Raw genomic sequence first — 550,979 nt, 5'->3', positions numbered from 1 at the left:
AGAGCAATGCCTATTTATGGGAGTTTGACCACACGGTTGCGGGTGGGAGGGGCCTCGCCGGTCACCGGCGGGATTTATTCTCAGCTGTCAATGGAGAAAGTCTTCGACCATCTGTCATTTGGTGGAAAACTGACGTCAGCGTCTGAAGGAAAGGGCGGGACTTACCTCTCTGATGTCACTAGATGCCCTGATTACATTACATTACATTACAGGTCATTTAGCAGTCGCTTTTATCCAAAGCGACTTACATTACACTTTAAACCCATGGCTTTTTCACATTTTTGCCTGGGGAGCAATTAGGGGTTAGGTGTCTTGCTCAGGGACACTTCGACATGGAACATGGGGCAGCCTGGAATCTAGAATCTGATCTGTTTTGTGTGTGTGTGTGTGTGTGTGTGTGTGTGAGAGAGAGTGTGAGAGAGAGAGAAAAATAAGAATCAAAGCCAATAAATGATGCAGAATATGGTTTTGCATTTCGTTGTTGGACTGATGGGTCCTGAGTGTGTGTCCCATTGTGTCCTTACTGCCTCTGTGTGTATTTGTAGAGGTCTGACCTGCAATGTGTGTATGATTTACTGTTAGTCGGTGTGTGTGTGTGTGTGTGTGCGTGCCAAGGGATTTAGGTGATCTGGGCTTATTGTGTTTGTATGTATGAGCCTGTGCCTAAGTGCATTTATGTGTGTGCACGCATGTGCAAGTGTGTATGCATGTGTAATGACTCGGGAGGGGGTTGGTGGAGAGCGCGTGAGTGCGTTCACGCATGTGTATGTGCTCACATTGCATAGTTTTGATGTGTTGGTGTGCGCTGCATCATCTGTAATGAGTTCTGCGTGTGCACACGCACGGCCATGTGTGAGTGACAGGCAGCGAGCCAGTGTGCATTCATGCATGTGCCTCTGCGTGTGCTCATCCGTGCTTGTGCGTGAGGATTGTGCATCAGTAGGAGGTTGTGTGTGTGTGTGTGTGTGTGTCTGTATGTGTGTGTATGTCAGCCTGTATTTGTTTTTATGTATGCATGAGCTTGCATGCGTGTGTGTGCATGCAAATGCACACATCACCACTATTTAGGGAATTTACGTGTCAGCAGGCTGAATTTTATAATGCAGGTACTCCCATGAATGAATATGTGTGTGTGTGTGTGTGTGTGTGTGTGTGTGTGTGTGTGTGTGCGGTATACATTAGCATTGTGGGGGCTGTGCATTCAGATTCATGTCTGCATAACTTTATGTGGCTTTCTGTGTGTGTTTTATTCTCCCTTCAGCTTTGGTGTGTGTGTGTGGGCGCGAGTGCACGTGTGCGCGGGGTTGTGTTTGCCTGTGTGTATTTGTGTGCAGTGAACACCCGGTTTCCATTACCCCGGCCGGCGTGGTTCCCTCAGGCGCACCACAAACCTCCCGTCTCCACGCTGGCTCCACCCAGCGCTGCCACAGGCGTCCCAGAAAAGAACAGCGTCTAATTAAAAAAAAAAGACTTTAATTACATTCATCTCATCTCTCACACACAGACACACACAGTGGGAGATTAAAACAACTGTATACAAACAATTCCATGTGATAAATGGACTTGAAAGGAAAAGCCAGCAGCTTTTAATCAGAGCTGCTGACATTCATGAGCATTACAGCCTCCTGTGATGTCGTCTTCCACTCGAGCGCCATCTGGATTATCTGCAGTTTTTAAGGACTTTTTCGGTCCCTTGGCGTCTTTTCGTGGGACGTTTTATACCTTTTGATCTGAAGAACCCCAAAATCCATGAATCCCCCTTCCAGCTGTGCATCTCCAGTCACTGTACAAACACACTGGGGTCATCACACTGATTTACAGGGCAGCGCTTGCAGTGTGACATTCGCCCATCTTCAGAGCGAATGTCCCGATAAGGAAGATCCGTGAGGAATGTCACCGGGGGGGGGGGCGCGTGGGGGGTTCACTCATCACCGTTGGACACAGGAGCTCCTATCTGACCAGCGTCTTCCTTTCCCATGACACCACATAGAAGCAGGTATATTAAACGTGACCCGGTGTGTCCCCAGACAAGGCGCGTCTTTGTTGACCGGGCGTGGCGTTGACCTGCCCAGTCAGACCGGGGAAGGGGAGGGGGGGGGGGGGGCGCTGCTTATCGGCCAGCCATCTCTGCAGGGCCGGGTCAGGCCACGATCGGCCCGCAGGAGTCATTGTTCACGGGGAGGACCAGATGCTCCAGCTGAGAGATTACCATCGCATCACTCCTCAGCGGGGAGTCCCGGCCTCCTTACCTTCTCCCTACTGCCCCCCCCCCCACCCCCACCCGCTTTTATGCATTTGGTACTCCACTCCTCTTATCTCCATCTGCCCTTTTCCTCATCTCTCCTTCCTTCTCCCCTGCTGTCCTCCCTTGTTTTCTCCTACCATCCCTCAGCCCTTGTTTCCTTACTCCACTCCTTCCTCTGTCCTTCTCTGTTGTTTCCTCGTCCTCATCTCTCAACGTTCCTTTCTTTTCTTTCTCCCCCCACTCTGCTCTTCTCTCATTTACGTCTTTCCTGTTTCTTTCCTCTCCTCCTATCTTCCTTTCCATCCTTCCTTATTGTCTCCTCTACCCTGTACTTGTCTTGTCCACTTGCTTTTCTCATTTCTTATCACAACCCTCACCTGTTTTCTCCTTCCTTTCATTCTTCTTTTGTCATTCTCCATCAACTTTCCTGTCCTCCCCGAACCTTGTTCTCTAACCTGTTATAGCCTCTTATTTCCCCCCTTTCCTCCCTTCTCTCCTCCCCCCCCCCCCCCCCCATTCTTCTTCTTGTCCCACAACCTCCTCCCCAGCCTCCTTCCATCTCTCCCCTCTTCTCGGCTCAACTGAGCGCTGTCTTTGGTGGGACACAGTCAGCACTGTTCTCCTCCTCCTCCTCCTCCCCTTCCTCCTCCTCCTGCTCTGCTGTTATCGGTCTCAGTCATGGAGGTCTCACTCTAATGAAATTCCCCCCGTGATCACACAGACGGATCTAAAGGCAACATTTCTTTGGAGAGCACATCTGGCTGAGGGCATGAAAAGGAACAGCTACGCTGATCTGATTATGAAAAACGTGTTCTGCTCCGACCTGGAATTTGTTACTCAGACAAACTGATGGCAGATAACATTTTTTTTTTTTTTTTAAAGGATACCAGTTGAGTTTGGGACGTTCAACCGTTAAAACATAAAGAATGAACATGGAAAAAATTGGGAATATATCGAACATTTACACCTGCCTGTGTGTTTACCCGTTACAAGTGACTACAGCAGATCTTAGCAGAGACGACTGGGTCATCCTGTCCTGTCCTAAAGTATAAATATCATATTGAGAATATTTTTGTTTAAATAAAAGTCAAACTGAAACTCAAAAAGAATCGATGATGAATTAACCAATGAAGTGACGTCACACCACAGTGAGCGGTTCCGTGTGATTTATTTGTGTGCCTTCAGATCGACGATTGTCTCCTCAGTCCAGGAGTGTTATTATTTATTTGTATAGTGTGTTATTTGAATAAAAGGTACCACATCTATTTCTGTCCGCTTGGGCTCTTTCTCCGTCAGACTTTGGTGTCGGGGTCCGGTGTCTCAGACCTATAGAACTTTAATTCAACCCCCAATATTTTTGTTTCTCTTTTGTGGCAACGGAACATGCTTAAACCTGATCCATCAGGAGAAAAGGTCATAGAGGTATGAACTGTGAATGAATGTTACACACCAATATCACCAGCATATCAAGTGTGTGTTGTATTATTAATGAATTCAACTTTTAATGTTTCAGAGGAATAATGGGTTATTTCTTTTTAAGGATTCACATGATCTCGCTATAAATGTCCAAGCTCCACTTTGGGGAATGTTAACCTGAAAAACCTAACTGCCCCCCTGCTTTTCATTCCCCCCCCCCCCCCCCCCCCCCCGGAGCTTGTAGACAGTCTGTGGACGACAATTACTTAAATTTCCATCCTGATCTTGATCAGCATCTCAGATTACAAATCAGCGCCGCTTTTTAATAAAACGCTTTGTAGAGCTTCGCTCTGAAGATGTAGGGTATAAAACGATGACATTGGCTTTTCCTCCGAACATCCTCTGCATTTAATCTTTGAATCACAGACCTCTTGTTTGACAAATGAACACCACAGATGTCACCAATAACACAAGCGACACGAAGATTCCTGCCATCACCACTTTAAACTTCACCCCTCAGTGTGTCGGCCCTTCGTCCCGTCACACGTGACTCAAAGCGGTCCAGAGCCGCCGTTATCAGCAGCTGTGGCCTCCTCGGTCCACGCGGAGCTGCTCCATGAACAGTGGAGGCCTTGTCCCAAAAAAAAAAGAAAAAACACCACGAGCCGCCAACGGCACAGGAGCCAAAGCTTTGGAACTCACTGTCTGGCAACAAGCGCCTGAACGTGGTGTAATGTGCTGTTTCAGCGGAGGCTTTTATTCAATCAGGCCCGGTTGTTGTGGCCTTGATTTGCCAGTCCGCTGAATGATTGAAATAGAACAAAGGCAGCGGAAAGATATGAGCAGTTGTTACGTGCGCTAACTTCCAAAAATCTAAAAGCCACATTTATCACCATCCAACCACAAGTTCCTTTGAGCCCTTTACACTTAGAGACTGAAACGAGGATGAAAGGTGGTCATTTCTCTGCCTTATTCCCACAATATAAGATTACAAACCGGGGCTTAAGGGGCCCGGCGTTACATGTGAATTTGGGATCAGGAGGGTCACATGGCTCGAGTGCCAAAATCAAACGTGCCGCCATAAACACCTCGTGGGGAGAAGGTCAGCGGGCCGCTTTTCTGGTTGAAAAGGGAGCAGGTGGGCGTGAAGCATTAGGCCGACGTCGTGTGCCTCGTCTTTGTTGTGCAGCTTATGTTCATATATATATAAACTGTTGGGATTTGCTCAGGTTTTGTGACTATTTCTTTAGCCGGACTACTAACCGAGTGGGAGCGCCGCTTACCCCGGTTCCATACGCACACTCACATGTGCGCGCATGCCTCTCCCTGCAGTGTGCATACACCTGTGACACGGTCCCGTCGGCCTTCTGAAAGGTTGAATGAACTCAGATGATTAAACGGGACGAGCGGTGAATAATTTACCAGCTGGATACAAAGTTATTGCGAGTTGAGGGCACCCTCGCCCCCTCTCAAGCGCTCCCCGCATCCATCATGTCGCGGACTTGCTATTCATGGTCGACCCTCTTATGACTCGTTCGGGATGTGAGACAATGGGTCTTTCTCCTCCCAAAGGTGGGGTAAAGGGAAACAGGCACTGCCGAGATGAATCGCCGTTATCTTTCTGACAAATGAGTTTCTGTCACAAGGAGCGGCTGGTCGTTAACACTAGATTGAAGGAGTTAATGATCGACTACGTCTTTAATTATTATTCTATTAGCTCTTTTATCAGCTCTTTTATCGCTCATCCATCGCTGTCTGTTTGCTGTAGTTCAGTTGCACCTTCTGTTGCCGTTGGCAACAATGCTGGAAAAAAAAAACCACGGCAGTTTAACAGTGAACGTTCAGAAGTCAGTATGTTGACAATTATAATAATTAAAAGAATAATTCACTTATTATATCCATATCGCTATAGTGATGTAAGCTTGTGATATGAGTTTTTGTCTTTTAAGTTTTTTTTTAGATAATCAGCTGGTGAAGAAGCTACATTCTAAAGAAATAGTCCCTATGAAACACAGTGACAGCTTGTTGCAGCTTCATTGTACTTCAAATGATGTCAGATTGTCATAAACTGTCTCTACCAACCTATGTAAGACGTCTGATCTGTCCTACGGGAAAAAAGCTCAAACTATCTTCAAAGAGAATCAAAAAAGCAGCTGTAGCCCTAATATGCTTTTAAATAGTAAAAAATGACACTTGAAAAACAATTTTATGGCAGGAAACCACTATTGTTATGTCATAATATATGATTTTTAATGATCTATACCAAATAAGGAATGAGGAAACACATGCAGACACAATAAAGAAGTTCAGTTCTTGTCAAGGGGCTTGGAAAAGAGAACGCCCACTCCCATCTGCATCTGCGGGTTGCTGGTTCCCATTTAGGCGGCCGCCTAATGAGAAGCATTCCTGCGCGGGAGAGGACGGGACGGCCGCTCTGCTGGTCCTTCAATTTGCGAGCTTTGTACCTTTGATTTTGGCTTCCCCTTAATCACCGCACTCTACTGCGTGCATCCGTGTGTGCATCTGTGTGTGTCTGAGGGGGTTGTCTACACGTGCAGGCCACGTGGTGCTGGATACTATCCGCTTGAAAAAGCTGGTGCAGAGGATGAAATGTGATAGGCCACGTTTTTCTTTTCCCACATGGAGGAATGCAGACGGTTTGGTTGCTGCTCTGTCGTCCCAGATCACCTAATTTTATGCACATGCCCTTTATTTGATGTGACATTTTGATTGTCTTTGTAAGTTCTGAGGTGCCAATAATGTAATTTATATATAGATAGATAGATAGATATTTCTCATATACTCTCTCAAAATATAACTTTCCTCAAACCGGCTGTTTCCTCTTATGTGACTACAAAAATATCCTACATTTCCCAGAATTCCCGTTGCTCACATTCTCACCACACAGGTGTTTTGTTTTCACGCTGGAAGAACTCAAAACACAACCTGTTCCTTCGTGGCTGCACTGCACGTCGGTGAAGGATGTTTTTTACATCAGTTTCTCTTGAACTGGACGTTCGTCACAAACGGACTAAAGAAGCTAGTTGTGTTTGGATCTGAAGGTCTGACAGATTACTCAACATTTTGTGTTGACTTTTGGAAAAATTCATTTCCACACTGTCTACATTTTTACTTTAACTAAATATATAAGTTAAAGCATCACAAAAAAACTTGTATCGCTGGTTGACAAAATAATCTCACCTAAACATCTATTTAGAAGATTCCAACAGTCCCACCCATTATTTAGTTTTTCTATTTTTTGTCTCTTGCCACAACAGCATGTTGTAAAAACAACCTGCCTAAGAAACATCTGGGCTTGTTTGTTCAGCATCTGCCGCAGGAGAAGCAACAGACAGATCTCATCACCCACAGAAATATCAGAAATATTTCATTCATTCATTCATTCAGACTGTGTTCTGGTTGGTTTAGAGGAAGGTATTTTGAAATTAGAAAAGCATTCCAGGCCTGAGCTTGTGTGCGTTTTGCGTGTGCGGATTTTTAAACAAATGGGTTGAACTTTTTTATTATTATTATTTTATTATGAACTCTGCAAATCCATAAAACTAAGAAGCACTTTTAATTGAACTCTTTGGGCTGCAACAGTAGCGTTTGTTTGTTTGTTGATGTGTTTCTGGTTACCAAGAGAGTTCAATGTTTAACTACCTAGTTTTGATGTAGATATTTGTCTGTTTAACTTCTAAATTTGAAAATGACCTATGAGTTCACTGAAGTGAACATGTTCACATTGTCATTGCATTCATTTATAGAAACAATAACTATATATAACTACTATAAATTCAAGAATGAGAGCTTTAAATCCCATCAATAGACATTTCGAGTTATTTTACTGTCACTGCTACAAGAGACAAGGTCATCAGGGTCAAATACAATTGTTTGACATTAACATGATATCGGTCTCGTGAAACATTCTGGGAGTAAACATCGGGCTCCGCAACTTCCAGATGAGTCTCCACGCGGCTTTGACAACAACATTTAGCACAGAGGTCCTGAGCGGTGGACTTTGGGTTCGGGGGTCTCACAGCCGGCAGAGCAGGACTCCTGAGGGCGGAACAGATGCACACGATTAACTCAGGCTACTTCAGATTAGTCTCCTTTTGAAGTTCAAGTTCCCTTCTTTTTGCGACATTTTCTTTTGGAAACCAGCGATGCTTTGTAACTGGAGACAGAGGGGAGGGCTGGGTGAGCTGGGAGAGGGGGTGGGGGGGACGGGTGGGGGGGCGTGGAGCTCTTTTTGGGTGGTCCGCCCCAGAATGATGAATGCTGAGTTTGCCTCCAGCTCATCCGGACGGCTTTGATGCATCAGTATCTGTTTTGCCTTCAAAACTCAAACCTCCAAACTTGTGTGTTTTGTAAAAATCAACCCAGTCGATTCTACATGATTCATACTGAGCAAATATAGTCAGAGCTTCTGGTTAAAAAACTTGAAAAACATTATTCATGATTTGATCAGCAGCAGTCGAGGTGTGTTGGCTTCATGTCTTTTACTATTTAATGCACAGTGATGAGGACGGCTACTGTTAAAACATCAACCATCAATAGGCATAATCTTTCTTGGATTAAATCCGGTGTTGATCGGGGAGACTGAATGTGATGAGATGTATATCTACTAAATATAACTATCTTTAAACATTGACTGGCTTAATGTAAACCCATGCAAATCCAAATGTTTTGTCTATACTGATATGGACGATGATATGATACTGTGAAATGACAACAGCTAAATATTCTAAAAAAAAAAAGATTTAGAGACTTGAGGACATTTTATAATCTATATGATTGATGTTGTACCGCCTGGAGGACAATCCATAGTAATTAGACAAAAAACATGTGTTTTTATTTGAACTCTTATCTGAACAGATAGCAGGAGAACCAGAGCAGGTGGTTCAGGTGCCTTGCTCAGTGACACCTGGAGCAGAAAACACATTAGTCAGAGGATTAATGTGTATGCACATGCATTTAACTGATAACCAGGTGAAGATCCTGATCGATCAGGGAGTTGTCGTCTCCATCCTTTATAAAACGCTTTCCTTCTAAACTCAATCATGGGATGCAGCAAAAAGATTTCATTTGACAAAACAGAGAAAATGCTCTCTTCAATTGATGCTAATGCCAATTAATCCTGTAGCAGTGGATGGGCATCACTTTCACTTGGTTCATATAACACAAGTACATGAAATGTACATACCATCCAATACTGCACAGCGATGTTGTGTTCTTAATTTGCAAAGCATGCTCGCATAAACGCTTGATATGCATTAATCAAATGGAAACCAAATGCTTGTAGATGATTCATTACTTGGCTCCACCCACCAGCTTGTGTGTGACAGAAAGGGGTAAATCAGTTCCTTATCCTACTCCAAACTGCACGCAATAAACAACGAGAAGAAGAGGAATGTAAATAAAATAAAAATGATGACTGTGAACATCTGAAGCGCATTACTACTAGCCCTTCATTAATCGTGGTAAATTAAAAAATTAAATTATTTTTGCTTTGCGGTAATGATTGATCGAGCTGGAAAAGCATTAATCTGAATAAGCTTTTAAGTATAACTGTTTACTAAAACGTGCAGCTGTGCTGCGGTGATCCAGGCACTCTGACCGATTATGAGGCAAGTGTTCAAGACAGTTTAGATATTGTCCGACAGTTTTCCTCGGTCACTCCTCTCATCCGTTTCCAGCCCTCTGAAGAGACCAGACAAGACGGCCCTGCCAAGAGATGGAGTCAGTGAAATGTTTGAAAATCCATTACCTCACAACTCATCAGTAATGAAGTGTTTGAAAAAGAGCGGGTCGGGGAGGAGGAAGGGGAGGAATGTGACGGCCTGAGGCTCTTTGACGAATCCTTTGCAGGCTTCTAATGGCTGTTAGAGTCATGCAACACTTTGGCTTGCTCATTAATAAACTTCTGAGTCTGAGGCTCAGAGACACTTTGCTTCATCGGTGTCGTCTGAAGCCACATTTGACCATGTCATTTTCAAAATAAAAAATAAACACTAACTAGCTTTCCTAACTTTCTACTGCAGCAGCTGACGCTCTGGCTGAGACGTGATACCATGTGACCACGCTGTGGAACACCAACAGATGAAAGGTGAACCGAGTATCTGAAGCCCAGCCTAACCACTGTGTCGTGGCCCCCCGATATGAATGCCCTCATTGATCTTTCTCCTGCTGTCCGCTGACCTCTGGCCGACCTTTAACCCTTTCCCAGTCGATTATTGCAGACAGTTGATGTTGTCTTTTCGTCATCATTGAGTCTCTTGCCAGGTCGTTCACTGATGTGAGGTGTTGCATGGGATACCATGTCACAGCACTAAATCCATTATTATTTCAATAGATCCCCATAAATTAAACAAAATTACTTTAATATTACAGCGGTTTTCCTTCATTGTCAATTACGGCCAATTCCTAAAGAGGTTTTGTTACAACTTGGCTGCCTAAATGTTGTTTTTATAAAACATCTGATCATTTTTAAAGAATAATTAACCATTAACCAAGTAAAGTAACTTTGCTCATGTTCCTATGACCTTAACTAACTATTTGTGTGTTCAGCTCCCTGCTTTGAAAGAGCTCTTCACACGCCCGCTGCCTGCAATGTTCAGTGCAGAAAGCCCCTAATAACCCACAGTAGACAATGGTGATTATCTTTTCGATTTGCCCAGGCCCTGGTGTAATGCAAACAAGAAGGAGAGCAAAGGGAAAATATCTGGTTAGTGGGACAGCATGATGGAATTCCTTGAACCCAGAAGAGCAAGATCTGTCAAGATTTAAGTCCTAATGTGCTGCAGCTGATTCCCCCTCAGCTTCCACGGCCTCATTCCGTCTTTCAATCATACGATTGTAACGGATCCTTAATGGGACACAGACTCCACATTCTCCAAGTCAATAGAGGCCACAAGGACCTTGTCACTTCTCGGATTGAATTGAAGAAGAAGAAAAAAAAGCTTGGTCTTTGTTTCTAATCATGTGTTGAGCAAACGCACGGCGCTCAACGGCGACCTTAGAACGCAGCTTTTAGAGACGTTTTCTGGGTCACTGAAGCCCGAAACACGCACACACAGACACCTGAGGATAAAAAGACGGGTGGTGGCAGAGATTGTGTGTCCCTCCAAAACCGAAAGATCTCTTCAAACACGCACCCCCCCCCCCCCCAACGCACAAACACGCACTGAGGGAACAAATGAGAAAGCTTTAAATGACACACATATGAACGCACATATGCAAACACCTATGTGACTTATGGGGGAGAGGTTGTCCCGTGAAGGAAGGACGGGCTTCCGGTCTGTGATCTTGTTGTCGTGGAGACAGCAGAGCCTAGTCAAATAGATTAGCTCGCATCCTTTGATCTTTAAAAGGGAAACCACAGAGGACACTTAAACGGGCACCACTTTGCCATATAAAACAAACCACAGGCTTAGTTTTGACGTTTTCCTCAGCGACTTTTGTCCGACTCGACGTCGACTGGGGAAAAAAAAAAAAAACTGCATTTTAAGTGTCTTAACTCGCCATCTCGTCGGTTTGGTAACACAAGGATCTGCTTAAGGCAGGAAACAGCTTATGGAAGGAGGTAAATGTTAGTGACATGGCCCAAACAACAAGTCTTTGGCGGAACAATGTTAGTCTACCGACAAGAGCCAACAGGAAGAGGGGTCCAACTGTGAATGTTAACATGAATGTACTTTTCATTCACTCATGATTAAACACTTAAGTTAAACGTTGACAGCGAATCTAACTTGAAAATCGACACAAATGTACATATGTAGCATAACGTGTTTTCAATAGTTATTGATACAACGCACCAGCAGGGCAAACGCTGACACGAATAATCCTCCAATGAAATCGATGCTTATCCTACTGCTCATTTTAAATTTCCCGACGACGTCTCAAACGCCATCACTCACAAAAAAAAGCTCTCCGTATTTTCCTTTAATAAACAAAATCAGCCCTTAGTTGTTCCTGTTTATCCTCAGATGGGTTTTGATTGCCCTCCAAACAAAACAGTTGGATGGCTCCATTGTACTTACCATCCAGAGCCATTACCCTGTCATTGCATTGTCCCGCTATGGTTTACTGCATAAACTGTTTATGTATTTGACATAAAAGATAAACATTTCATGTCACGACTGCCTCACAGAGAGAAGAAAGAAAGAAAGAAATGACGGAAATACTGACTTTCTTTCCGCCGACATCCTTCCTTCCTCTCCAAGCAGACAGAGGTCACATTGATCCCCCTGTTTGTAGCTTTCATTGCTATTCATGTCCACTCGGCTGCAATGTTGGACAACGGGCAATTCTTAACGTGCGCCAATGTGTTGTTAGTGGCCGGAGACGGAGCAGCGTAGGCCTCCTGCTAAACCCCACAGTGTCACATCAGGGTCATAAATCAAAACTATTACCAGGTTTGTGTAATTCTATAGCATGAATGCCGTGGAGAGCCGGGGCAGAGACGGGATTTGAACCAGCCTGTGTTCTGTCACGCAGACTACGGCAGCGGAGAGTTCTCCAAACACGGGAGTGGGGCATAAAAACCTGCTGTGTCAGCAAATATACAGACCGCTACGGTGACCTCGCTAGAAAAGTAAGCCCGGATTTATTGCTTTTTTCCGATCCTTGGACAGCGTAGTTTCTCAGTTGATATCACATGAAACAACAAACTTATTATTGATAATCTTAGTTACTTGCACCAGAGACAAAAATAATATTTCCTCCTGTGGTCTTTATACTTTAGCATAACACTAAAGCGACAATAAACAGCAAAACCTTTAAGGGTGCTACATTTTAAATTCAGAGCTTATCTATCGCCTTAACGTGGCTCTCAACATGGCAATGGCTGCTAACAGTGCTAACAGTTCTGACAGTGCTAATGGTGCTAGCAGTGCTAACAGTATTTACCAGCAGTGGGACCAGAATAACTCTTGCTTCCTTTTGCTGCCACCATCACTTCCTCCACCTACGTGGAAAAACCACAGCTGAATGCAGCTCGTTCAGGCAGGTTCTTTGGGTGTAGTCAAAAGTCATTATGGGAAATGTAGGAAACTGGGTTTTTTTTCAGTTCAATTGAAAATAAAATATTGAAAAGATGAAGTGACAGTACTTAAAACCAGTACAACTTTTTTTCTTCTGTCTATTAGTTAGTAATTTGACTATAAAGACTAGAGATCGGATTACAACAGACACAAGGGGTATGACGTCATTGTCTGCTCAGGATCACTTCGCTGTAACTAGATGGGTAATACTTGTTTGACATACTTGTACAATTAACACATATATACATACATAGTTAACCGCACGCAAGAAGATGTTCTGTTCCGTGGGAACTGTTACCTGAACAAGACGACCTGCATCGCTTTGGTGCATTAAACTTTACTGTAAACTCAAGTGGCAGGGGGACAGCCCTCCCCTGCACCCATTTTCTCTCTCTCTCTGTCTCTCTGTGTCTCTTCTTTTTTATTTATACATAAGCTTTTCCACCACAAGTCTCTCCAAAGAGCATCTGGTTCCTCTTGGACTTGCGGTCACTGAGTGAGTGCCACATCAAAGCTGCCTCCATCCAGCCCGCAGAGGAGAGACGAGAGCAAAGAGGCAGGAAGAAGACGAAAGGAAATCTGGGACACATTCTGCTCCGCACACACACACGCACACATACACACACACACACACACACACACACACACAGACACACCGCAGTTCTGTCTTTTGCTCATGGAAACAAACTTTCAGTGGTGTTGCGTTGTGAAGCCATCAATCTCCGCGCTCTGACCACTTCACTCGCACTGATAGTCTGACTTTGTCTCCCACGTTCATCTCTTCACTGCTTTAAAGGCTCGGTGAGATGTTTTAAAGGTCTTTAGTTTGGTCTCTTGTTCAATTCATTGTATACTGTTATGTCAAGGAAACTTCAACATAAAAAAAAAAAATCCTCTGATGCCTTCAAGCCTGGACACGTTCACACTCAAACCCACGCACGTGCACGTTGTGACGGCCCTGCCTATTGGCTCATGTCATGACGTCACTGTCTTTCCCAGAGGTAATGCCATCAACTGGATTGGGAGCAGCTGGGGCGTTCTGGCAGTATAAGAGCTCATGGTTCCTGCCTGCCAGGGTCGCTGGTTTTCCCTGGCCAGCGTCCGCACCTTTGTCTTGTGTCTTTTGACGTTTAATTTAGGTTCACAACATTCCTCCGACATGATCAAGCACCCACACTGACATGACTGAAACTACTGACGTACACACCTCATAGTTGTTTTACTTTTGGATTAGTTACTTTACTTAAATAAATATATTTGGAAATCACCTTTGCATTGTGTCTCTCCCGTGTTTGTCATCCCCTTCGAGCCGGGTCATGACAAAATGGGGGCTCGTCCGGCCGTTCGTCTGCGCAATTTAGTCGAGTGTGTTTAAATTTAGTTACTTGAGCTTGTGATTTGGTAGGCCTGGCTGCAATGGTGTTTTAAGTACGGATTTTTGTAGTCGGTGCCGGTGGTTGCGCACACGTGGAAAGTTGCGATAGAGCGTGCTTGTTGCGTTGGTTAGTTTGCCTGGAGTGTAAAACATTTGGTTGTATTCGTAGTAAATTAGGGGAGAGTTTACAGTGCATGTGGGCTGACTGATCAGGGAGAGCATCGGATTTGGCACAGTCTGTCTATATATCGGTTTGTGTGGATTCCTTTACCTTCAGCGGGGTCAGGAGGAGCTTGTTTTATTTTGGGGTCGGTTGTTTAAGTTTATGCCAACGTCCGGGGAGACAAGTGTGAGTGTTCTTAGCGTACCTGGAGATCAAAGTCTGGAGCGGAGTTTTCCCTTGTAGGTTTGGTAGCGTTCCTCTTTTAGGATCGTTGCGTGGGTTCGTGGTAGTGTTGTGGTGGCATAGTGGTTAAAGCTTTGTCTTGGGAGCATATCCGTGTCTTTGGGAGAGTTGCTGGCTTGCTAGTTGCTCCCCCGGGGCAGCGGTCTCTGGTGCATAAATACCCACCACTGCCCGCTGCATGAAGACTAGCCGGGAGCTTAGATAAGGGGGTTAATGTTAGATAGCGGGGAAACTCCAAACCGAGATCTTGGTGCGCACGGGGATACCTCGCTGTCTTGCTGGTCCTGTTTGGCATAGATTGGTGTTGTTTGCCTGTTCTGGGTAAACTATTGATGTTGCGATGGCTGAATATGAGGCGTTCACGGCAGCCCCGTCAGAAGAGGCCTTGGAGAGCTGTACTAAGAAGCAGTTATTGGAATTGGCTGAGCATTATTCAGTAGTTGGGATGGATAGGAGGCGTAAAGACGATATTAAAGCTGCTTTGAAATTAAAACTTTGTGAACTGGGAGTTCTTACGTCTGGCCGGTCTCCACCGGTCGTATGCGTTCCTGCACAAACTCAGGGGTTGACTTTTGAGCAACAGAAAGAGCTTCTCCTGTTGCAGATGGAGCATGAAAAACTCAAGTGTGAGTTAGAAGCTAAAAAACAAATTGAGCTGGAGATGATCCACCAGCAGACCGAGAAGGCAAGGATGGAGCTGGAGAGCTATCGTCTGTCCCTAGGTAAGGACAATAAGTGGGCTGGTGAGAGTGAAGGTCGGCAGCTGTCTGGGGTCGGTGCGCGGCCCTTCGACATAAACAACTTGCGGTTGTTGCCACCATTCAATGAGAAGGATCCTGACTCGTTTTTTGTGATGTTTGAGCGTGTTTCCACGGCGAGGGGCTGGTCGGATGGAGACTGTGCTCTGCTGCTCCAGTGCGTACTCACCGGTAAGGCGCAGGGGGCATACTCGTCTTTGAGCACGGCTGATAGCGGTAGCTATGTTAAAATAAAATCTGCCGTGCTGAAGGCTTATGAGTTGGTGCCGGAGGCGTATCGCCAACGGTTCCGGGCTTGGGAGAAGAGAAGTGGCCAAACGTATGTTGAATTTGTTCGCGATTTAACAACTCATTTTAAACGTTGGCTGGCTGCGCTTGAGATCACTACTTTTGATGATTTGTGTGAATTAGTCATTTTGGAGCAGTTTAAAAACAGGTTGCCTGGTCGGATTGCAACCTACATTAATGAACATAAGGTTGCCTCCGCTGCAGAGGCTGCTGTGTCAGCAGATGAGTATGTGCTGCTTCATAAGGATGGTGTGAGAGAGCGCACGCCCAACCGCGATGATGCTGGCTGGGGTGAACACAGTCGAAGCACCGTAGCGGCTGACCAGATGCGTTCGAGGAAGCCTGGCTTTGTTAGATTCGAGTCTCACTCACGGAGAAATTTTGACAGCAGTAGAAGCTGTAATTACTGTCATGAAAAGGGTCATTGGAAGGCGGATTGTCCAGGGTTGTCTAAACATAGAGGGGGCCATCCTAATGTTAAGCCGGCTGCGGCTGCGGTTCCGGTAGTTACCGGCTGTGCGTCAGTCGGATGTTCTGAGCCGGATGTTCTGGAGGCATATGCTCCTTTTATCAGAAGTGGTTTTGTGTCGCTTGGGGGTAGCGATGTTAAAGTCCCGGTTACGATATTGAGGGACACGGGGGCATATGATTCCTATATGATCGAGTCCGTCCTGCCGTTGTCCGTAGAAACTGACAGCGGGGACCGTATCCTCAGTCGGGGGATGGGGTTGACTGTGTTACCTGTGCCTGTGCATAGGGTGGTTCTGGATTGTGAGCTAATACAGGGGGAGGTAGCTGTGGGAGTGCGGCCGGCGTTTCCTATCGAGGGGGTTCAGTTCATTTTGGGAAATGGCTTGGCTGGCGGCCGCATCTGGGATGATGTTCCTCCCGCACCTGTTGTTACACACTGTCCAGTTAGTACTACGCCTGACTGTAGCTCCATTGAGATACCTGAGGATTTTCCAGCCTGTGTGGTTACACGCGCAATGAGTAAGGCTGAGCCTGGGTTAACCGATGAGGAGCGTGGTGATGCGGATTTTGAGACTCTGTCCTTGTCCAATTTTCCACTGTCGGTGCCACAGAGCGAGTTGTTGCAGGAGCAAATCGGTGATCTCTCCCTAAAAGAATTGTTCGAACGTGTGTTGTCGGCTGCGGAGATAAAAAGTGCAGCCAGCGGCTATTTTCTGCGCAACGGCCTGCTGTTTAGGAAATGGATTGGGGTGAATAGTGACTGTGTAGGGGATGCTATTTTCCAGTTGGTCGTGCCGGCTAAATTTTGTCCTTTGGTGCTTAAAATAGCGCACGACGAGAGTGGGCATTTTGGGGTCAGGAAGACATATCTAAACATCTTGAAACATTTCTTTTGGCCGCGCGTGAAAAGAGATGTTGCTGTATATATTAAAACATGTCAGGTGTGTCAATTGACGGGAAAACCAAATCAGCGTGTGAAGTCTGCTCCTCTACAACCGATCCCTGCCATAAGCCAACCTTTTGAATATTTGATTGTGGACTGCGTCGGCCCGTTGCCGTGTGCTAAATCTGGCAGTAAGTATTTATTGACAGTGATGTGCCAAAGTACCAGGTATCCGGCTGCATACCCGCTAAGGTCCATTACAACTAAAGCAGTGGTGCGGGCTCTGACTCAGTTTATTTCGGTTTTCGGTATTCCGAAGATTATCCAAAGTGACCAAGGGTCAAATTTTTCCTCTCATATGTTTGGTCAAGTGTTGAAATGTTTGCGCATCAAACACAATCAGTCATCTGCTTATCATGCGCAGAGTCAGGGTGCGTTGGAGAGATTTCATCAGACTCTCAAATCTCTCCTGCGTGCTTATTGCACTGAGCTGGATCGAGACTGGGAAGAGGGGCTCCCATGGCTTATGTTGGCTGCGAGGGAGGCCGTACAAGAGGGCACTGGTTTCAGTCCAAATGACCTAGTTTTTGGGCATGTGGTGCGGGGCCCTTTGGCGGTGTTAAAAGATGATTGGGTCGATGCTGAGCCGCCCAAGAACTTGATCGATTTTGTGAACGGGTTTCGGCATCGATTGTTCGTGGCAGGTGGTAGAGCACGCGATAAATTGCAAATGTCTCAGAGCAAAATGAAGGGGAATTATGACCGCCATACAGAGCGGCGCGAGTTCAGTCCGGGGGACCAAGTCCTGGCATTGATGCCTATTGTAGGTTCGCCCTTCCAGGCCAAGTACACTGGTCCATATACGGTAATTGAGAAAATCACGGATTTGAACTACTTTATTGCGACACCGGGGCGGAGGAAGTCCAAACAGCTTTGTCACGTGAATTTGTTGAAACCGTTTTACAGCCGTGGTATGGGGTCAGGACAGACCGAGGAAGGGGTTTGTCCAGCTCTGGCCGTGGGTTCAATGGCTCTGATACATGAGGATGGGGTGCCTGAGCCGGATGACAGTCTGCTGTGTGGTCGCTTAAAAAATTCAGAATCTCTGAGTAACTTGGATAGGCTGCTCTCTCATTTACCGGAGTCTAAACGTTGTGAGCTCACTAATTTGGTGCGCAAGTTTCCCTGTCTGTTCGGCGATGTCCCTTCGCGCACCGATTGGGTGGAGCACGATATTGAGGTGGGAGATGCACAGCCGATAAAACAACGTTTCTATCGTATGTCACCAGAGAAGCGTCAACATCTGGACTCTGAAGTAAAATACATGGTCGAAAACAATATTGCTGTACCGTCCAATGCCAGTTGGGCATCTCCGTGTATTTTGGTACCGAAGCAGGATAAAACGCCGCGGTTTTGTACAGATATGAGAAAGGTAAATTCGGTTACAAAGCCAGATTCTTTCCCTTTGCCGCGAATGGAGGACTGTGTTGACAGTGTTGGTGCCGCCAAGTTTGTGAGTAAATTTGATCTGCTCAAGGGATATTGGCAGGTACCTCTGTCCAAGCGGGCTCAGGAGATCTCGGCATTTATTACACCAACGGGTCTGTATTCGTATACTGTCATGCCATTCGGACTAAGAAACGCTCCCGCTACGTTCCAGCGATTAATGAACAGAGTTGTGTCCGGGCTGGAGGGATGTTCGGTTTATTTGGATGATCTGGTGATTTATAGTGACACGTGGCACTCCCATTTGCAGCGCATTCGGGCGCTGTTTGAGCGCTTGGAAGAAGCGCGACTCACCATTAATTTAGCAAAGTGCGAGTTTGCTAGGGCCACTGTTACTTATCTGGGGCGGGTAGTTGGGCAAGGTCGTGTAGCCCCAGTCCAGGTTAAGGTTATGGCCATCGAAAAATTTCCACGGCCCACCACCAAAAAAGAGCTGCAGCGGTTTCTGGGTCTGGTGGGATACTATAGGATTTTTTGTAGAAATTTTTCCACTGTGGTGTTTCCTCTTACTGAGCTGCTGAAGACCAGAGTAAAGTTTGTGTGGTCTGTGGAGTGTCAACAGGCCTTTGATAACGTTAAAACTGTGCTATGCTCTTCTCCTGTTCTGGCAGCACCGCGTTTTGATCGGACCTTTTTGCTCCAGGTTGATGCCAGCCAGGTGGGAGCAGGCGCCGTCTTGATGCAAGGAGATGACCAGGGGGTAATGAGACCAGTGAGCTTCTTTTCTAGGAAATTCAATGGTTACCAGTTTAATTATTCTGTTATCGAGAAGGAAGCATTAGCGTTGGTTTGGGCGTTGCAACATTTTGAAGTGTATGTGGGGGGTTGTGCACCACTTGTTGTGTATACAGATCATAATCCTCTGACCTTTCTTCGTTCATTGCGATGTCCGAATCAGAGATTGATGAGATGGGCTCTGTTTCTGCAGGGATATGATCTTGACATTCGGCATATCAAAGGGTCCGATAATACAATTGCAGATGCGTTGTCACGTGCTCCGTTGCCTTGAATTAGTATTTCGGAAAAGGGAGGTCTACATTTGAGTTATGCCATTTCATGTTGCTCGTGACTTGTTCTTGCTGTGCCTGTTGTCTTAAATTGCTTCTCAGGTACCAGAGTTGCTGAGGACAGGTGGGGAAGGGGCGGAACATGGGCAGGGTGATGGGTTTCTTGTTTATAAATTTTTTGTAGTAATTCGGTTATTTTTGTTTTTCTGGTCAGTTGCTTATTTTTTATTAGCATTGTTTAAGTTTCGTTTTAGTGTTTTTCTAGGGGGACTAGTCCTGCTTTATTTGTTGTAGTGTGTCGGTGTTCCCTTTGGGACACCGATCTTATGGGGGGGGGTGTGACGGCCCTGCCTATTGGCTCATGTCATGACGTCACTGTCTTTCCCAGAGGTAATGCCATCAACTGGATTGGGAGCAGCTGGGGCGTTCTGGCAGTATAAGAGCTCATGGTTCCTGCCTGCCAGGGTCGCTGGTTTTCCCTGGCCAGCGTCCGCACCTTTGTCTTGTGTCTTTTGACGTTTAATTTAGGTTCACAACATTCCTCCGACATGATCAAGCACCCACACTGACATGACTGAAACTACTGACGTACACACCTCATAGTTGTTTTACTTTTGGATTAGTTACTTTACTTAAATAAATATATTTGGAAATCACCTTTGCATTGTGTCTCTCCCGTGTTTGTCATCCCCTTCGAGCCGGGTCATGACAACGTGCACAGAAAGAAGATCAAATGTTGAGGGGTGGGATGGTACGTTTTGAAATGTGACCCTGTAGCAATTTCCCCATCACTCAAAGACACCAAAGCACAAATGAGTGTGCAGGCCGCTTCCTGCTCCTCTTTGTGTTCAAAAGACGAAAACTCACACAGCAATGTCTTCCTCTGCAAGGACATGTTTTTGACAAGTGACGCGAACGACGAATTAACCTCAAATGGCATTTGGTCCGTGCTCTAAAGCATCTAAATTTGTAACAGATGAAGGCACCGTAGGCCCGGGAAGGGTGGAGTCTCACTTAACAAGACTTTGGTAGTGGAAAGAAACCATTGTTATTGTGTCCGGGCAACCAATGGCGACAATAAAGGATATGATTTGGTTGAGTATTGACCGCTGTGGACGGCATCTGCTAAATGTGCTTCGATGTAATCCTTTGGTGCAATTGTGACATTCTGTAACGTCGGTGGGAAGTCTAATTGGTGTTATTAGTCACATGACGTAGTCAAACACACATCAACTACGTTGTTTTCCTGAACCTAGGAGGAGTTAGGAGGAGTTCTATTTCATTACTTTCATATTGACATAAATATGAGAGTCATCAACTGGTCTCTCTGAAATCACACCCTAAAAGTATTTTGGACCATTCAAAAGCAATGAGGCTAATACTGTGATGGATGCATTTTCGTCACGCTGTCTCATCAGAATCCACAGGGGCTGCTTTCCACTCGTCGTTCTGCCAGCAGAACGTTCTGGATGGTCAGGAAGTGTTTCTCAGCTTCCTCCTCCTCAGACTTTTGAAGCCTGCAGCTGTCTGTCACACCGAAGGGAGAACCACCTGGAGAGATATGAAATGAAACCGCTGGCAACCCTTCAACAGAACTGTCATTAACTAGGGGGGGAGGGGGGTCTCTAAGATAATACAATAATACTAATGTGCTGCAGCTTTCCTTATTTAAACAGAAAAACATGTATTCACAAATATGAAAAAATGAGTATGAGAGAGAGGAATTTTCTAGCATGATTGACACATCCAGCAAGAAGCGCTATAGGTTCTTCACGTCTGTTTGTGGGCCTGATTGAAACAAATGCAACAAAAACGACACACAGATTTCCATATAACTGTTCCCTCAATCCACAAAAGAGTGTTTTACCCATAACTCATGCTCATCGAGATTGACTAGTGTGTCCAACAGTTGCACACAGGCAGGTTTACTCAGAGACAAAGCGGTTTGTGCGGTGTGAAGAATCGTGTAGATCTTTGGTTGTGGTTGTGCAGTGAATAAATCACTGCAGCGTCGCTTCCTCCTCTTCGTGCGGAGCAGGATGATGTCGAGTCAGCCTGTGTGTTCAGCAGGCGTCTGGCACCACAAAGCACAAACACGGGCCCGTTGGAGGAGCAACGAGGCCGCTGGATGGGCCAGAGGCCGCAAATTCCACAAGAATCCGGACTCTGGCACGACGGAGCAACAGCCAGGGCCTCGTTTAGGTCGCTCAACAAGGAGGAAGGGTTGTGCTGCATTATGGATTTCCTGTGAATGTGAAGGATTTTAGCTTATTCAGGATTGTGCCAGCAATCGAGATTCTTCCCTCCCCATAAAAACAGAAGAATACAAATTGTTGTCGTTTCGCGCTCCAGAAGGAGCCTTGTGGAGCACCTCATTCTTGTCCGCTATGAAAAGCTACTTAAGCGGTCTTGAAAATCGCCCCCGGCCAACAATCCATCAGAAAAATGACAGCTCATGTATGGATCTGTCAGGTTTTCATCATCATTATTCCTCCTGGCCGAGCCCGGTGGTTTCGTATCAGCGCTGCGTTACGCTCTGCTTACTGTCAATCACCTCACACGCCGCGAAGACCTGGAGGAAGTAACCGCTCCAAAGCTCATTTCCTTAGAAACGTAACATCTGGGGCTTCCCGTGAGATGGCTGTAATGAGTTGGACATGAAAGCCAGAGTTCCTAAGAGATTTTCTTTTGTGAGAATAAGATGAAGACAGCAGGAACTGAGTTTCATCGACCTCTCTGTCGTATCCTTTGTTTTGTGGGCTTTTTTTCGGAGGGGACCATTTCTACTTGGCTGTGCAGTTCAACACAATGGAATCTCTCGTGGCACATGGGACAATTTACCAAAGCAACACAGATGAAAGGATCTCTCTCTCTTTCTCTCTGTCACTCTTCCCACTCCCGGTCTGGATTGATTTAACTGTACTGTTTCAATTGTCTCTGCAGCACCAGATGTCGGCCATATTTGAACTGAATTGGGAGCCAGGCCTTCTCGACTGGGCACAGGGCCGTCTCAATAGTTTGACTCATTGCTTGACTGTGATTTTTTCCGAGGATTGTAGTTGTCCCTGTGCGGTTGGAGCAAACGTGGGTGAAGGGCAATAATAAGTTTGCAGAAAGACATTAAGATGGCCGGTAAATAAGAAAAAGTATAGCCTATATCTGAAAGATAACAACTCTAAGTTCTCTAAGTTATTGAGTACAAATCAGATGTGGTCACTGTTTGGGCTGCCAGCCAGTGTTTAGTGTCTTTCAGCTCAGTGTTTTAACTTTAAAACAGGATTTTGATTTCAGCTGACCAGGCAAAATCGTTGCGATTTGGTGGAGACCAAATACGGAGCAAAAACAAAAGACATCAAGCTTATTTTGGGCTGTATGTCGGATGTCTAAATACAAATGGAATGAAAGATCTCCATCGTGACTTAAGTGCTATGTTTACAAGCTGCTTCCAGGTGGCCAAACTATGTGCGAATGCAGCATTAAAGTAGCTCTAAAATCATCTCTACACTGGCTCACACTATATAACATCTGGGCAGTCAGCTTGTTCTGGCTCTCAATTGAACCCACATGCACCCGTGTGTCCTTTTATATAGATTGTATAAAGGAATCACTCTGATGGATTTGGTATATCTAAAACATTTGGGCTTTATGTATTATCCGGGATAACAACGTGTGTGCTTAGGCATCCAGTGAGCCAGCTACAGAGGTTAACTCGAGATGATGGATCTAACATGTCACTGAAAACACATTGATTTTAAGTGTCAGTAACTCTGCTGGCCTGGTGTACAGTAACGAACAATCAACAGTTCAACAACTAACATCCCATAACTCAAGTTTTATGTGCATTGTGCACCACTCCCTCCTCATTGCTCTTTTTACTGCACCCTCCAGAAATGACACAAGCGTCTACAGAGACACATGAAGAACGAGGCAAACAGGAAAAAGTCATCCAGTTTAATCAGAAACAGAGAGACGGCAACTTTCAACTTTTAAATTGTCCTCACTCACTTTCATCTGCTCTGACATGTTTAGAGACCTTAATTTCAAAGGATGTATTCAAAAAACATGTTGGGAAGATCTCTCAAAGAGAGAATACCAAGTTTCCGCTTTCACCGGCAAATTCACGATGTTAACAATCCATACAGGAAATGTGGGGATTTAAGCTTTGCAACGCTTTTACTGTCCCATTGAGCCTTTTGACAATCAAAGCAGTCTTATTTCCACCTCTCATAGATCCCATTCCTGCAACAACACAAAGAGAGTGCAGTGATGCTTTGATTAGCGACACAGGACAATGCAGGGGTCAGCACACCCGAACAAGCCTCCCAGTTTCACCTCCCTGCCTCCAGCTTCTCCTCCTATACAGCTCTTCTTATTACTGCCCCTTCCGGCTTCTTGCAAATCCCATCAGTCTGTTTGTCCGGATCTCGCTTGGCGGCTTTTCCGGATCTTGAGAATAAGAAGGAATTGAGAGAGAGAGAGAGAGAGAGAGAGAGAGGGAGAGAGCAAGAGAGGGCTGGAGTCACTCTCCCAGAGCGTAGATCCAGGATTAGGAGGGGAAAGGGGCAAACACCATGGAGCGGATGAAGGAAGCAGCAGTGAGAGTTAAGATGCCAAACAAAAGAAATTAATTAGAGCTCTCTCAGTGGAGCATTGCTCTACTGATTAAGGATTGAAGGATTATTGGATAAAAAGGTGAAATTCTGTTTTTTTGTGTATGACGGGTCCTCCTTCACTATCGTTTGTCTCTACATGTGAAGGCATGGATGTAAACTTCATCCTACTAAAAAGCTTTTGGCTCTCAGGTTTTAAGATGACTGAAAAATGGTACAATAGTGAAAGAATATTAAACACATTTAAACAATTTTACTTCTTTGGTTTTTCCATGAGCACCATTAAGGTAAAATGTATATATTTTGCTCAATCTTATCATTTATACATTAAGTTTAAGTTGCAGATGTGAAAATGCTGAAAGAAATAAAGTAATTTCTCCCTTAAGCTGAGACAAAAATATGAATCGGGTATCGTTAATTCTGAATTAGCTTGTTCCAGGTCTTCATTAAATCCAGTCTCCAATTTTACAACAAATGAAACTATTCGGGCGGCCTTGTGCATCAGTTTGTATACACAACATTTTTGGTACTGGGTTACTTTACAATAATTGAACTTAGTGTTGACTGACACTGAATGGTCAGTTAGGTTTAGAGGTGAACTGTTTCCTTCTTTATTACAAAAAGGTGTACAAAGCCTTTTGTGGCTCTAAAGGAAGCTGCGAAGTCGGATCAATTACCTCAAGCGGCGACGCTCGAGTCAGTGTCTCCTGCGTGTAAGAGACCACACGTTTAAAAGCAAAAAGAAAAGTCTGGCGGTGTGTAATAAATGAGCTCCTCCTGTCCTCCTATTTGTTTGAGGACAGCAGCTCGAGGCTAAATGAGCAAATACTGGCATAAACCACCCAAAGCGGCTGATAAGTCCGGTTCGGTGCTTTCGTGCAGATGTTTAAAGTGTTCAAAAGGAAAGAATAGCCAAGTTGGCTCGGTGTCAGAGCAACTGACTGAAGAATGAAGACGAGCTGCAAGCTCTCACCTCAGGATCAAAAGCTCAGAGACACAACAGCAGATAACCTCATGTTGGAGAGAGACGATGAGACGGTAACTCAAGGCCAAGGTCTCTCCCTCCCTGTCTCACCCACACACACACACACACACACACACACACACACACACACACACAGGTGTTGGGGAGGAAAAGGCTGTGTGAAGATTTGTGGTGGTTCGTCGCTCCCTCCCGCCCTTCAGGCAGACAGGCTAATGATGAAAATGTGTATAATTTGAGGGCCACAGCCAAGAAAAATGTGCAAGATGATGATGAATGATAACGAGCCGGATGTTGGACACATGAAAAGAATGGCAAACCTCCAAGTCTACGTTACCTGTCTGTCTGCCCGGTAAATTATGAAACTTATTTACTACTTTGGTGTTAGATGAGGATTCTGGAACCCGTTACTGTTTGTAAATAGTTAAAGAAGATATTATGAAATACATAAGTAGGTAAAATGTCTTCAGTGGCACAAATGCCCCTCATTTAAAAATAAATAATGTTACTCAAATATTGATTTGGCCACGTGACAAGATGAAGAGGATGATGCTGCTATGCAACTCAGCATTAAGTACGAGTGAGATAAAACTAATTTAGAAAATCATCAGTTGGATATCACCATGTACACATTGGCAATCCTGGTCTCCATTGTGCCTGTAACGCAAGACAACTTCCCCCCATACTCCGCCCCTAAAATCTCTCCAGATGGGGGGGGGCGGGATAGTCCAGTCTCCAGACACGCGTAAAAACAGTCCTTCAGGACAGGCGGGGGCGCGCGTAAAAGCGAGCTGCTTCATTTCACCGATGAACCGGAGCGTTGAACTCGGCCACACTGCCCCACAGTGAAGTTTGAACCGGAGCCGTGATTCCTTTATGATGCTCCGACATCCAAGGAGCGATCGGCCCACGCTTTGGATTCACAATGTGAGTCGGAATACGCGAGGACGCTGCGTAAAGGAAACGCTGAACTCCCAGTGGGACCATTGAAGTTCGTTTGAATCCTCCAAAGCGCAGCATGGGTCTCTCGTCCACACTGCTGCTCGTTGCCTTTCTAGGTAAGACGTTTTTGAAGTTGCCTGAACTCCCTCTGATCCATGAGGTGCTGAGATGCGAAGTGTTGAGGTCCGTTTGACTCCACGTGTTCACGCCAAATAGCGAAAACAGCCGAGAAGCTTTGTTGCTTAGAACCACACAGATGGCGGAGCTCATCTAAATTATTGATGCTTTATTTGACTTTTTTTAAAATGTAATTTTCCTCTGTGGAGAATCTGCAGGAAGCAGACATTGCTCTCCTCACCTATAAGCACACCTGTTTACCATCACAGCGCTGTGTTTGTGTCCAACAGCTCAAATAGCAATACTACTCTCTGGATAAATCATCCCCTGTGCCAACCAAGATGAATACGTTTGAAGGCTGAAAGGCAATAAAAAGCTCACCCGGGGCAGATGAAAGCACTCGGGGGGAGTTAAGAGCCACTTAAAACACCCGTTGCTGATCTGGGCAGCTGAGGATTATGGGACTGCAGATGACACGCAGGGACAGAAGAAGGCCACATTTGGCTTCCACTTCAAACGGCTGGGTTGAGATAAAAACAATATTTGAGTCCACTTATTCTTAAGTGTGTCCCAGTGGAGCTAACGTTGAATTAAGTGGTGCGTTACTGCAGCCTTTTGGGGATGAAGATGCTCTGTGAGGCTGGGTCAGTGTGGGGGGGTAAAAGGTCATAAAAGTCATGGAGCAGCAGCAGCTACTCCGCATTTTTAATGGAATTAATGATAAGTCTAATTAAGACTGCAGGGTATTTAGTTTTTATTCCATCTGTATACATTCAGCCATTCTCCAGATGTTCACGAAAGATCGATCATTTCTCATTCTGCAACTTCTTGTGTTGGATATCGGATACCAAATATTTTATCGCACACCTAAATGCTTTCCATGTTCTGCTACATTCCTGCTAATATGCACAACTTTGCATTCCAATAATGCTTGTCCTTATCTACAGTGCAAAATATCAATAATATTGTAGAAAAAGTTTTACCCAAAACTCTAACTTGATCGCCCCCTGTTGGCTCGCTGCTAGTTTGGGATGAGCTTGATTGTACTTCACGTTGTGATCAAGATTCATATAAGATTCATTAATTATTCTACTAGTTGGTGGTTTGATTACAGAAGTGTCTGTCAGAAAACGAGCAGAATCATTTCAAGGGAAACATTCTTAGAAATGATCCTGCCATCAGTTTGACAAACGAAGAGAAAGAGCCACCTATAGTTTAAATAAACCAACCAACTGCTGTGCAGCTCGGCACGTCCCTCCTCATCAGTGGTGATCAGCTTAAGGGCAAAGACAACTTTTAATACGTTTTTTAAATGGCAGCGCAACAGGAGAATATTTGTCATTCCTTTGAGGAAAAGGTAGAACTCAAAATGACATGAAATGACCTTAATCAACAAGTAGTTTGTACTGGAATTGTACATTCATTTCCACTATATCTTTTTTTTCTTTCCCATCCATGTTTGCTTTAATTTTCCATCTTTACTTTGGAAACAGAGGAAGGGGCGTAGTAGTTCCCGAAAATATTGTTATTAAATGACACTAAGGGTGAGACTGAATTGACCCTGTTAGTGTTTACATTACCTCCCCCACATGCATGCACATATACACACACGCACGCGGACAAACTCCTCTTCTAGTCAAACGCGGTCGGTGCCAAATGCTGAGATAACGCCAAGAACAGTCCTTTGTCCTTTGGTCTCTGCTGTGCCAGTTCTCCATTATTCCCTCCCCGTAAACCATGTGGAGACTCTCTGCTTGTCAAGTCGTCCCTGTGCGTTTACCTCACTGGCGGGATCAGGCCAACTGGAAATGTTCTCTGTGGTTTGAGGCTCCGGAGGTTTTGTTGGTGCTTTGATTTGGATGGAGAGCGGCAGTCTGGGAAAAGCGGCAGCGAGGGACTGGAGACGCTGGAGCTTGATTATTGCCTTAATGTGGGGAAGGTTTTTTTCTTAAAGGAGGCTTTTGGAAGAAACTCACACGTTCAATACTCATTGAGTGTGTAGAGACGCTTCCTCTTAAAAAGTAATTTTACAGAAAGGCTGCGCAGAACTTATTTTTAATAATGTCCTCATTTTTTCCCCGTGTGCCGGTTTTCCATTTTAAGTCCTTGTTTGGCTTTGATGTAGAAGATGTCAACATTGCTTCAAACGAAGGCCGTGTTTCAATATAATTAGGATATCCTCAAAAGTCCACAAATAAATGTTAAAATAAGACTCGCTGCTCACAGTTTGACGCCTCAATCTTCCACATCTGTCAAGAAAGCTCCAGAAGATGCATGTCAGACCTTTTGAGGTCATTTTCAGTTTTAGCAAATTTGCTTTAACTTTCCAACATTCCTTGTCTGTTTAATGGAGGAGATTTGTCTGCAATGACTGGTGATAACTCGCCATTTGATCTGCAGCGTCACACAAGTGTTCATTCGTGTTGTTGGCAACTACCCATATTTTAGAAGCTGAAACTTTATTAAGCTGATATTTTTACTTTATGTCCATCATTTATTGATTAGGCAACACACTTCAGCGCTCAAGCATAAAGTAATGTCTATAATAAAATGTTGATAATTCAATTGTTAATGTTTGTTAACCAGCCCTTGCTGTTGTTGTGTATTTTGCGTCACTATTTCATGTATTATTTGTGTTTTTTGATGGCGCGAAATGCAACTGCTATTAAATCTGAGGTGCAGGAACCTGTGGGGTTGAAAGTGTGATTGCAATAATAATCTCCCCGGGGTTTTCTTTTTAAATACACATCCTGGTCGTTTCTGCTCCCATTGTTGTAGAAGTACTGTTGGCTGCCACTTGACTGCAGGTGCAAAAAAAGGCCACACACACACACACACACACAAAGACAGCAAACTGTGAAGCCTTTTCTTGGACTTTTTTTAACACTGCTTCAGCCAGCAGTGTTACTAATGCCGCCAGCTGAGTCGGGGATCAAGTAACCCCCCCTGCCCCCCCCCGGTCGAGTGTTTCTACTGAGAACCGCTGTGATGTGGTGATTTAAACACATAGGAGGACCTTGCTGGGTGTAAGAAAATAAACAAAACCTGGATGGAGCGTTGTTCTTCTTGGAGCTTCTGGCTTCTTTTAATCAGATGTTTTTTTTGCTCCTCCCTTGTGGTGATTGGTCTCGAATGAAAAGCACCGACGCAACAACCCGCTGCATTTTGGGGTGTTAAATGAAACGAATCAGCACTTTGTGTCCAGCTAGAAAGAATTTAAAGCAAAGTCTTCATATTTCAAGGTAGATTTGGGTGATATTTGAGTATTGAATCGAACCTTGTTGGAATGTGGGCTTCAAGGCTTTTCTTTAGCCGAAGGCTTTGAAAATGCTTTCATTTCCGATGTGGTTTCCCCCTAAACACATCCCATTGTTGAGCACATTGTTGTTCCATGTGGTGCATTGAGGGTACGCAGACAGGGTGGGAACTTCAATGCTGCGCTTGTCCTTTTTTTTTACTTGGTAGCTTGGATTTTGAGTATGTTTCAGCTTTTTCGTCAGCTGTGATGGCACAGACATGTATCAGTTCATCTACCGGGATTCCAGGCTCTGCCTTTTCATCACATGTTAATATTAACCCGTAAAGTTCGTACCAGGTGTTGCAGGTCACTGATGAAGGCCTGTAACGTCTGGATGTTGACATGAGTTAAAATAAAGAAGCTTTACTGATCGAATAAGCAGTGAAACCATGAGCCAAACCACTTTGACTTTGAAGTAATTGTAATTGACTTCATTATTAGAATTTGTACCACATTTACTCTGAGTTTAGTTTATTTTAAGTCTGTATCACATTCTGTGGTGGTTTATTCAACATTTTATCCTCTTTGAAGCAAATGTTCGAGGTTAAAACATGACTTAAAGGTTTATATATCAGAATCGGTGTCTATTCAGGATTTCATTTTAATTCACTGCGTTAATTCACTATATTTCAATACACTGCGTTACTACGGAAATAAACTATTCTCACATACGAAGATGGGAAGTTGATGAATTCTAATGAGCCTGCATGTGACATAGGAAGAGGGGGGGTTATGATTCGGTTGTTAAATCATGTTTTTTTTTATTTTTTATTTGTAGGTAACCAAAAAAAAATAAACTTGTGTTTGAAAGTTGTAGTATTCATTTTATTTTTCACTTCATGAAGCACAATTGCTACAGTGTTTGCTGTCTCCATTGTTTCCACAGGCTGGGCTGAAGGTGGTTCCTCTCCTCACTACTTGGACGCTCGGTCCAGCCGCCTCTCTCTGGAGAAAACCTACGACCGATCACTCAAAGACGGCCAGTGCCCGCACATGTTAAAACACCTGCACAATGGAGCCCGGATCTCCGTGCAGATGCCTCCCAGCATAGAGGGTCACTGGGTGTCCACCAGGTAAGAAACTAGGACCCGTGTTTCCCAAACATATACGCTCTCCCTTCCTGCAGATTACCTCCAGGTAATATCAAGCTCATCCACAAACATTTTGCCAGTTAAAGTTGCATAAAACCAATGATTTTATTTGAAGTTATTGACAAAGTAAATCATGAAGTGTAAACTGGGATGAGCAGATATTTGCTGACTAACGTAACACAGCCACAGAGTTTCAAATTATATTTCCTCCTGCATTTATAGATGTAACATTACTTATCTTGAGCCACAAAAAGTGTATTAATTTAAATGGGTTATACTTTTATACTGGAATAAAACCAGTGATGCTTAGAAGGTACGAAAAAATATATGGTGAACGCGATAATGTTATACTTTGGTCGATGAATGTTCTCAATTCAATTATTTATCACCATAATTAAAATACTGAGAGTGGTAGATATGAATGTTGTACATGCAAGTGTGAAGAAGGCCGTTTGAACAGCAGCTTGACTGAAAGGCAAAAAGACACCAAAATAAAAAAGACCCTGGACTTTACTTGAGACCCTTTTTTGGTAATTCTGTTTTAATTGGACGAGAACTTGAATGACATTTATCTGAAACCTCCTGTTTCCCGTTTGCAGCTGTGAGGTGAGACCAGGTCCGGAGTTCCTGACGCGCTCCTACAGCTTCAACTCCAACAACACCTTCCATGCTCACCAGTTCTACTATGAAGACAACCACTGCACCAAACCCACCTACACCCTGGTGATCCGCGGCCGCCTGCGCTTACGCCAGGCCTCCTGGATCATCCGCGGCGGCACCGAGGCGGAGTACCACCTCCACCGCGTCCAGATGGTTTGCCACACGGCCAGCGTGGCCAAAGAGCTCAGCCAAAGGCTCAACCACAGCTGCAGAGGGGCCGTGAAGGGCCCCTGGGATCCCAGCGCCATCTACGAGCTGTGGAGCGAGGACGCCGGCTACGACTGCTCCAGGGAGCTTAACTTCGCCATGCACGAGATGCAGCTGCTGAGGGTGGAGAAGCAGTACCTGCACCACAACCTGGATCACCTGGTGGAGGAGCTGTTTCTAGGGGACATCCACACCGAGCCGTCACAGAGGCTGTACTACAAGCCGTCCAGCTACCAGACCGCCCTGCAGAACGCCAAGGTAAGTCCCCGGCGATGGCGTGCAGCGGTTATTGTAGAGCCAAAACATAGCCGCCATATTTCCGTAGATTCCCTTTCCTGATGGATGGCGACATTATTCTTACCAGAGTAGGTAACAAGAAAAAACTGAATTCTGTAAACACAAAAGTGTTGATTATTATTTTTGTATTAATATCTCTACAACTCCAGAATTAAGCTCTAAAGTCCATGACGCGGCGGTTCTTTTCACAGTTAACCTGGAGGGGTTAACTGCGTGTAGACTTACCAGCCGGTCGTGTTTCAACAAGGAAAGCAAAACAAAGCCAGAGGTAGAGTTTTGTTTACCGTCCTGAAACCCACAGCTGGGTGGAGAGCCTGAACTCAACTCCCACTGTGTCCACACACACACACACACACACACACCCCAGACTGGCGTGAGCTGACCTGATGACAGCGTTCTTTTATGACAATCTGTCTTGGCGTAAAGCGTGAGGGGACCTGGGTAAAGCAGCACTTGATAGTGTTGCTTTTACATTTTGTTGGTGAGGTAAATATTCTAATTTGTGACACATTATGAATCTGAGACTGTAAACTCCACCTTTTTAAGACTTCGGGTCCGTCCATATGCAACAACCCTGCCCCTCTACGCTAAATGTTTGTACAAGTAAAAACCAGAAACCGTGTACACACCGGCTTCATCTCCAAAATGTAGCACCAAGAAAGAGCCCATTCTTCCCTCCGCTGTGCTCGCAGGATGTACCTTTCTATTTACACTGCTGAGCAGCGGTTGCTCCGCCGCGTGAAACCCTAGAGTCGTGTTTTCACTGTCACCCTCCGCAGAAATTACAGTAAAATCATGTCTGGGTCCGCTGTCTAAATAAATATCCATTTGAGCGGGGGGGGGATAAGGGGGCTCGGTGTGGCTGATTGCAACGTAAACAGTGCGGTGAGGTGGATCTGTGATCGGACAAGCTCCCCTGTGGTTCTGCAGCGACCAGAGCTGGTCTCCTTAAGCCCCTCGGGTCGGGCCAGGTGCAATGTGAAACCCGGCCTATCTGTGGGAGTGATCGACATGTGGTATTCCTAGAATTTAGCATCATGCGGCCATATGAGCACATAGCGGGTGTGATTTCATGCATGGCCTCGGAGCAATCAAAGCAATGTACTGCGAAAGGTTTAATCATTTGTTTGGTAATAAATGATTAGTGAGAAGGCTTTTTACAATTCTTTCCCATATAACATCAGCATAACTGGCTTCGGCCAAATTTGGGCCCCATTGGTCACCAGCTATGTGCATAAAGTAAATTATATTTAAAATTCTACAGCTTTTGGCTGAAACAGTGGTAGAAAATACCTCAACCCCTTTTTTTACACAGAAATCTCATCTTTTTGAGGTTGTAATGGTTTCTCCTCTTTGGGGATTTTCATTGCTATGGTGACTTAGAATCCATTAATCCTAAGCGGTGTACCCGGAGCTGGTCCCCGGCCAGAGCATTGGATGGTGCCAGCATGTTCGTTTGTGGTTATTGGGTGGATCTCAGAGGTGATGCAAGAGCGAGGCAGCAGCCTATGTTCTTAATTTGCTTTCTGTTCTGTTCCCTTCATTTCCCGTCGCCTCGTTCGGTTACGTCATTGAGGCGGAGTAACAACCACTTGATAATGATGTACGTTAGGAAGGGATCTGTGGTTTTATATTGTTGTTGTTGCTAAAGTCTTTTAGTGGTTATTCTGTGGTCATTTGTTGACTTTGTTGTCCTATACTGCTAGTTGGAGACCATAAGCCTTTGAAATCTACTTAAAAGTTGCGCAATAAAGCCAGATAAGACTTATTATGGATTCCTGGGAAGTGGTCTTACAGGAGAAATGCGGGTCTATGTCCCATGACTTCACCATTCAGATCCTTTACTTAGACAAAAGTACCAACACCTCTGTGTGAAAGTACTTCACTACTATTACATTTCCTGGATTCAAAACCGCAGTATGAGAAGTAAAAGTACTCATTGTGCAGTAAAAGGTTCTCACACATAAGTGGAAATGTCCCCCTTTAGTTTATAACAAACATTGAGATGTCTGAAAACAAAGCTGTCAGATAAATATAGGGGAGTAAAAAATACTAAATCTGTCTCTGAGATTTAGTGCAGTAGAAATATATGAAGTTGAATGTATATATTTACATCCCACCACTGGCTTTAAAACCAAGTGTTTTAAAGTCTGCTGTGGTTTCTGTTCCTTGTAAAATGTTTGCTTCTGGACATCATCTTCCCCTGAACTATGACGGTACTTCCCAAAATGCCCAAATGAAAGATTTCTGCCAGAACGAATTCTAATTCTCCTTGATCTACTGTGGCTTGGATTCTAAGTCAATTCAGACCAAAGTGGCTGCCAATGCGGCCGTAAAATCAAATGCATAAATGTAATTTTAAATGAAGCAAGAGAAGTAATAAGCTAACTCATTTCCTCCATTTTATTTCCCTGTTAATTTCAGAATGAATGCTTTAAAATGGATGGATGGATGCATGGGTAGGTCTCCCCACATTTGATACCATTCATTGCCTATAAGGGCCTCAGGAAAAATGGGGGGGTGAGTTGGAGAAAAATAGATTGATAGTCGGGCCATTTCTTTCCGCTCAGTCTGTGTTTTTAAGGGCTCGAGATCTGGAACATGTTTCCCACACCTGCAGCCGCCTGCTCTTTTTTTCTTGTGTACACATACATGTGTTAAAGTAAACTCTCTGAATACTGTATTTATTTTCTCTTGCTACATACAGTATAATATGTCTTCCTCTTACCTACAAATACTGAAAGTTCGGTATAAATGCACCACGTAGTGGTCCCATTAACCCGTCACGTTCACGGAGCGGTTACTACTTTTCTTCACTTCCCATGAATTTCATGCTGAAATACCGCTGTCCGGGAATCAAGCGACTGGGTCGGCCCTTTTTGATTTCGACCACCCTCAAATAACAAAAACCCCACCGTGTCCCTGCAGTCCAGTCGTGGGACGAGACCTTGTGGAATACAGAACGATGAAAGCTTCCAGCTCCGTCTTTTCTGCAGCCAGAAACACACAGCTGTCCTGGCTGTGAATACCATGACCCCCCCCCCCGTGCTGCACCGCGGCTCCACTAAACAACACATGTTGTGAAGTTAATGTGATTTTTGTGTTTTTAACCATTCGGTTGAAAAAGACACGCTGTTGCGTGAAAGTTCGACTCGCTGTGCGACTTCCTGCTATGGTTGAACCAGACATCTGTCTTCTACAGTTAAATAATGTGATCAGCCTGAGAAAAGGCTGGAACCTGGTCTGGCTTCCTCGGGACAATCCGACTGAAAGACAAAATCTATCTTCCGTCACCTCTTGACTGACGCCAGTTTTTTAATGTATATTTTATACCATTTTCCGATTATGGATTAAAGTATGACTGAATGTACGAAGGGAACTCTAAGAGTTTGTTTGCAGAAGTACGAAAGGATTTACAGGACAGAAATGACTGATTTTTTGATTTAATGTGATTTAGAAGCAATTCTTTATTGTTGTTTTCCTCATTCTTTATTTGGTGCAGATTTGGTGTTATTCATGTGGTGACGTATTCCATAAATGTGGTTGATTCTATTTGAATCACTGAATATCTGTTTTTCCATCATCAGTCTGGCTCAGTGGTTTGCATGTAGAAACCCACCAAATGACCCATAATAGACTCGTGGGACATTCTGATCCGAGTCTGCTCACAACGTCAAGAAGCTGTGATGCTAGAAACTCTGATAATAACACAAACGTTTATACATCTCCTGCTTCCAGTCATTTTCTAGTTGCAATTGACCATTTTGAGGTAAACATATAACACAAACTGGTAAATGTAGCATGTTTCTAACAAATGAATAATACAAATGTTGTTGTGCTTAGTGCAGTCACTGTAATGCAAATGTAGCATGAAAATTGTCCAAGCCGAGCCTTTATTTCCCGTAGAACTGGAACATATGAACAAATGACACCCGATCATAAATGCGTTCACTGGCTACACGGTAGCAAAATAACTTTCTCAAAGCAAAGTCTTGCCGTTGGTGTGTAAATCAGACAGAGGAGGGTGCTGTTTGATGAAATCTGTTTTCACTTGCCTCCACTATTTGAATTGTACAACTCCTATATTAGGCTGGATTTATTTCCATGTAAAGCTCATTGAAATGGCGCAATTCTTTGCTTCTTAAGCAACTGTGTTCGGAGAGAAATCTCTTTACTTCATTCAAACATAAACCTTTTTGTAGTTTTTCATTACTAATATAAGCTCTGTTTGTAGGCTGACCATTTCTCTCCCTGGCTTTCCAGAACCACGAGCACGGCTGCATCGCGTGTCGTATCATCTACCGCTCGGACGAGTTCCACCCGCCCATCCTGCCGCCGCGGGCCGACCTGACCGTGGGCCTGTACGGCCAGTGGGTGAGCCAGCGCTGCGAGGTCCGCCCCGAGGTGCTCTTCCTCACCCGTCACTTCGTCTTCCACGACAACAACCACACGTGGGAGGGACACTATTACCACTTCTCCGACCCCGTCTGCAGGCACCCCACCTTCACCATCTACGCCCGCGGGCGCTACAGCCGCGGGCTTCACTCCACCCGGGTCATGGGCGGGACGGAGTTCGTTTTCAAAGGTGACCCGCTTGATCATCACTTCAAATGTTAAATACCAAGTCTTTGAAGGCGCTAGATTTCAAGCTACTTCATTCAATCAGGGATAGAGAAAGAAGTAAAATGACAATAGAAGTAAAAACTATAAAACCTAAATAAGATGGAGGGGTGTGGTTTCTCTAACCGCAACATAATCTGCTACTTCTATTTCATGTTTTCAATTGTTGATTCAAATCTCGCGGTACGACTATTTCAAACGTGCACGTTTCTCACCTCGACCTCTTCCTTGTGAGCCTGTGTCACCTCACCAAGGAAGCAGGAAGGCCCCTGTTCACGTCTTCCATCTTGCGTCTCTCCTCCCCCAGTGAACCACATGAGAGTGACTCCCATGGACTTCACCACCACCTCCCTCCTCAACGTCTTCAACGGCAACGAGTGCGGCGTGCAGGGGTCCTGGCAGGTCGGGGTGGAGCAGGACGTGACCTTGACCGACGGCTGCGTGGCCCTGGGCATCCGGCTCCCCCACACGGAGTACGAGCTGTTCCGCATGGAGCAGGACGCCCGCGGCCGCTACCTGCTCTACAACGGCCAGCGGCCCAGCGACGGCTCCAGCCCCGACCGGCCGGAGAAGCGGGCCACCTCCTACCAGACGCCCCTGAAGCAGTGCTCGGCGAGCCAGCCCGACCCCAGCGGGGCGGGCGACGTCGACGGGGCCACGCCGCGTCGCAGCGGCTGCGCGGGGCGCCACGGGGGCGGCCGGCCACGCGCCGCGATGACTGCCGTTGCGTTGGGAACGTTGTTGCTCCTCAGCGGGCAAAGGTAGAAAGCAGCAAGGGCAGAGGGGGGGTGGTAGGGTGGGTGGCGCGACGTAGGACACGCCGACGTAGGACACGCCGACGTAGGACGCGCCTAGACAGAAAGGGTGGATCACAAGAGCGGACATTTAACTTTTTTTTTTTTACTTCTCTGATGTGAAGGAGGATGAAAACTGGGGCTCCTGATCCTTTGATTCTCCTTCCCAGCTACCAGAAGACTTGACACTGCTGCACCACAGAAACTTTTGCACTTTAGAGTGGAGCCAAAGACTAATCTGTCCCGTTTCCATGACTACACGAAGATGCCTATATATCCACACAGACTTGGAGTGCTGTTTTCAGTGTATTTACCTGCAACTATGATGTGTAGAAATCAGCTCCCTGTCTGGAGGACTTGTGCTCGTGGAAAGTCACTGTTTACAGTGAAAAAGCTCCACACTACTTTTATAACAGGAATCTCTTTGAACAATTCAGTATAGAGAACTTGAGCGTAGTTTTCTATCTATTATGAATTAAGGGCATGTTAATTTGGATGATATTAAGGTAATAAACTTCCTTGCATTCAAAAGAGAGCTTTGTATTCAATGGCCAACGTGTGACCTTCTTCTAATGGGGCTATTTTGAAATAATCATGACTGGGCAATATGAAAATTCTATTAACTTTAAAAAAAATCAGCATTCTAAAATGTAGGAAAGCTGATTGATTGTTCCACTGTTGTGCACAAAATGTTTATCACATGTAAAAATGTGTTCATTTTAAATTATTGCATTACATTTCCTGTACCGGCCTGTAAAAGAATATTGAATTCAGCGTAATGTGCAATTCAAAGTTGTAACATGCTTTTTTTTTTTGGTTCATTGAATACATCCATATGTTATCGGTGTTATAGATCATACATAAACTATGTTCTATATAATTGCTTCAAAGCTAAGTTTGTAATAACAAATATAGAAGACTGAGGTAAACCAGGAAGTTAAGTATTTGGGGGGTTTTGTTTTTCATCTAATGGTTAAAATAACTACATTATGTTCTGATGTCCAGATCCTTGAAAGTGTTCCATTGGGGAATCAATAAAAAGATTTTGGAAATTTGCCAGATTTGAGAGTTGAATAAATTCCAAATGGCTTTTGTGCAACACACCATTGAGGCGTGTGCTAATTTGGTCGTGGAAAAAAATCATTTTACGACTTGTCCTTAATGCAGAATCCTGTTTACACTGAAGACCCTGTACAGAGATTCAACCACACGTCTGCAGTTCATAGCAGCCACTTAACACGTGTCCCCATCAAGGTTATACTTTGACGCAGAGCGGCAACATGACTTTCAACCAACATTCAGTTTCAGATACAACAGCTGGTCCTCTAATCATATAGTAAACCCAAATGTTGGGATTTTCCCACAGTGGCCCCGTCCTCCTGGGAGTGGGTATGAATCATACATTACGCTTTGATTATATGATTGCAGGTTTCACTTTTGGGGAAAATAATTGTGTAAAGCAGGTTCTGCATTTTAGCCATTGTGCTGAATTAAGTTTGAGGCCATATGATGATTGCAGATTTTACCATCCAGCACTATGTTCTGCCAAAGTAATTTGTCCCATTCTAAAGTTCAAGTTGCAAGATGAAACATTACAATTTATAAAGGATCTCATTTATAACTAGAATGAAAAAGAAATCCAAATCCACTTTGATATCAAACAAAACTTCCCACTAGACTTTAGGCTCATAACAGAGCAGGTGTCTGAGGTGAAGCGTTAAAGATCTGCATATCTTAAACTAGTTACTGAAAGCCAAATATAAGTAGAAATGTTGAGCGTAACTGGAAACCAGTTAGGAACATACAAGTCCTAAAAAAGCATTAAATGGAAAACATGGCAAACAGACGCAATAAACTCATTTTATATCAAAAAATTCATATGTAAGGGTGCATCATTGAAGGAAAAGACCGCTATGAAAACCATATTTTTCTCATTTTTATTTCTTCAATGCTTAATACCATAGGACAGGATTTTAAGAATGAGACCTTATTTTAGTCAACATTTGCCTCAGAAGGAATATATGATTTGTATAATAATAATATTAATAATATAAAGTCTGCATTGGTGTTTTGAGGAAAAGGAAAAGACAGAAACAAACAAGGAGGCACCTATAATATCCCCAGCTGGACCTGAACATTCCAAGACAAGAAGTAGAAATTACAAACTGAACAAATTTACTTGAGGCGATCCAGCAACAGGTAGCAAGGGCTTTTTGATGGAAGTTCTTTCCTTTTGTGTTTAAAAGGATTTAAAACATTTACAAGACACCTAACATTCCATTCCTATTAAAAACAAACAGAGCAAAAAAAAAAAAGGATCTTTTAAACTACCTCTCGCCCATGGTTCACTCTAGCTGCATCTTCCATGTTGACTGATAGCATACAACTCTCATTGTCCCACCACATTACCTTATGATCCAGCCATTAAAAGAAAAGAAAAAAACAGAAAACAAAAAAAAGGAAACAATCACTTTTTTTGTCGCCTTTCTTTTGTCAACTCTGCACTAATAACCGCGTAAGATTGTAAAAAGGCAACGCCTTTGAATGATGCTGTACAGATGTGTTCACTGTAGGCCACACTACCAATGATATGGCAAAGTCAACACAAAGACTTCTTGGTTTTTTTCCAGGCCTGTTTTATTCCGGAGCCGGGGAGGTGGGGATGGGGGGAGGGAGGGGAGGGTACGACTGGCATGCATCTCCCAGTCTACAGGATGAACTTTCCTAGGAAGAACCCGATGAAGATGGCTGCTATGACGACGAGGAGGGAGGGCAGGGAGGCGGTGCTGGCTTCTCGGCCGAGCAGGGTAGTGGAGTTCGATGTCATGTGGTCTGAACGAGGCATCTTTCTCATTCTAATGCCATCATCCTGTGTCAGAGAGGGAGGGGGCGCAGCAGAAGACAGTCAACAAATCTGTACGATACAGCTCATTAAGAATTCCCTTACTACATATGTCTGATCAAAATGTCTAGTGGGATCAAAGCCTATGTTTCATCATGCCGTGAACAACATCCTCATCAACAACATCTGACCTTTATTTGCCGGTTCTCCTCAGCCAGCTTGTTCAGCTCAGCCTGCAGCCTCTTGCATTTCTCCAGCACTTTCTTCATCTCTGGATCGTCCGCTGAGGCGGACACGGACACCGCGGCTGCTGCAGAGTCGCCCTTTGCAAAGTTCATCACAGCCGCCGCTTTGGTCGCCTCGACGTCATTCTGCCCAACGAGAAGAGGGGGACAGAACCGCTGAAGTGAAATTCAGGCGAGGAAGTTACCCTGTTGACGTGTACCAACGCTACACTGGCGCTAATGTCGGAGTTTGGGTTAAATGATGATCTGTTTCTTTATCTGCTTTTGTGGACGATAGACCAGAGACCGTGCCTTTATAAAACTGGCAAGATTCTCATTTGAACAGCAACTAGATGATCAAAACTACTTAAACAAACTTAGAAATCTGACATGTGATGTTTCAAAAACAAGTTAAAAAGCCTGCATATTGACATAATTTGTGCTCACTTTAAGCCATTTTGGTTCTCATAACTTCATTGAGGAAAATATGTGGTTGACAGAATGAGGGATTATTTTGGTTCTTTATTTTTTTTTTTTTTTTTACACAAGAAGTCAGACTTCTTGGTATGCAGGAACTTTCTATTAATTGTTACAGCTAATCAGCTTTGTTGGTTTATATAAAAAAACGTTTACACCTCAAACTACGTCGCCATCCTACAAATCTACACAACCAACGTGCAACACGTGTTGACTCAGTCCACAGCCGCACGCCGCTGAGCCTCTTAATGTAAGCTAAATTAGGCCTTTTCACCTGAGCTGTGCCGCCCTGCTGAGCTGTCCAGCCGCATTGCATGAGCAGACCTGATTATGCCGAAAGCTCAATAATAAAAGGCTCCCAGTGTTCAGTCACCTGAACAATATTACTCTCTACTTCTCTGAGGAGCAGTCTTCCCATCAGTGTTCACCACGTTGTTAATTTACTTAACTTTTCGGTATCTCCTCTATGTCGGTTTCTGCCTGAAACTATTTTGACACTTTAACAGGCTGGAACAACCACGACAGTGGTGCACGGCGACCGGCTTTAGTTTGGCCAAACGGTGAAAGTAGATCGCCGGCTCAACAGCACCATCCTAGAGTTTGCCTCAGTATAATAAATAAAAATATAAAATGAAAACACTCAAGTGCCTCAGACTTTGACTTATGCAAAGTGCTCGTGGCCTAAATGTACCAAGTTACATTCCAGCACTGCTTAAGCAGAAAAGGTTCTCTCTGGATGTGACGTCTGACATAGCAGGACACAATCAAGTATCTTAGGTGAAGTTTGGGAAAGAAACTGTAAATAGTATATTGAGCGTAAAGTAAGGTGTTGATATTTTGCAGTTCATTCAAGAACACTAATTTTGCCGGGTCGTCATTAGTTAGAAGAAACGCTGGTGTGGAAATGTTGTATTTATTTAACTGCAAATAAAATGTTAACAGATTCACAGCTATAATGTTACTGATAACTTCATAGTAGCGTTGCCGATATACAAATACTAGAAAGGAATCACAGTAATTATTGTAATATATTAATACATTTGACGTTCTCAATTCATCAATTAAATGATGTGTAAATAGGTCGTTTTACAATGTGAGGCTGCATCTCTTACCACTTTATCGTTTTCTGAAGGCAGCTCAAAGACACATCTCAGCTTGGAATCCATGAGGTCATCGGGTTTTGCATCTTTCCACTGGTGGAGATGAAAAATGGGCATGTTATTCATCAACTCAAGCTGCTAACAGCTGGAATCCACACACACACACACACACACACACACAAAAAAAACCCCATCAATAACACCCCTCCCCCCTGTCCAAATGTTCACAAATGTACAGTTTTCCACTTGATCAAGGTGCGTCCTTGATCCGTCCCCTGGACGCTCCTGGACTCGGACATTGGTTTTACACTGACAAAAAGGGGTTTGGCATTAAAATGCAGAGAATACATTTAATCAAATTACTTCAATCAGCCAAATTCAAGGAAATTCAGAAATAATCCTTCATAAGTTAAAGTTGAAACATTTTGGAATATGTTTACCTGATAAAGCAAACACTTTAACAGATGGCAGTTTACTTATCAAGAGCAGAGAGGAGCTTTGTTCCTGTGTACTCGATACTGGATCCTGCTTCTCATTCATGACAAGTCAGTTCATGAACATGACTTCATGGTATGTGATCGTTCTGCTGACCATGTGCTTTTGCTGTCCTCTAGTGGATAACAGAGCGCATCTCCATTTGTTTGGGCCTTATCCAAGTAGACGTTTACATATAAACTCAACAAAATGTAATTAAAAAAAAAAAACATTTAAAAATGATTCCTTTTTGCATTTTTATTTTCTTCAACTGTCCTGCCCTGTAGAATATCTGCCGATGCTAAAGTGTCTTATCATGGAAGCCATGAAATCTGTATTAATCTTAAGCAACGGCTCTCGTAGATATACCAGAGTCGGGAACCAAAACACCTTTGTCTTCATGGAGAGTAAAAATCCAGTTGCATATAATTTGACTTAATCTAATAAAAAAGTTGCGACTGCTTTGGTTGATTATTTTGAGGGGGGCTGTATAGTAAAAGTTTGTATTTTACAGAGTAACAAGCATTGAGTTTGTGTCAAGCTTCAACACACCTGATCACTCAAGGTGTCTTCTGTTTAAACAACATCTTCTTTAATGAAAAGGCAAATAAAAATCACTCACCAATGCATCCATGTCAGAAACGTGTGACGGGGCAAAAATCGTCTGCACCATGAATTTGTGTTTACTTTTCTCGTTTGGGTCATAATCAAAGGGTTGTAGCATGACTGTAAACGAAAGAGGAACATTGTTAAAACGTTTAATAAAACATCTCTTTACAGAAAAATGTATGCGCAGAAGAAATTATTAAATGTGTGTTAACTGCGAAAAGTTATCTACCGGAAGAACAAATATTTTAATTTGCATAATATATATAGTGCTGCAGGGGTCTTTTTGTAGGGTCGACCTGGAAATTTGCATCTTACTGGTTTCATCAACAGCATGTCAAGGGGATTTTTTGCCATTGGAATTTGGATTATTGGCCTGCGTCAAGTTAGCACCAGTTTTTGTTTGTTTTTTTAGCTTAAATGCAAATCGCCAGAGGTAAAAAGCGAACATTAAGCTATAACAAAAGCACAGCACATTCAGGTTACTTCACCACAAAGATCGGGCTGGATCTGTGTGAAACGGATGTTCTTCATCCATTAGTGGTGTAATTGCAACGACTGCATTTTGCGCATCCCAAGTTACCTTGGTGTTAGGGTGCTTTGGTGGGTGGATGTGTACATGGTTGTCTCCATTGGAGCTCGACAGAACAATAGAAAATGGGGACAGTAGGTCACCTCACACAGTGATTATTACGGGGATGAAAAAGGTGCGAAAGAGGCAAACCCTGCAGTGGGTACAGAGTGTTAACTTTATTTATACAGAAGGTCATTTCTTCCACACAATCTTGATTTTATCTCATATGCTTTGTATTTTAATTCATTCAGTTCAGCAATTTCTATGGGCGACGGCTAGATTGATGAGTCGCTGAAGACCTTTTCTCTTAAAAGAATAGAAAAGGGTGAAACAAAAACTTTGTTTTTAACACTCAACATGTTTGCACTTAAAATAGCAGAGGTTGAAAATGACTTGTCGCCTGTAGCAGAAGTTCAACACCTGAACTCAGATGATTTTAGTATCAGTGCTTCCTCTAAACACTGATGTTTAAAACCACGGAAACATAATGTATATAACAGATCCTGCAACCGCAGTAAAAAAACAAAAAACAGAATTGTAAAAAAATAATGTATATGCAACCTCGAGATGAATTATCATGTGACCCTTTAAACCGGTCATGTCCTACATACAAATGACACAACTTCCGCTTTCCTTCATGCTCTAAGGCCAGCAGATCGAAACCTTGGGTTAAATCTAGAGATCTGTGGTGTGCGTGACCTTTTCAACTTTGTTTTAGCACCACACACAAATACTGGTAATTGGCATACTCTCAAAATATCCCCAAAAAAACTGATTCGATAAAGAAAGATCTAATCACCCTCCTGCTCCTTTTTTTTTTAAATAGTTAATTCTATCATCTCCTAACCAATTTGAAGATGATGTATATTTTTAGCAATTTAATTTAATGTGTTAACAGTAACTCTCTAATGTCCTTGTCCAACATCCAAAACTGAAATGCTAAACACACAACAATCTCCCGTATAGACGGCGAGGGTATGTCTGGTACCGCTGGATCTATGTGACCATTATCAGCAGGCGGTCAGCTAAATCAACATGGCAACGTTTGGATATTCCAATAACTCAAATGACCTTTAATTAACACAAATCTGCGTGCTTTTCTGTAACTATGGACCTTACGGTATGAGTTTTTCTTGTACCGCCATACTAGTTTATAGCCGTACCGACTGAATTTATTTTTACACCTTACCGCCGTGTATAGAGATCGAGTTATGGTTATAACATTTCACAACAACAAATTACCCACAACAAACTCTTTAACAGGGTAAAAACGCTACAGTTTGCGACAAAGAATTTTTAATACTAATAATTTATAAAATTACGCCCGCCAGACTGTATGCTGGGTAAAGCTCGCCCGCTATCACAAGATGCACCAACACAGCTGTTCAGGTGGGGTTTACTTGAAGCGAAATAATACCAAGAAATACCGGAACACCCTCAGAATCTTACAAAGTACTGTGATATTAATTTTTGGCCACACCCCCACGCCAGAGTACCTACACGACATTACATACTGAAATAGACTTTAAAAAAGGACTTGATTGGGTAAAACAGCTTCCAAAAATCATAGCTAGCAACTTTGAAGCTTCATTTGTGGCCATGTTGACCTGTGACCAAATTGCACAATAACTCCGGGGCTTGCATTGTGTTCCAAAGTGCATTTGTCTTTTACTTCGCCCTTGCAAAGTATGTACGGTTTGTATGCAGAATAGTTTGTGAGAAACCACTTAGTCATAGATTTGCACCTTGAGCTTTGACTCGCTTGCTCAAAGATCCTCTGGGCAGAGCACCATGCGGCTGATTGCACTGGTTTATGTTGGTATGTATTGGGAATTTGGACTAACTTTTTTACTTCTGGCGATTACATTCAGCCTCAAAAAAACAAGGTGGTGTTTGTTTGGATCGTCTTGAACAAACTTTGTAGGCGTCATGCTTATTTTCTGCAAAAATCCTAAATGCAGCAGAAAATAACTAATTGCATTGGCTTGTTGTTAATGGAGCGAATGCTATGCTAGCTTCCTGGTCGCCATACAAAAACACATCGTCCTAGGTGCACTTTATTAAAAACACCATTTTTGGGAGATAATGAAATGTCACGTGACTGAATTATAAAAGGAATAGACTTATAAAAATACTTACCAGAGATAACTACAGTTGCTCCGGGATCGATGACCCCGCTGTTGGGCCGTACACAGTATCTGCGCGGCGCAGTTGTCTTCACTTTGAAACACACTTTTTTGTCAGAAGGGTTCCTCAGTTTGAGGCTGGTGGTGACTACATCTGTGAAAGGACCTGATGGACGAAGAATAAAAAACAACAACAAGTGCATTATTATTATTATGTGTAACTTCTCAGTGTTTTCTAGGGTACACTCTTCTCCTGTTGGCATTCCACGCCTGAAAATGGAAAATATTCTTATGAAAACCTTCAAGAAAGTACCGGTGCTGCAGTAAATTGCAATGCAGACAGAAATTCTCAGGGTCTTTGGAATGGCGGGTAAATATGTTGCATGTTTACAGTGAAACTGCAGAAATTGATTAATTCAATATGTCAAGTCATATGTCATACCTCAAAGGCAGATAAGGCAACACTGTTTGGGGCCACGGCATTTTAGAAAGATCAGTCGAAAAGTACTCCAGGGTTGCAACTCAATTTGGACTACACGATTAGGAGGGCTAACTGAATAGTGATGTGTTGTTACCGTAATATTGTTAACATAATAGTTACACCTTTAAAAACAATGGGTATGAACAAAGCACACTAGCCAGAACTGAACTCATTAATATTTATAAAAACTACAATGTAAAATAATTGATGAACTATGGGGTCCTGATGAAAGCTTATCATGAGACATGCACGAAGACCAGGAGCACCAAGAAAAGGTAAACAGGTCATCAGGAGGATCAATAGTTAGCTCTCCATCTTGTGACAGAGCTCGCTTCGAATTAGGTCCTTAACCGCAGTCAGCAGCATCCACCTTTGATACAGCAAAATTAGCCTCAGAGTTTTCCCTGCATTGAAGATAATAAACAGCAAAACTATAGATGTCAACAACTGTACATAAATCCACCAGCATGGTGGAATACTGTAAACTATACTGTAAAATAAAGTAGTAAGTGTAAAGAGGCAAATAAAAGAACTGGCTTTGTTAATAATAATCTGTTGATCTCCTTTGTTTTTCCTTTTGTTATCGAGCTTTGCATAGATAATATATTATGGGATATAGTTTTTATAAAAGTATATTTGTGGTCATATTTTCAATCTCAAACATAATTCAACCATGTAATTGTATATGCTGCATAAGTTCACTTATGGAACAAATATAACTAACATTACTTGTACCCTAACCTAGGGGAATAATCAAAAAAAGGGTCAATATGACTTCAGACATTAGGCATTGTTTTAATTCGTAAAAAATGTCCACAGGGGAGAAAAAAAAGATTAATATTCTTTCATAATATGTACATTTTACAGTAGGGTTACTCAGGAGTTAACAAAGCCTTCATTCAGCCTTTGCTCGCCCCCAGTGTTCACAGAGATAAGAGGCAATGCATGACCAGGATGGAGTGGCTCAACCCAGCGGGTACGGTTATAGTAATGACTGAGGCGTTGTTTTCATCACAGGTGCGTCACAAAGGCATTCAGGAGAAACCAGAAAAACCAATCCCTGCTCTTAACATCTTAGTTTTTCCTGTATAATTGTTTTCAAACAAGAGGCTAATCACATGACATGTTACTTTGACCATCCCAGGTTATTGTAACACAGCTGGTTAGTGTTAACACTAGATGGCTTCAAAACACCCAAACAAAATCAGTGTAAAGTAAATGTTCCCCCAAGTAACAAGTAAATGTTACTTGGGGGAACGTCAAAAAAGGTAGACTACCAGTCCAAAGTTTGGACACCTTCTCCCTCATCTTGAGAGAGAAGGTTGCCAAGAAAAATATTTTAAAAAAAATTATTAAATCATTTTATGTCACAAGAAATAAAAACATGCCGACGAGTTTTCCTTTTGCAGGAAGAATTTAAGACCAATCTCTGTCCCATATGTATACCAAATTCACGCTTTAATTGACCTATTACATATTGACATACCTTTTTCCAATCGCCTGAGATTATCAATGCTATGCTACAAGTGGATCTTGGGACCCCACGTAACTGCGTACCCTTCTCAGTCATGGTAACAACGTACGCAACAATATATAACACACGACTAACAGCATTTTGGGTAACAAAGGCCACCCTGCAGCATAATCCGTTTACAGCAGGAGAGGCTCCGTCGCTACGCCGCGATCAGTAACTGAAACGAGAGATGTACGATGGGGAGAAAGAGACCGGAGATGCTTTGCCTGTTACAGTCAGTCATCTTCTCGCTACCGGTGCTATAACCAACAGAATCTGTCACCTCTGCACAAACCACGATGACTACCAAGAGTGGGATTATGGTTGTTGGGTGCGTGGCCGTCAGTAGCCCCAGTGAAACATCATAAGGGTCCCTCTCTTGTAGAGGAATTTCCTGATGGCGTATGACGGGAGAGTGAGCGGCAGCATTAAACCCATGACAAACCAACAACCCAAGTTAATATGAACAACTGAAACGAAAAGGTTATTTTTAAATGAATCCTCAAAAACACTTGATCGGTCTTGACAGAGCAAAAATAGCCAACATATATCATATATAACACCGCCTAAGTTTGTTCATAATAAATGGTTCACATTCTGCAATGGTCTGGTGCATACGGATTTCTTCATGCATTTTATTATTATTATTGTGTGGCCAAAGAAACATTTAACATGACATTCTTTACCATATAAAATGAGGATATTACATATATTTGTATATTCCTTTGAGAGCTTGTCTGTAGAACAAGCTTTGATAAACCTATACGTAGGCTCAGTCATGAAAAAACTAACAAAATAATGTGATAATGTGTGAGACCATGAGCTTAATACTGTGATGCGGTTTCACTCGGCAGAGGACTAGGTGTAGGTATTACTATCAGTACTGAAAAAAGGGTCATGCAGGAAAGCAGTTGTGCCCATCAGATATACACCCACATAGCCCACCTCCATTGCTTAACTCTGACATGATGCCACCTTTTCTCAAGCAGCGTTGCATGTATGCTGAGGTAGGGTCCCCCAGGCCAGTCATCTTCTAAAAATACCAGCCAAGGAAAGGAGGGCTGCCCCATCTAGCTTGCTGGAGGAATCCCAGCTGAGCCTCTAAAGCAGAGTAACTCACAGATACCTGCAGACTAAATTAGCACAGCCTCTCTGACAGTAAAGGAGCGTCCGTCAACTTCCTTCTCCTCACATTGTTTATTAAAAAAAGGGCCAAATAGGAACCTTATATATTTTCCTGTCATATTTCACGGTCAATGTGGTGGTTTCAGATCAACTTGACCATCTAAAATTTCATTTAAAACCAATAGTCTGGGTCGAAGTGCATAAACAATACGCATAACACACTGTATTCAGATGGAAGTCTGCATGAACAAGGGTTGAAGAGGACGAGTCAAATTGCACCAAAAAAAAAAAAGCATTTAAGTCAGCATGGTAGTTATCCTCATTCTAAGCGGAAATATAGAAATACATATATCCTCAATAATGTCATATTTGCCATAACTTTGTATTCAGCTTCACAGTCATTCCAGAAAACAGAGGTTAAAAGTTGAACTATCTATGGAACCGGTGTGACTAATCAGAACAAACCCTACTGTAGATAAGCAACCCGACTCAGACAAAAGCAGGAGATAAACTCTGTAAATCAGATTTCCACTGACCACGTCTCCAACATCTGACGAAATTAAATGTACATTTAGAGCAAACTTGAAAAAAAAAAAAAACCTTAATTCAATTTATAGGTTTAGATCTTGAGCGAGCTTTTTCAAACTGGTATCTTTTCAAACTGAGCTGATCAGCGCAGCCGGACGGCTACTCTCAGCTATTTCATTACTTCACAGAACAAGTTGCCTGTCAAAGTGGCATCCACCTGTTGCACAAAATTAATAAAAGTTTGATTAGGCGATCAGTTGGTTTAACGTTAATGCTGCAGTTTCTTTTCAAGTAACCAGTTTTAGACTTCAGACAAGGTGTGTTTATCCTAATCGGCATCCCTTTGTAATTTCCTTGACTACGGCTCTATTCACAACCACAGGTGCTGCACCTGATAAAACAGCAACAGACCTACCAGTGGCCAACAAAAAAAAGGGATACTTCCTGATTTAATAAAGTACAGCGAATCATTACGAGCTGTGGGGATCAACATAAGGCTTTCTTGCATCCGCTCAGCCGGTGGGATCATCATCAGGTGTACGCTTCACAATGTAAATAGAGCAGTTCCACGTAGGACACATCGTGAAGAACCACCTGTGACTTTCCCCTACCGAGTAGCCAGTATCCTGTGGGTCTGATATTTGAAGTGGTGACCTGCCCAACAAATCCTGGTTCTAAGAAAGAGCTCCATTCAGTGACAACAGAACCACACGGACCCTCATGACTGAGAGGGATTTTGTCTACTGGGACAAAAAAAACAAGTGAGAAGGCCTCCTGGTCCTCCCCTTGGCAGACTATCTAAACTAAAAATGACACAATGTTACGTTAAATTAGCACCGTTAGCGGTTATCTCGATCCCTTCTAAATGGTCCCTGCATAGCAAGAGACAACAAATGTCCAACACCCGGTCTCTCTGGAGCTATGGGAGAGGTAGGTGTAAAAACGGACAAAACAATGCAGTCTGTTGTTAGGGGAACAGCCAAGAATGTATGTAGCTCGCTAGCTAGCTATCAACTTTTTTTTTATTAGCAAGCTGCCTTGGACTCCATTAGCCAACGGTTAACTGACACATCATTGAACGTTATCAACGGCAGGCAAGAAATCAGTGGTCCTCTAACGTGTGGATTACTTTGGTTTCCCAGGAATGAGCTGGGACAACACCAATGCCCCCCGGGACATTTAGTGAACATGTAAATGTTAATTTAAATGGAACTGACGCGAGCCAACGCAAAACGTTGCTGAGGCTGTCTGTCTGGTTGTTAACCGCAGTTAACGTTAGCCAAGTTTGTCATTCAAACGGCCATTTAACGTTAGTTAAACAGCTTAATACAACAAAGTGACTCGCGAGGTGTGTCCGGTTGGAGTATTTCACGTGTCACAAAAAGTTATTTTCCCCTTCCATTACGTCCGGGTTTGGAGTTGTAAGCTTCCCGGTGAATAGGCTGAGCCCATATTAAAACAACCGTTGGCTGTTGCTAGCACCACTAGCGACACCGTAATATTGGGAACAAACGTTAGCCCCGTGCGGCTACTAAAAAGACTGACACGGTGCGTTGTGTGCTCGCGTCCATTCCGTTTAACAACCAGTGGACGTTGCCCTCCGTCCTTTTCTCCTCTTTGCTGGGTGTTGTCAGTTAACGTCTGCTGGTCATACATATGCTATCGGTCAAAGAGACACGCCACGCCGGGCTATCCACGTCACTACAGCGCGAGGATGCAGCGGCCCGTCTAGTCCCTGGCTAACTTAAAATGGCGGTGAACGCTAGCTAGTTCGCTAGCAACGAAATTCGCTTGAAGGAGTGTGAATTCGTTTCAGTCAGGTATTTCTCCACCACCACTCACTTGACATTTGACACGTCAAGAGACGTTGAGTTTCCTACCTTTGAATTTGAGGTCGCAGGGAGGGTCAAGGACGAGGATCTGATCCAACTTTGACATTTTAGCTGTAGGGATGCACTTGATTTCGCTCTCAGGGAATAACTGACAAGTGGAAATCCTAGATCCCCTGCCACTACTGAGTCAAATGCTGACTGAGCTCTGTGAACGAGCATGTGGCTACAAAAACTTGAACGCGCGAGAGCACAACCCTGTTGCGCGCCCTCGTGGCTCAGCAACCGAACTGTGATTATGGCACATTTATCTAGTCATACTGCGGGTAAAATAAATACTAACATGTCTCCATAGATGAAAGCCGATATATATATATATGGAAATATATAATATATATATATAGATATTAGAGAGAATATGTTGGATAATATTTTGTTTTTATTTACATAAATACATAACATTAGAAAAATGAATCAGTGTGATTTTATTTCTCATTGTAGTCCTGAAAATACTTAATACTTAAACAACCACATTGTAAAAATATGTATAATGTATAAATAAAGTTTACATTTTAACTTCAATTTTATACTTTTTCATCATTCCTTAAATTTAGTATTATTTAATACGATACGATATAATAAATAAATAAACTAAGATGCAATGAGCAGCATACTCTACAGTTACATAAACAACACAAACACTGTTTCTAAATGATTATGAGTATACATTTGACATTACAGTACTACAGCCACAATCTACTGATGCTAATATATCTGTGATAAACTAATATCAGCCTGTTAATTAACCAGTCAGGCTTTACTTGTTAATCTTTTTTAAACATTAGTGTTTCTTTCTTCAAAACTTATAGAAAATACAGTAGATTTATTTACCGAAAATGACATTGCCAAAATGTTGTCCATTCAGCTTCTTGAAGTGACAATCTGGCTCAGATAAGTACCAAGTTCCCATGATGTCAGGAGGCTCATTCATATCGTGACATTTTATTAGAGTCCCTTTTTCTCTCATTCATCATTCTGGTCTCCATTAACAAACGTTGTACTTTATTAAACTGATTAATATGCAAAAGATCATTGGGTTTACAGAGAATACAGGGGAGCATGATTTAGACATACAATGTAGGGATGGCTGCAGATAATGTTGACCGCTTTTTATACAATTAGTCTGTGCTGATTTAGTTTAGTAATTCATGAATTACTCTAAGAATATCCCCTTTTAACATACATTTGTTTAGAAAAACAAAATGCACGTGTCGGACGACAATTACACGGCTTAAAACTCAGCATAATGTTAAAATGTATGTAAAAAAATGGAATTATCTGTAGTTTGGAGGTAATGTCATGAATAACTGATGGGAAACAGCAGCGTGATTTAATGAAACGCTTATCAGTCAGTCGGTAAATGTGATAAGACTGTACGTCTGGTCCACAAAGCCGCTCCTAAATTGACGTCTGAAGTCTGTTTCAACTTTACATTGAAGCCAATTACTGCATTACATTTAAGTGAAAGCAAGGCCACACTAATTGATGGATTTCCGAAAGGGGTTTGGTGTTGTTTCCCATTAAAGAGAATGGTACATATTGTACAATACCATACAGTTGTACAATGCGTGTTAAAAACTCTGTTATTCCGTCATACATGATGGCAATATGTTGTTTTTTAAGCTATGATGAGTAAGCTATGAGTATGAGTTATGATGACCTTAAATACTGTCACATAGGAAATGTTGATGTATCTAATTCAAATTTCATGACCATTTACAAAAGGCTGTTAGGCTGTTAAACAATTTTAACACAAAAAAAATGTAAACCCATGACGGGAAAAAGAAATATACTTTGCACAAGGTAATTCCCTGTAGTGAAATTTAAGACAACACATTTCAGCATGTAGGTTAAAACTTTAACACATCACCATGTAAACAATTCTAGTATTGGTCACAGCGTTTTAACAGGGGGTGTCTTTCCTTAATTACAAATTAGGCCTCTGTGGTGTTCATTCTGCAGCATTATAGTTAAACCCTCAACAGTCAATATGTGTGAAAACACACAACGCGTGGAATGTTTGTCCAACGTTTGATCACGACAAACCAAAGTTAGTATATTCTAATTCAATACAGACATTTAAACAAAAGCTCCATGAGAAGAAACGTAAAGCCTTGATAAAAAAAAAAAAGTTGAACTTTAGAAAAACTCTCATTTAATGAGTGCCATTTGAGAGCCACAGTGCTTGCAAACCTACAGAGCAGAGGACTATTGAAATGAACATTTTGTTGTATAAACAGCCAAAATCTGCAGAAAAAAGGACATCAGCTCGATCGCTTGTTCTTTTTGCGGGTTTAATAATGATCCGTGCACTACACCATGCGGGTAGAAATCTTTATGTAATGCAGGCAAAACACCACCTGAGGGGGACAAACTTAAGGCCCTCTGATTCCAGACCTCATCAGAGTTGAAATCAAATGAAATAAATAAAGTAATGTGACCGATAAAGTAATGTTTTAAAGTAATGTTTCATCTTGTGGCTGACCACAGGTACAAGCTGACCTCCGGCTGTCCACGGTCTTGTCTCGTCTTTCCCAGCAGTAAGACACTGTGTGCATTGTGGACTAGGTACTAGGTGAGTAATCTCATCAGCTTCTGTTGGTACTAGCAGCATCTCCTGGAGGACGCGGCGGGCTGCCGGGTGAGTTTAAAGGAATCGTTGCTGTCCACCTCGGGGTTCTCCAGGGGCGGGATCTGTTTACCTAAACACACAGCACACGCTCATTACGGATTTACCACGGCAGGTGGAAATATTTTAAACTGTACAAAGTTAAAGTTAATCGTTACACCCGTGACGGATTTGCCGGTGCATCTTGGTAATTTAACCCGTACCAGAAGCCTCAGAACCAAACATGATTTATTTTCTTATTACAGAACATACTGTAAAAACAAAACATGCCAATTTAAGAAGATATATTCAAAAATCCGTATATTAAGAAATAGTTAAAAATCTACCATTTTTGTTGTCATTATAAATTAAAAGTTTTGCTCCATATTATGGGAAGGTATATTCAAGAATAATAACTAAACAACATATTGAAAGGCTGGTCTAATAGTTACTGTACGTGTATAAAGACTGACATGAAGTTAAGACATGATACCTACTGATTTTCTGAAAGAGCTCCTCAACATTGACCGCGTTTCTTGCACTAGTCTCGATGAAAATAGCTGCAATTGATTCGGCAAATTCCTTAGCTTCCTTCATGGGAACTTCCCTGTAAATGAGAAGTGCACTAAAGTAGGCATGGAAGTAGGTTCACAGATGTCACATGGAGTAGTTGGAATAGATGAGTTTTTCATCAAATACATTCCCTTCTCTTAGATCAGCGTTGTTTCCCCACAGAGAGCAAACACAGGGGGAAGAAAAGGTCTAAACTGAAACCTGTGTACAAAACCATGAGCGGCAGCACAGGTGTAAGAAGACGCACGCATCATGAGTTGTGCGTGTTCACTAAACCGGTCAGTTTGCTGTGCACAACGTTCATAAAAGGAGGCAATGCATCGAGACAGGATTCATTACTGACACTGTGAATCTATGGGGGTATTTAATAACGTTTACTACTAAAAAGAAATGTGTATTCTTGTTTCCAGTAGCCAGTGTCACTGCAACTTCATTTTTATCACCGCAATGGCAATGAAAATCAGCTTCTTTCCAGCTGTGACAGTCAAAGGAAAGAAGTCTTTGCCCACCTGATGTCTCCTAAATCATTCTTGTTCCCTGCTATGGCGACAACGATGTCCTCGGGTCCGTGTTCTTTCAGCTCCTTCACCCACTTCTTCAGTGTCTGGAAAGAGTCCTGAACAAGAAGAGCAGCTTTGGGATCGGTTCTTCGTGAGAATATGTCAGGTTTTTTAACAACGCGTGTCACATATTAACTGTATTAAGACGCCATTTGTTATTACGAGTTTCCATGAACACACCAGGAAAGAGTGACATATTTAGGGGCGTCATAGAGTGATGGAAAAGGGATCCAACTTTACATCAGGCTCTAATAAAATGGGTATGGATATAATGCAAAACCACAACTTCTGCAAAAAGGATTAATAGTTATTCCATATTGTTGCGCTGATCGCGTCCTCTGGTCTGTCAATGCGACCACTCAACCAAAGTTGAATTAAATGTCACTTCTTTGATAGAAAAGATAGAAAGCGCCCCGTTATTCTTACCAGTTTAGTGATGTCGTAGACGATGACAGCAGCAGCCGATCCTCTGTAGTACATAGGAGCTAACGAGTGAAACTGAAGAAAAAAAAACATGTTACTGGGAGCACGATCACTCGCTAATGATACGGACAGGTAATCTGTGTACAAGCGTTAAAAGATTTAAACTAGCAAAAACTCAATTGTGGCAAGGCATTAGTTAACGGATCGGTATCGACCTATCCGATCCTTCGTTTTACGTCAGCTGTCACACTAGTGTTAGTGATTTCATGCAGAGTTTCTTTATGTCATTCAACTAATTTAGGGGCCCTCGTTTCATTTAAGCTCAGTGTGACTGTATCTCGCTTTTTGCTACCATCTATGATGCATGATTGTAGGTGTATAGGCCAACAATCACACTGAACCTGCCCGTCCGTGCCCTGATGAAGAGTAGATTTATGAAGCCCAACCACAGAGTTGATGAAGATTCTACAGAATACGGTTACTTCAGGAAAAGACTGATACAAATTAACAAACACTTAAGGGAATTTCCTCGAGACAGTGACGTGGCACATGAAGGTAAAAGGGTTCATTTTCTTGCAAACAAGCATTAAAGAAATAAGGCATATATTTTGTCATACAACACAGAGATTATTAATTGTCAAGCAGTTTATGGGTTTTAATAAGCTTAATCGGATCAGGATTGGAGGCAAAAATGTAAACTGAACACCACCTTAAATCTGAAACTGAACAGTGAAAATGAACCCCAAAAAGACTAAAGAAGTTTCAACTCCTGTTACGTCACTATGAAAAGCTACTTCAGTTTTAAGGAGAATCTTCTAAAAGAGATCCGTTTTCCACGAAAACACCAAACGTTACACCCAAATCCAACACGCATGTTGTTAAGGCCCGAACAAACATGTTGAATGCATCTAGTTCCCCAAAGAAAGAAAGAAAGAACATGAAGGCCTTCATGTTACAGCACAGGTCCACTACCAACTCCATTACCACCAGTCAGCACAACTGTGTACCACATCCCCCTGTGCACATGAAGGTATGTGCAACGCAAACCACAAACGGGCCCACTCAGGAAAAAAAGTAGTTCTTAAGCTCCACCAGTGGTCAAAGAGTGTTTGTACTGCCTGCTGCCGGTGGGACGATAACAAAAGTTCAATGCTCTGACATGATTTTCTTAACAAACAAAAATACACGCTTGTTAGTTATATATTCATATTTTTTACCGGTATGTTTTGGTGTTGTTTACTAAATAAAATCATAAACAAGTGTGATATGTCTAACAGGTAAAGACACCAGTAAGTCCTGGGAAAGAAGTTTAAAAGGAATCATTTTCACACACACAAAAAAAAAAAAATTACTTGCACTTGCTTTTTTTTACCCCCCCAATACTGTCAGCACGTCCGGTCGGCTTGAACTAACGCCACTGGCATCAAATGAACCAAATATAAAATGAATCAGCGTGATGATACCAGTCTTGTGACCTTTGGACTTCATGTGCATCATCCCAATTCATACACCTAATAATAACTGTGTGTGTGAGGACGTTTGACATGATTGCGTCACGGCGAGCTTCCTGATGCAGCGGACGCTGTGGGTTCACTCACCCTCTCCTGACCGGCTGTATCCCAGATCAGAAATTTGTGAAGTTCATGTCCAGACGGCACAGTTTTGGTTAGGAATGATGCTCTGTGGGTGATAAAGAGCATTTCACAACGACGCTTGTAAGCGTGTTCTTTAAAAAATGCACAGGAAGTGAATCAGTACAAGTCTGGAGAGAAACAAATGACACACAGAATAAAGACCTAAAAGCACTAATGCAAGTCTCCTTATAGTGAGCTGACCCATTAAAGAATATGCATAAACCATCAATTGTTATGGGGCTGAGGCATATTCTACTTTCTATATTTATTTTGTGATATCTATGATCTTGATATTCAGATATTCAGTATCAACAAGTCATCTACCTAACCATTATTATGAAAGATTTGACTTAAAATAAAATCACATTTATTGTGACACCTCACAATCGTGAAACTGAGAGAAGACTTGATTTTCACATCAAATTACGGACTTAATTTGGAAGAACATCAAATGAGTATCAAGGACAGCGTTGTCATGTTTATTTCTCTCTTGCTGCCCTTCTTTTGGGGTTTGTACTGCTACGCTCTTACCCTATTGTGGGACTTATGTTGTGATCGAAATGATCCTGAACGAATCGGCAAACGATGCTGGATTTCCCAACCCCAGTGTCCTGGAATCAGAAGGTCACACGTTAGTCACTGCTCGCTGTTCAACCACATTGATTAGACAGCGGTCCGGTCCCCATCACCCCATCAGATAGCTTCCAGTTAGGCCACAGATTCGGATTGCGGTGAAGGTAGCCTCCACTTCAAAAATCGTTATTCCGCAGTGCGCGTATATAACAGACATTATGGTAAGGACGCGTAGGAAATTACGTTAAAGTAAGTCCATTCATTCATTTAGTTACATTTATCGACTGTTAAATCTGGGGCATTACTGGGTATACCTGTGATAGTTTTTTTTTTACTGCATTAGTATATAAATGTAGCACTTTTACTGGAACCCGGCTCTTATTTTGAAGTACCACACTCTCTTCAACGTAATGTCTTAATTCATTGATAAAAACTCTCTGAACGTCGCTTCCACCATCGCTAAAGATGGAGTGCGCTTTTTTTTTCTTGCTAACGCAGCAGGAAATCGAACTAACGGCCGTCTTGTTGCGCTTGGTATGACGTAATGCGCGTGCAACTATGCCGCTTTAAAGTAACGAACAGCGCAGAAGAAAAACGTCAAAAAACGCCGCTTTGTGAAGTCGAACATGACGTCACGTGATGAGAACGTGAAGGCTAAACGATCGCTGCGCCCACCCGTCGATCAGCTACTGTTTTTTTAGTTGAAGTCCGTTATCTGACATGTTGTCTGAATTGTCTGACGAGCAACAGCACAAGTTATCCCCCGTTACAGAACGAGTCAGCGCGGGTTTGTAAATGTTGCTCTTGACGGTAAAATGTTTTCGGTTTAAAGTTACGTTACACTCGAAGCGGACCGGGAATTTTTCCCCGAAAGTTGATCAACAAAAACATCACGTCACTTACCCCTAAGAGGCAAACTTTGAGCTCCCTTATGGCCATGGTGAATTTCGAAAGTTTTTTTTAAATAATTATTTTTAAAGTGTTGACTCGGTGCCTTTGTCTCATCGTGATGGAATTGTTTTCTCCCCTCTTCTTGGGTAAGAGAAACCCAGCCCCAGAGAGACAGAGTAACCGGCCGTCTGCGACGCTGGTGTCGCTACTTGTAGGACTTCCGGGGGTGACTTTCAAAATAAGAGCGAGATAGACTGATATAATGAATATTATAGTTTAGTTTTGTTGTGCATTTCTCCATTATGACGCTACTGTAAAATAACTATGGGTGTGTCAACGTGTCCGTTCATTTGGATGTGTGACCTTTGCATTTTGGTAATATATCAATTTGAGGGGAAAATCCAAAAATTTGGTTTGAATATATTTCTTTCAATTTATATGGAGCTCGTCCCACGAGTTGTTAAACTTTCATTTTGAAGCCCATTTTGCTGGTTTCCGCTATTGTTCTGCATGTTTTGTGTAACTTGACGTTGCTTCTTTCTAAATCGGCAAACTAGTTAAAGCAATGACGAAACAGTCATCCGTTCAACTATGTCTTTGCTAACGAGGCGTTTCTTCGTAGAAAAAAACTCAAAACTTAAAATACTTCACTTCCTCAAAATGGATGCAAGTGATCCATCTAAGAAACCCATTGGGTGGGGAGAGGGGAAAGTATTCAGAGAAGCTGTAATGGAAAACAGGACGCACCAAATCCGGACCACATTTCCAGCTGACATAGTTCATGAGTAAGGTAAAGGATGCGAGTCAGGGAAAGAGACGCAAACGAATCGTTTTTCATCAACACTTTATTCTTCACAGCATTATTCTGACTGCAACAAAAAGCTACAACATGGAAAAATAACCTCATGAGAAGCTTCCAAGCCCAATTTAGCATTTATCTGTTTTCAGTCACAGGATTGTTAACATGCTGTGTTGGGAGTTCAGGTGAGATTGCTTTGATTATCCCGACTCTGGAGCAGTCACACTAGTGTACTGCATACAGGCCATTAAAAATAAAAAAGGAATGTATGACCAAACATAAAAGCTGAGAATACAGTATATTTGCAATTTTACAATGGATGTACACAATCGGTAAGTAAGTGCCGCCCGTGCCTGCTTTAAATATCACTGAACAAGGACAGTACTTTGCAATAGTCATGGATCAGTTGTGAAATATAACGATTGACTTTTTAAAATGTATTTCTTTTACTCACTTCCAACTGAAGCCGTGAACAGTAACTCCACATACCATGAACCTACCCCTTAAAAAACACAATCGAAAACACAACAAATCTAAATGAGTCTCCTGCGTGTCCCCGTACACATATTTTGGCGACAGTGACCATACCCAAGGACATAAATCCGTCATAAAACTGGAGACACGTTGTTTTGACACATTTTTGTGCAAACGGAGGCGGAAAGAACAGACGATATTTGCGCCACAGAGCGGAGAGCGGGACGGACACGACGCAACCTCCAGATGTCTGGACACGTTTTACGGTGACAAAGACACTTTCCGTCCACCGGTCGGTGGGAGCGGTTCGACGCCACCGGGTCTTATTTGCATCTGCTGTTCTACCAAACGAGAGCACCTACAATATATTTATACACATATTTATATATTACTAAAAAGCTGTAACTTAAAATCATCGGGTTTCTTGAATGCTCACGGGTATTCTTCAGAATACTACTTTAATATATAATATATAGAAGCACCAACCCTAAGCGTTTGTATTAGTGGTTCTTTGGGGGAAGACATGGCCAGTGCGGCATGTTCGGTATTGGCACAGTGGTCTCTATTCTAACTCGCACGATATGCACCTGGCTGAGGGACGTAGTGACAGACAGGGACAGAGTTCATTATGGTTCATGATCATCTTTTAGAAAACCGTAACAGCAAAAAATAAAACTTTGTGATACATGGGTGGTTTTTAAATGCTATTTCTTAACCCAAACTGCTTCATTAGTGGGAGACACTGGAGGACAACTGGCCGCCGGCGGGGACGTTTGGCAGCACGGAGCCACCAAACGTCTCACATGTGGGTGTCCCTCCTGTCTTTGTTCGGGGAGGGTTTTGAAGGATCCTTGGCTGCCTTGCCATTGGACGAAGCGGCAGAATCTGCGGGGGCCGCCGCCGCCGCCACCGTGGCCACAGAGCGTTTGGTTTGCTCCTCGGCGCGGGGCTCCGGGCTCGGCTGCAGGGGCGGGGCCTGCTCGGCCGGCGGCTGGACGGTCAGTTCCTGCTGCAGTTTGTGGCTCTGCAGGAGGCGGAGCTGGACGCGGAGCTCCAAGATGGCTTCCTGCTCCTCGTGAATGGCCTGGTTCAGATGGGTGTTTTTGTTCTACGCGGCAATAAAGACACAAGACGGCATTTGTTAAGACAGAGAAAACACACCAAAAACTGGGCACTAAGAATTTCCATTTCATGAGCACAAACAACATTCTGAGACTTTACTTTGTCGGAAGTCAACATACTTTAAATCAACTTGTACTTCACTTTCACTTCCTTTTAAATAACGGTTTACTACAAAACGACTGTAAGCATCGAGTACATCAAATGTTTTGCTCACCTCCAGTTCCTCGTTTTGCTTCTGCAGGTCCTCCAGAATGATCTGCAGCTCTTCCTCATCTTCACTCTCACTTTCGCTGTCTGATGAATACTCCTCTGTCTCACTGCGGCCCTGCTGACGACTGAGGAACACACCGCTGCGTTACGGTTGAGACCGTCACAGCATGTAATGGCAGTTGTGCGTCGTACCACAACACATTTAGCAGCCCAGGCCCAGCCCAGTCTTTATCTGACCTCTGGATGTCGGCGATCTCTGCTCGCAGTCTCTCGATTTCCTCCTTCTCTGTGGCAATCAGTCTACGAAACACCTGCTCCAGCGAGATCAGCTCCTCCTGCTCGGTCAGGATCTCGTTCTCCTGATTGTGGAGACACAAGACGGTTCCATCTCAGGTTGTCACACATGGAGGGCTCCGTCTTGTAGTTCAAACACGTTCCTTATTCACTTGTGTTTGTGTGCGTTTGAATGACTCACCTGTGCCAAGAGGAGGATGATGACTTCCTCTTCATTCTCTGTCATTTCCTCTTTTGAAACGTCTTCCTTTGAGAGGCTTGCGATCTCCTGGGCTATTTTAGTCTCACACTCCTAAAAGGCCAAAGGAGGGAAGATGGAAAGTAGTGGATCGTGTCACGTGGTAACCAACCAACTACCACGTTCATTGAACAGCTTCCAGTAAGTTGGTTTGAATGTTTCTTCCCTTATTCAACGATGACATAAACAACGTTCTCACATACAGCGTCGTGACACAAGTTACCTGACGTTTAGCCTCCCTCAGTTTGCGTTTTAGAGCGGTCAAGATTCTCTGAACCTCCCATAGACGCTCCTCTTTGGATAAGTCCTTCACCCCCGCCTGCAGGTCTCTGTGCAGGCAGTTGAGCAGGAACTCCTAAAACACAAGAACATAAACAACAGTATTACACAGTACAGAAGTCTGCTCAAGAGAAAACAACGCATTGCTTTTTTTGTACATTTTATGAGCTGGCATATAAATGATATAGCCAATACTTCTGCACATGAGAGAATATCAAGTCCTGGAGGACTGAGACACCGAGGACAAGATAAATGGAAAACAATGGAAAATAAAGGGAACAGAAGCTGCTTATTGCATTACCAACACACTCAAATGTGTAAACAACTTATCTTTAATTAAAAGGATATCTAATTATTTTAGAGAACTTCCAATTGTAATATACCCGACTAATTGATTTCCAGAGTCTTTCTTTCAGTCCTTAAGCAAGAAAAGGATTCGGGACTATTAATTCACTTCATAATCCACAGTAAAAAAGTTTCAGTTTTATGTGCAGGACTACTTCCTATTTTGTCTCGGGCGTCAGTTTCGTATGAACTAGACAGAGTGTGTTATATCCCTCTAGAAGAGATATTTAGGTTTATAAATAACACTGTTCCCTTAATGCTCCATTGATCGATTCTGTCGAACCTGTCGCCGGATCTCCTCTTTGACGTCGTCTTGGGTCTCGGGCAGCGCCGGCATGGTGGCCATGTTGGACCAGCGGAGGGGCCGCACCACCGGCTTCAGGACGACGTCTCCAAACAGCTCCCTCACGTGTGTGAAGAACATGTAAAGGACCCGGTTCCCAATCTGAATGTGAGGTAAACAAACCGGTGAACACAAAGCAAAGCAGCTTCAGCGCGCTGCACTGATGGCATGTCGTCTTCCAGTGCGTGTGGGTCGGATAAGAGTTTGTATCACGTGTTTCAGACTCAACTATAAAACACAATTGCCTCCTTCTCCACAACTGAAATTCTGACATATTTACTCAGCCTAATTAAACTGACTTCAGACTCCACCCACTAATTGAGTATTACTTTAAAGCCGTTGTTGCCCATCCTGCTGTTGCTTCAGAATAAATGGAGCAGCCGGAGAGACGTCTCCTAAGGGAATAAATTAGATCCCAGAAACTAGGCCAGGGTTTTAAAGAAAACTGGCTGACTGAAAAACTCAATTGCTCTGTTGCTGAGGGGCATCTTCTTATCTTTGAGATACACTTGAGCCTGAGCTTAAGACATTCTTTTTATTTCATGTTTACTTTTCCCGTGGCAGCTGAATTACTGCCATCTGTAACATTCGAAGAGGTCTCCCTTTGTTATTGCTCTCTGACCTGTATGGTTGGGTTGAGGACGATGGAGATATTCTGAATATTCATCTTGGTGTCCGCCTCCCTGGTGATGACGTGGTCCATGTGCGTGACGAGCCAGGTGAGAAGCAGCCGGCTCTGTAACGGCACCTCGGCCAGCAGCCTCTGGAACTCGGCCATCTTCTCCGCCTCCACCTGCCGCCCGCAGGCGTCCTCGAAGCGCAGGGCCAGGTCTCGGCCCAGCAGGTTCTCGGGCAGCTCGCGCAGGTACTGCTTCAGTAGGCTGGCCACCGTGTGGGGGTCGTACTCCTCCAGGCAGGGGCACTCCTCGCGGTCATAAGCGGCTTTCAATTCATCCACTTTGGACTTCATACCTGAGGGGGAAAGAATCAAGCATCAATCTGATTTAAAAGAACATCAAAATGAATTCATAGATCACAAAAAAATCAACAGCGCAGTTTCTGTACCCGAGACGCGGTAGATGCCTTCACACTTCATGCCGTAACTTTCGATGTAGTCCACACATTCTCTGAACACAGCAGGCAGCTGGATACCATCGTACAGCGCGGTCCTCTTGACAGCCTCCGTCAGAGGGGCTCCAAAGATGGGCCTGAAGGTGGGGATCTCCACCGGGACCGGCTCGACCTCTGTTGTGGGTTTCTTCTTCTTCTTCTTCTCCTTCCATTGTTTTACCACGTCTGCCGCCGTCAGGTCCTTTGATTTTTTGTCCTTGGCCTTGTCCTCCTTGGGGCCCTTCTCCTTCACCTTGAAGTCCTTCTCCTTCTTCTTGGAGAAGCTGGGCTTCTTGAACACATGGATTCCCTTGGAGCGCTTCATCTTCGACGGACTCTCAGCTTCATCTGCTGAACTGTCCTCCTGGAAGGCTGCGTAGCCTTCCGCTGTAAGCGGAACAAAGGAGCGGGGAGAAGAGAAAATGGGGTTAGAACGGAGAGGAGAAACATCTTCTTATCCGCCCCTTTACGACAGAACCATTAGAGCATTGAAAAAGAAACAGGAAGAGAGATGTGTGAGAGACAGAAAAGATAGCAAAGGAGGGGGGAGATGGGGAGTTAGAAAAGAGGTCAGCCACAGATTTAGCATAGCTCCCACAGCACCTCCAGTCTAGGACAGGCTCAGTCCAAGTGTTTCTCCTCGGAGCAAACAGCTACACCACAGTCCCAGAGACAGCTCGCAGCCGCCTGGCTACTAATGATCTCTACTCTGGGTTTTCACACCTTTCGTTGGGCTATCTGGGTGTGCTCGGAAAACAGCTCTTCCTCTCCTCCACCCTACACTGGTGTGAGGGCTAAATACAGACATGGAAAAAATCCAGATAGAAAGAGGACAATGAGCCAGAGAACCACTCGGTGAAAAACATCCTCAGTAAAAGGAACATTTCTCACTGCTGCAGGCTGCAGCCAACAGGATGGGAAAGTATGAAGCTCTCGCTTTCTCTCAACAGCGAACACTGGGATGACCCTCAGCGACGTTACAAAGGTATTTAGTTCCCAAGTACTTTACAGCTAAAGGTGAGTGACATCAAGTAGATGACATGTATGTACTTGGTAGCTCCAAGATGTTTAGTGAGAAGAATGGTGATACTTGACATGTGTTGTGGATACATTGTCTATATATCCAGAACACAGTTATTAAACAATTCAAAGAAAGCATTAATGAACACATTGGATGCTGTACATTTCTCAATTAGTCCTAGTTGGCATGCCAACCATGTACTGAGGCATGTCCAGTGAGTGACCTTGAGCTTTTTCAAACTATTTCTGACGTCAAAATGATCTTTAAGCTGAGATGACGGAATAGTGTCTTACTCCTTTTCTCCTTCTTCTTGAACTTGTTCTTCTTCTTGCTGTGCTCTTTGTCGTCGTCCGAGACGTAGGCGTCGGGTGTCTCGTGGTGATGGCCGTCATGGGGCGGCGACGGTTCGCCCGTGCGGTACAACCCGGGAAACTTGGTGGGACTGATCTCCTCGGAGCTGGGGGTGCGGGCCACGCCCCCTGCGTGTTCAGCCCTACGCTGCTCCGCGGGGCTGCTGCTGGGCGGCAGGAAGCACTCAGTCATGTCTGCTCTGGCCTTAACACTCCTCCGACTGATGCATCACCTCTCCCATCACACCTGCAGCGGGTAGAAATGAAAGATGAGAAAGATACGGCGTTCTACTGCACAGATAATACCTGTGTATAAGGAAATACATACAAAATGCACTTGATAACTATTTAAGAGAAGATTATAGCAACACAAATGTACATGACCAGAAATAGCAAAATAACTAAACAAAATCCTTTCATTGTCTCCACAGTTTGAGCCCCAACACGTAGACTCTGCATTAGTTTAGAAACCATGTTAAAACCAGCGATAATTTTATTTACTGAATATCTTAAAACAAAGCAGCTTTGACAGTAATGTCTCCCCACCAGATGGGGCTCTGCTACATCACATTCTACATGTCCTACTTTTAGTTAGCTAAATCAAAGCCCCGTCCATTAGAAAAGGAGCTTTATCAGAAACAAAGCCCTGACGACAATAGGTCAGATTATATTTACAAAGTTAGATTTGAAACAGAAGTAGGGCTGTTCTGCACTGTTTATTTGTTTAGTCGAAGGACAAAAGGAAAGGATCAGCTGTCATGTTTTAGGAAGTAGACTGATTACGTCATAACTGCAAGGACCTCCGTATGTTTAAACACACTAACGTTGCCTGGTAGAATAACTCTTGTTACACATTAATACTAGAAACAACTTGGATTTATATCAAGTGTTTAGTATGGTGAGTCCAAGAAAATACGCTGCACTGCCTTGTGACAAGACAAATGACGAAACAAATGTGTTAACTTAATTATTCAACACACAGCAATACGTGCACCGACTCGGGACACAATAACTGTAAATATAGCCCGTGTGTCTCTTAATCTTCCCTCGCTGTAGGCAGATTATCATCTTTCTTACCCTGCGAGGTTAATTAACCAAACACGTCCCATAGCAAACGTGACGTTAAAAGGCTAATGCTAGTATATTCAGTCATGAATTGAAACACCTCTGTATGAAGAAAATAGTTAGAAAGTAGAAGCTCTCCTTAAAATGTAGGGGCCCATATGCTAACGGTAGTTCCGCTAGCTGCCAAGCTGCTAAACTAGCCGATTAGCTAGCCTATCCGTTGGGATTAAAACCGTTGTTTTGTCCAGATAAAACCAACATGATGTATACAGCTAGCAAAATGTAATTAACTATATTCTGTGGACGCTCTACTGTCATTTAACACGCAAAACACAAAACACAAAAAACTTTACCAAGAACTATCCCGTTCGGTCAATTCCGGAGTCGAGCTTCCGGTTGTCTGTATACTAAATAAACCTATCTGCGCTTGCGCGAGTTCCGAGTTGCATTGTGGGAAGTGGAGTTTGACGGATAATCTGTAAATAACTTTGCGGTTTTAACGCAGATGTATAGTCTATGTAGGTTTCTTGGCCTCGAATGATCTGGATTTGATGAAGAATGTTTAGGCTGTGGTCCCATTTTGATTTTAACCACACATTTGCTGTAACTCAAGCCTGTGTGAAAGATAAACTGTCAAACAATGCGTTGAAAAGCCACTATCATCTAAATGTGGTGAAACCACTTGTTATTGTAAATCACGGGGCCTTTCCAAATGCTGTGGTTGCACTCAGAAGACTCGTGGTCAACCTGACATAAGAAACACATTAATCCTCTGATCATTGTTGTTGGCACCAGCTGCTCCAAATCCACAGCTGCAATTGCGAAATGAGGCCATGATTCAATATCATAAAAAAAAGAAAGAAAAGACAAACAATGTCTCATTGTGCATACGGTACATTAGTCAGCGGAAACTGCTGTTGCATGCCAATTGGGAACAGAATCAGTGATAGGGCACCCTGCTGCCCTTTTGAAAATGCACTGGCATTACAAAGAGCACTTGTGTGCGGCGGTGAGAGATTGGCATCGGTAAATGTTCCCTTTCCCCTCCGCTTGCATGAGACGGTCATTGAGCACTGGAACACCTGTGGACCCGAATGGCATAACAACAACTTTGTTTCCCAAGGAAATTATGCGTTTCCTGACTTGGGCAACACTAGGCTATGATTAGAGCAGGAGACGCACAATTGGGAGAACAAACATTTACTATTCCACTGGTTCACATTTTTACACATCATTTTACAAAAATATTTAGAGAAAGAAAACATATTTTAAGATCAGACACTTTTCTGTGAGACAAAACAGTCCATGTCACCAAACTGATCTTTATTTGGCATGCGACAAGGATTTAGCAGACCATAATTGTAAAAAATACGTTATTCATATACACCTCTAGTAAAAAAACACTATTGAAAACATCTAAAAATATACAGTGAAAACTAATAAAAACAAATAAAAAACAATTTGCTGGATTAGGAGGAGCGGTGTGGGGGATATTTTACAAGGTACCTGAGGAATGCTAACACATAACAGTCGTAGTTTCCTCCGCCCTCAGTCCTCTGGTATGGCCCAGACATTCGGTACCACTATGCGCCCGCATTTCAGAAGAGACAGTTCATGCACTTCACAGCCTTGCTGCCGTAGTCTACACACTCGGGTCCGATGCACTGGCAGCAGGCGTTGTGAAACCAGCGGTACTTGGATCCTCCCATTGACTCACAGTATAGTTTACACTGACGGATAGACACGCAGTCGTCAAAGTAGACCACCGTGCACATGTTTTCTGAAATTAAAATGTTTGAATGAAAAGGGGAAAGAAAGAAAACGTGAGTCACATATCCCAAAAAAAAAACCCTGTGTTTATCAAAACAAGCAGCATTTTCACGTAATTGCCTTTCAACCCTCAATGTTCCTACTTTAACTTCAGGGGGGGAATTCATTTGCTGCAAATAAGTGTGACCATATGTGTTGGTGGACTTAATGAGTTAACTGCTTGGCTCTGTGGGAACACTCCCATTATAAGTGTGTCCTTACAGAAAATAGTACCGACTCAAAGGGCAGACAGCCAAGACACCCACAAATAAAAATTCAGAGAAATACGGCACAGGAAAGACCCTTTAAACACAGTTGCAATTACGTAAACTGGATGACTTTTGGCAATTCTGCCCCGATGAAACACGAGCCAACTCAAACCGGCCGTAGTTCAACACTTTACAAACTGCTTCAGCTCTGTGCGGGCCGACCTTTATTACCTCGGGTCTTAGTCAGTCTGCATAAATACAAATGAAAATTGCAGCTGGACCCGACGGGACCAGATGATTAGTGTGTGATATTAATATGCGTGCATCTAATATTTTTTTAATAGGAGTGCCTCTTTATTGGTGCCTCAAACCAATGTGAGGCTGCTCACTATCAAACAGCAAGTGACCAACCGCTGTTCTTTAATTCAGGTCCCTCAGTAACACTGGACGGCTTCTCTACAATAGGTCTGCAACTAGCAAGTGAAACCAGTAATTCTAGTTGAATATTGAAGCTTTATTGTGAAATAATCTGGTGATGACTACTATTTTTTTTAAATTACTTTCACATTTTTCCAGAGCCCAAGTGACCAATAGCCTTAATCTCAAAGATACTTAACACACAATAATGTAAAACTGTATAAAGTAGGATTATTATTAAAGTGGAAAAAGTCCAGCTAATGCCAGTCCTTTATACACTGTTGGGTAGTTAAATCGATTAAAATCCTTCATATTTAATAAGCTCATCGTATGTTTTATCTAAATCCACACAATCTGCAAAGCAACAATTGACTATAGCTTTTTGTGCTCACGGATCAAAAAGGGATTACTGCACGCCAAAATAATCCTTCAAAGCTCAAGCGTTTACCTTGAGTGTCGTAGCTGGCGTGGATACTGTTGCTGGGCAACGAGACGTTCTGAGGGTGGGTGTCGAGCGACTCGAGGAAGGACACCAGGTTCTCGTGATGGGAGAGCTCATCCGCGATGGGGAAGGTCACCACCATCATGTTGATGGGCGCGTCGCCCTCCGTCAGGGCGCGGAACAGCGAGGGGATCGGGCGGTGCAGCTCCTCCACGGTGCTCTTCGCTGTGGCCGGAGTGTCGCTGTAGTTCTTGGGGTTACACATCCCTGATGCGGAGAGATGGATGAAGACATTGAAAAGGTCAGTTTTGGGAATAAATACAAAATTGTCATATCTCTATTCAGCCATGCAAATAGTTTTATTTGTGCAGGGCTTTTGGGATTAAGACAGTGTTTACAGGTTAGATGGAATTTAATTGTCACAGTATTAAAAAAATGTTTAGGACAAAAAGCCATTGATTTAAAGGGAGACCCTGCAATTTATTAGGATAAACAAATTATTAATAATAATACTAATAGGTACCACCAGTAAACTTCCTCAGTTGATCACTTTAAGAATATAGATTGGAAGGAAGTCTGTTGTACATAAGTGCTGTACAGACATCCCATACATTTTACAAGACTCAACAGGTGAACAGAGTAAAAGAAAAACTTATTATTATTATTATTATTATATAACCACTTGCATTAAGACAATTATTTTGTTTTCTAAAATTGTATTTCTAAATATGCTAAATAAACAAGTAGTAAAATAAGCATCTAAATGTGTATTTACAATGTTTTCGTTCTCTCGTTTCAAAGATTATCGAAGGCAAAACAGATAAAAATCACAAAACGGACTTTGTTCATATACTCTACTTTATAATATAATACTTTCTCTACACTGCCAGGAATTCAATTCTAGTGCAGAAAACCGATTTCTAATTTCAATCTAACTAATGTGGAGTTTTTTTTTCTTCTTCTAAACGGGCCTTTAAAAACTCGACATGTTTATTATGTGTGTCATTATGGAACGTCAGCTGTTCTTCATTTCATCATACTCCTTAAATTCACACATTATTAGCACTGAGGACGTGACCTCAGGCCACAGCCTTCACGGTGCTGGAGGCAGAAACCTGAGGAGGAGGAGATCCCAAATCTCCCAAATGAAACCAAAACTATCTCAATGTCTAGATACCACCAGCGGTTTTCTGTTTTCCTTTCATGATTTGGGGGAACTGACCCTTCAGGCACAAAGGCGTCGTTTCATGGTTAAATGGTTTCCCACATGATTTCAAGTCACACGGAAAGTTTTGTAAAACCACACAGCTGTCATGGGTATCTTGTCTCAATTAAGATCCTTTTAACACTTCATTTAAAGTCCAAATACAGAAGCAATCATTTGACAAAGTCCCCACATCCACTGATATGATCTTCCTAAGCCTTCAAATGAGTCAAAGTGAATTACAGCTAATGGGTAAATCATTTAATGGGGAACCAAGTTTGACATTAGAATTGGATTACAAACCAATGCTCAAAGCGGAGCCAGAGCAGCTGTTTTAGATGAAGCTTACACATGGGTCCTCCCTTCATGTCCTCACTCCCTCCTCCTCCCTTCCCCTAAAATACAAACTGTCCTCTCCCCGCTATACTGGGCTGCTCTAACCACTCGCAGATACACACTTCAAAGTAGCCAGAGTTTGGCCCAGTTATCATGTTTAGAGTGGAAACTTACTAAAAGTGGTCAGGAGGCAAAAAAAAAAAAGGCATATAAATGAGAAATATATTCCAGCTTAAAGCTACAGGCTGTCGTCAGAGTATTTGTAAAAGGCATGTTTTCGGGAGGAAAGCTGCACCACCCTAACATCTGTGCAGCAGAGACTTCGGCGCTCAGTCAGATCCGTGTATTTGGGTTCCACATGAAAGAGTTTTAATAAAGCCGCCTTGTCAGCACGCACAGTAATATCTGTCCGTCAAAGCTGCTCCGGGATCCTGCTGGAATACAGGGACTGACAGAGGGACGGAGACTTATGCAGGGCCCCCCCCCCTGACCCGCCCGACACTACGTCACACGGAAAGATCGAAGAAGACGCCGTTGGACGCCGTTTGTTAAGAGCCGATCGTTGGATCAAGCATCTGTCAATCAAACTGTCAGAGCAAAGCGAGTCGCTTTTTCACTCCTCGCGTTGTCGCCAAACCATCGATTGGTCCGTGCTCCGGCTCAACCAACGCACTAACCAGCCGCACCGCACGCCAGCCATGGAACATCTGTATTTAAATGTCCTGCTTTAAAGTAAATCAAACTGCTAAGAAGAAAAAAAAGATGTAAAAGAAACAATTCCCAAGACAACACAAAACAAGCCTGCATCTCTTGCTCCACTAAGCCGTGTGTTGGGAGTTATTTCCCCACATCTGTCTTTGAGAACCAAGTCTTTAGAAAAGTGCCCCCACTCTTTGAATCTGAGCCCCCTCCCCGCCGTCGTTCCCGAGCTCAACCCGCCCCTGCTGGTTTCGAGGCAGGTTACAGATGAAGAGAGGAGCTAACGAGCTGACTGTTCTCTCCTTTCACCAATCCGGTTGGTTTTGTCCCTCGCTGGGATTCATAACCCCCACCGCAACTCGCCGCCGGGAGGCTGAAAGTCAAAGTTCGCTCGAGCAGGGTCGCCGCCCCCCTCCCCCCGCACACACCCGTCCCGCCCCCTTTCTTCCGGCTTTCTCCACCCTTTGATCTCCTGGAGGTCCTTGAGGCTTCCTGCCCATGTGCGTAGGTGCTGCTCAGTAGCGACGACGCTCCGAATAACGCTGGTCGTCCTCGGCTCTGCTTTGCGTTAACCTCCGCGTCGCCGCCTCTCAAGAGGCACCAACGGGTGTCTGGCTTCGCTCTCCTCGCGCTCCTCTCGTTATCGGGGCAGCAGGACCGGTTCCCTCCCCAAACCAGCGCGCTCCTCGACTGTTAAGTGCACTGCAGCCACAAGGCGATCCGTCACGGGCCTTTCGGCGGGGGGGAGAGTGCTCGGCGGCGGGGTGACTGAGACAAGTGTGCGGAAAGAGATTAGCGTCGGGAATCATTTAAAACGTGTTGTAATCACGGTATGATCAATATCGAGGCTCGTGGCCGGCTGTGTTAAAGCTTTCAGTCACCTGGATTCAGTTTATCTGTACAGAAGTTATTTTACACACTTGTTGAGACTAACTTCACGGTATGTTCTGCTTCTGTCCATATCAGCGATGCATTGGTTGCATATTTATTTTGTATATTAAATAACATGGTCACTTTACTTTAGCCCTGAATGTAGTGTTTAAAAGCAGTACGTAAGGTTTATAGAACACTATAACATGAAGCCAATATAAGAGAATAAGTATAACTCTTCCTGCGGGCATCCACAAGCAGCGGCTGCTGTATAAACACGGACTAAATATACATGTATGAAGCACACCGTCGCATTGGTTTGTGGGTTGGACTTTTGGAGTTTGGCATTTTGGCTGCAGCCATCTTGGCTTTTCTGAGAAACCAGAAGTGACACGAGAGGCCGGAGTGCAACCGAACGCTGAATAAGCAACCAAAAATATGACGCTAACAATGTGTTTTCAGTTCATGAAAAACTGAAAACGCATTGTTGGTTAAAGATGTAAGACAAAAGAAAGACGACTCCCGGACCGGTCGATCACAAGGTAGCCTTATTCTCTGTCCATTTTACTCCATATGGGACCATATTTTACAAAATAAATATCCCGCTGCATCATAGACTTAAAACTATCCGTTGAGACCATCATGTTTCCACGTGTTAACTGAGGTAATGAGTGAGAAGTTGTCATTTACATTTAGTTTCCTAAATCTCAAGTCAGAGTCACACGCACTACATTAAAATCAAATTCAATTTCCCCTCCTGCGGTTTTACGTTCAATCGTCCGGACGCCCTTGCGAAAAAACAAACCTGACCAACGAACAGTTGATGCAGGTGTTCCTGCCGCAGACACTCGGCCCGAGGCGACGCCGCTCGTCTTAACTGCTGTCAGCGGCCTGTGAAAGGCGCAGCACTCACCCACGCAGTCGCAGCACTCCTCCCAGAGGTTCCCCAGACACAGCATGCACTCTTTACAGCAGGAGCAGTTCCCATCGGACGGACGACACTGGCACAGCTCCTGCAGGACGCACGCGCACACACACACACACACACACACACACACACACACACACACACACACACGTTAGACCGAATTTGTCTGCAGATAACATTCTTAAACGACAGAGTCCAGTAGGGTGAATACAAACACCTGAACCAAGACGCACAAAGAGCAACAGCTGCAGCTTTGCTTCGTGTAACTATCAGTGCACAACATGTTGCATGAGGTCTCTATGCAAGTATGCGGCGCCGTAATAACTGAGGGAAGAAAATAAAACCTCCGGTGTATTTCGATTCAGGACCACAGCAGGTTCTGACACGTCCAAGAAGAACTTTTTGAGTATTTACACAAGTACTGTACTCAAGGACAAATTGAGGTACTTGTATTTGACTTAAATGTTAACTTAATGCTTCAGCAAGTGTCGACAAATGTCCTTAGTTTTAAGCGATTTGATTAACTTAATTTAACTCAAAATATGGAATTTTAAACACATTGAAAGAAAGATAGAAGAAGTAAAATCAATTAATTAAATGCAAAGAAATGACGGAGATTAAACCTCAAGTAACGCATAAAATGTTGGATCGCTGAATGAAGTCCTGCTCAAGTCCAAGTGCCGTGTGTGAAACCGGCAGCTCAGGCGTGTTTAGTACAACATACAAGCTGTCAGCAAAACAGGCTGCTTGGTAGAAATGAAAGACAAGGCGACGGTGAAACTAAAACAAGGACAAAAACTTTCTTCAAACTTTTTTATGAAATTAATAATTGCAATTGTCGTGCAATTTCCCATGTCTTTTAAATTTCTCTTTAATATGCCCAATGCACGAGGGGGGGGGGGGGGGGGGGGCTTCTCTTTTCTCATCTTCGCTTTTTATAGACGTCTTCTGCAAACATCCCAAAACACGCGACCGCTGCTGATGCCAAAACTCTTCAGCAAACACTTGGAGAGCTTCATTCCTCAACGTCGGCTCCTCTCGGGGGGGGGGGGGGGAAAGGGGGGGATGCGGAGACACACGAAAGAAACTTGTAGGTGGGGTTGAGAAGTGGGTCTTTCCCCCCCCCGTCTGTTCTCTCTTGACACAGAACAGGGAGCACATTCCTCCTAGTCAAGGTCACCGCGATGAGGGAGGTGAGGAGGGGTGGGGAGGGGGGGTGGGGGGTGAGGGCAGAGGGAGGGAGGGAGAAGAAAACACCTGGAGAACAGAACATGGCGGCTCTCCTCACCCCCCGGAATAACACACTTCCCCCTTTCTTCCCTCTCTCACTCGTTTTTTTTTTTTCTCCTTTCAGACTCTCCCTCATCTCCCCCCCGGCCTTCCCCCTCCTACCCCACCACCACCTCTCGCTCTCTCTTTCTTTACTAGTTGTCTTGCCCTCCTTTCTCCCCCCCTCCTACCGGAGGGCCGGCGATGATAAAAGGCTCTCCAGTGACTCACCGGGTGAGGGATTGCAAAACCACACACAGTTAATCAGCAGCCTCTCGGCCCCCAAACCTCTGATCCGTCAGTAATTATGACTCTCTAAAGGGGGGAAATATATGGAGGAAGAACTAAAGAAAAAAGAAAAAACTTGCATTTTTAAGTTTCACAATTCAGATTCCAGGGTGGCACAGAAACACGGCGAGTCGCATCGATCTTCTCGTCTAAATGACTCAGACCAAATACAGTGGATTTAAAAAAAATCTCACATTATTCCTTCCAGAAAAGCGGTACTAATAGGACAATAAGCCAAATAAATGATATCAGGACATTTTTAGGCAATGCTGCAATATACAACATGCATGTCAATATTGTCATATTTAAAAATATATATAGTAATTGATTGAACATTTAGATGATAATATCAGCAGGTTATTTCTAGTAAGCAAATCACAATTTCGAGTGAAATTGAATTTTTTTGAGGATTTTAACTTTGAAATTCCAACTTGAGGGGGGAATGACAGAGTAGGATTGTGTTCTTTGTGCTTTTGAGAGTAAACACAATAAAATATATACATTGGAAATCTGTCATTTCGATGTACTGATATTTTCTTAACGTACAGCAGCAACGTTCATTTTGCCCAATGAAAACGAGTTGGAATGGCGCGGAGATGAAGCAGCTTGATAAACATGGCAAACATTCTCTGCTTCCAACTTCTCACGTTTATCACAATGGTCATAAATTGTTTGGGGTCAAGTATTCGGTTCACGTTGGATCGTAGAAGCTCCTGACGGGCGTTTTCATTCCGTCCGACGACATTTAACAGATCCGACCCATCGCTAACTGAGACTAACAGCTTCCTCGCTGAAGTGGATGAGGTTATCTCGACTCCACTTCAACAGCTCCTATTGGGCTCCTATTGGGCTCCTATTGGGCTCCTCTGGAGCGGGAGCTGCAGCGAGACAAAGGGACTCTGGAGAGAAAGTGAACATGTGCTGCCTCGTCCCGGCCGAGTGGCCGCGGCCCGGTGTGTGTGTGTGTGTGTGTGTGTGTGTGTGTGAACTCTGGAAATGTGCTGCCCCGCCCTGCAGAGCGGCCCGGTCCAAGTCGGCCCGATTCTCTGCACCAAACTGTATGTTTCCCTCAGCCAACCTCCCCCAACACACACACACACAGACATAAATACACACACACGCGCCTCCTCCTGACCCGGGCCTCCCCTCCCTCCTCTCAAGGCTTCTCCCACCCTCCAGGGTTTTGAGGGGGAATTCAGACAAATGACTTGAGATGGCAGCAGAGCGTGAAAGCGAGCGTCGGTACGGCGACACGGAGCTTCTGAAGAGGGGAAAGGGAGGCGGGAGGAGCTCCGTCCTTCGGGGGACACGCACCATCGCTCCGGCCTCCTGACAGCCGGCGAGTCGGTGTCGGCGGGGTCGCGCGAGCTTACGTGATTCATAACGGAGGAAAAAAGGCACCTGGAAGTAAAGAGGAGCGGGAAGCAAACACAAACTTGTACTGATCACGGGAGGTTAGAACTGCACAGGAGGAAGAGGAGGAGGAGGAGGAGCTGGTGGTTTTGGGAGCACTACTGAGATCTGTAAAACGGACCACGAGACACTTTATTTCCAATGAAGATTTTTATTTTAAGTATACTGGAAATTCTCTCTTTTTTTAGATTTTAAATTTGCAGAACAGTTCAGTTGCCAAATGTGAAAATGGGCCACATTGACACGTGAGTGCTGCTGAATCGACTTATTGATTAGGTGATGGGAAAACGTTGCATTCATTTCATGAATTTTCTCCTTTTTTTGCTTTACATTTCTTACAAGTTAATCCATGGACTGTGGTCAATTTCAAAAGAGAAGAGTTTAGAGGGCAAAACATTTAACAGAAGAAAAGAAAAGAAGCTTTTTTAACTTTGTGACAGAGACACCAGTTGCATAAAATACATCACATATTAAATGTGGCTATTGTGCTTCTACCGTTGCGCCTTGACTGATTGATCATCTTTCTTTTTTTTTTAAGAGTTGTGTTTAAAATCTATAGATTATATATATATATATATATAGATTATTATATATAGATTATATATATATAATATATTAATGTAGTCCATGTTTTTCATGGCTGCTGCTTGGCCTTCGTTGTAACTGTTGATTGGCAGATTTTGGTGGCGTTTGAAGCAGATTTGAAGCACTCTTATAAGAGGAACAGCCACAAATCCTTAAAAGGCCAAAATAAATTCTAAATGAATTAACCTCCTGTTTTATCTCCAATTAAAAAGATGCCATGAATCAGTTCTACGTACCTGCAAATCGAAGAAAAAAAAAACTGTTCACTCACTCAGTTACCTGAGGTCAAACAGGTGAAATGGTCACTAAGGTTAAATACGGTACTTTAAAGATGTTAATGGGAGGGGCAGGTCCACTAACGAAGACAGACAGCAGGTCACACACACACACACACACACACACACACACACACACAGAGGACAGAGGACAAGCAGCCGCTTAAAATGTGACTAGACAGGTGGTTTCGCCCCTCAAAATAACAAGTGTGCCTCACAGAGTTCGTGTAAAGCGGCGGCCTTCCCGTCGCACACTGAGCTTCAGGCGTGATGGAAAAAGTGACACAAAGGAAGTGATGCTAGAAAGTCAACAAATGTCAGAGGAGTTGATGTAAAAACTAAAAAAAACAAAACACGAATTCCCTGAAAGTGACTTGCAGGAGTCGTGCAGGTGTGCACGAAGCCGAACGTTTAGCTCACATCTCCTCGGCTGCTTGCGCCGAACAAACCTTCCCTCCAGACTCCTCTCGGCTCATCGGAGGAATGTGTTTAAATTCTTCAAAACAGATTCCATCTTTGTTCTCCGATTCCAGACAAGCATCTCCGTCAGGACAGATTTTTAACTTCCCTTTGGCTACGGCTTGGTCTCGCGTTGCTACGTGAACTGTTATCCCCAAACGTCTGCTACAACGGCAGAGACGCACACTGTCTTGTGTGGTTTTGAGTCTGTCACGCCGGTTTGAAGCCAGCTGTGACACCGTCGGACCCAAAGCCTGCATTTGAATGCATTCGTGTAGAACGTTGACAATCTAATCCACGGAAAAGATCGGCACTCAGATCAGATTATCTGTCCACGACCACAAAACTGGTGTGTCCACGCGGGGACGCACAGGATGAAAAAATGTAAAGTGTGTGTACATTTTTTAAGGAATTCAGATGGGATCTTTGAAGATGCAAACAGAACTGCAGTCATTTTTAACTAAAGGTAGAAAAAGCGACATTTAGTAAAGCGGGTTGAGTTTGGGTGGATTTCCTTGATTGTAATTCAGAAATTTGGTGCAGCCATGTTTCAGAAAAGGGACGCAAGAGTCGTTGGTGACACAGACGACGGTGCAAATCCAACATTGAGATTCCAACAGTCTCCCTGCAAGTGTGTTTTTAAAAAAAAAGAACCTGGACGTCCCGTACCTGGATGAGACACTTGCTGACGTCGCTGGCACAGAGGGCTTTGTTGCAGCCGGAGGTCAGAGACAGTCCCGATAGGAGGAAGAGGAGAGCGGCGGTGGTGGTGGCGGCGGCGGGGAGGATTAGCTGACCGGGCCTCATCCTGACAGCTCACCAGCACGGCACTGGAAACACCTACGTCAACACGAGACACGGGACAGGACCTCAGGGACCAGGACAAATAAACAAGACTCCATCACCGGCATTCCACACCAGGAAAAAGTGGAAAGCTGCAACAAAAACAGATAAGAAGACCGAAAAAAAGGAGGGAAAGTGGTGCATGATGGTAAAAAATACACTTTTTAGATTCTTCATACTGAGGAGGAGGATATTTATATTTATCTATCGGGCAGATTTTTGTGAAATCCAACGCTAAAAGGGGCTACAGACATTTATACACACACGCACATATAGATGCATCACATATATATATATATATATATCACAGCTCTGGGATACGGAAGAAGCACACGATTGACATGTAAATATCCCACTTGTGAGGGGCTCACGTCACGTTTCATTCAGAGGCAGAACCCACTCGCGATGCAGTGGGATAACAACACAACACACCACACACACACACACGCACACATCTGGCAACATCAGCTTCCTTTCACCTATTTTCCCCCAAACGGTAACGCGTGAACACGCCGCCTTCAGCCCCGTTTCGCCGCGTTCCCACACATCGCTCCACTTCACGTGACGGAGGACAAAAACATGTGGGCAAACATCAGCTCCCTCAAGTCACCGACGCGTTTCTGCACCTTTTCTCTTTTTTTACGGCTCATCGCCGACACCGAAACTTTCCACCTCAGAAAAAAAACAGCCCACGTTAATAAAAAAACGAGAGAGAGAAGGAGTTTGAAACTCACCACAACGCCCGCTAACGAGTCCGAGACGTTCTGTCTTTTCTTTTCTTTTTTTCTTAAGGAAAGAGAGGGTGTCTGTTCCCCCTTTGAACTTCCCCGGGATGGTGTTGCTTCTGCCGCCGCTCAAGTGTCCGCTGCGTGTCCGGAGGGCGTCAGTCTCTCCGCAGCAGAAAGCGACAGGCAGTCGGGCGCCTTAAAGGCACACGCTCCATTTTCTACCCGAACGTCTGTGGGGAGGGAAGCGCGCACTCACACACACACACACACACACACACACACACACACACACACACACACACACACACACACACACACACACACACACACACACACACGGGCGCGCGGCGGAGCGTCTTTAGTGTAACGGACTTGGATGATGAGCGCCACAAAGAGACAACACATCTACATGTGCGTCAGAGTAAAGTCTCCGTGTCCCTCCTGTGGACATTGGCCGCCCGTTTAAGGGCTGTCTGTCCCAGGACCCCCCCCCCATTTTAAGGGCCCTTTGTCTCCCGTCTTATCGGCGGCCTCGCGAGTGCGCTCATTAGGTGAGAAAAAGAGCGATTCGGAAGCTCTGAAGTGGCGCGGACTTCCCGCTGAGACGCGTCCTCCTCCTCTTCCTCCCCCTCTTCCTCCCCCCCCCCACAGAGCTCATTCTGTAGCGGCCAGGCCACGGCGGAAACCTCCTCTGATGGTTCCTTTCACTCTATGGGTGGTGCGGGGGGGGGGGGGGGGGGGGGGAGTTTACACGTGTTCTTCCTTCTTCAAAACAGCCCAACAGGCCGCGCGTCCTGCAGGGAGCCCCGCGAGGAATCAAGGGCCACTTTCACTTTAATCAGATGGAAGAGGGATTTAATTCTGGATTTTATAACAAGGCAAAAAATCAAGTGACACATGCAGGTCAATCGAAAGGGCTTTGTGTTTTTCATGTTAGTGGAGGTTATACTTTTACACAGACTCCATGCAGGCTCATTGGACAGCAGGAGGGTCAGAACGGAGCCACCGATCGTAGCAAGTGCAGCCTTGTTGATGCAAATGGGTGTAAAACACAAAACTCGGTATGTTAAAAAAAAGTTCAGAAATGTAGTTCTGAGTGTGAGGCGACAAATGAAGCTTCTCCCTCTGTTGTGTTGAGGCCTTCACCAAGAACGACAAAGCAAAGGTTTTTTCCAACTTGAAGCGTTGCATTTGTCCCTGGAGATGCAACAGGTACCCAACAACATGCAGCACACTGTTGTGCGCGAAAGCAATTCAGTTTTTCTAAGTTAGGAGAAATATTTTAAGTGATTTTACGTTAATGAAAGTAATACACTTGTGTAATACTCAATGCAAGCAAAACATTCTATGTAGAGTACCTAATGGCTGGCAGCAAAATGTAAATATCAAATGTAAAAGTACACAAAGCAAAAGGAAAAATTTTGCAATATTAATCATTTGTTATATTTGAAGCTGATGCATTGATATTTAAGCAGCGTGTCCCAGACAATGAATGATACGTACAGGTTGTAATTTAAAGAGCTCTATAATAATCTCATCAGTTTAAGTGCAAGCTCAAACTGACTGCATAACCAGTGTTGTGTACATTGACATCTAGTGGCTGAGAAGATAAAATCATAAGTGGCCTGCAACGTGCAATTATCTTAGTTAATCTTTTAATTGAGAAATGACCATTACATTCTGTAATGCTTGTTTTGTCAAACATATATATAAACCATTTGGTCATTGTAACAAAAAACTACTAAAACCATTAATCAATAATCAATGCGTTTGACTCACTGATCAATCCACTACTTTCAGTGATATTATGTTGTGCAGCCTTAAAAGGGAATCACACCATAACCAACACTTAATTTCACAACAAATAAAATTTATTCAATTATATATTACAAATATGTACATGTCATGTAACAAGTAAATATTAAAATAGACATTTTTTTAGAACTATCGTTCAAAAAGGCATTATGTTGAAAAAATAGGTTTTGTTGTGATCTCACATTGAAACTGCAAAAGGTTTTTTTGTTTTTTCCATCGGAAGCAGACTTTAATGTGCTCGAGACACAAATGGACGACACGCGAGGAGTGAGGCCGCAGGAAGGGACTTAACACGAGGGCGCAAATTAAAAAAAGAGAGAAGAGCTGCAACACGTCAGTAAACCGCACAATTAAGTCCACAGTACAGCTTTTTGGGAAAAGTACAAACAACGCAACGCATGCACAGCATTTAAATCGCCAGAGTCAAAAATAACACCAGCTGTGACGTGGAACTCCAGATGAGGAAGGAAGAAACGGTAAGAACAAAAAAACACAACGTAAGCAAACACGTGCTTAAGAGTTTAAGCCGACGACGACGAGACCATCACGAAGAGGACGCTTGATATTAAAACCAACTTTGGTCCATTAAAACATGAGACGGAACAGGTTTACAATCAAAATATCTATTATTTTTTGTTTTTACAAGTTTAAAACAATAATTACATGGCTATTTACAAATGCACAAATTGTTTTATGTATAAAATAAGTTAAAAAAAATTAAGAGCACAGTCTATACACAATGTATGAACACACTTAAAACAATTGAACTCTCTGTCGTGGGACTCTGCTCGATGATGAGGAGGAGCACAAGCAGGTGGTGGTGGTTCTCCACCCTCTGCTGCGCCCTGGCTTTTGGTCTCTGCCCCCCGGGCCCCGTCCGCGACCAGCCCCCCCCCCCCGCGCTCTCAGCGAGGAACACTCTGCCGCCCCCCCTCGTGGTCGGCGTGCCGGTTTCGGATCGCAAATTCGCAGTAGTCAAATTGTCTTTTTCCTCTGTTGCTCTTTTTTTTTACATTTTTTTTTTTACCATCGCCTTATTTTAAGTGCTTCACATTTTCCTTTACTTTCCTTCGAACCAGTTCGCCTCGAAGGCTCATATCGGAGTGAGGTCAAAGTCGTCGTTGACCTCCACGAGTGGGATGTAGAACTCTGGGATCTCAAAGATGCTGGTGGACTTGTAGGTGGCGGGGTCCAGCTCCTGCAGCTTGAGCTGCCACTCCAGACGCTGCACGGCGTTCAGGGCCGCCGCCTCGTGCTGCTGCCGCATCAGAAGACACGTCTGTGGAGAAGCGGGAAAAGGAACATCATCGTTTCACGCCACCAGACGTTTGTGAGGAGCAAAAGCAACTAGCGGGCTTAAGGTGAGCACGCGGTTTTAAAAAACCTGAAGGTAGACCCACTTAGTCTCAGAGCCTAGTTTGGTTTCCCCCCTTTTTAAAAAATAAAATACACTTAATTACTGTTAATAAAAAGTAGAGGTTGATAAAAAAAAGACAATTAAATTCAGGTTAAAACAGTAATGGGCCAAATAAATAAACAGAATACGATAACCTGATGTTCACCGGTAACACCGAGCTGATCAATGCCAGCATTATTTACTTTCCTTTATTAAAAGCCTTTTTGGCTCAGTCACAGCTCATCTGGATATTCGACACTACCGGTGGAAAGAAACTTGATATCCCCGTGCAAGAGGAAGAAACCTGTTTTGGTATTAGCGATAAACATCAAAGGTAACCTTTTACTGTGCCTACTGGTTAAATGCAGGTGGGCAAAAGAACCCAGACAACAATCACAGCGAACTCACCTTCAGTTTGTCAAACTTGTCATCGACATCCTGTAACCAGGACATGAACTGCCTGGCGTTGAATCGGTCTCTGACTGACGTCTTGCCATCGTCACTCTGTGAACCAAACGCGTGGTATTTATTTCCCATCCTCATCAAGAACGGACTGAAAAAACAAATCTCGGGGCCGACATCCAGATGCCGCTTACCTGGACGTCTTGAGGCATGTTGTACACTTCGGCGTCCAGTAAAACCGTGCAGGCACTGAACGGCAGCGTCTGATTGGCCAACGTTCTCGCTGCCCGGTAATGGACACGCAGGACTTCCTGTTCATTCGAAACAATCAGCTTTTCCTGAAGGGACAGAAAACAAATACAGTTACCCTGACATGATGTAGGCTTTATGGGAAATGTATAGCGAGCAACTAGCGCTCCACTTGAGCAACGACAAGATAAAGCTGCCGGAGCCGACAAACGCACCCTCTCAATGCTGTGTTGAAGCCGTAGTTTCATGCGGACAACCTCTTGTTGTTTGAACATCTCCTTCAGCTGCTCCGGTAATGATGGAGGTGGAGTTATCTGTTCAAACACACCGTGGCAATGAGTCAATAGGCAGATATTAGTCAGAAGAATAGGTGTATTAGGTTAGTTGGGCTTTTTATTTGAACAGTATTTGACACACCCAAATAGATATCACGTTTTTTCAACAGTTTGTTTTTTTGAGTTGATTTGAATAAATAAAGAATGCTTTAAGTTCTGGTCAGTGTTCAGTCCAGGCTTCTCCAAACAAACCAACAAGAGCCGTGTGTGATTATTTAGCTTTGACGTTTACGATCATGATTCATGGCAGTGTGTTTAGCTACTTTTTCTCTAATTATCATTTAATGAAAGTTATCCTCCCTGGATCTATTGTAAAATCAGCTGTTAGTAGTGACCCAACTTGACCAAAAATGGGAAGAACTCACAGTTGGTATGCAGAGCTTGCTTAGTGGGTTTCCGTCTAAGAGGTAGGATCCGTTGAAGGTCACATATTCATCATAATACTGCGGCGGCTGTGGGGTGACGCTGCACAACACTTTGCGCTTCTCCTCGATCTTCCGCCGGATGTGCAGGAACTCATAGTACGGGTTGGCCCTCTCCGTCTGATAGGGCTGGATCTCCTCCAGCTTCACAGAGTCCACAATGGCCGCCAGGGACTGCTGGCCTCTCTCCTTCTCCTGCTGGCTGGCGGGGAACGGCTGCGAGCTCGCCGCTTTGGGCATCTTCCTCTTGCGCGGGTGGGCGACGTGCATGTCTCCGTCCTCGTCCGCCGAGCGAACCTTCAACCTTGCCCCGGACGAATCGGAATCCCGGTCTCCGGATTGCGGAGAGCAGCTCCCTGAGGCGCTGCATGTGCTGCTGCTGCTACTGTTGCAGCTGCTGCTGCTGCTGCTGCTACTGCCGCTACTGCTGCTACCACTACTGCTGCTGCTGCTGCTGCTATTGCTGTCGGTCTGAATTGCGGACTGGACGGCGCTTTGACTCTGCTCTTCTCCGGCTGAAGAGGACTCGGGTCGCTCGTCAGCAGGCAGCGCCTCCATCGGCTCCGAGCCGCCGGCATCTGCCGTCGATTCTGAGGAGCACTCGGCGAGCGCGCCGTCCCCGACGGGGGGACACTCCGTTATGACGGAGACGGCCGCCTCGCAGTCGTTCTTCTGCGCGCCCTGCGGCTGCCCGGTCGTCTCTTCTGCCTTTTGTCCGGGGCTCGCGCCGTCCGATGACGCCGGGAGTGCGGTGTCCCTTTGCTGCGTCTCCGAGTCGAGACACGGAGCCTCAGTGTCGCCGGGAGGCCTCAAATTCTCGCCGTCTCTGTCACTTGCGTCCGTATCGTCTTGGGAACATTTGGACTCCGGGACGGTTTGTCCGGAGCCCGGCAGCGCCTCCCCTGCTGCTGCGCCGGGAATGTGGGCACTGGTAGAGGGGACGGGACTTCCTGCGCCCTCTGCTCTGAAGCTCTCCGTCTCCATACTCTCTTCATCAGCTCCGTCCGCACTCTCCAGAGGTTCGTCTTGAAGGTCAGGAACGTGTGGGGCACCCGGTTCGGTTTGCTGCGTGCTCTCCGCTCCAGAATCAGCGATCTGCTGGACGCCTTTAGTGTTGGCGAGCTGCAGCGGCTCCGCTAACAGACAGGCCGTGGGTGTCCATGGTTTATCTGAATCCCTGCTAGAGCGCTCTGCCTGGGAGGTCTCGATTAGACCCGGGACGTCCTTTTCAACGGGAGGATCGCAAGAGGGAGGAGCTTTCTGCTCCGTCGACTCCGTTTGAGAGCTAATGTCCTCCAGAAGGTTCAGGCTTTTACTCGGAGGATCTTTGTTTACCGTTAAAACTACCAAAGGGCTCCCTGCTCGCTCTGCGGCCAAATCGCAAACTGAATTCACGCATTGTTGTTGACTGCCGAGGACCTCTTCGGTCTCCGCCGAGCTCTCTCGTGTTCCCAGGGTTCCCGGCTCTTCGGCGGGCTGGCTGCATTTCGGCTGACACTCAACGGCTTTACATTCAGTCGACGAGTTGGCATCCTCGTCCAGGATGGCCCGGAGGTACGGGGACTCGTGCCTGCCGGGCAGCAGCGTCCGATTACTTTGCGGCACATCTGGAAGACTGTTGCAATCTTTATCGGGACCCAGCGGCGACCTGGTGGCTTGAATGACGAGGGAAGACTGGAGAAAGGCGGGCTGCGAGTCCGAGGTTTCCAGGTTCATGTCGGAGTCGTACTCGACGTGCCGCGAGGTCAACGTGGTCGCCTGACAAGAGTCCTCCGAGCTGGCGACAGAAACTAGGGACACCGACCTGGACATGAAGCCCCCGCGTTCGCTCTCCGGCCTGGGCGACCTGGTCAGACAGTTCTCCACGGCCGACATGACCTTCGCGCCGAGAGAAGGCAGACTTTTCCCGTCGAGCGACATCGTCCTGGGGCTGGCGCCGTCTTTCGGGATCTTATCTCGGCCGTGGACGTCTGAGGCGTCGGAGCTCTTTGAGCGATTGAGCTCCTTGTTCAGGCCCGGATCAGACTTCGTCCGGTCCTTCGTCTTGGGCTTCCCTGGATCCGCCAGAGGCCGCTGTTTAAGCCTCTCCCGCTCTTTTTGTTTGATTTTCTCCAGGTGCTTCCGATGCCACTGTTCGATCTCCTGGTCCTTGAGGCTGAGCATCCGCTCGAAGCTGGTCTGCATCAAGTCATCGTTCACAAGCCTCTTCTCTTTGGGCTTGGCGTCTCGTGTTGCCAGTGAGGCTTTGGACTTGACCTTGTCCGCATCCACGTCGTTGGTTTTGGGCTTGCTGTTTTTGGCCTGCTGGGAGCGGTCTTTGTACCGCTCCTTGTCCTTGTGTTTATCGGCGTCTCGCTCGCGGTCTCGGCGGTCCTTCTCCGGTGTCCTCCCGAGGTCTTCCTTGGATTTTGAGGATAGAGACTTGACACTCTCGGACAAATATCCCTTTTTCTCTTCTAAAAGTGATTTGAGATTGGAGCTCGAGGAAAGAGTGCCATCTTTTAATTTGTCTCTCTTTTTCCGGTCGCAGTCCTTTTCTTTTGAGCGGTCCGATCTGCCATGATCCGTCCTCTTATCGAGAGATCTGCCTTTCTTGTCAGAGTTGGTGCGCTCCTTTTCCCTGTGATCCCCAGCGCCGTATTCTCTGTCCTGCCTATCTGACCGCTTGTCGAACTTATCTTTATTTTTCCTGCTGTCCTCGTGCTTTTTGGTTGTGGATAAAGATTTTAGCTTCTCGTTCTCTTTGTAGTTTTTATCTCCAGGCGAGTGGGAAGAAATGGTTCCGGTTCTCTCTTTCTCCTTCCAGCGATCCACTGAGTTCTGAACTTCAGCTTTGTCAGCATGCTCCGCTTTAACCTTCTTTTCCTTGTCTGGATGCCTTTTCTCCATTTTCTCTGAATCCTTCTCTTTTCCCGGGAACCTCTTGTCAGTTTTATCGCGTGAGCCTTTTTCAGAGAAGTCCAGCTGTTCTTGATCAGCTGTGATCCCACTTATGGGTTTCTCTTCCGTCTCTTCTTTCATGCTGTTGCTCTGCAGCAAATCGTCAGGAATCCGCCCTGAGCCGAGGCAGTCCGCCCGCTCGTCACGCTCACTCGGCTTCGAGTCCTTTAGCTTCTCCTCTTTACCAGCAGCCTCCTTCCGCTCCTTTTTCACCGCCTTGTCCTTCTCTCGCTCCTCTCTCGGCCTCTTCTCCTTGCCGGCCGGGTGTTTCTCCTTCGCGTTTCTCTCGTCCTTGGCAGGGGAGGAATCGGCGGCCTTGTGGACTAAACTGTTGTCGTCACCTTCCTTTCTCGCTGGCAGATGTTCGTCAGTTTCATCACTTTTGAAGAAATTCTCTTTCCAGAACTCTCGGTCAAACTCCAAATTCCTGTGGCCGTCTTTCCTGGGCTCCTTCTGCCGGTGGTGGCTGCGATCTGCCTCGTATTCCCTCCGGTGTTTGTCCTTCTCCTTGTGTTTAAGCTTATGCTTCTTTACCACCTTGCCGTCCAGGTCGGTCTTCCGTAAGGCACCTTCAGAGCCGTCCACGCTGTTTCCTATGCTACCGTCTCGGTCGGGACTTAAGCGGCCATCGTCCCCGTCTCCACTGGAGTCCTTCTGCTGATGCTTGCTCTTCTCCTTGTGCTTGCAGCCCTTGGTGCTGGAGCCTTCCGTGCAGTAGTCTGCCTGTGCGTAGTGGTTGTATTTCACACCGTCCACCGGACATGGGCTGTCACTGATGGAAATGCACATCTTAGTATTTTCCTGTTTGAGTGGCGTTTGTTTATCCGTCAGGCTGTGGTTCAGTTTTGGAGGCTTGATGGACGACAAATGGAAGAGGTGGACGGATGAGTCATCTTTAGGACTGAAAGACATCTTGAACGAGTCTTCCTCCCTTCCCTTGTCTGTGCTCTCGGACACGGTTGCGAGAGAGAGGACCAACGTTTTGCTGTTCTCCTTCCCGTCCTCTTGGTTTTCCTTGTTCTTATTCTGGCTTTTGCTCTTCCTCTTGACTTTGCCCTTGTCTTTCTGCTCAGTATTCTCCTTTTTAGACCTGGGTTCTGCCTTGAGGCTCTCGGAGCTTTGCGAGCAGGTGGGGGAACTCCTTTTGTCCGGAAGGCTCTCCATTTCGTCGCTGGAGGTATCAGAGCTGCAGTGGACACGGGAACTCTTCTGCTTTTTGGACTTTGGGGTGGAATCCCCTTTTCCACCCGGCTTTCCTGCCACATGATTCCTGTCCTTTTCTTCCTTCTCACGCTGCCGGAGTTCCCTCCGGAGAATGTGTCTGTCGTTCAGGGCTTTACTGAGATCCTCCTCCTCTTCCTCGTCTTTGAACTCGTACTCGTCCAGCCCCGGAACGGACGATGATGCTTTCGTGACAGGTTTACCGTCGGAGTCTTTTTCGGTATCGGAGTCCTCCAAGTTGTCGTCTACACTGGAGGGATTGACGGACAGCGGGTCTTCAGATTCTGTGGTGATGAAAAGCGCCACGTTAAAATAATACAAAACGTGACGTTAAAAACGTATGGTGAGGTCATCTCTAGAGCATCCTCTGCCGACCTGAAGACGTGTCGTCTTGGTCCGACAGTGGCACCTCTCCCTTCAATAGCTTCTCCAGCTCCTGAGAGTCAGCCACATCCACGGGCCGCTCGCCACGTTTGTTCGCCTGGAAGGCGTTGCCACCGTGGCGCAGCAGCAGTTTCACAATCTGTAGAAAGCACAACAATGATTTAGATTGTAGACAAAACATGAGAACCAGGATGGTTGGAAGACTTAAACTTTAGAATCGTTCGGCGACGTTTTGTAATGGCAGGCACTTAAGTAAGTAAACAAGTAAGTTAGGAGACCCTCAACTATTGCAGAAAAACCCACTGTATGTTTTATTTTGGATTCGGACAAAGCTCAACAGGACGGTCCAACTACATATTCATTGTATGTCGGACAGTCATCAGAATTTCAGCAAGTTCTTCATGAAAGAGGAAGGACAAAGTTCCTGTGAGTCTCTTACATCTTTATGTCCGCTGCTAGAAGCATCGTGGAGGGGCGTGTCGTCATCCAGACCCTGCGTGTTCACTTCTGCACCTGCTGCTATTAAGACCTTGGCCACGTCGTAATAACCAAGATTACAGGCTTCATGAAGAGGAGTCCAACCTGGTGAGGAGACAATCGTGAGTTGTCAGCTTTGAATAAGCAGCTTGATGCCATTAATAGCGACCATACAGACTCAACTAAAGTTGTTGGGCGATCGTCGTGAGGGGCATCGTACCTGCAAAGTCTTTGACGTTGACGTCAGCTCCTAGGCTAATGAGCTCTTTAACTTGCTTGGCGTCGCCCCTGATGGCCGCCATGTGAAGGGGAGTCTCCCCTCGCTCGTTCCTCTTGTTGACTTTGTCCTTCTGACGAGATGAGGCGCTGCTGGGGACTTTCTTCTGCACAGGAGTCGTTTGTGAGGGGTGACTGGGAGTAGAGTCTGGAAACAGGCAGAGGGAGAAAAAGGCCAGTCAGAGGTTAAAATAACTATCGCAATTGGGGATATATCTATATCTATATATCGGCCAGCTAGATTACTTAAATTTAGCTTGTTTTAGGATATAGCCAGCTAAACCAGCTTTCTTCAAAAGATAGCAGGGACATTTCAAGAAAATAATTTTATTTGAGTTCAGCAGCTACACAGAACATGACATATTGCCTGAATGGGAAGCAACCTTGAATTATTGGAAAGCACATTGGTGAAAATGCTCAAGGGCATGACTCATCCAACAATGAATCTACAGAGCCACCTTGGAGATGTTGGTCGAGACGAGAGGGCAGGCACACTAACCTGGACTATTGGCAGTCATCTGCATTAGGAGCGCCATCTGTTTGCGCTCTGACAGAGGATACCCAAACAAAAGGTTGGGAGCCTGGGACTTCTTGCCCCCAGACTCCTTTTTCACCTTCTTCTTGTCTGGTACATCTTTTTCTGCAAAACAACCAAGAAAGATTTAAGGAAACCGCAGGAAATAAAAAAAATAAAAACTCCAGCAGCATTTTCATCGTCACAGTGACATCGTTTTCCTCTTTGCCTTGTATCTGTTGAGAATGCGGAGAAACAGATAACAAGCAGGTTTGAAAACGAAGACAGCGCTCTCTTAAGCCAGCCTGGTGCCCCCAACACTCCATTACGCCGCTCGTTACTAAACACAGACATGCGTGATCTGTAACGGGGGCAAATGTAGAGCGAGAAACACACACGTGCATGTGCGTTTAAAGCAGCTTCGTGGCGCAAAGTGGGTGACGTGACTTGTGGAGGACACGAGGGCTGAGGATTGGGCTGCAGCGTTTACCTGCGTACATCCTGCAGGGAGGCACTAATCTCTCTCCCCAGGTCTCACTCGATTGGCCTGGGTCTGAGTCATCTACAGTGCAAAGCAGAGAGGATGGTGAGGGGAGAGAGGAGGGAAGGGAGAGCGAGGGGAGGGGAGGGGGTGGAAGGGTGGGAAAGCACTGCATTAACGCTCACTCTCTCGCTCACCCCCCTCCTCCTCTCACATGTCCTCAAATACAGACAAGCACAAAGACTCGCACTCCACGCACAGATTATGTATGAGTCATGGCAACACAGGAGAGGAGATCCGACGTGGTCAGTGGATTCATTACTTCCCTTTTTCCTACAGCTGCCCAACGCAGGACCTGAGTGGAAGAAAGAAAATGCTGGAAGGCCATGCCTCCCTCCAGCCCAGTTCAGCTTTATGACCTGCGCAACATAAATTAAACCTCGGGGAAAAACAAAATTGAGGGTTCTCGTCTGGTAGGATGACGCATGGCCACACAATGAAATGCTCTACAGAGGAGATGAAGGCACATCGAGAGGACCTTAAAATGGTCTGTGAACACATTACTGTACTCCACTTGGCTCCATGATACACTAACCTACTTTTAGTTCTCCAATCTAAATATACACTTACATGTACGGTGTAAAAATCAAGTGAATAGTGGATTTTTCTGGGACCTTTTCTTCAGTGGTGGGTTAACTTACATTTGGTCTGTTGGAATTTAAAGCCCAGAGAAGGTGTAATTGGGAATAAGTTGACATAAACCACCCGGAGCAACAGTAAAGCCACTATTGTTTTTTTTGGGACAAGAGGTTCATTGGATAGAAGAATAAAGATAAATAAGACTTTTGACAACAGCAGAAGGATTTACTGACAATTTCACCGGCCTAATTCTTTATCTTTAAAAAGCGCAAACAATAGCACTTATAAAGAACTGGCAGATAACATTCATCAACATGAAACTCGATTAAGAGCCATGTGTTGCCATAAGACAGACAACAGTCAAAACTTAACATAACTACATTTATAACCATTTTTATCCATAGGTGTCTCATTCCTTTTTCTCAAGTCTTATAAAACAACCGACAGGTTCAACACAACAGGCCTCAAATTAATCCAGTAAGCGTTTAAATGTGTATCCTGATGCAAACAAGTCGAAAGCCTCAGACGTAAAGACGGTGCCTAGAGAAAACCTTCCAACCACAGGCCATCGGGGGGCAGTGTGACGACATGGCAGCCAGCCAGCCGGCAGCGTGGCTGTTGAAAGAGGAGCAGCAGCAGCAGTTCTTACCTGTGTCGGAGTCTCGCTCCTCAGTCCGGAGCGGACTGGCAGTGAAGGAGAGCTTGCGCTTCATGGAAGACTTGGCTTTCCCTTCCTTCCCCAGCAATTCACTCCGGTCCAGCTTCGGAGTTTTGGTGAAAGGGGACAACTTTTCTTTGCTCTGTCAGAGGTGAGATGGGGATAAAAAAAACAAAAGAAAAGTCAGGAAGGCACATAGGCGTCGGCACATTAGTGGGTGAGCGTGTGTAAACAAAACAGTTGCGACAAGATAAACTGAGGAGGTCCCAAATAAAAATCTTTGTAAGCTAGCGTGAGTGCACAATAACCGGGTTGCGCTTATTGTAAAGGTAGTATTTCAGATGAGACTAAAAAGAGTCCTAAAACACAGCCCCAGCATAAGAGAGTATAAATTATATTACTGGCATGATGTTGTGTTTCTGCAAGATATCATCTTGGTCATGCAGGCAGCAGGTTTGCCTGCATGACTCAGTAAAATCCCAAAAGGCCTCTGCCAGCGGAAGACTAACCGATGAAGAGTGACAAGGTTTTTTTTGGGGGGGTTTACCACAGAATTGAAATACAAAAGAGAAATAAGTATTCCTACCACATTTCCACAACTGTGGAAGAAAAATAGAATAATAACTATATGCTTATTACATTAATGGCATTCGTTATAATACAGAAAGGAAAACGGAACATGAAAGCCACTGATATCTTGAGGGTGTCTTTGCATGTCTAACAAATAATTGAGTAAGAGTAAGATATACAGTATATGCTGGCACAAGCACACACTTGTCTCGAAGATTAAACAAATACTCCAATTGCTGCTCTTTCATGAGTGATCGTCCCCACAGCAGCAGACCTAAACTTTTCAGTTCCAGCACTTTAGCGAGCTGCACTTTGGTGCAGTAAAATACATTTCTGGCAGGAGGAAAAATGTCTACAGTGTGCTGCTTCTTTGATCTCAGCGAAGCAAAGGGCCAGCTGTGCAAAGCTGAAGTGTTTGGCAGTGATAAAAGTAGCGGTTTGAAATGAGAAAAGGTTCTTCTTTTGAAATTAAAAATCAGACATAAGAGGTCTGTTATTTATGAAAATAAAATTAGAAAGTTGTTTTTGGTACAACAAGTTGCAAGATATTTATTTAAATGACTACTGGATCACTTCCAACGCTGCAGTGCACACCTGCACCACTATATAAGCAATCGACTGTTGGGCTGACGGTGTCTGGTTGTAAAATAAAAAAATGAATAAAAAAGAAAACATATCGACCAACCCAATTAGGTAATAGGTAAAGAGAATGGCGTAGCTCAGCGTTACAGCGAAAGGGTGCGTTTACAAGTCTGGGTTGGAGAACCTCAAGATCCAGTTGCAAATAAGTGCCACGACGTAAAATACACACAGACCAAGGGAAGCTTTGATTAAATATAGGCCTCGCTGTGAGAAAAGGAAATCTGCTTCACCTTTTAGCCCTCAATGCTAATAGTGTTTACGGCAATCTGCTATGGTTGCCGCCAAGTTAGATTGCAAAGATTAATTAAAGACCATTTAAAGTATTCAAAGACAAGGGGTTAGGGTGACAGATCTAAATGAACAATGTTTTGTAAAATACTGTGTTCAAGGTCAACATTGAAGTTGAGCCAACAAGGATAACAAGTTCTTAAAGCGATCCAAAAATAAAATTTAGATTGTCGACTTTGTATCTAATGTTGTGCTAAAGAGGAAAAGAAAAAAAACATGCAACAAATGATAAGAGCGCTACAAAGTAAGCAGTCATGTTTCTCTTAACACGCATGGACGCAAAGTAAAAACAGAAAACTGCGTGCTGGAAGTCTTTTATAGTGATTTTCAGGGTATGTTGTCAAACACAAACGCACCTTCTTCCCCGCCTGCTTATCCACCATGGCTGCATCTCTGTCGCTCCCAGGTTTGGCCATGGTGCGGCACCTGACTAGCTGTGACAGCTACAGCACAGCAGGATCATCATGCACCTGGAGACAGAAAAGAGGATCATTGAGAAGCAGGTTTAATATATATTTTTCTACATTACATTCTGGGTGGATGGGCGGTTTCTTTAGACTTGGTGTAAACGGGCAGTGACACTGTAAGAAAAGGAGGCATGTTTGAATACAGTTACAATTGGATTTCAAAGGCTAAGCTTTGAGACAAAGTCTACTTCACAGAGGACACAACCAAGGAAAGAATAGCATCACATGAAACGACAGAGCTACAAAGATGTGCGTTAAGTGAAACAGTTTTCAGGGATTTCTATTTGAAAATCTGTAGACAGAGAAAAAAAGAAAAGGCAGGCAACAACTACACAAGGCAGCATGAATTCCAGCTTTATGTGGTCATAAGCTTCAGACAGGCAAACACCCCCCACCAGCATGTTGTCACTATGTTGGGGACGCACCATGGCACGACACAAAGCTGCTGGGATTTGCCATCACACCTAGGTGAGATGTCTCGCTCTTCAAACAGCCCTGAGATCTGATTGGTCAAGCCACAGACACCACAGTTTTGGACTGAGAGTTGATAAGCAGATCAATCCTCTTAAAACTTTCTCTCCAAACTGACCCCGATCAGTGTTGCAGTATCTCTTTAAATCAATATTTTCTAAAATTGGCTGGCGTCGCTATAAGGTTAAGACGACCTTTCCGAATGGACTGGCGTTGATAGAATTATGGATTCAGGCCCTCCAGCTTTCAGCGGTTAGGCATCTCCAACGCTTTCCGGACCAAACCTTGTCGGTGAAACCTTTGTCCTATTTAGCTGCTCGAGAGAGGTCCTTACTCCCGGTCCTGGCAGCTCAACAAGAAAGAAAGCCTCCTGTACCTCCTTGGATACAACTTGTGTGTTCGAGAGCACAAACCGCGACACCAAGAAACCCAACCGTTCACAAGATCCCCAATCGATTCCTGCAACAAAGGATACCAAGTTTCGAGAAACACAACAAACCCTATCAACGCGAAGTAAGGCTCTGTCTGGGTAGAAGTAAGATTAGCATGTGTTGTTATTTTTGTTTTGATGTTTACTGCATTGTGAGTGATGGTGTATGAGTATGAACTGATTGACTAAACGGGTGATAAAGTTAACTGCCATCTTGTCTCACTGTTCCGCGGCCTTCCGTCTTTCTTTTGATTTATCATCTACTAAACAATTCACCTGTCCCTACACACATATAGATTTAGCTACAGACAGAGGTTAAACACACGTGGTGTACAAACACTGCCTTCTTGCAACACCTCTGCTCATAGCCTCATGTGGTTGTTAGCTTGAACACACACACACTTCTTTTTATATTGGGATATCTTATAGCTTTTGTTGATTTCAAAGGGTCAAATGATCTGATTGGTATTGTTGGAAGTTAATAAACCCTGTTTCTATATGCATGTGTACTATGATGCTGGCTGGCAACAGCCAGTGTATGAACTGAAATATTCAATTCCTCGTTCTTAATGAGTGAATATTAATTATGAGGCTTGATTTATAGTTTGGTCATTAGTCCCTTGTTATTTATTTAGTGAATTATCGTAGCGTAATACTAATACTTTAATTGAAACACTAGCCATTAACCAAAACAATGCCCCTACTCGTCAGTTTAACCAAGGTTCTCTCTGATGTGGTCGGCGTTAGCGTAGCAGCACGCGGAGCAGAGTCAATGGGGAGCCTGCAGTAACTGGAGAAACTCTAACAGGCAGTTGAGCATGAGGCAGATAATGGCACATGTCAGTTATCTTGTCACATGAAGAATCCTGTTTTGAGTCACAAGATAACGTACTTTCGATTCTCTGTCTTTTTTTTTTACGTGCTCTCTCACTCTCGCCTTTACGCTGTGTTAACCTGTCTGCTTTCCAGCTGGCAGAAGCCATCAGTGACGAGAAAAAGAAAGCAATTCATTCTCAATGAAAACCGCATTTGCGTGGGGAAAGCCCCGTGGGCAGAGCTAATTTATAACACCCCCAAAGTGAGCTGAACTGAATCTACCAGTTCTGCGCCGCTACAACGCCGGCATCACATGCAGATGACAGAGTTGACCACAACTCTACAATTAAATACATTTAAAGAAAGAAAAAAAGAAGAAAAAAAAGGTTGGTTATCATTCCTCCTCGATTTCACCCTTTTGTATTATCTATTGTATCGGGACACACAAGAGCTGCCATCACGATGTGAAACAACAACCAAAGTGAATGGGGCAGCCCCGTGACTCATTGTGCAGCCCGTTAAAACATCTCTACAAGCTACAAGCGGCACTGGTATGATTGTTTTGGTTCTCTATTTTTTTTTTTTTTTTTTAAATCACACAGCAGGGCTTCTACATGGGGTGTCCCCCGATGGTAAAGAGAACACAAACAATTCAGTTTGCCAACTAAAAGTGTACCTGCCACATAACTTTATGTGCAGCTTATCAAAATTAGCAAGGATTTTGCTATGCTAACCGGTGAAATGGTGACATAAAATCAGCCCAGTGATTTGAGCACACAACTGGTGTAGCTTCATTTATTACAAGCAGGCGGCACAGTGAAGCCAATGCCAAAGCATACGCTTTATGGAGGGTTTACTGTGCTCGACGGGTTGCTGACGTTACCAGAGCTTTATGCAGCGTCTCTACGTCACTCATCCTCATTCCATTCCAACTTCTGTTTATTGGTTGACAAAAAACATGTGAACCGGTGTATTACAAGATGGCTGAGAAGAAATCAACGAATGTGAGGATTCACAAAAGGCAAACCGCTAATCAAGGGGTGAGGAGACGATGATGCAATCAGTCAATTCAGGATTCAGTCGGTCAGTTGTATAAACAAACTAGTTCCTTGGTTCCCCTTTCAGACGTAACCAATAGATGGCGGAGTAGTTGATGATATTAGCTATCTGCATACTACTTTTTTAAACAGAAATGATGTGTTAGAATGTGTTCTTTACTGCTCCATAGCGATCCTCCTCTAGCCAGCTGGGTAACATCACAGCCACAAACGCGTACGCACACCACAAACGTCAGAGGGGAAGATTTTATGTAAACTACATTAGGTGTGTTGTCGCACCCGTTTGCTTTGGGAAACTAGTGGAGCACGTTTACTCTAAAACGTCTTTGTACGGGTGAGAGAAAGTCTGGTCATTTTTTCCAGTTTTGGAAAATGTATGCTATTGCAGTCTAGGTTTTATAGTTGGGAAATTTAATTTCAATATTCCAGAAGTTAAATATGTTTGTGATTCAATCTTAACATTAAAATAGTTTATTCTTTCCACAGCAGGGCCCATTTCATTCTTGGCATTTCCAAACAGTATACAGTTGTTCATAACAGTACATTAGGAATAATAAGACTACAGACCTCAAAAGGCAAGTCAACATTTTACTCTTCAAACTCACTTTCTGACTTTGGCTGATCCTAGGTAATAGCGCAGTGTCGACAGGTATCGGTTTTATGACACGGCGCCGTGCTGCTCAGCTGAGGCCAGAGAGACGTCCATCATTAGTCAGCAGTCTGCAGCAGCATCGTCATTCAGGCGGCTCGATGGGAGAATTGAGGAGCCCACGTTGGTATACAGAGGCTGGTGTGAGAGGGTGGGGGGTGGCATTAAAGCGGAATAGGCAGCCCCCGGACTCGACCATGAAAATAAAACGCTGACAGCTCCAACCTCACCCAAAGATGAGGCGAGGAGGGCGTCCCTATAACCACAAAGGCATTTTGGCCACCGCCAGTGTGGCGTTCTCATTTACTGCCACTTCATGAACAGTTTAGGGCCGAGGAAGCCAGTGTACCATTAACCTTGGGCTCTTTCAGGTTTAGATCCATGCCGGCAATGATGATTACTACGGCAGAGATCGGTTTTAAGGATGTTAATAATTAACCGTTTAACCGGCCATGAAAATTGATTGATTGTAATGCCCTTTCTTGAAATCACAAGTCAACAGCCTGTGAGACACCGGAATTTGGATTGGCTCCGGAGGAGTTGTAGCAATCATTCACCATAAATAAACTGAAATGTACACCAATGGCAATGAAGTGTTCACGGCTATTAAGCCGCCGCTAACTTCACGCTGCCAGTCACATTCACGGTTGGCCGGCGATCTCGCTATACACTGCAGGAATCATGACAGAGTATGCCAGGCAGAAACACAGCAGACAAGCTTGTAGCTAAACTCGGGAGACTTCCAGGGAAAAGGCTGCATGTGACCATGACTAGGTATGCCACATTTTGGCTGCTAACTCGCAGACAAATTAACTGGGGACTTGGTTGTCTGTCTTTCACCTACACTGCGGCTGGTGGTAAATTAGGGATTGAACTTCTTTGTGCATGGGTGGGGTTAGTGTCACAGCTGGGCAGCTTGATACGCGGTGTTCACACTAAAAAGTGACTCAAGGTAGTTTGACTGTGCGACGATCAGAGGTGGACGTCACGGTTACTTCATCATTTGGTTTGAGGATTGTTTTGTGTTTTGTATCCCGGAGTTCAGCAATAAGGCCATACTGGATAATTTATTTTCAACCAGTGAACAGGAGCGACCATATTTGGATGGCAGAAGAGTATCATTTGTTCCTAAAGGAGTCTATGGTTCACTCACACACATTTAAAAAAAAAAAGATCTCCTGATTAGTTTGATCACATACAGTTAAACATAGTTGTAGAAATATTAACTGAAAGTACATAAAGTACAATGAAGAACACCAACATGTGTAAAAAACTGTAAAAAAGCGAAGAATGGAAAGCCGATAAGACGTAATTTAGCAGCAAGGAGCAGAGACGCTGATGGGACAAAAACTAAGCGGCAAATATTTTAATATAGATGAATATTGATTGATTGATGATCTGCCATTTATTTTCTCAACTAATAAATGCTATAATATTTAATGTTTTTTTCTGACGCCTAAAATATGTCACATTGAGCTCCAGAACAAAATGTAAAAGCAGACAGACAACAGAGTTAGCAAATGCATATCAGATTAAAATGAGTAAAATAAGACAATACGTTTTCCACCCTTTTTATTAGACTAAGCCTGGTAGCTCCATATTATACTTAACTTGATCCAGGTCTGAAACCAGATACTAAGCTCTGTTTGCCATCTTGCCAAATTACTTGGCGCTGGAGGTCAATTTACTTTTCGGATCACCAGATATAAAATTACAACAGTTTATAAAAACGTCCTCTTCAAGCCCGGAGATGATGACCACTAGTCAAAAAAACATGTTGGGTGTCTAAATATCCACCTGCCCTGACTGAACTATGTCAGCAAGATCCCAAGTTCAGCGTGCTGGCTGCACAGCTGGTTCCTCCGAGAAGCTACCGTCTCTGTATTTATTTATAACTCTGTTCCTGCTCTTTAACTCCACTGGTTCCTGACTAACAACAATACAAGCCATTTCCCTGTAGTGCTGGAGCATGCTGGCCCTGACAGCGCAGAGGCTGCTTCAATGCATGCCCTTGACGGGGGTGTGGTTAGGTTTGAGGAGTTGGTGGGGGTGAACTGTGTCGCGGTACGGCTGAGGCAGATGAGGAGCAGCGACACACAAACACACACAGAGCGACACACACAGAGAGACAGACACACAGTATAGTAACCTGATCCACAGACTGCATGATGGGACACAGATGGAAGACCGCTAAGAATAGCGAGACGCCCGACACAAGGAGCGCACAGAATGCCGCCGCAACCAGCAGCAACATTACTCCACGACCATTCACGAGTACTGCCTGCTGTGAGCACTCTCACACACACACACACACACACACACACACACACACACACACACACACACACACACACACACACACACACACACACACACACACACACACACACACACAGTCTCCCATGTGGCTCCACACACAAAGGACCCCACCAAAAAAACAAGCTACATGCATCGCCGCATACAGAATGTTATACACCAGTTGACAAAAACCAAAGTGAGCATGTTTTAAAAAAAAAATCAGAATTCAAGATAGATTTTCCAACAACAGGAAGGAAGGCAAATCCTGTAACACGCTCAAGGAGAAACGCTATGCTTGCTGCGACGGCAAAACTGCCGGTCACGTGGTTGTGGTCCTGTGAGCCGTCGGGGTAAGCGATGGGGGGAGGACTCTGAACTGCGCATCCACTCCCAGCCTTCGTCTCCTCCGCCGACTACATAATGAGTAGCAGGACAAAGCGAGGCGCAAAAGGCCCGACTACTGAGACCCCAGGAGAAGGGCAGAGGCAACAATACCCAGAGAGCCAGCCATCATCAACGTGATCGCACACAGACCAACAGCATACACGTCTCCTTTGCACACCAATTAATGTGCCTGCAATGTATAAACGCAGTCGACGACAGATCTGTTGTGCACCCTAGAAATGTCCAGTCCAATCATTTCCCCATTGACGACCCAAAATAAGATAGTAATCCTATTCTTCAGCATGGCAGTATTCTAAATGATTATTTAAATTATGGAAAATTGTAAATCATCCATTAAATAAATCTTAAGAAAACACAATATATTTGATCTGAGTTTATTCGTAACACCTTTATAAATTGAACATTAGTTTTGTGTCAGTTTACCTAAAACATTAGATAAAATGCATGGCCCGAAGCATTTAAGCATTTAATATTATTTGTGTAAACCAGTCCAATTGTCTTTGTTGATTGTGACATAGTGCACAACATAAACCGCACTGCCCTAGTTACATGCACTAGTCAAGTTACAAGTCACAAACCTGAAAATTGTATTGATAAATAAAAACAGAGCTCCACAAAATAAGTGCTGCTCTTCACCCGTCACAGGGTCATTTGGACGGTTCTGCATGGATAAACAAAGAGTAAGTGAGACTGGATGCTTAAAGACGTCTGCTCGCCTCACACTACCCGGACCCCAGACAGACGAGACCCACGCCCCCTCCAACCGGAGGGTCTGGCCTTAGGCGGTTGTTTGGCTGCATCAATGAGCCAGCCATGTTCCTGGGAAAAGATTGAGACCTCTGGTTCAACCTCCCCCACATGGGAAAAGCATGGGTTACAGTGGAGTGGATGAATGGACGGATACGAGACAACTGCTGCCAAAATGACCCAGAAGCGCTCCGTTTTAACAGGGCACCAGCTTGATGGATGGAATTTGGTAGTCAAAATTAAACCACCAGCTAAAACGGTCAAAATGGTTGGTCACTCGACGAAGACCTGTTGTCCCACAAATGGACCAAACGGTTAATTTTCTGTCTACCATACATCATTCATACTCTTCCATTGAACCAACAATAACCCATGTTAGTTTGGCCAAAGTACTTTTGGGACACCATATTTTCTGGCTTAAATCATAATAATCCAGGCGTTAAGCTCTTGTAGGACTCCGACATAATGCACTGTGTGTGCGCTAAATGTGTATTCTTATGTAAGATTGAGTGCTGAACTGTTTAACAACCTTAGCAACCACTTAAAAGCTTCCATAAAAAAACGTAATAGCCCTACAGTTACAAGGGAGAGGCTCAGGACACAAATCAAAAAGACTCATGAAATAGCCTAATGTTTGTACTTGAAAGGCGTAAATGGGGTTAAGTTTACTGGCAGGAGAGTACGGCTCGGCCCCGGCACACTGAAACACGCCAATTAAAATTGGTCCGAGAGTCAGAGGGCCTTAAGAAGGCTGCCTCCCCAGCGCTGAATGTGGGTTAATGATCAGATATCCAAGCAGTGGACAAGAACAATGCAGCCTTTACTGCCGATTATGGGTTAAAAAGGAGGAGAGGGGGCAGGGGGACGGATTAGAGCAAAGGTTGGGACCGAGGCGTTGGTCCTGTTCCTACCACAGCGTCAAGCTCACATGACTGGACAAAAAACAGAGGAACTGTTTCTGTCAAACTTTCAAAAGGAGGGTCAATCTCACAGCAGGGATTTAGAACCAGGAATTTAAAAACCCAATAACCATAGATAACATGCTTTCTAAAATGCTTTCTGATTCCATATCTTTTGCAGCTAGCAACTTAATAAAACGCATATGACTGAAAATAAAAATAATACAGGGTATCATAACCTCAAGGTGTCCCAAACTAATAGGTTAAATATGAGCTAGCAGGCACCAGTCTAAACAATTAACCGTGGAGGGAAATGCTGTTAGTTCTAGCCATAACGTTTAAGAGATGACTCAATCTACACCTGTCACGTCCTATTAGGCTTGATGAGATGTTGATCCGATCACAGGGGTGACACATGGCTGCCCGAGCGGTGTAGAAACCACAGCTTGGCAGTGCCAGAGAAAAGCCACAGAAAGGCCAACTCGCTACAGTTGACACAGCATCCCTGTGTTTAAGCTGGAAGGAGTACGTAGACTGCAAGGTAGTTGATCAACAGCAATGCGACATAAAAATTGATAGGCGTTTCCATTTAACCGTTGGGGTTCAAGATGATTCAGACAAGTCACTCCCTCTACAAAGGACACTTGTATTTGGATTTAATTTAATTAATCGGGTTAGTCAGTTTTTGAAAGTTGAGGACGTAACAGACAAAGTATTTCTATAATCAGGGCTCGATCAGAATGCGCATGTTCACATTGGATATCTTTGTATTGATCTATATTCTCTAGTATTCCATTTAAAAACATAAAGCTCTGTGAGTTTAAAGACATGGTCCTGTCAAAGTTCCTCCACTTCACGAAAAACTCAGCAATTAAATGCTGTGAATATTTGTTGCATAATTAATGATAGCACTCTGTATATTAGCAAGACCTCAGGTCTAAATAATTATTTCAACTGCCATTTGATTATTAATGCCAACAAACCAACTCCGGTCTAAACATCCTTCAACACATAAATACATTGGTTAGACGTACTAACCAATGCACTTGAGGGGGGGGGCTTTTAATGGGACACAACTGTGGCTGCTTTTTGCCATTGTCAACTTGAGAAACAAACTGTGCTTTACCCCTCTTTATCAAAGCGCTGAGCTTAAGCTTTGGTTTAACGTTAGGATTCTCACATGCTTCTTGATTTGGACAGAAGGGAAACAGCTAGCAGCGGCAGCAAGAAAATAAACCAGGGGTTACAAAGAAGCCAGGACCTGTTGCCAATGCTAGTCATGCTAGCAGAAGCAAACACTAACGAAAGCAAACACTGGCCTTTCAGCAAAGAGCAGAGGTGAAAGTTACATCCAATCTGGTCGCGTCTGCTACATCTGTGCCAACAAGACGACTTTGAAACTAAACCGGTTTAACGTTCATGTAACTACATGTCATTTTCTCAACGGTGTCTGCAACTGATCAGAAAATTGATTATTCATAGTTGGCAGTGCTGCTTTTAAGCTTCGGTTCAAGTTTACGTGTAAAGAAACAAGCACAGACACGCATAGCAGCAACATGAGTAGTAAACCACACCACTGACGATGGCGAACATAATTTGACCATTCTCAAAAAAGGTTCAGGGCAAAAAGGTCAGAGAAACGTTTGAGGGAACGATCCAACAAATCCTGTGATAAAAAAACAACAACAACATACAAATACTAATTAGATTATTTTGTAACAGGCGGGTCCTTGTTCCTCAGAAAACATGGTGACTGTGAGAGCCAGAGTAAACAGGATATGATCACTTTCTTTGGCATCAGTCAAGTGAAAGCAACCCAGCAAAGAGGAATGCTACCACATGCCCATTGTCAAATTGCCTTCCAGGCTCCCTGCCTGTCACAAGCAAGGTGCTTATTCATGAACAGAAATATTACACTCCGATAACTAAATCTAGAACACTGCAGTATTACAACCATATTTTCCTCCCCTCCCTCCCCTTTGCAGTGTCATGGTGTATCCTCCTGCAGGAAGGTCACCGTCTCTCAAATTGTCAGTCTCAAAATAAAATGAGACAGATATGGCATTCATACGCTACACACATTCAGCTGATGGTAAGGACTGGTACATGTTGTGTAATCAGGAGGCTCCACCCACTCTACATAAATACACACACAGACACACACAAACTCACTTGCTAGGCTTCTCAAAACGAAGATCGGCACCCAACAGAACCAACTGCACATGCTGCGCTTGAGGCATTTCATCTCTTCTTTCACCATAGCATTTGAACGGCAACACAATTAACGTAATCTAAAAATTGGTAATACTGAGCAGATTTTAAGCGGTCTCAAATAAAGGAACCCGATTACGTCTGTATACAGCGCTTATTTATTAGAACCTAGAACCTTTCCCACCGTTCAACATTAAGGCTGTTTTCTTGTTGGGATCTGTCAACACAAAAAAAAGAGGAAGGGCATTTATTGTACGTTAAAGGCCAATAATACTTTACTGGAGTGCGACTCCATAACCGCCATGTGTTGCTGAGGAAGTGCTGCAGTGGGAACAGACCTGGAAGACGAAATATTGGTCCAAATGTCTCACATGTATCCAGGTTACACCTCTCATGCAAAAGGTTGTTCACAATCAACTTTAGGAGGGATAAGGCTTTTCTAATTGCTTTTTTTTTTCTCTTACCGTACGAAATCTAATACCTAAACGTATCGGCCTTATTTCATACCAGTGCCTTTAGTGGTGATCAACTAAACCTGTATGGAATTGATAGGATTTCAATTATCATTTGATGGCCTGGCTCAGGTTGAACTCTTTGTAAAACATGAACAAATGCATAACGGGAATGAATGCCAATGAACTGTCTTATGTTGTCTGACAGACATTCCAGGTAGTATGATTAGTATATAACAAAACACTTCATTTTCCATTACATGGATGCGTGGATAAATACCCAACCACCCCCCTCATTGTGAAGGTCACTTAGCTACCAGGCCAACTTTTTTCTGAAATTACTCAATATACCATCCTAAAATGTGTCATGAAAAACAAGTTTGACAGACACATCCATCAATCTACTGAGGTATGCAACATAGTAGTGTTGTGCTATAAAAATAAGCTGCCCAAGAGCATTGTGTCTAATCTATCCAGCCTGAAAAGACAACTCCTGAAGCAGAACACAAGGGGATACCATATCTCCTTACATAATTGTTCGTGCTTAAGAGAACCCTGTGCAATACCCTATTCTTTAACCAAGAGGCTTAACGTGTATTTGCATGGGCTGTATTTCTTATTAGGCATCTGCGTGGCCTTTTCACACAAAGTACCTCTCTCTACTCGTGTGAACATTTGCCTGGACGGCACGTGTGAAACTGAACGCGACTGCAGACTCATCTGATTTGGCCAAAATTTGAGGAAAATCACATTTTTTAAGCAGCCAAACCTCACACTCAACACGTAAGGGAAAGATCAGATGAATGTTGGAACTGAATGTAGCCAAGATAAGCTAAGACAATAATATTGCCAAACTAACTAAATTGACTTCCTGGCTGAATGTCAAAGCTCTTCAGACTACCGCAATTTTCCATTCATATACAAATCATTTCATTCTGTCCATTTCTCCGATTATTAGCCAGTTGGATAGTGAGCGTTAAACACATCCTTTAATAGCAATGTTGCAGGAGTTGGAGCATCATAAGATGCAGTTTGAAGTAATACCACATTAACTTACAATAAACAAGTTACCACGGCCGTTAACACCGTCATAAAAACAGTGGCCATGGGGGCGTGTACCAATCCCACTCAAATATGCTCATTTGTCAAAGAATGCATGGATGTCTATATATATATTTTGATGAATTGGAAACCAATTCTTGAAGATTGAGTCATAAATAGACAGAAGATGTATCGGAATATTAGTCTGAGGGTAAAGGTAAAATGTCCTCAAAACAGTTAAGCCAAACGTCATCCCATACTTTTCCACTATACTCTGACGTGTGCCACTGTTTCAACGACAAATAGCATAAGCTGGCAGCAGTTTTTCGAGAAAGCATAATGATCCATTATACACGCACGAATGACGCTAGAAAGGGAAAAAAGGTACTTGGGTAACGATGTTGCAGACACTAAATTCTGCGAATGATTGAATCTTTCGCAGGCAAGGCGTATCATTGATTCATCACACCAAAAAATAACGGCCATGATTACAGGAGCAAATACTAGTGGTTAATACCACGTGGGAAACAAATTAGACAAATTGATGACCTTGTTGTCTATGATAACGGCTGTTATGCATTTAAATTCTGCATTTTTTAAATCCACCTACAGCCAGAAATGCAGACATGGCATGGTACTTTTTAAGGGCTTTGCGAGCTGCACGTGCAGCAGACTAATAATAAGCCGTATGGAGCGGACATTACAAAAGGGATGTTTGTGGCTTTGAGGGGGCAATGGACATTAAGAAGAAATACTTTCCCTTGCCTATCTAGGCTTATTTTGGTCTGTAAAAATAATGTGACCTCACAGAGCTACGAGTGGGAGAAAAATCAACAACGAAACCGAGGGGGAAAACAGCGAGTCATCTAGTAAAAGTTGATTTGTAATTTCGTGAAAGAGTGATTGAGTAGACAAACCTGAGGAGTAGATTTGAAACAAATAGCTTGTTTTTTTTCCGCGAGTTTGTTGAGTTTAAGTTTGTTGAGTGTGTTGGAAATACAGAAGAAGGTTTAAGTATCCAACGGGACAAGGTTTTCATGGAAAGTACAATGATACGTCACGTGAATGGTTGTGTGATGTGTATTTTCAGGCGTGCAAGTGTGGATGGACAATGTTTTTACAAAAGGTGCTTAAAAAAAAAAAGTGAATTGGACATATTTTGAAACAAAAAAGTAAAATAGTGGGGATCAGTGGCCAAGTACATTTGCAGGATCTTTTTGGACTCTTGTTGGAGGTTAAGTTACAAAACGTGTACACCAAAAGAAAAGATTTGAAGCTTTTCTCTCCTGTTATTTAAATACGGTTGAGTTTAACCTGATAGTTCCTCCTCTCTGCTTTACGGTGTGATAACGAGATGGACAGCCCTGCCATTTAAAACAACTTCATAAAAAAACATGCTAGCTATATTATAAATATATATCAAGTAGTGTTCAGAAAAATAAAGCCCAGTTCCCCTTGTGATCACGAAATTAAAAACTATGTGGCAAAATGTGTTTTTAAAGCCTTAACATCTGCAACCCCGTCTGCATTCCTGGTAACACTTGGCAGCCTTGAACGTTTTTGAGGGGTGTCTCTCGCTTTGCCATACAAAAACAAATATATGTTTTACATCTAAAAATGTTTAGTATTTTTAATATATACATACACACACATTATATCATACAGGTCTGTCTCTTGTGTGCTTTAAACGTAAATGTGGTCGCCGCATTGACAGCCATCTAAAAACAGCCAGCTTTTGTATCGGGCAACACACCCCCAAGATGTCACAGTCGTATTGTAGAAGGCGCTGGCTCCTAGTGATCAAGCTATGCTACTTCATTTTATGTAACGCCTAAACGTAACCACATGCGTAACGCAAGATGTATAATAGTAACGTTAATTATCCCAACAACTGCGCTGCGGGTGGACGAACTGGGCCGCCTGGTCGTATCGTTGCAGACAACACCACCCACCGCACCGCGTCTCGTTCTTGCGTCCAACGCGCCGCCTGCAATGTGTTGTGCGCTTAAATGTTACACTGAACTGTGGTGAGTAAACACAACCAGCCAGGGTTCCAAACACGCTACGTCGTGAAAATGCCTTTGCACATGTGTGCTGTCACTATGCGGCCAGTTTAAGTGATATCCAAGCTCCATGTTTTAATGGTAATACTAGACGAGAGAGAGCACATCGCAGCCCGAGACAAAAGCCCACCGGAGCCCCTTCGCTGCCCTCATAACGCCCCCCCTCCCCGGCGTTCAATCTAGCTAGCTAGCTGGTTGGTTTCCAGCCCGACAGTGTCTCGCTGGCTGGGGGCTAACCCTGCTCACGGTGCTTCGCCCCGACATTTTCCTATCGGCTTTATGTCTTCCCGCTTCAAGGGGCAGCGAGTTTCTAGACGCAGATACGGGTGGATTTCCAGTTGACGAGGTATTCAATGTGTATAACGCACGTGGCGCACAAACCGTACCGAGCCCCCCACGCAGACACATACCGTTCAAATTCAGCACGCAGTTTACTTCGCGTTAGCTTACCATTAGCACGCTCGCTGTAGCCAGATGGCTAACGTTAACTAACGTTTGGATTTTTAGCCCCCCCTCCCTCCTTTCAGCACAAGGCAACCAAACCTTGTGTTGCGCTTACCTTCAAACTGGTTCGCGCGTATCCCACGGACTCATTCGGGTTCTGGTGAACGTTAAGCAATATAAACTGTTATTTCCTAAATATCGGTCCTTAACCGTAGCCTACGGCTGTGTGACGTTCATCGCTGGTTTTGAAAACATCCCAGCCGTTCGTCGCCCGTCCTCTCCGAGAAGAGCCCAGCAAAACACGCGAGCGGCGTCGTCATTGGCCAACGGGAGTCACGTGACCGCGCGAGCCTCGCCGAGCTTGAAACGTCTCCCGTCTGCTGGATAGACTATAGACGGGTACGTTTGTAGACGATTAAACTCGTTTCTGTCGATGCTTGTGAGTAAAACTGCGCCTTTTTACTGTTGAGAACATTCTCCGCGCGTTCACCCTTTTCCGCTAGTGGCGTGTATAACGCCCGTGGGTGCTTAAATCTGCCGTTTTAACTAATAGGAGAGGGAGAACAGTAATGGGCACTTGACGTCATCTTTTCCGCTGCCGTGTTTGCGGTTAATGGGAACTTTCTCGAAGATCGCGCCGCAGGTTACCAGAGGAATGGCCGCTCATTTGTAATCTCTTGTGAGCATGGCGTCGTATTTTTTTTTTTAGTCGTCGAGGTAATTAATCGGCCGACCGTGTGAATTCGCCCCGTTTATACGTCCGCCAACGCATTATGCATAGACCAGCTGCGAATAGGTTGCGCAGTGACATTTGCATCACGGCGCGCGTTGTGCGCATGCGTCATGCCGCACAGCGTTATATGTTGCGGAGCAGGTTTGAAAGGCGCAAGAGGAAACCGGAGCGGGGGGAGGGGCGCCGGCTAGACACGACGAAACGCCACCGGGGCAAGATGGAAATGTCAGGAGCAATTGTAGGAAAAGGGCTGTGTAGGGAATTATAAAAGATTAACCGGATTAACTTTAAATATATGTGGAATTCATGAATCGTTTGACATCGCTATAATTACATTTGGACTCCTCAAAGTGCTCATTTAGGATACCGGCGATTACATTTGTATTAGTGAGACTCCGGAGTGTCTTTTTCCGTAATGAAGTGGTTGCCTCCAATTAATAATATCCACATTATACTTGTAGACATAATCATTTATATTTTTACCAGTTGAAACGGAAATTCAAAATGTATCATGTGGCTGTGATTAGTGATGCCCTTTATTATTTATTTATTATTATTTATTCTGAAATGGCATTTGTTAGCTTTGAAAAGATTGTAAAAAGCCCATCTGATATGTATTCAGTAAATTAATATGAATAACTTGATGTTATCTTTGACATCATTGAGAATTCTGAGAAGAAACACATTTGGATGTATTGTTTTTAAATTGTTTAAGGTGAATGGACTTTTAATATGCCACAATTGCACTTGATACACATATGACTCTTTTAAAGGAATTTGAATGTGCTCACTGTGATTGTAGTTGTCAAGTGAAACCCTTTACGAGCTTGTTGGAGAAAGCTCTCACATTTTTTGTGCTGATTCAAACTGACATACGCTGCTTTTATTTTAGAGCACAGCATTGTAAGGTAAGCTCTGTAATATTCAACTAATTAAAGTATTTTTTTCCTAACTGGAATATTCATTTATTTATTCATCTATTTTGCAGATGGCCAGATGTTGTTAAGGCAGTCTAAAATTAAAAAAACACAGTATTATCTAGCAATATTAACTTGGAATAGACCTGCCAGAATAATTTCATCAAGTGCATGCTTGTTAAACATTCCAGAAAATAATTACAGTATGAGATTCCTAGAGCAAGTGATGAGTATAAAGCAAAACTGTTCGACTAATGGAACTGTAGTTGTTGTCACAGACCAAATTGTTAATACATTTGACATGTAAGTGACACCATGACACAGTGAGCACAGGTATATGAACAATTTATTTACACAACGTGTTTGAATTAAGCATAATATTAGCTTCAGGGACAAGTTGCTTTCAACAAAAGCAAATGCTGGCCAAAAAAAGCCTACAGGTCCGGTCTCACACCGAAGCCTGGTCCTTTAGGAGGCTCAATCAGAGAGGTCAATCCACCTGCTGGTTCACAGGAGAAACGCCCGTTCCTGTAGGACAGGGGAAATGGAATAAGTTTTAATGTAAATGTACAAAACTAACCATGAATTAAAATCAACAACCAAATTGATAATCAACCGGGAAAAAAATCAGATTTTGTATGTACCTGGGCCCAGGTGGTGGGACTCTCCCTGCCTTTAGCTCATCAATAATGTCCTCAATGTCCTTCGGCAAGAGGTCCTCCTGGGAACGAGAAAAAAACAGGATCATTGAGACGTAAGCCACAAAGTGCACCGCTTTCCACTAGAGAATTAACTTCTTAGCAGTGTGAAGAGATGCTGTGTTTTTGTAGGGAAAACATAAAAGCCTCTGTGTCAACGTTTGTGATACGGACTAATTTAGTTCAGCAAACTATTAGCATTATATACAAATTCAGTCAAAGTAGGTTTTGACCTGTCAATTAAAAATCAGAATCCCTACGTAACTATTTTAAAATAGAATAACATCACTTTTAGCAGATAAAATGACTTAAATAGTCAACATGTCTAAATGTGTATTCACTACAACAGATAATGGAACTGTTAATGTATTTCCTTATAAAAAGATAATATTATGGTGTTCCTGAAGTCACTGCTAAAATCGTTACAACTGTGCCAAATAATTCAATGAATTTCATTTTCTAGCCCGGGTAACCAAATAAGGACCGCTTACATAGATGCTTTTTATACACAACCAAATCACAGAGGTTGCGTTTTGCAACTATGAATCAATGAATGGTCAACAAAATTACAAATGTTAGTGTACATTAAGATTAAGAAGATCAATTGGACATCACAGAGCGATCAGACATGCTGTTTGACGGGCATATCAGCTACACTAATGATGCCTCAGTGCTGACGCCACGTGATCGTTTACAAAAGCTTAAAAAAATCCAACTCAAAATCCATGAAATTGGTGATGGAATGATTCTTATACTGAATGCATGCATTACTGAGGGCCAATTGTTCACATCGAATGCTAAACTCTGTACCACCTTACTCTTGATGTCACAACACATTACACCTGTCCTGCCTGCTTTGATCACACCTCCGCAATCTTAAATAATTCCTCCCTTTTCAGCCACATTTATTTAAAATGAGTCATTCACTTTTGCTCAGCAACTAAACCTCACAAGGATATTGAGTGCCGGATAACTTCAGATACTATAACAACTCCAAAAAAAGCAAGATTTTTGTATTGTGTCTGGCTCGTAAATTTTATCGTTGTTATCCAGCCCCATTTTTCCGATTATTTTTCTGCCATGGTTTCTATTTATTCATTATGAGCCTACAAGCATAGGCTGAATCCCATCTGCATTGGCTTCCAAAGAAAAGAGAAAGAGGGTGGGACCCCTGAAAAGGGCTTTAGAGGTGTATTGCAGACATTATTTGAAAAGCTAATTTCCGGTTTTAACCTAATTCAGTAAATAATTGACTGTCTTATTCATTCAGGAGGCCATACGCACAGGGTAGACAAACACTCACATAATAGTTGTCATTGATCTGGACCATTGGCGCATTCACACAGGCACCCAGGCATTCCACTTCTATTAAGGTGAACATCTTGTCAGGGGTGGTTTCTCCAACCTTGATACCTGTGGGGGAAAAAAAACAATTAAAAAGATTATTTAACTAATCTTTTCTAAAAAAGATGCAGATTACATTACCAAAACAACATCTCATTTGAACTTTAGCAGGGTTACCTGACATTACACAGCTAAAGGGAGTTATAACTAATAGTAGAGCACCACTGGTTGGTGGGTTTGAAATAATATAACATATAATATGGGGATGCATTATTAAATGCTACGCACACTGAAGTAAGTTGGCAGAAGTTCTCTGGCTCGATGTAAGGACGATATGTTGTCTTCTTTGCTGTTACTGTTCACTGTTTAATTGCAGAAACAACTGTGTATTTTAAAGTGTGTTCTCAACCTCTGTTTATCTCAAGAAAATCGTAATTTAAAAAAACATTAAATCATCTTATCCCTGATTTGATCCCTCCATTGGTGCCTCAATATTAAATGGAAAATGTTACCCAGTTTGTTTTGGATGGCCTCCAGGATGCTGTCGGAGTTGCACAGCATGCAGGGTGTTGTTGTGCAGATCTGGATGAAGTATTTTCCCACGGGTTGACGCAGGAACATTGTATAGAATGTCGCTACTTCATACACTCTCATTGGAGCCACTTCCAGAACCTCAGCCACCTGAAAGAATTACAAACACCGTGACACATAAGACATGGGATTGTATGGCCTTCCATTAAAAAGTAATTTAATTTAAAACAAATTGCTGAAGAAATCCTGCCTTGTTCATGGCGGCGACAGGGAGCCATCCATGTTGCCTCTGGGCTACATCCAACACCGGGATGGTGGCGGCTTGCTTGTGTCCAACGGGGTACATTGAAATGATTGCCTCAATCCTCTACAAGGGATCAAAGAGGAAAAAAAGGCTTTTAACATTTTTATAGAAAATCATTCCCTGAACAAGGGACAAATTAATTCTGGTATATGGAATGATACCAGTGTTAAAATGTAATATGAAGCAGAATGAAACCAAATAGTTAGTTCAAAAATACATATATATGGATGTGAAACCCCTGAATCATATTTCAGGTTTGAAAAACATTCAAATATGTGTCCAGCTGAAACACAGGACAGTTCAACTAGTTAATTAAAGACTCGTACAGACAAATCATAAATGATCAATACTGGAAGAAAAAGAATGTACTGCTCAACACAGATATCGGCCTTACCTTTTTGTTCTCCTCTGTAAATTCAAAAGGAGTATCTGGGTTGTTGTCAGGAGTATCTCTGTGCTAAAACAGAAAAAACACAGGTTTTATAGAGGACAGTTAACATGGTTTCTTTCAGAGATATAACTATCATTTTCATCTTCAAATAACATTCATCAGACAGCTTATATTTATACCAGCTTTAAAAAAAAAAAGGTTTATTGTACATGGATATGATGCCTCAAAATTATGGATGTTTCTAACCAACAACTTCCACTCCCATGTGAGTAACATGCATGTGTGTAGTTCACGAGATCTGATCAAATTGGAATAAGCCATCATGCCGCAGGGGAAAACAGGTGCTGCTACCAGACCGTTGGAAAGACTTCACCAAGATAACAACTATTTGGGCTTACACACACACACACACACACACACACACACACACACACACACACACACACACACACACACACACACACACACACACACACACACACACACACACACACACACACACACACACACACACACACACACACACACACACACACACACTGCCCCCTTGTGAGCAGCAACTATCCTTTGTGAAATAAAAATAACATGAAATAAAATGTAGTTTGGAGGTAAAGTTATATAAAGACAGGATGCCTAGTTCCCAAAGTGTTCAAGTCAGAGACAAGTCAGCCAAACGTACTGTACTGCAATCGCAGATTAAAAACATCTCTACCATCAAGGGACGATGAAACCATGGCGTGTTTCCATTACATGACAATACCACATGTGATGTTTTTGTTGCACAGCATGGCTCTAATGGGCTCTCATGGAAGCTACAGGGATAAATTAAGAGCTTTTGAACACCGACACCGTCGGGATTATTACAGCAAAAATGAAAGCAAACATATCGCTAAATCAGGCAAATAATATCATAACAGGTAAGGTAATAAATAACAGGTAAGTGCAGTCCACAACTCAACTGAATTAAGGTAGTGGTTGTAAACTATTTGTATTTATCAGTATCGTGTGTAGACTCTGGAGTAAAATCATTTCATAAAAATATATTATCTCAGTTCCAAACAGGTTTTCTTCACCCATTTAAAAACACCATAAAAAAAACATTTTACACATGAGGTTTCAACGCAGTATATTAATATGCCAAATGTTCTCCCCACTCAAAAGACATAACGGAGTGATGATAGTAAGGCATAATGGTGTAAAATATGTGCATGTACTCTATTACAACTGGGCTATCACACCAATAAAGGTTTTACAATAAAGGCAGTTGACAGATATTAATCTAGACAATATAGAATATTCTGACCACCAGATAAAAAAGAGGTTGTCTGTGGTGCATTCACTGCTTTTCCATGAAAAAATTGTCCATTATTTAAGAGCTCAAATTAAATCAGATTGACAGAACTGAAAATCCCTAATATTCTGTACCCATTTGCTGAGCTTTGGGGACCATTCATCTCACAGAATTGGGTGGAAGCTTATTGACAATATGACAATCCACTATCCTGATGTTCCTCTATTTAGCTGCTGATTGAATGTGAAGCACGGTGTCCAGTTTTACACTGAAAGTGAATTGTACAGTGCTCAACGAGCCCTGAATAGTGTCTACTCTGCGCTAGCTACCCCAATTCTTCTGCAAACTTCTTGACTTTGGCAAAGACAATGTAACTCACCACGAAGATGCCACCAGCTCCAGCACGTGCAGCAGACCGATGCAGACTCCTGACCTGTCTGGCCTGCGAATACAGAGGCAAAGGAGTCAGATAAAATACCCTTTAGGGTGCGAATACATACTGAACATTCAAAGAGAGTCCTTTGAGGGAGCATGTTTCGTTCAATCAATAAAGTATCTATCTATCTATCTATAAAGTTGAGGCAATAACTTGTAGAGATTTACTTTATTAACATTTACACGGGTATGTTACAGAAATCCAGGTCTGGTGTAAAATAGTCACATACATCCTTGATATACTAATTTGAATCTTAATAGGTGAATCATTAAGAGAAATATAAGATTATTATAAAATAACAGGGGGCTTTTACCCCTTTCTCAAGTCTAATGTGTATTATTATAAGTCTACTGTAACCAAACAGTGGAAGAAAATCAAAGCAGTAAACCTAGACTTAACCCAAACCCTCATAGCATGCAATCTATTAAGTTAAGGGGACTTAACAAAACAGCTAACGCTAACTACATCATCGAGCGAGTTACAGCAGTGGGTTTTGACTCAAATTGCTTCTACTACGCAATCGCTCATGTACTTACATACTAATGTTTCTTTTGAATTGCCAATTTTGTCCAACAATCACCTGGTAAACGTTTGACAGCAGTAGGCTCAATGAGCTAGCAGGCTAATGTTACCCCAACGTTACTTAACGCTAGCTTAGCGGCCTCCGCTACTTGCCCTTGTGAGGAGTCATGCATTTTTCTCCAAATGCTGGAAAGGGGACTTTACATTTTTATCCACAACCGTAACGAATATCATAAACATACCGTCTGCGATACGGCAGAGCGAACTACAGCGGACAAGAACATCTCGGGGCTTGAAGGTTGGTTCCAAAGTGTGTTAACAAACGCAGTGGACAGCAGCAGCCGACATCAACACAAGCGCTTTCACGCTCGATTACAAAGGTCTGGCGTGGGCCACTACGTCACACGTAAGTCGCAGAGCAACAGAATCGAGCCCAGAGTGAAATTTGAGACAGAAACCCAGCCTTATTAAAGAGAGAGTAACGAAAAATGTATTCACAGCAGGTAAACAAAATCCCTGATCGTCAATGCTTTGTCACTTCACATCATATAACCTTATAAACGAAGATCAAATACTATTTTGAATTGCATCTTGATTTGTAACTTATAATATAATATACATTACAAAGAAGCACTTTTTAACATTGTTTTATTTTACAAGTGTTCAGATGTGATATTATATCATTTTTATACACATTTCACTATATTAAAATGTAATAATGTGTAATAAAAAATATTCACTCTTTTTCTGCTTTGGAATTGTCTGTTAAAAGCTGCTTAACATGAACCATTAGATTGCATAACAAATGTGTAAATAGCTGTTTTCTCTCTGCCCCTCTCCGGCCCTCTCTCCCCATCATCCACCCTGTCAAATCAAACTGTCTTATGCCTACATGAATGCCCGGCATTCGTCCTGCTTCTTAAAAAAAATAGTGCCATCAACAGGCCAGAGGGTGCTGATCCAATGAAAAAGTGGGAGTGTTGCACCCTGCAGGCCGATTGGCTGACCTGGCCTTGAACAGACTGAGTGAGCCTGCAGCTCATGGATTAGAGGTTGGTCTCTATGTCGAATTGGGTTGCTTCAGAACAAGAGGCCTTGTAGCGTTCTTACTATACTCAGGAGGATCCAGACAGATCTGCTGTGACTCCAGATTAACCCATATTCTGATATACCCTGATAGATGAAATAGGCATCTGTCCTTCCACAATGGTTGTTCCTGAATCCCAGGGGAAATTATACTACCCTCCTGATGACCTGAAGAGTGATGCTCATGTGCCTGATTTTAACTCGTATCTGGCACTGTACAGGAAGTCACTTGAAAATCCAGAAGGTAGGTCAAACACGTCTGTATTTTTAAGGCAGTACTTGCAGAGTTTCTTGGATTCCACCTCCCCCTGAGCCTGACTATGCCTTACCTCTCTGTGTTTATCTGCCCGCTCCGCAGCAAGAAACACTTACATGAAATATTATTTTGTTTCAGCTTTCTGGAAAGAGATTGCTAATGAGTTCTTTTGGAAGAAGCCAGCAACAGGACCAATGCTGAAGTACAACTTTGATGTGACAAAAGGGAGCATTTATGTTAAATGCATGGAAGGGGCCAAAACCAACATTTGCTATAATGTCCTGGACAGGCTTGTGAGGGAGAGGAATCTTGGTGAAAAGGTTGCCTATTACTGGTAAGCGTTTCTGTCCCCTATGGATGATGACATGATGGGAATTAGTTCCTGGCGTTATGTCAGGGATTCCAGTGCTGAACCAGTGCACCGAAGCAAACGTCAGCTAGTGCAACAGTGTCAGTGCTTCAATGTTTCGCAGCTCGAAATAAACAAAGAACCACAACCGGATCCTTTTTCCCCAAAGTTCACATGATTTGGGCTCGTGTATTTCCTCACTGAACTCTCTCAAGCTTGCGATTTCCACTAAACCTAAAAGAGGCTTTATTTAGTTTTGACCGTATAATAAGGTGCATATTTACTCTGTCAATAGAAGAGGCTTAGCAAACAACAAATAATGGTTCTGCAAGCTCAGCAGTAATGTGGGTTCATTGAATCTGGGCAGAGCGGAGCATTGCCATCACCCACACGAGTGTCTTAAGGCTGTTTGCACTACATCACAGCACCAACATGCTCAAGAATTTGTTATGCCAGTTTTAGCACGTCACATGACAAGAATATGGTCCATCCACTGTAGTCCCACGGTTACATTCAAGTTATAAGTTAGAAGATAGATTGTTTACTTAAGCGACCTTAGCTTACACCATGGTCATGCTACATTTACCAAAAAAAAGTGAAATGGTAGGATGGTGTGAATATAGATTTAAGAAGAAAATAAGACACTGAAAAGTATTTCAAGTGTGTTTCGTTTTTCTGTGATCGTGTCACTGCATCTACCATTTGCATAAGATCAAGGACGTGTCAGCGCTCAATTGTCATAGGTTTCGCTGGCTGAATTGCTGCCCATGAACAAGTAGTCACATTTCGGAGTGTCTAGTTTGCAGATAAGAGTGATGCTAAGTTTAGGAGAGTTTGGGCTTTCGTTTTGGCTTCTGTATTTTCCCCTTGTGTATCGTCCTCTCAGGGAGGGGAACTCCCCTGACCACCACATGGCCATCACCTACCACCAGCTGCTGAGCCAGGTCTGCCGTTGTGCTAATGTCCTCAAGCAGATGGGTGAGAAATTTCGACCAGACAAAGTTATGTCCATGCAAATCTGTTTGTAGCTAAACATGAAGATTCTTTTTTTCTTTCAAAACCCCTTCAGCACCTCAAAGTTTGAGTAAAGCCAGACATACATGAACACATGGCACAATTATTGCTTGATTCCAACATGTTTAAGCTTATAGAACCATGAGAGGGACACAATGACAGTGACAGATATGCCGTATGTCCAATGCACTTTTTGCATATTAAGACATGCAGCATCTGGCATATTCACACTGAAACTCACCATAGAGCTACATTGCCATTGTTGGTTTGAGAAGATGGAGCTTTATCCAAAAGATCAAATGTGCTTGTTTCTGTTTACAAGGTGTAAAAAAGGGAGACAGGGTGTCTATCTACCTTCCCATGATCCCAGAGCTGGTGTACACCATGTTGGCCTGTGCAAGGATCGGCGCTGTTCACTCCATTGTGGTAAGAAGTATGATCCGGTTTTCATTCAAAATATTTCTGTGTGTATGTATGGAATAGTGACAGGATATGTGAGCATTGTTAAACATGTACAGCAGGCTAGCAGTGTTTGCCGTGCTCCCATCAGCTGTTGTCTGTGTGAACGCGGCACTGACAGACATGCACTCGATATGTGGGTCAGACATTTATAGGCTGTATCTAGCTCGGGTGGGCGACAGAGTCTTTGCGGTTTTGCAAGGAAGCCAACCCCATTTTAGCGTTTCAACATTCCTCGTCCTTACAAAGGGTTAGTAGCCCTGTTAAAAATATCTCCAGGCTGCTCCAAGATCCCTTTATGACTTTCTATGGCGAGCTTCTGCCAGACTTAGGTGTCAGTGACTATGTGTGCTTGGTCACTGTTGACCATTTTCCAACTCTGAGGTTTGTTTTTCATTATACTTGAAATCTGAAAATATAAAATCTGAAAATGAAAAATATAATAGGGTGAATATCAAAAAATAAATATAAGTGAAGATTGAAAAAATATATATTTTATTTTAAAAAAAAATAGAGAGCTGAGTCAAAACTATATTCATCCCGAAAATATTTTTCGTATATTTATTTTTATTTTGAATACATTGTTACAATGATCAACAACAAAACTTTAACTTTCAGGTTCACATTTGTTTTTCAAATGAACAAAACGTTTGACCTGGATTTGGCTCCATAGATATCAACATCACTTAATAATATAAAGATATCTGGCACAATGTCGGCCTCTTAGATTCTCGTGTGACTGTTAATATCAACCATATATTAGCTTTCCGTGAAATTAAATCCTAGACGGAGCCAGGCAGGACAGTCAATGCCAGTTATGCAGTGAGTCCAGAGTCCTCAGTCTCCTCATTCACATTGTCATCATCAAGGAAACTTTATGCTCTGTGAACTATTAAACTTGGCCAGAACACAGCGTCTGGAGGTCGATGAAGCAGATTACTGTAATAATGGTTTGGTCTATTACGTAACATTGAACAAGGTGACTTTGCTATCTATAGATGTTAAAGAGAGAGCACAGCATGTATTAGACCGAGACTTTGGAGCTTTTGCCGAACTTCAGCAACCGTAGCCGTACGTTTTAATCAATAAATAAAATCCAAAATATAGTATAACAGTAAGTAGAGAAGAGATGTAAAGTCAAGGGTTTTGTTAATTTATGAAAGCAACTTTTAGTTTGTGAGATGATAAATCCTGGATGTATTACTGAACGGGCATTCCAAGCATCCTGGGATGAAAAGCATAAAGGGCCCTTTGAACTTCAAGTGTTACTCAAAAAGATATTTACCAACCAGGAAGGGTCAGTATGAACCTGGCTGTTATGAACCAAAATTGATCCACAAACGTCATACGTTCCTTCTTCTCCCTCTCTCTGCACGCTCAGTTTGCAGGCTTCTCCTCCGAGTCACTGTGCGAGAGGATCGTGGACGCCCAGAGCGGCGTGCTGGTGACAGCAGGTGTGTCACATGTCCGCCAATGGGGTCGCGTTGTAGAGTTCAATGGATGAAAAGATGCAAAGACTTCTTAAATACACGCTTCCTGATGGTTCAAACACCGCCTCTCCGTCCCTTTGTAATATACAGACGGTGTTTACAGAGGGGAGAAGCTGATCGACCTGAAACAGATTGCGGACAAGGCTCTGGAGAGGTGCAGGGAAAAGTAGGTCCTGCTGAAATGCCAACGAGGTTCTCGGTTCTCAGCAACCACCGTTACTGTATTGACACTAGCTGCTGGTAATGGACTCAACTGCTTTCACAAAACCTTTTGTTATTTTCTTCACGCAGATCCTCATCTAGTGTCACTAAATGCCTCGTCGTCAAGCACCATGCAGCTGAATGCAACAAACTACAGGTGGTTGTGTTTTTTTTAACCACCACGTTATGTTTAAAGCGCATGCCGGGAGAAGTAGATCTTCTAATAACTTACATGGCAGTTTATGTTTTTTGTCTTGCGTCGCAGACCTCCTGGAACTCAGGCTGTGACGTGTGGTGGGACGACGTGATGAGGGACTCTTCTGAAGAGTGTGAGCCCGAGTGGCTGGATGCTGAGGATCCGCTGTTCATCCTCTACACCAGCGGCTCCACTGGGAAACCCAAGGTAGACATCAACTATTCTCAATGAAACCAGTTTTACACAGAAATCTGCAAGGCCAAACATTTTTCTCCTTTTACATTTTCATTGTACGTAATAGCATCTTTGAAATAATACACAGCATCTTATTTTCTACTTTGACAAGGATCTAATAGTGTTAAGTGGGCTCTCTTGGACATAATGCTTTTGCATTTTGTGTGTAGACATTATTATAACACACCACAGAGGAGCCAGAGCATCAGACAGTATGGTATTACCTGTGTCTTTGTCTCTGTCACACACACACACACACACACACACACACACACACACACACACACACACACACACACACACACACACACACACACACACACACATACACATTAACCTCTGCATCGGCCCCATTATGTTTGCTTTCTTCTTGCTTTGTGCTGAGCCATTAGCTTCCTTTCTCATGTTTCCGAGCTCGTGTTCTGTACAGGGTGTCCTGCACACTGTTGCCGGGTATCTACTCTATACGTCGCTGACCTTCAAGTACGTTTTCGACCATCACCATGACGACGTGTACTGGTGCACCGCCGACATCGGCTGGATCACCGGCCACTCCTACATCACATACGGCCCGCTTGCAAACGGCGCCACAAGTGTCCTCGTAAGTCTGAAAGGTCGCACGCGGGGCCCCCTTCCAGAGCTCCTTTGAGTAACGTGTGCGTTTTCTCCAGTTCGAAGGTATTCCGGTTCACCCTCATGTCGGCCGGTTCTGGGAGATCATTGAGAAGTACAAAGTGACCAAGTTCTACACAGCTCCGACAGCCATCCGCCTGCTGATGAAGTACGGACGGGAACCTCTGCAGAAGTAAGAGCATCCTTTGAACGCCACGGCAGCTCAGAAAAATGTAGACTTCCGTTGGCTGACACATTGACCGCGCTCGTAATTCATACATCTTTTTCAAGCATTTTCAACATTAAACTCAGTTAAAAGAACACTTTACCCAATGACCATTTGTTCATAAGTAACTCCCCCTTGGAGAATATATCGTTTTTCACATGTGTCTCCAAGAAAAACGGAAATGATTTAAAATCTAGATGGATTAAAACGAATGTGAGCCACGTTAAATAACTGAAATAAATCAGCTGATATACTCCCATACAAGTTTTATGCGACTTTCCACTTCCCAAACACACGCATGTACGCTAAAATGAATAGAATAAAGTATCTTCGGGTTGAGTTTGTTCTGGCTGACAACCAGATGGACAAAACAAAGTTATATTTCAAAAACAATGCTCTCTATTGATACCACAGACTCCTGCATGCTGAATGCTAAACATGAACCTGGAACCATCACGGTTAGCTTAGCACAATAAGAAACCGGACGTCGGGACGGTCACGACACAGCTTGTCATCTTGCATCCATAAAACATAATGATTAATAATATGTAAGATATCTGAGGGAAGCGTTATCACCCTTTAGATACGACCTCTCCAGCCTGAGGATTCTGGGCACCGTTGGCGAGCCGATCAACCCGGAGGCGTGGCAGTGGTACCACGAGGCCGTCGGTCAGGGCAGATGTCCCGTCGTCGACACTTTCTGGCAGACAGAGACCGTATGTGCTCAGCTGCCCTTCCAATAAAAAGCTACAAATACACGAGTTCCCTCAATATGTAAATATCAATTCATCTGTCTACAGGGAGGTCATGTTTTGACTCCTCTGCCTGCTGCCACGCCACTGAAACCAGGCTCTGCTGTGAGTGAAAACACCGGTTATCTTGTAATACTTTTACGTGAATGTTGAACAAATCTTTAATCTTCTTTTTCTTTAATACAAATCATGTTACATTGAACCCACATCTCCCGTTTCAGACCTTCCCTTTCTTTGGAGTAGACCCCACAATCCTCAACGAACATGGAGAGGAACTGGAAGGCGAGGGCGAGGGTTATCTCGTAAGTACCAATTCAATTCAGTGCAACTATGTTCATCCGTGGCAGGGAAATCATGTGCAGCAGCATCAACAGATACTCACAAAATACTATGAATCCTAAACATTCAAAGGCGTTACGCTTAAAACTGGAATGATTCATTCATTCATTAAAAACTATAAAAGATGAATTAACCATAACCCTCATTTTGTTGAATAACCATTTCTTGGGACTTTTCATTTAAAAATATTTTTAAAATGTATTCGTATTCTATTCAAATTAATACTAATTGTAAATGTGATGTTTCATTATTCTTATTTCAGTCTTATATGTTTTATAAGTGTTTTCTGTGTTTCGTTGCAGGTATTTAGGCGTCCTTGGCCCGGAATAATGCGCACCGTGTACGAAAACCACGAGCGCTTCGAGAACACCTACTTCAAAAAGTTCCCGGGTTTCTATGTAACTGGTGACGGTACGCCACAAAAAACATCCATCACATTTTCTGCCTGGACTCTCAAGTTCACAAGACCGCAATGCAAACTGTACGCTGGAAGTGTCTTAATACCAAAAATGTACACGATGTTGTCCCTGGTTTTCTCTTCTCTCAGGATGCAGGCGGGACAAAGACGGCTATTACTGGATCACGGGGAGGATAGACGACATGCTGAATGTGTCAGGTAACCTATTGGAAAAGGTTATTACGATACCGAGGTACTAAGGGAGCAGTAATTCACCTGTGAATAAATATAAAGAATGAAACATTATTTAAAACAATTCTGAATCTGCTCCTGTGAAATCTCACAGTATCTTTTGTTTAGTGTTATTGTGTTTCTTAATAATAATTATTCTGGGACAGTTATTACCTGAATAAATAGCTCACACGTCTCAGCTCTGCCTGTGTGACTGGCTGCTGTTGATCCAGTCTGAAGGCATCCTCATAGTAAATCATAGTCAGACCTTCAAGTCACAAATAACACCTGAAGATGCAAATCCAACGTAGAAGACAATCACAACAAATGACTGACTCAAAACTGGAAAAAAAATAAAAAAATAAACAGGAACCAGCTATGGGTTGCTGAAACACAGTTTGAACATGTGAATGAGGGGAGCCCTGGCACCTACTTGACTGGACTTCAAGCATCGCTCTGTTTTGAATTATCTATCCCTCTTTCAGGCCACCTGATGAGCACAGCGGAGGTGGAGGCCGCTCTGACGGAGCACCCGGCCGTGTCGGAGGCCGCGGTGGTGAGTCGGCCGCACAAGGTGAAGGGCGAGTGTCTGTACTGCTTCGTCACCCTGAAGGCCAGCAGGGAGTTTAACCACAAACTGGTGGAGGAGCTCAGGAGACTGGGTGAGGCTTTGACGCAGGGGACGGGTTGAAAGAGTAAAATCCACAGGGATGGAAATATGTTTTGTTGACGGTTTACGTTCAGACGGTCAGTCTTGGTTTATCTTGGAAGAATCTCTTCAATCGGATTTGAGGTGCAATGAATACATTGAATCGAATAAAGGAAAAGTCAAAAGCTGAAAAACAATAACTGTTAATAAAGGGTGCATTAATGTTAAAGTTAAAGTTTTTTATATTTGCTTCTGAGATATGTGGATTATTAACCTTTCCTTTCCTTTTTTCGTGCAATCGCAAATAAAATATCATTGGTTTTTTGGACTGTTGGTCGGACAAACTGAAATGACAATGAAACAAATCATCAGTTGCATTTGATGATGTTTTTTAAATATGCACAAATAAAAATATGGCAAAAAATAAAACTGTGTATCCTTTGCATTCTTTTTCCAGTGAGAGAGAGAATCGGACCAATCGCCACGCCGGACTTCATTCAAAATGCTCCAGCACTCCCGAAGACCCGCTCGGGTAAACACTTCTTTAAAACCAACATCCATCCTCTACTCTCCTCCTCGGTGGCATCCGTTTACTTAAACTCCGGCTTCCCTTTAGGGAAGATCATGAGGCGAATCCTCCGGCAGATCGCCCGCAACGACAAGGACCTGGGCGACCTTTCGACCCTGGCCGACCCAAAGTTGGTGGAGGAGCTGTTCAGCCAGAGATGTGAAGCCCCGGCCTGAACAAACACATCGTGCTCTACAGCGCGCTTTAAGACAAAACACAAACGGCTGGTTAGTGAATGCAGGCGCTGGGATCTGATATCGCTGCCATGGGGACGTTTAAATGTTGTGTTTTTTTAATGCCTAGAAGAGAAAGAGTAGAAAACAGTTGATTTGAATGAAATATCTGTGGTTGCTTTTGCAAGCTAAAATGTGTAAAGAAACTAGTCATAGAAATTGTTTTCTCAACAGACCTCCAATGTATATTTTCAATGTGTGATACATTTCTATGACGTAAGAATGAAGGGGTTTTATCTGTTGCCTTTGTCCGTTTCCTTTCAAGCTCAGCAGTTAATTGGCCCCCTCATGTGGCAGGAATCCTCCTCTACATTTGCTATCTGATGGTTTACTGTGAAACGTACTCTCCTGCCTCCTGTCTTCTAATGATGCACAGATCACACACACTTTGTGTGCGGCAGGCAGCTGTGATTACAGCAAAGAAGGATGCAGAACCAAATAAAGGGTTGTTCCATCAGAAGTGCACTGGATTCTTTTGAAAGGAGTCTCTATGAAAGTGTCTCGGTGGTCTCTTCTCTCATCTTCCTGTAAATCTTGGGTCATTCACAGTGCGCGCACTTCTTTTTCGTTTCATCTCATCTGTGTCCTCTACAGCGTTAAGGTGCAAGATGGGGACGACGAGGAGAGAGGAGCGCAGAAACATGGCGATTGATATTGCATCATCACTCCAAAGAGCCGAGGAGGTGTTACTATGGCAACCAAAACCCTCCTCCTCTGACCACCACAGTTTGTGTAGTTTGGTAACCTGAGGAAGCTGACTTCCCTTTCTTGGTGATTTTCTTTGTCTCTTTAAAAGCAACATCAAAATCATTGTGACCATTTAAGAGGGACTTTTTTACAATGCTTGTGTGCAATATGCTGAGAGGGGAACGTGTTCCCTCTTTTTTCTATAGTTCATATGCAATCTTTGATATCATAAAGATATAAGAAATAATGCCACCTCCACACACACACACATTAATATGTGTAATCCGAATCTATACTCTCCACCAACCCAGAGAAAAATAACAGAAGTAGATTGAACAAAAGATGTCAGACATCTGTGCTGTTCATATATCATGGGACATTATGTGGAATTTACAGTCCTGTGGATTAGACGGTTATCCTGGAATTGATTCATATTTGAATGAAAAAAGTTCAAATTATTTTTAGGGCAACAAACAGAACATTGTGTGTGAAGCAATATAACTCTTCTCCAACCTTCGCAAACTGCAATCTGTCGAAGGATTACGGCCCAAAATCCTCCGTCATTGTTTCTGATGTGGTATCACACTGGCTCAGAGGGGGAGAGAGAGACAGTGAGAGACAGAGAGAGAGAGAGAGAGAGAAAGAGAGAGAGAGAGAGAGAGAGAGAGAGAGAGAGAGAGAGAGAGAGAGGGGGGCACTTACTCAGATGTTGTGGGACCCAGAGGTTCCACGGCTTTACATCCCGCTCTGCCTGCAGGCAAAGCCCGCTGGGATTGAGCTGTGTGTGTGTGTGTGTGAGACTGGGCCTGTCCAAAGGAAAATACACAAACAAAAGAGGAATCAAGGAGGCACCAAATGAATGGCATCTTTTTGTTTCTGCTTTTCTAAAGACACACAGATGGTCTAACCGAATTTGAAGCCCACTGGAATTTGAAATGGTACCGTATGTCAAAACTCTACTGTACATATAAATATTCTACTTTATCCACCACATTTCAGTTTATTTTTATTCCATAAATTCATTCATTCATCAGCTATACAAGTTTCAACACACTCAGAATTTACATTTAAATTTAAATCTATAAAAAAAATCTATAAATCTATAAAATACAATTGGGGATATTTTCTGTCTGGGGCCGGGTGTCCCATTTCAAATGTATTCCAGGAGATAGCAGTGGATTTTACGCTGGTTACATAATTAGCCAAGGTTTTGCTCATCTGATAATAACAATGCGCTTTCTAAGGCTGTGACATGAGTGTGTGGATGAAACATGAAAGAAGATTTGACTCGTCTACTCTCTACTAACACAGTTACAGTTACAACTCTCTCCAGCTCCGCTATTCTGCCAACATGCTGATGCATCAGTATTACTAATGACATAAATGCAGGATTTGCAATATCCTCTTTCATCACAGTGGCAGCGATGGAACAGAGAACGAGGAGCAGCGAGAGGCCTGCGGGCGAAGCTCTCGCTCAACGTGATGTCACCTCCGGGCTCAAGGTCTGGCGTGGGGCTCTTTGTATTGTTGGCATGACAACGCTTCAGCTAATGGCCCAGCCGGGCCCATTGTGTCGCCCATTGTCTGTTTGAGGCCTACGCACACAGATGCGGGCGTGTGCAATTCCGGGGTCCAACTTTTGACAGATTGCGTGCTGAACGAGGCGGCGTGGAGCCGCGAGAACGTTAATTCTGTCAGCAGGACACGCAGAGCGACCAGCGCAATTTATTAAAATCACTTTATTCATGTCTGGACAACAGGTTCCATTTTCAATAAATGTAAACTCACTATTCAGAGAGGATTCATGTACAGTATACTTTTAGCAGGCTTTTAAATTAGTTAAAATTAGATAGTTTTGCTGTTATCAATTCATCAATCATTCTGTTTTGGATTCTTATTCACTGTGGAGGCATACGAGAAAAACAGGTTTCTCTAAGCATTCAAGGGAACGGGGCGAGTAAAAGGTGTTATTTGAAGGGATTGTTAAATCATAACCACATGCAGTGAAGAGGGGGTGACGGCGTCATTTGTATTTATTTACCTTTGAATTAAGCAGTTCTTATTGCTGTTCAGCTCCATTGTTGGTAACACAGGATGGGAGTTTATAAAATGTAATCAAATCACACAGTGCAATTAAGTAATCCAAACGAAAACAAAGAGCATGTCCTCCCTTCAAATTGCAAAAGTACTGTATGTACAAGGAATTGAAAAAATTGTGGAAAAAAACGGCAAAAAGGAATCAAACTTTTGTAGAAAAAGACTAATCCAGCCATGGGTTGGTTTGCGTCTCACTCTTTATTATCCTTCAATGTCTTCCACAGGCCACGCCCCCTTTCACCTGTGGATAACTCCTATCAAGTTGACATATTTGTGGCGGTGTCACAACTTACAGCTGTTTTAGGACATTAGTGAGCCCTAGAAATACACTATATGTGTCACCCATTTCTTAAAGACGCATGTCTTCATTGTGCAAAGAAGCTTTCAAGAGTAAAGCAAGAGCTGAAGCACCTGAAAATAAAAAAGATGTAAATACTTTCAGCTCAACCGCGGTCGTCCGGCCTTTGTCAATACCTGAAAGGCTGAAATCTAAAAGCTGAGGTTGAGATGCCACCTACAGGTACTCTGTGTGAAAATGATGTTAAAGATTTGTCTTGCTGCTGCAGTATATTTGGCAGGGACTTCTATTTCCCAGAGGTCGCATCCTTCCTGGTGCAGCCGACGTCGGACGTTGTTGCAGCAGAGTCCGGTGTTTAGAGAGCGGCAGTGTGCTGGATGTGCGCGGAGGGACTTGAGCTCTAAATTATTCAGCGGTGGTTCCTCTCTGGGCGGATGGAAGTAAAAGCACAGCTTCTTCTTCTTCTTCTTCTTCCCCCCGCTGACCCGCTAGATGCCATCCGCAGCTCCCAGAGTGCAATTAATTATTCATCATTTTAACTCAATGAAAGGTACACAGGGGCCTTCAGCCCTCTGTCTTTATCACTTCCTCTTTCCGGCTCTCCAACAATTAGATTTCAGCGCCAATAAAACACTTAAGAGTTTTAAGATTTACAGGTTTCATTCTGTTAAGTTTTTTCTCATGAAAAGCTGAAAATGAGCATCCAGATTATTTGTCTCTATTAGCTGGTAGCTAAACATACATGTGTTTTGTTGTATTAGCGAATTTGATCACCTGCATTGGTTTTATTTATTGATAGTGGTAATCAGCAGCGCTGCAGTACTGAAGACCAGCAATGTTCTACTTTCTACTAACACAATCTTGTCTTGGAACAGAAAGCATTTCTACTGGTTTCTTTACTTCTTTGCCGACCTTTTGCTTTAAATGTTAAGTAAATGTCAAATACATCCCTGTAGAATCAATACAAAACTGTGCAAAAAGAACTAATTCTACCTAACACTTTTGGCATTCACAGTCTCCAATGAAAATAATCTTTGTTTTTGTTATGTAAAGTACAATAAAATGTGAGAATCCAGTTATTGACAAACTGAAACCTAAAGGCTGACATATTTCCATTTAGGCAACTCAGATCATTTTCTGTTATTGCCGCAGACTTTACCATGGGTCATATGAGTAAACAAATAACCCATATGAACAACATCAGTAGAGGCCTTCTAAGCCTTCTCACTGCTTCTCATTTTAAATAAACTAGTCTAGGTTTATTTTGATGGTCTTTATCCTGCGTGACAAGCTGATTAACATCAGTAAGGTGACACAATTATGACCATGATGCAACAGGATTTGACTTCTGAGAGGAGACAATCTTCTTATTCACATTACTGTGTGTGTGGGTCTGTCCGTCCCTCATGACCCACTGTAATCCTATGGTCTGCACTGTAATACACACACACACACACACACACACACACACACACACACACACACACACACACACACACACACACACACACACACACACACACACACACACACACACACACACACACACACACACACACACACACACACACACACACACACACACACAGAGAGACAGACACACACACGCGCACATGATCCAGGATCAGTCTGTGCCAAGAAGAGAAACTCAGGTCATGAAAGAGCGTATAATCTGTCAGGAGCTAAATTGAACCTTTGTGGTGGACGGAGAAACATAAAACAAGACCAACCGATGTACAGTGTACATGAAGGTGTGGGCAATCATCTAGACAAACATCGCTGGTCTTTGGACAACAGTTTTGAAGCATCGAGTTTGGCATTTTGGCCGGCGCCATCTTGGTTATTTGGACCAACGGTGTCCAAATCTAGAGGAGAGAGAGTAGCTGGAGAGGACTGAGGCCGAGCCAGCCAGGGCCATTAGCTGCTAGCGTTAAACATGACTCATTAAGTGTGTCTTTTATTAGGTTGTGAACAAGTTTAGTTGTAACAGTTAAGCATTTCAAAATAAGGGTCCAAGGGGAGTGACTACCTTGGAGCCTCAAGTGGCTGTTTGAGGAACCGTTTGTACTTCCACGCTGGCTGTATCTTCAGACCTCAAGGTCATTGCTTGATGCAAACAAACGCACTGAGGAGGATGTCTTGTAAATACACATTCATGTTTATTACCAGTATTTACATAAGACTACAGATCGTTAGAGTTTTTTAAATTTTTTTTTACATAGACTTTTCATTTAAAACATTCATTTTTTTTTCTCCACAATCCTTTTTTTCTTGACAAAAGAAAACGTATTTCATATCCAATGGTAACAAAGACCGCCTGGTAGGTACGATAACTCACCTAAAAATTCTCATTATTTTAATCAATGCAAATCTTTGGACAACAAAAACAACAGCTTCAGAGTTCCCATCACATTTCTCACCCCCCCGTCCCCCCACAGCGGAGTGATCACAAATGACGAGAGCTCATATGTACATGCACTAAAGTGCTAGTGTTCAAAAGGCATGCAAATATTTGACCGATATTTGTACAACTGCCTTCCAAATATGCATAAGGTTATTCAGTTTGTTGTCAACCATCTTCCACTTCTCTACAGAGCCAAAGGTTCAACCCCACCCGATCAGAAATACATCAGCATCAGAAGCGACACCACGCGTCTCCGCTCCAGACCCGGTGAAGCAGAAGTAGTTTGTTTTGTTTGCTCTCCAAACAGAAAAGTCATGCACCAAAAGTTGGCAACCAAAATACAGACGTTTTTTTTTTTTTTACTCAAAAATAGTTTCTACACGGATCGATGTGGGATAACGTAAAAGCAAGAAAGCAAGATGTAAACAGATGAGAAGAACGAATCGTGTAAACGTCGTACAAATGCAACGGCTGACCTACAGTTGACACACACGCACACGTGGGCCGTCATGAGGAAGCGTGTGCAGGCACCTCTTACGGACATTGAAATATTTTTTGATGATATTACAGTACATTCCAGGTTCTTCTAAAAAAAAAAAAGTTCTGGTTCCTCGATGGTCAGCTGGTGCTACTGGGTGTATCCCCCTCCCTGCCCCCTCCCTCAAATCTAGTGACTCCCAATGGATGGAGCCTGAAGGGGGGTTCTGAGGTACTGGGTCTTTCCCGCTGAGGTGGAGGAGGGAGAGAGGAGGTAGAGGACGGCCTCACGCCGGCTCCTCCCCCTCCGGGATGGTCTCCCGGTGTCCCGGCGGCGGGAAGGTGAACCTCCTTTTTGTGCCCTCTCTCCACCTGGGGGAGGAGGAGTAGGAGGGGGGGGAGTGGGACGCCCAGCGGGAAGGGGGGCGGCGGTTGGCCGGGCGGGCTGGTCTCAGGAAACGGGAGTCCAGGGGCGGAGCCACCGGAGAGCGAGGCAGGTCCTGCCAATGACAGGGAGCCGTCAGTGAGAGGGGGGCGGGGGGGTAAACCGGGAGAGATGAACTGGAATTTAAAAGATGTGAACATGAATGAAAGAAATTGAAAGAGTAAGCAGGATGAGGATGTAATTAAGGGGGGTTAATCTTCCACTTACCAAAGAAGTACGGAATATGTCAAAATGACAATCCAATGTTAATGTGGACTTTTATTGTCTCAAGACTTTTATAGGAAACGTCTAAATCAACAAGGAGTTACAATGCTTAAGACATCTATGTTACAAGTATTGTTTAGATAGAAATTCACTGATACGCTAACAAAAATCTAAATACTGTAGAAGTAATTTAGCTCGATTTTACGATTTTTTATTTTTTGACCTCTAGTCTTGGGCTGAGTAATATAACTCAAATATTGTCTACTGATAAAGTCCATCTATGTCGATACCGTACTGGGAGCTTCAGAGCTAAATTAACATTTAACAGTTTTCAGGTAAAAATATTGTAACTAAAAATGTTCCAGCTTTACACTGACTGATTGTTTACGTCCCTTCAAACAAACTTCTCACAGTTAGTGATGTAGTTGTATTTTTCACTTCCTGTTCTCCTAATGAAGTTAAATTACAGACAAAATATTGAAGACAGCTTCATATGTTATTTATATAATGCTGATAGCCAATACAAAGGGATGATGAGCAAACGCAACAACTGTAGATGAAACTGAAAAAACAAGCTAGATTAAAATGAAACAATTAAAGCCACAGCGACTCAGTTTAACTCTCCATCTGCTCAGGTAATCATGTGATCAGATAAGCAGGGGAGCTGTGCAATATACAGCTGCCATTTAACAATGCCTAGTTAGCTTAATGGTGCCCTGCCCCACTTTGACAGCGTTCAGTCCCTCGCCGATCAGAGGATTTAACAATGCACATCTATGCACTGGTTGAGATCATCGTCTTCAAAGTCGCAAGCGAAACCACATGAAAATCACAACGAGAAGCAGGAACAGCTTACACAAGCTTTTATCGGTACTGCTTGACTGACAAAAGACAACGACAGATGAATGCAAACAAATCTAGTTTGCATATTTCTACTGAGGCATAAAAACAAATTAATGGTGAGTAAATTAAACACAATTTTATGGGTCAGTCCACTAGATGAAAACAGTGAAACGAGGGCGATGAGAAGAGAGAAAGGTGGCCTCGTCAGGAGGATGTCAGAGTGTGATTGGGTGAATGATCTCATCATTGGCCTGATTTATAAACAGCTCATCTGCAGGCGTTAGCATTTGGCTGGAGGATGCAAAGACTTCCAGCACACAAAGTATCTATCTAGCTCTGCTGAACGTATGCGGCGGTGGCATGAGAGGGTGAACTGAACAAACACCAGTCAGAGGAAATGAAAATCCCTGCCGGTGAGCGGCGCGCCACAAAAACTGCAGCTCTGATGAACCGGCGGGAAAACAAGTCACGGAGACGGACGGACGGGGGCCTCCGTCGATAAATAATTAGTTTGTGTATAAAATCGATGGCTTGTGTACGCACACAGCGGAAATACAAGCCGTCTTTAAACGGGCGGCTTGTGGGTCAAAGGGGGGATTTCCTGTGAGAGGCTAAATGCGTCAGATCACACGACACCACGGATCATGCAGCAGTGACGGAAACAGGAGGTCAGCGACTGGAGAGAAGACCATGAACATCCTCTCGTCCGCTCTGACTTCTCAGTCGAAGGGAAAATCCACCGTTAGATACCTGGAAACTGTTGCGACTGATAATGCGATCGCCTGTAAATCCAATTTACACTGTTATTATTAGTTAACACGTTTAATCATCTGTATGATAAGTCAGTTTTTATAATGGGATATTTCAATAAAAGATGAGGGGGACGGAGCTTCAACTTTATTAGATAATTAATACATTTAGCCAATCGATCAGTAAATTAAAAGTTTTATCAGCTGTGTTTAAAACTTGAATTCATTTCCTAATTTAACTGAAAGCCAACCCAACATTTTTTTTTAAGTTTCTTTTTCTGTGTATTTGTTTTTTTTAAAGCATTTAAGCATCATCATTTTGAAAAACACCAACTGAACTAAAGGCGAGGGAAGCCGATGAACACAGCATCATGAGAATACAGGCTGATAACATGTTGTATAACAGTGTACGAGTAACCTGATGGTGGATCTTCCCTTCAAGCGCACAACAACAGACCAGAGAAAGCAGTTAATATCCACCAGGCATCAATCACCAGCCCGACAGGAGACAGTGCACAGAAAGTGATGAGTGCGGGCAGCGGGCGTCTTCCGTTAATCTAACGGCGGCTTGTTAGTGTGAGAGGAAATGGCGGGTGGGAAGGGTTGAGGGGAGGGGAGCAAAGAAAGCACTGTGTGGACAAGAGGGTGTAAATAGTAACACAACACAAGGAAACACCTTGGTCCATCAAGTCGCACACGCGGTGACAGAAAAGAGGAGCACCTGGTAGAAACACAATGTTAGAATAATCCAGATGCCATTATTATTATTATCATTATCGTTACATGCAGGCCCCTTAAGACAACCTGCACTGAGGAATGTGTGAAATGTCCAAAAGACTTGACTTGTTTGTGTCGCCTTTAATGGTGCAGATGTTTTCTGGTCAGTGGTTGAGACACGTTGGGACGACTCTTTCAATCACACGGACAGAGTTTGAATTAAAGGACCATAACGGCAGTTTTGCAGAATCCTTCCCGTTAATGTCAAATCACATACAATTTATATTGCCACCAATCTTTGTTTCATTCTTTCAAAAGGTTACACCTGATTTAGGTCCGATAATCAAACAATAGAATTTCCTGCATTGTGAACAGTGAGAACGACTAAATAACTTCAGAAAGCTTTCATACATATCGAACTTACACGTTCACGCGAAGTGATTAACACTCATGCGAGTCTTTCATACCGTTCTGGCGGAAGATTTATCAAAATCGAATCACCACAACATGTATGTTATGACACTAGAAAACAGCAGATGTGATTTATGTGATTAATGGCCAAAAACATGCAAAGAAACACCATTATGGTCCTTTTAAAAAAACAGATGATCTATAACAAAGAAACTGACCACCACTCGCGCATCAACACAAACGGTACAAATGTATGGCCGTCGCACAACTTTTGACACCACTCCGATGGCTTCACACACTGTCACTCTGCCGTCCTGTGAAGCATGCATTAATGAAGAGGGTGAGGGGGGGGGGGGGGGGGGGGGGGGTCTGCAGGGCGGGAGGTGAGAGGTCCGTGTGGCAGGTGAACCGCACCACAAAACGGTTCGCAGAGGAAGAGGAGGAAGAGGAGGAAGAGGAACTTACATCACGGAGACAAGCAGAGTTAGAGTCCCCAAGGAGTGGTTAGTATGACAGTGTGGTTCTGGATCAGAGCACAGCGGACAGGAAGGAGGGGAAGGGAGGGATAAAACCCAGAGGGGAGGAGAGAGCGGGGGGAGTGGGGGGGGGGACATAGAGCGGGAAAATGTTAATTGGTAAAATTGGATAAAGAGGAAGTGTGATAAGTTTGGCATTTCAAAGGCCGAGAGGTGTACCAGAAGAAATAAGGTGGCTGATTTCAGTCTGCGGACAAACAAAGAAAAACTAAACACACACCCATTCATTTTAGACCTCAAATTATTTCACTAAATTGATTTTATATCAATTTGACAGGATTTGAATGTGAACCTTTGATCATATTTCCTTAAGAGTTAAAGCAACTAAATGATTGACAGAAAATGGGTCAATAAAAATGATCCATAACTCATCAACTGTAATGATGAAAGCGACTGCTGGTTACAGACTTTAAGCGCTCACTGTTTTTATTTCATTCAGAATCGTTCAGTTACACAAAACAAGGAATTTAAAGACAACATATAAAGCTCTTTGAGATTGTGATCATACTTTCTTTCCCCCAATATGCTAAAATTATCTTTACTATTATTTCTATATTATTTATTCACTGGACTGCTAAATTCAGCTCTGGTTATAGTTCATTTGGTTTATTGCCTGACATTTTAAATGGATATTTGATGACATTTTCCTTTCCCCCCACTCCTCTGTGTATATCTGTCCGTTTGAGGCCCAAAGGATACAAAGCAAGATATCAACCGTATCCAGGTCTGCATTATGATATTAACTTATTGCGTGCTCAACTCCAAATTGCAATCCATTATTTCCATCCGAAATGCCCAGAAGGCTTCACTGAGGGAATGACTGCAGAAAACACACTCCATAAAATCAGAAATCTGATTCTAATCTCACTCACTGTCTGTTCTGCAGATCACGGAGGAGCAGCTGGTGAATCCTGCACGTTAGTGGACATATTAACCAGCATATGTGGGACTGTGTTGCTGACATCTCGTGCTGTGGTATCAAGAATAACAAAGTCTCTTGGTATATTGTTATAATGCATCGCGCTATTACAGCATGACCTCTTTTTAAAACTCAGTCTTTTTTGGAAGTGCTGCTAAACACAAATTCATCATTTAAACACAACCAGAAAGCTGTTTTTCTGTCTGTCATTTTTTTTCCCCACAGGTTAGCTGAATGGGTGGTGGAAAGGGCCCGACCGACCTGTTAACGAACCTATTTCTGGTTTGTTCTGGCAGGAGGGAAATCAAATTGGAGGCCCTTAAAATGCTGATTGAGCATTGAGAATTGCTACTAATGATACATTATGTGACTGTGATCTCACCCAGATCATTAATTTGACTTCGCCACTTATCCGACACACAAATGAGGTTTTGGTCGGGCCCCAGTGAAAGTGAAAGCACAGAAATAAAAGACAAAGTACAGAAAAAGAAACCACCTTAAAGTGCGTCTACATACAGACATGAAGAAAAGTTCAGTATTTTTGAATAGGGTCAAATATTTTGACATTACCATTGCATCAGTCAGTGCTTTCCATCTGAGAAAAAAGCAACATTTTAGTGATATAATAATGTAGTTGTTAATCTTTTTTTCTTTTCCTGAAAGTCTGTCTTCAACCATTACAAGGAAAATCCAAGCAAAGTCATGAATATTTTTGCGTCATGAAACATGGGCCCCCGAATCGAATGAATGATGAAGTGCAGAATCCAGTGCGTCTGCATAATTACCTCCATGCATCCGGACTGTCCTCTGTCTGCGTCGGCCTGCCTGCTGCCGTCTCTGCTCTGCCCTCCGGCCTGCAGCCGCCGCTCCTCCCTGAAGCTCTGCTCCTGCAGCTTCTTGTTCAGGATGCGGGCGGCGTTCTCAGCCAGCGAGTAGCCCGGCGGCGCCGACAGGTCCTGCCTCATGCTCGCAACCTCCGCGCTTCTGTCCCCCTGCGTCTCCGCGACCGGCTGCACGGGGCTGGGCGAGCTCCCGCGAGCCGCCCGCGAACACTCGCCGCCCCTGGGGTCCATCGCGAGGGCCCCCGGGGCCGGGCCGGGCTCGGCGGTGGAGGGAGGGGCGGGGCGGGAGCGGCTCGGCGACTTGTTGAACTTGGCCATGGAGTCGTAGGGCACCGGGTTGTGGTCGATGATGTTGAAGAGGCTGGAGGGCCCGTCGTTGATGGTGGTGTGGACGGGGCTGTCGCGGGTGGTGGTGGAGCGGGCCCACGCCGACTCGCTGTTGCCCTTCTGCGGTGTGGTGGGGGTGGGGGCGCGGTTGGGGTTGGGGTTGGGGTTGGGTAGCTCAGCCTTGTTGGACGTGGACAGTTTGCGCTGAAGCTTGGGCGAGCCGTACTTTGGCGAGCAGCAGGGTCGCTCGAACTTGCTCTGCACGACGGGAGAGTACTGAACCTTCCTCAGGCTGCGTGACGGGGAAGAAATAGGCGTCCCGCCCCCTTTCGGCGTGAGGCAGCGGTGGGGGCTGCTGGTCAGGTTCCTCAGCAGGTCCGTTTGCAGACCCACACTGATGGTCTGGGTGGTCTGGGTGCCCCGCGTGGTGAATCCGTTGGTCTGGCAGGCGGTGTCCCTGACGACGGGCCCCGGCGGCGATCGGATGGCGTTCCTCACGGAGATGGCCACCTCCTTCATGTCGTCGCTCATGTTTCTGGAGAGCTGGAGCTCCAGAGAGGAGGTGAAGCCCACGGTGGGGCAGATAGGAGACTGGCTAGGAGAAGTCCTCAACCCCCCACCTTCAAGGAGCCCACACGCCCACCTCCCGCTGCCGAACACCTCATCTGACCCGCCGGCCGCCGCCCCGGCCTCTCCCACGCCCCTGGCTTTGGTCCCTTTGGCGTACAGGAAGTCCGGGTCTTGGGCGGCGGGGCGATCAGCCGCTCCAGGTCGGGTGGGGCTGTGGAGCATGTGGACCCCGTAGTGCTCCGTTCCCACCCCTGCCGCCCCCGCTCCGTTGCCCCTAAGCGGGGACTTGTGGCAGTGCTCGGGGCTGCTCAGGGTGCTGGTGGTCAAGGTGGCGCTGGTGGTGAGGAACCAGGAGGCGGGCTGGAATGGTTCAAGAACGAGTTCCCCTCCCCGGGACTCGGGGGGTTTGTCCGTCCACGCTTCCAGGGCAGGATCCAGGCTAGAGGCGGAGGCTGGAAAGTCCCAGCCCTTATTGTTGAACTCCTCAATGTACTTGAGGTCGTCCGGGGAAAGAGGCGGGGTGACGTCGTCTTGGCCCAGATCGCCGTGGCGAGTCTTGTCAGGGAGGAACGGCGAGCTGTCCATCAACCGCTGGAAGTCACTCATGGAGCACACAGACTTGGCTCTGGACAAACACACACACACATACACACACACACACGGTTTATATCCCCGCTGCTGACGGCCCAAAATATGTGTTTAGATTTTTTTTACTTTTATAACTTACACACAAAGTAACAGTTAAAGGAATCAATAGCCGGTCTCTCTGTTGTTGTATGTGCAACAAAAATGCTGCAGGGGGCTGGATGATCAGTAAGACCGTATTTACTGTTGAAATCTATTTGCATGCAGCAGAATACATTTTACGGAATCATTTAAACATCAAAACACTCTTTTGAACTTAGTTACTTAGAAGCATTCCTAAGTTTACCTGAGCAGACTGCCACCGCCCATCTCCTCATCCGGGCTCGCAAGATCTACTTCCCTCTCCAAAATCTCATTCAGGGCCTGCAGCACAACACAATCAACACTTCAATCATGTCGAAAATAGCTCAGTGAAGGATGATTTACAGGCTCTAAAATCAGGGAAAAATTCCCCCAGAAACAATAAAAAAGACAGTTAAACTTGTATAGCGTTTTGATACTTTTCAAGCAATACTCTGAGTTCAATGAGTGATTTGATCTGTAGTTGTTACTAATTGAAATATTATTGCCATCAATACATTAATGATGTCATCTTTAAAATGTCACAAAATAGAACAGAATGAACGATGATAAATCATGGTTTAAGTACAAAAGGTGCACGTTACCTCCTTCATGCAGGGGAACCTCTTCTCCCTCTCCAGTCTGGAGGGGGAAGGGACCTCCAGGACGCCGAGGGGGTCCAGAGACAGCGCATCCAGGAAAAGGCTTTCCCTCGGGCCCTTCCGCCTCATCGCAGCCCCCTGCTCCTCCAGCATGGCCTCAGAGTCAGAGTGGGAGCGCGTGGGAGGGTGAGCAGGGACGGGTGCGGAGGAACAGGGGGAGCGCGGCGACCGGGGGGCGTTGCAGGGACTGTCCTGAGGAAAGAACCCCCCTCTGTGGTCCGGACCACCATCTCTGACGTCCTCGCCACGCCGGCTGTTCAGCTCTCTCTGCATCTGCACAAAGAATATCACGTACAGACGTGAGGGGATCCTTCGCCGGATAAACTTTTATCCAAATTCTTTACATTTGTTCTCTATATTCCTCTCTGTTAGTTCTGTAAAGTTCTGTCTTTCCTTTAATTTCTCCAAAACATTATAGCCCGACTCTTACTAGACTCTTACTTGCTGTACGAGGTCAATATTTACATTGATATTTAAGCCCTCAGTCATGCACAATAATAAAAGTGATTGTAAAACAATGCATTAATTAATAATCTTTATTAATATTAATTAATCTGCTTAATTTTTTTTTTTACTCACAAACATTACAAGCCATTTAGCTGACTCTTTTATCCAAAGCGACTTACATCGCATTTTTTAACCCATGACTTTTACAATTTTGCCCAGGTAGCAAGGGGGTCAGGGGTCAGGTGTCTTGCTCAGGGACACTTTCACTTTAACATGGTCACATGGAGCAGCCGGGGCTCAAACCGCCAACCTATGCGGTTCCCGGCGCACCCCCTTTACTCCATGCGCCACCATCAACTCATAAACAGGCACTTTGATATGGATCCCTACATCTCTTGGCATTTCTGTACTAACTTTTCATGTTATTTATTCGTGCGCCAGGACCAATATAGAAAACTATCCCCCCAAATATTGTCCGGGGGCTTATCTGTCCCCTTGTAAGGTTCTTTCCAATTACACTATGCTTCATATACACAGTGGGAGGCACTCTTCCCTTATGAAACCATTGCCGTCCTTTAATATAAGACACTGTAGACTATGTAATCCTCCTGCCACGTTATGGTCTCTGGGGCCTTGGAGGTTTATCCACATCCCTCATCAACATTCACCCAGTCGCTGGTGTTCCGTTGGTGACCTGTGCTTTATAGTTTGAAGAATATGCATAGCTGAATAATGCATCTCCACCTCCTGCTCTGGGTCTGTATTCAACGGTGCATCAGCAGTTTGTCTTTAGTTTTCAGAAGGTGTTAGTATTCCAGTGCCCGCTTTATACATAAATACTCATACGCATCATATTCCCCAGCACGGAAATATGTTCTTGGGATGAACTCAGAAATGTTCAAAAGCAAGAAAAAAGGAAATGCAGTGTTTCTCTTTGGGGGCCCTGGTATGAACACAAACAAACACAAACATACACATCCACAAGCCAATGCTGCAGATGGTTTGTTGTGCTGTTTGATCTGTAAAGTTTGTAGAGAAGTGAAGGTTAAAGTAGTTTCAAGGCTGCAACATCAGATAATTTTTCCCTTTTATTTAAAAATACATTGCGCATCAATTGTAAGAAATGTTATTATGGGTGATGTCTTTTGTTCAGTCACCAACATTCCGAAAACATCTTATATGGCATAAAAAAATCTGAAAAGCAGCTAAGTGTACTGAAAATGGCTGATTTCAGGTACTCAAATGTAAATATTACATATATATATGACTTAATTTCATTACATCTTTTGCGTTTTTGGAACTTTACAACCGTGTTATGTCATTTAAAGCTGCAGATCAGCTACTACATGCACCTTGGTTTGTGATTGTTTGTCAACTGCTTTTTCCAAGTTTGAAAATGAGCATTTAAAGTCACCCGTTTCAGCAAATGTGGACTAGAATTTCCAAAAACTGCTCAGAAATAAAAACAGAAATTTTAACATTTAAAACTGCACAAAAACGGGTCCGACTGCATCTGCTGAGGAATCCTCAAGTACAGCTGTTAAATGGACCCTCTGGTGAGATTGTTTCGTCAAAAACCATTTGATTAATTTCCTCCTCTTAAATGAATCCACTTCTCCTGTGGCTCTCCTCGTCTCTCACCTTCTCCACCTTGCGTTGGAGCTCCCTCATGCCGGCTTCCCACTCCTGCCGCTCCCGGTCGAAGCACCCGAGCAGTTCCCCTCTCTCGCGGCTCCACCTCGTCTCTCCGTGCTGCAGCTTCCAGCGGAGGTCCAGGGACGCGCTGTGGCTGTCGGCCAGCAAACGCCGGTGCTCCTCGCGCTCCAGCTCCAAGGCCCACTGGGGTTCTTCGGCCGGTTCCCCTTCGCCTCCCTTCCCCTCGCCTCGCACCCTGCCTTGTGCATCCTCCTCCAGCTGGTTGAAGAGCAAAGGCACAGGTGATGATGGATGGATTGTGGATTGCGTTACTCAAACACAGATATCCTGGTCCAAGGAGGACCTCTGTATTGTTTTAATGCAAGGCTGTTCTCAGTAAGAATACGCTTAAAATCCCAAATCCCTTCGATTCCAGGAACACAATGAGATTGGGTGAAGGCAGAATCACCAGTAGTTCGTTTGGTAGCTGACAGAGACCCACGTGGGTGAGGGCCGCTCTCCAAAATGTATATTTCAAACCAGTCGCCGGCGGAAGGACGTGGACCGATTGATTCAGATGAATTTCAGAAATCTTCAAAGCTTCAGAGCGACGGAGGGAAGCTACAACTCCAACATGTTACTAACAAGAGTCTGCATACTGGAGCTGTTGTGAAGAGCAAGTCAAAGCCTGCATCAAAACCTCAGCGTACACACCGCCCATTCAAATATTTGTCTTGTGCGCTTTTACGCTGGGATTGAAAACTGTCTGATTACATACCGGCGAGGACGACATGTGCAGCGAATGCTGAGAACCAAGATGTTCCACATTATAAATATAGCAAGTCCCTTTGAAGTTGAGTTGAACAGCACCAGCGACCAAACCAGGGAAGGAAACATGAGCCAGCATGATATTAATATCTCAAAAATGAATCCATATATAAAGACGCAGCTGAGTGTAATTTCCATCTCTGCTCCGCTCTGCTGGGCTGAGAAATAATCCTGAATAAAAAAAAAACAGTAGTTTAAGGGCATATTTCAGAAGTCTTAATCAGGACAAAGCTCAGTGCAGCAGGAGTAGAACTCAACATGGAGCTATTAAAGGAAACTGTATAGATGCCCTCAGCGACTGCTGCTCTGCGGAAAGACACAAACCAGGTAAAATATATTACGTTTAATAGCATTAGAGTTAAAAAGATAATCCTCCTCCTATAAATCTACTGCTTAGTTTGTTGTTTGTTGTTGTGAAAAGATATTACTGGTTGGTTTCAAAATTCATCTTTCAAAACATTTGGGAAAGACACAACATATACAATCCCCTCAAATTGATTACGAGCCAAGTTCTTTTTCACATTGTTTGCCACCTGTCCTGAATCTCAAAATTGAATCAGACACAACTAACAACGAGGATCCAACTACACAAAAAAACATCACAACTGAATCCCTGCGGGCCGCACTGTTTCCTTCAGTTCTAGTATTGATCTTTTCATTAAGAATTGTCTATACCTCTTAAATGTAAAGCCATTAAATGTTGATCTGAATATCTAACAAATGTTGGTTTGGCTCATTTCTCTGCTGACAGATTGATTAATTTTGTAATGTGAACAGGGTTACTTAACCAAAAGACATAATTCTCTAAACATTTTTCTTTTTACAATGTTGTAAATGCCATTTTTGAAAAATATACATCTTGAAAGCCTTTACTATAACTCTAAATTGAAACACTTTTAATATTGACCTAACAATCTGTGAACTCCGTACCAAATAAGTGGCATCAGGTAGTCGTTCTCTCTTATCTTGCACTCTGAACCTAATCTACAAAGTATTTAAACTCCCATAAGGAATAAAAGAAAGTGCTTTAAGCCGCGTTTGGGTTCACTTAGAAGCGCCGGAACGGTAGTGAATGAATTAGTTTGCACAGACAGACTCATTAGTGCCCATCAAGCAATTCATCATATCCTCATCTCATTGGAAGCTGTCCTTCGTGTTTTAATTGAACTGTTGAGGGTTGATTATAAATTGCAGTCCATCCATTTCTACGTAACTAGGGGAGTGGAAAAAAAAGAGAAAACCATTTTTTCCCCTTGTTAGTGCTTTGCCCCGAGTGGGATTCTGTCCATGGAGAAGGCAACATGTTTACTGTCACCTTGCTGCTTATTTAAAGCACCTCTAGCGTGTCCCGTCCCTTTGAGGTGGGCGCTGAGACACCATCTGTACCTGTGCGAACTGGCCCTTCATCTCCGCCCACTTGACCTCCCAGGCGGCCTTGTCATTGGCGTAGGACTGCTGCAGTTGGCTGCGCCGCGTCCCCTCCTCCCGCAGCTCCATCTGAAACTCCTCCAGCAGCGTCCGCAGGGCCTGCAGCACGTGACGGTTCTCCCCAAACTGCACCAAAGACAATTCAGACAAAACCATCCTTCAGGAACACGCTCTGAACCTCTGAACCCACTGATGGGTGTGCATGGAATCGTACGCTCCCATCTTGAAACTAAGTAAAATGCGTCTGATTAGTGCAGTAATTTAAGTATTTATTAAGGTAAAAGTTTGATGCAGAGAGGTTGTGACAGTGTCTTGGAAGGGGCAGTGAAGCACAAAGCGGTTTGTGAGTAAAACATCACCTCCAGGTTTCACTACAGCGGCTCTGGCAGACGCTGCTGTGAACACCATATGAGCTCAGCTGCCAAATAAAAACAAAAATGACCACATTTCTGTAAGAGCAGATTCAACAACCTTCCTTTTTGTTCTTTTGAGTATCTAAATATGCATCATATGACGATCAGAAAATCTTTTTCATTGCACGGCATCCCTGATTGAACTTTTTTTTAGATCTAAAAAGATAAGCTTTAAAAAGGATTTATATCTAACAGGTCTGCCAGCCAGCAGTTTAGTACCAGTAGTGCAGCTTGGTAGCGAGCTCCATGGAAGCTGTACTGCAGAAGGTTTTTATAGATTTTTTACTAGTTTAAATTACAATGCACTGTACATCTTAACCACAAGTTCTACTAGAACGCCCCAAATGACAAGCAGTCATCTTCTTTGAGGATTAAAAATAATCAAACATAGTTCTAACTATTGCCACAAGTGTTCAAAAGATGGACTGGATACCTTGAATATAAAACAACAAGCTATTTGTACACCACAATGTACAATGTGACGAAACTAATCCCATCAGAGGAGGCAACGATTACATTTTTGCATCTCTTGCTGGTGATTTCCACCCCCTGCTAACTCTTGGTGACATTGCACACCAGTGTGCCGGCCGCCGGGATAAAAATCCCTGCTAAATCTAATTCTGCCTTTTCCAGGTATTTCAAGCTGATTGACAACCATTACGACACAGTGAGGTCGTCACTTATATGCGTAGTTATAAGTCACATATATATTTCTCTCACCAAGCTGCCAAACTGCTTATTAAGTCTTAACAAAAAAACTTTCAATGATCTCTCTGTGGCTTAAAAGACCATTATCTCACCCCGGCTGCAGGACCGATCATCTGGAGTCCTCATGTGTGCAAATGATTACTACTTCTTCTCATGCATGAAGCTTAATATAGTCTTCTGGGAAGGCTTATTAAAACCGAAGAAATAAATTCTCACAAAGTAAAACATCAATGTCAGATCAGCAACAAACCATTTATATTGTGAAAAAAATAGAAACACAGCAAATTACAGTACTTGGGCCTTCTGAGAAAATACTTATGTGCAAATGTGTGTAAATTGGGCGCTGGACGTACTGATTTCAACACACTGGTCCAAACCTTCGTCAGCCTGAAGAACAGAAGCTCCTTTTGTCCTTTGCACGTAAATGGGTTTGTGTCCTCAAAAATAATTATTGCCTCTAACTAGTTATGTAGGCCAAATATATTATCTGCATTCCATTCCAAACTGCTCTAATAATAATAAAGAATGGCAAACATCCAACACGATGAGAAATGTAAAAGCTCAGCGCACCGATTGACTTGAGGAAATAGAAATACTACTATAGAAATAAACATTTATTATTATTATTATTATCAACACTTGAAATGGTGGAGGCACTTTCAAATGATGTATTACAAAATGTAAAGCAGAATACTAATTTGTATTATAACTTTACAGTTGCATTGTTCAATGTGTGTGAGTGTATACATATGTAACTGTATGCCATATTTTTTGAAAATACAGATATAGGATTCACACTTGTTTTTTTTTCTTCTTTATTATTTTAAATACATTTCATTTTTGTATTATGTCCATGTGTCCAGCATGGAAGGGCTTCATTAAATTGACATTAAACACTTTCCTGTGAAAATCCAAGCGCAATAAGTACCCTGGCTGCCTGGCATGGACTAATGTACTTAAAACTGTGTCTGTGTGGTTAGAATTCCTCCAGCACAAGCACAACAAAGAATATATAATTTCCAAAGCGTGATGAAACAAAATGTGTCAGTTTCCGTTATACTTTCAAAAGAGGTTGGATTAGGTTTGTAGTGGCAATTTAGTTTGAATCAAATGAATTCCCAAAGAAAGGGGAGGAGTTGTAATTGTTGCACCTGTCTGTGATGCTGCAGGTGTCGATCGGGTGAGGCCAGAGGGACGATGGGCCCCGGGTCCCGGACGCTCTCCGGAGTTTGCGGTAAACACAGTCTGTCATCTTGATCCGTCTCCCCCTCCGCCTGCTCCATTATCACTCCCAGCTCTGGGAAGCCCTCCAACTTCTCCAACTGGAACAGATGATACGGCCACGAGAAGCCTGTGTTGTCATTTTTTCTGTACCAACACGTTCTGTTTCAGGCTCACAGTCGCTAAGCTTTATCCCAGCATGCAATGGGAGAGGAACTACTGATTTCCCTCAGTTGTCATATGCTCAGTACTTTTCGATCCCATCTTCGCAACAAGCATTCAATTTAAAAGACTTTGGTGTTGCACGACTATTCTGCCTTGACTTGAGCAAAGGGTTCTGTTGGGATTAAAATTCAAGGGGCGGATGGTTAACTTGCCGCGAGGACGCGAGGACGCATGGGCTGCACACTGCTGCACCATCTGTACACCCAAACCGGTTTCACAAGATGCCTCGTGAATAAAGTGATGACAACAGAAGCTTTGTGATCATAATGTCAAACCCATTCAATGTAAACACAAAGACCGTAGAAATCTCCCGCGTTTGCATTAGCGAAAACTGGGATTTAGGATTTGGGATAACTAAATGTGTCTCACGCTCATCAAACCTCCGTCTCACCTCCGGGTTCCCCGTCTCCTCTCCGCAGTCGTCCTTGCTGCCGAGCCTCCAGTGCGTGAGGATCCACCTGAGCTTCATATAGAAGATGATGTTGTTGCGTCTGAAGAGGCGAACCTCCTGCTGCAGCGTGGCTCTCTCCTGAGGCCAGGGCACTTCGTGGGTCTGAAGACCCTGCAGGTCCAGACCTCCACGCTGGGCCTCCAGACGCAGTCGCTCGTCTTCCTGCTGAGAAAAAGGGGACCCGGCGAGAAAGACGCGCTTTCACTTTGACGGGAAAAGGTTTCATTCGAATTCGTCGTCGATAAATAACAATAGTGAGTGAGGCACTAACGTTGAAAGTCATTTTTCTCTATAAGTTGGATAAAAAAAAAACTTCCTGCAATGTTGCAGCAGGTCTATTGTGTGGAGATTACATTATACATTTTGTATGCAATGGCTAAAAAAAACAAAAAAAACTTTTTTTCAAATTAAAGGATTATTCAAGTACAAAAAGTGAATTAGTGTGAACTGCATGTGACATAATGAAGATAATCCTTCTAAATCTAAAACAACATGCAGGTGTGGATATTAAAGCAAGACGTTCTTTCCTCTCCAGTGACGACACTTGATCATGTTAGAACTCGGTGCTGCTACACGCTCAATGTGTGACCGGCTGCCTTTGTTGTACCTGAGGGAAAGAAACGACGGCCTCCTGCTCCTCCGCCGCTGCTCTCAGCCTTCGCTCGTGATCCAGACGAAACTGGAGGTCAGAAGCGGGCGCGTCCCGGAGCTGCGCCCGCAACGGCACATGCACGGTTACTTTAAAACACTTTGGATAAAACAACATCACATATTGGCGCCGCACCATCATTCTGTTAAGCTGTATTTAGAAGACAAACTAAATCAGAAGGAGATGGGTTACGCTTGACTGGATTTGTTGTCTACATTCTCCACTGCCAATCTAAAACCCACCGAGCAGCGCCGGGAAGCCCAGAAATAATAGGTGTGTTTCTCAAAACCACGTCCAACTCGATTATCCAACCACACCAAACGAAACGTCTGAAAGGCTCAGCGAGCTTCCTCTAAATCGTGGTATTATTTCCCCGAAATCAACTGTAGGAACCTTCCTACAGGTGAATAAATGCTCAGAGGGAAATGAGGTTATGGTTTTGAATGCAATGATTCACCGAGTCTTTCACAAGACTTTCCCTGTCCGTCCTCCTATAGATAACAATTTGGAAATTGCCACGTGGTTTTATTCTAATGAGCTTTCCTCCTTCCGCCTGAGCAGGCGTTAACTGTACCCTCCAGCAGCAGGGCGAGCTGTTCGGCTGCGGGCCCTGACCCGGGATCCCCTCTAGGTCAAATCCCGCAGGGCCCACAGCGAAGAGCTAATCCCGCCGCATTCGAGCCGCTTTCACATTCGCTCATTTCACCTCGCTGATTACACGGGGGACACAAAGGAATCCACGTTGTGTGTGTGTGTGTGTGTGTGTGTGTGTGTGTGTAACCGTTACAGCCTCACATCACCGCTGGCAGAAATCTGCATTGCGTAACAGCGGGCAATTTGTCTGCGTACATTAGCATGAGGCGGCAAATCGTGGATCCCGGAGTTTAGCAGGTCTGCGCTGCACTGCGCTGCAGTAACGTGGCTACGCGACCCTCTGGTGCTGTGCACGGTGACACTTCTGTTTGAACTGCACTTTCACACGCGTTTAATCTGCAGAGTCGACCAGTGACGGTGCAGCCGGTGGTGATGGAGTGTTGCCAGAGGGGCTTCACGACAGAGTGCACGCTCAGCTGTGATACACTGAGTGCATACGTACACCGCAGCCGCCTCACGCTGTTTTAGAGGGCACTAAACTGTCCACCAGCAGATATCGGGAACAATTGAAACAATCATCCTATAATTTAAGAACTCCTCACAACTCTGGACTTTTTACAAAAACATTTTAAGGGAACATGGCGTGAATTTAAAAGGTGGTCGCCAAATGTTGAATAAAAGATTTCATAAAATGAAATAAATATAAATCAGTGGCTGTGGGAGTGTATATTTAGTGCAGAATGAATGAAAGTGGAATCAAAATGGGCCGTAGCTGGAGTGTAAAGACAGGCTGGGCTGAGCGGCCTTCTGATCATAAGCAACAAATCTCAAAGCATCACTTTGTGTATTTCGGTAGAGATTGTGAAGGCTACTCATGGCACAAACAGACTTTTAAAAAAAAAGTACTTTAAATGTACATACGTGCAAAACATTGAGCAGTCAGAGATTTATAAAAATATATTTTTGGGGGTTTTAATCTGTTAAAGTGAACTGACCGCCATCGTTAAAAGAGAAACAACAACATTTTCAGTATAATGACACTTATACTGTACCAGTTACTCTGTTTCATTTAAGGTGTGTCAATGATTTCAAGCTGCATTTTGTAAAATCATGATCAGATTATTTTTATTCATATATAATTTGTCTGAACGGCAACAAATTTAACCAAAAATGACACGGTTTTGGGAGCGTCTACAAGCTCTGCAGAGCTGCAGGACACAGAGAACCAGACCAAACCAAATCAGATTTTGTCTTGAAATCCTTTTAAATGATTAGAAAAGAGAGTCCAGGTGGACAGAAGACCCGTGTACGGGGCTCATAGTGTGGAGCCAGTGTCAACGGGAGATTGAGAGAGGGAGGGAGGAGGCACTGACCTCTGCTCTTAAAGCCAGGGGCCTGTGGTACCTAGTGAGTCCTTTGGCTCCCCTGCTCGGGGCCTGGCCCTGGCTCTGGCTCTGGCTCTGGGGCTCCACGCCTCGCTCCTGTCCTAGACGCCACTCCAGCTCATCCCTCTGAACGGACTGTGAGTGACGTGGGGTGGGGGAAGGGTGGGGGAGAGGAGGGGAGGGGAGGGGGGTGAGGGGATGGGGAGATGGGGGGACAGGTGCAGGACGTGGGGCGCAGGTGATGGTCGTGGTATTAGGAACAATGTGTGAGGTGGATTGTGGACAAAACAGACCAAAAGACAACAAACAGCGTGACGGGGGGGACGACGAGTGGAACAGCGCGCGGGGACAAATTTTACAAAAAGAAAACAGAAAAGGGGTAAAGAATATAAGCTAGTGGGGGGGGAAATGAACAGACTACACGGTGTGAAGAAGAGCAAATTGACTAGAGTAAGACAAAAAGCGCAAAGAGAAAGACCAACTTAAAGATGACGGCGTATGAGAGAGATGAGAAGAGAACAAGAATGAGGATGAACAAAATCATGGGCTGAAACATCTGGCGGGAACACAAAGAGGAACAAAGAGAGGGAATAAGGGGTTTGGGGGGAGAGGGGGTGGGGGGGGAGGGGAGAATGCAAAACACTTGTTATGAAGCGCATGCAATGAGGGATACATGAATCCAAACCAACAGCTGAGAGATACCGCGGAAAACTGCAGCGCGGGAGAGCTAGCACGCCAAAGCTTTCCAACAACGCATGCCTGTGCAAAGCTGCGTGTTGTGAAGAAGAAGAAGTCAGCTAAGGGAGGTTTCACCTGGAGGCTGTACGATGCACATCGCTTTCAGAAGACACAGCATTTGAAATACACAGGAGGCGTCGTTAAACTTGTTCCAACTGGCAGTGAGGATTCTTTCTTTTTATGTTAGTGTGCGGCACTATGACATATTCTCATTATTTTGACTTTAATATCTTGAAACTTTTATCTTGTATTTACAACAACATTAAGTCATTATTAGGATTATTGTTCTTTGAGCTGCGCACTTGAATTCTACCAGATGGGATAAGCAAAAGGGATATGATGTGCAAGCTTCTGTGTTTCCTTCCCAATCAGCTTCTTGTAACTAAGCAATAGGTTTTCCAACACTATGTCAATGTCTTATATACAAGATAAACCATTGGTACTAATGAGAAACAATTATCACATATCTGTGCTTTTATCACATATTTAAAACTTATAATTACAACATGCAAATTATACTTGATGATCTGGCTAATGAAAAATCATTATCATTATCATCAACGATTGAAACGGCAGGATACTTATTATTTTAAGAAGTCATAGTTACACAAATTCATTCCATAACTATGAGATGAAAATGTTATTGTTTGTAAATCGTAATTATGACATACGGGGCTTGTTGTTATGCTATAAAAATGATAAAATTATAGGATTCCAATAATAAAAGGGAGGTAACATTTCAATCTTCTGTAGATGTTTCCTTTTCCTTATAATATTCACGTGGTCTTTGCTGCTGCAGTGGGGCTGTAAGTGGACAAAGGCCTCTTTGCTTTGAACAGGCGTGAGTCGTCAGTACGGAGGTTAGCTTCGCCAAAACCACCCAGCTTCATCCAGACTAACCAGAGAGCCGTGGAGGCAAAGGAGCAAAGCACAAACAAGTCATTGGCAGATAGAATCGGCGTGCCGGAGGATTCACTCTCTCACTGCTACAAAGCGGATTGGATTCTTGAAGTGCCAAAACGTTTGCGCTGCCGAGGTCTCCGTCGGACATAATGAACCTGCTTTGGGAGAGTAGACGGTGTGTTGACATGCTCGACTTACGAGGCGATAAGACAAGAACAGCCAGCGGGGTTCTTCCACAGGCCACTCGCACCGCAGCGCCATGCAACTCTCTCTTCTATCCAACAGAGGTTATTTTAGACAGTGCACACATTTATTTTTATTACGGTTGGTTTCCTTGGCAACGCGCCGTGGAGTAACCAATCCCACGTGTCTGTCAGCGTTGATCTGTGGTGCCAACATAATAGCTACACCAATTCGTGCCTCATAACGAGTCACGCAGACGACGGCACGGCGTAACAAAGCTGCCAGGGGGAAAAATACTTGCATCATGCACACGACGGCAAAAGCTTTGAATCAGGCCAAATGGAAGAAGCTGCCACTACGCCTTTAGTGCTCCATTCATACCGAGCACCCGGTCAAGCACCCTGCTGAGTGAGCGCAGGGAAAGAGAGGCGGGCAGGGCCGCCGGCTGTGAGGATGTGCATGGAGATGCAGATGTAAATGTGGCAGCTGATGGCGATGGTGGTTTGGTGGGAGGGGCGGCGGGTTAATGCCAGCGCGGTAGAGCTGGGTGGCTCAGGTCGGAGCGCGGCCGCTGATTAGGACGTCTCTTTATGTTGTTAATTGGGGCTTAAAAAAAGAAGAGGGTCGGATGTTTCAAGTCTGTCCAACCTCAATCAAGCTAGTGATGCTCTGATATATCTGTGGTGATTATACGGACTCCTGTTTAAAATAAAACATAGAGGATCATGACTTCCCGGCCTGTGTTCCACGGAGGTTCCTGTTCAGTCTGATCTTGCCTTAAGACCAAGTTAGAATAAGTCCGACCTCTTAGAGAGGACACAAATTTAGCAAACTAAAACTGGTAAAGTCCAATATTAACAGTATAGTTGCGATAAACCGTCAAAAGAACAAGAGAAGCAATTGAAATCTATGCAGAAGAGATCCCTGTTCTCTTTTTACTTCATGCATTCTTGCATTCTCTTCAAAACCTGCCGCCTCCACAACACAAAGACACTTAACCTCAACTAGAAGCCAGTAGCGGCTAATGGCATTTAACATTTTTAAACTTATGGTCTTCCTACAGCACACCTTAGTTATACGTCACAGAGCGCCCCATCTTATTGTCTTTCTCCTCTATTTCATAAAAAGGTCAGAATGATCTCTCAACATACTGGCATATAAATATTGAAGTAAGATAGACCTGAAAGAATCCGAACCCATCCTGAAGCCATGTTGCCCTCCAACTTAATGAGATTCACATTGACAGGCATGGCTGTGGACGGTGTGAGTCCTGGTGGAGACGCACAGCTCTGTCACGGTCTTTAATTAGAGACACGTTCTTTATTTCATGTATTTATTTCTTGGGCCTTGAATACTGAACTAACACTGCACACTTAGGGCCATTTTAAATTAAACCTAAATGAATTGTCACATTTACAAATACACACGTGGGTTTTCTCGTGGTTGTCTGCTATTTGATCTGGATGACCTTTGTGTATTGCTGTGAAGCTACTTGGTGCAGTAGTGTTTCGTTCATGCTATAGACAGATCAGAAGGGCTGCTTTTGAAGTTCGATGCCAATCAATGTCCTGATGGAAGATTTTAAAAGAAGAACTTGTTTGCATAATATAAAGTACTGACTTTTTCCTCATCATCGCTAACTGCCATACTTGCTGACGTGCTTTTCTCCTCAATTATTATTCCGAGATTTCTCTTCATGCAAAAGTACCAAGCAGCCAGGGAAAGAAAACCTCTCAATATGCTGAGGGACGTCACCAACAGCAGCCGAAAAGGATGAAGAAGTTCATCCCTGGGACTTACCTGGAAGTCTGTAGCCAGGTCTCTTCCAAAGGTGCCGATGGGAGAGTCCCGGGACATGGAGGTGACTGTAGACAGGAAGCTGCTGGACTCCGTGAGGTTCGGCATGGGGGACAGATCGTCCGTCCTCTCTCTCAGCCCCTCCCCCACGTGGTCCAGCTTCTCCATGAAGATGTGTAGCTCAGTGCGGAAAGCCTTCATGCGAGTGTTGATGGTGTCCAGGACCTGGGTGTCTGGTTTGGATCCAGGCGCCTCCGCTTCTTCCGGGCTCTCTCCCGTCGTCACCAGCAGCCTGCCCTCGAAGATCAGACTGTCCGTGTCCGTGATCAGGCGGTCCACCGTCTTGCCGAGCCGATCCGCCTCGCGCTTCACGTTGGTGAACGACTCGCGCTCCTCCCTCCGGCGGTTGGCCATTTCCGCGGCGCTCAGCTCGCTGCCGTCCGACGGCTTGGCGCTTCCGAACCCCGAGGTGGTCGCGGTTTTCTCAAACAGGTCTTCGGAGTCGCTTTCGCCCCCGATCGGCCCCTCTCTCTTGGGGTGGAGGAGGAGAAGACGGCCGGCCTCCTCTTCCTCGGCTGCTTCTCGGCGCCCTGCGTCGCTCTCCGCGTCGCTGTCCCGGGGGCTGCCGGTGCGCAGGCCCAGGTGCGCGGCCAGGTCACAGCGCTGGACGTTGGACACGAGGACCCGGTTCTCGTATTGCAGCTTCATCACCTTTCCGCTCAGCTCGTTGATCTGCATGCGGGCCGATTTAAGCTCCTCCATCATCATCATCCCACTGCTGGAGCCGTTGCCGGTTCCTCCATTACCGGGTTTGAACAGGCCTCCCTCGCCGGCCTCCTCGCCGACAGAGCTGCCGCTGCCGCTGCCCGGTCCGAACTTGAAGCGATTGAGCTCCGACGTTAGCTGCCGGTTGTGGTCCTCGATCTCGGAGATGGAGCGCCGCAGCAGCTCGGCCTCTTCCTCCACGAACTGCAGGTGGCGACGCAGCTCGCTCGCCGAATCGAGCGCGTCGCAACCGTAGGGCGACGAGGGCATGCTGGAGAACGGTTCCCGCCCAAAGCAGTCTCTCTCGTACTGAACTCGGATGTCCTCGTTTTCCGCCCGCAGGCTGCGGTTCTCCACCTCCAGCTCCACGATCTTCCTGCCCAGGATGTTGGCCTCTTCCTCCACCAGCTTGAGCCGTAAGCGCAGCTCGGCCTCTCGGGTGGTGTGAGGACCCCCGCCGGAGCACTCGGCCAGCGGAAGGGGACTGTCCACGTCCCCGTAGACCGACTTGTATTTCTGCAGCTCCTGCTCCAGTTCGTCCTTCTCCCGACCGAGCTTCGCCATCTTCTTTCTCATCAGGCCGGACTCCTCTTTGGAAAACTGGAGCTGGCATCTGAGGTCTGCACTGTCCTCCTAGCAGGGGGATAGCGATGAGGAAGTCGCAATTAAAACGTTTTATATATATATATATATATATAATTTATTTATACACTGCAGAGGTTCGCCTACACAGCCGGTACATAGTATTGTTTTCAGGGGATTTGTTGACATCAAGAAAGCTGATCATTTTATGCCCACAGCATGAAATGTTTTATGATGATGAGTTCTGAGGAAAAAAATATCTTTAAAAATGTTTTTACCTGACTCGTGGACTTCTTATCTTTAAATGTTTCCCTGCTTCCTCGTCTCCTCACTGCAGTCTGGAAAAGAACAAAGAAGGAGGATGTAAAACATTTTAATCATGTTCAACATGATTCACTTTCACTCCTCAAGGGAAACATAAATTAAACAAAACAGCACAATGATAAAAGCGAAAAAATTGGCTTTGTGAATTCAAAGCATCTCTGCAGTTTTGGGTTGACGTCCATAGATCTCAATGCCAGTGTTTAGAAAGACATAACACCAATCAGTTGGAACAAATACATTTGTAACTATTTGCACCGTCTTGTATGAAGCAGACTCTGCAAAAGGCCAGAAGAACATTAATCTACGTGGATGTCTTACGTAACATTTCCATCATCAGGTCAAATCCACGTCTAATAAGGAAGTAGTTACTCCAATGCAGGCTGAAGATCACATGACATAATCACTGTCGTCGTAATGGTAATAGCCGCTATCAAAGGCCAACATCTGCTAACCGCGTCGGTCTGATTGCGAGCGGACGAGCAGAGAGGACGGACACCGTCTGATTTACATGTTGGAAATGATCAGCTCGGCATTAACAACTCAAAACCTCAAATTACAGATGATTTTCTGTTGTGTCTATTTTTTTGCATCCAAGTGTAAAGCACCAGCGTGTTTTAGATCCCATTCAGAGCTCAGTGTGACAGACGTCTTATCCCGGCTCAGTGGCACATGCTGCTTCCACAACGCTCCGGGGGGGAAAAGCATCTGCCTGTCCAGTGGGGGAAAACTGTCCTGAAGCGAATACTGTACCAGGCGCAGCACGCAAAGCCCGGATGAAACAGGGTCCTCTGCACGCCGGCTTAGTCTGAGCAACTAATAAAATCATTCAATTTGATTACGTCTGTGAGACAAGAAAAAGGAAAGGAGAGAGGAAATGTAGAGAGAGACAGAGAGGAAGAAATCCCACTCTATAAATGCAGAGTGAGGGCAGAGCTTCCAAGTGTGAACCTTTTCCAGGAACAGATTGCTTCCCTGTCAGAGTTATTTAAAGGTTCTGGCGATCAGTAAAGCAATGCTCTTCTGTAGGAAACAAAAAATGACATCAGTATTTTCAGAAAGACCTCCAAAATGATTATCATTCAACATCTAGATTACACAGAAAAACAACCCCTAAAATACCATTTGTAAAAGTCATTTATAAGGCAAATGATTTAGACTATTTTCATGAATGAGAGTTAATTGTTTGTGTGGATTGTTACCACACGAGAATGAAGCATTTTACCCAATTAGGAGCTCAGCGCACAGACTTTTATTCATCAGGGTTTCAGCTGCGGATGTCTTAGGATACAATGGTCGTCTTCTACTTCCCCCTCATTTTAAGGCCTTGTACAAAACAAACTATTCGCTCTGTTGCCCGCCAAAGTAGACCAGTAGGACAGCGTGAATCATTCATGGGCTGACGGCTGGAAAGTGGGAGGGGGAACGGGTTTCGCCCCCAGCGGGGACAGACCTTGACTCAGTCGCTGGCTCTGCAGCAGGAGGGGAGCGGCCACTTAGAAACAGCCCCAAAAGATGAACGCAACCATATTGTGGAAGGTCACAGCTGCAGGAAGAGACTCAAGCAGAGTTCGGTGACACGCAGTATTTCACCTTCCTGAAGCAGCTGTCGTTTTAACTCAGAAGAAGTTCTTATACGGAGGGATTTTGCTCAATATTTTGTCATTGTCTTTTATCAACATGTTACTGCAGAAGACATAGAAGTATTTTCTGTCTTCTTTGCTGGTGCAACCCAAAGCAGCGATGCAATACTCTAAATATTATGTTACATGTCAAAAGTAATAAAATGGAAGTGATGAAATCTATATTTTTTTCACGATGACACACCGCAATTCACAGTTTTTTCCAGTTATTTATTTGACGTTCACCCGTCCCGCTCGCCTCCCATATTCCCCCCCCGGTCTAGTCTCAGCTTTGTGTCTGTGTCAGTATCTCCAACGCCACTTGCGGTCTAATTCCCAGCCCTGGTGACAGAGCTAATCTCTCAGGGGAGACAGCGGATTAGACGACATCTTGAGCAAAGCGCCGCACAACCTCAAGCTGCCGCGACCAGGGAATCCCGTTTGCTGTGTACAGAGAGTCAACGTGAGGCTCAGAGACAATTCCATGAGCAGTGATGCGATAGATCACGTTACAGAGCTCATGAAAGTCACCTTCCCAAGGTTTTGTCATCATCAGCTGTCATATCTTGTTCTCGCACAATGAGTTCGCTTAAAGCCTCCGTTATAGATAACAGCTAAAAACTTTGATTGGAAGCTACTTGGATCAGCAAGCTGCTACAACTGTTGGTTATACTCTGAACGCCCAGTAGAGCGAGGAGATTGGACTTTTAGAAGAGAAACACTCATACGTCCTACATTAGCGCACACAATTGCACTCATGCACACCAACAAAAAAAAACAAACAGCACAAACATCTTTCTCCACCCGAGTGCACTGTTACCACTGGTGAGTCATGCGGGCTAACAGCCAGCTCCAGCTGGTGTGGGAGCTGGATGTAGTACTGGTTCAGATAGGTTTACTCCCCCGGGTCTGTGGATTGGTAGATTATAGTCACACAGCCGTTACCCCGGACTGAACAGACCAGGCCCTTGATGACTGAATAACTCACTCTGGCCTTCTCCAGTAGCTCCTTCCTGGACTCCTCACACCGTTCTACTTGGTCTTATTCCCCCTTTAGTTGCCTCCCTTCTCCTTTTCTCCTTTCTTTCCTCCTCGCACACCCTTATCATGGTGGCATCTGAGATGTAGAGGGGCGGCTACAGGTTTGTGTGATTCCATCCATCTGAGAGACAGCGTGAGGTAGTGAGGTCATTGCAAAAAAACATCTTAAAAAGCCTCATTTGTGTTGAGGATTATGGTTTATGGCTCAGATGAGAAGTAAGATTTTATGAAATTAAAAATTGAGGTTGGGGTCGATTTAAGATTTGGATTTAAGTTGAAAGCCAGAGGAAAGACTGGATATGGATTAACTGTAGACATTCATCCCTGTGTCTACATGCCATTACGACATAATAGTTACAAAATAAAAAGGTAGAATCTGCTCGGTGCTGCTGCAAAGCTGACTTTATGCTGCTGCTGCGATCATCATCTTGGAAAAACGGTTGCATTCACCGGCAAAAATTATTTTTGGAACAAGTTCCTGATGACGTCCCACAGTGGCGTCACCCAGAAAATCCCAACGTGTGGGTGGAGGATGAGTAAGAATGGGAACACAGCACACAAGTGTATTTTCGGCAGCATCTGTAACTCAACAGCTTGGCCTATTTATGATTTTGCTCAAAGACCGCAACGGAGTGCAGAAAGTGGCGTCTGGCTCCGGTAACAGGATTTAACAATAAGTGTGGGGAGCCCAGCGCAATGGAGGCGGCACCAAGGGTTGGTGGGGGGTGGGAGGGAGAACAAAAGGAGCTGCGACGGCGGGCAGCTGGATGCAGATAAACTCCTTCTCAGGCCCGACAGAAGAGCCTAAGACTCCAGCACAACAGAATAAATAGCGCTCAGCCGGCGGCGCAGCTCAGAGAGATAAATCGCTATGAAATGTTTAGAGGCAGATTATATTAGTGAGATCTGGATGAATGAGCGCTCAATCTGGGCTCTAATCCGTTTGAATAAATTAATTAATACTGCACACACTTGGATGAATGGGTATAACTGTCACATGTTCTCATTTAATTTAATTTTTTCTCGACCCCAGGACACATTTTGACGTGACAAGAGTTTTTCTCTCAATTCCTGCTACACCAGGATTTATGGTGCTGTGTTATTTTTATAGGGACGATCGATCTTTGGCTTGCAGTACTTGCACTAAGCCTGCATGGGCTAAATATACCACCTTGGCATATGCTTCATCAGCCAAATACGAACCACTTGGAATTCAATTTACTGTTGAAAATGGTGCACAAACCCTTTCACCTGTAGCAGCGAGGCTGCTGTGAATAGCTACTGCTGTGATGTTTCAAAAAGGCCCTAAATCAATCGAAGTTAACCGAATTTCAGTAATCCAGTAGAGTGCGCTGCTCAGCCGGTGTGCACGCGTGTTTTTTTGGTTTGTTTTTTACACACGTGTGTGCAGCTGCAGTCATCAGTCTTACTCATGTGTTGAGGAACGTGTGGATGCTTGTTTTCATCCCTTTGCAGTCAGTGTGCACGTCTTTTCATAGTTCTGCTGCATGTGTGCATTTGTTTGACCGTATCAGGAGGATTTTTCTACTAATCCCCATCACAGAACAGACCAGTGTTGCTGTTGTTGTCTCACGCTCCATTTGAAATGAAACAACAGGATACGGCAATTAGCTGCTAATAATAATTAGCAATGTCGTTGATTAGGGGATAAGGACTAAGCAGTGTGTGCACAACAGCGAATCAAGTTTGGGACTAGTCATTATGGGTGTATTTATTTGTATCCGTGTTGCATGCATGACACTATCTTGCAGGCTAACTGCTTTTCAAATGCGTCGAGTGCATAGTGCTGAATCAGCAGGTCCCCGGGGGAGGAGGGGGCCGCAGTGAGGCGATGCTACACTTCACAGAGTGCTCCCATGAGCAGGTTTAGCTTCTCTGAAATGTAGAATTACAACCAGTTCCATCGCACGATCCCTTCATGACACACATATTCATGTTAGCTGAAGCTCTGCCTGATGTGTGCTATATTACGCTGCTTTAGTCATATATTTTGAATTATTTCCTGAAAGCAGCAGAAAAAGGGGGATTAAATAAAGCAAAGAGAGAGGCGGCGAAGAGTCAAGAGAGTAGCACATTGGCCCACAGGAGACAGATAAGAGGTAGAACATATACAGCCCTCATGTATCGGCCTCGAGAGTGTGTGACCTGTACACAACACACACACACACAAATGTGTGACAAGCAGCGGTTTCCGCTGCCAACACTATACCTGCCACGGCTGATCATTGTCTGTAGTCATGACTCCTGAGAATGAAGCATTTTCACACCTCTTTGTCACATTTGTCAATAATATTATTTTCCTTCTCGGGACATTTTATCTGAATATTAGTTGTAAAAAAGAAACAAACACAAAATGCTAGATAAAAGTCTGAGTAGGTATTTTGTGTATTAGAAGCCAAATCTCTCTTCTTTCTTACACTGTAATTCCTATTGAGACGCCTCTGGTTTATCTTCTGACTTTGTGGAGGGCTCTCGAGCCTCTGGTTGGGAAACATTTTCCTTTCACACTATTATTTGTTTCCCTTTAGTCATGCTTTTTGTGTTAGTAGATGTGTATAAATGATAATGATACACGTTATTTTAAACTTCTTATAATTAACGCTAAAAATGTCTCTGCTGGCTCACAGTCAGACACTACACGGATGAAGGTAATAAAGCAGGAAATCCTCTCACGGTAATTAATGTCCCATCGCGTGGCCGGGCTGGCCATCTCTGGTTGCCATAGTAACAGATGGTTTGACCACATTGCCTTCAGGTTACGTAGGTTTATGAATTAACTCTTTCCATACACCATGTTCACCTATTTAGTTGTCAATCAATTAATGAACAACTAAACTAATTTGAATGCCTTCACTTGTTCACTAAATAACCGCTGTTATTAATCAATTTCTAACTATAGGCAATATAATATTTATTGTAATTAGAATTCCATCAAGAACTGACTTTAAATAAGAATATGACATGCTAGATGCATCCATTTTAAACAGTGAGCTGCTTTTGCCCTTTCGCTGATGTGGTTCATATGTGCAGAACTGGCAACCCCCCCCGTGGCTGTGCGAGGCAGATCCAATGTCCCCCACTGCTAGAGCCCAGCAGGTGGAAGTGATGATTGATATTTCTGTTATAAAAAGGGACGGCAGGATGAACAGACAAGTGCAATTTTAGATTTCCGGCCCTGAGTTAAGAATTTTTTTGCATCACTATATAGAGAATGAGCCACGAGGCAGGTAGCTTATCCTACGGATCAAAAGTAAACACCCATCACCTCCAGGTCTCAAACTAAATGTTGCATCTCATTCATTCAATCTGTGCAGGAAGAAAACTGCAACAAAAAAGAAAGAAATAATGTACTAGATCAATTTCCTGTTGAACTGGAGTTTTCCTCAGAGCTGTGAGGTTGCAAGACAACCACCAGAAATATTCAGGAAACAGTTACACAGAGTGGTGTCGGTGGGCCCGCTTAGGAGGAAGCCTGGCTTGACGTTCATCCCTATTTCCTGTTTTTGTGCTAAGCTAAGCTAATTGCATCCTTGGCGCATTAGGCGATTTCATATCGATGAAAGTGCTATTGATCCTTTTATGTACCCCTGACCAAGAAAGCAAATACCATGATAACATCAACCCAAGGAACAAAAATCAGAAAGGTATCCACTTCACTGCTGTGTGTGGAGGTCATACAAAGAGCCTGCACTCCCAACGACGGCTCCTCACCCCCGATTCCAAGAGGAGGCTGAAAAAAAGTGGTCCCGTTTGCGGAGCAACACTAAAAGCTATAAATGACACAGCGGCTCGGGGAGGCCAGGGGGGGAGGGAAGAGCTGCTGTGTCATCTGCCTGCAAACTGTGCAGCGGGTCGGCTGAGTATTCCGGTAAGTCAAACCGGCAGCGTGCCAGCGGCGTGTCACTCGCAGAGACGGAGCCACGTGGCGAGGGCCGATGCCGCTCTGCTCTCGTCGTGATGGTACAGCGTAGACGCAGGAGTCGGGAAAGTGGCACTTAACGGGAGCCCCCCCGGGCAAAATAATGCTGACGAATTGTTCAAGTGGAAGAAGACACTTCTCCACCATCTCTCGCGCTGTTCTTGTCATTGCAAATATCACTGACAGAGACACGTTAAAATCTATTATTTTTAGAAATGTACGCAACCCGTCTTCAACCAGTTTGTGCACTTGAGGTTCAAGCATCTCCCTTTGAAAGAAGATTTCACAGAACTAGTGTTATTCTTCCTTTAAATATATTAAATACATATTTAGTCATAAATGCATTTAACTTTAACTAGCGACACATGAGTGAATCCCTCTGTTGACAAACAAACAAATTCCAAAAAAGACCATAAACAAAGCAGGTGATTTATTCCACTACTGAAAGTATTTGTCAGACCGGACTTACACTGTAAAGTGTCACCCGTAAGTTAAATGACAGAACAGCATGATAGAATTTGAATTTGTAGTGGGTTGTCTCGGTGTTATCATCACCATGACAACAAAACTAAGTCACCTGTTGAAATCAACAATAAGGCTGATGATTTTATCCCATTAAAAGGGCCCAAAACCAACAAGTATTATCTGGGTACACAAATCCGACGAATCATATTTTAATTGTAAGCCTTTCAGAAATTGACGAAGCAGATGTCAGGGAGCATTCAAATGAATAACATACAAATGGTGAGAAATCGACTATTGAATTCACTGGCTCAAATCTCATTCCACTGTAACAGTGGAAGAGACAATAAGCCTACTTAGTCGGCTGTATCGGGCTGTAAAAAGTATTCTCAAGATGGCTGCCGGCTTTAATTAAGCCTTTATCTACAGCTCATTATCCTTCAGCCCATCATTAGAATCTAGCAAGGGACTGCAGCCATTTGTAAGATCATCTCATAATTATTATGAGCCAAGTCAGTTCTTTTTGTGAGATATGTGCCAATAAGGCACACATGAAAAAATAAATAAACTAGTTCTGATCATAAACCTCTATCACTCTATCGGGGACTGTGCAGAGGCAGCCCGGCTCCTCCCTTTGGGCTGCTGCCATGTCTCTTCTGTTCTGCTCATGGGAACTAGACAACAGAGCACTGTTCTGTGACAGGAGCTCGGATGGATGAGGGTTGGACGAGGGTTAAAGGGGGTCCAAGTGGACTGCGGGGCTGAACGGCTGATAATGAGGTCGTTCTCACCCCCGCCGCCACTTTCCGCCTCCCTCTCCCTCACTGTCCCCTTGTGTGCGTGTGTGTGTGTGTGTGTGTGTGTGTGTGTGTGTGTGTGTGTGTGTGTCCAAAGGGTTCACAATAGGCTGCTAATAAGAGGGAGGGTCCCTCACTTTGGGGATCGAGAATGGTAGGAGAGGAGCCAACAAAGAGTTTGAAATGAAATGTCATTAGCAAAGCCCAGAGGACCACAGGGAACCAAACGCTGAGCTCAGGTGGCAGCCGAGACCCGTATAAAAGGTCAAGGGTCGTTACCTGGAGCACAGGGTGGGTCGTATCGTCGCGTTAGTGTCGTAGAGTTGTGAGAGCTACCAGCTGGAGTGGAGTTTGTGAAGCTTTGGAGGTTTTCCTCCGACAGCTGCACAGGACGTTCATGCTTTTCCTTATGATTCATTAGATGAGTCACATCCAAAGAGGGTTCACAGATTTTTTTTTCCAGAAAGAAAATCCCTTATTTATTAAAATGTTTCAAAAATGTAATTTCAAAAAACCTTTGACCATCCTCACATCTTAAATCAAACTGGATGTTGCTTTCGGATGCGTTTGGTGTTACATTTGTCACCTCACAAAAACAACACCTTTTTATTAAGTATTTTTTGCTCAAAATGAAAGGTTACGTTGAATCCTTCAATGTCCTCTTTAACTAATTAAGTGTAGCATTTTAAAATACAATTTTTCAATAAAGTGTTTTATGCATTTACAGTACTATAGATTCATGTGGATAAAACCATCCACCACCAATGCCATTTACCTACCTGTTGCTTTAAGGATTCTCTTATTAGTCACGGTAAAGTTTACAGAAATCCCATCGGAAGCAGCAGAAATTCTATATAATTGAAAAACTGGTGGTGACAGAGAGCAAGATTCAGGACACGGCTCCTGTCAGCAAAACATGAAACAATATGTTTAAAATGTGTTTACATGTTTTTTGCTTTATGCAAAATATTTATACCCACAATTTAGGATTTCTAAGTGAAGTGGTGGGGCAAGATTTGTTTTTTAACTTGTAAAATAACAGACGAGAGATGCAGGGAGATGGGATTATTTTCCAAAATAAAAGCTATTCAGTAGAGCAGAGGCAGAGGAGGAGATTCCAGATTTACCAAGATGTCGTCGCCTCTGAGTGCGAGAAGCCGTGTGGGCAGGCCGCTTTCTTCAGTGCTGAAGACATCATTTAATAATGGCGACATACAACCCGGCTGCTGGGAGAACCACCATCTGTCTGCGTCACCAGTCTCCCACTTCGGCCTTTTCTTTTTTTTTTCCCTATAACGAGCAGGCTTCACTTCAGACGGGGAGTCTATACGCTCAAACACACGCTCCTACATTATGGAGAAGAGGCTCGGGGGATTCTCCCCACACTGCTTCCAAGAGCAGCAGATCGCACCCCAAAATAGAGCACTGTGCATATGATAGAGGCTGCCATGTTGAGCGAACACGGCTCTGTGCATTTACGGGGACCTCATCTGATTGGAAAGAAAGACGTTAAAAGCATTTTTCCAGAAGAAGAAAAAAATTATAATAATTTTACGAGGGAGTTTTGCCAGGGGAAATGTTAGCTGAGATCTACATGAACTCACTTTTATTAGTCTGTGTAGAGCTGTGTGGATGCTGTTTAAAAATGTCGGAACCAACGTTGGCTTAATGAGTTACTGTAACACTATGAGTGTCATAGCTTTTTTATATAAATGAATGAATGAATGAATGAGCAGGATTTTCCCCAAACAATTATGTGAAACTCTTGCAAAAACGATCGCTCTCAGTAGTGTGTGATGGTGTCTGTCCGCCAAATATTGTACATTGCCCCAGAGGTCAATTTAGGTCAAGGGCGCGCGCTTCTTTTGAAGAGCTATGATCAATAATTATTAATTTTTTTAATCATCTTTTAAAACTGCTTTGATCAGCACTTAATATCAACAACAAAAGATAAAGGAGATAAAGGAATGTGGATATCTCTTGCAGTAACTGCAAATGAGTGGCTGCTTTGAGATGGTGTGTAAAGAGGCAATTAAAAAATAAACTAATAATAAAAGAAAGCATTCAACACCAGTTTTCTATTTCTATTAGGAATGAGTGGGTCTTATTGTGCAGATCATTCAGAGAACGTATGCACGTGTGAGGCCTCTTACGATTGAATGGATACATTTGGCTCAGGAGCAAAAGGAGTTTAAGTTTTTATGGTTTTGGTCTCTTCCATGACAGAGAATGTGATTTTCTTCTGAACCAGACAGCCTGTTGACGCTGGATCACTCGGCTGCTTTTGGCCACAACGCGGTGACAAGCCTCCGTGACTCAGACGGCCTCTGACCCCTGCCACATCAAATGAACTCTCCGAGACCATCGGCCTGGAGAGGATCTCACCCACACGCACACATGCACTCATGCACACGCACTCTTTTTGACCCAGAGAACCGAGGTCGACACTGAACATGTGATCAAATCTGGATTATTCAGAAATCGAACAAGAGGTGGTAATATTGTCATTGTTTTTATTTAAAGGGGAGCTGCTATTAGATAAAATACTTTGTTACCAGGGCAACTGAATCAACCAAAAAAAAGAGATCCATTAGATTAGTGGACCCTATTGTAAAATATTAACTAACACTAACTTAGTCACAGAGAATCGAAGAACTCCAGAAAAAGATTTTCAGGCTTTTATCTTCTTAATGAACATATATTGATTGATATCAATATTCAGTCAGCCAACCCGTGATAACAATAGCTGCTAAATTCATGCGATTAATTCATCAGCAAGTTGCTGACTTTGCACGTTTTCCATGTCAGAGAGTTTGGTGATAATTATCTTGGTTTGTCCACAAGTGATGCCTTTCCCATTGAACATTAGATTAATTGTTAAAATGCAAATATGAGGATGTGCTTCGATTTTTATTGTAGTATAAATCCCAGTGGGCCACAAACTCAGCTTCATATCTCAGATCAAACCCTACATTTTCAATCAGTTTTGCCGTGACTATATTTTACTGGAGTCTATAACTTCCAATAAATCTGACAGTCTGTCTACTCGTTGTGCTCAGAGAAGAGGTGAGAAACAACATGACTCAGTCTGACATACATTCTGCCGAGCTGCTGTCAACCTTCATAAATATAACTGCTAATAACATTTGATACACTAGAGGAAAGTCCAAGACACTAGATGGATCCTGAATGTTCTGCTGTTTTCAGATCTACTTCCACCCGTTTAACCCGTGTTAAACCCACGTCGGTACATCCTGATCAACCATTACATAGACAGCCATGACAATTGGTACAGACTCATGGTCCCCAGGGGATAATCCTATCCCGATTTTGGAGATAGCCTGACTTTTCCTCAAGATCCCCAATGAGGACATTTGCGCCTTTACATGTTGTACCAAGATCAATGTTGAAACAGTTGAGAATATACAAAGACATCTTGACTGACCGAAATGTCAAATGTGTAAAGTATCTTACCAGTTTTGATACTTTAACTGGATGTGACACAGAATATTGTGTTTACAGTGACTTTGTGTTTTTGAGGTGTCAGAAGACCTTGAAAGACTTTGATCGCAGCAGCAGTGAATGCCTCAGGATGTTTTGTGATTATAAAGTGGCAGCTTTTATACCTCCGGAAGTTAAAACACTTGCAAAACATGTTCAGAGAGGAACGATTCAATTTTTCATGGGTTTTAAACATCAAAGGACGGCGCTTTGGAATTCTAACACATCGCAGCAGAGTTTCATGTAGAATTTATGATTCGGTGATAGATTGGCTTTGGATTAACAGTGTTACGGTCTCTAAAATACTTCCCAGTGTCCTTCAATATAGAAACATACACATAAATGTGGACACAAATTTCAGGAATCAATTATTATTTCTATTTTTTCACATGTATGCATACCAACCTTTTAAAACTTACAATGCAGATCACCTTCTGTGAAATTGGTGTGGTGAGGTCTCTGTAGTATTATTAGTAGTAACGTTTTCTAAGAGCGATTTCACAGCACCGCTGCAGTGTGACAATCAGCCTCGTATGGATTTGTGTCACTGCAGCAGATTTGAATTTACAGCAGAGTCCCTATGCTGCTCCTCTCCTCTCGCCTGCTCCTCCTCCCATCGGTGGAGTCAGACCCAAGACGCTAACTAGGTCAATGAGATTCCTCAGAAGAGAGCAGGAGAGACATCCATGGGAAGATGTGAAGCAGAAGTGGGAAGCACACATGAGAAGTGCAGAATCCTCTTGGAAGCCAACACTTTTTCTGCTGGGAGATCCGACATTAAACTAATCACGTCTGCAGCGAGTCTCGCTCAGACGTTGTTGACGCGACTCATCGAGACTGGAGGCATTTCCCTCCGGTGCCTTTGAGGCAACGCTAGGAGATGCCCGATATCACCAGACGACATATCTCTCAAATGACTGCCACTGAGCTGCCAACACCCCTACACATGCTTTGCGGGAAGTCTATTTTAAATATGTTGATTCTGGCTTTTTGCTGTCAAGTCAATGCTGCGGTATGTCAACAAGCACAACACACCGAATTGTCATTTTGCCGCGATGAAAGATGAACTTATCAGAGCGGCGAGAGAGCACCTAATAGATCACCTGACGCTTGTGTTGTGCACGCTGACATTTCATTAGTTCCACTTCATTACACGGAATCAGTGGGCCTTTCTTCAAGTGTCAGAGGGAACGGAAACACCTCTCCGCCGAGCGCTTGTTTGCTTTCCTGCCGACCGAACGAATGCAGCGGCAACAATGTCGCTTGTTGGAACAGCGGAGAGTCTCGTCAACCGGCCCTGCGAGGCTTTTCGATATCAGGTCTGTATCGTAAGCATCGGTCATATCGGAGGCAGACGGGGGCCTACAGCCATCTGATTACAGCCAGTCGCTGCCACTCTGCCTCTTTGTCTCCCTCGCTCTCCCCTCCGATCAGAGTGTGCCGAAAACACGCCAGGCTGTTTTATAACAGGTCTTCTTGTTGGATTAATCCATGCCGGGGTGCCAATCTCTGGGCCGGAGTCACACTGTGGGGCCTCTAGTAGCAGAAAAGGGGCTGAAGTGTCTGAGGTCAGCGGCCCGTTTACGGCCGTGGTGGGAAAGTTCAACAAGTAAAGTAACTGAAGAAGCCTTTTGTAACATTAAGGTGTGTTACCGCTTACTGTTAATGGTCCAACACATTCCTGTCAGTAAAATGTGCTCATCTCTTTATCTCTGTGATGAATTCAAAGATGAATTCAGTCAAATACATCCCTAAACTAAATGTCCGTAAGTACCGTTGTCCTCCACTGCTACCAACCATAAAAAGAACAAAGCCGCTCGCGCCTTGTGCAAACCAATACATGTAGAATGAATGACAATATTTTGGGTGCCGCATCAAAAAAACGCAGCGTCGCGGTGAGGACGTGGGCGGAGGAGACGGGGCAACGTGTGATGTCAAAGAGTGGACTTGTTTTTTTTCTGGGGCAGTCGTCTGGAAATACAATAAAAATCTGCAATCATTCGGAGCCGCCGCCATCTCGGTCTTCTCCCTCACGTGTTTATCTGCATACAAGAGTGCGTGTGTCATCCTGGGGTCCTTTGTGTCGTAACGCTGCTCAGAACAACGGATCTGGAGGATAGAGACAGCCACGAAAATGCAACTGCTGGGGGGGTCGGAGGGGCTTCTCTCATTTCAGCCTTACTGTTCGCTAATCATTTTCTTATGCAAGGTCACGGGTGTCAAGCGACTACGAAGGATTCCGGACACTGCACTTGCTGCACCAGCACATCTGGACTAGACATGGATTTTCTGTCTTCGCCCGAGCGCACGCAGCTCAGTCGGCTCGGCTGTTTGGTTGCCTTTAAAAAGCGTCAATGTTGCGAACGCAGACAGTTGCGGTCATGTGATCAACAAACAGAAGAGCTATTTAGGGCGTCCTGCACCGGACGGAGTCGCCATGGGCGCGAGCTGAGAATCTAACCCGCGGCCGAGCGAGACGACACGGCGTCTCCAAGTAGCAGACGAAAAGCCACGTCTCCATGCCGACCCGTCCGGCGTTGGCCTACTTCCTCTTTGCTGCCACACGTCATTCTACCTGCTGATGTCAAAATAGATTAGTCTAAGCAGCTGAAGCCCGGCAGCACTGAGAAAAGCCTCCGCTCAGGTCATTACCTGAAAGTACACCTTACTTCAAGTATTCCCTCCACTGAGGAGCAACAGTGGCGCTAAAGGCTAAATTACACATTGTGAAATAGGGGCACACAGTATCGGTAATAAAGTTCAACATGTCAACGACAACACCAAGTGGCAGAATAATGATGATGATAAAAAGGTGAGGCTCGGGTATATCAGACTTTAAGAGTCTTTAGTGATATTATACCTGTTAAGATCATTCAAAGCTGGACAGCAGCAGTGGTCCCAAAGCACATTCATAATATTGGAAACAGATCCATAGGAATTGATGGTTTTAATGTACAAAATGAACACTTTTTTTAATCTAAGCGTCCATCTAACTGCCTCGCGTGTTCTTGAAACGCGGACAATTCACATTGCGGCGAGGTTTTTTTTAAATAACACACACCATTGCACAGTTGTGTTGATGGGGCTGTCGACAGGCGTCGAAGTGATTGATGAAATTATTTAACGAATTCACTGATGCCGATCAGGCTGGTGATCGCCATCGATCCCACTGCTTCATCTCTGGGTTAAATGCAGATTCATCCCGGTCAAACCGCATTGTCACCAAAACACCACACAGCTGTCATTTCCCCATCGTTCACTCAACACGGAGCCAAAACACATTCTCAACATTACGGTTGTCCCTGTGTGTATTGTATAAATTGTATAGATCCTGCAGGCGCAACAAACGATTAGGATCTCCCAAAGTGAAAATACGACAGCCTGGTTAAATCAAAACCACGTGTCCGCCCATCATCCCCTCACCTCTTTGGTCCTCTCCAGCTCGTTGTGCAGCGCCTGTTTGGAGATCTCCACCTCGATGATCTTCTGTCTGAGCAGCTCGTTGTCGTCCTCAGCTCTGCTGCGTTTGTCCTCCACGCTCTCCAACTCGTTGTGCAAACGCACCGACACGTCTTTGGCCACCTGAGACGACGCAGTCGGACAAACGCGTAAAGTTTAAACAGATGAGATTTGTAAATATTTCATCATCCGAACATGAACGTATGGTTGGACGCACGATTGAAGCGGAACAAAACAAATCAGTAAATCAAACATTGGAAGTTTGAATTATGCATAATAAGCTGCTCAGAGTGGAGCAGCGACTGGGAATATATATATATTTTTTGTCGATCTCCTGATTGTATCAAATGAAACAGGACTGCCAATAAAACCGGTCAATCCGCAAACACAAAGACACACACAGACATACCTTCAAGTCCTGCTCCAGACTCCGCAGCATCTCTCCGTCCACGTGGCCGGTCTGTGCGACCCGGAGGCTCTTCTGCTCGGCCTTTCGCAGGCGGTACTGCAGGATGCGGCAGTTCTTGTTGGAGCGGTCCAGGTCTCGCCGCAGCTCCTGCAGTTGGTAGACCTCCTCCTCCAGGTAGCTGTCTCGCACCTCCTCCATCTCCGCTCGCAGCTCATCCACTTCATCCTGAAAGACACACAAGGTGTGACATTTATAGCACCTTCGTTCATGCAATAATACTAAAATACAACATTTGTATTATTCTCTTTTTTTGCTGCAAATAGTGCCGACTGCTTATGGTGTTTTCGTGTCATAATTCTGCTTCACACAGCAGGTACTTTTTTTTTTTTATCCGAAAAATGTAAATGTACAACTTAAGAGTAAACCTTTTTAATGCAGCAACAAATTGTTAAAAACTTGGCCCAAAGGACAGCAAAGGGCAGTATGAATTATATATATAGAATTCATTTGAATAGATGGTTTCCAATGTGACTTATATCATTAGATCCTGCTTTTAGAGTCAGTGGAGCAGATATCTGATATCGGTACCCGCGCACGCTTCATCTGTTTGCTCAGGAGATTTTCTCCGGGATGCATATTCAAAGGCTTTGACTGGCACCTGATATAAAGGCAAATGTTTGCTGAATGGGGAGTTTGGAAGAGGGTGTAGATGAATGAAAACAAAATGTATCCTCATTTTGAAAAGCATGGTTTTCTGAGGAGGACCCTGGAGGACGGCGTCAGTGACCTTGTGTGCGCTCGGCCCAATCGATGGCCTGGTTAAAAACTGAGTGAGAGCAACATCCTGCAGGAGCGGATATATTTAGAGAATAACACACAGAGTGTTTATGCGGAGTACCGAGTCATCACCTGTAACTCACCTGTCGTGTGATGTCTTAGCCAAGCAGCCCTTTATTGATCAATATCTATATATACACTGGGAAATGTCAAACATATTGTGAATAAATAAATTACAATCTCCTCCGACCCAAGATGATGTCTTCATGCAAGCTGTTTTTACTAACCAATAGCCTGTAACCAGATTATTATCACTTTGTTATCAAAGGTGACAAAGACATGCAGGAAGTCCTCACATTTGAGGAGGTGGACTTGGAAAATAATGACTGAAATGATGAATCACTTGCAGTCAAATAAGCCATTGAGGATTTTAAAAACAATATTTGCTGGTTCTAACTTCTTAAATTCAAAGTCATGACATTTGTCTTATTTTTATATCATAAAAACTTAAGACTTACACTGGTGGATCGATTCCTATAATACATAGTTTGTTTTTGTCGATTGACTACTTGATTAATTGAAACTTATAAGTGTCAAATAAATGTACTAAACTGTCTGCCCCATGAGCAGTATAGCGGTGGCAGGACTCCCAGACATTTGGGGGATGCACGGGAGGAGGGGGAGGTAGAAGAGTCCCAGCTGGCAGACTGACACCAGGGAAGAGGGCGTTTGAACCCAACACACACGGGACATCCGACTGTTATCAAGTCCTGCGGGATGAAGCCATTACAGCCAGAGCCAGTAAAGCTGATTAACTCTCTTGTGTTTGCACCGGGCCAAAGAGAGAGAGAGGGGGAGGGAAGGAGGGGGGGGAGGCACAGACATGCGTGATCAAGTTGTAAATAATACTCAGACTAAACCATCTAAAAAGACAATAGAACGCTGCAAGATCGTTTGCCGCATTATCGGTTCGCCTCCACTCCCCAATTTATGGGGGTAGCCTACTTAAAGAAGGGGGAGGGGGATCCGGCATGGAGTCTCCAGCAGGACTTTCATGCAGGATGCAGAAATTAAACTATTGCAAACAAAACCCTAATTTACATTCTACTGTGCATCTCGGTGCACAATTTGACATGTTGTTGTGTTACTCTCGGTGATGCAAATTAATGGGAGGGGAATGGGGAAGGGGGGGCTGGGGGTATCAGTCTGTGTCACAATGAGTCTTGTGGGACAGCAATATTTTAAAAAATGAAAGTCTGCACAACACATGGGGGAGAATCCACTATCAATAAAACTCCCATCAATAAAAGGTCAAACCCACAGGGAAGCCAGGGAAGAGTAAAAAAAAAAAGACGACATGATGGATGGAGAGTCCATGGAGGGACATCATGGGGGGGACAGCTGGGCTTTAACGGGAATGCGTTGACATTTGAATAATTTATACAATTTGATGCTGCTGCCCGTTAGTGAGCAGGTGGAACGAACAGGTGATGTTGAGGACGGAACCCGGGACCTGTCCTGCAAAGGGACACCCTGTCTCTTGCGAACAGCTGCCTCTGGGACAGAGATTAAACGAGCGTGCAAGAACATTGCTTTCACATTGTATTTGAATGTGTTTATATAAAAACACATTGCAACGAACACAGCCACCCCCCGTCTCTTTGAATAAACGACACTGTACCTTGAGGTAGTCGTTTTCGGATCTCAGATCTTCCACCTCCCGCAGCAGGTCCTCCTCCGTCGCATCTTTGGTGCCCGGCAGTCGGACCGCTGCACCTGGTGAGGGTTTCTCCTTCTTGCGTTTCCCCGGAGCGGGCTGAGCCTGAGACATGCTTCCCTTGGCGGCGGCCGCCTCGGTTGTGCGCAACGGACCAGCAGCAGCAGCAGCGGCAGCAGCGGCGGCGGCCGCTCCGGAGGCTTCTGCCCGCAGAGGATTATCGCCTCCCACCTGATCCCGGTCGCTGGAGCCGGTGCCGGACTCTGCGTCGCTTCCAGCAGCCGGTGCCAGCTTCTGCTCGTCCGACAGGGGCTCGGACTGGCAGTCCGACAGGTCTGAGCTGCTGTCGGTCTGGCTGACCCGGCCGAGGAGCGCTCCGGTCGGCACCCGGATCGGGGATCCGTGGCCGAGAGGCCCCGGGGCCAGTTTCCCCTTCTTGCCTTTGGCGAGGATGGGGCTGCTGGTGCTGTCCGGTTTGGTGCCGGCGGCTTTGGGGTCCGCCGCCGCATGCTGAGGCACCTTGGAGGGCTTCCTCACGACGGACGACTTGGTGTGACTTTTGGTCGTGACGGGCTTCTCTTTAGCACCGGGCGCGTGGCGCCTGGAGCTGCGGTTCGGATGGCCCAAGGGCACCGGGGCGGACTGCTGCTGCTTGCTGAGTTTGGGGGATTTCGGTACGATGCCAGGCGGTTTGGTGGAGCGGCAGTGCACATCCTTGAGGAAAGGTCTGGCCGGGGAAGGCGCCCGGTTCAATCTCTTCTTCTCCAACTGGTGGTTCTGCGGTTTGGTGTCGCTGCCGGAGCCATCGGCGCTCTCCATCATACACCGACACCGGCGGCAGGAGGGCGGCGAGGGGAACGATCAACCCACGGCACCGCGGAAAACCTCCGACACACGACACCAGAAAGACGGCCGGGTTGCTCTACCTTGCTCCCGGCCGGGGATGCGCATCCTGCGCTGCGCCGGACGCGTTCACTCCATCTCGTATTCATTCACCAGGTTGCCACTGTGTGTCCTCCCCCTCCCCTCCTTCCACGAAGCCCCCCGCTCCCCCGTGGAGGAAAAGCCGCAACAGAAAAATGGGATTACTGGGAACAGGAAGGAAGGACGGGCAGGTTGCTTCTGCAAGACAAGGCTCAAGTTAAAAAGAAGAAGAAGAAAAAAGGAGCCATTCTGAGTCACATCGGTGGTCTTCTTCTTCTTCGGGTCTCCATCCCGGTGGCACCCGGGTTGTGATGGATGAGCCCCCCCACCCCACCCTCCGCCCCTTCCTTGGTCCTCGTGTCTCCTCTCACTCCTTCCACTTTGTCACGAGACTCGGGCTGCAATCACTGCGGTGTGAAAAGCTCGACGCCCGTGATTTTGTGCGAGGGCGCATGCGCTGTTGCGCCACGCGCACACGCACACCCCTGGTTCTCTCTGTGGGACCAGGCGGGACCTGGTCAGACGCGCTGTGGTGCGCATGCCCCGATCACACGCACTCTTATTGGCTAATGAACACCTTGGCGTGACGAGTAAAGATCGAATGGGGAGGGGCCAGTACTCACCTCAGCGCTAACTCGGTGACACCTAAACGAAGTTGAATTTCTCAAGAGAAATAACATTCAAACTGAGCAAATGATCATTTCCGGGATCCCCTCAAGCACCCTGGCTGGGCTATAACGAATCCCCATTTAGAAAACAGAATAATCAATCAAGACCATAATATGGTAATAAATATAGATATCTTTAATTGCATTTAATTAGTTCAAGAATGCCACAAGTTATAAATACCACAAATCTGCTTTAAACATGCCAAAACCTTTTTCAATGACTTAAACAGGTTTAATGCAAAGCACAGTCTTTCCTCTGAAAAGACAACGTATTTCAAATAAAAACATTTCTTAAAATGTATATTTATAACACTGAGTAGAACAAGGCTTGGCTATTAAAATAAAGACCAAAGGGTTAGTGCGACAATTGAAGGTTTCACTACACAAAACAATGTCAGAAGAAGTTTGTCATTACAAGACACAAGATAACATTTTGGAAGATAAGTTGTATGGTTGTTTGTTTAAAGGTAATGCTTGATGTCATTGACAAAAGGAACGACAATTTGTTTTGGCAAGGGACAATCCAATTATTCATCATGTGCCAGCTTAAGTCCTCAGACTTTAACATAAAACAGAAACAAAATCATCAAAGTCTGTTTATGTCGTGTTAGATCGAGTCCTCACTACTTAACATGTAAAAACAAAACAGAACAACCAACAGTGGTACAATCTTGCATTAATTTACCAAAACAAGACGGAAGAATTAAATGGATTAATAACGATGAACACAGGAGGGCTTAACATGCAACGCAGTGTTTTTTTTCAAAAATGTACTGGGAAACACCCACACTGGTCTGTAACAAACTGCAAAATCAGATATTTAAATCTGTGGACTTCTTCTTATCCTTCAGAAACACATCGTCCCAGACAGATTTTATATGAAGATGTTTCTCCATCAAGATTTTATGAAATTCAAATCAAGTTTACAATAGAAATCTGTCAAAATGAGCAGATATGAGCCAATCAAAGTTTCCTGAGTCCTTCAAATACCACCACCCCCCCCAAAACAAAGGTAGCCAAAATTTGTGATATTAGTAACAACCCCCCAAAAAAGGCTAAAACCATGCGTGTGCCCACCAGCTACTCACTATTTAAACTTCCTCTATAAGCCAGAAACACACATGGAAAATGTGCCCTTTTCAAAACACAAATCGCTCAAAGACTACATTACCCATCTCTCCTTGCATCTCCATCCCACTTCAACAGGGAGATCAGAACAGCCACTCCCTTGGCGACATCATTGATCTTCACCACATGTTGTTCTACTTTACGTTTTCTGCATGTCGGCTTCACTTGGTGAGATGGATTGTAGTGCAAAACATAAACATGTATACAAATTGTGAAATGAGCCGTTCCAGCCACTTTAACACTTTAAGGAGAAGGGATACAAAGCAATATGATCCACCACAACACAACCACCTATTGCTGGCTGCAAACATCTGCACCTTGTCCAGTCATAACAGCAACACACCGTATTTACATCATGTGCTTTTGTTTACTTCAAGTCCACTTATCACTTGGAGAAAACGCCCGTCAGTCAGAATATAAAACTTCTGTACCGAGAACCAGAATCTAAACTAAACCGAGGAGACATAAGATATTGTTATCGCTTTTTCTGTAAGCTGGATGATGCAGAAATACCAGACCACCGCGGCAACTCGGACAATGGCGAACTAAGTGTACAGTATATGTGATGAGTATTCAACAGGAAGCTGTAAGAACCTCATAAATCAGCCATCCCGTACAATTTGCAACTGCTACCTCTGTCTACCTCGAAGGCACCTGCGGGGCATATTCAGCCTGACGGTCCGAGGAATGAGGTAGTCGGGCTCAAGGGTGGTGGACAAAAGGGGTGGTAGGATGAGGGTTAGTGTGGTTGTTGTCATGGTGAACAGTTAGGAAACAGGAGAAGAACAAGGGAGGATAATACTGCTTGTTGAGAGTCCATGCATCCTACATCAACAGTTAGTGACACCAAACGGCTGCTTTTTGCTTCCCCCTGGTGGCCTGGCTGGTACTCTGCATATCTGTGTGTGTCTGTGTGTGTGTGTGTGTGTGTCAGTGTGACAGGGAGAGATGGGGGAGCACTCTGACCCTCAGCAACAGCGCATGCGGGGAGGTGACAACTCCGGAGGCACTTCCGGTTCGGGCTGCAGAGACAGGACGCTGTTGGAAAGCTCACTGTTGGGAACCTCCAGAGGCATCTGTTGCACCAGGAAGAGAGAAGAAGTCATGGTGAACGCATCAACAGGGACTTCTTGAGCTCAGTGAATGAGAAACTTCAATGTTTAGGAAAGAGACGGATAGCTGATTAACTAAAACTTAAGCTCTGAAATACAGAACGAAATAGTGTCTTGATAATTTCCTGGGAATTACTGTTGTGCTCTGTTATAAAATCATTCACAACTAAATAACATTAAATATGAACAGAGATAGACTCAAATGTTACAACATTTACAGATTGTTGCTCATTATCTGACCCAACACACCAACCTTGCTAAGGATGTCATCCACAAGCTTCAGGAAGATCTCGTCCACGTTGAAATTATCCTTGGCACTCGCTTCGCAGAAGCGCATTCCACTTATTCGAGAGCAAAACTACAACACAAACACAGAATTAATTTAGATTTAACAAACTTAGCCGATTTAAAGGGGATTTTGTGATAAGCTCACTGCGATGTTACACATGATATCAGTTTCTGGAGAGGGGCATGAAAACGCAGAAGTCCTGGTTCTGTAATTTGATGGTGAGCCAGAGCGTTGCGTGTTGAACCCACCCTCTCTCCCTGCTGCCTGGAGATGATACGATCAGTCTCACAGTCCAGCTTGTTGCCGACCAGGAGAAGCTCTGCTTCCTCTGAGGCGTACTGACATGAGACAGAAAGCCCAGAGAAGACACTTCAGATTACTGCAGCGGTAGATGTTCAGCATACGGTCAACATAAGAACTGGTGCTGCAGTTTCTACAGTACGGCAGCTAGAGTGAAACTTCACAACAATTTCACCCTTGAGGTTGTTTTCTTTCAACTAAACATTTTATGCTGTGGGATTTGGTACTGACTTGGAAAATCATCAGAAAGGCTCATTGCAGATCTATCTTTGAGGTGACTATGTCAGCCAACAAATAAGAAATATAGGAATGTAAAAGATGTTTTGAGTGTGTCCATTTTATACTTGTATACATTTTATTTTAATTTATCAATGGTAAGAAAATGTCCCGGTACATTTCATTGTCACAAACTCTGAAAAGTAGTAGTAGAAAAGTAATGGCAACAATACCAAAAATATTTTACGGAATATGTTGCACTCAAACATAAACATCGGCTTAAAATGTAAACCTCCAGTGCTAGATGTATGAGATAATCCAATTGTTTTAACACTACAGAAGAGAAAATTGTGTGAAATAAAGGCGAAGGAACACTCAAAAAGACAACGCGGTAAAGAAAGAGTTTATAGAATTCTGCCGTTTGTTTACCTTGTCAATCATTTTCATCCATTTGGGCAGGTCTTCAAAGGTCTCCTGCTTTGTGATGTCATACACCAGCACTATTCCCTTGGCGCCTCGGTAGTAGGCTGATGTGATGCTGTTGAACCTCTCCTGACCAGCGGTGTCCCTGGGTGACATGAACGAAGGGCAACATCATCTCAAGTCAGCAAGGCTTCTCTCCGACTACCGATCAGGTGATTGACTGATTCGAACAAAAGGTATTTTTCACCCATTAAAGATGACAATTAAATATAATTCTTCTTTTTTCTTTACTAAACTTAAGCCAAGATTGAAAAACAAACAAACGAGGAGAATCAATTATGGGACGAGCCATTAGTCAATAATGCTAAAAGAATTTACAAATGTTGTAAATTAGTAATCTTTCCATCATTCATTTCTTAACAGTAAGCATAATAATTAAACCAATTCAAACATGGGATTTGGGAAAGCAACCTTCCGTTTTAACGACCTACAGGATCAAAAATATTTTCAATTCCATTTGGGAGCGCACTCTTTAAGTCGACGCCATGATTCAGTCGATCATCTGGTTCTGGGTTAATTTTAGCAGCACAACAAGCGGATTGAGCTGCACTCACAGCGCGGTGTTACTGTACCTTCGGCACGCCGGCCTCTCCCTGTTCCCTTTGTGAGTCACCGTCAGGCTCATGAGCAGAAGAGAGCGGCGAGAGAGACAGCAGCACAACGGCGGGGTTAAATCGGGCCGGGTGTGCGGCAAAGATGGAGCTTGACGTGAGCAGTTCAACGTGAGACACAAAACACATGGACAGAGGGCATCTGGGACGGGACGTGTCGCGGTGGTGGGACGGGGAGGAGGGTGAGGGGGGCAGAGGAGCGGGGATAAGGCGGGCTGTGGTAAAGGGTGGCGATGTGGAGGTGGAGAGGGTGGACGGGTGTGGGTGAACACGAATGATGCGTTAGTAAAATAAGCGACAGAGTGCTTATTGCTTTAGCCCAACACCGTCGCACACAATCAATGCAGACACACAACCAGTGAAGTATCTCCTATGAAATATCAATTCTGCAGTTCAGATTAGAGTGTTGACCTGCATCGGGAGGGAGCGATGTCACATGCGGTTCACGCACACCGACCAACAAGTACAATCTGACTCCCACTCGCACCTCCAACGACATGGTTGAAAGGTGTGACCAAGTCACATGAGCTAATATTAATGTTTTCCCCCCTCTGCCTCATAACTACGAAAGTATGACGCAAATTAGGAAAAACTACTAAATGTAACAACAGCAGTACATCATGTAACCAAGAATAAGTGACTGCCAACTTAAGACAAGAACAAGGTGCGTGAGATCATGTGCTGCTGGACATTACTTTTCAAGTTATATCTCCACTCGACCAAACGCTTTTTAATTTTGGACTTTGGACAGAAAATGCTACATTGCATGTTAATGGTTGACAAACATGCAGTAATGATTTTTAGGACACCTTATTTGCACAGGCATCGCCTGCTTCACAAAGCTGAACGGCAGTTTTTTTTTGTTGGAGCAGTAGTCCTGCTTTGTCACAGGACGGACACAGGAAACGCCCCGTGCAGAGGAGCAAAGGGGCCCGGAGACATCTGTCCAATTACTCACCATATCTGTAGTCTGATCTTCTTCCCTCTCAGCTCCACCGTCTTGATTTTGAAGTCAACTCCTGCGGAGGGGGAAATCAGACACACACACATCTGGACACACATAGCATTTCCTGTGCTGTTCGACAACCCTCAATGCAAATGACATGTCATTTTGGATGAAGACAATATTAGTGACACACTGTGGCACTGGAGTGACCAGGCACAAAATGGAGCTCTACCACAGCAGCTGTTTGTGAGTGACTATTCTGGGATTGGATTGACTGTTGTTTGGGTCACGGGACTCTTTGCCCAACTATACTGTATATATGAGGCTGGCAGCCTAAAACTATGGCACAGCAGTTCGGTACAAGGTTATCTTGCTTCAACAAAAACAAAATACAGCAAAACTTAAAGATAAAGTGACGATATAAGTTTATGTAGAAATGTGGGACATTAATGTGACAGCTCATAATATTATGATTAAGTCAACTAATTCATTACTGGAAAGCTGCAGATGCTATAAATTACTTTAATTCCTGCTCCACATACCCTATAAAAATATATATATAACAATAACCCATTAAACTGTCCCAAGTCTTAAACCTGAGTTTATCTCACGTTACTTGCTTCATTGCAGCCTAAAAGCCGAGACACATCTGACAGCTGCGTCGGTGTTGTTGTTTCTGTTAGCTTAAGTTAGCAAGCTTCAGCCATTATAGTGAGTTCCGCTGCGTCCCGTTAAACAGTATGATAATATGAAAACAACGTCTAGTTCATGGTGGTTTAATAATAGTCCCTCCAGTAAGTAGACAGAGCCCCGCTGAACGCTGTCAATAAAAAGTTGACGTAAACGCCCGCTGTCCTCACCTACGGTCGACTTGCAAGCTTCGCAGAAAGTGTCGTCGGTGAATCTCTCCATGATGCTGGTTTTACCGACCCCACGGGAGCCAATGATGATAATTTGAAGTTTAAAATCAGCGGGTCTAGGCGGCATCTTCCTGCGGCGCGACTGCGCCCCCAGAGCCGGGGACGAATTCGAGGAGTCCCCGCCGCCACCGGCGGCCCTCCGCGGTATGTCATACCTCGAATCCATCAGTAATTCCGCATTTGTGATAACTAACAAAAATCAGAAAAACGCGGATAAACTGCTGTACGAACGAAAGACTTCGCTACTTCCAACTTTCCGTCGTCCCAGTACAAGTTTGGCAAAGTTTGTCTCGCGCCGACAGTTGTTGTTTCCCAGCCATTAGCGACACTAGCCACCGTGACGTCATCCACCAAATCAAAACAGACTTCCGTTTCCGTCGCCTCTCGGTAGTTTTCTCATTTTATTTCAATAAAATGTTGTCCTAGAGCACAGATCTGTGGTTTGCAGTGATTTTTTCGAACCAATGATTTCCAAGGAGCCACGAGCCACAAAACCAAAACTGTGTCTGCTCCAAAAATATGGCACATTCCAATATGTCCACAGTGGTCAGATTAATAAATGTTGTCTGGTATCTTCAAATCTTCAAAAAAAGAAACATGTACAAATATAAAGTCCTACCTGTTACGACCATAGTATGCTATAGAAAGTATGTGTTAGTCTACATACGTAACTGTATACAATGCACTAGTATTCTAGTTAGTAAACAGGAAATAGATGAAAATGTGACTAAAGAATGTCAAAAACCCTTCACTTACATCCCCTTCAAGTGTTTCAGGGTTTAATGCATAGTCCACTTTTTAGTCTGCTGTACATTAACTATTTTGCATACATTTGATCAACCTTCAATAGGTAGTTTCAACAAACAACTTTGGGTATATTCCTGCGCTGATATACACCTATATGCATACATATATAGTGAATATGTATGAATTTATGTGCAATTGTGTATGTACACTGTATCACACCTGTTATCAGGACATGTGTAATAATTATTCAGATAAATATCCAGCGTTTGCTGTTGTACGTCATTTAACACAGATTCTCATTAGCTGTTCATCTTATACTGTTTAAACATTATAAACTGTAAACGTACTTAGAGAACAGCCAGCGATACATGTCTTTAGCTGAGCTGTAAATACTAACAATATAGTATATGTTACTCTATACCCTGTATATTTATTATGCTAATAATATATAGTATATTACATTATATTCTGTATACATATTATGTACGTACTGAGAGAGTTCCTGAAGCCCATGTACGAGGGACTGGCACAGCGCTACAGCGCTGCAGGCATAGAAAAGGCACAATAACAGTGGGTAGACAGGTAAATAATATCAATATTTTTGACCATCATTGGTGACACAAACAGCTCATAGTCACAACTTAGATTACTTTTCATTTTTTTCAGTTTTATTAAAGAAAAGCCCTTTGCATTCAATTTTATTTTGATGACCATATCCACCATATTTTTTCTTCGTTCAGGGATTGCTGTGTTGCACTCAAGGTGGCAGAGTCGTCTGCAGGAGAACATCTGAAATGGGATTCTTGGAGAACAACAGATTGCCAATGTCACTTCTGGTAACCTCCGAAACACATGTGCTTCAAGATCACATTTTAATGCAAACATTAATATCAAGCTGGACTTGTTTCACTGCATGAGGCGGTTCCTCCGTGAGTGTGTGTCGGAGCATCACGCCCTGTACAGTTCCTTTGCTCAGTTCCTCTGGACTGGGACAAGCACAACAGCAAGACAGATCACACCCAGGCCCCGAATCCACCTCCTCAAAGTGATCCACTCGCTACCTAGTCTGTCATCCTCACTGGCACCATCAAGGTTGTTCCAGTTTTCTCCATACATTTGTGTCACTTTTCCATTTTTTTACAAGATGTGAAAATATATTTAGGGTGTTATTGAATAAACATTCACATACAAATACCAGTCTTTCATGAGCTTTTTTTTTTTTTTGAACTTTTTATTTATATTTTTTCACATGACAAAAACAAAAACATGGAACATTATCTGAGACTAGGGCTTGGAAAAAAAAAACAAAAAAAAACATAATTATTATAAAGATATATACTGTGTACATACATGTATATCTTGCTGCATCTAATATGAATCCCTATATCTCAACAGACACAATACCACAATGTACAGCCATATCATTTATAAATTTAAATATTCTTTAACCATGTGCCATCTCCGGATAAAGAGGTCAGTTTTCAGTTGTAATGATGCAGTCATTTTTTCCATCAAATAAATCTGCTTCAGTCTCTGTTTCCATTCAGTAACGGTTGGTGATTTCACAGACCTCCAATTAACAGTAACGTTTTTTTGCGCAATTAACCGTAGTACACGTAAAATGTATCTTTGGTCAGCATTGAAAACATCCACTGATATAACACCCAATAAGAAGAACTGTACATTCGATGGTACTTCTCTTTTTACAATTTTCTCCATCTCCTCTTTGATATTTTTCCAGTACGTAAGGGTTATTGGACAGTCCCAAAATATGTGTGTATGGTCCCCTATTTTACCACATTGTCTCCAACATAAAGCTAGAGATGGGTCTTTTACAAAATTTGAAATAGCCAAAGGAGTATGAAAATAGCGTATTTTAACTTTCCAGTCAAATTCCTTCCATTGTTGGCTATTAATTCCCTTATGACATCTGTAGCAGAGTTTATCCCATAACTCTTCCTCTATTACTGTATTAGCTTCTATTTCCCATTTTTCCTTAATGTTGTACGTGTTTCCAGCTGTTTCTAATATCAGTCTTTTATAAAGATGAGAAACCCGTTTGCCAACAGGGAGGCGTCTTTCAGAAACCGAGATAAAGTATTGTTCAATGCTGTTTGGGATTTTGCAGATTCTTTCCCTCTCCTTATGGTTTGTAATGTAATGTCTAATTTGCAAATATCTATAAAGATCACTTGAGGGAAGATCGAATTGTTCCTGGAGTTGTATGAAAGACTTTAAGTGAGTTTCTTCAAAGAGCTGGTTAAAAACAAAGAGGCCCTTAGCCGCCCATCCCCTAAAACCATGGTCCCACATTGAAGGTGGAAAATCTACATTACCCACTATGGGCATAGCTCGAGAAATTGTTCCAACATCTTTAAGCATTTTCTTTACTTCCACCCATACTTTGATTGTATGTTTTATCCATTCATTTTCAATCTTCATTTTATTGACGTGTTTTAGATCCATAAAGGGTAGGACAGACAGTTGTGCACCCCTAACTTCCCCTTGCTCTATTTGGGTCCACTTTGCTTCTTCATCTCCACTGATCCAAGTCCCAATTGCTGATAATTGAGCTGCCCAATAATACAATTTTATATTTGGCAAGGCCAAGCCTCCTTTATCTTTAGCCAGATGAAGTGTTTTAAGTTTAATTCTCGGTCTTTTGTGTTGCCATATAAATTTAGAAATTAATTTGTTTAACATATTAAACGTGGAAGCTGGAACTCTTATGGGCAATGATTGAAACAGAAATAAAAGACGTGGGGTCAGGTTCATCCTTACAGTCTCAACTCTGCCGAGCATAGATAGAGGAAGAACCTCCCAACGAACTAGGTCACTCCTTATTTGATTAATTAGCTTATTGTAGTTTGCTTCAAAAAGTCTTGCAGTTTCAGGTGTGATAATAATCCCCAAGTATCTAAATCCATGTTTAGACCAATGAAATGACACCCTCTCGTTTAGTTGTTTAGGCCATATTCCTGATATCATCATTGCCTCTGATTTATTTTGATTAATTTTGTATCCAGAAATGTCTCCATAGTCTTTTAGGCATTGCATTAGTCGAGGTATTGAAGTAAGGGGATGTTTTATAAAGAGAAGGATGTCGTCAGCAAAAAGGGAGACTTTGTGAACTCTCCCCCCACCATCCTCCACCCCCTCAATCTGGACGTCCCGACGAATTGCCTCCGCCAGAGGCTCGATACTGAGAGCAAAAAGAATGGGAGAGAGAGAATCACCCTGTCTTACGCCCCTCCCTATATCAAAGAAGTCAGAGCATTGTCCGTTAACTCTAATTCTTGATTTGGGATTCTTGTACAACAGCCGGAACCAAAAGGTAAATTTTTCACTGAAGCCCATCTCAATTAATGTTTGTTCTAAAAACCGCCAATCTACCCGATCAAATGCTTTCTCGGCATCTAAGCCGAGAAGCATTGACGTTTGATTACCCTTTGCCATGAGCGACTGCACGTTTAAAGCTCTCCTTATATTGTTTGTCCCTTGGCGACCTGAAATGAACCCTGTCTGATCTGATTTTACTATTTTCCTAATGTATTTTTGTACTCTAGTTGCTAAAATAGATGTTAATATTTTATAATCCACACACAGGAGGCTAATAGGTCGATAACTAGAACACTGCAATGGGTCTTTTCCTTCCTTATGCAGGACTGTGATGATAGCCTCAGACCATGACTCTGGAGGGTCTCCTGAATTTAACACATAATTATACAACTTGCATAGTGCTGGAGTGAGGTCATCAGCAAACACTTTATAATATTCTCCTGCGAACCCGTCTATTCCTGGCGTTTTGTTATTTTTTAATTTAATAATCGTTTCTTTCACCTCCTTTTCTCTAATTGGCTCTACTAACGCAGAGGCTTCATCCTCCGTCAGTTTGTCTAATTTCAGGTTTTTAAAGAAATCGTGCATTTTTTCTTCTTTTAATTCCTGATGTTGACCCTTATATAACTGTTCGTAATATTTGGCAAAGGCATTTGCTACTGCTTTTGGGCTAGTTTCGACATCGTTAGAATATGGTTGTTTTATTTTAGGAATTGTTCGACTAGCTTGTGCCTTTCGTAGTTGGAATGATAATAACCTGCTAGCCTTGTTTCCCAATTCATAGTATTTTCTGTCAACAAACCTAAGGGCACCCTCTGCCTTGTATGTCAGAATCTCATCTAACTTGGCTCTATTCTCTTTAAGTTTATTAAATACTTCTTGTTTTCCACTTTGTTTATGTTCGTTTTCTAATTTCTTGATCTCAGTTTCTAAATCTACTTGTTTTTTAAGTCTGTCCTTCTTTAACTTTGATCCTATAGATATTATTTTCCCCCTTATTGTGGCTTTTCCTGCTTCCCATAAAACCGTAGGTGTGACCATTCCATTGTCGTTTAAAGCAAAATATTCCACTATTGCCGACCTTATTTCCTCTCTTGTATTAACATCTGTCAGTAATGAAACGTTTATTCTCCAATACTTCATATTTGGCTCCAACCCCAAATCAAGTGTAATCTGTACAGGGCTATGGTCTGAGATGGTTATCGGCTCAATAACACAGCTTTTAACTCTGTATGTGTCCTTTTTGGACACCAAAAAATGATCCAACCGTGAATAGCTTCCATGCACTTGTGACATAAAGGTGAAGTCTCTCTCTTTTGGATGAAGATGTCGCCAAGCATCTATCAACCCCAATTCCTTTATCATATTCATTAGACTTTTTGACATTCTGCTTTGAGGTTTTGAGGATGATGGTAATTTATCTATTCTATTATTCAGTACGCAATTTAAGTCCCCACCCATTAACAGAAGACCCTCCCCATGATCTGCTACCAAATGTGCAAGCTTTTTGAAAAAATGTGGACAATCTTCATTTGGTGCATAGGCATTCAAAAGAGTTAATTTAAAACCAGCCATCCTCCCTATGACCATAACGTAGCGACCCTCCTTATCCTGGAAAACATTTTCACAATGAAAGTACACAGACTTACCGAATAGTATAGCTACACCTCTCTTTTTACGTTTCCCATAAGAGCTACTGTACACCTGATCCACCCATTCCCTTTTTAATTTTTGATGTTCTGTTTCTGTGAGGTGAGTTTCTTGAAGTAAGGCTATAGAGCACTGCATTTTCTTCAGCTGTCCTAGTATCTTTTTTCTTTTAATTGGGTTGTTTATTCCTTTTATATTGTAGGTAATTAAATTAAGTAATGCCATCCTTGTATTTGTACTGAATCATGTAACACAGCCCAAACCTCTCATGAAGATCTGTTAAATAAAAGCAAATAAAATAATTTAACTGCAAATGTACAAAGTTAAACAAAAAACAAATTGCACCTTGCCTCAGATAGAACACAACACTAACAGCATGAACACAGAACAGAACTTCCAATTTTCCAGTCAGACATAGCGAATAAACTACAACCATGCCTGACCCCCGGTGATAATGGGACAGAGAGTGGTGACCTAATCCCTCTGTGGAGAAATGCACCCAGTGTGCAATAGTGACCCAAATTACACTAACATGTAAGAAAGGTCTTAGTGAGTGTGGACCACTCATGTATACCTCAAGAGTCCGTCAGATCTCTTTCTTATTTTTAAACCTTTGTGACAACTTTGCGTTTTTATTTTGTATTGTGCTATTATTGCTTTCAGTCTATATATTGTTCATACACACTTGACCTTGTGTACCTGAAACTGGTTGTAAGTGTTATATACCACAGACTACTCATCTTTATCTTCTTCCTGAACCATAGCCCTCAGGTCAGCTAACGCCAGCACGTTGGTTCTCCTCCTCTTCGCGCTGATGTTCCATCCTCCAGTTAGTTTCTCCTCGATGCGCTCTCTCTCTCCGCACTGCACCTCTACACCCATCTCTCTCAAAGTATCCGCGGCGTCTGTCAGCGAGGAAAAAGTCTTCTCTCCAGAGTCCATCTTGACCTTCAGTCGAGCTGGATACAGGCACTTTGCCTGAATGCCCCTCTGCTTTAGCTGCTTGACGACTGCGTGAATCTTCGCTCGTTTCTTTTGCAGCTCAGGAGAATAGTCTTGATCGAAGAAAATCCTTCTGTCTTGAAACACCGCATTTCCTTGGCTCCATGCTTGCTGCAGAACAATATCTTTCACCCCCGCGTCGAGGAATCTCACAATGATTGATCTGGGGGGGGCCGCTGGATCTGTCGGTTTGGACTGAAGTGAGCGGTGCGCTCTTTCAATTTGAATGTTCAGGTTAGGTGGTAACGTCAATACTTTGGGAAGCAAGGCTTTCACAAACGCGACCACGTCTCCATGTTCACTCTCCTCTGGTATTTGAAATATTCGAAGGTTATTTCTTCTCAGCCTGTTCTGCATATCGTCACAAACAGCTGAGAGCTGTTTTTCGCGTTGTAACAGGTACCTTATCACACGGTGCTGCCCTGCCCCCGCATCTTCCACAGCGCTCACCCTCCCCTCCAGCTCACCGATCCTCTGCTGGTGGTCACCGAGTTGCTCCTTAATATCTGTCATAGTTTTTTCCAAACGTTCAAGGGTCTTTGTTGTTTGTTTATGTCCCTGGCTGTTTTCGTCGCGGAATCTTCTCATTTCTTGTATTAAGGACATTTCGCCCTCACGTGTTACCTGCTCTTCGCGGCTACCGCTAGTAGCATCTAAGCTAGCGCTGTTTGTGCTCGGTTGTTTATTGTCAGTTTCTTTCAAATATCCTGACTTTCCTTGTCCTCTCGTTTTGGATGTGGTAGTCATCTTGTTCATGAGTTATTTTCCACCCTGAAGGCTTTATATATCTGCAGTTGTCACTGTTTTTTAACTTTTTCCTGACGGAGCCTCGTCTCTAACCTGCTCTTTCCATCATGACGTCACCGGAAGCCCTTTCATGAGCTTTTAATGAACGTTTATATTTTTTATACAAGTATTTGATTCTATAGGTCAGAATGACTTATTATACTCCGTCTTTTGTTCCTGTAGAAACTCCACGTCCGCCGTCGTTGGCAGTTATCGACCCGCTGCTCAACAAACACCGTGAGCAGAAAGATATGCTGAAGCTTGTGGACCAGGACTATGCTGATCTAGTTCACAACTCCTATACAGACCCCAACAGCATGCTCCACCCAACAACAAAACTACATATTCTACAATATGTAAAGCACCTCAGCAAATTGTTGAACACCAGTTCCTCTTTAAACGTCAGTCCAGAAAAACTGCAAGAGAGGCAGAAACTCTGTCACTCTCTGACAGAGTCGAGTGAGACCACTAGTGTGCCAGTTGTTGCAATGTCGGTTGCAATTGTTCACCCACCTCCACCTGTTCAGATGCTGACACAAGCTTCTATTGGGAAGATTGTACTCAACATCATGGAAAAGCAGCAGCAACATAAACAGGAACAACAACAACAACCGGGGGAAAAGAAGGGACGCACCAAAGACAAAGTTCTTTCAGCTAGAACTGGATGCCACACAGAAAAGTTCCATCAGAAATGAAGTAAGGGAAATGTGCAAAACAGAGCAGGTTGTAAAAAAATGAAATGAAATATGTGCAATATAAATCAATAAATCAATGAAACAGTACAGTACAAGTGAAATCCTAACAAGCAAGTTAGGTTTTAAAGCAGCCAGAGAATCCCTCTGTTTTTTTTGTTTAGTTTTTTAGATCTTTTTTATCTAGACCTTTTTTTTCTGATTTTTTTTTCCAAGGTAGATGGATGAGGTAGGATGGAGTGGGAGGTGAAGGAATTTGTTCTTACAGGTGTCTAGTCTCAGGCACGTTGTTGACGTCCTGGATGGTCTCCTTTTTCTTCTCTTCTCTCTCCTATTTCTTTGTCTCCTTGTCCTGCATCTTGTGCCTGAATTTGTCTATCTCCGTCTGCCGGTCTTTTTTTTTTTTTTTTAAGATCGGACGTACCGTAGGGGGGCGTGGGTGTTGGGGCGTGCCGGGGGATACAATGGTAGGGAAAACACAGTATATGATATTAAGTTATATAATATTAGAAAATACTAAGTATGATTACATGTTTGTTATATTACTCCTACATAATGCTATATGATATTAGTCCTATATTATCTTGTTATTATCTATGATATGACAAATACGAAGTATCATAATATGTTAAATATATTGGCATGGCATCACTGTAATATTGGCATGGCATCATTGAAACTATAGAGGGGGACATGTGTGTCTACCTTGCCTAATGCATAGCTTGAAAAATCAAACCGAGATCCCAATTTCGACGGACGACGGACGAATGAAACTATCGGTCTACCGTCACAAGTTGTCACTGTTGATTCGTCAACCCAGCCATGTATTTGTTTAAATTGTAATACTTCTCATCCAAACACAATAACGGATAGCGCCATTGTTGATTAGGGACTGAGCTGTCCTAAACCATGGAAGTATTGATAACATTCAAACTTGAAGTTGGTATTCCGTTGTAAATTACCTAAATTATGTATTAAATTCTAGGTGCCAACTTTGTCTTGGAACTGTGGCCGAACCATGCCACATAATACAGATAGAATTCCATAATGTTTTTTGTTTCATATATTATACATAGATTGCGTCGCGTTACTTCTTCTTTTTGGTGCTCGGCGGCACCCGTAGCCTGCGACATTGGATGACGTAGCGGCCGAGAGCAGCATCCTGGTAATCCAGACGTCGACGAAACAACGTCCATTGCTGTTATTGATAACAAGTCACATCCCATCGAGTTAACCAACAGTATGGCTGCTCAGAAGATAAACGAAGCTCACGAGCACATAGCCAAGGCTGAAAAATGGTGAGTTACGATGAATAATGTAATTTGTTTCCGGTTTGTCTTTCTGTTGATGTTAGCTAGCTGTAACGTCAAAGGCCACCGCGGTACGTATGCGACATAAATGGACGCTTTCTGCATCGTCGGCCCATTATAGCTCTCCTATAACTCTTCTATTATTGATCCTCAATCCTGTCTTTGTAGCTTAAAAACAGGTCTGACGAAGTGGAAGCCGGACTTTGACAGCGCTGCGTCAGAATACGCCAAAGCAGGTGACTTCAGATCCATGTCATTCCTTAATATGAACTTACTATCCAACAAATGCCCTGAATATTCATCGCAAACGACCTGTCTCCCTCTTATTTTAGCCGTGTGCTTCAAGAACGCGAAGCAGTACGACCAAGCAAAGGACGCCTACCTGAAGGAGGCTGAATATCAGACGGAAAACAAGACGTATCCATTCTGCACTGCGTTCAGTCTTATGACACCATACTGCAGTTTGTTTCTGTTCCCTTTGTTTCCTTAACTCGTCCCGCAGGCTTTTCCATGCTGCAAAGTAAGTACCCTGTGTTATCACATTGCTATAAGTCAGCAGTAAGCATGAAAAACGCTCCATGTATTCTAAGTGTCTTTCTCCACGCAGGGCTATCGAACAGGCCGGTATGATGATGAAGGTGAGTGCAGTTTAAAACCTTGGATTCAATAACAGGTGGGTGGATGTAAAGCGTCTTGCAGCAGAATCACAATTCGGCTGCGTCTGTATTGCAACAGGAGCAAAAGAAGATGCCGGAGGCGATCCAGTACATAGAGAAAGCCTGTATGATGTACATGGAGAACGGGACTCCGGACACTGCTGCCATGGCTCTGGACCGGGCCGGAAAGTAAAAATATCCCCTTATTTCTAGAAGTTGACTCGTCGCTCTGACCTCGTCCTCGTCCGTTAACTTTGGGTGTTATTATTGTCTGTCACTGTACCTTTTTACTTGTAATGAAATTCCATCCATCCAGTGGAAAAAATATTCTTCTAATTTTTTTAAAAAATTCATCAGACTGATAGAGCCTATAAACCTAGAGAAAGCTGTGGACCTGTATCAGAAGGCGGCTGGCGTTTTTGAGGTGAAATTGAGTCTCCAACAAAATCAGGATTAACTGTCTAATAGATAGCGACTCATTTTTTTCACTTATCAAAATCCATGTTTTCTTTCTGTAGAATGAGGACCGCCTGCGTCAGGCAGTTGAACTGCTTGGAAAAGCCTCCAGACTTCTGGTCAGGCTAAGAAGGTGCGGCAATGAAAAATATGTATAAATAAGTATGGTGAAGGGCACAAACCTGTTTCTGATGATGTTTTTGTTTTTTTCATAAAACACAGCAAATACTGATGTAAATAACTTTTAAGCATGTTGAAAGATAATTGCGAAACCTTAATTTGGATCACTCACTCCCTTGTCATCATTGCTCACTGCGCGGCCTCTTTTCACCAGGTTGGATGAAGCATCAGTTGCCCTGCAGAAAGAGAAGAACATGTACAAAGAAATTGAGAACTTCCCCATGTGCTTCAAGGTTCGATTGTTGTTTTTATGTCTTCAAATTATTAATGCACCTTAATCAAACGTAGAAAATTACCACAGCTGGCTAGAATTTAATTTTTACTATTCCTCTCAGACCATCAATATACCACAGCAGTTTAAACATAACACTGTTGTTCAGTATAAACTCAACATATTTGATGGAATATGTTACAAAATGCGACAGTATTATGAGTTCGTAGATGCTTAGAGATTTTAGTGGCCGTAGCTGTTAGTAGGATACATTTATTGTTGGTTTGGTATCATAAAGGGAATTATTAATGATAGTGAAGTAGAGTAGAGTGAAATATTGAGCAGCAGACTGGAGATCCTACCAGATGTTTAGGGCCTGTTCTATAGGTAATCCTGATCCTCATCCCATTAGAAATGTTAAAGTAAAGGTCTATGCTTTTCATTCTTTAGAAAACAACAGCTCAAGTACTAATTCATCTTCATAGAGGGGACTACGTAGCAGCTGATAAATGTGTCAGAGAAAGTTACAGGTATGATCTTCTTTTATTCATATTCGTTCGTTTCTTAAATCTGTGGTCGGCTGGAACTTCAAGGAGACAATGTTTCCTTGTGCAACACATTAAAACTCCTCCAGTCGATGGTATTATAAGGGCTCTCCTGAGAGTTTGTTTACCCCGGACATAACCTCAGGTTTGTGTTGTAATGAAAACTGAGGGTCATGACCTGAAGTGCTGCTTGGTGTCATTAGCCTGCCCGGGTACAGTGGAAGCGAAGATTGCATTGCCATGGAGACACTTCTGCAGGGCTACGACGAGCAGGACGAGGACCAGGTCCACCGCGTGTGCAGCTCGCCTTTACTGAAGTACATGGACAATGACGTGAGTGCTGTTTACACATAAATATACTGACTGTGGATAAGTACCTTTTACAACCACACTATAATGGCCACTCAAAAAACTCACATATGTTATGCATGTTGTATGCATGCATGACTGACTGCCTGGTGTCTCACAGTATGCCAAGCTGGCCATTTCCTTGAGAGTACCTGGAGGAGGAGGAAAGAAGAAGAAGGCAGCTGCTGCTCCACAAGGCGGCGCTGATGGTGCACCAGCTGACGAAGAGGACGATTATGAGGGAGGCCTGTGTTAGCCGTCAGCCTCCGAAGGGCCGACTCTACCCATCTGCTGCTCCTCCACCGCACCCTCTGTGTACGAGTTAGAAACCTTGACAAATCCTTTCTGCCCTGAAGCCCAGATGTTTGGCTGTTTAATAGTTATTGTGCAAGGAAAAAAGTTGATTTAACAAAAAAAAAACGACGTTAGTCTGCAGAGTCGACGACCCTAATTCAAGCAGCTGTTTTAATTTGAGGTGGATAATCTTTGGTGTAATGAAAAATCTTCAACGTTCTATTATGTGTGAAAGCCTGTTGTATGTAAATGTTCAATTATTTCTTGTCTCCGCGAAGCTGTACATTTTGCTCTCATAGTTTGTGAGTCTTCAGATTACTATATTAAAATCATAAATTCAGAAAAGTGTATCTTATGAATTGATCAGTGTATAGGTGTTTATTTGTACAGTTAAATTATTCAGTATTCCTGGCTGCAACCCGTTGGAAATGTTACTGTAACAATATGCCCACCAGTTTGTCAATGCATGTATGCAATAATGTACGATTTGTGAATATTAAGGCTTAAAAATGATTGATACTTCAGCATTAGGGCTTATTGAAAAAAATATCAATAACAGTACTCTTCCCGATGGCGCAGCTTGTAGCCAATTTGACTGTTTTTGAGGTGTGTGTGCTTCTTACCCTTAAACAAAGATAGTCCATAGCTGTGTGTTTATTTCCTGTTTCCGCCGTACAATCCTCAACTTAAATTGACTTAGACATGAAAATGGAACCATACAGTTAATATAAGAAGCTTGCTATTAAGGACAAAAACAGTTTACATGCCAATTAAAATCATTCATACAATATCACTAAAGTTAATAAAGGGACTGTTTACATTTTTTATTTGTGCCGTTGCCCACTTGTATATTCTTCAAAAGCATATCTCCAAACTTCACATGCATCAATAAACATTTCCATAGTGTGGCATTTCATCGTCTGTGCATTTTTTTAAACAATTCAGCAGACTCCCGGAAGAACATCAGACATGTAATGAATCTGTAGCTTCCCAAGACCGATTTGTCTTCAATGAGACGAGTGCCCTCGCCCTGTTAATGCGCACACACACGCACACACACACACACACACACACACACACACACACACACATATACATGCTGCTTTTGTGATGCCCTCATTATCCGAGAAGCATCTGTGCATTAGCAAGATCCAAACCAGACTAATTTTTACATTAATGCAGCCTTTCGTGAAAATAGAAAGATAAATGTAGCTTTGAGTTGCTTGTACAGTGCTAACAAAAGACTAAATTCGACATAAAAAAACATGGAAAGTCAATGATTTTCAAAAAGTCCAAATGTACAAAAGTCAATGCAATCCATTCCACACTACACATGCCATATTTAGATTAGATTCTTTAAATTTGATGAAAAAAAACCTTTCCAGCGCAAACGTCCCCAGACTGTAACAAGTATCTCAGTATTTGGAGATGTGTTGATAAAGGTGCCACAGAGAGAACACATTATTTTATTAGATGTATTTATTGCTGGACTTTGGCTGCTGGGAGCCATTGTTCTCCCTGTAGGAAGAAATAGACAACGTAATATTGTATGTGCGGACCAATTGTTTAAATATATTGTCAAGCTAAATATAGATCAAAGTTATTATGAGTATTGCAACAACTCACATCTTTCCCTCCATTTAAAATCTTTGTAAATAAATTTGAAAAATGAATTCATTAATTGATTTTTTTTTTTTTAATTGTGTTGCTAAAATCATGTAAACGTTTATAGTGCATATATTGTTGATATACATCCACTTACCTGCAGATGGCTTGTCAGGGCTGATTGGAGAGCAATATATCGTCTGACATGAAAACGGTAAAAAAGGGTTGGGGACCACTGATCTAAACAACTGCAGTAGTTGGGTTTAAAATCAAACTCGTGACAGCCATAGTGACAAGTAATGCATGTTAATAAAAATAAATCAGAACACATTCAGAAGACAACGGAATAACTGTTGAACACGTTTGTTTCGCACCAAAGCGGCAGCTGATGAAGAATAAATCGCCATGCTTGCTTGGCTGGGTTTAATTCAACCTGCTTTCGTGCAACAAAGTCAAAGCTAAATTCATCCAGGATAACTTGAATATCCCGGCTTAATCCCTTATTCCAGTTTTGTGCAATAGCCCTCAGGTGAGTCTGGGGTCCCTGTATATTGCTATTCTCACGTAGTGTCTAGAAACACCAGGTTATTGTTTGATGCCTCCGCTGTATTTTGTTTTACCAAAGAAAATTAGACAAGCGTGCATAACCATTTTGTTTCTAGAGGTCAGGCCGAGTTTTGTTATATTCATTTCTGTTGTTTGGCTCAACCAAAGGTCCCTGCCTCCCCCACTCAGAGTACAACCTCATATTAAGAATGGCCTGTTTGATAATAATAAATTGTGTAAAATTGCCACCCGTTTAAATAACATTCTCCAAATGACTGACCTGTGTTCGTCCCCCGACCCCCCCCCACGCACACACCACCTAGACAACCCCAAAAGGGGACGTAACACTCATCCACAAACAGCAACGCTACATATCAAGATCGAACCGTCTACCGAGTCAGAAACCAATTGAAATTTGAGACAGGACAACACGATGGCGCCTGAAGGGCCACTGTGGCATTCCAAACACGATTACACACTTAATAAAGAAGTCAATGGATGCAACGTCATGCAAAGTCATTTGTCACAGAGCTTCATCGTCGGGACATCAAGCAGGACGTTACACTCCTGTTCCTTTTGGCGACCGACCGGCTCAAGATAGAAACTGCAGGGGAAATAAATGCAATTCGGTGGACATTGTGGGAACAGCTGGATGGCCTTGACTTTGCGGATGACATCGATCACCGTTGTCCCACACAGATACAAATGCAGGAGAAGCTTCAGTCAGCCGCACGTGTTTTCCATTAAAATCCGGTTGAAATACTGTTGATGACACACAAACTCTCCGGCTTCTCACTCACAGTCTCAAAAGCAAACAGCATCAGAATGCAAAAACTCAAACCTTTCCAGATGTTTTATTTGCAGATCTCTCACCTTAAACATACTGGTACGATTTCACATTTCATTCCGCCGGTCTCCCCTTAAACTTGTATCTACATGTAATGAAAATTAGTCATGGCAATAATTACGTTTTTTTCTATCATGCTACAATGTCCTCTAATGCATAGTTTGGACTTTGTGTTTCAGCCCTTCATGTGAGGAATCTTTTTTGAGTCTGCTCCTTTCTTCTTTGACGACTGAATGCACACGACGCGCCAGTGTTCACGAGTACTAGTGTTATAAACAGCAAGAGGTTCACATGTGATGGGCAAGAATCTACCAACTAATGCATGTTACCCTGATTCAAAAACAGCCCTCTGCCGGTCTCGATTCTTGCCAACCTGTAGATGACCTCGAACATGGATTATTGGCAAATAGTCTCTAAGAGAAAAACAGTCAACAATTCAGCCTTAAACTGTACTCTCTGTGCAGTATACTCATACTCAGTGCCAGTCCTCCTGAGCAATATCCACATTAAAATTCATGCCATTTAAATAGTTCCCATCTTTTTCGACCATGTCATGTTCTTTTAGATCCATCACAGCGTACATATTGTAACATTTAACTTATACATGGATATCTGTGAAAAGAGCTCTTCCTGAGAAAGATATGCATGTGGTAGATAACAGTTCTCCTCATACAAAACAAAATAAGGCAGTAAAGATGTGAGTAAAGATGGTCTCATGTTTTCTGCGTTGTGTCTCTCGGGAGGACCCCATGTGACCTCTGACCTACAAAAAAAAGGTGGTCTTTATGTTCATGTTTCTTGGTCAAATCCAGCCTTTTCCCTTAGTCCAAATCCTTTAAAAAGTCTTGAGGAATGAGAGCTCAATATTGCACAGTCCCACAGTCCAAGCTTTCCAGTTGGGAGAGGATATGAGATTGTGCTCATGTGGTCATTATTGTGCTTGTTATTGTATTTGTTGATGGGAAGCCCTTAAAGATAAATGTTGCAGCCAGTTTCTCTCTCCGCCTACCACGCGACTGTGAAAATGTTTAAGACGGACATGAAGCGCTACGACTGTTCTGGGCATTTGTGTTTAAAAACATACCTTTATGTTAGGGATAAAACTTTAAATAATTTAACAACATTGTCAATGAAGACTTCTCCGTCTCCAACATGACACCAGCTGCTCGTTTTATCCACTGGACGCCAGGTTCTGTGAGATAAATACAACAGCAAATCTGTCCTCCATTCTTTATAATATGACGGCAATTGTGGCTTTTCATCAATTAATAGTATTAAATACTCAATAAGTCAAGTGCTCGTATCGCTGCCATCGCAGCTCAAGACAACAGGACAGGGTTGGTCCTCAGCTGACTTTCTGCCCTCTCGGCTGACGAAACAGCTGATCGCGCCATCGATCACTTCCTGAATGAGCTCCGACCTCCGTCGGCCTTCGCCTCCTCACTCAGTCTTCTCCCTGGTCCACTTGATCATAGTCTCTGGGGAGCGGTAGAGGAAGATGAGCTTGGCGTACATGTCCTCTTCCAGGTCCAGCTCCCCCGTCTCTCGTACCAGGAAGATGTCCGTGCACAGCTTGAGGATGCGGTCCACGTTGGGCAGCTCCTCGAACATGATGGTGTGGGAGATGCCGCTGAAAAACTCCCGCACAAACTTGCCGATGACCAAAACCACAGACGCGTACAGGCCCATGATCCTAAACAGGAAATGAGAGGATGGGATTTAATCTTTTGTATCACAGACGTGACATAAGGTTTTGTATTTTAAAATCACCACACACCCATATCCCGCCAGGAAGCCCAAACTGGGCGGGCTGACTTTGTCGCTAAATACGTAGAGCTCCAGGCCTGTTTCAAACTTGTTGGCAACCCTCTTTTGTATCGGGCCCGGCTCCGTCTGGTTTACAATCCACCATTCCTGGATCTGATCTCCGACTTTCGAAGCTCTCTTCAATGTCAAGGTTATGTCCAACATCTTTTTATCTACAAAGATAAGGAATGCAGTGTTATGTTACTTCCAAAAAATGTTGTGTATCTGATTTGGGGGATTTTGGGGGATTAACGATGAGATATGCTGGGCACGTTTTACTTATTTTTTCAAGGTCAATTTGCAATTTGCATTGAATTTTTACATTTGATTGACATTTTTCAGATTATTCTCTCAACATTCAGTCCTGCTTAATACTGGAGCCGTTTTGAGACTTCTACTCCAAACTTAGTGGCTTTCACGTACAAACATTAATCAATCACTTTCTATTGCAAAGGCACTTTCAGAGTAGCTGTCAATTATTTAAAAGGGGAAATTTTCACTTTTTTAATGAGGCACTTAAATGACCTTCGCTGTCGTCAAATCAAGTGACGAAAAAGAAAAACAAGTCCAATCTACAAACAGGGATGTTCACCTTTATAAAGATGATCGACCGACTTGGCATCCGAGTCACTGGGGGCTCGAATGAAACGAGGGAAGATCTCTTTAAGGGTCCTGAGGAGGAAGAGAAGCCGTTATTGCACTAGAACACATTTTATTATGTTACAAAAAGAGGAGCCGCTGAAATACTCACACTTGTGAAATATTTTCTGTGCCATTTAGCACCGCTATGAGCGCCTTCTTTGTAGGTGGGTCCAGAGCGGTCACTCGCTTTCCTGACGCTATTTCAGCCTTGGCACCAAAAGTGAGGTTTCTGAGATCATAACAAGAGAAGCACAACGTTCCAGTTATTAATTTAAAGGCCACACACTCACAATACACATAACACAGCACACCGTGCTGCTGCTCTTTGCACTTTGAGCTGGTGTGTTACTGCATTTGACATTTCTGTAATCCCACGAGATAAATACTTCATAATTCATCCACTTTTGTGTCACGTAGTTGAGATACATGAAAGGACTCTTTTTCATTAGGGGGTTGCACCTTTGCACGGACCAGGACACGGTGATGGGGAATTCCTCGTCAGTGCCCAGCATGTCGATCAGGTTGGCTCTGCTGGGGGGACTGATCGTCCACAGGGAGTTGGAGCTGCCTTTAAGCTCTGCAATGATCAGGTCTTCTGGCATGTAGCCCTCCAGCCACTGCAAGGCGTCCTAAACACAGGAGAAAGATCACAACAGTATTTTTAAAAAGGTGCGTTGTGTAGAATTCTTCGCCAACGACAGACTCCCACTTTGGTTCTAAATGAAATGTATCAACAACTATTGGGTGGATTTACACTCAATTTGGTCCTCAAAGCAACGGCTTTAATAACCGATTTAGAAACAACAACTAACACAACAGTTTACATTTGTATTTGTATTATAGTTCTTATACTTACGTCAAAGGCTTTATAACTGTTCACAAAAGGAAAATATTCTTTTTTTGTCACATTCTGCAGTTGCTTTTGCTGAGCGCTCATGGTGAAGACGGGCTGTGAGAAGAAAGAAAATAGTTTGGTGGTTTTTAGTGATACACAATCAAACATTAAACCCTGCTGCCGGAATGCACGCACAACCTAGAAAATAACTTTTTTACTTCTAATGCTCTAAGACGGCCGGATTTCATTAAATTTTAGAAAGATTGTTTCTTTTGGCAGCTAAAGCACCAAGCCAGCTTGTTTTGGTTGAAATAGGAGAATCTGTGGTCCCACCTGAAAGCCAGCCAGGGTGATTTCAAACGACACGTCCAGCGGTGGGTTGACGACCCCGGCTACCGACTTGACGAGGGACATGAAGAGCAGCGGGAACCAGACGATACAGATGAGCAGCACCACGATCATCCCTCCCATCCCGTACTTCACCACCTTCTTCTTCTTCTGGCCTCGGGGTTGGGGATACCTCTGCAGAAAGGTGCGATAAAGGACATGTGAGATGATACAAGGCGAAACAGCCTTGCACAGCGGATGCCATGTTAATGGCTGAATGCTTTCTACTCATTCGAGTACATTTCTGCATGAATTCCTTTAATGGCAGACTGTGAAAGCGATTCCCCTTCTCCAAAGATAAACACCTTCTCAGACTCCCTCCAGCATTTCAGAATAAAGATGTGAGCATAGATGTCCTCCACGCATATCCAGCTGGACAGAGACAGCGAGGTGTCAGTCCAAACCCAGTCCATCACGGCCCGTAGCTCTGTCAGGAACGGCACCAGACGGAAACTGCAAACAGACGAATCATAGTTGTTATATACTTTTCCAATTCAGCAGATTGTTAATGTCTAAACCAGTGGTTTACAACCCTGCTGGCATTTGCAAAAAGCAGTTTATTCGAGCACCACCAAATATGTTTTTTCCCTCTAAATGATCACATGGCTTAATGTCAATAGCCGTAAAAAACATCTAAAATCTCAACGGTGTTCAAAGTTAAAAGAAAAAAAGTTATTTTTTTAAATGTATTACTCAATTAAATGTTAGAAATTGTACAGAGCTTGTACAAAATTGTACAAAGTCAACAAATTGGTGATTTTACTGATCTATACAAAAGCAAATTACCAAAATAAATATCTAATAAATAAATAAATAATAATAGGTACTCTCCGTCTCCTTCCATTCTTGTGACAGCAGCTGGCTCTCAACCTCTGATAGGACAACGTCTACCTGTTTGCCCAAGAACTCACCCTTGAAACAGGAAGAGGTTGACATAATTGTGGCTTTTGGTTAGGAAGTTTCCCAAGACGCGGGTGGGATAGCCACAGCGGATCTGATAGGCTGACAGCCCGAAGTAGACGCACTTGACAAAATACCACATCTGAGCGACTGTGTTCTCGCTGAAGCGCCTGCGAGGGGAACACAATCAAAACAGTTTGTAAAATTCAAGTAACCTATAGACAGCATAAGACAGCATTTGTTTTCTACAAAAAACACTATTTCAAAGAAAAGAACTTTCAAATTACTTTCATCAGTTACATATTCATAACCTGTTTCTCTTTATTTGAATAGTAAAAAGAAAAAGTAAACAGATTTTTAACCAAGGATAATGACCCCCTAAACATTTTTTTTTAAATATTGAAATTTAATCAGGAGACTTAATGATTTGAAATGAATTAAAAACATCATTTTATTTAACATAACTGAGGATTGAGTTCTTACTTTTCTGTGATTCCTGGCAGGATAAAAAACATCCAGAAGTGGATACCAAAGACCAGGATGACCTGGAAGACAACCTTGCCCATGACGGTCTTTCTGAGGTAGAGGGCCCGGTCCACCACCATGGTCCCAAACTGGATCAGGACCATGACCAAGAAAGGTCCCGGGACCTGATCCTCCGACAGGGACGAGGTGATGTCTGCAGCCGAGTGTTTCTAGAAGGGATCAAAATAAATTTCAACTCAGATGGTATTTTCGTTTCTTGATTTGAAGCCGATTCTCAAACTTACACCAAACGCCCAGAATCCAAACACGATGATGATGAAGTCGACTGTGTCAGCGAGGAACATCAGCACGTAGACGTCTGTGACGGCGCTGTAGTCCGGGTGGATCAAGTTATAGAAAAACTGTCTGATGGGAAGGTAGATCTCCATGAACCTGTGATGAAAAGAAACATTCACATCATACAACAGATTCTTTCTTAAGTAGCTTGTAAGAATAATTTGGGAGAACTAGGAGCGCTTCAATTACCAATTTTCAAGTATTTTGAATTTTATCTTCGGTATAAGAATATAAATCCAGTGGTTAAGGATTTTATTGCACATTTAGTCTGATGTTGATTGTCCGTAATTCATCATTAATTCAGACTAAGTTGGCCAAACAGGTTTAAAAGCATAAAGAAATACATGTAAGTTGTCAGACACCACTGTGCCTTATTTTGAGAGAAAAGTGATATTGAGTATTTAGTAAGTTTTCCCATAGTAACCTCTTTCTCTATGTATCAACTACTGGTGCTGACGTAATATCTCAGAAACCACTTTTGATTACATTTAGTTGTATGTAATGTTTGTTTTGATCGTCTGTTGCAGCACTTACCAAAATTACACTGACTGTTCTAACGGGAATGCTGTAATTAAAGGTCTAAATTTAGACCGTTAAAAGGTTTTAGCTGCTGTCTCATTGACATCATTTTCCATTATTCATCCAGAATACTGAGCAAAGTTCTCATTACTGCTGCTCATAAAATTACAAACGCTCTTGTATAATCGCAGTCAGGAGTGTCGGCCATTAAGCGGCCTTTAGTGGAGTGAAAATAACAACAACTTTTGTAAACCAGCTGTGCGTGAACGTACCGCTTTATGGCGAAAGCTTTTCCTTTGAGGAGCTGCTCCCTCAGCTTCTCCCCGACCATCTGCTTGCGGGTCTTCTGAGGGACGCTGGCCTCGCTGCCGTCCTTGTGGCTGCTGTTGTGGGAAGTTGTGCTGCCTGCGTAAACAATTCACATTCCACGCGGTAAGTGAGCCACTTAAACACAAAAACCTAATCCAACTGTAAAGACTACGGGCCACAAAAAACAAGCTCAGAGGATCCATTCCATGTATGATTGTTAGATACCGTATTTTACGCACTATAAGGCGCACTTAAAAGCCTTTAATTTTCTCAAAAAACGACAGTGCGTTTTATAATCCGGAGTACCTTATATATGGATCAATTGGTTAATTGGTTGATCCGACTGCGAGCTGCGTGGGAGCAGTGGATGACAGAAGGTGAACACACGTTCACCAAGACGGGGAGACTGCGCCGGGCAACTTACGGCACTATCTGCCAATGGATCGTGGATATATCAGTCTCAACTGTGATCCAAGCTTTCACGAAGGCAGGATAGGCAGGATAGGCAGGAAGGCAGGCGACACTGACTTGGATAATGACGAGAGGGAGCGGGGCAGTTTGGATGCCGTAGTCGCCCAACTGTTCAATTCGGACACTGAAGAAGAAAAATTTGAGGGATTCGTGGACGGGGAATGAACTGAAAAAAGTGAGCTTTACGTGTTATACGTAACTGAACAATGTTGAGTATGCACTAACGTTTGATTTAGTGGTATCTGACTGTTTCTTTTACGACGTGTTTACTGAATTAGGGAAAAGTTCCCCTCCACGTTTGGGAGAAGAGTGAGCAAGGCTGGGAGATATTGTTAATATGCACATTAACGTTTGAACAACGTTGCCATGGGAGTGAACGGAGTTGTCAGAACGCTTAATAAAGTTTGACTTTATCTGACTGTTTTGTTGACATTCCCTTTAGCACATCTAGTGGACGCATAACGCAAACCCATCAAACGTTTGACTGCAGTATCTGCAGTATCGGTGCGCCCCATATATGAAAAGTGTTCTAAAATTCATCATTGAAGGTGCGCCTCATAGTGCGGAAAATACGGTAGTCGCTGTCATGCCCTGAAACGTGCGTTTCACTGCTATTATTAACTGCTGCACACAGAATGAAACAGACAGAGATCCTCACCTCTCTTGGACCTCGCAGACGAGCGGAGCGATCGGTGAGAGACGCACGAGCCTCCGCTGGAGCTCTTGCGGCGCTGGTAGGTCTGCTGTTGCGGGTGGTGCACCAGCACCTGTCCTGAATCAATGGAGGTGCCAAAGTTTATGGATCTCAAGGTGTGAGTGGAGCCTCGCCGCTCGCTCGTCAGCGAGGTGGCTCGTTCGGAACCCGCCTCGCTCTCCTGGTCCTTCGCCTCGTCCTCCGACTCACTCTGACGGGAGGGCCCCCTCTTGTCTTTGGTGTCGTCCTCGTCCCAAAGGCCGTGGCACTGGAAGGGAAAAGAGGAGGAAAATGTTGGGGATTTGTGAAGGCCGGGTCATATTTTATGTCCAGATTAGTTGAAGGTTTGGTACAATGAAACCTCATCATTAAAAGGTCACATTGCAGTCTAGAGAGTCTCTTTTATTTGTTGGGAAACAAGTGAGACTGCAAGAAACAGGTGGTGAGAAATGTTCTAGCGAGATGTCTGTGCAAGTGTCATCTAGATTTGGGCAAAAGTGGCCTTTTATTTAAGAATATGAGCCAGCACGCTAATCCTCTGTGCAAGGCGGCATCTTAGATAAAAAACAACATTTTGTGCATTTATAAATATATACTATATCTACTGTGCATACGCAGAAATATTAAGATCAAGAGATTCATCTGGTTAAGAGCAGTTGTTCTAAAATGTCTGTTAAGTGTCATGAATAAGCAAACGTTGGAGCCCCGAAGTGTACAATCTTATTGTTTGTTAATTCCCTTCAAGGGAAGCCTATACAGAAGTTGTATCTATGGAAAGCACAAAGAGTCTGCTCATGTGTAACAGATGAAGCTGACAATATTTAAGTTCGTCTAACAACACTGTGTTCTGGTAACTACTACTACTGCATATATTTAGATAATCATTATCATTATTATTATTGTGTGTTTGCAGAAACCTTCAGAATGGATCTGTGGAAGAAGAGAGCCAGTAATTGGACCAGGTCGTAGTGGACGTAGCCGTCCTTCTTCTCCACTCCAATGATGTTGGGGGGATGAGTTGGTTTATTCCTATCGATGACGTTCTGGTTGAAGGGGATGAAGCCAAACTGGAAGAAGTACTTGATGACGATGGTGACCTGGAGGATAAACAAAGTGAGCGTCAGTGAAGCCGTCTGGATGTTTTTCCATTTAATATTATATAAATTCAATTCACTCTACCTCCGTGTAGATGATGGCGGTCATCCAGTAGCGCTTGCTGGGCCGGGGAACGGACAGCATGGCCCAGAGGAATATGGTGGTGGGAAGGACCAGGGTGATGCAGGAGGCCGACACCATGTGGTTGATGATGATGACGAGGTAGCACAGCATCTCCGAGTGGGCCACCAGCATGTTGTAGAGGGCGTAGCAGAGCTGGAGGATCAGAGGCTGTTTCTGGTAGAATTTATCCGACTCTTCTAGCTCCTTGTCGTAAAACATCCTAAACAGACGTAAAAGGGATGGAATGATTTGGTGTTTGATTATTCATCTGAACATAAGGGTTTATCTGTGTAATTATTGATTCACAATTCATCAGAATGAATCATAAACCCTCTTCAATGTGTTGATGCCGCATTTACGCGTTTACTTTCATGTGGTCGAATGTGATCCGATTGCAAAACACATCATAATGCAGGTTGTGAAAAGCCGCAAAAGGAAAGCAAACGACTATACAGAGATGCAAAATGACTCCAAAGAAACACAAAATGACTATAAAGAGTCAAATCGGTTGATAAGAGATGCAAAACAGTGCATCATCTTCCTATAGAGGAGGGGTGATGGGTCTGTAGCACGTCTGCGCCCAGGGGTCCACTGTCTCATAATTAGTCTCTCCGAAGTGTTTAATCACAGACTGCCTCAGCAGAGACAACTTTAAAGCTTGGCTCATATTACACTTTAGTTGTTACGATGTACTCAGCCAGTGTAACACTGTAAAAGTGTAAAAGGAACGAAATGAATTCGCAGCAAAGGTCTTGATTGTGATTCTTGTGAGGCTTGACGCTGAACAGGTTTGATCCGTTTTTGTGACTCACTTGTTGAGCAGCAGTTCGCTGGCGGTCAGCTCGGTGGTCATGGAGGGCAACATGATGTCTGACCTGCTGTCTGAGCGACTGTCAGAGGTCATCACCATGCGCCTCTTCCTATCCCGGTCACTCTCGTCGTCGCTAATTTCCAGGCGGTCAAAGCTCACGGCCTTGCTGTAACTGGGGGGCACGTCGCCGTCAGACGTTTTAGAAGCGTCCGTGTCAGGGGCGGTCCCCGCTCGCCCCTCCGTCCCCGCGGAGTCCCGTGGCTCTCCTCCGTCCTCACTTTCGGTGGTGAGGTCTTTCTCCTGGGCAGAAGTGGGGGACTCTGCCTCCACCGGTGGGACAGAGGGGCTCTCATCCGGGCACGAGGATTCCCAGTGAGCCTCTTCCCCCGCTTGGTCTTTCGGTACCTGCTCACCCGTCGGCCCCTCGCGGCCCTCGTCCTCCTCCGCTCTCCCTTTGGGTTCGGCGTCACTCCAGCCGCCGCCCTCTGGCCCATCCCTCACATCCAGCTGTTGGGATTCCCAGGGAACCTGCTGCCGCTGTTTGCCTTCCCCTTGATCCTGCTCATCCTCCACTTCGTCTATGGTGTCGGTGGTGCCCTGTCTGGAGTAGAGCGGGACGCACTGGGTCGCTTCACTGCGGAGGAGAGAAGCGGTCGTGTCACTAAACGCGCTCAAATCTATCAATCCATGCTGAAGTGTTTAGTGAACAGTATTTGTACCAAGGATGACATCACCTATCACTCTGTGCATTCTTTAATACCATCTTGTCATTCACAAGCATCTCTGATAGGATACTACGCATTCTGCCTTTTGTGTACCCGTTGTGTCTACAGCTAAACTCCTGCTGTGGTTGCAGCAATTGACGCTTTTTGAAAACATACCTAAGCGATCACATATTTCATAGACTGTTACTTAAGACAATAGAGGGGCTGCATTGTGTTACTGTTCAGTGGAAGCAATATTCAGTCAGCACGAACGGTTACACAGCGAACTGCAGCTCAGCGGCTAGGAGCAAACCCGTCTGACGGATACACACGCGGTCGAGACGAGGCAAGTGTAGTTTGTATTGATTCAATCTAACATTACAGCAGCAGTTGTTGCAGACGCACCAGGAAGAGATGTGCACTCCATGGAGTGCACTTTTCTATTTATTTCGTTGAAGCTGTTGACAATTACAGTTGTAAACAACTTTATCTGCTTACAACTAAACAGTGTTTTTTTTGTTGAAGTACGATGTGTCGCAATGATCACTGAAAGAAGAAAAGGGGTATTTTAATCCTATGTTACAGACGGGGTATTGCTGAATAGAAACAATCCAAGAGCTTTAAAATGGATATCCATATCACCGTTATTGGGTGAATACCTTCTATTTTGAAATGAATAAAAAAACAAAAAGCTTTTTTTTATTTGAATTTTTTGACAGAATGTGAGTTATAAACAAATGCCATGCAACGATTCAGCTGAATCAAAAATTCCCCAAAAAATATCTGGAGAAGCCTTATGACAAAAAAAAAAAGTCAGGTGACCTGTGAGGACCTTTTTCCCATCCTTGACAATGAGAAGTAGCACATGTGTGTAGATGGATGACGCAGAGACCAGGCACCTGGATATGAAGCTGCTGCAGCTGTCTGACGAATTGGACACGTCCAGGCCGTACATCTTACGCAGTTTGGGCCGGGCTCGCTCGCTGGTTTTGGGGATGCACTCCGGCATTCCATCCAGGTCTTCCAGGGTGGATTGGCGAGAAAACAGCGTGGTTGCGTCGGTGAAGGCACTGAGAGATGATGAGAGTGTTACATGATTAACATAAAATAAAAATGAATATGATTTGTCACATGACCACAACAATCCCGGGATGTGACAAAGAATGAGGATGAATGGCCCAATGGCATGTTATTGGTCAACCTGACAACTGGCAATGGTTGCATTTCTACACATGGGTAAAGCAAGAAAAAGTGTACCTGGAGATGGAGTCTCTGGAGGCCGAGGAGTCCTGGCTCCCTATCGGGTGGGCTCTCCTCCTCCTGCGGACCCCGGTGGAGCCCAAGGTCGACTCGTCCTCGCTCAGCTGATCCAAACTGGCCTGCCTGGACATGTTGAGCCTCATGGCCTTCTGGTAGTAGACGTGGATGCTCTCTCGAGACGGCACGTTACCCTGGTGGGAGAAGAGGCCTTCTTAAACTACGCAAACGTGCACACAGGACCAATTGCGAGTTAAAAACTTACTTTTTTGACTTCTCTGGTCAGCATGCAGCGCTCTATGCGCAGCACAGTGGAGATGTCGATGTACTCCCTGCACATGTCATTCATCCACTTGGTGAAGCTGTCCACCGTTGTCTGGAAGAGCACCCAGGTGAACTTTATGATGTTGAAGACTCGCTTGATGATGTTGTCTGACAACACAAAAATACTCACATTGAGTAAACTTTTCAGAGCATATTAAAAGTAAAGAGTAAATCAGTGTCATATAAATTAGGGAAAACAAAAAGCCATTCAGAAAATAACCTGGTGGTTTTTTTTCCCCCATTTTATAACATGCAACACATGCTTAAATCATTCGATTATTGTCCATTAACCTCCCCAAAGAAAAAGGATAAAAACTAACGCACTATAGATATTAACAAATTTAAATTCAAAATTCAGGTTCTCTAATCCATAGTTAAAGCAGGTTTGGATACAGGAGGAGGAAATTAAGAGCACAAAGTCCATCTGTTCTTTGAGGAGATACCAACCTGGACCACCAGATTTCTTGTTCTCTTCATCTTTTTCCTGCCCATCTGAGAGATCACCAACCTCTACGGTCACATTACCTGCTCAAGTACAGTAAAGACACTTCATGAGGGTCGAAAGAGGGATTTTGGAAGAGAAATTCCTTCACACTCACAAGTAAAAGTAAAATATTTCATGTGAGTATATTTGCTTACCGTGTTTTTTGCTTTTTCGGCGTCTAACTCCTTTAGTGTATTTTTTCCAAAATTTACGTTTCTCCTTCCCTTGGGCCTTGAGGGCCGCTTTGGGGTCTGTGATCCAGGCGTGATAGAGAAACTACAGAGCAGAAAGAAGGAGTTTAGTATCGATGAAAGAATATGAGTCACTGAGGTAAATTATGGTTTTAGAATTTTTTGTATCTTACTCACACATGATGTACATTTCAAATTAATAAACTGAATATTTCTGTTATTATTATTTTTAAATTATAATAAAAAGATATATATATATATATATATATATATATATATATATATATATATTAAATTATATATTATATACAAAAATATAATATATAATATACATAGAGTCTTAAAAAAAGCCGTAAAAACACATATCTAATGTTACCGGGGATCTACTGTTCTAGTTCTTACACCCTGCATTGAATTTATGTTGAGATACTTTCTGTCAATAAACAAAATTGTGCACAAACACAGAGTCAAGGCCCAAACACTTGCTGCTGACACTGACTCACAGACCATAATGACTCACAAAATGCAAAGGTCACAGCAGCAGACAGGAAACACAAGACCCACCCAAAATAATGTCAGAATAAAGCTCCGGTTCATGCAGCCTACTTCGAGTCAAAGCAACATGCAAAAGCCAAAACATTTCTAATTCAGTTCATGTTTGATCATTTATGCCAAATTAGCATTTGCTTTTGACACAGATCTAGCAAGGCGGCGTGAGGTTGTGATCAGCATTTGGTTATTTCTGCAGGAGCATAACACCAAACATGAACTGGAGAGGCAGTTTCTCGCAGCGTTGTTTGTTACTGTAAGCGATGCTCATACAGCAAGCGATCTGTGTGAATTAGTTCTGGGGGTGAGTACCTTGCCTGCCTTGACTATATACTGCAGGATAGTTTTAGGCAGCTTAATGACAGACTTGGGCAAAGCCAGAAGAGCAGAGACAAACTTCCCAACAGCTCGCTACAAAGAGGCAGAGTGGGGGAGGGTTAGTAGAAAAGGATTTCATATTATTAGAAATAACAGAGGTTAATTGTGTAAGGCAATGCAGGTTATTATACATTGTTACTTCTATCTCCTAAATTAAAATATTCAAAACACTTTTATGTCTTTGATCCTTGAAAAACATTATACACACAGTAAATTTGCCAGTGTCAAAAAGGCAGTGTCAAACTATTTTAATTCTTCCGGAGTTCTTCCAACAATGGACAGAGTAAAATTGAACCAGAAAACTTCCAGTGTTGGTGAAAATAATCGGAGTTAACAGAGGTTTTACTCTGTCAGTGTTATTGACTCTCTCAGGCCCTGATTCAACACTGATTAGAGCAAGATACCTTCCAGAGTATCACAAAAAATACTCTGGAAAGCCCCGCCCACCAACTTTCCCGGTCAAACTGAGAATGTGGATTCTGGCATCGCCATCTTCCTCGCATCGAAATACTGTGGTAAGTCTTTCTACTATAAACTATTCCCGTTGTTTTTCTTCATTCCAGTAGAATCTGTATAAGAATAAAGGGACGTATTCATTCACCACACTAGTCAATGTTGGGTACGTGTCTTCAAATACCGAATTTCAAATGGCTAACGTGATTATCGGGTGGGTGGTTAGCTTAAATGTAGCAGCCACATGTCTGACCTCGCAACACCAAACTGAACAAAAACGACACGAGGTAACGTTAATGTCAGCGAGGACGAGCTGTCGTGGTGTGTTATGTGTCATGCTTGCACATTTATTTCAGTAAAATGACGACAAAAATTCGTTGAAGCAGTCATATTTATTATTTCTATTTGAGCCGGAGCAAATCGCTTTAGCGTCACGTCACAATTTGGTCGAGCATAGCGGGACATGTCGCGGACATGCGGACGTGCTCATAGGACCCGCTAGTTCACCGGCAGACTGCGGAATGCACCGAGTCGACCCAGTTAACGTGAACGGAGCCGCGGCTCCGAGAGGCTCGGTTCCCGTTAGCTGCTGCTGTAGCCATAGATATATAAAGAGTAGACGCTGCATTGGCTGCTGAGGCGCAAACAAATATTTTTTATTATATTATATACCAGAATATTATTACTGTTACGCCTACTATGAATATTAAAATACGCCGAATCATGTTTTCGGTGTCATGCCTACAAAATCCCGTGAACATCCGCTTTTGTATTCAGCGAGTGATGCGCTGACACTTCGTTGCGCCAGCTGGCACTGAGAGGAGCGGGTGACCGGTCCAAGTTGGCGGCCCCGCGGCTCGTCAGCACCACTAGGCAGCAGCGGTCGATGTATATTCTTTATGTCTATGGCTGTAGCTGCTGTAAGCTTAATGTATGCTTCCACGTTACGACGGCGGCGTAACCCCGTCATTGAGCAAGTTCTCCGTTGCTCTGCAGTTCCCCCCCATGCCGCTAGGCGGGTGTGGCTGTGTGTTTCTGCGGGTGCCGAATCCTTGGTGAGCCGAATCTCATATTGAAGCGCAGGCTACGGAGAAGACGTGAATTTACAACACTGGTTCACCCACTGAGGGACCTGGACGAGCAAGTGCACTTTCGATACTTTCGAATGTCAGCAACTGCCGCAAATTACGTTCTGAGCGGACCAATCACAGCACTTGCGGTCCACGTCAACTCGACTCGCAGTTAGATTTTTTCGGAGGTGCACGTCAGGCTACGGCGGAGGGGTCTACGTAGATACTTATTATGTATATTTTCCTTTTTTCTTTCAGGTTGTTCTTTAATGTACTGTGGTGCTCTGGTGGTAAGTAATAAGTTGATGTACTTGACCGAAAATGTAGTTGTGTTTGTTATTTTTAAAGCTGAAATAGGGTATTTTCAGGTTGTCAGCTTGTATGGTGTTGTAGATCATAATGTTGATTTCAGTTTGCTGTCTTTGCAGATACCATCATGTTGATCAAAACATTCCTGTCATCCAGCACCAACCAAGATCTTTGCCACTGTGATAAGATGTGAGCTTTACATGTTTTAGGTTTACTTTTGATGCCAATATTTCATGTTTACTTGGAATAAATATGTATTACAGTATGGATACAATTGTCTGTGTGTTTTTCCCCCTGCATAGATATGCAACACTGGTAGGAGTTGGTTAAAAATCAACACTCTTTGGAGTGATTTCATAATCAACATAGTGTAAAGTAGGTTTAACACTGGAAAGGTTATTTCTTTTATAACTCTTTAGTGTTACATGTGAATAACACTATGGGTGTTACTTCTTACATAGTGTAAAACTTGATTGACACTTCTTAGAGTTAATATTATTACACTACACTGCACCTAGTGTAAAATTTTAACTCTTACCAGAGTAAAATTGACTCTGGAAATTTAACTCTGTGTTCAGTGTACATTTAACACTCTGTAGATAGGGACCATATGTTCACTGAGGTAGTGTTAAAATTGACTCTTTAAGTGTTGTATTAACACTGGCGATTTTACTGTGCAGTTTCAAAGATATATTGAATGAAATTTATGACAGATGCAGTCATTTTCAGATTAATGATTTTACATTTGAAAAAACAGAAGATTATAAAATAAAATTCTCACATGGTTTAATCTAATAACAGTTTGAGGCCCAAAGAGGAAACATCATTATTACATACAATTATCTTAAAAAAAAAAAAGGATCAAAATGCAGAAAAGAATGAATTAAAAAGTCTCTATCAGAAGTTACTCCTCTTATTTCATTAATAGTTTGCAATGTTGTATTGTAATTGCATTAAATAACTGCGAGAGTGACCGAATTAAAATCTTTTGAAACTGAAACTGATTAGCCACGAGTCAAAGTCACCTGAAATGCAGACTTCTTTGGCGGTTCATCATCTTTTTTCTCCTCTTCTTCCTCCTCATCCTCACTGTCAGTTTCAAACAAGTAATAGTCTCCACTTCTAACCACTGAAGGGGGCAGAATGTAAAGTGCAGTTATATTCAGTCAAACTAGGCTGAAGTCAGTGAACACCTTTAAAATGAGGCTCAGAAAACGGTTCCCTTGCTTAAGGGAAGAAGCATGAAAATCAAACCACCTACCGTGAATTTAAAGTAAAAAGTATTTTTCCTCTTTTAAACATTTAACTGAGACAGTAAGTCGGGATACAAACACATTAAAAAAACATCTAAGACAGAAAACACACATTGGTATGATAGAACCATGAGCACAAAGCACAATTAAGGTTTTCAATTAAATAAGAAATTATTCCAGAAAGCGCAGTCGCCTTTAAGCTACTCGACAGAGCAGGTGACTCGTGTCTACAGCAGTTAAGTGGGATGGACGAGGCTGACTTATGTCCTTGAACAGAACCGCGGTGGGCGGCGGGGAGGTGAGGGAGGATGCTGGGAGATGGAGATGAAACATCACATGACAAAGACGTGAAATGGAGAAATAATTTGAAAATGTCATGTGTGGGAGTAGAGCGACAGGAGACATGAGTTCAACCCAAACAGGCGACCACAGTATTGGCTCACAGAGGTGAGGGTGTTTTTCTGTTTACCATAAAGAGACGTGGAAAAGTCGTCTTTCCATTCGTCAAATCACTTGTCCAATCGTTCCCTTTTTTATTTTCTCCTGTTTGGTGATCATGTCCACAGGCAAAGAATGAACAAACTCTTTCACCCTTTATTCCAGTACTGAGAATAAAGGCGAGTCGACTTCATATCTTTGCATGATTCTTTTTATAACAGAGTGATTCTCTACTGTGGGCTCTTTAGGTGAGATCAAGGATTAGGTTTTAAACAAGTGCAAACCTTCAGACATTAGTCATTTTCTCTTCAAGTCTCATCGTGTCTATTTAAGGCGACCCTCCACGGCACCGATACAGACGCGGCTTAACGGATCATCTTGAAACTGAAGAGCCTCTCTACACATAGTGTACATGAGAGACGCAGGTAGAAACAAGGGCCCTTAAATAGAAACAGAAAGGACTAAAGTCCGAATGGAGCGAGACTACTGTGTGTTGGTGCCTTCGGAGCCCAGGGGCAGTATGGGAATCCTCAGCGTTCTGGTCAAGGACACAAGGGCCAATCAGAGTGGAGGAAGAGAAAAAAAAGAGGGTTGGGGGATCAACCTACTGGAAGCATGGTCAACCCACGGCCTCCACCACTGCTTTTTTTTGGTCTTGGCTTTCGCTCGCTGTGCTCCTAAAATTTCACAAATACATCAATGCAACATTTCATAAGAAAATTGACTTCAAGGCAAACGTTTTTTTACTCTATTAATTTACGCTGCTTTTTAAATTTTGTTTTTTTAGATCAAATACTATTGCAAATACATCATCGTACAACATGAGTAAGACAAACAGGTTGGCATTGCGGTATTGATACAGTCTCACCCATCTGCCTTTAACACCATTAGCACACATTTAACCTCAACACCAACCGCCGTCATACCGTCATCATCCTCCTCCTCTTCCTCGGGCTGGATGAGGGTTTGTCCATCTCCAGACTCCTGTGCAATGCTCAGCATCCTCTCCTTGCCCCTCTTAAACTTTTGCTGCCTCACCTTAATGCGCTCCATCCTGATTAGATCAGAGAGGCAGTGAAGAGACACAGAGTATCGACACAGAGGAACATCACCGACGGCCTAACAGACCGACCATAAACGTCTCCGCGCTTCGTATACAGATTAGTGTACGTTATGAAACACCGGAGTGCTCATTAGGGCGGGTGGGTGGATATTTTCAGGGCTGATGAGTAACTCCCGAGATAACTGTAAGTGGTGGGGATACATTGACTGTGTAGTATGATATATATATATATATATATATATATATATATTATATTTATATATATCGAACTATGGCTTCCTGGAAACATTAAAAACCAAGACAGCAGTTGCTTTTACCACAGAATGGATTTTAAATGGCTTTTTGAAAATGGCATGTTTAATTATGAACTCATTTGGGAGGTGATCAATAGAGAGGTCATAATATAGACATAACCGTGTTGTTTTATTAATTATATTCCATTTTCTAGAAAAGGCGCAATGAGCAAAATGTAATCCCCTCCTAATCATCACTTATGACACGATAGAAGTGTGCGGCAGAAACCATGTCCTCTTTATTGCCATAGATATTGCTGATTTTGGTCTGGTAGAATAATGCCAGCCTCATCCTTCCCATGAGAGAAAAGCAACATCAAAAAGACATTCTCGCCATAGCTATAAAAAATAGATCTTTGTAAAAAGAAATATATAAATACGAGTGTAGGGAAGGTGCAGAGCGTGATTTAAGATGACCTTTGATTATTTACACAATTTACATCAATACGTGTCCTTTAGACCGTGACCACGATTTGTTTTCTTATTTCAAGTTTATCGTTTTTGCTGTTATTTTCATATATTGCAATGTCAAAATATGCTGAGGCAGTGCACGTCGACACCACATGGGAGTAAGTCAAACAGTCTCACTGTCTCTTCAGCTGCTCCACAGATTTGCGCTCTTCCTCCAGTCGGGCTCTCACCGCCTTCACTATGGTGGCCTGGAAAAGCTCTGCTCCTCTGAAGACACAATGAAAACGATCAGAACAATCAGAATCGGAGTGAGAAGGCCGGATCCCGCTTTACAAAAGTACACTCCCTTCCTTTGGAAGCTGAAACACTGCCACACAACCGTTCAATGGATTCATCGGAGCATCGGAGCGCTCTTGTGCTCTCCATCCAATAAATCTGCTTCGTAGACCTTTTGATTCGGCTTCGTCTGCGTACCTGCACGCCAGCACCTGCGAAGCTCTGATGTCAGCCACCACATGGAGGAAGTAGTAGCTCATGAAGACTCTTCTCTGCAGCATCAGGAAGGCAAAGCAGATACTGTCCCAGATGATCCCGGCCTCGTTGCCGGGCAATTCACAGAGCTCTAAAGATGAAAGAGAGGCTTTTAGACTCTAAAGAGAGGACATTTATGAGGGTTAATTCTCCACAGCTTTGAGTCACGCCAATGATGACAAAAAAAAATATTTAGAAAGATAATTGTGCCAAAACCACTTTAAGGCACAACAAGGGTGTGGGTTTAATTTAGGTTCCTTGGAAAACACACTCACGGACACACAATCTGAAGCACCAACTCAGACCAACGTGACCAAAAGGAGGATATTTGCTGCTCCTCACGTTAAAGGGGAGTTCTCACCTTCGCGTGACATTTATTGGAAATCATAAGCTGAATGTCGAGTCCACTCACTCTTGTCTTGTTCGGTGATTGTGGGTTTGTATTCCTTGATGGTGCACGCCAGGCTGCACAACTGGATCAACCAGCAGTGTTTAATGAGAGATTTGATGTATCCACAAGCCAGTATCTGAAAACAAGTATACTTTATTACTTACTTCAACACAAAAACACTTTTTTCTACGTCTTCGTTAGGAGCTTTGATTTCTCATAACACACACAGGCAGTATGGGCGAGAACTAAAATATCACAAACAAAGAATTTTATACCAAGTCTACTTTTCGCCCGTGCAGACATTCTCCCGTTCATCTGAGATAGGTCACTCACGGACAAAATGTTCTTCATGGTGATCACAAAGATGTTGTAGGCGATGAGGAAGTCCCAGTAGTGGAGGATCTTTTTGATCGGTTTGAGCAGCAGCTCTCCACCAAAGAGCAGGAAGTAGAAGCAGGCCACCAGGTAGCCCATGCAGAAGACGCTGATCCGCGTGGTGCCAGTGATGAAGATGATGGTGAGTACAAACCAGAACAAGTAGCTGAATGTGATGACCTTCAGCATGTCCAGGTAGGACCTAGAAGACAGAATTGAAAATGATTCGTCAGCTATTTCCCCCCCAAAAAACAAAATGGAATTCAACACATAAATCATGTTTTTTTTATAATGATGTTTCTAAACTGCTATAATTGTACTCTAACTTAAATAGAAGATCTGGGTAACTTCTCCAACACTTGTTCATTGTTATTTAAATCTTTCTTTTATTAGTTTAATTCGATTTTTAGTTGCCTGTTTTCACCTGGTGACAACAGAACCACGTCCATAACGCCAGAGAAAACTAAAATGTTGTGCTTTAAAAAGTTAAACGTGATATAAAATAAACAACAAAGGTCAGAAATTCATTTTCATTCACTTACATATATTTATACAAACACCAAATGATAAACACCAAACAATGAACCCAAGTTTGGCTTCATTGTTTGTGTTGAATAAAGAAATGCCACTGAATTGGGGGATGGGCAAAGTTTGTGAGCTGATGACGTGATCACATGACGGTGGAAGTAAACAGCAGACGAATGCTTAGCACACCATGAAAGTCTAAACAACATTTCAGTTCATTTGTTTGCTGTCTGCATAATCCGCCCATCAATCACACTGCGAGTATCAAACAGTTGGATCAATGAACCAGAGGTGAAACCCGACACCTGTCACTCAGCACACATCCACGTACATTTCATGTACCTGAGTGTGTGTCTAACATGCTAAAAGCACGCGGGTGGACCACGCGTCCTCGCGTGAGGGACCATTAACATGACGCGTGCAGTGAAAACATAAGACCTGCGACAAAAACACGAGACCACAACAGCAGCTGCTGCTTAGGAAGCGGCTCTGATGAAGTGGGCTCGGGGACGGCGCGTCGATGGGCCGGAATATCTGAGTGAGTGTCCTTCCTCACCGCGGGAGAGAATACCTTTTTCCATACTTGAAAGCTATTTATTGAGTTAGAGTACAGGGCAAAAGCATCTGAGCTGCGGAGTGACGGACAGAGTGTTTTTGTAGATTATGGATCCCCCCCCCCGCCCCCTCCGCCCACCCTGTGTCCGTAATTCGATCCTGGAGGGAAACGATGGAATAAGTGCAGAGCTGCTGTGCCGTGGACAGACGGGCACTGCGGCTCTCTTTCTTTCTACGGGGGCTTGTTGATGGACGCAGAGTGCGTTAATAAAAGACTTGTCCACTTTGTGCATCAAAACAGTGGAATGTGAAGAGCACATAATCAATGACTGTGGACAAGTCAGGATGCTCTCGTTGTCCTTCTTACTCGCTCTGCCTTAGCCTCTTAGAAACCTCCCTTTACTATTTTTTTTTTTATGTGCAAAAATAAGTATCTAGGTCTAGATTACAATATTGGACAAAGGCCAAAATGGATGTTTGTAGACCGGTTATTCAACATTCTCTTGGATAAAGCAAGCAAGCGTCTCACTCAACTGCCCCTCGGAGGTTGTTGCCAATACTGAGGAGAACAACATCTTTAATATCATAAACCTGCAATCATCATGTCACCGGCCTGCTCTGCTGCTGATTTCAAAGCCCCATTTGGTAAATTGGCAGCGTGGCGGCGCCATCTTTGTTATGAACATGCATTGATTGATTTGCTGGCCGCTTGGGTCGGCGGCCAAACCAGTCAATATATCTAAGCTGATATTGCAAACCAGTCAGTTCTCATTCCCAGGAATAAATGTAAAATATGGGCAAACATCTACCAAGGGGGATGTTAAGAAAATGATGCTTTGATGCTTTACAACTACATAACAGTGTAGCATCAAGTAGACCGAGGACCAAAACAGTAATATCTACACAGGAGTTTTATTCTTAAAAGGCGCTGTATCCATAAAGCCGTAATAGCTTATTTAGTGTAAATTGCTGTACCTGCAGTGGATGAAGTCGGGGACGGGGTTGTGGACGCTGAAGGAGGCAGCGTCCAGGTCTCTGCAGATCTCCACGTTGTCTCCGGCCATGAGGCGAACCGCCGCCTTGTTTTCGTCATCGAACACCTGCCTCTGGAGAGAGGCACACAGCAGCAGCATGAAGTCATCTAGGAAAGAAGAGGGGAGCAGTGCAACTCGCGCTGAGCAAAACTCCCGCCAATACAAGACACTAGAAGGACAATCGTCAGTAGGACGACCACGAAAAACGTGTGAGACATACAGATGAGGAACGTAGGATTGGGTTGAGTCAGGAAATCTGGAACATAGAGCCACTTGACCACATTGGAGTCCGTGGTCGAGTCTGGAAACCTCCAGGGGTAATCTGAAACGGAAACGTGCACCTTTCTCAATTTATGAATGAACATATTTTGCTCAGACGGCTTTCATTTAAAGTAATACACAGAGTAGAGGGTTTGGAGCCAGTAGACATAATAACGAAGATATCAAACCATAGTAGTGTGATAAAAAGAGTTGAGGAAACAACCACTAACTGAAAGCACTTTGCGTAATCCATACACACTACTGGTCATTGTCCGTTAATAAAATGTGAATATCAGCTAATTTTCTGTTATTTGTTGTTATTATAATTTCAATATTGTGGGTTTGGGACTATGAAAGACTACAGCTGCAAACACATACGCCAGATGATAACACAATTGACTATAGAAACACATTCTAGATGAATCAGTAATGACCACAGTTGTCGATCGTGGTTTAAAATCATAGCAGTCCGGAATTGTTGGTCTCACGAACCTATGCAGGCTGCTGGCGGGATCCCGATGCAGATCAAGTACTGGACGGTCAGCATGCAGGCCAGGAAGCAGCAATACTTTTGCCAGATCTCAGCGATGGCTTTCCTCCTGCGTCTGTACATCACGGCGATCAAGGCGAAGGCGTGAAGCATGGCGAAGAAGTCCATACGCTGCCCGATGACGTTGACCACCAGCAGCAGGCACGTCTGGGAAGAAGCAAAGGAAGGAATACAAACGTGAGGCGATGCTCCAAGGCAGAATCATACGTGTCGCGGAAGCCTTTCTCCACCTCAAGTCCGAACTTGTAGAAGAAGTAGTTGATGAAGTATTTAACAAAGCTGACGATGCCGCCGTCCAGATGCTGCCGCGTGATGTCATGGAAGATAATGCTGGCAGCCGGAGCCGACAGCTTGTTTCTCAGTCGGAAGTACTCCTGGTGTCGATAAATGGTCACCTCGAATGCTAACAGAGCCAGCATCATCAGGTTGTTCTGCACAGGGGGAGAATATTTGTAAGTATTTATAATGTTTTACAACTGATTGCTCATTCATCAGGTAAAAAATTATGGAGACATTTTTTTTTACCTTTTACCTTTTAACTTGTGATCGTCATTTTTTACATTTTCCATGTTGTGCATCCAAAATGCTGGTGCTTATTATCTTACAATCAATAAATTCACAAATGATCAGGAAGGTTCATTCGTTTAAAATAACATTTTCAGTTGATCGATAACTGTTTTTGTAGCCCGGCCAGCTGTTTCACCCCATTTCCAGTATTTGTGTCAGGCGCGACAGAAAACAAGATCAAATATTTCCCAGAATTTTGCAACAAATTCCATTTTTGAAACGCTAATGGTTGTATAAATTGTTCTTCCCTTGCTGTGACGACGTGGATACGCTGCAAAAGCTCCCCCCTGCTCACCCTTAGGTAGCCCAGCAGGTCAGCGGACTTCTCCAGGCCGACCCAGTTGGCTGGATCCACTGGTCCCCTGTACAGCAGGGACTCCTCCAACTCAGTGGCCTGTGTCTGTGAGTAGTTGGCTGGCTGTTGAAAAGAGAAAGCAGAACAGTACGAATGCAGTAGACACGCGTTGTCAGCGAGGCGAAGGATCGTAAAGACAGCGTTTAGCCACATTCACCATGGAGCAGTTCTTCGAGTAGGAAGGGGGGTCGAAAGACTTCAGCTGGTACAACATTTTGCACACGATGATCACACACGTCCAGACGGTGCAAACACTGGAGGCGAGGCGACGATATTGGCTGTAAGGCAGCGCAAAGGCCCAGGACGCCAGGAACACGTAGTTGAACAGAGACACCTGCACGTGAGAGCATTTAGCCGATGAAGACAAAGGAGTAACAGCCCACATTCATCTTTCTTTTTAACCGACATTCTCTTTTTATTTATCTTCGGTCTATAACAACACATATTACTATTATTATTATTATGGTTTGTTACGAAACATTTTGACACAGCAATTTACGTGAAATGAAAACAGGAAAAAAATTGGAGAATAATGTGAGGGGTCAACAAAGATCATTATGTAAATGTAGACATATCTATACAACTTTTAATAGGAATCTAACAGCCAATTCAGCTTATTCAGACTGAACCTCTCAAACTCAAAGAGCCTCCATGGCAAGAAACCGCTATTATAGTTTGCCCCGATGCCCCCAAACTATTATCAAGCCAGTCTGTTTAACTGAAGTAACTCGTTCATAGAGTGAGCTTAGTCATAGGAGATCGTAACCTGATAGTATTTCATTTACAAACAAATCAATGGCCAGGAAGTTGACAGTATTTAACAAGAGAAGCTGAGCAGTCAAATCGGTCAATCAAACTGATCAGGTGGTTCCCTGCTGTCGTTGCAGATATTGATCCATGTTGTCGCCTCGAGCTTTCATACCTCTTTGACAGAGACCAGGACAATGTAGCAGGACACGATCTTGATGATGTGGATCTCCAGTAACCACCAGATGAACAGCTGCAGTTTGTGGAAGTACTCGAGGAACTTGAGGAAGAGCACGGTTAGACGGTCCACCACCAGGTGCCATTTATTCTTCAGATCTGAAGAAGCAGAGACAAAGGCATTTAAAAAACAGCAGTAGGTGCAAATGGAAAATGTTTCATATCTTAATTACAGCAGCATGTTCTCGGAATTTATAGATATCACTACTTCCTTTGGGATTATCCTGTCTAGTTGTGTTGCTGCTTCAAAAGACGATAAGTAATACAAAAAAAATAATAATGAAACAATTTCAGTTTCTTGAATGTCACCTTAAGCTTTAGGAATTCTTATATGCCAACATTTTAAAGTCAAACAAGGAATATTCTTTCATAATGGAAATAAAATAACCATTGCTGGCAGCCCCATACATCATTAAATCATTTATTACATATAACTGATATAAAGTGGTATCACATTAAAATCCATCCAGAAAACATGTGAATAACTAAAGAATCGTTATTGTTCTGTTCAAAGATTAAAATGTGATGTTTGACAATCTGCCTGTTGGTGAGGGAACGATATATTTTAATATGTATGCCGTTTACCCCATGCTATGTGTGTTTTAAAAGGTTCTCTGAAACTGTAAAATTACTGTTAATGTAATATTTTCCAGGCGTGCAGTATGTCGAGATTTATGAAAGCACGGCTAACATCTGCATTAACAGGCACATTCAGATATTAAGTTTCTTTAATTACCTGAGAATGGCAAAATCATATTTGCTTTTATGGTCTCACAAAGGATATAAAACCTCGAGTCAGTTTGGTAGGAGCATGTTTTCACAAAATCATAGGTTTTTATAGAGGCACCATTGTTTGGATAAGAAAGCTCATTATAAACTGAGAGGCTCTGCAGTGTTTTATCACATTATTGTCTGTGTATAAAAGCAACATTTTTAATTTAAGACCAGTGTGACTGGACGTGTCAATATGCTAATAGTGCAGCGTTGGTTGGCTTTAGCTGCGCCACGTAACGGGTGAAAGTGACCACTTGAGCTACACTCCCGGACAGAGAAGACAACCAGAGGTAAATCTTACTGAAGCCAGAAATCTTCAACGCAACAGATTTTCACAGCTTTACTCAAGATGATTAATGGCAGGCTGAGTGCAGACAGCAGATACTTGAACCGCAGACGGAGCTTCTCCCAGAGAGCTCTGGCCTTTAAAGACTCAATGCAACATACAGCTTTCGGCACATGCTTCAGAACAGCAAATGTGGGGCCTCGACCCAGGACGTATTTTACATGTTGTGTATTTTCCCAGAAAGTTGCAGCCGCTCAGCACCTGAGCTCTGCTCGGTGCTCGGCTCCGGCTCCGTCCCCGCGCTGCAGGCTTGGCTCTCCTCTGTGCTGGACTGCCGCGGGTCAGAGGCCCTCCTGGGCTTCTCGGCCGCCACGCCGGCGTCGTTGATCATTACCACCAGGCCCCGCTCCTTCTCCTTCTCCTGCTTCCCACACTCGCCCTGCTCCTCCGGCGGCTCCGGTTCCTCTCCGGACAGCATCGTGGCCTCTGCAGAGTTGCCACTGAGCATGGTGAGGTCTGCCAGGCTGCCGTCCTGGTGCACAAGCCTGTGGACGTGCACATAAGTTATTACAAACACGTGCCCGCGGACTCACACACACGCGCTTTTTAAAACTTATGTTGTTCGAGAGAGAAGATTTTACATATGAATAATGTGACATACTCATTTATCGTTCCCAAAAAAAACCTCTTACCTTAACTTTAATGTATGAGAATAAGTGATCAAAATCTAGCTAGAGGGAAATAATCCACCTATTGTTTCCACGTTATGTCTTTTATGTGCATAGTTTTGTCCCGGTCCTCTCTCGTTGGATGCATTCTGTCCGCATAAGTATTTTAGTACAACACACATTCATACACATGACTCCGGGTGATTTTCAAAAGGCTCTGATGCAAATGTTGAGATAGGAATCGGCAAACATATCCATTAAATGAACAACAGAGCAGCATTTCATCAGGCATGAAACCGACCAATAAGCAGTGCACATTCCTCATAACATTCTGCAAAACCATCTGCGTTTAAAAATTTTTTTTTTAGTGTTTCAGGAATATTTTGTCTCACAGCAGAGCAATGCTAGCATCTTAAAGGAGGCATTAACCCTTAAAATTCTTCTCAGGCAATGGGGAAAGGTCAAAGGTCAGGTTTGGCTTGCACGAACCGGCCGCATGTCAAGGCAAGCATTTCGTTATCCAGCGGTCACACTTACTTGCTCTGTTGAGTGGGAATTTTTTGCTTGATGCTGCTCAGAACAATAAAGTTACACAGAAGTCAAGATGAACAGAGAGAAACTCACAACGGGAGGCTGACACACATGAAAATATCCACCTAGTTTTAAACACATTGGAACAGCCAAAAGGCTTCTGTAGTTTGGGGGTGAAGCGAGCTTTTGAGGGTTCGGGGGGGGGGTCATACTTTCCTTAGAATCAGTGCAGAGAAATGGGTGTGGCAAGATATTAGGAGGGAAGAACAGTCCTTTAAATTCAAACATGCTTGTTTGAGTTTGTAAAACGCTATTGGAAGAGATGTGGAAGAGAAGTCCAAGGACTTTATGGGGGAAGGGGGGGGGGGGAGCTGGGTTTAGAGGGTGTTAAAGATCCAGAAATACAAGAGTGAACCCTGAAAAAAAGAAGGCTACAAGCAAAACAATAATACAAAAACCTGAAAACAAACACCATTCATGTCAGTCTAATTCCAGGAGTAAGATCTTTCAGAAGACATGTCATCATCGGCAAAAAAAGGGGTTTCATAGACAAGTTGGGGCGAGACAAAACCATCTGTATTGCAACAGGAAGAGGAAGCGGAGGCTCAGAGGTGAAGTGGGATGGCGATGGATGCCACAGAAAGCGAGCAGATACCCACCTATTCATGATCATATAGACGCGACCATTGACTTTAGCGTGGCTGTGTGGAAAGGGTGGCAGAGGAGAGACGGCAGCAGGTCACAGGGGGAAGAAAGAGCGAAGACGAGCTAAGCGAGCGGCGGTTAATGACAGTGGAAAGTCCACAGCAACGACGGCGCCGAGTTAAACACGCACCGCGACAAAGACTGTGGAAATTTGAATGTTGTAACACCGAGAACACGACAAAGCACACAATGACAGATGTGCGACGACAACAGTGGTTATAACGGGTGTTTTAAGGTTGATTATCCAGACCAGTACGTTTACGCTCAACATGAATACATTGTCAGTATGTATTCTTAAGGGGCATTTTGAATACAACGCATCTCACATAGCCTTATTTTAGCGGACTAAATACAGTACATCTTAAAGATTTTCTTTGTATTTAGATAAATGTACTTGTTTTTACCCTTGCCACTCTCGTTTTATATCAGATATCTGATATTTTCATTGTCTTTAAATCTCAGCAGGTTAAATTTGTCCTGTCGGCAGATAATTCTGGTTTATAAAATCCCCTTTTATTCCCGTTTATTTAGCACTGACTTTTTGCAGTTAATTACTTTTCCTGACGCAGTGCATTTATATTTGACACTGCTAACTCAAAATACACAGTTTATTAAATCAGCTTTATGAACCTTCACAATTAAGATGAAGAAAAATAAAGTAACGCAAAAAAAAAATGGGGTAAAAATAACGCATCAATTATGGTTTGAAGTAAAGAAAATAAAGAGAACTTGTCTCACCTGTAGATAGTGCTCTCCTCTTTGGCCACCACGGCCTGGAGATCGGTGAGCTGGAGGAAGCGGTCGTGGAAGTAGTGCAGGTGGAGAATACACACCAACAGGAAAGACGTGGGAATGAAAATCCTGGTGAACAGCACGGGAAGGCTGAACCTCAACAGGCCAAGATCCTCCAAGCTGCATAGAGGGAGACGGGGAGAAGAAACATCAGACTTTAGCTTTTTAGACTAAATCTTTTTTTTGAGGTACCTGTAAACAGAAAAAAAGTGAATAAAATATATTTTTAAATAATGAAATGCTTTTCTGTCATTGTTGGTTGTTGAACAATTATTGTTGATGACTTGTTGAAAAAAAAAAGTTTACCCCGCAAGATCTTCAAGTCAAACATTTAACATTTAGATTCATCTACAGGGGAGAGTCATGACAACTTTGTGTCGAAGAAACTCTCTTCGGAAGTCCTCCAAGGCAGGCAAAAAAAAAATTCTGGTGATCCATTTTCTAACACTGATCCAACTTATTTTCCCATCCTGTGTTTTCTACAGCAGAATTTTATTGGCAGGATCATTTCTCAAAAGGTACTTTTTTTCCATCAATGAAAAAAAAGATGGTTAAGAGTTTGTTGTTGTGATACTTGATTCGCCCACAAGAGGCTGAGGTTCACTGTTACCCCATTTGGTAAATAGGACAAAAAACATTAACATTTTGCCTTATGGGTTATTAATACTGGTTAAAGTACATTCTAGCTAATGTTACTTAACTGCCTTACTAACAATATTACGTTCCTTGTTTTCATACAGGATTAGGAAATCAACAATCAGATGGAAGACGAATGCTCGGTCTTATTCAGCACCCTGGTTACCTCAGCATTTTGTGGCCAAAATGAGAATGACAACAACAAGTCTCTACGTGTCAAAATAAATTCTGCCGACTTGGATGTTGTGGAGCCCATTAAGAAGACAGTTTAGATCAGAAAATCACCAGAACTGTTCTCACTTGCCTCTCAGCGTGTCTGTAACTACCAGTAATTCAAACTGCAGGTGATTCAGAGAAGCTCACCTTTCTGTTTCCATGTTTAACGTTTTAGTCCAAAAGGTATTGCTCTCAAACTGGTAGGTGTAAACCAGGATGAGGACCAGCATGGTGTACATCACCACCGACATCCAGAAGTACTTCAGGATCCTTCGCCACCACTCATAGTGCACCTAGATAAGAACAATTGTGATGATTGCATTTCAGGGGTTCCAAATTCTCTGACTTGAACCGCTACAATCCATTAAATTCATCAAGTAAATTAAAAGTAAAAATACCAAATATTCCAGAGATGTGAAATATGTCTCTGAATTGTTAATAGATAAGTACTGACCATTGTTATATCTGCATAGATTTGACACATTAGAGCAGCTATAAGAAAGTGATATAGCTTATATAATATATATAACATTGTGTGTGTCTTCAATCACTCGGTTGAATAAGAAAATAAAGAAGAATATATTTTAAGAAACTGGGAAAAAAAGATAACTGAGCGGAATTTGAGATTGTTATTATGCGGCTAAATGAAGTATGTGCACAAGGTACTGATGATCACAGGTGTTTTGTTACCTGGTAGAGCGCCACACAGGAGAGGAACATCATCATGTAGATGATCTTGTACATGACGATTGTTCCCTCGAAGCTGACGAGGAAGAACATGCCGCCACAGATGTAGATCCAGTATTTCACCAATAGAGCCATGACCATGTTACCCAGAACCTGCATTATGTCCTGCTCCCCTCCCTCCTCAGAGTCCTCTTCCTCTATAGAACACAGCAGGGATTCAGAAAACTCAGACTCGTGCAATGAAAAAGCCAACATAAGTAATTCAAATTTAAATAGGTTGCAACAAGTGAAATATTTACATGACCCATGATGCCAACAAGCGACTAAATGGTCCATGTCAGAACGGTATGATAGAGAGATTATTTCTACCATAATCTAAATAAAATAAGAGTCCAGGGCTACCCTTCTTCTTCTGATCCTCCACAAAGACATCTGAGAGACCAGAGCTGTCATCCTTTTGTTTCTCCTGCCTCTCTGTAAGCGTTTGTCTCAGCAGCAGCCAGAAGCTCAGCAGGCAAAGGACCTGCACGCAATGAATAAAATGTTCATCAGCTGGCGTATAACATGTTATTCTAGACATAGTTTGGTCGTTGAGACCTTCAAAAATAATAAAGTAATTGACTATCAGAGAGAAACAGTTTGAGTATATTCATTTAGCTGCATGTAGAATACATCAGAAATCCTTTCACAAAGTATAGATTACAGGTTCAAGTTAATGATCAGTTTCAATGAGTGCATTGATTTAAAAAAGGAAAAAAATCCTGGCGATGTTAAAATCAAGAAAACGCTGTGTGTTCCACGCTCAAACCTTGGATGAAAGTGAATGGAAAGCATTGTTCTTCTTGACAAAGAACCCGAGGACTTTGGAGTGATCCATGATCTCGAAACTCCAAATGTACTGCAGAACTATCAGCAGGTTGCCGTAGGCCACCATGAAGGGGGCGGACAGCATGGCGTAACGCCTCCTGTCCCTCACCATCCACAGCGTGCAAGACCAGATGAGGAAGACAAACGTCAGCCAGCTGACGTACGTGATGCTCCAAGCCTGCGGAGACCGAATCGCAGAGCATATTGAACAAATGCTGAAACTCTGCTATTGATGAAGAGCCGAAGATAAAATACAAAGATAATTTACAGAGGCACCGCATGACTTATGACGTAGCTGGATATGTCATTTATTCTAGTATTTGCTAACCAAAATTAGTACTGCCAAATTGTGAAAATACACCAATACAAGTAGAAATCCTGCACTTTAATTAAATTATTTTTTATTATTATATTATATTTATTATTTTTATTTTTGTAAAATCTCCACATTTGCATGTCATATAGCACTACAGTACCCATCATGCTTTGAGTGAAACGGATTTTGTCAAGACAGCTCACCAAAAAATATATATATATATAATAATATATATAATAATATATATATATTTGATCTAAATAACTAAAATGACTCTCTCAGAAACTTGCCTGTACTCCTTTCCTTAAATTACTACTATATTTACATGTTATTTACAGGGAGCTTCATAAAGAAATGATTAACTGATTAAAAGCTAAATGTAATGTTTCTAAATGTGTACATCCTCTACAAGCGTCTCAATGTCTATGCCACAAGGAATGAAACAGATGTTTTTTAGTCACATCCTTCCTCACGCTCAGGCATGAAAGTGTTATTTTTTGTCAAATTAAACTTTAAATAAAAAACACATGCTGAAAAAAACCAAACCAAACAAAATCAGTACTTATGGGATTTAATTTTTGGGAAATTCAAACAAACACCACTTAAAGAGAGTTGTTTTTGCCACAGTTTGTATTTGGTGCGTTACAAGTTCCTAAATAAAAGCAGTTTGGGATGTTTTCCTTTCGGACATCCGAACGCACAACAAAAACCCCGCAATGAGGCAGCTTCTTTGGCTTCCAGAGTGCACCGTCAGCGGGATGCATCACTCACCATCATGGCTATGAGAGCACAGATGTAGCTCTGTTTCATGACGAAGTGGAAGATTTTGACTATCGCGCCGACCCCCCTCTTCATCCCGTGCTCTCCTCCCTCGGGCTTCTCCTCTTCTTTCTCGAACGCGGAATCCTCCGGAGGAAAACACACGTCGTACGCACATTCTGGCTTCTTCTCTGGTCCGACACAGAAACACAAATCACCGTTAGAAGAAAAAGCGTGACACATTCTTGCCACATTGTGGACTGTGTTAAGAGTAACTGTATGTTGCTGTACATTCAGTGTGGTGGTTTTAAGGACATTGAGACAGACGGGGCAGTTGACAGCTCACCTGGTCCGTCACTGGGCTGACCCATTTTATACTGAGGGGTTGAATACAAGTCCAGACCCACTGGTCCATTATCAGTTGTGAGGAAGTCAAAGGACGTCCCGTTCGAGGTAGGTGCAGCCTGTGGATTGTCATCACAAATTACAGAAAAAGTACTAAGAAAGAGGTTTTTTATGGGATCACATCACTGTACTGCTTCCTGCCCCACACACGCAAACAGGTACAACTGCTGTAGTGTGATCAAATGACTCACCAATAAGGTATTTTAATTCATTTTGCGGATTGTTTTTGTTGTTTTCAGTTACAGCTTAGTAATAAAACCTTTGGCCTTCGTAGGGCAGTACAGGGATTTCCTCTGCTTTGCACACTGCACATTCTTTATTTTAACGACACACAGGATGCTTTACAACTTGTAAAGCGTTTTGTACAAACATTTTCTAAAAACACCTTTCTCTGCAGTCCTCAGGTTGGGAAATACAATTTTCTGACTTGTTAGAGTCGCCTAAGACACGCTTTTTGACATTCGGCTGACTTTTAAACACGGCAGGTGGACCTACCATGGGTTTTTGAATAGATGTAGAAAATTTTGTCTGTGGTTAAAACAACCTGGAGAGTTACAGGATGGCCTACAAAAGTACGTCAGCACTGCACAACTGTTATCTTTGTGACATTTACCGACTCAAAAGACACTTAATCAGCGGTAGTTTTTTTGTCAGACACAAAACGAAAAAGCAGCTTAACATCCACTGTGAGGAACTCTCTGTTCTACCAGGGTGCAGTGTGAAGAGCGCTTTGCAGTGATTTATTTTCCCGCAACAGGACTGAGGGTCAAAGGAGTGTGTGTGTGGGGGGGGTTAAGATGCACAGATTTAAGACACATCCAGAGCAGCCCCCACCTCATTTGTACTGAAGCCATCCTGGATGGAGAGGAGCTGGGAGGAGAAAAGAGCATACAAGGAAAGGTGCGTTATCGATGAGCTGCTGAAGTCAAAGGGCCTCCTTGTTCTTTATAGTCGCGGATAAACAGGAACAAAGTCGAGCAGCACTACTCTGTAAATCGAGCCCATCGCTCATCTGTGTCTGCACACCCTAAAAGCTTTTAAACCTCAGGAGGTGCCCGGTGGAGACAGACTACGGACCTTGATATGGGAACAAGGTCAGAATGTGTGTGCGTTTTCTGCTGAAATCTTTCCAGGGACGAGTCCATTAGGAAGGAGAAAGCTCGGATGAAACGAGACGCAATATAACAGTTTGAGTCTACAGCTAAAGAAAGCTGATTTTCAAGGTTTTTTTCCTAAAGCTGAACTGAATGAATTGGTAATCAGTTCATTAGTATTAATATGTCTCCTGTCCAATAATAAATACTTAGTTGTTCGTGCGTGTGTGAACCCTGACGTACGTTTTTCTCATCCGTGCCTTGGCGGGATTCCCACCACAGCTGCCTCTTCCTGTTGGCATTGGAGTTATTTGCTGTGTTTCCATCCAGATCGTCCTCCTCGCACATGTCGCCGTCCTTGTCGTCCTGAAATAACAAAGATAGACAGTTTGGATGAGATGCGTCTTCACCGCTGGACTTTGAAGTCAGTCCGCTATCCTTCAGCAGACACAAAATAGTGAAGAATCAGTTCTAATCAGCTCATATTTGAGACTTTTTTACAGAGTAGGAGTGGCAAATCTGAGGAGTAGGTGGGTGACATTTTAGAGAGGAAATTATGTAGTTTTATCGTATTATTCAACATAGCTTTCTGCATTGTATTCACAATAAACACTTTCATCTCAAGTTCCCAGTTTTCATTATGGGCTCTTAACTTGGTTCTAGTTGTGTGTGCAGTTCCGATGAGGACATTGTGTTCTTTAGACAATAAAAGTTAATTGGACACTTGTGATTTCAACTCGATCATTTGTTAATAAAACATGAAATCCAGACTGCACCATTAAAACGTTTGCTCTATAAAAATAAAAAAAAAACGTTGTGCTGACACTTGAGTGAGCGCCATTTCTGGCATTCCTTTGGTTTACGTCTGGTGTCACGCATCGCTTCCTTGCATCTCATGCCCTTAGCTACTTTAATTAAGACGTGAATGTCTTCACAGTTTTTACTGCATCGTCAAACTGCTGCTGATCAAACACATTGAACTTGAACTCAAGCATTAACTGTATTGAGAAACGGTAACAGAGGCTCCAGATCTTTCATAATCCGCCGCGTCCACTATCGAACAGAGCCGTCAGCCGGGGATTTATGCCGTAATCATGTCTTATTATTAGCGTTGTCCAAAGTGTAAGAGTAGGTGAAAACACACACACACTTACACACGCAATCACCCTTCGGTGGAGCGATCAATAATGCATACAGGCGTGCAGGTTCACGGGGCAGTATTGACCCCGCTATAAAAACACTAATCTATAACTCCATTACAGGACAGTGGCTCCGAGGTGAAGGAAGACGGGTTGAATTCAGGGGTGAGGGTCTCCATTTACAACGTTGCACCTTCATTGAGAAGCGCAGTAGTTCCACTTATTATCGTCATTACCAAGTAGATCCCAAATCCTCCATTCAGAGTTTGAAATGACAAACTCCCTAATTTAGTCACGTCAGTGTTGTAAACCTTTTGCTTTCATTTTGTCATGTTTTAGGTTTTGTAAACATTCGTACCACTCCCAAGCACAAAGCATTTTCCTCACAGTTGTTAATTAACGGTTTAACGTTGGTACCGAGATGCATCCTCCCTTCGCGCTTTGTCAGAATCAGGCCACCCGCATCTCAGATGACAGCCGAGCTCCAGCGGACAGATCCAACCAACAGATCGATCGACCTGGAATCTTCCGTCAATATAAAATCTCCTCTGATCACGAGGCCACCCGGCTACCCGTTTAATTCAATCTGCTTCCATTTCAGTTCGCTGTCTAGAATTAACTGAGAAGCCGCATGGAGGCGTTTGTGCTTGTTGAATTCCACGAGACGTCTTTCACACCCGCCTGCATCCACCCAAGATTTGTACGCGTTCATGTTTAACATCACAAACAATAGTTTAATCAAACGGTTTCAGTGTCCATTTCAGTTCTCAGTTTCACGGGACCCTCCTCTCGTCCAATCTGATTGGTTTTACATAAGAAATCCACCCTGAGATACTGTGGCTCTTATGTACTTCAGCTGTGATTTTGATTATTTTTTGTTATTTACTCCTTGTTAAACTTTGTATTGTATTTCATGTTACGTTTCATCTCTCCAATTAATGAATAAAGGCCAACCGGAGGTGTGAACTGGGTGCAGTTAACGGCACATCATGAAGGATGTGCCGTTAATTGCATTGCTTCTCCGCATGCTGTCCTCACCGTCAGCTGGTCGATGGGCTCCTGCAGCCACAGGCGGATGAGCGTGGCCAGAGTGTAGTAGAGCATCAGCAGGATGATGGGATTGACAAAGTGGTTCCACTTACGCTCCGGGTGCACAATGAGCTTCCATGTGTAGGAGCAGTTGCTCTGAACAATGGGGGAGATGCCAAATATACTGCGGAGACAGACGGACAGACAAAGGGATGAGGACAGGAACAACGACCAACGGATTGACTTGAAGAAAACCAGGAAGCAAGAAGTTGTGTTAAAATACAGGATACATAGTTCAACAAACGCTTGGAATTGTGTTATTCGAGGTGAATATTTAAGGGAAATTGTCCCATGGATTTCATTTGTAAAGAAGATCATACAACCTTATTATTCCAAGAAAATATATCTTCGTTGTAGAGCTGCAATCATTTGTCCGTTATTCATTTCGTCGGTCGACAATTTTTTTTTGATTGAAACAGAGAAAAATAATTTTTCTTGTATAAATGGCAAATATTGGCATTGGCTGATATTATAACCAGTTGTATATTTGGGCGGTTCGGACGACAATCAAAATAGTTGCAGCCTTTTTCTGTTTGGCTCCCAATTCGCTAAAATAGTTTATGAAGATGCTTTAGACTTCGTTCCTGAGAAAAAAATACAAACCTTTGTTCCATGAATATGTCGTAGAAGTCAAAATTTTATTCTAGAGTCATTGAAAAAAATAGATTGTTTTTGTTGAGAAGAAGCCAATGCATTAAAACTTAATCTTCAATCAGCAGATTGGACGGTTCTCGTTGAGATAAGTGTATTGTTTAATTGACTAAAGTAAATCCAGGCCTTTGGCTGCCTCTTTCCTTAAAACTAATTATCGATTTAAGAAACAAAGCCAGGATGGTTGAAGTAAACGCAACAAAAGACTGTAAGAACTGCCGAGTCATGCTGTCTGTGCTGGATAAACATCAGGGGTTCTGCAACCTGGAGGCCGGGGACCTTATCTGAGGAGTGTCAGCGCGATGGTAAGGAGTGCAAAAAAAAAGTGCAGCTTCTGAAATGAAGTGTAGTCTAATCTGGACTTTCTGTTTGATGACATTCCTGCAAAGACCATTTCCTTCCACGCACTGAACTTGGAATCTAAAAAATGCAGCAATACAAAAAAAATCTTTTTGCGCCACAAAAGGAAACCATTTGATTCACTCCTCTTCCTCTGAGCAGAACAAAGATCATCCCCTCAGGAAGTGCACCGACGTATTCCGGTGACAACCGTATAGATTCAGATGTCTCCTGAGTGTCTGCCATGCGGAGGGGCAAAGCCCCCCCCCCTCCTCCCCTCTGACCTCATCCCACTTCCTGAAAGGTTTCTTGTGGCAGCTGCGGGGGAAATCCCGCTGGTCACATGACTGGGGACTTCCATTGTGAGGAGGGAAGGCAGGAAGTGCAGTGGAAGCCAGGCCTCTCAACGGCCTCACTCGACACGGGGCCGACGGCAAGGCCGAGACAACTGTCAACGAGCACAATTAGGGCGAGCAACGGGACGGCCTTTTGTCCAGCGGGAGCAGCACGAATTCCCGTTTGTAAGTTTCCCTCAGACGGCGTGTGCAAGGCAACAAGGCGGATCAGAGAAGAGCGTGTTACCTTTATCATCACATCGGGGGGGGGCCTCAGTGTCCACGTAGCGGCGGACGGAAATACCTCATCGTTGTGGAAAGTCAACATGAATGCACAATGACACGGCCTGGTCATATAAAGAGCTATCCAAGAAAAATCTAACTTATTTAACTTAAGGATTCAGATATTGAATAGTTGATTCACTCACATATTTACTGATCAATTCAAGTAATTGGTCATTTCTGGTAATTATTTAGGCTGGTATTGATTACACCTTCTGATTCATCCTAAAAAATGTTCTTGTGCTCTTGCTCTTGGAGAAACAGGTATGTATGTGAAACATTTTATTCTTAAATTTTATTCATAATTTGGAGGGCTCTTCAGGTAGTTTTGGCCTCATGACTGGAAAACGACAGATTTACTCCTTAGTTAATAGAGCGTTAACGGTTTAAAAAGACTATTGATGACCATTCTAACAAGATGTTCATCAATACAGCACTACAACTGCACTTTATCGGCCTTCTGAAGCCGAAGACGGATGGTGAGGGACACGAGGCCGCTTCCTCCATACATGGCTGTAAATAGCCTCGGCCCTGACACACAGCAGCACAGCTTCCCAATGAGAAACCATGAGATCAATAAAAACCTGCTACACCGAGTGCACTGAGATAACATGTGTGAAAAGCTACAATGAGACAACAGCTGTAATGAGACAACAGCTGTATTGAGACAGATGCTTGGAGATTATGGTTAGCATACATACAAGTAATTTATGGCCCAATTCAAAAACCAAGAAAGCATTAGATTTCAGTTCCCTATTGCCTTTAACTTTCTTTCCAAATAAAGTGAAGATGGCTTTTAGGAAATACATGTTATAATAAAAACATATTACATGTTTGTACATTACATTTTACGTGATTACAATTTCATGTAAAAATATCTGATTCATAATAACCAAATCGATTTTTGACGCATATTTAGACCCAAATGGAGACTGGATACGACCACTGTCCACTGTTATAATAGAGGATTTAAATTTTTGTGGATTATTTTAGCAACTGGCAAATAAGCGGCATTCTTTGCATGCCAGGTTCTCAGTCTAACACAGGGTTTAGTGACTTACGGTACTTTCTGCTACACACTTTGTATTCATCCCAGCTGTGTCTAACTTAAGTCGGCAAGAAGTGCAACGATGTGGTTTTGCTCCGACCGCGACATTCCGCCGCAGAGGCCACAGAGAGACGATTGTCTCCTCTCTCATGCATATTAAAACAACACCGCTTGTACCGAAGAGCCGGAAAGCGCTGCTTCGCCAATTGATGAGTTTGCGAGAAGGAGTTTGATTGACATTCCCTCCAACTGGGTTTGCCCTTTCTTTCTTGTTTGTACAGATAAGAAATATTTATTATCATTTAAACAAACTTGCCTTGGGTGCAATAAATATTGTAGCGCCAAATGAGCGGTTGCTGCTGAGCGAGTGTCATCACGTTGTGTTACTTTAAGGAGGCAAGTGGCAACAATTCATCACAGAGGCATGAGATCTAACAAAAGTACATTTTCTCAAGCTCCACTGCTGCATCAAAAGTATTTTGATTAAGTTTGTATTCCATTTATTTCAGGAGCAAAAAAGGATGTCAGTTTTGAATTGGGAAAATAATCCAAACGTAATTAACACGTGTTTTGATCTGAACCTTGACACCGGCAGAAAATGAACACAGACGATTTTGTGTGCGATATTAAGCGTGCATGTGTATCACCTGATGTAATAATCGTCTGGCGGTATGGACTCCTGGAAGAACTGGAACTGGTAGAGGTAGAGGACAATGAGGTGTCCCCCACTAAAGATGGCCATCAGGACGCACATGCAGCTGAAGATGAGCGTGTCGAAGGTCCGGCAAAGGGACCACCAGGTGCACAGGAAGAGGAAGAGGAAGAAGTAGACCGCTGAAGTCAACGACGGCAGCATGACACCTGAAAACACCAGAGAAGGAACACAAAGTCAGAGTTCTCATTTACTTATCCACATAGGATAAGTTGTAATAAAATCTAAATGTAAATATTTGATCCAAATAGACCACAACACTTCATTGTTATTGGATCTAATTATATAACGTCGGAAATGGTGGACAATTTCTTTCCTTCATTTCCTAAACGTTAAAACGCAGATTTTTCACATTTTAATGTGCAAATGATCCATTAATGAGCTATTGAGCTGGTTTTGCAGGATTTATCCCATGCAAAAAAGAAAACCCAAAAGGTTTGTTGTAAGCAGATAGATGTATTCATTTGTAAAAATCCACTACTTGTTAAACGTTTTACTGTTCCTTAAATGTTTTCTAAATGTATTCCTTTTTGATTTTTTTAAGATCACCTGTCATGCCCAACAAGATGGTGACCACCACCTTCCCTGCCGTCGTGATTAAGTTCCCGATTATCTCCTTCACTTTGGACGCAGCCTCCGCCACAATCCGTAGGATCTTCCTCTTGGTGCTCTCCTTTGCCTCTTCCTCTTCCTCCTCCTCCTCTTCCTCCTCCTCCTCTTCCTCCTCCTCATATTCTTCATCCTCCTCGGCCTCGTATCCCGCTTCAAAGTCCTCCCCTAAATGGATGTCGTCGTCGAGGCTCAGCTTCTCCTCGTCTTCCTTTGGGATCACAGACACATCAGGTTCCAGATTAGAACGACTTGCAGGTCGGAGCTCTCCGTGGTGTTGAAAACACCTTTCTAAACATGTGCTGATTGAAGTATGAAGTACATTTCTATGGGCTACTGCTTAAACAAATGTGCCTCATTCGTAATTCAATGTTTTGCTTCTTAATTTGAGTCATTCGTTTTTTAGCAAAAGTCTAGCTAATCTGAGAAAATTGTACCTACTCCTCTTACTTTTTTGCGCATACGTGTTCAAAAGTTACCCGCTTATTCTAAGAGAACAACTATGTCCAAAATGTTTTATTTTGTCACGGAAAAATACCATACAATACAATAATTGAGGATTTTGTGCTTTATTTACTGATTGATAAAATTCTAGTGAATATCTTCTGTTTTGGACTGCTGACTGCAAATAAATTGAAAAATAATGCAACAATAAATACAAAATATAAACTAAACAGAGGCCTCCCTCTTTCAAAGACAACCTGCTTTATTATACGTCTATTAAATAATCAAATAAATAAAATCATGTGCGTGGATGGAAAGTTCGGACATTGTTATGTTTTGTCACCATAAATCAAACCCACTTGTTCCTCGGCTTCGAAGTCGGCGTTGTCCTGGGCCATGTCCTCAGGCGGCCTCTTCTGGACCAGACTGCGGCACAGCAGCCAGATAGCCAAACCGGCCACGAACATGCCGATGTCGGGGATGAACACGCGGATGCCGTTGCCCGGATCTGCACCGATCACGCTGGAGACAAACAGAGGAAACCACGCTAAAAAGAAAGCAAGCACACCAAAAGAAATGTGGGATTTGGAACAATATTGCGGGAGAGCGACCAAATGTGGGGAAAACGGGGCAGAGAACAAGAAAGGAGTCTTAGATAACGGCGACCAATAACTTGTAGTGGTTGTCCCAATCTGTGTTCATGTGGAACTGGAGGGAATAATGTGGACATTATTGCAGAAATTTCATCTTTCAGAGAACACGCATATGTTCACATGGGAATCGGGATTCTTTTTCCATTATTTAGCTGCTGTTTTAATACGTGTTGAATTCTTTAGCTTTTATATGGAGTACCACCCAGTTTAATTAAATCAGGCTTGGTGCTTTAAAAGTGAGTGAAATTCCATTCAAACAAAAAAGCCGTGAGAGAGTGTGGGTTTTCCTTTTTCCCTTGGAAATTGCCTCCTTTGTTCAAAAGAACTTGTGAGATTTTTTCCCTAACTAAACTGCTCAGAGTCAGAGGCTATGAAACTACCTTCAATTTTTACAAGTCGAATGTGTTAAATTAAGTTATGTTGATGAACATAGACATCTTACCTTTTTGAACTATTCTCAAACACAGCGGATAATGATACGCTTTACTCTGCTACACACTGTGTGGGTTTTTCATTAATTGACTGGATTGACTGCCATTGTTTGCCCTGTCGTTATATTGATGTGAGTAAACAAAGCTTTTGTAATATTCGTTATTTGATTAGTCTGCTCACCTTTAACTAAATACGAGAAAGTTTGTTCAAACAGGAAGCTTAACAGTGGCGGACGACTGTTGCCAGGAGAGCTACGCAAACACCAGGATTCAATCCACTAAAATGTTTTCATGCTGCCTCAAGTTTTATGAGGTGTCATGATTGCATTTCCAATTAAGCAAATGAAAATTGTCCTTGAAATGGCTAGCAGGTTTCAAAATCTTTAAAGCTCACCATCCAAACCAATTTCTATTTCAGTTTTACAACGATGACACGTCCCGTGTTTGGCCACCAAAGGGTTTTCTTAGCATTTCATAATGAGCTGTTTTATTAAACTGTTTACAATAAAGAAAACATACTGTTGATGCTGCAGAGAGAAAGCTGACCAAATGTTTAAAGCAACTTGACATTTTTAAACAAAACCCATCTCATTCTGACCTTGAGTGCATTTAAAGTTTATAAAAGTTAACATGTTCACAAATGAAGAGCTAATCAAACGATGGAAAACACAGAGCCAGATAAATAGTTGGAGTTTAATCCAATCAAGGACGTCTGTTTCCAAGCGCTCTATTGTCGCGAAGCTTCGTGCATCCTCACGTGATTAAAAGAGATGGAAACTATCGGAGCCAGAAAGGGTTTAGTGAGCCAGCAACTGTAATGATTACTACAATAACATTAGCAGTGCAAAGGCCTGTCCTCACCGCCTCAAGCTGCAGGGGGAAAATGACAAATACAGAGGCCACAAAATACGTTCTAAACCATAAGAATATTTGATAGTTACAAGGGATTTGAAAAGGTCAAGCTTGAGGATACTCAAGGATCTGTGTGGGTAAAAAACAGCTGTGAATTTGCTTTAGACTCCGTAGATCCGACATCAGCTTCTGCATTTTCCCCCAGATGGGCCATAAAAGGGAGACAGCATCCGCCTCTGCAGCTGTAAATGTTGTGTATATACTGTACATGATCACCAACACAAACAGGTAAATGCAGGCGGGATCAAATGTTTATGCTCCACTTCCGCCACTTACAGCGTTCTGTCCACCGAGGGGTGTTGAGTACTGGAAAAAGGATGGAGTTTGGGACATTCCCGTACTTAGGAAACCGCATCTAACGCGATCACGGCGGTGTGAGGAGACGGACGCAGCGGCAAAGGCTTTGAAAAGTAGGTCCGACGGTCAGACATAACTGGGTTTTGCGGGCCAGCGCGGTTAAATGCAAAGAAGGGGTGTTTAATATTATTGTGGAGTTGCTGTATTTAGAACACTCTGCACAAATGATGGAGGAAAACCCTCTTTTTTTTGCTGTTGATTTTGAAATCCTCATAAAAAGTTCTGTTTATATTGCTGCCCCTCCCTTTCATCAACAAAAGCTCATCACTTAAGAGGTATTTCCCAATTGTGGGAAAGATTCAAGCTGTTAAGAAAATCAGTTTTCTACATTTTACTTAATAAAATTACTAATGTATTTGTTGTGAAAGTGTTGAATTCATTATTATCTTACCTCTCAAAGCCAACCTGTCTTATGGATTTCTCCCAGTTGGAACCTGGACAAAAACAGCGAGTTAGTGAGTCATTTATTAATTTTAAAATATAATTTTCTATTATAATTTAAAAAATAATCAAGCATTTAAACAAAACTTTCAAACAAGGAAAAACATTCTGTTCCAAGTATAGATAATGCAGGTAAACTAATGTTTATGATTCGTAAATAATTGTCGTAATAGCCATTAGAGAAAAACATTTTTTCCCCTCTGATAAAACCATTAGTAATAATATATAATTTTTTTACTCCACCTTTTCACTTAAAAACAGGTTTTTGCTGCTATTGTTCAGCTAAAATGTGAAATATCTCTTATAAAAGTGTCAAGAAAAGAAAGAAGTCAACCATTACTTCGGGACGATGACTGTCTAAAAGGGTTAAAACTACAGCAAATATTTTTCAATTTAAGTGGTGATTGTATCGTTAATAGATAGTAATAATAGTAAATGTCACTTGCTACAATACGTACGGCTACAAGCAGAAAACAACTGTCCAAAGAAAATAAGAAGGTGTTCTCCGAAATGACGCACAGACTTACAAGTATGCTGTAAAGAAATGACTCAGGCGGTTCGGCACTTTGTCAGAAACAGGAAACTCTGAATTCCACCCCAGGTGAATAAAACGTTAATGGACTGTCTGTGCAAACCTCAACGTTCCTTTATTACTCATCAGTGAATAAATAACTCCCCGAGCTCACGCTATGTGTTGCGTGTTCGGGGGGGTAGAGCGGAAGACGGCGGAGGGTCGGTTGGTTCTAAATAAATTAGGACACCGTATGTTTTCGGGAGGAGTCCACATAACCAACCTCTGACATAACCTCTGACATCCGACGCTAAGAGCCGTCCTCCGTCCGCCTCCTCGCGTCCACTCCCGCTTTAAAGTGCTCAGAGACCCAACTGTGATGCAACACACCACAAGGTGCAACTCTTAAAGAGGCAACAGAAGTTATTCTACATGTATTTTGATATTTATTAGCTCCAGTCTAATGGTATATTTTAAATTATTCTAAAAGTAAAATCATCTTATATTGCTAAATATTATATTATATATAGTTATAATATATAATAATAATATATTATATAATGATAACAAATGATAACAAATGTATTTTGGGCCTAATGGTTATGACACATACTAAATAACTGCTTTATTCTGTTATTATAATTGAGATGTTTTTGAGAAAAATCCTCCTCAACCTACTAAATGTTAAACCGAAATTCCTGCCAAAGCTGAAAGACTTATTGATCGATATCATCAATATTAATATCTTATCAAACAATTAGGTCATGTAATCAATTTGTTAGTCATCCCCCATATAACACCAGATTTGGCATCTTTAAATATTATTTAGGCATTCCTACCTCATTGTTTAACTTTTATAGCCAGCACACAGACCTCGTGTTTGCGTCGCACTAATCCTCCTCCCCAAATTAAACCACGGGCAGTAAACAATGCCAGATAAGGCAAATAAATACTAACGGTCGGTGGCTGGTAAGGGAAGTCAAACATTTAACTAGCGAGTTAAAGACACTAAGGACTCTGTTTTTTTTCTCAGGACCGAGGGAGGGAGGAGGAAACCAGACAGTTTGACACGAATAGGACTGAAACGAAGAGGTGACATGCAGTCCCACAACATTCCCATGTACAGGACACCATAATGAAGGAGATCGGGGATGGGTGTGGTGCTAGAAGTAAAGGGGCACACACTTTTTTATTATTACCAGCTACTTGCTTTTCATTATTTTACAGTTATTGGAGCCTCGGGTCTATAAAAGTAGCTACTTTACAGTTTGTGTTATTTCAAATGAGCCTGATGCGCAGGAAATATGGTTCACTAATGTTGTTCTAATCCACATTACTCACCCACAAAAGGTTTATAAAAAGGCCACGGACACATAACTTAACGCCCCATTTAAAGTTTGCAAACATCTGCAGCACGCAGCTTCACCCGGCAAGGACTGAGATCACGGGCGAAAGAGGGAACCGACGTTGTGCGCGACGACGAGGAAGGCCCGAGGTAAAGTCTGCGTGCAGTCGGATCCATAGGCGGAGGAGAGGAATGCTGCGTGATGCAGCCTGAACTCAGCGTGCAGCCTTCCGGAAAAGTGTTTGAGACTTTCTGCCCATCGAAGGCGAGGCCGCTTCCCCCCCCCCCCTCCAGCAGAGCACCGAAAGAACCCGTCCTGGGACTTTACGTGTATGTCATAAAACACCCTTTGTACTCGCTGGGCCGTTAACCTCCCAGCACAGCGTTTCTTTGCACCGTCTCTTCTACGGGGCCTAATGCCTGTTGCCCTTTTTCCCGCAGAGACTTGTGATTTGCAGCGTCGACATTTATGACCGTGATCAGGACGACCGGTACGCAGAGTGAGAGTTCAGTAAATGTCTCATATTTAGAGAATGGTGGGTATATGTGTGTTTGCAGAGGTCAACAATGCCGTCTGCGGGACTTAAAAATGAAGGCTACCTCAGAGGAACTGGTCCCAAAACAGCCAGTTTATTCTCAATGAGCTGGCAAAATATCCATCGCTATCAGATACGATCCGAATCAAACGTGCAAAAAGCGTCTGCATAGTTTGTTTGAACCTTCTTTATCTCCAGATGGACGGGCGTCGTACACGGGCGTCGTACACGACTGCCAAAGAGACAATCACAGGAAGGTATTTTCTATCTGGTGTTCTTTGACATTTAGTACGAATTGCTTGTGACCCAAAGTGGTGGGAACTGCATTTACAAACACAGGAAAGACAGATGATTCTAAAAAGGAAGCTCATCGGGTGACCGTTCACTGGCCTGATGCAACACCTGTGGGTGTCAGCCGGTTTAGAGAAGGGGCTTCTTCACTCAAACCAAACTCAGCTACTGCTCTAATGGCGTATTTGGCCGCGGGGAAGGAGGGAAATGATGTGAAGCTATCTGGAGGGAGGATAACCGCTTCACCGCAGAAGGAGGACTTCTTGTTTATACTCGGGTGCCAAAAGGAAAAGGGTGTCGAGGGTCGGGGGTTGGTGGGGGGGGGGGGGTGCCAGATATAGAAATCTCAGAATATAGGAGGCGCATCAAGTGGCTTCCTGTTGCATGTGTAGCCAAAAAAAATAGGAACAGGATGGCACTGACTATTGTTTGCCAAACGACCGGCATGATCAACCAGCTTACTGCTTCACCGCTGCTTTCACCAGACTTTGCTGTTAAACGTTTCAGATAATGACTCCAGTGTGTATTAATTAATACACATTAAAGGGCCAATGGAGCTTCATGTTGTACGGTTGAAGCAAAACCCTGAGTGCTTTGAATGACAGTTAACAATAGGCAGATAACGTGGTATTTTGAGATAATTATTTGCTGTGACAGTATGATTTTCATCTTTAAAAACAAATATGTAGGCATACTTGGCACGTTGATGGTTTAGGCGAAGAACGTGCAACTGACTTTCCGTACTTCTTTCATATATTATTAGTTTATTGTCAATCTAGATTTCTTTAGATTGTTGAAGTCTAGATTCTAGATTCTTTATGCAGAACTCAGAGATACAAGGATCCTTGTTATCTTCCTATTCTTTTTTAGTGCAGCTGATGTGCGTGCCTCCCTTCTGACAACTGTGTATGACTCAAAACATTGTTATGAAAAGGCTAAATGCAAAGTTATGGATTGAAGAACATGTTGTGGCTTCAGGAGATTAGTTCATCTTTCTCTCTTTTTAAACTGCCGCCCCCTTTCAGCAAATATTTTTCCCCGAGTGAATATTTAGTCTACTCTCTATTTTACCTCCTGCTGTAAATGGAGCATTTCTTTCCTTTCTTCTGTGTGGAAACTTTCTTTGGTGATGCACAACTCTGTGACACTGCATCAATCAGCTCAGGTCAGAGTTTAAGCACCAATCGGTCAGGGTGATGGATGGGACACACATGTGCACACAGTCCCTGGAGAACATTCGAGATGTCACAGCGTTGATCTCAGTGTGAGGGACCTGTCGAGGAATCGTGGTCTGATTGTTGTTCGGACCACCTGAAAATGTATATACTCGACCATCCAACCCCCGTCTCTGACCGATTAAGACCCGTGACATGTGCTGGACCACAGAGACACCGTTAGAGGATCTGAAGAACTGTGACTGATCGGTTTGGGATGCCGATGGAGGTTGGGAAAAGTTAAAAAAAGGCCCGGGTTTCTTCTTTTCAGTTAAAAGCGTCGAGTAAAGATCTGTGCGCGGCGAACCAAGTGCTCCCCACTATTGTTATTGAAACAACGTACGCAATAGCAACCGCACAGAGTAATCAGAAATGCTCAGATATGAAACAAGGTGGACTGGCACAACCATTGTTAATACCACAGTGAATGAAAGGCAACAACTATGTGAAATCCAGTTAAAGTTTGTTATCTGCAGGAGTTTAACCGCAAATGAGTTTAAAGGATTCATTGGTGTGTTGACTTCCCTAAAAACAAAAGGTTTGCACAAAGCAAAAGCTGAATTGCGGATTCTCGACCTCGCAGGACGCTCTGATTTCTACGCAAAACCAACGTCAGCACCTCCGGAGCCTCGTCCATGACGGCTGCGGCGTCCTTTACTCACAGTTGAAGTCAGATGAGATGGAGTTCCCGGACAGGAGGCTGTTGACGGTAATCTGATAGATGATGTGGAGCAGCAGGAAGGACATGCTGGTGAAGCAGAGGGACTGCAGCAGGCGTCCTGTGTGGCCTGGGGAAGGAAAAGCAGCTACAGTGAGTTCACCAACACCACTTAGTTTAACGATTTCCACATGTTACTTCTGACGTTCATGCATTGAAAGCCGGAGAAGGTCTCTTTGTGGGTTTCTCAAGCCCCTGAGAAGCTTGCCAAGCTTTTTTAGCGCTGTAGTACAAGTATTTCTGATAAAACAACGATCAATGTTCATGTGATCAGCTGGGAGGTCAGGAGCGGTTCTTAATAAATTAGTGAGTTGTTTCTGTGGATCATAATACGTAACCCGGCTTAAGAGCTGACAACACTGCAGTACGTGAGTAAGCTTATTTCTGTGGAAAAGTCAAATAAACATTCTGGTGCACCACAAGACCTCTAACTTTCTATAAGTTATCGTAGAAGGAGCCAAATTGATGCTTCGGTTTCTTGGCTTTCTGCTGTCAAGTGGCCGTTACTGACGCCGGGAGGGAAGGATGAGCCGTCTGCCACAGCTGTCCAACACATGGCTATTTTTATAGCGCACCTACAGGTATTTGGGATCATTTCAGGAGTTTTTATGGTGATCCGTACTTACAGTAGTGATTTCAGAGACCCACACTCGTGTTAGTTAGAGTGAGTTCAAAACTAATGAACCTCAAGGAAGAGCAACGTTGATGGAAGGATTCTTCTTTGGTCAAGAGATGATGGCAGTGGCTCCTCCTGCGCCTATCGTCAGTCCTTAAATCGTCCCACATCTCTGTGCTGTGTTGTTCGCTGGTTCTTCGCAGGGCAAAATCTCTGTCTCATTAAATTTACTGCATCCTTGCAGGGAACTTTTGTTTTTTACTAGAGTACATTGCACAATATCCTGGCTGAGGTGGAGCACCGCTGCGCAGCCTCAGGCCATCGACGGCGAACCTTATCAAATGTGTGTGACAATAGGCCGTGGCAAGCGGATTAAATGAAGAAGTGAAAAGAAATGATCATCCCAAGAGTATGTTTAAAGTTTGCTAAAACAGTGGCCATTGTTCAGTTTTAACAATTGCAGTTTTTCCCCTTATCAATCAGAGACCAGGAGCCATTTGACAACTTTAAGAACATAGTTTAACCACATCGTGGCGTCAGAGAGGGAAAATAAAATGTTTTCAGCTCAATCAATTGGTCTTTTTGAAAGACTGAAACCAATATTGTCCATGACATCATCATTTACGAGTTACTTTTTAAGATTGTTAATAAAAAGTATTTATATGAAGTAGTTAGCTTCATCTTTACCTGCTGCATCATTGGTGATTTGTATATATAAATACATCAAATATTAAATCAGTGACGATAAATTGTTCCAATGCTCCGTTCTGCATAATTAATATTACTTTAAGTATATTTTGGTTCCATCACTTGAGAAAGATTTTTGATGCGGAACATTTACTTGTCACGCAGTATTTCAACACTGTGATGTTGCTTTTACTTAAGTAAATATCTCCGCCACGGCCTCGCTGACAACAAAAAAGTATGATAAATGATGGATTTTAAAAAAAGGACAAACTAAAAGATGTGTTACGACCAGACATCCTCCTTCAAAAGGTCTACCAGCTACAACATAAACCTCATCAATCAGCCATAACATCAATTATTTACGAAGATTCAATGAGTCGTACAGCTCTACAAATGCTTGCTGCCCATATGAGAGAGACACAGTTTAGATTTTGTTCACCTCCACTGATAATTGAATGCCTTTAAGGGTGTGCAGAGCCAAATATTGCGATCACAACATTAGAGAGTAAATCACAACCACCAGCGATTGTTAGTCTCCTCCCGTGCGCTTGAACATCTCTGTGCAGACCACACTGCCGCGGCGTCTTCGAGGAAATGACTCCTGATGAATTATTCATGTCAAGCATTTGGTTTAAATTAACTTTACAGATTGAAGATTGACAAGACGAAATGAAACATAGCATCCAAATAAAGCACAGATTTACAATCCCTCGTTCAACTCCCTCTTAAAACATTGAAGAATGAAGAGTTCTGCACGGAGAAATGTGTATACTTGATCACTTTGCAGTTACATTAGAACTAGAAAAGGTTAAATGGATATTTGATAATTGAATGTTGTAAATACTGTCACAATTATCCTCAACAAGCTTATATTTGGAATTATAAAAATTGTACTAAATTGTACTAAATTAATTTATTTCAATAACCAGACAATGTACCTTAAACGCTTTCCATCATGTTATAAGCGGACTCAACCGGTTACTAAGACCAGGGTCATTGAAACAACCTCATACTGTTCATCCCTGACTGCCGTTTCCCTCCCTGATGACTGAGGCTCAAAGATGTTCAGGCAGCTGTTGGAACAACGTCTAAACATGTGTAATTTCCACTTCTTTTGTGCTTTGCTCGTACATATGATCGTTCCACAGTGTAAACACATCCTTTAACATTTGTTTGAAAGGTGTCGTCGTGATAATGATGTAAAAAAAGGATTATTGCCTCTAATATGACAAACAATCATTATCAAATGGTAATTAGGGAAAAAAGATATTATAATGTCAATTTGTCACAATATAGCAGCTGTAGTGTTAAGACAATGTAATCTAACCACGCAGTGAAAACACTGCCTTCAATGGCAGAATGAGTGGCATATCTTCTCTAAATTACCATGACACCTAATTATAGGCTGAATTAACTTTATGTGAAATATAATGGTTGTCATAACCAAATTATTAGGGAAGCTAATTTGTTTGTTTTTTTAAGAGATACGCTTCAGGTTTGATTTTTTTTCCGTCTGATTGGTGTCGAAGTGTCTTTTGCGGATTCATGTCAATTAGCGTTGACCCGCGTTGGAAGTCAGCAGCCTCACTAGAAGACTTCTCTCTTTAACTATTGATGAAGGTGTAAGTGGTCCACTTTCTCTGCTCCTTCCTCACTCCTTCACTTCCTGATTGTTATTTCTGCTGGAGACGACTCTCGGGCCGCCTGCCGTTTCCTCCACCAATACGGGTTTATGTATTATTAAACACTGCATGTGGTCTCTTGCAGATAACCCCATATTAAGTGAAGTGTTTTGCGGTGAGGTGAGTGCATAAAGGCGCTCCTGAAGTTGCCGGCCGCGAACCCACATTCATCCCCCGAAAGGAGACCCGTCCCCCTCACTTGGCCTCGGAGGCTCAGGTTATATTTATATTCCTTCCCTTCAGCTATTTCCTAAACCAAAATACCAAAGAGCCAAATTAATAAACTTTGCTTCAGCTGAATGAACTAATAATACTTCAATTGAATGCAGATTGTGTTATTACAAAAAGGAAGCCGTCGCAGGAATTTATGGAGCCTTGGGAGAAACTTTTATTTCCTCAGTGGTTATTGGCCATTATCAGAACGCCCTCATCTCAACGCTCTTTATTTTCCTCCTAAGGACATTTTACGGGCTCCTTTTGGTGTCTTCTTCTGACCGCACAGTGGGTGTGTTCAGTTTTTATCATCTTTATGGACGATTATCTGAGCAAATAAACCAAACCTAAGCCTAACATGTCCATTTCCATCCGGTGGAGGTTACATCTGGTTCCAAAAGAATCACGTCTTTCTATGTCCGTCCTGCTCGGCCCTGGATCACTTTTATTATAACAGATGGACTCGGGCCCGTACAAACCGATATTACCTTTCATGGGCTGAACTGTGTGCCAAATCCATCCTCATCTCAAGGAAAGTCAAGGGGGGGGACGAAGGGGCTGGTTTACATTAACGGGGGGAACAATATCGCCGCTCACACAGGCTGGCTTTTGAGAACCGCTCAAGATTGTCCGGGCGATAGACACAGCCGAGGCCATCGGACGAGTGAGGGATCAAAGGGCGTCACGGCGGAGGTCTTACCTTGCATTGTGGTGCTCGTGGGCTCTGCGAACAGCGGGATGAGCAGGAGATAGATGAGGTAGACGAAGGAGAGGGCATTGTACCTGAACAGGCAAGCTGCACAAACACAGAGACACAAGTGAAGATTGAACAGCAAATCCACCTCTTGACAAGCCATTTGAAGACCACCGATTTAACAGCGTCTTCGTCTCCGCGAGAGAAGCTGGCAGCGGACCACGAGCCGCCTGATCAGGAGTCGTCGTTGGCATCAGCTGATTTGGGAGAAACACGGTGGTGAAACTCGTTAAAATGTTCCTGATGTGGAAGAGCTGCTAATTGGTCATAAAAAGCCAGAACATTCCTTTTAACCAATCTTAACAATTGCAAACCTCATCATCTTTTCATCTGGCCTTCATCACAAAAGGAGCACCGGGCTTAGTGTTTGTTTGGAAGTGAAATAGGCACCAGATAGTCCTCGGGTGTTAAGAGAGACACTTAACTGAGCAGCCTGCGGTCAGCTCAGCTTCTCCCTGCGGTTTACTGCCCCGCAAAGCAAAGCTTCACATCAAAAGTTAAGGTTTGACGAAGCAAAGAACCTCATAGTATTTTCCTGCGCTGTGATCACTGTTAAAACTGGATCGTTATTTTATGAGTAAACTCTACAACAACAAACACACGCACAGGATTTCCTTCAAATTTGAGATGGGGCCGCTGTGTTTTGAAAACAGGAAAACAAGTTTTGGTTGGCAAAACATTAAATGGAACACGGCCGCATGGAGCACAGAGAGTGTGAAATGTCACCACCAGTGTCTGAAAATGAGATAACACGGTTTTAGTCTTTGTGATCAAGGCCTCAAATGAGATTTGAGAACCAATAAAACGTTACATTTTTCCGTGTGATTTATTTTCTTTATATCATTTAATTTATTCCAGGGATCCATGTTAAGGAATGGATATAGGGCAACCAGTCAAATTAAAGAACATTGCTCCACTATAAGCAAACAGTTTCCCCAGTTCTTTCATATTTTTTCATTGTATTAACCTGTACAAATAACGATTATTAACAGCTGGGTGCAACTTATCAAACGTAAGCGCTTCTCCCTTTTATTTCGATTGTAAATTGCCGTTTAGACGACAAAATCAGACACATTTTTAATAAATAGATGAATAATGAATAATTCTTAATTGCACCCTTTGCTTAAATGCAATGCTCACTTTCAGCATTTAAGTGTCACTATAACACACTAAATTATGTAACTCCACACTTTACAGAAAGAACACACGCGTACACACACACACACACACACACACACACACACAAAGGAAGTCTTCTGATCTCATGATGAAAGTTACAACACTTAAGTGTAAACATGACTTCTAAAAAAAACAGTAAGTGATGTATTGATCGGTAACGTGCCTCATTTCTTAGTGAGATTGACCATTTGCAGTCAAACCCATCACACAACCTGCTGGCTAACGGGTCCAAAGTGATGCACGCTGTAGCGAACACTTACCCGTTTCCCCTCGGAAGTCTGCAAGAAACGCAGCTTGAGCTCTTTTATTTATTTATTTTTTTACAACCACGGCTGTAAAATCAACTCCAATTATATTTCACCTTTGCAACGGTTGCAACTCGCCGTTTTTCAGCATGCACTAAACTTATAATTATCGCCTTCCAGTCAAACATTTCTTGTTTCTCCTCATTTTGGGGTCAGGAGGAAAGGGAATACATTGAAGTACACAGTAACCTGGTACAAAATGTGGACACACTCCTAAATTTTTCTCAGCAGTTATATCAACAAGCGCGGGGGTTTACAAGCAGGTCGGCTGCATGAGTTACCGCCAAAGTCACAGAGATCTGCTCGTCTGGGTTGCTACTGGTCTTGAACTGCTGAAAAAATGACATTTCACTGCTGAAAATGGTGCTTGTATTTAACTTTGGCCACTCAATGGAACTATTCATTGACATTTGACTTTTGGCTCGGACTTTTCCCTTGCTGGAGCTCGACAGTAAGTGAACCTCCCAGTTTTTCTCTGTGCTCGGATACGGAGCAAGGGAAAGCTTTCAAAAGTGAGTCAATGTTATCCTGACACTTTGTGAAAACCACCAATATCTCTAGATAATGGGATTTTTTAAAGTTTGCACAAACACTTGATTTGCCAGACTGTCCAATCACCAACATAATATCATTATTGTTTCCTTTCCTAACAATTCAATAAGTTGACATATAATCTTACTTTTTTTTGGCTAACAGCACAATTTCTTCATTTAATGTAGCATGAAATAAGCCCTAAAACCTGCCAACGCTGGTAGTCCGGAGCCTGTAGCTCACATTATTTATCCGTTTGAATCTATAGTAAGTCATTTTGTCTCGGGTCATCTATCTTTATCTACATGGCTCTTCTCCCCGTGTTGCCTGCAGACACTTGACCGCAGTCTTCCCGACCGTTCCGCCTTCGCTGGATGACTCATCATTTGAGGATTTCTTCTACACAGGGAGTAAAAAAAATAAACCGCCATTGTTTGCAGACATCAGATTACTGCAAATCCACCCTACTATTTACGTCTGAATCAGGCTTTGGTCTCTCCCAGGAGAAGTTATTATACCCGATACACAAAAGGCAGAGTCTTGAATGTGAAATCAAAACCAGCTGACTTGAGAGTTTGAGCCCAAAAACATAAAAGTCACGGTAGAAGATAAGGTGGTGCGGTGCCTGGCCGGACAAAGTACTGGCCGATAACAGAGGAATTTATACCCCTCTGAAGAACGTAATGAAGAACATACCACATTAACTTACATTAGCACCACTGTGCAGAGCTTTATTGTTTTCATCGGACTAATTACTGGGGGAAAATATGAGCCTTTCAGGTGATGCGATCTGCCTTGTTAAAGAAGCTCATTTCATCCAGTGATGCAACCAATTTAGAGTATTGATCGTCACAGTTTGGTTGAAGGAAAAAAGGGATTCACGTTTGATGATGACTGTAGACTTTTGGGCCTCTTTGCTTAAAAATATATTTTCGAAAAACATGTAGTACCATGTAGTAAACATGTGTACCTTTGTGCTTATGATGGTAAATATAAAGCAGCAGGAGGCTATAGCAGCGATACAAAAGGACAAGAGCAGCTAGGTCACAAAGTCAACTAAAGTTTTGCTAACAATAACTCAGTGAACTTTGTCCAAATTCAAACCTAAAGCATCATATTTTCATCCTGCAGCAACCTGCCTCAGACTCAGCAGCACATCGGAGCTCCAGCTCCATCTGTACATTCACAGCAGAAGTTCGATATCGGGTCAGACACTTGCCTCACATAATCGTGTTCACGCTCCAAACTCTGCCGGTACACACGTAAACAGCGTCCTGTTTGATCAGCTAAAGTGTAGCTGTGTGCAAATGTGTGTGTGTGTGTGTGTGTGTGTGAGTGTGTGTGAGTGAGTTAGGGGGTGGTAGAGGAGACTGTGTACACATGGGCCCAGCAGTCCTCTGCTTTTCAATAGAGGTGCTGTCAGATGGCCAACAGGAAGCACAGACTTTGTTATGTCAGCAGAGAAGTCTTTCACTGTAGGACACGAGTAAGAGACGGCGTGCATATACGTGTATCGCACTACATAGAATATGCACTGTAACGGTGGGGAGTCAGATAACATCTGTCCTGCTGCCGTTCTGTGGTTCCCGAGAGGCCAGGAAATACTTTGCACCAAAGCCAGAAATGTGAACACGTGCATTTAAGCCCTAAGAGGCAGAAAAGAAATTAAGCTTCAAATGATCTTCCAGCAACAAGTGTTGCAAATAATACAGAAAAAAAACAACAGCTGATGGGTTGACGGTTATTGACGAACATCGGAATCCATTCACTTTAAATGAAAGAGATCAGCTGTCAAACAAATCAATGAAGGAGAGTAAGCGGCCGATCGGGTGATGCTGATGGCAGAAATAACCTCTCTCGCCCCCCGACGCAGTCGGTTCCTGTACATTTTCCCTTCTTTCCGCTCTACATTTCCTTCATCCTGTCAGTTACAGTGAAAAGCAGCAGCAAATGACAAGTGCTCATTTGCACTTTGAAAAAACATAAAATATTAAAAGGTATGTTTACGATAAAAGGGAAAGGCAATTCTTTCCTCCCTCCCAACCGTATTATTAATTCATACTGTTAAAACGACTTTCCACGTATTAATGGAGACGATGCGTGGCCCCACAATTGCTTTTGGAAATAAAAGGAGCCGTCGGCCCGTCAAGTGATGCATTATGGTGGTACTGAGTGGGTCTTCTCCATAGAAAGCCTGCTGTTGGCTGTAAAAGTACCTCACGCCCATAAGTCTTACAAAGACACCACAGTGGTCAGACACTCATCATTTTTCACTTGCGGCCTACCACAGAATTACAGATTAAAACACAAAGTAATTGTGTGAATTTAATAGTCAGCGCGGTGTGATCACGCCTCGAGCTCCGTGCCAACAAACTCTAAATCAGCGGTTAAGAGTGTCTTCGGAGACTTTTGCAAAGCCTGTTTAGAAAATAAAAATCCCCCTTGAATCCGAATAAAGCCGACGCGTTTGGCAGTGGGTCATCTGATAAATCTGCATAAAACATGTGGCTCTAACACGGCCATCGAAATGTTAATTAACACTATCAACACAATAGGCATCTACTGAATGTCCAGTCAGCAGCAAAACAATCAATAACAAGACTGATGGTTAAAAAAAGCAAATCAGAACCCACGCTTGAAACAACATTCGTTTATAATGCAACAAAAATGTACATAACAGTTTAACTGCAATTTTAACAGTTTGAGCCCCAAAGGCAGCTTAGCCATTTCTGTAAAATAAACTATTATCAGTTCATTGATTTATTTATGTTTTATTTAAATGAGAGAATGAGAGAAATATGCACTTGATGTTTCGTTGTCATTCCTTTTACTAAATAAAATAAAGACTAGACAGCAGGTACACCAGAGCTCTGGTCTTTTATTCACATATAACAGCCCATGTGTGACACTCACTTTTAGGGTGCACCCGCACCTCAGCAATAGATTAACGAAATGCGTGACCTTTGGCATCACCGGGTCAATCACCAATCCCAATTATGTCACCTCGGGGTTTGCACATCACCGCAGAGCGAAAGAACAGCAATAATTCAAATAGAATACAACACTCACCAGCTGCGAGACACATCGGCAGCAGCAGCCTGAAGACCAGCCCGCACACCACCTCGGAGGCCATGGCTCCGGCCGGCCCGGGTTCAATTCAGGGGGAAAAGTAGCCGGGGATTTGTTCTCTCTAGGGCTTCTCTTGCATCCCTCCCCCCCTCCTCGCCCCCCCAAAACTCCTGCGCCTGGTCAAAGCTCAGCTGAGATTTGCGCTCCCCCAAACGGCCACATCGGCTCTGCGCGAGGACACCTGGGCTCCGCTGGTTATTCCACACCGAAGAGTCGCGTATTCGGCCGGTTTCGCCGCCGTGGACACGTCACGTCACGGGGGGGTGATGTCACCATGGTTGGTTTAAGTTTCTCAGGTGCGTCAAAGTCATGTTTGATGCTCGGGGCGCGCGTTACGCCCCGCGTGGGAAAAACGCCGCAAGCCAAAAAAAAAAAAAAGGAGCCAACAAGTCCTGAAGTCCACTTAGCCTCCCTTTTTTATTTTACTTTATTTACTATAAAGTGAACATTAACGAGACGCGTTGAGTCTAGTGAGGTCTGAAAACAACCTTCCTCTCTCCCCGCTTGGTGAAATTTGACTTGTGACTTCTGGTGAGTGGATCGTGTTCTCCGACTGGGGGCTGCAGGACAGAGCCAGTGATTGACAACCGACGCAGCCAATCAGAAGTCCTCATCTGGTAACCGGTCCAGCCCCCTTTGGGATAATTGGAAGTAAGAGGTGGGACGCGGAGGTGGGATGAGAATTCCTCAAATATTAAAATAATAATAATAACACGTCCTAAACACACAACTTTGGTTTGACGATCAATCAAATAAAATCTTGTATTTTTGTATTCAATATTTAAGCCTAAGGGCATTAAATTACTACGATCATCCAACGCAGAGGTTTTCTAAATATCATGGGACTTCGGATCACAGCCTCTTCTGAGGTCCTCTGTCCCGCGGCCATTGAGTGAGAAACAGCGCCGCTTACTGGTTGAACGAAGCACTTCCACTTCAGTCTAATCCTTGTTACCACAAAACAGGCCTGTCAAAGTTCTCCTTGCAGGCAGGAAAATGTCCTCTTTTTTTTAAACAAAGATGATTTCAGTTCTTGAAATAATTAAGAGCATTGTAGCAAAAACATCTCCTCTGATTACGTTTAATCCAGTTTTAGGCAGTAAACATTTATCATGACTCAAAACCTCTGAAGCCCACAAGGGCTCAGATCTGTTTGTGACTTTTCCAAGTTCAACCCCATCAAAATACAGCGGACATGTAAGTTGATTTGCATCATTGTGGTGTTGTCAGTGGGTTGACGTGCAGTGAAAAGTGGCTCTTGTACTTAAATATGTCTATTTGCTGTCTTATCCTTATGGTTTGAGTATCAGGTTCAGGAGGGGATTAGTTTAGACTGAGTTTGGCTTTCTCCAAAGTGAATCAAAAAAGGCTGAGAACCCGTCCTAAGCTGAGTTGTCTAAACTTACCGGTGACATGGCGCAGACAGGATGACTAATGATGACTCACTGTCATCAAACATGCGTTCTCCTGAAGGAAATAAGAAAGCACAAATTTGAATGTCATATTTAAAATGACAAATGAATGATTATGAATGAATGAATGAATGACACACGTTGTTTTACTGGCTGACCCCTGACCCCTGATCTCCTAACTGTCTATGAAACCTGTTGCAAGGATCCAAACTTCCCGACTCCTTTTAAGCGCTCTGACCTCGTCGTCACTGTCCTCCCTGTCAGAGGGGACCCCTCATTTGATTGGACACAGAAATGTCTGCTGACATTATATACATTGTTTTGTATGCAGGGGCAGTGTAAGGTCTTACAACTTTGCTAAAAAGGAATTGATTAAATGTGATTAAAACCAACCCATTGAGCGTGATCTGTTATGTTTAATGGAAATCGATTGAGCCATGCTGGTTTCCCTGAAGTGCATTAGGCAAGAGGAGATTAAGGTATGACAGGAGTCGTCAGGGCCAAAGCAGCCAAATGAGACTCCCCCACCTCTAAAAAAAAATGGGAGGCGCTTTGGACGTGATGAATCACCATTTGGCCGACTGACCAACATGGATTTACTCCACCAAAAAAACAAGAAAAATAAACAGCTAAATGCTGCTGAGGGAAAAGCTGACTTTGAAGAGAGCATCAACATGCTGTCTGCCAACCTCTCCGCCCCGAAGACTCTCTTTTTGCCTGGAAATCCAGACCTCGCGTGGGAGCAGTCAGAGAGTCACCCGCGAGGCCCCGAGCTGCAGCCAGCCGTGATCAATAACCCACTCCCCGCCCCCACCTCCCCTCACCCGCTCCCATGCCCCCCCACCAGAACACAGCAGCCCTTGATTTGTTCCTGTTGTTTGAAGTCCCGACCCGCTGATCTAATCCCTCGAATGGATGTGAATCTTAAGTAACGTTTGTCTTTGACCCGATGCTCATCTGATTCCTTCTGAGAGAGAGAGAGAGAGAGAGATATTGATCCATCAGCCAGCGGTTCAGTGAACATTCGGGTCAGTTGTTCCTCACGCTAATGTCAGAATTATTATGTCGGAAACAGGAATTATTTGTATCACTTAAAAAACTGGATCGTTTTAGTTTTGCGGCCTTCACAGTCGTCCTGTTGAAAAGTGCATGTTTTGGGGAAACTGAGGGGATCAAAAAGAGATCATCTTAATCCTGCCACATGCGGTTTAGGCAATCATACTGTGTCCTACAAATCAATTACAAAATTAGATGTTTGAGAAAAAAGACATCGGGTTTAGTAAACATATTAAACAGAGATATTTTTTTTATTTCTTAAACCTTTAATAAATGGTAATGAAATAGCAAAAGCAGTTTTACAAACACACAATCATTTTTTTTTCTTTAGCTTTGCAGTTGACAAAACTATCTCAACTGAAGGTCAATATTCAAGCTTTTTGCTCTCGCTGTTCTAAACAGCAGACTTTCACTGTTATCTTCTATTTTAGTTTTTTTTCAAAAGGTTTCCATGCGGCCTAATCTGTCACAGAAACCAGTCCAGCCTAAGATTTTCATGAATGCTGAGTTTCTTGTAATTTCCCACACCGCCGGTCTGCAGCAGCTTTTGCAAAGAAGAAAACCGAACTGCAAATGAGATTAACGTCCAGATTGCTTCAATATTGATCCGCGAGTGAAATCCAAACTGTGTGTGTATTCAATATTTACATGGATGCACTTTCCATGCACTCAAAAGGTGCGTCTGCTTAAGTGGCCTTTCTAGTGTTTTTTTCTGTGGTGGTTGTGGGCAGATTGCCTCTTTGGAATTTAGACAGAAGTATCCCGTTTGTTGTTGTATGAAAACCTCGTAACTCCAGTTTCTGTTTAAACTGCATACGTGTGACTCGTCGTCGTGTTGGTTTGATCTGTGATCTTTGCACGCGTAACCAACAGGGGGAAACTCTGCTTTGGAATTGTAAAAAATTTAGATGTGATAGTAGCGCTAAATGAATAGTAAAGGGATCACTTTACCGATTACAATCAATCCTGACCGGAGAGGGGGCACGAATGTTTGCATCAGATCATTTTTTTGTGGCATCATTGTGGCTGTAGTGGAAAAGTCAGTGCGATTCAACCTCTGGGAAGCATGTTTTACAACATTTGACTTCCATCCATCCAGTATTTGTATTTGTTGCAGCCGGGCCGCTAGTGTACGAAGCTCAAGTGTCATTTCCACCTGGAATACAGATGTAATACCTGACTGCCGGTCTGTCTGGATGGAAGAAACCAGCATTACAAGATGGTTCAAATTAGGAATTGATCATGGATAAGGGCTCTCATTAGCTGCTGATTGAACGTCTGTTTAGCGGCGTCATCGAGGCTTCTATCTCCTCAGCATGAGCACACTGGAAAATGCTCGTGTTAATGCAGTCATCCAGGATGTCAGCCTCATCGTAAAGCAACTTTGGAAGCTTTTATATATTCCTGCTAGGGTTGTTCGGAACATTACTTCAACATCCCGACAGAGTAACGGCACTCAGAGGGCAGCCTGACGCCGCGCGTTGCCGAGGACGGTTCGTGCGATGACTTAAGAGGTCAAAGGTCATTGGGACGTCGCTCCTCTGGTCTGGTATCCGTGCTTTCACGACACAATGGACTCCTCGGGGGAGAAAACAAGCAACAAGTGACTTGAGGAGGAACGTACAGTGTTTTATTGGTCACATTAGTATTTTCACCCCAGAATTACAGCTTTTTACTGTTTTTCTAACTTTTCATAGGGGCCGGGGTCAGGTTTGTTTAGTTACGCTTTCAGAAGCTTTAAATTCAGACTGATAAATGATTTGAGGTTAGTGACTCTTCTGGGAATGCATAACCTCCCTGTACTCACTGTGACAGGTCTTGATTTTCTGATGTTCAAAGTCATTTTTCAGAGTTTGCACTGTGATGAAGTGCTATTCATGTTTACCGTCTTTACCTCTGTCTCGCTCGACGACTCGTACCGCAACCAATGAATTCTTTCTCTATCTTTCTGTGATTATTTAACCCCTGAATATTTTTTTAGTGTCCAAAAACGATTTATTTTTGTTAGTTGTACAGAAATGCATGCAGAAATGTTTACATTTTCTTCTTAAAAACAGGACATACGCTAACAATAAAGATTGTAATGAATGAAAAGCCATAGAGTCACTTTACGTTTTACCATTCGCCTTCACACACGTTCAAGCTTTTATGGAGCAAACAGGAAGCAGCTAATTCATTGTCAAAGCAAGGGAACCATAACATAAACACATGAACCTCATTTCCTCTTGCAGCTGAACAGCTTTTACGGGAGCTGCTCAGCAACGTCCCAACGTGAGGACGGATCGCACAACAAATAACTGGGGATTTATCTCGTGCTTCAGCTGAGCGTTCATTAGGTGCCTAATGTACATCTAATCCGATTCAAGTTTGATCATTAAGAGCACAAACACTGCTGCTTCCTCCTCTCGAAAAGAAGCAGGCAGAGATTGAAGTTGAGCTTCAACCTGCGATAGGCTAACCTTGTTAGGAGCTTAAAATGATCTTAAAAACCCAACCAATTAGCAGGCGCTGCATTAGGTTTAATGTGATTGTAGCTGGGAACTAAGTACTTTGTCAAAAGGTTTCCTGCTGATCCTGCATCGCTCCAGCACCTGTTTTTATTCAGACAACATTTATTTATTGATCAGCGTGGTGAAAAACACAGAGGGGTCAGCAGATACAGGCTAACTTATTTATCTTTGAGGGAGAAAATCTCATACAAAACAACAACACTAATTTTAACGTTTTCATATACTTTCTTTTTTTTAACCACTCAAGTTTTGTTTAATTTACTAAGTGCATATATATCGTTAATATAAGCCACTGTACCGGAGAACAATTTTGATGGACCCTAAATTATTTTCAGCTAATTCACATATGAATTCCACAATCATTTAGAGAGAAGCTCCTTTGCCTTTCTTTCAATCATTTTCTCTTCCCAGGCTGCAAACTAAACCCCCCTTTTCTACTTTAAACAAACAAACAAACAAATAGGTTTGAATAATAAAGTACCCAAACAAAATGAATAATAAAGTACCCATCACATAAATGATGTATTATCATAAGACCCCAGTTACCCCTTCACTCCCCTGCAGCGACGTCGGACACGTGTTATTTACGTGTGACGCGGTGTTGACCACAGGGAGCCGACAGGGGGCGCAGCGCGCGCGCGTCACTGTGGACCAGAGGAACGGGAGGAGATCCAACATGGCGCCTCTCACAACAAACGCACCGCTGCTGTTCTGCTTCGCTTCACTTTCGTTGCCCATCGGCTCCTGTCGACTTCTAACCGAACCGTGTTATAAACTCGTTAATGACGACCGACCGGACTCCGTCAAGTAAGAGCAGAAAAGTGTACATTTTATTTTCGCGAGCTTGCATAATGTTAAAGTAACGTTAATGTGTTTAGTCATTTAACATATTCGGCTGTGATGTAATGTTAACGCGTATGTTTACGTTGTCAAGGGCTTTAACCTCTACTATATTTATTCCCATGTTATGCTACTTTTAATTCTTTATTATTAATAATGTTAAATTATTAATACATTTTTCTATTCTATATGTTATTAATGTATTTATTTTTTCTTTATTTTGATGACGTTATTTGGAGGTTAATGTTTCCGCTCCAAGAGATCAATTTAAGGATGACAAACTAGCAATTAGAATACTGAAATAAAAAGTGTGTGTGTGTGTGTGTGTGTGTGTGTGTGTGTGTGTGTGTGTGTGTTTTAACACATGACCAGCTCCTTGACAAAGAACTCGATGCTTCTTTACAAATTACCAGATTAAGGCACAGACCTGGAATTACCTTAAGCACAAAAAACAAATTAAAAGTTCCTCTAAACAAAACGCCCACTGGCCAACCGAGTCATTTAAGACACAGAACAGATCTAGATAACAAAATAATAATACAAGTGGTGAGTGGCTTCACCGTCAAAGAAGATGACATCCTTAATTCTAGTTCAGTGACCCCGAAGCACGTTGACGCTTGCAGGGCTCAGAGCTGTTTGCTCAAGACCAAACAAACAGGTTCCGATTTACTTTCACCAACGGTACGTTTCATAAACAAGTGCTGCAACAAATACAAGGATAAAACCAAAGCCCGCAGAGCCCAGGTTCAGCGGCCCCACCCAACGAGTCACTCGGCCAGCCGGCCTCAAACCCTCGTCCCTGCAGGATGTTTGTGATTCCACCAGAACCATAAGACCCAGAAAAAAAGGGGGGATCGCTGCTGGCCGTTCGGCTGTGACTCCCTCCGAGACAGTGGGAGGGGGATACGACGTGACTTTTCTACTTCTTTGTGAAATCCCAGTTACGAGATCTTATAACACACACGAGCCTCGTCCTTCTACGTTTTGCAGGAGTCGGCCCCGCCCACACGAGAAGGCCGACGCGACGGACCTCCCCCCGTCGTGGGACTGGAGGAACATCGACGGGAAGAATTATGTTAGCGTCACGCGGAACCAGCACATCCCCCAGTACTGCGGGTCCTGCTGGGCCATGGGAGCCACCAGTGCACTAGCTGGTAACCACGTGGCGGGCGAAGGAGGAGGGAGGAAGCGGGATGGGGATGGCGGGATAGACAGAAGCTCTGGGCTGATGTGTTTGCCATTTTAATGTTTTTCTCGCTTCTTCTTTTCGCCGTGATAGACCGCATCAACATCAAGCGCGGGGGAACGTGGCCGTCGGCCTACCTGTCCGTGCAGAACGTGATAGACTGCGGGGGGGCGGGCTCTTGTTACGGAGGAGATCACCTGAGAGTCTACGCCTACGCACACCAGAGAGGAATCCCCGATGAAACCTGCAACAACTACCAAGCCAAAAATCAAAGTACAAAAACATGCCATTTCCAACTTCCCTCTAACCGTTCTGTCCGTCGGTGATTCTTCAACATGACAGTGTGCCCCTGTGCTCAAGGCGAGCGCCGGAAATAAGTAGTTCTCATACAGCCCCGAGCTCAACCCCCGTCCAACACCTTCGATAAAGTGGAACACCCGCTGTGAGCCGGGCCTCATCACCAGACATCAGTGGGTGACCTCACCAACGCTGCCCGGGATCAGTTCCCTTCATCCAGGTTCCACACTTTGGTGCAAAGTCTTCCAGAAGAAGTGAAGTTGCTGTTATATATATATATAGCAGCAGATTGACCTCCTTTATATTGTCATGAGACACTCGAATGGCTAAATGGTAAATGGACTTTGCACCATCAGGACTGACGTTCACACACACACACACATCGGTGTGTAGTGTCATGCAGATCACATGGACTGCAGGATTAAAGAAATGTATCTTCATGGATATTGTGTGGGATTGCAGAGCGAGCGTGACGTTGTAGTTGATGTTGTTTGTTTCAGAGTGTGAGCAGTTCAACCAGTGTGGCACCTGCTCCTTCTTTGAGTCGTGCGCCGTCGTGAAGAACTACACCGTGTGGAAAGTGGGCGACTACGGGAAAGTTTCTGGGAGAGACAAGATGAAAGCGGAGATTTACGCCAACGGGCCCGTCAGGTAGAGGAAGTCCCCCCCCCCACCCCCCCCCCGGTCATTTTCTAATCCGCTTCTTCATTGAAGGGCCGTTTTTATTAGTAGGTACATATTTTTTATCATTTAAATCTTTGTAGGAGTTTCCTTTTATTTCATTTACCTGCATGCGTCTGGAAGTACAGTGATTGACATGAATTGATTCTATCAAACTTTGACACACATTTTTCACCATGTATCTACTTTTTTAAACACAACTTTACAAATTGATATCATCCAACAATTTAATTATATTTCCTTATCCTCTCAATTTATAGCTCAATAGTCTTCATTAGTTGTTACTTTACTATGACTATTTACTATTTAACAAAGTTCTGGCTTTGATAGCCTTTACTACTTGAGATCATTGCACTTTGCTGTAATACCTGTAGATTGGGTTTTAAAACATTTTTGTCCGTTGTCAGTTCGCTGATAATATTCCAAGATGAAGAAAAAGCAAAGAAAAAGCTATTTCTATTACTTATCGCCACGAGTCAGTGATAACAATAATGTGAAAAGAACAGAAAGAGGAGATTGAAGGATTTCAGAAACCCTGCATTCTCTCTCTCAGTTGTGCCCTGATGGCCACCGAGGGCCTGGAGGAATACAGCGGAGGGATCTTCTCAGAGTTTCACCCGCTGTCTTTGCCCAATCACATCGTCTCTGTGGCTGGTTGGGGAGTGGCGGAGGACGAGACCGAGTACTGGATCGTGAGGAACTCCTGGGGAGAGTTTTGGGTTGGTCTCTCTCTCTCTGCACCCCACACTGCCTGTACAATCCCTAAATAAAACTTTTGTTTTTAATTTTGTTTTGTTTGCAGGGAGAACACGGCTGGGCAAGAATAGTGACCTCCGCCTATAAAGCAGGAAAAGGAAATTGGTTCAACCTGGGTATTGAGAAAAACTGTGCCTATGGAGATCCGCTTGTCGCATTAAAATAGTTGAAACACAACAGCTTTGTCACGGCTCGTTTTTTCTTTTTCTTTTTACACATTGAAACTAATTTTGATAACGAAGGGATTGTGTTGGGGAACACATTCATTTTTTTTTTCTATTTGTGTTCCGCCAAACTATTTCTTGGACATGAGCTGTGACTTTGTGGAGTCACTGCTGGTTGCCAGGTAGTCAAATTAAAAGCAAATTAGAGGCAACATGCTAAATAGAGAACTTAAAATGACCTAGTTGCTTTTTTTTTTGGCCTAGTTGCTAACAACATATCATTTATTACGCGCTGCAAAGCCAGAAAGTAGAACCTGAATAGCTGACTTGCTTCTCCTGAATTCAATTTTAGGCTCAAAATATAGGAGGAAAATAAAAACACCGTGTGCAAAAACTGCTGGTTCTTCACGATCCCTTTTATAATGAGGGTCTGGTAGCTGAACGTCCAGAGGTAACATGAATCCACAGCGGTTTGGACACAGTGTCAAAGAGGCTGGAAATAGTGTCCCACAAACGCACTTTACTATTCGCCTTACTCAAAGCTTCATATAGAAACATTTCTCTGGCCTCTCACAGCAATCCTTTCAGTTACTAATGTTTACTGAATACCAACCTAAGAACAGACATCGGCCTCAAAGTGTGAATGTTTAACCCCACCCAGCAACTTGTCAGAATGTTGACTCAGGAAGTGATCTCATTGTCCTCCATGGTAGATAAAACTGACTTGGAGTTAAACGTGGGATTCAGTTATTTTTCTTGCTTTTTTCAAAGAAGAGCGACTCCAAATTAGGAATGTGAGTGTGGTTTGTTGGTTTTAGTGCGTTCTCCTTAATGCCGCTCTGTTAATCAGTTACAGGGGTTAAACCAAAGCTGCACATTTGGAACTCTTCATGTCCTCTGAGGCTGTGAGTGGCGAGTGGAGCAAAGGCCGGCCGAACATCTGGAGGGGTGCAGAGCTTTGGGTCTCCACCCTTCTTTTTGGGGGGTTTTTAGGCGAGGAGGGAAAAAAAAGGATCATTCATGATCACAAACAGATCTCAAGTGTGAAAAGCGAGATGCCTCTCTCTGTAATTATGCTGTCAGGCGTCCGTTTCCTCTCTGAGCTGCTGTTGCATCGCTCTACTTTTAACTCCTTCAGCTTCCTAATTCTGCACGAGTCAAATCTTGCAGGGTGAAGACAAGATGTGAGTTAAGGGGCCCACCTAAGCAGAGGATAGAAGGAACGTGCATAACCCGTGAATGCAAACCAACTGGTTTGGCGATGAGCTGAATGCTGTTATTAGAACAGTTTCATTGTGGGAGTTTCCTGTGAGACTCCAACTCCTCTGTGGTTGTAGTTTCATGGCTGCACACACACACACACACAAGCAGTCTTCTGCTGATGGGATTCCTACTCTTAATCACTTAATCTCATTTGGCCCATTGGTATTGGCTCCTTTCCGTCTTTTGTTATTTGTGTGGTTGGAAGTCACATGTATCACTGATCAGATATATCAGTGTTTACAGAATTGACTTGCTATAACTTTTAATTTAAGTTTTTTTTTTGTTAGTCTTTATCTTGTCTTGCATTCCTCCACCTCGCATCAAACGCACAGTCAAGTTAGCAGGTGTTAACCAAAAAACATACCGGAAATTGAACCTTTAAAAAAATTATTTAGTTTTTCATTTTTTTCATTTTTAAGTGCTGTTCCGTGAGATTGACAAATAATGTTAAGAGAGTGTAACATAAAATGTTATGTTAGGACACAATATTAGTGATTGCACATTAATAGCTAAATGACTGCCATTCTTTATAATTAGTGGAATTACCTTTGAACCTTAAAGTATAATTTGATGCTTTTCTTTTTGTGTTTTAGGGAATATTTTGAATGCAGAACTTCTACTTAAATACCAGCCACTGGTCACAACTAATGCTATTTTACAGCTGTTATTCTTTTAGTACTGTTCGCATGCTCTATATGTTACAGTTGTCTGTAGTTTTCACAAATGGTGAAAGAAATAAAAACGCTTGCTCTTAAAAGTCATCAACCACCATCTTATATCTGAAAAAGCCAATAAATAAACCTGATCATCATTGCATCGTTTTTATTTTTGCGTTTTATTTTGAAAAATGACCCCCGGAGTAAGTATCTCTAGCTTGACTGTTCAGACCTGAAAGGAGCGATTTGGTTGCGCATCAGCGGCAGTCTGCCGCTCCTCTCTCTCTCTCTCTCTCTCTCTCTCTCTCTCTCTCTCTCTCTCTCTCTCTCTCTCTCTCTCTAAAAGCAGAGGGGTTTTCTTTATATAGAGAATTTTTTATATAGAGACTTATATAGAGACTTTTTATCTCATATGCTGATTCCTCGGGACTCGACGAGGAGCCTTTTTTTTTTAATTGCATCGCCAGCAGCCTCGGGGCAACTTGCCCTGAGCATCCCGCGGCTGGAGACCTGAGCAGTGGGGTCTGGAGGAGGGGAAGATGCCCGATGGAGCGCTCCATCGCCGCCAGTGCGCCACTTCAGGGCATCCCGAGCGCCGGATAACGACGAGATGCCGAGGTTCAGCGTCAGGTGGACGGCGGCGGTGGTGCTGATCGCCCTGGTCGTGGGCGCTTTCTTTTTCTGCGAGTACCTGATCTACTTCCCGACCATCCTCAAGTGCGCCTGGCCGAAGACCGGCCATGCGCGGGGGGGAGAGGGCATCGACGGCCGGCCCGCGGACTCGGCGGTCCGCGCCATGGTGCTGTCGGACACCCACCTCCTCGGAGCCGTCGGGGGACACTGGTTCGACAAGCTGAGGAGGTAATGTCTTTTTATTCTTTCTTTTTTTATAGCCGTACATGTGTGTGTGTGTGTGTTGCCGGATCCGCGGGACTGTAAACAAAAACAACGAAATGACGCTTGCTTGTCGCCAAACGCACAGGGAATGGCAGATGGAGAGGGCTTTCCAGACCGCTCTATGGCTGCTCAAGCCCGAAATAGTGTTCATTCTCGGGGACATCTTCGACGAAGGCAAGTGGAGCTCGCCGAAGGTAACGTAGCGCTTCTCTTGCGTTGTCTGCAAATCCCACAGTGCTTTTGATGACGATGATGACGATGATGATGGTAGTGATGATGATGATGATGGTGATGATGGAGCTGTTGGTGGAGGAGCAGTTTGTGGATGCAGAGCAGAGGCCCGGTGCTCTCTGGGCAAACATCAGCAGCATCAGCAGCAGCATGTTGTACCATCCAGGCACCGGAGGATGCAGGTTTTACAAGTAAAAAAACACCAACAGCAGCGACCTGCATCCTCACGGCCCACCATGGCACAACGTCCTGCTTTAGGAAAGACAACATCCCCTGGGAAATCTCACACATCTGTTACTGGATCGTGTGTGATCCGTTAAGTCGGAGTGAAGAGAGATGAGGCGCTGAGTAAAGCACAGAGGAAAGCCTCATTAAAACAGGACATATCATTTGGTGGCTGTTACATCTCCAGTAATCGTATTGTGTTCCCAACGTCCGATTTGGATTTGTTGGGGCATGTTTTGTGAGGGGAAGTGAAAGTTTGCTTTGTCTTTTTGTGTGTTGGAGGGGAGGGTGCATGCAAGAAAACTTAATAATAAGAGAAAAGAAAGGGCAGGGGGGACCATCTTCACGTTTTAGAACCACAGCTCACCCCAAATCAAATATGTACAATTTGTATGTACAAAAGCTCTATAGCTTTTTATTAGTCTGGATTTTCTTAGTGTACGTTTTGCAGACACTGACGTTTCTGCCTTCTCTTCGATATAATGGGACTAAAATACATTTTAAAACCTCACCAGCAATGTATCTTTTCAGAGAGCAAAGTCTGAAGAGTCAAGATAATTCACAGATCCTTTTGTGTACAAGAAGTTGTACATTAAACAATTCCCTTTTGGAGAGTTCAACAGAAATAACCTTACAAAGAGGGCTTCGCTAATTTAAAATGATACTAACCATAAAAAGGTCAATCTTCTCCGCATAACCCAGAGATGTTCTGCATCACTTAATTGACAGTAGCATCAGGGAGTCACTCAGAGACACATCAGTAGGAGAAACATCACGTAAACCCACAGCACGGATGTAATTAAAGGTCCCCAGTGTGCGACTTCGGCCCCTGGAGGTGCAGAATTGAATCCGGAGTCTGAATCGAAGCCACCCATGGGAGGGGGGGGGGGGGGGGGGGGCTGCTGGGTGACCCGCGGAGATCCCATTAACTCTTATGAGCTTCCCGGGGGAGGGCGGTGTTATTAAAGGCCCGTGCTGTGAACCGTGTGCTCGTCTTGTTCTCTCTGCAGCACTGGGAGGACGACGTGCGGCGCTTCCACAGGATGTTCAGACACTCCCCCGACACCGAACTGGTTGTACTGGTCGGCAACCATGACATCGGCTTCCATTACGAGTAAGAACAGGTTTTACAGCATTATTGTTTGTGCTGTCAACCTTTGGTCTTCCTCATTAGGCTCAGGTTTCCTCTGACAAGACTGCACTTTGAGTTCGGATAAAAGCAGGACTTTGGCTTCTCCATTTTAAGTTTGTATTTTTCAGTTACAGACATATCCGATAACGTTATTATGCCTAAAGAAGACTATTGGCTGCCAAAGAACTACTGGGGGGCCCCAGAGCAGAGCCAGCAAATGATAAGAGCTGATGAACTAGACGAAAAGGAATCATCTTTACAAAACAGTGCCTTAAAATAATGTCTTACTTTGTGTTCATATTCGAGCCTGCACGTCTGCATTGCAGAAATGTTGTGTTCAACATGTCCACCCCCTCCAGCACAAACCCTACTTCACACCAGACGTGTCGTTCTTAAGACCTCAGGGGACCAAATCATCCCCCAGTTTATTGTCTGACGCCTCTGTGATTCATTAACGTGGGATCAGCAGCTTTGATGGAACGCCGGCAGCAGGAGGTGAAACGACTCGGGCTCTTATGTAACGCCGTGCGACAGACAGACAGACAGACAGACAGACAGACGGGCAGACAGGCAGACTGAGCAGCGTGTTGGTTGTCTCTATTTCCATGTGGTGAGCGCGCTGTCCGTCTCCCCGCAGGATGGACTGGTTCAAGCTGCAGCGCTTCGAGAAGGTCTTCAACGCTTCCTCCACCAGGATCGTCACCAAGAAGGGAGTCAAGTGAGTGGCGGTCGGGTGTGAAAGACGATGACCCCGCAGGAATGTGACTGAGCAGACTGGAAGGTCATGGGTTTGATCCCCTCCACCCCACCCCCACCCCTCCTCCGTCAGTCTCTGACAAAAAAAAAGTGCTTTCCAATAAGACAACAGAGAGTTGACTGTTCCTGGGATCTTGGATGTCTGCTAACAGGAACAAATGGCACTTTTCATTCCTGTTTTCACACAGTGTGCCGATGAACTAACTGCAAAAATCCATCAAGTCACTTTAGTTTGTTAATGCACGTTCCTTCTCATGTTAAACCAGAAGAAGTATATTAAACTAGTTTCAATGATTGCATTTCCAGCGAAGATTCCGTCATTTATTTAAGGCTCAAACATTTTAGTATTTTAGCATTTTAATTTAAATATAGTTTGACGACATAGACAAAACCTTCTTAGATTTTTCTTGTGCGATTCCCATAACAGGCGAGAATGTCGTACATGTACATATTCTACACGTGCCTGTTCACGTTCTGTCTGCTGCTGCCTCAACAATCAAGTCAAATCATGACATTCTGAGCGTTGCGTGTGTTTTTTCCCCCGCTCTCCTCAGCTTTCTGCTGGTGAACAGCGTGGCCCTCCACGGCGACGGGTGCCCCATCTGCCAGTCGGTGGAGAAGGAGCTGATCAAACTCTCCAGGGACCTCAACTGTTCTCTTCAGGTGGGAGAAATATTTCTGGCCGGCGCACTTTTCAAGCTGTCGGGCACCTGGAACACACTCTGCTGCTCATGTGGTGTGAAAGACTCAAAGTCAATAACACCTCTATTCAAAGCTCAGGCATGTCTGGAGCCGGTGTTTTTTTCTGAGCATTGATGGAAGGCATTGAAAGTGTGTGGGGAGGGGGGGGGGGCGATTAAGTAGTGAAGGAGATGTTGGAGGACGTGATGGAGTAAGACAGTCTGGTCTCTTCTGCAGAGCTCCCAGTCGGGCGGCGGGGTGACGGACAGCTGTGAGGCCACGCGCGTCTACCCTCCCTCCCCCCCCATCATGCTACAGGTAGACCGCTGTGCACATTTTTCTCCCTCCATGTCTGCACAAATAGAGCAGAGACCAACCTGCTCTGTATTTGAAGACATTTGCCATTATTTTCTGACAATTAGACATTTATTTTAGATGAATGCTGTCAATGATGAGCCCTTGGTCAAAATACACATCGTTTTGCGAAGATCCAAACGTTTCTTTTGAAGATAACAAACATGAATTGAGGATAAATGTGCAAAACATAACTTAATTTTGACTTAATTTGATTCACAGCTACAAGCATTAACACATCAATCAGTATAGCACAATTATACTGTTGTTCAAATTACTATAATTGTCCAAAATACAAAAATGTGGGGTTGTCATGGTGCAGGGGTTAGAGAAGGTGTGCTGTGAAGCACAAGGTTGGTGGTTTGATTCCAAGCTGCCCCATGTTTCATGTCAAAGTGTCCCTGAGCAAGACACATTTAAGAAGCTCAAACCAGAAAACAAGTCAGCAACAAAGATATATTAATATTAATTTCTTGCTGATAAATAAAAACAAACTATTTGTCACGCATAATTTTCATTCAACTCTTTTATTTTCATTGTTGTTGTTGTTGTTTTTTAAACCTCCTCCCTGTCCTGCAGCACTACCCTCTGTTCAGAGTGAGCGACGCCAGCTGCACGGGCCTGGACGCCGCGCCGCCGGAAGAGCGACACCTGCTGTTCAGAGAGAAGTACGACGTGTTGTCTAAGGAGGCCTCGCAGAGGGTGAGCACATGTCAAGAACATTTCTCTACCCTGGATGATGAAGACGACGACGATGATGATGATGAAACGGGTGATGTAAGAGAGCAGCAACCGACCTCTGAGGGTAAATGTGGGGTTTCTCCCCTCAGCTGCTGCAGTGGTTTAAGCCCCGCCTCATCCTGAGTGGACACACCCACAGCGGATGCGAGGTTCTCCATGACAACAAGTACCCTGAGATCAGCGTGCCGTCCTTCAGCTGGAGGAACAGGAACAACCCGAGCTTCATCCTGGTGAGTAAAGTCCACATTTGTGTAGAGAAACAACTACATTTCTTTAATGATTTTTTAGGAGCTATAATTAATATTTTCATAGTGTGTGTAGTTTTTGGCTTGCACCACTAATACTATCTAGCTTCTTCATTCCAGTACTTTCAGGCCTTATCTTTTGAGTGGTTGACCACATTGAAGTGATTCTATCAAATTGATTGTCATCAAATATTTATTTTTAGTTTAATTGTCTTTTTTAAGCTAACACTTAAATCACAGGATCTTCGCATCCCTCATGTCAGTCTCCTTAATGTTCTTTTTTTTAACTGCAAAACATGCTTTAAAAAAACGACAGCCATACAGCCAAACGGTTCCCGGAGCACTCTAGACATATTGTAATAAAAAATACCTACAATGAATAAAGATAATGGGACATAACATCTCCAGAACTGCTACAAATGGAACTAGTGGTGTGATTTATTTTTAAAATATATTCTTGTGAACACAAAATACAAAATCTAGTATACAGCCCGAGATTTTGAAAAGTCGTATTAAATTGTGTAATGGTGAAGAAACAAAAGAAAATGAGGGATTGTATTTCAACTGAGTGAAATTAACAAGCAAATGTGCAGACTATTGGTGGCCCTCTGGAGCCCTAAGAAGCCACCTCAGCCAAAGGATCCCCCTGAAACACACTGATCGACTCCCTCCTCTCAGGCGTCGGTGTCACCCGGCGGCTTCGCTCTGTCCAAATGTTTCCTGCCGGAGGAGAGCACGGTGATCGGCGTGTACTGCTCGGCCGGGGCCTGCATGCTGCTGCTCTTCCTGGCCCACTGTCTGTGGATGAAAGGCCTGCTGCAGTGTCTCAGCCTGTGCCTGCTGGGGAAGCACAAGTCCATGTGAACCACGGTCACCCAGAGTGCACCAGGGCAGGCCCTGCGAGAGGACGGAGGCGCGCTGGACCTCGTTGCAATGCAAGACGGGAGGATTTGGGAGACTTTGGGAGACTTTTTCTCACTTCAGCACAAAGTTTTGTGACACCCTGGGTTCGTTCTTCCAACGTTTTTACGGTACAGTGAAGGAGCGCGTGTTTTAATAATACGATATGATAATGTGGTTATAGCCTCCGGGGACAAGACAGATGTTGAGCCTACTTGTTGTTACAAATCATCAGCCGTGTTTTATCTTCCTTTGGAGCGGCAGACGGATGCGGCTCACAAAAACAAAGCTTTTCAGGCACACAGACACACATCAAGACAATTCAGCACATATTTAAACTGTGATCTGATGAAAACCCGCCGTTCCTCTCACCTCCCTTTGTTTCTGTTGTTGATGTCTGATGTTTTTATGATGCATATGTGAATATATTTATTGATCACTTTCCGTGCCAAATGTTTGTCAGGGTCAGTTGTTGAAACGTTTCTAATGAACTGTAAATAATAAATAAGAATCTAAAGCTCTGCTTTTCAAAGAGTTTTGGCTCCAGCTAGAGAAGGATGATCAATCATCAGCAGCCATGTCACGCAATGGATGATTATAAAATATCACGTAATGTTCTCTACACTGTCCTCTTTTCAAATCCAGAAATTTGGCATCAGAGACGTAAACGACTGTAAAATAAATGTGATTGAAACACAAATGAGCGTTTTTTTGCAAACACAAAATCATGTCAAATAAAAAGTTGTAAAATATATTGGGTACATCTTCCTGAAACGGTTCACATTTGCTTCCATTTGTTTACATTGTATTTAGTCCTGGACAGCACGAAGCCGTGTACTGCAGGATTTCATCTGTCGATTATCGGGGATTTCTCACTATAATATCTACGTGCGTTGGAGGTCACATTTTGCAATGCTGCGAGTCGATGAGCAGCAGTGTTTGATCCTAAATGTGACCTCAATGAGTAGGATTCTTTTCTTTTTCCTCCACAATTTAGAAAATACGGGTCACAATTTCTGGTTGAGCAGTTGTCCAAAATAAACACTTATTCTTCGTATTTACATACTAAATTTAAAGAGACAGCTGAACATCACCCTGAGAAGCCTGACTTTTAAAATTGTCATCCAATAGTCTCATATCAATCATGATTGAACTAACTGAATAATCGTCTCAGGTCTATTTAAGAATAATGCCTAGTTTTTAATTCATTTAGAGAAAATATATTTTTTTGATGAACCTACATTACCCAATTCTAACCTCCGTTTCAACAACAGGTTTAATCTTACATCAATAGGACAAGGGAACATTTTTTACAATCAGTATCAGGAGGGAAGTATTGAAATGCACAACCTTACTTTTTTCAGTTTAATCCCTAGTTATTTAAAAATCTGACCACATTCAGTAGAAAACGCCGAGCAGCACTGGTAATCTCAATAACTGAGCGTTTATTGGACGTCTCCTCTTTGCTTGATTGACTTCTCCCTGACTCCCCCGTTTACACCGTCATCATACAGTGGACATACAGCGGAGATCGGCTCCCTTTTAACCCGTGATGACGTCCAATCAGAGAGAAACTCAAAACGCCCGTGAGTGGCCCGTAGATTCAAACACCCCAATCGTACTAATCGTGCTTTATCAGGATTTTGTCGAAAGGCCTTTTTTCACGACACTTGTCAGAGCGGGAAAGGTTCAGGCAAAAAGTAATACAATGAAAGCTGGTTTGATTGTGTTTCAGGGTCCAGGTATTGTTCATGCTGGCTCACTGTCACTGCTCGGAGGGAATGAAATGGATCCAGCTTTAATGTTATTAGTAGAAACCTGTGCTTTCCCTCCTCGAACACGTCTAAATGTCAAAAAGTGAAAGTGTTTATACCAAAACAATTCTGCTGAAACAGGGTAAGAAGGCAAACCGTACCCACTCCCCCCCACATAGTACACACACACACACACACACACACTACATTCTACGTTATGTGCGACCCCTCACATCAACGCCACTGACGCATCCACAGAAACATAAAGAACGCAGTGTAAACAAATCGGGACACCAAGATGGAAATAAAGCAAAGTCCTCTAATGTGCCTCTTTATTTAAAGAAAATAAAAATGTCATTTAATCATCCTCCCAGGCCAAACAAGGTTTTTGCACCTCCAGTCAGTTCACTCTCTTTTGGGGATAGACGTGTACTGTAGCAGAAGAAAAGGCTGATGCTGTTTGTACAAGGAGAAGAGCTTGTCTTGTTGGGTGCTGCTCACACATTCATAGTGCCTGTGCCATCGGGTATGGCTCCAAAGGACCAAAGAATTACTAATATTGCACGCTCTCATTTATTCATCTCCATTCTAAACATGCTTTCCTATGTGTGTATGTATACATATTTACCGTATACATACATAGGTATGTACACCTAGGCACACACATAATTAAACATGTATAATTGTACATATATATTTATATAGACCTATAAATTTACATGTACATACATTTATAAAACTTTACACACAACGCACACTCGCACTCGCCCTCTCACACACACACACACACACAAAATGCGTCTGTGACTCTATGTTTGTTTTATGTACACATGCGCACAGGCACGCACATCAGTACAGATCTCAGACACACTTCATATCGAAAAAACGTTGGTTCCTATTAAAACAACACCAGGTTGCAATTTGGACACTTTCAATGGATTTCCAATGTTTGTTTAAAGCTGTGAAATTCAAAAGAAATAAAAAGGAGGAAAAAGAAAACCGGAAAAAAAAAGAGAAACAAAAAAGGCATGGCGCTGCAACATCTGGTCTTCACTGCAGGTAAGTGGTTAATTTGCATAATGTATACAGGTTTTTAGGATTTTTTTCCCTATTTTTTATTTTTTACTAAACAGCATTTCCTTTTTTTATAAACCAGAAAAAACTAAACTCTACAGAGAAAGTCCCCCACCCGCAGTCTTCCGCTGCTGATAGAGATTGACATCAAGCTGTACAGCGCAGTCGAAAACATACTTACATCTGAGCTCATTTACAGGTACAGCCATAATCAAGGCACAAAGATCTACAAGTAGATTTGTTTTTCTTTCAATTAAGTTGTACAAAATAATATTACATTTTACAGTCTGTACAGGATAATTCAACCTTGCACAGTGTACAAGTTAACAAAAAATAAAATAAAATAAGAACAATACATTTTTCTCTCCCGTCCCCTACCACCCTCCCCTCCCATCAGTATTTCTAAGCTAAAAGGATGGTTTGTGTGGTAAAAAGGAGGCTGGTCCGAGTCCGTGGAGGCAGCAGGGCTAAGGTGCAGAGAGCTCAGAGAGCTCTAACCCTTCTCCTTCATTTAAATCCTTCTTCGTGTCGTCGTATTTCCTCCCCACTCCCACTTTAATCTTTCGCTCCGCATGTCTCTCGGCTGCTCGATGCGCCCTGCAGCTCGGCAAGCTAACATCGTGACAGGGCAATAAATATTGTGATGCTACATTGTGTGTATGCTTCCTCTGGAGAAAAAAAAAAACCCAACAACAACCCCCCACTCCCCCCCCCAAAAAAAGTTATTAAGGAACCTGATGCAAAGTGCATTTATCTCTTCATCCACTCGGTTCCCCTCCGTCCGCTCCCGTTGCTCCCCGGTGTCGTCCAGTCGTCTCCCACGCGGAGAGAAGAAGCCGGCCCGGAGGGGATGACGGGGGGGGTAAAAAAAGGGTCGGAGGGTGGGTGGGGTGGGGGTCAAAGGTCATGGTGGCGATGCCAGCTTTAACCAGCAGGAGACACACAAAAATAAACACACACACACACACACTCGCTCACATGGCATTCCTCCTTCTCTTCATCTCCCACACACACTCGCACACGTTGCCTCTACACTGAGGTCCTGTAGGTGTGTTTTTTTGTATCCACACCCACCAGTCCAGGTCCAATGACAAAGCCAAAAGAAAAAAGGAGGACACAAAAAAAGGAGGTAGCCCAAGGCTTAGTGGAATGACAAAAAAAAATATCAAGGCATTCAAAAGGGAAGGATTAAAACAATAAGGAAACAAGAATCGGCACGCAACAACTTTGCTCCCCGACCTTCGTCTCACGGTCGGTGAAATGGGGATGAATCGTTCTCAGAGAGAGAGAGGGAGGGAAAAAAAAAAAAATAGTACAAAATGCTAAGAAGTTAAGAAGAAGAGGATTTGACACACTTCAGTAGTACTTCATAGTCCTCGACAGGAGGGGTGGTAAGGGGGTTGTTGAGGGTTTTCTCTGGTGTGGGCGGGGGAGGGTCGGGAGGAGGGGTGAGGAGGAAGGATGAGGGAGGAGGAAGAGAAGGAAGGGAGTTCGTCGAGGATGCAGAATGACGGAGAAAAACACAGAAGGCTAACGGAGGCGGTCTCCCATCACAAGAGTTCGTACTGCCTCAGGTGCATTCTCTGGATGATGTCCCGGCAGTCGTTAAACACCCGCCGAATGTTCTCTGTGTCCACGGCGCAGGTGAAGTGGGGGTAGCAGTAATGTCTGCCGTCGCCACTCGCAGTGCTGATCCGCTGAGGAGAAGAGACAGGCGCCCGAGCGTTTAGGGCGATGAAATATACGTTGAACCTTTAACAAGTCCCTCTATCTACAGTTGAGCTGCTCTGTTGTCGTTCCTGACCGTTGGAATTAGAAAACTTCCCCCTTAGTTTTAAAAAGGTGAAATAACAGCACTTCCTGTCCCTGCAACTTCTCGAAGTTGTCATTCATAACATTCAAGGTTGTCTGTGAAACAGAAACTAACTATCTGCATACCATCGGTGCGGCTTCACTTTCAATATTGTAGTTTTCCAACTTGTGCTTGAATTATCTGGTGATATGGGCCTGAGATAGAAGTCACATACCGTGGCCTCACAGGACCAATTGGTACCTAATAACAAGATACACATTCAGATTCATTCACCTTTTTATAATATGTTTTTGAAAATTAGAATCAACAGTTGGCGGAAGAAGATATGTTACGTGTGCGTGTGTGAGGCTGTGGACACTTACAGCGAGGACAATAAGATAAGTGAAGCAGTTGTGCCCGTTAGGAGCGGTTTATACTTTTAATTAAGCTTGTTAAATACGCGCAGCCCAGCTCGGGGGCAGCGTGCAGAAGGCTGTCAGCAGTGGTTGGTTCCTTGTGTGCAAACAGGAAGTGGAACATCAGCCACAATGTTGCATCGCTCCGAGTTGTCAGAGGACGCCATTATTCAACTCCAGAGTTCCCCGACACGCACCGACTGGGGTATTTTCGGTGGAGATCTTAATGATATGGTTTCTGTCAGATTACATAAACATCTGCATGAAAAGCACCTTTCCGGCGCAGATGATAAAAAACATCCTGACTCCAAACCTTAGATTCCCCTCTAAATGAAACAGAGCCTTTATTTTTTTCTGCGGCTAATGCATCAAGTTATTGTATGAAAAAGAGTGTATGAGTAGAGTCCCAAAAAAAAAGAAAAAGATTGACTCAATACTACATCTGTATTATGAGCCTACAATTGCTTCAATCCCCCTCGGTGATCCTTAAAATGGTGGCTCAGGTATTTCATGGCAGAACATCTGTTGACTTCAGCTCACTAGAAAACATTCCCGGAATAAAGACGTCTACTTACAAGAAACTCGTCTCGGATGAAGAACTTCGCTCTCGTCACTCTTGGGTCTTCGCCGGGTTCAGGAGTTGCTAATGGAACGAGAGATTCACAGTTTAACATTAACTGACGTAAAGAGCAACTCCATCATTCCTTTGTGTATTTCACCGGGGCACAAACCTTCATTTGGTATGGTGTAGCGAGCATATTCGGGGAAGTAGTCTTCAATTTTGGATTTTCCAGCTAATACTTTCTCAGCCAGCATGTCCTGCTTGTTCAGGAATAATATGACCGATATAGTGCGTAACCATCTAGAAACCAAGAAGAAGACAAAACGGAGATGAATGGACGCAGGAGGGGGGGTGATGACATTTCAATGTCAGCTGTTATGTGAATTTACACCACCACAATGTTGTTGCACAGAATATTTAGATGTTTGGGATTTTTCAAGGTAAAACTTAAAATGTGATCACTGAATTCAAGAGTTCCGTTGGGTTCAGTTTCTATGACACGGGGCGGTGCCAGTTATGTTTATTCAGGGAGGGGGTACAGAATACCTTTCTTTATTTCCATTAGCAAGTCTGATGATGCATAAAGACTGGCGTGTAGATATTCAAACTCGTCATTAAAATCATGTTGGCATTACGATGGTAATTCTTTTGTAAATTCTTGAGGACATTTATATTCCAATATAATATTAGTTGTTATTATTATTATTATTATTATTGTTATCTGCTGTCTAGGTTGCGCTCGGAGTCCAGGTGGTTCGAGATCGCTGCTGTAGTGGAAGTTCATCGAGCATTTTAATTCACCGAACCGAACGGCGCAGCAGCGACAAACACAGGAAACAACCAACAGGCTCAAAACTCACCTGTTGTTCCAAATACTGCGGAAGAGGTCCAGGGCTTCCCGTAGCCGGTTGGTGTTATTGTCTTCCCTTATTACCATGTTGTAGCTGCTGCTGGCCACCACGAAGATGATAGCGGTGACGTCTAGAAGGAGAGGAGAGGAACTACTATCAGGACAGCTCGTGTGAGAGGCAGAAAAGTCATTTTGAGACGCACGAGATGGGATGAGAGGTGAACGGGTCGTACGGCAAAGGCTATTCGAAGGCGATCAAGGACAAAAAGGCTGAAAGTCTCACCGTTAAAGCACTGGATCCATTTTCTCCTTTCATCTCTCTGGCCTCCAACATCAAACATGCTATGGAGGAAACATAATACTGGGTCAGACTCACAACAAACACACTCACAGTTGCCCTCTTTAATCAAAGAGTTCATATTGCCAGTGGGACGGAAGGTACATGTTGTGCTGCAGTCGTCTGGCCTGAGAATGTTTACACGCTAGTGTTGTTTGGAATTATTATTCATATAAAGAAACATTTGTTAGATGGTCACAAAACATTTGTTTTTCGGTCTTCAGCTAAATTGGCTCCTGATCATCGGCCTGCTACATGAGATTATAGATCCGAATGGGACAAGCCTGGACACATGAATAATCAGTTAATGAATAAATAATATGAAGGACAGCATTATTTGCACATACTCAGCACCGCTGTGTGACCCTGGCTGGATATTTGAAAGTCATCAAAGCTGAATAATGAAAAGGGGGAAGTCATGTCCCAGGGCTTCATTCACATCATTTTATACAAAGGCCTCTTTCAGATGGTAGAATATATTGGTTGTGTCTGAAACTCAAAATGGGCTATCATCCACATTTGATGAAACCTTTACTGGTTGCTCAAATGAAAAGAATGTTCATAACTTTCCACTGTGCTCAGAAATCACACCGGTCAACCAGAGATTTCATCTCACATTTTGGGTGATAAAATTAAGTCCAGTTTCTGGCAGCTGAGCTGGTTCAGCGTTTGGTTCTTTATTGTTACAGGGTGAATACAGCCAGAAGTTACTAACAAAGTACTTGCTTTAATAAGGATTCATAAAAAATATGGACGGAGCCTTTCTTTGCAATAAATAATTAACTACAACAAATTAGAAAGCAAAGAGAAAACACGTTTGTCACTTACTGAAAGTTCACTTTGTCTACTTGGAACCTCGTCTCGAAAATCCCTGAAGTTAACACTCGGCAGCGTAGCAGGTCCTGTAGGACATGAAGACGTATCGGTTTCAGTAAAACGTAACAGAAGCAATTTACTGACTAATGGGTTCAGAACAGTGCAATGACCTGGTCCGTTGGCGTGTAGTCGTTCTGTCTTACAGAGTCAATTCTGTCCAGGAAACTGCAAAGAGAGGAACAATACACATTAAGATTTTGCATCAAAAGTTTATCGTTTTTCTTATATATGCTGGGGGAACGTGAACGTTATTAAAATTCAACAACACACAACCATTCAGCGTAATTCCCTTTAAGAAATGAATTACATTCATTCATGAGTACTGATTTCTGAACCAGATCGTCTCACAAAGAAACCAAGGGACCACTTTCACCGAACACAAACTCCATTTATTATAACCGCTCTCTTTAACGGCAATATCCAAACCTCACCACATGGCAACCGTTCATTCATTAAACTTGTCCCGTGTGCAGGTTGCGCTGAAAATATTATTTTGGAGGTTCATGTGAGCCACACCGGATGCTGCAAAAGGCGGCCGCCATCTCTGACTGCCGGTAGAGGCTCGGCAGGCCTGTGCTCAGGCAGCCAGTAGCCACAAGAGGGCAGGGCTGCTCAGTCTGGGCTATTTTGGTCTGTCTCTAGCCAGAGTGATTACATAAGGCGGTTATTGTGGAGGTTAGACGGTTGCCGTCTCTTCACTATGAGAGAGAATGTGCAGCGGCGGCAGCGGGGCCTCTGCACAGCACAGCAGGCTCAGGACACCGAGGCGGGGACACGCGGTCACACGGGCCCCTGGATGATCTGGATCACACAATTAAAGGAAGGCCAACAGCGCTGGGCAAAGGGCCACTATATACACATACAAATACACACCTTTTTATTTATTTATAGATATACGTATGTATTCATTTTCTGTTCACCCTTTACTGAGCCAGGATGATCCCGTTGAGATTTTGAATCCCTTTTCCACAGGGGCACAACCCAGATAAAAGAACCAAAGTCAAGAGTCAAAAGTTTAGATAACCATGAACCGCAGACATGAACAATGAACAGAACTACTATGTGAGAATATTACAAACAAAGAAAAATATACAACAGAGGAAATAAAAGTGCACCAGTTATTGCTGGAGAAGAGTTCCCCCGAAAAAAAGCTGAAGTTGATGAGTGAAGGTTTGTAGGATGTGGACCAAACCGACATCATCACACTATTCTACCGTAACCTCATGCAGAGGAGATTAGCACGTCAGGTTTGTTAATATGGTTTCAGCCGGTGTTGGCAGTCAGTTCTTTTCTCAAGTCAACCCCTAAAAGTCGCACCCTTAACACACAGCGCAGAATGGACACAGTTATGAAGCATTAGATAACACAGACAACCTGCATATGCTCTGACAACACTGTTTTCGTCACACCGACTTTATTTCTGCACACAAAAGCAGAAGTACGGCTATTTCTGAAGGAGCACTAGGCTATCTCACACACTATAGATGCATGTAGTGTTGCAGGAGGCAGAAGGTTGAATTTATGATAAAATGTTATGCAAAAAGATCCATTTCTGTCTTTTGTTGGCTTGTTGATTTAGTTTTCACAATCTCACAGAAATGATAAATGCACGCTGCTCTATACATTCCTCATTTTAGTGCTCACAACATTATGTACTTATTAACCAGATCTCGTATGTGTGCCAAGTCTCCCCAAGCTGAGAAACACCCACAATTCTCCACACCTGTCTTTATCTTACAAAAGGACCTTCGGACGCTTGTTACCTTGTTTAAGACCTTCAACAATTGGTCCATTTATTTTACTGATATTAGAGGTAATGATCATTTTCATACTATTTTTCTCTATTTCATTGAAAATAAAAAAAATATTAAAATGATAATGGTGTATAGTTTTGCAGGGATCTGTACAAAAAATATGTTTTTGTCTTAAGACAACAGAAAACAATGCATAGACATCTCTGCAGCCCAACAATATTTAAGCAGCATTCTTTTAAATCAAATCATATTTTTAGATTTCCCTACGCTTGTGACCATTTGAATACAAAGCAAGCAATAACTCCTTGCAATCCTTTCACCATAGTTGCTCATCGACAAGTAGTGAGAAGTTTAATCTAAGATTCATTCATCATGTTAAGAGGTCTGAAGGGGAAAAACTCTTTTTTATTTAAACCAATATGGAAATGTTCCCTATTGCTTACCCGGGTAATTATTTAATTAAATACCCAAGTTAACATGATTTTCACTGACTTTAGAGGTCTGTAATAACTAAATACAGAGGGCGACGACCGGGGAGGATCGCATAGTCAAGGAAGGTGATGTAGATAATGCAGGTTTTATCATCACATAAAACAGAGAGAAGCAAATTCTCCCAACTGAGAAGCCGGAACTAGGAACCAAATAGGAAAACCACACACACACACACACACGTTTACGTTGGCATCATTCAGGCACCACAATTAGCAAATCACACAATTAATTATATCCACATTGCAATTTGGGCTTCCTGGGAACCGAGGCGAACACATACAGCAAACCTATTAAAACGTCACACAGTCGAGTATCACCAACACTCGTCTCCCCTGAGCAGACACTGATTCACACACAAAGACATCAACTAAACCTACAGAAATCTCCCGCTTTCGCCTCATCACTGCGACAATGTGGGAGTATTTTTAGTCAGCCTTCCTTGCAGAAACCTAGCAAGGTTATAATTACTGAGTGCCATGTGACACGGTCCTATTGGTAGAGCACTGGAGAGCCAAAAATAGACCTTGTACCCAGGAAACAAAAAAAGAACGGGGGTCCTGGATCCAGAAAAAATAATTAGCAGGTCTACCTTATCAAAAGGTTTGGCTGCAGTTGGGAGAGGCCATCGGTGCTCCGGTCCAGCTCTACAAATGGAGGAGCGGGTTTTCAGGTCCAATGAAACCTGCAGTTTGGTCTGGGTTCTCCAAAGTCCTCCCAGAACTGTCGTATTTGTGGATTTGACGGCCACTAGTATTTCGACTTTGTTCTCCATATGCCTACGATAAATATACAGTCGTTTATTTATTATCAATTTGTCACATTGCTTTTTCCACTCTGTTCAACTGTCAAACCATTAATCCAGCTGTAACTTCACATTATCTTCTACTGGTCCATAACAGTTTACACAGAATTTGCAAGTGGGATACAAAAAAAAAAAGGCCAACTGCACTTACTGTCTTGACTATTAAGAGTCCCTCTCTTTCTGTCTGCGCAGCTTGGTCGTCCCTGTATTCAGCTAAAATAGACTGTACTCGTCCTGCAGGTCTGTGATGCTATGTATAGTCTTTGTGAGGACTTTGCCTGACCATTCTGTGTTGTTGGACTCATCTTTCCATAAAACATGAAATGTACACACCTCAGGACCCACGAGGTCCAGGTCACATAGAGGTAGCAGAGGGAAGACGGTGGTGGTACTGGGGTGGGAGGGGCATTAAAAGGCTTCACACGGCTCCACAGGGGCTTCTGCCTGAACCACAACGCTGATACGAGCTCTTTTCGGAGAGCCCAAAACAAACAAATAAACAAACCGGTTGAAATACAAATAGAAGCTGCAAAAGTAGCCAACTGGAGAAGAAGTGATCTAATCAGTTACAATTTCTTTTCAATATTGCAAACAATTGGAATGCAGAAGGGCGTGCGTTCCAAAACTTTTTTTTTTTTAAAAGAGGTTTTGGATAAAATGACAGTAAAAAAAATGCTGAAATGAGACGGGAAAAGTCAGCTGCAAATGATCGGCAACCTTCACACCAACAACAGCTCCCAGCCTCATGTGCTCATTTGATAATTGGGTTGACTTTTTACAAATAGTGGACCATCTTTAATTAGCAGAGCAGAGGATCCGATCAATAGTTTCCATATTTTGAACGGCTCAGGCCAGCGCTCAGGCCAGCATAATGGACTTTCACTTGAGTCCCCATTTGACAGTCCTTTAAAACTCACTGCTGGACACGGCAGCAGGCCCACCACGCTCTTCCCAGCTGGTAAAGCTGTATTCAATTGTTTTTGTCTTGTCTTTCTTTCTCTTATATTTACTGCAGCTCACTTTTTTTTTTATTTTCATCATGACAATTTAGAATAAATGGGTAGGCAATCAGAGCAAGAGCAGCGATCGAAACATAGCTGTCGCATTGCTGGATGTAAATACAAAAGAGCACCACCTCAAGTACATCGGAGTTCCTGGCAGAACATTAACGCCTAACGGCATCCTTGTACCGACCACACTGTTTGACAAACAAATTACCTCGGGGAAGTGCAAAAGCAGAACCATGACAGTAACAACAATGACTGCTCGTTATTAAACAGCACACTAAATAAACAGATTGAAAGGGAACAGGATCATCATTTCAATTGGCAACGGCTTTAACTAACAGTCACTTTTGTTATCGATTAAGAAGCAGTTTATTTTTAACACAAAACGATATATAACAGATGAGTAGAAAATGGATCAATGAATCAATTACATATATAAGAAATGTAAGCACTCCTTTGAGGATTCCTTATAAGATTTTGAATTGTGATCCAATATAAAAACACTTCCTTCTTGCTTCAGCCATCTGGTCCAACAAAACACACCCAGTAGCCCAACAAACCCAGCCGCACGGCACATCAAAGGCTGCCCGACTTTTGGAACTGCCACTGCGCGCACACCCACGCACACACAAACCCAGCAAGACACGGTGAAGGTGGAGCTGTGCAGGATCCTGGTCACCTGTTGGAAAGATCTGAGCCCCGGGGTTCAACTCATCCATCCAAACAGGAACACTGTGCAGTTTGGGAGATGGATCTGAAACTGTACAAATCCATCAACAGCTCAGTGGGTACTTCCTAAATATAGGAGCAGGAACGGAGACACTGGTGAAAGTCAAACCAAATCTTGTGTAAACAAAAGTGCCTGCTTTATCTCAGGGCCACCGATTCGCCTTCCAGGCCCGCATCAAGTCGTGGTTTTGAAAAGTGTTGTATAAAAATGTGAAATACATTGCAATGCCCTTTTGTATCTGCTCAACGTCTATGTGGACGGTTACATTCAGCCTGCTTAGAATAGACTCAGCTCCCTGTAGCTACAGTGGGAACTCAAGGATTCGGTCAGGTCTGTCCCAAGTGGAGCTTCCAGCTGCGCTTCTCACAGTGAAATTATCGGATAGGTTACTCTAAATAATGTTGAGGCCAAACATCAATGATGCTATCTGTCGGCTGCTGGATTAGTCTGTGCCAAAAATAGAAAACAAAATAAAAATAGACTAATCAGCAATATCGAGTAGCAAAGCCTCCATGTCAAATTAGTTGTTCCGCTTGGAAGTCAACCGGTGACCCAGTGAAAATGAGCTTTTCCTCTTTTCCCCTAATCAAAAGTCAATAACCATAAATATCAGACGGGAATCTAGCCGAGCAGTGCCAATTGCATAAGGAGAACCGAGCCGTGCCGTCTGAACCGGGTAGCGATTAGAATCAAATCCACGCATTTAAAGAAAAGGTGACTACCTTTAAACATGCATATTCTGAAGCAGATCTATAGTTGTTGAGGCCCGTGTGCTGTTTGTGTAGTTCACAAACAGGCCTCCGGGTGGCATCCTTTTTTGCTCCTGCCGCACACAGCCTCTCTTCCACACTGACCCTGCCTGCTTTTAGCAGCTGGGTTCCCATGGCAACCCCAGTCGGTCCATACCGCTCCTCTCTCTTTAGCTTTCTCTCTCTCTATCCCCCTGTCTCTTCCCAAGCCAGGCCACACACTTGTATCCTTCCATTCCCAGACTCTCCCATACATCAACACAAAGCAGAACCATGCTTGGTGCTGGCTTTCTACATGGTATGTGTGTCACTGTGAGTGTGTCTTTGGTTGGAGTGGACACCAAATTTAAGCTTATGAAGACTCTTCACCCTCTCAAGCAAACAACCAAAAATAATTCACATTTCCAGTAAGGGGAAGGAATGCAATGTCTAGTCTTCTGTAGTAATCAGCGATGAATTAGACGCGCAGGGGTTAATTGCGTAGAGAGCTGAACCCATCGAGCCATCGATAGGAGTCCCGTGAGAGGGGCCCGGTTTCGGTAAAGCCCACTGCATTCTTTATGGTCAGGTGGCGACAGCAACCTGTGGTGATGTTGTGGACAACGTCGTAACAACCTCCATGGAGAAAGCAACACGTCCACCCCACATGTTGGTGATTAATGGGATATTACAGGTGAGAAAAGTAGTAACAAACAACCCACGCGAGGAATCTTGGTCAACTTGCTATTTGGCAAATTTTAACCCTAATCAACAAATTAAAATCCACTTACATTCCAGTCTCACCCCACCCTCAACAACCCTAAAAGTGACAGAGATAATTTCCAACATGCCGAAGTTCCTCACTTCAGTTGCAAAGTGATGATCCCTTCAACTGAAAATCAAGTCATCTTTACATTCGGGTTATAATTAGCTAGAAGTAGCACAGCAAGCGTTGTCTGGAGATACAGGTGGTGTGGCTTTCTAATTGTGCTTTTCACTGAATGCATAATTAGCCTCTTTCAAGCCACAGAGTCTTTCTAACGTTGTATATATTTCAATGCCTCCTTTGACAACATAACTGTATGAGCTGCTGGCCTTTCGTCACATGCAACTCAGAGAGCGTTTAGACAATGGGATATTTTTGGTTAAGAAATAACTATAATTATTAAAATGATTTGTTGGTAACCAAAATAGATTATTACACGTTTCTGGGTGTTACTGCCTCAGCAAACATTGCAAAACAAATTAGCGAGTAACACAAAAGAACATGCAAGTACATTACACCTTTATTTAACCTGGAGCAGCTGAAAAAACACAATAGAAGTGGACTGGAATTACATTTCTAAATAAATATTGTTTCAGACTTCAGCATCACTGTCGAGAACGTCAACCGCGAGAGGAACCGGATGTTCCCCTGACATAACGTATTGTTTTGTCAGGACAATTTAAGATGGGCCCCTTATCTATGGTAAGTACAGAAAAGCTGCAGAATCTCAGGTTAAGAATGGCCACAGCAATAAATCATCCAACCAATCTGCCCTCGCGCTAGAGCCAAATGTTTACTTAAGTTAGCCTCCAAGCTACCCCCTTCAGACTGGCCTGATGACACAGCCAACAGCTAGAACTGTCTTGGCAAACACACCGCTGTGACAGAAAAATATAAACGCTTTCTATAAATAACATTGTGCCCCCCTTCGCCCACATTCCACACGAGGTGAAAGTTGAAGCTTGTTTGACTAGCCGCCAAGTTGGACGGAGACCTTTTGCCTGGGTGTGGCTGGGCACGGCTAACGGCTAGCCTCGCTGCTAGCCAGGCCTGCAGCACACATGCGGGCCAACCCGCCGCTGTGGGTTCCGAAGCCCCCCCCCCCCCGGTGTGATGCAAAACATGTCAATGCGAAACAGACATTGTCCTGTGGTTTTCTGATGGATTTTGCATGGCTCCGAGTCTGCTGCTGCTCACCGTGATAGGAGGACTCGGCAGCAACAGGGGGAGAGAGAGTGGAGCTGGGAGCCCCTGTCATGATTAGACAGCAAAATGTCTCCTTGCGTGTCAAACCCTGCTTTGATCAATTCACCCCCCCCTCCCCTCCCGAACACCACTCAGTCTCTAGCAGTGGCAGAAATGGTTGAGCCGTGTGTGTGTGTGTGTGTGTGTGTGTGTGTGTGTGTGTGTGTGAGACCAGAGTGGGGGAGGAGGGGATGGGGCGCGCAGAGAGAGCAGGAAATGATCCGAGCGCATTCGTACACTGGCAATGATTTGTTTAATGTCAGGGCTTTAGGAGAAGAGCAGGTATGGCCGGCCAGTGCGTGGACGCTCGCGCACACAAAACCAACACAGAGGCGTTTTGTGTCTCACCTTCTGCTACTGACCTTCCCTTTGTTTACAGCGCATTGCCGGGATACTCCCTTTGATTCGGCTGCACACACGTGACCCTCCGCCAGTTTCTGCTCTGCAGTGCTGCTGCTAAAAATAGCCTCAGCTTGCCCTGGCTCCACAGCTAGTTTACATAAGCTCTAAGGGGGGTGGGAGGGGGGGGGTGGGGGGTGGAAGGGGAGGGAGCGACAGAGGGGGGAGAGAGAGAGGGAGAGGAGCCTCAGTGTAGAGGGATAGAGAGAGAGAGCGGGGGAGAGAGGAGGAAGAGAAGGGGGGCGAGGGGGGGCTATGGACGACCATTCCACAATCTCTGAGCAGAGAACCTGCAGCGCCACTGCTGTCCTCCAGCAGTCTGTGCCTTTACACTCCTGGTCAACAGCAGGGTGTGTGTGTGTGTGTGTGTGTGTGTGTGTGTGTGTGTGTGTGTGTGTGTGTGTGTGTGTATAACAGAGAGAAAGGTATGTGGTTGTGTGTGTACTGTACGTATGCGTGTGTGTGTGTGTGTTGTCGGCACACAGCAACAGACTCGCAGATATCCGCCATTCACCAGCCTCGCGCTGTGTCTCTGTCTGTCCTTTAAAATGGACGCACATTTTAACCCAAAAATAAAATTCTATTTATAGCTACAATTCCCCTTCTTTAAGTGGAACATAAATTCCCATTTCCCTCCGCAGCACTGTTCGTATTAACATTCAGAGAGACAATATTAACAATTAACAAGAACGTACAAACAACCTAAACATAATCCAATTTTGCTCATTTGATATGTAAAGGGAGAAAAAACACAACCGTGGTGACTGTATTTTTAGCTTTTTGTTTTAGATCTACTAATCCAATTGTTAAATTGTATTTCTAATAGAGCAGGGCCTGCTTTCAAATGTGATCCAACTCATTTCTAAACTAAACAGCGGCTTTCAGAGCCTAGAAACTAAATGAAAACACACTGGCAGTGTATCTAATCTTGTGACATGTAGCATGCTATGCTGGCCAGCTTTAGGCTCTCTTAACTATTTCAAAATGCCCAGGCAGGACTGAAAGCTTTATAAAAAAGAAAACGGCATCTACAACTTCAAACGACACCCGCAGTACTTTAAACACCTTTGCTTACGGACAGAAAGAGCCATTAACAATAAATTAATAAGTTACACTAAATCTCGGGCCCTACTGAACTCGAAGACGTTAAGACTTACACACACATTTTGGAGAGCGCTTCATATAGGGAACAACATGTGTTCTGCAACATCCTCCCCGCCATTACTTTCTGGCCTCCAGAGAGGACTGAATAGATAGACGGAGAGAGGAAAAGTGGGTGAGAGGGGGGAGAGAGAGGGGGGGGGGGGGGGGGGGGGGGTTGGTCCCACAGGGGGCACTAACAACCTTAAGGACAGTGGTTTGTGTAGACGGAGTCCCACTGAGCTCCCAGTAGATTGGATTCTACGGTGCAGCTCGAAACCACTCCTTCCTCTTCCACGGAAATCATGCACAAACACACTCACACACACACACACACACACACACACACACACACACACACACACACACACGCGCGGATATAACCAAACACACACTTCCATAGGGCCCTCTTTGATTATTCCTCAGTCAGCTGACAGCGGTGTCATCTGATTTTAGCGGGCGACACAAGGTTTTTGCTATTGTGGATTAAGCCATTTCGTCATTCTTTGTATGAACATTTTGGTACGATTAGTGTAGTTAACACAGTTAACACAATGATGTGTGTAGTAAACTTGTTTATGAGCCAAAAGATTATTTTGAATAACTTTTACGAAAAGGATTAAGGGAACTAAACTGATCTGAAACTATTTAGTTTTATAGATAACATAAAAACTTAATCTAGTCAAATGTATTCAGAAGCACTTTCCTCGATAAAATTGTTGATTTGAGGTTTGTTTGCTTTTACCAAAGTGGTTAATTAAATTCAATTGTTTTCGTTTCTTCCTTGAGCTTCTGATTAGCTCATATCTCTCCATACACAACCATCCCCGTGTTTCTGTTCAGTTTAGTTTTATTGAGTCTTCAGATTGCTCCAACACAATGATTATCTAACAGACTCTCTCCCTTTTTAGGTGTAAATTTAAAAAAAAAAAGTGATTTCCGATTTCATTCTGGAGTCATGTGAGACTTCAACACACTGCATGAAGTTTAACACAATATAAAGTGTGTTAAAAAATAAACCTGGCAACTAATCTGAGAAGTAATTACATTGAAATATATGCGACGCACGGATCAGTTCGGGCACGTGAAGAGAGCTGTAACCCCGTCACAATCCACAAAATCTGTTGGGATTATACAGCGTAACATCAAAGCAGCTAAACATTAAGAAATGAAGCAACTTTTGGTGACAGGGAAAGGCAGCAGTGACATGCAGCCTGTGTATTAATATCTCTCTCCCGGGCTTTTCTGTGAACAGAAGAGGCTCCTTATTGAGGAGATCCACTGTTTGCAAAGCGTATCCCCTCTGTTTCTGCAGGCCCTTCAGGGGCCGGAGCTGGCTGACAATGCCGGCCATTCTTAGCACTTTACTGCCCCAGATGACTGTGTCAGTGGCCCGCCGGCTGGTGACAGAGTCCCGTGACCAGCACTACACCCCAGCCCCAGCCCCAACGCCGACTCCAGCGCCAGCCGCGAACCAGCGCCGGCCTCAGACGTGGTCTCTATCTGCGGTCCCATCTCCTGGAAATTTGTACGGTCACGGCCACACTTTTCAATCCGGGACCAACTACGCCACGTAACATTAGGACTTATCATGGGCCCTGTGCCACGTAACACATGTGATGGATTAGATGCATTGATAGGATTCTCATTTACAATTAATTATTTAATTTGCCACATGTTGTTGATTAATTCAAGAACCGTGTTGTTTTTACCAGTGGCCCGAAGCCTAAAGATTTTGCATGTACCATCACAAATGACACAACATTGGGCATTAAATAAATAAAAAAAACTTTAAAGTTTAAATAAGTATCCACACTAAGTAGTTGCAGATGAAAAAGTAAATTTCGATCAAGTAATTGAATGAAAGAATGTTTAGCTAAGGCCGTTAGTATCCATGTGGATCACTCAAACATTTCTTATTTCATACTGCAAGTAAACTACAATGACCACAATGCATTGTAGACATTAAAGCATGGTGTCTCTCTTATCCCCAGAGGCCCATTAACTCAACACCATCAAGGGGAGGCTATGGTTCGTCACTCCAATATATTTTGGAGGTACATCATAAAAAATAAAAAAATCTGAATTTAAAAAAATCAAGTGCGTGTGGAGAGCCAGCAGGCTGTTGCAGCTAACCCGGCATCGGCGCCATCGCTGTCCCAGGACTCATTCGCACTGCAGGATTAAACCCCCCGCTGTACCGCTCAGCTGTTTCATAGCCTCATTTCATTTCAGTTACAATCTCACACTCCGGCTCCACCCAGTGTAGCTCTCCTCTGGCCCAGTAGCTGCTGCTGGATCCAGGCTTCCCACACAAACACCGGGGGAGCTCTACAACGGCCCAGGCGGCTTCTTACACCGAATAACAAACATCCACTACAGTAATAAATACCTTTGTGTATCAATTATGTCACAAATTGTGTCATATTTGCTGGGGGATTGCAACAACGCTTGCCACAGGAAGAAACGTTTTTAAAAAGCAGGATGCCTGGGAGTTTGAATTTGCGTGTGAAAAAGTGTTTGATTTTGCTGTCACATCCAAGGCATTGCAATGGAACGAGCCAGCCACAGCTGAAAATAGCTCATAATCAATCAACTGACAGACCCATATCTGTGCTCTTAAAACGTATAAATGTGCAATGCAGAGGGCGGATCGATGCATGACAGGATTCCACAAGCATCGATATGGACATGCTCTTTGGCATAACAAGCGCTTGCCATCGGCCCGTACTTATTTCCTGTGCCTCTGTCAAATGGGCCAGCCATAGTTAGGCCTGCTGGAAAAAGTGTAACAAGGTCTGTGAAGGACAACGCGGATGGAAAGGCAGAGGTATATAATCCGCCATCACAAAATCTAAATGCCACATATAGCTACATCTCACCAAGCGATCTTGTCTGGTGGTTTTTACCACAAAACTTCTGCCGTGCCGACGGTTAACAAGTAAGGAAGCGGCCTGCCGGTCGGTTTCTCCTATAAATAGTCCTGTGTTGGCCAATTTTCTCTTACATATACTCTGAATGATCTACGACATAACTACAACACAAGAATTTGAAAAGGTGAGCAGGTGTAGAGAAGAAAAGTGGAAGACAAAATAAGCGGGTCGGGTCGGTGCTAAGCTGAAAAGTAGCTTGCTATGAGAAGAGAAGGGACGAGCTAGCAGATAGACCCCGAAAAACAACACAAAAACACAAACGCCATTCTCCAAACATGACAAGTTTGTTTCAATACAGCCCGAGTCCACAGTTATGACCTCTGCTCCCTTCCTTTCAATCCAGTCGGCTCCTAAAGCCTTCTGGCAGTGTTTCACTACTTCTAGGGTAGTCGCTGACAACAGTTAATGTATTTCAGTGGTCATAACAACAGTAGGTGCGTGTGTGTGTGTGTGTGTGTGTGTGTGTGTGTGCGTGAGGGCGTTTACACACAGCCAGGTCTGCTTCTATGAAGCATAGAGGATCTATGGAGGCCCTCCGTCCACATAGTTCATACAGATGTTAAAACTAAGAGGGGAAGTAAGTGAGCGGCCACGCACTGACAAATTCCAGACCTCAATCCAACACACTGACAATAGAGGCGTATTGCAATGAGACTGCAAAGTGAGATTTCAAAATCAATTTGAAATGTGAACACTGAGGTTTCCTTCTCCAAAGAGCGTGGAAGGAATTGGGACTGACTTATTATATTCCAAGGGGAATTCTTAGTAGACTCATTGCACTACATCACATGTACGCGCTCTTGTTTAGAAATGGAAAATCAGTTGGTACCAAAACACAACAACTGTCACTCAGCTGAACTCCCTTTAAAAAAGGACAAATGACCATCACCCTCATAATTATTGACCCCATCGCTGCGGACTGAAAACTCAACTTTTAGCCCTTGTAGACTAGACAAAATGAAGCTGTAACTTATTATAATGTTTTATCGCCTTTATCACACCAGTAAAACAGATTTGTTAGCTTGATGATGATTTATTGGCCAAACATACAACTGCTCACCCGCTCTTAACCAATAAGGAGCAGCAACGTAACAGCCTGAGAGACAGCGACAGGAGGACAGCCAGGAGGGCCGTGGAGACAGGTAATCAAAGAATGAATGATTTTTAAGAGAACGAGGTTGGGATCAGAGATGGCAATTGTGAGAGCAAACTAATTAAGCATCAGAGTAAATCTGTTATAACTTTCCAGGAAAAAAGGGGAATGGGCTGGCTGTAACACGGCCAGAAAGCGTATCCAGCCAGTTCAAAACCAATACATGCACTCAGAGACCAAAGCATTTAAATACTGTATGCGTCCCACTGTCTGCGTTCCACTCTGTTAATGTTTACTGGTGTCACAGGACAGCAGTATTCTCTGTGCTTCAGCTAGTTGCAAGCCTCAGTGGTTTCAGTTATTACAATATGGAATATTCTTCCTTATTTCAACAGTCAGAAGCGCATTGCATTGACTGAGTTGTGGGGACATTAAGAAAGAAGATGTTAAGTGTGGTTGATACCAGGATATTACGTGGTGTCATGCTACTGAAATATGGACTCAAATAAACACAAGATGCTTTTTTTTTTTTGCATATAATGCCGTCGTACTGCACACAGACTGACTCGGAGCAACAGAGACAAACACAGGCTTTGGACTGTAACGGCTCCACCTTACAGATTCATGTGACTCCTCCAACCACCACCTGACTATCTCTCTCCTTTCTATGGAAGCTGCTTTCAGGCAGGGCAATCAGGGGAAGACTTGACCCGAAGTCAAATTTATGTTCAAGAAATGGAAGATATCCCCGAGCAGAGTACAGAGACTGTTTGTCTACGTGCGACTCCACCTTTGAAAGATCTCAACACCACGTCTGCGTAACACGGGCTCACAGATCGCTGACAACAAGACAGTATCTCCAGTCGCTGATAAAGCGTTCCTTTGACAGAACCCTGAGAGATAAAGGGGAGCCAAACCGTGGACGAAAGAAGGATCAACTTCCAGTGGGCTGCACGCCTGAGCCTCTACCTTCTACATGCCCTCATATTTAAATGTGAATCCAGAGGTGAGTCAGAGAGGAAGTCGAAAGGAGAGCACCGTAATCGGTGAGTCACTTTGCATATCCAAACTTCCTTTTACTGGCAAGTCAGGGGCCCTCTGTTGTGTGTTACCAGCACCCTATGGTGGCCCAGGGTGAAGATGGAGCCTCATACAATCTGGGGCACCGTGCAACGAGGCATCAGTTTCAGCGCCTTGCCACACTGCAGTTATCAGTATTTCCTAACACACAGTATCTGGAGTACCATTGTAAAACTCTATACAGATTGTAACCAAAATCAAACCATGACCCACATAGCTTTGGAACAGCCTTAGCGACACTGCAATGGAGTCGCTCAACTCCACACGCAGGTTGTCACTGTCAGCAACACTACTTTGATTACAGCATTATTAAAGCTTTATAAATACGGTTACATCAATACAATGCCAGCGATTACAGCGCGGTCATGAGGAGATATTTGTATCAATTTCAGAAAGGACAAATACAACCGCTGCTTGCCACGCCAAGAGTAAACACATGTCAGCCGCAGTCATATAGGACATGGCACCATCACACCTCACACACACACAGAGCAGGGCAGGAGGGCATGGGAGGGGGGGGGGTTAAAAAGCTCACTTTTCTTGATAACAATATTGTGTGATGTGTGAGGGCCCAAAGCTTAAAAATCAAACTTTAAATGTTTGGACTCACTATTGTGCACAGTCGATGAGCTGGTACTCGTTGGACCTCTCAAAGCACGCCTTCACTCCTTCGTCGTCCCACAGCTTCTTTGCATGATCAAAGAACTCCTGAAGAAGAAGAAAAACTTTTGAGAAACAGACAATAAAAAGGTATATTGACAGATCAAGATGGGAAGGCAGAGTGCTTGGAATGAATTGACATTGATTGATGCTGTTGAGGCACCACTGTGAGCTTTATAATTAACCATGATAAAGAAAGATTCATTCTTTCCATTAAAGAAAGTCTACTTTTTTCTACTATGCATTTAAGGAACTGCGTTGAGTAACTGCAGACATGTGTTTAGAAAATGGGACACCAGAGACCAAAGGAAATTACACATTATCTATGTATTCATATAGAGAACTACTCAGTTACACACATTTCATCTAAATGTACACACATGTGCCCATCACAACCACTGTCCTCTACTGTTGCTGTGTAACCAAAGCTCTGGGTGCCAAAGACAGTCATCATCAGTATGGGCCAAGAGTAGAATATCTTATTTTACGGACGTAGCTCTTCTTTGGGGGGAAACACGCATACTTTTTTCCAATAGAATCTTCATGTCTGCATAATTCAAACGCAGCTGGAGTAGGGATGCGATAAGCCTAGCTTAGCATACAGAGCGGAAGCAGGAGGAAACAGCCAGCCTGAGTCGGACTGAAACAAAAAAAAAAAAAAAACATCACAGCCTGGGACGGTCACTGTGGGCCACTTCCCAGCGTCTTGATGTCAAAATGAACCAGCATATCGTTACATCAACGGTGTAAGAATACAAAAACCTGCCCTCACAGACCCAATACAGCAATCTGATCTACGGCCAGGGAGGCTGAACAAGCATGCTGGTGGATATACTAAAGAAATGTTATGTAGTTCTGCCTAAAAAGAATAAAAAATAAATAAAATCATAAATGGTCATATATATGCCCTTCAGTGTTGGGCATGTTTCTAACGTATTGCCTTACAGAGGAAAAGAGTCACATCTAACTTAATGTGATATCTTTCCAATTTTCCAAGGACAGCACGGCAACAGTGTAAAAAGTATTTGAATGTGGAAACAGAAGTAGAGATTTTATCTTTCCAAATATTTACAAAAAAGCTATTTGCAGTAGCGGAGGCTGCTGACTCGAGTTCTCACTTCCTTGATACACAACTGAATTTAAGCTGACAACTTTCTCACAAGATGCTGTCTGAACTGTAACTTTAAAAGGAACGGAACGGTTGTACTTTGCAGCCATAAATTAAAAGTGAACAGATAAACCCTAGTTACATTACACCTCCCAACATTTGGGGTTTTCTCCAGTCAGTCAGAGCTCTATGAAGGGCGCTCATCTCATAAATGACTTTTTCCCAGGACCCTCTGAACGCCCTCAACAGGAGATGGTTGGGCTAATATCCCCCGTCGCCTCCTGTGCTCATGTCTTTCAGATGGAGCGGCTCCTCCTCCAGCCAGGAACCACCACATGACTCTCTGTACTCAGCACTGGCTCCGCGCTCTGACCGGCGAGAGGGTGAAAGTAGCCCCGAACCAGAGGGAGCCTGATAAATGATCACATGCTCCTGGAGATCTCCTCTCGGGCGGATCCCGTGATTAAGTTCAACATGGACGCTCCACTGAAGTCTCACAGAGAGAGAGAGACTTTGATATTGTTTTTTGTTACAGATAAATATAGACTCACACTTCAGGCACGGATGTGGTCATGTTAGGTGTGTTTAGGTACATTTCAGCAAAGTATTCCACGTCAAACGATTACTCTCAATTTTACAGCCATGGATCGGTTTTGAATGTACCTGCTTAACCAAAGTCTTAATTCAAAAAAAAGAAAAACGAAGCCATATCTGCGTTGTAGCTCGTATATGCTTCCACTTCTTACAGTCAAACTTACACGACCACCTCCACTAACCCCAATAAGGTCCAACGGCACCGAGAACAATTGGTTCTGTGGGGCTCGACGGGCTCAAAAACCCAAAGAAGAGCCCGGCGAAGCTACCAAGCGTTGGTACTGGATGGAAGACGGAAAAGGGGTGGAGGGTGGAAAGGGGCGGAGGAGGGTGGAAAGGGGCAGAGTATGGTCCTCGGGGCTCTTTTCCACAGAGGCGTGTGACACTGGGCCTTTGAATAAATGCAGTGTGTGCTGCAGTGCCCTACAGAGGAACTGATAACACAGAAAGAGTCCAGGAGGGAATTTTTCTTTAACATAGGCTTTTTCAAACTGCCCCGCCGCCCTCCTTCCACTACCCCTCCATCAACAAATACGCATTCTCTGGTGGCTCTGATAAGGCCAATTCGCAGTTCTTCCCCTAGTTTCAACGGTAATCAAGTTATTTGTGATGTAATATTTCTCTTCAATCATGTAGCTCGGTCTGACACAGGAAACAAAATGACCTAAATCGGATTTTACTTAGCGGAACAAAGTTGCGGAGCGAATGGTTTGCGTCACCCGGCGCGAGGGGACACTGGAATTCCTTTGGGTAAAGTTTTCATGAGACATTTGGTCAAAATGTACAGCCACAAATTCCCTCCATTTGCCTCAGCTGTCCATCAACACGGCATTTATTGGATTGGAATAAGATACCCGTCTTAGATGGTCACCAAGCACAGAAACAGATCCCACTGTTGTTGCTTGTAGAGTAAAAGGAGTATACAAAATCTTTTAAAAGAGCGCAAAAAGGACAATTAGATAAAGAGAAACTGGTCATCTTTCATAACACAGTTCCAAAAGCGGAGCAGCCCTTTGCACCACCCTTTGGCCCACATCTGGGCTCCTCAGTCAATCAATTTAGGGAAAAACAAACCTCCAGGACTGAGACTGTTCATCGTATTCATCTAAGGTTACAGCACGTGTATTAAACTTGTGCAGAAGTTTAAACACAAACACAGAACTAGTTAAACAAAAGATTGGGGATGAACATAATATAAAGCTCACCTTCCACAACCAACCGTCACTCACAAGACAAAGGTTGTTTTTGGTTTTGTAAGTGCATAGAAGTAACATTACCAGGTCTCGAGTGGTGCTCAATCGTTACAGTGACCATCTACTTCTAGCATCGAAAATACAGGACCTCACGTGGGCATGACCATGCCTGATGGGAGAGAAGGCTACACGGTGTAAAAAAAACGACAACAAAAAACAGGCACTCATTTGAATTTGTTCCACTTCAGGCGACGGACGGGCGGCTAGCATCGCTTCCACGGTGGCATTTGTTTCCATTTGCATAGAAGACCGTTCAGTGCTTTCCTTTCCATGGGCCTACTGTTATCCCAAACCACTACGGCTTCACCCCCAAAAAAGGATGCTTTTGTGATAGTGTACAGGCCAGAAACATCAAGTACTAAACAGTACTTGAGGGAAATTGTAGCCAATGCTTCCAGGCCCATGTTCCACATACTAGTGTGACAAAGGTATGTCAGATATACAAGGCTGACATACAGGAACCATAGGGAGGAGAAATCCATCACGTAGTCACGTAGGAGAGACAACAACATCTCCAGCAAACGTTCCTTTATAAGACCATGATGCAATGCAGCCTTAGTTCTATTTGTCGCCTTTCTGTTTGACAAAACCAGACGCAGCACAACCAAACATTGTTCTCTGGCTCACTTTTCGCACAGCTATGGGATCACGCCACATTAAAATGCCCAATAAACCTATATAATTTGATAGGCAAACCTGTAATGTCAAATCACTACAGCAAAAAGCAACAACTGTAAAAACAACATGAGGGCGAGTACACAAAACCGCCATGAAAGAAGGTTGAGAACACAGCAGATTTTTTTTGAAAAGTTGTTTTGACGTCCTAAGAGTTGAACCACAGTATCCCAGAGTAGAAGAAGGCTTGATCTTTTTCACAATGCCTGATGAACTTTTCTTTCTTTCTTTCTTTCTTTCTTGAAAGTACAGAGCAGACTTGATTAAATTGGTTTCGGTAAATGTTCCCAGCAAAAGAAGCTTTGAACAGGCAGGACTTTTTTTTTTTTGAGAGAGAGGCAGCTCATAAAAGCGAGTTCAATGACTCATCTCCATGGTCACCACAATGCAGTTAAGCATTTCAGTGATGTGTTAAGACTTTCATATAGTCTCAGTAAGGTACGTCATATGACAAGGTCATCTTGAAAGTGATGACTGTACTGAGAAAATTAGCACCAATACCATTGGTTTGATCATTTAGAAGTTGCTTGAGAAAGTTCTGGAATCTTGGTCAGAAACAACAAGACGTCTGAAGATATCACCCTGGACTCTGCGGTGGAACCAGTTTGAGATGAATCTCTCACGTCGGGGAAATGTCAGATGTTGAAGACTATTTGCCGACTTCAGTGCGAAGTGCACTGAAAATCATGTTTATCAAAAGAAAGTTCCCTTTTAAAATTTCTGAACCCTTTTCACCGGGACTTCATCTCTCCAAAGGTTTCCAGGTAAAACATATCTCCACATTTCACAATAGGCGCCAACAAGTGAGAGCCACAGGTCACCGATTGGCAGTGTTCCTGCGCTGCTGTATTGGATGTCATGCCCGGTGGCACTACGTGACAATGTAGTGGTGACACTGACGGCACTAGTGAAGCCTGAGACTGATGACAAGCACAGACACTCCAAACAGAGCCATGTTGTTCCCTTCGGTGTGGCCCGGGCCTGGGAACTCAACGCCGGCACTCCCAATGGCCCCGGCCCTCAAACAGCACAACACACAACATCACAGGCTACCGCTGCCCTGCTAACGCTCACTGTGGGCTCCATCAGGAAATCAACACCCAAATCCCTTTAATGGATATTCTTAAGATGTAGAGTTAAATAAAAGGTGCCGAGGGGGGAAGCTGGGAGAGAAAACTAAACAGTGAGCACAAGGCCTGCACATTAGCCAGATTTCGGGGTCTTGTTGTGAAACTCATATGCTAGAATTTATTTAATACTTAAAATACATGCGAAATTGATTCCTCTATTGCATCTTATCAATACGGTGCAATAACTGCACATTTGATCAAATATTGTACAAAGATAAAAAAAAGGGTGGGTTGAGAGTAATATTTATTTTTATTGACAATTAATGTCAAATAAAGACGTGGCAAACCACATAACTAGCAACTGGGGAAGCTTTGGCATCAATAGACAATACATTGATTTAAAAGATCAATACACAAAAAGGATACTAACCCCCGTGCTGAATAAATACACAATAGCATGTTTGTACTTATCTTATTAAACCCGTAAGCTTATCAGAACCCCCCAAAAAATGGATTTGAAACCTTTGATCTATAGCTCGGTCATTCCTGTTGCACAGAGCTAGACGGCCGGCGTGAAACAAGGAACACTTTCAAAACTATGTAAAACATTATCTACATTTCCAACACCAGATCTAGTGCTACCGCTGTGCTCCACCTTAGCATTTAAATCCACACACAGAACATCTGCTCCAACTAAAAAGGCAACATTTTACCTGAATAAACTACTGTTGATAGTTGTTGTTGTTTTTTTTAAAAAGACCCCCACTACGTCACGTAGGGAGTAAATTAAAAGGAGAGGCTACATTAAGTCTGTTGTGGAATCACATCTGACGTCCCACCGCTTCAACAGCAAGATATACATAGTTGGCCATAAAAACAGCGAATGCTCTCATCACATAACATCCAACACCCACACAAACACAGTAGCATTTTTGAAAGACAAAAAGCATGTAGTATCCCAGTCGCTCTCTCTCTCAGTTATTCATATCTGCACACAAACCTTATGAATGTCTTACCTGTGAGTAGTCAAAGTCGGAGAGAGGTGCTATGCTTTTGATGTATTCGATTCTGAATTGGTCCTCTGGGTTGGCTAGCGGGACAGGAGGTATTAAAGTGCTCATTGCAGACACTATAGTCTACAAAGCAGAAGTTGTGAGGAGGGCGTGGGAGGGGGACAACAAAAAACAAGCATTAAGCATGATGAATACAGGAAAATAATCTAATAATCTAATCGTAAGCCTGTATAAGACTAATAATCATCAGTAAAATGGGAATTGCAGTGGGTGTTACAACAGGGACATCGAGCACATTTAGGAGGCAATGAAACTCACCACTATGGCATCCTTCACGTTTTTCCGAATATCTTGGATTTTCTGTTTCTTTTCTCTGTATGGAGACAGAATGGATGTGTTGGGCAGCAGTTACAAAACCATCCAACACAGAAGACCACAAATGATTTATCCTCAAGTTGGTTATGATTAGGATGGGGGTTACAGCCAGGTCAGCCTGTATTCTTAATACAATGATACATACAGTACAAGTGTCAAGGCTGCGAGTATGTACCAGGCTGCAGGCAAATGTCAAAGTTAAATGACAACATTGCTTGTGGTCATGGATTTCCTCATTTTTTAATCTTAAAAGATTTGAGCTCCCTAATCACGAATAAAAAGATAATTTACCCTTCTGCACACGTACGATTGTCGTACAGTTGCAGGACTCTTGACATGTACTGGGCCCGTTTAAAATAGACCACTGGTGAAATCGATGCTATGCGAGGCCTTGCAGCAAAACAAATCATCAATAGGCCTGTGTCGATCACAACCTTTCACCCTCTCACATGAAACAGGAAACGGGGAATCGCCGGGCTTCTTTATGACACTGAAATCCTCAAATATGTATGATAACTGTACATGTACACGGGAGAGGAGGGAGGCGGGGGGGATATTAGCTGCTGCTTTGCATGGGATACTGGGCCCGACAGGCGCTGCAGTGCCTGGGGAAAATCCATTCACAGGCTATTCTCCGGCCCTCGGTTAGTGTTATTCACTGGGAGGGGGAAGCCGTACGAATAAGCAAACGGCATCACTGTCGACACGTTAACGTAGCCATTTAATAACCGTATCGAGCCAGCACTCACTCCGCGTTGAAGCCGTTGACGTGTAGAATCTTCATCTGCTTCACAATGGTGCTTTTTCCGGACTCTCCCGCACCTTCGAGAGAGAAAAAAAAACAGACCCCCCCCACCAAGAAAAAAGAGAGATACATTAAAATACCACCAAAATGAAGGCGAACGGGGGGCGTACAGGTTAGCGTGAGAACCGCGGATGTTTTAGGAACCGAGCCGGTTTAATTCTTTGCTCCGCTTCCATCAACATCCACCCCCATGACATATTATCGCAAGCGCTGTCAAATGGGGCTACGTGTTCGCTAAACGAAAGGGATTACTGTTAGCTTACATTTCAGACCAGCCGTCACGTTCAAATCAACCTTACCAAGCAATAGCAGCCTGTGCGTGGCTTTGTACGCCTGCCTTTCCTTTTGCAGCTGCTTTTCGATCTTTTTATTAGCCTCTCGTTGTGCCTTTTCGTCGATGCGTTGATCTTCAGTCTTGCTGTTGCCCAAACAACCCATCTTCCGTCGCCCAAGCCCCTTCCTTGTGGAATCGTTAAAAAATATATGTATAAAATAAACACCCGGGGTGGGGATTTTTTTGTGGTTTGGGGGGGAAAAAACACAGCAATGAGTCTGCTGTAAAATAAAAATTAAAAAATTAAAAAGGAAGAAACAAAATGAGAAAATCTCTGCGAGGCTTCTCCGTCGGAGGGAGGAATACGTTTCCCCGATGCAATTCCGCTTTAGCCGCAGCCAACCGTCATCCAAACCGTCCGTTATCTTACAAACCGACGGGGAATAACGACTCGGTTCCACAAAGATATATCAAAAATACATATAAATAAGGAGAGAGAGAGAGGGTTTTCAATTTCTGGTAATCCAGTCAACTGTTCCTATCGCGTCTCCAAACCCCTCTCTTCTCTCAGTATTTTTTTTTCTATCTGAATTTCTATCAGTTTTTCTGTCTCTTTAACTCAGCACTGCCTCTCTCTGTGGCACCAGGAAGTAACCGTGGAACCGTGGAGGTGGTGGAAAACAAACCTGCGTTAAACTGAAACATTAACGACCCGCGCTGATAGAGCATTTTATAACTCGTGTGGAAGAGAAAAAAAAGGGAGACGAGCCGTTCACCGGGGTTTTTAGTCCGTCCGCTATCTTGCTATCAAACTACTCGGCCAAAAAGGGGTGGAAACCCGGACGCCTCTCTCTCTCTCTCTCTCTCTCTCTCTCTCTCTCTCCACCTCTCTCTCTCTCTCTCTCTCTATTTGCTGGTTCCAAAGAGGCTGGGTCTCTTCTTCTTCTTCTTCGTCGTCTTCTTCTACGTCTTTTTCTTCTTCTTCTTCTTCTTCTACGTGTAGGCTTCCAGTCAGTGCGGCGGCCCGGACACAAACTGGCGACCCGTTTGGTGTTTAGTGTGTGAGCACCGGGCTTTTTTTTCAGCTGGGGGCCATCGTTGTAGTCTTCGAGCGAATTAGGACTACTGGTGGTGGAGGAAGTGCACGGAGCCTTCACTTCACACGTCCACAAAAATGGACTTGAAGTACACTACTATAGAAAATGGCCCCTTTCGGATGTATATACTGCATTATTATACATGTACGTGTACATATTATTATATATTAATAAGCCAATACTGACCTGGAGAGTAATAAAGTGCCTTCACTACAATTTTGTGACACTTTTACTTTATTCATTGCAGGCCTGGGGCCCATCATTGTAGTCCTCTAATTTTTAGCATATTAGTTACTTTGCAAAATCAATGTTGGAGTTTTATTATAGATTAAATTCCCCAGTGGTATTTACGACGCCCACAATTAGCTCCACATTTACGGAATTAAAGTTCAGTCAATGATTAGAATCCAATTGTTTGTACATTATACTGGCCTTCATAGTAATCTCTGAGAGATTGATGACTACTAGTGCAGAGAGAAATACCCAGTGGTGGATGAAGAACTCAGATCTGATATTTTAGAATACGCAGCAACACCACAGTGTAGAAATACTATAGTTATGCACTAAACATATTACTTATGTTAAAGTACAACAGTATTAGCATCAAAATAAACTTCAAATACCAAAAATCACAATTGTCACTATGAAAAATCAGTCTTTCGGCTGGTACGGGTGGTGCCCAGGGTGGAATGAAAGTGCAATACAGGCTTCTGAACTATGGCAAGTAGAAGTATGAGTCCATTTTGAGATTTTGAGTCTAAAGTTTTCTCCCAGACTTAACAAAAAAACATGATCAATTCATGAAATATGATGCACTGTTATAGTAAACTATCTAGCAGTACATAAAGAAGTTTAAATAAGTTTCACTTTGATCAGCTACCTCAGTGAATTGCTTATTACGCGTTAATGCGTCAGAACCATCCAATAATATGTGCACGAATACTGTCCCATTTGATACTTTGAGTACATTTTGTTGAGTATTTTTGCATTACAATGCTTACTTGATTAAAATATATTTCCCTCCCACCGCAGGTAAGAAAGTAATTGTTAATCAAGAAGAGTCCCATAGGTTATGTGCCAGTCATAATGTATGTATGTAGCCTTAAGCAAGATGTAAGAGCCTCCCTAAACTAGCAGGCAATTTTGACGCACTGGCCAAAGTGTAAAGATCATTTCCAATCCCTATATGTAAAATATAGGAACTATAGATTTGTATTACTATTTTACTTATTGTAATATTGTTGTCATCCCCTTAAACATAAAAATTACATTCAATGTGATTATTTCACTACACAGTCATCAACAAACTACCCAACCGGGAGTAAAAAAGTATCATAGTAATGCCTATGACCACATAAAACTTATAATATCAATCTGGATGATTTCTTGAGTAGACATTTGATATACCTCACTTTTGACAACTTTTCCCGTTTTATAAGATATAATTGCTTAGTGCCAAAACATCTCACGCCAATTTTTCTGAAAGTGTATTATTTGTCTTAACTAATGTCTTCACCAATGTATGTGTTTGTAAGTGTGGCTTAACCGTAACCAACAACTGCAATTTACATGTACACCAGCATTATCTTATTTGTAGGGAACAATAAGCGATACATTGCCAATATTGATGTAAATATGTGTGAGACAAAGAATAAATTGACTTGAAAGCCACAGTCTTGAATTGAGGTCAGGAAAAACATTTACGAGTATGAGCGTGCCGTACTTTGCATTTATCATTAATCCTCATAGATCACTCAAACGCATGAGGCATCCGTCAATGACTATTTGTGTACCATGTAACAAGGACTGTGCTGTTATTGTCTCCATTATGCAAACAAAATGCAAATACTGGAGTCATGTAGCGAAATGAGTGCAACAAAGTTGTGTGGCATGCAAATCACGACCGGAACACTTACTAAATAGTACAATCCCCTCCCTCGACCCCCCTCCACACCACACGCTCATCAAAAATAATTCCCAAAAGTCCTGTCTCCCCACTTCAGGAAGCAAGGTCAACACAAGCGAGTGGCCCACATCACTCTCTAGTGGTCAAAGGCAGCAACGCATTCAGCCCCCTTTGAATGATTCACAATTTTTGTTGCATAAATTACCTTCCTTTTTAGGAAGTACCGTCATATATGTATGTTTAGCTTGCTGTGGCTTCCTCCCAACGAGACTAAAAAGGGTCTGTGTGTTTTTTTAAGGATGGTTAAGGTTTATTTGATTTCAAATTCATCTGATGAACAGGACAAAAGTTTTCAGGCCCTTTGCTAAAGTAAACACAGCAGCACTACACTCTAAAAATACTCTATTGCAAAAAATTCTATTTTCAAAGTCTGACAAAGATGTTTTAACTGTTTTCAGATTGAAATTACACCTGTAGGGCTACTATAGACACCCTTAACAATAGCTGCTCATCAATGATCAACCCGACAATACAGTTTATTTTTGGAGGCTTTGCAAAAATATTGCACTTACATAGTATTATTAAAATATTTTCTGGCTGTGTTGCAATACACCTTATGCAGTATCTGACACTTAAAAAGGCGTGTTTTTTAGTAATAAATCTTCCATGCATATCACAAGCCCAATTCAATTCAAAGCATTTACTGTAAAAACAAGGCATGGCTCCAAATGAAATCCTACTAAAACAGCCACCCTGAATTATTTTACAATGCTTGAGAGAACTTTATAGCACTCTCTTAAGGTGCAGACAATCTTGATAAAGTCAAAACTATACACAAGGCGAATCATGGGGAACAATCCCAGTCCAATGTCCTCCTGCTGCGGTGTGGTCCACTATGATTCAGCCGCTATCAGCATCATAAATATGACAATAATTCATACGCCGGCATGACCTGTTGGTCATTACATTAACTGGGAACACAGTTTGTAGCAAAGTTCACCAATGGTCAATGATAAAACCCGTTTAGACTCAAGCAAAGTTCACCTTACTCTGTTGGTATTTAAAGGGGAGGGGCCACATAGGGCCAATCCGTTTTGGTGAGCGAGTTTTTCCAAACTACGGCTTATTGCACACACACAATAAAGGACACAGACAGATCAGTGACTTGCTATTTGTTGGCCTGCCTGCCTCAGCTCAGTCATCGCTCCTCTTGAGTGCTACATTGCTGGTGTTCATGCTCATGAAGGCTGATAAGGCTGAGATATGAAACAGCAAGTTAAGGACATCTAAGAGTCGTTAGAAATATTATCTCAGGGCTGTGCAGAATGGGATCCAGGAGACTTAACAATAGTGACTTTATTTCCAGGAAATAATCGCAGCTCGTCCTTCAGTTTCTATCACTGTATTCCCATACAGAAGTGTAAAGATTCCTATGAAAAGAAAAGTTGGATTTTCTGAATTGTTCTCTGTCATAACTGTTTTATTGACTTTTGTAAGTGTTTTTTTTTAGAAAACAGTCCTGTCTTCAAATGGCACACGGTTTCATAAGAGAAGTATTGGTTATGTTAAAATCCGGTGGTACCTTTCATAACAATAAAAACATGTACTACATGTAGTACGTGTGCATGACTTCCCATGTCTAAAACACAAACTTACAAAGTTGTATACGAAGGCTGATTTGTTCATTTGTAATTGTATAGTTGTACTGATTTATGTATTACAATAAAAACGTTATATTTCTATCTATTGTTAAACTGATTCATCAATTGCAGTGAGAAATAGCCCCCTCACAATTTCCCCCAAAAGCAAATATATGTGTTTATTGGAGGAGCTGTAACCAGGGACTTTAATACATTTGCTTTAATATGACTTAACTGAATGTGAAAATATCCTACAGATAAACTAATGGCGTCATTTCAACTTGATAAATACAAAAAAAACACACACAGAGCCATGTACTGTTAAAGTACATGTGAAAATACTGTCACACCCTAATTTACAGAATAAATCACTTTCCTTTGAACTTTGATTTATAAAGCCTCCTTTTGGCTGCATCCCTGCACCTAATTAGTATTCAGTCAGTTAGTCCAATGAACCACTACACTTTATGTGTATGAAAACAGACCTATTGCAGTGAGACAATTATGATCCATAATAATGCGTTACTTTATAGAGGAAACTAACCAGAATTTGAGAGCTGAAATGCGTCATTATTCGTTTATAAAATGTATATGACTCAAACGGATGGATTTGGGCTCCAGCACAAGTTGAACATGGCAGCTCGTAGAGGATAAACATTAGCTCCTTATGGCTATCATTATTCCACCAAATACCTGCAGCAAATACAAACAGATAAAGTGACCCAGATTAGCCAGCATACGTTGCCTTGAAATGCAACACTATTTGAAAGGTGTCCACTTTCAGAGGAACACAAACCACCTCAGTCTTCTGGCATGCAACAAGACTCCTATTGGAGACCTGGAGGATATGAAGTCCTGGAAATGCTTCTTGAGGAAAAAGCAGAAGTGGCCTGTCGCTGGAGAACGAGGCTTCTGGGGGCACCAGGACAAAATAACTGTGATTTTAAAGTGGTGCAAAAAAGCCGCCCGAACCATAAGGACAAGCTGAACTGACACAGGGGCAAAGGTCACAGTCACTGTATAGCTTTCAGCACTTCCCTATGTGACTTCCTTAGGATGAGCCAGTTCTTCCTGTGTGTAATTAGTGGGAACTGTTTACTGAGGAAATTAAACTGGTAACCATTCATGATATTGAGTAACGAGGTATCACACTGGTAAAGTAAAGCAAATACATGCAATATGGCTTTAAGTGTTGTTACGTGTTTGTGGGTGTGGGGCTGTGCGCGCATGCATGCATGCTGCACACGCACACAAAAAAAACATTGTTTTCTCATCAGGGTGGCTAAGGTGACATTCAAAGCTCCTGTTTCTGATCAAGGCTCTCTCTTTTGAAAGAGAATCATTGTTTGTTATGGAAACTAAAGAACTGAGCCTATATGCACAATATATATATATGTGCAATATATATAGATATCGAAGGTTACTGTATGTGTGGTAGAATAATACAACTTCCAAGCTAAATCCAAGCCAACAGTATTGTTCAGGATGCTGCTGACTGATATTTGGAAAGGCTCTGGAAAAACAATCAATAAACTACCTATCATGAGATTCCTGTGAACTAATAAAATATACAACATAATACTGGTACACGGCCCGCTATTTATTCATCTGTTCTGTTAAGATTAAGCAAAACGGATAAGGGCTTCATCTAGGGCGGAATTCTTTATGACTCCATCAATGAGTTCATGTTTTATATGATTCTAATCACTTCATCAATAAAATGCCAAAAATAACATCATTCCAACGTTGGATGTTTTTAGAGCCTGTAAGGTTTGAACATTGATTATTTATGGAAGTATGAACATATCGCAGCAGGGAAGAAATATCCACTTGTATCAAAATGCTTTGGCAAGAAATGATTGGCATACATAAATCTTTAATCAGAAAGAGGGATATATTTTCACCAAATGAATCATCAGAATTGGAATTAATTTGTTATATTTCCATCTGTTCAACACTGAAGCCCATTTACGAACAACAATGACAAGTGGTCGACACATTGCTCTATAGTCTACTAAACTATTATCGTTATTAAACTGTACAACACTCGACCATACTGTACTACAGTTCCCTATACTACACTCTAATCGACTATACTGTACACGTATTTGTTCAATTACCTGACTGTTATTGTGCAGTTCATTTGTTCCACTACTCTACGATTAATACTGTACTACTGAAAGAATGATTTATGTTGAATGAAGAATATACTTTAACTTTGCACTGGCCACTGCACGTTACTTTACTACACTATACCATACTATACTATACCATAATATACTATACCATACTATACAATACTATACTATACCATACCATACTATACTGTACTATACCATACCATAATATACCATACGATACTATACCACACTATACTATTCTATACCCTTCTATACTATACCATACTATACTGTACTATACCATACTATACTATTCTTTACCCTTCTATACTATACCATACTATACTGTACTATACTATACCATACTATACTATTCTTTACCATTCTATACTATACCATACTATACTGTACTATACTATTCTATACCATACTATACTATAACATGATATTCTATACTGCACTATACTGTACCTAGGGCTGAGTAACAATATTTGGTATTAAATCATTGGTGTGAGATGAGAAAAATATTTTTATATTGTAAAGTGTTCTCTTTTCCTCTTTTAAAGGCTCATAACATTGAAGCGATTGTATTTGTTAATATTGACATATTAAATAAAACATATTGTCATATAGGATTTGTTGATTCTAGACTATATAGCCAAAAATTGCACACAAAAGATTGCACTTTCCGCGTCTGTCAGAGGTTCAAGAGAGCAGAATTGAATGCAGAAAACTAAAAGCTTATACGTATTCTGTAAACCGAGTAAAACGACTGATGATTAACGTGTTAACACAGCTGTGATACATGTGTGATGTGTTCTAGCAAGCTTTTTAAACAGCACGCCCGGTTTAAGGTCCTGTTTTGATGTACTTAAGCCTTTTGTGGGACCTTAATGAAAAATAGCATTTCTGGTCAATTCATGCATCTTTTTTATACCATGTGTGTGTATTATTTTGCACTGTTCCGTCTTTTCTCAAATCAACTAAACATATTTGTAATGCAAACAAAAGTCTATTAAAGTAAGCTTTATAAAACTGCCGCGTGAAGTAGAGAGGTGTGCGCCAGGAACCGCAAGGTTGGTAGTTCGGACCCTGTCTGCTCCAGGTCCCATGTCGAAGTGTCCCTGAACAAGACACCTGACCCCTAATTGCTCCCTGGGAAAAATGTCAAAACCATGGGTTAAAAATGCAATGTCAGTTGCTCTTGTCAGCTAAATGCCTTGTAATGTAATGTAATGGAACTATACTATCAGCCACTATACTTAACTGAACTACAATCACTTTAGTGTAAAGGTGCCTCAGATATTCAAAAGCATGTGTTATTTCTGAGGTCCACTGGCCACTATACTATATCATATTAAACAGCCATGAAGCCAAAAGCTATTTTGTCTCAATAAGTACATCATTCTAAACCAAAGCCAGCTAAACGTCACTATACGTCTATATTACATTGTACTACATGTATAAGTAAAGTGTTGACTCTCATCTGTTTTCCCTGGACTGATGTTACTCTACACAAATGGCCACTATTATATAACCTACAACACTCTGCTCTTCTCTACGCTGTACTACACATGTTTACTCTCTCTCTCTCTCTACTACTATCTTTGTACACCAACATCATTTATACCACATTCCAAATTTAACTACTCAACAGCCACTTCTAACTTTGGTGAGAAACCCCCTATAGATAAACAGAAACTCTTACGTTGCACTATTTAATGCTCATTTACTTTGAGAAAGCGTGGTCTATTAACATCTTTGTATAATAAAATCTTTGTACAATGCTATTCTGTAGTGTACCATGCTACGCTAATAAACAATGTGTAAACATGACCCAATCAACACAAGCTGAGTGGTCCCTACACCGTTGTACACAAAAGTCAACTGGATTATACTCTAAACCTCTGCACTGTACTACAATATACTCAGCTATACTACCTAATTGAGAGGAAACACTGTTAAAACGCCACAATTCAACCAATAGTATATACACCTGTACCCCTGTACTCAATACTACACTGTGCTGTACTGTTACTTCACTGTACTAACGTTGGATTCCAGATGCGACTCAACAGCTGCACGTTAAGTGAGACTAGAAGTTCATGTTAAAGGCTCCATGTACTACGTTGAGGACAGCAGGGCCCCCCGCGTGTCCACGCGTCCATCTTCAGCGTTTTATACCACCGAGAGCCGCGGGAGGTAGTTTATTCCAGAGCTAAACCGACAGATGTGGCAACAAGGCCCCGGCAGAGGGGGGTGTGGGGGGGGGGGGGTGGAAAAGGCCGGTACGTTTTGGTTTCTAACACGCACACAAAACAAAAAAACAACAGCGGCTTCCTAGAGCACCAACAACGCCGGAGAGGGGACTCGACCTACCGAGCAGCAGCAGCCGATGCGTCTGCTTGTACTCCCGCTTGAGCTCCCTCAGCGCGCGGTCAATGCTCTTACTGACTTTCTTCGCCTCCTTCTCGGCCTCCTTCTCCTCCACCAGCAATTTGTCCCAGTTTTTCTGCTTTTGCGTGCTGGTCTTTTGCGGCAGCTGTAAGCGTCGGCCGCGGTCCTTGCCTGTCCCCTTGCCGCTGCTCCCTCCTCCTCCGCCACCGCCGTTTTGTATGAGCACACCGTCGGTGCCGGTGTCCCCGCGGCGGAGCTCCCCGGCGGCCGGCGGCCGGGCAGGGTCCCCGGGGCGAACCGGACCGCCGCCGCCGCGCAGCGACGAGGTCTCCCCGCATCCCGCGGTCTCCTCCGGGCGAGCTCCCGCGTGGCGGGTCGGCGCGGCGGCTTCCGCGGGCTGATCCGAGTCCGAGGTCGCGTTGGAGATCGACCCGCTCAGTTCCCCGAAGAGCCGGGGACGCAAACTGTAGCACAGCCCCATGTTGAAACCAATGTTTGTCCGTGAATGTGATTTCTCATAAATTAAAAACAGCAACAACAACAACAAAAAATGTAAAAAAAAATGTAGCGGTCGCGCCGGCAGCCCTCAGCGAGCCATCGTCACATCGGAGCTCCGGCGGTGCGATTTAAGTCCGAAATTGAGAAGAAAATATGAATGAATTACGTCCCGACATTTGCTAGATGTCATTTTGCATTTTCCCCAGTCAGCCTTCGCTTCGTAGTCAGCGGATCACCTGATCCTTCAGTGGACACTGCGGGTCCATCTTACCGTAAGTAACCAAAAGCACAACCTTCGGAAAAAAACGCCACAATCCGCTGCGCAGACAGTCGACAATCTGACTGCACGGTTGTTAGGTGCAATGCACGGCACGTCACGCTACTACACTATGGCCATTTCGAGAATGCTCGTCATGATTTTCATTCCGCACATTTCATCGCATGCATGCCTGGAGACAACTGTAGATAGTGAACCTGCTTTTTATTATCAGACCGATGACTCTCAGATGCGTGCTCTTTCTATGACGAACGGGTCTAATAAAATGGCAACCCTTGTGAAAATGGAAGATAGAATCAAAATTGTATTTACAAAACACCGTTTTTTTAGTTGATTCGCACAAGGATAATTACAATATCTGTAATAAAACCGACATGTACTGTGCAGACTAATTTACAAAAATGTATTTATGTTGTACCAGCCTTTTGATTATTGTTCTTCGTCAGTGTCATTTCCCGGATCTCTAAATATACAGGATCTATTTTAAGCCTCTAAGCAAGTGCCCTTTTGAATTATATGTGACAAAAAATATCCGTTTTTCAAATTGAGAACCAGGGACATTTCAAGGGTCCTTGTCTCCACAGAAAAACAAGGCCATTTTTTATTTGTAATCCTAATCCAGTAACATTTACAGTGGAATATATTGTGAGCCGTAATAATTTGTAGTTAGTTTGTTTAGTAACCCAACGGAAATATCCCCAGTGACTGTTTTTTTTAGGTGATGTCTACTGACATTGAGTATTAACTGATGTGGGTCCTTTGTGACATAAGTAACTCCTCAAGGCTCATAAAAAGGTGGATTTACCTGAGACATACAGCCCAGTCAACCAGATGCAGGGTTAAAAAGGAACCACTAGGTGGAGCCAATACCATGTCATACCATTACGATGGTACTACAGATCAAAGCTCAGAAATCATTATTTTAATCTGATTTAAATTTATACACATCAAAATGTCGATACATTAATCATTATTAATTGAATTATGTACGGATTTATTTTCTTAATATTGTGTATGCTACTCTAGGTGTATTGTGGTGCGTAGTGTTGTTCTTATTATTAGCACAAACATCTTCATTCGTTGCCTAGGGAGACCGGAAGCTGCTCTTGTGAACGGACCTCGCTGGCAGCATCTCTCCATCACCTTCATATCTTCATCATCAATAAATGCCTCCTTTGGTTGGTATACTTTATCCAATTGATTGTAAATACTACTATAATCATTATCTGGTTAACAGACCATAATTTAAAAATAGTGTAAAATAACGTTAACTAGCTAGCTAACTAAGTAATGTTAGCTTATTTTTGCTCATTAGCTAACATTACTGAATCTATTGTAAGTTAGTAGTTAGCAGACTTGCTAATATTAGTTGTTGCTAACCAGCCAAATTGGTTGACGCTGTATGATAAAGTTTTGAGACTGTGATGAAATGATTTGACTGTATAAAAGTTTGCAAAATTCTGTTCAATGTTTCTCAACAGCAAAAAATATTTTGGTAGAAAAAAGAGAGAAAAACGTTTGATTTCAAGATCTGCATCCAGGCTTTTTCACAACAAAGAAACTGAATTGCTTAGAAAACAATAATAAATAATAAAGAAACACTGTGCTGATGAGATTTAAAAACAAACTATCAATTCTTAACAAGCCAGCTAGTTACAACTTCTAACTGACTAGTGCCGTCTTCAACTAATTGGACCTGTCTAACACAGTATTATGTGATTTGTAAATACACTCTTCCCAATTCATTCAAGTCAAGCTCCTGTTTGCTGGAAAATGTGAGTGGGTTGGAAGGAAGAGAAAAGCATTTGGGAATATTATCTTCCGCCACTGCATATTTCTGTGGCCAAAAACATCTTCCAAATGGCAGTCGAGTTGTTTTGAATGACATCAAAACGCCTCAAAACCACTGGCTCACCTGTTTGTGATCAGTGCTAGACAACACCAGTAAAGCCCTCTGATTCAGAATCAAATTCTTGAATGTAGTTTAGGTTTCCTACATGGCAACTTCATCACACCTTAAAAAAAGGACTCAGCATGATAAACGATTTTCCAGGTTCTCTCTGTGAGAGAACGTTTCCTGGCACTCTTTCTTCATCACACGTCAACTTTAATCCACCTTTTGCAACAAGACAGCTACACTTATCCATTCCTCCCTCGCCAGGCAAACTTCCACCTTCCTTCATCACACTCTCATGTTATACTCCTGTGTTTATAGACTAAAGGTCCTTTGAGTGGCCTCACGGTAACAAGAGGGCAGAGCCGCATGTGGGGGCATTGATCTGTGAACAGATGCAACTGTGCTTACAATGACCAACTGTTGGACTGTTTGGGACTGACGAGGCTCCTCGGGGAGGGAGAGGCCGGCGGTCTGTGGACGATGAACCGCTAAGCCGCGCTGAAGCAGCTGGGAAAGAGCAATGACACTGGGGAGCTGGTGGCCATAAAGACAATAAAAACATGCCTGAGGGATAAAGTGCTTTGTTTGGTTTCAAAGCATTAAGCAAATTGACCAAACAAATAAATGTTTTTTACTTTTATTACATTAGCGGTAATTATTGCTCCTATACATTGTCATTACATCTTTACTTGCCATTTTAAGGATTAGCAGATTCAGATTTTTTGGCAAGAAATGAATTATGAATGTTTCACGAGCGTGCTTCAGGCAGTGTTTGTAAATGTAATGCTACAGTGCGAGCTGATACTACCGATGACAGTGAAAGAAGTGAAAGCACACCGCACAGTGTTTGTCCTGGAGTATAATACCAAAGAAAGACGAAAGGTTACAAAAGGTTACACGTGCAAAACATTATAATGATGCACCTCTAAATATTTATATATTACATAGAGATATACAAATGTTATTATGGGTACAACAATGACGCAACATTTTTTTTTGGTATCCCATGGACACCATGAAGAGAGCAAGACATATTATACAGTGGCAACACAAAACAGGAATGACCCAGTCAGAGTTTTGCTGTACATAGTCTAAGCAATTGATCCTTCAAATGAAAAAATGTAAAAACACGCTTTGCCCCTTTGTGAATACCTGTATTAGCTCATGGTACCTCTAACAGCAATAGTAGCCTGATGATAAAACTGAAATGCCTATTCGTATCGCTGAAAATAGTTATGCATGTCTGTTTTATTCATGGGATGAGTGTTTGAATCTAAGGGAAGTGAGAGTAATTATGGTCAGACAAGAAATCTCCACTAGTTCAAACCGCAGCTTTTAGATACAATTTGCCAGCAATAACTGCCATATTCTGAAATAATATCTTTTAAATCACCAATCCTTCTGCACATATTTGCAATAGTCATGTATCTTCGCTAAACTAGCAATGCAAATTATGTCTTATGTGTACGGCATACATGTTTTAACGAAGTCCTCAGAGAAAACAACCTCCTCGACTTTGTCTTTGAGTATATGAAAGAAAACCTCTATCAACTCATGAAAGAAAGAAAAAAAAATCCCACAGCAAAATGTGTTATTTTTCTTGTATAATTCTGCAAGTATCCGGGTCACATTGAGTCATGTTTCGTTCTCAGTTTTTGCAGAAACAAGTTGTTCCCTGAGACAGTCGTCAGAAACGTGACATTTCAGATATTACAGGGAGCGTCCTTTATTCATAGACATGGTAGGTGACATCCAGCCTTTCAACAGCCTTCGTGGTGTTTTTTCCGTCTTTTACAATACTGTTTCAACAACCTTGTCCGCACAGTCCTGGTATAAATAGTTTAGAATTCAGCGAATAGAAAACCCAAAAGCACATGAATGGTGGACATAAGAAATGGTGCATCACAGGATTTGCTTTAGCCCAAAATGAATCACTTCTCCTGTGAGAAGAGGAGGTGTGAATGGTACCAAAGCTTAACTGAACATGTTTATCTCTCTTCTATCAGCACTAGTTCTGGTGCTTGTCGATGCTGGTTTCTTTCCCAATTCAATAATGCGTGATTGTTTCCTAATCGCGTTTTTCTTCTCATTCCTTCTTTCTTCTCTTTGTATTTTACCACTTGCCGCTGCCAGGGAAGTTAAGATATTTTCTGCAAATGAGATAGGAAACGTTCTGTTCCAGGTTTTGTCTGGCTTAGCATTTGTGCACAAGCACGGTAAGAGACTCCTGCTGTATTTCACTTTTTCTTTCCAAGACTTGACTGGTTAAAACACCTTTTGTTTTTGGCCTCGACACAGAGTGGTATAAAGTACCGGTGGTTTTGATAGCGGTAGAAACTTATACGCGCTAACGTTTTTGTTTGATTTAGTCAAATCAAGACAATTCTGAGCATCAGCACGGGTTTAGCCGACTGCCTCTTGTCTTGCAGGGTATTGTCATCGTGACATGAAACCGGAGAACTTGCTCTGCATGGGCCAGAGCTGGTTAAGACTGCAGATTTTGAACTAGCAAGAGAAACCCGCCCGCTGAATCCTTTCACTGATTATGTGTCCACAAGATGGTGAGACAAATTTCTTCTACAAGATCGGAGCAATGATAACGAGACACGGTCTGCAGTCAGACCTGAAATATACTTACGACTCATATTAAGGCCTGCTGTGATATAAAGTAGATTAGCTCAATCCTAAAAAGACTTAAATTGGTACTCACTAGAAAAATCTGTTTGGGAAAATGAACTGATAATCACTATTATTGTGGCTCAGTTGGCTACTATTACACAACATTAGCATACTAATCATTTTCCTATCAACTAACACAACATAATATATGACTGCTAAATTGGGATTTTCCATCTTTACAATGACAAAGCACCAAATATGCTCTTTTATCAATTGACTGAACCGACCCCACTCTCAATAGTTGATGGTGAGAGACACAAACATTTATTCTGTGTTTATACTAAATGACTTAACGCAAATGTGCCATAAATATCCTCTTGTGCTGTTGACAGGTACAGAGCCGCAGAGCTTCTACTAGTAAAGATCCTACAGCTTCCCCGTTGACATCTGGGCCGTGGGAGGCATCATGGCGGAGCTCTACACACTAGTACCCCGGTTTCCTGGCAACAGTGAGGTGGACGAGATCTTCAAGACCTGCCAGGTGCTGGTAAACCGTCCCAACGCAGTGGGACACGTCATATCTCTGCTTTCATGGAGGATGTAACCAACCAGTATCTCTCAAATCATGGGGACGTCCTCTCATTCTATGGAGCTAATATCAGACTATTTAACCTCACTTCCTTTTCTTTTGTTGTGATGCTTCGGTGACTCGTTGCTCACTCTCTTCAGTCAGACTGGCCCGAGGGATACGACCTGCACGCCTTGATGAACGTCTGCTTCCCAATGTTTGTGCCCGCCAGCCTCAGATCTCTGATCTCCAACGCCAGCAACGAGGCAATCGCACTGATGGAAGACATGTTGCAGTGAGATCCCCCAAAAAAGACCAAGTGCAGCTCAGGTACATTCAGAAACCCATTAGGATGCAGCACAGATCGGTAGGAATGAACATATGGAGACAAATGCTTTTTGAGTGCATCTATTCAGAGACCCAAGTGAGCATCAATCAGCTTACGTTTGCAGTTACTGTAATATCGAACCGGACATCTCTGTGTACTGCTGAGGCAAAGCGCCGCCAATGACTTCATGAATTTATTTTACATTTCAGCCGTGGTGAGAAATGTCGACTATGGTTTCTCTAGTTCTTTACAAGATGTGTACTGCATCATATCCTATGTCCTATAAACATTTATACAAACATAACATAAAAATAACAAACAAATACCATTTATTCTACACTAATTTTGATCTGGTTCAACTCTAATGTATAATACTTTTGTGTTGCAGAAATTTGTATGTTTTTTAAACCTCGCAATATTAATATTTTTCGTTTTTGTTTGTGTTGCAGGCTCCACGGTTACACCTAATAAAAAAAGCATTACTTGCTACAGAACTCAAGACAAAAAAACTCATATGTAACCAAGTACCCTTTAAAATTTCTCATCTACTTTTCATTGTGTTCTCTTGTCCTCGTCCACTCTTTCTCGTTCTTTTAGACGAAAGTTGTTCTAAACTCAGACACGCAGCTTCTAAAAGACAAAAACCTACAGGATCTTAATCTCTTCTCAAATAGGACTGCAAAACAACATATATGCAGTTGGTGTCTGCAACTTAGTCTGATGATCCCTCTACCCAGCTGTTATTTGAAGATAAGACACTGTGGAAATCTTAAAATCATTGTCTTTCAGACTCCTTCGTGAGTAACGCTAACGCCAAGAGCCCGACCGAGACGCGCATGTCAGCTGTTCAGAAGCCTCAAACAGGAGCGTCCAGACAGAGAAGCGCACCGGCACTGATAGGAGGACCCGCTGCTCGTGAGTCAGGACTGAGAGAGTTTTATTTTCCTCAGAGAGAATAATGGTTGAGTCACACCATTCTGGGTTCAGTGTTCTTTGGTACCAATCAGGTCAGGAAGAAAAGGTACGAGAGGCCAATTCTTGGTGTGCAAAAAGTCCTGTGTGCAGTGTCTCCTGCAAGTTTTATCTCATATCTGTCCTGCAATTCGTACAATTCGCCCATAAGTTCTAGTTTATTTGATTTTTTTAATATCTTAGAAAACATATTGTGGGTGAATGTTTTACAAATTTACAAAACTTTAAAACATCCCCAAAGTGAACAAAAAAGTTTTATTCATTTTAAAAATAGAGAACCAGAAATAATAAGTCACATAAATGGAATGTTTGTGAATGCACTGTATTTGATTGCACAATTCATATATTTTACTGTAAAAACACAAGTCGGGAGCTAGTGGGCTATTTAAGACTTGCGTGGTTTGTTTTGCATTCCAGCGATTATCTTCAACAGCATCAGCCCACTAAAAAGACACATTTGAATCAGGAATTGAAATTGAGAAAAAAAGTTCAAAATGTATGATTGTCTCTAGTTCATCAAAAAACACACTCTACATGGTGCAGGATATCGAAAAATGTATTACCTCGCTAAAGTCATCAAACCAGCTGGCATGAACTTCCAGGAGTTGAGAAATCTCAGTCCCATCACCACAGCCAGAGTCCCCGAGGTGCCTGCAGGGAAACAGCGTTAGTGAAATCTGCATCTGACCTGCCACAGTTGAACAAAAAAAAACCCAAACTTTCTCACCAAGTGAGAGCCAGACATTTTGGGGATTTCGAGACTGCAGATAAGCACCGACTGCAGCCAGCAGGCCAAACAGGAGCCCTGCAGCCAGAGAGGGGACGCTGCCTGTGGAGGGAAGAGCAGTGGGCTTTATTATCAAATATGTCATGTCAGCACCACAACATCTCTTCAATGATAAAAATCATGTTGAATCAAAAAAAAAAAAAGTTTTCAACAAATACCGACTGATTAAGAAAATATAGCAGTGAGCACCAACCGGGATGGATTTCTGATGGAAATTGGTTAGAACGCATGAAGGGCGATTTCCATCGTCTGGTTAGCCAGATAAAATGCGATTAGAACTTCGACACGAGTTGTAGAATGACACGAAGATGTTAACGGTCACATTGAACCGAATTCTCCAAATTCATATTGCACTGGTTGGTGAAATGTGGTAAACGTACAGACGTGATTTCCACGCGTGTGATCGTGTCATGTAAAAACGTTGCTGCACAAACAGGAGTTTTAAAGCCCCGTGGTGACCAACACGAACCACGTCGGTGCGCGTCTCCAAACCTGCTTTCACGTATCCGAGGATTCCTCCCGCGCACACCAGCGCAGCGTAGCCGAACCCGAGCCGGTCCATGGCCGACGACCGCCCCGAGGCAGAGCAGTTTCTGCCAGCGAGTGGACAACTTACGTGACACAGACACACCACCCACCCGAAGTCTGCAACTTCCGAACATTCGCTTTGATTGGTTCACTTCCGGTGTAATTTCAAAATAAAAAGGCTACGTACATTAGAACAACTCACTTGTCTTTAACAGTGGCAAAGAAAAGGCCCTCAACCCTCATTAATAGATCCTTTATAAGAATGTTAATGGTTCAGACAATATAGCTCAAAATAAGATGCGCTCATTGAGTTAAAAAACTGTTTTTATTCTTGCACATCTCATGTTGCATTGCCATCTCTTATTTTTAAATGTTGACAACCAAATATATATTCACAAAATATGTGCTTTATGACCCCCCTGTGGCAACCACAAAAAGGACGCGCATTGACCAAGTCCAGATATACAACAGTCCATGAATGATAAAACATAGTAATTGTTCTTCCGTTTTATTTCTCGCTTCTCTTTTTCTTAATTTTTTTGGGCTTGCTTTCGTCTTCTAGAATGACTACTTCTTCTGCTGCAATTCGGACTCGCTTTGTCTTCAAAAGCTCCTGAATGAGTTCTGTGGACAGAAGCAAACACGATTTATCTGGGTTTTATTAAGAGAAGGCTGAACCACCAACAGAACGACAACTCAAAAAATACCTAAATCACATTTCTCAGTACAAAATCTCTATCCTAATATGATGATGCAGAAATGAAATAAAAGTTATTGTTTGCAGGACAACTACCTTTAGATGTTGTTGCTTTTGCCGCAGGTTCCTCAGCGGTCGGCTGCACCGATGAAGGTTTCCACACAGCCAGGCAGGTCAGTCTGGCCGTGGTGTTCACCTCCCCGAGGAGGGAGGGAGGCTCCAGCTCCTGTTCAAAAGTGCATCGCTAGATTAACTGCAGCTAGCCAGGTCAGCGTGGTTTGGCTCATCTTTTGCTTTTAGTGATTGCTTTAAAAAAAAAAAAAAAATTCTGCTTTTCTCAGTTGAATATGTCCACGGGTAATGACGTGAATAGAGATTTCATTATAAAACAAAATATAGCTGCAAAAGTAAATGTTAAATTTGGTTGAAGTTACAAGTAACGGACGTGCCTCTTTTAAATGGAGTTTCCACATCTTGATGAAGCCGTCGTTTGAAGCGGTTACCAGCACGCAGTAATCCTCCATCACGAAACTGTCAACATCTTTCACCCTACAATCACAAAAGAATTTTGTTTGTTTTCCTTACCCATTTCTCACCAAATATTACATTTAAATAAACATGTCTGCGAGATTAAGATACTATTTGGGATAAAAAATAAAATGAAAAAACTCATTGCCCCATCAGGTCTTTTCTAGAAATGCAGTCCCAAAACAATTGACATACATAATTAACTGTAAAGAACATTAAAAAAATAAATATATTTCGTGTTTACCTGGTTTCATGAGCCTTAAACTCACACACCCATTCCTCTTTTCCCAGATCACATAACCTCACAATTTCATCATCTCCTGCGACTGCCAGGATGGAGTTCTGAAATACAAACAGGATTATATTTACTTAAACTGAATCTAGTATTGCAGACACGAAGAATCTGAGGCACTCCCATTTCTACATTGCATTGAAATGTGAGCGTAAGCTCCTAGTCAGAAAACTCACGTTTAAGAACTTGATCGACGAGATCCTCTTGGGGTTTGTGACGGTTCCCGTCACAGAGGCCGTCACCAGGTCGTAGATGTTCACTTTGTCGCTTACCACAGCCACATATTTATTCCCGTCTGGAGACCATCTGACAATGTGTGCATCTGTGAGAAGAGGGTTAAGAAAAGTAATTTCACACGTACTAATATTATTAAAAGAACTTTAAAAAGTCTGTAACTTCAGAATGAGAGACTTACTCTGCTTTATGTTTTTGATGAAGGCCGATCTTCCGTTAATTAGATTCCATGTTCTAAAAAAAATAAATAAAAAAAAAAGAGCCACGTTGGATTCAGATACATTTATTGTCCAACTTTCCAGCAGAGGTGTGAATTTTACCTGAGAGTCTTATCCGTCCCAACTGAAAGTGCAATCTTCCCAGATGGATGGACGGACAGCGACGTAACGTGACCTCTGAGGAAAGCGACATAAAGAAAGTTATTTCAACTCGTCCCATGCAGCCAAGTACAAGACAATCATTTTCACAAACATGACCATTCACATCGGCTTACTGGTGAGCTTTGATTGATTTCACACACTCCCACTTCTTAGTGCTCCACACACAGATGAGTCCGTCCTCGCTGCCGCTCAGTAAATGAGACGTCCCATAAAATTCCAGACAAGTGATGGTACCTGTGAAATACGAGGTGGTTAAGGGTCAGGTCCGCATACCCCAGGCGAGTGCGTTGATTCTTGACAAAATCTATTACGATGAAATCTCTAATGAGATGATGTTCCAGCAATTAAGAAACTAAGTTCGGTCTAAGTTTGAGAGAATTAAAAAAGCCATTTGTAAAAAAAATGTTTATGTTCTATTTTTTTGTATTTTAAAAATGTACCAATTGTCTTAGCTACACGAAAACACACAAACAAAATGTAATTGCCTTTCTAACCAGCCACACATCTTCCATCTCTAATGCATCCGTGGTGCTTCCATATAAAACGTGACCTCACGCGGATTTAACCACAGACATTTCCAAGAATGTAACCACTCACCGTCGTGCTGCAGCAGAGCTCCGTGTTCGATCCTGTTCTTCATGTCGTACAGCTGGATGGTCTCATCTTTGCTTCCCGTGGCCACAAACCTCTCGCTGGTCGCCACAGCTGATATGGATGCCGTGTGGGCGTGATGCGTGAAGTTCGCCTCGGATGTCCACTCCTGCACGACGAACAAAAAACCCAACTAAGTGGATCCGTTTGCAATAACCTTAATGCTGAACTCAGCTATAAAAAACAAACAAACACAGTATTTGCCAGATGTGCAAACTATAAAAGCATTAAAAAGCTTTGATAATGTAGTCGTAGTACGACCCTGGTGTTACCATACAGAGTGCCCATCATGCCCAGGGACCGTTACAGTTAGAACCAACAGTGCAACTTACTTTCTCCTCAGTGTTTATGCGGTAACTAAACGCTATCTGCTCGTAGCTGCCCGCAATCAGCTCCAGCCCAGACGCCATGCTGCAAGTTGTAGCTACACAGTGCTAAGCTAGCAGCGCTCTTTAAACTTGTTTTCGGTCACCCGATGTGGACAACAGCTAATAACGGCTTCTGCGAGTAGAAGCAGGGACCTGCACGAGACTCATCGAGACAATAAACAACGTAAGCCACGTGGGGAAGCTTTTTAAATATGAATATCTGCCCCTATTCTAACCCACTTTCCAAGTCCAAAACAACGTGGAGACTGTTGCGCGTGCGTAGAAGACGACTTCCGCCTGTCCGCCAAGTAGTGGTTTTCATAATAAAAGCCCGAGTTATTTTTTCGTGTCAATGCAATTACGTTTATATTTTTGAAAATGTGTCTTTTCAAGTATGCAGTGATTGCAGTTCTCTAAAATTGGACAATAATATGCATAGAAAAAAATATTTAATTGTCGATGGTCGCAATAATTTGTTATATAAATATATTTGTAATACAAATAATACATTTGTCATTCTAGAAAAACGTTAAATTTCTTAACTTAAAAATAAATTAATTGAAATTACATCAAAATAGAATAGGACGCACGGAATATTACGTAGGTCTATATGCATGTTTTTTTAATGACTACATGTTGATTAAACTGTCTATTTATACATTATATATTAACACAAACGTGTATTAAAAACTCTGTTTTGGCAACAAGCAGCATTTCCTCTCTGTAAGCCCACTGTACACCTTTAGGATGGGCTCCGCCCCCAACATGACGCGGTAGTGGCCTCTTCGCTCTTCTAATTGGCTGCTTTCCATTGGGCGTGTGAAGACAACTGTCCGAGTGAAACGGTTCACCGTTGAGCTGCGTTGAATTACCTGCCGCCTTCAACTCTCTTCCGCTAAACGGAGTCATGTCGAGGAGGTACGTTTTTGGAATAAGTAGCGGATACATCACGATTACTTAAAAAAAGTAATATTTTTCAGTTCCTGTTATTTACACGTTTCTTATTCTGTGATTGGTGTTCCGCTTTGTTTCTACTTAAAACAAAAAGGTTTCACGTCAGCCAAATTGAAACAGTATCACTTACAACTTCCTTCATGATGTTAATAATTACATTAGATTAGGTTTTATTACTAATGCTGCTTTCTGGTTCAGAGTAACAGCAGTTCTCAGAGCAGATTGCAGGTTTTTACAGATCTGGATTCTGTCTGTTAGTGTGTTTAAATACATTATTGCACAAACAGGCCTAGACGAGAAACACACTCTGCTGCAAGTCATGACGTGATCATACCTCGTGATCAGAAGCCAGGCTAAAATAAAAACAGAGAAGCTTCTGTTATTTGAGTGAGCTCTTTCCTGCGATTCCGTCCTTACTCAACTTATTTTTGTTGCAATGAGTCATCTGCTGTTCTGTTTTGTGGCAGAAAGGGTTTGGCAGTTATGAAATACTAGTGGCTTTATCACACGACAAGAGTCAAGATCAGATGGAGCTGAAACCAAAAGACGCAAGTGATCATGGTGTCATAACTAAAGTGTCAGTTGTACCATAAAACATTATTTGAACATTTTAATATAAGTTAAGGTGCTGATTGAAGCAAGTAGCGACTTTATAATGTTGGTTATGGTTAGGTGGGATATTTTTGTGGAGGTTTTCCCATCTGCTCTCAGTTTTTTCCCCCTTTGGCATCTTTTGGAGAAGGATGGGAACAAAATTATTATAAAATCAAACCCTGCGCAAACCATAAATGACGTTACAATAAACAAACATGTTGAACATCAAAGGCTGTTCACAACTGAGCAACCAGAAGTTTGTCTGACATTTGATACTGTGACTTCCTGTTGACTACAAGCTACACACGTGTAAGCGTTTTCCTGAACCACTATTAAACCCAGGAATTCATCAGTCGCTGTAAAACAAGGTCTTCTTTCAAACTCATACTGGGTGTGAAACACCAAAAAATCCTCAACCCTGCCAAGTATTTCTTAGAGAGCTAATTCCTGATTGACACCAGAAAACCAAAAGAGCTCATTGTTGATTTAAAAAAGGAGCCCGTGTTCATCAGTGGAGCAAGTCAACAAGCTGACCTAAAAAATCAGCACCAAGTTCTTGTAAACTTTTACAGTGGAGTATTGAAAGGCATCCTGACTGGACACATTAAGACCTGGCATGAGTTGGACACTCAGTTTCCTGCTTTTACTCCTTTTGCTGTTTCACAGTCAACAAGCCACTCAGGATCTCACCGAGGTGTTAAACCAAATATGGCGCCTGGATACCAACCGCCTCAAACCGGGCACCGATTACATCATTTCCCTCCAGGTCAGTACCAGTCTGCAGTGCAATGTCAAACACTCTGATATAAATTGACACGCTGACGTCTGTGTATTGGTGTGTGTGTGCGTTTCGCTCAGGGGAGTGCAGGTTTTGTGCCACAGGGGAGCAACTACGCCAGAGACCTGGCCAGAGCTCCGCTCTTCAAATATGTCAACGAGGACAAACTCCGGAGCATCGAGACATATTTACGTAAGAACCAGTTCATAACAACCCCCCTCCACCCCTCCCACCCACGCCTAAAGAAGCACTTACATTCAAAACATGCTGTTTTTTTCAAATGCAGATTTCGTCAACCTGCTGGACAACTACGAATCGTCCACAGGCGTGTCAGAGAGGGTGACGTCAGAGGAGCTTCAAGAGAACAGGCTCTTTATCGATTCCATGATGGAGACCGATGTCATGAAGGTGCAATAGCTGGGAGAGAGATCCATTCCCCCACTTTTATAACATTATTATGTTTAACGGTTTGATGTCTTCCACTCTGACACACATTTTTATAATGATTTAGTTACAGACCAGATGATGATCTTTCAGCACGACGGGACATTTTTATGAAACTAAGATTACCTTATAAAAATATAAAAATACTTTACTGTACGTTTTTTACCAATGTTTATGTTGAGTACTTCTTTTGATGTATTTGTGGGAACGCCCAAAAGAGAAAAAAACAGAGATAAGGCTATAAAAGCCCTTTAAGTGCATGAGCGGCATCTGACTTACAAATTATTAAGAGGAGAAAACTACAAACTTCAAGACAATAAAATTACTACAAAATTTCAAGACAATAACTAACCAACTTTCAGTCTCATAAATAATACAGACCACTTCAGCCTGACAAACCCTCTCTTTTACCAGCGTAATTCCTGCACGACACCTTTTCTGACATTTCCTCGTACTGCTTGTGTTTTCGTCATAGCACGCTCACAAGTACCTGGTCAGGAAGCGGCAGTCGCCGTCAGACCCTGAGCAGTTCAAGAAGCAGCTGTATGACATCTGGTTCCGCCTCTACCACAGGGACAAGAGTGGAGGGTGAGTTTCCCGATAACAGCAGAGGGAGCTATGGATTAAGAAAGATTACGATCCTGGAGGATATCACACAGCGCATGCTTGATCATCCACAGCGGGGAAGGCCGAACCATTTTTGATTGTGGCCATATACAGAAAAATCACAGGCCAAACAACAGTAAATATGTAGTTTTTAAGCAGTTCACGCCAATGAAACGGTGTTTTTGAGTTAATGGGTTTAATTTCAGTTTTATTCGCTGTACTGTTTAAGGACATTTTGAATGTATTTGATTTTCAACTGCTCTTTTATAAGCACCTTTTTAAATTTGATCTAGTCAGCAACTCAAACATAAAAGATAAGGAATACGGTTCTAATCTCGGGATGAATGCAAGCGCACACTGAGACATAATCCCTCATTCTTTGAACTACGTTGTTGTTGTTTTTACTGTAGAGAGGATTCCTGTGGGTTTGAACATGTGTTTGTGGGAGAAACCAAGTTTGGACAGGAGATCATGGGTCTCCACAACTGGGTCCAGTTCTACCTGCTGGAAAAGCACGGCCATGTTGACTACAAAGGCTACAAAGCCAGAGACCGCAAAAACACCGTAAGAAAGCACTGTGTCCTCATGTGGATTGTGAAGAAACTGAACGCGCTGAGCAGAAAAATGAAAATGCTTTTTCTTTCTTCATTAATCTCCAGCCTGACGAGGATGACCACGTCCTGAACCTGCAGTTCAGCTGGAAGGGTCTGGTGAAGCCGCTTGGCAGCTGCTTCCTTGGTGTGAGTCCCGAGTTTGAGGTGGCTCTCTTCACCATCATCTTCCTCATGTCGACTGAGAAGAAGACGTCCGTGGTGGTGAAAGTGGACGAGTACGTGCTGGAGCTGGTTGTCTATCGGCACGGGAGATCCATCGGCACGTCTTTCCCCAAATTGCTCAGCAGCAACCACAAGGATCTGTAACATAACGTCACCAAGCTGCCATATGTAAACATTTTGAATGTCATTCCAACAGTATAAAACAAATCTGGTTCTCTTAAATCTCTTAAACTGTTTATAACGAGTTTTCAGCATAAACCTCCTGATCTGGACCTGTGTCAGTGAAAGAGTATATATTGTCACAATCCTTTATCTATACGATGTTGTATACTATTAATGCGCAAATAAAACATTTTTTATCTTCTTTCACTAAGTAGTTGTGACATTTTAGTTTGTGAACTACGGTCAGATACCTCACAAGATTTAGAGAGATGAATTTCTTTTCAATATATGAATTCAAACAATTTAGCACAAAAACACTGTCATGAAATTATTTTATTTTTAAAGATTTTTATCTTAATTAGTTTATTTTTTATTATCTGATATTTTCATAGATGTGTGAATTCTGAGGGATTATTCTCAGAAGTTTAAAATATTGTTTCATTCTGATAAAAAAATCCTGCTAATATAATAATGATAATATGCTCTCGGTAGTAATTGTGTATACTATATATAAATTATTATTTATTTCTATATGGAATTTTAAAGGTTTTCATTTTCCTGTATTTGAGTGTTGAGTGTCTTTGTATAAATGATGTATCGAAAAATACTTAAAATCTTGAGATGGCTGCAAAAGTTAAAACCAGGACGATCCTTAACCCATAAAATGTGACATAGCAATGGATCCAATTTGCACTAATACTGATCTGTGCATTGTATTCAGTCACCTGAGTGGAGTGCAGAGCCATCCGTGAACTGTTCCTTTAAAACCGAGCTATCGCCTTTGCGCATGCGTACTCCAACAAACCGTGTCAAACCAGAGAAATGAAACTGTTCCTCTGAGAACCATCTGACGATGCGCTGAACCAGCAGGTAAAGACAGCTCGCGTCCAGAAGCTGGACAGAGGCACCCTGGATGCGCGCTAACAAGAAGTCTAAATTCCTCGCGGGACAAACTTTTGCCCCTTAAAGGCGACAGACGCGTTTAGCTAACAGCTAACAGCTAGCTGCTCGGCGGCTAACGTATCCGTCAGTTGGGAAGCGCGTTGCCGCTGCGTCCGTCCGGGAGCCACATGACAACCGCTCACATGACTCCCGACAGCTGCTGTGACCACACCGAGGACATCACCGCGGGGACGAGGCCCTTTCACTGTGCTTTTGTTTGCAGCTTTGGGATCGCCGGAGTGTCGGGGCTGGTTAAACAACAACAACAACAACAACAACATGTTTGGTAAAAAGAAGCGAGCACCGCAGCCCAGAGGCCAGGGCGCTGCTGCAGCCAAGCAGGTAACAACACCAACAACAACAACATCAGAGCGGGTGTTTGTTTGTAGGAGATGCCTGTCATAAGGGAGAAGTTCATCCCTCACTTCCTGGTTGCAGATGGGTCTGTTCGTGGACCTGGACCCCGAGCAGATGGCCATGGAGGGAAACGTGGACGACCCGGACTTGGAGGCGGAACTCGCCGCTATTACTGGAAATAAAACCGCGGGCGGAGGAAGACCAAAGCAGAAAGGGAAAAGTGAGTTCAGCGGAAACGAGTCAAGTACCGTAAAGAATCCCTCTTGCTGGTCGGAGGCGTGAAGCTCTTTAGGGACCAAAGTGTTTCCTCGTGGACGCGGCTGGAAAATGGGAGATCCCCCTTCCTTAAACACACCTTTTATAAAAAGACTCACTTCACACTGTTCCTGCTCCTCTCAATTATTCTCTTCCTTTATTAAAATGTGAAAGCCGGACATTTAACCTTGCATTACACTTTGTCAGCGACAGTGAGATGAACATGGCCAAAATCGCAGGGAACGCTTCTGAAGTCCTGTTTTCAGCTCCTGCACAAGATAGAAGTGTTTCACTGGACACATTCTTTGTATCCACTTCCATCTAACGACATAGTGTAATATATGATCCATTCATTTTGCTGGAAAAACTCTGCAACTACGTGAGCAAGAAATGTTCTTCCATATTTATTATCCCGTGTTTTTTGCTTCCTAATAGAGCAACCCTTTTTCCCTTTACGATATACCGATATTATCATGTATTATTATATGTTGTTGATCTCACTATAATTGCATTATGTTTGTGTCGTAGGCCCGCTGCCCATGGAAGATATCGCAAGAATGGCGGACGAGTGTATGAAAGATGACGATGAGGATGACGACGACACTAACCTGGAAGACGACGAAGATCTATTGGTTTGTTTTGTGCCAACCGGAAAATATTTATTGCTAAGTTGAGCTTGACAGGGGCAGCAGTACATAATATGTGTAATATAAGCAGTTGGGATGACCATCAGGGGTCCACCTTAGGACCCCAAAAACTGTTGAAAATACAAAACCCAACCTCACTTGGTTGTGTAAAAATACGAAAATATTTTACAGGTCTAACATTGCAGTTTAAATAATCTGTTTTGTGGTTTACATATTGATTTGAAGGACCTTCATTCCACCTGCACATTTTGGTTCACAGATTTCACGGGTGTCTTACCAAACGGAAAACTACAACCATCAAACTTGGAGGTTGATCTGTTGCTTTCTTCCCCCCCCGAACAGGCGGAGCTGCAGGAAGTGGTGGGTGAAGAGGAAGCCGAGGATGTCGTACCCGCTCCCATCACATCCTCTGCCCTCGCCTCTCAAGCTGACACGCCAGAGACGCCTCTGACGCAGGTACATTCAACGTCCCACTAACCAAAATATGTGTTGAAACTTTAGCTGTCGGCAGTAACACAAAAGGGATGATAGTTGTCCTCCTTTCCCCCTGCTGGTTTACACAATGACTTGTTTTTCTAGATCTCCCTAGTAGGAATGAGCATTCTTCTAAACACATTTCCTTTATTAATTCCAATACTTAGCGTGTCGTATTGTAAACCAGTGATTAAAAATGAGATTTAAATAATGTGGAAATTGCAATAAGAATTGTTGCCCCCCTTTCGTTGTTGTTTTTGTGCAGCAGCAGAAGGTGACGGTCCCCTCAGCAGCTCCTGGCAGCCTCCAACACGCCCTGGAGGAGAGAGTGTTCATGTACGAGACCGCCCTGCAAAACGCCAAAGCTGCAGGGGAGACCGCCAAGGTCAGGAGATACGACCGCGGCCTGAAGGTCAGTGAAACTACTGCCGGTGAAAGTTGTACGGCGAAGGGGCGCAATTGCATTTTTGACATTTTACAATATTGTTTTAATCTGGTTTGAATTGAATTTCTAAATGTCCCAAAACATTTACTTCTGCGTTTTTGCCACCAGTTTGTAAATAGGGTTTTTTCAATTGTAAGCCATAACTTTTATTATGATGAATAAATACATTGGCTGTGCTTTACCAGTGGAAGGGCATTCATGGGTATAACATTATTTTATATTTACACATGTTAACCATCTAATATGATAATCAACATGATATTCCAATATATTTCCCCCCCGTTATTTTTCATATTGACTAATTTTCCTGTTTGATCGTAATTTGAGTGGAATCACCTGACTGCTGTGATGCTTCCTTCATTACACGCACACACAGTACCCGGTACAGTCACTATAGTTCTGACTGTGATTGTTTCTCCCTGCAGACTCTGGAGTCGATGTTGGCGGGTATTAAAAAAGGGAGACCCGTGAACGAGGCGGACATCCCTCCTCCTGTCGCCGCCGGGGCCCCGAGTGCCGCCCCTCCGCCCGCTGTTCCCCGTCGACCGGCTCCCCCCGCGCCTTCGCCTCCCGAACCCACTGCTTCAGTTCGGGGGGCGGAGTCAGAAGCAGCGCCCGAGATCGCCCGCCCCAGCAGTGAAGAGGAGCCGTCGTCCCCTCCCACCCTGCCCCCTCTGATCGGCGTCCCGTCTCCCGAGGAGGGGAGCGGGGAACCTGATGGTTCGTGTGAGCCGGAATATCCAAAGTTAAATTAGCCAACGTAGAGGATATTAGAGAAAGTACACATTAAACATGGAAAGGTGGTTGACCGATCATTATCACTTCATTGTGATTCTGCCCCCCGTGAATCCACAGCAAACGAGTCGACCAAAGCGTTGCTTCTGGAGAGGCAGAAGGAATACAAGGCGGCCGCTCTGACGGCCAAGAAGCGGGGAGACGTGGAGCAAGCCAGGCTTTACTTCAAGACCAGCAAGGTGAGCAGGCGGACCACGGCACCAAGTCTCTGTCTGCACAAACATGTTTTGTATAAATTTGAATCTCTTTTTTTAGGACATTCAAATGTATTCAAAACCCTGCTGGTAAAACCCCTTTCTTGGTTTTCTGTGTTATGTGCCGGCATTTCATAGCGAATCATTTTCTTATCATCAGTATGGTGTCAGGAATTACCGTGTGTTGGAAAAATGGTTAATGGCATTATCTGACAACTTCCTTGTAGGATATTTACGTTTGTTTTGTAAATATCTAAACATAAAACTATAAATGATTAAATGGTTTCGTTAAACCAATGCAGGCAACAAGTAGGACATATGTGACGAAATAGAATACGGATCAATCGCAAGTCTTTCACTTGCTATCAAATCCAATGTACAGTGAGCTGAAACCGTTAATAAAGGGAAACTAATTCATTAATCCTGTCTTTCAAGTATCTATTTTTCAATAAAAGCTAAATAAGCAGTCTTGTCTGATCCAAACATTCAAACTAGTTTTACTTTCACCGCGTGTTTCTGCTGCGGTAACGAAGCAGCAGCTGCATTTCTGACCAATAGACATGCAGAGTTCTTAGCTTGATGCTTGCGAAATACAAAAAATGTGGCGCTCTCTCGTCTGGGCCTGTTGCTTCATATTCTGACTCCAGGATCTCCCTCTCAAGTATGTGAAACATGCCAACAATTTGGACGTAGACAAAGGGCGTCATTATGTCTGAGAGTTTGTTGCATTTTGCATTGCAGAGGTTCGATCTGGTGATTGAGGCGTTGGAAAAGGGACAAGCCGTCGACCTGGGCGGCCTTCCTCCATCTCCACAGGGTGAGGAACACAACATGCAAGCAAATAAGTTTAGAATGCACAACCACGCTGACGCTATTTATGCTGCGGCTTCCTGCTGACGTACAGAACGAATAAAAGGAGAAGAAATAAGAAATATTTGTAACGCACAAGTACAACTTAAAAATCACCCAAATAAAACAAGTGGATCACATTCATGTAAAAAGAGAAATGTTGCTGGAGTCTGTAGGTGTCCAGGTGAATAACAATAGGAGCAGCATGTCGAGACACAGCAGAACAATAAGGATTTAAAATGTTTTCTTTTAAACACGAGCCCTGGAATCCTGACAGAGGCTGCAAGTATTTTCACCACCATGTATAAAAACAAGCGACCTGTTTTTCGGGACAGAAACCTCTTGTCTCTGCTTCTGCATGTTTTGATCGCTCTCTTGTTTATTGTATTTCAGCTGCAGGAGGAGGCTGCGTTGCAGTGAGGGAACCGCCCTCGAGATCAAACATAGATGTCACCCAACTGGTTACATCAGCACCAGGTAGTAATATTATCGCCGCGTGTATTCCTTCTGCCGGCGTTCTTGCAATAGATCAAGTTCCTTCTTTTAAACAGTCACTGTGTGCCTGTGCAATTCCTCCTAACCGTCACAGTATTTTATATCAAGTAGCTAATGTGAGACGTGACCCAATGCTTGGAACTAAAACCACAAGATATTCACTAAACCTACGCTTGAACCCAAATTCTGCATCTAATTTTATTCATTTCTTGAAAGTCAATGTTTAAGAAAGTCTTTGTAAATACTGCTGCCCTCAGCCGCTGCCCCTCCGTCGGCCCCTTCGGCCCCCAAAGACGTGCTGGATGCTCTGGAGCAGAGACGTGCCAAGTATGTTGAGGCGTCCAATCAGGCCAAAGCCAGCGGAGACGACCGCAAGGCCCGCATGCACGACCGCATCGCCAAGGTAACGAGGAGAGAGTCCCGATGCTGAAGCTCTGTCGTGCTCGATTATCGATCAGCTACAAGTCCGATCAATAGGATGAAACTGGTGCATTATAACAAAAAAATAAATCAGCGTTTTCAATGTAGTTTAGTCAGTAAGAAATAAAATGTACAGTGAGTGCAGTGAATAATAATAATGATAATAATGGGATGAAAATGTGCATGGATACAGAAAAGGGGCACACGGGTGTTACCAGGAATAGACCAAACGGTAACGGCACCATTCCTCAGAACGCTCCACTTAAAGCACTACGGCATCAGATCGTTCCTCCTCTTATGCCAAAACCGCAGCGTTTTCAACGTTTCTCCCCCTGCAGCAATACCAGAGTGCAGTCCGAGCTCACAAAGCAGGGAAAGCGGTCGACTTCGATGAGCTGCCGGTTCCCCCTGGTGAGGTTCTTTTGTCCTCAGTCGTGTTTTTGAGTCGACCTGTAATGTACGAATAATATTTCAGTTCCACAAAAAAAAAAAAATTAATTTGTTTCCGGTTGTGTTTGTAACGCATCACTATGAAAGCTGTGAGTGAGTCGCTGTGTCAGTGACACATGCCGCGTTTCTGCACCCGACCAAATGAAACCCAATGAAAGCGTTTAACAACCGTAACGCCAGCCAGACTGCAAATTAGTTTTTTCAAAATGTTCTTTTTTTTTTTTTTTTATTTGTTCAGGTTTTCCTCCGATCCCGGGGCAGAAGGTCACCGGAGCAGAGCAGGGATTCATTGCTGCTCTGGAGGCCGCAGATAAGCTTTCCTCCACCGATGACGCCGAAATGGCGAAAGAAGAAGAAGAAGAGGAGGAAGAAGATGAGGAGGAAGAGGTGGGCTATCGGCAGCGCGTTTTATATATTCCAATACTGCTGATTATTCATGCAGTGGTTTCTGTTTGTTGTAGTCTAAGCCTGCCGCTCCAGAAGGGCCAAAGAAGCCCATGTTGGACCTCCCCGCTGCAGGACAGGACGGAATCTCCCTGTCAGGTCAGTAGAGACCATTTGAGTCATTGGAAGATTCGACAGGTTCTTATTCTGCAGCAGTAAATGACTGTGGTTTAGTCCTGTGATGTAAGTTGGACAATAAGCGCACAAGAGACCGAAATCAGCAAAACGCTTAAATCTCCAAATGCTGCTCCGGTTCATCCAGTAGTTTAATTAGTTATTATAAAAGAAAACAAATAAGACATCAATTAAGATAACTGAAATGAAATGATAAGTGAGAAATGCACACACACACACACACACACACACACACACACACACACACACACACACACGCACACACACAACACTGCTTATTAAATCATCATTGATTTGTTCATTTTTTTTAAAGCAAAAAATCAAAATTTTCTGATTCCAGCTTCTCAAAAGTGAGGATTTGCTGTCAGATGTGATGTAACTTTTATTAATTTATAATAAAGTCACAAAATTTGAATTGTCAGCCTAATTAATAAAGAATATAGCTATTAGTTGCAGCCCTAAAACTAATAAAGTAAAAAAAACGGTCAAGCGAGAACTAAAACATCCTTCCACCTGCAGCCCCGCTGCAAGTTATCGTGTAAACAAAGAATGAACTGCTGACGTGTAGCACGTCTGCAGAGAAGAACCTGATCCTCACAGGCAGAAAACATCTGCTCGCTCACATTCTCATTGCTTTTCTGCCTCCGGTCGTCCCGCAGCGGGTCAGCAGCTCGACTTCCTGGAGGGCAGGAAGAAGCAGTACATGAAGGCCGCTCTGCAGGCCAAGCAGAAAAAGGACATGGAGCAGGCCAAGGTCCTCCTCCGCACCGCCAGGCGCTTCGACCCCATAATTGAGGCCGCCCGCAGCGGCAAGACGGTGGACATCAGTGCGGTGAGCAGGCGGGCAATTGATTATTATGATTACCGTGATATTCGTTACGCTGTTGGCAAAGTTGTTGCTTAGTTTGCCGCATCATTTGAAAGCGAGCGGAATTAGATCGCTGCTCGCTCAGTTTGAATGTTAAACGGTGAGAAGTGTCTACTAAAAATATCCCCACCAAAAAGTCCTGCAGTAGCTTAGTATGACGGGAAAAATGTCATACGGAAAGTCACGGCATCGGCTGGCATGTGACCCGTAGGTGCCGTCGCCGCCTGGTGACGAAGACGAAGACTTCATCCTGGTTCATCACAGCGACGTGCAGGTGTCTGAGAAGGCCGAGGAGCTTTACGCGCAACTGGCCAAGATCCTTAAAGAGCAGTACGAGGTGAAACAATCGGCGCGACAGAATAACGTGCCTAGTTTCATTTTATTTTGTTAATATATTTACCTTTTTACCGAAGTAGACTTCTTCATATTCATTTATTTGTTTGTTGCTTTTCTGTCTCGCTGCTTCTGGCTGTTCTTATTCATGGTCCCTCGAGATATCTGACAGCGGTTCTTCTCCTGCTATTTCCTAGAAATGTATGACTCACTCTAAGCAGTTCACACACCTGGGCAACGTCACCGAAACCACAAAGTAAGTCTCCGTCATGAGGCTGCAAGTATTACCATCAACAAAAACGACTTTGGGGATTAAATGGATTATCCATTTTTTGTTTTACACCAGTAAAATGTAAAATGTGTGTGCGCGTGCGCTTTAGGTTTGAGAAGATGGCGGAGAGTTGTAAGAAGAGCCTGGAGGTCCTGAAGCTGGCTCAGTCCCGGGGTCTGTCTCCCCCTAAACATCACTTTGAGGAGAGATCCTTTCACACTGTCCGGTAGGTGTTATCCTGCAAATATTTTGAATTTAATATTTTTGTTTCGTTAAATGTAGCAGGTTGAAAAGACGGAGTAACGTCAGAGATTCTTCGTTCAGATATTCAAAACACCCCATGGCCACTTTATAAAATTAAATTAAATGCAATTCTACGAAGTGTGACGTATTGACGACTATGCATCACTTGTGATGTGTCCTGATACTAAAGTCAAACCTGAGGATATAAAATGTTAAAGCTGCTATTTGGAGTTTACTCCATCGTATTCATAGCAGATGGAGAATCAATAAATCACTCATCTATTTATCTTTTGTCTCTGGCTTTCTTTCTTTCTTTCATTGCTTCCTACTGTCTCTTCCTTTTCAGGATATTTCCAGACCTGAGCAGCACAGACATGGTTGTCCTCATCGTCAAAGCGATGAATCTTCCTGCTCCCAGTGGTAAAATCAGTAATCAGTAACAAGTGGGCTCCATGTTCAATGAACTCTTGAGTCCACATGACGTCTGCTAGCGCTGAAATAAATGATTCTGAAATAATTATTTTCATCTTGTATTTTCTTTGCTGTTTGTGATCAACTTTCGCTTTCAGGGATTCAAACAAACGATCTGGATGCGTACGTGAAGTTTGACTTCCCGTACCCCAGCGCGGTAAGACTCTGTGCTGCTCGATCCGCCGCAGCCCGCTGAGGCCTCTCTGCTCTTCAATGTGTTTTTGTTTTTGTGTTGTCGCCACCAGGAGCAGCCACAGAAACACAAAACCACTGTCATCAAGAACACCAACTCGCCAGGTGAGACATGAACAACGCCGCTGACGACCGGGCGACCATAAAAAATACCTGTTTAAGATTCACTTTTGAGTTTTGAATACAAAATTGTCATGAGTGTGATGCTATGGTGCGGGAAATCCATAATCTATAACAATTGTAAATATCCTTATTCAACAGCTGTTTGAAAATATGTGTTTTTATTTCAAAATAAATCGTTGCACCGTTTTAACAACGCAGTTTATTTAGAGTCACATTCAGGTTTGTTGCCAAGTCGGTTTTCACTGCATTTATATCTCTCGTCATTTAATCTGCGATCTCCTTTGAAAGCAGAATACAACCAGAGCTTCAGCCTGTCAATCAACCGAAACCACCGCGGCTTCAGGAGGGTTGTGACGTCTAAAGGCCTCAAGCTGGAGCTGCTGCACAAAGGGTGAGTCGCACACAGCTGCGCTCGCCGCGGGGCATCGACCTCACGCGGCTTCAGCAGGAGCTCGTCTCATTTCCAGTTCCAGGCGCCGAGCCGCGCTCGATCACTTTGCGGCTGCATTCAGCAGTCAGTGTCGCTTAAATAAAAAATAAAAAAAAGAAAGCCCTGAGTTGTCGTGTTGTTGTCGCGCTGAGACTGTGGCAGTGACGCCGTGTCTGGTCTCCCAGCGGCTTCCTGCGGAGCGACAAGCCCGTCGGGACGGCCCTCGTCAAGCTGGAGAAGCTGGAGTCGCAGAGCGAAATCAGGGAGATCGTGGAGGTGATGGACGGCCGCAAAGCCACGGGCGGCCGCGTGGAGGTCAAGATCCGCCTGCGGGAGCCTCTGAGCGGACAGGACATGCAGAGGAGCACTGAGCGCTGGCTGGTGATCGACTAGTCGCAGGTGACACGAGACATACGTGGGACATGCGTGTCCACGGCATTTCGTCTGCTATTATTTTCAATGTTTGTGTCGGATGCTGCATTTGATTCACGTGATTTGCAACGATTTCTGTGTCTCGCAGATGATGAAAGACAAAATCAAAGACGCTCGAGAGGAGGAGGACGTCGTTCGGTCGACTTTACCTACGCGGGTCTTTGACTTGAACCCGAGACGCGACGCTGAAGCTGGATTTATGGCCGGCCGGCATCTGTCTTCAGCTGATGGACAATTACTTGTTGTCCGAACGGTTCACTGGTCTCATCACTGGCGATTCACACGGACTGAATGCAGATAGAAGCCTGCGAAGCATCGGGACGGACTCGCGGGCAGAACAAGACGAAGCTTTCTCACATCTGAGAAAACCACCACGATGGGTTCACCCCGAAGAGTCTCCTCAGGCATCCGTCCGTCTCCCGGAGCACAGCAGGCAGTGTGTCCTCGCTGAGAGGCGGAGCTAACCTGATGACTAAAGTTAATATCAAAGAGTGTAGATATTCCTCATATTACCACAGCTCTGGTATCTAGAACGGCACCTATGCACTAATACCAAAGTAATCACTGTTGCTGTAAAGTCATGCATTCATTTAAATGTCCTTTTTTTACTGGCCAAGTTTGTTGAGTTAAATTGATGATAGAAACGTTTTTACCACTTTTCCTCCACAAGTTTCTGTTGATTTTCAGTGTAAAAGCAGAAAACCCTTTGGTGGTTTAAAATAGTTAAGCCAAGAAATTATGATGCTATACAAGGTACGATTTATATTGTTCTGAAGTCCACACGCCCTTTATATTTATTTGGCACCTGTTAACTTTGATTAGTAAGTCCTCTGACTGTGGTCACTTAACTGCACTCTCACTTCTCTGTGGCTTAAGATTTAGTTAGATCGATCGATCTGGTTTATGCATAAGACACATGTGTGCAAATCAAAACTGCTTGGAGTTTAATGTTAATGTTTAATTGTTAAATAATCTAAATGTTAATTTAGCTGAAGGAAAACATCCACAATTACACAGATAATAAGATGGTAATCTTTTTTAAGTAAACTTGTTTGAAACTGACTAAATCCTTGAAGGAATAGTTTGAACTTTTTGGAAATGCACTTACAGTTCAATGAAAATAATTGATACCACTTATGTTCATGTGTTAAATATGAAGCCAGATACAAATGTTTTATACATAAATACACATCTTAAGTTCACTATTATACAATAAGTGAACTTCAAGACGAGTGGTATCGATCTTCTCATCAAGCTGTCAAAGGAGAGCGTTTTCCAAAATGTGTAGAAACTACTTTTTATTACTATGCAACACACTCTAGATCTCGGGATGAAGCACTTTACATTAACATTAAAGCTGCGAGCACCATTGGGGCCGTTGCCCGTCAGGAGCCAAGGGTCCAGGAGAAATGGCGTACTGTAAACATCCATGTGGAAAAACTAAATAAAAAACTTTTAAAGCCATTAGTTAAAGCTAAAAGGTGTGATCATATTGTGTGATTTGTACTTAGTGAATTATGCTTGTTGACGATTTAATTGATTTTAACAAGCGTCATGTTGACATTCAGTTACTCTACGTGGCTCTGGAACAAGCGAAAACGGTTCTGTGCTGTTGATTTGAAAACCGTTATATTCAATTATTGCTCCCACTTTTTTTGGTACATAGTTACGTCAAAGTCTGTTCTGTTTTTGTGCCCACGAATCCTTTGGATTAGTTTAGTTTTTTGATCCCGGGATGTAGGTTGCGCCTTGGAACGGTTAAAAAGGTCATAAAACACAAAATCACAGACTTCCTGTTGGCTTTTGGGCTTTTCTCCAGGAGGATTTGTTGTACATCACATCACATATATGTACCTAATAGGCAGCTTGCTGTAACCAATACTGGGGCTTTATCATAAGGGTGCAGCGACTCCACAACTATCGCAGATAATTTCTGTAAAATGCCAAATTTCACAACCTTGTTAGTATTCCAAGCACCTTGTTTTTGCAAAGAAATACGCATACGAAGTTACACAAAGGAACAGCAGGTCCTCTGCTCAGATATGTGAGTGATCGGCCCTGAAGTGACACTTTTTCAGGGAGATTTTCTGCCTCGTCTGCTGCAAATGTAACGTATGCAGTTTTATCTCATTTGAAAAGTAACAAAATTGTGTTGCAATAATTTTGAACTTAATAGTTTAAAGAACACCAATGAACGTCTGAATGGACATCAGCTGCTCAGCTGGTCCATAGCGCTGCAGAACAGCTGCTGGTTTGAAATATAAAGAGTAACCAGAACAAAAGACACGCTGCTGTTACAGAAAAAAATTAAACGCTTCTCAATTTGAGTGAGCGGACCCTTTACTGTCGTAAGCACAAGGAGACACTTAATACCATTTTTAAAATCAGGTGAACTGTCAATACGATGTGACAAAATGAGACGAGACGGTCACAGCCTTTCCGTTCCTTACAAGGAAAACATGAATGCAACCTTCCGTTTATCACACGAATAAGGAAAACGGTTGCCCATCATTTTATTTGGTTAAAACACTTGTTTACAAAGTCCAATGCTGTCACACTTTGTATTTACAGAATAATCTCTGATAATAATCCCTAAAACAGAATCACGGCTTTTTTTAAATTCTGGATTGAATTTGCTCCACTTAAAAGTTGTATTTCACCGTTGGCAAGCATTTTTTATTTAGTAAAAAAATAAAACAATTCAGAAATACAACTTTTCAAAAACAAAGGATAAAAGGCAAAAACTACTCATTTTAATTTTCTCTATAGATTTTAATTTTACATATTCAACAGTTTTTGATAAAGATCAGCTGTCTTGACATTTAGGGCCTGGAAGGGAAGGAAAGGACAGGGTTTTGACTGTTTATTAAAAAGGAAAAAATACTTAAAACAGAACCGAGGCCATGATGGAACTGGATGAGTGGAGTTTCTTTGTTTCATCCACAAATTCAAAGATAACTGTTAAAAAGCTTGTTTGCATGCAGTGTTATAGGTTTAGATCAATCTTACAACTCAATACAAAATGAAAGAAATTGCTACTTTTTCAGTCAAACAAAATTGCACCTTTTTTCTTTTGGATTTAGGACGTATTGCACACAGAAAATGCCCAAACGAAACGTAACAGAAAAATAAACCCTCGCGTCTCCTCTTCATTAACGCTAATTTATAAAAACAGAACTGCCGGCGGCGGCCGACAGACGTCACAAAGTGGAGACACAGTGATTGAGAAACACCAACTCTGGTCTCATCACAGTAATAAACCCAGAACTGCTGACCTTTGACCTCTCATTCGGTCATTACTGAACATTTTGAATCCCAATACTTTGCTACGGCGGCTCCTAAAATACTTCAAATCAAGTAACAAATACAGAACAGCTGCAGATCGAATTCAAACGCATCGGCTCGTCCGCAGGTTTTTTAATGTGATTGTCGGATTCAGAATTGCGACAACGAGATTTAGAATTGAGACTTGGTTTTACATTAGCACGATTAAAGATGCAGAAGTTGCCGTAATGCAGAATGATTACTGTACAGAGTGTTTTGACACGACACAGTGGTTTTTGGTGATTAATCTAGCCAGAAACTGAAAAAAAAACACACATTTTACAGATCTGAGCAGAAACAGGAGGAATACATTCGTATGTTTTTTGTTTTTTTCCCCGCAGGTCCACGTTGCTGAAGGAGAGCAGTCCAGAGCAGAGGGAGAGCGAGAGAGAGAGACGGGCTGCAGCCACCGGTTTACAGACGCACTCAAACGGTTGAGGCGTTTTGTTTTTTCCCCCTCGATCGACAGGGTTCCAAAGCAGGTCGGACGCGTCTGCGGCGGGAAGTTCATGATTTCAGGGCTTTGGAGGGACGATAGAGTTGCAGGGAAATGTGAGATGGAATACATTCAGCTTCAGGTCGGTCAGACTGTCGTTTCTGCAGGAACCCCGGATCTTTACAGTTAACTTTTCTGCCTTTGAAAAAAATTAAATTATTAGAACCAACATTCTTACGGAACAAAGCGGCAACCCGGCGCTCGCCTCCACTCTCCTGTTAATGGCTTAGAATCCAGTGCACTGCTTCTGCAATTTAATACAGTTCATATATATATATATATATTTAGCTTTACATCTTCAGTTATTCTCTTTAATATAACTGCAGTGGCTTTTCCAACAAGAGTTGATGGATGAGATTTAAAAACAGATTTCCCTCTTAACGCTTTATGTACAGATCAAGTTTATTAATAAAGCATTGGAACCTTTTTGTTTTAAGTCGGCGGTCCATCGCAGGACGAAAAGGCTTTTTTGTAACAGGTTTTCACAGAGCGTCAGTCCGAGGAGTTCATGACGATCCCCTCTGTCTTCGTCTGGGACTTATGGAGGCTACAGATGCAGAGTTGAAACGGAGCACAAGTTACTACGCCTATAAAAATATGTACAGCAGGTTAATGAACCGAAGTATCTGGTGATTGACGCGTGAAGCTAAACATGTTCCATTTTTTCTTTTCCCCGCTCGCTGCTGGAGGCACTGAGCACCGTGGTGCAAAAGAGGAAGAAATGAGAGCGAAATAAAAATGACCACATCACCTTCCATCCCCCCATCTGGACGTCAGAGGAAAGCGTCCAGACTTCCCGGCGGTGAATAAGAGTCGCTCTTGTTTGAGAGCGTCCGTGCTACACGGAGGTCACAGGGTTCAGCTGCCACGGTGACACGCGGGTAACGGGTGGGCTACATACAACGCCTATGAAAAGGGTTTATTCTCCCTGGAAGTTTTATGGTTTTACAACATTGAATCAAAGTAGTTTTTGACAATGATCCACAGACATCGTTCTTTTAAAGTATAAAATACTTGATTGCTTAACTATTGGCCTCGTTTTCATCTGTTGTACGAAGCCGTTTAGTTCTTACTGTTGGAAGTCTGCATTTCTTGTTTGTTTTTTTAAATAAAACAGCTGATTGGAGAACGCATGTGAAACCGCTGTGTTTGGTCAGAAGAACCATTTCAGCATTTAGTGAGAAGACAAAACTCTATCAGTCTGACTTAAAAGCATCTTATTGTGCAAACATGGTTTTGTGATTGATGTTCCGAATTCATACTTTCCACATGAAATACACTTTGCTTCAATGTTGCACAGACAGTAAAACTTCTTTTTATAGGCACTGTAACGCCACACTGGGGCTGAACAGTATGATCGCCGGTGTTCAATTCCTGCTCGGAGCACCTCGAATGAACACCAGACGTACCCGTCAGGTGAGGTTCAGGTACACAGAACACACAGGTGGCCCTGCTCAGAGCTTCCTCGGGGCCCCAGGCGGCCCTTGGATGCATAGGTTGGACTTGAGGAAGGCTTTTCCGCCTGGCAACTGCCAACTCTTCTTCTCTTTTTGTGACGCCCCCCCCCCCCCCCCCCCCTCCTCCCAGGACTCCTAGGAGATGATCTCCAGGATGTAGAAGACCAGCTCCATGACCACCGGGCCCTCGCTGAGCTGACACGCCCCGCTGTGGATGACGGGGATCAGAGCGCTGTCCAGGTCGCTCAGGTACTGAGGCAGAAGAGGCTGCCCGTTGCTCCCTGCCAGGTAACCCACCTGTGACAACGAGGATGCAAAGAACAGCGGATTTTAAAGGGCTTTATTGTTCACGGAATTATCACAAATTGATCGGTTTCCTTTACTACAATCCCACAAAAAAAAAAAGACTGCTCTTAGTAGATAGTCCCCAAAATTGACTACAATCTGTATGAACGAGACGACAAGATCTCTGTAACATCTGAGCCGTCCCACCTGGTCAGAGTCCAGAGTGACCCTCAGTCCCAGCTTGGCCATGCCGTCCTCCTTCAGCAGCTTCAGGTGGGGACAAAGCGCCATGCAGAAAGCTCTCGCCACGTTCTCCGTCAGCCGGCTGTGGTCGGCCGGGTCGCTGGGTTGATCTTCACTCTGGAGGAAAAACACCTAAAAAAAAGTATATATAGAAAATCACTACTTTACAAACATGCAAGTTGAAATAAGCATTAACAAATGACAATTGTATTGGATTCTTTGATGATTCAGAAAGTTTGAGGAAGAAGAAGGAAATATATGGTGCAAGAGATGTTGTTTACAGGTAAAGGACAGTGAAAGAAACCAGGTTAAGCTGCAGTGGAAACATTTAATTGTAAACCTAAATGGTTGGTTGCTGCTGGTCCCAGTTAAAAGACGGAACCTGCACCCTCGTGGTGTTGCCTTTTTACGAGGGTCAGCGGCGTACCTCGGTCCAGCGGATGACTTTGCCATTGGCTTTGAACTCTGAGCCGTGGAAGATCTTGACACTGATGATGGACTCCATAGACTTCCCATCGATGGGACTAATGACGCTAAATAACCACAACACACAAAACAACAGGACATTTGAGTAACTAATGCCATAGTATGGCATTAAAGCATAGTTGGTCAAATAAGTCATAAAAAACATTAGTATATTAAAAGTGTGAACTTAAATGTAATCGTATAGTATTTTGTGAAGATTTGATTAAAAATGTTCGATCATATTTGGGTCCTTCTGAAGTATCAGGTTCAGGAGAATGACCAGAAATTGAAGGCCTCCGGCTCCGACTGAGGCGTAAACATTGTAAGAGGCCTGAGGAAAAGGAAAGCCAATCACTTGATAAAGACTTCGGGTGAAATCAGGGTTGAAACTGTCTCAATTACATCTAATAGTGTAAAGTTACATTTAATTGACTGCGTTGGTGTTCATCGCAAAGCCACGTCAAAGCGCATCACTCGAAGATTTCCCTCAAGCATGCATAATGAGTTTTTTATAGCAAAGTAGTAAAAGCAGCGGTGAGTGCAATCGTATGTGACATAAAAGCATCTCGCCTCACCAGGTCGAAATCAGTTCCAGTCTCAGAATCACATTTGTTTGCGACGCGCAAAAAAAAGGTAAAATCTAATTCGGTCGACCCTTCATTTGCACGAGATCGTTAAAAAAACAACGTATTAACAAAGCTAGAAGACACGGGCCTCGTCATCATCCTTTCTCACCCCTTGTTGAAGTCGTGGTCGTCCTCGGTCCACTGGATGTGGACGAGCTCCTGGTTCTCCTGCTGGTCGGCTTTACCGCACGTGACGGAGAAGTCCTTCATGTCCCTCAGGGCTTGACGTAGAGAGTCCATGGTCTCCGCTGTGATCTGGATCATCACACCGTCTAAGGGTGGAGAGAAGTTAGAACACGGGCCATCACGATTTCTGCTTCCGAACCCCTTCAGGTTATGTTTTGGGACGTTGAATAACTTGAATCCTTATATATATTATTGAATTATCAATAATCGATGAAATCAAAAGAACTGTTATTTGTAGCCAGCTGTCAGAAATAATAAAACCAATTTTGAAAACCTATTTCCTATTTTGCAGTGTATGTCATTTTGAATAATGCTCATCTATTTTTGAGTGAAATTCCAGCGTATTAATTATCTGGAAAATGAATTAAATTGATGGAATAAGTTGCATGTGGCATGAATCTGTCTCACACCCAGAATTGTGCTAATAGGCATAAAATCTTTAACAATTGGTTAGTTTATTTATCTCTTTGTGCAGCATGAACTTGTTGCAATATGGGCTTTATTCCTTGTGTGTGTCCTGTGTGTTAATAGAGACCATACAAATGTACAAATATTCTAAACCAATATTTCAGGACGTTTACAGCCAGGACGTCTTTTTGTCACATTTCTCACCTTCCACAATGCTGGTTTTGGCCAAGAAGCCCGACGACACTTTCAAAGCACCACTGAATACAAAGAAGCAGGCGCCAGTAACTGTAGGAAAAAGGAAAAATAATCACAATTCAACTACATCACAGATCAACTAAACAAGTTTTTGTTTTTTTTATGAAAAGGAGGCACCTTTGCGGGGCTGGTGATGGATGCTGATGGCCTGCGTCTGGTAGTTCCCGTCATCGTTCTGGACGCACACCAGGTGGGAGTCGGCCCGGTCATTGAAACACGCGCCCATGGCCAGCACGTGTTCGTTGGACTTGTTCATCGCCTTCATCAGCTGCAAAGACAAACAATAAACCAGGTCTAAATGAGATGCCCCCTGGAAGCGCGAGCCGAGGAAAGTGGGCTTAACGAAGGCGGCCTGGTTAAGCCTTTCGATTTGGGCTTGTGGGGAAACTCATTCAAATGGCGTAGAGATGACAGATTGCAAAGAAAGAAGTCGACACGGGCGGTTATCAATAGTTGAAAGATCCCGCATAATTCGGTTTAAATTCTCTGCGCTCTCTCTGAAGCCGTCCTCTGCCAAATCCAAAATAAAACTGAAAGTCTGGAGGGCTTTAACCACTCGCTGCGCTGAAGGCTCTCCTGCAAGCTGTTGAGAGACGCTCTCCACTTTACTTTATCTGGTTCCCATCTGCTGCTGCAACAGCAGCCGCCGCCAAACGCTACAACCGGCAGCGCGCTCTCTCTCTCCACCGCCACTTTCCTTCCCAGCCAAAAATAGTCCTCTGTGCGTATCACTTCTTCTGCTCAAGCATTCATTCACACCTCGCGGGCAGCGGCACTAGAACACGTCGGCAGCCCACGCCCAATGTTCGGCTGCAGGGACCCGGGAGGGATTGTCACACCTCACCTACGCAGAGTGAACGCGCCGGTTTGTGTGTTAATGATCAGGGAGCTTCGTAGGCGCCTCCTCCGGTGATGTCATCGGTCTGCAGGAGGGCTTCGTTTTTTGTTTGAAAAATGATCTGTGACTTTGGGGTATACCGATATGCGACTGGAGACACGAGGAGAGAAGGGAAGGCCGTTCGCTCGTGTCTTGAAGTGAAAGGTTTGCAGCAGTTTTAGGGAGTTTAGACAACAAGAGATTTACTGATGTAAAAGCTGTCACAACGTGAAAGGAAGGTCTCCCGTTGCTTTGATCTGAACTCTGTTGAGGCTCCTTCCTCATCCATGGTTTTGGTAACCACGCATACCCACATTTGTGTATAACGGACTGTGCCAGTTTAATTTAGTGTGTGTTATGTGTTAGTAGATCACCAGACGTGGGACACTCACCTCATTGTACCGATTACTGGGGATCTTAATGCTCGTCTTCTTCACCTCCATGTCCACCACGAGACCTTTCACCACCGGTAGCGTGTACTGGTAGTTACGGAAGTCCTGAGACCGGGACAAAGAAACTCAAGTTACATGTTTCAGTGAAAAAGTTTGAGAAAAAATGTGTCAACCAGGCAGACACAGGTCTGATAAGGATAGAGACACACCGAGCACCACACAACACTGACGCTTTGTTAGTTATGTTTACATTAATGTCAGGAGACCACACAATGCATGTGATTGGATCTTGTATTGCGGCGGGAGGACCTGCTCCTCCTCGTTGCCAGTTTAGGGCCAATAGAAATCTTTTCTTCTATGTCTAACAACAAGTACAATCATAATGTTCTTCCTGATGTTAGTCAGTTCTTCCGGACCTGCGGGCCGACAGAACGCAGCGCAGATACTTTACCTGTAATCTGACAAATAAAGCGAACAAGAGGAGTTGTTTGGCTGAATTGTTCCACGTATCCCCAACCGTGATTCCACATTTGATCACGTTTTTTTCAAAATGCATAAATGAAGGCGCTTCAACCTTGAAAATAAACGTTGACAGAAACAAGGCAACTTACTGCGAGCAGGTTCATGATGGTGTGACCGGTCTCTCCAAAGAGGGGTTTCCTGAAGCGAACACTGAACAGCGGACACGGGTAAACTGCAAAACAAAGCGTTTCAGTTGAGGATTAATTGACAGGAGAACTGATACAAACTACAAACATGTTGTCCTCTTTCTAAAGTCAAGGCCACCGGGTGTCTCAGTTCGTTTGGGAGTAATCTTCACATTTGAGGTTAAACCTCGGTCAGAAATGTGGTCACAGAAAGGGATTTACTTTTATTACATTAGTTAGATTCAGTGTTTGTTCATGTAGCATTTCCAGGATTTCTTCATGCTTTCATTAAATAGCACAGCTTGTGTTTCTGGTTTACTCATAAATGCAAATGAGCTACGAAACACGTTGAACTGTGCCTGTAAAAGAATGCGGTTTGTCTTTTTCCTCAAGCAACCAAAGCTCCTTAGATTACTATTTTTAGCCTTATCTGAGCAAACAGCTGGAAATGAGATCTCATTAGCAATAATTAAAAAAAATAAATAAATAAATCCATCTCAACCTCAATCTGCAGTTAGCGGGATCCACTCGCTGACGAGCAACCCGAGCTCCTGCTGTTATTGCTCGGGGTAAGAGAGCTACACTGACTGTGAGGGGGACTGAATTCATGGTGATGGCAGCATCTTGTGCTTAAGAGCCTCGGCGGAATGTGGCTTTTTATTTAAGCATTCTATCCAAGCCGGCTGGAGGCAGGAAAGAGGCTTAGCAGAGGCAGGCGGCGCTTCGTGCTAGGAGGTCTGGCTGTGAGAAAAGGGGATTTGGTGGTGATCAAAAATAAATAAATAAAATCACAAGACCTACTGGTCCGTGTGAAAAGCTGCGAGAAATGTTGAGTACAGCCGGTTTGATGTCTACGAGCTTCATCTGACAATTGACATACTAAGCTCTACAAGATCAAGCTGGATCGTAATATTTTACCATAAGAACCCATCACACTCGCACCCTTTGCTTTCCCTTTCTTCAAATCAAACTGTGATGTTCGGTTCCAACATGTGACAGAGAAGTGTCATCTTTTTTTTGGTCAACCCTTTCAAAGAAAATCACTATACACCGTGAGCCCCACAGCGCAGGTGCACTCACATCGGTACTCCGCGCCCAGCCGCAGCATGAGGCGGATGGGGAAGACCTTGGCCCAGGGCGTCTCCCACTTCTGTACCAGGATGCCGAAGAGGTACGGTGGGTTGGGCAGCAGAAGGTCCTGCAGCGACTGGAAGGAGGGGCTGATGTAGAGGAAACCGCCGTGCTCCTTACTGCCTAGGAAGCTCTGCGTGAAGAACGAGTGACTCAGGTGGCCCAGCACGCTGCCTTTAGGAGACGAGGAAGAAAGTGGAGGGAGGTTAGTGATAAAGGAGATGTGAGAAGGAGGGGAAGGCTGAGCAGGGTAAAAAATGAACACAAAAAGACACACAAAAGGGGGAAAGATAGTGCCAACCTTTGAAACAAAATATGCATTATACCTGAAATTACAAGGGTGCTAGAGGCCATTCCTTGTCTGATTTAAGTTCTTCAACAGTGAATACAAAAGGTATCTTGCCTGCTCACCCTGCAGCCTCATATTACCAGGACGGCTTCATGTTACTAATTATCTGGGGGAGGAATAGCTTGCTTTATGCCACATAACCAGATAATGACACGACAAAGCTCAGTGGTTGGAACTTGCTAGAGCCAGCACTTCTTCCCGAGACCTGACAGGCAGCAAGTTAATCAGAAATGACTCACACAATATGGCTCTGTTGCTCCAGCCTGAAACTGCCCCAGTGTGACTATAAAAAAGGAAATAGCCTGAGGGGAGAGAGCCGTCAAAGTCACCCACTATTAGCCTATTTTGCACCGCAGCATACGGAGTTGAAAACGCACAATAAGCGCTGGAGAGATGTCGAGCCTGCAGGGAGCCGACCTGACAGCCGGATGCTAATGTCCTCTCCACGGAACAAAAAAGTAGAGCATGAACACTTCCCCTGTACATTATTCAACATTACTTTAAGGTTAGCCGTTCCTTTAACTGGGCAACACTTGACAGGGAGCCTCACCTGTTGACAGCACTACTAGTGAGCGCATACGGTGGAGGTGGAATAGTTTCGTTGGGCCTCCTGGTGGAGCCAGTGATTGTGTGCTTACCACTGAGGGCCTCCTGGTAGAGTTGCACAAAGTGGGTGAAGATGTCTTTTGGGATTGTCTTCTCGTCAGGTAGACACTGGAGCAGAATGACCACCTCTGCCTGGCCGACGGCGTGCATGCCCTTAGTCGTCATGTACCAGCACTTCCTGTTTACATCTGTGGGGTGGAGAAAACGAGGGGACTGGTCCGTCACATGTGCAGGAGATAACTGGCAAGACAGATTCACACTTCAGAATGGCAAATCTGACGTGTTTGTATAAACTGTTTTACATAATAGTCATGACAGCAAACGATTACTTCACTATTTACGACCGTCTAAAATGTTTAACGCTTAATTAAATGTGTTCCTTAGAAGGCTCCTATTTTTTACGAGGTGCATAACATTGAGTCAATAAAAACTGAGAAGAACACTAACGTCCAGTTTGTGTAACGTCCAATGTGAAGAACCTTTAAACTTTGTAAAATCACTGAGGAGTGACGGTCATAAAAACAACATGACATCAAATCCACACATAAAAATACTCACAGTTGACAAGCTTGACCATGGCGAGCAGGTTAGCGTTGAGCACAAAGACCAGAGGGTCTGGATTTTCCTCCTCCAGCTGCTGCATGAGGACGATCTCTGACGGCTTCTCCTCCACGGCATAGTCTGCAAGCGGGGTTGAGCACAATAAGGAGGAGGATGGAGGGAGGAGGGTGGAGCCAAGGTAAAGTTAGATAAACCAACAGCAGACGTCGGAGCGAGGATGATAAAAGGAGTCACATGTGAGGTCAGAGAAAGAAATGATGATCAGACCTAGATGCGGGAAAACTTCTGCATTCCCATGGACAACCCCCCCCCCGCTCCGTACCCCCATTTGCAATGAGTGGTCGAATCATGAGCCGTGAATACAGGACGCAAGTAAAAAAAGTACACACACAAGCACAAACACAGCGGCTGTCGGAAGCGATGAGGAGGCAGCAGAATGGTGAGGATGAGGGCAAGCACCTGTGATGTGGCCTCCCGTACCTCCTTTGACTCCGGTGGAGATGAGGATGGGAGGGAGCCCGTCCTCTGGGATCAGACTGAGGGCGCTGCCCACGGGGCTGCCCACCAGCGCAGCAGTGGTGGTATGGGCTGCCTGGGGCTGGAGAGGAGGGGCGGGTGCGTACAGTACAAGTCAAAGGTTTGAACACACCGTATCATTCAATTGACAGCATGTTTTGTGTGACTGTGTCTGATGAGCTTCTCTCATACTCTAAGGGACCAGTTGGTAATGCAAACTTTCTGATACAAATGTGCGGTCTCCAAAAAAAAAAAAAAAGTCTGCTTTTAGAGCAATTTCTGCATTCGGGTTGGATTATGATGAATGTAAAAAACAAATCCATGACAGTATAACTTATGGCGTATATCATGGCGTCATGTACAAGTCTGATTTCATAACCAAGTTCTTTGCAGAGCATCACGTGGTCATTGGAGATGGAGCCATTTCAAAGCTTTAACAATGATTTAACAGACCATGAATTATCCTCAGATGTGGCATTCAAGTCCAATGAGCATACAAGCAACACAACCACTGAAAACAATCCACATTCCAATTGCTGTTCTCTCATGTGTTGGGAGACAAACTTTAAGTGGGATTTCTAATTCTGATTAAGCAAACATGGAATGTTTCTTTTAAACTCTCTCCAGTCCGTGACCCAGCCAGCAAATCACCAAGAATCCCTCAGAAAGAGTTCTTTGTGGCTTCAGAGTAGCTAATACACCCATAATAAGCTCTCGTAATAGCATTAGCTGCGGGTCAATGTTTTTTTTTTCGTGCCGAGCCTACCTCTGAGGACTCGGAAGTGGAGGATTTGTGTGAATACATGGAGATAGCCAGAGACTGTGAGGGGGTTGAGCTGGAGGCCGGCGGTTTAGGGGACTCTGCCGTGTCTCCGTTGGGTAGCAGTCCATCAGCAAACCACACCCTCCTCTGCTCCCGGGTCAAGGTGGCTGAAAGGTGAGAGAAACACCATGAGGTTATGTTAAAATGTTATGCAAGTAAACCTTTATCAGAACCAGCACTTGTATAAAAAGCAGTGAGGGTTTTTTAAATTCTCTGTAAAGGTTGTACCCTCGTTGCCGGACGGTTTCAGGACTCCCACAGGCACCATGACCGTAGGAGGAGGGGAGCTGAGCACCCCGGAGGCCTGGGCCTGCTGCAGGGGGGGGATGGTGGAGCAGTACTCCGCTGGGTTGTTTGGGTTCGGACTCTGGTTGCTTCCAGTTGCCGGCGTCTCCCATGATTGAGCTGAGAGAGAGACAGACGACACCAAATTCCTGTGTGTGTAAAAACTAAACCTGTGGGAGAATTTTTTTGCAATATATTAAATCCAACATATAAACAGTAATTTGCTTGGAATGGGTCATTGTGAAAAAATAAAAACGTATAGCCAACACTGTAATACTGTATGGATTATTGCCCCAATACATACAGTATTATGCATCACATTCATGCCTTAATCATAAAGCAGAAAAGGTGCTGAACAACCTGCCACACTTTAGTTAAGCTTTCCTGCAATTCAAAACATCTCAAAATTACTCACCATCACATTATGAATGATGTAATGTCTTAATTTAAATTGAGCAGCATCTTCAGTTGCATGTACGTATTAAAAGAAAATGCACATATGCAACATGTAAATTGGACAGAAGTATCTGTGTACTGGATGCTCACCACTCGTCAGAGCAGGATGACATGTGACACAGACGCGAGCCTCCTTCCTGTCCATGTACTCGAGTCTGCACTTCAGGCTGCAGCACGTCGCACAGAACACCTTCAAAAAAACATGTGGACAAAGAAAAAGATTTAGTACCACATTCTTAGAAAAGGTTGAGGAAACTGAGAAACATTCCTGCAAATTGTTTTACAAAACTGAGAGAATGATTTCCTTTTTTTTTTTTAAAGGGGAAGAATTAAAAATCAGTTGGGATTTACTGCAATTGTGGTGCAAATGGACCATTTCATGGTTATGGATTTCCTGTACTCTACCAGGGCGTCAATGAGCACCAGCTGTGCACAGGCCACTTTCCATTTATTGCACCTCATTACCCAGTACCATTCAGATCCTACAAGCACCATCAAAAACTGGTTCGTGGGTCTACCGGTCTGGTGATGGGTGCACTGAGGATCCCACTGCGTCTGTTGTCTGTGGTGTCGGTATTACTGCAGTGCCAGCTCCTCCCCGCTCAAGTGACAGAGAGTGGGTCGGTTTACCACCATGGGAAATTAAGTGGCAGTCCTGAGATGTTCCAGTGCAGCGTCAGCGACCACGTCTTTACTTAAAGAGCCGCCATGATCATCCATTGAAGGATGTCATTTGATTGACCTCCTTGCCAAAGCACGTTTAATAATATTGTGGGAGTGGAATATACCCATCATGCTTTTGAAAAAAAAAAAAGAAAAGAATGATATTTCTTGTGCTTTTCTCCTTGACTGGATAGTTTTGGGCCTTTTGTTAAAGTAAATTGTTGCAGTTGTGTAATTTGTGTTATTTTGAGTTTATTTTAAGATTTACTGCCAAATGATTACATGTAAGCGTAATTACACAATTAAGAGATTGATAACTGAATTAATCCAGAGAAAAGTAAGTAAGTACAGTCTTGTTGTACTCTGAACCTGCCCTTAAAAAGGCCAATATCATTGGTAATTCCCAGAATGTCCTCTGACAAAACTCCAGGAGAGGTGTGAACATTTTGGAGAAGGTGGATACAAAATAATGATGACAGCGCTGTAACAGCAAGCATGTTTTTGGCAAGAGTTTTGAAAGTCATGGCCCTTAATCTGAAATGCAATAAACATCCAATGGATGCACTGCATCATTCACCCATGTAGACGACCCAAACTGCTATGGGTAGGAAATGTTTACATTCCTTTGATGGATTTCTGGATAACTTTAAAATGTACAAAATAGTCGCTTTAATTCCAAAGGACCCATGACCCTTTCTATTGATGCTTTAGATATGAGATTATTTGTAGTGTAGCTGCTTTCTCCACGGACAGCACATTGTCGAATTATTATGCAATCATAAACACACACAACCCATTATTTACTAAACTAAATTTCACAGGTTGGTAGTTCATTGTTTGTTTGGTTTTATTCTGGAGGTTCAGATAAAAGCGGTCCACTGACCTTGCCGCAGGCCCTGCAGTGGTGCCTCCTCTTGGTGAAGGTAAACCGGACATCACATTTCATGCAGACGGGAGCCTGGCAGTCAGGCACCCACACAGGGGCCACCTCCCCCAAGGAGCTGACGGGCTGCCTGCACACAGCGCCCTGTTGGCCCGCTTGGACGTCGTTGTCGGGGCTCTCCGAGGGCACCGGGGGCATTGAGTGGACGACGGCATCCCCGTTCACCCCGCCCGCACTCTGCTCGGCCCCGTTGGCCACAGTTTCGGGGGCCACGCTTCTACGACACTGGTTCTCCTGGTTTTTGTTCCTGCTGGTGGCCGACGGTCCGAGCTGATTCTGGACCTGCCCCACCACCGGCTGTGGGATTTGGAGCTTGAGGCTGACTGGCTGCTTTGGTCGCGCCCCTCCGTACGGGACGCTGACGGGCTGCAGCCGGTTGTTGTGGGGTTTGGGATGGGTGCTACCGGCCGCCGCTGCTGCTGCTGCTGCTGCTGCTGCTCCTCCTCCTCCATCTCCACCCTCTTGCTTGCTTTCCTCCATTTCTTTCTCTTCAGTGACAGAGTCCTCTTTTGAGGGGACGGGAGAGGGAGAGAAACCCTCCTCTTGCCCCTCTGTCTCGTTAAGCTTGGAATGGTTACCGCTCTCCTGCTCCAAACCATTGGAAAGGCTTGATACTTTGATCAGTTGGTCAGGCTGTCCGTCTGGACCACATGTCCTCTCTATCTCTGCCACTCCGACCTTGTAAAGTGGACATAATCCATTCACCTCACAACAAACCTGGATATCCGTCCCCCTATTCAAGAGGCTTTCTACCTGCTCCTCTTCCAAGTGTTCCGTTTTTTTGTCGATACAATTTCGGTGCAAAACATCAGCACTGCCCCCTCCCGTAACATCTCCCCGGTTTGGTGTCAGTTGCACATCGGGATGAATTTTCAGAGACGGGGTTTCATTTTCGTGCCCTAACACAACCTCGAAGGTAAAGTGAGTGTGATTGACAGCGGAGCCTCCTCCTCCCGCTGAGGGAACTCTCTCCACCTGATGAGGCTTCGCCTCCTGGTCGTAAGCGCCAGGCGGGTCGTCCGGGGGAGAACGGGCCCCCTCGCTGAGCCCGCTGAGCTGAGGGCTGGCGGGGCAGCCATTCTGCACAGCAGCGCAGGCCGTCACCGGGGGCGGCGAGTGGTCGTCCGTGCCCACCAGCTTGCCGATGTTGGGCTGGAGTAATGGCGGGCTGTGGACGTCTGCCGGCCTCTCTTCCACCCAGGATGGCAGCTCGGCACCGGGATGCTGCTTAGGGGAGGCGCCGGGCAACGAATCGGGGAGAGTTTTGAATGGCAGAGGACTCTCCTGCGGGCTGAGGTCTGCGTGCGTCAGGGCGGGGTTCAGAGAGAGCAGGTGGGCCGGCGGGGCAAGGATCTGGGTCCACTTGGCATCGGAGAGAATAGGATTTTCGGTCTCATCTGGCAGAGAGAGAAGAGAGGGGAGCAGACCGTTATTTGCAGCTCATGTGCATGACATGACCTTTGTCTTTATGTGGAGAGTTGAAGTGGGGTTGGTCGCTTTGCTGCACTTTGAATAGAATTTGTTCCATACATAATTCACCCTAAATTTTTTTAATTTACAAAAGCAAATTGACTGTTTCAAGACAACTAGTACAATCATACACACTCAGGTGATCGAAGGACCTAAAAATGGAAGCGAGAAACCAGGAGACAAATTAAGAAATGAGGTTGGCGTTGAACAGGGAATTAGTGTGTGGATGGAATGTGGGCCAAGTGACTCGCCCCCCACTGGGAGCCATCAGTAAAGCTGCCACGTGAATGCTGAGTAATACAAGCAGAAATTCATATATATATATATATATATATATTCAAAAGGACTTTCACACACAGTGATGTCTCCTCCCTTCACTGGAATTCATACTGAGCTCTCTCTAACACAGACACACACAAGCTGGAATCTCTGGCGGAGGACACACAGATAATTACTCACAGGCAAAATACACCCTGAGCTCATAGTACCATCAAATATGCTGCGTTTGGGGGACTGGTTATTCTCTGGGGATCATCAGCCATAAATCAGGAAGAAGGCAGCCTATTTGTACTGGAAAGGTGAAAGTCTGCAGATACGCCGCTCCGTAATGTGTGTTTACTTTACGAGAGCCATAAATATCTCTGTCAACGCCCATTTTTTATCAGCATTAAGTGTGAAGAAAATACTATTTTCTTGCACCACTTCCACACAAGCCCAAGGGAAATTGATAATCCAATTAGTCCTATTCCCTCTCTGCACGCCCTCAATAACCAACTGCACACGTTCCTCAAAGTCATTGGGCGGTGGCTGATCGTAACGAACATCGCTGATTTACTCATGGGTACCATTACCTCACCACAGATACAGCCCGTCCCATTGTCATTCACAATGACTCATTGTTTCTCACCGTCTTGTCTCAGATTCTTTGTTTTTGTTTTTTTTAATTGCCTCACCTTCGTTCTGCTCAAACTCGTCCAGCACCTTATCCAGGTTAAAGGCCTCGGCCTGGAAGTAATTCTCCATGGGTCAGGAAGCTTCCCCCTGCCGACGGCCGTGTGAACCTGGTCACACGAAGGAACGGGTCGTTAATAAGGAGATGCCCCGCGTGACCTGAATCGTACCGCCCATTTCATATCTCGGTTTAATATCATTTAAAAGCCCCCAGTGATTTGCTCCTATATTAAAAACATATCTCCCGCAGTCCTCACCTGCACAGAGGTCCTCCCCGGCAGTCCCGGGTGGTGGGTTTTCGTTCTCAGCAGGTTTCTCTTCTCCGTTCTCACTTCACCCAGTCTGGCAAGCGCCCAGCGCCCACACCTGAGACGCGGAGGGAAACCCGGATCAGTAAAAGGAGCTGCTTCTCGGCCTGTGAGGCCGAGCCTGCTGCTGGCGACACGATGAGCGGCGGTGTGGTTACAGCCGGGCAAAGAAAGTCCCACAGTGTGTGGAAGTCAGAGGCCGGCTATTCCGCGGAGCCACGGCTTCGGAGAAAGCAGCAGAGTTTTTCGCTTAGTTTAAAAGGTGCGAGCGTGAACCTCACGTCGGCACTAAACCGTGGAGGCGCAGGACGGGAGGCTACAAACCAGGCTTAAAATAAACAGTCTGTTAGCGAATGAAACAAAGCAACGGCACGTTAAATTAAGACTACAAACCTTCAGGCCTGCACAGTCCAGAAGGAGTATGTTGACTCAGATGAGGCACAAGAACTCAATGACGTCACCGCTCAAAGACCAACTAAAGTTTTAGTAAATACTTCATGATGATCACATTCGCTTTTATCTACTCAACAGCACAACAGTGATTTCAGCTACATTCAATGAATTAAGCCTTTCTAAACCAGTGAGAACCTCCAATACAAGACCGTAGCAACAAGTTTATATAAGATAAACATCTTATACCACCCGGCTTCCCCGCAAAATAGACGTTACCATTAAAAAAAGAAAACTCTGCACCTCTTAGTTCAGGAGGGAAGCCTATACGCAATCCTTGACTTTGGAAATCGGCACTGTAAGAACCTGAAATGCATAAAAACAAACAGACACGTCTCCACAAGGGCAGGAGGCCATCCCTGATTAAGATTTAATTACTCTGCAGAGGCGGCATTGAATAATGCATCTTTAGTCAAAGTGCGTGAAAGACTTGTATTTTTAGAAATGTAAATTTTGAAAGATGCTTAAAAAAAAAAGGAGACATATGTGCATGCGAGAGTATGTCAGTCAGAGACTCTGTAGGACTATAACACAATTGGTCCTGCAGCCACATGATGTTAATATCACGCCGTGTTCATACATGCTCCAACTACTCAACCAATGGCAAACCAAAGCCATCACATGCAGCAAAGCCAGAATATCCAGATTCTGACGGTTACTCTAATTGACCTCTAAACTATTTTAAAGACTTTTCATATTATTTAATAGAGTCCATGATAAGGTCTTAAAGTGCTTGGGAATCTGACAAACAGCGAAGCCAATAACATTCATGTGAAACATTGTGAAACCGGAGTAAGATAAAAAAAAAGTTGCCTATTTTTAGCCAATGCTAGAAGCGAACCCCGGATGCACCACTTTGGTCCAGACTCAAACATCTCATCTACAACGAGATGGGTTGCTGTAAAATTCAGTAAACACATTATGACCGATTATCCCCCTCAGGAGGCTGCTGTCACTACTTTGGGGACCCTGGGACTTTTCCTCTTGCGCGATCATCGGCTCAAAACGAAGTGCGTCCAGTGTAGCTGTACTTCGTGTTCATTGGACGTTAGCAAATGATCACGCAACATTTATTATCATGCGCATGGCAGCGTGCAGCTCAAAACAACGCTGTGAAACGACACAGCCTCAAAAGAAACCATTGCTTTTCTACAAAGGCTCTTATACAACACTGGACTCCACGCCTAAAACGTACGGCCATTATTACAGTTCTGAAATGTTGGCCCGTCTCATTGTATACATCACAATGTGTCAAAACAATGATCGTAAAAATCATGCAGGAAAAAGGGGATAACTTTAAAAAAGTTATGAGCGTGTAAGCGTAGAACGCGCATAGAACGTTTACCAACACGTCGGCGGTCTCTGCTTTCAGAAACAAGCAGACGGCCGCCGCTCCTCCATCAGTGCAGCCGGGCTCGGGCCGCCGGTGTAAGCCAGACATGCTAATAATGAAATGGCCTAACAGACGACTAACGCAATAAACCACGCCTGACTGGACATCCGGGCAAGGCCGCCAAATTAAATAAGACACGGGCGTAAACAGCGAGAAAGCTCGGACAAAGTGGAACGGTACAGCAGTTCATTAAGTCATCGCCGCTTCCTGCAGTCACCTCCTCGCACATCGAGTGGAACTTCCTCGCTAAACAACCACTGGCGTCCTGCTCCTTGGTATTTATATGGATATGTTCATATAAACTTCATTTTGTGCAATTCAGGGTTTATAAATTTTTATTGATGGGAGCAAGAAAATGGTGTTGTGAAATCCTTGATAATAACAATCATCTTTGTCACAACAAAACAGCATTTAAGTGCACCATTTACTGTCATGTTCCACATACGAGTGCCAAGGTTTGGAATAAACTTTCATGCTCAAAACGTAGTGCTTAATTTTGCAAACGGAAAGTCTCAAATAACCGCCGACATTTGGTGCATCGGATGCATCTCGAAATCCTCCCAACGCAACTTGTTCCCTCGACAAATATCTTCGATTGTCAAATTAAGTCAAAACTTGCTGGGAAAAAAAACAAACTTTTATGACACTCGTTCACTTATTTTCTGGAGTGTCCTTCAGACAGCACTTAAGAGTGAGGCCGACTTCATGGGTCATTATTGGAGGTTATTGGTTTGCGAAGATTTTTTTCATCTAGAAAAAATAATTGATCAGTTTTATTATTGCTCGCTCCCAAACCGTCACAGAGGATGGTTTTTAAAAGGGAGGTTTGTGCAAGATGGTTCCATAGAGCGTTGACTCTTTATTACAGGACATTTTGGGGTAAAAGACAAAATGTTTTTCAATTCCAGCTTCTCAAATGTAAGAATTGCTTTTCTTTCCTTCATACGCAACAGCACTAATGTCGGACATGATATAGACTGCTCGATTACATGAGGAAAAAGAAATCAATACACAAATAGCCACCCTACTAACAGTGCTGTGCGGGTCACTGGAGGTACAAATCCTCCCATTTGGAAGGTTCCCCTTGATAAAGTGATGTTCTCTCCAAATAATTCTCCAAGAAAACAGACTACATCTCGTAGCATTCTTCTTTTCCCCAGGGCCGCGAGCTCACGTCCCGATAAACAGCGTTATTACATCCATACCTCACACAGACATGTCGCAGACGCCTACGTCTACTCGGGGCGAGTGCAGGAAACCTCAAATGATCACTTCCCCTTTTTAAGAATGGACTGACATCACTTTCCTAACAACATGATCGCCTGACCGAGGGACACATGGTTATGTAACGCTCATGTCTGGGAGTTGGCCTACCTTCTCCTGGAAGGATATTTGTTATTCCATTCAAGTGTTGCTATGGATCTAAGAAAGTACAGGAAAGCACATAAACTGCACCCTGCAAAAAATGTTTGTCTCTCCTCAGTAATTAAAAAAAGGAATAAAAAGATTATTTCTTTGACGGGAGAGGTTGAAATGTTAACTCCGTTGAGATTTGAAAGAAGGGATAAATAAAGAGAGGAGCTGTTCTTCCATTACAAAAGAGCTCCTCCGCTTCACGGCAGGTGTCAGAAGCTATTATCTTCTTCTCGTCTCCCATGTGGTTTGATCTACATTGAACACTCACAAGAGCCACGAGAGGAGGCCGAGCTCCTCGGGGAGAGGTGACGGTCACCCACGTCTAAATGGTCTCTGCGTTGGATCAGTCTTACCGATCGACCCCCGGGGGGACCCGTCACCCGAGTGGGTTTGCAGTGAGATCAAGGTGGTTACAAAAGAAAACAATACAAAAGACTATAACTGGCGTCATTATTACGTTTTCCCTTAAGGTCGTTCCTCACCGGTGGGGACTATCTAAGGGGCCACTGGGTCCCACTGAGTCTCTGGTGAATCCATCTCCAGAGCTTCACCACCAGAGATGGGCCCAACAAACGGATGACCATTAGTTTAAATAATGCAACCATAAAAGTGGCCTACAGGCCAAACAAAGCCTCGGGAGGTGGATATTAGTCACGGGTAGACTGGGGGGCTCCATGGGGGGCTATTCTGTGTTATTAACGTGGCGGGGTTATAACAGCTGCTAAATCACGACAGCACAGCGCCGTGTCGCTACTTAATAGTTCACGTTAGTTGTATTAGCCGGGGGGACCGCTAGCACGAATTCAACGCCCCCCCGGCACACACCACACACCGAAAAGGTCACAAGGAAGTTTCCAAAAACAGTTAAGTACATAAATGGTGATAATTGGAAATAAACGTGGAGCCCCCCAAAAAAAGCACCGCCGCACGGCAGCGGGCGGGGGAGCCGCTTGGCGCGGCTCTGCAGCGGGTAGTCGTGCTGCCGAGTCGGCGGTCTGTGCCACTTTTTTTCAACGGTTGTTTCGACACAAAGTCCACCTCGGCTTGGCTAAAACTAAAAAAAAAGCCCTTCGCGGTCACTTTAAACGGCAACCTTCCGCCGCACTGCTGGCGTCTTTTCTGGTGAGCGTTGAGAATATAACGTGTTGACGCGTTGTGTAATTCAGCGTCAGATAGTGTTACCGTGACGCCACCGCTTCGTTACGATAGCTTGAAACAGACCGGGATTAAGAACAAGAAATGGGGGGGGCGAGGGTGTCACACGTTCCCCGCCGACTTTGGGCTCAGGTGATGTGACAGTTGCCGTTGAAATGGCGGGTTGCGAACGTTGGAGCAACAGCAGCGACGTGAGAACAGATTCAGTTACTCACCGGATGCATCCTCATCTTTACGTACGGTCCCGCAGAGCCCCTCCGTCGATATCCGTCATACTTAATCGCCTTTGAAGGCTATTTTTGAGTCTCCTCGCGTAAAAACCTCCGCTGCGCTAACTCGAACGGCACGAATCGTAAAGTACAGCCTGTAGTCGACCGTAGTTGTGCGACAGCACTCAGGGATCCCTCCCCTCCGGGTTCAATGTAGGGAAAAAAATAAGGAGAACCGACAAGTCCACCAGAATGGACACGAACAGCTTCCGGTTGTATTTACCAAAATAAAGGTCCCGCTTTCAAATGTTTAAAACGACCACTCAACACAAGCATTTAACAGCGTTGGAAAATGTATTCGGGTGGTTTATTGAAGTACAATCTGTACTACAATGCACATTGTTACATTTAAATACAATTGAAAATAATAAAAATACATATAAGCAGAGTGTGTGTAGTTCTAACTTAACTAAAAAATGTATATCATGCAAAAAACATAATTATAACCAGAGTACCTAGTATGCGTCTGGAGAAGTACACCAGTGTTATCAAAAGGTAGAGCATGAAAAGTAAAAACACATATTTTGCACCTGGTCAGTTTTATTGTAAATTAAATTATTGGATAATGCAGTATAATGAAAGTATGGTGGAAGCTCAAGAAAGCTAAAACATCTGCCTCTGACACGCTTGAAAGTGAACTAGCATAAAATTACTTCAAAATAGTAGTCATATTAATCATTCAATCACCTGCATTTACAGGGCTTTGACTTGAATATACACATTATCCAATCATCCCCTTAAAAGTAGTAATAGTTTCCGGTCCTGACTGCGTTTTCACTGTGCAACTTGACGCACCCCGAAAGCGCTTCAGCTCCATCCAGCTGCTCCGCTGTGTCCAGCCGCAGCGGCAGGGACATTTTAGCTCAAACTAGGCTGAAGGTGGTGTGCTGAGCCCCGGGGCGGGTCCGCAGCTAACAGCTTCCCCCCTCCCCTCCCATCTTCGTCCCTCAGCCCCCACGACAAGATACACTGGAGCCAAGATGGCACATTCATCCCCGGTAACCTTGTAGGACCTCTCGCGCTGTGCAGAGCCGGACAGCAGCAGCTCATCGATCAGCACGATGCAGCAGCGGCGCGTCAGAGGTGATCGAAACGGGATGTGGGTCAAGGGATGTAGTGATGGAGTTAAAAGAAAAGTATTTTTTTTTTTTTACATCAGTCCTTACTTACACACCCAATCATACGTTTTTACCCAACTATGTGTATTGTCATCTTTAGTTGCATTGATCAGATAATGATCAATACATGGACGATTGTTACTATCCAACAGTAACTGATACTCAAAAAACATAGTTGTGAAATAAGCCCCTTTTTGGACAGATACTTAAAAACGTTCCTTGCTTGTTATTTTTTTCAGTAATATGGAAGGGAATAATACAAATAAGGGGGGGGGGGCAATACGCTGAACACAAACCACTTTCCATTTGTAATATTTAGATCAATACAAACCACTGAAAATCTTGTCTGTTCCCGGCTTAATCCAATAAATAATCTATAATAATAATAATAATCATCACACACACACACACACACACTCAGACATCTAACACCACTTCTCCAAGCAGACAAATAGGGTAATGTAATACTCTAATGCAATAATGTTATACTCCTGCATCATCGTCTGGTATCGAGCAGACAAGTCGGACCAAAAAAAACAACTCAGAAATCAAGTAATAACACAATGCATTAATAGCCCAAAAAGGTTTTATTAAATTCATAATCACTGCTATAACGTAAAGTGAAACAAGAATTCACTTTCATTGTGATTTAATAAACAATCTCTTAAATACTAGCCACGTCTGGATACGTGGGAAGCCTATTTCTAAAGCAGTTGGAGTCATTTGGGTGCCGAGAGTCGTGCGCATCCTCGCTTCCTCGAGGAGTCTACAATATCACAGCCTTATGAAAGGAAAATCTACTGCATCTGCATGTTGTTGTTGTTGTGCTGCGGCAGGCTAAACTGCAGCGGTTTGCGTCTCCAGAGAATATGATGATGATGATGATGATGCATCACACCTTTAACAACCGTGTCTCCACATGAGGAAATACCCTCCGTGAGTCCATGAGGTAAAAAATAAAACGGTTGAGGCGGGCAAAAAAAAGGAAAAAAAGAAAAAAGGTTTCATCAGTTTGCTTCGTTCTTTGAGGCTTCATCAAAGTTCTCCACAAGATCTGCAAGACAAAAGAGAACAGGTGCATCAGAGTTGTTTCACACTCCATTTGGGACTCTTATGGTTAACATTCCGCAAACTGAAGCGTTGATATAAACCATGTAAAAAGGCTACAAACGGTCCTTTTTTTCGAGGACAGAAATGGTCCTCCCAAACAGATGTATTGTCATTTTGGAAACAAACCATCTACAGAGGTGTTGTAAAAACAAAAACACTGTTGTACCATAAGAACACTTCAAACGCTCTCAGTTCATAAAAACGTTTGCATCAATACCTGGTACATCATCATCCTCCTCCTCCTCTTCTTCGATTACCTCCTTGACTGCCTTCATGTCCATTGCTGCAAAATACATAAGACAAAACAAGTGATTATTGGACAAAAGCCGTTATAATTACTGCAGATTTAGTGTTTACGCCAAATTCTTGTTATAAAAATGTGGTGTTTTGCTAAAACAGGGAAGATCAGACACTGTAACAGTAACTAATTAACTCTCCCCGCAGCAGCCTTCGGCCTCATCTAATAATGTGTAAAGGCTCGCGACCTAGCGGACCCTAAAACCCATAAGCCCGTTCCTGATATTAAACGAGCCCCGACGTGGGTGCGCTCACATTGCCGAGGGAAGTGCTCCGCCAGCTTGCGCAGGCTGCTGAGGCTGTCGGCTCCCAGCTGGCTCAGGATGCCCGGCAGCATCTCCGTCAGCTGCTTGATCTCGACGTTGCCCGTGATGGCAAAGGTGTTGGCGGACAGAGACGCCTGCACTTTGGGGTTGTTGAAGTGGATGACCGTGCCGTCGTCTTTGATCATGTTCACCTGAGGAGAAGGGGCCACGCGGTCAGATCGGGAGCCAAAATAATCCGTCACAAGATTCTGCATCGTCGACATATTGAGTCAGAAGAACAGTGTAGATTCTTTTGGGCGTCTGTTTTAGGTGTGAAAGTGATGCGGGGAGTGACATAACAAATATTCCACTGAAAAAGGGGGTCAATTACACAAAAGTCAACAGTCTACAGAGCATGCAGCTATTACTTTAATTATGTAGCCTTGGATCACAGATTTGCCTCAATGGGTAGTAAGAAAATAAATAAAATTGGTAGAAAGTGTCCCAAATTGGTTCTTTGCCTGGTTTACAGTGAGTGTCCGTTTAATCATTTATTGTAAAACAAAAAAGGTAAATTGAGCTACAATATGAATGAAGGAGACTTAATGACTTGTGTGCATCAGGTTAGCATCTTATCTTTGGGTTGTATCTGTATTTCGTGCTTTGATTTATCTGAATCACTATGTGGAAGCGGGTTGGATAAAAGCACTATAAATATAAATGAGACGACGTGATAGGAGTGCACTTTTTTTGAAAGGCTCTCAGATACTTTTATCTTTCCATATCGGACACAAAAAAAAAGAAAGACAAGAGCGCAGCTTTGGTGAAACGCTGACATTAGTTTTCCTCTGATAGCTCACCTCTTCTATCCCTGCGATGTTGTTCACTGCCAGTTTCTTCAGGGAGCCCTGGAGTTTTTTGTCATCAGCTGTTGCCGTTTTGTGAACAACCTTTTTCTTCCTGCGGGCCGTCCCCTGAGAAAAGAACAGGTGTGAATGCCTAAAAAAAAGATCAAATAGCTAACTGTCAAGTCCAATGATAATCGGGTTCTTGGATGCCGGTTTGGAAACACTTTTCCTTCCCATCTTTGATACCCAATTTGCTTGTGTCTTTTAAGCACCAAGCATACAAGCACCACTTGGATTTGACATTGATTTAAAAGGAAAACGCGATGCTCGTTTTCAATAGTAAGCTAAATACTAACAAAGAACTGATAACCAAAGAGGTCCAAGCAACATCTCCTTGTCGAAGTACAAAAAGTGGTAAAAGCCTTTTAACGCAGCTACATGATTACAAATAAGATTTTAAAAGTCCATGGGACTTGGGAACGCCAAGGTCATTTTTAGCATGAAGAAAGTTCCCCGTTCATTGACGTCTCCACCTTTTATTGGTCTAAAAAGTCCAATTTAAAAAAAAACTGAACTTTTACACTTTGAACCAACAAATGGGATTCCACTACACACGTAATGTTTTAAATCCTGGATTTCAGTATAATTTAAAAAAGATATATTAAAAAAACTGGGGATAATTGTAGAAAAAAAACTGTACTTCTGGTGAAATGCAAATGAAGTAAATGTACTGTGTTTGAGAACGTCAATGTAATCTGGAAAAGGTCACAAGGACGGTGTGATAAAAAGGAAATAACAAATGACGCCACCTAGTGGGCGCCTGAAGACCTCAAAATGCATTTGTACAAAGCCACAGAGGCCGCAGATGGACGGGGCAGACCTCTCCCCCATAAAGGGAATGCTGAGGTCAGGAGGAAAAAAACTGGCAGGTGCTGAACGCCATCAGACTCCTTAAAATGATCAACAACCGAGGCGATCACAAATCCGAAAACTCAGATTCTGATTTCTATACAGGGCATTTGTTAACAGATTACACGAGATTTACTGGTAGTGCTAAATTCTAAAAATAGGACGGTTAGTATACTGTACCTTTCCACCTATCCGCACTTGAGCCTGAAGTTTGGCAAGCTTTTCTTGATTCATAGTGTTCTGTTAGTGAATGAAAAAACGTTAAAAAAAAACAGGATATTCCCGTTCATCTTTTAAATAAAAACAATTGAGAGATCCCGTTAAATAATATGTTCTATATACATCATACATGTCAGTGTGCACTTAACTTGTTGAAGTTAAATGAGCCCAACATGAGTCAGGCCACCATAGCTAATGTTACAATAATCCTCAACACATTTTAGCATTGAGCTAGCAGACTGGCTGAAAGTTATACTGAAGACCTAAGAACTATCAGAATGGACTGGCATGAATTAGATAGAATCAATAAACACATCTGGAACTCAATTTTAAAATGACATTAAAGTATAATGTGGTGGTTGCTAGTTGGTTTGCTAACCAACGTTAGCTAGACTGCTATTTCAGCTAATATTAGCATGGTGGCTGGACAAGATACCCCCCCGAGCATTAACTAGCTTTTCGTTACTGTGTAGGCAATAGCCTAAATTCAACTTAAATTAAGTGCTTAATCAAACAGGCTGAGATGTTAACCATAAAACTACTTTTTATATGTTGTTTTACCTTTTTAAAGGACAGCCCGTTGAACTGTTAACGGCACGGTAGCAGCGCTGAGGCGGTGCGGCTTATTCTTGTATCAAGATAGCAGCAATATCATATACTTTCTATCAATACTTTCAGAATAAAATAAGCACGAATCACGCAAGCACATGTTTGTTTTATTTATAGCATATATTTATATGAAATGCTAAGAATACATGTCTTAATACATTTTAGTAGGATTTAATTCGTTATTGTATGAAATATATATATTTCTTTACATTTGTCGTGATTATTAAACCTTTGTTTTGCACTGATTTCCGTTTTTCTTTCTGACATTTCAGTGTTTAACTTGACTAGTTTGACGCTACATCCAGGAGCACGCGGTTGTGAGGATGTGACGTCACATGAACATGGAAAATTAGTCACAGCTGACCAATAGGAGGAGCAGGCAACTAACGGACATGCGCACACACCTCACTACTGCAGCGGACGAGAATTTTACTTTGAAACGTGAGGGTTGGACGTCCGGCTCTCCGGTTCACCAACAGGAAGTGCTGCTAGCTTCTAGCTGTGAGGGAGAAGAAGGACAGTCAAAATGCGAACGTCTCTTGTGAACATCGTTTTATTTTCGTCCCTGCACGTTTTGTTGTCTTTGACGTGCTTTCAAGATGTCGTCGAAGCAGCCAGTGGGAAAGGTGAGCTTATATTTGTTTCAGTTAATGCAGAACACCGAGCGGGACATCTGGTCAGTGAGAGAGTCCCCGCCGCCGCAGCTGTCTTTGTATGAGTATCCTGGATCGCAAAGCGTGTGTCCGGGACAAGTGGACGTCTGTGTAATGAGACACGCCAGCTCTTTATTTCCAGTTTCACAGGTTTCACCCCTAAGTGACAGCATACGTGTACTTTCGTTAAATGTTGACGGTTAATGATTATTCAATTGAGCTGAGGCACGAGTTACATTTTTTTTAAATAATAATAAATGTTTATGCCAACAGTCATTCGTAATAAATTAAATATGTAACATGCTGTAAATCAACAGCTAATTTGCCAAAATTAGACTAACACTATTCTCAAAATGAATGAATGAATGAATGAACTAACGTCAACACCATTTGAAATGGATTCATATGTAACTCTAAACCAAACGCATTAGTTATAAGTTATTAAAACAGGTTACATAGAGTTCATTCAGTGGTAAAACGGCTGAAGTATAAAAATACGGATTTTTATAGGTTTCGCCCAAAAAATGCAGGAGCTGTATAAATTCAGTAAACAGGAACCTATTGACACACATGATATCTGCACTGCTTGAAAGGCTTTACCAATATAGTGTGCTTGAATTTTCACACTGGGCCTGCATTGCAATGAATTAAAAAAAGAATCACATCTCATGAATTCATGCCATTTTTAAGAGACATGAATACTTTAAAATCTTCCAAAAGCCCATCCAGACATTTTAAACTAAGATAAGAACATAATCTATTGCATTGTTTTCTTGTCCCACTCCCACCATAAACACCTAGGAGTTAATTACCGTATGCCGTTATAGGTGAGCGAGCACAGCTTGATATTAAATTACCACCATTCTTCTCACTTCCTTCTATTGATATAGTATGTAGGGCAGACCCACCCTGATGTCGAAATATAATCGCAGTGACACCACGTTGGCTTGCTCATTAGTTCATTTCCTCCCCACAGGATTTGGAGAAAACATCCACTGGAGGACGCTGGATGACGGCAAGAAAGAAGCCGAGGCCAGGCGAGTTCACGCCGAGAGCTGAAATATTATATATAATAATATATAACACTTCTTGATGAGCTGCCTTTCTGCCGCGATGCCTTTGATCCTAAATCTCTCACAAGCACTAATAACCGGAGGAGGCTGCTGCCCGTAGCTTTCACTCAGTGATTCATTTAAGTGCACGGCGTTCAGTTTTTGTCCTTAATAAAAATGTCTTTGTGTGTTTTGCGTCGACAGCGGGCTGCCCATCATGCTCATCATCCACAAGACCTGGTGCGGAGCCTGCAAAGGTGAAACCACGTTCTCGCCCTTTCCACCGTGACCGCCTCGCTGTCATTCTCCTGTTAATGTGCCACTTTTACATGTGGGACACCGATGTCGGAGGGACGAAAGGTCCACTATTTCATTTAAGGAAATTCTGCGCATTTCCTGCCTGAAAGGGTCCAACTTGATCATGACCTAAATGTAAAAGTGACTCCTGCCCTTTGGTCAGGCCACCATTACTCCTTCAAACAGAGAAAAACGACCAAAGTCAAATTTCACAGCAGAACTTTTAACTTCTTACAGGTGTAACTATTAACACTACTGATGTCTGTGATCTATTAAAATGTCCCAGAAGGACATTGGTCACTGTGCAGATAAAATCAACAATCGAGGAACACAACCGCCATCTGTAATGTTGGAAGAATTCAGAAAGCTGTTACTACAGCCGATTTGGAGATTTCATGACAATTAGTTGTATATCTTTGTTTCTTTTCACATCAGCGCTGAAGCCCAAATTTGCTGAGTCCAAGGATATCTCTGAACTTGCACACAACTTTGTGATGATCAACCTCGAGGTAAGGACAGTTTGAGTGGCACTATTCGGTCCAGGGTTTAATTAACTTGTAGACCACAATAACAGGGTATATTATTAGTTGGTTGAGGTTTGATTGCAGTCCTGTAAATGATTAGTAACCTCTTGTTTGAACAGGATGAGGAGGAGCCAAAGGATGACGCCTACACCCCCGATGGAGGATACATTCCTCGGATTCTTTTCCTTGGTACGAAGGGATTGAGTTACTAAGTGTAAACACTTAGTGGGATTCCTTTTGGAGAGACATAGTTTCTTACTCAAGAACACACAGTGCCAAACAAAGTTTCAGTGGACTGGAATTAGCTTTCGGTAGCATAAATGTTGCTTAATCAGAATTTTAAAGCGAAGCAACTAGTCAAGGATCGGTAAATGAACTGCAATGCTTATCGGAAAAACAATGAAACTGGCACATGCTAAACGTGCACAGAAGAATACTCAAAGGAAAAACTTATGTGGTGTTCAATACAACAAACTATCTGAGGGTCAAAAGGATAAGTCACAGGAATTCTATGCAGCAATGTTGATCTAATTTAAAAAATGAAATATCAGTTAAATACCATTTAAAGCTGAAATGACTTAATAGTTAGATGGTAATAATGCTGGCTACAGATTCTCAAATGCTTTATTCGCACACATTAGTCTGAGATGAAATAATTACCTTTAACAGCTAATTGGAAACAACTTGTGATTTGAAAACTAAATTCGCCTTTAAGAAGCATATTTAAACATTTTATTGAGATAATACATTATGAAATAAACTTTAAACATTTCTTACCAATTTTAACATTCATTTGAACTGAGAAAATGTTTTATTTGACCCAAAGATCCAAGCGGTAAAGTCCACCCTGAAATCACCAACAAAAATGGGAATCCAAACTACAAGTACTTCTACAGCAGCGCAGAACAAGGTAAAGAATCCACCTCTTCAGGATCATTTTATTGAGAAAGTCACAGCACGATGTAGCAGCTTCCAAAACGGTCGCCGGCCGTCGCCTTGGTAACCACGGCGCGTGTTCTCTGCTCAGTTGTGTCCGGCATGAAGGAGGCGCAGGAGAAGCTGACGGGCGACGCCTTCAAACTGGGCCACACCGGAGACGAGCTGTGAGGAGGAAGAGGAGGGACAGGCATCCGGCTGTAAGGGCTACACTTCCTCTACCTGAGCATCAGGTTACTCTCCCAAACGTCCAGTTGTACCGATTCTAGAGTGTGTGTGTGTGTGAGGAGGGGGACGCTCACTGAAGAAAACCATTAAGATCGGTGCTCGATTATTCCTTATGTCTTGTATGTTTTTTTTCCTACTAACTTATCACCTGTATTTTCTACTGTCATCACTGAGGAGGATATAACCTATATAACAGTGGGAACTCATTTTCATATGCTGCTGGATGAGAACTTGACATCTGGAAAATGCCAACTTTAAGTAAATTACCAAGTGCATCACATCATTTCAAAGCCCACCGTGGAGTTAACTGCTTAATTCACTTTAACCAATAGTTTTCACCCAGAAGCTGTGACGTGCTTCCAAAGATGCCCTACGGTATGTAATTATGTATTTCCCCGTGCACAATGTGGGCTCTCTATTTCGGATTTAGATCATCCAATCGTTAATCTGCCAATGTATCAACATTTAGCTACATTGTGCAAAGTGACGCTTCTTTTTGCCAGCTGTGAATGAAGGAAACATTGGTTCTGTGTCTAGATGTATTTTATACATGTACAGACAAGTGTGCTAATAAAGTTTGTTGTACGGAGGACTTTGAGCCACACGAATTCAAGACACAGATGTAACCGTATATCAAGTTTTATTGTCTAGCCAACAATAGTGATCCCTTATGGTATGTCAAACAGCAGACACTATCATTTAACTATTTAAATAGTGCATTTGCATTCACTTAAGACATGCTTGCGATTAACTCCATTCCAGACAGCCTTAAATGGCCTATTTAGGAAAGTACAATCTTTCTTACAATGTATTGGTGTATAAATGTGTTGCAGCATCTGATTTTAAGAAATTGCAGGAAAAAAATAATTTCAGGACATGCCAACAGACTAAACATGGAAAGAGGAATGCTGCCTCTCTGAACTTGGCTAAAGGCATTTAAAGACACAAACCACTGTTCTGTATTGCTGCGTCTCTCGATAAAAGGGCTTAAGCTGATGTGTTAAGTGCACAAAGAATTTTAAGAAAAGTAAACATGGCCCAAGTCTTGACATTTCTTCAATGCAAGGTCATTTAAAATATTTAAAAAGAATCAAGAGTACACTAATTACACATAGCTGCTGCTATAAAAATCATTCACATATAAAAAAAATAATCTATAAAACTGCGACACATCTGTATGCTCAAAATGACACAGCTAAGGAAGTGATTGAAACGGATAGTTTTCAAATTTAAGGTGCGCATGTAATATTTCATAACCAGTGTATTAGACCACCAGGGAATATGAATTATTGACCAGCTGTTCATCAGGCAGGAGGAAACGTTGCCTTTCGTGGATATCTTTACACGCCATCATAGTGATGATGAACACTTCCACCCCTATTTGTGCTGGTTGACGTTGGTCCAGTTTGCTTCCGAGGATATTAAAAAGGAGATGAGGGAGGTAGTGTGGGAGTGTGGAGGAGACAGGAGCAAACTTAGAATCTTCCCTGCTTGGCGTCTCCAATGGCGCCCCAGACGTCAAAGACGAACTCATCGGGAAAGGCAAAGTCTCCGAGGGTCTCGTCCAACGCCATGGCAAATTCATCCGGGTTCTTCTTGTCACGGCCGACCTCAACCATCGTGGAGGCTGTTGAGGGAGCAGGACATTTCACTTCTTCAACTTGGCTCCAATGATTAAATGTTTGCCAGCATTGGAACCGAACGTAGAGCACTGACTTATGAAGCCACTTCAGACTAATTAGAATGTAAGACTCTTTCTTTAAACCCCGACACAATAATGGAAGATCACTTAATACAAGACAAGTATGCTAGAAAGATGAATTAATTAACCTGCAGGAAATATTACTACGCCGCAAGTACGCAGAGGCAAATCAACTCAATGTAAAATTAGTGAAAAACGAATATATAAAATTGTTTATTTGTGTTACTCGCACAAGAGTTGACACTCACCTAGTTCAGTGTCTCGGATGCCCATGTAGCTCTCTAGAAGGTCGTCCACTTTCTTTACTGCCTTCTCCTCAAACTCTGTTGGCTAGAACAAAAAAAATGTATCTTTGTTTTCCTGTATTTGGTGCCGTTAAGCCCTTGCCAAGTATCTCCCAGGATGTTGCAAATCAGTCTTTACTCATTCTCGATATATACTCGGGTCTTGGCCTCCGGTCAGGTGTACTTCACTACAACGCTGACAAATCGTAAATGTGGGGATCCGCAGGCATCATCTTTAGTGGGTGGTTCGTTTTGTTCACTTAGTCATATCAGTGAATCTTCAACAGAAGCAGCATTCGAGACCACGTCAGGAGCAAAAAACATCTAAGCGGTCCTCGTGAAAGTATCAAAAGAGGAGCTCTCTTTCTCAAAGCACATCCAGAACAATTGTCCCAGGTTTCAGCAGGATGCCCAAAAAAGGGTACTTACCTCCTCCTCTACAGTAGCTGGGCCCTTGGAGCGAAGCCTCAGAGTCCCCCTCCCTGTGCCGATCTTGTTCTCACTGGCGGGTTTAGCGCCCTTTGACCTTGGCTCGAGCATTTCTGGCAGCCAGAAGAGAAACTACATCAAGTTTGTATTTTTGCAAGTTGCCCAAATACACTGGTGGACGAAGACTTTTCGTTTTCAGCTACAGACCAGTTATGGTTTCTACAAGCTATTTGTAGCCCGGAAAGGAAATCAGCAAAGGTGTAATTTAGCATTTCTGAACACGCATTCTGATGTTCCTTTGATCAGGGAAACGGTTGTGTAAATACACAACGCGATCTTGTGCGTCCCGGCTCGCATGCTGTGGGTCACTTGTTGTGTGCCGATGTGCATGGATCGGTCTCACTCACCAAAGGCCTTCATTGGCTCCACCAGCTTGAGGGTGAAGGACTTGTCTCTGGGAAGCTCTTTCAGCATGCGGGCCACCTCATAATGCCGCGTGCCCACGATGTTCTGCCCGTTTATGCACTCTACGTGGTCGCCCACGGAGATCACCTTCACGCCGTCCACCACGCTGCCCTCTTTGATGCGCTGCCATGCAGGGGAGATCAGAGAGACGTGTGGAATTCAAAAGACGGCAAACGTACGTCACGCATTTGTGAAACACCACGCGAGAGGTTTGCTTCAGTCAGAAATTAAGATCAAAACGAGAGCGAAAACAAACCAAGGGTGTATCAACAGACTGACTTAGATACTGAAAAAGGAGCCTCCTGTGTTATAGCAGATTATCACTTTTCTCCTGCTTTAGTGCGTCATAAATACTGTCGGCTGTAGTGCCGCTTCGGCCTCACATGATGGCACACGTGAGCACCGTGTTATGGTGGCGCAAGTTGACCGAGACCAAATAAGCTCATTAACAGTCTGCATCATCAGTGGCATAAATACCAAGCAGAATTATGATTTCAACAACGAAAGCAAGCTTGTAAAGTTACTTTAAAAATGTACTCGAGATATGCCGAGATACCCACTATTGAAGTAATGAAGAGCATCTTCAATCAAACTAACAAATTTATGATGGAGACTTGACATTATGTGATTAGGTATTCAAAATGAATGACACATCCTCTCATGGGTCACTACCTATAGAACCGTGGCAGACAAACCAACTAGTTTGAAATTAGTTAGTTTACAACTAATAAACACAGCTTACGCTTATTCCCAACCTTTGAGGTCTTGATACTGGAAGTTGCACTGACATATTGGTACAAGACATCGAGTCAAAAGGCAAACTAATTTTGCTTCACTTTAATTCCCATGTATGGTACGTAAATAGAGAGCGCTGTTAACCAGGAGGTGGAATAAATATTGACGAGTTCAGTTCCTTACCTTTATGAACGCATATCCGGCCCCATTGTCTGTGATGGTGAGGCCCAGAGCATCTTCATACTTATAAACCTCCACCTCCTTCTTGATCCCTCGGATGTGGGCGAAGATAAAATCCTCCAGGCCGATCTGGCCCCCCAGCAGCTTCTCCATGTCGATCTTGTGGGTGTTGAGGGTGCAGAATAAAATCTGTACACACAGATGTAGATTACAAAATACTCATAATGCACATATTTGAGCAGAAGGTCTTCAGGGATTATTATTGATAATTTGTCTTTGTCAAAAACAGAAAACCCCATAAAATGTCTACATATTTTATATACAAGATAAAGAAAAAAAACATTTTAAGTCAGCCTGAAAGCCAGATATAAAAGAAAAAAGAAAAACTTTAAAAGTTAAGATGACAGAGTACTGCCTACACTTAATAAAGAAATCCTCAGGGGCCTCCATCTTTATTGCAACAGCCAAGTTATGCAGTTAAACCCCCCCGCGTTGGCAACAGTGTGTGTTCTGTCAGTGTAGAGTGCTGAGACTGTAATGAAGCAAAACGGGGAAAATGACCTTTCCTTCCTGCAGACATGTTAAGATCGGGCTTCACACCTTGCGGGCGCCGCGTATTAGCAGGACAAGGTGGAGGAAACGTGAACACCTGGAACCCGATACATAAGAGGCCTGATTTAACAGCAGGCCGGACAGTGAAACCCAGGAGGAGGAGACGGCTGGATGTGAATCATTTAACACGCGCCAACTCACCCCAGGAAAGGCTTTAGTTTAATCTCCACATCCTCCATTACGACCATATGCATATTATTGTGTGTACATTACCAGGGTGCAAGTCGGGCCGTGAGAAATAACCCCCCCCCCCCCCCCCCCCCCCACCCCCACCCTCTCCAGCATTAGATTTGATGATTACTACTGGTTCAGGAGGTTGAACTGGCAGCGAGGCCTGACTCATTTCAGCCTGTTTGTCCCCCCTGCCCGTCTTTTGGTGTACCAACCGGCTGCTCACACGTTTGCTAATGCGGCCTCATGTGTTGCCCAGGGTTACCAGACTATAAAAGAATGGGATTATAATGAGGGAGGCCGCTAGCGGGTAAAAAGAGAGAAAGGGCAGTATAGGAGGAGGAAAGGGAGGGTGTACTGTATCTGAATTGATGGTTCTTTTCCACAACCGCGCCCCCCCCCCCACGCCTCCCAATTACAAAAGAGCGAGTGGTAGTGACAGCAGCAGACGCCCACCCCCTGGTTGGTTACCAAGGCTGCGGAGCGCATTGAGCACTCAGCACTCCTCTCTCGCTCTCTCCTCCCGCTGCGTTCGAAGCCGCAGTGTGTTCACACGGCCGGGTGCAGAGCGACTGCCTCTCCTCCAGACCCGACGTTACACCTCCCACACGGACCCGAACCTCGGCAACCACGGACGAAAAAAGAGGGCGAGTGAAAGAAGAGGCCAGAACACATGACGTTGGTGCCTTTACGGTGCTCACAAAAGACCCGTCCGTTGACGCCATCAAATATTAGTAGTTTGCGGCCTCGACCGCAGACCGTTTGTGTTGTGATTTTATTTCCTTTTTTTTTTTGCAGTGGTCGGCGCCTACCCGCCTCGGGGTGTGGCTCAATTCATGCTTTAGTTTCCTTATTTGTACAGGTGGACACGAGATGTTCCGTACTCCGCAGTGGCGTCCGCTCTCAAGAGGGACTTTGAGCAGCGGCGCCACGTCACACGGCAAAGGCCAAACGTCCACTTAGCTGCTCATTCCCTCGTTCAGCTGGAAGCGGAGTCTCAAGCTACGTGTATCATTTAAGCACAGAAGCCCTGCAGACAAGAGTAATATAAACTGTATAACACTCTTGTTGTTTGTGTCTCAAACTCCTCGTGTGCTTCCCCCTCTCTGACCCCTTTGACCCCGTGCTGGACCACCGGCCTGCGGGGACCTCTCCCCCCGTAGGCTCTATCTTCCACGTGATGGATCTGGATCTTCATCCTCCAGAAGATGGCTGGATTGTCCATGTTGGGATTTTCTGTATTTATTGAACCCTTCTTCAGCAAAACGCATTGTGGCCACATAAAAGAAAGGCGATGCTAAATGAATTACCACCAGTTTCAGTCTACACTATATTAAGAATTTTGTTAAACTAGGAAACTGAACAGTAAACGGCGTCAGGTGATTTTAGTTATTAACAGAATGCTGATGTTGGCTGTGTGGCCGTGTTTTCAGGACGATATCACATTCATCAGCATTTAAGCCGCTGTAATCATTTACCTAAGTGGACATTTTCTTTGTTGTTTTACAAAATCCTACATCCGGATTTAAATGATCATTTTGGAACACCTGGAAAGCAGCCATCAATTCCACCTTTACCTATTGCTCCGTTCGTTTGGGGTCATTCAGTCGACAACACGTTTATTGTTGAGGTTTTTAAGTTACAACCACCTGCAGACCTACAAAAGAAATAAAAAGGAAAGAGGCGTGCGTGCGTTTCACTAGGCTGCAAACCAGATATTCAAATTGTAGGCAAATGGCCGAGTTTGTGGCCAGCATGAAGTCAGAGGGAGAGACACACCTCAAACTCTACAGCCGCAGGGCCAATAACCAGACTTTGACCCGAGATCTCATTCTTCATGGAACCACATGTGTGCCTTGCTGGCTGAGATTAAACATAACATATACTGCGTAAAGCCTTTGCGCTTAGTTTTTATGCGGTTATATTTGTAATGTTTTCTCACCTCAATAAATTCCTTCCCATCCCTTCTGCTTCCTGTTGTCTGTGTTTGACATGTAAAGTGCCTTTGCAGGGCTGGAAAATTAAAACGTCTTATTATAGGGTTTGACTGCTTACTGTTGTACAAGAACTTGTGTCCGACTAAAGGATCAACAATAGATGCTCACAGTGAACACGGACAAGTTTTAACGTAACGTGATGTCTGTATGGAAAGAAATATGGACTATTACTAAAAGTAATGAGCAAAAAGACAAAACCGTTGTTCATTACATAATTCATATTAGTTCCCAGAAGCACTGAAGTAACCTCAGAGCAACAGGTTTACAAAGCTACGGTCTCTGGAGAGCAACTATTTTTCTCCGGTAGTTAATTTCAGTGCTGTGCAAAATAGTAAAGCAGTTATTCGTGGGGTGTTAATGATTTGTGTTTGCACAACGGACATCTTAAGATATTAAAAATAGATTGCTGCCTTAATAAAGCCCATCAGCCCATTTCACTAAACTTACTAAAGTTCAATCAAAATGCTGTGACGATATCACATGTGTTTTCTTAAGTACAAAACAATATACTATTTTCAGCTACACACCAACTGTTCACATGCATGCACACAAATGCATCGTAATCACATTAAGAGAATAGTTCTATTTAATGGAGATTGATCTGCTTTTTGGAGAGGATGTGCTTGTCAATATCAATTTGAATAGTAAAAATGAGTATCAAGACTTCTCTAAAAACAGGATTTGATTACAATACGATTCCATTGAAAGTGGAAGCTATTGAAATAAACTCATGGAGATATCAAAGTCATTGGGCACGGCTGGTAACATCCGTCCCGGGCGGCAGAGAGGGGCTTGGTGGTGTTTATGGAGGGAGGAGGCCACGGGCGGGCGCGGCACGGATCCTCTGGGACGCCTGTGGCCGTTACCGGGTACCGAGTTATCTGGGTCCATTCCGAGCGACGCCCGCTGAGCCGGACGCGAGGGACTTCCTGTGGAGTCCCAACAACTCACGCCCCATTGGTCTGTATCTCACTTTGTCCACGGGCAACTATCTATGCCAAATGTCTGAATAGACCAGTGTCACGCACACCTCCCACACCGAAGAATGCCGATGTGACAGAACTGGTTCACGGGAGCGACAGGGATGTTGAAATTTGGGTTGTTATTTTTACCTGCTTGGTTCTGAGGTATTATTTCAGCTGGGACCTTTTTTTATATTGATGTGGCAACTAGAGAAAAACACAGATGATCCCTTAACAGAGGAGGAACTTTTGGATCGGGTTCTCTCACACAAGCTGCTGGAAATCAGTTAAAACCTCAAATGTCTTTGGCTCTGGTCTAGTACTTGTTGTTGGGAAAAGCCTGAAGCAGTAAAACAAGTCGAGACAGATGTAGAACAGTACTAATGCGTGTCACTGATTGACATGATTGAACTAATATCCAAAGAAAAACAGGCTGGTGTCCAAGATAAAGAGAACGGCTGCATCGCTGCGAGTCTCCATTGAATCTGAAAGACTGTGGCGAGTTTCAGGAAAGCATCCCACCACTTATCACGTGCACATCTATTTGTGAACCATTTTCTGGTTCACTGTGTACCAATGCCAGAGAAACAAATTCCTCTCCAATTATTTAACTCGTTGAATAAAGCGACCGGGCTTCACGATGGGGGAAAGAGTTTCTGTCTGCAGCTCTTACAGCACACGTGGCGGATAACAGGCTGCTCCACAGGCCTATCTGGTCTTATTTCAGGCTGACAAAAGCCAAACATGCCACTCGCGCTTTCCCTTAGAAAACAAGAGCTTGAGCAGACTGTGCTTTTGTTTTCAATACCTGAAAGTCTGTAGACTTTTTTTTAAAAGCTGAAGGAGAACTTTTATCTTAAAAAAAAAAAAAAATCAAGGTCAATTTGTCGGGTTGCTAGTGAATTCATAATAAAGATAAGACACAAATCGGTCTCTGCATTGCGGGGTTGAAGGTGTACAGGCTGGTGGGGCGAGCCGTTACAAACACCACCTAGATTCCACACAATACAGCTGACTTTTAATGGCCACCACTGGGGCCAAACTCTAAGAAACACTGTAACACGTATTCGCAAATACAAATGCAAATACTGAAGCAAAAATAGCACTACCAACCAAACTGCAAAAATACTCCGCAATCAGTAAAAGTACCTTCAAATGTAGTGTACAGGCTCTCCCGAATAAAAATAAAAATCTAAAATGGTTTGACACATTTCAAAAAAGGTTCTACCTTCAGCGTTCATCCATTCTCGCTTTTAGTTTTTAAACAATTGTGAACATTTGCCCGCTTAGATTTTTTACACTTTTCTATATGTAACCTTTGGAGTTTAAAAAGAAAAAAAAGGTAATATTTATTACAACTGCTGATAATTCATTATGAAAGAGACACGGGGCTCCTTGCCCGACTGGAGTTTGTTTGTAAGAGGTCAATATTTAACTATGGGCTAATTTAATCCATCACGTTATCACAACGAAGGCAACCACTATTTGGCTCTGTAATATAGCTGGGAATAAAGTTGCAGTTAAAAAAAATATTTAAAAAAGTACCGGTACCTCAAAAATTGTACATAAATCTAGTTGAGCGTACAAATTTAATACAAGAGGGAATACTTCATTACTTTCAGTTGGGTACTTGAACGCAGCACTAAATCACATAGCTTCCTTGCCGTGTTAATCCTCATGTAGCAACAGGTGAGCACTTACCTCAGGTGGACTTATATTAAACGCTTCTGCGATCTTCCCGTATAACTCCTTCACATTGGCGAATCCCTCGATCCGGCCGGTGGGGCTTCCGTGTGCCAGCTGCGTGTGGAAGACCAATTTGGGCCGCAGGTTGGCGGGCGGAGGCGGCAGTCCCGCTCCGTTCGAGCCGGACTTAGCAAAGCTGCCCGCGGAACCTGCGTGTCCGCCGCCGACCTCCTCGTTGTCCACCAAATGCTCCTTCGATTTGTTTTTCTTCCTCCATGGTCCCAACGGCATTTTTCGTTGTTGTTTACGTTGTGGGAGTTTTTTTTCGACGTTTAGTTAGGAGTTTTAAAAATTCCGAGCCGCGGTTAGAACATTGAAGCAGCCAACCTGTTGAGTCCCAAACCCAACGGTCGCGTTCTCCTTATTTACTTCCTTCTTTCGTCCGAGCTTTTCTTCAACGTCTTTCTTCCTTCCTTCCTTCCTTCCGCGACGGACTTTTCCTCTTCATCAACCTGCCTCACGGCTTAGATTTATTCATCGACACAGGCTCGGACCTCGCCTGCGAAATACACGGCGTGAATATTCAACAGGTAGGTTGTGGTGAGTGCAGGATAAACTCTGACACAACCTGCTGGCTGCTCCTGTCCGCGCGGCTAACAATAGCTGGTCTGTCTGTCAGCGCCGCGCAGGCGCAGTGGAACGAACCCGGCCTCTGACCCGGTGCACCTGTGCTCACTTGAAAACAATTACTCAGGTGTGTTGGGCAAACAAGTTTTCAAGTTACAGTGGCCTAAAATTAAAGTCTTAATTTAGTTTGAATTACTGAGCAAGTTTTGATTCTGAATGCAAAATATAATACACTTATATATTGTATTATAAGTTATTATTGGTTAGGCTAATAAGCAGTATATAAAGTCCACCATCCACATCATTGTGATTTACACATTGATATGTCATAAAATAAATTTCAGTAATGTAACCATAAGTATTTCTTTCACAAGGACTACATACAGGAAAACATTTATTTTTTTATTTTTTTATACGGGAGTAGCTACAAATTGGACCAGTGTTGGAAGAAGTATTTAGATAAAGTACTACCTACAAAAGTAGTGATCATCCATTTATGATCTGTTTTCAGGAAAATTATAAAACATTACACATTATCAGCTTAATGTACTTAAGAAAGTATCAAAAAAAGAAGAAGAAAAAAAAGATCTTTTTTTATTAGTATTACGGCTGTATAAAGTGTATTTTACTAATGTATGTCTTGACGAGGTTGCTCCTACACATACTGTTGGGAATCTACAGCAATGTATCATATTCTGTATAATCATTGTACATGTCCTGTGTGCAGCACATATCTCACATAGCTCAGAATAACAGCTGTGTTTTCAATAATATAATTGGAGCCCCCGCCCCTCCCCTAAAAAAACATACTTTTATTTAAGATAACACAATTGAATTGAAACAAAGCTTCGTGTTAGGCTCACATTGAGAAGAAGCCCGTGTGCTTCCCCTCCACTCTGCCTAGATAACAGTTACTCAGCCTCTGCACGCGTCTCTCACACACATGTATGTGCATGTAAGTTATTATAGAGCCCGCGGGGGGGCGTTTCGTGCAAGTCTTTGCTTGCTCAAAGAACAATTTGTGCACTAAAAGGTCTCCATTTTTTTTTCCTACGGGCTACAGGTAGATAAAAAAAAAAAACACGATACTTGCCTATGAGATTAAAAGTAAATGTCTATGTCTATGTAATAGCAGCTTGTGTCTGGCTTTGAGCTTCAAACTCACAAGCACCGAGTGGCCCTCTATGTCCAACAGGGACCCCGTCTCTGTGGGCCCCTGAGCCGGGAGCCGCCACGACGAGTGATGTGGCGTCCCCTTGTGGGAAAATGTGCAGTGAAGGCCTCTGTGTGGGCAGCTGATAGCCAGCAGCTGAGACCAGGCACCTATTTTTACACACTATAGTTTTTTCATTAGTAAGTATTAATATCAGTCAATGTTTTTTTTTAATTGCACATGAGAAAAAAAACAGTTTTACAACAACAAAATATACATATTTGAAATATTACTTTGAGGCTCTCTTTGTGCGGTATTGCTAAATGCAGAATGTTCACTGACTAAAAATAGACATAGGCTGCATTTACTGTTTTAAAGGGGACTATTGTCTGTATATTTAATGGAGGATGGTTCAAGATGGCTCCCGATAACCAGTGTTGGGCAAGTTACTGAAAATGAGTATTTAGTTACAGTTAGTTACTTCTTTTAAAGGTAATTGAATTACTTAATTAAGTAATTAGTTACTCTGGGAAGTAACTTTTAAGTTACTTTTAGGTCTGCTTTTTAAATGTAATGAATATAAATAGTACTGAACAGTCAAACACAATAAACATATTTTTAAGACCTATTTATTGTAATCAACAGGGCAACAGCCCTTCAAATCAAGCAATAGTACAAAAGTCCTTTTTAATACTTAACTTAATACAAAATAACTGTTTCAGGCATTTGCCTGAAGGCAACTGACTCGACAGGATGCATCTCATCTTCAACATACGGAGCAATCAATCTATTCAGCTCTGCCCGGTTTATCGGCTGCACTGCAGTCCGTGTAAAGTGGAGCCCTGGTTGTTTGCGTGGAGCGGCGCCTGCAGCATCCGCAGGCCTGCGCTCTTTCGTCATGAGCGACGCGATGCTGTTTTCATGCACATACGGCGACTATTCTGTGACACACAACGTTTGGTGTCCACAACTATTTTGTGCTGACAGGCAGCTATTTACTTACTATCTGCCGGCCCTCCGCTTCGCGTCACAAAAAAGAGTAACGCAAGTAACAAACTAATTTCAATTTCAGTGATTGTAATTGCGTTAATTTATTTAAAAAATACTTCGTTACATGCTCGTTACCGCTAAAAGTACTGGAATTATAGTAATGCGTTACATTGTAACGCGTTACTCCCAACACTGTCGATAACTGAAACGGCTCGAGATCACTTCATGTGGAAATATTTATTTTAAAATTCAAGTTCAATATACTGTACATGTACGTTTTTCTAAAATGCGCGCATGACGAGCCAGTTCATTCAACCACTTCCCTCTTGAACAAACTGTACGAAGATTTCAAGACGGCTTCCTAATCGAGGCTTTTCTCTCTACGGACAAAAATAAATACTGAAAAAGCATTGAAGCCTGTCAGATCTAAATGAGAGCAAGAACATGTACTTTTTGGCACTGCAATTATACCCAGCATCACTGGGATTTTTCTTTTTAGGGAAATGTACACTCACTAACTACCAAATATTTCCAACAGACAAAAAGATAAAGTGATTGTGGGAAAGACCCACGGACATGAAATGTGTTTCTTTCAGATATCGACAACCCAAACAGTCTTGCACCTACATATCAACTTGGCAGCATGCATGGCGTTTATAAAAACACCATATAGCTTAAAAATAATTGCACATTCGTCCTAGCGGTCCATCTGTCAAGTGTCCCTGTGTGTGTGTGTGTGTGTGCGTGTGTCTGTGAGTGTGTTTGTGTTACAAGGGCAGGCGCTGTCATGCTTGTATCTGCCGTCGTTCAGTCCGTCCCGTTCGTCCTAAGCAGGTAAATGCCGCTTCAGGACGTCCTTGGCGTTGCCGGGCAACGCCTCGGGAAAGTTAACGTCAAACTCCACCACCAGGTCTCCTCTCTGCTCGGGGTTTTTGGGTAAGGGGAGGCCCTGACCTGCGACAGTCTTTCTCATGGCAGGCTTGACGACATCGGTGATCTTCATGTTGCACGTCTGCCCGTCTATCGTTGACACGGTAACCGAGCATCCGCACAACGACTGAAAAAAGACAAAGTCAGAGTCAAAATCAGGAAAGTGGCACCCGACAGATGATCTGCAGTGTAAATCACACATGATAAATATGTGGTATAATTAACGTAAAAGGATTTGGATACATTGTGATCGCAATTTATTCTGTATATATATTCTGTCATTGTCCTGATAATCAAAGCAGCTGACTGTGATCCATTTCTCTTCATTGCACGAAGCCAAAGACACAGATGGGTCAAATAAAAGCATCTGTAGTTTTGTCAGTTTTATTCCCAGCCTACTTCTACTAATGACTTGACAGCGTCTGCTGTACGACAACAATGTTCATGTCTCCACAATACAATCCTGTCAAAAGTTAACAAAGAAGGAAACACTTTTGCCTTGAATGCTAAAATCTGTTAACATTATTGGCAAAATGGTTTCCTCAAACTGACTTCTGAGTATCTGCAGTTCTACAGCTTTAAATATCCTTGTAGCTCAAGCTTCTTAGTTAACACTGAAAGGGCCACACTGGACCTTTATAAGAGATTTCTGTCAGGAGAATACTTTCATTTACAAATAATGCGACTATTTTCACTTAAACAGTGTTCATTTGTCAAAGAAGTTTGTTCAGTTACCATCACATGATAACAGGTGGTTTGTAATCTCTTTATTCAAAGAGTTGAACTGGACTTAAACAACCTTCCCATTTCTTGTCTTTCAGTTACTGTGTGATGCTTCCTCCGCAGTTCTAGAATAAACCACTTTGTGTTTGTTGGGACAGAATTGTTTTGTCATACTACAAGAATGCCACATCAGGCTGATACACAATCGTTCTTTTTTTCCCAAGCATGTTTTCGGTGACATTTAAGGTGAATGCTGTGTTTTTATTGATTGGACACATACTCAGAGATGAGGCAGTGAGATCTCAGAGTGTTAAAGAGAGTAGGAGGAACCGTGCAAGTACATCTTGTAATGTGTGCACGTGGGCAGCCGGCCTCTGTGCACCTATTTCTCAATGTTCATCAAGATTGCATAAGTGCACACGCAAAGTGTGCGTGTGTTCGTTACTATGCTCATTCGGGTAGCCGGTACTTTCGTGGGAAAACCGAACGATTCCCACGGCTTTTGTGATCGAGACCAGGCTTTTTCTTTTCGAGTACCGGAGCCTTCGGCAGCACTCTAAAAGTAAATATCAGCTTTTCTCAAATCCCCCCGCGTGTCTGTGTGACTAATCCATCTATCAGACTCTATTAATACTACAACAGTCAGAAGTGTGCTTACAAAAAAAGAAAATCCCTCACCTGTCGTAAGCTCACGCGCACAGGATACACAATGTTCGAGCCCTCCCGCCTAAAGTGAGGGTGCGGCTTGTCCTTGATGACGAACACAATGTCCGCCGGAATGGTATTGGGGGACTCGTCTCCCTCCCGCGGGAACGTGATTTTGGTTCCCTCCTTCCATCCCCGCTTGATCTCGATAGTGAGTATCTTGTCCTCATTGCGCATGGTCCTGCCATCCGGATTCAGCCTTTTGCGAGAGATTTTCAGCTTCTTGGTGCAGCCGTGGAAGACCTCCTCCAGGGTGACCCTCAGTTCGTGGATGATGGCCGGGTCCTGCTTCCGGCGCTGCTGCCCTCCGGGGCCGGCGTGCCCGTCCCGAGGGAACCCGTTCATGTTGAAGTTGGTGAAGGAGCCGAAGGGGTCGTTTCCATCCACCTCCATGTCGTCGTCGTCTCGGCCGTTGGCTTTCCGCCCGAAGAACATCTCGAAGGGGTTGGAACCGCCGAAGAAAGTGGCGAAGGTGGCGTGAGGGTCCCCATGGAAGGTGTAGGTGAAGGCGTTGCCTGGCCCGTCGCCACAGGGGCCGTTTCCTCCCTTGAGACCTGATGGGTGACGGAGATGAAGATCACGGACATTGACACTTATCAGTCGACGAAGGAAGGACTTCACTTTGACCATCCCATCCCGAGGATATCAGGCCCCAATACCGACCTCCTTTAATACCAACCATGAAATTACCAACCCACTTCAAATACAGTCTGTGGGAGTAACATTTATCAAGAGAACAGTAATCAACTGATCCATTTTTAAAATAAAATTGCGTGTCTGAGAACCGAGCATTTTGGGGTATTGGAACGTTGGCCAGACAAAACAACACATGTCACATTGGGCCTCTCCGAAAATGTGATGAAAATGTTTTGCAGTTATTGTGATGTAGATGTGTTAGAGGCCCAACAACAAGCCAATTTAACCAAAATAAAGAGCAGATTATTTGCTTCAAAGAAAATGATGGCTAGTTGGCACAAACTCTCGCTTTTAACAGGTACATTGGCCGTTGGGATATCAAAATCTGTATCATGATGACTCTGCTTGATAAAATATATGATGATTGATAAAACTACTCCCGACTTTTTGGCTTTGGACAATACAGAGAACTGATCCGATACTTAAAAAAATAAAAAAAATTAGTTAGACATGTACTGAATTGTTACTTACAATAATAATGGTATCTGACACCACATGAATCCATTATTACCATTACCTGATCAACATATTCATATTTTGGGGATATTACAGTCAACAACCATCTACGGATGATTAGTCTGTCCAATAGCAATCTAAGCACTTTCACATTATGACCAAAAAAGGGTGTTTCATGGCTTGAAGAAGCATTTAAGGGAGACTTGTACACAATTGCAGGTCCCCAAAAATGTGGCTGCTTTGCACATTGCTCCACAAATATTAACCCTTAACTGATCAGGTTCAGCCCATTACATGAAATAGTGAAAAGGTTATTTTAGTGTACTCCCTTTCATTTTTAATTAATTCATTTTCCCTCTCAAACATGCTCACCACCGATGACCATCTGTTCAGATACTTCATCGTAGGTAAGACATTCTCCAAATAAAGACTTTGATCACAAACAACAAATTACTGTTTCTTCATCACAACACCCATTTTGAAGAATAGCCTGAGGTGGAACTGATGACAGGCCATTCTTATAGCAGAGGCTTATAACTGCAGATATAGTGTCATAGCTAATCCTCATATTAAAATACACAGGACCGCAGGCCTGTGATCTGCTGAACAGCTGTTTCCTGAAACCTGGTCACAGGCCGGCTGTGTTTTACATCCAACCATCCAGGCTTTATAACGCGTTTACTAACGGTATATTCACTGTGAATTACAAAAAAAACGTCACACAAGGTTACGCGATGTAATTCAATGCAAATTGGGAAAAATACAACACATTACCTTCTTCTCCGTACTGATCATAAACTTCTCTTTTCTTCGGATCACTGAGGACTTCATACGCCTCAGCGATGTCCTTAAATCTGTCCTCGGCGGCTGCAGACTTGTTTTTATCGGGGTGCCATTTCAACGCTTGTTTTCTATACGCTTTCTTAATGTCCTCGTCCGTGGCTCCTTTAGAGATGCCCAACGTCTTATAATAATCTTTGCCCATTCTTTCCACGTATGACGATGAAGATTATTTTTTTTAATTAATTAAATAAAGGATGGAGACTGAGAGGAGCCGGGCCGGTGGTCGACGGCAGGTCGTACCGGGAGAGAAGCCTCCGCAGTCTGGACTCAGACACGACGAGAAGCCGGTTGTTAAACAGCGCAGGAGGGAAAAGGCATCGAGAGGCTGTTCTGGACCCTCTGCTCTTTCTCCGGGACTGGATGTCCCTCTTTAAATAGACACAGCTCCCTCCTCCCCTGCATTCACAGCGTCAAGCCCAACGCAGGAAGGGATTGTGGTTCCGGTGTCGGCCAGTTAGTCACATTTAAACCTACACCAACATAGACAAGTACAGGAATAGTATATTTACAAATCTTATTATTTATTTATTTTTTATATAAATTATTTCATATTTAGTTATTCTATGTATGTGTTGTTTTATTTATTGCCTCCTTTTTAAAATTATTTATTTTTGCTCAATTTCAAAACGTCTAAATACATTTTCCCTTCGATTACTCGACGTCTGCCCACGAGCTTGCGGAACCCCTCACAAAGGTGGAGGAGTTCAGGACGATGTGCTCGGCTCGCTTGCGGCCACAGCGCCACCTGCTGCACCAGAGAACGTGGTGTTTCCTCTTTGAGCTGCTGATGAAAGCGCCCATGCAGCATCGCCACTGAACCCCTGCGATGAGTCAGCGTCCCAGCACAGCCGCAGGTTAATAATATCTGGACATCATAAATGCATTTAATCCCGACTTGATGAAGCACGCTGCATTTTCTTTTACGTCTTAATTTTTTTTTGCTGGAGCTAATTTGATCCTAAACGCACCATGGATCAGTTCCGTGGTTTGTTTGCTAAACTCGATAAAAACAAGGATGGATTAATATCAATGTCGGAGCTCGAAGATGAAATGAAAAAGCACGGGATCCTGTTAGTGGACAGAAAGGTCCAGGTAACAATCTGGTGTTTTTGTATGTGTTCTAACCTAATTTATTTAGTCAAGCACTAATAACACAAACATGCTGATTTTCTCCTAGAGTATCATCGGTTCTTATGACAAAAACAAAGATGGCCTGTTGGATTATAATGAGTTCCTCAACTACATGATGGACAGAGAGAGGAAGTGGAAAATTCACTTTCATGATCTTGACAAGAATAAGTGTGGTGAGTGGTCACATACTTGAACAATGTTTTATTCCTCTAAGAAAGACAAGAAATTGCAGCAAGCGGTTAAACACAAATGCCATGTAATGCTTTTGCAATGTTTTTAAGCATTATACCTCCTGCTTTGATCCCCTGTAACACACTGTGATCTACTACTGATGATCTTACATGGGCATATTCTTTATAAAACTATGACCGTGAGTTCCGAAAGGACAGACAGAAAGGCAGTCATGCATACACTCTGTTTATTGCACAGATTACACAACAAACACCTGCAGGTTGTGAACTTTGCAGTGGTATCATTGATTCCCAGAAATATGATAACTGAACGAGCAGTACCTGTTTGTAATTTTGTGCATTTCTTCTCTGATCAGGAGTGATTGACCAAGAAGACATCATATGTTTGTTTAAGGAGTTAGGAGTGGTCATTTCAAAGGCGAATGCAAAAACAACTAGAAAATGCATTTCCTGCTGAAAATGCGTTGGAATGCAAAAAGCTGAAAGCTGAAATGAACTTTTTAAAATAGCTGAAAATACAGAAAGTTGAAGGGAATTTGAATACATTTGCTGAAATTATAGATATTAGAAAAGCTGAAATGAATTTGAAATTGCTGAAAATACAGAAATGGGAGAAGCTGAAAGGAATTTCAATAGATTTGCTGAAAAAGCAGAAATGAAAACAGCTGAAATAAATTTGAAATATTGCAAAAAAATACAGAAATGAATAGTGAAAAATTGCTGTTGATAGAGGCATAAGAATAGCTGAAATTATTTTAAAGAACTGCTGAAAATACAGGAAGTGGGGAAGCTGAATTTCAATAGATTTTCTAAAAACAGAAGTTGCAGGAGCTTAAATTTGTTTAAAATTGTTTGTAGTAATATTAGTAGTAGTATTAGTTATAATTGTGGTATTAGTAGTACTAGCAGTAATAGTAGGTTTAGTATCAATAGCAGTAGAAACAGCTGTAATACTATTAGCCATAGTCGTATTTGTAATAACATTAGTAGTAGTTGTAGTATTAATAGCAGTAGAAATACTAGTAGTATGGTAGTAGAAGTATCAGTTGTAGTACTAGAAGTACGAGTAATATTCGTAGTGGGAGACAGAATGTTTGTTATTCAAACTAAGAAGTTTTTAATTAATAGGCCTCATCACAAACATTACAGTAAAAATTCCCTCCATGTGGCTTTTATTTTGAAATTATTGGATTGGGTGGGTTGGGGGGGTGTAGATAGAGGGAGGGAGGGTGAGAGGGTGAGGAAGGGAGGGGTGGTGAGGAAGAGATAGAGGGAGAGAGAGAGGAGGAGAAATAGACAGACATACTGACTGACTGAGTGATTAACAGTGAGAAGAGGTCAGGGTGGAGGGGGGAGGGGGGGCGAGTGTCTTTATCATATTGGTCTGTTGACAGAAAGCATAGCTGCGTCATGTGACTCCACTAATCACGTCATTGGAGCAGCTGTGAGTCACACACAGAGATACTGCAGCGTGTTTACGAGTAACCACGGCAACGGCGCACCTATTGCATTGGGTGGGGTGGGGGGGTGTAGATAGAGGGAGGGAGGGTGAGAGGGTGAGGAAGGGAATGGTGGTGAGGAAGAGAGGGAGAGGGGAGGAGAATTAGACTGACTGACTGACTGAGAGTGATTAACAGTAAGTAGAGGTCAGGGGGGAGGGGGGAGGGGGGGCTAGTGTCTTTATCATATTGGTCTGTTGACAGAAAGCATAGCTGCGTCATGTGACTCCACTAATCACGTCATTGGAGCAGCTGTGAGTCACACACAGAGATACTGCAGCGTGTTTACGAGTAACCACGGCAACGGCGCACCTATTGGATTGGGTGGGGTGGGGGGGTGTAGATAGAGGGAGGGAGGGTGAGAGGGTGAGGAAGGGAATGGTGGTGAGGAAGAGAGGGAGAGGGGAGGAGAATTAGACTGACTGACTGACTGAGAGTGATTAACAGTAAGTAGAGGTCAGGGTGGAGGGGGGAGGGGGGCTAGTGTCTTTATCATATTGGTCTGTTGACAGAAAGCATAGCTGCGTCATGTGACTCCACTAATCAGGTCACAAGGAGCAGCTGTGAGCCACAGACAGATCCTGCAGCGTGTGAGTGCTCGTAACCACGACAACGACGCACCTGTGCGGCTGCAAAAGTGCAGACACAGGACAGCGAGTTACACAGAATCCACACCTCAAACAAATGAGAACCAGCGCAAAACTATAACAGCTATCTAAAAAATACGGCGTTTGTATGAGACCCAAGACTCTACCGAACGCGTGGATGTGTTTTTATGTCTGTCCGGTAATAAATACGGCTCCTATGGCCGTTGACAGAACGTGTACCTTGTGGATTTTTGTGAGAAATATGTCGGCAGATTTGTATTGGAGCCTATGGGGCTTTTGGCAGAGGTTGTGTCACTCAAACACTCCTTGCGCCAAAACTAAAAAACTCTGGGATTCCATGAACACATTAATCCAATCAGCACAACCATACCCTCATTAATCTGAAGAAATGAAGCCTCTAGAGTGTATACTTTGGCTGCAAGGACAGAAGTTCCATACTTTTTAAACCAGATTTCTGCGCTGCCCCACACTCTAGCCTGCGAGGCCCCGCCTCTAGCAGACGCAATACACACTCATGTAAAAGTCAGAAACGGAGCGAAAAACTAGTGAAACATAATCAGTGATTATGAAAAAAGTACAATAGATATCAAGAAGCTGTTTATTTCATAAAATAGTTAAGACTTGTGTCAACATTTAAAAGTTTAAATGGTGTCTGTAGCTGAAAGATTTGCGAAGCTGAAAAATCTGAAAGTTGAAGAAGTTTAGGAGGATTTGAAAGCAAACTCCATTTGAAAACCATGTTAAAATATTAATGATTATTGATTTATATAAATTCAAGCTTAAGAGGTAGAAAGCTGAAAAGTCATAGCCCTCAAGCCAGAAAGGAGCTGAACATTTTAATATTTGAAGGATTTTAATAGCTGAAAGTGTGAAGGAGTTGAAAGGGGGCGCGGAAGAAATAGAATAACTAGAAAATGCATTTCCTGCTGAAAATGCGTTGGAATGCAAAAAGCTGAAAGCTGAAATGAATATTTAAAAATAGCTGAAAATACAGAAAGTTGAAGGGAATTTGAATACATCTGAAATTACACATATTAGAAAAGCTGAAATGAATTTGAAATAGCTGAAAATACAGAAATGGGAGAAGCTGAAAGGAATTTCAATAGATTTGCTGAAAAAGCAGAAATGAAAACAGCTGAAATAAATTTGAAATATTGCAAAAAAATACAGAAATGAATATTAAAAAATTGCTGTTGATGGAGGCATAAGAATAGCTGAAATTATTTTAAAGAACTGCTGAAAATACAGGAAGTGGGGAAGCTGAATTTCAATAGATTTTCTAAAAACAGAAGTTGCAGGAGCTTAAATTTGTTTAAAATTGTTTGTAGTAATATTAGTAGTAGTATTAGTTATAATTGTGATATTAGTAGTACTAGCAGTAGAGCAGTAATAGTAGGTTTAGTATCAATAGCAGTAGAAACAGCTGTAATACTATTAGCCATAGTAGTATTTGTAATAACATTAGTAGTAGTTGTAGTATTAATAGCAGTAGAAATACTAGTAGTATGGTAGTAGAAGTATCAGTTGTAGTACTAGAAGTACGAGTAATATTCGTAGTGGGAGACAGAATGTTTGTTATTCAAACTAAGAAGTTTTTAATTAATAGGCCTCATCACAAACATTACAGTAAAAATTCCCTCCATGGGGCTTTTATTTTGAAATTATTGGATTGGGTGGGGTGGGGGGGTGTAGATAGAGGGAGGGAGGGTGAGAGGGTGAGGAAGGGAGGGGTGGTGAGGAAGAGATAGAGGGAGAGAGAGAGGAGGAGAAATAGACAGACATACTGACTGACTGAGTGATTAACAGTGAGAAGAGGTCAGGGTGGAGGGGGGAGGGGGGGCGAGTGTCTTTATCATATTGGTCTGTTGACAGAAAGCATAGCTGCGTCATGTGACTCCACTAATCACGTCATTGGAGCAGCTGTGAGTCACACACAGAGATACTGCAGCGTGTTTACGAGTAACCACGGCAACGGCGCACCTATTGCATTGGGTGGGGTGGGGGGGTGTAGATAGAGGGAGGGAGGGTGAGAGGGTGAGGAAGGGAATGGTGGTGAGGAAGAGAGGGAGAGGGGAGGAGAATTAGACTGACTGACTGACTGAGAGTGATTAACAGTAAGTAGAGGTCAGGGTGGAGGGGGGAGGGGGGGCTAGTGTCTTTATCATATTGGTCTGTTGACAGAAAGCATAGCTGCGTCATGTGACTCCACTAATTACGTCATTGGAGCAGCTGTGAGTCACACAGAGATACTGCAGCGTGTTTACGAGTAACCACGGCAACGGCGCACCTATTGGATTGGGTGGGGTGGGGGGGTGTAGATAGAGGGAGGGAGGGTGAGAGGGTGAGGAAGGGAATGGTGGTGAGGAAGAGAGGGAGAGGGGAGGAGAATTAGACTGACTGACTGACTGACAGTGATTAACAGTAAGTAGAGGTCAGGGTGGAGGGGGGAGGGGGGCTAGTGTCTTTATCATATTGGTCTGTTGACAGAAAGCATAGCTGCGTCATGTGACTCCACTAATCAGGTCATAGGAGCGAGCAGCTGTGAGCCACAGACAGATCCTGCAGCATGTGAGTGCTCGTAACCACGACAACGACGCACCTGTGCGGCTGCAAAAGTGCAGACACAGGACAGCGAGTTACACAGAATCCACACCTCAAACAAATGAGAACCAGCGCAAAACTATAACAGCTATCTAAAAAATACGGCGTTTGTATGAGACCCAAGACTCTACCGAACGCGTGGATGTGTTTTTATGTCTGTCCGGTAATAAATACGGCTCCTATGGCCGTTGACAAAACGTGTACCTTGTGGATTTTTGTGAGAAATATGTCGGCAGATTTGTATTGGAGCCTATGGGGCTTTTGGCAGAGGTTGTGTCACTCAAACACTCCTTGCGCCAAAACTAAAGAACTCTGGGATTCCATGAACACATTAATCCAATCAGCACAACCATACCCTCATTAATCTGAAGAAATTAAGCCTCTAGAGTGTATACTTTGGCTGCAAGGACAGAAGTTCCATATTTTTTTTACCAGATTCCTGCGATGCCCCACACTCTAGCCGTCGAGGTCCCCCTCTAGCAGACGCAATACACACTCATGTAAAAGTCAGAAACGGAGCGAAGAACTAGTGAAACATAATCAGTGATTATGAAAAAAGTACAATAGATATCAAGAAGCAGTTTTTTTCATAAAATAGTTAAGACTTGTGTCAACATTTGAAAGTTGAAATGGTGTCTGTAGCTGAAAGATTTGCGAACCTGAAAAATCTGAAAGTTGAAGAAGTTTAGGAGGATTTGAAAGCAAACTCCATTTGAAAACCATGTTAAAATATTAATGATTATTGATTTATATAAATTCAAGCATAAGATGTAGAAAGCTGAAAAGTCATAGCCCTCAAGCCAGAAAGGAGCTGAACATTTTAATATTTGAAGGATTTTAATAGCTGAAAGTGTGAAGGAGTTGAAAGGTGCCGCGGAAGAAATAGAAGAAGTTGAAATAAAGATTCGAAGAACAATACTTGGAATGCATCTCAATGCATTCCAACAACTAGAAAAAGCATTTCCTGCTGAAAATGCGTTGGAATGCAAAAAGCTGAAAGCTGCACTGAATATTTAAAAATAGCTGAAAATACAGAAAGTTGAAGGGAATTTGAATACATTTGGTGAAAAGATTAGAAAAGCTGAAATGAATTTGAAATTGCTGAAAATACAGAAATGGGAGAAGCTGAAAGGAATTTCAATAGATTTGTTGAAAAAGCAGAAATGAAAACAGCTGAAATAAATTTGAAATATTGCAAAAAAATACAGAAATGAATATTAAAAAATTGCTGTTGATAGAGGCATAAGAATAGCTGAAATTATTTTAAAGAACTGCTGAAAATACAGGAAGTGGGGAAGCTGAATTTCAATAGATTTTCTAAAAACAGAAGTTGCAGGAGCTTAAATTTGTTTTAAATTGTTTGTAGTAATATTAGTAGTAGTATTAGTTATAATTGTGGTATTAGTAGTACTAGCAGTATAAGCAGTAATAGTAGGTTTAGTATCAATAGCAGTAGAAACAGCTGTAATACTATTAGCCATAGTCGTATTTGTAATAACATTAGTAGTAGTTGTAGTATTAATAGCAGTAGAAATACTAGTAGTATGGTAGTAGAAGTATCAGTTGTAGTACTAGAAGTACGAGTAATATTCGTAGTGGGAGACAGAATGTTTGTTATTCAAACTAAGAAGTTTTTAATTAATAGGCCTCATCACAAACATTACAGTAAAAATTCCCTCCATGTGGCTTTTATTTTGAAATTATTGGATTGGGTGGGTTGGGGGGGTGTAGATAGAGGGAGGGAGGGTGAGAGGGTGAGGAAGGGAGGGGTGGTGAGGAAGAGATAGAGGGAGAGAGAGAGGAGGAGAAATAGACAGACATACTGACTGACTGAGTGATTAACAGTGAGAAGAGGTCAGGGTGGAGGGGGGAGGGGGGGCGAGTGTCTTTATCATATTGGTCTGTTGACAGAAAGCATAGCTGCGTCATGTGACTCCACTAATCACGTCATTGGAGCAGCTGTGAGTCACACACAGAGATACTGCAGCGTGTTTACGAGTAACCACGGCAACGGCGCACCTATTGCATTGGGTGGGGTGGGGGGGTGTAGATAGAGGGAGGGAGGGTGAGAGGGTGAGGAAGGGAATGGTGGTGAGGAAGAGAGGGAGAGGGGAGGAGAATTAGACTGACTGACTGACTGAGAGTGATTAACAGTAAGTAGAGGTCAGGGGGGAGGGGGGAGGGGGGGCGAGTGTCTTTATCATATTGGTCTGTTGACAGAAAGCATAGCTGCGTCATGTGACTCCACTAATCAGGTCATAGGAGCGAGCAGCTGTGAGCCACAGACAGATCCTGCAGCATGTGAGTGCTCGTAACCACGACAACGGCGCACCTGTGATCATTAACGATCTGCTGCAAAAGACAGAGACATGGCAGCAAGTTACACAGAATCCACACCTCACACAAATGAGAACCAGCGCAAAACTATAACAGCTATCTAAAAAATACGGCGTTTGTATGAGACCCAAGACTCTACCGAACGCGTGGATGTGTTTTTATGTCTGTCCGGTAATAAATACGGCTCCTATGGCCGTTGACAAAACGTGTACCTTGTGGATTTTTGTGAGAAATATGTCGGCAGATTTGTATTGGAGCCTATGGGGCTTTTGGCAGAGGTTGTGTCACTCAAACACTCCTTGCGCCAAAACTAAAAAACTCTGGGATTCCATGAACACATTAATCCAATCAGCACAACCATACCCTCATTAATCTGAAGAAACGAAGCCTCTAGAGTGTATACTTTGGCTGCAAGGACAGAAGTTCCATACTTTTTAAACCAGATTCCTGCGATGCCCCACACTCTAGCCTCGAGCTCTCCACTGTAGCAGACGCAATACACACTCATGTAAAAGTCAGAAACGGAGCGAAAAACTAGTGAAACATAATCAGTGATTATGAAAAAAGTACAATAGATATCAAGAAGCAGTTTTTTTCATAAAATAGTTGAGACTTGTGTGAACATTTGAGAGTTGAAATGGTGTCTGTAGCTGAAAGATTCGCGAAGCTGAAAAATCTGAAAGTTGAAGAAGTTTAGGAGGATTTGAAAGCAAACTCCATTTGAAAACCATGTTAAAATATTAATGATTATTGATTTATATAAATTCAAGCATAAGAGGTAGAAAGCTGAAAAGTCATAGCCCTCAAGCCAGAAAGGAGCTGAACATTTTAATATTTGAACGGTTTTAATAGCTGAAAGTGTGAAGGAGTTGAAAGGTGCCGCGGAAGAAATAGAAGAAGTTGAAATAAAGATTCGAAGAACAATACTTGGAATGCATCGTTAATGCATTCCAACAATTATTCAAATGTAAGCCTCTTTTGCCCACTACCTCATGGATTCATCATTGTATTTAAAGCTAAATTAATTTACTGTATGTCAAATATAAAAACAGTCTTGGGCTTAAATGAGTTCAGAGCAGATTGATTCTTTCTTAACAGGTTTTTATGGGTTGATATGCCATCCCAGTTTACTCTATGTCTGGTTATTGATCTTATCACGTTCCCTGAATTGATATACACCTCATAAACTATAAGTTTGAACATGCCATCAAGCCTGCAGTTGCAAAAGAATAGATGGATTGGGTCTTAGCTGATTACTCCTCTCACAACTGTCATAAAATCAGTTACTCATCACTGTTGAAAAGAGACACTTCCAGAAGGCGTTTAAACCTGAATTATTATGCTTTTTTTTCTAAAGCGGTACTAGCACATTGTCACGCGGCTTCTTTCGTTACAGTATGTGATGAAAACAAAGTGTTTATCCACCAGGATGGATAAGGACAGTTCGATGACGGTGGACTGGGCTGAGTTCCTGCACTATGTCATCCTGAACCCCGTGGACAGCATCGGGGAGCTGGTGTCGTCATGGAAACACAGTCTGGTGGGCTCTGCTGGCGGCCTCGCCAATATGTTACTTCTGGTGATGCTGTGACACATCCACTCAAACACGAGCAGCGACAGAATGATTAAAGGGTGATGAATGCAATTGTAGGTTTTCGATGTGGGTGAAAGTCGTGCGATGCCCATCGAGTTCCCAGAGGAGGCCTCTGGTTTGGGTGCATGGAGGACGTTTGTTCTTGCTGCGGGTCTGGCCGATGCTGTATCCCGAACTGTGACGGCGCCCATCGACCGCCTCAAGACCCAGCTGCAGGTCAGATTTCATCTAAAGGTCTGAGCCCCCCAAAATGATGTATGATATTCAAAACACAGTGAATTAGAACAACTTGATACGCATTTCAAGTACACTCAGGAACATCTCCCTGCATACATGCTGTTCACTTGAATCATCCGTTCGTGGGACAGTCCCACCACAAATACGTTTATTACTATTTATTTATGCTGTGACATCCCATCAAAGAAACATAGTTTCAATGTTACAGTTTCAGACCAGAAATATGTATGTGTCTGTGAATAGAAGTAGCCTTCTATCAGCTAGCCTACTTTGATTTACATAATTAGCCGTTTCCTGATAGTGGAGAAGCATTCATTTGAATGCATGTGGAGAAAAAATATAAGAAAGAAAATGTGGTTAGTGCTTTTTTTGATAGTTTCTTTAAAGTAGAAAAAGCCCTAAAATCTAGTGATGTTTCTCCGAAGTTGACCAAAGAGGTTTTACAGAAGGATCACAGTTATTACTGTGGGTTGAGTTGGGCTTTAAGTTAGAGATAAAAACCTGATACCTTCTTACTTTTGGAGCATCTGTTCCAGCATGAAAGCGTTTCCTGTGTGCTCTAGGTTCATGGATCCAAAGCCTTCTCCCAAGGCTTTCAGGAAATACGGGCGGGTGGCCTGCGGTCCATGTGGCAAGGCAACGCCGTCAACGTGCTGAAGGGAACGCCACAATCGACGCTGCAGTGTCTGATCTACGCCCAGGTGAGACATACAGACGGAGAAAAACGCTCCAGTCTAAATGATGAACGCACCGGTATCTTGTTTCCAATTGAAGAGCTCACTCAGAGCTTCTCCGCCTTGTCCAGATGAAGGTGTGCACCCAGAACAGCGCTCAGGAGACTCTGACTGTGCAGCAGCGTTTCGGCCTGGGTTGCGTCTCCGGTGCTGCCGCTCACGCTGCGTTCTATCCTTTAGAGGTACCGGATCAGTGGCTTGATGGTTAAAGATGAAATACAATGTTAAATGTCAGCGTTCCCTGGATCCAGGTATATTCATAAAATATCTTAACATAATGGAAATGGTAAATTACTTCTACATTTTTTTCACTACTTGTTCTTTAGTATTTCCATTTTACAATTCTACTTTATATTTCCTCTTCACTACAAATATTTGATTTTTTGCACCAATACATTTTATTGACACCTGTATTTACTTTACAGATAATCATGATATAATAATATTATATTATTTTATATGAAATAATATGTAATATTATGCTTGAAAAGATTTTTTAAAAAGTTGCCACCACTATCGTGTTGGAAAAATGTCATGAAATGCATAATAAAAAAGTTTTTTAAAAAGTTGTAACATAATAATGAATTTAAGATTTACACTCCCAGTTGTTCCGATCACAAACTCTGATAATGAGAAACTGCAGTATTTAGTTGAGAAACCCTCTCCTTCTAATATCCGTAAAACAACTTCCACTACTTTGCTTTAAAAAAACATAAAGCCCCAGATTTTTATAACAAATCTCCGTACCCGTTGCCGCATTTGACCAAATGCAATACTGAGGCCAAGAGATGCTTCACTCTGAGCAGAAGCCGGCGCCCTGCCTGCTGTTTAACCTCAATCAACATATGAAAAGTTCTCTTTCTTACAAGCGAAATGGGTCATCATGCTTCTTGGCAACTCAATTGTCATGTAAGAATCCGAGTTTGGGTGTGTCCCATTGTCCGTAGTTACATATGAGGTTGTAAAATGGTCACTAGATAGACGTCTGTGTTATTCATTGATTAGCATGCTTGGTGAATTCATCACAATCTAGATGGCAACATTTGACCCCATTAAATCAGAAAGCTTTGTGTCTTAATTTCATTGTGAAGAAACCTGAGTAAAAGATTAATCTTTGTTTTTTTTTTACTGTAACTGTGATCACCCAGATGGTGGAAAGTTGGACTATTGTGCCTGAAAAATGAATTTTCTTTAATGTAGCATTGTTCATTAGCGTGTGTTGATGGAGGTTTATTCTAGGAATATCGGCCCTTTTATATCCTCTACAGGTGCTGAAGGTGAGGTTGAATCTGCAGCAAGCTGTCACCTACCATGGCGTTTGGGCCTGTGCTCGATCTATTTACAGACACGAGTCACTGTCTAGCTTTTACAGAGGATTCAAGCCAAGCGTCCTCTGTATGATCCCCTACGCAGGCGTGGAGTGCGCAGTTCATCAGGTCAGACGGAAGAACACCCCACCCCCAAAAGATACAACTCAAGTTTGTCTGAAAGATGTATTTAACTTTTTTGCTTCTGGTTGCAGTCGATCATAAACTGGGCACAGCGTGATCCAGCCTACAACAGTGACTCCAAACTGTTCTTCTTCAGTTTTGTCGCCTTTGCTTCAGGGCAAATTATCAGTTATCCATTGGCAGTTATCAGGACTCAGCAGCAAGCACAGGGTAAACATTTTTTTCCCCACATTTTGAGATAATTTGAAGCAATTTGACCTGTTTTACTCATGGACATTTGTCTTGTTTTGCAGCTTTCAGCTCAGATTCACGTCCAGCTTCGGGTGTGCTAGGCGGACTGGTAGGAATATATGAAAGACGTGGCATTAGAGGATTTTATAATGGAATGGGAGCCAGCTTTGTCAGGGCTATTCCATGCGCTCTGATAAACTACACTCTAACTAGACAATTTGAAAATCTGCTTACCTCAATTTAAGTCTCATCGAAAACTGTGAACTTGTATTAATGGTAACTACAGGCAATAAAATAACTGGAATCATGGAAAAGTTACTGAAGATATGCAATTGTCATCCGACTTAATCTTAAGTTTTGGTTTGCATTTTTTCTTTTAAAAGCCAGCTGAATGTATAGCCACGGACCAAGATCACAATTGTACTGTAACAAAGTGTGAGGTTGTGCAAATGTGGTGAAATGTGAGCATTACATTAAAATGTTATTTCATAACCGTGGCCGTGCATCTTCCTTTACAACAAGAAATGGTCACAATCGAGACCAAAACAATCGAGTACACAACAACTGTCGTTATCGCGAGAGGACGTTTAACTGCGAGGTTTCCGGCTCACTTCCCGTGGATGTAAACGGCCATCTTGTGGCGCCGAAGGAGGAGAAGAGCACCAGATATGGCTGACTACAGCAGCGTGGCTCCCCCGTCCTCTAACAACGGTGCCGGAATGAACGACGCTTTTAAAGACGCTCTTCAGAGAGCTCGACAGGTAAGAAGAACAATAAATTCACCCTGGTGCAAAAATAATGTCGAGGTGGCGCGCGTATGGGCGAGTTATGGTGCATTTTCAGCCGTTCGATTCGACAACGAGGCGGCTTATGCTAAGCTAACGGCGATTAGCTGACGTTACGCCACAGGGCAGAACGCATATATTAGAAAATCGGCCTTAAATAATTGGACTCGTTTAATAATGCAATGCTATCAGCTATTGCAAAACACAACTGACATATTCTGTGTAACAACCTCGACATTTAAGTGGCGGTTTAAGTGGAAGTATTGACTTTCCTTTGTTGGCTCAGACTTCCGGACAGAAGTCGAGGGTTGCAGGCCGCAGGCGCCAGACACCAACGGCTAAAAAGGACACGTCGTTCCTAATTTTTCTTTTTTTTTCCCTTTCCGTCTAAGATTGCAGCGAAGATTGGGGGAGATGGCGTTGCGGCACCCCCAACTAACGAATTTGGCTACGGGGGTCAGAAAAGGCCCCTGGAGGACGCTGGTGGGTATTTTCCCATGCCTAACCTGAATATCGGTCAGTGGCTCGAATCGATTCAATGCAAGTCTTGATAGTTGATGCTTGCCTGTGTGTTTGTAGCACCTACTAAATGGTATTCGCCTAGAAGTGTTTATTAATTGTACTTTTTTCCTTCTATTTTTGTATATTGATTGAATTAATGTAGTCTAACATCCAGTCAATTACTCCCTAACCACGTGTGCAGTTATCGTTTTTAATGTTTTAAAGTGTAGGCCAATGCAGTATGATATTGTGTGTTTCACTCTGTCCATACAGTGGTTTCATATCAATGCCTAGCTATGAAATATTTAGTTATATTGTATATATTATGTTAACTGATTATCGTTATACTTTCTAAGGTGGAGGCATTATTGGTTTGTTTGTTTTTGCAAATTTATATATTTTTTCATGACAAAAAACATTCAAAGTTTCAAACAAATAAGTCCTATTTAATATAAAAATCTTGCAAGAAATTCTAAATTCACGGGGCATAACTGTTGTAAAGTGAAACTTAATATTATTTCACAGCACCACAATATATATAGATCATGAGGCAGGTAAACAGTTTCAACAGAGACTAAACACAGTCTATAGGCAATTTAGGGTATATTCCAGCTCTGTATGTATGGTGGCAATGCAGGTCTCTGTTTGCTAAAACCATTTACATTTCAGGCAGAAAGCTGTTTTCAAACTGAAAAATAAGTAGTAATGTAATCATCGGTATAACGATAGATACTTATACTGGTTATTATGTCATGTTGTCACAGACCAACCAGAGACGAAGAAAGTGGCTACAAACGACGGTAAGTGACCTGATGACGTAGCTGTAGTTAGTTATGTATGTGGCTGTTGTGATGATTCCCAAACCAAGTAATTGGCCCAAAAATTAGCATGAATTGTCTGTTGCATGTGCTGAACTTAAATGTTGTGTATTTGTTCTCCTAATGTACTGTAAATTCTCATTTTGCAGCCTTCTCAGCAATGGGAGGAATGGGTGGACCACCAAGGTAGATACTTGAGTTACATATTAATAGCATGCCACACATGGTCATTAATTACAAAGCTAACATTGTTCTGTCATTTCCAGGTCAATATCTGAGGAATTCAAGGTTCCAGATGGAATGGTGGGATTCAGTAAGTAGTTAAAAAAAACAATACTAAATTGCAAAAGCCTCCTGGTGTGGTTGATATCGGAATGAAATGCCGCATTTTCTTTTAGTTATTGGAAGAGGAGGCGAACAAATATCACGTCTGCAGCAGGAGTCGGGCTGTAAAATACAGATTGCTCCTGGTAAGTTCAGTGTTGATGTTGTGGATCTCTGCAATTCAAGGAAATCAATAGGTTTGGTTTATTGTGGGTATGTTTTCATTTATTTCTCCTGTGTTGTAGACAGTGGTGGAATGCCAGATAGGTCAGTGACATTAACGGGAGGACCAGAATCCATTCAGTAAGTTAAAACTTTCCACCCAACAGTCCCCTTCCAGCCTTAGTTTATTTTAAAAAGTACATTGGATCCATGTCAGGAATATTGTTCTGTGTATGATAGTAATTTTTCCCTCTTTAGGGCGGCAAAAAGGCTTCTAACGGAGATCGTTGATAAAGGACGTCCAGCGCCAGCATTCAACCACAACGACGGTCCGGGAATGACTGTCCAGGAGATTATGGTCCCTGCCTCTAAAGCCGGACTAGTCATTGGAAAGGGCGGAGAAACCATCAAAAGCCTTCAAGTGAGTCTTCAGTCAGTGAGCTGTTCAGTATTTGAGTGGTCGTGAAAATGGTGGCACAGTTTACAAAGACTAACTGATTCTATTATGGCAGGAAAGAGCTGGCGTGAAGATGGTCATGATTCAAGATGGACCCCAAAACACAGGCGCTGACAAGCCACTCCGCATTTCAGGAGAGCCTTTTAAAGTTCAGGTGGGTCTTTGCTTGTTGGAGTTTTGTTCTTCAAAAATCACAGATCTATAAATATCTTTAAGGTATGATCTACCTGATTCCTTGAACTCTCCTTGGAAACCAGCCGAGGGGTGCTGTATTTACATACATTTCCCTTTCCTCCTCAGCAAGCCAAAGAAATGGTGATGGAGCTGATCAGAGATCAAGGCTTCAGGGAGCAGAGGGGCGAGTATGGTTCTCGAGTTGGAGGAGGAGGAGGAGGCGGAGGTGGCGGCAATGGGGGACAAGGAGGGGGAGGAGGAGACAGCTTAGATGTGAGTGTTAAGTCATCAATTGTCAGATTTCTCAGTTCAGAGATGAGGGGTTTATTCAGTAACTTAACATTTGCCTTTATTCTGCTGTCATTTAGGTTCCTGTACCCCGGTTTGCAGTGGGAATCGTCATTGGCAGAAACGGAGAAATGATCAAGAAAATACAGAACGACACAGGCGTCAGGATTCAGTTTAAACCAGGTGAGAAGTCATTTCGTCGACGTTGAAACGTGTCTGGTCAGTGATGAAAACTCATGCACCACGCTGAGAAGCTGATGGATAACACCAACCCTAAATTATCTGAGACCTTAGCACAACCCATTGTACTTTTCCGAAAAAGTTCAGTTGAATCCAGCAACGTAAATGTCTCAAGTCTCTAACCGCCATGTTCTCTCCTTTTAAAGACGACGGCAGCACACCAGAAAGGATAGCCCAGATCATGGGTCCGCCCGACCAAGCGCAGCACGCCGCAGAGATCATTTCTGATCTGCTGCGGAGCGTCCAAGCTGGCGGGCCTCCAGGACATGGTGGTGGCAGAGGTCGTGGTCGCGGGCAGGGGAACTGGAACATGGGGCCCCCTGGTGGCCTGCAGGAGTTTACCTTCACTGTCCCAACCATGAAGACCGGCCTCATTATTGGAAAAGGCAAGTGACCCGTCAATGCAGATTGCATGAACTCCAGAGCTGGAGAAGCCTAAACTGCATATTGAAACGTGCTTGCATTTGACTTTTGAAAACTAGTTAATGGTCATGAGACTGAAAAATATGGTGGTTTCAGGATTCATATGCCTAACATGTGAATATATCCATTACACAAGGTGTTGTTGTGGTTAACCGTCGTTTCTGAACTCTATAGGTGGAGAGACGATCAAAGGCATCAGTCAGCAGTCTGGAGCCAGGATCGAGCTGCAGAGGAATCCTCCACCCAACGCTGATCCCAACATCAAAATGTTCACAGTTCGGGGCTCCCCTCAACAGATCGACTACGCCAGGCAGCTGGTGGAGGAGAAAATTGGGGTGAGACACCTCAGTTTTAAATTGTCCTTTTAAAAAAATTTGTTTTAAAGAAGTTTTTACAAGCCTGTTTACTAACTGTTGGTGGGCTTTCAGGGACCTGTGACGCCAATGGGTGGCCCACACGGGGGTCCAGGTCCACATGGAGGTCCAGGTCCACACGGCCCTCCTGGACCACCAGGCCCCCCCGGTGCTCCCATGGGTCCATACAACCCTGGGCCCTACAATCAGGGACCTCCAGGACCGCAGTGAGTGCTTTGGCAATTTGTCTAACTCATACGAGAGGATCAAGACTATTTTATACACCGGGTTTGGTTTGGAAGGTTGATGGCTTTGTTTTTTCTTTCAGTGGTCCACCGGCGCCTTACCAGCCTCAGGGATGGGGCAATGGCTACCCACACTGGCAGCAGGGGCAACCTGACCCAAGTGAGTACCATCAGTTTACACTCTTGATAAGTTTGACGGAACTTTAAAAAAAAGTGTTCCTGATTATCCGCTTGCCAAATACTTCAGAAGTTGATAACGGAGATCAATATCAGTCTACATAATGACAAGCCAGAACTGTATGTTACTAGCCTTTATCTTAGCCTTTGTTTTGTAACAAAACCGTTGCCTTGTGAAGATAAAGCAGCAGCCGATGCCAACGCAGCAGCGTGGGCAGCCTACTACGCTCAGTACAGCCAGCAGCCGCAGGCTCCCATGACCCCGACAAGTGGAGCTCCTGGCACGACTCAGACCAACGGCCAAGGTGACTGACGTGTTTCTCGAATAGCGGTGTCTGTGCAAGCAGATGGAGAAGCAAGAACGGTTGAGAGCAGGGTAGAGCAGTGTAGGCTTCCAGCTTTACTTTGGTAGTGCTCTGTGAGCACGTCTTCCTGGTGTAACTCGCAGGAAACTTGTTGGCCCGGCTCCACCTTTCGCAGAGCATCATTTAAACAAAACAACCTTTTTTCCTTTTTGTTACCCTAGGGGCAGGATAGTTGTCCTCCGCCATCTTTAATCTGAAAGACCCGACCCAGGCAGGTGGAGGACAAACTTCTGATAATAATAAACTAATTACAAGTTACCGTTTTTTTTAACAGGTGACCAACAGGCTGCAGGTCAGAGTGGACAGGCAGATTACTCCAAGGCCTGGGAGGAATATTACAAGAAAACGGGTATACGAACCTAGTTTCAGTGTACACCTTAACACAAGTCAGTCTAAACAGCGACAGGGCGTTTAGTCAAGTCTCTTCTTTTTCCAGGTCTGGGCAGTTAACACTATTGCTGGCCTGTGTGCTGCCACTTTGACATTAATGCCTGTGCTGTTTAGACTTCAACATTCTGCCTTTCTACAGGGCTGAGCTGTCGACACAGAACCACCTTTTTATGAGCTTAAGAGTAGCTTATTTCCTAGAATACATCAGGGCTTTATGAGCCCTGGTGGCAGAGCTTTTCCATGTGCCACGAATGTAACTGCTACTGAACTGAGTGTAGATTTACATTGCTTGAGTTGTTGATCATCAATTAAAACCACATAGGAAACCATGTAAGATTTCAGATCTTTCATTTGGATGTATTGACACACGTTTCTCTGCTCTTTGCAGGTCAACAGAGCCAACAACCTCAGGACTACACAAAAGCCTGGGAGGAGTATTATAAGAAACAAGGTAGGAACTCCTGTTAGCTGATGATCACACTTAATTACTTTATAACACAGGTGTGTGTGTGAGTGCGCAAACTGTTTAGGCATCAAGTGTAATCCTGGTCTTAATTATTTAACTTTAATTACCAAACAAATGGAAATGTTCCAAAGTAAATAAACAAGATAGTCGAGTCAGACTTGCCCTCTGGCTGTGAGATGACTGTACTTGATGTTGACGGGTGGCTGTGCTCCTCCAGCAGCCCTCTGCAGTAGAGTGGCTGCTCCCTCAGCCGCCCCACAGAAAGGCAGAAGGTTTCTGTCCCGCCACCCAAAGAAAGTGGTAGTGGGTTCGTTCCCCTTCTTATAAATCTGCCGTCTCAGAACACTCCTCGCTGTACTCGTCGATTTTAGTTCTTAGTAACGCTTCGATCAGGATGCGTCAACAATCACTTTTGAGAAATTTGCGGTTCCAACCATTTGCATCCCCATCTCACCCATTTTAGGTCAAGCGGCGCCTCAGGCCACAGCGGCAGCGGCGGCGGCTGCCACTCAGCCTGGCGGCCAGCCGGACTACAGCGCCGCCTGGGCGGAGTACTATCGCCAGCAGGCAGCGTACTACGGCACGGCCAACCCTCAGGCGATGGGTGCAGCACCACAAGCCCCTCAGGTACACCCCCGATAAGAATCCGCCCGCCACATCCACTGCATACTCAATTCTTTGCTGCCGTAACCGCGTTCCTTCGTCAGGGTTTACAGGGCTCCAGTGACTGCAGCAACTTTGCACGCACGCACACACTTAACCAAAACGATTTCCTCCCTAAACAGGTTTTTAGCTTTTTTTTATTTTGGGAAGCTGAGTCTACTGTTTCTGCTGTTAACATGCAATGTATCTTCTATGTATTTCTTCTGCACAGGGCCAGTAATGTGAAGTGGACATAAAGTAAATGCTACATTGTCGAAACAAAATCCTTTGTTAAATGTTTGGATGCAGACGCCTTGATGAAGATCTTAAATTTCCTTGGTTTGAAAGTGTTTCACATAGATGGCAGATTACCCGGCGAACTCGTCCTCCTTTTTTTGTTTTCCCTTTTTCTTGTAAATGCTTTGTTTTTAGTGAGGTAATTATACATATGGTCATTCCAGCCCTGTATCTACATTAAATGTGGCTAGAACTCATGTTTATTAAACTGTAGACATTACCATGTAAATCATCTCAGTTTTAAAATGCTATTGCCTGTTGTGTTTTTGCAATAAAACAAACTGAAACCTCCTGTGTTGGTAAGTTGGGGTGGTATAAAATGGTTTAGAGGAATTTCTGTGTTTTTTGTTTTAGGGGGGAGGGGGGAAAGTATAAAAACCAAAACCTGCAGGCCATGTGTGGGTTTAGTTCTCTAAAATGGTTAACTCAAAGTTGTGCTGTCCTGTCTCTCTCCAACTGTCTAAGACTGTTAGATTTTTTTGCGTGCTTGTTAGGTTTTGTGCGTGCAATGACTGAGCGATTCAGACAACCGTCCTTGTTGATAGACATTTATTTACACTTGTTTCCTGACCTTGCTCTCTGACTTCAGTAGTAGGCGGATGTTTTTTCATTTAGAATGTTGCCAGGTGTGTGTGTGTGTGTGTATATATATATATACATGGAACGTAATTCATGCATTAACTGCGTTGCTGGGTTGCTCCTTTTTAATTGTCTGGTTTGCTGACATTGTTGAGGTAGTATGCACTGTATATTGCCTTCATATAGACACTTCCTCCTCCACAGGCAAGTTTAGAAAAGCGGTAAGCACGTATTTTTTCTAACCTGTTCTGCAGAAAACGTGGTTGCAAGAAATGTTGCCTATTTTTTAGTGTTATACATATATATATTTTTTTGTGCTGTTCTTTTTCCAGGACAGTCAGGTAAATTGCCATTGTAATCCCAAATGCATTGAAACGTTTGTCTTGCTCTTTCCAAAGTGCAAACTAACTCTCATGTATGAATTTCTGTTTTTTTAAAAGAATGTTTTTTTAATATAAAAACATTGCAAAAATCGTTTTTGCTGTCCCCACTCTGTTAGTGTTTATCCAATATAAGAACATAGATGTTGTAGGGTCGGGGGTGGCTAAGCGGTCCTCTTCCTTCAGTTGAGGCCTCCTAATACTGTAAGTACAAAACTGACATGTGACATGAGATATTCGCCTTTTTTATGTTTTATAATCTGCAAAAGATGTAGTATTTTTGTCACACATGACCATTTCCCCCTTGTCTCTGGGTAAGTATGAAATGTTCCGAGGAGAGGGATAGTACTTTGGATTCTTGTACCACATGTTTGAGACGTCAGTATATCGATACTTGTAGGTTGTTAGACTATTTGTTGGTAGCATTTTAGTGTCGGTTGGGATTTCTGATCTGAGGGTTTGAATGTCAGCATTCTGTTTCACTGTCGGTAGGAACTGTTTTTAAGGCTGCCCATTTGGTTGTTTTGCGTTTTCTGAAATACCGTATCTGCGAAGTGCCATTGTCTCGGTTGACTGTTCTGTTTAGAAGAAAACCATTTATTGCAACGTAATGCTTAGAAAAGCCCAACTGCATAACTCCAGTGTAGCATGCTTAGGCTTCTTCTGCTATTCTTTCAATGTCCTACATGAGCATGTGGAATGGTAGTAGTCAAAGTGCTTCTGACTAGCCCAGTATTGATGATGACATTTTTTCTGAATGAGCACTGTTGTGAAAGGCTGTTAATTTTAAAGCATTGTTCACTGATGGCAAACAGTGCAATATATATATACATCTGATCTTTGCAGTGTCGTCCATGACCTTGCACCTTAGGTTCTGCTGCAATAACACAGGTAAGCGAACCCTAAGGAAACTGGTTTTGTCTATAGTGACATGACCAATTTACTTGCAAAGAAATGCATACCCTCTTGTCTTTAACATGCCTCAATGCATTTATGCTTAGCTGTCAAAGAAAATGTCCACTATTTCCATAGTATGAACAGTCTTTTTAAGATCTGCTTTCATGAATGAACTGCATGACATGACCTTTTGTTACATGACGTTTGACTTTTTAAAGGAGTGACCACCCAGAAAAACTTGTTGCATAGGCTCCATGAGGAAATGTTGTCGTCTGTGCTTAAATATTTGATAGCCTTTTTTTAATCTATCCCGGTAAGTCTTGACCATATGCCGCTGGTACTTGAGAACTGCATGTCATGCAAACATGTTGCAAGAAGTTTGCAATGTGCTCCGACGGTGTAATATGACCTGATTTTTCTATCTTCATAATCTTGTCGTGGTGTGAATCTGCCCTCATGTGCAGTGCAAAGCAACCTTCACTTCTCGCTCACAGTGTTGGAGACGCTGTGAGCTTTAGGTCTTAGAATCAGGCGCCGTCGTAGTTTGTCCCCAAAAGGAGGAATCCTTTGAGTCAATCCTCACTGCTGAACGTAGACCGTTCAAGAGCTCCAGTCATAAGGTAAAACAGCAACGCAATGAAATCAAAATGCTCTGATTGCAAAGTGTTGGTTAGATAAATGTTTAAAAAAAGAATCCATGATGCCATAGTGTATTTAGAGTTATGTGATGGTTTCTTGTCTCGTCTTTGAATTCCTTCAATAACTTCTAATCTGTAGGAATGTGCTTTAGAAAGTTGGACGAGGACAGGAAGTGATATACTTTAAATGACATGCACAGTCTTCATTGGCAGTAAAATTTGGGGGTTGTCAGTTTTAAATCACTTGTGTAGTTAAAGGGTTACCGTTTTTCTGAAATGCTCAGTGTTTTAAGTTTGTGGGGGTGTAGAAGACAAAACAAGCAGCATGCTGTAGAGGTAAATGAGAGATTGTGTGTATTACCAAATGTTTTTTTGCTTATTGAATCCATTGTATGACTTTTGAAATGTTGCCATGTTCATTAATAAAGTTGTAACAAATGAGTCTCGTTCAAATGGCTTTTATTTGATACTGGAGAGAACAAGTTACTTATTGCAATACAACGACAGCAGTTATTTGCTTAATATAGAATCATGACCTTTAAATGAGAAGTGAACATCCCTTCATAATGAAATTACAGAGTGGCGTAGTGCAGCATGAGTTAAGTCCAAAAATGAAACTCATGAATCAGTTAAGCTCAAATTACACCAGTAACGCTTTAAAACCACATGTGAAAAAAATACAACTGACGCGATTACTCAAATGCATATGTTGATTTTGGAATATAGCCTCGTACAGCAGGCTTATTCCTGCAGTAGCTGCTGCTCCAAGCGTTAACATTGTGCACACGGCAGTGACAGATCAGGCGTTTACTGTATTTAAGACTTACATTCAGTGGCAAAGACGAGGCTTATGTGCATTAACAGTAAGGCTCGCGTGTTGAACAGCTGCAGGATTGTAGTATAATCGTTCATATCCCGTTGACTGGGCGGGATTAAAGGCCGCCTAGGCCGCCACAGCCAGGCGTCATTTAAATATTGCATTACGGTTTGAATCGTGCTGCCAAAACGGATTAAGTAACTCCCAACACATTTTACATTATCCCAGAGTCCCTCATGATGATCAATCGTGTGCTCGCCACAAAAACAAAGCACTTGAATGGTTTTGCAATGTCGATGTGTGAATGCATCTAATAAAGCTTACGACACATTCATACAACTATGTTTGAAGCTTATCACAAACCATACAGGCCCAACTACAACTTCTAGAAAATAAATCCAGAAACTCCATAATAAAATAAATACTAAAATATTCTCCACAACAAATTTCTCTTAATAGCAGCAGACAAGTCTCCCAGCGGTATCAATGATCGACGGCCACTTTGACATGCTCCACAGAAAGTTTAAAAATATTGCTATGATTTTTTTTATTTTGAAATGTGCACTTCTATGGCATTGAAACCGGGCGCTGAGGAGGAGGAGGCCGCACTGGAGAAGATGATCTCGTGTGAAGGCAAGGCTGCTGGTACAATTCATCCTCAGACACGGCGGCGGCATGAGAGCGCAAAGCATGATGGGAGGTGTGACCGCGGTGAATTAGTGTTTTACATTTCAGTCCTTGGATCAGCAGTTTTGTGGAAAAAAAGTCTTTATGGCAGGTTTGTGTGTGAGAACTCACCCAAGTCAATCTTCTGTCTCCCCCCCCGTGTGTGTGTGTGTGTGTGTGTGTGGACACGGCGGGTCCTTCCCCTTATTGCACGCGAGCTTCTGGCAGGCCGCTGGGCACCAGCTGCACCTGCTGCGAGCTGCAGCTGCCGACGGTCCGCAGGGAGTCGGGTCCCAGGTAGGCCACCAGCAGCTCGGAGCGCCGGTGCAGCAGGTGAAGCATGTCCTCCGCGAGACTCTCCACCGAAGTGTAGCGCACTTTGTCCAGGTCAAAGACGTCCTTCAGGAAGTACAAGACCTGATCCTGCAGGAAGAGGAAGATGGTTTCAGAAGAGACGGGGAGGACAATTCACACACGTACCGGTTTGTACTACCAAACTTCATTTTAACACTTTTTCTTAAATGGACATCAATAAAGGCTTATATTCACTTGTTATTCTGAATATTTAAAGATGAGGCCAAAGTCAGCTTTAAAAAAAAAAAATCCATTTTACTGCACTAGTTTATCCGTATTTTCTGAATGCTGATCACCTTCACAGAGCAACATTCAGAAATTTTACATTTTGAAAAAAATCCAAGCCATTTGACTGCTTTTTCCAAAGAAAACGGAAATCAGCGTCTCTATTTTGGGTATACCGACCTTAAAGAAGCAGCAGAAGTCATGCAGGGAGCTCTTGGGCCCCAGAAAGCCCCAGGCCAGGACGGGGCTGATCTGTTCGCACACGGCGTAGAAGTGAGCGATGAAGCCGTCCGACACCTGAGACCAAGAGGAGAGCTCACTGAAACCACTATTGTTTGCAGCCCATCAGCTGGACCTGCGATCGTGACCCGAGTCAGGGGGTCAGACTTGTTCATCCCGTTGAAAACGTTCTGCGGGGGTCGTTTACCTTCATGTGCTGTCTCCTCTGCTTCATCACTGACCAGCAGCTCGATGCCACCGCCTGTGAAAAACACGCAGGTTCGATCCTTCAAATAGTCAAAAATCGAACACATGAAAAATTCCTGATCCAAGAAACTACATTGACACTGACATTGATCCCTCTATACTAACTAACGATGCGGTAAACGCCCATTCACGATCAACAATCTAAATATTGGTCATTTCTGGCCCCTTGATAGAAGCATTTCCTGCGTTCACCCACCGTCTCCTTGAAGGAAGTGTTGAGCCAGCGGTTGTTGATGACGTTCTGAATGGAGGTCGGTGGATTCTCCAGGTCCTCGAAGGAGTCCATCAGGATGAAGTCCAGCACGATGTCGTAGAAGTTCAGGTGCTTCACCTGGTGAGAGTGGTGAGAGGGGTGAGTGAGATGGGAGTTTCTCTCGGCTCCACCTTCCGATCAGACAGGGAGAGTCGGGCCGATATGTCTCGTACCCCTCGCGTGGCGAGCTCCACCTCGGTGTTCTCCCAGTGCTCTGTGTTCTCCAGGAAGGAAATCATCTCCTCAAACACCTCCTCGAATCTCTTTGGGCTCTAAAAAAAAAATAATATATGTATATATAAATATCCTTGAATAGCTTCAATATCTTTGAAGACTTGAATTCAACCCCCCCCCGTCTCACCTTCTGTGCTTTCACAATAATGGAAGACAGGATTTTCTTTCCCGTGTCGGCGAGAAACATCCGGGTCGTTCTCTCGCACAAAATGAGCTGGGGGGGGGGGGAGAATACAACTTATTTGAGGCGATTCTTAATGACTTTGTCTCCATTAAGGCCGCCGTATTATTTTAATTCATCAGACGTACCTGACACGCCTGCCGCACACAGTGCAACTTAGCCAGGAAATCCACGTCTCCAAGACACTCGAGCATCTCCGTCCTGACGAGGAAAATCCAGATCAAAATCTCGGCAAACAAAAATAAAAACCCAGGTTTTCAGTGTGAGTGTGATGTGTCTGAATTACCGCAGCACCCTGCAGGAGATCTTTCCATCCTCGGCCATCTGCAGCGCCTCCTCGTAGAAAAGGTGATGGCCCAGAGCGACGACGCTCCGCAGCTCCCGGTGCTCCGTCAGCTGATATAAGAGGCAGAAGAAGAGGCGCCAAAGGACGTTACACACGCAGAGGTTCAACTACACGTTTACACGTACATTGTTAAGATCAGGGTTATCGTAAACACTAGTGGCTGTGCTCTGTATTATTATACGGTTTTTATACGTTAAGAAATGTTCCCGCTGAGAGTCAAACAAGACTTAAGTTAATCGTTTCCGAAATATGTATGATTGATTAATAAATAATACTAGTCGTTACTACGTTACGCCACTGCCTGGAACTGACCTTTGTGCGTTCTCTTACAGAGCTCTCCGTGTCGCGAGGGGAAAACAGCTGCAGAGTAACGGCGAGCTGCGTGTTGTTTAATGGAGAATGTCTATTTATAAGTACGAGCGACCCAGTTCGAGTACGTGGGCCGTGAGCAGTGAAAACCGGTTCGAGGGTACACGCTCACCCGAAGCTTTTATTCATTGTAACGAGCGATACGAAAAGAGATCAACGCATAAGGAGAGTTCTTCAGATGTCAGTGAGATGCAGAACACACTATCTCTGCTTTCATCAGCGAATGCGCTTTCTGAAATATGACCGGAGTTCCTCTCACCTCGGCAGCAGACACAAACGAGTCGGTGGAGGCGATGCTGTTGCAGTCTCTCAGACAGCAGTCATCCAGCTCCTCTCTGGACAAAACCTCGGCCATTACATCTGTGATGGAGAACGCTCGTTTTAGAATAATTCGCTGCGCGGTGCCGCATCGATCGTGGAGGTGACACGATGTTGAAGGAGTGACTCAACCCTGGCTGTTGCTGTGGGACGAGGCCTCAGACTCGCACAACACCCCCTCGAACTCCTCCTGGAGGCTGTAGGCCCTCTGCAGCAGCGACTTCAGCCTGAGCAGGAACTCCGCACTCAGGACGTCCTGAATGCAGAAAAACGGGGGAAATAAAAGGAGGTTCAATGACAGAAATACGGCTTGTGACCGCTGAAGCCATTAAAACTGGTTATATATATATATACACACACACACACACACACACACACACACACACACACACACACACACACACACACACACACACACACACACACACACACACACACACACACACACACACACCGTACTCAATTCTAAATGGATAATTTATGTATTGGCAGAATAGTCTGCATGAGCCAAGAAGAGGTGATCAGGAAGCATTTTATTGAGAACTCCATTATCTTTAAATCAGTTAGTTGTGCACTAAATGTGTTGAATTGGTGCTGCATCACGGTGACGTAACCACAACCCACTGAAAACAAATCTACAAATTTAAATGCCGTTTTCACCTCCACCCTCTGCTCGGCGATGGCGTCTCCCGCTTTGACGGACACACAGCTGGCGTCGTCCTCGCTCGGCCCGCTGCGGAAGGTCAGCGCTTCCTCCCACCGCCGCACAGCCTCTTCAAATAAATCCATCCCTGCAAACACACACACACACACAAAAACCTCAATCTCACATGGTCCATTGCATATTTTTGATTATTCTGAGAAATTCCTTTTGGAAAACTTCAAACTATTTCTTGTGTGTCCTTACCCATGAGGTACAGGTTCTCAGGCGTGGTGACGGGTAAGTTGACCGCGCTGCAGATATCCGCTTCCCCCCCTCGGTCCCAACAGGTGGATGCATTTGCACGGGTGCTGCCGCTGGATGAGTTCACGCTCTTCACCTGCAGAAGCGGAGCAGAATAATGCGGTTACGCTTCAAGGAGCGGAAGCAGCACGTACAAAAAGGCAGGCCAAGCCTGCCAGCATGCCGCTTTAAAAGCCGGCGAAGCAGTGCAGCGTTTAAAAAAAAATAATTCAAAAACCAAGGATTTCTTGAGCCGTTGCATCCTCTAGTTAAAGTCAATGAAACTGACATTTGACACCGGCAGGTCCAATTACTCAACTCCATCTACACAGCACATACCAAAGAGTAAATTATACTAAAATGCGTAATATAGCCGGAAATACAAACAAGTGAACTGCTTCTCAGGGGGAAACCATCTGCAGGCATCCATCTCTAAATGTACAGTGCTCTTCTGTGTCTTTCTGATTATAGATGCTTTATGCTTCTATGCTTGACATGACACATAAAAAAAATACATTTCAAAAGAACGTCTGTCTGTCTCACCGAGGACAGGCTCAGCAAAGAGCCGGACAGCTTCCCGTGGTGTCCTGCATTGAGAAGCAGACCAGCTGGGTGGCCGTTTGTGGAGTCCAGGGAGAGTGTGACGTTTCCAGCGCTGTTATCTGGGCAGACGGGAATCGGAATAAAGTGATCACACAAAGATCAGCATGTTGGTGGATTACAGAACAGATAAACCAGGTATGATAAGAGTGTGACACAACTATTTAAGCGTTTCCCTTTAAAATCAGCTTCACATTTCACTCCATTCAAACATGTGTGTCAATTTATCTTGGAAACTGTAATCCCCTAAAAGAGATTAAAGAAGGAAAAGCTTTAACCTGCAGCTTTCGGCGAACGCGGCCCGACACGTGAATCTGATTACATCACAGACCGGCCGCTTCGCTAACAAACTTAAATGGAGATCCCAGGCCAGCGACCTGGCACTTTTACCCTTTTCTGAGATGATCTCAAAGGCATCCTGCTCCCACTGAGCCTTCTTTCTTCCCTTCCTCCTCTGGAAGCGGCGGGCGAGGAAGAGGAGCGAGACGGCGCCGAAGGCCGTGGCTGCCACCAGCTTCTTGGTGCCCGCGCTGATGCTCACCTGGAGGGCAGGCGGGGGGGACAAACAAGTGGAGGTGATCTATCTGTTTAGGGGGCTCGCTGGCATAAGTACTGAATGTGCACAAAATGTTGACAACGGCGGCAGTCTGAGGCAAAGTAGCTTTACATCGATGACACTGTTGCAGTCGACTGTAACAAGAGAATCCAACAAACATTGAGAGCAAACGACGAGAACGTTCCAGGTTCATGAATTTATCCTTGAAACTCGACCACAGAGACTCTCAGATAACGTCAAGTGCAACACTTGGGAGAATAAATGACGAGCACGTCAACAGCACGGCCGGTATTCTTGCTGGTGGAAAGTCAGATGCTGGACTTTGACCATCTACGCTCTTTGCCAATATTGCATCAACAGTTTTACAACCCTCTCATCAGCGATGGCATTTACCTCAGCTGCGGGCCACATTTAACAATACCGTCTAAGAGTATAGAACATAATATTATGGTCTGGCTTTGAGTTGGGTTTTTACGTTACAGTGAGCTCCAAAAAAATACAACGAGTGTTCTAGTTAAATGAAAGAATTAGACTCCAGAATATTGAAGGTAAAAATAATAAAAACAGTTAAATGTTAAAGACACCCGTGAATCGTTTGATGCAGTTCACTCTCATCTTAAATAAGTAATTAAGTTTAAAGTTAAATACTAGAATAGTAAGCGCCTCTCCAGAAGTCTGTAGTACTTCTGAAGAAGCCTCACAACAGGACACAGACTAATAGCACATGATCGTAACATGGATACAGAAAACCCTAACAACTATATAAACAAAATTTAAAAAAGCAGTTGACAAGTGTCCACCACATTGAAACACATTCCCTCACCTGGGCCAGAGAGCCGTACACGCAGAGCGGAAGGTCGACCATCCGCAGGGCAGCCGCCCTCAGGGACAGCTGGGAGCTTGTGAGGGTCTCATGTGTCATGGTGGCGATCTATCCATGACTTGGCAACTCTCTTATCCTCGTCACCATTCTGCAGGAGCTGCGGGGGGGAACGAGGGGGGAGGTTGGCACGCAAGGATTCAACTTCAGAGGCTCAGGATGGGAGATAATGAGTCATTACGCCAAGCCTCTCCCATACAGTACGTGCAAGTAGTAACGCTTGCCTAAATGAAACAGAGAAGGGCGTATAACCCTCCTACAAGTGCCAAAACATTGTTTACAATGCCTTGCGTGAAAACTATCATGAAAGTACTGTGTGAGTCAACCACTGATGGAGGAATAGCAGCACACCCCACAAAGGTATTTCCAACCACCTTTGATTGCATAAGAAAAAACAGAGGCTTTAAATTCCTCGGTAAAACATACAGTATTGCGTTGTGTCTCCACAGCTGAGAGACGACACACAGACGTACAGTTAAGGTTTGCACAAAGCGTGAGGCTCGTGTGGCTCCTCACATGAATGCTTTTCCCTTTTGAGTCTTTTCTTGAATGAATGTTGATTTGTTTCAAAACATTGAACATTGCTCACGATGTCACGCTACTGTTGTTGATATTTTCAAATGATTGAGTTAAGTCGTTTAGTTTAGAAACTTTCTAGAAAGACAGTGTATTTTGAAATAATATCCATGTTACTAACAAGAAAACAATGGGAAGAGTAGAGAGGCAAGGAGGGATCTACCCTGCTGCCATTAAAGTACCAGCATCTAGCAAGTAAGATTCAGAGAAATGAATAAGAGATCGAAATAATGACAGACCTCTTCTCAGATATACATATAATTGTGTGTAAAGCCTTATGAATTGCCCCTTTTAAGTAAGCCCGTCATGTGCTTATAGTGGTCAGACTGACCTGTACAAAGACCTGTACAAGTGTGCTTTCATTCATGACCACACCACCACCTATTTTCCAATAAATCAGCCGATTCTCTGAAATAATATTTTAAAGGACAAAAAGGATTCTCTGAAATAATATTTTAAAGGACAAAAAGGCGGATGTAAATGAAAGAAGCGCCGTAGCTCTGAAGACAAGACAGCTTAATCCTATTAGCACATGTTTGGAAACTTGTAGCACTCAACGGTCATTGGCCTGGCTGAGAAGCTAATGCTAACTTATCTAAGAAGGCTAATAAAGGCTAGCAGCATTAGCCAGGCTACATTTGTTAAAACGGCTTGAATTAAACAGCCTGAGAAATAAACTCGTCAATGTCGGTAATCGTTTCTTCTTCTTTTTTTGTTTTTAACTGAGTGGGAAAACGTGAGATGAAGTCACCGGTGTCTGTAGAGGATTCCTGCGCAGACTGAAGCTCCCGGCCGCTCGCCCGGTTCCTGCGGCTGACCTCAGCTGCCGCTCCGTGAAGGACTCGAGCGGCGCGCGACCGGCGCCAGCGGGACTTTCAAAATAAAAGCGTTGTAAACCTTCATGGAGTTCTAGCGCCCTCGTTAGACTTTCTTAGAGCACGGCACGTGTGTTTGTTGTTAAACGTGTGATCGGCTGATTGGGGGCTTGAATATAGATAATACAAATGTAAATTAAAAAACGGTGTATACATCAAATTCACGTAAGATTACGTAACTCTCGACGTGTATTTCGTTTCTTTCATTAGTTCTACTTATTTTTATTCGGGCCAGCTTGAAAACAAAATATCAAAGGGTACATTTATGACTTCCATAAATATGATGTCCAATATTCACAAGGAATAAACGTTTTTAGATTTGAAGAAAATAGATACTTTGTACTTATTAGACAAAATGTTCACTTTTGAAGCGCCCCTATGAAATACAAAATACGTGAGTACTTTGTACAGTACAAATTGGAATTAGTAGCTCATGTCAAAAGATTGTGACGACGCAATTTGACAAAAGTTGAAAAAAAGTAAGTAAGTTAAGTAAGTTATGACTTACTACTTTGAATTCCATGATGTCACATTTTGTTTCCTTTTTTAGAGGAAGTAATGTTTATTACAAAAGTAATGACTATTTACATATCCATCACTTCTTATTAATATCTCTTTTAAAAAGCATTTTTATCTTATATATTAACGTTAACTCGCTAGGTGGCGCTTGGGATGGGTGCCTTTCAGCCCTCCCAGCCCACGCATCCTTAATTTAGGAAATGTAATACATGTTTAAAATTCTAGTTTGGACACATATCTACTGCGCATGACTTGAACCGTCAATCATTATCTGGCATGTCATTGCTTCCGGTGACAAAATCGGTAAGCTATTTAATATTTGCTTTAATTGGGCTTATTGTGATGCAATGCAAATACAATAGAGTTAAACTCAAAAATGTCTTAATGTAAAAATCGATAGTCATGTTGACAATAGGATAGGAAGGGTTTATGTGTTGTTGTTTTTTTAACCGGAAAAGAGGCGGGGACAGATGTAACGTTAGCAACCACGCCGAGGGACGGGAACGGGCAACGGCTATCGTTAATGTGACGGATTGCCCTCTAAAGAATGGCGTTAAAGTCACGCTGAATCTACGCGTTTACACATCAACGTACAGCCTCGATCCTCGAGAGAAGGAGCCGCGTCTGCTTTCGTTCGGGCAGGTAAGGTTCGAAGGCGGTCTGTTATTTCTGGATGCTAGTTAGCCGTCTACTCACTCCGCCGCAGTCACCGTGGGACGGCCAGCGCCGGAGCCAGGAGAAGCGTTAGCCGGCTAACGTTAGCACGTCGGTTGTCAAGTAGCGAGCCACCCCCCCTGTCTAAATGTACCCAGCTCGTGCTTCTAACAGTCCCGGCACGTTTTTATGGCACGCCTGCAATGTAAAACATTACTCGTTGTCCCGAAATATCGACGAGCCGTCCAGCACCAACCACGAAAAAAAGGGCTAGTCGAGCCCGTGACGCTGTCAACGACTCGCCCGGTTTGACAGCTCGGTTTGAGAAGTGGACAAGGCCAAAGCCACATAACGCGATTGAACACACACTATATAGCCAAAATAATTCGCTTGCTAGCTTGAAAACGATATCCACAGCTGTTCTTCTTTAACGTGGCAGCTAATTAAAACCCCTTTTGTTGTCGCTCTAACGTTACTTGCTGAATTATGCCAACGACGGGACGTAAGGACGTAACGTTAGCTTGGTGAATTTCGTGCCTCGCAGCGTTATGCGCTACTGTTTCACGTCTGGGTTAACTGGGTTAAATGGTGTCCCCGGTCTACTTTATAGGCTCACGCCCCGACCAGTACTGTACCCGACCCACCAGTACTGTACCCGACCCTGTAGGCACAGTAGAAGTTCCACGAATGACTGTGTCATCTATTACGCTAATGAAAGGGGCAGCATTGTTGCAGAGATAATGTCGTTCTCCGAAAGCTTGAGTGTAAAACCCATCGGCTAATTCGCTTTATCTCTGTGTGTATTCGCTAATGGTTATTTTTTTTTTCTCAAATGTGCCTCCAGCAGCAAGTGGTTTTCCATTTTTAGTGATGAATTCGAATGAAAAACACATTGATAAGCTTGCCATAAGTAAAGTGGTCCTATGTTCAGTGATCCGATGTCTTGTGAGTGTGTGAGACACAATGAAGTTACAACTTGTAGGTCTTAAGAGGCCTTTTCAGACAGAGGATGTTTATTAATGTTATATTACACTTTTTAAATAGTTCAGGTAAAAGGAGAAATATGAGCAGCTGTATAAACCTCTGACTCTATTATGACTATTATTTACTTATTTCCCGCTTCGCTTCCTTCCATTTTCTTTCACACACTGCCGTTCCCCAGCTGGTCGTTCTTAAAGCGAAACATTAATCATTTGTATAATTTGCCATTTAAGATTGATCATCTATGCTTGAACTGAGACAGTTGATTGCCTTGTAGTGGAGCAGTTCTTTCAAAGACACAACTTTTGATTGACAGACTCATAATAACGGGTGTCCTTTGTCCCTCTTTGTGTAATTCCCTCGTTCCCCTGAAGCCTCCTTGGGCTACATGGACCAGTGCGTGGGACTTTTTGAAATGAGGAACAACAGAGGTCGATCGTTGAGCTATTGCGCAATTTCTGATTGTAACAGATTTTAAAAGGACACACACCACATTTTCCAGCACTCTAGGTAATGTGAAGGCTTGGGAGGGTTTCTCCAATATTAAAAAAGATTGTCGGGGTGACGCTGATAAAGCGGATCCGCTTTGTCTTAATTAGAATTAGCATCTTCTGAGCAACCAGGTTGAACAACATGTGGAACATTCCTGTAGAGGAGGGGTACACAGCTTGTCTCCAGCAGTACAGAGAAATTGGTTTAAAGTTTGCCAATAGAATTGTATTTTTAAAGTATAAATGGCTGGCGTATAAAGTGTACTTGCCCAAAACAATGTAATATTGCACTTGTATTTCTAACTCTCCTGGAGATGCACTTTTGTGGACCAAACGGGACAATTCAATTATTCTTTTCTGCTACCACAAGGCATCACTTGAACCGAAGGATCGTGGTTTAGTGCCTTTTTAATTCATTAACATTCCTGCCACTCATCTCTACTGGCTCCGTGTTGATTGTCATTTTATTGTGGCTAACTTACATTTATTAAGATGCCGCTGAACACAAGGCTTTAGGCGTGGTCCTCGTGCCTACTCAAAAGAATTGGCCATATTTGGGTGTCTGCAACCACTATATGAAGTTTACCTGCACAAAAACGTATAAAGTATAATCCGAATACTATTGCATATCCAGCTACAGGCGCATGCATTCCTTCAGAAGTATAATCCATTTGAATGGTGCTGTTAGAGCGCGTGACCAACACTCTTATTTATGGAGCGCTCTTCAGAGTCGGCCATCCTTTTCAGATCTTGCTGCCATGGGGAGTGGAATACAATCACTGGAGCTGACGTGTAGATAGACGTGCGTTTTGATTTGCTGTTTGAGCTCTGGGGATTAGCAGAATTTCTTCATTCGGGTATTGTTCGCAAACAATTTCTTCCAACTTGTTCATACATCTAATTGTTTGTGCGTCTCTGGTTTTCCTGCACTATCAGCGCTGCAATCGTTCATGGCGCCGACAGTGAGCCGTTGCGTCATCATCAACTGGAGTTAGCCCATAGCACAGCTACCCAGTCAAATGTCGGTTGCTGACAGCAGTGGCGTGAGCTGCTTGGCTTCTCTGCGACTGATGATAAGAGGAATTCTTCAGGTCATGCTGGCATGACAAAAAAAGCCCTCACGTTCAGTGCAGGTGACTCAGGTTACAGTAGGCTGACTTCTTTTTGTTCTTTTCTTTTTTCCTCGTGGGGTTCTCATTCCCATAAAGGGGCAGATATGGGGTTGATAAATATTCTTTTCAAAAGGAGACATCCCGCTTGCTTGTATAAATCGCCTACTTAAAATGTCAGTTGCGTACTGAATGTTGTGTTTTGTCCAACTCTCTCTTTCAGGCCGTTTGGTGAGCGATGCTGCCGGCTTCTGGCTGTGACTGCCCCCACCTGGACTGCGTGGGGGAAATCACCAAGGAGGAACTCATTCAGAAATCCCACGTGAGTCATCACGGTCCCGTCCACACCCCACGCATAACATTCCAACCCTCCTATAATCCATTTGACCTTGAACGTCTTTAAAATCTAGTCTCGAAAGGAATTTTAAATATCTTACACTTGTGTTTTTCCCGCTGTACACAGTAATGTTAGTTATTATTTGTATCTGAATGCTGGCTGTAGGGATACACCTTTAAACTGAAAGTGTGATTGTCCTTAGAGTCGATCGTTTTTGCAGGAGGCTTTTCATTCCATCTGGGTCCAGGTCACATTAATTTGACTAAATTTTCCATCATACTTTCCTTCTTCGGTCACTATAACCATGGAATAGACATCCAATAGCAATCTACTTGGTATTAAGAAGGACTCTATAATCTTATTATACTTTACCTGCAGATGACAGGATGATGTTTTATAACATGTGACTCTAACCCAACAACCCAATTTTTTTAGGGCCAATGCCAAGACTGTAAAGTCGGCGGACCAAATCTGTGGGCGTGTTTGGAGGTGAGACCGGCCGGCCCCAACAAACAAAACTTGTTGATTTGATGCGACTTGTGTTTTGGATTCCCTCAACCTCTGTTTTGTTTTTCCTCTCCAGAATGGCTGTGCATACGTTGGCTGTGGAGAATCTCACACCGACCACAGCACCGTGCATTCGCAGGTGAGACACCTCCTCGGGGGACGGGAGGGATGTTACTGACAGGGAGGACGTCTTGAAAGCCTTTTTAATTTATTTTTTTAGCTTATGGATGGCACAGATTATTAAAAACCATCAAGCCAGCTGTGTCTGTCTACATCTCTACTTTAAGTGCATTTTCAGCAGTGGATCGTCCATTATTAATAACCAATCCCCCTGGGAAGTGCACTGTGAGTTCCACGGTTACTGTGTCGGCCCCTCCCTGCTGCCCTGAAGCTTCGCTCAGCCTCTGCTGTTCCCAGTGTTTTCCCTCCAGACCGCCAGGGCCAAGTGGGGTTGTGATTGGTAACTGCATAGCTGCGTTGTAAAGAAAGGGCCTGTTGAAGCACAATCCCTTTAAGTACTTGAACTCATACAGGGTGCAAGTAAAGAGCTTTAATATTAGCAGACCAATTTTTAAATGACATCAGTAGTTCACTTCATGTGCCAGCTTACCCAGGACATCTCTTTGTGCAGCAAGTGTTGTTGTATTCCTTTTTTTTTTCTTCACAGAAACCTTCTTTATTTCTTGTACAAATGAAAGCGATGCTTGATTAGTACTATGGCGGCCCTGATGGGGAGGACGGCAATGAAATCTCTTGACTATGCAATGAGAGACTGCTGTCGGATCAGATCAGATGCCTCTGCAAGTCAAACTCTACTGCAAGTAAATATGAGTGACTGTTTCAAAACAAGTTACAGCAAATTTCAAAAGTGGAAACTTTTGAGCGTATGAGATCATATTACAAATAAAGTAATTATGAACAAACTCAGCGAATGGTAAACTTTCTTCAGATTGCAGATAAAGGACTGGAAGGTTACCTCAGCCTCACAGTTGCTTTTGGGCTACAAGCAATCCGCTGAAAACACCAGATGTGTTGATCTGTCCTTGAGCGGTTTTACAAATGCGTTTGTGCGAATACTTGCAAATTCAATGAGATAAAAGCCCGTGAGAATGAGTATTCTCTGTTGGTGTTTCCCATCCCTCGCAGGGTCTCGTAGACGAGACATGAGCTCATTTTGCAGACAAAGCCAGACCCGACCTGCCCGTTTCCCAATCAGAAGATCACTCACTGAGGCAGATGTTTTGTCCAAACATCAGCGTCTATTTTAAAAAGTATTTAAATGAGCCGCTGACACAATTAGACATGCATCATTTTCCTTTCTCCTTGTGCACAAGGAATCAGTAAGGAATTCGTCTCACTTGAATGTAAAAGTCAATAAAGATGTGAACGTTATAGTATACGAGGCGTTCATAAACATGACAAATGAACATTATGAAAGCTTCAGGCAATTTGCTGTAATACAAAACATGACGTGGGCTAAAAGCCATCATCTAGGCCTCATGAATCCAGCGTGTTGTTGATGCCCTACATGGTATGCTTTCCTTCATAAATAATTATAGCTGGACAGTTTCATGCCAGCCGTGCCCCCCCCACACCACTGTGAAGGCTAATGCAGCCCCAATGAATAATGCAGGGTGTCTGCCTGCTGCTCTTGCTCCGTCTCCTGTTGACCCGCCAGCCTGCTGGTGTCCGTCGGAGCAGCAGTGGGTCAGCAGAACTCGGCCATGTTTCCACAGCAGCAGAAGTCTGCCTTACTGCAAACCCCCCCCCCCCTTCCCCTCCCCCACTCAGACATTCAGCTAACAACGGGTGTCCCATAAGCTTCAAAATCTACCGTTATAGTGTATTTCAAATTCTGTTTATTATATTTTTAATTTACCTTACAAGAAAGGGAATTGTGGGAGCCCTAGTTTTGAATCCTACATGCTACAGTTTTATGCCAAAACCAATGTTGTCCCCCGCTTGGTAGTTGTGAAGAATTCTCTTTTCTTTATTTCTTATGTTCTTAAACTGAATACATTTGTATATTTGAATATCAACAAAAAGAAAGTCAAATAAGTAAAATAGGTCCAATATTCTGACATGTACAGACCAAATAATGAATTGACAGTATACTGCATGTTACCTGCAGCCTTGATACATTGCCTACATGGTTGTAGGTGGCTATTCTTCCTAAATTGAGAACATAATAATTTCAATGTGATTAATCCGGTCGGAGGCCGGGTTGATGTGCAGTGCAGAGCTCCTGTCCTCCAGTGTCTGTAGAAACTCTGCATAGTATTGATGTATTTTCAGTAACGCTGACATTTCATAACGCACATTTTCATTTATTCAGCGTTGCACGCTTGGCCATAGTAACGTATGTTAAGACAGAATGTGGGAGGATCGGACAATACTTTATTTAGGCAGAAAACTTTGTGCTTGAAGAAAATATCATTGTTTATCTGGATTGTGCCAGAATCTCCCATCAATGATCTGTTGATACACCATAGAAATACGCAGGCACACTTACGTATTTGTTATGTAAGAGTCAGAGCAACCAGTTGTCCAGTAAAGCGTTAAGACGCCCCTCATTGATAAGAAAGTACACGCGGTTAGTCAGCTGTTCTTCAATAGACACTGTCTTTTTTTTGTTTTTGTCTTTGTTTACACAGTCTGATTTGTCTATTCACAAACCTATTTTTCCATCAACTTCACGCGCAGGAGACGAGGCACAACCTCACAGTGAACCTGACCACGCTCAGGGTGTGGTGCTACGCCTGCGGCAAGGAGGTTTTCCTGGAGCGTAAGCTTGGTCCTCACTCTCCCCACGGCACCAGCAAACCGCTCCCGTCTCCGCAGAACGCTGGACAGGTGAGAGCCAGCTTCTATTGTCTCTCCGCAGCTTACATGCTTCATATGACTGCTGAGTCATAGAGGGGGGTCAAAGAACGGTTTCTCTCTTCATGTTTACTGCATTAATGCTTTCGTTCCACACTGTGTGTGTGTGTGTGTGTGTGTGTGTGTGTGTTAGCGTGTGTGCCCTTTCCCATTGTACTTAACAGAACTGTACGATAACAATTTCCGACATCCTATCCCGAGGGACAGTTGAAATGTCAGTCAAGCTGTACGTAGTTTTTCATTTACTAGATTAGAGGTTTATGACTTTGTGTGTGTGTGCTGCTGTGCTGTCTCTCCAGGATAACAGCAGGGCCCCTGGGAGCCCAACCTCCCTGAGAGTGCCACCTAATGGAGGCTGTGAAGACCTGGATATGGACATGGAGGAGGAGGATGAACTGCGGGCCAGAGGTCAGCTTATACAGAGGAAGTGTGCATGTTGACACAAACTGAATGGGAGAAAAATAAAAAAAAATCACAATCTGCTCATATTTCATTTGTACTGTTAGGAAGTCAGTAAAGACGCCGTTTATTACAGTTCAATTTCAGCTATAAGCTCAAGTTCAAGTAAGTTCAAAGCGCAGAATCTGTCGTTTCAACTTTACAACTGTGTGCCCCCATCGAAGTGAGCTGACCAGGTCGCCGAGTGCCTCGCTGCCGCTGTGAGACTACCTCAAGCGTCACCAAACGCCATATGTTATGTTTGCCTAAGTGGCTTGTTTTTAACGTCTCCATCGTGTTCCGTCTCCCTCAGGCCTGACGGGGCTGAAGAACATAGGCAACACCTGCTACATGAACGCTGCCCTGCAGGCCCTGTCCAACTGGTGAGTCCTCTGCTAGCCGGCTTCCTGTCACACCGCCGACGCCGCTCGCTCTCTGGTGTTGCTTCACATCCTCTTCCACGCACTAGCTGCTTCTTTTTAAGCAGCCATTTGCTGTTATTATTCACTGGTTGTTGTTGACTGGAAACAACAGCCAGGGTTACGTTAACTTTTGAAAAGTGGTGGCTGGGTGAGGATTAAAAATGCCAGAAACGGCCTTTCGTGGTTCCCTGGAGCCTCTTGTGTTAAAAATGTTTGCTGATAGCTTCTGTCCCGTCTCCTTGTCGCCACGTGAAACTGCACATGCTTTCTGTTTCATTTGCAGTCTGCTGCATTAAAAAAACAAAAAAACAGTGGATTGAATTTCCAGCCCTACTCATTAATTCTTTGTTAAGGGATTGTTTGGTACTTAAATTGGAGCTCCACTGCAAAACCTCTGTTATTACTTAACATTTTTACTTTTTTATTACATTTTTGTCATGGAACAGCTGACCTTTTCTTCCTCTCTAATACTATCTACTACAATACATTTTAAATGACACCTGCATAATCTGGGTACAAGCCCAAATGGGAAAAGATGTGGGTCAAAATTTGCAATCTAAATCAAGTTCCACCCGAGTCACGCAGCTGCCCAGGGGAGGGACCTTTTTCTGAAACTTTCCTTTTGATGTCTGTCTGTGTGAGCGCTGCTTCTTTCTGGTACCGATCATGTGCAAATGTTTTGGTAATCTAATCAATCTGCTGACTAGAATACACTAGAAGCTTGTTTGGTGCCCACCTGGTATATGTTTTGACATATTTATCCCTCTTTCCCCTGCAGCCCGCCCTTGACGCAATTCTTTCTCGAATGTGGTGGCATGGTGAGGACGGACAAGAAACCTGCACTCTGCAGAAGTTACCAGAAGCTTGTGTCGGACCTTTGGCACAAGAACAGGTTGGAGTGTTTCCCTTTTTTTAATTAGTTTTTTAAAAGCACGGATCCCCCCAGAATTAAAAAAAAAAGCCTGCTTATTTTCTGCAATGATCCAAAATCCAGTGGAAAAATACCCTTGACTTTTTTTTTTTTTGGGAGACTTTCAGGTTGTCCCTCAAAAATACTTCATCCCTGCAGCTCTATGTTGTGATATAAGTGTAAAGCATGCTGTGTTTTGTCACATTGCAGACCCTCTTACGTGGTTCCAACCAACTTGTTCCAGGGGATCAAAGCCATAAACCCCATGTTCAGAGGATATTCTCAGCAGGTGGGTCATTGCCGATGATGAAATACATTTGAGTGCATGTGCACAGATTCATCATGAATAAAAGATGAAACACTCTTCTTCACAGAGATACATTTGCCGGCCAGTTGTCGTGATCTAAAAAGTGGATTTCTTTTGCGTTCGCCCCTCGTGCTTTGCAAATAATGAGAATATTATGCAGAAGATATGAATATAAAACGTGGATTATGGTTTGAACTGAATTAAATCCTTGAAAATGAATTTGTGCTGAGCTGGGATTATTATGTGTCCGACGCCCCGACTATGAAGTTGCCCCAGATCGTATACAGTCTCTTCCCCTTTTCTTTTCCACTCCATATCCCTCTGTGTCCGTTACAGAAATCACAGAAGCAGAATCTTTTGCCTCGCAATTAGTGTTATTCACATGCAAATGCTCCCATCAAACCTAACTAACAGACTAAAGTTGAATTGCTTGATTTGATTCTAGGCAGAGCTTAAAGGAAACAATTAACGTTGGAATAGAAAAGATTCCACAAGGCCTTTTACGTTGGTCCAGTGTGTGTAAATACAGGATTTATAGACCAAAGCGGTGGAGTGATACAAGGGCCTGTTTCCTCTTGGCTTACCAGCGTTTGTTGAGAGGAGTTAGCCGAGGGATATTCATTTGTCACGGCATGCTGGGCTCAACCGCTTTGGAATCAGCATTGCCGTGATGGAAGTTAAACATTCCAGTTTCTGGGGGAGGAGAGCTCATATGGCTTGAGAAGGAGATTAGATGTCTGAGGTTCATTGAGTCTGACGGCACATTTGTGAGTATTTGGTTTTGGAGTTTTGCGAACTGGGAATCGGGATAAACGAGGCGGTCAGTGGTTGTAATTTGGAAGACTAAAAAATGTTTTTGGAATGTTTAGCGGGAAGAATTATTGCTGCATTATTGTTCAACTTTTCAGGCAGTAAATTGATTAGCTTTTCAGATCGCTGTGACTAAAATATTCACAGCTCCGCTGACGTCGCTTGTTACTATTCCCACTCTGCCTGCAGGACTCTCAGGAGTTCCTGCGCTGCTTGATGGATCAGCTTCACGAGGAGCTGAAGGAGGCGCAGCCAGAGCCCTACGACCAGTCCAACGGCGTCACCGTGGACGACGGTCCCGAGGAGGACAACCGCAGTCAGTCGGACAACCGCAGTCAGTCGGACAACCGCAGTCAGTCGGACAACCGCAGTCAGTCGGACAACGACTTCCAGTCGTGCGAGTCCTGTGGCAGCAGCGAGCGGGCCGATAACGAGGTGCAGGGCGGTAACGCCACCAAGGAAGACACCAACGAGGCAGAGATGCTGATTACTGAGGAAAATGAAATCCAGTCCAACAGGGAGTGGCAGAAGGAGAAGAACATGATTAATGACCTTTACCGCTCTGGAGTTAATGGGGTCATGGGCGGAAGCACTGGGGTGGACATGGACAAAGACGTGGACACCACCACCGAAACAACGCCCATTATCAGCAGCCAGGGAGCCATCAAGGTTCAAGGAAGAACATCAGGTTATTTCACCTGCCATCTACTTGACCGTCTGATAATCACCACCAACGTTATGGTATTTAAATGATCTAATATTTGTCCTGCTCTCTGCCAGATTCCTTCCCAGACATCCAAATATCCAACTCCACAAGACCACAGAGTCCGGTCCCGACAGAGGGACACATTCCCAAAATGTCCAGCAGTCCGCCCAAAGCTGCTTCAGGCTGGTCCAGCCTTATCCCTTCACACAAGAAAGGTACTTCTGCATAATCTGAGGCAACAGTATTGAGATTTAAAAAAAAACCTGCGTTTCTTCAAAGTAGTTAGACCACATGTAAAACACTGTCTCCCTCTCTGCCTTCACCCAGCAGTGACTACATTCTCCGCACCGAAGAGCAAGCGTCAGAAGAAATACCGCAGTGTCATCTCCGACGTGTTTGATGGGACCATCGTCAGCTCCGTTCAGTGCCTCACCTGTGACCGGGTTAGTGTGGACATTAAATGGGATCGGCTCACTGTGTCTCTTTATTCAAGGTCCTACAGATGTGACATAATGAAAATAATGTACTTGACGATGTGATGAGCTCTGATGTCCCTACAGGCTGTCGCCGTAAATCCGCCCCGCATGTCACATGGTTATATTTGTGCTCCAGGTGTCTGTTACTCTGGAAAACTTCCAGGACATCTCGCTGCCCATCCCAGGAAAGGAAGACCTGGCCAAGCTCCACTCCTCCACCCACCAAACCTCCCTGGTTAAGGCCGGCTCTTGTGGAGAAGCGTATGCCCCGCAGGGCTGGATTTCCTTTGTCATGGAATACATCAAGAGGTGTGTTAATACTACGTAGTAATACATTGTAGTTGTTGCTTTTGGAATGAATGCCTCCATATTCTATATGAACAAGGGTCTCAAGGATAGAATCGAGAATATTTTGCCGTCAAGGCGTTCTCGTATGTACACTAGTTATTTGCATTATACACAGTGTAGCTCAAATATCTCTCTACTTTACCCGTAGTGTGTAAAATCCGCCCCTCTGTTCTATTTCTAGTTGGTTCTGGGGTCCAGTGGTTACGCTACAAGATTGTCTCGCAGCTTTCTTTGCCAGAGATGAACTAAAGGGTGAGCAAGTGGGCGTAAATGTGTTCTACCGGCACAAACATTTCGATTGATGACTCGATAACTGTGGGCTTGTTGTTTTCCAGGAGACAACATGTACAGCTGTGAAAAATGCAAGAAGTGAGTGCCTGATTCTGACTACCGATTTTATTTCACAATGGGAAAACATATGATCTGGAAATATAATAATTTTCCATCTCCCTTTTCTTTCTTATTTTACCCACTTCTTAGATTACGAAACGGAGTCAAATTTTGTAAAATGCAAAGTTTGCCAGAGGTAAAAGGACACATCGGATGTTTCTCCCCGACGGTCTTATCTCAACATTTCTAATAAAAGCTGTGCCTTTCCCCTGCTCCAGATCCTGTGTGTACATTTGAAGCGCTTCAGGCACGAACTGATGTTTTCCACCAAGATTTGCACCCACGTGTCCTTTCCGCTCGAGGGCCTGGACCTGCAGCCTTTCCTGGCCAAAGACAGCTCCGCCCAGACCACCAACTATGACCTGCTGTCAGTCATCTGTCACCACGGCACTGCCAGCAGTGAGTGGGCGCAGTCACTCCCCTTTCCACTGCGACCGCGGCGTCTTGCCTTCAGTTGGCAGGAACGACCGTCCCGCATTCATCAGCCTGTAGACAAATGTATTATGTACTTGTTAGGTGTCTGAATGCCGCGGTAACACGTTTCCCCCGGTCTGATCACAGGTGGCCACTACATAGCGTACTGCAGGAACGATTTGAACAATCTGTGGTATGAATTCGACGACCAAAGCGTGACCGAGGTGTCCGAATCCTGTGTCCAGAACGCCGAGGCTTATGTGCTCTTCTATAAGTAAGCCAACGTGCCTCCACCGCTTGGCTCAGATGAACCCTTGTGTTCGTGAAATATTTTAAGACTCACTGTGCTGCTTTTGTAAACTCATAACTTTCATCTCACTTTTGATCACTCAATTGCAGCAGATTAATCTGTGGCTCTGTTCGTGTCCCAGAAAGAGCAGCGAGGATGCACTGAAGGAACGGAGGAGGGTGTCAGGTTTATTCAACATGATGGAACCCAGCCTTCTGCAGTTCTACATCTCCCGCCAGTGGCTTAACAAGTTCAAGACCTTTGCTGAGCCGGGGCCGATTTCCAATGACGACTTCCTGTGTTTGCATGGAGGTGCGTGTGGCTGTGTTGTCGTCATACTGAAACTGCTCAGAAAGGGAAAGAGTCCGGCACCAGGGATCCTTTCTTATATTATTATTTCTGCTTTATGCATAAACGTTCAGGGGAAGAAATTGTGTTCTCCCCTTCAAAAAACAGAGATGTTGATTTTATCTTTTGCTGTGGATGTTTGTCTTTGACAAAGGCTGCAGAGTATTCCCTTCACATCACAACAGACTTCAAAAAGTTGTTTTTTCCCTTTGAGCAGATGATCCTCCTCTCTCGCTTTAGCAGAGAAGAGGGAAGAATTATAAAAGGCTTTTGTGCCAATCAAGCTGCTTTCTTCTCTGCCCTCTATTCAGAAAGAGCGCTGGATATTAAGGAATTGAAAATGAAATGGCTTTGAAAGATGAAAGATTTATCATGAAGCTGTTAGAACACAATGGCAGCAGAGAAGGGGTTTCATTCTGTGAATAAGCATACAGGAGCAATCAGTTAAAGCTGCACAATCAATCGCAATTGTATGCTATTTTTGATTAAATATTCTTGTGCTGCCTGGCCTACACGTCATATTCTACAGACTTAACAAAACATGTTTGTTTGATATCAATCCCTGCAAAAATGTAAAAAAAATTCCATTAAAAATTAGATACAAATTATCATTCCTTATAATATCAAAATACATTTCAAAACAATCCAAATATAATGACTTTGAAAAATAGTTCAGCCGTACTATTAGCGATAGTATAGATAGAAGTCGAGCCATAAAAATGTTGTTGCCTGTACATTTTTCAAAAAGAAATTTTGTCTTCTAATGTAGTCGGTCCCAATCTTTCTGTATTCCTTAAAATGAGGCACAGTGTGTGCCTGTGATTCCCAGTCACCGTTCATGGTTGTAATTTGGATGTGAGAGTGATCATTTGTTTTTGGATGCTAGAAGAGATGAAAATGTCCCAAACATTTCCCAAGACAAAGCTAAATGTGAGAGGACAGGGGTATTACACTGAAGATAATACATTGCAAGGGTCTGAGCACTTTGGGGTTTTGTGCATCTTTCTACCAGCTCCTTTGTTTAATCAACAAAATAATAATAATCAATGCATAATGCCAGTGACCTTTAACTGTTACCTTGTTAACCTCTAATCATTGATGCTTTGATGTATTTAATCAGGTGTGCCTCCCAACAAAGCAACATTTATTGATGACTTGGTAGTAATGCTGCCGCAGAACGTGTGGGATCACCTTTACAGCAGGTACGTGCAATAGATTTCGCTCTTTTGATTGAGGAATTGGAAGGTCTGTTGCGGTATAATTTTAGTCAAGTCAATTTCTTCTGTGCGAGTTAATGCGGGCCGTTCCCTGCAGATACGGCGGAGGACCGGCTGTCAACCACCTGTATGTCTGCCACACGTGCCAGATTGAAATAGAAAAAGTGGAAAAACGGCGCAAGTCAGAGCTGGACATGTTTGTCAGGGTAAGACGAATGTGTATAACAATATGTACAGGCAGGATACAGGCGCTTTGGTCTGCATTGTGCGTCTGAGACTCTTTGTGGCCCAGTTCTCACGACAGTGTATCGACCTATTCTCCAGTCCATTGAACCAGTTGATGGGTTGCATGTGTTGGTGCTCTTCATCCCAGCAGGAGATGAGAGGTGTGAGCCCGATGAAAGCCTCATCATTAATGCATACATCATTGGGACCGATGCAGCTGTTATTGCCTGCTCAGTCTGCTCACTCACACAATGGCTCTTCAGCAGGAGAGATTGTGTGTGTGTGTGTGTGTGTGTGTGTGTGTGTGTGTGTGTGTGTGTGTGTGTGTGTGTGTGTGTGTGTGTGTGTGTGTGTGTGTGTGTGTGTGTGTGTGTGTGTGTGTGTGAGAAAGAGAGCTTCAGTAAGATAACAAGAGGAACAGGGATTGTGTAATTTCCAAGAAAGATGGAATTGGTGCAGTCGAGTGCTAAGACTCTGTTCTAATTGAAATAACTACCAGAGAGAATTGATTAGTTTTTCCATCTCCTCTCCTCTCAATCCTTTCATTCTCTCCCCCCTCACCCCTCCTGTTTCTCATCTCTTTGCGTCTCTTCTCCTCCCTCCTTTCTCTACTGCTCACTCCTCCCCCATTTCCTCTCTTCCCCCCCCCCTCTCTTTTCAGCGGAACAAGGCGTTCCAGGAGGAGGAGTCTCCAGTGGTCATATACTGCATCAGCATGCAGTGGTTTCGTGAGTGGGAGGGCTTTGTCAAAGGAAAAGACAATGGTAATTGGAGAAAAGTCTTGCCTTTCCTCCCCCAATCCTGTTTAAATGTTTGATTTAAAGGCTAAATGTTCCCACTATGCTGCTGTGACTCACATCTGGTGATGGCAAAGCTGCTGTGATTTTTTTATTTAATATAAATTTACATTTTAAAACAAAGGTCCTGTCAGGTCTGAACATTTACATGTATAGGAGAACCTGGGAAATAAGCTGTTTTATATGGGACTTAAAAGGGCTCTTGTTTTCTAAAGCCTTTCATGTTCAAAAGAAGCCGAGAAGTCCCAATTCTTCACTTGGTTTATCTTCAAAGACTTTGCTCGTGTCCCCCGAGTCACGTTTCCCTCCTGCTGCAGCAGAAAAGAAGAGTCAAAATATTTTTTATTTCCTTGCATTCACTATCAGATTTTTTTTTCTTTTTTTGCTAGTCTTGCTTTGTATTGTCACATCTATTTATAACAGCTTATATCTAACACCTCTGAGGTTTTTTTTTTTTTTTTTTTTGCCTCTGACTTCGGCGATGCTAATATTTGTTTTCTCACTGTAGCAAGTGGGGAGCAGAGATTGCTCATCATAGTGTGACAAACACATTTGAACATCATTGGTCTTTGAAACAATTAGGTTTGAAAGATATCTCAGTGAAAAATCTGCATACATGTTACTGCTGCTTATAATTATGACAGCTAGTTGTCTTTCTTCCTCTTTCAGATCCACCGGGGCCCATTGATAATTCCAAGATTACAGTAAACAAGAACGGTCACTTAACGCTTAAACAAGGTACTCATTATTATCGTTATTAATACTCTGGTTATCGTTATTGTCGGATTGTATCATTAGGTCTCTACATTTTTATATTTGTCAACAATTTAATAAAATGTTAGTTTAAAACAGGGCAGGTAAATAAAACTTGTTTTGTTGTTGTTAGAAATGTGGTCGCTTACCTTCTGAGGATTATTGTATTATATTAGTAATATTTAAGTTTGTATGTTTGACCCTGCAGGAGCCGACTCGGGGCAGATCTCTGAGGAGACGTGGAACTTCCTGCACTCTATATACGGTGGCGGTCCACTTGTGACGGTTCGGCCAAACATCAGCCACCAAGAAGCAGAATCGTCACAGTCCGAGGAGAAGATCGAGATGGAAACACGCTCTGTTTAATCAAGCACTCTGCAGAAAACATTCAAGAAACTAAAAGCCTTTTCATTTTGCACTTGACTTTTATTTCAAATGCAGTCAAACAAAGGACCTCATCTTTAGCGCTACAGGACAGTCTGACTGCTGACAGGTAGAATTAACGTGTCCGAAGAGGTTTGTCATGTTGTACCAATCTGTTTGAAGAGCTCTTAAATTTATTAGCACTATTAGCTCTATTAGCACTCGTGTGTTGGGTTATTTTAAGAACCAAGCATTTAAATTATGTGCAGCTAAAAATTCCACAGAATGAATGCCATATATCTTCTTGACCAAATGAGCACATATTGTATGTCCATTTGTATTGTATTGTTGGATCACAATTTTGCTGTAGATATATCACACTTGATCCTGTTTTAAAGAGAATTGTGTCCAATGAATGCCCAGAAGACGTAAAATGTGATATGTAAAGTGATGAAAATCACTAAGTTATGAAGGGACTAATAACTGAGTAGTCTCAGGAATTAATTTTGTGTTTTGCACTGTTCTGTAGAAGTACAAATTGGCATGCTTATGCAAATGTCTGGTTTGTATTTGAATGTACCAGTACTGATAGTATGTTGGTCAGGATTCAGCACTTGGTAACTTGGCACAGAAGGGAGCATAATAATAATAATAAGATGTTAATAGGTTGTTTTTTTCTAGGAAATGTGTGGCAGGCAAAGTCTGTTAAGAATGCATGTGCTAACACGCAAACACAATTTAACAACACATGTAACTGCATGTAAATGCAAAGCTTCTTATAAAATGTGCACGCATAACAAAATCTGGATTTCTCTTTACTGAATTGTACAGCTACCGAAAGCATACTGAGCTGTGTAATCAGCAGCAGCAATCAAGTTAATTAAAGGCAATATTTTTGAGTATGGTGAAAGGGTCGCTTCATGAGTTGGCTGAATGGGTGAAGAGAACGCTTTACTGTGAGGTTTTGCATATAGCTGTCACTTGAGTGAGATCCATCCTGATTTTTGCTGCCTGACACTATTAAATCTTGATGAAAACACGATTAAAACTGTGGTCACCTTAATTTTTGTCACCATTTCTGATTTTCTAACGGTTTTTGAATGGGAAGACATACATTTACAAAAGTCGCCTACTCTGTTTATTATCAACATATGGGGGATGGTGGTGGGGGTGCGCCTTTGAGTCATCGAGTCATCACTTAATCGAGGTGACCCGAAGAGTGTGTGACCGAATGCACTCTTGGCAGGGGCCAAATAATGACATTATAGTGTTGCATTTTGACGAGCGCGGTGGAGTCGGCTCACACACCCCGGCTAGCGCCAGTTGACTGGATTGAAAACATGGCTGCGGCCGAACGTGCAGCAAATTTACGGAAGTGAGGTATGTGTAATTCTCGGGCTACAAACGATATTTAGAAGTGTGCCTTAACTTGGGCGCTTTTAGTTGCGAGAATGTCCAAAACTTACTTTATTAGTCCACCAAAAAGGTCCGCCCGGCATTGTCAGCGGCACGCGCATACATCGGCAAAGTTATGCACGTAACAATCAGCTAGCTTGGCTAGCTGGTACCAGGGTGCAGTGGCTAGCCGTAGCTGCTAATTGGTTACTAACTGCCGTTATACCGCTGGGTTTGACCACGACGCTTCTCTCTTTGCGTAACCGTTAAAATGTAAACCAAAGCGAAACCACGCTCGTAGTTATTCCCTCCTCGTTTTAGTTTTTTCTATTGGTGTACTTAATGACTATCGGGTTGCCGTGCTAGTTCAGTTAGCATGTAGCCGAGGTTACGGACGCTAGCTTTACACCTGGAACCGCCACGATACTTGTCTGCACGATGCAGTTTATGGGAAAACTAGCCGAGAAGAACTAGCAAATGGAACATTAGCCAACTTCGCTAACTAGTCGTCCGCGTAGGGGAGAACGAACAGGGCTTTTAGATTGCGGTGTACTTGTTCCTCGGTGGTCCCGGGGAGCGTTGAACATAACGTATGGATTTCGTGGGTGCAACAGTCGGCAGTTCTGGTGTCTGAAGCGTTATTTTTTTTTTTTACATTTAGCCTCGCGGGCTAACGGTAAGTTCACTCGCTAACGTTAGCCCGCTAAACGTCAGGTCTCAGAACGCTCCCTTGGAAGTCGCTCCGTGCTAACCGCTAGCCTGCCGCCCAGCCCCGAGCGCCTGACTCCAGTTGTTTCGCCCTAAAAACGTGCAGTTGGGACTTTTTATCTGACAGAACTTTTGAGTTCACCTCGCGTGCGGCGGGCTGGCGTCTCTCGCTCAGCCGGCGGCACGTTGTCCGGTCTCGAGTCAAAACAGCGGCCAACTTTCTCGCCATTGAGCAGCTCGCAGCAGCTGATTTAAGCCGAGGATGTCGGTTTGAGCGATTCTCGTCGGCATGTTTTTTTTTTTTTTTTTTACCAAAAACACTTTTAAAAGGGGTTTTGTTTGGAGGCTCTCTGGGCGTGTTGGAGCTACATATCAGTAATAGAGACGAAGGGTCCAGCTCGACGGTGAAACATCACAAAAGGTTGTTTGGTTGATCGTAAGACTAATGCATCACTTTGAACTCGGGGCGACACCTTTGCCAACAATTGCCGTCCCGTTAAGCAAAACACGTCGTTTGTGTTCACGTGTCAGCAGCTGTGGTTTACACACTTAAAACATCTCAGTGGAGTGACCCGTGTCCGAATCCCAGTGTTGGGCTAACGATGGGAACGTAATCGGCAGGTGTTAACATAACGTCACAACCGAACACGCGCGTCTGCGAGCAACAGGAAGTGGTTTGATTTGAGAATTACAATCACACATGGCCGCTGTCTGAGGAGCTGCTCCAACTGTTAACATCCGGCCTCGACACGCTCAACCTTCGTGGTTGAACCGCTTGCCTGTGAGCACATGTTGTTGTTGTTGTTGTTTTCCAAACGTTAGGATCGGTGGCTTTAAATTATGCTCAACGTGCACACACATGAATTAGTGTGCAACGAAGTGACAGTTAATGTGGCTACATGTTTTTAACTGCCATGTAAATAATAGGTCTTAAAAAAAGATATTTGGCAATACATGTTTTTATTAGGACCAATTATTCGTTGTGATGTCATAGTTACATTTGTATGACACAAGGGATGGACACAAACCTATGAAATGTATCTTCATATTGTTAACTGTTGGTGGGAATGTGAAAGTAACCGCTGAGAGAAAACTATCAAATGCTCGCTGTGGTTCCCCAACCTTTTTTGGCTTTTGACCCCCATAAAACAAAGCAATGTCTACTTGTGACCCCCTCATCAAACATTATGGCCGTACTGCTGGCATGATTATATGCAGTTCAACCACATACTGTTTAGTCTGCATCGAATTTATTCAGTTGTTACACATAAGGGGTTGAAAGCATTCAGTAGTTCTTGAGAAAGAAGAATAACCCAATTTTGTTTAAAATATTTTTTTCTTTCCACTTCTATAATATCAATAGAATCAATGACACCCCCCCCCCCATTCCAGTATATGTGGGTTCATGTAATTTCAGACTGTTCCATAAGAAAGGAGATTGATGTTTTTATTATTGATTTTTTTCCCCCAAATAATTTCTCTGCCAATGCCAAGTTCTTGCTTAATTACTAATCATTTTCCTATTTTACAAAATATCTGACATTACACCACATGTTTTTCATTCATCTTAGCCGAGCTTAAGTGGGCTATTCAGTAATCACAACTTGTTATTCTGATATCTCTAATAGACTTTTATTAATTAAATGAGGCACTGCCGACTGCGTCAATAAAGTGCTAACTATTGGGACAAAGAAGTGTGAGCAAGTATTTAAAGATCTTTGGCTGTACTGTGATCCGGATCATTTTCAATTAGTGATTAGTTCTAGTTTTTTAACGCCGGTGAGATGATGAGTTTTGTCAATTTTAAGTGTAAGGGTGAGTGGTCAGTCCGAATAAGCGGCTCCCCCTGTCTTTCTTTCTCTCTCTTATTTTATGCATGCACAAATCACATTAGCTTTCTCAGCTGGAGTCTTCATTGGAGTGTGAGTAATAGGTGCTTGTTCCAGGTGACTATTTTGTTCGCTCCCTGAAGGAATATGATCAAACTGTATATGTTGCCAAGGTAGCCTCTGGCTTTGATGTTGCTGTGTTTGCGCATTTTAGGAGAGGTGAGGCATTGTTCCAGGGGAAGGAAACGTGGAGCTTTTTAAATCAGTTTTGAACACAGGGTTGGCCTAAGATTTATGTTCTTTGGAATAATACAAATGAGTACCGTGTTGTCGATGCCATTTACCGCACTCGTTTATATCCGCTACATAACGGGACGCTACGACTTGGTCTCCTCTTCTACAACCACGTACTACAACCAGCGCTTTTTATGATTGCCGCTCTCTGTCTGTTCTATTATGATGGTACGGTCAAACACGGCCCAGAACACAACTTCACCATCATTGGTGAGGTTTAAATGGCTAGTTTAGATAGCTCTGTTTTTTTGCCTCAATAACAACCTCAACATAAGTGGGATGAAAATTGAAGGTGTTCACATGATGGAATTGTAGTGAAAGTGAAATTATGGTGGATTGTTGAGATTACGTTTGGAATTGCATGAAGGTTATCTGTTGTGTGAAATTGATTATTCGGTATAAACTATCTCTGCTTGACTTAATATTAGTGCCTGCTAGCATTTTCATTTTCTTGTGTTCGGCTTCCGGTCTCACTGTAAACCAGTTGTTATTTTTTGTTGCACAGTAATGTACTTTTATCAGCGGGATTCCTCAAGCAGACAGATTGAGCTTTGGAAGACATGCTGTGCCTTTTTAAATTGTGTCAGAGGTTTAGGACTCGACCATTAGCCTCCTTTGGTTGTCCACACTCTAGAGCCTTTAAGTTTTGTCTACGGTTGTATAAATATTTCATATTGTATAGGTGATAAATTGTGGCAGGATTGCAGCCGGTCGGTCCTTTGGCACACCTGTTGTGAGGAGATAAACAGCCGGCAGTGTTATCCCCGCTGAATTGGGTGTAGGAATTACAGTGTAACTTCTGTGAAAGAAATCAGTCAACCTGTATTCTTTGTGTAACAGAATAAGCAGTAATCTCTGCAGGGAGAAAATTGATACGACCTCAGTGAAACATACATGGATTTGGTTTTAATGCAGGTAGTTTACCTTTTTACAAGGCGTCTGCTTGCCGGCTATGGGCTTTCCATTGCTGAAAATGCTTTCCCTGGATTCACTGATTATATGGAGGATCTATACTGACATTTGTCAAGTGGATCTGTAACCAACAATTTCAACTAATAAAGATTTGTTTTTTTCAATTAAAAACTTACAAGCTATTATTTATCCTGAATTTATATAAAACATCTGATTTTATATTTCAATATTGTATTGAATTCTCCAAAATAAACAAATGTAGCAAGACTTAAGACACTATTGGTCAGATGTCCGATCAGAAAATAAATTAAAAAGGATTTCACAGTTGTGCTGCTGTGATAAATCATTTACAACTTCACGACAAGAGTTTACAGACCAGCACATGATTGAGAATTGTTCCTGGCACGTTTTTGTTGTAATTTTTTTAGCTCCGTCTTGTTTTGCGGAAGAATCCATATGCCGTCTTTCTTGTGTTGCTGGGATACAATTACAGGAGAAATCCTTACCCCTCTGTGGTGAGCGTAGAAATGACCCACGCTGTTTTTAAGAAGGGACTTTTGGTGAATGTTCTTTTTTGAAAAACTCCAGGATGCAAATCATTGCTAAGAAGTAACACTTGAGCTATAAAGGTTTGCAGTATTTAGTGGTTATTTTTGACTTGACAAAGTTCACGTATCCGTCTGTGTGTTTACTTTGCAGGTGCCCGCATTCTGCTGCAGAGGAGAGAGCACCAGGATGACGAGGCTGTAGGCACCCGCCGTAGCATGGCCGCGTCCCGTTCCTCGCGCGTCACAAGGTCGTCAGTGGGGCTCAATGGATTGGACGAGAACTTTTGTGGTCGAACCCTCAGGAACCGCAGCATCGCCCAGCCGGAGGAGGCCTCGCTACCTCCGCTACCGAGGGCCCGCTCCCCCAAGAAGAAGCAGGAGTCGAAGCAGGACGGCAAACCAGACGTTAAGCAGGAGTCGAAGCAGGACGGCAAACCAGACGTTAAGCAGGAGTCGAAGCAGGACGGCAAACCAGACGTTAAGCAGGAGTCGAAGCAGGACGGCAAAACAGACGTTAAGCAGGAGTCGAAGCAGGACGGCAAACCAGACGTTAAGCAGGAGTCGAAGCAAGACGGCAAACCAGACGTTAAGCAGGAGTCAAAGCAGGACGGCAAACCAGACGTTAAGCAGGAGTCGAAGCAGGACGGCAAACAAGACGTTAAGCAGGAGTCGAAGCAGGACGGCAAACAAGACGTTAAGCAGGAGTCAAAGCAGGACGGCAAACAAGACGTTAAGCAGGAGTCAAAGCAGGACACTCGGCAGCAGGCCTCGTTGCAGGGCAAGGTAACTGACTTGAACGCCTCTTCTGCCGAGGCGGAGTCATGGACCAGCTCCAGGAAGCGGGCAGTCTCCTGTTTGGACATCGGTCCAGAGAATTCTGAGAACTGTGAGCGAGGGAAGGGTGCTCGGGATGTCTCTCCTCAAATCAAAAGGGCCAAGCGTTGCTCCCGCTCTGGAGAGTCTCAGGGACACGACGAGGACCCGGTGCCCCTGAAGTCCGAAAGCCCGGCCTCTGCCCCGAAGCCGAGCAAGGACAACAGCTGTGAGGAATTTCCCGGCACGAACTCTGCAAACGCGGCTCCTGCGTCACCTGTCCACAGTAAAGAGGAAGGGGAGCCGACCGAGGCGAGGGACGGTCATGTGGAGTGCGAAGGGGCAGTTCGGCCCCCGGACGCCCACAGGGCCTCTAATGGACTCGGAGAGAATACAGCAGAGGAGCCGAGCACCCTCACTGAAGAGCCCAGCGCAAACCCCCACCCCGTCACCAACTGCCCGGCGCTGCTCAACGGCAGTCAGACAGGGGTCCCCTCATCCCCTGACCCCTCTGTGCCTTGTAGAAACTCTGTCCCTCTGCAGATGGAGGCCTCCGGCTCAGGGGAATCGCCAGCCTCGCCCACGCCAACATTCGAGGCCGTTCCAGAGGACCCTGTGCCCGAGTTGATCGTGGCTCAGGAGGAGGAGGTGGTGGTGGAGGAGGTGGAGGTCGACGTGGTGGGCGACCCAATGTTTCTGGCCCACGAGGAGCAGGTGACGGCGAGTGAGAGCGACACCAACGGCCGGCCGCCAACACCAGCGCAGGAAGCTGCTGCCGCCGCCGCCTCCACCTCCTCCGCTACCACCAACACAAACAGTATTCCAATTAACAGCAACTCAGGAGAAACTACACCCCCACTAGCAACCCCACCCTCCCCCACAGAGCCAGAGTGCAATCCCTCGGTATCCAGCACGCCCTCCTCTTTCATGGATCTCTACGAACACAGATACACACTGCGGACTTCACCCAGGAGGGCTTCTACCGGCGGCACGGCCGCCTCCTCCAAGCTCAGCTCTCCTCCGAGAGACAATGGTCCCTTGAAGGAAGAGGAGTTGTTGCCAGTTGGGCCAGAGGAGTACTGCCCCATGGTGGAGGAGCCTGCTCCCCCAGGCTCGTTCGGCCCCTCCACCAAGGAGCCGGTCTCCGTGGCTCTCGAGGACGGGGCAGGTGGCGAGCACACTGTACCTGTGGGGTGCAGTGAGGCCGAGCCAAGCAGGAAGCTGACCCAGGCAGCAGCAGCAGCAGCAGAGGAGGAAGAAGAGGAGGAGGAAGAGGAGGAGCCAGACGTGTATTATTTTGAGTCGGACCACCTGGCTCTTAAACACAACAAAGAGTATGTGGGAGCTCCCCGGGGATTGCGCTCTCTCCTCTTCTTCTTTTGTTGTGATTTTGCGCTCACACACGATGATCATTGCATTCTGTGATCATTGCATTACTTCTGGGGTTTGGTTTCAAATGACCCAGGCGTTTTTTTACCTAATGAGGATGTGCAAAAAGAAAGCGGTAATCCTTCAGTGTGAAAATATACAATATTTATTATTCTCATTGTTCTCAAAACATTGTTTTTAATTTTTTTTTATTTAGGCTACATCAGCAGTTCCCAGCCTTTTGTAGCTCTGCATTGTTGTGATCCCTCCTCACAGGTTCAATATGTTTGAGCTTGTTTCTCGTTTGAATCTTTTTCATTGTTTAATTCAACTGTTAACCGAAGAGATTCAAGTTTTTAAGAAAAATGTATTAAAATGTGAGGGGTAGGATAATATTTGTATCGTTCCTGCCGTGTTAATGGTCTCATGTGTTTTGCCTATAAAGGAAAACTACCTCCACCCACAAGTTAACTCCTATTCCAAAATTTCCCTCTTGAGGGATCAATAAAGTATCTATCTATCTATCTATATTTAATTCAGAAAATAAACAATCTTACCCTTTTTGCACACACTCCCACCCCTCATTTTCTAAAAACTAATATTAGGAAACGTTACAAAAAGGTGGTTCTGGATTTTTGCAGCACTATTGCATGGAGAGGATGTTAGATTATCAATGTTATTTTTGCAGTTATGGGAATATTAATCTAACCAGCTCCTGTATTCTGGTTTTCGCGTGATTCAGCATTTAGTTTCCACTTTCATTCTGTTCCTGTGAATTGGCTGCCAATTTGCAGCTTCCCTCTAAGCCCACGATGACTGGATGTTAAAATCACTCTGCTGGTCCGTTCACAGGGTTTCTCTTTGCTGGCTTTTAGTCCAGGCCGCGTTGTCAAAGGAGATGGGATGTTTATGTTGGCGGGCGTTTCCCGTGCTGCGTGCGCTCAGCCGGGTGCATTGTGGCAGGTCAGCTGATTCATGGTGCGTCTGCATAGGCGCAGCGGCGTAGAGATCCTCGGGCCGAGGTCCTTTTCTGTCTGAATGTTTTTAAATTCTGAGAATAGCTTTTGGGTGCGATTTCATTGCTCTTGTATTGCTAGGTAATTCGATCAAGTGACGTTTCTGTAACAAGCCAAGTTTTAGATTGTGCTGAGTGAGGAGTTTTTTTTTTCTTTTTTCTGAACACTCCAATCAATACAGCGATGAGTCATTTTTACGGATACCTGACGGGGCGTTTTAGGGTTGCCGAATTGTAGAATTTACCTAAACATAATTCATGATGTATTTTTCTTTTTATGGATTTGTCTATTTTGACCTATTTTAAGTGAATAAGTTTTAAAAATCAGATATCACCGTAGCACTATTGTCCTGGCCCGCTATTTATTGGGCCCCTCTGTTATTGAGTGAACCTCAGGCCCAGTAGGTGGCAATGGTGCACCAGGTTTGTCCCTGGACATATGGTGGGACTTCAGAGAGCCATGAAGCAGAGCCAAGTCCTCCCCCATTCCCTTCACACCCATTTATGAACAGATCATCTGTTCATCTGAGCAAGGCAGCATGCTGGCTGCTTTCTTTTGCAGAGATCTTGCATTTGACTCGGAATCACTCTGCAGCACGAGAAATGTGCAGTAATACGTTTTGGTGCCACTGCTTCAGAGACAGATGAGTTTTTTTCCCCGCTTGGCATTGCAGTAGAGCGCTCAGCGCTTTGCAAGGTCGACACAGCTCCACACAGTGTAAAATAATGGTGTCCGTAACCAAAGAAGGGATATGAGGTTAAACACAGGTGACTTGTTTGTGTGGTTTTCTTGTTGGATTTTGTGACCACTCACAGCTGTTGAATAAATTGTTTCCTCTGCATTGATTTTCATTAAATATCCTGTTAGGGGAGATTTATCTACTCTGCCTCACTGAGCACTTGCCTTAAGTTATAGGAGCATGCTGGACTGTCACATTCTCCTGCTCTGTTCGCCTCCGAGTCAGTACTACGCTTAGTGATTGACAGCTCAGTTTGCATCTCTTCCTTTGCCCCGGAGGGTGTGAGTAGAAAGGTCGGACTTGTACAGCACGAAAGGCTCGTTGAGCACCGCAAAACCCAACGTTTGTCATGCAAAGGGTTTGATATTGCAATGAAATTGAATGTGATGTCAATTCTAATAAGAAAAGTGCTTTAAGTGTTTTAAGTGCCTTTTCTGTTCCATTTATCTGCTGCAGTTATTGATTTGCTGATTTAGTAAAGTAACTCAAAGTATTTATTTGCACAAGCAGCTTGCTGGAGATGCTTCATTTTTACCCTACAAAGGGGGAACTTGTTATATTTCAAACTAAGTGGAAAAGAGAATGGCTCATGCCTTGCGCAAGTATTTATGTCCTCAGCGCCGTGGATGAATTATGCATCGTCTGGGGTCTGAAAGTTTGATGCACTGCACCATTGCAAGTGTCAAGTTGAATAATGCTGATGTCCCCCTCCCCCCCACCCCTTAACTGTTGTCTAACCTCACCTCCCTTCGTGTCAGTTATCAGAGACTGCTGCAGACCATCGGCGTCCTCGAGGCTCAGCGCACGCAGGCCATCCTGGACCTGGAGACGCTGGCCCGTCAGCAGAGGGAGGCACTCGGCGATCCCATCAGCTTTGTGGAGCAGCTGCAGAAACGGGTAACAGACACACAGCGGTTCCTGAGTAACATCAAAAAAACTTGTGGGACTCACGCTGGTTGTTCTGTACAACCACAACTGGGCCCAATGTTCGCTTCTAATAGACATTTTTGTCTGCTTACTCAATAACATTAAATAAATAAATAAATACATTTGTGCTATCAGATAAACACCCCGTTGAGGGAACTTTGTAAAATTTTTGATCAAATCTGATGAGAACTCTGAGGTGCATCTTGTCATTAAAGTAGCTGGTCCACATTAAGGGTCGGCCCACCTTAACTGATCCCGTGCTCAAGAGTTTGCCAACCTCGGGGGTAAACACATATCCAAGAGAGAAATAGTCTAGCTGCCCTACCTTAAAGCTTTTGAGCATTTTTTTTTTTTCAATGGCGAACCTCGCTGCAGTATGCTTTGTGGTAATGAGGATTGTTATTTATTAGTCGATGTGAATCCTCCCATCCTTGTTCCCACCAGGTTAAGTTGGACTTGCCGTGTCCTCAGCGAGTCGTCCAGCTCCCTGACATCGGGTGGGACCAGTACACCTCAGGCCTCGGTGACTTTGAGAGGGAGTTCTGTGACAAGAAGCGGAAAACCAGGCGGCTGAAGCTGATCTTTGACCAAGGCATATATATTTATATATACGTAATTGTCGAGTAATTTTTCTGGTTTCAGTCTAAATAATCACTGTAGAGCTTGTTCTGCCAACCATCCTGCTCGTTTCCTCTCTTCAGGTTTGCCTGCTCGACCAAAAAGTCCCGTGGAGCCCAAGAAGGAAGGCGAATCGTCCACCATGTACTCCTCTCTGCCTACTAGTGACGCTCTAGAGAACAGCAGGCAACAGCAGGTATGGCTCTGCCTCTTTGCTAAGATTACCTGTACTGCTACACACACATACAGCATATCATCAGTGCAGATTTAGCTTCACCCGTTCCCCAACTGTAACTGGTGAGTCACCAGTGGCCCACAAATCATCAGGTTATTACCATTTTCCTCCCGTAGGCCTCCGCCAACCTCATCTCCCCCCTTTCTTAGTCCTCGGCGGAGTTAAGCAGGCGGCACATGTGAGCACAAAAGATGTTATCTATGGAAACACAGGGAGACGCCTCTTCCCCACCTCTGATTATGTCTTTTTCTTGGCCCATGTTGTGAGTGTGTGTGTGTGTGTGTGTGTGTCTGTTTGTGTATTTTCCCACATTGTATACGCAGTGAGGTCTTTATTTTGATGCTCAGTCTTCAGCTTTGAGTAAACAACTTGATTATTTCTGATGCTCTTCCTGTTTACACTCTGCAGCCACATTTGCATTCCCCTCTACAGAGTTACACTGTGAATTCTAACAGGTTTTTGTTCGTCACTCACAAGTGTTGCTGTTCTTTCTGTTTCTCACCAATGAAACCTCCTGGGTTTCATCCGACAGCTGGGCTTTGTCTGTCCCTGACTGATTCAGCGTGTCGGGCGGTTCACATGCACAGATCTCTTCAAATAATGGCGTGCCCATTTTTTTTTGCATCTTTTTAACATGGCTGTCACTCGTGCTTTCTCTATAGATGATCAGGGGAAGGATTTGTCATCCAAACAAGTCTGACACTTTTAACCAGCTGTGGACCGTGGAGGAACAGGTAGGTAGAAAGTGAGCAATATGTTGCAATACATTTCAGTGTGTGCAAACAGTTTCAGGGTACTCTACAGATATATATATATATTTTAGAACTTTGCATAACACCATTCACCACATTGTATTTTAGAATATATATCTAGTATATATTTTTGAAACGAGGGCTGAAGGATATACTATTTATAAAACTAATATTTGGTTTGGGATAAAATCATACTAAATACATGAAGCATGTCTTCGATGGGACAATCGGTGGCTAATAAAATAATCTGTCCTTACATGGTTGTCTGTTTTGCTGCTCTTTTTCCTAATTTGATAGAAAAAACTGGAGCAGCTTCTCTTGAAGTTCCCCCCCGAGGAAGTGGAGTCCAGAAGATGGCAGAAGATTGCTGATGAGCTCGGCAACCGAACAGCAAAGCAGGTGACAAAGAGAGCGAAGATTACCCGAACCAAATGCTGGTTTGATTCACACTCCTCGCACAGCTAGTTCAGAATATTTGAGCAGAAAGAAATCACCGCCACAGAATGTTAATGTCTATTTTCCAGTACTAAAAGAAAAGCCCCCCCCCCCTACGAGTAGCTGCATCATACATTCATGTGACCTAAATTACTTCAGTTGGAAATCATTAACACTGACATTTTTGTGTTAAAACGTTGCAGGTTGCCAGTCGGGTTCAAAAGTACTTCATCAAACTGACAAAGGCTGGTATCCCTGTGCCTGGAAGAACACCCAACCTGTGCATGTACACTAAGAAGGTAACGTTTTACTCATCTACCAGACTCCCTACTTCAACAACAGACACTCTTTAGGTTGTGTCTTTAGCTAGGACACTGCCCTGAACTCATTGTGGTATTATGAAAAATGTATGTATCATTTTATTGAACTTTGAATTTTTATAGAACCAAAGTATCAAGTAAATAAATTCTGGCACTGCAAAAATGGACTAAAAACCTCTAACTTATACTTCAATGGCAAATTGACCAAAATCTGTTCAAATCTACGTGTCACATACTATTGTCACGCACAGTATATAAATATTGGACAGTATTTCCCTGCCCCTTCTTTTAAGAATCTGCCCAAACTTGCCTGCTAATGTACTGACCTCTAAGAAAGGGTATGTATTTTGTTCCACAGGCGTCCAGTAAGCGGCAGCACCACCTCAACAAGCACCTATACCGGGCATCTACTTTCCTGACCTCCTACGAGCCGCCCGTCTACATGGACGAGGACGACGAGCGCTCGGCGTATTACAGCAGCATGCAGGACCCCTCTGCTGACGACTCGGTCAGTCACGGAACGCCACCGCCTGAAATCTGAATCGCCCTTTCTTTAAAGCTCTACGCCTTTTTTATTTACCTTTTATTTACCTTTTTGGCTGATCCCTCGATTTGTTGTTTCCGTGTCACTGACAACCGAGCAGGCTGCGTTCACCCCCCCCATCCTCATATAAGCAGTGACCTGTGTGTTTAAAGACGTGGAAAAGCTGCGTGTAATGTGCGTTAGGGACTTGTTTATTTAACCATTTCAAGATGAGGCAAAGTAAGCAACTGCGAACATGCTCCCCGCCACGTCCGCCTTCACGTCACTGACTTCGCCCTCTTAACTCTACTTTAATGTGTTTCGGATGACATAAGCGTTTGGCCTGTGGCCATGTACGTCTATGCCCTTTTTACCCCTCCCTTCAATCCCACACAAATTGTACTGTTTTACAACTGCTAAATCAGAGCAGCAGGTGCAGACCGGCTCGCTCCTACTTCCACTTGTACTGCAAGGCTCCAGATTCTCGCCGTTACCTAAGCAATGACATTTTCCTTCCCTCCCTGTGATCACAGTAACCTTTTAAGTAGAACCTGGCTGCCGTCTCCTGCTGAGAACACAAGGCTGCGCTCCTCCTCACCGCCGCAGTAACAGAACCTCTGACACTGAAGTCACAAAGCACGATTCACAATGGAGACTAGCAGTTGATATGACGGAGGCAGCGGTTTGCACTCGTGTACTAGTTTACGATGAATAGATCTGTGCTTACTCCACCATCACTGAAAGAAAACCTTAAAACCTCCTTTAATAGATAGCTAAAAATCATTTTGATCAATAGTGGAACTAAAACCTCTATGAAATCGCTGGAGTGACGCACAGACAAAGCATCTCTTTCTCTCTCCCTCTTTCTGTGTATGCGTTTACTTATGTTTCGCTCTCCTTCCTGCACACTCAGGATGAAGAGGCCATACCGATGGACTTGAGAAACCTGCCCGAGTACAAAGAACTTTTAGAGCTAAAGCGGTTAAAGAAACAGACGCTACAGGAGATCCACGAGGACAAGGCGGGGATGCGGCATGTAGGCTACAAGGTGAAGACTGCTGTGCATCAATAAAGCGAGACATCCACAAATAAGTGTGCCCAGATGTAGGAGGGAAATTCAATTTGATTACATCCTGAATCAGAGGGGCTATACAGTTGTTCATTGTGGACAAATCTTGTGTTTGCATTTGCGTAGCCGCCATTGAACCTATGAGTATATGATGGCACCGGCTTCTGAATTGCTCTGTTTATGAGTGTGAGGTTGATTTGAGTCCACAATGCAGCACACCACCAGAGAAGGCTTTGAAAGGGTAGAAATCAATGTTGCCTCTGGCTGCATCGTGGAAATCCTTGAGCGTTGTAACAAAATAGAGCATTTCTAGATTGATCAACATTTTACATAATAATATCACACTTAACAATGCTACTGCATTATCTTCCTCAAGGAACAACCACATTCAGGCATGGTTATAGTCACGGTTATAGTCCTAACAAATAAGTGTTCGCTCATGTTATTGATCACCTTTTGACAAAATGTGATGGTTTTGTACTGCTCTGATTTTGTGCAGTGCGATATCTGCGGCATGGAGCCCATCCAGGGAGTCAGGTGGCACTGCCAGGATTGTCCACAGGACAACTCGGTGGATTTCTGCTCCAACTGCTCCGACTGGTGAGACCCTCCGCCTCCCCTCACGTCACCACGCACAGATCTGGTCGTTGGTGTTTGGACAAAATATGCAATTGTCTTAAGAGATGCTTTCAAAGTGAATACTGGTGATACAATATGTTGTATGGAAGTATAGTCTTGTTTGTTTACTTATTTTGAGTTATTGTAGTAATCAAACATGATATATATTCAAAAGATAAAATAAATGGCCTAGTCAGTATGTAATAGTTTAGTTCTTCCTTCTGTCCCCGCACGTCGTCCAGCTTGTTGAAGACCGAGACTCACAAGCCGGACCACCACCTGGAACCGGTGCACCAGCAGGACACCTTTCTGGACAGGGACTACTGCCTGCCGCAGAGCGCCGGCTACAACTACCTGGACCCAAACTACTTTCCAGCCAACAGATGACAGGGTCCCAGGCGTCCGTAGCTCCGCGCTCTCTCCACATGTCCCACGGGCCACTCTGTGCATGGCTCTATCCTCCAAGTCCACGATAACCGCTAAACACCCCCCGCCAGGCAGGAGGGCCAACAGGCAAGGCAGACAGCCGGGAGCCTGAAAGCCGACCCCCGTGCTGCTGGAGGGGGGGGGAGGCTGGAGAGAGGAGGAGGAGGAGGGGCGGGGGGCTGTTGGTAAACTGGCATCTCTGACTTAAGCAAAGGTTTGGCCATGTTGGTTCCTCAGAGCAAGAGGGTCCCGCCCCCACCTCGGCCAGGTTAATCAGCAGAGCCGCAATTTGAAAAACAACACAAAAATACCCCAGAAGACGCACCGACATTCCCGAGCTCTGTGACTCCGGGGGGGCTTTCCTCCCTTCCCCTCATCACCGCCCTCCGGTTTACCCCTTCCACCCGCTGCTGCTTTCGAAACTGAAGAGTTGGCGCTCAGTCTGGCTCAGAGCCACCGCGAAGGAGACGCACGGTCCCAGTGGACTGTGATGTCATCAGCTGAGATACACCTGGGTGGTTTGTGTGTGCGTGTGTGTGTGTGTATATGTGGTCTCCGTGTTATGCAAGAGTGACAAATGTTCTAGCTAGATATCCGTAGATGAGTATTTATGAGTCCCGCCTCCCTCAGCGGGAGCTGCTGCCGGAGGAAGTGGGCGGCGCCGAGGCCGGCGTGGGACACCCTGCTGAGCCACATGACGTTCTGCAGACGGACCTGTGTGTGCGTGCGAGCGCGTGCGTGTAGAACGGAGTGTGTGTGTGTGTTTCAGCATGGAGCCGACCCCTAGCACTGTCGCACAACGCTGCTCTCTTTCACCTTTCAAACACAGACACACTTTCATCTCCGTTTCCTTTCCATTTGCTCTCTCCACTAAAACACGTCAGACAGGGAAGCACTACAGCACGGAGAGCAAATGTTTTTGAAGGCAGGCCAATGGGATCCTATGGAAAGTTTCATTTTTCTTTTCCAGCCCCCCCCCCTCCTCTTCCTCTCCTCTCCCAATGTGTGCCGTTGTTGAACATGTCGAGTGTACAAGTATATGGTGAAAAGTAGCCCGCGCTAACTGCTCTGTGCCATTTAAAAAACATTTTTTTGGGGAGGTACTTCGACCTCCTGAACAACTTCTCCCTCCCCCCGGCGCCACCGACCCACATTCTCCTTCATAATCATCGTCATGCCTCTAGATCTTCTTTCATTTTGCAGTCCACTTTAAGAGGTCCATTTAAAAGATTGTATTTTTATTAATCTATTTAAAATTAAAAAAAAGAATTGAGGTAGTGGTTGGTGCCTCCACACAATTTTATACACATAGCTTTTGTTGTGCTTGAGTAGACACCATTTTGTATGGTTTTCGTCTCTTTCCTTCACCCCCTTTGCCCCGCTTCAATATCTGTGTAGAACAGTCTGTTCTTATGTAAAAAAAAAAAAAAAAAAAAAAAAAAATTAATAATGTAAAAAAAATGCTAGAGGAGAACCGTGGAAATAAAAGTATGTGAAAGTAGTGTTTCTACTCAAGTTGTTTTGTTGATTATTGAATTGACTTGAAGTAAAAAAAAAAAAGACAATGTTCTCTGAAAATGTTTTACCTTATTTTGAAATCTTTGGGTTTCAAACTGTTGGTCGAAGACATTTGAAATCATTTTGGATGCATCATTTTCACCATTATCATTTAATGAAATTTCTCTCTTCAATTTTCTTTTGTCCAGCTAACTGTCTAAAAACCGATGAGAACTTTACCGATAGGATACCGAATTTACCTGATCTACAACTGAGAAAAGCAGGAGATCCTCGTGTTGGAGAAACTGCAAGTCTTTTTTTGACGTATTTCCCAAATCAAGAGCGCTTTTGCAATCGCAGCAATGTAGAAACACCCACAAAATATTAGTTAGATTTATTTATTCTTCATTTCCAGCGACTGAGGATTATGGCCGTTTGCTGGTTTCGGTGAGCGGTTTTGAAGATAGGACATTTTTGTTGCAACCGCCTCGCCACAAGATGGCGCTCTCCGATCAGCTGTGATTATTCTCTCACTACACACACACACACGTGAAACACTTACAACACACCATTTAGCAAATGCGCTGTCTTTATTTAATGTCAAACACCAGACTGCAACAAGCACCTGAACCGTCAGCTTGGAAACATACAAACGCAATATTCTCCATTACTTGTAATTCTTTTCAGTTTTTTTATTTATTTAGATTTAACGCACAGAAAGCAGTGAAGCTTGATCGTAAACCTTGCATGCTTGTTACATTACGAAGCATGTTGTGCATGAGCCCACTTGACATTTGAGAGATTTCACACCTTTACTAGGAACACGCTCTCGGTCACAGCAGGGAATGCTGGGTGTTTTTCTCACAGCAGTTATGTAGCGCTCGGCAGCGAGGGTCTGCAGCATATATTGAGTTCAACGTAAGAGGGCGACGAAGCAGAAATGTGACGTTGCGGGAGGGTTCGCCCGTTGCTGGGAGCGTTTGAGGGAGGGGGGCATGCGTACCACAGTTCAACAAGCTTATGTCTGGTGGCAGGTGTGACGTTTATGTGGGGGAGAATCCAGAGATGGGGGAGGGAGAGAAGTTGAGAGGAAATTGTAGAAATCAGAAGGTCTCCATCGCCTGGCAGATCTGGGCGAACACTTCATCCGGCGACCTCTCTGCGTCGACCTGCGGACGGAGACACACTGGCTGAGACGAGGCCTTTTGACCGGCTCGTTTAAAAAAAAAAGACAGGTCAACACTGTTCACCCGGAATATAAAAGCTCGGAAAAGAAGGCAAATGGGCTTCTTTACATGGTGTTGATGTTAATGCCTTAAACTGGTAACGCATCGAAGGAAAAACCTTAAATGAATTCTTAAGAAAAAAAACGTACTTGCTCATCTTTCCTCCAATAGCTCCCCTGACATGAAATGTTTGCCCTATAAGTCCATCACCATGAGCTCTATTTGACTTATTCTGATCCTGCACATAAACTAAAGTAGAAAAGTTCAGTCAGTATGTTTAACATACAAAACACTGAGGCCTTTTGTACCCGAGGGGGCTTAATGGAACCTGAAGCTTCATTCTGCTGCAGCAAATGAAATAATCCACGTTACCGTGTGCAGCAGCTTCCTGCGTTCGTAATGAGCCGCCACCGCCTGGCTGGCGCCGCAGAAGCTCTCGGCTCTCCGGTGCAGGACGCCGTCTCTGTGGAGGCCCGAGGTGGATCTGCCGCGACACTGCAGCCGACTCGACATGGTGTCAGCGGAGCAGCTCAGCAGGAGCACGGCGCCGGGCTCCCCCATCTGACACACGAGTAATAAGTAAACAAACTTTTGTTTGTTTTTTTGCAGAGAAAAAACTTTTTCCTTTTTTGTGGATGTTCCCGACCACATGTGGTCTGTCAGTCTGCGGCCCAATCCCAATCTCCCCCCCCCCATAATCCCTGAACCCTGACACCTCAGGGAGTGTGAGAGAGTGCTTTAAATGATTTAAATAGCTGCACATGACACGTCGCCATGACAACGTCAAAAAATGATTTACAATCGAGGTTATTTATTTAATACTTTTCATTGATTGGAACTTCTTTATTTTCATCTTTATGAGAAACTTCTTTCCTCATAAGATGAGAGGACATTTAAAATATCTCTTTGCCAAAAGTGCTTCAACAACAAAACTATTTTATGAATATCTTGTTTTTTTCTCAATCTTTAATCCTCGACATTTTTATTCATTTTAATACGACGCATTGCCGTCATACACGTGTGCCGTCCTCTATACGCCTCCATGCTTTCTCTGGTTATCCCGTAATAAATGTCACGTTGCAATGACTTGTGGGTAATCCACTTGGGCCCAATAAGCATCTGATGCTGATTTACAAAAAGGGTTCAAATGGGGCTCAAAATGTCTGCCAGCGAGCCCTCAAACACTCAACGATTTGACAATGGGACAACCCTGGACCCCCACTGAGTTCGCGTGAGCGCGCCTCAGATTGTGTGAATCTGTCAGGGGGAGATTGGGATTGGGTCTGTCCGTCTGTCCCCGTCTGTCGGGCGCTCTGACCTTGGCCTCGTACGCCTGCACATGTCTCAGGTCTCCGGGGAACCCGCTGATCACGATTCCTTTCCCCTGCCGCACCGCCGCCGCCACCGCATCGCACAGCAGCTCCAGCAGTGTGTCCTGGTCGCCACGGACACACAAACCGCACAATAATTGATCACCATATGAACACGGATAGATGCTTCATGTGTGAATAAACCTAAACCACAAATTGCAGAGAGATGCAAGCGTTTGTACATTTGTAAGCACAAAAAGCTGCTCTAAGCCACAAAAAGCATCAAGTTCCCTGTTTGTTCTCTGGGATAGTGTCAGCAACAGTAGGATTTATTATAGTATAATCCCAGGATTGAAAGGAAGAAAAGGGGGATGAATTTACGTTTTGCAATGACAGGACCTTGTCAGAAGCCGGACGCGACCTTAGCCGAGTATTCATGACCAACTTTACATCCCCGGGCTGAAACCCTGAGCTGCCAGGAGACGCATTAAATCATGTGAAGCCGCTACAGGAAATCAAGGAACGCTCCACTCCTAGCAGTTTGACACATTAAATACGAGGACCTTCGGCTTCAGCTCAAAAATATGCAGCTGAAAGTCAACTTGTGAGTTTCCATCAGGGAAGATAATCCCATGTTCTGAACTCTTAAGGCTGGTTCTCCTGACTGTTCTCCACTGTATATGCAGCCGTATAGAAAGCACACATGTGGCTAGACGGGAAGCTGGTGGTCTGCAAAGGGATCATAGTTACACAGAACATTACATTTTACTTTCTGTGTTGCCAGGCAACAGTACAGTAACATTTCATAACGTTGAACTTTGTTACAGTTCTTATACTCACCGGTGAGTTCTTTTTATTTCCAATATTTCGAGATTTAAAAAGTGGTGCATTGAACATCATACGGTGTTTTCTCAGCCTCAGAGCTGTGGGGGGATTTTTCTTGTATTGGATAACTTGTTTTTTTTAACGTATTGTCTCTGCTCACTGCTGCCAGTGATCAGTTGTCAGTCGGTTGTCAGTCAACAGTGTGAGTGTTTCTGTGACATCTTTAGTCTTTTATTATTTTCTTGTCTTTTTTTATCTTATTTTTCTGTTCAGTTTGACATCCCTGCGTCTTAATGGCCTCCTTTCATTTCAAAACAAACCACTTTTTCAGAGTGTGTTCTTTTTTAAACTCATGGATGTATTGATGACTGCAATTTTTAAAATGTACAATAAACCCACATAAATATTTTCTTAGCGCTTTCTGCCTGATTCCAGCTTGATTGTTTCTATTGCACTTTAAACTACTTTTTGAGACAGAGGACGTAGAGAAAAGAGGGACCGAAAAGCTCAGTTTATTAAAGTAACAAAGGACTTTTCGGTACAGATCCCATGTACAATGTATTGAAAATCTAACACGCGTGTGTCTCGTAAGGTTAACGTTTTTGATTCACTTTAACGATGCACTCGCCACACTGACCTCTGGCAGCTGCTCGCCTCTCTCCAGGACGTCCCGCAGGAGACGTCCTCTGTCGCCGTGAGACTGCAGCTCGTTACAAAGCAAGTCACCCAGGGCGACGTGACGCAGGCCGAACCTCTCCTCCATCCGCTCGCACTGGAGGGACTTCCCTGAGCCCGGACCACCTGAGAGAACACACACACACACACACACAGATTCAAGCAGGCAGATGCTGAGAAACACAAAGTGCGGCGAGGACGACGGCTGATGTCGACTTAAATATCAGGATCTGATATCTGCCGGATTTGCGAAGATCTATTCAGTTCAGTTCTTCCTTCGTATATATCACATATAATTACTGCATTAAGAAGGTATTAAGGTTGCTGGTGTGTGATTGTGTGCACATTACAGGTTTGAGTCATTGCTGATTAGCAAGTGTCATGGATCATCTCCTCCGTGGAAACTTTAACACACACAGGCATCAACACTCACTCCCGCACACACACACACACACACACACACACACACACACACACACACACACACACACACACACACACACACACACACAGACTTGTGGTTTTATACTTGTGAGGTTACACATTGACGCAACACTTTCCCACCAAAGCGTAACCAGTGAAGTGGTTCCTGTAGAAATGTGAAGAACTATTCTTTACTTTTAAATCACTTCATGCCACTTCATACTTGGATAACACACTTAGCTTCACACATTGATTGGCCGGCTGAGAGAGAGAGAAAGACACAATGTTTTTTTTTCCTCCTTTAAAGTTGGCTTGTTATTTCTAGTGCTCGAATCCACATTGATTTTCTTTTCTTTTGCTGAAAAGCTGAGACTAGCTGGTTTGTACTACATTTTAAATTAAACATGCCTTAGGAGCTCCAGGAGAAGCATCCACATCGCTCCACTGCATCAGGAGGAGAATTTAAAAATAACCTCCCTTTATCTAAAGAATACAGCGAGTCCTGCCTCTCTGACATCTGACGTAACCATAACCTCTCCAGTCTATTCTTAAACCTGAAGTCACAAAGCAGGCCCAAGAGTCCCTCAACTTCCAGGGCTACAGGTCCGCACAAAGATAGAAGTACAAGAGCGTGCACACACACACACACACACACACACCGAAAACCCCACAGATAAACACACTGCAATCTCAACTTTCTCAGCACTCCGCTGTGAGGTCTGAGGATGTTTCCGCAGCAGGCTAACTGCATTACATGGCCATGAAGCTGTGTTCAGTAGACACTGGTCATTTATCATAACCAGCCATTGGCACAGCAATAAAAGACGTGCTTCACACTCATCAGTATTCTCGGCGAGTCACTGCCCTCCAAAAGCAAAAGTCTGCGTCACCTTCTGCTGTGGGAGCACGGCGTGCTACGAGCGAGTGTCTCTACTCACCCACAGTCGACCGGGGAAAGGAGGGAGAGGGGGGGGGGGGGGGGGGGGGGGGGGGGCAGGAAATAGAAGTGGAGGGAATTATGGATCCATTCATTGTACATTCCACACATGTTCACCGCTGTATATACCCCCCCCCCCCCCCCTTCCTCCCTGCTCACTAGAGGTATTCCTCTGCTGCTTCACACTTCAGTCAAGAGTAAAATAATGCCCCCCCAGGCTTGTTAGAGACTCGCTTAGACTTAAACCTGCTGCTTCAACTGGCTGGCAGAGACGGTTCTAGATAACCTGGCAGACAGAAGATGAAGTGAATGTATAATATATAGTCTCCATTTTTAAAAGAGATATTTTTAATCACCGGTTAAAGTGGCATCATGCAGCCTCACCTAGATCTGAAAAAGCAGTTCATTTGGCCAGTGGCCAGTTGTGAATTACTTTTAATCACGTTTGTATAGAGAACCTAATTACAGTCGCTCATCTATTTTGTCTATACAAACTCCCAATAGAAACATTTAAACTCATTAGCTGCTAAATGTGGGCCAGATTGTCTACTTTTCGGTGCTGAACAGGTAGTGTTTACTAATTTAATTTTCTGAATTAAAACTAATTGAGATGCTTCAGCTTTTGACATCAAGTCAAATGAAAAACATTCTTGGCAAAAGAACGAAAGAAAGAAGTAGAAGTGAGGAAGACGGAAGTGAGAGAAGAAAAAAAGAAATATCAAGCTTCTTTAATTGAATCACTATACATAATACAAATATTACCATAGCTGAGCTGATGAGCTTGTCACACATGACGAGCTCATCTTGGTTTGTTGATTTAAGGACATTAAAGCCTGGCATCCGAACTCTTGTGTAATGCTGCTATTTTCTGTTTTCCCCAACCTACTGCCCGACTTACTGCAACTTCAAATCTCAAAGAAGGCGCGATGGTCGCTCTCATCGGCGCTTCACGGGGGGAGACAGACGGGCACGAAGTACCTCCGAGCACTTTACCAGATAAAAGAGTCTGACAGATAAACCCCCAGAAGCTGCAGCATCAGCAGCAGTGGAGCAGGTTTGATGATGGGTAAGCGAGGGGGGGGGGACTTTACAAGAGACGAGTCCTCGTGACCCGGTCAACCTTGTTTTCAAAGTCAGCGTTGCGTGTAACCCGACTGGAAGGGCCACCTGTCTCACGATGGGGACACACACCTGACGGGTGGGATTCAGGTCATGTGCCGTACAAACTATTCGCTCCATCAAATGATGAGTCATCACAGGCGAATAGCTAAGTTGGCTCTCTTTATTTATATGCTATAAATAAAGCAGTATTAAGATTTATTCCCTTGCTGGACGCCAATGCTGGTTTGAAGTTAAGGATACATTTTTTTAGAATAACAATTTTGATGTATTGAAGTACTTTTTTGAATTGAATGTTTTCAGAAATGTTACTGGTGCACCACCGAATCCTTACAAACCCAAATATGAACATTGGGTAAAGCCAGGTTCAAATTCTTGTTTAATATTAAACACATAATGTCAGTAGGAAGTCACTCCAGAAATACCAAAACACTGTCAAAAAAGAATATATCAATAAATTTGTATGTTTTTCAGGAATGAAATTCCTGAAATTCTATTTCTATGAATGAATGAAATTCTATGAATGATACATGAACATACCCCCCAGCAAAAACCTTCAGGAATATAGATTGGAAGGGAGCTATATAACTAAATCTAGTGAAAAGGTGAATATCGTAAGAAAAAAAATAATCTTGAATTTCTGAGGTTTTCTTTTCACAAGTCTGAAAAAAGACAAAACTAACTAAATGGCCCAAAATCAAAAAAATTACCCACTACCAGAAATATTATACTTTCGCCTTGTGTCTTACTTTGATAAATGTTGCACCGTCTGCATTTAGAAAATTGCAATTGACCAAATTGCGATTACATTTCCATAAGTTGTTTATGTGCATTCGGGGGGAAATAAGTGCAACAACAGCAGATAAAAGTTAAAGCCGGAGAGCATTTCTTGCTCTGATGAATGTCCTTTCAGACTGAAGGACGGAATGAAACGGAATATCTTTGCCAACGTGGCTCACCTTTAATTTTGTGATATAAAACCTGCTGCGGTGACACGAGGTGAGGGTTTTTATTTATGCCGTTGGCATTTTCCTCCAATTATCTGCTCCTGGTGAGGAAAAGCCCGACTCTAACTCAACCTCCTCGTTTCTCTAACACTCATGCAAAATGGTGTTGGCACAGATCAGTGGGGATTTGTCGAGTTGTTCTTCATTGAGCCATGCGGAAAAGTGTGGAAATAATCTTCCGTAACAGTATTTCAGTACTTTTCTGCAGTGGCAAAGTCATGATTTGGTAATTCTGTGAGTCCCAAACGACTGTAATGCATAATACGGGATCACATAAAAACGACCACTCGGCTTTCAGAGGGACTAATAAGTATATTTACATACCTGAGCAGCTAAATGAATTATCCGACAAATAAGCTCTAAATTAAAAAAAAAACATATAAAGACTTGCTGCTTTTGACACATACTTTTTTGTGAGGGAAGTTATTAATAGCGGTGGATTTAACGTTTTCCATTTCTTCTATTCACTTCAATAATAATACGTATTCTACTGATAAGCAGCGTTCATTAACTTTGCTGCTGTCGTCTGAAACGAACAGAACATCTGCCGCCCACCCAGCGGCTCATTATTATCCTCAACGTGTGTGTGTGTGTGTGTGTGTGTGTGTGTGTGTGTCTACATGCACGTACCCATCATGAAGATGACCTTTGGTTTCTTCTGTTCTGTACAATAACCTGTCGGAAGAAAGAAGTGAACACATACACTCGTTAACACAAATAAAGCATATTGTGCACACACACACACACACACGCACACACACACAGAAACGATTCATACATCCCAGATGCAGCAGATTCAGAGTGAGATGGCTGTAGCTGGTCTTGACCGGAGCCTCGTCCAGATAACAAACAAACAAAAAAAAACTAAAGAAAGACTATAGGGACCAAAAAAAGGACCTCGGTCGAAGCGGCAATGGGCGCCCACGCCAAAATCCACATTTCGACGTTCTCGACTGTGTTCTCGGCGATAGGCTGGCATGCCAGGTGACCGGGCGCTGAACTCGGCCACAATAATGCTGGATGATTCGCTGCAGCAAAGTTGCACTGATCATGGTAAGTTCAGTTTTTATTTGACTTGTTCTTATCTTAGCATGTTTCTCCGCTGTTAAAGCACTGTCGTCTTGTGTTTATTTTTATAGAACTGTCTGCCATCAACGACCGTGAAGACAACGTTGAGTTGCCGCCACCGGTGGGCTGCAGCTCTCCCGTGCCGTCGTGTAGCAGCTCTGGAGAAGCATCTTCAGAACGGGGGATGTTCAAATTATCACACCATACACTATGCAAACATTGAGATGTGTCTGTAATATATATATATATATATATATATATATTACACACATTGTATATTACTGTCATGCACTGAAACATTGTTTTATATTTGTTTTTCTTCATTTAACTTCTGAACAGCAATACAACATGCTTTATGTCAAAATTCAATTATATTACCTTGAACAAAAAGCAAAAATGTCTTTTTATAAAAGTTTAGAATAGAATATGAAGTCAATCTGATATTAACTTGCTATATACTGTATAATGTTGATATTCTGTTTATTACGGGACATGAGCAAATTCTGAGGTGATATTGATGTATTATGATGCTATACATTTTCTTAATGTAATCAATATAGCCGATGCATTTGCGTAATTCTCTGCTGAAAACAACTATTTGCGATGCTATGACAACACCGTGACGATCTGTATTGGTTTTTTATAATTGTTCTACACAGGAAAAAGGAAGAGAGATGGTACCTCGGAAATCCTTCAATATCTGGAAAGGGCAGATGAGAGGTTCCTGCAGCACAGCAAGGCAATGGATAATGCCTTGTGTCAGGACATGAGAGCGGACACACAATCCCTGCGTGGACTCATGGGGCGCATGGTGGCCGTATTGGAGGCACAAGTTAAAAAATAATTTTGGTTGTCGCTTTTCATGTCATTTAAATTTTTTTTTTACAGTTGTTACCTACAGAACTTAATTTTTTTTATAAGATTTCAGTTTTTTTGTTTTTGTTTAAATAAACATGTTTAGTAATACAAATATCTGGTCCAGTTTCTTAAACACTTAATAGGCAAATATTGCATTATGGTTTGTGTTTTTAATGCAATTTACTTTTATATAAATGTGTACATTAAACAGCCAAGTGATGCGATTAGCTGCATATACAAATCTATATTATTTCGACATGAAATATGATTAAAATCTTACTTACTTCATGATTGGAAGTTAATAAAAACTTGCTTGTTTTTAATCCCGGCCAGAAGTGTTGTTGATTGAGGATGATTGATAAATGATTCACAAAATGCAAGTTTTAGAGATTACATAGTTCATTTAATGGATGAGAATGTAATACAATTCAAAAGTGTAGATTTCAATAAACACAAACTGCAGGGTTACAAAAATATTGCAACAAATATAGCTTTGGTGTATTCAAAGAATCACTCGTTCCCTCTGTTAAAATGCATCATTAATGCAGCCCTGATGAGCAGTAGGCTTTATGTTTAGAGTCCTGTCTGGGTGCTCTTCACTGAAATTATCACCATGTTCCTCACAAATGTTATGGAGGACACAGCAGGTCAGTGCCATCCTCTTGCTCAGCTCCAGCTTGCAGTCTTTTTAGGAGGCACCTCCATCGTCCTTTTAATCTCCCAAAAGACATCTCCACAACCGATCGTGCACTGCTCAGCCTGTAATTGTATGTGTGCTGTTCGGGGGTCAGTCTGCCAGTGTCACAAAAGGGCTTCATGAGCCAATTCTGCATGGGATATGCCGGATCATCGATCAGGTAATGTCCAACATCACAGCCAGAGATAGTCACTTTGTTTTGCCCTAGTAATTCCCCGTCACTTAAGGCCTCCCACAAATGTGACTGTCGTAGCACTCTGGCGTCATGCACACTCCCTGGATAGCCAACACAAACATCCCAGAATAGACCTTTGCCATCCACAACTGCTTGCAGAACAATAGAATGCCAGCCTTTACGATTGAAATAGTCTCGTGGATAGTCCTCTGGTGCAATTACTGGAATGTGGCTGCCATCAATTGCACCCACACACCGGAATTCTCCAACGATTATTAAAGAAAGTGGCCATTTCCAGCAACTTTTTAGCATCAGGAAATCTTATGTTGATGGGAAGGAGCACTGTGATGACTGTGTTGCAGAATTCCTGAACACAACTAAATACAGTGCTGAGGCCTACTCCAAAAAGATGGCTAATTGTCCTGTATTCAACACCTGTGGCCAGTTTCCAGATGGCAATAGCCACACGCTTTCGGATTGGGACACACAAACTGTAGTTTGTGTTTCTTCTCCCCATGGCATGCTTGACCTGACAGCCGATGTACTCAAATGATCCTGGGGATACGCGGAAATTCTGCATGAATGGTAACGGGGTGAAATCCGCAACAATTGTGTCCCACCAGTGGTCAGATCGTGGGTATGCCCACATTACCGTGACCTCCGCCTTGAGCTGCAAGATTGCCTGTAAAGATTAAAAAAAAATACATACGTTTCATCTATGGGCAATAGGGTATAGGTATATTTTCTATCACGTGTACCGTGCTGTATAAATACTATAGAAATAGTTGAGCTGTAGCTGTGAAGCGTTTATTAATTCAAAGTACCACTTAAAGGACAGGGCTACTTTATTTATAAGGTTTTTTTCAGTCTTTTTAGGTTCATGCAATTGTGTTTTTCAGACAACTTACTGGTCACGTGTTAGTAGATTTTCTAGTTTTAATACTGTGAGTGGTTTTTGCCTATGACTCAAACATACATACAAGTGTTCACAAAAATGGCGTCGTTATACTTATACTGCAATGCGATCGATTATCAGCAAAGTCGATGTTAGGAGGTTAGCAACATGCTAAGGCTAAATATGAATCTCAGGCTAAAGTCGGCATCTTATTGTTAAAAATAAATGTTGTACATACCGTTACTCTCGCTTGTAATCTCCGTCTGTGGCTCCAAGATTGTCTACTCCTGAAAAGGTGTGCAAAATCGTGCTGGCGTGTGCTGTGCTACATAATGTGGCACAGCTTCCAAACGTGCCTCGACCCCCTGACGCCGATGTTGGCCCAGACCCTGTCCCCGGTCCCCAATCATTGCCGCCAGTCTCTCACCAAAAGGGGACAGCTCCGGTGTCCCCTTTCCCCCCCGGGGCAGACACACCTTGGCGATGGCGCGCTAAACGCTTTTTTGCGTCCACTTTGATGTCAGACCATTTTTTCTTTATTTCGGCCACGGTCCGAGGTTGTGAGGCTGCAGCGTTGCTGTGGTGCCCTTTTGGCATTAGTGATGCCCACACTGTGCCCTCCAAGCATTTTACTTCTCCTTTCCACCTTCCAATGATAATTTCGACTTCACACTGAGTGAAGTTACGTTTCTTCGTTTTCCTCTCAGTGTTAGCCATGATTCGATGAATATTAATTTGTGGGCGTTCCACAGACTATATAAGGGCAACTATGGGCGTGACATGAAGCCGCAAAAGCTGCGCTGCATTTAGAAGTGATTGTGATGTATTAAGGGAAAACTGCGTAGGACGTGCGTGCGCACGGTTTTATAAGTCTGAATATTTCTGTGCGTACGCACGTCCTATGTTTCATCCGTACGCCCCTTCTGGCGCAAATCCTACGCAAGGTTTTATAAATGAGGCCCCAGGTCCTACAGACAGGACCCCCCCCCATTACACGATCAATAGTTGATGCAAAGCGATGCCGATAGAAAACACACAGACTGCAGGGAGGGGAAGATAATTTAGCAGCGGGGCCACAACGTTTAACATGCCACCCCAAACGTTTACTGGGATCAAACTTGTGCGTGTGTGTGTGTGTGTGTGTGCTGTCAAATATTGAATGGAGTCAGCTTGCGATGTTTCAAAGAGGAAAGACACAACTCTCATTAGTTGTAATCATTTAACATCCGCTTACCGTCTGTGATTCCTTCAGCATACCCGATATCTTCCTCCTCGTCCACCTATGTCGACGGAGAAAACATTTGTTTTATTATCTGTGTATTTCACTTTTCAAATGCCGCTTTATCTTCTGTCTTTTTTTCTTCTTCAATTAGTTGCGTCGTCAATGTGCGTTGGACTCAATTCTGATTGATTAAAGAGATAAAAGTCTGCTGGGACGGCGGCTGAAACGATGATGTACATTTCTTCTTTTTGGAATTTTGCTCTGACAGAAAAATCATTTTAAGATGTAACCTTAAAAAAAATATAATGGGAAATTTCTACTCTGATCTTATACAGAAAAATCTAATAATACAGTAAATCACTGGCAGGTAAGCAGCTCTATTCGCCACCCAAACGGTGCATGTTGTCGTCTCTCAGCTAAACATATTTCCATCAGGTAACTTAAAACCTTTTTTTTCTCCTTTCACTCCAAAACATTATTGACAAAAAACAATTCATCAGCCACGTTTCCCTCTTTTTGGTTGTCAACTGGTGGCACCGATCAGCAGCTTTCATTGAGTGTTACCAAGGAAACGTGGCTCTCGCTGTCCTTTGAGGTTTTTGTAATAATCTGTCTAATTTTGCAAGAGAATAATCTCAGAAAATCACTTCACTTCCCTAAATCAACAGCACAGACAAGACTAAAATGTATTTGGAAAACAGGGCCGTGGCTTTGTGCATTGACACTGTTATTGTAGCATCAAGACCGGCACTTTGTGTCCACATATTTGTAAAGACAGGAGTAAATAACAGCACAGACAAGAAAATTGTTCAAACAATCCACAGTGTGGAAAGAGCGAAAAAAGGAAATTTGAGAGAGAGAGCAAATGCAGAAACAACCCTCAGTGTCCCCGGAGCAAACACGAGGTCCGAGTCAGGAGGAGGAATCAAACCGCCAGCAGCCTCATCGACTGAATCAATCAAGTACAAACAAACGAGTGAAAGCGGGGCCGAGATAATTGCCTGAAAGATGTTTGCCACTTTCTTTAATCTGTTCCTGGAGGATGAAATGATTCATTTGAGTCAACCCTTTCAGATATTTCTCCCCGTTCCATCATTGCTGCACGTTTCCATGGTTATTCCCCTCAGCTTCGGTCATCTGCATATCTCTGGCCCAAATGACTAGTGAATAAACGTTGTTTTAGCTATTAAAGGCTCCAGAACCTTTAGACAATAAAGTCTGTTATCTCTATATTAATGCTTATGGGATGTGAAACACATCATGATGTTTAACAGACATCTTAAGTATTTATACAATTAAAATAATACTGTATCAAGTTCAACAGGGCCGCAGTGAGTGTGTCAGGAGGACCAAGATAAATGGAGTTTAAGTGATACATTAACACTGTTCATTTGAATGCATTCAGCAATTTGACGACATAAATGACCAAATAAAGAGAACAAATTAATTATATTTGAATGCATGATTAAATAATATGAATACATTATTTCTGATTTAATTTGGGAAAATCATTCGGGAACCATTGATCAAAAAATTCCCCAATTGACTCGGTAGTTAAGTCTCATTTCTATTGAAATTTTGAGCCTCCGCCGCGGCTTCAAAATGTTAATGGACTTTTAAAAGGAAAATGGATGTTAATGCAGGACAAACCTAAATAATGTATTTGTAAAACAAAAACAATATCACAACTGCGATGCTGTGACATTACGTCTTCACCACGAGGTTGGAAAAAAACAATGATGAAAAACTTGTTTCTAGTCTCCTGCTGACAGTCGATGATGTAACCATGACGACTGAACTCCCCCCACCTTTAACAAAGTAGTTGATGTCAATCATTATGTTTCACGAACACCAACCAAGTTGTTTTTGTGCTTAAATATAACACATTTTTAACCATGATGTTGAATTATCATAAAACTGATCAATTATTCTTAAATGTTTAGAGGGGACATAGAAAACATATCCAGTAAACACATCTACTTGTTGTGCTGCAGGAGGGGGACAAACAACTATATTATACCATCTAATACATATTGAATAACAAGATCCTCTAAATGTAGCATTATGATGAATCCAATGAAACTATCTGAGTAATGCAGCGCTGCATGACGTAATTCCCAATGAAAGCTGGTAACGTGGAGTTAAAAACCGACACTTCACTCGTGTCATCCCGTGACGGCTGTGAAGTTACAGATCAGAGTCGGTCTGCTCTCAGAATAACGCTCCTTCAGACGCCCGACCGAAATAAACAAACAACCTTCCCTGACATTTCCATTTGTAAAAGCTTCCGATCTAGGATTTTTTTCAGAAACCGTCTTCTAATTTAATAACACAACAGCAGAGACGCAGGATGAGGGGAAGCGGAGCTCTGTGAGTGATAAAAAAGAAAAATGAAAATGGCGTCAGTGTGGGGGAGTGCTGGGTGCCAACGACGAGCCAGCTCGGCTTGTGGGTACACCAACTGGTGTGGTGACTCAGAGAGAGAAAGGGAGAGAAGCATGCGCAGCACGCCTGGCAAAACACGTAAAGGAGACAAAATATGTATGTAAATACGCGCATACACACACCTACACACATAAACACACACTCTGTAAAAGATGATGTTGATGATAAGAGATGGACACGGGTACATCATAAACTGTACCAATATCCCAAATCCTAAAAGTTAGTTAGTCCCTTATCATATGTTTTGTATTTAAATATACAATTTTTAAAAACATTTTAAGATGTGTCATACAAATGAAATAGCACGAACACTAATTCCCTTTTTATCGGATTTCTGCGAATGATTCCTTTGCTTCAGCCTCTCCTGGTGAGCTGTCAGCCTCAGCTCATCATTTTCAAAGCTCGGCACCACAACATCAAACTGTCACGTCCGTCAAAAGCACTGTGCAGACGCTCTGGTGGGCGGCAGAGTGCTTCTCATTATCAGCTTCATCATCATCCTCTTCATCATCATCATCATCATCATCATCTTTTTACAGAAAGCAGCTGCAAGACGCTTACTGGTTCTTAGACGTTCTTTTTAAATGATCATCTATGTGGCCTTTAATAGTTTTCACTGTTGGAATGTACATGAGTGTTGTGTACAATTTTTTACATCTTTTAGATCCATATGTATATTTATATATATTCAAATGATATTCAGTAATAGACTACTCTATCAAGTATCTAAAATTAGCTCTATATATAACATAACTACATATTTTTTAGAGTCACAAAAACTAACTATCATGTAAAAATGTAAAAACACTGGGAAATAACCCATTCTGTAAACTCGAGTGAGGCAACTAAAATGTACAGTACAATACTTGTGACATTCTACCTCTGAACTGCACTTTTAAATCAACTATGAAATATAGGAAACATCAATGTTTGATTTTCTTTCTCCAGAAATAAATTGCAGATGGAAAAAAATCAAGAAATTATTGAAGGAAAACATTTCCTCCGGAGACCCGAGGTGTCCGCTCGGCCTCTCGGTGCCGCCTCGCACCCGAGGCCCCCGACTCGGGACGACGGGGCCGCGCGGCGCCTTCCTTCCACTTGGCAGAGAAGAGCGTGGCCGCAGGAGGCGTGGCATCGCGGAGTGACGCTGCCTCTGAAGTTGTCAGTTATTCATCGCCCGCCGTCACAAACTCCTTATTTAATCATCCCCACTTGAAGTTCACCGCTCATGTGTCGCCACTGAGAGGCTTTTATTAGGTAATCACACAGCTTGATGTTTGTTGTACAAAGCACCCTGCGGTGAGAGTAAACATGTTTATGCACAGTGCTGGTAGAGATTAAAGCTCTGTGGACAACTGACTGACTGCATGGCACTGATCAATACGGCCAAACAAGTCCTGTCAACATGTTTACATTAATTTGTAAGTTTGTGAAGAGGACCGTATGTGCATGAAGGTGTATAAACGCTTCATTCCAAGGTAATAAAAAACAATGACATCATTTTTAAATAAACTATACGGATACGCGGGAGAACAAAATTGCCAGGTGTTAATAAAGAACAGAAAAGTACGTGAGAGGGAGATGAGGAAAACGATAGCAAATATTGCAGAGTCTGCCTTTTTACTCAACCAGCAGCAAAATACTGAGCGGCCTAAAAGTAAATGGTCAGTAGCTCCCAATTGTGAATTCATGAATGTGGAGAAGTGTGGGCCTGAAAACAAAAAGAGCTCGTTCTCTGGGGAAGCGATGCCTGGTGGGAAGCCTGAGACCCAATAAAGCTACTCAGGCAGCGACACTCACACGCAGGAAGGACGAAATCCTTCAGTCAGACAATTGAGTAGAAGATGAAGAGAAAAAGAGACAGAGACGAGCAATTTGTTTCCAGGCACCCGGAGGACAGGAAGTGAGACGGAGGTCCGAGTTACGCTTCACTGCAGCGTGGAGGAACGACCCTCGTCTGCACCCTCGAACGAGCATTACACAACCACAACATTCTCCATCTCTGAATCACCGGCCTTCACTGTTTCACCGTTGGCCGTGGAAATCAGGGAGGGAGTGAAAGCGGCAGAATGGGGGAAAGATCTGTTCTTTAGATGAGTTTTATTAGGGAAAAGTTGTTGTCTTCCAGCATTTCAACACATTAAACACGGCCGTAGAAATACGGTATTGGCACCAAGACTGCCGTTTTTTTCAGTATTACAAATTCAAAATCACCGTCATCATTCAAGAATTAGACACAGATCTTACCTCGTCGTACTTGCAAGCAACATCTGCCAGGCTGGTTTCCCCCAGTAGACTGAGATCCAGCTCACTGGGACCTGAAGACCGAACAAACACAACCATCAACAAACTCGGAGTTCGCTCTTAAATCTCCTTCAAAAGCTTTAAAAAATATATATACATTTTTTTTGTTGGAATTGTCTCAACATCCAGACAGCAATGAATGAATAAATAAATGATTGGAATGACTAACTGCCTGTGTGGAGTCTCCCACAAGTAAAGAGTCATTGCTAACATTAGCAATGTTTAGGATTACGTTGATAATGATAATTATTTTCGCTACTTTCATTGGAAAATACTCTTAGAGCTTGTGTAATATGAAAAATACCTTGTACCCCTTGTACCATGTATGTTTGATCATTTTAAAGTCTCGCTGAAGCAATATGGATCTTCATTTCACCCAATTGCCATTGAAATAATAACACATGGTCGTTTTATCAAGTCTCATCTTTTCACAGAAATACAAGAACCGCAACAGTCAAAATGCTTAACAGCAGCAGCAGTCTACAGATCAATGGAAGATGCCACGACGACTACTTCCAATTCTTACACACAGTCCACGGGAAGGACCACAGCGTTGGAGCTACGCGTCCGCAACAATGCAGCAGGTCGCTTGTGTGTTAGGAGTCGTAACTGCCATGTTAGCTTTGTGCAGCTTTGTGCAGAATGACGGCCATTAGCTGCCCAGTGGGACACGCTCACATGCACCGACGTGGACTAAAAGCACATCCGGCAGGTCCTGCCATGCAAACAGGGCACAGAGGAGCTCGGAGAAAAACTCAAGGAGGAAGAGTGGTTTCAATGGATCTTTGATTCTTTTTTAATGCTCCACATTTTGCGTAAAGATGATTGCAGCATTTTCATCAAATCTGTCAGATAATCAAAGGAAGCTAAAGATTCACACGTGACTCACATTTCAGATGTGAATCGACACGTTTTGTAGGGCAAAAATAGGCCGATGAAATTTGCCACCAGCATCTTTTTATGCCTGAATGGAACTGCTCCATGACAGGAGAACACCTTGACAAATTTACTGGTCACGCTGCTCTTAAATGCATCTCAAAGTGCAGCTACACACTGTACGTGTTCTATGGACGTGTCTTTGTGATGCACAGCTCTCTGCATCTCTTGTTCACGCGTGCCCATCTAGTTTTTACATAAGTTTCAATATAGTGTAATGATTGTTTTGTACAAATCCTGCAAACATTAGCATGTCAGTCAAAAGCACTGGCTTTTGGATTATTTGTCTTAATAACAGCTTGAACTCTCTTGTTTCGTTTGGCAAATTGTGCATGCTTTGTGCAAGTCAAGCCGTATAGGTGGTAGTTGTGGTGCATTCCAGTATCCTGCCGTGAAGCGCGCTGCTGCTGCTGCATGGAGCCTTTCCTGCTTGACAGCTGGCAATTTGGATGTCAAATATGTGCTATGAATGTGAGCCTCGGTCCCATTATGCTAATGATTTATTTGTTTTATTTCAAAGGGACCATGTACAGTTCAAACATAAATGTCACCATTTGATGCGTTGTACCAGAATGCAGCTTCAGCTCCCTTATCGGCCCCTTATCACTTAATGTACAAATGATCCAGACCAGCTGTGTCGTAGTGATGCCACATCCAAACTGTCCTACTTGTCTGCTGGCAGCTCTCTCTGGCTGCTCACTGCTCTCTGATCAGAAAAACAAGAGGCAAGAGATTTCCTCCCTGCCATATGTTGCCTCATGTTTTCTGCTCAGTTTCCTACTAAGTGAACAGGTCGTGGCTCAAAACTGTTCACTTTATCAAGACAGTGCTGTTGTTGCATAGAATGCCTTTAAAAATAAAAAAATCCACCCATTAAAATGTTCTTTTAATGGGTGTTGCATAATAATTAATTTAGAATGTATTCCTCTTGTTCCTACGCAGCTTCCTGCTGTGCTGCAAGTGTTCCCGAGCCGTGTGGCACAACACAAGCGCAAAAACGAGCCAAGTCAAGCTTATTTATAAAGCACAAGTTGTTCTTGGTGCGCTCTGTAACCCCGTGGGGTTTGCATCAACTTCTCATTACAGCCTCAACGCGGACTAGAAGAAGAAAAAAAAGAAAAAACTACACGTCTATCAGGCAAAAACAGAAGAAGAGTCTTAGTAAAAAAGCAACAGAGGAGTGATCCTTTCTATCCTTTGCATTGAAGCTCATACTTAATTATTTTTAAAGAAAAGAAGTACAATAAAGAGTTGAAGTTAAACCAGAACTGCAGGCTCATGTTGCAAAAGCAAACGGGACAATTTTGCTTTAAGAGCTTCGGCCAGAATCGGTTTATGCACAAACTGACTTGTTTAAGGAAAATATCATCAGCTTTGGCTTCATATGTCAGGATAAGGATGATGATCCAGACCAACCAACAGTCTTTACCTGCTGTAAAACGGTTTATTGCTGTTTTGTTTCAATTACTGAGCTTTAACGGTACAGGTTGAATTAGTTACCTTTCGGCGGAGCTCAGAGTTCTCCACTGTCCAAGCCTTTGTGCCAAGCTACACTAACTGGCCGTTGACTGTAGACTTTGATTTAACAGACAGAAATTAAAGTGCGATCAATCTTTTGATTTACAGTAACTCTTCACCACAAGGCGAACGAGATGATGAGTGATATCCGTTGGAATCAGGTTGAAAAATAATGACAGCTTTGCAACCGAAATGATGGCTGATCCTGACAGCTCAGTTCCGTGCTGACGTTAACTCTCTTTCCTTTTAGCCAAAACCTTAATTATCTCTATCAATTTATGAAATCACTGCAGAAACACCTTCAGAGAAGCCACTGATCATATCTTTTAAACATGAGGTTGTCTCAGTCGGAAATGCAAATCAATATGACACGTTTAAAAAAAAAAGATGAAAATGATCAGGTTTTACACCACACGTGTACCGTCTCCATCTGACTGATCAAAGACAAACTCTGACCCTGTTGATTCTGTATTCCTCACAAAGCCTGGCAAACTCCTGCTTCTCCCGTTGCTATGCCAACTCCTGTGGTAATCAGGGAGCTGGTGGGGCATGTTCTTTCCCTTTTATTGTGTGCGTGGATTATTTTGGAGGAACACTTTTACAATGAACACATTGAGCTCTTAAAACATTATTTTGATGCTTATCTATTATATTACATTTCCTCATCATTTGGCTTGATGCTGCCCTATAAATGATACATACAAAAACACTCAGGCAACCAAGTACACATGGAGCACAGTCCAACATATTTTTTTTCTTTGCTATAACTTAAACCCTAAAAGCCTTTTTCTCTGATAGTCTTGCTATCTAATACTGGCTGCTTCTCCAGGTGTGTAATATTTACTACTATACAGTGGTGGAAAAAGTACCCAGGACTCATTATGTGTGGAAATACTGTTATAAATTTAACTTAAAAGTACAAAGGTATTGGCATCAAAATATTCTTAATGTACACATTTTGCAAAGAAAATGCCTTTACTTAAATTGTGAGTTCCTCCAATTGCTTCATAGGATTGAGATAATGTACTGTTAAATTACCCCGCTTGAGCAATTGTTGAATGAATCAACAAAAGAATAAAGGTACCTTTTACCAGGGAGACAATGTCACCATTTTACAGACTCAAACTGAAAGATACAGTAAGTGTCTTTTAAGACACTTTAAAGCTTAAAAATTCAAAAAGTGGGATATTTACTGAAGAAAATGTTGGAATATGCTAAGCCTGTGTTGCATCTCTGAAAACCCCAGACAAGCAACAATATTCACATCCTTTGTCCTTATTAGTTTGCAATATTGCCCAAGATAATCCTTTGTAAAGGGGTGTGAACATAAAAAATCTCTCGTTGTCTCATTTTTTAAAGAGATCTCACCGGCTGCTGGCTCTTTGGAGGGAAACAGCTTGTTGTCCAAAGTCGTGCTGATGTCACAAAAGACCTCCTCTTCATCCCGGTCAGCATCCAACTGAAAGGAGAAAAAATAAATAAATAAAATACATCACCTTCGGTACTCTGTGGCCTTTAATCCGTTCTGCTCGACAGGGACGACAGACACACGTAGGCGGAAGTCATGACCCCGAAACCTTCAACGTCACGAACACCAGCGGACGCGTTCGCTCCCTTAAGCCGCTGTGACACGAGATCATTACATGAGGAAACAGAAGGGCCGAGCTATGATCCTGGGCGCTACACTCTCTGGGTTATTCCATATTCTACCTTCCACCCCCCCCTCCGGAAGCTTTAATGACACTCGATTAATTAACCCCCCCCACTGTGTCAATTGGACCCGTTCAGCTTCTTCAGAGGGCCGCCTGTCTTTGACCGTGATTGACCGTGAAGAACGTGGTTTGTGAGCGAGCGAGAGGCCCGATTGAAGCAGACCTCTCTTCTTCCTCTCCTCAACCCCCCACCTCTCCCCCCCACCCCCTCGGCTGTTCCTTTGTTTCCGTCAGCGACGATGACAGCGCGACCTCGTGCATAGAGGGAAACTAATATGCACAGCGGATCAAACAGCTCTGCCTCCAGGTGAGGGAATCTCAGCAGGGTTCAACCGCCGACTTGGGGGTCAAATGGCAGAATGTGAGGTTGAGATAGAAGATAACCAACAGTCAACGCCCTCATAGGGTTTCCATGGTAACTACCTAAAAAAAAAAAGGACCCTGCTGAGCTTGCGGCTTAGCAACCCCACCTGTAGAAAAGGAGCAGAGAGCAGAAACCCCCCCCCCCCCCCCCCCCAAAAACCCCCATGAGAGCTCTCAATTCATCCAGCAGGATGAGAAGAGAAAAGGGTTTTCTAACCACAATGTGTTCCCACTTAACACGGAGAGGCTTAATCCATACAGAGGCTACCTGAGGCTCTCCAGAGACGGATTCACTTCTCCAGCACAGACTAGGAGCTCTACATTTTCTGTAATTACGGTAATTAAATTCAAGTCATTCACTCCAATAATTCAACAGCATGCAAGTGTTTTCACCAAAAATGGAGCCTGAGTTGTTCCCGGGCCAGAGGATTTGTGTAAGCCGGTTCCGGCTTTGCACCCCCGGACCTCTTACCAGTTGGACGTGCATGGATCGCCTGCACCAGCTGTCCCCTTCCGATGCGAAGGCGCAGCGGCTCAATGCTGACGTTTGTGCTGCTCACCATGTCTGTGAGGCTGAGACCAGCCACGACGTCGGCTGCTATTATCCGCTTCGGTCACTTCCTCCATGGTATCTTGTAATGTACGCTTTTAGGTTCCTTTATGAAGACCTTTTTTATTCCCAACAGTGTTGATTATCATACATACATCTCGGTACACTGCCCTGCCTAATAATTATTGTTTTATTTAGTTGACTCTTTTACTTTTTGTTTGGGGCTGAGGTCTGTGAGAGGTGCGATTCAAACAAGCTGCCAACAAAAAGTCAGCAAAATCTCTTTTTTTTTCTCTTTAATTAAGACTGATTAGCTTCAATGCCAGTATCTTATTTAGTAATAATCAAATACCTAGTAACCAGCCCCTGGAGGGATACAGCCCCACGTAGCATGTTGCCAGGTGTCTTTTGTTCGTTTGTATCTGTGTGACATCTGGCAGCATGTGGGAAGGAAGCTGGAGCCGGACTCGTTCGGCCCTTTTTCGACAGGATGGCTTCAGTTCAACAAACTATTGTCTCTCTTTTGCTGCAATTTCCCGTTTGGCTCCATTGTGGAGGACGTGTTAGTGTGTGTTATCTGTAAAATCCGTTTGTGCTCAGATACACTTGATACTCTTCAAAACATTTGTGTTTGGTTTGAGTTCATTAGAGTACAGCGACCCATTTATACATTGTGTGAAGTGACAATTTGTGCGTGAATGGACGCTCCTTACTTCCATTACCAATTACCAACCTGATATCACCTTAAACAGTTTAACTAGCCCTTTTGGAGATAAATACCTCTGATCATAACTTTGTTATCAATGAAAACGGACACTTTTTACTTTTTTTGGATGGATTTGATGTAAATGTTCTGCCAATTTATTTAGGGACTCTATTAAACTGTTTTGCGACCCCCCAGTCTCTGGGGTTCACTGGTTAAGAGGATCAGCTAATGTCGATGTGTCCTTGTGCGAGACGTTTAACCTTAAATCGTTCCCGCAGGCGACTCCCGCGGTGGCAGAACAGGTGTGAATTGGTAGAAAGGTTTTTGATGGGCAGGTGGCACCCTGCACTTTAACCCCGGTCATCAGTGGATGAACGGGTGTGAATGATGACAAGTGTTTGGAGGGGTCGGAAGACTGGACTTAAATTGAAAGGCTATAACGCTACATTGAAATATTACATTAAACTAACTTCATACTCAAAAGTAGGATCTTTTTTAGCTTCATGTCCCGATTCTCCGTGTACAAGATGAATAAAGAGTTTTTTTGTGCCACACCGGGTAACATAAATAGAAATTAGCTGAAAGTATTGAAAATGGCACACGGTCGCTTTCCAACACGGACACGCAAGCCGTCCCGCGCGTCTTACTGTGACGATGAGGCCCCTCTCCTGGAAGTATTTGACCAGAGGAATGGTGTTCTGCTTGAAGTTGGTCAGGCGCCGGTCGATGGCTTTGGGGTTGTCGTCCGGTCGTCCCTGCTGCTCGGCTCGTTTCTGAAGCCTCTCCTTCAAGCGGTGGTTGGTGCAGGCCAGAAACACCACAAGATCGGGGGTGCAAATCTACCGGGAGAGAGAGAGAGAGAGAGAGAGAGAGAGAGACAGAGAGAGAGAGAGAGGACATTCAAGTCAACAGGTGAACTACCAGATTCTGCAGAGTTTCCTTAAGCTAATCGCGTTGTTGCCGTCCAACTTTTAAAATGTTCACCTCTCTTCTGCTGTCGTTTGTTATTTCAGCTCAATTCACTCCAGTGACCTCCGTTTAGCATCACAGTGATTGTAGCCGGTCACCACCGGTCTGGACTGCAGGGGATCAGGCTTTATCTGGCCTCAGCATCCCTTCCCTACAACAATCCTATTTCAGGACAGAGTTCATATTCCTTCATATTTTATGTCCGTATAATAAATTATTGATGAATTCCAATGAAGTCTCTGCTGAATCAAATTAGAGTTATTTAAAAGGCTGGCGCGTCGGCATCTGATGCTGCAGGACACCGAGCAACCGTCGGTATTCGACGAGTTGGCAGTGAGAGCGAGTTGGAAGGTGCCGTGGAGCTCATTTTGAAGCGGATCTAAATAACGGGGCGGATGCAAACATTATTTATTCACTTTTGTTCACTTTGCATCGGCATTTGGTCCTGGCAAAGCTCTCCAATCTCTGATATAAGAATATTGATAGTTGCTGCCTTCATTTATTTTTCAAGAACTAATATCAACGATGTCAGCAAATGAACCTGTACTTTTATATCGCGGGAAACTGCTGAACTATCAGAGCGCTTTAACACAACTTTCATCAATTCATCAACACTGACTGCAGGTGCGGCCATGCAGGGTCACCACCTGACCAAATGTTCCACCTGCCCATCAATGTCCAACATTTTGTCCAACTGGCGAGGCTCTAAAACCTCAACTGCGTCACCACTAACACACAAGCTCAGAGCGTTTAGCTCAAATTACTGCAATCGGGAGAATTACACACTAGCTGATCCATTCAAAGGAAAAGGTTAGGCCAACCACAGCAGTACTGACGGAGCGATAGAGATTTAATTTGTGACACAATAAGAAGCTCGGCTGCTTCTGTGTTTACAAAGTCCCAAACACAAAAGCATTCCCTAGTAGCCAACAAGTATGTGCAGTAAACATGCTGAGGTGTGTGCTGGCTATTTAAAGGAAGCCGCATCAAAGGGAAGTAACTCACTTTCTGTGGCTCTGACCTCTTAAATGTATTAAATCATCTTGGACCTGACAACTAGTCACCCGGCTCACCGCCACTGGGAATTCTTTGATATGATTTGTACTCTGTACTTGTACTTGTTTGTGTTCTTACTTTGTCAGATGAAAGGCACCTGACGGACACCCAGAGACGAAAATGTCCTGTACGGAATTCTTACCACACACACCAAAATAGAGAAAGGAATTTGAATTTGAGTGTCTAGTTCCTTAAGGACAACATTCATACCCATTGGGGATTTTCTCCAGTTGTGCTGTAATGCGGTGCAGCCCGTCAGATGGCGGCTGCTTTTTAGAAACAAGAAGACACTCAAGATTTATCGTCATTAAAATTTCTCCTAAAATGTGAAATCGTCACATCACATAAAATCATCTGTTTTTAGCAGTTTTGTCCGTGATTTTATCTCTCTCTCACTAACAGGCCAGGAAGCATGTTTGGACTAGCTCACACACACACACACACACACACACACACACACACACACACACACACACACACACACACACACACACACACACGCGTGCGTGCATCCTGCACATACACAGTTTTAAAGAAGCTGATGTTTACTCAACTCCTTTGCAAAACCCAACATTCGATTCTGAAATGACGTCCATGAAGCTAAATGTAAGCTTGATACTGATCCTGTCACTTATAAAATAAAATAAATAAAATAAAATAATATATGTGATGCACTTTTAAACGTTTGAGTAATTTACACACTTAAATAGTTCATTATGGTTTGGCCGGAACAACTTTATGCAGATGTTTGTGCCGAGTTTTGAATTTGGTTCGGTGAACAACATCTGTGTAAAATCACAGAAAAGTCAGTTATTCCAGCTGTTCTACGTGTAAGGAATCACGGTGGACTCTTTCCGGATATTGATCCGGTTAAATCTGCGGTTGATAAAGAGATATCCGATTCCTTGTGACAGTGCGGGCTGCTGTTGTTCTGCTCTGCCTTTCTAACCGTGCGGAGCTGCTGACTATCAGACGTCTCCATCTGTCCACATGAACTGGAGTGTCTGGGGGTTGTTTCTTCTCATGGAGAACAAAAAGTCAGTTTTATTTACATGACCCTCGAGGGCTTTGCAATCTGTCTGGAATATTAGACACCCTTTGTTTAGAGAGCCTGGATTTAGATACGGAAAAACTTCCCCAAAAGACGGCCTTTTGATTTGTCCCCGGGAGGTTTGAATGGCATTAATCGCAATATCCAAACAAACAGAATTAAAGTACATAAATCCATTACTTTTCAGGGTTTATGGGCATGTATTCATTCTAAGCAGGCAGCTGGGTCTGGGGAACAGTTTTTTCATTATCAATTAATCCACAGTAAATGTTTGACTAAGCTGTCATTACAATTTCACGAGGCTCAAGGGGACATCTTCAAATTGATTTAATCGTCCATTTTTTACAGCATAAGGAAATAAAAACGTGAGTGGAGAATTGAAACTTACTTTATAGTTGCAGGTTTGTTTTCTCAACTAATTAAATTAGTTTCAGATTATTTCAACACTTTCTAAACAGGCACTGGTGCAGTAACAGTGGCGTTTATATTATATAATCCTACCTTTAATCCATACTTTGGTTGAGGGTTTTTTAGTGACTAATTTCCCAAAAGAAAGTGAAAAGAGTCCGATGACGAACGGTAACCAGCGCAGATTTTTGTAAATGTCCCCATCACGCTTTTAATGCTCACTCTTTAGTCCAGGTGGCTCAATGTCCTCAATATTAAAGGAGAGACGTTTTCTTACAAAGCATGAAAACGTCCCAAGCTTTCTAAAATTAGAATTATGTAACACTGCTGTCTTTGCAATTTACCTTCGTAAACCTGCAGGAATTTCAGTCTCACAGAAGACAGTAGATTAAACCAACTGCACTTGCAGTATACAGTAAGTATTTCCTCCCAAAGCTGAATGTTCTCTTCCCTCTGTAAGAGTTATGGTCTCCACTGAACATCCAAAGTCACGTAGCTGCTACTCTGTTTTGTCCTTTGTTAAAGCCATGATTACTTAAAAGATAAGAGCTACGAGCTGCAAACGGATTCACCAGTCACTAAGCCAATTGGCTTTGTAGTACAACTATGTTCATTATAAATACAGTCTCGATTTTATGTTTGACTGACCTGTCAAATGTCACAGAACAGTCCAATTTGCTTGTTTTTTCAAGACTTTGAAACTACAACCATATTTACCAAATCCTCATATTTGAGTGGCAGAACCCAAAGCACGTTTAGCCATTTTCAGCAATAAGTGACTAAGACTACGATTGATCAGTTGCCCAAATTGAAAGGTCTGCGTGCAGTTAAATTGACAGGCATGAATAGACCGAATGACATCTTCGCAGTCGATAGGAGTGGATTTAGAAAGCCTGTATGGGAGAATAGAGGGTCAGACGGTCTCCCTGGGCCCCTATAAACAGGAGTGGTGCCTCACGGGAGAAGCACATAAATGGCTCCTGTGATGTTGCAAAGGGCAAAGTAGCAGCATGGGATGGTGGGAGACTGATCACAACGGATGCTGCAGGTCCTCAGAGGCTGCTCGGGAATAAGGGATGCAAAATAAAACAATGAACCTTCTAGAATATAAATGCACGATGCTTCAGGAAGCAGCGGGTGTGTTTGAGATTCATTTTGAAATTCAATGAACTACTCAGATTTAACCCCTTGAAGGCCTCTGTGGATATTCTGGGGAGTGAAGCTCTCAAGAGTTACTGGTTTGCGCTTCAACCATGTGTATTAAAGCTCGACCAACTTCATAGAAAAACGTGCAGGAATATTTTAAAGCCAAGACTGGCTTTCTAAAAAAAAAAAGCTATGACGCTGTATGAGGATGGCATGGGGTCCCCAAAACCTCTTCTCTGAAATATAAAACATCTACTTGATGTGCATCAGTCAGTTTATGTGAATACAACACAAAATAAAGTAATCAAATGCAATGTTCCTTCAGTAGATAATACAAACTATAATATTATTGTATTATAATAGATGTTATATCTGGCATAGTTAATTGAAGATAACAGAAGGTGTTGCTGCTATTTTTAAAAACATTGTAATAATAATTAAAAAAAACAACCACAAAGTGCAGCGTGAGGACACATCAGAAATGTCTTTGTTCTGCCTTCGCTATGAGAGCTTCTGCATGCAGAGAGATCTTTAGAGATCACTAAAGATGTTCTAAGAAGAAAAGTGATGCATTACAAGCTACACGGAGGAAATATACTTGCGTTCTTTAGTCTCGATCACCAGTAAAATATCAACATCAAATCCACATAAGAAAGTAACAAAATGTGCTCAAAGTGGAATGAAACAGATCTAAAAAAGATTCAGTGAGAGCGTATAAGGAGAAAAAAGGATATCTGTTAATATTTGATCTGTTCTTCTGAACTGTAACTGGTTTCTATTTATAGAACTATGCACATTTGTAAGTGTTCATAAGTGTATATGTAATCACAGAAGAATAATCTGTAACATTTCCTCAATCCTAAAACACCAGTTACATATTTGACATTACTATGTGTAGATGGACAAGTAAAGCACGTCCACCAAAAATGACATGGAAATGACTTTCTAAAGTTATAACAAAATAAATTGTACCTTCATCCAGCTGCAATAACGTAAATACCTAATGTTTTGCCATTTTGAGTTGCTGGTTGGTATCTCTTCTATTTTCTGTTTTTACTTTGGGCTAATCTGGGCATCAGTTAGATGAAATTATCACTACGAGAGTGCACAGGGGAAACAGAAGTAACTGGCGCAGAGTCAATAGTCCAGCACAAAACACCAGATAAAAACCCAAACTGTTGTTTGTACACTTCAGTGAACATGTTAATTAGCGAACTAGGTTGGTTCCAGAAGCGGAGGGGGGCACAATAAAGTACACCCAACTATATTCAATTTGGCTGTCGTGCTCTGCATGATAAACATGTTAAATGGTTGCACTAATGCACTTTCCCCATATTCAAATGTCCTCAATGTTTTGTTGCTAATATACAATATTTCACCGTTACCACTTATTGTCTTTTTGAGGCAAATATTGATGGAAAACAACGTTGAGTACTTCTGTAAGAGGTTGAGTGGTGCACGTCTGCAGGCTGCACGAACCAAACCTTACCAATAAGGTGGGGGCACCTGTGTGTAGCAGGGTGTCACATGGGGCACCGCTTTCTGCTGCTTGTAAAGCTCACAAGTTGATGATAATAAGTAATGGGAATTTAGACGAATTAATTAACATTTTTATCAGTACCATTCATCTGAACGGTAAAGGCTGGACAGCAGGAGAGCAATGCTATCTTATGGTCCAGCCTCCACTATCAACCTGAAACAGGAAGGCAGGGAGCATGAAGCTATTATTTCCTTTCTTTGCTCCTAAGCTGCAAAAAAGCTCCTTTATAATAATAAAGACGCTGCTGCTTCCGTATCTGTGCATTAGTGGATGAGCGGTCTCCTGTCCAATAAGCAACAACAATATGAGCCTTTGGTTATAAAAACACTGTATACTTGTCTTATCTAAGTAATTTAATCTCCAGTGAACTTCCTCTGGTCCTTATCTATCCCCCGGGGCCCATTTACAAACTGTCATCCAGCCTTTCGGTGATCCCTTTACGGCAACGATTAAAATAACAACAACACAAAAAACGAGAAATATTTACGCTGAATTTAATTTTAATTACAAAATTGAATCAACCAGTTTATAAAATTAGAGATGCAAGCTGCATTTTAATTACGAGACTTCCAGGCTCCTTGAACGTGGAAATGCCTGTAAGTGAGTTTGTCACTAACTGTGTCAAAGGCAACATTTTCACACGTAATCTTCTTCATGTTTGTAATCGCTGGAGTTTCTGATAATAACGTCGTCATTTGTTTGAAATCCCACTCTCTCTGTACACGAGCCAGCCACAAATATCACCCTTTTTCCTCCCGTTCCTCATGCAGCTTTTAGAGAGAAAACATGCACTAATCAGCTGTCAGACGAGGTGGATCTTGACACAGCAGAAAACCACATTACAAGATCTCATTAAGCCGAGACTTGGCCTCTTTACAAAAAGAGAGCGAGAAGGAACATAACAATTACCGGAGAGACGAGAGGCTGTAACGAAGACGTGATGGAGGGTTAGCCGTCCACAGTGGTTTGCCTTATAAGTCAAAGACACAATGCCTACATCCGTTTGCTGTGCAGTAGGGCAGGTGTGCCAGGAGGATTCAAAGGACAAGACTATTTAGAATAATATAAGTGTGGAGGAAATTGAGACCTACTTAAAGGATATGAAAGTAAAGAAATAGAATAATTAGCTACAATCGGTAAATAATGGACATGTTGATCACCAATAGATGAGTTTAAAAGATGGTGTGGATGTTATTGTACTTTAACTTGGATTTAGGTAAAAACTAACTATCGTTCCCAAAGCATTTTGGAAGCCATGGGACACTGAGGTTCTCATTTATGACTCAGACTAATGCCTTTTTAGCAGGTAATTAAGAAATACAAACCCACCGCAATCATTCGCTTGAAGAAAACCTCACTGACAGAAACCTTGCTGCAAAAGTGAATAAATATGCACAAAGCAAACAGCATTGAATTGTAGGAGTGCAGGATAATGCTATGAAGCCCTAAGGTTCCCTTACAAACTTACACTTCACTGCACATGCAAGCAGACCAAACCACCCTGAACAGGTCATTCATATACTTCCAGCTTATCAACGTTTCTTCAAGTCATTTTTATTAATGCAACTTGAATAGCTCAACAATTTATTGAAAACACAAAAACAAGGGAAATCTTAGCAAATTTAGGGGCGAAAATCAATTACTAATTTAATTTTTTTAAGTCCACCCAATGGTGGAGAATATGGAACATAAGGACAATCTAGTTTCAACCACACTAATAAGTGTTTTGATATTTACACTAAATAACAATCTGAGAACAGACACATTTCCTGCACAGCGTTCTCGTGAATCGGCTCGGCTCTGCTGAATGTTAGTCATCGTGTACAGACTAAAATTACCACATCATGAAGCCAATCTCAATTTGCGCTCAATTGATACACCCCAAACCAACAGCCTGTAGTTTCTAACCTTGTAGAAACAATACGGCCGTATTTCCCACCAGATATTTCAGGGCTCGCAAAGGACACTCGGTGAATCATTCCTCCGGTCTGAAGGCACAGTGGCCGTGCTCAGTGTGTCGTTACCTCCAGCACCACGAAGCATCGACTGGAACAGCGGAATAATTTACCCGCAGAATTTTCACTCTTGAATAATTTACCTGCAGGACCAGCGAGCAGAACCCTTTGAGATGTAAGTCAATGTCAACGCTAGCTGGACAAACTGACTGGTCGATGGCTCATATATCAGATGCGAACAATATCAGACATATAATACTCTCAATAAGAGAATAATATAGAAATAGTTCTCCGTACAATCTCAATTTATAGTCATCAATTATATAAAACAAACTCTCTACTATGACAAAGTGATTCACAGCTCGATACCTTGGTATGGACTCAAGCATCTAAGTGTAAAAAGGCCTTCAGAGGTAATCCTGTGTATTTAATTAAACCTGAACTCACCTGGTCTTCAAAGGACAAAGCCTGGCCCACATCTCGAGGAAACCCGTCAATGACGATACCATTGGCATCTGGGATCTTCATGATCTTCTGCTTTATCTCAGTTATTGTTGTCTCCTGAGAAAAACAGGGAAAGCAAAAGGATCCGTAGTTACTTATAGATAAACAAGGAAATTACCATATTAGTAGGGGAAAAGTTGGATTGTTGGATTTCTCTCTCTTCAGCTACAAATTCTAAAGAAAAACATGTTTGTAGTTGGATTTCTAATCGTTTAGAAGGAGATCAGTTCATTTCTTGAAGCAATTTTCAGATTCATCACAATGTTAGATGAGTTAAAACACCTTAATAACGAATAATTCATTCATCTGATTGTACATGAATATATCGAAATGCGGCAGAAAAGAACTGCCTTGATTGCACCTAATGCCGGATAGTGCCGGCATCGTTTAGCATCAATTACTTCCTAATGGCTGGAGGTCAGCATGTTTCTCCCGCGGCTGAATGCATCGTGCGATATGAGATTTGAGATACAAGAGCTCTGATCTAAAAATAACATCTGTAACCAACGCTGAGTAAAACAGCCGTTTAATGACCCTGCACACACAGATGGAACTCAGCAGCCCGATGCACCACAAAGAGGTTAAAGCTCTTCTACATTCCAGCGAACAGATTAATGTAGTGTAGGTAAAATGAAAAAAGCAAAACTCTGATCCACTGCACGGCTGTGAGCTCTGAGCTCTCGCTGGAATGCTAGTCAAAGAATCCTCTCTGACCACTGAGGAGACAATATATTTACAGCACTAGAGCATCACCCATACAACAGCTGAATCATCGGCTGCATCTGAAATATGTCATTCAATTCTCCCCATGTGATTTATTCATTTGGTAGAGGGATACATAATATATATATATGCATTAAAGAGCACCGCCACTTTCCAACGTAATGTATCACTTAGCATTCCTGTCCTGCTCCTGTGCTAAATATTCCTGCACAGTGCACTCAAATTATTACTATTTGAAGAGGTGCTTGAAAATAATGACACGTCTGATCATATTCAATATCATCCCCACGGCGCTCCACACTGCTGTCAGGGTCAAAAGTCAAGCAGGGAACTTTGAGCCGTCGGCTTCATGCTTGACCCTCGAATCAGGTCACAAAACAATTAATGTGGTTGTAATGTTGTCGCTTTGCTTTTAGTGTGGTCTTGATGGAGAGATGGAGAAGCTACTAACAGCTACAATGTAAAGCTTGAAGGCGTTAAAAACAACTATTCTTTTGAAAGGTATAAGTGTGTCTTTTCCACACAGGAGATCTTGCTGAACCATCATAACAGTACATTTTTTTCCACAGTCTGAGTCTATAAATGTTCTAATAGTCTTAATTTTAAACCAGGCAGTCAAACATCCGAGGTCCTCTTATGTTGAGACCTGTGGGATTTCTGAGGGAACAAGTGCAGAAAAATACTGAGTCATATGACCTCGCAGCAGGAACGTCAAGTTGGCGTTTGTCAGAGAGTCAGTGGTGTATTTCTGTGTTTTTGCTGGATCTTGAATTAGACGGATGAGACTTCACAGCTGGGGAGTTACAGAAGATCCTCGAGGCCACAAGAATCGCTTTTTTTAATAAGGAAACGTATTAAACTTACTTTAGATTGATAAGGGAGTGAATAAAATCCAGGTAACCCACACGAAAGAAGCCGTAAATTTGTAATACGTAACTCAACACATCATTCAATCATTTTACACAGTGTCATCAGGGCTTCTGATTAAAGCTCCTCCAAGACTCTTACACGGGAGCATTCTGCCTTTTCCTGTCAGCATGACACACAGAATCATTATGAAACCAAATCCTCCTCTGCTTTGTTAAACTATCCGCCAGGAAATGACAAGCCGAACAGACACACAAGTCACTTCGTCGCACCTAATGTGTCTTTAGCTTGGCCCACTCTGTTGTTTATCACACTGTTTGTTGGACTGACATCTGGTGAACGGCCAGATGGTACCAGACCGGCGAGGAGAGGACGGCGAATGATCAGGTGGGCAGTTATTAAAGATTATTCACAAGGAGATGGGAGCAAAGGACTGGCAGGCACGAAGTCCTCCCCCAGGTGTTTTCATTAAAATGTACCCAGACACCCTGAGTCACTTGTCTTAAATCTGTTAAAGATACATTCCAGATACTTTTAAGCTCTCAACGAGAGCCAGAACTTTTAATCAAAGAATCATCGGTGACGTATGACTTGGTTGTAGAATAAGAGTTGTAGAATAAGAGGCTTACAAGAAAGAGTTTACCTTAAACGTGACTATTTATGGAACGAAGGAGGTGGTAATGCGACTTTGAGCGAATTTACAACCTTGTAACCGATAATAAACCACTGAGCCTTCTTATCGTCCATCTTCCGGCTGCAGCATACATTTGTGCGCGTCTGTGCTCATGTATATGTGTGACAAATCACAATCTGATTGGACCTCTTCCTCTTCAAATCGTCAGTAGTTTTTTATCACTACTATTTCCTTCCTGATCTGCCGTCATAAAATCGAACCCGAAGGGCAAACAATAAGCAATCGGCGCTTCGGAAGAATTCTTTTCTATATTAAACTCTTGGGAAATAAATATGAATTCTTGATTTTGGGAACGCATGCAAAATAATCTCAAATAAATGTATCTTTTTCTATAATCTTTTGTCTGTATCCCACAGCCTTCTTCAGGAAAAAAACCCTAACAAGATCATGCAACCTAAGTATGGAAATATAGATCCTTGTCCTTATCCAGTGACAAAGACCATTCGTACAACCAGTTGAGCCTGCTCCATCCACTGGGGGAGGCCTCTGGAGTCAGGTTGAAAACCCTGGAAAAAGCTGGTAAGAACACCTTGGAGGGAGCAAAGCAGTGTGAGCAAAACACTTACAGGTGTTGCTGCAGCCGTTAACCTCGGTTCACTGCTTCCTCCGTTCAAACAGCAGTACATCTATTGCTTTGTTCCCATGCTGGAACCCCTCTTTGGTTCTCAAACCTTTGGCCGTGCAGATCACCGATCGCCGTCGACGATGGATGAACATCTCATACGGCTCCATTTAAAAAAATCCAAACTAAGCCTTTGATATTTAACCTCAAATTGCGAGTCTCAAATCTAACTGCGTCACCTTTCATAACCTTTTAGGTCAAAAAATGTCCATGCAGAATTCCTTTTAAATACCATTGTTGGTTAATTGGTTTATGAAAGGAAATCCTTTAAAACATATCTACTTCTTTTTTTATAACAGTAAAATAGAAGCGCTTCACCCAAAGTGTAAAGGCCTTGTGTTCGTTTTTTCTTTCCAAGGGCGTCTGTGCTTATTTTCCTCCCCCAGTCATTACCTTAAAAACAAAGCACGGCAATACAACAGAGAAGCATCTCTCTCTGCAGCCGGCCTGTCGTATGGATTCTGCTAATTAGTCCTTTCATACTCACACTCGGTGATAAAGACGACCGGATTCGCTCCGTCCCATATTCCCCCCCCTATTCCGCACACACATGCAACACGCGCTCTCCGTCGCCTTTCCTCCGCTACCTGTGGTGCCAACTCTCCGTTGGTGATGATTTTAGCAATCAGGCTCCACTTTCTGTTGCTGGTGGCGTTATGGATCATCTTCTTCCTCAGCAGCTCGCCCACGGACATGTACTGGAAGCCGTAGCGCTCGGCAATCTTCAGGCTCTGTGTTCCCTTGCCGCTGCCGGGGCCACCTAAGCACAGAGGGAGAGCTGTTGATGTTTTGGGAGAGATTTTGTCGTCTGTGTGTGTGTGTGTGTGTGGGGGGGGGGGGGGGGGGGGGTGTTGGCGTGGGCACATCACTAACTACGTGAGACTTTCTATGTGTGTGTGTGTGTGTGTGTTTGCTTGTATTTGCACATTTGAGACTACGTGTTTCTCCCTGCGTGACTGTGTGTTGCGGCTCGTGTGTGTTTTGCGTGGGGGAGAAGGGCATGTGGGGGTGGATGAGAGAAACAGGTGTGTGAACCTCCTACGTTTTCCACCAAATCTTTCTTTTTTAATTATCTCTGTATGTCAACGGGAAGAAGGATGTGCAGAGGAGCGACAACAGAAGAGGATGTCTCTTCGCTTGGATGTTTGGTAAAACACACACCCTTTCTTTGACATCCTCCAGCAACCTGATTTCACGCATTCGATTGTAATAATACCTCCAAAGGTTGAATTAAAGAACATTTGGAATTAAGTTGCCCACCTAATTGTTCTGCAGTATCATCCTAAAGGTTTGTAAAAGGCTTCCATAGGTCCCAGTAAAAGCTGCTTTCACTGTGTTTACTGTGAGATGCTGCTGTTATAACAGAAATGTTATAACTGTTCCATTGAGGTCTGACTCCCCGGAACGGTTTTGTTGGGATGAGGAAACGGAGCGTGCTTCCCAGAATAGTAGTTAGAATAGCAAGCGGTGAGCTCAAGTACATCGTATATTTTAGACAGCCGAGTTACAGTCAAGTTATTGTAATGTGTCCTTCCCGGAATCCAAAGTAAAGCCTGAACTTGTGTAAAGAGAGAAAAAGGCAGATTTTAATCATCTAAGATTAGTATTTGTTATGGAAAAGGAAAAGTTATTCTTTTCACGTTGTCTTTTGAAGAGGCACGGTGAACGTTTTGCTGGAGCGAGAGGGATCAGCGTGTCTAGTATGTATTCAGCAAACGTGCACTTTTATCTCACATGTGAGTATTTCGTAATGTTCGACCCCGCTTCCTCCTGACCGCACGTGTCGGTACGCCTCTCTCTCTGCCAACGTTACTGACAAAACATTAGCCATGATCCTTCACAGAGATGACAGCTGCTGCCATCCCCGTTTTGCCCTTAAAACAGGGCACAATGTTCCCACGAAGACGAGATCGGAGATGGCGTTTGTGCTGTGGGGACAAACAACTCCCAACTAACACAGCGAGAGAGCGAACAGCTGAGGTGCAAAACTACTGCGTCAGAAGGGTCTCTTTATTGATTACTTAAACCTTAAATGATTTTAAGAGGTTTTATCCCTATCAGCTCAATCTGTGCCATTACTCTTATTGTGCTCCTGCTGTGCTCAATTCATTGGATTAATGCATCTCTTTGACAGGTCAATGCAGGCCCCATCAAGGAAACCAGATTAGGAGAGCGGGAGTGTCTGCAGTCAGTGACATGCAACGAGATCTACCCCGCTGATACCAGCAGGGGGAGGCGGGGCTACTCTTTGAAATACCAGGAAGAACACAAAGCTAGTGCACACACACATGCGCGCGCACACACACACACACATGCACAAATATAAATGTTTTTATATTTTATGTGAAAGGTCGGCTTTCGACATGGGTCAGCAGGAGTCCACGTGAACAGCTTCGAATCTAAAGCTTCCTCACGCTGCTGCTGTGTCAGGTCACAGATGTTTCTAGCTTTAACGTGTGCGTGTGTGTGTGTGTGTGTGTGTGTGTGTGTGTGTTGGTCGGGTGCACTGGTCCTTCACCGATGACGAGGATGACTTTGGGTCGCGGTCTGGATGGATCAAACACCTCGTACTCCTCTATCAGCTCCGCCGTCTCTGACAGGTCTGAGTCGCTCTCGATGGAAAACTGGCTGATGGGAGGGAGGCGGTCGTACCGCCTGTAGGGGAAGTTGGGACTGTCGGGCATCACTGTAACACACGCACACACATATACAGATGTATAGATGAGAAACAAGTAACAGAGTATTCCATTCAAGTTGGATTTCTTAAGTAAGTATGTTGTGCACTTGTCACACTACAAATCATTTCAACACAAAAAATAAAATAGTTCATGCTTACGTTGACAATGAAACAGTACATTTTCTAAATCGCTGAAAGCAACATATGACGAATTCAAAGAGTTATTCAAGAAATCCTCATCGCTTGCTCTTTAAAGGGAGCAGAGCTGCTTTGATTTAAATGCAGAATAAACATTATCTCTTTACTTTATACTATGAGTGAGAAAATGGATCATTTTCACTAATGACAATACACGTCGCAGAGATACAAAGAGATTTTTCCTTTCAATTTAAGGCAACAGAGACGCTAATTCACTCAAACGCATAGAATGCTGCAAATGAAAGGGAATGCTATCCCTGATTTGTCTGCAGTTGCCAGCGTCTAAAAGCGGCAGATGGCATCTTTCAGGGATCTAATTGGGCTTCATCAGAATTTCACAAAGCATTCTGCTCCCTCCGCAAAGTTGATTTAAAAAACAGCAGTTCACATCTGCATTATTACTGTGATTGAGGTTCATGCCTGTGAGCTTTTCTTTTAAACCACACAAACGTGTCCTTTATTCTATCATGGTAGTTATTGTTGTCATTGCTGCTCCGCTATCACCCATTAAACAAAGACGTTTAAATTTAAAATAGACCTCACCACGGTAGAAAGGAGTAATATTTCACTGAAGGCCCGGCCCAATATTGGTTAAACTGCCTTCAAACTCCGTTTCAGACGCGTTTGTCTGCAGCACATCTGTGCAGGTGTGCGTCTCAGCTTTGTCTCACAATCCAAACTGGGACTTAAAGTGTGTCGATGCCCAATAAAAAGGCAAAGAACAACTATGTCTCTCTCTCTGCCCAGCGGCATCTGAATGGCAACAATGCAGTCAGCAGTGTGTGTGTGTGTGTGTATGTGTGTGTGTGCCGAACATATAGTTCAAAATACTGAAAGTGACCAAACAGCCCCCCCGGTACAGGCCTGGAGCAGCAAGGGAGGAGTCCGCAGATAATATTCAATCAAGGGGCAGCATCAAATTATTTAAAGCTCTTTTGAGAAAGCGAGTAGATGCAACAATCAGAGGTCGTTGAGTATTTGAGCCCCCAAAATCTGTCTGCAGTGTAGTTCAGCAGTTTACGAGATCAGAGCAGAAACGCAAACGCACCCACACACGCACACGACTGATGTCATCATCTCCTCACAAAGATTATAAAGCAGCACGAACAGAAGATGGAATTAGCCTGTGAGACCCATTGTCAATGTTGCTCTGTAGATGCAAAATAAGTTTTGCATCTTCCTACATTTGTAAAACCTGCTGCAAACCACAGTCGCAAAGAGCGATGCCTGAGTGAGTGAGTTGTTTGTTGTGCCCATGTGAATGATCTACTACGATACGCATGTTCAACTGTCTTTCACCGCGCCGTATCGGGCTGCCACAGTGAAGGCAGCGCAGGCGTGTTCGAGACAAAGATCTGCACACTGGATTCTGTTTTTTGCACATGACAGTTTGACGGCTTTGGGAGCCGCAGCCGGGTTTGCTTTTGAACTTTGTATTACGGTGTGTTTGTGAGTCCTCTGGTGTCTCAACAAATGCTTCCTGCGCTTTTTGGGAAACTAAATTCATCCGAGCGTATCAATGCACGCAGCTGCACTGCAGGAAAAAAAGTTTCCTATCTCATAACAATCTGAAAGCTGTTCCTATATGCAAGGGTTGCACAACTTTCTACAATGGGGCTAATAAAATGTCTCCACCCTTTCCTGGTTATACTGGGAGCCATTTGTATTTGTGTTGGAGAGGAAGACGTTCTGGTGCCAACGTCAAGGAGGTCAAATGGCTGTTTTATTCCTCTGTTATTTCACTCTCTCCAATAATCACGTAATCTATTATTTCATAGAGCTGTCACCATGTCACGATTATCGGGAACAAGATTTTTTTTTTTGTACCAAATGTTGCAGAAAATTTAAGAAGCAGTGGATTTGTTACACAATCGTATCAGGTGTCGCAAATACATCGCAATTTTCTTTTTTAAATCTCCCCATTTAACGGTTATTTGGTGTCAAACTTGTTGCAGAGGAATTTTCCTGTTGCCCGACCAGTCGAGCGATTCACCTAACGGAGCCTGAGCTCCGACGTGCTTGGAGTGCTGCTCACCATTTCTGAAGAGGGACCTGCGTGATTGCCCGCCGTTGAGAGGCGGAAGGGACTTCTTATCCTGTCCCACGAAGGTATCCCACCGCACCTTATCTGGTCCTCCGAGCTCCCGGGCCTTGATCAGACAGCCTTCCAAGTAGTCGATGGGGTCATCGGGCCGGTAATACATCAAGCCTGTCAGCAGGCTCTGGAGAAAACATGGAGGTGGGAGAAGAACGATAGAATGGGTTTTTTTCTGGCATCTCCACGTCTGTGTCAAAACATGATGTCCTGTGGCGGAAACGAGGGGCAGTTTTGAAGTGCAAATTTTGGTTGCCCCGTCTCGGCCCCGGCTCCACCAACGGAAAACAAAACATCTCGTTTTGTCAGAAGCCCATGAAATCGGATCGAGGTCATGAGGACGCCTGTGTTTTCATTTGGGATGATATTATCTAGGTGGAAAGCCAAACCACTGTGATGAATGTGAGAACGCCGGAAACACAACTCACAACAAGTGTGTGTTTGTGTGACATTTGCCCCCTCAACGCTGAGCGCTCTCAAACAATAGCTTCACCGGAGACTTCCATCTCCATCCTCCCGCAGCGGCATGAAAACACAATTAAAGCATCTCCCAGCCAAAAACAATTGGATCTGCGAGCTGATAATGAATACATGTTGAAATGAGAAGCAGTCAAATCACAGCGCAGTTAATGATGATAGTGATGTGTCACTTCACTGCTATGAACTGCAGCTGTAAATAAACAAGCATGATTGCTTGCATACATTAACTGCACTAGGATTGAGTCTAATTAAGTGGATGAGACAATTTTCCATCCCCTCGGAAATAATGAATACTTATATTTCTGTCTGTGCTGCTTAATAACGAGTATTTGCTGTCTGTCTTTTAATATAGGTTTCAGTTAATTTTGTAAGCACCTTGTCATCATTTATATAATTTTGGTTACCCCCAACCAATGTTCATTATAAAAGTGTTAAATAATTTTCCTTCAAAAATCCAAAGGTGGACTTTTAGTGTTCTGGTAATTGAAAAAAAAATCAATGACAAAAGAATGCAATCTCCACCGGAGAATTATTTATTATGCTAATAATTACGACAAATTCCTTTTTAAATGATGCACCGGTGAAGAGGACTGCCTTATGATTGCAGCTTATGTGTGATTATTTCCATAAAAACCAACTGAAGCCGCGTTTCTCTCCCCGTTCAAACCTCCATCTCGCCATGTTTCATAAAGAGATCTTTGCCGTCACTCTGACAGTCATCGATAAGTAACACCAATCCTCGCCGCGCCTCAAACCCGCAAGTATCGCCTCATCCCGCAAAGCGCACGCCATCTCTCACCTCAAATAGTTGGGGTATCTCCCGCCGTGCGAGATACTCCTTGGCATCGTTGGTATTCATCTCCAGCCGGATTTCCTTCAGAAATCACAACTTGTTCGGAGCTTTCGTTTCACGCTTCTTCCGATGTCTCAGTGCCGCGTGGTGCTCAACTGGGTCTCCGGACCCTCAGCGCATATTTGCCTTGTGTGAGGACTTTACAACTGGATTCCTGCAGGCGATGCCACCGCGCCACCCTCCTTTTCGGTGATGCGGATGCGTGGCTCATCCGTCCTCCCTCCCACAGCGCTCTGCTTCCAGCGCGCACCATGTGCGCCCTAACGTTGGCACAGAGGTTCCGCGCTTCGCCAAATAACGCGCGCACCGCCTCCACGAGACGTGTTTCACACCGTGACACTCAGGCTGGAAACCTGTGGGATATGTTTATACATTAACGCACATAAATGGCATTGAGAAATGGCGAAAGAATATGGACTGAGTTATCGGTTACCTTTCACTAGTCCTTCCGGGTGTCTCCTGGTCATTGCTTTATATTTCTGCTCTTTCTTTCTTTTCTTACTACCTCTGAATCTTAATCCTCTTGACAAGTGAGTTAGGTCAATGACATGTGTTTTTCTTCTATTTTCTAATGTAATACATTTGGAGAGGGCATTGATTTTGTGTCGCTGCAGGTCAAGAAACAGCAGAAGCAAGAAAAGTCTGGAGTACTGACGTGTTGGACGATCTGTAAAGGCAATTTGAAGTTTCTTTTCAAACAGACCATTCACTTGCATTATATGTTATGTATGAAGGATATTTTTTTCATTGTTCGTGCTGCAGGGCTCTCAGACACTTGAACTCTTTCAGCTGTTACATGACATTTGACATCTGCTGCCTGTGATGCACATGTCACTTCGGATAAGAGCCCTTAACCGATTAACTGCAGGCATTTGGATATGAAACTGACAGCATCACTTGATGGCTAATCTTTTTAATCCAAATAATAATAGACGGAATAGGACATGCTGTCCCTTCACATGCCACATATAGCAAAAGAAACCACAACACCAAACAATAATCATCACAATGCCACAAGGAAACGTGCAGAAAAAGCCACCATGCCCATTAATGAAGGTCACGAGGTAAACACATGGTTTAACTAGCTCTTGGACATTTGGGAACTCAATAATGAACGGTTCAGAAATAAAAATGTTATCACAAAACCTAAAGGGAACTGAATGGAGACATTACAATACCAAATATTTTTCTTTGGTATTTTGCTTTTGCTTTTGTTGTTCTTGATTTAATCTTTAAAACAAATGTGCTCCCTCCCACAACAACTCTGCTCATTTAATGATAACCCACAAATGGTGGGTTATCATTGGTGGGTCAATGGTACAACAATATAAATAATTGTATACTTTTTCCTCAATATAGTTTTAGTTCTCTCTAAGCATGCATGATTATAAGTACATTTTCATAGCAAAATGAGGATGGTAAAATAATCTACTTTCGCAGAATAGTGATTACAACTAGTATGTGTGTAATTTGTGCTTTGCATGTACTGTAAATGAAACCTATGTGATATTTATATTTGTATTTCTCCCCTGCATGAAGATTAGAAAACGCAGTACTACCTCACACTTTCCGTAAAGTGGGGAGGATGTATGGCGTGTACACCTGAAGACCTAAAGGATATCAAGCAGCTTACTGAGACCTTCCCTTTTTGCTTTCTGTTTACAATATAATTTGATGTTTTTTTTCCCACTCGAATACTCCTTATCGTTGCCTTTATTTTGAAATGCCTCTTACCGGAAGCACCTACAGGGCGGAGTCGCCGGTTTTCACTTCCTTGATGCACTCAGCTAACAGTGCTGCACAATGAAAATACTAGGTTTACTGAGCTTATTAGCCACACATTTATCGGCTAACAGTGTCAATATTGAGGTGAGTGTATATTCTACCACGTGCTGCAACACGAATCCCGCCAGTTGGTTTGATTTATGTTTGATTTGACCTGTAAAGACATTCCCATACTAGCCACTTTAGCATTCATGCTAACACTACCTGTTTTGCTGAGTAGTGTGTTGGTTTTCACGAGCCCGAACTAACGTTACATTTTAAAAAACGTTCTCCACTTGTTCCTCAGGAGAACGCAGGCCAGTTCTTCAGCAGTGGTCACACAAACAACTGGGCCGTTCTGGTGTGTATTCTGGGATTATTATTAACGCTAACATGCTAATTGGTCTGCTGCATTAATAACGGGGGCAGCAGAAACACGTTGACGACCTAACACACCTGCTGTATTTCATACACAGGTGTGTACGTCCAGATTCTGGTTCAACTACCGCCATGTTGCCAACACGCTGTCCGTCTACAGAAGTGTCAAGAGGCTGGGCATTCCTGACAGGTAACCGCATTTACTGTAACATCTTTTTATGTGTCATGATAGAAGTTGATTGTGAGAGACAAATTGAGTGCTTGTTACAAATGTTCCCCTTTCTACACTCGAACTGGGGGTTTTGAGGATACAGTAGACACTTCTGATAGGGGGGCCCTAAATGTTATGCCATCGCAGTAATCAGTTTGAGTCCTTCCCTTCCATGGCCAAAATATGTCGTCAGTCTGAGTGAATGTGATGTATTTTTGTGTACAATGACAAAGGGAGCGGCTCTCGGGTTCTTCTCGTGAAAAAGATGAGGCTTTTTACTTCTGAAACACCTGCTGGCCAAGCACTACTTATTGTTCACGTGCACTGACTTTTATTATTATCATTGTTTATTATTCTCCGTGGGAAAATTATGGTGGAGTCATATGATTCTGCACACAATAAGATGACATATTGTATGAAAATGTAATCAGCCCTTGATTATAGGAGGGCATTAGGCATTTCTCTTAGTTTCCAACTTTTCGCTTTGAATGATCGCTGTTACTGTCTTCCCCCCCCCAGCCACATAGTTCTCATGCTGGCTGATGACATGGCTTGTAACCACCGGAACCCCAAACCTGCCACAGTGTTCAGCCACAAAAACATGGAGCTCAATGTGTACGGCGATGATGTGGAGGTGGACTACCGTGGCTATGAGGTCGGTTCACATTTCACTCTGTTGGGTCACGGTCAACAGTCTTTTTTGAGTGTTTGTTCTGCGTTTACGTCAGGAAATGACTCGATATCATCTGCATTCTGAAATAGATATGAACCCAAGCGTTTTGTTCGATACCACAAGGCAGAACTCCTCTCTTTATTACAGTTAGTGACGTATTATTTACTCTGCTTTGTCTGTTCTTTTTAAATATGAATTAACACTGGTCTACCGATGAATGTTTGCAGTCCAACGGTAACGAAAAGGTGATTAATCTCAGCAGGGAAAAAAAAAAAGAATAGAATGATTGATTGATTCTCTCAGTGTAATTAAATGATAAGTGAAGCAGGTAATGTTCACTGTCCCAACAGATGCAGATGAAAAGTTACCTTTGTGATTTCATTGATAAAGAATCTGAGCCTGTAAAAAGAGGAACATTGATCATTTAACCAATGTCAACTCTGTCTTCTTAAACCATTTTCTATTTTCATTGGACTAGAAGATGCACATTACATACTGTATCCTTTCCAATCCATGCTTGGTAATGGAAAGTGTTGCCATCTAATGATTCAGGTGACAGTGGAGAACTTCCTGCGCGTTTTGACCGGCCGGCTTCCACCCAGCACTCCTCGCTCAAAGCGCCTTCTCTCCGATGACCGCAGCAACATCCTTATATACTTGACAGGTCAAAAATCCACCCTCAAATACTCCCACTCATATTATTCATTCTGTACGGAATGTGCATTGATAGACACATTCATTTTAAGGCTCAGGCAATGTCAATACCTTTCTGTGTCTAAACCCCTGTCTCAGCTAAACCCTCACAGTGACGTTTGGGTCGAAATAGAATGCGGCAGAAAGGGCCGAGCCACTAACGACATGTCTGTTTAACAGGCCATGGCGGGAATGGCTTTCTGAAGTTCCAGGACTCTGAGGAGATAAGTAATGTGGAACTGGCTGATGCCTTCCAGCAGATGTGGCAGAAAAGAAGGTAAATAAACGGAGGACAACATAAAACTGAGATGGAAAAGGTCCATGTGAAGAGACACTAGTCTTTTGTTCCCCCTGATGGCCATAACTGTCCAGAGTATGTAAAGTATGACATATGGAAACTCTCTTCCTGCTGCCGTGATGTACAGGTGTTCCCAGGGTCAATGGCAACAGCGTACACGTCAATATCCCTGTTGAACGTGTCAATCAGTCTAACAAATATGAAAACCTTCAACCAAAGGAGTTCAGTGGTGGTCTGAAAGTTGGAAAAGTGAGCCTGTGAACATGAAGTTGTCAATGAAACGCGTCCTGTAACAACAAGAAGACTCCTCCTATCAAAGAGCGACCCTCTCTTTTCATAAATGGACTACATTTATGCTTTTTAATGCTGCTGGTTTTTAATTCGTGCATCGCAAGGCACTCATTGAGCAAAAGCATTGTTCTGCTGCCAGCTTCCCTTTTGTCCCCCAAACCTATCGATAAGGAGTATCTAGGTTACAATCAGGCCTCAGGCTGCTTGATAAAAGCCTAGTGACGGCAGCTTTGTTGAGGAAGTGATAATAACAGACTAGAACTGGCAAATTACAGTCACCTTTGGCCACCTTTTCTTCCTTCATCCCCGAAAACCACCTCAGTTTAGTCAACTGGAAATAACTGTCTTATTGTGTTTGCCTAAACACGGGAAATAAGTTAAAAAGACATTTTCTGTTCTAACGGAGGAAGAAAGGGGGGAAGGAGGACAGGAGCAAGGGAGGGAGAATCTGTGTGCGTTGGTGTGTTAGCGGCAGCGGATGAAGCGGTTGGTTTTTCTTGGTCACCATGGCAACTGCAGAATGAAAGATGGTTTGAAGGTTTGTAATATAACCGGTTATATTGGAGCGAATAGACGAGCGGTATGCCAGCTGTGTATTCTCTCATCAGTATTGTTTGAGAATGTACATGATTGTGTCTGTCTCACCAGGTACAATGAGTTGCTCTTCATTATTGACACTTGCCAAGGGGCCTCCATGTATGAAAGGTTCTACTCCCCAAACCTCATGGCTTTGGCCAGCAGTCAAGTGGGAGAGGATTCCCTGTCGGTGAGTTATCATCAAGGACATTGACAAATTAAAAAGGATCCATCAGCTTGTCTGTTTTTTCTTTAATAAGCAGTGTGGTTTGATACAGCACATTGCATCTGCAGACTGATTCCCCTTGTGACTGCTTCTCCAAACAGGAGTCCCATTTCTGTAAATGTGAATACAATATATATATTTTTGACCTGCTATTAATTTGATTAGGAGAATTTTGGATCCTTCATCTCCATTTCTTCTTTGTGATTCACTTCTGGTGCCACTCTATACCTCGTAGTTCTAGCCTCAGTCTTTAAGCACTATACCATGTTTGTATGTGTTGAGTGCTCGTACAGGACAGGGCTCTTTTTTTAGAAACAACTTCCAACATCAAAAAGTCCACCTGGGTTAGTATATTAACCCACTCGTATACAAGTAACATAATATAGAAAACCTACAATATATCAAGCAGAGGAGTTTCTATTTGGGTTTAGTAGTCTGGAGTCTTTATGGCGATACATGAGCTTCAAGTGTGTTAAAATGTGTGAATTGATGGAATATTTGTTTAATATTTTTAATAGTTTAAAAGAATATATTTGCAGTATCAAAAATACTTGTAAAATGTGACAATATTGTGAAGATGAATCACCTAAATACTTTGGATTCCCTGTTATAGCTCCTCATAAACACTTGAAGAACATGAATTGTTCAGACTGCACAGCGACTTGTTAGCATTTAAACTGTGACGCAGGAATACTTTCTGTTCCCTCTCCACGTTACAGAATGACACCCATGTCACTTGGCATTATACACTCTGCCTCATTAATTTGGGGTTAGGCTAAAGTGGAAAAGAAATTGTATTACCCAGCAATTAGTGCTGGTGCTATTTATTTCATCCGAATTGATTGCAGTCCAATCAGGATCCTTTTGCAAACAAACCAGGAAGTGGGATTGTCATTGTCATTTGGCAACAAGTGTCACGCTGGCAACCACACCTCCTACTTAGCAATGATTAAAAGACACTGAATCCATTACACACAGGAGTACGCCGGCAGCAGCCCACTATGCTATAATAGTGAATTATAACACGGTGTCATATTTGTGTAGTGAGGGTACGGATTTTCTTTGTAGGAGATGACACATTACTGTTGCCTTGTTTCAGTGATTCAAAGCAAATTATTATTTAACTGGTAAGGAAAACGCAACCAGCAACTGTGCTGATAAAGGTGTTGCCTTTTGTTAGTATTTTTTATTTTCTGCTTCCTTTTTTTGTTTCTAGCACCAGCCAGATTTGGCCATAGGAGTCCATTTGATGGACCGTTACACCTTCTACCTGCTGGAGTTCCTGGAAGACATCCACCCTGCGAGCAAGTCCAACATGAATGACCTGGTGAGGACGTGTGTGCTTGTGCATGCGACGTCCCAGAGGACACCTGTGCCGAACAGCAGCCGCTGACCTTTTCATTATCAATTATATCATTTCTATTAATAGATTTAGTCTGTAAACTATATATATACTTTCAAATCTTCTGTTAACTCGTCCAAATTGGAAGTATTTAAGGCACATCGATGATAAACCTTTTTAATGTTATTGCTTGCTAACGAGTGATAATTAGATTGACTTATTGATTCAGTGAGCCAGGCACGCTTACAGAGGTCAGCTCTGAAGCCAAACATTCACTGAATCAACTTCTCCAGCGTGATGATTTTAGCTCTTCGACATCTGTAAGCACTTACTTGATTTATAATTGGATTTTGGTTAAATACAATTCGGTTTTTGAGAAATTGCTAATATTGCCTTTTCCCTAATGATTAGCATTAACTGGTAAACTCGAAAGATAATTGGAAATTATTTTTTAATTAACCTTCATATAATTATTTCTAAAGTGTCAAAGGACTGACTAGACGGGGTCAACTCGGTTGCTATGAAAGTATTTGTCTAATGTTATAATGTTTCCAGTCTGAAAGGAGCCAGATGAAAGTCTGCACTTGAAGCAGAATGTCTTGATACGGTGCTGGGGGTGCTGGCCTTTAAGACATAATAATAATAATAATAATAATGATGATGGTGGTGAAGGAGAGTACACGCTGCTATGGGCCATGTCTCAGCAGCACCCTTTTCATCTTACACTCCTGCAGAGATCGACTGGCTGCAGAGATCACTCAACCCCACCTCATCAGGAGATGCAATCCAAACACCTTGAATCCTTACTGCTGCTCTCCGTCTGAGCTCGATCGAAGTGCTCCATCTGATAATCGTTATTCTTTGCAACGCTATCTCTGGGGATGCACCCTTTGTTCTTTGTTGTTATTTAGCGGGATTAAAGATCCATTCTATGGATTGTCCGTATAAACTTAAGTTTTCCATTTTAATCCAGTGTGCAAATGCTTACCCTTTGATACAAGGGTCCCAACAAAAGCCTTCACCACTTATGTGCTTTTCTAGTTCCTTCTGGCTGATAGATAATGTTTACCTCGGTTTAACGGATTCTGTTCCTTTCTTTCTATTTTTTTTTTTCTCCAAATGGACAACACACTGATGAATCACATACTTAAGAGGATTAACCCCACCACAAGTGGTAAAGCAGGAGCAGGAAGATGTGTATCAACAATGACTTGCACTAATAATGTGCCTTGCCTCTAATCTTCTCCACACTCCTTTTTAAATTTTTTTTTTTTTTTTACATCTCTATGCAGTTTCAGCCACAAGAGGCACCTGTTTATTATCTGTGGTTCTACTACAGATTAATGCTAAATATCCTGACGGCAGCATGAGTAGGTACTTGCCTACGTAGATTAGTCTTATTTGTTTTGCTTGTTTTGTGAGCTCTGTGTTTCACAAAGTTACATTTTGCTAACAAACTGCTCGTATTTTATCTGCTTCCACAGTTCAAAGTGTGTCCCAAGAGTCAGTGTGTGTCCACCCCGGGCCACCGTACTGATCTCTTCCTGAGGGACCCCGGAAGTGTCCTCATAACAGATTTCTTTGGTAGTGTGCGCAAAGTCGAAATCACCATGGAAACCGTCAACTTGACCGACCCCATTGAGCAGGTGGAGCAAAAGTAAGCGGAGTTCGATTGTTTTTGTCATTGGTGTATTTGTATTTGCAGTTATTTAGATCATCTGGATGGAATGCCAAAGCACAGTTGCCAAGTACAAAATGAAGTTGTAATGTTTACCTGCAGTTTTCTCTACGATATTGCAATAGCTGTAAAGAAAGGTGGAGGAGAAAAAACCTTAATTGAGGTCAGCCTCTTGGTTTTAATTGAAGGCCTGCGAGCGGAATTAGTTGGACTTCGATTTTTATTTAAAACGTCTCCCGTTAGTGCAATTGATTTCTCTGCTAATGTCATGTTGAGTGGTTTGTCTCCAGCAGACGAGGTGGACGTTGCTATGACTACCCGACAGGTGGCTTTGTTTTTAAGGCGAACCAATAACATTATTGAAATAAACATACAGCTGATTTAGATATTATTCATAACCATTATTCCTCTACCTCTATTTCACAGCGAAGTGTAGTTCATTTGGCTTAAGGCTATAGTTTAGTAACTCTTCATGGGAGCCATTGAGTGAGTAGCAGGGTCGCTGAAAGATCATCTGTGGCGCCACCCTGCGTTTACCAAACGGAATGCATCCACATTGAATCAGCATCAGTTTAATGCATCATGTGATAAAACCGTTTGTCCACTAGATGTCTGCAGATAGCTGTCAAAGTCTTAAGTTTTCTTATAATTTGCAGCTCTCAAAGATTGTGATTCAACCTCGACGTCATGTGCACATCATCCCGGCATTTTAAATTTCTTTTGAAGAAATTGCAAATGCTTTGATCCATTGTAAATGTAAATGTTTATCTACAATTGTCTTTTTACTACGTTACCACACGCTGATCAAAATGTATGTATGTACTGGTTCCCTTTTTTAAATTCTTAACCTGTCTTACTGTTAGTTCATTGCGGAAGTCATTCCACGCCCAACAATTGAACCAGATTGTCATCAACAGATGAACTATTACAAACGGTGAATCTTGTCCACAATCTCATGTAATCCTTTTTCCCACTTAGGCAGTTACGTTTAATTCTGTACTGCTTAAATTGATCTATGCCGTATGTATTTCATCACTGCCATCAAAACCGTAGCCACACAGTACATCACAAAATACTGCTCGGCTAAGCGTTGGGGCTTATTTTCCAACAACGACACTGAAATGTTTATTGACCTGCAAACTAACGTTTGAGGGATGTACTAACAATTCTTGTTGTGCCAAGCGTATGCAGTTATTTCCTGATGGGGTGCAGTTTTTACAAATTGTTTTGAGAAAAGCACTCACTGCTTTGAAAATGTTCAGGATGATTCACCAACTGTACCAGCGACTGCAAAATAACTCAAGCATCCTCTGTGCCTGGTGACATATTGTTGACCAGCTCATATTAATTCCCAGACACGCTAATCCTATAAATAAGGACGATGACCTGATGTTTTAGGAAAACTCACTGCTCATGCACCAAAATGCAAACAGACCTCCATACACTCATTGGGGTGCGAGTAAGGAAAAGATTGCAGAGCAATACAAATAGATATGAAAGAAACTTAATCCTCTTCCTGATTATGCTCCCCTCTTCTATTAATTTAATTTATGATGGGATTTAATTAAACCACTGGGAGGTGTTCTAGTGAAATATTCTAATGTGTTTGGCTGCTAATTAGTAATTAGAGGCAATTGCCATACCGATTTTGGTCATCAACTGTTTTGGCCTTAGGCTGGTTAGTCATTTCACACGACTCCTCCTATTACTTTATTATTGATCAGGCTCAACACATTATGTTGGCTGATCACCGATGCAAGCCAGAAACACACCACAAGCGTTATCGAGCCGTTGCCCTAATTCAGTCTTGGAGGGTGACGTTCTATCTCCAATTCTGATGTAAGAAAGCAGCAATCCCCAAACTCATTTGATGTTTAATGGAACCAAGCTCAGTGATGCAGCGAAGCACTAGTAGCACCTTTCTGCTTTGAGGGATGATAAAAGACACTATTGTGAAAGTTAGATATTATTGAGGCTAACGACGCTTTCCGTCATTTGGTCTGTCACATTCAAGGGTGACATTATCATTAACTGTTGGGGTGAGATCAATAAGGGGAGGTGGGTAATGGAATAGTGTGAATTGAGTTTAGTATACAAGGATGTTGTTCTGCTGGGAAAAAAAACGGCATGCTGCTTATCAAATGTAATTTAAAGGTGTCGTGCGAATCATTTCAGAATTGGAGTTTTCAAGGTGACAGCCTTGTGATATGAGTTGATGGCTTGTTGTTGTTAACAAGATTTATGTTGTTACAACACGACGACAACACGACAATGAAACTATGTACCAAGCTGATGAAATTCAATAACAGAAAATCCAGCTTAATGCACAAATCTAAGGATTTAAATTACAGGTAAAAGCAGAAATAAAACTTCAATCCCCCCCCCAGGCTTTAATCATAATGTGCATTTATTACTTAATCCGTTTCACAATCAGTTAATTGGGAACTAATCTGAGTATTATCAGTAATGAAAATAATTGTATGTTCCAGCCCAATTCATTATTATGAGCTCATCTGGGTCACTCAGGTGAGTTGCGCCGGATATTTAAAGAAGATTGTTACACGTGTGAGTCTCTTGCAAGTCATTTTCTTGCACCCCTGATTTATTCTCTCCTCTCAACCTTTTCTAAACGGCTGCTTTTTCCCTCAGAACAAGCTCTTCTATTAAGTGAATTGCTCTTGATTGAGGAGACGTTTTAATGGACCCCCTCAATCCTCTTCATTATACACGGGCTTAACTGTATAATGATATTGTGTACTTACTCACTTGAAGCCATTTGTACTTGTTGACCAAAACGTCATGTTGTGACTCCAAGGAAAATATCAATTATCAAGCAGAGGCTCAGTTTCAGTAATAAAGTATCTGTATGCAATGTGTAACCTGCAGCGCTGGACGGACCCACAAAATCGACTCGTGTCGCGAGTAGAGCAGATGTTAAAAAGAAATTTGTTTGACCTAAAGACGGCAGCCTGTGGCAGCAGTGACACCGGAGCTAGAGTTAGTGGAGGTTAAGTCAAATCCATTAGAATAAGCTAAGTGGATTGAAAAATCCTCTCCCAAAATGTCTCTTTACGTTGTAAAAAGTGGAAAATGGTTTAAATCCAATTAGAGTTCATCTCTTAAGCGAAGGTAAAAGTGGGGGAAATCTCTGCCTGCCAGCTAGGACAGTTTCCTTCACAATTTGAACAAAAGTAACTAGGAGGAAAGAAAGAAGAGAAAAAGGAGAGTGGTTGCTTCACACAGCAAGCGGTGGCTAACTGTGGGATGTGGACCCCTTTGTCAGCAGCTGTCTGACCTGAACTTTCTTTCATTAACCAAAGACGGCCTCTCATCAAACCTCCACTCCACCGCGACCTTCAGCCGAGCGTTTCCTTTTTGTGTGTGTGCGTGCACGTGTGTGTGTGCGTGCGCCCGCGCCTGTGATGAGACAAACTTGGTCTCAAAAAAGATGCACAGAAAGGTACAAACATTTAAAAATGTCACAATTGGTGTGGTTCTCAATTGATGCAATAGGTTGATTGTGTGTTTTAACTCTTTCCTATTGAGACAGAAAATGATCATTCCAGTAGTATGAAAGTATGGAATTCTTCTAGAAAAAAAATTAAAGAAACACAAAGTTACATCTGTTAAAAACAGCTCAGGATTTAGCGTAACACAGTGCGGCCGCAACACCACAGTGGCCAGCTATCTTCAGATGCAGAGTTGGTGCTCTAGTGAGTATTTACAGCAGCAGCATGGTGTCTGGGGTTCACTCAAAATTAATTACAGTCCCTGTCCTCATCGGAATTATAATGATGGACCAGGGAACCAAGTGTGGCTCATTAACGCCTTTTTATAATAGCTTTTGGACAACAATGGCAGCAGTAAAGCTCCGCGACCGGATAACCAGTCCTGTGTCTCAAAAGGTCACAGGTTTAATACGTCTAGTCTCACATTAACAATCTGTCTATCGGTTACCTTTCACGTGTCCATGAACCAGGAAGCCATTCCTTTTCCTCAGAATGAAGAAACGCCATTGTGCCCTTCTGCAAATATTACTGTTCGTTTTTTGTAGTCATAAGTTGTATTTACGTGAGATGACTGAATTTAAAGATAATCGTTTGTGAAGTGCCTCTTAAAGCCTTATTCTAACCACACCACTTAATAATATTTCACCTTGCTGCTGCTCATGGACGACTTAAATCGCTGCTTTTACACTTCAGAGTTAGTGTACAGCCCATCACGAGCAACGCTAAATATCTGTAAGTGCAGCGCCTTTTAGATGAAGTTGTGTTATTACTAACTGTCCTGAAGAAACCGTTTTCCAATGTGTTTTTAGGTGGATTCAGATGATGCCGGAGAAAGAGACAAAGCAGAAGCACAAAGCAGGGCTTGTATTTCTTTACACTGGGAAAGAGCCACCAAGATGATGCCCTATTGCTTTGTTGTTGTTCAAAAAAAAAGTGCATTGTGGGTAGTTGTGGAGGTCTGGCAGTTTGGGGCTCTACTTGCTCTTGACTCTGGACTGCAACATTCTCCAGGTAAATGCTAACAGAGTGCTGTTTTGTATTTTCTCTTTCAGTTTCGTGAATGAAGATCTGCAAAAAGAGTCTTATTCATATGTGGACCAGCTGCCAGTGTCCGAGATAATCCACCAGGTAAGAGCCCCCCCCACCCCCCCCACCCCCGAAACATCAAGATCACCTGGGGAGAATCTAAACCCCATGAGTTGAACATTTGATTTTAGCTCCCGTGTCTTTGTTATTCAAAGTGTGTCCACGGACACGGACAGTTATGTACACCCTCCACCAACAGATGTCTCTGTGTCGTTTCCGCCGTGACGGCTCTTGGGTGTGAAATGCAAGTGGCTGCTGGCCTCGGTGTGCGTCAGGGCCACCGCCAACGGCAGCAGGACGGATAGGCAGGATCGCGGCGAGGAATCGTGCATTCACCTCATCTCCACATGAATTGCGACTTGCAGTTGGGTCGACCTTCACAAATGAACGGCTATTTCTCCTCTTTCCCCCTTTTACAACGTGTGCTCTGCATTAAGAATAGACGTCTGCACCACTATTGTGAGATTTTTTTTCCCATTAAGAGCCTTTTAAATACGCTATCTCTTATACTTCCCTTTCAACTGGTGCCAGTGAGGTGAAGAAGTCACAGTAATCTCGGCCAAGCGCAGACGTGAGTGGCGCTTACACACGGGGCTCCGCTGCCTCGAAGAGAAACGCATACTTCAAAACTCTTTTGAATTGTGTGGAAACAGTTTTACACACCGGAGTGTATGTTTTTCATTTACTCTTAATGTTGTTTTTCAGCAGCAGTCAGCTGTTAAAGCCACAGAACACTACTCAATCGCGCCAAACAGCCGACATCCAAAGTTAGGGAGCAGCTGGTGAATATAATCGAGAATCTAGCAGCTAAAGAGACAGATCCCTCAGGAGTAGTTGGAGGGCAGAACAGACATAAAGGGAATATGGGAATTGGATTTGCCAAGTGAGTCCAAATTTATCATAATAAATGTGCTTATAATGATAATAATAATAAGTGTGCTTGATCTACTGATCGCCAACATGTCTTCATAACAGTATGTCAATTGCTTATTTCTCAACTTACTTGATAACTAGATAAATGGTTTAACTATAACTAAATACTATAAAGTTTTGGACGTCATCACTACGATACTACCTCCTTTCTGAGGAAAGGGTGACGGTGTCTTGCTTTTAATGTTTAAAATCCTGCCAAGTCATTACAGTTGCTGAACTAAGGCCAAGTACATAACCTGGCCTTGCAATATTATAACCATAGTGGTGGATTGAAGTATTTGTTGTGGGGTTTCCAGAACAACAGCAGACGCTATTGATCGCAAAGGTCAACTCCATCTGAACAAAGTAAGTGTAGAAAAGAAAAATAAGACTCACTAAAAATCTGAAAAAGTCCTGGTCTTGCTGCTGGGTTCAACGTGGACTTTGGTGCATAGAAAAGGAGTCATAGTCAGTTGGCCCGCGGCAATGAAGCTGACCACAGGTCCGGGGGAATGATGGGAAACGAGGGACGGCCTCCTTCACCCAGCGGCACTCTGGAGAACTGATGGTTGATGAGGGCCTCAAGCGCAGGTCAGGAGTGAGCGGCGTCTGTTGTTTGCGATGCACAGAACCAATCGCACCGCTGAAAGCTTGCGCACAAACACACCCCATCCGCTGCTGCCTGCTGCTTTGCTTCATATCACGGCGCACTTTCTTTTTTTAGTTTGGTCTCCACCTTTTTGTACGTGTTTTCCTGTCAACGCTGCTCCGCTTTTTTTTTCTTTTTTTTTTCTTTTCCTCGATGCAACCACCTGAACAACCCACAAACACATTCATCGACCCGACGACCCCCGTCAGAGATTTCGATTATCGGGCGGCGCTCCTGCTGGGTTGACGACGGGAGTGATGAGGAATGACCCCCTCTCTCTCTCTCTCTCTCCCTTCCTCTCCCCCCCTATCACCATAATCCATCTGCACTGCAGCAGAATGACCAATGTCCATAAAGCCTATTGACGGCTCTCCTCTCGTTGATTAGTTGTGCTATTGTGTGCAACACTCGGGGAGATGTCTTTGTCCCCGCGCCACTCCGGCGGCGTCTTTTGTCGCCGCTGATCAGACGCACTCCTCTGAAGAGCTGGATGCGATTGAATCTCGTATGACTTGATGTTTAGAATATTCCCTAATGGTCCCGGTTTCCTTTGTGTGCTGCCGACGAAATCAAATCTTCTAACTGTGTTTATCTTCTAAGAACCCCCGTTTTTTTTTTTACGTTTGCCAGCAGAAAAAGGCCCCTGGCTTGTGAATAGAGGCTTGAACCTTTTGACTGACGAGTGCACGTGCAAGCCTCTGCTACGTGGGGTCTGTGCACAAACCTCCTGTAATTGGGTATGTGGAAGCTTACATGTGAGCGGTTGATTAATGTCCTGTCACTGTTGGCAGTTCCCCCCGCTAGATGTGACCGGTTGAGTCTCGTCTTCCTGCCACCTTCTCTTCCCAAACCTCGCACGTCTGATCACGCAGCCAACACCAAATCACAATATGCTCGGCTCTGAAAATGACCAGAAGTTCCTTTTTTCTTCAACTGCCTTGTGGATTCTACTTTTTGTCCTGCTTTGTGGCTCTAGTCTTTTTGCGTCAAATTGTTATTTGTACCTTCGGCGGCTCGACGCCGCACCATAAAATGAATGCTTTTTCCTTTCTCACAACCGCTGCCAGATCCCTCTTTTCCTCACCGAGCCGGGGACATTGACCGCTTTCCAGAAGTGGCTGCTGGGGTCGCGTGGCTCGGAGGCCAACCCCACTCTGACGAGCTTCTCCGCCAGATCGGCTTCGCTACGTTGCTGCTGTTCAATAATGGGGGGGGAAAAAAAACAAATAAGCAAATAAGCAGAAACGTGCTTAACGGGAAAATAACACACCCTGTCCTAGCAGCCAAATGCCGCGGCAGTACGGTGGCGTGTACTGGCATCGCACTATGGCAGCTGTTCTGTCATCAACATGAATTTGCGGCAGTTTTGACCTTGGAGGGTTCGTGTCAGGCAGAGTTTCAGACCTCCCTCTACCACCATTAGCATCCTGCACGGCCGTGTTAATTAGCCCCGATCAATCAGACGGGTGGCTGCTAATTGATCTTACTTGAATACGTAAGACACAGAGTTACGAAATGAAGTGAATGGTTCAGTCTGTGAAGGTCAAAAAACATTCCCTTCTTTTCTGCTCCTCGCTCTCTTCCGCCGCTGATTCTTTTTCTCTGCCTCAGTAATGTTTTTTTTTTTTTTCTGAAGAAGAAGCCGCAGTCGCTCTGTTTCAGTGGGAAACTCATCAGAGTAGACTGGTTACTGATGATTTCTATCCAAAAGACTAGCCGAATTGGATATTTAAAGTAGTTATTTAATTTAGGGCTTTATCAACTGGTCATTAAAGCAATGAGTTGTCTAGCAGAAAATAAGCATTTGGGATTAAATATTATGCGTTGGAGTCATTTATCAAGCAAAGGCTCCAAAGATTTAGCCCGTTTTCAGACATGATTAAAAGTATGACAATTTTAAGCTGCTTTTCTATCTTTTATAGAATTATGAAATGAATGTGTGGGCATTGGGCTGCCGGTCCGACAAAAGAAGCTCATTCAAGGATGCGTCCTTGTATGTTGGAACATTGCCATGCCGAATTCTTTCACAAGGACCAATAACTGGGCAGGGTAACTCTTTTACACAAATATGGGTAGCGTGGCTCATGTAGGCCAATGATTTACCAAAAATGTCAGTATCGAAATGGGAGTTTGATTTAAGTCGGGAATAGAGGTCGGTCAAAGTCATGTCAAAAACAGTTCAATAATTTAAATCTCAAATTGATGGTTGTGTCACTGTATTGATCACCTTTTTTAATCTTATCAAAAACTAAAAAATACAAAAATAGTCTGGCTACATTTTATATACAAAACCACAATATTTGAAAAATTTGTTCATACTGAAAAAAGAGGTTGTAGTTATTACCTTCCATCCTGTGACTTGATGTTGCTTCTCTTCTAATGTCACTCCCTCCCTCTTGACATATGCTCCCCTCTCTGCCGGCGGTGCTGACGTGACTTCCTGTCACAGTCGATCCATCTCTCTGCTCCTCCTAAGGAAGAAGCACGCACACACATACGCACACACGCACACACATACCTCTTCCTACCCTTGTAATGGAGGCCAACTGCCCCCAAAGGCCACGCGGCCCTCTCTTCTGAATGTCCCCCGCCGGGCTCTGCCTCGTCCTCCAGATGTTTAACCCTCAGCTGCTCCCTTCTGTCTTCCTGCCGGGCCACTTTGTCACCGAGGCTGTAGCTGAATGTATCTCAACACTGTGTTATGTAACTCCGATCAGATTCATTAACTAGTCTCATTTATTGCTTTTCATTAATTACATTAAATGTAGTAAGCGCTGAAGGAACCCCACATGGGATATATCATTTTCTGTTTGCATTTGTGCTGTTTGGAATCCTTCGCTGTGCAAAGGCAGAATTGGATTTGGAGAGTTTCAGCTAAACTAGAACAGACGGATAAAAATCGACCTGTTTGAAACTGCGAGTTGGGCTGAGTACGGGTATTAAATGCCTTTTATTAAGGTATCGATCAAAGTAACACATGGATTCAAAATTTCAATTTCTAGGGAAACAATACCTTGATTCAATCCTGTTTAAAAAAAAAAAAAAAAAAGAGACATGGCGGGATTTAACGCAGCTGAATATTTCTACACGATAGGTATTGAATGAAGGAGTAAACAAATGTATTAAAGTTACAGGTATTGGTATCATCCACTTTCAAACAGTAGCCGTACCCAAAAATGTGCTTTTGTCTTTTGCAGCAGACACATCTGTGATTTAGGGAGCCACAAGGTCTGTTACAACATATATAATATACATACAGTTGTGGTCAAAAGTTTACATACACTTAAAAAGAACATAATGTCGTGGCTTTCCCGTTATTTCTAAGTCTGATTTTTCTCTGATAGAGTGATTGGAACATACTTCTTTCTCACAAAAAACATTGAAGTTTGGTGCTTTTATGACTTTATTATGGGTTAACAGAAAAAGTGGTCAAATCGGCTGGGTCAAAAATATACATACAGCAACATGAATTGGCAATTTTGGTGACTTAGAAAGTTGTGTCAATGAAACGAGCTCCATAGCACGGCCTCTTAACTTCTTGTGAGTGGTTATGAGTGACTGCGGCTGGTTGCGTCTCTGAGGCCCTTAGATAGGACCTTCTGGAGGAAAGTTCTGTAGTCAGACGAAACAAAAATCGAGCGATTTGGCCACAATGCCCAGCAATATGTTTGGGGGAGAGCGTAATTCCATTTGAAACCTCTCATCCGACTTCGGCGGGAACGATTGTAGTCAGGTGGGTTCCCATTCTTCATAGTAAGGACCTCATTGTGCTCTTCAGGGCCTTTTGGACTGAGGGCTGTTTTGGGACAAAACCACTTTGTGTGATTCTGACTGCCTGCTTTTCAATGCTGAAAACGTCCCTTGATATTTTGAGTTTCATTGTCTCGGCGCCAAGCTGAGTTTTTTTCCAGCACTTAACCTGCAGCCTGGTTTCCATTAGACACGGTAGTGTATGTGGGATAAGTGCCTGTGGCAGTCTGGACGATTGGCCCTTTTCACAATCGATGTGCCGCAGCGCCTCTCAAAGTCAGAATTGAACTTCTTCAGGCTTCTCTTTCCCCTGGTAAAATTGTACATGTGCTTATAGCATAGTTGGCCAATACACATTGTACACAAGCAAAGATTATTGACTAATATCTGCATTGTGAATGCAACTTTAAATCAGAAGCTCTTTGCCTTGGACCTCTGGCCCCGACCCAACGCTGACGAGTAGGAGGCTCAAATGCATAGTTGCCTTAGCTTTAGCATTCAGGCTGGCACTGAAGCTCTATTGATTTGTCTGGATTGAGCTGTTAAACACATTCGGGGTCAGACGTAATCCAATTTGAATGCTCTTTTCAGTCTCTGTGAGTTGGAAAGTGGCAGCGGTGTTGCGTTTGTGTTGAAATGGCAGCCTTGAGTTGACCTTGTCGCGAGCACTGAGGTCCTGTGGTCAGCTTTTAAAATAATAGGACATTATAATAAGTCGCCAGCCAGTGGTAACTACAAGCAACAGTAGTATTACACGTTGTAACTATTCATTATTCTAAGAAATGGAGATGGATATCTGTTCAGGACGGCATGAGTTTCAGGCAAAGCTGTCTTTTGCTTTGAGTTGTTTGGCTGATGATCATCTTGCAGAAAACTGAATATAGCCGAGGTGTTTAAATGTCCTTGGCCATTTCTATGAAGATATTAGCTGCCAAAGACACATTTCGTACTTTTTTCAGATGCCGCGCATAATTAACTAAACTCTGCAATACGTGCCAATCTGTTATTTGCACATGCACTGTCCACTGTGCATATGCTAATTTGGTACTTCTCAACCTCAATTCTGCAATATATTAATGTGCAGACGTTACACCATGAACTGACAATATTTGCTGATTAAATGGGCCAGTGTTTAGATTGATACATGGACGTATCTTCACCCATTGGTTTGTGTTCTGCCACCGTGGAATAAGCTTCCAAGAATGAACCCGTGTCCAGGTGGCAGAATCCCATTTTTTTTTAGGTCCTTAATTTAATGCTTTGGGCCCCAAAAACCTTTTCCCAAATACTTCCATTTAAAAGAGGTTTTTTTTTAAATCACAGCAAATATTTTATTTTACATTACATGTCATTTAGCTGACTCTTTTATCCAAAGCGACTTGCATTGCATTTTTAACCCATGGTTTTGTTTTGGGTTGGGTGTCTTGCTCAGGGACACTTGGGACACAGAGCAGCCGGGGTTCGAACCTCGTACCAATCCCAGACCGGAGAAAGCCGTGTCAGCATTCATCATTCACAAGGCAGCCAGCCCCAAAGCGACCATGATTTACCAAATTAACATCATGCTGTATTGAAGAAGACATGAAACTAGCCTTTGAGACCATTAACTTCCCTTCGCAGGGTTTACAATTGGTAAATAACAACCCTGGACTTTCACACCCGCATCTAAGCTTCACGGGACAATCAGTCTGCTGTCGGCCTTCCTCCATCTCCTCCATCTCCTGCTGCTGCTGCGTGACACCGCTGGGCCCATGTGGACGTACTTCAGAGAGAGTAAATGTACACTAGGTACCATTGTAAGGCTCAGCAACACTATCGCAACGCGGGATGAGGATTTGTGTGGCAGCTTGACTGTAATGTATGTCGTGAGTACAGTTTGTAGTGCGCGCTGTTGTCTTATTCCTCCGTGTCTCTCGGGGTCTCGGCTTCGGGGGATGCCGTTTTCTTACTTGGGATTTCTGTATTCGATAAAGGCAGCATGTATAGCAAAGGATACCAGAAATCTCTTTGAGTGCGCCCCTCACGACCCAACCGTAGCTTTGTCGGCAGCAGAAGAGTTTTTTTTTTAGAGGTTAAAGCTCATCTCTTCGCAGAATATTGTCGCCGCATTAGCATATAAATCGTCTCTTTGTGAGATGCATGTTTAATATGGAGGAGATTTAAAAGTATAATGACACACAAAGTGATGATGTGGCAGTGAATGGGACAAACACAAGACAGGGGAGGTGTACTGACGAGCTTTATCCCCCCCTCTGCTCTTTGTGTGAACCGTTGTGTGTGTTTTGTGCACAAGTGTGTGAGATGAAGCGAGTGTATATTTGATTCCGCGCCTGCCTGCCTGTGTGAATGACAGAACAATCAGCAGTGGCCTCAACTGAAGAAATATACTACCGCTAACCTGCAATCTCTCTATCGACCCCCCCCCCACCTCAGAAACCGAAGCAGAAGGACTGGCATCCTCCCGACGGCTTCATCCTGGGCCTGTGGACTCTAATCCTCCTGGTGTTTTTCAAGACGTACGGCATGAAGCACCTCAAACACATCTTCTGAGGCCGCATCGCGTACGCCACTGGATATCCGAGGACGGCTGCAGATACGGAGCTCCCCCCCCTCCCCCCTCAGGCGTATTAGAGGTGCGCCGTCTGACAGGCTTATTTTCCTGAAAATGGAAAGTAGACGTATGGCACCACGAATGCCTGGCCAAAACCTGTGTAATGCAATTGGTGCCTTTTTCTTTTTTTTGGAGGGGGGGGGGTGGCGTTTGCATGACTTCTCCATGCTGATCAATTACAACATTTGTGTTACCACTAGCATCACGTCTATTTTAATCCGTTTTTTGACAAGGAATTCTACTTCTAATTATTTTTATTTGTGTCAAAAGTTCTGTTTGGTCAAGTAATTGCTTTGATTTAGTGAAAAAAAAAAAAGCACTGAATTGAGTCTGCAGATAAGAATTTAATTTATTTTTGAGAGCGTGCTACTCTGCATAGACGAGCAGCGGCAGCCCTTTTTGTTTAAGTGCTACTCACAACGTCTGCTCAGTCAGAAAAAGGAGCGTGTGGGACGCGGGCAGGCTTATTGGCCGTGAGTGGGCCGTGAAGAGATTACTATTTAATGTCCCCCATGTCCATATACATTACACCCCTTGACTGTCATATCGTGCCTGTGAAGGATAACAATCGCACATAATCCCATCCCGCGTGATGGATCCATCCACTTTCCCGCTCACCAAATTGCCCTCCTGGAAACATCCATTAGCTCCCCGGCCGCGCACTCCGCTGATTGTGTTCTGGGTGATGGACAGCTATTTCCGCGGCCATTCCGCGTCCCGCGCTACAGCGGCGATAAGTGAGTGATAACCTAGTAAGCCGCCAGCCGTCCCAAAATGAATCTCCTCTGTGCCGGGACGTGTTTTCAGCCCCCCGCCCGCTACTTTTTCCTTGCAGTTGTAACCACTCTGCATCCGACTCATTGTTTGGGGGGGAGTGACTGATGCTCAGAGCACACGCGTTGAACCCGGGGTTGTCCGTCTTTTGGCGCGAGAGGCTGCCCGCCGGCCCGCCGCCACTCCCCCTCACGGCTAAAGTGGAAAACGGATTGTGTTGGAAATCAAACCATATGTATCAGCAGGCAGCTGCTTTCCTTTTTGTTTTTCATTATGTATGCGATGCTTATTTCTTCATCTTTTTTCCTTCTGATTACCTTTCAGAGAGGGCGAGGTCATTTTATTTCTTCATTTGAAGGATTTTGATACCCTGATTAAAGATGAGACACTAAATCAAAAGAGTGGATTGTCGTGTGGTTTCTGTAGTTTTCTTTCTTTCTATCCTTTATGGCAGAGTCTCAGTCCGAGCTCACAAGCGCATCCTTGAGAGCGGCACCACTCGAGCTGACTCGCACACCTGCTCTTTTGTTTTCTTACTGAAAACATTTCAAACAATCCACAGAGGCTGTTCAAAATGCATTTTTCCTTCAGTTCCAGTCTTTTATTTCAGAAGAACGAGCAGCCTTTGGATCCAAGCCCCAATGTACAGTCCGTAAACAGCAGCCTGGCAGCAGATGCAATAAAATTAGAGCCAACCTATCGCAGGTGGACTTTTTTTTTTCTAAACCCACTTCAAAATGAGTTTGTGCTCGGATAGAATAGAATATACTCTCCTCTCTGTCAATATGGTTTCGCTATATGCTAATCAAGATCTGCGTCTGTTTTCCTTCACACCTGACTCAATGGGGGGCAGGTGGGGGGGGGGGGACCAGTGACAGGACCATATTTGAGCAGCCGTCTCCAAAGAGGCAGAGTGATTTCCTCAGTCGGGCAGGATGCTCCGAATGTGTCACACAGCTTGTTGCAGTGATGGAGCAGCGTCGGTATTCGGCAATGAACATAGACGTGGCGTGCACACACACACACACGTGTGTGTTGTCTTGAAGTTGAACAATGTCATCTTTAGTCCCATGTGACAGCCTGCTGGATTTAATGATTTGTGCAGAAACATACTCCAGCACACGTGTGTGTGTGTGTGTGTGTGTGTGTGCGCGCCTGACAACTCCAATTTCTATGGAAACTCAAAATTTCCTTCTTCCTTGTCAGGGAGCCTTTGTCATGTCATTCGTTCCCAGGAATATTTAATCCAATTTCAGTGACAGATTTTCATTTCTCATCTGCAATTTCTGTGGAACACGTTTTGCTCGGCAATGCTTGTTCAGTGTTCATTTTAAGTGTCGCCTTTTCTATGAAACATTTTAAAAAGGAAAAAAAACAAGACTGGGTCTAATTTGAATGATGGTCTCAAATAGAAAGCACTGTAATAAGAACAGCGTATTTTCCAAATTTAAATGTCTGCAAAATGTACTTTTTATAGATTGACCAAAGGTAGAAAATCAAAGAAGATTCAACTGATGGAAGCAAAATGTCTGGTCCAAACATATGAAGTTGTATAAATGACTATTTCCAACCAGAAGGCCTTAACATGTGGCAGAAAACCATGAGGTGAAATTGGATTGTCAATTTATGTGTAATGTATCGACTGCAATGTTCTTTTTACGGGGCTTTCAGGTCCATCTCACGGCCCTCATGAAGCCGCCATCACCTCGTGATAGTTCTATACTTCTGAGGTGGCGACCATCCAACATTTTAAAGGAAACCACGCAGTAGGTTTCCTCGACTTTGGCCCAAATGTATTTTTAGTAGTTAAGACAAGAGAGTTGTGTATGGCGTGGTGCTATTACAAGCTAGCATTCAGTTCTTATTTTATGGTTGGATTATCTTTTTTTTGTGTTAATTAGATATTTAAATAAGTCTCATTATGCTGTTTTGTCGTTATTTTCTGCGTTTGACGAAGGAATCTTCCTCTGTTTCAGTCAGCACCATAGTTACCCAGATCACATGGAAGTAATCGATGCAATTGGATATTTTAGTTTAATACTGCTGGAAAGTACAGAAAACTACAATATAATAATTCTAACACACATCGGACCACTATGACAGTTATATTTAACTGTGTCTAACTCATGTTGCAGACACTTTATAAATTAAATTAAAAAAAACTTCATTTCAGATGCATTGTTTTGGTAACTGGTAATATTCTGCTGTATATTAGAGAGTAAAGAGAAAAAGTGTTTCCGTTATACTTTCAATATTTGAGCAATTGATCCTCCTAAATGCCTATGAAGGAGATTCTATTGATCTGGCTCACCTGCCAAACGAAAGTGTTCATGTCCGTCTGCGGTGCACTCGGCTGTCCCCTCGTCACCTGACCGCGGCACCGTGATCCATTGTAAATGCTTCACCAGAATTCTCTTCAAATACACATTTTCCTTTGTCAGACACTCGCCGGTGAGGACGCTCCGGGATCTATCAGAGCTGTGGGAGGAAATGGCCTCGTAATGCCGCCTGTCTTTCATTTTTATTTCACTGTGACACGGCACGATGTCGCAACCAGACGGGAAGAACCAGATTGAAGAGTGGAGACGGCAGCTGCTGTCGGTGGAGGGTGAAGGTGAGTCACCGGCCTCCCGTCCTCCACAGCGCCACTGTTTCATCTCTATGTCTGGGAGGCTGTCACACACATGCGACAGTTTCATTCCCCGCATTTCTGTGCTGAATGCAGGAGCGCCGATAAAAAGTATTTTTTATTGAGCATAATGATAATGCGCGGCATGAAAAGATAACACATTAACAACAGCAATGCTTCAATGATTTGCCATTAGTCGGTTTCATATCACTGCAAATTCGTTTTTCCTACATTTTTAAAGAAACAATCTAAAATGAAAGCACACGGCTGCAGAACAACACACTGTGGCTCAGTCATTAGGCAAAAACACGGAAACATTTGAGTGCTTATCTCTTCGCTAAAACAGACTGTTTCACAGATGGGTCTCTAGAAAACAAGCGCACACCTTGGTCTCAACCACAGCCCAAAGTCAGCAGCTGGACCCCTGCAGCTGTTTGTGGTGTCTATGATCTTGAATCGCTTCCCCGTCTCCGCCAAGGAAATGTGACACGAAACACATTCTGGTGGTGTGAGCACGCATGTCTCCGGCCGCACCGCATCCCTCCTCTCATCGCTCACATTGGAGAGATGAGGGGAAAATCAATAGGGAACTTAGCACCAGGATAAATCATTAAGTTAAACACGCGTCTTTCTCCACACTGACACCTGATTTTTATTCATGGAGCGAAGAGGAGGGAGGAGGAGGGGGATGGAGGACGGGGCGGTCTACAAGCTGTGTGTACTCCATCAAATGAGAGAAGAGTGCACATAAAAACACAGTGAGGAGCGCGAGACTGACCGATCGCACACGGAGAGAAAACGGTGTAATTCTCCTGCTGGGAGGCAGACGAATGCTGTATAGCAGGATGGATGAGGCCGCTGCGTCCCTGCTCTCGATTCTAATCTCACACTTGTCTTGTGTGACATGGCTGCGCATTTACATGGAAATGCGGCTCGCGGCTCACTAAATCAAGCAATTAAGCAGCGACAGGCGCCGACAAAGCCTCCTGACACGTCCGTACGGGGCCGAGGAGGATTTTCTTTTCAGCCTTTTAGGAGTTTTTGGCCTTTGTTACCGGACACAGGAATCTCAATAATGAATCCCATTCAACTTGACCTCCTCAATCCTTTTGCCAAAGTGAAGCACATTGTTAATAAGTATCCAGTTCCCACTGTCTCACAGGCAGAATAATGATGTTGTCCATTGAGTGAAACGTAAGCATGGAGTCCTGCATGGATCCTTCATCCAACGGAGGCTTCGGGGAGAAACCAAACTCAAGTGTGTACTCTCTGTGACACACACACACACACACACACACACACACACACACACACACACACAAAGCGTAGACTGCATGCATGAGAGTGGGTTGTGATGACGTTGCCTCCTTGTACAAACTTACTTAACAATGCCGTACAACGTTGAACTGGTTCAGCTCAGTTAACCAAACACACACGCAGTGGTGGAGCTGGAGAAACGTTCATAGCAAATGTCCAGCGCGATGAACAAGACCCTTCATCTTCATTTTTTAGATTTTTTTTCCCCATCCTCTCTGTTAAGGGTCCAGTAGCCCTTTCAATACAAACGCCTCCCCCACCCCCCCTCCCCCGGGAACACAGGTCACGTCTTCGGCGGCACCAGGAGCGTCGGCGTGACGCTCGCCTCCAGCGTCCGGTTGGCTGGGAGAGGCGGGGGGCTCCAGTCCGGCTGGTAGAAGTGGATGTCAAAAGTCCGCGCCCAGTTGGCGAAGACCCGTTTCTCGGTGATGAAGCGGTGGTGGCTGCCCCGCCGCCCGCGCTCGTGAGAGATGTACATGGCGCATTCATCTGGCCCGCGTGGCTCGTAGTAGTGGTACGGGACGGAGTGGTGCTGAGGCTCCCTGCGGGGGGGACGGGGGGGGGGGGGGGGGGGTGACATTTAAAAATGCTTTTAGTGAGCCGCTCGAGTTTCATGCGACACCACAGAGTGTTTTCATTTCGTGGGGGGGAAACAGGGACTGTTTGCAATCATTTCTTTGTCTTGACATTGGTTAAGTGCAATTCAGCTCATTTTAATACATTAAATTAAAATTGTTTATGTCTTAGTAATGGTGATGGCGTATTATAGTGTGATGTCTGTTTGGCACATACAATATCATGAAATATATCCTCAAAATTACTTTACCACAAGTCTTACTCAACAACACAAACAATAATTTCCGCTGTCTGATTTTTGGTGGATTAAAAAAACCCAAACAGCCTTTTCTAGTTTAAATGTAAAGTCGACACTGATACAGAGACAACATTGATAGTAAGGTTCATTAGCAGATTAACATTACTAATGTTTCCGATGTAAAAAACATTTTCATGTAAAGAAAGTGTGTTTGAACCAAAACATCTTTTGATGGAAATCAGCTTTTAATGAACTGTTTTATAATGCTGACAAACATATTCCTGGGTTGTTGCACTAAAACACGCAGCACATATACAACAGAAATATATGACAGTGATCTGAGATCATTTCCACAATAGACAAAATAATTCTAAAAGTATTTCATTGTAAGGAGGCTGTGAATTCCGAATCTTACTTAGTAGTAAGTAATATCACCGCAATGCATTTGAATTATCCAAAAGCGAGGGGCTGTTTTTGAAAGAGCAATAGTTCAAGTAAGCTGAGGCTTCCCTTTTGGGCTCAACCAGTGGGAATTATCTCTCATATTAGTGACCCTCTTAACATGAAGTGCCTTCCAGTGTGCAGGCCAGATGTTCAGGAGTCCACATAAGCAAACAGAATAATACAAAATATGTAACAAAGGATAAACAAGGCCTGTCTTCACTCAAATTCATCCAAGAAACAAACTTATTTTGGAAACAACTGCAGATCTCAGTGGTCGATGATCAATCCACTTTGTGTTTTCTTCAATTGTTGGATGCTGTTTTGGAGGATAAAAGCCCAGAAGGAAAAGGGCTGCAGGGATGCTGTGATGTGTGACAAACAAAGCAAACATCGCCGTAGTGAAGCCAGGGGGATGCAGAGGGAGACCGTTTGATTGCCACGAGCTTAAGCAGCGTAGCACGGGACTTCAACCGGGTAAGCTGAAGCTCTGTTTAAAAGACGGCTAGAGAAGGAATCCTGTCGGCAGATAGAGAGGCCTTAGAGAAAACCTTAAATGTGGGCGACAAATCCCCTTTTCACGCTGACAAACTAAGCAATGATATTTGCGGCGCCCAGAAAAATGGAGCAGATCGAAACCTAAGCTTTTACTCCCTCTTATGTCTCAAATAAACCAAAAAAAACAACCGTTTCAATACGTCTAATTCTTGCCGGAGTTTTGACTTCTGACTTTTTTTATTTTTAAAGTTATAATCAGGCATTCTAGGCATCTCAAAAACCGCTCTACCCACACTGCCATCAGTTGCATGAATATATCTACAATTTAAATGTTTCTTATTAGGTGGATATGCTGCTATGAACTTCGATAAACCCAACGCTCTGCTTTACACACTCTTTGTGACGGTGCTCGTGGGTTAAATGATGAAGATGGTTCACATGCAGCTCTACCGTCTCACCTGCAGAAGTCAGGTGCAACCATGCCGTAGACATTGATCCTATCGCACAGCTCCAGGGCGATGGTCATAGTGAACCAGCCGGTGCTGAGCCACGAGTTTGATATTCTTCTGCAGAGAAGAGGAGGAGGAGGAGGAGGAGGGGGAGGAAGAGGAGGGGGAGAAGAAGTAGGATGGATTTCAGTGTGGGCTATCACAGCGTTTTATAGAAGAATAAAGATTTATTTATGTCTAGAGTTTGATTTCTCTAATTGTAAGATCACGTTTCAAGTGTCGCAGCTTCATTGAAATACAGATCCATCCAACACATCAACCGATACAAATGAACTGTCAAATAATCAAACCCTTAATCAGAGAGTGGTTTGCAAATTTACTGCAGTTAGTGGAAATGACAAAGCTTCAGCTGCAGAGCGATCAGCCTGCTTTCACATTTCATTTCGTTTCCTAGTTGTTCCTGAAAAGAAATGAGCAATTATCAGTTTTCTCAGATATGCCGATGTGAAAGAAATATTAAATGATATTTTCATTGCATTATTGGATCCCTCTAAATCTAAATGTCCATCAAAGTGGCGACTCTCATTTGGTTGTTAAAAAAAGCCCCATTACAGCCTGACTTTATTACATTTTTTATGATTATAATCCTTATTGCTTTTCAATAGATTCAATCACCTCAAAAATCAGACAACTTTAACCAACAATTCTAAAAGTGACTAAAACTAAAACCCCCAAACTATGATATTTTGATTATGGGTTTGTCAAAGCAATACATCCAAATGAAAGGATACGTTTGCATTAAGGACAAAGCACCGCTGGTCCTACGTGCAGACTCACACAGCGGCCCGCGTGGCTGCTGGCTGCGTTTTCCACAAAACAGTAGAGACAGAAAACTCAAAATGATTGTGATCTCCGGCTAGTTGGCCCGCAGCCACGTATGCAATCATTGCCAAACTGTCCGGTCTAGCCGTTGTCTTCCACACAGCCTTTTGGAACAATCTGTAATAATTGAAACAATTTATTTTGAGTGGGGGAAAAAAAGCGAAATTGTTGTTGTTCCCTTACACGCTGTGAGGAAATATTTAACTATGAGTCAATGAAACACAACTCAGTAACTTTAATCATAGCTGAATGTCCCGCACAGAATCCTGACTGGCATTATGACTCTGCTGTATCAGCACATTTTAAGATGGTCCCCTTGAAAATATCAAATATGGTTTAGATTTCACGAGACGAATAATCCCTGCAACCTGAATCAGAATTGTTCCGACAGAGTCCTTGATTAGAAAAATAAGCCACCATTGAAGAGGAGAAACAAAATGCCCTCTACTGAACTCCCTCATTCAATAACTAAACTGGCTCATAGTGCAACCTTTCATTGCCACGGTAAAGATTTCATTTTGCACGAATCACAGTTAAATATTGCAGAACGCGTGCCGGGACGCAGAAAGAGCAAACTCAGGATAAAGAGCGATTGCTTCATGGTTCAGGGGGAAACCCTTCAGACTTCAGATGATTTAAGAAGTGAAGGTTGAAGGGAGACAAAAATCTGTTTAAATGGGGGATGAGATGAGGGGCTGGCAGGTAATGCTATTGGCTTCACATTAATAACCTTTTGGAGAAAAAAACTAATATAATATTCCATAATGTTTACCGTAATAATTGAATTTTAGCATGCTAAAATGAGCTAATTAATACTAATCACAAATTACAGCTAAAGTGAATTTGTTTTGAAATTTGGTCCCAGAAACGATCAAATTTGTGTTGGACAAATTAAATGTTGTTAAATACTATGTCAACTTCAAATCAAGACAAAAACTAGAAAATTGGAAATCCAATGTCAATTAAAAAAATCCATAATTTCGATTGCTTGAAAAGATTTTCAAAGGATATGCGCAAACCTGTGTTCTGATATGCTGGCATCACTGATGTGCTAGTATCATCTGGTATAAGATACGATCTCCTCAAATAAAATGCATGAACTAATAGAAAAGTAATCCCTCTAAATCATCACTAAAGACCCACTAGAAGTGTGAACCGTTGTCTTTTTGTGATGTTTCGGGGCATCAGTGTTTGGACATTTGGTGACCATCCGAGAGGACGGTACGAACTACACCGCCGCAGGTTTCAGAGCCGGACCCGGCGCCAGTACAGCGATGCTAAGCGGACAAAGCTTGTCCAAAAACGGACGTGAATCCGGGTCTGCTGTTCACTCTTGCTGCCGTATGTGACGCTGCAGGTGGCACACTGGCCTGCGTCTGCAAATAAGGAGGCGCGCACTTGTGTGATTGATGTGAGTAGGGAGTCGGGAGGCCGAGGGTCAAACCCAGTTTGACAGGATCTCCTGTTCCCTGCGCCGCCATGTCACCCTGCTGTGATCGCAGATAGCTTGTTGCTTCTCGACTGTTCCACACGTATGCACGAGTATCCAGAGCGGCGGCGGTTTCGACTACAAGCAAGACCGAGAGACAAAGCGAGAAGGGCGAGATAAGGAATGTGTGACAAGAACAACCTGGCAGACTCTGCACGCTGCTCGCCTCCGGTAGAAGAGGGTGACACATTTGAAGTAGAGGGTTTAACTTGATGTTTGAAAAGGGGTTCCTCTTATTTTACACGTCAGGCAGGAAACATAAAGCCCGTTAAGCCAATTCTAGAGAGAGAGAAAGGTCTCAGAGTGCACTAAACTGACTGCCCTTCCCTCACGACCGCCCTGAAAGAACTCCCACAAAGTGATCATAATGAGCATAAACATCTGAAAAAGAGCGCAGGGGTCGAGTGCGCAGGTAGGCAGAACATTGCCTGCAACTAAAGAATAACAAAATGTTCCCAAATACATTACCGACTAAAAAAAATCTCAAGAGCTTTACATGCTTCCACAGATGCGCCGTTTCCCGCTGTTTTACTGTGTCGCCAAACGACCCCACAGCTCCCCGCTCAATCAATCGGCACCGAGCGGCAGCGGGATGAATAGTACCAACACTTTCATCTTTAATAGAATCCGCTCAGACCACAAACAACAGCGCATCCAAAGTGATGCTATCGCGGCCGAAGCACAGGCTTCTCATTTTCATTTAATTACGAAAGGACCCAGGTTGTCTGGAACATGTTGATTTGTTGTGATATGCAAACCCAGACCGCCGGGCTTTGCTATGACAACAGCAAACCCACGCACACGCGTGCACACACAAACACACACACACACACACACACACACACACAGACCTTTTGCAAATTAGAAAACTTCAGAAAAGTTCAAAGAGCAACATTTTGTCCCCCAAGCAGCGTGTGGTAGATGCATGCAGGTCGAAGTGAGGAGGCAGCTAATCTCACTTAAGAAGTCCTCCTCGTTTCCTTGTTGATGAACATGCTGATGAATAATGTGGTGTGAAATGTCAAGCGCTTAGCTTCAATGGCTGTCTTTCAAAGGACTGGAAGCGAGCTGTGAGTGTGAAGCCGGATCAATCCCAGCGCACAGGAGCCGTATTGCTCCATGTGTTCCAGTTCGGTACTGGAAATCCGGCTTAAGTACTCATTTAATGAGCAGTTTAATTATGTGATGATCCTTGTGTCTTAAAATCTTATTTCCAATAAAGAGTGAGATAAAAAAAAAAAAGATTTTCAATATAATGGCACTGATACAAGAATAAGTTTGCCTCGCGGGAAAAATGATAAAAAATCACCCCCTGCCAGCGGGATGCTCTATTTAGTTTGAAGAAAATGGAAATGGGACCGGATTGCGGCGAGAGAACTGTGCCGTTCCTTGGGTTTGTGTTGTTGTGTGGTGCATTCAGCTCTGAAGAGGTGAGTTTATTATAATGGTTGTTATGTAACTGCTGAGGGGTGGAGGTCACACGAAGGTGTGATTAGTGCAATTAGTTAAAGCCGAATCACTTGTTGAACATCACAGTCTACTCCAATGAGGAAATGTACATTGTGGTATTATAAAATCATGTATTTTATAATGTTTGAGCAGAAGACTGCAGTTTTTCACTTTTAGTGGAGCTTTTATTTCCTAAATTGAGAGTTTTCCTAAACTCAGTTCGAAGAAAAGAGGAATATGCAAGTCCGGTTCTAGTGGCTCTTTAAACTCCACTGCTGCAATGTGCTCTGCTGCATTTTGGGGTTCTCTTGTCATCTTTTTTTTACCAGTGCTCAAGCTGGTGTTCTTCAGGGTAAAAGGGATCAAATCTATTTTTGGTGACTGAAGAAGCTTCCCTTTACACATTAAACATCAGTAATCAACAACAAATCTATCAAGTGGACACCTGACAGATGCAACACAGGGACGTGATTGAAAAACGCATTATGGGAGCATTAAATACTGCATACAATCCATTTTTTTAATTTTAAAAGCTAATTTGCCTTTAATCACCGGTTGAGACTCATTCTGGCAATTAAACACAGAGATTGAAGAGAAACACATGTTTTTCATTGATCTTCTGGCAGTGATATTAAAATGGGTGGATGTGACAGCAACCCAGCCCTTTTTAATTGCCTTTACTGCAACTGTATAACCCATAATCACAATTATAGGCTTGCAGGGTTGCCAATCGCGCAAATAATAACCCAGAAACTCATCTATTAACGCGGCTCACGCGGGCTTCCAATCCTTAAAACAGTAGGATTCATTCGACAGGTGGTAATATTCTTTCATACCGACAGCGCCCTTTAAAACGTTCAAACCCTCGATGTATAAATGCAATACTTTAAGATTTGCTCTCTCTTCCCACGCTCCAGAGAGCAGAGTTGACCTCAAATAACCCTCACAGATATTACTGCCTAATGCTATAAAAAGGATGAGAGTACATCGGGATCCTCTTGCTAAACATTTACAATAAAAGCATCCAATGATGCCAAAGGACGGCTGTTTGAGCCGTTCACCAAATCCACTACATGGGGATTTCCCAGTGACGCCCCGGACAAAGAGTGGCATCGTCGTGGAGCATTAATGGCCGCGGGACGGAGAGCTCAGCTTGGACTCAATGGGAGATTAAAATTGGACAAAACTGATTTTTTTTCTGTTAGACACGTTATAATTTCACACTGAAAATTCACTTATTTACCTTTCGTGATGCTTTCAAACAGTAGCAGTAAGCTCCAACATTGGAAAAATAACATGGCGACGGCCGTGATCCAAGATGAGGGCCTTCGCCAAACTCAAAGCTTTTTTAAATAATGGATATTTTACCACAGTTTCCCCGAGCAAACGGTGAAGCTGTTAAATTTCATATTTTGTGGGTTAAATACAACAGATACTTTCTTTTCCTTGAAGTTTAATCTGAACCTCGGCCCAAAAATTGCCGTTTTAAATTCTGTTGAACTACTCCTCCATTCATTAAACATTGACTAAATACCATCGCATGGATAGAATCTTACTTCTTGCGTTCTTAGACTCTCATTGTGGTTATCGTTTCCTCACCTGTCCTTGCCGGTCTCCTTCTTGAAGAGCTCGTCAAACTGCAGCATCTTCTGCCAGGAGATGATGTAGACTCGGAGTCTGGGCAGCACCTGGTTCATCAGCCTCAGGTTATTGTACACCAGGCCCTTCCCGTCGCGCCTCATGTAGCTGCTGGGCCCCCAGAAGATGAACGTGGTGTCCTGGCTGGCGTTGAGCAGCTCGTGGCGATTCCGCAGCACCCTCTGCATGCTGGAGTGAGCGATGACGCGCAGGGAGGTGCGCCGGCCGACGTCCCTGGCGTAGCCCCTGGCGGTGGGGGCGTCGTTCATGCGGATGACGCACTCGGCCCGGTCGATCTCTTCGCCGCGACCGCCTCCTACGAGGTGACCCGAGCTGGTCACCAGGGCGCAGGTCTGGCAGTGCATCCTGGGAGGCTGATTGGCGGCAAAAACATAAAAAACGGAAAATAACTTTATCATACAAAAGATACACCGTGCATCACACTGTTGAGGTCTCGTCATTCCCACTCGCAGCAAAGCCATGAGAATGATTTATTTTGCACCGTGCATGTATTTGTATGAAACTATTTTTTTCCCCAGATGTCAAAACTACTTTGAAAGTTGTGTTTAGCCCAAGTTTATAGAGAAATATGCAAAGCAGACAGAAATGCACACCTAGGGGGACTCTGTTAAAAAGCTTTGCTATGTGTTTGAGGCTGGAATTGCTTTGTTGACAAATGGGTTGCGACAGAGCCTCCTGGGGAAATGCAGCTTGTCATATTGCTTTGCGATTGGTGGAAACCCCGCGGTCTTACAAAGGATTCACCTTACATCTCTCTCCCACGCGCACACAACAGAGGAATGTGTTTTTACCCCCCAAACAACCGTCCCGCTTCATCAAATTCATGTTGGCTTCCTATTAAGTATAAACCTATTCATCAAATTCAATATTTGAAACTCAGGAACTCTTTAGGATATTTATGAAAGGTCCTATTAACATAATCCACGTAATGAATATGAGGATTAATGTACCAATACAAAACAAACTTTAATACTTTATCTTTGTCTACTATCAACAGGATGAAATACAGCTGGTCATGTGCTTTGTTCAACTCAATGTGCATTTGATTTGTTTCATGTAAGAATAAATGTGTACATTTGGGTACTTATGAGCCCATATGCACAACCTTTCTGTTCTTTCTTTATGCTTGATTTTGGTCTCCTTTTTAATTTTTTTAATTCATATCATGTATTGCTAAAATAAAAATAAACAAACACTAGCAGAGACCTAAAATTGAATAATGTCAGCGTTGCATATTGTCAAACAAATTCAGGAATAAAGCAATGTCTTGCCTTTTTTTACACAATATCTTAATGAAAAATAATGTATTTGTGTTTTTGACTGTTTGTAGGACAATACAAGCAATTTATGCTGTTTTATTCTATTTAATGATTGATGCAACTATAATGGTTGCAGCAAGAGAACTCAGCAGTAACGTCATATCTGTGTAAAAACAAATGTGAAAGGTCTCCCAATCCACCAAATCCAACATTAGCATCATGTAGTATTTTTCATTTGAATTATAGCTGTAATTACCTGCAATAGCTGTAATTGCATTTTTCCATCTTCCTGATTATTCTGCTATTTCTTCTCTACATTAATGCGTACAATGATCACGTTGAAGACCCAGCTACTGTTTAAACCTACATATACAGTCAATTTAGAACGTAGCCTGTTTTTTCCTTCAGCTCTGCCTTGTGCAAGCACATCAATCATTAACATAAACCTATTCGCGTATGTTAAGCCGATCTGCATGTTTGTGGTGTGTGTGTGTGTGTGTGTGTGCATGAGGCTGCTAGACACGTTCTTCATACGTGTGCATGTGGGGTTGTCTGTGTATTCCCCCTGCCCTGATAAGCAATGATATGCAAACTAGGCTATGCAGAGCCCTCTAATGCCCAATGAAATATGTCCCCAGCAGACATATGATGGTTATAGACATTCTTATTGCCATAATACATTTACATTTTCATGGCGTTAACCAGAACAAATGATTATAGCTGGATGTGTTTGCGTGTCATTGTTGTCCTCATGCTCTGACTTTGACTTAGTGGCAGATTAACAGCTGAACAGCCTCATCTGGTTAATGACACCTTGAGAAGCAGGCGGAGAACAATACAGAGATAAGAAAAAACAAGCGTTTAAAAGAGGAAAAAGAAAAGATCACAAAAGAGGAGAAGATGTATAGAGGCAGTGAGAGTCCCCTCAGTGCCAAAGTGTTTGAAATGTTGAGCTAATGAGGTCCTGGCGGTCTACAAGAACACCAGCAGCAGCCCCCATCCTTCCATCTGCTCCGCACCCCACCCTTTCCCCTCAGCCACCTGGCAGCACCTTGACAGCCAGTCTGGCTGTAGCGCCGCAGCACCAGTGGAGCAGGTCTGAAATCCCATTTTCACCCCGGGGCTTTTAAGTGGTTCCACAGACACTATTCTCTCTTCCTCTGTCTCACAGAGAATTTAAGTGGGCCTCGCTGCCTAGAATTGGCCACTTCAGGGAGCTCGGTCAGCCTATTACCAAGAAATCGTCCGGATGGTCTGGACAAGGCTCTCCATTTCAGCCGGAGTTAGGTCACCCATGCAGTACGGTGGTTTGAGTTGAGCTGATGGAAACTCTAGTTTACCAAAAAACTGGCTGGGTAAAAGTCATCGTTCCAAAATAAATTTCCTACAATTTCGATCATAATTTACATGTTTGCTGCATTTAAACTATGGCTGCTGAGTTTTTATTAAAGTCTAAAATATATATATATATATAATTTATAAAGTGCATATGTATATAGTGTGTTTATATACAGATATGTCAACTGTATGTGCAGTTTTGCACAAATTTTCCTCTGGGGACCAAAATACCATTATCAGTCCATTATCTACTGAAGTGATAGAAGTTATTAAACATATGATATTTTTAAAGTTGCAACTAATTATTATCAAAATAATAAAAACTCAATTTACTATTATGTCAAATAGAGAAACGGTCTAAATCAGCACTTTGGAGAATCTGCACCCAGTGAATAACTTATTACAGGCTCACACCATGAAAACATAGTTTTTCATCTAATAATGAGATTTCCAGCCTAAGGGGTGACCTTGTCCCACTTGTGGCAACACAACGGGAGCCTGGCCTGGTTCCATTAAGCCCACTAATCCATCCTACGGCCTAGTAAAACGTACAAAACCACCACGCAGACAGACGGCGCCCACATCTCTGCTCCACCTATCACAGCGACAACCCGGACATCCGAGGTCGCCCTCCTCTGTTTCCTCACGCTGCTTCCTCACAGGGGGTGCGTGCACCACCACTCACACTGCCAGGCTTCCTCCCCCGAGGAAAACGCCGCTGTCACAGCTGCGTGGAGAGAGATAGAGAGAGAGAGAGAGAGAGAGATAGGGGGAGGTGAGAGGCCGACCGAGCCCCCGGCACACCTGGGGAGGCGGGATCCCTGAGTGCAGAGGGCGACGGGGTCAGCGGGGACCAACGAGAGTGTTCTGATGTCGTAGCGCTGATTGAACATGATGCTTGTCCCTGAAAATGTGTTTACAGGGTTTGTAAGGCTGCTCTGGACAAGCCTGGTAGTGCTGAGTGGTATTTGTAGTTCAGGAACACATTATTACTGTGAAAGGTCGGGCACTCCGGCCGGACCTGGTTAGCTTCTTAGTCGGTGCTCAGAGCCTTTCACTGTGCATGGGTCCCACGGGTGCAGGTCTGGCAGTGCATGCTGGCATCGAATAGGTGGTTTAAAACTCACATGGGTCTTAAGGGGGCACGAAATCCCCTTTAATTCCTCACCAGACCCCCCCCCCCCCCTCACACCCCCTCTCCATTCACCAACTAAGCTCGGCCCCTCGAGGAAAAGACATACTGAAACTTCAGTGAAGCATTACGCCTGACGTGTGCCGGACCCCCTCAGAGCGGAGAGATGCCATTCCCAAGTTGTTATTGATTTTGTGTGGGTGAATGAATGCAGTAGGAGGGGGCGGGGGGGCTCAGTGAGGATGCCGGGTCTTCGGGGACGTGAAACTGAGAATAAGGGCTGAGAGGCGGCAATCATGCAGCCCAGCAGGACACTGTCTGGATGTCCAGTATCGAGAATCAACAACCCAATAGAACATTTTCAGCCGCCAGGTACGACCTTTGCACTCCCTAAAGACTCTGTTTTCTGTAGCCTCCTCCAAGAGAAGTCTTCCACACATGGTCAGAAGTTATTGACAGCTTGGAGCAAAACGGTTCAAAAATAAAGAAAAGAAAAGAGGAGTCAATTCTCAATATATATATTTATTTATTGTATGTCATTTGTGTGTTGTTTACTGGATTTTGATTGCAGTTTTTGTCCACTGTGGGCAAACTAACAAAAACTATGAATATGAGTCAACAACCTTTTCTCAATGCCTGAGATGAGACGATGACAAAAAAGGACTTCATTAGATACCAACTGTAATTTTGTATTACAAAAAAAGAGACTAAATTATACATTGACCAAAAAGAAAAATATGACTTATTAAAAAATGTGCAATTTATGATGGGCGATGATTAAAAAAAAAAAAAAAGGACAGAAGGGCGTGAGGGACATAAATAAATTCACTGAAATAGAGAAACAAAATGGCCTTGAGAGCCGCACACCAGCAGGAGCCAACAACAGAAGAAAAAGTGAATTTGGTTAAAGGCGCTCTATTTAGAGGAGACGTGCTTCTCCTGCGCTGATGAGCACAGCGGCCTGCTTGGACTCGTTTGTCCGGCGTTGCGCGTCCGTCCGATCGTTAGAGAGAGCCGAGGTGGTGGAGCCGCCGCCGCTGAGGACTAATGAAGACGGGTATGAAGAAGAGGAGGAAGCAACAGAAAGGGAGGGTGGGTATCGAAAAACAGGGGCAATTAGGGATCCCGGCGATCAGCGGTGGTACTCCAGGTTGACAGCTCCTGCTGCTCCGACGCTGTGGTCTTAATTAGGGCAGAGTTTCCTGTGAGCGCCTTGAAAAGAAGACATCTTTGATGGGGGGCAATTATCTACTTCGGCATAGAAAAAAAGAAGAAAAAGAAAACAGCATCTGGCCTAAAAAAGAAACCGCTGAAAGTTGGCTGATGAAGGTAGAAGGTTTGGCTTTTGGTTGATGATCTGTGGCGGGTTCCGGCTGGAAGAAGAGCCGATAACATCCGGAGCATTTGAAGGAGGGGACAGATGGCGGGCCGAGCTCTGATCCTCAAAGCAAGCGGGACTGTAAAGAGGCCTCTTCACCGTGTGAGTGTGTGTGAGCGAGTGTGTCAGGAAGAAAAAAATAGAAATGTATACAGCGCTGCAGAGCGGAGATAGAAAATGTGCCCTGTGTGTACATGTTTGTGAGCAAAGTGTACGCCGTTGGATGAGGGACGCAATGCAGCGCAGGACGTGCGAGTCTCTTTACTCTTCCACACACAGGACGAAAACACACAAAGTGCACACCTGGCACTATATGACAGCACACTGTTAAACAAAAAGTGCAATCAAACCCAAAACCACAACAACTTAGTAACGACTCCTCGATGTGAATGTGAGGGACGGTTCAGTAGTAGAATGTAGAATGACATTAATCATAAGTTAAGGGCAGTGCAACTAAATGGTTACTTGGAGTAAATTAAACTGAATATACATTCTAATATGGAGAATTGGCAGCAACTAATGAGCAGATTTGGTTACAGACTTCCAAAAGACTAATTGATGAGTCCTAAATCAATCAAAATCATGACGTTCATCTTGGAAAATCAAATGACAACGTTTGCTCTCATGAGGTTCTCAGCCAAAGTTGACTGTTTATGTTTAAGTTTATTATTATGTTTATTAAGGATCCCAAACAAAAATACATTTTTGTTTGTCCAAAAATACCTCAAATAATACCTAATTACTGATTCCCTTTCTGATTATTGCTGCCATAAGTTTCCTTTTGAAATCACCTGTATTTCTTGTTAAGAGTCAAATACAGTGCAGAGTAGTGCAGAGGTGCATTACTGTTTGCTTAAGTGCACTGGTTCTCAGTAGAGGAACAGTAAAGTGACCACTTAGTGCCTGTCTAGTATTATAACCATGTCTCTCATTTGCATGTGAGAACTGTAAAGACAAACCGACGGCTTTCTGTGAGAAATACACATTATTTAAAAACAGCATAAGGCTGCATGCCAGTCTTTCATCCACCCTCCTCCACGACAGCCCGGCATGCACATCCTCCACACTAGCAGTGGAGTGCTAGTCTTGCCGCTTTGTTCTGAGCCAGCTGAAGTTTACTAAGTTCTTCCTATAATGCACTAGACCAGATAACAGGACAGTAGTCCAGATTTGACAGAACTAGAGATTGTATGACTAGTCTAATTGCTGTGTTAGTTAGCAGATGAGCACTCCTTCTAATGGCATAGGTACCATTAATCGTTCTTAATGGCTGTCCTAAGTTAAAAAAGTAAGAAAACTGTGGATTAATATCTCTTTAGTTTGGAAGTTTTTCTACATGCAACAAGCCGTCCAGACCGAAGAAAGAAATAGACACAAAGGGAAGGAGAAGATGCTTAAAGAAACATTCCTTCTTTTAAATGTTATTCAAAGACCATCAACAAGTTTTTGGATACGCAAACACATTACAAGACCAGGCTTTTCAAGAAGGCGGTTGAAGTTATACATGGTGGAGGCTGCCTGCATGTAAACAGAAATATTGAAGTTATATTCATAATCATTAGCCACTGAAACAGCAGCAAAATTGTCTTGCATATAAACATCAATGTTTCCCGATCCAAACGTTCCAACATGGAGGTCCTGACCTCAGAGATTATTACCAAAGTAGGAAAGTAGAAATAAATTCTGACAAAAAAATGGGCTCTAAAATTATCATATTTTCCTGCAAAATAATTGGATTTATAATTTTGACTTCTCAAATGCTGTTGATTGACCTTTTCACAGCTTCCTACACATGCAACTTATGAAGAGAGCTCACAAGTAAAACCATGACTACAGAATAACTATAAAATATAGAAAAATCCAGGAGAGACATTTTCCTGCTTAATTGTACTTTCAATTCTGTGACAAGAAAAAAACACAGTGAAATCACAAATACTAGGCTCCATTTTATATTTAACAGGTGTTGCTGTGTGTTCCCACCCACACTGAGTTCACAAATGATGTTCTGTCTCACTCTCCTCTGCTCTCCTGCTCATCTAAAATGCCCTTGTGTCCCAAAGAAAAAGCAAACACCCCTGCAGATCGCGAGATAGACGGACGACCCGACTCTACCCCGGGCGCTCCATCATCAAACCTCAACTCTCCTCACCACCTGCCGAGGTGAGAGCAAGAATGCTGCACCTTGTTTGCTTCACCCCCATTCCTCCCAGAGACAACGTGAACCTCCTCCTCCTCTTCTCCCTCGGCCCCGCTCGTTCAGGTTCGCCCAAAGAAGAGAAACACTTGCGGCAGGTTTTCTATTAGTATGAGCAGCTGGAGGGATCGCACCCGGGCAGCCAGACGTGTCAAGCCAGTGGGAGTAGGAGGACAAAGGGGTTGCGCCTGATACAAACCACACTCCTTTGCCTTAATTGCCTCCACATAAGGCTGCTAGCCGCTGGTGCAGACTGTACAATGGTGCAGCCACGGTTTGTCCCCATAACCTCCACCCACAACGGAGGAGGAGAGAGCTGCAGCTGCGAGGACCACACACATACACACACACACACACAGACACGTTCCTGTAGGAATGATTGCCTTGGCATGAATACAAAACATGAGGTGCAATTTACCAGGCCAAAGAATATCTCACTTTCTGGGCTCTGAAATCTAGCAGGAGGTGGAGAAGATGGAGGAGGGGGAAAAAAGCCAGGCGGGAAATGACAGAAGGACATTAGGAAGAGAGAGGGAGGCAAAGAGACAAAGAGAGAGGGGGAGGACATGGGAGACAAAAGGAAGGGAGAGGAATGATGGGCGATCAGATGGATGGAAAAGAGGAGCAGTGAGACAGGAGTGGCTGTCAGACAAAGAAGCACTTTGGAGACCAACGAAACTGGGGCAGAGCCTTCGGAGAGGCAGAAGGTTTCAGGGGCGTCTATCTGAAAAGTTAGAAACGCGCCCTGGCTTCACAGACGCACTCAAGTCACGGTGACTGATGAGGTGATTAGGCGATAGCGGTGGCCTCAAAACATCTGCGGGATTCCTCCTTTGGTCCTAACACCTGACATCTGCATTTGAGGAAGATCACCCCGTAATTCACGAGTGAGCTCGCCTTCATCGGCACGTTGTTTATTTATCAGTCAGGCTGATGTGTTCCCCTTGTGGGCGACGGTGATCGCCAAGTACAGTGGTGAGCGGTGGACTATTTACTGAATTGATAACGAAACGATGATCTTGTTAAGAGAAGTCTGGTGGGATCAACGGCTTCCGCCACTATGAACTGCTAAAGTATACACTGAAAATGAAACTGAAAGATAAAAGGCACAGTATGAACCTAGCGTGATGTTGAATATACGCACGGTGAGGGTCAGCGGGCACGAATTTGAATAAGGAACCATTAGCTGTCAAACTCGCGATGACAAGTTTGTTATTTGTGAACAAGGACAAACAGGCAATTTTCACACCAGCACGAGAAACTTCTCCCAGACTGGAGACTGGCTGTTAAATCTTGGCGTGTAATAAATCTCGTAGAGATAAATCCCAAATGAGCAATTACTGTTGTGTTCAATAATATATGCAGTACAGCAACAAGCCAAAGAAAAACAAAAAGAAGACATCAATAATACATGCCCAATACTCCAGTACAGATGTTGAGTAAAGCTCCGCTTCCCTCTGAAAACATTTTCGATGCTGAATATTCGAGTTGGAGTTTATCCATTACGTGCCGGCGCAGAGGAGGATGAGAGAGAGGAACTAGTGCCCGTCCAAGAGTGAGTGTTTAAAACACCAGCTGCCAGCGACGGCAATCTTCAAGAGGTTCCTGGGAGGCCACAGGACTCATATTCTGCAAGCAGGACACGCGAGGGTCTTCTAATCTCTTTGTGTCCCGGCAGTGGTGGAAAGTAACGTATTACAAGAAAAGAAGTACTGTACTCAAGTAGAGATACTCCATACCTCCCTCCATGGCACTTCAGAGGGAGTTATTGTAACGGTCAACGTTTTCTGTTGAAGAAGATTTCATAAAACCCACGGGGAGCTTATAAAATATATTACACCGTTATTGAGTCAACCGGTGGTTTATAAATTGTTTGACTTTTCACATCTTGCGAATAAAAGACGTGGGAAGATGGGGCGATGTATAAATATGTCAAAGCACGATTATCCTTTGTGAAATAGCTGCAGTTCACGATATTATCCTCATAATCATCAAAATAACCTTGAAACTCTTGAAATGGCACTTATACATCCTGGAGTTACTGTACATGACACTTACATTACATTACATGTCATTTAGCTGAGGCTTTTATCCAAAGCGACTCACAATAAGTGCATTTCGACCATAATCTGTTACATTAATGCTTGCACGTTAATGTCACATGACGCATTTTCCTGCCTACTTTTAACAGCTTAAGTATATTTTGATGATAATTCCGATGTACTTTCACTGACGGTACGTTTCATTGCTGATGTTTTTTCCGCTGCATTCCCACAGACTTGGGTTGAAAAAGCAAACACTAATGAAATGAATAATTTATTGTCAAGGTAATGCCTTTTCATTTTCTTTGTGAGATGTGATAATAATCAAACTGCTGATTGGGAACATTCAAATGAGCGTTACATTCGCACGCATTTATCTCCAGGATGACAGAAATAATTCCTCACATCGGTAATTGGCTGTTTAGAGGTTGTTTTCTTTTTTCTTTTCTTTTTTCTCCCTCACAAACACCGCGCTCATTAGTCTAATCCTCCGTGTGCTCTGCCTACAGGGATTCCTAAAAACACAAACAATGTGCGCACGCATGCTAGCAGTCTTCTGTCGCGGAGTCGCTCGCGCGGCGTCCTATCTCCTAATGAGCAATGATCGGCCATTTTCACGTTACCGCACAGCGAGGAAAAAGGTGAGCGGTGCTCAGACAATCCACTTCAGCAAAAGGATCAACACAACAATATACATGCCTTTGGTTAAAAGTCAAGCAAAAGAGGTAAAAATGCAAGTACAAAAGAAAAATTCCGCATAGTAGTATCCTGTTAGAAATGAAATACTGATTTTGATACCAATCAATGCTTAAGTAGTTTTTTACAACATTGTATCTACTGAGGCGAAACTATTACCTCATATACAATTAAGTAGTTTAATCTGTTGGTTCCAAACAGGGGTTTTAAAAGGAGTGAGAGACGGTTAATTGAGTAGAAAAGAAGAAAATAACAAAGTTACGGTCCATAAATCTCTGCTCATTATGGGCCTTTCTCATTTAATTGCTTCGAAGTGAAATATTGATTTCTTTTGTTGGTCTTCAAACAAATCTCAATGTGAAATGTCTGGAGGTAAATAACTGTTAATGTTGTGGCAGTTCTAAAAAGGTTGGGAAATTATAATCCGTAAATACTATTTTATACACATTTTAATGTCAGAAAAATGTTGCTTTGTCTGTTCTAGTGGCGTAAAATAAAAATAAATGTTGTTAGAAGTACTAAAAGGGATATTAAAGACTTTGCTGCTAATAACTTTCCTCTCAGCTATTAGCGGAGCATCTGAGGCATCATCATCATCATCAAGGCTTTTGTTGCAAAATTAACAAGATGATGATGGAGGACGGAATTAACACCGACTACGAGCCGAGGAAATGGACTCATCTTTGGCTCATAAACAGAAAGAAACTCTTTTTTCGATTTCCGCAATGAGCCCCCCGAAATCTGTTAATTTCCGTTCATATCATTAACTTTTGCCAGATGTCTTATTGTCATTGTGGTTGACAGTAAAAACGTGCACAATTTTTTTATTTTTTGTTCAAAACTTTTCTGTGATCTGGAGGTATTTAGGCACCACTGCTATTAGCAAAGCAGAGCGCATCGATTGAAACCACCGAGTGATGATAAGCGTTGAAGCAACTTCACTTTTGTTTATCTCAACTGTACAAATTACTGCACTCTGGGAAGAGGCGGAAATTCCAAGGGATTTCCCCCAAGAATAGAGGTTTGATCCCTGCTGGCAAGATGTGAAAGACACTCAAGCGCTGTTCCAAAGGTTTTTATCAGATTGTTTCGGCAAACGATGAATTCCATTAATTTCATTACAAAGAAGCTCGAGCTCGAGCAGTTTTCAAATCAACCTGCCTGCTGGTTTATAATGAACATAAATGAATGCTTGATATTGGACTTGATATCTCGAAAAATAGATCTTGCAGAGAAGCTGTGGGGCTGTAATTAGTTTTTTTGTTGATGCATGTTATTTTTTCAGTGCAGGTTAATTATGCTTTGCAGAAGCCAATCAAAAGAGGGAACAAGGCCTCACATACAATATATTTTTAGTCGATACAAGTTTGTGTGGGTGTGAAATACCAACATATATGCTGCCTATGATACAACAATTAAAAATATATATATTTTTCCTCTGACTTGTAACAATTTTTAACTACTTTTCATAATCCTTTTATAGAAACCGCATTGAAAAAGTAATGCGTTTGTCCTTATTTTACCGTCTTTAGTCAATCCGACCTTGATTGTTGGAGTTTAAGATGTCTTGTGGCTCAGCTGATACTTTAAATACAATACTTGTAAATTACCATTTCATTTAATTCAGATCATCTCTCCAAAAGACAAACAACAGCATTAAAAAATGTCTTTGATAAAACAGCGAGTTAAAGCTCAGGATCAGGATGTTGAGACCAAATAATCTGCAGATTACGTCAATTTTTGAGTAGATTTTAAACTATTTCAACAGCTAAAGCGTTTTGCTCACAAATTCAACAAAGGATTTTGAATTTGCATGCGCTCTGATTCACACCTCTAACTTCTTCTTCATGTCATCGGCAGCCAAGGCTTATGATTATTATCGTATTTAGAACCATTTTTCATGCCAAAATGACGGATTTAGAAATGTGTGGTCGTAAAAATAACGTTGCTAGATTATCCAGGATTTACAAGGAAGAAACATGTTTCCTCCAACCTCCCATCTTGATCCATTCTTAATTTCAACTGCAGGAAATGAGGAGCTCTTTTGATGAGATTGAGCTGAGCCGACGAGGGTCACAACACATCGACTACACCCTGCGCCTCCTCCCCGCCTGTAATCAATTATAGAAACTTCAACCTACATGTCATGTTGACCCGCTTCCTACAAAAGGATCGTCCGAGATCTGAATAAAGTAAAAAAAATCTAAGGCCAAAACTGCAGTGTGTACGAACCTCCTGGATGCTCCAGGGGGCTGGAGGAGAGGGAGGTGCTGCAGCATCTGCAGGCGGAAAAAAAAAAGTCTTTCCTGAAAGAAACAAACCGACAGTCACGCCCGCTTTCCACAGTGACTGACACGGCGTGAACACGTGTGTGGGAAGCTGTTTGCACAAATTCTATCCTCCACGCCTCCTAAAACGACTACTTCCCTCTATGTCCACGGCAGTGGCACACAATCAACGGGGGGCCGTCTCAAGGCAATTTCATCCTTTCAAAACGTCTCCTTTTTTCTTTGTTGATTCTACGTTGACTAAACCCAGACTGTAATTATGTCTTATGTCTTGATGACACTAACATGGTAATCACACTCATCTCCGTCGTCGCATCTTTGCGCACATTTAAAGCAACCCGAATCCTGATTACATCCAGGTGCAGTTTTAAGTTTTGTATACTTTACTTGCGAGAGGCGACTTCTAGACGCAATGACATTGCTGCACGGCCAGAGATAATGTGTGTATCTACTACGCACGCTGCTTGGTTGACATCTGCGAAGAAGTGCAAAAGGCCAACGGGTAAATGGGGTAATCGGTAACGTTGTAAAGCAACTGCAATGCCTACAGCTTAACATCTCCTCGGCAAAGACTCAACAAATCTCCGGAGTGTACAGAAGGTATTGACTCTACTCCTCGGACACAGATTCCCTCATGTTGTGTTTAAGTACGTCCATATTCATTTTGAACCATTCGGCGAGCCCTCAAGCATCTGCGATTTTTTTTTACACTCATTTATTCCAATTTTCTTTACTCATTTGTTCCCCATTTGGATGCATACTTTGACATTTCCAGTGCATGAGACGATGCGTCACACAAAGTTGAGAGTATGGACGGTACCTGTTTTACACTACAGAGACTCGGGCTCCCATGAAACGCCATGCTGTTGAGATAACTAGAATGAATGTGTAGTTCCTCAGGCAGAAAGTAAGGAGGAGGAGGAGGAGGAAGTCGCTCCTTATAATGTGAAGGAAAAAATGCTTACTCCATAACACCAGTGGAGGTGTGTGCAGTTGGCTCGTCAGTGAGATTCAGAGATCAGAGGATATTTAATGAACAACAATGACGGGGGCGCCTGGCGATGGGACGCGCATCGAAGTGTGCTCTGAAACTGGGATCGTTGCGACCGAAGGACGACATCGATTTAATGTCGAAGCAGCAAAACACTCGCTTACAGCAGCTTACTTGCTCGGTAAGAAAACTCCGCTCGTCCTTTTCTCTTTTCTTTGCCCATGCAGCTCTTTGTTTTGGCAAACCCCTCTTTTTAATAACCGTGGTATTCAACCGTTTGGGATCCCGTTTCTAATCCGATCGGTTGCCGGTTGTGCCTCATCATTTATCTCCTGACGCTGTGCCAAAAAAGGTATCATCCATTTATTATAGTTTAACCTTTTCAGCTCCTTCACAGGTCCCTCATGGGGCCACATAACAAGAGCGCCCCACAGGCTACATCTTACCGAGCACCAAAGGTTAAAACATGCAGAGGCATGAAATCACCATTCAACTCATGACTCACGGCTCAAGAAACATCCCTTGACTTCTTTTATGCTGAAAATGTATGACTTTACCGGTGATTCCCTAACCAAAGAATGCCAAAAGGCCCCGAGTGTGAGATTGCTGCGTTGAGGGAATGCTTATCGAGAGGCAGCGCCCTCCTCCCCATCCCACTCTTCATCCATAATTGCTTTCCAGGCCCCGCGTTGGAAAGTGCCTGAAGCTGTTATGTTTGGCAGGAGCAGAATGCACCGGAGATAAGTTGAAATCCAAGACTATGCCCCAATTGTGGCATAACGAAACCACTATTCTCTCCTCTTAGTCGGAACCGAGCATTAGTTTTTATTTTAACAGGGCATTCAAATAATTGTAATTTACAGCTAATGTTACATGAAGTTTGTGTTGTGGCTTAAAACTCAAAATGGTAAATAAAAACACAAACTCACACACCCACCAGTGTTAAACTTAAACTCACTCAGGCACTCTCCGTAAACACAAATACAAAGTACTTAATATATAATATTTTACTTCAATACATTTATCTGACAGATTTTGCATTTTTTGAAATCTTAATCTAAATAAACCATTAAAAAACACCTTGGAGCCGGTATCGAGTGGTTCATTCATAGCATAACATTAAACATCTACAGCAGTAAAACATAACCTAAAAATAGCAGTACAGTACTGACAGGAAACATTTTACTGCGCAATTAGTCCTGTCACTCCTTATACTTTAAGTAAATTATGCTGATAATACTTTGACTTGTAGTACAGTGTGTCCCAGTGTTGCCTTAGTACATTTGCTTAAGCAAAAAATGGGAATATTTCTTCTACCACTGTCACAAACATAGTTTACTTGTGCAACTTCTCATTTGTCTTGCTCTCAAATTGGCTGGTACCAAAGCATAATCCTAATGAAAGGTAAAAAATTGCGCTGCTGTTCAGAGAATAAAAGATGTCACTGTCTGAGATGAAATGTTAAAGATCTCCCGTCTCCAGCTGTCAGTAAAGCTTAAGTTTGGAGAGGGATGACTTCTCCTTTGACTCCTTTGTCTCCTTGTTAAAATGCCTTTAAGCAGTGTGACCCTGCCAGAGCACGGATATGTCTAAACAAACTCTGTCCAGTGTTTGTGCAGAAGATTCTGCTTTGTAAATTTCTTGTGTCACTTCAGCGGCTGAATCAAATGTCCAGTAAAGGTGCAGTGTGGATTGCGTGATGATTGACGTCTTTGCAAAAGAGGAATGCATGGAATAATAATAATAATGACATTGGGAGCATATCATTGGATCTCATCATGCTTCAGTATCTCTTAGCTAATGGTGCTAACAGCGCAGTACAAACAACGGCTTTATTCATGCTCTGAATGTCGTATATGTTCAAACTCAAATCACATAAAAATATCTCGCGTCTCGTTGGAGGCGTCAAGTCAGCCAACTTCGTGGCATTCCATGGTGCCTGATCTTTGATGGGACTCCCCTCGTCTGCACCCAACCCTCCTCCACCGGTCTCACATGATATCAGTTGGGAATCTGCATGATAGCTGCGTCAGAAAGGCAATCTGGGCGCGTGGGGGAGGGTTGTTACGCCAACTCTTCCCTCCATCTCCACGGAGAGACGGATGAGAGTGATTTCCTGTCGGCCCGCTCCTCTTCACTGAGAAAATGAAACCGAGGATCCTGCCGTAAGAAAAGGGAACCCCGTGGGATTTAACATCGTCTTCCGCTCTCGTATTCCGCCCCCTTCAATCTCTTGTCTCATTCTCTCATGAACCTTTTCTCGGGTCCTGTATTCTCTTTTATTGTTCATTCCATCCTCACCCTTAGCTGGTTTTGTCCTCTTCTCTCATTCCCTTTGCCCTATTCTTCAAGAGTTTCCTTCCCTTTTCATCTCCTTCACAAGTTTCTTTCGTTGCTTGCTCATCTACTCTCTCCTACTACAGTCCAGGCCAACAAATGCTTCAGCGTGTCTAGAAATAAATTACCCTTCATTCTGACCCAAATCAAACATGCATGAAAATACTGGGTAAACAGGATTTAAATGGATTTCAGAGGCATAAATAAAATACAAAAAAACATTTTGTCTTGGCCAAAATTCAGCAAGACACTTAAAGGCATTGAAATGTTATCTGGGTGTGGAGAGTTTAATGCTCTGGAGGTGAAACTGGCGGTGAACCCTGCACGTCCGCCAGCTGATATCTGGGAGAGACCAATATGGCAGAGAGGGCAGCCGGCAAAGATGAAGAAGACAAATGTTTCTGTCAGAGCACCAATCATTCCGCGCCGCGCGAGGCGAGGCAGATAACTTTCTCACTTTCTCGACATCACTGAGAAAGTTCACCCGTGTTGTCAAACGCAATGCCTCAGAAATCTGAATGCTAAGTATTTAAAAGGTTGGACTGCGTTAAGCGCTTCCGCGTGCTTGACCAGGCTGAGTGACGAGGGTGATGAAACGGCAGGTTTGAAGAAGCATAAATGATGTTCAGTGGAGCCGGTGCCCTAATTGATGTCCCTTCTCTCTAAAATGTCAATAGGTTTATTGCCAAGAGAAAAAAATAAATTGGTGGTTTACTCGGGGTGCTCGGCTGCTCCCGTTAGAGGGGGGAAATCAATTCTCATCCAAAGCTGGGTTTACTGACGCATTACAGGCAAATCCTCATCAAATCAAAACATACACCGTCACTGAATATTGGCATTTCAGGCAGTGAGAAAACAGATGCTGCCGTCAGCTGTCTGGAAATACGAATGACTCGTTTCAAAACTATTTGTGCAAATTCCTTATTGACGCAGTAACTCTTGTTACCAAGAGCAAAAGCCGAAAAACAGCCTCTGGCGTACGGGCCGCAGCAAATATATCAAACGCATTTCAACGTTCTGTCTAACAACGAGTCCACGCTCCACGTCAACGGAGTCACAAGACCCACATGGATACAGGAAGTCAATCATTGGAACTATTCTAACTCTCGAGGCCACATTCCTAACTCATAACAAACCTGGTTGGTTTTAAGCTTCTACAATAAATATTTCAGGATGTTCTGGTTGCTAAGGCGATAAGGTGGTTGAAGACGAACCACAGCATCCAGGTTAGCTTCCAGCTGCATGTCTCTCTTCCCCCTCAGCTCGTCAATCTGCTGTCTCTGAAAGATTTAAACTGCCTTAAAAAAGGAATCAAGAACCACATTCCACATGCAACGTCACTCTCAAGTGCCTATAACTCAACTGTCAGATAGATGTACAGAAATGACACTGCAGTACAGCAGTGACTACAGTCAACATTAAATCAAAAATGTAATTAATGTAAAACGGTGGATTTGGCTTCAACCAGTCGCATTTTCTGACGGATTGTGTTGATGCCCTTCAGCGACATCACAAATCCCCTGAGTGCAGCTTTAAAATGATCTTTAAATACCAAACTAATGCCTAACATGTGTGTGCAAATGTACATGAATGTATATATGAGACGATCGGCTGCATCCAGGACCGGCACCATGAAAACGACGAGCAAGGAGGAAAAAACATTGATATGCATATACACTAATATATATATATATATATATATATATACATATATATATATCCAGCAAATATATGTTCATGCTGCTTTTTTGTCTCTTTCACACAGCAACAGTATCTTGAGTGGCAAACCATATGCAACCTATGACAAAATATGATGATGTAAAGGATGCTTTCAGGAGCCAACTTTTTATTTTCTTGAAAAATAGAGCACTACCACCATTCAAAATGTTATCAGTCCGCCCATGGATGGATTACAGAACTGACCTTCAGGACACAGGTTGAAGTGACTGTCAGCGTTTCTCGGTAAAAAGTCAATGCAATTACAACAAAGAGACACAAAACTATAAAGAGAATCAAAACGTTGTATAAACATCAGCAAAAAGAAAAGAGACTAAAGAACAATGCGACAGAACTCCAACTAAAAAATACAAAAACACTGTAAACCAACACGAACAGCTAATGACACCAATAACACCAAAATAAGCAAAGAGAGGCCAAAAATAAAGAGACACACCATTACTGCCGAGATGCAAACGGATAATGAAGTAACACATAACGACCACAAAGAGACAAAGGTGCAAAGCAACTATAAAGAAATGTTAAATGAGAGAGATGCAGCGACCTAAGTGGCCCACAAAGAGCCACACAAAACAACAAGTGAAGAGACAAAGAGACGTGCATCTGATTCCTGTTGTGTCTCTTTTAGTTTCCAGGCTCATTGTCTCATAATCTGTGTCCGCCCCAAAACTGTCCATTTATGAAACACCTTAAACATCTCAGACCCAATGGTTGGAGAACTGTTGCATCCATCTTGTGGCTCAGCAGTGCCGTCCACAAAACACAAACCGCCCCACAGCCCCATCGACCAAATTCCCTGCATTGTATAGCCTTTAAAAAAAAAAGCCTTTACTCGCAGCACCTTCCCTCCCAAGCACTCACATTGATTGTTCTCTCCTGGCTTGGTAAATAGATGGAAGTCAATACACCCCAGCTGTGACGTCAAGGGTTCACCTCTCTGCAGGTCCTGCATGGCTCACCAATTAGAGTGCAAGGGATTTCATTTGTAGCCTATAAGCGGTTATTAGTAACGACAGGTGGGTATTGAGTGTGGCACAACAATGCGCTGTGTGTGTGTGTGTGTGTGTTCCAGGAAAAGAAAGTGAAGGTGCATAAATACACACAAACGAGTACCTGAAGGGGAAAAGTGAAAGTGGCAGCAAATTAGACAAACCCACTTGATGCCATCCACCCACCTCCTGCGCACACGCACACGCGCTTACCTTATGGTCGATGATGCTGCTGTACCCCTGGAGGACCGGCGGATGAGGCTTGGCCACCCGGACGGGGGCTTCGGTGGGCCGCCGCAGATGTTCGTGCTGTCGGACGCGCGTGTCGTTGGCGTCCCTGGAAGCGCCGTTGAAGCCGCCGTTGTACACGAGGAACAAGCTCGCGCACAGGAGGAGCACGAGGAGCACGGCCATCCCGTGGCGCTGACACAGAGACACAAACAGATGCTTTTTTTAATTCGTCCGGCGGCGGCAGCGGAGCGTGTTCGGGCTGCACGGGCTGCGTGAATCATCGTCACGTGGTCCACCCCGCGCGCACAGCACACTGCCTGGATGTCATATGTCACCCACGAGTAAAACTACTGTCACCTGCTGATTTGTGACGTGGACGCACCCCGCCCCCCCGCGTGGTAATCTCCAGTTACTTTGCGAGCACGCATGTTATTGCTCACCTCCATGCAGGAGCAAATACACGCACGGTTGCAAAACGCACGATAAAGTAAAGTATTGTGTCTTGACCATGTAAGTTTCAGCTTGCAGGTTATTCATCGCTATTCATTCCAATGTGCACACGATAAACAGCTAATGACACGATTGATTTGTTTAGTTTTCATTGTTTGCTTAATTGTTGTCTCAATTTCGCAACATGCATCAACACAAGACCCACTAAAGCAAAACAACAACAACACATGTGCACTTTTTTAGATGCATGGAACGGCATTAAGATAAAGATAAAAACAGAGCGCGCTGTGATGTTTATTATAAGAAAAGAAAGCCGGAGCTTAGAGACAAACAGAGCGCCCAGCTGGATGTCCATTGTTCAGATCCTAATCTTTTGATCCGACGCAGCGCACACAGCAGCGTTACGGCGATCGGAGCGCACTTTGCCGAACAATGCTGGAGGTAAGAGCCGCCAGCAGAACAACTGCTAATCTATCGCCGCGCGCCAGAGGAAGCCTTTACCATAGGTGTCTTCATTTTGCAGAACGCTCGTCTCTCGCGGCCGCGCCTCAGTGCGTCCGAACTCCACTTCCCCTCACCGGCCAGCCTCCGGCACCGGCTCGCATCCCGGATGCGCGCTGAACCCGCTCCGCCTGCTGCTGCTGATGCCGCCGCCGCCTGGTTGCGTCTTCAGACCCGGAGCCCGAGCGCAACTCGCACAGTGGGGACAGATGTTGGCTACCGCACCTCTGCTGGGTCTTAAAGCCCCCCGAGTTTGACGGCGCTGATGAGCGCAGAGGCGCGCGCGCGCGCGGCGAAGTTAATTAAGCGAGACTTCTGCCTGCAGGAAGCGGCCGATAAGGCGTTTTTTTTATTTTATTTAAACGTTGTTTCGTGCTGGGCGGTGTTTGATGGGGATCCAGGCCGGGATTACGGTGAACACACGCCGCGTCGTCGTCGTCGTGTGACGTCTGCTCGCGTGAAACACGAGACTCGTGAACGTGTGAGAAGTTAAACAGCAGCTGGATCCCGGAGAGCAAACACTGGTTCTCAGGTAAATGAAATGCAGCCAGGTACTTTCACTTAAGTAATGCACTTCTCTTCACATTTGAGGTCAACTTGACTGTTTGAGTACTTCCATCTCATTCCACTACAATTTCGGCGCTACTACAGCTCAGGTTTCAGAAATATTATGCTCGTAACGCCACTGCAATTATTTGACAGCTTGCAAATTAAACACACAATACGCTTATACTTGTTTTTTTTAGATGAAACCAGACAATTTAAATAGCAATATGCATTTTGATGGCTATATGTGCATCAACTTCAGCTTCACTTCAACACTGATAGTTATCTTAATAACAGACATTTTCTCCATTACATTAGGTAACATTTTCTACATTAGTTTCTAACTTCCAATTATCCCCTCTGTTGATGTACTAAAACTTCATTCAACAGCTTTTAATGCAGTTCTTGTTGATTCTGTCCAGATGTCTCTTTCCTCGTATGCACATTTCATTATGTAGTTTTGTCTTGTAAGTAGAGGCTGAATAAACGAGGTTGAATAAATAAGATTAGTTTAAACACACTGTGGTTTATTGTGCTCATACTGTCTTATCCTTCCTTTTTATGAGATGTGCATTCAAATGAGATGCAGCACATTACCTCAATAAACGTTGCAGATTTTAGCTTCAACATGAACGCAAAGTAAATTATTTTCAGTGTTGGAGCTCTGATACAGAATCTGTGCTGTTGCCTTTTCATTGTTGTTGTCTCGGTAGTGGATACGTATCCGTGCTGTGTGTGATTCTGTTATAAGTGTCTGTGTAGCACAATGGCAATTTGTTTACACTGACACCAAATTAGTCACTTCTTAAATATGTTGCCTTTTCTTTCTATGGGTGGAGTTCTATGGCTGTAAGTGTCGCATTTAATGTTTCAAGAAGTTGCACAGTTTTGCATCAGTATTAATTAACTTTATATGAGTTTCATGATATTTTTCAAAACAAGAGCTGCATTGAGATAAAACTAGCAAACCAAAACACTGCAGGAACATGCACGGATACTTTTTAATGAGAAATCAGAATGACGGCCAAAATAATTTGTTCTTTTAGCCATCCGCTGTGTTCTTAATGGACCCAGCAGCTCATTTAGTGAGCGACTCCTAAGTGTAACAACTAGGAAGGCTTCTCCTTCCAGCAGCAGTTAGATTTGTTAATGAACGCTTTTAGATGTGTTTTTTCTGTATTGATGTTGTTTAATCATGTCGTGGCTTTTCCTGGTTTTATTTGTTGTGGTGCGTTTTTGTCTTTTGTTGTCTGTATGAAGGTTTTTGGTAGCGAATAGGTTTCTTATTTTTTTCTCAGTCTGCATATACCGCATACACACACACACACATATTTAACCTTGTAGTAAAATATATAGAAACCAGTAAACATAACCTGGGAGAAAGTGAGAGAAGAACAGGAATAAGGTTACAGCATGTTTTAAGAGTGATGGGATTTAACCTGAGATGTTTTCCACCTCCGGCAGCAAGACTAAAGGCGATGAAATGTAAAAATGATGCGTTTAAGATCGACCTGCACAGCGCCGCTGAAAAACAAAGAATACACAACAGTCTTGTTGCTGTAAATAGTTTACTAAAGGTAGAGAGGAGAGGACACTGACTCTGTCACTCAGTGACATCGGGTCAGAAATGAATGAAAGAAAAAAGCATGTGGAAAACGTTTTCCTTTTCATAGGGGAAGAAATGAGCCATAAGTCTGAGTTTGTTAACTTAAGGAGTTATGAATTCAAACTAGCTTAAAACTATCAATTACAGGCTCATGTCAAAGGATGATTTTAGCCTTTAGTGCAACAGTGAGTCTAGTGTGAGTAAGCCATATTGAACACTATTTACAGATTATTCCTATGAATAGTTCCCTTAACAATAGCATTACTGGGTGTATCCTTTGGTAGCTGTGACCGCAGCGTCCGCACATCAATCCACCACACAAATCTACTTAAAACGTGACATAAAAATGCATTAAAACTGGAGTGGAGCTGCTTCAAACTCATTTGGCAGTGACTGTGTATAATCTGCAGGTTCTCACGGGAGATGCAAGGGAGACGTCCCAGAAGCAATAATCCACATCAGTGTCGCCATCAGAGTCACAGGAGGAGAATGTGCGATAACACGGAGGAAGGAACAACAACAACAACAGCACACACAGAGAAACATTTCAAAGAAAGGCCGTCTTTGAAGTGGGCTCTTACTGAAGGGCAGTGAAAGGGCATCTGGACCTCTGAGCTTTAATTGTATTGTTTTAGGAATTAATCCAAATAGGCAATAACAGGATTTAAACAATGTCATCGTAAAATACTTGCAGCAGTTACGCCATTTTACTGCTATTTGATGGTTCAGTTGCTGTCATTTGATTTAACAGTATCGGTCAACATTATCTCAGTATATTAGTATCAGTTTGGCAACAATGGCGACAAAACAATATGAAACACTGTGGATGAGCGTAACTGTCTCAGCCTCTCGGTTGATCTCCACTGGCTGTGCTCAGGAGGATGACCACCAGTTGTCCACGACAACAACACTGCATGATGCTAATAAATTACTAATATACTCCAACTAAATTCCTAATTTACATGCAAATAAAGGTAGATCAAGCACTTAGTAGAAAACAGGACTAATACCCTGCACTTTAATTCTCCTGGTTATTAGACTGCTTTTTCATATCTTCCTCGCCGGGAGTAAAGGATAGAGTTTGAGACTGGAATTGGATCAAAATGTTCGAAATAATATAATTATGAGCTGGCTGTGAACAGCTTTAATGAACCCTCCTACATTTTGATGATAAGTGTGGTTTATTGTGGTATTTGATACTTCAAAAGGGATTTAAATGAAAGAAAATTCTTTGATTGCTGCCGCTCCAACGGCATGCTGGTGTTTATACATTATACACGACTCTGCTTCAAGATAAAAGGATCAAACCTCCAGTGTGGGTTTGTGGCAACGATTATAAAGCCAGCGACAGAAGTAAGTGTTAAAATCGTAATCCTGTATTTTGTCCTTCTTCCATTGGCTGTTAAAAGTCTGTGTTTATAACTTTGCTGGAGCAATCTCTCTTTGCGGCTTCTTTTTCAAACACACAGTAGTACTGAAGGGCGAAAGCATTCAGAATGAAATGTGCACTAAATCTCAAAAATAACTACGGTTTTAGTGAACTTTAACTCAACGTCATTTCACTCTTGAGTATTCATGAGGGGCCCGATCACTGCTGCGTGGGCAGCTCGGCCCTCTATACTCTCACCATGAGATGAGCAGTCATACGAATTCCAAATGCATTCCCCACACAGCACCGGGAGCCCGTCGATCGATGTTAACGGGCCTCCCAACGCCGAGGGAGCGGCTCTCGCTGACGAGGTTACCGTTGAAAGATGGCTGCAGGTGTCTACGACGCCTGTGACACGCGCGAGGGCTCAGTCACTCGCTTACCGCCTTGTCTGGCCCGTCGCGTGGTCGACTGTCTGGGGTCCGCATGGGTGCTACGTTTCTCCCCTTTATGCTCGCTCTAATCCTCGGCAGATATGGTTTATGATAGTGAAAGCTGATCCAAATGGTGCTGCGGGAGGGGGACCTTGACGGGGGAATGTGACTGGCTTTTTGTCCTTTGCATAATTAGAGAGTACATCCAAATCACCCCGTTCAGTACCCCCGGGGCCCAGTGACGATTGTGCAGGCCCATTTTAATGCAGGCTCACTGTAGGATGAGCAACGATTCATGCAAGAAAATGTGAGATAGGAGTCATAATCGTTAGGTAGTTCAAATATTATATTGCTACCAAGTATAAGCAGGACTTTCTTTCCTTAATCACACATGCCTCTGAAAATATCTGCATTTCACCAGAGAACTGAAGTAAGATATGAAAGACCACTAAAGAGTCAAACTTGCTGAGGTTTTTTTAAGCAGACACTGCTTTCCAATTATTCCATTTATATCCATCTGTTCAGTTTCTACTTGTGGCAGTTAGCAGATGTTTGAAACTTCCCTTAATCCAACACACCCAAGTCTTTATTTATATATATATAATGAAATGTTATGTAGTAAATATTTTCACCTGAATAAGAGGTTCAATATTAAAAGGATGAGTCCAGAGACGACTATGCCCATAATTATGTAGCTCATGGAGTATTTTAGTGTCTTTCAGCACTTGTTTTGTTGTCAGAAAATCTGCAACTCCGCACTTATTTTGCAATCATTCCGTGTTTTTTTCCCCAAATAATTCTTATACATACAGAAATGAACTAGCTGTTGAGGAGAGTGAAAGTATCTAGTCGCTAAAGTGCCGTTTTCTATTTAGGAGCTGGTGAGCAACTTCATCACGGGATCGTTTGCCTTTGTTCCATTGACAGCGTGTTGCCCTCGCCTGTATTTCCACACAAAGAAATATCACGGAGAAGGATCACGACTCAAGCTGATTTAAAAAGGTTTTTGGCGGCTTGATTGATTATCATACTGTGACCAAATAAGTGGAAACAACTTCGGGAACGAATTCCTTAGAAGCTGTACTTTTACTTTAACATACACATGCAAATTATACATATAGAAGCGGTTAATGAAGCGTCAATTAACTGTTTGTGTCCAATCACTAAAATCTAGGAAAAATGCCAAAGCGTTTGTGCTAAAACCTTTAAAACTGGAACATTCATTTTGACAAATATCTACAACTTTGACAAAAAGGGCAATACGGTATCTGCAAACATTACACACGATACCTTGCTTGAGACGCCAGCAGAGGTCAACGACGTAGCCTCCCGCTCCAAGCAGAGACGGTCAGCGAGCTACGGAGTCCGACGCTCGCTTCTCCCACCTCCATTTTCATAACATCGCCTCAAGTTGTGTCTCACTTCTTTCCATCTGCAGTAGTGCTATCCAAACCTGTCGACAGGAGATTGTCGATGCTGCCCTTTAACTTGAATTGAAATCTTGAAATGCTGGTTTGGTCCTTTAACTTTAACCGCCGACTCAGAACTCCTCTGGTCAAACTGAATAAAACTAAATCACGACTGCGTGACCAACATATTCGATGATGTTTAGCTATTTTCAGTTTTGTTCTAGAAACTGAATCGCACAGCTAAAGATCTCTGCAACAATGTGTGACTAGCTTTCAGTGTGAGGCATTGTTAACATGATTTCAACAGCTGACAGGTCATTATAGAGGCAATCTGAGAGTTCAATTACCAGATGGTGCAAAAAATGAAGCACATTAAGGTTGGACCAAATTAGAAAACAGATTTCCAGGAAGGGATTCAATTAACAATACTTAATCCTTCCACTTTACCAAGTGAACTACAGTCGTTACTCCACAGTCTGCTCACTTGGTGTGTATTTACCGTGCAGCGGGGCCGGGACATTGTGCACAAGGGGATTCATTTGCTCTCCATGTTTGTTGACTGTGGACACGTCAAGAATGAGGTGATGGGTGTCCTCCTGCTCTGAGCTGGCTTTTAATTAAATTGTTCCCTCAGGCATGATGGAAGAGGGAATCTAGTTTCAGGTGTGACGGGGCCACGAGCGCTGAGAGAGACACGGTGGTTTGCTGTGGCCGAGGTGAGACAACAACATTTCGTCAGAATGGAAAAGACGGTTTATCTGTTAAATAGCACCTTTCCCACTGGACAAAGAACCACTAACACCCGTCTGGCTTCCGTCCTTGGCGGGAAATGTTTGTATTCGCTATTCATTCTCCAGACAGGTGACTCTGCAAAGTCACAGATATTCAGCCTAAGCGTTGATCCGCAGTGATGGAAACATGACACTTAACCATTTTCTAACTGTGTGCCGTCTATTTTCTTATTGTGGATGAATGGCAAAATGCCAATACTGGTTTTTCCAATTTTTTAAGGCAATACGACCAATTACCAATGAGAAATTGTCTTTCACAGAGAGGGAAGTATACAGATATGACACAGAACCAAACAACCTAACACCTGCTACTTCTTCCGCTATTTATTCCACATAGTATCTTCAAGTTTGGGTCCCTAATGGTTAGAAACTAGACCTTTGCTGATTAAATCGCTATTTCAAAAATATAGTTGGATCATGCAATATCGATCTCAAACCCACCCATTACTACATGTTACGTATCAAATTAATAAAGAACAAAGAACAGCCCGTGATAAGGGTTGACAAGCTGATATACATTATCTACAATCCTTTTCTGTTCTGCTTTGTTCCGCGTTCTGAAATTCTAATTTTTCCTTTTTTTAGCAATAGTACACAACAATTTTTAACCGAATCAAGGTAAAGACCCGCATTATTCCTGCTTCTCTGTTAGTGCAAATCCAATGCAAGCCTTCCATAAATGTTTCAGTGCTAGCTGCCATTAACGTGTACATCCTCCATTCCAACTAATGAAAATTCACATTAGCCGTATCCTAAGTGCTTCCCGGAAAGTGCTGCTCTAATGTCCCTACCAGCCCCTTCCTTTCTAATCATTATTGAAAGTCATGCTGGAATCCAAGGAAAACCCCTCCAGTGGTTGGGAGGCCAATTTGAATTTAAATTTCCACACTGAGTAACTTTTTCTCCACCTTAATTTCCCCGTGAAAAAAAAGACCTGGTCTCTTCACCATCCAAGCAGGTGCATTAGAGGCCAGACTCCCACAAATTGAGCTGAGACCTCCTCTCTAACTCCATCCAGCCGCTGTAACTGAGTGAAGGTGAAGGCCAGGAGTCTGTCTCCCTCTTTGGCTCAACAAACGTATTGGCTGTGTGAGTAATAGCTAATTAACTTCCCTGAATGTAACTGTTTATCTGACTTCATAATCTGACTGCGTGCCAGTCCGTCTGCCCGCCCCGCGCGTCGTCGGTGATTCTGTCTGAAGGCCGACCGGGCCGACGTTAGAACAAACCCGCCAGATGCTGCGGCCCCGCACAGCTGGCAGCGTGCCCCTGCTTCACCGGGCCAACTTCAATGCACCGTCTCATCATCCGGGCCCGGAGGGAGGCGCACTAGCCCGGGCCCGACACGCTCGCTCTCATGGGTGTGGGGAGGGTGGAGGGGGAGGGGGCAAGTCGGCCAGATGATGTGACTTCCTAGCTGGCCAGGGGGTTATTGGAGGTCAGGAGGGAAGGACTGGAAGCCAGGGAGTCTGAAACCATTTGTGATGCTGTGTGACTGAAATTTGTCTTTCTGATCTGATCTTTGTAAATGTAAATTCTCTTCAAAAATAGATCACTGAGTAGTTTGTTTTTTAAATATTATGGTCTTCATAGAACAGAAATCCTGCAATCTGACCTTGGAAAACAGTGCGGCTCTCTCACTAATTTATTCTTCTTAATGGGAACAGGTTCAACAAAAAGTGAAGGACGAATCTCTAACAATTGGTTTGAACAGTTTTGCTATTAGCAAAGAAATGGCATCATTGCTGAAAAGAAACATCTCCCGTGTGACAGAGTGAAGTTCCAAGCAAAATACTCTTTTGTTTAATCTGCAGGATTTGTAATAATAATTGGGTTCCTTGCCATCAAGGATTTAGAGAGGGGATGTTGGTTATTCATTTTAACCATACACCAAAATACAATATAACTTTATCATACATAAATACAGTTTCAAACTCTTGGGTATAATATTATATCTAATCTGTTAAATTTCACCTTTGAAAAATTCAACAGCAGCCTTTATTTTAAGGATCAGACAGACGGACTGTGATTATCTTTTAAGTAGAAAGTAGCTCATATGAAAACTATTTGCATGGCTTCGTAGCATTTAAATGAGAATTATGTTCGGTACTTTGGCTGAATCAATCCCCAAAATAGCACCAAATCAAGCCACTGTCGACCGCGAGTCTTGTTCCCTGCGTTGTGTTGTGCAGGATCACAGTTCATGAATTTCATGTCTGCGAGGAGCGACAGACAGACAAGTTGACGAACCACCAATTCCTTCGTTGCTTCTGCACAAGTCTTTTTGTGGAAGTAATCTTTTGCGGTCGGTGATTGGTTTGGACGGATCAAATTTACGGGAGGCTTTTGAAAGCTTCTCAGCCTACAGTGCGAGAGTCCCCGGAGAGAACGGTGTTGTCTTAGAGACAGGCAGCTGCTCGACGCTGGCGCTGGGTCTTTTGAGGCAGAAATTCTAACTGTGTTCCTAGTGTTCGGTTAGGAGGAGAACAAAGGCTGTCTGGGGCTGCACAGCAATTTCAATTCGCGTATAAGGACCAAAATAATCTGTATGCCACATTTTCCGGCGCAGTAAGTATTCATCAAACTGTCAATGGGTTTCCTAAACTTCACCGAGTTGGTGAGCACAGAGCAATCTTTCATGTCTGGCGTGGGTGAAAATGGACTGTGAACATCTGCTTCCTGCTGCTTGTGAAATCAGACTCAGTGAGAACCAGTCACAGCCGACCTGGGTGACTGGTTGAGGTGCAGTGGTTAGAGGAACGGGTCTATGAAGTTGGACCGCTACCATTAAATGTGTTTCTACTGTGCAAGACATTGTCTTCACTGTCTCAAAAATGACTGCTGAGGTGCCCAAGAACAAAGCAACTGATCATTGGTTGAGGGAATGACTCACATCTGGAAGTTAAGCAAATAGTTTCCAGTTTCTCTATTTGGCCGAGGAACCAATCAACTTCATTATAACATTTTTCAATCTTTAGCCAATCTGTTCATTAACATACAGGCGTCCAAATCTTATTGGAGGAGGATATCATGTCACATAATTTCTATATTTTGCAGTTTTGTTAAAGAATATATTCCTGTTTAATGCATGCACTTAAACTACTTGTGTTTCGTTAGCTTAGAGTGAGCCATTTAAATCCACATAGGGAGCAAGTCCTCTTAACAAAGTTGACCCCCATGAAAAGCCAAAGGTTGATGAGGAACTAGTCCTGTTTTTTGCACCCAGCAGGTAACCAGTCATGGAATGAAGGGATACTCAGTTAGTTGCAATGTGCAACTGCACAGTTCGAAGCAACAAGGAGGCCTGCGTGTGCAACACTCAAGCATCCTGCTCGTAACCTGCCCTTGTTTTGAAACCACGGAAAATGAAACCCGTGTGCTTAGATACGCTTTAACCCTGAGCCGTGATAGAAACTAAACATATTTTCAAATTTATACACCCGGTACTGGCTGCTCATATCCAAGGCCTGAGAAATAAAGATGCGATCATGGAATTCATCATTTACTTTTCGTTCTGCTCACAGTTCACAAACTCCAGGGATTGAGGTTGTTGTTCCAACATTGATATTGTGAAAGGGTGTCTGCACAAGGATGTGCATCTGGATCATAAGACAAGTTGAACATGAAGTGGGATTTAAACTGTTCATCGAATGCAGCTGGCGATCTGGTCCTCAGGGAGGAGATTTGTCCCCTACGACAGTGTAAATGTCAGCCCTGTTCTTTGCTCTGCAGCAAGGGGGGAATGGCTGCCGAGCCTCACTCCCTCCTTAGGTGGTCATCAATGTTGCTGCATGACTGCAATGCACTAAATATATAAATGACATAATGAGAGGATTTCATAGGCGTACAGAATGGAAGCACACCAATCGCAGTTTTGTGTTCAATGATGCGTACCTTTAAATATCTCCACACCGAATGATATCACGGAGCATTAAACACATTGGAATTCCAAGGAAGCTGGGTCAGTGTAAATCTTACCCTTTGTTTGTTACCTCAAGTCTGTGTGCAGAGTTAATGAGGTTGGAGTTAGCGAGGGATGGAGAAGCAGCAGCAGGGAGGTCATAGAAGAGACACATGTGCAATCTGTTTAAATAATAACTTTAGAGTTGGTTGAATCACAAGTAAACTCACTGGTTTAAGGGTCATCATGTCGGAGTGTTTTGCCTCTTCGGTGATCTCAGATGATCTAACTTTTTAAGCATCTTTGAGGATGTTTCAGCACCAAACATTAGCAGGAAGTATTGATTAATCTGTTAGATTCAAGTAGACAAACCCTAATTGTGATTAGTGCCAGCATGTATAAACACTTATCAATCAGTGGAACTCTTAATATTGATTCACTGATTCCTTCCCATATACATGAAAGTCTTTGAGGCACCCGGTTTTGAAGCTGATGCAGCGCCTCCATCTCGCAAAAACACACTTGGCTTTTATCACTGTTGTGAATTAGGAGTGAGAAAGCTTCCCAACACGCTTCTCCCTCAGGCTTCTTCTTGAGATGGTCTTCAGTTGACAGGTTAGCCTTCATATTTCATACTACATATTCACCTTCATACTGTGAGTTACTCTCGATAGCTAAACAATACAAAAATCCTGCATTGGAGCTTTCTAAAATAATCTTAAGCTACATATGACCCGAGAAAGGGGCCAGATGTTCCTACTTATGAATGTGATGTTGGACAACAGCTACCAAACTTCTTTCACTATTATTCATCCCACAAAATGTTACAAAGCTTAAGCATCGACACAAAAATAAAAACGCTTCCAAAGGAAATCAGACAAAGACCAATTGCAATTAATGTAACTGACAGTCTCTCAATGGGTTTGTTGTAAAATCCTTTTTCTCCCTTTCACATCTTAAATCCACAGTCCACCAGGTGGACGACTGTGGATTTAATAATGTTCATTTTCATAATCCGTTGAGTAGTTTGGGGTTGTATTTCTTTAATCCAACAGTAGAAAGATCAGGGATACGACCTTTAAAGCAATCAACGCTAACGTCCTGCCCCCTTATTTGTGGTTCTTTTGCTTGTTTTCATCCGTGTGTTGTTCTAGATACAAATGGAGCAAATGTACATTAGAAAAAAGCACACACATCCTCTGTTACTATGTTAGAACTGAGACAACCGTTTACATTTTCTGTCCCACTTATTGTGTTATGTAAGTGTCAGTTTGGGGACTAATGTACTGTCTGTGTGGCAAATGTAGTTTAACGGGTTTTTGTTCTGTATTGTGGGAGCTGCAGAGATTATTTTCTGGTTATTAATGTTTTTTAAATTTGACATCATAACGCACGGTTTAGGATTAAAACAGCCGGCCTGATAAATCAGCCACTATGGTAGAAATGTAACCGTATTGTAATAAAAATCAATCCCTAAGTTTTAAAACTAATTTCTAATAACCTTTTAAAACCTTTAGCAAATGAATCACTTGACATGATATCCCACAAAGTGAATACTTAAATCACATCACTCTAGAACATTATATTATAGAGATTATTCACATAGGACAAAAAAATGAAAGCAGACCTTTTAACGTGATGAAAAAAAATGGAGTCAATATGTGTTGTGTAATAAATTGGATCGGAGACCTCCATAAATTAGAGGAACACAAAACTCAAGGCACTGCTTCCGTTGCAGAAAAAATGAGAGATGACACTACAGCCGTCACAGCTAAATCAAAAGGATGAAAGTAAATCAAAAGGATGAAAGTAAATGACCAAAATGTGGTGCTGCTGAACGAACTATTCAGTAATATCTATGGATTGGTATATAACACAAAACGTTAATATCCACACTAGTTTCACCATTACACTCACACCACAGTCATGTAAAGGGGGAGATTTAGAAGTCGGGGTCATTATCTGTGGTGCAAAGATCCGTTTTCATAACAAACTCAGAAAGAATAGATCTCTGAAGCAAAGTAAATAATTCAGTTGGAGAAGGTAGCTTTCAGACTGCAAAAATAATGACACATAATATGCTAAAATGTGGGCGACGGTGGAATAATTCTTATTCAAGTAAAAAAGAATTCAGTAGAAAGGTCAGGAAGGGAGAGAACGGATTTGAGCTGATATTTGTCATCTTTCTTTTCTGTCAGTGCTATTTGACAGGATTTAAATTACATGTTATCTTTGCAGTGAGATGAAACCACAAATGGAATTTGAAGGAAAGTAATAAAGTTGAGATGAAAAAAAATGAGAGCTGCATTTGTAAAGACCTGATTTTAACGTGTTTGTGGGTTTGGAGGGCAGAACTCGTTCTGCTTCATTGAAGTAGACTGTTGAAATGTCTATAATCAAACGCCATGTAACGCTGGAAGATTTTGGGTGCACTGGGAAGCCCCCACAGGAGCTTCTACGTGTCACAGTATGAGTGAAACCGAGT

The 550,979-nt window shown here is 43.3% G+C and overlaps 31 protein-coding genes and 1 long non-coding RNA gene across 79 annotated transcripts; 14 read left to right on the top strand and 18 right to left on the bottom strand.

Moving 5' to 3' along the window:
• The first annotated feature begins 25,716 nt into the window (after positions 1 to 25,716).
• On the top strand, positions 25,717 to 38,073 carry LOC120816135 (protein APCDD1). The gene is made up of 5 exons (XM_040171509.2): positions 25,717 to 26,049; positions 30,235 to 30,421; positions 31,039 to 31,564; positions 35,867 to 36,188; positions 36,531 to 38,073. The coding sequence occupies exons 1-5, from the start codon at positions 26,010 to 26,012 to the stop codon at positions 36,986 to 36,988; spliced, it is 1,533 nt and encodes a 510-aa protein (XP_040027443.2). The 5' UTR covers positions 25,717 to 26,009; the 3' UTR covers positions 36,989 to 38,073.
• An 867-nt stretch (positions 38,074 to 38,940) lies between these two features.
• Positions 38,941 to 51,235, bottom strand: LOC120816136 (vesicle-associated membrane protein-associated protein A). The gene is made up of 6 exons (XM_040171511.2): positions 50,968 to 51,235; positions 45,454 to 45,606; positions 42,757 to 42,860; positions 41,673 to 41,753; positions 40,051 to 40,230; positions 38,941 to 39,886 (listed from the first exon to the last, which is right to left on the bottom strand). Exons 1-6 carry the CDS (start codon positions 51,023 to 51,025, stop codon positions 39,725 to 39,727), a joined length of 738 nt encoding a protein of 245 aa, XP_040027445.1. The 5' UTR covers positions 51,026 to 51,235; the 3' UTR covers positions 38,941 to 39,724.
• Positions 51,236 to 51,957: 722 nt separating this feature from the next.
• Positions 51,958 to 58,472, bottom strand: rab31 (RAB31, member RAS oncogene family). The gene is made up of 7 exons (XM_040170525.2): positions 58,251 to 58,472; positions 57,306 to 57,385; positions 56,739 to 56,820; positions 55,144 to 55,215; positions 54,667 to 54,773; positions 54,082 to 54,191; positions 51,958 to 53,678 (listed from the first exon to the last, which is right to left on the bottom strand). The coding sequence occupies exons 1-7, from the start codon at positions 58,284 to 58,286 to the stop codon at positions 53,581 to 53,583; spliced, it is 585 nt and encodes a 194-aa protein (XP_040026459.1). The 5' UTR covers positions 58,287 to 58,472; the 3' UTR covers positions 51,958 to 53,580.
• Positions 58,473 to 59,068: 596 nt separating this feature from the next.
• On the bottom strand, positions 59,069 to 66,404 carry ralbp1 (ralA binding protein 1). Its single transcript, XM_040170520.2, has 10 exons — positions 66,242 to 66,404; positions 64,767 to 65,070; positions 63,408 to 63,839; positions 62,965 to 63,314; positions 62,283 to 62,444; positions 61,599 to 61,730; positions 61,319 to 61,429; positions 61,081 to 61,202; positions 60,848 to 60,968; positions 59,069 to 60,619 (listed from the first exon to the last, which is right to left on the bottom strand). Exons 2-10 carry the CDS (start codon positions 65,014 to 65,016, stop codon positions 60,311 to 60,313), a joined length of 1,989 nt encoding a protein of 662 aa, XP_040026454.2. The 5' UTR covers positions 65,017 to 65,070; positions 66,242 to 66,404; the 3' UTR covers positions 59,069 to 60,310.
• Positions 66,405 to 67,072: 668 nt separating this feature from the next.
• Positions 67,073 to 79,373, bottom strand: twsg1a (twisted gastrulation BMP signaling modulator 1a). The gene is made up of 5 exons (XM_040170524.2): positions 78,669 to 79,373; positions 77,761 to 77,931; positions 72,788 to 72,887; positions 68,772 to 69,032; positions 67,073 to 67,668 (listed from the first exon to the last, which is right to left on the bottom strand). The coding sequence occupies exons 2-5, from the start codon at positions 77,896 to 77,898 to the stop codon at positions 67,487 to 67,489; spliced, it is 681 nt and encodes a 226-aa protein (XP_040026458.1). The 5' UTR covers positions 77,899 to 77,931; positions 78,669 to 79,373; the 3' UTR covers positions 67,073 to 67,486.
• Positions 79,374 to 80,511: 1,138 nt separating this feature from the next.
• ankrd12 (ankyrin repeat domain 12) lies at positions 80,512 to 107,157 on the bottom strand. 5 transcript variants are annotated; one of them, XM_040170514.2, is made up of 13 exons: positions 106,938 to 107,157; positions 92,728 to 92,841; positions 90,863 to 91,013; positions 89,584 to 89,655; positions 89,079 to 89,219; positions 88,524 to 88,727; positions 88,266 to 88,408; positions 87,818 to 87,965; positions 83,225 to 87,726; positions 82,740 to 82,838; positions 82,470 to 82,613; positions 82,282 to 82,377; positions 80,512 to 81,756 (listed from the first exon to the last, which is right to left on the bottom strand). In XM_040170514.2, the coding sequence occupies exons 2-13, from the start codon at positions 92,785 to 92,787 to the stop codon at positions 81,571 to 81,573; spliced, it is 5,946 nt and encodes a 1,981-aa protein (XP_040026448.2). In that variant the 5' UTR covers positions 92,788 to 92,841; positions 106,938 to 107,157; the 3' UTR covers positions 80,512 to 81,570. The 5 variants fall into 5 exon arrangements, with proteins under 5 accessions (XP_040026448.2, XP_077955455.1, XP_040026449.2 ...); XM_078099329.1 differs by lacking the exon at positions 89,584 to 89,655 and adding an exon at positions 96,219 to 96,400 and having other exon boundaries at positions 106,938 to 107,081; XM_040170515.2 differs by lacking the exon at positions 106,938 to 107,157 and adding an exon at positions 96,219 to 96,400.
• Positions 107,158 to 108,800: 1,643 nt separating this feature from the next.
• Positions 108,801 to 114,429, bottom strand: ndufv2 (NADH:ubiquinone oxidoreductase core subunit V2). The gene is made up of 8 exons (XM_040170521.2): positions 114,232 to 114,429; positions 113,411 to 113,473; positions 111,744 to 111,806; positions 111,296 to 111,412; positions 111,027 to 111,195; positions 110,474 to 110,583; positions 109,117 to 109,193; positions 108,801 to 109,000 (listed from the first exon to the last, which is right to left on the bottom strand). Exons 1-8 carry the CDS (start codon positions 114,271 to 114,273, stop codon positions 108,907 to 108,909), a joined length of 735 nt encoding a protein of 244 aa, XP_040026455.1. The 5' UTR covers positions 114,274 to 114,429; the 3' UTR covers positions 108,801 to 108,906.
• A 594-nt stretch (positions 114,430 to 115,023) lies between these two features.
• Positions 115,024 to 123,741, top strand: acss2l (acyl-CoA synthetase short chain family member 2 like). Its single transcript, XM_040170519.2, has 18 exons — positions 115,024 to 115,319; positions 115,470 to 115,665; positions 116,567 to 116,658; positions 117,017 to 117,120; positions 118,535 to 118,607; positions 118,734 to 118,809; positions 118,935 to 119,001; positions 119,110 to 119,247; positions 119,705 to 119,875; positions 119,946 to 120,079; positions 120,696 to 120,828; positions 120,913 to 120,969; positions 121,086 to 121,166; positions 121,506 to 121,614; positions 121,751 to 121,819; positions 122,317 to 122,493; positions 122,938 to 123,012; positions 123,097 to 123,741. The coding sequence occupies exons 1-18, from the start codon at positions 115,196 to 115,198 to the stop codon at positions 123,222 to 123,224; spliced, it is 2,004 nt and encodes a 667-aa protein (XP_040026453.2). The 5' UTR covers positions 115,024 to 115,195; the 3' UTR covers positions 123,225 to 123,741.
• A 4,759-nt stretch (positions 123,742 to 128,500) lies between these two features.
• Positions 128,501 to 171,806, bottom strand: mtcl1 (microtubule crosslinking factor 1). Of its 9 annotated transcripts, XR_013467145.1 has the most exons (18): positions 170,137 to 171,806; positions 167,679 to 167,903; positions 167,234 to 167,392; positions 152,405 to 152,464; positions 150,783 to 152,177; positions 147,147 to 147,293; positions 145,138 to 145,239; positions 144,471 to 144,695; positions 143,785 to 143,955; positions 141,471 to 141,638; positions 139,263 to 139,535; positions 137,118 to 137,447; positions 136,739 to 136,815; positions 134,854 to 136,432; positions 134,639 to 134,663; positions 134,022 to 134,119; positions 133,079 to 133,136; positions 129,115 to 129,744 (listed from the first exon to the last, which is right to left on the bottom strand). XR_013467145.1 is itself a non-coding variant. In XM_040170511.2 (16 exons), exons 1-15 carry the CDS (start codon positions 170,992 to 170,994, stop codon positions 134,646 to 134,648), a joined length of 5,787 nt encoding a protein of 1,928 aa, XP_040026445.2. In that variant the 5' UTR covers positions 170,995 to 171,806; the 3' UTR covers positions 128,501 to 129,744; positions 134,639 to 134,645. The 9 variants fall into 9 exon arrangements, 6 of the variants coding, with proteins under 6 accessions (XP_040026445.2, XP_077955454.1, XP_040026440.2 ...); XR_013467144.1 differs by lacking the exon at positions 134,022 to 134,119 and having other exon boundaries at positions 128,501 to 129,744; XR_013467146.1 differs by lacking the exon at positions 134,022 to 134,119 and having other exon boundaries at positions 128,501 to 129,744; positions 144,471 to 144,692.
• Positions 171,807 to 171,879: 73 nt separating this feature from the next.
• rab12 (RAB12, member RAS oncogene family) lies at positions 171,880 to 178,178 on the bottom strand. The gene is made up of 6 exons (XM_040170523.2): positions 177,710 to 178,178; positions 176,862 to 176,922; positions 175,239 to 175,377; positions 174,542 to 174,631; positions 174,258 to 174,362; positions 171,880 to 173,968 (listed from the first exon to the last, which is right to left on the bottom strand). Exons 1-6 carry the CDS (start codon positions 177,933 to 177,935, stop codon positions 173,861 to 173,863), a joined length of 729 nt encoding a protein of 242 aa, XP_040026457.1. The 5' UTR covers positions 177,936 to 178,178; the 3' UTR covers positions 171,880 to 173,860.
• Positions 178,179 to 187,109: 8,931 nt separating this feature from the next.
• napgb (N-ethylmaleimide-sensitive factor attachment protein, gamma b) lies at positions 187,110 to 190,896 on the top strand. Its single transcript, XM_040171798.2, has 12 exons — positions 187,110 to 187,283; positions 187,464 to 187,531; positions 187,628 to 187,712; positions 187,798 to 187,815; positions 187,903 to 187,933; positions 188,031 to 188,140; positions 188,309 to 188,375; positions 188,470 to 188,540; positions 188,742 to 188,820; positions 189,249 to 189,328; positions 189,547 to 189,676; positions 189,813 to 190,896. The coding sequence occupies exons 1-12, from the start codon at positions 187,228 to 187,230 to the stop codon at positions 189,945 to 189,947; spliced, it is 930 nt and encodes a 309-aa protein (XP_040027732.1). The 5' UTR covers positions 187,110 to 187,227; the 3' UTR covers positions 189,948 to 190,896.
• Positions 190,897 to 192,975: 2,079 nt separating this feature from the next.
• Positions 192,976 to 250,145, bottom strand: piezo2b (piezo-type mechanosensitive ion channel component 2b). 3 transcript variants are annotated; one of them, XM_040171791.2, is made up of 54 exons: positions 249,532 to 250,145; positions 244,394 to 244,489; positions 240,440 to 240,565; positions 235,831 to 235,873; positions 233,446 to 233,608; positions 232,583 to 232,853; positions 231,969 to 232,182; positions 228,616 to 228,790; positions 226,682 to 226,804; positions 226,179 to 226,214; positions 225,286 to 225,403; positions 224,952 to 225,130; positions 223,806 to 224,042; positions 223,400 to 223,520; positions 223,001 to 223,194; positions 222,458 to 222,603; positions 221,405 to 221,578; positions 219,024 to 219,307; positions 217,641 to 217,801; positions 216,876 to 217,052; positions 216,659 to 216,781; positions 216,027 to 216,227; positions 215,739 to 215,943; positions 215,206 to 215,307; positions 214,927 to 215,092; positions 212,830 to 213,073; positions 212,518 to 212,632; positions 212,049 to 212,196; positions 211,752 to 211,841; positions 210,734 to 210,861; positions 210,416 to 210,484; positions 209,142 to 209,245; positions 206,219 to 206,317; positions 205,322 to 205,442; positions 205,130 to 205,207; positions 204,624 to 204,790; positions 204,359 to 204,552; positions 204,001 to 204,171; positions 202,399 to 203,031; positions 201,548 to 201,806; positions 201,286 to 201,465; positions 200,333 to 200,636; positions 199,167 to 199,299; positions 198,324 to 198,471; positions 198,037 to 198,248; positions 197,565 to 197,723; positions 196,959 to 197,106; positions 196,600 to 196,788; positions 196,288 to 196,380; positions 195,891 to 196,060; positions 195,541 to 195,660; positions 195,382 to 195,461; positions 194,761 to 194,962; positions 192,976 to 194,676 (listed from the first exon to the last, which is right to left on the bottom strand). In XM_040171791.2, the coding sequence occupies exons 1-54, from the start codon at positions 249,593 to 249,595 to the stop codon at positions 194,424 to 194,426; spliced, it is 8,910 nt and encodes a 2,969-aa protein (XP_040027725.2). In that variant the 5' UTR covers positions 249,596 to 250,145; the 3' UTR covers positions 192,976 to 194,423. The 3 variants fall into 3 exon arrangements, with proteins under 3 accessions (XP_040027725.2, XP_040027726.2, XP_077955451.1); XM_040171792.2 differs by lacking the exon at positions 206,219 to 206,317; XM_078099325.1 differs by lacking the exons at positions 226,682 to 226,804; positions 228,616 to 228,790; positions 231,969 to 232,182; ... (4 more) ...; positions 244,394 to 244,489; positions 249,532 to 250,145 and having other exon boundaries at positions 224,952 to 225,125; positions 226,179 to 226,213.
• On the top strand, positions 206,601 to 208,383 carry LOC144405512 (uncharacterized). The gene is made up of 3 exons (XR_013467147.1): positions 206,601 to 206,799; positions 208,066 to 208,097; positions 208,236 to 208,383. It is a non-coding gene; the product is annotated as an uncharacterized LOC144405512 (long non-coding RNA).
• A 5,033-nt stretch (positions 250,146 to 255,178) lies between the features above and the next one.
• LOC120816042 (cathepsin Z) lies at positions 255,179 to 258,506 on the top strand. Its single transcript, XM_040171289.2, has 6 exons — positions 255,179 to 255,376; positions 256,400 to 256,563; positions 256,689 to 256,868; positions 257,393 to 257,543; positions 258,127 to 258,292; positions 258,376 to 258,506. Exons 1-6 carry the CDS (start codon positions 255,246 to 255,248, stop codon positions 258,493 to 258,495), a joined length of 912 nt encoding a protein of 303 aa, XP_040027223.1. The 5' UTR covers positions 255,179 to 255,245; the 3' UTR covers positions 258,496 to 258,506.
• A 2,134-nt stretch (positions 258,507 to 260,640) lies between these two features.
• Positions 260,641 to 267,326, top strand: mppe1 (metallophosphoesterase 1). The gene is made up of 9 exons (XM_040171287.2): positions 260,641 to 261,273; positions 261,395 to 261,503; positions 262,776 to 262,879; positions 263,535 to 263,615; positions 264,208 to 264,316; positions 264,572 to 264,652; positions 265,268 to 265,390; positions 265,519 to 265,659; positions 266,353 to 267,326. Exons 1-9 carry the CDS (start codon positions 261,023 to 261,025, stop codon positions 266,536 to 266,538), a joined length of 1,185 nt encoding a protein of 394 aa, XP_040027221.2. The 5' UTR covers positions 260,641 to 261,022; the 3' UTR covers positions 266,539 to 267,326.
• Positions 267,327 to 268,643: 1,317 nt separating this feature from the next.
• LOC120816039 (uncharacterized) lies at positions 268,644 to 317,327 on the bottom strand. Its single transcript, XM_040171285.2, has 22 exons — positions 316,980 to 317,327; positions 316,594 to 316,756; positions 316,110 to 316,230; positions 315,937 to 316,011; positions 315,798 to 315,850; positions 315,559 to 315,704; positions 315,335 to 315,432; positions 315,012 to 315,111; positions 314,659 to 314,788; positions 314,376 to 314,489; positions 305,374 to 305,976; positions 295,902 to 295,974; positions 295,096 to 295,150; positions 294,781 to 294,900; positions 289,015 to 289,112; positions 274,346 to 274,400; positions 274,188 to 274,261; positions 273,306 to 273,364; positions 273,033 to 273,153; positions 272,342 to 272,472; positions 272,186 to 272,253; positions 268,644 to 271,099 (listed from the first exon to the last, which is right to left on the bottom strand). Exons 1-22 carry the CDS (start codon positions 317,055 to 317,057, stop codon positions 270,953 to 270,955), a joined length of 2,682 nt encoding a protein of 893 aa, XP_040027219.2. The 5' UTR covers positions 317,058 to 317,327; the 3' UTR covers positions 268,644 to 270,952.
• LOC120816044 (transmembrane protein 14C) lies at positions 308,908 to 314,021 on the bottom strand. Of its 2 annotated transcripts, none has more exons than XM_040171292.2 (4): positions 313,830 to 314,021; positions 313,278 to 313,379; positions 313,114 to 313,201; positions 308,908 to 311,525 (listed from the first exon to the last, which is right to left on the bottom strand). In XM_040171292.2, exons 1-4 carry the CDS (start codon positions 313,897 to 313,899, stop codon positions 311,408 to 311,410), a joined length of 378 nt encoding a protein of 125 aa, XP_040027226.2. In that variant the 5' UTR covers positions 313,900 to 314,021; the 3' UTR covers positions 308,908 to 311,407. The 2 variants fall into 2 exon arrangements, with proteins under 2 accessions (XP_040027226.2, XP_040027227.1); XM_040171293.2 differs by lacking the exon at positions 308,908 to 311,525 and adding an exon at positions 312,787 to 312,993.
• Positions 317,328 to 317,754: 427 nt separating the features above from the next.
• On the top strand, positions 317,755 to 321,540 carry LOC120816043 (uridylate-specific endoribonuclease C). The gene is made up of 7 exons (XM_040171291.2): positions 317,755 to 317,933; positions 319,230 to 319,329; positions 319,422 to 319,533; positions 319,628 to 319,749; positions 320,261 to 320,373; positions 320,802 to 320,955; positions 321,051 to 321,540. Exons 1-7 carry the CDS (start codon positions 317,923 to 317,925, stop codon positions 321,309 to 321,311), a joined length of 873 nt encoding a protein of 290 aa, XP_040027225.2. The 5' UTR covers positions 317,755 to 317,922; the 3' UTR covers positions 321,312 to 321,540.
• Positions 321,541 to 322,064: 524 nt separating this feature from the next.
• On the top strand, positions 322,065 to 333,074 carry cc2d1b (coiled-coil and C2 domain containing 1B). Of its 4 annotated transcripts, none has more exons than XM_040171281.2 (24): positions 322,065 to 322,199; positions 322,495 to 322,613; positions 322,710 to 322,848; positions 323,412 to 323,515; positions 323,873 to 323,986; positions 324,270 to 324,416; positions 324,875 to 325,169; positions 325,305 to 325,423; positions 326,180 to 326,255; positions 326,681 to 326,764; positions 327,040 to 327,185; positions 327,541 to 327,613; positions 327,891 to 328,039; positions 328,114 to 328,195; positions 328,891 to 329,063; positions 329,311 to 329,436; positions 329,630 to 329,688; positions 329,813 to 329,929; positions 330,293 to 330,366; positions 330,516 to 330,574; positions 330,663 to 330,714; positions 331,024 to 331,123; positions 331,348 to 331,561; positions 331,683 to 333,074. In XM_040171281.2, exons 2-23 carry the CDS (start codon positions 322,551 to 322,553, stop codon positions 331,553 to 331,555), a joined length of 2,559 nt encoding a protein of 852 aa, XP_040027215.2. In that variant the 5' UTR covers positions 322,065 to 322,199; positions 322,495 to 322,550; the 3' UTR covers positions 331,556 to 331,561; positions 331,683 to 333,074. The 4 variants fall into 4 exon arrangements, with proteins under 4 accessions (XP_040027215.2, XP_040027217.2, XP_077955450.1 ...); XM_078099324.1 differs by having other exon boundaries at positions 322,103 to 322,199; positions 324,273 to 324,416; XM_040171283.2 differs by having other exon boundaries at positions 322,065 to 322,613; positions 324,273 to 324,416.
• Positions 333,075 to 334,070: 996 nt separating this feature from the next.
• On the bottom strand, positions 334,071 to 355,238 carry zfyve9a (zinc finger, FYVE domain containing 9a). 4 transcript variants are annotated; one of them, XR_005711796.2, is made up of 20 exons: positions 354,947 to 355,238; positions 350,267 to 350,375; positions 350,012 to 350,119; positions 347,529 to 348,985; positions 346,073 to 346,172; positions 345,470 to 345,646; positions 345,185 to 345,348; positions 344,362 to 344,500; positions 343,900 to 344,022; positions 343,374 to 343,529; positions 342,336 to 342,560; positions 341,220 to 341,302; positions 340,609 to 340,713; positions 339,457 to 339,607; positions 339,289 to 339,369; positions 338,600 to 338,762; positions 337,827 to 337,932; positions 337,364 to 337,531; positions 335,838 to 337,168; positions 334,071 to 335,553 (listed from the first exon to the last, which is right to left on the bottom strand). XR_005711796.2 is itself a non-coding variant. In XM_040171278.2 (19 exons), exons 3-19 carry the CDS (start codon positions 350,079 to 350,081, stop codon positions 337,007 to 337,009), a joined length of 3,630 nt encoding a protein of 1,209 aa, XP_040027212.2. In that variant the 5' UTR covers positions 350,082 to 350,119; positions 350,267 to 350,375; positions 354,947 to 355,238; the 3' UTR covers positions 334,346 to 337,006. The 4 variants fall into 4 exon arrangements, 2 of the variants coding, with proteins under 2 accessions (XP_040027212.2, XP_040027213.2); XR_013467142.1 differs by having other exon boundaries at positions 344,383 to 344,500; positions 354,947 to 355,204; XM_040171278.2 differs by having other exon boundaries at positions 334,346 to 337,168.
• A 1,448-nt stretch (positions 355,239 to 356,686) lies between these two features.
• LOC120816395 (transcription factor BTF3 homolog 4) lies at positions 356,687 to 360,439 on the bottom strand. Its single transcript, XM_040171964.2, has 6 exons — positions 360,308 to 360,439; positions 359,708 to 359,767; positions 358,631 to 358,744; positions 357,781 to 357,982; positions 357,446 to 357,511; positions 356,687 to 357,172 (listed from the first exon to the last, which is right to left on the bottom strand). Exons 2-6 carry the CDS (start codon positions 359,759 to 359,761, stop codon positions 357,126 to 357,128), a joined length of 483 nt encoding a protein of 160 aa, XP_040027898.1. The 5' UTR covers positions 359,762 to 359,767; positions 360,308 to 360,439; the 3' UTR covers positions 356,687 to 357,125.
• A 188-nt stretch (positions 360,440 to 360,627) lies between these two features.
• txndc12 (thioredoxin domain containing 12 (endoplasmic reticulum)) lies at positions 360,628 to 364,635 on the top strand. The gene is made up of 7 exons (XM_040172328.2): positions 360,628 to 360,981; positions 361,985 to 362,045; positions 362,265 to 362,317; positions 362,793 to 362,866; positions 363,001 to 363,070; positions 363,708 to 363,791; positions 363,909 to 364,635. The coding sequence occupies exons 1-7, from the start codon at positions 360,882 to 360,884 to the stop codon at positions 363,986 to 363,988; spliced, it is 522 nt and encodes a 173-aa protein (XP_040028262.1). The 5' UTR covers positions 360,628 to 360,881; the 3' UTR covers positions 363,989 to 364,635.
• Positions 364,636 to 364,668: 33 nt separating this feature from the next.
• On the bottom strand, positions 364,669 to 374,036 carry gipc2 (GIPC PDZ domain containing family, member 2). The gene is made up of 6 exons (XM_040172327.2): positions 373,284 to 374,036; positions 367,844 to 368,029; positions 366,868 to 367,048; positions 366,461 to 366,573; positions 365,996 to 366,077; positions 364,669 to 365,672 (listed from the first exon to the last, which is right to left on the bottom strand). Exons 1-6 carry the CDS (start codon positions 373,557 to 373,559, stop codon positions 365,521 to 365,523), a joined length of 990 nt encoding a protein of 329 aa, XP_040028261.1. The 5' UTR covers positions 373,560 to 374,036; the 3' UTR covers positions 364,669 to 365,520.
• A 250-nt stretch (positions 374,037 to 374,286) lies between these two features.
• On the bottom strand, positions 374,287 to 380,803 carry dnajb4 (DnaJ heat shock protein family (Hsp40) member B4). The gene is made up of 3 exons (XM_040172325.2): positions 380,323 to 380,803; positions 378,370 to 378,950; positions 374,287 to 377,095 (listed from the first exon to the last, which is right to left on the bottom strand). Exons 1-3 carry the CDS (start codon positions 380,531 to 380,533, stop codon positions 376,865 to 376,867), a joined length of 1,023 nt encoding a protein of 340 aa, XP_040028259.2. The 5' UTR covers positions 380,534 to 380,803; the 3' UTR covers positions 374,287 to 376,864.
• A 424-nt stretch (positions 380,804 to 381,227) lies between these two features.
• Positions 381,228 to 393,494, top strand: slc25a24l (solute carrier family 25 member 24, like). Its single transcript, XM_078099322.1, has 10 exons — positions 381,228 to 381,483; positions 381,569 to 381,695; positions 382,070 to 382,154; positions 390,184 to 390,298; positions 390,410 to 390,568; positions 391,153 to 391,290; positions 391,395 to 391,505; positions 392,592 to 392,759; positions 392,846 to 392,984; positions 393,068 to 393,494. The coding sequence occupies exons 1-10, from the start codon at positions 381,361 to 381,363 to the stop codon at positions 393,247 to 393,249; spliced, it is 1,347 nt and encodes a 448-aa protein (XP_077955448.1). The 5' UTR covers positions 381,228 to 381,360; the 3' UTR covers positions 393,250 to 393,494.
• A 42-nt stretch (positions 393,495 to 393,536) lies between these two features.
• On the top strand, positions 393,537 to 403,047 carry fubp1 (far upstream element (FUSE) binding protein 1). Of its 21 annotated transcripts, none has more exons than XM_040172310.2 (20): positions 393,596 to 393,766; positions 394,183 to 394,306; positions 395,056 to 395,091; positions 395,259 to 395,295; positions 395,376 to 395,422; positions 395,508 to 395,579; positions 395,679 to 395,736; positions 395,854 to 396,016; positions 396,108 to 396,206; positions 396,353 to 396,499; positions 396,595 to 396,697; positions 396,901 to 397,140; positions 397,352 to 397,512; positions 397,606 to 397,757; positions 397,859 to 397,935; positions 398,132 to 398,257; positions 398,592 to 398,666; positions 399,096 to 399,158; positions 399,637 to 399,800; positions 400,048 to 403,047. In XM_040172310.2, the coding sequence occupies exons 1-20, from the start codon at positions 393,674 to 393,676 to the stop codon at positions 400,054 to 400,056; spliced, it is 2,046 nt and encodes a 681-aa protein (XP_040028244.2). In that variant the 5' UTR covers positions 393,596 to 393,673; the 3' UTR covers positions 400,057 to 403,047. The 21 variants fall into 21 exon arrangements, with proteins under 21 accessions (XP_040028249.2, XP_040028251.2, XP_040028244.2 ...); XM_040172311.2 differs by having other exon boundaries at positions 393,607 to 393,766; positions 394,183 to 394,273; XM_040172315.2 differs by lacking the exon at positions 398,592 to 398,666 and having other exon boundaries at positions 393,537 to 393,766.
• A 1-nt stretch (position 403,048) lies between these two features.
• miga1 (mitoguardin 1) lies at positions 403,049 to 411,968 on the bottom strand. Its single transcript, XM_040172318.2, has 16 exons — positions 411,162 to 411,968; positions 409,778 to 409,934; positions 408,789 to 408,939; positions 408,342 to 408,460; positions 407,763 to 407,895; positions 407,516 to 407,646; positions 406,988 to 407,111; positions 406,797 to 406,897; positions 406,109 to 406,218; positions 405,951 to 406,023; positions 405,769 to 405,855; positions 405,581 to 405,679; positions 405,351 to 405,485; positions 405,096 to 405,149; positions 404,849 to 404,965; positions 403,049 to 404,512 (listed from the first exon to the last, which is right to left on the bottom strand). Exons 2-16 carry the CDS (start codon positions 409,874 to 409,876, stop codon positions 404,294 to 404,296), a joined length of 1,752 nt encoding a protein of 583 aa, XP_040028252.2. The 5' UTR covers positions 409,877 to 409,934; positions 411,162 to 411,968; the 3' UTR covers positions 403,049 to 404,293.
• usp33 (ubiquitin specific peptidase 33) lies at positions 411,968 to 429,024 on the top strand. Of its 5 annotated transcripts, XM_078099303.1 has the most exons (25): positions 412,305 to 412,446; positions 415,263 to 415,361; positions 415,812 to 415,865; positions 415,960 to 416,022; positions 416,551 to 416,704; positions 418,587 to 418,736; positions 419,063 to 419,171; positions 419,515 to 419,584; positions 420,402 to 420,515; positions 420,744 to 420,822; positions 421,840 to 422,338; positions 422,431 to 422,571; positions 422,684 to 422,799; positions 422,969 to 423,141; positions 423,362 to 423,432; positions 423,516 to 423,549; positions 423,661 to 423,706; positions 423,789 to 423,969; positions 424,132 to 424,258; positions 424,416 to 424,585; positions 425,742 to 425,823; positions 425,936 to 426,044; positions 426,725 to 426,827; positions 427,530 to 427,598; positions 427,822 to 429,024. In XM_078099303.1, exons 5-25 carry the CDS (start codon positions 416,600 to 416,602, stop codon positions 427,977 to 427,979), a joined length of 2,706 nt encoding a protein of 901 aa, XP_077955429.1. In that variant the 5' UTR covers positions 412,305 to 412,446; positions 415,263 to 415,361; positions 415,812 to 415,865; positions 415,960 to 416,022; positions 416,551 to 416,599; the 3' UTR covers positions 427,980 to 429,024. The 5 variants fall into 5 exon arrangements, with proteins under 5 accessions (XP_040028242.2, XP_077955428.1, XP_040028243.2 ...); XM_040172308.2 differs by lacking the exons at positions 412,305 to 412,446; positions 416,551 to 416,704 and adding an exon at positions 411,968 to 412,107; XM_078099302.1 differs by lacking the exons at positions 412,305 to 412,446; positions 416,551 to 416,704 and adding an exon at positions 412,072 to 412,107 and having other exon boundaries at positions 422,687 to 422,799.
• Positions 429,025 to 429,074: 50 nt separating this feature from the next.
• On the top strand, positions 429,075 to 445,036 carry zzz3 (zinc finger, ZZ-type containing 3). Of its 2 annotated transcripts, none has more exons than XM_040172305.2 (12): positions 429,075 to 429,356; positions 433,814 to 435,809; positions 438,357 to 438,495; positions 438,970 to 439,117; positions 439,227 to 439,339; positions 440,041 to 440,112; positions 440,428 to 440,529; positions 440,769 to 440,864; positions 441,244 to 441,393; positions 442,322 to 442,456; positions 442,977 to 443,077; positions 443,338 to 445,036. In XM_040172305.2, exons 2-12 carry the CDS (start codon positions 433,879 to 433,881, stop codon positions 443,480 to 443,482), a joined length of 3,132 nt encoding a protein of 1,043 aa, XP_040028239.2. In that variant the 5' UTR covers positions 429,075 to 429,356; positions 433,814 to 433,878; the 3' UTR covers positions 443,483 to 445,036. The 2 variants fall into 2 exon arrangements, with proteins under 2 accessions (XP_040028239.2, XP_077955427.1); XM_078099301.1 differs by lacking the exon at positions 429,075 to 429,356 and adding an exon at positions 429,672 to 430,047.
• Positions 445,037 to 445,589: 553 nt separating this feature from the next.
• On the bottom strand, positions 445,590 to 486,180 carry ak5 (adenylate kinase 5). Its single transcript, XM_040172319.2, has 14 exons — positions 485,774 to 486,180; positions 484,435 to 484,621; positions 482,043 to 482,210; positions 480,112 to 480,284; positions 476,562 to 476,675; positions 468,637 to 468,828; positions 466,027 to 466,117; positions 462,148 to 462,218; positions 457,468 to 457,513; positions 453,171 to 453,215; positions 449,017 to 449,180; positions 447,563 to 447,679; positions 446,617 to 446,805; positions 445,590 to 446,187 (listed from the first exon to the last, which is right to left on the bottom strand). Exons 1-14 carry the CDS (start codon positions 485,831 to 485,833, stop codon positions 446,122 to 446,124), a joined length of 1,683 nt encoding a protein of 560 aa, XP_040028253.1. The 5' UTR covers positions 485,834 to 486,180; the 3' UTR covers positions 445,590 to 446,121.
• Positions 486,181 to 487,520: 1,340 nt separating this feature from the next.
• pigk (phosphatidylinositol glycan anchor biosynthesis, class K) lies at positions 487,521 to 507,647 on the top strand. Of its 2 annotated transcripts, none has more exons than XM_040172324.2 (11): positions 487,521 to 487,696; positions 487,899 to 487,952; positions 488,068 to 488,159; positions 488,700 to 488,835; positions 489,406 to 489,517; positions 489,727 to 489,823; positions 490,784 to 490,901; positions 492,154 to 492,264; positions 493,764 to 493,936; positions 498,519 to 498,594; positions 506,297 to 507,647. In XM_040172324.2, the coding sequence occupies exons 1-11, from the start codon at positions 487,631 to 487,633 to the stop codon at positions 506,411 to 506,413; spliced, it is 1,152 nt and encodes a 383-aa protein (XP_040028258.2). In that variant the 5' UTR covers positions 487,521 to 487,630; the 3' UTR covers positions 506,414 to 507,647. The 2 variants fall into 2 exon arrangements, with proteins under 2 accessions (XP_040028258.2, XP_077955447.1); XM_078099321.1 differs by lacking the exon at positions 506,297 to 507,647 and adding an exon at positions 498,752 to 499,483 and having other exon boundaries at positions 487,544 to 487,696.
• Positions 507,648 to 509,976: 2,329 nt separating this feature from the next.
• Positions 509,977 to 538,667, bottom strand: st6galnac5a (ST6 (alpha-N-acetyl-neuraminyl-2,3-beta-galactosyl-1,3)-N-acetylgalactosaminide alpha-2,6-sialyltransferase 5a). The gene is made up of 5 exons (XM_040172326.2): positions 538,439 to 538,667; positions 537,470 to 537,679; positions 518,816 to 519,228; positions 513,406 to 513,513; positions 509,977 to 511,736 (listed from the first exon to the last, which is right to left on the bottom strand). Exons 1-5 carry the CDS (start codon positions 538,451 to 538,453, stop codon positions 511,478 to 511,480), a joined length of 1,005 nt encoding a protein of 334 aa, XP_040028260.1. The 5' UTR covers positions 538,454 to 538,667; the 3' UTR covers positions 509,977 to 511,477.
• Positions 538,668 to 550,979: the final 12,312 nt, after the last annotated feature.

The sequence above is a fragment of the Gasterosteus aculeatus genome, chromosome 3 (genome assembly GCF_964276395.1).
Source record: "Gasterosteus aculeatus chromosome 3, fGasAcu3.hap1.1, whole genome shotgun sequence".
NCBI classification, from domain to species: Eukaryota; Metazoa; Chordata; class Actinopteri; order Perciformes; family Gasterosteidae; genus Gasterosteus; species Gasterosteus aculeatus.
This window is presented reverse-complemented; position numbering and strand designations above follow the sequence as displayed.

Bases quoted from the DNA above. Each gene is read 5' to 3' on its own strand.
- LOC120816135 (XM_040171509.2), top strand. From the start codon at position 26,010: ATGGGTCTCTCGTCCACACTGCTGCTCGTTGCCTTTCTAG. The intron at 26,050-30,234 runs GTAAGACGTTTT...TTGTTTCCACAG, and splicing joins GCTGCTCGTTGCCTTTCTAG to GCTGGGCTGAAGGTGGTTCC. The intron at 36,189-36,530 runs GTGACCCGCTTG...CTCCTCCCCCAG, and splicing joins GACGGAGTTCGTTTTCAAAG to TGAACCACATGAGAGTGACT.
- LOC120816136 (XM_040171511.2), bottom strand. From the start codon at position 51,025: ATGTCAAAGTTGGATCAGATCCTCGTCCTTGACCCTCCCTGCGACCTC. The intron at 41,754-42,756 runs GTGAGTGATTTT...CATCTCCACCAG, and splicing joins TTTCTGACATGGATGCATTG to TGGAAAGATGCAAAACCCGA. The intron at 39,887-40,050 runs GTCAGATGTTGT...TCTCTGACACAG, and splicing joins AGGAGAACCGGCAAATAAAG to GATGATGGCATTAGAATGAG.
- rab31 (XM_040170525.2), bottom strand. From the start codon at position 58,286: ATGGCCATAAGGGAGCTCAAAGTTTGCCTCTTAGGG. The intron at 54,774-55,143 runs GTAAGAATAACG...CTTCTTGTTCAG, and splicing joins TCTACGACATCACTAAACTG to GACTCTTTCCAGACACTGAA. The intron at 54,192-54,666 runs GTGGGCAAAGAC...TCTCATTTACAG, and splicing joins AATGATTTAGGAGACATCAG to GGAAGTTCCCATGAAGGAAG.
- ralbp1 (XM_040170520.2), bottom strand. From the start codon at position 65,016: ATGACTGAGTGCTTCCTGCCGCCCAGCAGCAGCCCCGCGGAGCAGCGT. The intron at 63,840-64,766 runs GTAAGACACTAT...TTCCGCTTACAG, and splicing joins CAAGAAGAAGGAGAAAAGGA to CGGAAGGCTACGCAGCCTTC. The intron at 60,969-61,080 runs GTCAGATAAAGA...TGTGTTCCTCAG, and splicing joins GAGATCGCCGACATCCAGAG to TCGTCAGCAGGGCCGCAGTG.
- twsg1a (XM_040170524.2), bottom strand. From the start codon at position 77,898: ATGAGGCCCGGTCAGCTAATCCTCCCCGCCGCCGCCACCACCACCGCC. The intron at 72,888-77,760 runs GTACGGGACGTC...TGCGTCCTGCAG, and splicing joins TCAGCAAGTGTCTCATCCAG to GAGCTGTGCCAGTGTCGTCC. The intron at 67,669-68,771 runs GTAAACGCTTGA...TTTTAATTTCAG, and splicing joins CGCCAGCTACGACACTCAAG to AAAACATGTGCACGGTGGTC.
- ankrd12 (XM_040170514.2), bottom strand. From the start codon at position 92,787: ATGGCCAAACCTGGGAGCGACAGAGATGCAGCCATGGTGGATAAGCAG. The intron at 88,409-88,523 runs GTACGATGCCCC...TCTCCTCACCAG, and splicing joins CAACGTCAAAGACTTTGCAG to GTTGGACTCCTCTTCATGAA. The intron at 87,966-88,265 runs GTAAGAGACTCA...TGCTTTCTACAG, and splicing joins CTAGCAGCGGACATAAAGAT to ATTGTGAAACTGCTGCTGCG.
- ndufv2 (XM_040170521.2), bottom strand. From the start codon at position 114,273: ATGTTCTTGTCCGCTGTAGTTCGCTCTGCCGTATCGCAGACG. The intron at 111,807-113,410 runs GTGAGTTACATT...TTTCTGTTTTAG, and splicing joins GAGCTGGTGGCATCTTCGTG to CACAGAGATACTCCTGACAA. The intron at 110,584-111,026 runs GTAACATTTTCC...TTTCCCCCACAG, and splicing joins GGCCATCCAAAACAAACTGG to GTATCAAGGTTGGAGAAACC.
- acss2l (XM_040170519.2), top strand. From the start codon at position 115,196: ATGGTTGTTCCTGAATCCCAGGGGAAATTATACTACCCTCCTGATGAC. The intron at 115,320-115,469 runs GTAGGTCAAACA...ATTTTGTTTCAG, and splicing joins GTCACTTGAAAATCCAGAAG to CTTTCTGGAAAGAGATTGCT. The intron at 122,494-122,937 runs GTGAGGCTTTGA...TTCTTTTTCCAG, and splicing joins GGAGGAGCTCAGGAGACTGG to TGAGAGAGAGAATCGGACCA.
- mtcl1 (XM_040170506.2), bottom strand. From the start codon at position 170,994: ATGATGGAGAGCGCCGATGGCTCCGGCAGCGACACCAAACCGCAGAAC. The intron at 167,904-170,136 runs GTACAGTGTCGT...TGTGTCTTTCAG, and splicing joins CCGAAAACGACTACCTCAAG to GATGAAGTGGATGAGCTGCG. The intron at 152,465-167,233 runs GTGAGGGGATGA...GTTCTTTTCCAG, and splicing joins AGCTGGAGAGGACCAAAGAG to ACTGCAGTGAGGAGACGAGG.
- rab12 (XM_040170523.2), bottom strand. From the start codon at position 177,935: ATGGATTCGAGGTATGACATACCGCGGAGGGCCGCCGGTGGCGGCGGG. The intron at 176,923-177,709 runs GTGAGGACAGCG...CCCCCTCCGCAG, and splicing joins AGCTTGCAAGTCGACCGTAG to GAGTTGACTTCAAAATCAAG. The intron at 173,969-174,257 runs GTTGGTGTGTTG...CTGGTGCAACAG, and splicing joins TGGATGACATCCTTAGCAAG to ATGCCTCTGGAGGTTCCCAA.
- napgb (XM_040171798.2), top strand. From the start codon at position 187,228: ATGGCTGCTCAGAAGATAAACGAAGCTCACGAGCACATAGCCAAGGCT. The intron at 187,532-187,627 runs GTGACTTCAGAT...CTCTTATTTTAG, and splicing joins GTCAGAATACGCCAAAGCAG to CCGTGTGCTTCAAGAACGCG. The intron at 189,677-189,812 runs GTGAGTGCTGTT...GGTGTCTCACAG, and splicing joins TGAAGTACATGGACAATGAC to TATGCCAAGCTGGCCATTTC.
- piezo2b (XM_040171791.2), bottom strand. From the start codon at position 249,595: ATGGCCTCCGAGGTGGTGTGCGGGCTGGTCTTCAGGCTGCTGCTGCCG. The intron at 216,228-216,658 runs GTGAGCAGGGGG...CCCCCTGTGCAG, and splicing joins ACCTGCTGGGCTACCTAAGG to AACAACCTGATGATGCTGGC. The intron at 194,677-194,760 runs GTGTGTGGTGAT...TTTCCTGTTTAG, and splicing joins GGCTTCCTGGCGGGATATGG to GATCATGGGCCTGTACGCGT.
- LOC120816042 (XM_040171289.2), top strand. From the start codon at position 255,246: ATGGCGCCTCTCACAACAAACGCACCGCTGCTGTTCTGCTTCGCTTCA. The intron at 255,377-256,399 runs GTAAGAGCAGAA...TACGTTTTGCAG, and splicing joins GACCGACCGGACTCCGTCAA to GAGTCGGCCCCGCCCACACG. The intron at 256,869-257,392 runs GTACAAAAACAT...TGTTTGTTTCAG, and splicing joins CTACCAAGCCAAAAATCAAA to AGTGTGAGCAGTTCAACCAG.
- mppe1 (XM_040171287.2), top strand. From the start codon at position 261,023: ATGCCGAGGTTCAGCGTCAGGTGGACGGCGGCGGTGGTGCTGATCGCC. The intron at 261,274-261,394 runs GTAATGTCTTTT...CCAAACGCACAG, and splicing joins TGGTTCGACAAGCTGAGGAG to GGAATGGCAGATGGAGAGGG. The intron at 261,504-262,775 runs GTAACGTAGCGC...TTCTCTCTGCAG, and splicing joins GCAAGTGGAGCTCGCCGAAG to CACTGGGAGGACGACGTGCG.
- LOC120816044 (XM_040171292.2), bottom strand. From the start codon at position 313,899: ATGGACCGGCTCGGGTTCGGCTACGCTGCGCTGGTGTGCGCGGGAGGA. The intron at 313,202-313,277 runs GTGAGAAAGTTT...GTTTCCCTGCAG, and splicing joins AAATGTCTGGCTCTCACTTG to GCACCTCGGGGACTCTGGCT. The intron at 311,526-313,113 runs GTAATACATTTT...GTCTTCCATCAG, and splicing joins GGTTTGATGACTTTAGCGAG to TGCGATTGCCTCGTTGCTGG.
- LOC120816039 (XM_040171285.2), bottom strand. From the start codon at position 317,057: ATGGCGTCTGGGCTGGAGCTGATTGCGGGCAGCTACGAGCAGATAGCG. The intron at 316,231-316,593 runs GTGAGTGGTTAC...CGTATTTCACAG, and splicing joins AGCTCTGCTGCAGCACGACG to GTACCATCACTTGTCTGGAA. The intron at 315,112-315,334 runs GTAAACACGAAA...TTGTGATTGTAG, and splicing joins TTTAAGGCTCATGAAACCAG to GGTGAAAGATGTTGACAGTT.
- LOC120816043 (XM_040171291.2), top strand. The intron at 319,534-319,627 runs GTAAGAACCAGT...TTTCAAATGCAG, and splicing joins GAGCATCGAGACATATTTAC to ATTTCGTCAACCTGCTGGAC. The intron at 320,956-321,050 runs GTAAGAAAGCAC...ATTAATCTCCAG, and splicing joins CCAGAGACCGCAAAAACACC to CCTGACGAGGATGACCACGT.
- cc2d1b (XM_040171281.2), top strand. From the start codon at position 322,551: ATGTTTGGTAAAAAGAAGCGAGCACCGCAGCCCAGAGGCCAGGGCGCT. The intron at 329,064-329,310 runs GTGAGCAGGCGG...TGTGACCCGTAG, and splicing joins AGACGGTGGACATCAGTGCG to GTGCCGTCGCCGCCTGGTGA. The intron at 330,575-330,662 runs GTAAGACTCTGT...TGTCGCCACCAG, and splicing joins ACTTCCCGTACCCCAGCGCG to GAGCAGCCACAGAAACACAA.
- zfyve9a (XM_040171278.2), bottom strand. From the start codon at position 350,081: ATGGAGAATTACTTCCAGGCCGAGGCCTTTAACCTGGATAAGGTGCTG. The intron at 345,349-345,469 runs GTACAACCTTTA...CTCACCTTTCAG, and splicing joins GAAACCGTCCGGCAACGAGG to CCACCTTGACCCGGGAGCAG. The intron at 337,532-337,826 runs GTACGCCGCTGA...ACTTTTTTTTAG, and splicing joins AAGTCATCCGCTGGACCGAG to GTGTTTTTCCTCCAGAGTGA.
- LOC120816395 (XM_040171964.2), bottom strand. From the start codon at position 359,761: ATGAATCAAGAAAAGCTTGCCAAACTTCAGGCTCAAGTGCGGATAGGT. The intron at 358,745-359,707 runs GTACAGTATACT...TTCTTTTCTCAG, and splicing joins AAGTGCGGATAGGTGGAAAG to GGGACGGCCCGCAGGAAGAA. The intron at 357,173-357,445 runs GTATTGATGCAA...TTTGTCTTGCAG, and splicing joins GGAGGATGATGATGTACCAG to ATCTTGTGGAGAACTTTGAT.
- txndc12 (XM_040172328.2), top strand. From the start codon at position 360,882: ATGCGAACGTCTCTTGTGAACATCGTTTTATTTTCGTCCCTGCACGTT. The intron at 360,982-361,984 runs GTGAGCTTATAT...TCCTCCCCACAG, and splicing joins CGAAGCAGCCAGTGGGAAAG to GATTTGGAGAAAACATCCAC. The intron at 363,792-363,908 runs GTAAAGAATCCA...TTCTCTGCTCAG, and splicing joins CTACAGCAGCGCAGAACAAG to TTGTGTCCGGCATGAAGGAG.
- gipc2 (XM_040172327.2), bottom strand. From the start codon at position 373,559: ATGCCGTTGGGACCATGGAGGAAGAAAAACAAATCGAAGGAGCATTTG. The intron at 367,049-367,843 runs GTAAGGAACTGA...CCTGCATGGCAG, and splicing joins CCGGATATGCGTTCATAAAG to CGCATCAAAGAGGGCAGCGT. The intron at 365,673-365,995 runs GTGAGTGTCAAC...CTCCCTCAACAG, and splicing joins CATCCGAGACACTGAACTAG to CCTCCACGATGGTTGAGGTC.
- dnajb4 (XM_040172325.2), bottom strand. From the start codon at position 380,533: ATGGGCAAAGATTATTATAAGACGTTGGGCATCTCTAAAGGAGCCACG. The intron at 378,951-380,322 runs GTAATGTGTTGT...GTCACCCATCAG, and splicing joins TGATCAGTACGGAGAAGAAG to GTCTCAAGGGAGGAAACGGC. The intron at 377,096-378,369 runs GTGAGGGATTTT...GTCTTTTTTCAG, and splicing joins TGCGCGTGAGCTTACGACAG to TCGTTGTGCGGATGCTCGGT.
- slc25a24l (XM_078099322.1), top strand. From the start codon at position 381,361: ATGGATCAGTTCCGTGGTTTGTTTGCTAAACTCGATAAAAACAAGGAT. The intron at 390,569-391,152 runs GTCAGATTTCAT...TGTGTGCTCTAG, and splicing joins GCCTCAAGACCCAGCTGCAG to GTTCATGGATCCAAAGCCTT. The intron at 392,760-392,845 runs GTCAGACGGAAG...TTCTGGTTGCAG, and splicing joins TGGAGTGCGCAGTTCATCAG to TCGATCATAAACTGGGCACA.
- fubp1 (XM_078099304.1), top strand. From the start codon at position 393,674: ATGGCTGACTACAGCAGCGTGGCTCCCCCGTCCTCTAACAACGGTGCC. The intron at 398,258-398,591 runs GTGACTGACGTG...TTTTTTTAACAG, and splicing joins GACTCAGACCAACGGCCAAG to GTGACCAACAGGCTGCAGGT. The intron at 398,667-399,095 runs GTATACGAACCT...TGCTCTTTGCAG, and splicing joins GGAATATTACAAGAAAACGG to GTCAACAGAGCCAACAACCT.
- miga1 (XM_040172318.2), bottom strand. From the start codon at position 409,876: ATGACACATGAGACCCTCACAAGCTCCCAGCTGTCCCTGAGGGCGGCT. The intron at 404,966-405,095 runs GTAAACGACCCC...TCTTGGTCTCAG, and splicing joins AGAGGAGACAGCACATGAAG to GTGTCGGACGGCTTCATCGC. The intron at 404,513-404,848 runs GTCGGTATACCC...CTCTTCCTGCAG, and splicing joins ACTTCTGCTGCTTCTTTAAG to GATCAGGTCTTGTACTTCCT.
- usp33 (XM_040172308.2), top strand. From the start codon at position 415,278: ATGCTGCCGGCTTCTGGCTGTGACTGCCCCCACCTGGACTGCGTGGGG. The intron at 415,866-415,959 runs GTGAGACCGGCC...TTTCCTCTCCAG, and splicing joins ATCTGTGGGCGTGTTTGGAG to AATGGCTGTGCATACGTTGG. The intron at 423,707-423,788 runs GTAAAAGGACAC...CCCCTGCTCCAG, and splicing joins AAATGCAAAGTTTGCCAGAG to ATCCTGTGTGTACATTTGAA.
- zzz3 (XM_040172305.2), top strand. From the start codon at position 433,879: ATGGCCGCGTCCCGTTCCTCGCGCGTCACAAGGTCGTCAGTGGGGCTC. The intron at 439,118-439,226 runs GCATATATATTT...TCCTCTCTTCAG, and splicing joins GAAGCTGATCTTTGACCAAG to GTTTGCCTGCTCGACCAAAA. The intron at 440,865-441,243 runs GTAACGTTTTAC...TTTGTTCCACAG, and splicing joins TGTGCATGTACACTAAGAAG to GCGTCCAGTAAGCGGCAGCA.
- ak5 (XM_040172319.2), bottom strand. From the start codon at position 485,833: ATGAATACCAACGATGCCAAGGAGTATCTCGCACGGCGGGAGATACCC. The intron at 457,514-462,147 runs GTAAGATCTGTG...CCGTCGACATAG, and splicing joins TTGCTTGCAAGTACGACGAG to GTGGACGAGGAGGAAGATAT. The intron at 447,680-449,016 runs GTCAGTGTGGCG...CGTGGCGACCAG, and splicing joins GAGGCGAGCAGCTGCCAGAG to GACACACTGCTGGAGCTGCT.
- pigk (XM_040172324.2), top strand. From the start codon at position 487,631: ATGAAAATACTAGGTTTACTGAGCTTATTAGCCACACATTTATCGGCT. The intron at 487,697-487,898 runs GTGAGTGTATAT...CTTGTTCCTCAG, and splicing joins CTAACAGTGTCAATATTGAG to GAGAACGCAGGCCAGTTCTT. The intron at 493,937-498,518 runs GTAAGCGGAGTT...TTTCTCTTTCAG, and splicing joins ATTGAGCAGGTGGAGCAAAA to TTTCGTGAATGAAGATCTGC.
- st6galnac5a (XM_040172326.2), bottom strand. The intron at 519,229-537,469 runs GTAAGCGCGTGT...GCCGCCAATCAG, and splicing joins GCAGCATCATCGACCATAAG to CCTCCCAGGATGCACTGCCA. The intron at 513,514-518,815 runs GTGAGGAAACGA...TCTTCTCTGCAG, and splicing joins AAGGAGACCGGCAAGGACAG to AAGAATATCAAACTCGTGGC.